The sequence below is a fragment of the Marmota flaviventris genome, chromosome 20, assembly GCF_047511675.1.
Source record: "Marmota flaviventris isolate mMarFla1 chromosome 20, mMarFla1.hap1, whole genome shotgun sequence".
Classification (NCBI taxonomy): Eukaryota; Metazoa; Chordata; class Mammalia; order Rodentia; family Sciuridae; genus Marmota; species Marmota flaviventris.
In genome coordinates, this window is record NC_092517.1 from 747,419 (window position 1) to 1,320,987 (window position 573,569).

The 573,569-nt window shown below is 51.9% G+C and overlaps 1 protein-coding gene across 1 annotated transcript; it reads left to right on the top strand.

Annotated features, from left to right (window-relative positions):
- Positions 1-78,952: 78,952 nt before the first annotated feature.
- On the top strand, positions 78,953-467,430 carry LOC114089975 (chemokine-like protein TAFA-1). The gene is made up of 4 exons (XM_027931995.2): positions 78,953-79,070; positions 384,391-384,531; positions 462,174-462,298; positions 467,413-467,430. The coding sequence occupies exons 1-4, from the start codon at positions 78,953-78,955 to the stop codon at positions 467,428-467,430; spliced, it is 402 nt and encodes a 133-aa protein (XP_027787796.1).
- Positions 467,431-573,569: the final 106,139 nt, after the last annotated feature.

Below are 573,569 nucleotides of genomic sequence, written 5' to 3' on the forward strand. Positions count from 1 at the left end.
TTTCTTTGAGAAACACATAATAAAATGCTAAAATAATTTAGTAATAACAGAAGATAACTTTCCACTAGAACAAAGAAATGCAAGAGACAAAGACCACAGACCTTAACGTTATCAGACAGTCATTGCATATTTTAGGGTATTTATTTCTAGTCTTCTTTCTACACATACCCTGTTTGTGTGTTGTATAGTGCAATATTAAAATACATTGTGGAATCCCATTGTGCTTTTGTACTTATGCTGTAAGTTTTGTTTCACATGACTTCAGGCCTTTCTATGATAAAAATGATAATAGAAAATTATAATAGTAGAGCATACAGTAATGGTGGCATGAAAATCTTTGGTGATTTCTCCTGCAAAAAAACAGTTTAGAAAGATGTCTAAAATTTGACACGTGTGTCTTCTTTACGGACTTGTCTCCATGTCTTTAGCCAGTTCCTCATTGGTTGTTAAGGCTTTTTGTAAGTTATTTATGTACTCTAGACATGAGACCGTGAGGGAGATACAAAACCACAATGAAATAGCACTGCACACCTATCAGTATGGTTTAAAAAAACGGTGGTGGCAACGCTGAATCCGGCAAGGGTGTGCAGAAAATGCTGTTGGCGTCAGAAAATTAGTGAGTTACTCTGGAGAGCAGGTTGGTAGTTTCTTTGAAAAGTGAACATGATTTATCATATGACCCAGCGATTTTGCTCTTAGGCATTTAGCACCCAGCGATGAAAACCTATGTTCACACACACAAACCCAATACACAAATGTTGATAACATCTTAATTCATGACCGCTCATACCTGGAAATGGGGCAGATGTCTTTCAGTAGGTGAATGTCTACACAAACTGTGGAATATTTATTTCATGGAATACTACTCACCAGTAAAAAAGAAATAACTACTGACGTAGTCCACAGCTTGGATGATTTTTTTGAAGAATTAGGTTAAGGGAAGAGACTCCATTCCACAAGATTCTGTAACATACAGTCCCATTTGTACAACATTTAGAAAATGATGAAATTCTAGAAATGCAACAGGGCTTTTGGCTTCCAGGGGCTAAAGAGGCGAGGTGAGAGGTTGCTAGGGAAGTGGCTGCGGGGGCAGAAGAGCATTGGCAGGATCCTCTTAGGAAGGACCATGAGTGGCTGGCTGGAGGGGTGGACACGTGAAGCCATGCCTGTGGTAGAAGTTACAGAACTACGTGCACACACGAGTAAGTAACGTGGGGATATGTGAATGAGACTGGTGGCCCACGTACGCCATGTCAAATCTCACCCCTGTTTCCCAGAGTGTTGCCCCTGGGTAAATTCAGCAAAGTTTATTTGGAGCCTTTTTGTTATGTCTTACAGCTTCATAAACATTTACAATTATCTTGGTAAAAATTTTGAAACGCTTGGGCTCTTGTGCCTGTCCTGTCCTGTGTGGCTGCTGAACATTATGATCTTCCCCAGAGAGTTCCCCCAGCCCTCCCTACCACTTTGAAGGAGCAGTCATAATTCAGATGTAGGAAATCTGTGGACCTTGGAAGAAGAAATTCTGGAAGAGCTTCAGAAATACCAACATCAAAGTCTGAGTCCAAACTCCCCAAATCCCTGGCTGACCACAAAACTGCATGTGCAGAGAGCAGGGGCCCCAGGAAAAATGAATCAGGAACTCAGAGAGTCGGCAACTCCTAAAATCCAGAAATGCTGCTGAAAAGGTTTGCGTTTGCTTCATTTTTGCCTGTGTCCTCGGGTGGGCAGGAGGTAGAACTCTCCTGGTTGAGATGCCAGAGGTATAAAGTGGAGACTGGAAAAACTACCAGAAATTTAAAGGAAAACACCCAGAAACTAAAGAACCAGAGAGAGTGGGCAGTCAGAAGCTGAATGTCAAGATGTGCCAGGCCTCTACGGCAGCTGAGCCACGCAGGGGTGCAGAGCCTGGGGGCGTCCGGCCCAGTAGCCGATGGATGTTGCCATGCGTGGTGAAGGAGACTGCTTCCACGGTGTGCGTCTGCCTCCGGGACACAAAAGGACCAGTGCCCCTCAGACTGCCCCAGCGCCACTGCCGTGCATCATCTACGATGTTCTCTTTTAAACCCAAATATCCAGGTGTGCAAGGAGAGGAGGAGGTGACCGTCCAATAGAAACTGACACCAAGTGGCCTCCAGAGGGTGTTGAGCTAAGACTTCAAAGAGGCAACATTAAATGCATTCGTTACATGGAAGGAGAGTGTGATATTAACAAATAGACAGGAACTCTCCACAGAGAAACCCGGGCCGCGAGAAAAACTACGTGGAAATCGTGCACCACCAGGTAGATCTCTAGAAATGAAAATCTCACTGTGCAAGCTCAGCAGTACACTTGAAATACAGATCATCAGTGAACAGAAAGCTAGATTGTTAGAAATCACCACGTTTGAACGAGATGGAAAGATTGGTAAAACCCTAGGAAACTGTGGGACGATATCAGATAGTCCAACATGTTTGCAATGAGGAGAGAAAGGGATGAACCATATTTTTTAGATTCTTTAAACTTTTTTTTAAATTTTTTTATTTGTTCTAATTAGTTACACATGACAGTAGAATGCATTTTGACACGTTATACACAAATGGAGCACACCTTCTTCCTCTGGCTGAACATGGTACAGAGTAGTAGGGTAATCATCATGTGTATAGGGTAACAGTGTCCGTCTCCTTCCACTGCCCTTCCCATCCCCACATCCTCTCCCCTTCTCTCACTCCCCTCTACACAATCCAAAGTTCCTTCATCCCCCCGCACCCCATTGTGGATGAGAACCTGCTTATCAGAGAAAACATTCGGCCTTTGGTTCTTTGGGACTGGCTTATTTCACTTACATGGTATCCTACAACTCCATCCACTTAGCTGCCAAAGCCGTGATTTCATTCTCCTGAAGCCTGAGTCATACTCCTTTCATCTGTAGAAGGGCACCTGGGTTGGTCCACAGCTTGGCTATTGTGAATTGAGCTGCTGTAAACAGTGATGTGGCTGTGCCCCTGAGTGGGCTGATCTCAAGTCCTCTGGGTGCAGACAGAGGAGTGCGACGGCTGGCATAGTCACAGTTTCTCCAGTTTCACTCCCGACACCTCCCTCGCCCTCCGTCCTCCCTACCTCGTGGTCTCCCTTTGACTTTCATGGTGGGTGATTCTTTTTTTACTGTTCCCTCCCCAACTCACTTCCACATGTGCCAGGAAACATGCAGTACTTCTTTTTCTCTCTGAGCCAACTTACTGCACTCAGCGTCATGGCCTCCGGGTCCATCCATTTTTCTGCAGGTGATGTGCTTTTTCTTTTTTTTTCCTTTGTGTCCGAGTAAAACTCTGTTGTTCCAATATTGCCACATTTTCTTTCTTCATTGATCTGTTGACGGACACCTAGGCTGGTTGTATAACTTGGCTGCTGGGAATTGCGCTATGATAAACATGGGTATGTGTGTCCCTCTCAAGGATGCTGACTTTAATTCTTTTTGATAAATATCAAATAGTGGGTCATATGGTATTTCCATTTTTAGCTCTTTGAGGAACCTTCATGCTGATTTCCACAGTGTCTCTGCCAAGTCACCTTCCCACCAATGGTGTGCGAGTGTGTTCCTCCGTACCACGTTCTCCTCACCAGCATTTATCACTGTGTTCTTCAGCTGCCATCCTAACTGGAGTGATGTGGAATCACCCCAGTTTTTTAAAAAAAATATTTATTTTTTAGGTGTAAATGAACCCAATACCTTTATTTTATTTACTTATTTTTCTGTGGTGCAGAGGACTGAACCCAGGGCCTCGCCCGTGCTAGGTGAATTCTACCGCTGAGCCACGACCCTAGACCCAACTCCAGTTTTGATGTGCATCTCCCTGATGGCTCAAGATGCTGAACACATGTTGGCCATTGTACCTTCTTCTGTGGAGCCGTGTCTGTTCAGTTCATTAGCCGTGTTCTGGTTGGGTTATTCATTTTAGTGTTCGTGCAGCAACGGGGCTGCAGCAGCTGGTCAGGAAGGGTCCTGGAGCACAAGCCCATGAGAAACTCACCTGAGACTTTGGAGCTTAGTGGTTAGGGTGGACACAGAGGCTTCCTGCTGTCTTCTGCACCTGATGGAGGAGCCAGCTGAGAAGCCCGCACACCAGCACTAGGTACAGCAGAGTCCGGACATCATGATTGTCCTCTGGCTCTCTCAACTGTCATGAATGAGATCACTCAATATCCCCCTTGACCAGTCTACTTTGAGTAGGGTTCCTCCTGTTTGTAACCAACAAAGAAAAAAGAAAAAGAAAAGTGCATATTTCAATCATTTAAGAAGCAAAAAATACTGTTGCATGCACAGATCATTTTCTTTTGTTTATGTTTATTTGAACTTTTAATTCCCATGATACATTAATATGGTCAGCTTTGAATATTGTTTGAGAAGCCGGATTAAAACAAAATGTTCTTAGGCCACTGCATAGATGTGCATCTGGTATTTTTTACATTCAGCCCATTGGGGTGGTTTGCATTTGGATTGTAGATGGAAAATGAAAACTCTGACAGTGTTTGGAGAGTTTTGATTATTTATTTAAACCCCATGCTGCTAGTTCTGAGTGTGCAAAAGGACTCCTGACACATTTTGTTCATTTACAGGCTCTTTAAAAATCTCGGAATGGGTTGCTAATCCTCCCTCTCCCATTAGAGACTTCGTTACTTGACTGGTTCTGCCACTCGAGGACTGAGAAGGCCTGAGCAGGTTCCCTGACCTCTCTGTTTATTGCTTAACTCTACCATAAGAGTGATGGTTGTCGCCTTTGACCAGTGCAGCGTGAGGGTTGAATGGAGTCACGTGTCACGGGCTCGGAGGGTGCCTGAGGTCAGCTGGAGGTGGGCTGCTGGTACCAGTGCGCTCCATCCTCCTGGTTGGAGTGTGTTCTGAGAGGGCGAGGAGCACAGCCTGAAACGTGGGTGAAGGGCATTTCCACCGGCCATTGACCTTTGTGACTAATTAAGTCAAATAGATTGCAAGTTTAAGGGATCTGGAGAATGAGGTCATTCGTTCCAAATACATCGTCTTTAGCAAGTGTCTTGCCTAGAGCAGAGACTCCGTGTTGGGAGAGGGAAATCGATTCCTGATAGTAACACAATAAGCTGGCCTACCTGTGGCCTTGGGATGTCCGAGTCCTCACGGGTGGCTGGCTCAGCTAACTGCAGCTTTCTCTTTGTGAACACAACCTTCACAACAGGCTTAGCCATCAGACGAAAGCCGTAACCAGTGAATGGTAGCTTCTCTGCTCTTTTAAATAGTATTTTGGATAGAATTTCGTGTCCTGTGCAAGAGACCGAGAGCTGCCCTTTAGCACCGTGGAACCACGTGAGCCTCAAAGGTGTCATGCAGCGCTGTCACCCAGGTGGAGGGCTCCTCTTTCCTTTCCGTGGTGCAGGGCCCTGTGCATGCTGGTTGAGCACGTGGTTCCATAGCCTGTAGGTGAACAAAATGCATCATGAGTCCTTTTCCACACTCAGAACTAGCAGCATGGGGTTTAAATAAGTACTTAAAACTCTCCAAGCACTGTCAGGGCTCCATCAGCCACGAGTCACTGAGCCATGTGCCCCTCTCAGAGGGCGCTGGCTCCTGCCTACCCACAGCGGATGTGTACTGTTGCTTTCCTGTCTCTCGGTGCTGGATGAGCTAATGCTGAAAGTCTGCCCCAGCTGCGCCCCTCCCTCTGCAGTCTCTGTGTGGGGCATGAGATACCTGCCCAAAGTGTGTCCAGAACAAGAGTGAGCCATATGTGCAAGCACGCTCTCCTGAAGATGCCAGACGTTCCTTGGTGACCTGCATACGTTTTGGTGCCACGGAATCCCGTCTGGGATCTGGTTAACCCAGTCCTTCCCCCAGTGGCAATCCACACGGGAGTTTCAAACTGTTGTGAGCTGCTACTCAGATAACCCCAGGCTCTCCAAGGGCAGGCTGTTTGCAGTTAGTGTTCCCCACAGATGACATAGATAATAGGGCTTTAAAAACTTATTTAAGATATTAGTAGGAAAGCATTATGACTTAAAGGTAAAAATTCTTAAATGTCTACAATATGCCCTTGGCTAAAAGTTATTTATATATAAACATTTTCATCCGAATTGTTTTTAAGTGCTAAACACATCATGGGTTTGTAAGTTTGCATTTATGTCTTAAAGCATAAGAGCATCTGTACTTGCAGTGTTTTCTGGTCAAGTCGGGCTTGGGGTAAAAGCTTTACCAGGCCCTTTGTAAGCTGCAAAAAGAGATGAGGAGAAAAAAAAACAAGTCCTCAAGGGTACCTGACAATATGAATGTTCCCTGCTGTGACATAAAACACGTTATTTAGAAGGAAGAGTGAGAAGGCTGCAGCTCAGTGGTGGAGGACCTGGGTTCCGTCCCCAGCAACGCAAAACTGATAGAACAGGGAATGAGGACGCTCACTCACACTCAGGCGCTCAGACCTGGTGTGGAGCTTCTTCCAATTCCCCCCCACAATTTGGGTCTTTGGTGACGACTGTGATGTTGAAGTGGCATTTCTGTGAAAAACTGGTGTGGTTTCAGGACAGACCTCCACAATATGGAGAAGTCACAACTTTCACCACAGATTGACCCGAAGGGTTGATTTCTCCCTCCTCTGGGTCTCATAATTCTCATCTTATGTTAATAGAAGTTATGCCTAATTACCAAAGGGAGAGTAGCTTTCTAAATCATAGCCGCTCTTGAAGAGTTATGTGTGTAACCTCCATTAACACCAGGCACGTTAAAAAAAAAAAAAAAGAAAAAAAGTCAACTCTCCGAGTATTGAAATAAAAATATGTGCCTCTAGTGGAGGGTTATATTTTATCAGTAACTGACTGTGACTCCAGTGACCTATATTGAGAAATAGGTTTAGCGGTGGGAAGATTATGAACTGATGGATCTCTGCCAGGCCAAGAACAGAAAGTTCAGAGTATTAGCAATAGCTGGAGGAACGGAGCATATGATGTGATTCCCCGGAATCACCAGAAAGAGAAAACGTAATGGAGGAAAAAAATAGCGAGGACGTTTTTCTACCCCCACGTCTCTGGATGTTCAAGGGAAGGTCTCACTTGGGTGGAGCTTTGGCACTGGATCTCTTTTGAGAACGTTTCATATTTTATAGGCTCTCTTCCAGTGAGGAATAAAACAGAAGGCTTTGGTTGTTGTTATTTATTTTTTGCAGCAATCTCTGTGTCCTCAGTCCCTATGATTCTCAGAAGCCCACTTGTGGGTGTTCTAAGAAAATTCACTGTCTCATGTGTGGTAAAAGTGGTGCACACAGTCATCTTCTAATTTAAAGTCCAGGTGAGAGCGCCTCCCAGTTCCCGGGGAGCTGAGGTCCCTCCTGACAGAAGTGCTCGTTCCCCGCAGGCGCACTGAGTGTCTGTGTGGGCTGTAGCATCCCCGTCTTCGCTCTTCCCTCCCTCTTCCTCCCTTCTCTGTCTCTCCCTGGCTCCACCTCCCCTCCTTCCTCCCTCTTTTCCTGTACTTCCGTGGCCTCCTCTCCTTCTTCTGCCCACGTTAGTTCCTGTAACATTACTGAAAAAAAAAAATCTGTCCCAGATTTTAAGTGCTTTTAAATTCTTATGATAGGAAATGTACACTGAGTTTAATCTGATTATTAAAAAAAAAAAAAAAAACTGTAGGTTCAACTTGCTACAAGTTGGTTGACGTCGTATCTTTAGGACGTAGAATTATTGGAAATAGGCAATAAAAAAACAAAACAAAACAACCACTCCTAAGCTGAAGTTTTTCAATATGTTACATAGGCTGGAAACTGTTTCAGAAATTTAGGATTTATACCACTGAATTTCTCCTGCGCTGGCTGATAAAAGAAAACTAGGTCCATTTGTTTCTCTGTTTTTAAGGGTGATTTTGAGAAGGGTAGCTGTCAAACCTCAGACGACCCTCTGGAGGTTCAGTGTCCTCTGATGGATGTGCTTGACACATGGTGGGTTCAGCAGTCCCTCCTTGAACTCGGGACTTGACCTGTGGGACCACCTCTTACGTGACCTCGTTCTTTCCAGGCGGCGGGTGGGCAGATCAGAGGCTCTGACACCCAGAAGCATGGCTGCTTTCTGAACCTCTGTTCTTCAGCATGGGATTTTCTTTTAAGGATTTGGATTGATTCCCCTCATAAGGCATTCCTAGGAAATGCAAGACGTCTTAATAGATCATGGCTCATATTACCAAGGCATAAAGTGTTCTTAAACAAAGACTAGACCCTGAAGAGACAGCGACCCAGATGGAGGCTGGACTCTGCTGTTCCACTCATGCTCTTTCCTGATGCAGGGCTGAGAACATGCATGGATCAGAGGTGGATTCAGAGAGAGGGAAAGTGATCTCTAACAAGCCCCGGCTTCCCGACACTCATACCACACTGTCTCTCTCCTCAGTGGGAGGAATAAAAACTGAAAGCTGAATAGAAAACCGGAAGCTTTCAATAGTGTTGGAGACCCTGGAGGAAGGGCCCCCGCCTGGCTCCGTAGCAGGACCCTCTGTGTACCTCGGTGCAGGCTTATTTCATTCAGGTCTCTGCCTGAACTCCATATATACTGACAGGGCACAATGCTGGAGGAAGCCTCTTCCACACACAGGGCACATGCATGGACACAAATACATGTGCACATACATACAAATGCTGTGACATTGCTGGGGAATACCAAGAAACCAGCGGCTGGGAGAGGAAGACAAATTTAACCACTGTGTGTCCTTGTTTGACCTATTTAAGTTCAGAAAGACAGTTAAAAGTGCATCCTCTCGTGTCACTGTTCACAATACTGTGCTGGTATTTGGCTGCTTTCTCAATTAGATGTCTCCCAGTTATGCACCGAGTTTGAAGTTAGGTGTTCACCCCATTCCCTGGGCCAGAGTCTCTTGTACTGATGTTGGTTAAACAGTTTATTAATGGTGTGACGAAGAGAAAAATGAGCAGATTACACTGATAATCAGGGTCTAAGTATTGGCTTTGTCACTGTACGTCCATGGACTCACCCTTGCAAACGAGATGTAGAAGATTTTGATGTGAGTCAATGAGAGATTTTTATGCAACTAACTATAGGTTGGTATGTATAGATGACTCACTGGAGTATTACAGAATGTCTGAACATGTTATATAATACATATGAATGCTGCAGTATCTCTGGATTTCAAATGGGAGTTAATGCTCTAGGGTTAAAAGAAAATATACAAGAGTGGATGAGAAGATGTACAATATCTGTCAGGTCGTTACGGTTGCATAGAAAAAAACACTCGATATGTTGACTTCAGAGGAGCACATGTTTGGCTCCTAGGCTCACGGGCAGCCTCGCTGCTGGGTAGTGTTCCCTGTGGAACTTGGTCAGTGTGAGTAACCACCCTGGAGCTGCAGACACCTCTGCTGAGTGTGTGGGTGGGACAAGCCCGGGGCTTCTCCTGGCACCATTAGCTGAGTGGAACTGAACCACCATGTTAGCTTCTTGTCACCATGACCAGAATACCTGACAAGGAAAACTCAGAGGAGAGGACTTTATTTTTGGCTTTTGGTTTCAGAGGCTCGGTTCATGGTGGGCTGACTTCATTGCTCTGGGCCCCCAGAACATCATGGCAGGGCACAGTGGAGGGGTGCTGCCCCATTTTTGGTGGCCGGAAAGCAGAGAGAGCAGGGGGAAGGGGCGATAGGGAAGATGCACCCTTCCAGGGCAGCCCCCAGAGACCCACCTCCTCCAGCCATGCCCCACCTGCCTACGGTGATGAACAGATGAGGTCCAGTCAGTCACCTCTGAACTTTCCTGCATCGACACAGGAGCTCTGGGGCACACTGTGCATCCCACACCACAAGCCCTGCACTGTCTCTTAAGGTCGTTCTCAGCACCAAGGCACCAGGGGAATTGAGAGCTCACGTGCTCTGGAGCACGCACTTGTCCCCTTCAGACGCTTCCTGTTGGCCAAGTGGACCACACCAGTGCAGTCCAAGGGGCCGTCAAGCCGATTCCCTAGGGAAGTGGGCCTTGAGAAGGGAGCCACGTGGCCACATGGTCTTGAGCTTTGGGGAAAAGACTCTCAGGTGAGGTGAATGGGTATTCTAAAATTTATTTTTCAACATAGTTTGAAAAAGAGTGATTTTAAACCTTGTTTTGGAAAAGCTTTGTGATTCTATCTTTTATGTGTTTTCATGTTTTTCCACCACAGTAACAACTGTTACTTAGCACAATGTGCTCCATCCTGCACCAGCCCCCCACCCCAGGCATTCTGCATGCCTTGACCTCTCCTCTGTACATCTCTCAGTTACTCACAGTGACTGCAGGTACAGCCTTGGATTTCAGACCTATGAGCTTAGGGAATTGGGTCTTTTGTAGTATGGTGGAATTCCATGATATCTGGAATTAGTTTTTTGGTGAATTCAGTCATGGCTGTACTATGTTGGGGTCAGGGATAGAGGTTGGGAGAGAATGAAAGAAAAAAAATAGTTTAAATGGCATGGAGGTCCAACCAGAGACTTGACCCACTGAGTGCCACCACCCAGGACCTCTGCCATGGGCATCGTACAGGAACGGGGTGGGTTTGAGTCCAGCGTTCATGTTTCCTTTTGAGAACGTGCATTTAATGCAAGCCAGCTCCTTTGTCTCCTGTTCAGAGAAAAAGTGATCAACTTAGTGTTAAACAAGAAGCTAACTGTCTTGGGTGGACTGCGAGTTGTGATCTATTCTCTGGTGTGGCTCATGATTGGAGGACACACTCAAGGGTAATTTCCATGCTTTGCATTTGGAGAGCCAGATTTTGATGCTGAACCTCCTAGATGCAAATTCAGTTAACTGTATCACATTATGTGAAGGTTTTAATGTGTGGGTAATAAAACGTCTTTCTAAAGTAGGGTGGAAATATTTACTCTTCAGTCTTCGTGTGTGTTCATTCAGCGAAAGCCATCAGGAAGATAAGTGACATTACTTTGACTATCTAGTACTACAAAGACAGTTTATAGAAGAATTAGATTTTGCATTGTGTTTTATGAATGAATCACCAGTTAATTGAAAATATATGCTGAAAGGAGGATGATCATTTTGTTATTAAGTACACTTAGCTGTTGGTTATCATAAAGTTAATGTGAGAAACAGTACATAAATTGAAGTGAGCAAACAGAATAATCTTGTCATAAGCATTCTGTTTCCATTTTTACTGCTAAATTTTTATTGAAATATAATTACTGGAAGAAGCACGAGCCCAAGAGTGAATGGCGCAGTGTGCTTTCAGGAACTGAGCCCAGCTGTGTGAACAGCACTCAGAGGCAAAGAGCTTACCTGTGAGAAGGCCACCGCGTCCTCCTCCTTCCCTTTCCCTAGTTTCCCTTCCCCTTGCTGGGACCATCAGTCATGTGGACTTGTGATGGTGCAGACTGACTGGTATGGAATGCACTTCTCCGTGTTTCTCACCTCATTTAGTCGGCACTGGCTGTGAAAGCTAGGATTGAGACGTTAGTCCACCTGGACAGCTCATTTTTTTTGCTAATGAGGGCACATCATCGTCACAATGTTCCCCTGGGAGGGACCTGGGGTAGGCACTGCTGGACTGGAGTCATGGCTCAGCTGTAGAGCACTTGCCTGACACGTGTGAGGCACTGGGTTCAATTCTCAGCACCTCACATAAATAAGTGAGTAAAATAAAGGTCTATCAACAACTAAAAATAATTTTTAAAAAATTCAATGCTGAGGACCCCCTGTGTCTTCTCATAGGCCCATGTCACACATCGCTGCTGAGGACCCCCTGTGTCTTTGCATGGACCCATGTCACACATTCCTGCTCAGGACCCCTGTGTCTTCTCATAGGTCCATGTCACACACTCCTGCTGAGGACCCCAGTGTCTTCTCATACGCCCATGTCACACATTCCTGCTGAGGACCCCTGTGTCTTCTCATAGGCCCATGTCACACATTCCTGCTGAGGACCCCTGTGTCTTCTCATAGGTCCATGTCACACATTCCTGCTGAGGACCCCTGTGTCTTCTCATAGGTCCATGTCACACATTCCTGCTTAGGACCCCAGTGTCTTCTCATACGCCCATGTCACACATTCCTGCTGAGGACCCCTGTGTCTTCTCATAGGTCCATGTCACACATTCCAGCTGAGGACCCCTGTGTCTTCTCATAGGCCCATGTCACACATTCCTACTCAGGACCCCCTGTGTCTTCTCTTAGGCCCATGTCACACATTCCTACTCAGGACCCCCTGTGTCTTCTCATAGGCCCATGTCACACATTCCTGCTGAGGACCCCCTGTGTCTTCTCATAGGCCCATGTCACACACTCCTACTCAGGACCCCCTGTGTCTTCTCATAGGTCCATGTCACACATTCCTGCTGAGGACCCCCTGTGTCTTCTCATAGGTCCATGTCACACATTCCTGCTGAGGACTCCCTGTGTCTTCTCATAGGCCCATGTCACACATTCCTGCTCAGGACCCCTTTGTCTTCTCATAGGCCCATGTCACACATTCCTGCTGAGGACCCCTGTGTCTTCTCATAGGCCCATGTCACACATTCCTACTCAGGACCCCCTGTGTCTTCTCATAGGCCCATGTCACACATTCCTACTCAGGACCCCCTGTGTCTTCTCATAGGCCCATGTCACACATTCCTACTCAGGACCCCCTGTGTCTTCTCATAGGTCCATGTCACACATTCCTGCTGAGGACCCCTGTGTTGTCTCATAGGCCCATGTCACACATTGCTACTCAGGACCCCTTTGTCTTCTCATAGGCCCATGTCACACATTCCTGCTGAGGACCCCCTGTGTCGTCTCATAGGCCCATGTCACACATTGCTACTCAGGACCCCCTGTGTCTTCTCATAGGCCCATGTCACACATTCCTGCTGAGGACCCCTGTGTCTTCTCATAGGCCCATGTCACACATTGCTACTCAGGACCCCCTGTGTCTTCTCATAGGCCCATGTCACACATTCCTGCTGAGGACCCCCTGTGTCTTCTCATAGGCCCATGTCACACATTCCTGCTCAGGACCCCCTGTGTCTTCTCATTGGTCCATGTCACACATTCCTGCTGAGGACCCCTGTGTCTTCTCATAGGTCCATGTCACACATTCCTGCTGAGGACCCCCTGTGTCTTCTCATAGGCCCATGTCACACATTCCTGCTGAGGACCCCTGTGTCTTCTCATAGGCCCATGTCACACATTCCTGCTGAGGACCCCTGTGTCTTCTCATAGGTCCATGTCACACATTCCTGCTGAGGACCCCCTGTGTCTTCTCATAGGCCCATGTCACACATTCCTGCTCAGGACCCCCTGTGTCTTCTCATTGGTCCATGTCACACATTGCTGCTGAGGACCCCATGTGTCTTCTCATAGGCCCATGTCACACATTCCTGCTGAGGACCCCTGTGTCTTCTCATAGGCCCATGTCACACATTGCTACTCAGGACCCCTTTGTCTTCTCATAGGCCCATGTCACACATCCTGTTGAGGACCCCTGTGTCTTCTCATAGGCCCATGACACACACTCCTGCTGAGGACCCCCTGTGTCTTCTCATAGGCCCATGTCACACATTCCTGCTGAGGACCCCTGTGTCTTCACATAGGCCCATGTCACACATTCCTGCTTAGGACCCCTGTGTCTTCTCATAGGTCCATGTCACACATTCCTGCTGAGGACCCCTGTGTCTTCTCATAGGCCCATGTCACACATTCCTGCTGAGGACTCCCTGTGTCTTCTCATAGGCCCATGTCACACATTCCTGCTGAGGACCCCTGTGTCTTCTCATAGGCCCATGTCACACATTCCTGCTGAGGACCCCCTGTGTCTTCTCATAGGTCCATGTCACACATTCCTGTTGAGGACCCCCTGTGTCTTCTCATAGGCCCATGTCACACATTCCTGCTGAGGACCCCCTGTGTCTTCTCATAGGCCCATGTCACACATTCCTGGTGAGGACCCCCTGTGTCTTCTCATAGGCCCATGTCACACATTCCTGCTGAGGACCTTCTGTGTCTTCTCGTGGGCCCATGTCACACATTCCTGCTGAGGACCCCCTGTGTCTTCTCATAGGCCCATGTCACACATTCCTACTCAGGACCCCTTTGTCTTCTCATAGGTCCATGTCACACATTGCTGCTGAGGACCCCTGTGTCTTCTCATAGGCCCATGACACACATTCCTGCTCAGGACCCCTGTGTCTTCTCATTGGTCCATGTCACACATTCCAGCTGAGGACCCCTGTGTCTTCTCATAGGCCTATGTCACACATTCCTGCTGACGACCCCCTGTGTCTTCTCATAGGCCCATGTCACACACTCCTACTCAGGACTCCCTGTGTCTTCTCATAAGCCCATGTCACACATTCCTGCTGAGGACCCCATGTGTCTTCTCATAGGTCCATGTCACACATTCCTGCTGAGGACCCCTGTGTCTTCTCATAGGCCCATGTCACACATTCCTGCTGAGGACCCCTGTGTCTTCTCATAGGTCCATGTCACACATTCCTGCTGAGGACCCCTGTGTCTTCTCATAGGCCCATGTCACACATTCCTGCTGAGGACCCCATGTGTCTTCTCATAGGTCCATGTCACACATTCCTGCTGAGGACCCCTGTGTCTTCTCATAGGCCCATGTCACACATTCCTGCTGAGGACCCCTGTGTCTTCTCATAGGCCCATGTCACACATTCCTGCTGAGGACCCCATGTGTCTTCTCATAGGTCCATGTCACACATTCCTGCTGAGGACCCCTGTGTCTTCTCATAGGCCCATGTCACACATTCCTGCTGAGGACCCCTGTGTCTTCTCATAGGTCCATGTCACACATTCCTGCTGAGGACCCCTGTGTCTTCTCATAGGCCCATGTCACACATTCCTGCTGAGGACCCCATGTGTCTTCTCATAGGTCCACGTCACACATTCCTGCTGAGGACCCCCTGTGTCTTCTCATAGGCCCATGTCACACATTGCTACTCAGGACCCCTTTGTCTTCTCATAGGTCAATGTCACACATTCCTGCTGAGGACCCCTGTGTCTTCTCATAGGCCCATGTCACACATTCCTGCTGAGGACCCCCTGTGTCTTCTCATAGGCCCATGTCACACATTGCTACTCAGGACCCCTTTGTCTTCTCATAGGTCCATGTCACACATTCCTGCTAAGGACCCCTTTGTCTTCTCATAGGTCCATGTCACACATTCCTGCTGAGGACCCCTGTGTCTTCTCATAGGCCCATGTCACACACTCCTGCTGAGGACCCCCTGTGTCTTCTCATAGGCCCATGTCACACATTCCTGCTGAGGACCCCTGTGTCTTCTCATAGGCCCATGTCACACATTCCTGCTTAGGACCCCTGTGTCTTCTCATAGGTCCATGTCACACATTCCTCCTGAGGACCCCTGTGTCTTCTCATAGGCCCATGTCACACATTCCTGCTGAGGACTCCCTGTGTCTTCTCATAGGCCCATGTCACACATTCCTGCTGAGAACCCCTGTGTCTTCTCATATGCCCATGTCACACATTCCTGCTGAGGACCCCCTGTGTCTTCTCATAGGCCCATGTCACACATTCCTGCTGAGGACCCCCTGTGTCTTCTCATAGGCCCATGTCACACACTCCTGCTGAGGACCCCCTGTGTCTTCTCATAGGCCCATGTCACACATTCCTGCTGAGGACCCCCTGTGTCTTCTCATAGGCCCATGTCACACATTTTTGGTCAGGACCCCCTGTGTCTTCTCATAGGCCCATGTCACACATTCCTGCTTAGGACCCCTGTGTCTTCTCATAGGCCCATGACACACATTCCTGCTGAGGACCCCCTGTGTCTTCTCATAGGTCCATGTCACACATTCCTCCTGAGGACCCCTGTGTCTTCTCATAGGCCCATGTCACACATTCCTCCTGAGGACCCCTGTGTCTTCTCATAGGCCCATGTCACACATTCCTCCTGAGGACCCCTGTGTCTTCTCATAGGCCCATGTCACACATTCCTGCTGAGGACTCCCTGTGTCTTCTCATAGGCCCATGTCACACATTCCTGCTGAGGACTCCCTGTGTCTTCTCATAGGCCCATGTCACACATTCCTGCTGAGGACCCCCTGTGTCTTCTCATAGGCCCATGTCACACATTCCTGCTGAGGACCCCCTGTGTCTTCTCATAGGCCCATGTCACACACTCCTGCTGAGGACCCCCTGTGTCTTCTCATAGGCCCATGTCACACACTCCTGCTGAGGACCCCTGTGTCTTCTCATAGGCCCATGTCACACACTCCTGCTGAGGACCCCTGTGTCTTCTCATAGGCCCATGTCACACATTGCTGCTGAGGACCCCCTGTGTCTTCTCATAGGCCCATGTCACACATTCCCGGTGAGGACCCCTGTGTCTTCTCATAGGCCCATGTCACACATTCCTGCTGAGGACCTTCTGTGTCTTCTCGTGGGCCCATGTCACATGTTGCTGCTGAGGACCCCCTGTGTCTTCTCTTGGTCCCATGTCCCACGTTGCTGAGGAGTGTTCTAGGCAGGGACATCTGAAGTCATGGACTGGGCTCTCCCCAGCCTTGGTGAGCATATCACACATTGGTTGCAGTCACTCGGTTGTGAAATGCATAAGAATTCCTCTTCTTTGTTATTTTCCATCTACTTCACTTCAGCCAGTATGGTTCTCGCTCACCTAAAACAGTGTCATGAGTGGTTTTTTTAAAAAAATATATATATATATATTATAACCTCAAGGTTCCAGGTTAAAAGCCCCTTATTGCTAATGATTAGGCAAACCTCTGAGGATAGAGAAATGATACTGTTCTTCATGGAGTTGTGGTAAATTCACCTTCATGAAAATAATACACAGAGTCCCTGTAACTTCAGTGAACAAAGATGGTGCTGGCTGTGTTCGTTCTTCAATCCTTTTCATAATCTTTTCAAAACAATTAGAAATGACAAATCATGCTTTACCTTCATTTAAAAATACTTTTTAATACAAATCAAATTTACCTTTTCTGTTCCTTTGGTTTTCTTTTCTGAGCATGACCAATGTCTAATTGAAATTACAAAATGATTGTCTCAAAGCAGCCTTGTGCATTATGATATTGTCACAATTCAAAGAAGAAACCCCTGTGATTTTATTTTCTTAGAGTGGCCTCAAGGAATAAGCCCATCTGTACATGCAAATTCCCTGTTGCAATTTTTCAGAAAGATAAGGTATTTCTCAAAATTTTAGATACTTTGAGATCATGTGATTTTTGGAGAATTTAAGTCTTTATCAGCACTTGTTTTAGGAACTATGCTTTATAAAGTCCATGACAGCATGATTGAGAGTGTCTTTTAAATTATGAGAAGGAAAGTTAAAACCCAGGACGCTGTAGGAAGACATGTCATTCCACCCCATCAGTCTACCAGTGGTGGCAGGCCTCTAAAAGTAGCAGTGCAGAATCTCAAATCAACAGAGAGATGCTTCAATTTTGGATAATATTAATTATTTTAACTTCATTGGGTGAATCGTTTCACTTCTATTACCTTAAAGCAAAGGTCACAAGAGGTATTGAGCCATGTACAGTCATTAAGAATAATTATTTCCTAAGATAAACCAGGTAAAAAGGGACTTTACATTCATATGCAGGTTATGATTTTGCTGAACAGTGTATTCTAATCTTATGGGTGAATAGCAACCTGTATGAACGGAATCTTAAATATTTAGTCTTCTTTGGGGAAAATAAAAAAAAATTACCAAACAAAATGGAAAATACTAACTCCTCAGAAAAGGATGTATTAAATATAACTTTTTTCTTCTCCATTTAAAAAAATCAACACATTAAGTATCGCACCCATTTTTATGGGGTGCCCTGTGATGTTTTGATGCGTGCACACATTGTGTAATGCTCCAGTCAGAGTCAGCGTATCTGTCTCCTTAATGGTCATCACTTATTTTTGTTAAAAGTGTCTTCCATCACCTGTTATCTGTAGTCATCCTCTGGCCAGCAGCAGGACAGAGCATCTTGCTTCTCTGCAACTGTGGCCTCGTGCCCACCAAGTAGCCCGTCCCCTCCCTCCGGCTCTCTCCAGCCCTGGTAACCACTACTCTGCTCTTTCCTGTTCTCAGCCTCTAGGATATCAGGTTTTTAGACTCCATGTCTGTGCAAGATGGTGGGGTGTTTGTTCTTCTGAGCCTGGCCATTTTTCACCACGTCCTGCTGTTCCAGCTGCGCTGTTGCAGATGTCAGGATTCCCGTCTTCTGGGGCCTGCTGGTTCTCCTCTGCACATGCACGATTTGTCCTTGCCATTCGTCAGTGAGTGGACACCTCCCTTGCTTGCATTTCTTGTCCGTTGTGAATATTTATGGGGCATTTACTAGGCTAACATGTTTAGCACCCTGCCTCACACAGAGTAAGTGCCCAGTGAGTGATAACCACAAGAAAAATAATAATAATGTTGAATGCTGTCCATAGCTCTGTTTTACAAGTGAAGGTGTGGACACTCAAGGGGTAGAATAAGTAGTTTGTCTGAAAATAAAAGATATTGAGATTCTTCCAACTTAGGAGACTGTATGCTATTGCAGATGCCGTTCTTTTAACACACCTGAATGGTGAAGACTACACTCATTCTGATGCAGGCCGTCCTTGTTCCACTGAGACGCACAGATTTCAGTAACTGCGAGTTAAGTAACTGCAGCCAATGACACAGCTCATATGTCAGCTACCACGGAATGTTGCCTGCAGTTGCATGAAGCCAAGCCCTGTCTTCTTTGTGGGTTGTTCACTACATCAATCACAGATTGCATCAGCATGAGTGACCAGCCATGTCACTCCTTTCAAAGCCTGTTGGTAATTGCTCACGGAGTGCCTGTTGTCCAGATTGTGCTCAGACAGCAATGCAGGTAGTCACGTTGCCTCTGGCGTCCCAGGGATTAAACCATACGCCATTCTACAAAAGTGGGTAATTAAAGAAGGAGTCGGCTCATGAGGATGGTGATGCAGAAGGGAAAACAGAAGTGATAACCTCAGAAGTGAAATTCAAACTGAATGTCGGGGAAACCAGAGAAGCATACCCTGTGGCTGGGACGCCGATCCCACCATGATCTGAGGGGTTGTAAGTGGGAAACCAGAGGTACCTGGTGAAGGTGAGCTCATCAGCACAAACCAGGAAAGTGGGAGGGAAGAGTAAAGATCCCTACAGGAAGCAGCACTTGCAGGGGTTCATGCCGCAGGACTCCTGGGGCCCCTTCACAACACTGAGATCCAAGTTTATGGGATGCTGGAAGCTGTTTCAGCCTTAGAAAGGGGCAGGACAATTTGCCAAGGCAGAAGGAAGATCTGGCTGAGGATCCTACGTTCTATGATCAGGAGAGAAAGGCACGCACCGTTTAAACTGCTCTTGTTGAGGTTCTGTGTGTGGTGTGTGTCTAATTTTTTTTGTAGTTGTAGACAGCATGCCTTTATTTTTATTTATTTATTTATTTATTTATTTATTTTTTAAAAAATATTTTTTAGTTTTAGATGGACACAATATCTTTAATTCTTATTTTTATATCGTGCTGAGGGTTGAACCTAGTGCCTCACGTTTGTTAGGCAAGAGCTCTGCCACTGAGATTCAGCCCTGGCCCGGGCATGTGTTCTAACACACACACTCGGACATCTTGACTTAGCTTGGGCTGCCTCCACAAAGCACCACAGGCTGAGCATTTTATGAAGCAAAGTTTCTCTCTCAGTTGGCTGGGTCGATTTCATTCAGGTCCTCTGCTCTTGGCTGTGGGCAGTTGCCGTCTCACTAAATCCTTAAGGACACGTTTGTGCAAATGTCCAGAGACACTGGCTCAAGTGGGCGAGTTCCCACTTCTGATAAAGCCACTAGTCTTATTGGGCAGGACCCAGCCTACAACCTCATTTGACTCTGAGTACCTTCTAAAAGTCATAAATATCGTCGCCTTGGCTTTTTGGCTCTCTACATGTGAATGATGGGGAAGCACAGTTTGAAGGCCCACCTTGGTTTTTAATGTGGTGAATGCTTTCATTTATACAATGACCCCTTAGTCGATGTCAGTTCTGTTCTTATCGCAGAAAAGGTATGTGAAGTGAGGCTTATGTTAATTAGCACAATTTAGTCATTGCACAATGTATATGTATTTCAAAACCACATGCTATCTCTATCTATGTTTTTAATTTTTATGTCAATTAAAATTGCATTCAACTTTAAAAAATTTTTTTCTATACAAATATACCCGAGAGTAAAACAAGGTATAGTGATTTGATAAGAAGTGTTACAGGTCACAGAATAATTGCAGTTTTTCCTCCTGATTGTAAGCCCCTTCTCAGGCTCCCTCTTGTGTGGTTGTTTGGTCAGTGTTGCACTCCCAGAGGGGCCAGCAAAGCAGGGGTTTTGCAGTGAGGACACGTTCTCTATCACTGCTGGTATGAGCAGCAATTAGTAGTCACTCCACACTTAGCACAGGGTGACTGAGCCTGGCAAGGAACAGAAGCCCCCGGGGTAGTAGTGTGCAGACTGTGTCATGTGGACACAGACGTGGTACATCTCATGGATCAGGATCCTCATCTGAGCAGCTGAGAGTGTTCTGTGGGTGAAGAGGTGATGGGACTTGGTGAGAAACCAAGGTAGGACGCACGAGATGAGATTTTCTTAAATACAAAACACAGACCATGAATTCAGAACAAGTTCAGGTTGTTCTAATTACTTATTTATTATTATTATTATTTTTCAAGAACACACAATTTTAGAGGTCTGACCCTCGGGGCCACCTAGCAGGTCTCTTGACCTTATGCAAATGAGATCTTCTCCTCCTAGCTCTCGAGAGCATTCTCACTTCAACCCGAATAAAACCCAGATTCCGTGCTGTGGTCATTCGGCCCTGACTGGTCTTTAACCTGCGCTCACTCTGCACTGACCCCCTCCCTGTTCTTCTTACCCCACAGGCCTGCCATGGGTCGCTCTGCTTGCCAAGCTCAGCCCACACCACGGGGCCAGCTCCTTTCGTCCTCTGGTCTTGGCTGACCGCCCTCTCTCCCCATGGACGCTCTGGGCCCCTCCTGCATGCCATTGCTCTGCTCATTTCATGGTGCCATTCCCCCTCATCTTGTCCTGGCTTAGCCTAGGTTGACCAGGACCAGTATGAAACAAAGGTCTGGGTGCAGGAGGTGGACTGGGGATGGCCAGGGAGCCGTGGAGATGGATGGGCCGAGGGCAGGAAGACAGGAAGGCTGGTGGGGTGTGACTGCGAAGCTGGTGTGGACGAGGCTTTCGGTGCGCCATCACTTGGAACGCCTTCCCTGGGTCTCTGTCTGTGGAATGGGGACACATTGATCCATCGGCTCTGGCCCATAGCGTCCGGGAACAGCCCTGTCCAGGAACAGCGCTGACCACCTTCCATTTCCAGGAACTATAGCTTTCTGTGGGCTCCTCATGCTGTGGGGTGTCAGGTAAGTGTCAGGGAAGGCAGCAAAATGCTCAAAAGTGGGGCAAGAAGTGATCCTTGGAAGGAACTCTTAGACATACTTCATGATGAAATGTAAGGTACAAATATTGGAAATGGACCCGACCTTGGAAAGGAAGGGGTCACACTGAGGTGGAGGCGGCACCCAGCTGGTGGACACTGGAAGGGACCATCAGGAGTAGCAGTGAGAGGTAGGACCAGGGGGTCATACAGAAGGAGCCACTGTCACTGTCCATGGATGGTGATCTGTATATTCTGTCCACCTCTAGGTTTCACAAGGTCATGTCCCTTAAGGGTGATTAGATGAGCCGATTCTGTGATCCTAGAGTGAGACTGTGGCTTTGTGCAAGCTCCTGTGGCTGTCCTGGGCTCTAGCATCCCTGGGTCTCAGCAAAAGGAGATCCTACACTTGGGAAGAACGTCCGGTATAGCACCCCCTCCTCCAGCTAGCCCTAAATCATTACACTGGGCTGGAGCCATAGGAGCTCCCTACCCACTGTGGGAGAGCCATCAACGATAAGCAGATACATGACAGTGGAATGCATTTATGAACTTAGGTAGACCATACATAGATGGGGTATGATTTCTCACTTTTCTGAGTGTGTATGTTGCAGAATCATGTTGGTCCTGCAGTCACATAGATACCTACAGTAATCATGTCTGTTTCCTTCTTCTGTCTTTCCTATCCTCACATCCCCTCCCCTCCCCTCCCATCACTTCCCTCTACCTAATCTAAGGTAGCGCTATGCCTCCGCCTTATTGTGAATTAGCTTCCGCATATTAGAGAAAACATTTGGCCTTCGGTTTTGTGGGGTTGGCTTATTTCGCTTAGCATGATACTTTCCAACTGCAACCATTTACTGGAAAATGCCATAATTTCACTTTTCTTTAAAGCTGAATAATATTTCATTGAATACATATGCCACATTTTCTTTATCATTCGTCTTTTGAGGGACTTAGGTTGGTTCCATAGTTTAGATATTATGAATTGAGCTGCTGTAAACATTGATGTGGCTGTGTCACTGTAGTATGCTGATTTTAACTTCTTTGGGTACAAACCAAGGAGTGGGATAGCTGGGTCAGATGGTAGTTCCATTCCCAATTTTCTGAGGAATCTCTGTACTGCTTTCCATAGTGGTTATGCCAATTTGCAGTCCCACCAGCAGAGTATGAGGGCACCTTTTCCCCCATATCCTCACCAACACTTATTATTCTATTCTTGATGATTGCCATTCTGACAGGAGTGAGATGTAATATTGGTGTAATTTTGATTTGCATATTTTTAATTGCTAGAGATATTGAACATTTTTTCATATATTTGTTCATCAATTGTAATATCTTCATCTGTGAGGTGTCTGATCAGTTCCTTAGCCCATTTATTGATTGGATTATTTGTTATTTTGGTGTTAAGATTTTTGAGTTCTTTATATATCCTAGAGATTAATGCTTTATTGGAGATGCGTGTAGTAAGGATTTTCTTCCAATCTATAAGCTCTCTCCTCACATTATTGTTTCCTTTGCTGAGAAGAAGCTTTTAATTTGAATCCATACCATTTATTGATTATTGATTTTACTTCTTGCGCTTTAGGAGTCTTGTTAAGGAAGTCAGAAGGGTAAGCAAATCAATGCTCATTCTGAACACCCAATGATTTGACATGGGAATCAGATGTGGAATATAAAACCACTAAATGAAAAGAAATGAGTAAGCAAGAAGGACCTTGCTAAAAATAGCTAGGTACTTGACCAGGAAAGTTCCGTTTTTATATCCAGTGCTGGAAGCTCTCTGATGTTAGGATAATACTAGAAAACACAGGTATGTGACTCAGGCATATAAACATCTATAGAAAAAAATAAACTATTAGGGACTAAAAAATATTTCTCAATTCACCAAGAAGACTAATTCGGAACATGTATGCACTTTATAAAATGTTTTTCAAATATATAAAGTAAAATTTATTAGAGCTGCCAAATGATAACACTGGAACATCATGGTAGGAGATTCACACAGCTTTGTCACACTGAAAGGACTGGCAGCCATCCGTGGCATTAGAAGTCGGTTGTTTCATGAATCTTTAAACTATTGCTGGTTCCTTGAAAGTGGCCATGTATTGTTTTATGGTCTACAGTAAACTTTCCTGAAGTTCCATGCTGGTTTAACAAGACTGTAGCCTACCTAGTTATTTGGCACAAGTTCGGTATGTATTTTCTATAGAATTAGGCTTTTTAATTGTATAATTCAAACCTTGTATAACTTCACAAATTTCTTTCTTCACACCAAGAAAGCAGGAGATTGAGATTTTTTAACTTAATTTTTAAATTTGTTTTAATTAGTTACTTATGACAGTATAATACATTTATATACTTGGATATACCATACATAGATGGGATATAATTTCTCATTTTTCTGAGTTATGTGTTGTAGAATCATATTGTAGAATCATATTGCAGTCACATATATACATAAAGTAATAATGTCTGTTTTGTTCCAATATCCTTCCTATCCCCACATCCACTCACCTCCTCTCACTTCACCTTCCTCTACCTAATCTAAGGTAACTCTGTTTTTCTCTAGTGCACCCCCTTATTGTGATCCTTAGCATCCACATATTAGAAAAAAATTTGGCTTTTGGTTTGGGGGATTGGCTTATTTCACTTCACCTGATATTATCTGACTTCATCCATTTACTGGCAAATGCCATAATTTCATTCTTCTTTAAAGCTGAGTAATATTCCATTGAATACATATACCACATTTTCTTTATCCATTCATATATTGAAGGACACCTAGCTTGGCTCCATATGAATGCTATAAACACTGATGTGGCTGCATCCCTGTAGTATGCTGATTTTAAGTCCTTTGGGTATAAACTAAGGAGTAGGATTGCTGGATCATATGGTGGTTCCCTTCCAAGTTTTCCAAGGAAATTCCATACTGCTTTCCATAGTGGTTGTACCAATTTGCAGTCCCACCAGCAATGTATGAATGCACCTTTTCCCCCATGTCCTCACCAACATTTATTGTTGCCTCTATTTTTGATGATTGCCATTGTGACTGGAGTGAGATGAAATATTAGTATAGTTTTGATTTGTATTTCTCTAATTGCTAGAGATGTTGAACACTTTTTCATACATTTGTTGATCAATTTGTATATATTCTTCTGAGAAGTGTCTGTTCAGTTCCTTAGCCCATTTGTTGATTGGGTTATTTGTTACTTTGGTGTTTTTTGACTTCTTTATATATCCTAGAGATTCATGCTTTATTGGAGGTGCATGTGGTAAAGATTTTCTCCCAATCTGTAGCTCTCTCCTTACATTATTGATTATTTCCTTTGCTGAGAAGAAGCTTTTTAATTTGAATCTGTCCCATTTATTGATTCTTGATTTTAATTCTTGTGCTTTATGGGTCTTGTTAAGGGAGTCAGATCCTAGGCCAGTGTGGTGAAGATTTGGGCCTATTTGTTCTTCTGTTTGCTCAGGGTCTCTGTTCTAGTGCCTAAGTCTTTGATCCACTTTTGAGTTGATTTTTGTGCAGGGTGAGAGATGGAGGTTCAATTTTATTTGGCTACATAGGGATTTCCAGTTTTGCCAGCACCATTTGTTGAATAAGCTATTTTTTTTCCTCCAGTGAATATTTGTGGCACCCTTGTCTAGTAGGAGACAACTGTATTTTTGTGGGTTTGTCTCTGTCCTCTATTCTGTACCATTGGTCAACAAGTCTATTTTGGTGCCAATACCATGCTGTTTTTGTTACTATTGCCCTGTGGTATAGTTTAAGGTCTGGTATAGTGATGGCTCCTGCTTCACTCTTCTTGCTAAGGATTGCTTTGGCTATTCTGGGTCTCTTGTTTTTCCAAGTAAATGTCATGATTCGTTTTTCTATTTCTATGAAGAATGTCACTGGGATTCTAAATAGGAATTACATTAAATCTGTATAATGCTTTTGGTAGTATGGCCATTTTGACAATTAATTAATAGTCAATTAATTCTGCCTATCTAGGAGCACGGGAGACATTCTATCCTCTGAGGTTTTCTTCAATTTCTTTCTTTAGTTTCTGTAGTTTTCATTGTAGAGTTCTTTCACTTCTTTTGTTAGATTAATTCCCAGGTATTTTATTTATTTATTTTCTTGAGGCTATTCTGAATGGGGTACTTTTCCTAATTTCTCTTTCAGTGGATTTATTGCTGATGTATAGGAAAGTTCTTGATTTGTGGGTGTTGATTTTATATTCTGCTACTTTGCTGGATTTATTTATTCCAGAAGTTTTCTGGTGGATTTTTGGGATCTTCTAGATATAGAATCATGTCATCAGCAAATAGTGATAGTTTGATTTCTTCTTTACCTTTGTGTATCCCTCTAATTTCTTTCTTCTTTATAATTGCTCTGGCTAGAGAGTTTCAAGGATAATGTTGAATAAAAGTGGTGAAAGAGACATCCTTGTCTTGTTCCAGTTTTTATCAGGAATGCTTTCAATTTTTCTCCGTTTAGAATGATGCTGGCCTTGGGTTTAGCATAGATAGCGTTTACAATATCGAGATATGTTCTAAATATCCTTAGTTTTCCTAGTGTTTTGAACATGAAGTTGTGCTATATTTTGTCAAATGCTTTTTCTGCATTTTTTGAGATGTTCATATGATTCTTGTCTTTAAGTCTATTAATATGAAGAATTACATTTATTGATTTCCATATGTTGAACCAACCCTGCCTCCCCAAGATGAAACCCACTTGATTATGGGGCACTATCTTTTTAATACGTTTTTGTATGAGATTTGCCAGAATTTTATTGAGAATTTTTGCATCTGTGTTCATCAGGGATATGGGTCTGAAGTTTCCCTTCCTTGATGTGTCTCTGTCTGGTTTTGGTGTCAGGGTGGTATTAGCCTCACAGATTGAGTTTGGAAGGGTTCCCTCCTTTTCTGTTTCATGGAATACTTTGAGGAGTATTGGTGCTAATTCTTCTTTGAAAGTCTTCTGGAACTCGGCTGGGAATCCATCTGGTCCTGGGCTTTTCTTGGTTGGTAGGCTTTTGATGGTGTTTTCTGTTTCATTACTTGAAATCAATCTATTTAAATCATGTATGACCTCCTCATTCAGTTTAGGTAGGTCAAACATCTCTAGAAATTTGTTGATGTCTTCAATATTTTCTATTTTATTGGAGTATAAATCTTCAAAATATTTTCAAATTATCTTTTGTATTTCAGTCATGTCTGTTATGATAGTTCCTTCTTTTTTTTAATTTTAGTATTTATTTTTTAGTTTTCGGTGGACACAACATCTTTGTTTGTATGTGGTGCTGAGGATCGAACCCGGGCTGCACACATGCCAGGCAAGCATGCTACCACTTGAGCCACATCCCCAGCCCCGATAGTTCCTTCTTCATCTTGTATTTAGTAATTTGAATTTTCTCTTTTTCTCTCTTTGTTAGTATAGCCAGGGGTTTTTCCTATTTTATTTATTTTTTTCAAAGAACCAACTTTTTGTTTTGTCAATTTTTTCAATTGTTTCTTTTATTTCAATTTCATTGATTTCAGTTCTAATTTTAATTATTTCCTGTCTTCTGCTGCTTTTGGTGTTGATTTGTTCTTTTTATAGGGCTTTGAGATACAGTGTTTGGTCATTTATTTGTTGATTTTTTATTCTGTCAATGAATGCACTCAATGCAATGAACTTTCCTCTTAGTACTGCCTTCATAGTGTCCCAGAGATTTTAATATGTTGTATCAGTGTTCTCATTAGCCTCTAAGAACTTTTTTATTTCATCCTTGATTTCTTCTGCTATCCATTCATCATTCAATCGTGTTTTATTTGGTCTCCATTTGTTAAGAGTAGCTTCTATTTTTTATTGTTGATTTCTAATTTCATTCCATTGTGATTTGATAGATTGCAGTGTATTATCTCTTTTTTTTCTATTTACTAAGAGTTGCTTTGTGGTATAAGATATGGTCTGTTTTAGAGAAAGAGTCATATGCTGCTGAGAAAAAAGTATATTTGCTCATTGATGGATGAAATATTCTACATATGCCTGTTAAGTCTAAGTTATTGATTTAATTCTTTACTTCTATAGTTTCTTTATCTAGTTTTTGTTTGGAAGATCTGTCCAGTAGTGGGAGAGGTGTGTTAAAGTCACCCATTATTGTTGCGAAGGAGCAGAAATACAAACCAAAGGAATGCACAACCTTTTCAATGATACAATAGCAGAAAATTTCCCAAACCTAAAGAATGGAATGGAAAATTAAATACAAAGGGCTCACAGGACCCAAAATTTACAAAATTACAGCAGACCCACACCAGAACACATTACAATGAGAATGACAAACACATTCATGTGGTCTATTTGATTCTTGACATTGAGAAGAGTTTGTTTGATAGACATAGATGTTCCATGGTTTGGTGCATAAATATTTATAATTGTTATGTCCTGCCTATACAGACTTCCCTTAAGAAGTCTGAAACGTCCTTCTTTGTCTCTTCTGGTTAACTTTGGCTTGAAGTCTACTTCATCTGAGACAAGGATGGAAACCCCTGCTTGTTTACACAATCCCGGTGAGTGATGAGTTTTTCCCCCACCCTGTCACCTTCAGCCTGTGGGTGTCTTTGCCCATGAGGTGAGTCTCCTGAAGACAGAATATCGTTGGGTCTTGCTTTTTAATTCAATCTTCCAGTCTATTACTTTTGATTGATGAGTTCAGTCCACTGACATTTAGGATTATTATTGAGATATTATTTGTGTTCCCTGTCATTTTGATTTATTTCTGGTTTTTAATTTGACTTAGTTTTGGTTGAATATTCCTTTAGTGTAGATCCTCTTTTGCTGGTTTTCACTTTTTTTTTTTAACTTCATCCTCATGGAATATTTTGTGGAAGTGTTTTACAGTTTGGGCTTTCTGGTTGTGAATTATTTTAATTTTTATTTATTATGGGAGGTTTTAATTTCATCTTCAAATCTGAAACAATTTTGCTGGATAATTCTTGGTTGGCATCCATTTCTTTCAGCGCTTGAACTATAATATTCCAGGACCTCCTAGTTTTGAGGGTCTGGGGTGAGAAATCAGTTGAGATCTGAATTGGTTTCCCCCTATATGTAATTTGATTTTTTTTCTCATGGCCTTTAAGATTTTTATCTTTATTCTTTGTGTTAGTCATTCTCATTGTAACATGTTTTGCTGTGGGTCTGCCGTAATTTTGAATACTTTGGGGCCCGTAACCCTCTGGTATTTGACCTTCCATTCCATTCTTTAGGTTTGGGAATTTTTCTGCTATTGTATCACTGAAAAGGTTGTGCATTCCTTCGGTTTGTATCTCTGCTCCTTCGTCCATTCTGATAACTCTTAAATTTGGTCTTTTCATGTTATTCCATAATTAATTCTTGAATGTTCTGTTCATAGTTTCTTACCATCTTCTCTGCATGGTCAACTCTACTTTCAAGATTATATATTTTGTCTTAATTGCCTGAAGTCATAATTTCCAAGTGGTCTAGTCTATTGGTGATGCTTTCCATTGAATTTGTAATTTGGTTTATTGATTCTTTGATTTTGAGGATTTCTGCTTGTTTTTCGCCCCCACAATCTCTAACTCTTTATTGAAGTTGTCTTTCATTTCCTGTATTTTTTCTTTGATTTCACTTCTTATGTTATCCTTTACTTCATAGATCAATTTAACTATTACATTCTGAACTCTTTCTTGGACATTTCTGCTACTGTGTTATCAGTGGATTCTGCCCTTGGAGCATCTTGGGTTGTTGGATGCTCTTTATTGCCTTGTTTTTCATGTTGTTCCTGTGTTTCCCATCTATCAGTATGGATCTAAGGCAGCACAGATTCTGTCCAATAGTGTCCCTCACTTTTAATGGTGAGACCAATATCAACAGCACCCAGTGTACACACACAGTATATAGCCTTGAACCTAATAACTCCACTAAGGCATCTACTACTTTCTCACATTAAGCCAAAATGACGAGTTCAACAACCATCTATGGCACAAACAGAAAATTTTCTAAAACAGTTTACAATTTCAAATGGTGGACAAAAGAATAGAAATGATGTAGTACTCAACATTTGCAAGGGAGGAAGAGAAAAGCTAGAAGCAAAGATTCACAGGAAAATTTGAAGAGAAGCTGACAGAGATTGGCTGTTGGTTGGGAAAGAGTTGGAAGGAGAATCCAAGAAAACAAACAAGTGATAGGAAGAATATGAACAAAGAAATGAAATGAAGACATAAGAATACAACAGAAATGCAAAACACTATTCATATATCCTTGTCCTCCATACACTGATGCATTAAAGATACCCTGTTTCAAATATTGTAGAGATATTAGTGAATAAAAAAAGCCAAATCAAATAAAAGTTTCTCAGCCCTGTCCCTGATTTCTCATGGGATCATCAGGCCCAGATCAGCCCTTGCACACCCCCAGTTACTGTCCCTCCATCTGGGCTTCAGATACCTCAGGCTCGGCCACACTGCAGTCACTCTCAAGATCTCATGCTGTTCCTACTTGCAGAAAGACTACCAGGATACCCTCACGTAAAGGTGCCACCCTGAGACGCAGCAGCAAGACAGGCACCCCTAGCACTCCGAGCAGGAAGACCCCCCAGTGCCTCCTAACCCACAGGTACCCCGACGCTGGACCTGCAGGTCCTGGCCAGAGTCCCCAGACAGAGGCTCTTATGGTGGCAAACCTTCTGGCACCCTGGCCCCAGGCTCTGGCCAGCATCCCAAGATGGGTGCGGCCACATGCAACCAGACCTGGAGTCTCTGCTGCAGCAGACCTCCAGGTGGTGGTAGCAGCAGCAGTGGTGGTGGCTGGTGGCAGCAGGCAGTGGGTCAGCAGCAGCTGCAGTGGTGGCTACAGCAGTGGCTACAGCTGCGGGTTTGGGGTCAGTGTCACCCAGGCGATCTCTGGGGGGCAGCTGTGTCTGCAGTGGCAGCAGCAGGTGGCTGCAGGTGCATGGACAGCACCACCCAGAAAGAAGACCTCCAGGTGGCCTCTGGGCAGCGGCATGGGCAGTGGCAGTGTAGGCGGCAGAGGATTGGAGATGAGACCTCTGGGCATCAGGGGCAGCGACCTCACAGGCGGTGCCCAGGGAAAAGACCTCTGGACACGGCAGCGGCACATGGGGCAGTGGCTCTGGGACAGTGGCCCTCCGATGTTTTATAGACAAATCCCACATCATTTTCAAGGAGCCAAACATTCCAATTTCATGCAAAATTCCTTCCCGGAATATAAAAGGAAAGACCGCTCTACAATTCTATTTTATGAGCCAAAATGGAAACACAAGGTGATTTCCCTCATAAATATAAATGCAAAGATATTAATCAAAATATCAGAAATGAAATTCAGCAATCTATACAAAAGGTAATGCATCAAAACTAAGTTGAGCTTATTCCCAGAATTCAGAGGTGAGTTCACTTTAAAACTTTACTCATGTAATTTCCCACATTTATTTTAAGGTTAAAACCTCACGATTTCAACAGATATTCATTAAAGCACCCAAAAAATTCCATATTCATTTTTAATAAAACATCAAATTATCACTGGAAGGGAATTTTTTAACCTATTGATAGTACCAAAACTTTCTGCTGAAAATATAGTTCTTGATAGCAAAAGAGTTGAAGCATTTCCTTTAAAACTAGGAATGAGACAAGGATGGCCGTTTTTCTTACTCTCACACAACAGTCTGCTGGAGGCCTGGTCAGGGCAATAAGGGAAGAAAGACAAAAGAAAAAAAAAAAAAAAAAAATATATATATATATATATATATATATATATATATATATATATATATGCATGCATGCGTGGCGTTCGCGGGAGTTTTGGAAATAAAGTTTGTTCCTGCTTGAGTGGCTCGTGATTTCGTGTGCAGCCAGACTGCGGCATAAATAAACAGCAATAATTATTTTATGATGAAGTCTTAATGATATAAATATGCGATTTCTCCCATGTTGATCTGTAGATGAAATGAAAATTCTAATTAAAATCCCAAAAGACCTTTGAGAGGTGATTTATAAGCTGATTTTCAGTTTTGGGGGATGGTCAAGTGCCCGGCAATAGCTGAGACTCCTAAAGAGAAAAGGGAGAAAGAAGTAGGGGAAGAAGGTGACAGGTGAGGGCTGTCACAGGGGAAGAAGAACCATGGTAAAATCACAAAAGTCAGCACTTACTCGCCTGTTGGGCAGAGTGACAGTGGGACAGACTCCAGGGCCTGGGAGGGAGCCCAGGGTTACGTGGCACTTTGGAATGTGGTAGGACTTTGCAAGTTCAGGGAGGAATGGACCTTTCAGTAAGTGGCACTGGAGCTATTTGTTATCCAAAGTGGGGAAAAGAATGATCTGTATTTGGCAGATTGGAAAACCCAAGAGAAGGCAAGTCCTGAAAACTAGAGAGTGGCTTCCTAGTTTTAAGATTTAAAATGTCTTGTTATGCAGAAATGGAGTGAAGTAACACTCACAAGTGCTTCCTCCCATTTCTGGAAGCTAGAAGTTGGAGATTTCAGCCCAGGGGTTCTGGGTTCCCTCTGAGGTTCTGGGGAAGAGACCTTCTCGCCCTTGCTGCATCTGAGGTTGCCAGCAGCCCTGTCGCCTCCGGTCTCCAGGCTGTGTCCTCCCAGTGTCCCCTTCCTATGTCACGTGGGATTCTTCCCCAACTCTCCCTCCTTTAACTATCCTTTTCTTACAAAAACACCAGTCCCTGGATTTGGGTCCATCCTCATCCACGGTGCTCCTAGCTTAACTTGATCACATTTGCAAAGGCCCTGCTTCAGACTTTGGAGAAGTAAATTGGGGAAGATTCTATTCAATCCAGGGCAATTGTTAAGGAAAAAATCCTTTCACTGTTTATTTTCACAAATCCTTTCAATATTTATAAAAAAAACAAACAAACAGAAAAACAAGCCATGAACTCAAGAGGATATTAATAATATACATAATACACATAATAAAACTTGTGTAAATATGCTGTGTAAGTATTTATATGACTGATATGAATCAATAGGGAAGATAGATAACCCTATAGGAAAATTGACAAGCGTCCTGAATAAACAGCTTACAGGAAACACACATGGTGAATTACCTTATGAGAATGTTCTAGGCATTTCTAGTAAGCAGGAAAATGCATATTAAGGTCACATTAAAAATATTGCATTACTCCCCTAAGTGATGGCAGTTGACGGCATGAAGTGTTGCCCAGGTTATAGCATAGCAGGCTCTCCTACATTCTTAGTGACATTGTTCTTAGATACATTACTTACAACAGCAAATTGTTAGAAGCACTCCAGTATGCACTGGTAGGATAATTGATCCACTGTGACAGATGCACTTAATACACTGTTGCACAGCAATGAAAGGTGAATTAACTGTAGATACAGGTGGAAACACAATCCAGGGTTCAGCTGAGCAAAACCCTTGACATGGACATGTATGGTTAATATGTTTCAGAAAGCAAGAGAATGACACACATGAAACTTGAGATCAGGGTGGCCTTCCGGAAGGAGGCAAGGATTCCCGATAGGGAGCAGCATGCAGAGAGCTGGCCACAGTCTGGTTCTTAGGTGACAGCTCTGTATGTGACCGTTCCTTCAGGCATCAGAAGGTAGATACATGTCGTAAATGCTTGGATGCCGCAGTCCGGCTGCAGCAAAATAACCCGGGGGTGACGAACAACTTGGGTACATTGATACAGCAGGAATGGGAGCCGTTTATTGTAGGACCGGAGGGGTATTTATACATTCCACACAGCTTATCTTAATTAACATAAACTAGATACAGCAGTCAACCAATAAGGAATCTCCACACTTAATGGCTCACTGGCATTACTACACAAACCACTCCCTCTGGCAAAATGCCAGGCGCCATCTTGACTTGTTTACAGACTCTAACACTTGGACATCATAAATATTTCACAGCATAAATAAAATCCACACATATTTGTTACAGGAACCGGATGTATTCAACATGCTGAAACTAGCCTCATTTAATTTGAGTGTTTATTTAAGGAATTAAATGGTCATGGGATGTACTGGCAAATCCTGTAGTAGGTGGAATGCCACTTCCTACACTGAAATATTGACTCGGTCATCTACTAGCTGAGGATACTGGAGGGTTTCTTAACATCTCTTCGTATGGTTTTCTCCTGTATTAAAAGAAGATACATGAACCCTACTAGTATGTACAACTATAATGCACGAGTAAAAACATTTTTTAAAAAAAGATAAAGGTGAGGGCTGGGGCTGTAGCTCAGTGGCAGAGCGCTTGCCTCCCATGTGTGAGGCACTGGGTTCGATCCTCAGCACCACATAAAAGTAAACAAATAAAGGCATGCTGTCCATCTACAACTACAGAAAATACAAATTAAAAAAAGGAAAAAAGATGGACCCTGTTTCCCTGGCTGCTGTGAGGATCATATGACAGTGGGGGTGAAGCCCAGCACACATTGGCTTGAACACCAAACAAGCACTAGAGATTGAGATTTAGGTAGGTCAGATCAGAGGCCTGAAATGTCTATGTAAATGCCCTGTGGTACCTCTGCCATCACCCTGAAGTGGTCTTCTCCCCAGGAAGCTGCCCTACCTTTTATCCAAAATGAGCACACATGAGCCCAACCCACAACAAGAATCCAAGCCAATGGGTCCTACAGTGTGAAGCTGAGCATTCGAGTTCAACCTCAATTTACCCATCCTCAGCTGATGCACTGTTAGAGAAATGAGGGTAAATGGTTGATTTAAAGTGTTTCAGTCTTCAAGCATTTTGTTTGCAAAAGTAGTGGACTTCTAGGTGAGCTGCTGCTGTTGTGATAATAATGGTGCTATACGAGGTGTATCTCATGCTCAAATCCTTCAGCTTGGGAGCCCACTGGCTTAAATCTCGTTAGAGAGTGGTCACACTGTCCTGGCTCAGTAGTGGACTTGTAACTGGCTGATTCACATCCATCTGAGTTATGGGTGATTCCTTTTGTTGGGACATTGTATGGTCCATAAGCCACTCAGTACATGGTATCTTATTGATCTGCAGTGCCACCTGCCCTATAGCCAGTGCCTCCTTATAATGAAGAGCCCTGATCTCACACAGACCTAGTGACCTGTCCAAGGCCACCAAGCTTCTGTGGTACAGTAGCCTTTTAACCTGAAACGTCGATGCTAAGTCCTGGCTTTCCTTCATGGATTCACAGTGGCTTCTACTTTAATACATACAATTTTCTTGCTAGACATTTGTCAACAGTAGGCTACCAACAGATTGGGTCAAACGCTTACATCAGTCACCCTTGTATCATGGGGAGCATGTCACCTCATAGATAGGCAGATGTCCGTCATCCCTATGTCTGCCACTGGAACCCAGACACATGCACAGCTTCCAGAAAATTGACAGTGGCTTCTGCACCTCTAGTCTCCTGATTTTTCGAAATGTGTTTGGTTAGATCTAAAGGTGAGGTACAGATGGTGTAGGGACAGACTTTACCTAAGGTACCTTGGAAATATCGGAATTCAATGACTCATCACCAGTAGATTACAGAATTGGCCAACCAAGTCCTTTTTCCACATGTTGATTTGGAAATTGCTAGATAAATTGGCAAATGGACTCCTGCATTTCCTTTAAACTTTGGGACTGACTGTGAGACGTGGCATTCGCTTTCCCCCGCTTACAGCATTCCCAGACGTCCTTGTCTGAGAAGGCTTCTAAATAATCTTGCAGTATTTTAAGTCAGACACCCTACATTTGCCAAATAAAATTATATGAGTTTGTGAGCTGTTTCCTTGGACGAGAACTGGGCCCAGGGATTTAGTGTTGGGATGAAGGCTGGGTCTCTGGCTGCCCGAGTTTCAATCTCAGTTCCACAACTGACTGGTGTGCAACCCTGGGCTAGGCACTTGGCCTTTCTAAACCTCAGATTTCTCCTCTGTAATATGGGGTCACTAATAAGACCTTGCTCATAGGTTTGTGTGAAGACTAAATGAAGCGATTCAGAGACATTGCTTAGAAAACAATTGGCACGAGCTGGTGTTCAAACACTTGCAATTAATTAATGATCATCATCCCTCCAATTCTTTGGAAGTAGCTGAGTGTGATCTTTGGCAAGTACTTTCATGTATGCCAGTCACTTTCTCTGAGCCAGACACCGTGTTTACTGTTTTTAACGTCTTGAGTATTTCAAGGCTGGACTGGAGTCAGATTGCTTGGGTTTCAGATTCTTCAGGCAAGTTAACAGCACATCTCTGGGATCCATGTGAAAATGTACGCTGAAGAGAAAAGAACAAGGCTCGTAGGACGGTTGGGAGATGGGGAAGGTGGGTGGAAAGGGCTGAGAACATTGCCGTGTGCTGGCCAGCGCTTCAGGGAAGGCCCAGTAGGCCAGGAGGGCGTGAGGTCTGGTCTGCAGGTGACCATCCAGCTGCCTTGGTCTAAGGGGGCTCTGGCCCTCCAGAACCTCGCAGGCGAGCCTCCGGTGTCTTTGGGCAGGTGCTGGTCAGGCCTTCTTGGACTTCCTGGCTCTTTTTTTTTTTTACATTATTATTTTTCTACTAAACCCTTGTCAGTTTTTTAAGACAGAGCCTGACTGAATTCTCTCCAAGTTCTTATTTAGGTGTCTGTCCTGTGAATATTACGAACCTACTAGGTTTTTGACAATTAGCTGGGCAACCTGGTGTAACTGGACTACGAGAGTCTGACCCGTTTACGTGACATTCTCAGGCACTCATTGCTGTCATCTTACTGCCCATGGTCTTCTTTCCCCTCTTCTTTCCCACATTTTGGATTGGTCTTTCCTTCATTCTGTGCCAGCCTCCGTTTGCCTGGAAGTGATAGGCTAGGCTTCCACTGTAGTAATCACCTTCACCATTGTGACTTGTGTGCAGCCAGAGTCTCGGCCACTGTAGCAGGCGCGGGACCTGCCGCTCCACTCCATCCTCTCCCCCAGCCCAGATGGGACCGTATCCAGAGCTCCGGTTTCCCTCCTTCCAGGTGGAGCCAAAGGGTGGCTTCATGCCGTGGGTGATTCATACCGTGCCACCTCAAGCCAGTGCCTTTTCTCATTGCAGTTAGATGTTCTTGGTGCTGTGGTTTTCCTTCTGCTTAATCTAGATCTTGTAATATCCTCTCATGGGGTCAGATCCTTCAGTGAAACACGGGCTAAGTTTTAACTTCTGACTCTCCTGATAAAATGCGCCAGGAAATTCTTGACACTGCTAAAGATTAAACTTTGAAAGAAGCTTGACAGTACATCTCTCTCGGTTTCTGGATCTTATGCATCAAAGAGAATTCCAAGATCACACGGACAGATAATTAAGAAACACAAAGAGATATAATCATTACTGTTAGGTGATATTCTCATTTTCAGGTTGAAACTGGTCAATTTTACCCATTTCAAATGGCTTATCCCAATGTTTGTAACCATTCACATGTTAGAGTACAAAGATAATGAGACTCCCGTGCCTGATGGTGATCTTAAACTTCTTTTAAATATTTTAACGAAAATGGCCTCCTTATTGGTGAACTTTAATCAGAAACTATGAATTTGAACATAAATTAGCTTACAGAAATAAATTATCACTTTAGTTTGTTATCATTCTGCTTCATTTTGTATATAGGATTATTCAAAATATTTTATTTAGGAGGAAATTTCCCAGAGCAAACCAAACTAAAGAATGAATGAATGGTGAACTTCATCCTCAAATACACGGACTTTATTTGTTTATCATTGTTTGAAGTAGAACTTCACTGATGCCGCTTTTATTCTAAATCTAAAGCAAGAGTAAATTCTGCCTTACCTTGGCTAATAGGAGGGCTTGGAAATTGCACTGGGTTTGATCGTCAGCACCACATAAAGGTAAATAAATAAAGGGATTGTGTCCATCTATAACTAAAGCATATTTTTTAAAAAAGAAAATCTAAACAGTTATCTAATCCACTATTTGACAACAATAACTGAGTATCACAAAATAACTCATAGAGAGCATTTTGAATGTTCCCAAACCAAAGAAGTGATCAGTGTCTTGAGTTGACAGATGTGTCCCTTCCCCAGCTCTGGTCATGCCATTCTGTGCCCTAAAATATGTATGACTATAATATGTCAATTAAAATTCAAAAGAACCAAAGAAAAGTTAAACGTTAGTTCATCCAGATGAGGGCTAACTATAACTTCATACTTTTCTGAAAATTCTTTAAACACTTTAAACACTTCCTAACATATTCTAACATAAATCATTGACAATCCCACAGAAGAGAATGTCATTGATAATAAAGCAGTTTAGAGTAAATGAGTTGTTATCAATCCAACTAATGACAGTAACTAATTCATCTCCTCCTCGAGATGCCTGCTGCCTGGTGGAATGTTGGGTCTCTCTGTCTACCTACGGGTTGACACAAAGTGTTGACGTGCTGATTGATTATGCCCACGTGGTCACACTGGTTTTCCTTTGTCTTCAAGCACTTCTCCGTCACTGGGCTTGGCTTCTGGAAATACGAATCTGTTCTTTGTGTCTACCTGTTTCATCTCTTGACAGCAAATTACAACTGAAGATCACTTTTGTTGACAGAATAAAATACAGCAGGGCACGGTGGCACACGCCTGTGATCCCATGACTCGACAGACAGAGGCAGGAGGATGGCAAGTTCAAGGCCAGCCTCAGCAATTTAGCAAGGCCCCGTCTCAAAATAGAAAGGGCTGGGGATGAGGCTCACTGATTAAGCACCCCTGGGTCCAATCCCTTGTACCAAACAACAACACAACAAAAAAACAGGCAGACCATTAAGAAAATGCCACAGTTACACAATTTCCTGGTTTACTTTTAGTAATTGGAAAGACCTTCTTATAAAAGGGTTTCAAGATAGACCCTGATTTAAGAAGAACAGTGCTGGCCCCTCCAGGGTCAGGATCCTCACTCGGCACCCATCACAGGTGTCTTTCCTCCTGTCACGTGATCTCTAGCAGTTCATCGTCGTCATTTTGTTCAGTCCCCAGAGCAGCACTGGGAATGGAACACTGAGAGATGAGGGAGAGGAGCTGGGTGCAGCCTGGGTGATGCCGCAGACCAAGACGGGCCTCCAGGCCTGGCTCCACCTGCATGCTCTTTCCCTTGAGTGACCCATGAGCTGTCACCTGTGACCAGCAGTGGTTTCCATGTCACCCAGGGAGACCTGGGGAAGATAGCTCCCTAGTCCCAGCAGAGACATGGTGATCTTCACAGATGAGCCCTGTGTGTGTCTTGGATGGTGTCAGCTTTGGGGGAGGTCACTCCCTACCTGTGGCTGTGGAGTACTAGAAAACTGCAGAGTCTAAGCCCCAGGGGTATTCAAGAGATCCACGGAACAAGACAGGGACTGTGGTTCATATACAGTGCTTTGGAAATGCTGGGAGATCAGATGCTCAGGAGTTCCTACCGCAGCTGGGAGAAGTTCGTGAGGTAAGGCACGGCTTAACTAGCACTCTTCAGCAATGCTTAGGTTTACTTTTTCAGGACCTTATGTTGTGCACGGTTAAGTATATACATTTTATTAAACTAAAAATCAAAAAATGCAAAGTAGCTCATCAATAATTTTAATGTTGACTCCTTGTTGAAATGAAAACACCTTAAATGCCATTTGATGACCACTGAAGTTCAGCCACCTGTTTTTGACGTTCTTTCCCTGTGGTTCTGGGACAACGTGTGGTACAATGCGTGGCTCCCCTGTGTTCACAGAACAGCGCTGCTCTAGAGTTTCCATTTTTCTTGAGCATCGTTCCTGACCTCACTCTTTATCCAGTGTTTTTCCCTTTTAAGATGATTGAAAGTGTTCTGTACAAAAGCTTATTACAACATACTCATCTATTTATTTCCTATACTTGGCATTTGACACTTTAATTTAGACTCAGCTGTGCTATAAACATAACTTAAAATTTATGAAACTTTCTTGGATATTTGAAATTACTTCCAGGTTAGAATTTCAGGTGTGCTCTAAGAGTGGGGTTTTCTTTAAAAAAATGTGTAAGTGTAGAGAAGGTTGGAGCAAGAATGATTTTATCTTGCAAGATCAAAACTTAATGATAAAATGAAATCTTATAGAATGATCCCTTTGAAAAATTTCTGCTTGAGCTCTCTCGTGTGTGTGTGTGTGTGTGTGTGTGTGTGTGTGTGTGTGTGTGTCAGGGTCTTTCAAGGAGCAGATGAGTAAATACACAGAAGAAACTTAGTCTCTGCTTTTTAAATTTTTTAATTCTTTTTAGTTATACCTAACAGTAGAATGTATTTTAACACATCATACGTACATGGAGTATGACTACCCATTCTTGAGGCTGTACATGATATGGAGTTACCCTGGTCATGTATTCGTATATGAACATGTGAAAGTGATGTCCAGTTCATTCTACTGTCTTTTCAATTTCCATCTCCCCTTTGTCCCCCCCACTCCCTCCTATCTAGTCCAGGGACACTTATCCCTCCACCCACCCATTGTGAGTCAGCATCTGCATATCAGAGAGAACATTTAGCCTTTGCTATTTTAGGATTGGCTTATTTCACTTAGCATAATAGACTCCAGTATTGGCCGTTTACTGTCAGATGCCATAATTTCATTCTTCTTTATGGCTGATATTCCATTGTGTACATGCACCACATTTTCTTTATCCATTCGTCTGTTGAAGGGCACCTGGGTAGGTTCCACAGCTTAGCTTTTGGGATTTGAGCTGCTGTAAACATTGATGTGGCTGTGTCCCTGTAGTATGCTGATTTTAAGACCTTTGGTATATACTGAGGAGTGGGATAACTGGGTCAAAAGGGGGTTCCATTGCAAGTTTTCTGAGGAATCTCCATACTGCGTTCCAGAGTGGTTGCAGTCCCCCCAGCAATGTGTGAGTGAACCTTTCTCCCCACATCCTCACCGAAATTTATTGTTGCTTGTATTCTTGATAATTGCCCTTCTGACTGCAGTGAGATAGGATCTCAATGTAGTTTTGATTTACATTTCTCTAATTGCTAGTGATGTTGAACATTTTTTCATATACTGGTTGATTGATTATTATCTCTTCTTTTGTGAAGTGTCTGTTCAGTTCCTTTGCTCATTTATTGATTGGGTTATTCTTTTTCAGTGTAAAGTTTTTGAGTTCTTTGTATATCCTGGACATCAGAGCTGTATCTGAGGTGCAGATGGCAAAGACTTTCTCCCATTCTGTAGGCTCTCTCTTCACCTTCTTGATCGTGTCCTTGGTGGTGAGGAAGCTTTTTAGTTTGATGCCATCCCATTTCTTAATTCCTCATTTTACTTCTTGTGCTTTAGGAGTCTTGTTGAGGAATTTGGTTCCTAAGCTGACATGATGGAGATTTGGGCCTACTTTTTCTTCTATTGGGCGCAGTGTCTCTGTTCTAGTGCCTGAATCCTTGACCCATTTCGAGTTGAGTTTTGTGCAGGGTGAGAGGTAGGGGTCTGATTTCATTTTGTCATGTATGGATTTCCACTTCTTCCAGCACCGTTGGTTGAAGAGGCCATCTTTTCTCCAGTGTCTGTTTATGGTGCCTTTGTTAGAAGAGTCTCCAATTTAGAGTAAACAACAATATTGGCTTCCATTTTATTAAAAATTGATCTGCAGAGACCTGTATGATTACAGTGGCACTTCATAAATTGTACTGGGATGACCACTCATGAAAGACAGCTGTAGATGTACCACGTGAAGGACAGGGGTGGATACACTCACACTCGGCTTTTCAGTGTTCTTTTACCCAATTCTCCTTTTACTTTTGCTACTTGGCACTTTTTCCATTCTATCTCCATTCTCCTTAAAATTGTAGAATTTTGCCACCATGAGGAGAGGGTAGATCGTGTCTGGTCAGACCTGTTTGCTCACAGGTGAAGAAGGTCCATAAAAGCACCACGTCTTGTTCACCAACTGTTAGGAGTTGGAAGAGCCATGGGGAAACTGCGTGCACTCCAGCTCTGTGAACACCTAACACAGTATGACCTGTAGTTCTTGTAACACAGGACTGAATTACATACCAGCTCTCCTCCCAGGGGTGTGGGAGGACAGTAGAGGCCCGAAGAGAGCGAGGGAGCTACTCAGGCTGCACATGGTGTAGACTGAGCTCTGTGCAAACTGGAGCTGATCCCAAAGCTATTGGGCACCACACTGCCTTTTGCTGTTCTCCTTGTACACAGAGTGATAAAATGTTGGCCTTACACACTAGCCATGAAGCATCTCACGTTGGTCCGTCTGTGTGAAGGGGAGTTGGAGGCACCTGTTGGATCTGTCCTTCCTTGGTGGCCAACCCCAACAAGGAAAGGTGGTAGTCCAGCCTCCACGTGGCCAGTCGTTGACCATGGTTGAGGATAATAGAACTCCTAAATAATTAATTAGAAAATTTAATTGTACTTTATCTATTGCTATCTCTAGATTATAATTTTTTAATAAGTTTGTAAGTGTGGCATAACATTCCAGCAATGTGTTTTTATCTTTATGTGCTAATAATACATCATCCATATAGTGAAATATTTGTAGTTCAGGATTTTGATTTCTAAGTGGCTGGATTACTTTGTTAACATAAATTTGACACATAGTTGGGCTGTTAGCCATCCCTTGAGGGAGTACTTTCCATTCATATCTCTGATCAGGACCTTCATGATTCAGTGCAGGGATAGTAAATGCAAAACGTGGACTATCTTCAGGATGAATTGGAATTGAAAAAAAAACAATCTTTAATATCTATAACTAAAACATACCAGGTGTTTGGCAAAGCAGACAATTGAGGAATCCCCGATTGAGCAGGTCCCATAATAACCATCTCATTATTAATGGCTCTTAAATTTTGCAATAATCTCCATTTACCAGATTTCTTTTTGATGACAAAAATGGGAGTATTATGGGGAGATACAGAAGGTTGTATATGTCCTTCCGCTAATTGTTGTTTGACCAGGTCATGGGCTGCTTGTATCTTTTCTTTAGTCAGGGGCCACTGAGGAACCCATACTGGTCTTTCTGATTTCCAAGTAATTTTTATTGTCTCAGTGGCCCTTTCTGAAAATCCAACCCATGTCTGTCTGTTCCTTGATCTATTTGTATTGGTGCTGCTATACCTTGTTCTTGTTTTTCTAATCTTTTTCCTTTCCTAAAACCTTGTCTAGTCATAATAGTGGGTGCATTTTGGTTGATGTTATTTGTTAATGTCAAACCTAATTGATCTAGGACATCTCGTCCCCATAAATTTACGGGAAGATGATCCAATACACATGGCTGTATAGTTCCTTCACATCCTCCAGGATCCTTCCAATCTAATACCATTGCACTTCTATGGGGATTAGTTGCCACTCCTAGGCCTCGAAGCGTTTGAGTGGCTTGTTGTAACGGCCAATGTTGTGGCCATTCTTGATGAGATATGATGCTAAGGTCTGCACCTGTATTCAGTAGCCCATTAAATTCATGTCCTTGAATATTTAGTTTTAGCATGGGGCGAGAATCTAAATTTAAAGAAAGCATAGCCCAATCTACACCTGTGGAGCCTCATCCCTTGGAACCTCTTTCTACAGCACGACTGGAAAATTTATCATGTAGGCTGGGTATTATTATTAACTGTGCTATTCTATCTCCTGGTGAAATTACTGATATACCCTTTGAAGAACTGGCTATAATTTTTATTTCACCTTCATAATCGGGATCAATTACCCCAGGACTTATCATAAGTCCTTTTAGAGTAGAAGAGCTGCGTCCCAATAATAAGCCTACTGTTCCTTGGGGGAAGAGGTCCTTTTACCCCTGTGGGAATGATTTGAACACCCATCTCTGGAGTTAGTACTGCTCTGGCGGAGGCGCAGATGTCCAACCCTGCGCTCCCTCTGGTTTGTCTGATGAGGGATCTGATGGACAATGTGTCCTGGGCACTACCCTGATGGGGTTGCTGGGTTCCTCCAGTGCTCTGTATATTTGTTGTTTTGGGCCCTGGAGCATTGGGCCCCCCTGTCCATTTTTTGGCAGTGGAGCCTGATGCCTTTCTCCACAATATCGTGGATAAACACCTGGTCCTTGTTCGTTTTTTGATAATGGAGTACCCTCTATGGTGGTTTGAGAACGGCATTCATTAGCCCAATGTCTCCCTCTACAGCATCGTGGGCAAATACCCCGTATTCTATTCCTTTGATACCTAGCTTTGTTAAACCCTCCTCCTATGGGACAATTCCTTTTAAAATGTCCTGTTTGTTCACAATTGTAGCATGTTCTTGGCCTGGCATCTAAAGCCTGTTTTACTGCAGCTGCCACAACTTGCCCTTGTTCTAAAGCCTGTTTTACTGCAGCTGCCACGACTTGCTCTTGTTCATTAATGTCTCTACATAATTTAATATATGTGTTTAAATCTTCATGTTTCTATGGTCTAATGACTTCTCTGCACCAACGATTCGCTTGCTCATAAGCCAGTTGTTTTAGTAATGGCATTGCTTGTTCTGTATTCCCAAAAACTCTGGTAGCTGTTTGAATAAGCCTATCTACAAATTCAGTGTAAGGTTCATTAGCTCCTTGTATTACCTTAGATAATTGACCTTGTAAACCTCCATGTCCTTGTAAAGTCTTCCATGCCTTAACTGCATCTACAGCAATTTGTGCGTATACACCAGGATCATATGCAATTTGTTGCTGCTGATCCTCATAAGGTCCCTTTCCTAACAACATATCTAGATTTCTCTGAGGATAACCAGCTGCTGCATTTCGCCTAGCCGTCTCCTTGCAAAATTCCTCATTGGCAACCTTCCATAACAGGTATTGTCCTCCATTTAGCACAGCTTTACACATATCAGCCCAATCTGCTGGCGTCATGTTCAAGTTGTTAATGGATTCGACCATGCTTACAGTGAAGGGTGCTTGAGGACCATAGGTTGTTACAGCCTCTTTTAGCTGCTTCACTGTTTTGAAATTTAAAGCATGGTGAACTCGCTGCCCTCCTGCCTCAAATACAGGGCATGTTAATATTTGAGGTCCTGTCTCAGGATCCCAACTATCAACTGCTGGGTTTGGGGGCCTCCCAGCATATGGAGGTGGCGCTGTTGGTTGGACACTTACGTCCTCTGGTGATAGAAAGGTGTTAGTAGCAGTCTCCTGTTGTAACTTTCCCCCTGATGGCTTTTTCTGCTTTACACTTTCTTTCTCTGTCTGACTAGCTTGAGAGGCCTTCTCTTTTAATTGAATTTTTTCCTCTGTCTGACAAGTTCGAGAGACCCTCTTTTTTACTTGAATTTTTTCCTCTGTCTGACTAGCTCGAGAGGCCTTCTCTTTTACTTGAATATTTCTACTATAACTATAATACAACCCAACAAGATAATGCCAAACAAAACTGAAACAGAGTGAAACAAAATTGGAACAACAGAAAATCATTCTATCAGCCTTTCTATCCTCCTGAAATGTCCATCCGTCCTTTCTCCCTATCTGTTCCTCAGATGTGAGTGGTTTTTCTTCCGTCTCACTCATCTCCAGGGACAGGCAACTTAAAACAAAAGTGAAGCAAAACAAAAGAGGAATCTTAAAATGGCTCCCCATCCTCTCGCCCTGCCCTCAGGGGCGAGCAGTTTACCTTATCACTTACCCTCAGTCGCTCCCCGTGAGGCCCACCAAATGCCGCAGTCTGGCTGGGCACAATCAGGAGCCACTTGTCAAAAGAAACGAACTTTATTTTTAGAACCACACACGCCAAACAAAACCGCTCCTCAGGAAACACCCTCAGAGCCCAACTGCCACCACCGGCTTCCCACAAGCCTCTCCACCTCCCCCACTCCTCCTGCTCTTGAGGCCGATTGGCTGGGTCGTGTGGGCGGAGCCAAAAAGTCCCCCAATGAGCAGCTCCGTAGTCTGAAAGGGCGGGGAAACAGCCCAATGAGCATCACCGCAGAGGAGCCAATCAGCTAGAAGTTGCTGGGGCTGCTGTGAGCCAATCATCAGCTGGCAGTCTGAAAGTTTGCTGGGGCCCCTTTGGCTGTGGCTCTCAACAATTAATGATGGACAAAGCGTATAGACAGGTTCCTCCAGGGACGTGTGAATTGATTTAAGGAGCACACAGAGACAGAAGTGAAGTGGGCTGTGAAGATGACAGCATTTCTTCTCTGTCTAGAGGCACCAGAGCTTTGCTTTATCTCCCAGAAGAATCATGAAATCATCAAACCAATCTTGGTTTCCTTAGTCTGACATGCCTTGTGTTAATGTATTAGGATAAATGTTGAATGGGGTCTTAAAATCAAAATTGATTTAATTTCTCACTAATCCAAAAAAATTGACTCTATTTACTATTGAACTTTAATTTTTTCCTTAAATTATTTATAGTTGTATGAGGTCTGTGGGGCTTAATGATGGGAATAGCCAAGTTTACTTTGGAGATGAGGTGGATTCTCTGACTCCTTCCAGCAGAATAGAAAAATAAAAAGCCACCCACAAATACATACATGTCTCAGCCCTAAATTTAAGGGGTGGGTGGTGGCTTGGAAAGTATGGTTTCAAGTTCAATGGGATAAGACTGTTCTACAAAATCCACATGAAGTAAGGCCATTCCTAATAAGAATGGGTATACTAGTTTCACTTTGCTCTTGTAACAGATTCCCACCCATTTAGTGACTTTGAACAAAAAATCATCCTCGTTCTCTACTTCAGAAGTCTCCCTGGACTTTCAGGTGTCTGAACAGCCCCTGTGCCCTTGAGGCTCCAGGGGAGCGTCCACCTTCTTCCTTTCCTGGCCACTGGAGGCATCTGCAGTCTTGGGCTTGTGGCCCCCTCCTCCGTCCTGAAGGTCAGCAGAGCCTTCTCCAGTGTCTCTCAGCCTTTCAGCCTCTCTGCCTCCATTTCAGGGACTGTAGCTCTGAAGTACCAGCCTCATCACAAGGTCCTCCTGCTTCCCATCTTCCCTGCCCCCCCTCCCTCCCACCTCACTGCCATCATATCCTGGTGGCCGCTGGTCCTGCTTTATATTACTGCGTTCCCATTTGTGTAACTTACCAATGTCCTTACACCAAAGAGGTAGCATCCCCCAGGAAACACACTCCTCTGGGATAAAATCAGCTTCTGATCATGCAGCAATGCTTTTGAGTCCTGTTTCTGTGTGACAGCTGTGTCAGTTTAGTGTGGTCCCCCCATCCTGTGCCCACAGTCCCTGCTGTCAGGGGAACTTGACTGAAGGCTCCCTCTCCACCTGCGGTTTCCCATGTGGCCAGATCTTACAGTGTCGGTGTGCATCGAGGTGCACCTGATATTTGGATGTGGACAGATGCTCACAGTATCTGGGTATGTGTACAAACACACATACACCTCGATGTCACAAGTACTTGGCAGGAACGAGCTCGTCTAAGAGAAGAATAGTGCTTGCACTTGTGCAGTGTGTCCAAGAAGCTTTAGAGATGAATCATGCATGTGGAGCCCGTAGAGATGGAATTGTGCAGGCAGTTTCTAGAAAGATACTGGTAGATGGAGGACCATTGTCTCTGTGAAATACCAAGCCCAGGTTTCTGGGAGCTAGGAATGCTTCACTAACATGAGTCCTGAGAATGTTTGCTCATCCACAATCAGACGGATCAGATAGCCCTGCAGTATCAGGTGAATGCGAATTGCCAGCAGTGCATTAATGACAGACATGAGACGTTATTTTGTCGCATATTTTATCACTTAATATAAACCATGCCATGACATAAATAAGCCTACATAAGCATTATATTCAGACTCCATAAATGGTAGTTTTTCTTGTTAAAGTTTTGGTTAAATAATAAATCTCCTTTTTCCAGAATCCCATGGAATTTCAAATAAATCAGTGGATTTTTAGTTTTGCTGTTTAGCACTCATAATGAATCCTTAATGTCTAACAGCATCTACCGTTTACATTTGCCTGGGGTCTCTGAAACACTGTGAGATGAAATGATTTTTCTGTTCCTTGGTGTATGGCTGTCATGGAATTAAAGTGTTTCATGAATTTCGTATTGGAGTGAATGACTTCCATTCTTTGTCTCTTGTGAGAAAGAAGAAATAGGTGGAGCTGCCTTTAATGGCATCCTGTCTTGTCTAGATTGAATTTGTTATGAATTGCACAGTTCTCAATTGTACTCTCATGTGTCCTTAAAACAAACCACAGATTCTATGGGACACATATTTTCCTCTTTGCTGAACACTGAGAATGTATAAATGATGATTTAAAGGGCCGTGAAACTGAAGTTGGTAGAAGCCGACAAATAGTATGTAAATTTCCTTTAGAAAAATAAAAGAAAGCTTGTTTTCAATGTCCTTAAAAGTTTAATAAGAGTTCCTTTCATGGCACCGTAGAAGCACAGCTCCACAGAAAAACAAATGTGTACCCATTAGCCTTTGTTAAAGTGTACCCGGATTCCCAATTATGAAGTTCTTGTAAAGCCAATGATTTCCGCCTTTTAAAATCACTTAAACGGGTGGCAAGAATTATACTTTTATTTAAATAGGGGACATTTGCGAATGGAGAATGGATTTCTGTCTGAACTTAGGAGACTGCAAGACTTAAATGTGATCCTATCTGAACACTTTGGAAGATTCATCAGGAGGGAGGGAAAAAAAAAAACCAAAAAACAACCACAAACCAAAACAGCTCAGGGGAGGAGTTCAGCGACTGGGCTCTGAGGACCTACTGGTCACCAACCTTTTCCCCGGGAGCCTTCAGCACTAAGGACAGTTCTAGCCCAAGGTCCACTAGGACTGGGGTCCAGGTCTGAGGCACAACGTGGACATGGTAGACACTGGCTCTGCCTTGATGGGGCCCACCTGTTCTGCTGGGGACATGGCGAAGCTCGTCAACAGACTGAAGTATGATGTGCTGTCGGGTGGTTGGTCCTCAGTGCTACCAGGAACCTAAAGCAAGGCTGGGGCTGAGATGGCAGGAGACTGCATGGGCTTACCACCCGCAGGAGTGTTACCCCGTGATTTCAGTGCACGGAACTGGAAGCAGCTGTGGAAATACACCCGGCACGGAGCACTGAGGTGTAAACACTGAGAGAACTGAGCACCAGGCTAGAACACTACCCCGTCGGGTCACAGAACAGTAGACTTCATGCATGGCCCAATGCAGTTTCTAGATGCAAGCCACAGCCTTGGCTGGAACCACTGACCCACCCAAGCAGGATGCATGGCCAGGCTTTGTGAGAATGGCTCCGCCTGAAACATGGACAGTGGTAGGTGCTGAGAGGGAGCTTTGCACAAACCCAAGTGACCGAGACCCCGCCAACCTGAGGGTCACTTGTGAGGGCCTCTGGTTCTGCTGGATGGAGCCCAGGGGCCTGTCTATGAGGACGACTCCCAAGTGACCGAGACCCTGCCATCCCTGAGGGTCACTTGTGAAGGCCTCTGGTTCTGCTGGATGGAGCCCAGGGTCCTGTCTGAAGACCACTCCTCCCAATTGACCAAGATCCTGTCACCCTGAGGGTTCCTCGCTTGCCCTTGCTGGTGCTTGTCTGTGTGCTCTGGGGAGGTGGCTCAGGCCCCTTGGAGAATTTGAAGAGAGCTCTGTGTCACATCCCAGGGAGTGCACGTATTTATGTCTGCTCAGATTTTGGCAGGCAGTATCAAGGTTGTCAGAGAGGTTCTGAGGACCAGGCAGGAATCCTAAGATGCCCATTTCCCCCTAAATTATATTGTCATGAAAAGTGGAGAGATCTCATGTTTTTCACAGTTCTCCATAAATATTCATGTGATATCTTCTTTTTAATTATTGAGCAGCAAAGAATTCACAGTCGTAGACTCTGATTACAAGGAAAAAAAAACTCGTTTGCAAATATTCTTTGGCCAGTTATTAACAGGAGCATATGCTCAGGAATTAAAAACGTCCAAGAGAAAACAAGGAGTGAGGCAGACACTGGCCCCTCTGGCCATGTGCTGATGGGTTGGACCCAAGGGTTTCCCGTGGCACCTGAGCCCCTGGCTGTTTATGCCTGAAGTTGATAAGGGCCTGTGCTTTTTCTCTCTTTTATGCACTTTTAAGTTGGTAAGCAACATAGAAAGGATTTCTGGGAATGTGTGTATATGTGCTTCTCGGTATGATTCTGTATTTTAGAAAACGAATTAGCAAGCTCACTATTAGGATAGAATTGAAAACTTTAAGTCTGTCTTGTTAAAACTCAAGTCACAGGTCCTTCAACAGTGAAAGATATGGTACGGTCTGGGTGGAGGAGGGTCTTAATTGCCGGGTATCAGTTTTGAGTGGCTTGGCATCATTAAGAGGACTCGAGATTCGTTCACCTGCTGGGACTCTTTTGACCATGCTCACAGTGCTTACCCACTCCACCTGCCCGAATAAAATCACGAATCAGAATAGAAGGGCTCCCTGCCACATGGTATCACGGTACCTGTTGTTTTCCGGCAGTTCCTTCTCCATTCTCTATTGTTTTCCAGCCTCTCCCCCTTGGTATTCAGCACAGTGACTGGGAGGGGGAGAGCAGAGGGTGGGGAGTCATTGTTCCTGGTCTCCGTGGGAGCCGTCCAAGGCTTCGGTACTCCACTGTGGGCCGATCACTGCAGTCTCCTGCTTCGGAGCTGGAGCCCCACAATGGTGATTCTCTGCAGGAGAGAAAGTTCTGCTTTAGAAAATAACTCCCTTTAGTGCTAATTTCTCTTCAGGTACACATGCACAAACATTTGTTTTATGTGAGCCGATCTTGTAATACACAGTAGGGGTGTTTCTTCAAAGTGCGGTATCCATGAGACATTTCTAAGCTGAGTCCTGTTTACTCAGAGACTTTGCTTAGATTTTCCTAAAACTTTTTATTAGAGGCTTGCTGGTGTGCTGATCATTGCTTAAGAGAACCGTAAGCCAGTGTGTTCTAACAGGCATGAGAGGGACAGAGAGAGAGAAGGTTGTGTGTGTGAGTGTGTATGATGTCGAAGTATTTCTGGAGAGGATGGTGATACATTTGGATATTTCAACAGCAGCACTGAATGAGAGAACTATAGATATCTTTCAGCTAAGAAGGCAGAGTGTTTTGTTCACGACCTCTTGAATCCTGAATGATAAGGCTGGTTTTCCTCTGACTCCCTTGAGGCTGTACTTCTCTTCTGTTTGCATTCTGTATGTTTACTAAATGAGTGATAGAATCAGTGGGAGAGGCAGAGAAAGTCCTAAGCCATCATTAAACAAATGTGTCCTTATGGGTCCTGGCTCAGGAACATCCGTAGGGTCGCCCCGATTGAAGTACTCTCAGCAGACTGACATCTGCGGTCCCAGGATATCCCCCAGAAGGTTCGCCGTGAAGGGGTGTTTGAAGAACATTTCCGTCGGCTCTTTGTTACAGCAGTGCTGGTGCTTAATCCCCCTGGCTGTTGGTTTGCTTATTGTAGAATGAGGACAAAGCAGTATCTGTGGCACAGAGTGTGGCAAGAGTAATGAATGGAACGTGCAGAATGATCAGGTGGCAGTTGTCATCCACAGGGCGGGCCATCATCATGTGGTGACAGCTGTCCTCTCTCGACTGCAATGGCATGGACCTCTCAGCTCTTCACTGCTTGTGCTCTGAAGGATGATGTCTAGCATCGGTGAACACGACTTTGCACATATAATTTAGCAGATTCTCTTATGGTCACTTTCTGATTTCGTGGGCTGCTTGTGGCTGTAGCTGCAGATAAGGTGGACGGTTCCCATGACCCTGGAGCTGTCCCCTCAAATGCCATCAGCATCTCTCTGCACTCTTTTTCTTCAAGGGTCCTCCTAAAGCCGTGAGCAGTTCTTACATGCATGGAGACAGTCAGTACCTGTGGTAACCAGGAGTCTGTTTCCTGGCCTTGGGAAGCACATGGTTCTCAGGGGCTCCCCCTGCAGTGGGCTTCTGGCGTGGTCATTCCACTTCAATAACGCTGCTCCTTTGGCTCTTCTTGTTCCTCCTCCTGTTTCCCAGACTCATCTCACATTCAGCTCCCCCAGGCTGGTCCTCGGCTCCTTGGTGGAGGGTTCAACCCAGAGCAGAACATCCCCTTTTACTGCTCAGACCCTCGCCCCTGTGCTCTCCACAGCTGCTGAGAATTCATCCAGGCCTTGTTTTGTCACGTGATGCATAATAAAGAGGTCAACTGAGAGAAGTCTAATTTTATTTATGCAGAAAATCCATAATCTACGTACCCTTTCTTGAAATTTTATGGGTGTCTACCTATCAAAGTATTAGTTTAAAAGAAAAAACAATTTAGTTAGGTAAAGATTCTTACTGCTTCATCCTTTTAATCATTCCAAGAAGGAAAAAAAAATTCTATTCATAGAGTTAATTATGGGCTCACTTGTCTGTGCCCTGCCTTTGGGTATTCAGACAGGTCTTGTGGTTTTTTGTTTTTTTTTAAACATTTGGCCAATGGATCTGACCAGAAATCGAGCATATATATGTTTTTTTCTTTAACCATAGACAGGTCAAACTGCAATTTACTAAGACTCCTTTGAAAAACTAGTTTGTGTCACCCTATGAGCACTTTTACTGTATCCTGCATCTTTCTTTCTGTCTTCAGCAATTATGAAAGTTTTAGCTAACTTTTTCTTTATAGGAGCATCCATGAGCTAAGTGTTATTTTTCAGAGAGAAAATTAATTGAGGCAGATTTTTGCAGCCTGATCCTCCCCTTATGGAAACTTAGCATTCAAAAATAATCCCTGAAGGGATAACTCTTAGCCAGCCAGACTTTCCTCATGCAGACTAACAGCCTGTAGTGAGGACATTTGGGTTTCGTCCACCCGGTGATGACAATGTTTGTAATTGAAATTATTAGCATTTTAAGGATCAGTGTGTTTTAAACAGAAATGGGAATCTTGAGTTCTGAAGTGCTGCGTGCTGGGTCTGTGTCCTGTGCCGCCCAAGGGCAGAGCTGAGTGTCAGATGCCCCCGTTGAAGGCTGCCCCCGTGCTCTCCTGGGCTGCCCCTTCCTGGTCCTTGGCTTCACTTTCCTGGCTGGTTAGTTGCTCACCTGTGGATATGACTCATATCCCCATAGGGATTTTAATTTGAATGAGTTTTAACATCATGAAGAACATAAATGCAAGTAATTCCTCCCCTTCAAAGGCAGAATCAGAAATGAGAGCATACCTTAGCCAAAGAGCACAGCTTAGCTTACTAGTGGCCCAGCACCAAAAACAAGAGCAGCAACAGACCCTGAAAACATACCCAGCACACAATTGCACAGCTTAAACCAGCCAGCTCCAGGGCCCATGGGGCTGTGGTCACAGGGTCCAGGCGCCCTTATCTGCTGACACAGAAGCCCAGGGTGCACAGTTAGTCTTTGATCTCACTCACGCAGCTGATGCTGCAGTGTCAGCCCCTCAGTGGTCTAAATATGAATGCAAAGCAGGTCCACCATGTCCTTGGAGGACAGAGTCATAGGTTCTTTCTCCAGACTTTCAGTTATGTAAACAGAACATTCTTTAGACAGCTTAACGACATTGCTAAAACCCAAGTTATGTAATTCTCAGTGTCTTTCAGCCAAGAAGAAAAGCCATTGTGTTTTTTGAAATGTCTGAATGGATGTTTTGAGCTCGCTGTCCACACCATGGGTCAGTGGGGTGAGAACCAGAGGACAGAGGTCATGCGAAGAGGGGCGAACACTTTCAAAGCTCCAGGGTATATTCTTGGTCATTTTGATCCCAGCATTTGACTTTACTCTTTGTGTTTAGACATTTCTGTGAGATCTTGGCTACACAGAAGAAAGATGATATATATTCCATTGAAAGGTCACTGGGCGAGCAGCGTGAGAAGGTGGACAGAGCAAGGTTACGGTCCTCATTAGCCACTGAAGCTAGAACTCTTAACTTCATGGGATCCTGACTTGGTGGAGGGAATGAAAGGGTCCTGTACTCCTACCAAAGCCGTTCAGGAAATCAGCTCCAAGGGATGGCGCGCAGGGTCGTGAAACATTTCAAGATGTGGCACATGGTTGATGGCTGAGGTGGTGAGGGGAGAAGAGCCAGAGCCACTCAGAAGCAACATAACTCACATTAATAAGAGTTGTTCTCCAAGAATGCCAGGCTTTCACGGCACCTGGTAAATCAGGTCTCTTATTATGCATTTGTTTTCAGTGAACTAACCCTGTCCCAAATCCCCAGGTCCTGGGCAACACACACAGCTCATACCTGCTTTCAAATAGCTGCTTCACACTCTGCATTTTTTATGATAGTAACCAGACTCTCTTTTCCCACCCTTGACCCCTCACAGTCCATTTTCAACCCAGACAGAAATTAGGATGGGTTGCTGCTGTGAGCTAACCTTCTGCAAACTTTTACCAAATTTGGAACAGAAGCCTACATCACACGAAGCCAAGAACAGCAGTCCTCAAAGTGTGGCTCTGGATTGGCCATGTCAGTGTCACCCAGAAACCATTAGACGCGCACATTCTCAGGCCTTGCCCCTGATCTGAGTCAGAGACACACGGGGGAGTCCCTAAGTCTGCATTTTCAGGAGCCCTCTGGTAGTGATGGTGCCAGCTGAGGTCTGAGCCCTGCTGTGCTGTGAGACCCATGGTGTGTGTGTCGTCTTCACCCTCGCGTTGGGTTAGCTACCATTCATGCTCACCCAGCCCCTCTGGCCTCTGTTAGGTGCACTATACCCCTGGGCCCTGTGTGTGACCCTGGTCCCTTCTCAGCTCCTCCTGGTCCTCACAGTAGAGCCCTGTGCCCCCTCTATGACTTCCCTAGGGCTGCCCTCTCAAGGGCAGCTCTCACTTTCCCACAGTCCTGCAGCCCAGGGGTCCCTGTGGTCAGGGCTGCTCTCTGCCATGCTGATAGAGCCCTTCCTGCCTCTTCAGAGTTCCGCGGTGGCCAGAGACCCACAGCGTATTGGCCCATGCTGGTGTCACTCCAGACTCTGGCTGTCCTCACACAGTGTCTTTACCACCTCTGGGGACACCAGTCAAGTTGGATGACAAGCCCACCCTGCTCCAGACACCTGCTGGGGCTCTGTTGCCAGACGAGATCCCATGTTGGGCGACTGAGAAATAGGACATGTGCCCTTCCGTGGGGCTGCAGTCCAACCCGTAGTTCCCGTCCTGTGTGAAGTGGCCCCTTCCCTCTTCCCTGCTTACCCCACCTCCACTCCCTCCTGCCCTACCCTGGGTCTTACTTACCTGTTCACCTGCTGTCTAGCTCCTTCGCTGGCACTTAAGTTGCCTCAGAGTGCTGTTGTGTCCCATTGGTCTTCATCCCCACCGTTCCTGGCCCACAGTGGAGACGCCATAAATATTTATTGAGTGAGTGAAAACGAAGGTCCATTAATAGCATCATTTCATGGTTAAGAAGTCAGATCATTTACCTTAAATTTAAAAGCAAACTCTCTTTTTTTGGGTGCCTTACAGACTAACTATAGAGACTAGTATGAAAGTACCACCTGAGAAGAGTTCTTTCTGAAACTATTGACAAGGCTCTGGGCAGCCATGGCTCTTTCATCAGGGGAAGACACAGGGGTGGTTTCTGGGGGTGGGGGTTTTATTGGGTTAATTGCTTCACTGGCAGCCAGGAACCAGGAATGGTTTGGTATCTATCTGAAGTAAAGTTGGAGAAAGCAAGACGTAGAGTCAAAGGCTCCCACAGTAAGATTTCCTGTCAATTCATCTGGATGTTCACGTGTTTATTCAGCCACTCATCCATCGTAAAAATACCTGAATACCCAGTGTCTGCTCCGGGCTGGGGATGTAAGACCAGGATGTAAGAGCTTCTGGGATCTGCATGTCAGGAGCTGAGTATACAGAACATTCACTCTCTCCCTGGCCCAGGCCTGCTGGAACTGTCTCTGTCTATGCTGGAGAAAACCGGCTTCTTCTCGCTCAGTCCAGGCAGAGGTGGTCATGGCCAAGTGGAGATCCATCCCAGTGGGAGCCTGGGTTGGGAATCTCACCTAGGAGATCCCCAACCCAGGCCTTTTCTTAGGTGAGATTCCAAGGATGCTGGTATTCTGGGCACTCTGAAACCCAGGCGTCCTCACCAGAGCCAGCGTGTGAGGTCAGCAGAACGCAGGGCAGAAGCCGTCGAGTGAAGCAGGTTAGGACATGGGGCTTTAACCTTGCATCTCTGTTCTGCCGTCTGTGAGCCATGTGATTTCAGAAAAAAAACATCCAATGTTTCTGGGCTGTGTTCTCATTTGTAAAATAGCACGCAGGCTCTGGTGTCGAGATCACACAGATTGGTGAAGAACACAGGCAGCCGGCCCAGTGGGAGGCCACGACAGCACTGTTAGCAGGAAGCACTGACCTGGAAGTGGCGTGTTCAAGACTTTGGTGGATCCCTGTTTCCCCTTTGTGGTATCATGGGTTAAAAAAGATGGAGCTGTGAGGACAATAAGTTCTGGAGATGTGAACAACACCTACCCACCTAGAGGTGGACAGTTGTGCTGGGGCTGGCACCGAAAATTAGAGACTTCTCCTGAATTTGCTTTTAGGAGGCTGTTTTATCAGTTATGAATCTTGGATGGCAAATTTAGGGCAAGTTTCATGAAACACTCAGAGAAGTGAACCATAATAGTAACGCATGAGGATCCATCCTGGTATTGTTAAAATTAGGCAGGATGGCTTCGAAGGCCGTTCCTTTTAGCAGCTCGCCCAACCATGTTGCTTATAAAAGACAGCAGTGGATTGAACTGAACAGCAAACTGTGTTCCCACCATCTGTCTTGAAAGAAGCATGATGGAGGAGTGGCTGTCATTCAGGCTTCTTGGAAGGGAAAGCCATTTATAAGTGTTTGCAACCCTGGTTGGACACGCTGTACAGACTTGGACCCCAGCTATTAAAAGTGTTTCTCCTGAGATTATTTCTAGGACTGGCATTTTAATAGGAAGACTTCAACCATCAAGTTTAAGCTGTTTGCAGATGATTCAAATTGCTGTATTAGACTGCATTAATTAAAATGCTGGAGATAAGAAGCCTCCATCCATCTCCCCTGTCCTTTGAATTTCCCCCAAGGATCATCAACACTTGGGTACTGTGTTATCAGCACAGGGCTGCTATTCGACTGGGTAGTGAACAGCAGTCATGCTCTACCCGAACCCAGAAGCACTAAAAACCTGCATCTGTAGCAGCAATCAGGTTTTATGCAGTGGGAATAATTACTCATGTTTTAAAAACCTGGGTCTTCACAAACAAAATGTTGTTTTTCAGAGCAAAGGTTTTCCTATGTTTTGGAGATTGATGAGGGAAGGAATGCAAAGCTCGGCACCCCCAACCCTGTTCTGGGCTCTGTGGCCTGCTGTCCAGGTGTGAGTTGCCGGGCACTTGTGTCGACACATTGAGGTCTCTTCTTGCAGGTGAAGTATTGGATACACATTTTCCTGTTCTGGTAACATGAGCAGAGCCTTTTTTAGATCAGATATATAGGTCTACATTGTGGATGGCACACAATGCCTGCTTTTATAAACTGTGCTTCTGTCCTTACTTACCCCAGAGCTAGGAGATTCAAGCCAAGCGGGTCCTCGCTCTGCTCAGTGCTAGAGGCCTTTGGCCTACCCTGCTCCATATGACTTCACGGCCTGTCCGTGGCCCGTCCACGGCCCTGGGTGAGACCAAGTTCAGTCTTTCCTTGGGCAGCAGATTTTTAAATTTAAAGCAGCACAGAAGAGCCCTGCTTCATTCCCAGGACCCGAGCGTCTATTTTACAAGAAGACATAATTTGACTTAGAATATTTTCTGCCGTCTTGTAACAGTGTGCTGTATTTTAATAGAGCTCCCATGTATTATGCAAATGAAGTGCTCTGCAGACTTGTCACAGATGGCAGTTGGCAGTGACTATTGGACGATCCCTCCTTACCACCTTCTTAAAAGTGACGCTCTTGATTTGCCTACCCACAATCCCTCAGTGGAGGAGCTGAGCCGCAAAATTAAGAGGAACTTTAAGAGGATCACACAGGGGAGCTAGCCTCAGCTGCCGTCCTTTGGATGTGCCCTTCCTGCTCCAGTGGCACCAGCTTGATCTCCAGGCAGTGGTGCCGGGAACTGCTGCCTTTGGGAGGCAGTTTGGTCTTGAGCGTAGGGCCTCATGGACAGGTTGATGTCATTGTCACAGGAGCGCTTAGTTGTTGAGAGTGTTATCAGGTCTGCCTCCCATGCTCTCTCTTCTCATTGCCCTCCGCTGTCCACTGTGTATGGACGCAGCAGGCAGCCTCACCAGGTGCCACGGCTATGCCCCTAGACCTCCCAGCCTGCAGAATTGCTAAATAAACTTCTTTCTCCATAACTTGTCCGTGCTGTGGGATTCTGTTGTAGGAACAGGAAATGGATGAAGACTGAGCATTCATTAAAGAAGGACTAGGAGAGAATGTCTTCCTATGGTATACCTGAAAGAGAGTTCCCAGCCTCGTGGCCTGGTGCTGTTGTCCTTGTTTACTGTGTGTCAGGGATAGGGCTGCAGGGGAAGGGAGAGGGGACATCAGCACGTGCGGGAGAGTTTCCCTAGAGTTGAGTATTCTTCCTTAGACAAATGGTAGGCCTCATTTCCTCTCCCAGACTTCTCTTCTAGGTCCTATCAGACCAGTTCTGGTTGTCCTTCACCCCACCCCACCCCACCGCACCCGGTTCCTGGAACTCACGCTCTGTCACAGGGCCATGTGCACCTGCCTGGTCGGTAGCTCATGGCCACCCGACCTGTGTTCCTGACAGGAGAGCCTTCGCCCAGCTTTCATTGATCGTTTCTGTTTCTGGGCACCGTCAGCATCTCCCTGTGGTTCTCCTTGTTTGGAGATCAGTGCGTTCGGCTGAAAGCGTTCCTGTGACACTCGTCCAGGTGGCAGTGGGCTGTTGACAGGACACAGGCGTTCCACAGGCATCGTGGGAAACCCCAGGGAACCAGGGCCCAAAGGGGAGGAATCAGGAAAGGGAGCCCAGACTGAGACCTCATGGAGCCTGGACAGTCGGGGGGTCCACAGACCCCGTTCCCACGCCTGTCGTCATGACGCTGTGACAGCCTTGCTGTGCCCTTAATGTCAGGCCCTGCTACCAACCTGGCCCATGTTACCACCATCCAAATTCCTTGTCAGCAAATCTCTGGCTCGCCTCCCCTGTCCTGGTCTTCTGCTGGTGGACGGCAGTGGTCGGTCCTCCCTCAGCCAGCCGGGGCTCCGACGCAGTCTGGGGCAGCTGGACTGAGGGGTGGTGTGGAGGGAGGCATGTGCACTTGGAATCTCCATGACAGGGAGCTCGGGAGAGCTCTGGGGTGTCCCTCCCAGGCGAGGCAGTCACCTCTGTCCCCAGGGAGTCTCCCAGAGTCGCTAATGTGTGTGCCAGGACAAGGCAGCTCTCAGGGCGGAGGGGATCAGGGCTGCGTCACTTACCTCCAAAGCTCATTGAACAGGAATTTCTTATTGTGCCCAGGTCCATTCCTGATAGCAGCTGGGAAGTAATACAGCATCTCCATGCAGTGGAGACCTAATATACCGTGTGTGTGTGTGTGTGTGTGTGTGTGTGTATACACACGCAGGGGAGGGAGCGAGGGAGGGAGGGAGAGGGAAGGAAAGCACGTGGGCATGTACAAGGGAGGAAGTAGCATAAATTTTTGGTGCCAGAAGAGGCCCTAGAGATCCCCTGGCCCAACCCATGCATTTCACAGATAAAGAAATCTAGTCTCATGGAATGTACATTGTCACCTTAAGGGCACACAGCTATTAAGTGGCGGAACAGAGACTCGGATCTCTTGAGCCCCAGTCCAATGAGCTTTGTAACACAACTAAATTATATTTTTGTCTCCAGAAGGAAAGTCTTCATTAATTGAAACAGGCCCACACATCGATCATCTCTGGCACTGCTTGCTTGGCCTATTAGCGTCAGGGCTTTGGCTCAGAGGTCCGCCCCCCCCCCCCCCCCCCGGGGCTCTGGGATGGCCACCTGCGGGCGATCCCACTCCTGCCCCGAGCTTCCCATGACATCGTACAGTCGGTCGGTGCCTTGTTTCCTGCTGCTCCCTCTCACTGAAACATGCAAGTCCGTGAAGGTAAAGGCCTTCTCTCTTCTTTGCGTCTTCATCCCGGCTTCTGAAATCCTGCCTTGCACAGAGTAGGCACACATAGATAGCCAGGCCTGTGTGCATTTAATAGACATAAATATTGGAACAATAGATGTGGGGCGGGCACATAGACTCCTGGGGGCCAGATACTCCCTCATCCCTGAATTCTTGCCAGGCTCAGAGTGCCTTGGTGTTCCACCCCTCTGCAGATCCCCGCACCCCCCTGCAGATCCCTGCACCCCCACCCCCGTTTTGTGTGCTCTGCTGTAATGTCAAGATAAAACAAAGCCCGGAGTTCACTGCGGCTCCTCTGACTCAGATATGCCTACCTGAGTGGGCGTTTCCCACACAACCACGAGGGTGTGGATGACAGTACCTTGGCTCAGCTGCTGCACCCCAAACATCCTCTGTCTGCGGAGGTTCCTGCGACTCTGGCGGTTGGAACTGCTCATTCTTATTCTGGCTCTTGGCAGCCTGCGGATGCTTCTTGGGAGTGCTCCTGGCAGGTTACTGATGGGACCTGCTGTTTATTGCCCTATCTATCAAGTCCTATTTATTTTTAAAATAAACTTTAAGTATACTGTAAACTCCCTTCACAAACAGATTTTTCCTCCTCTTTCACACTTGACAAGCCTCTAAAAGAAATAGTAACTCTGTCTCATAAATATTTGAACCGGAACCTTTTAGGAAAGAATTATTCTTCAGGTTCCCAGGAACAGGAAGGTCCCTGCCGAGGCCACCCATCCACAACTCATGGCCCCCACCCTCGTTCTCCCTATCGGTGGTGTTTCTTCCCTCTGCATTATCTCACTCCAGTTTCCTTATTGCTCCTCCATCCCACCCAGGACCAGTTCCAGGGAAACGACCATTCAAGTCCTTAAATGCTGCTTACTTAATGTCAAAAGGCTGAGGGACTCATCGTTTCCCAACTCACTGGACCTGAACACTTTACCTCTCCTGCCTGGACCTCCCTCCTGTTAACCCACACCGCACCCAGCATCCAGCACCAGGCGAGAGGCCTTGATGGTGTAACATCAGAGTCGGGGAGTTAGGGCCACACCCACTGGGATCCACTCCGATGGTGCTGCCTGTTGGCTTACCTCCCTGTTTTTTTTTCAGGCTGCATTTCCTCATTGGAAAACTGAAGACTGATATTTATCCGGGAGAACATTCAGGGTTTCCTCTACATATCTGTAGCTGTCCTCCTCCCAACACTGTTTATTACTCTCCACTAGCATGTTCCGTCTGGGCAGTGTGTGTGACTTGTTTTGGTGAGTGGGATGTGATTTGGATTTGGCGTCTCACTTTTGACAGGACTTTTCAGAGTCCGTGTGCGATGTCCTTTCCTCTGATGAGGCAGAGGTGGACATGTGTTGAGAAAGAGCCCCCAGTGTTCGGCAGTTGTGGCTGTCTACTGTAAGCAGAGCATCCTACTGACCCACCCTGGAACATGTAGCCCACATTGTTGGGGTCGCTTGTTACTGCAGCAGAACTTATTCTATTCTGACTGAAGCAGGCACTTTGCTAGACTGTTTGGAAGATAGAATCAGATAGAGTCACAATATATGCAAGGTGGCAATACTGTGTCACTCTGGTGCTGCTGTCATTGTTAGCGTAGTTGCTTTGTCAGAGTGATGTATTCTCTTTATTCCACCTTTTGTCTTTGTTCCCATTGTCTTGTTGTTATACAGTATATGCGTTCCTGGTCCTCGGTTAAATCCTGAGATCTCTGAGAAGGGAGGAGCTTCCCGTGTCCACCTCTAGACATCCTCTCTTAGGTACAACACCTGTTCCAACGGCTGTAGTACTGTGGCAGAAACAGCTGGGGGTCACGTGTCCAGAATGGCTTCATTTACAGAAGCCATAGGCTGATGAGACTTTGCCACCCTGATCTAGACTCTCTGGGTCTCCTCTCTCTTCCCTTTCCATGGTTCATCTCGAGTTCTCCTCTTTCACCTGTGGGTCTGATCGTCTTCTCTGCTGGCACAGACAGTCCTTTTCCTCATGGTCACCCACGGCTCCAGGAGTGCTAAGTCTATGTTACAGAGGGGCTGAATGGCTTTCTCTGTAGCCCCCCTTCTTGGTGGTGTGCCTGCACCCTGGCCAGCTTGCTGACGGCTTGGCAATTCCTGATTGGCAGACCTGGGCCGTGAGACGGCCCCTGTGATCAAGGAGTGGTCAGAGCACTGTTACGGAGGAGACTTCAGAACCACAGCCGGTAGAGATGGGAGGAAGGGAGGCTTGGTAGAAATACAGGGGTGCTTCTTACAGTCTTCCTTTCTCCTACTTGTGCAGAAAAACAGTAAAGAACCTAGTCTAGTGAACCCTCCCCTAGTGGACCTTCACTGAGCACCAGGCTCTCACGGTCAGGGCCATCTTCCTGGACATCCCTCAGTGACCTCTCCTGGGGTCAGAGACAAGAGCATCGCCTAGGCTTTCTGGTGGTCCTATGTGAGAAGTCGGACAGGAAAGGAGGGCTCTGAAGTTTGTGTCCCAAGCCCCTGGGTGAGTAGAGGCACCTTGTTTCTGGGGACTTAAAATCCATCTCCCGAGCTTCAAGGGGTAGGCAGCAATGCGGATAGCCCCAGCTGGCCTGCAAGTGTTTCCCTGACAATCCGGAGGAGCTCCCAAAACTTTGCAAAAGGTGATGAAGAAAGCAATACGACGCTCAGTGAATCAAGAATCTCTGGAAATCATCCAGAGTCCTCTCTGTAATATGGGGGACCCAGTACAGTCCTGGTATGACATGTCTTCACCAGGGGAGAAACTTTGACTTACTGTTCCTGCAGTTCTGCCCAGGGCCTTCTCGGCTGCAGTGGGGCTGTGCTGGGCACACACACCGAGGCAGACTTTCAGACCGGTACTTTCTCTATTTCTCCTTGGCTCAGAGAATTTGATGAAATTATACAAATCCCTGAAATCTAATATTTTTATGTGATAAAATTGTGTAAGAGGAGGGGGCGGAAGAGAAGTTTGGAAAATGTGGTGGCAGATGGCAAGTTGGCTCAGGCACATAGTGTTCCTATATATAGGGGAGGGGACAATCTGGTTAATCAAGGGGAGGGGGGAGCATTTTTAAATTTAGATCCAAGTATTTTATATATTCAGCAACATCATTACTGAAGCAGCCTTGCCGGGTAGAATTTTAAATTTTCTCCTTGGTTGGGGGTGAGTTGTGTGATATATATTTTCAACAGCTTTACATATTATTTCATGATGTCTGCATTTGAAAACCAAATGGTATGTATAGGTTTGGGGTGTGTCTTTCAAGAGAGGGCTGAGAATATCTATTTCTAGAGAGAATTCCTTCCAAGGAAATTTGAAATCGTTTTCAAAGAGGAGGGTCATGAAGGCTAATTCAGGATGAAAGATGAAGCCAGGTTCCCAGGGAAGGTAGTTCTGGCTCAGCAGAGCAAGCAGTACACTGGGGGACCCTGAGATGAAGCCCACCCTAGCACTATAGGACCTGGACGGCCACGTGGTCTTCACGGATCTCTTCAGATTCCTGGGTCCTTAAGATGAGAGTTTGTATGAAGCAGCCTGCGTGATGTTTCTAGTTTTACAGTGCTATGGTCATGGGCCACCTCTCAGTGTTCTGCTCATTGGGAAGTATCTGGTGGCAAGTAACATACAACCCAGATCAAGCCACCAGCAGGGGGCTCCAGCAGGGGAGTCTAGTGTGGAGTGGACGGTAGGGTTGGTTTGTTCCTGCAAAGGACATTTTCCCCACGGTTCACCGTGTCCCCTTGGTATCTAGAACCAAGTAAAAGTACCTGTTCATGAGCTTCCTTGTACAAGTCAGAATGCAAAGAGAACTCCGCTTCTCGAGGCTGCCTCAGGTGGTGAGAGATGTCTTTTCCCCAAGGCCCTGCCAGCCTGCACTTGCCCAGCATGAGCCCAGATTGACCTTGAGCCACGTCTCTGATCCCCGTCAGGGAACGGGTCCAGGAGAGACCCCCAGAACCGCAGTGCACTCATCAGGGGCTGTGCTTATATAATTGGAAATCAAGAAGTGGAGCATGTGTAAGGGAGGCAACCTTGACATCCCCGTCCATTCCTGGAACACCCAGCTTCGTGCAGAGCATGCAGTTAAAGAAGAACTAGGGAAACACTCACTGATGAGACTTTCTGTGATAGTTGATATCAAACCAAGCACATAGTAAGAGTTCAGTTAAAGATGCCTAGATTTGGCTGACTGTAAATCTGTTAAACACAGAGAAAGTGCCTTTTAGTTGGCAATTAATTAACAAGAAATTGCAGGCACTTTGGTGTCGTCATAGTGACAGGAGACCTACCACGGTAAGTTTTTGTTTTACTGCAGAGGTTTTCAAACTCGGCTGCAAATGGGAACCACCTAGCATGCATCAAAAAATGCTGTTGGCTTCCTCCCTCCTCCCGAGATCCTGGTTGGATTGATCTGAGGCAGGGGCGTTGCATTTAGAGCTTTAGAAACTCCCTACATTATTGCAACCCACTGTCCAGACTGAGGATCTCTGGTTGAGGGGATCTGAGTGTGGCCAGAGCGGTGGCCAAGGTTTCCCTGATCACCCTTCCACAACACTCTTCCTCTGCTCTACTCTAGTGCTGAGCTGGGAGGCCCGGAGACACCACATGCTCTCCACTGCAACGTGAAAACTCCTGAATGTGAGGGTGGACACCCAGAGTGGGGAGGCCTACTACCAGTGTGGTGTGTCAGAAGAAAGGCAGGAGCGTTCCCTCTGGCACAGGGATGTGGTGGCAGAAGCACATTTGGGCCTTCTCAGACTCGGATTCCCACACAAACACCCATACACATGCAGACACATCATCTGAAACTTTTCCCAGCCTCCTCCCCACTCAGCCCACTGCCAGCCGTTCGCCTAGAATCTAGCTGCAAATTCATACAACACCTAAAACATGAATAACGGGACGTGGCTATGTTTATCCATTCATTCACACATGCATTTAGTCATATGTCCTATAAATACTGACTGAGCACCTACTATGCACCACGGACAGGGCCAGACAGTGAGGGAACGGGAGCGAACTCAACAGAAGCTGATGGCTTGTACAGAACGCCTGAGCAGAAACATCTGGAGTGCATGAAGATGGCAGTGGTTGGCTTCTTGGCCAGCTCTTGAGTCTAATCTCTGCATCTCATGTGTGGGTGAAGGAGTGCCTGAGTGAATTGGTGCGAGGAGACCAAAGTGACAGAGCAGGGCAAGTTGCAGATGGGTGGGAGGAGAGAGATGATATCAGGTTGATGACATGGGTGGGTGTCCCTTCATGCTGGGTCTTGTCTCTGTTTTTTTTTTCCCACATTTTTTATTGGTGCATTATAGTTGTACTTATTGATGAGATCTGTTGTTATATATTAGTGTGTACGCACAATATAGCAGTATAATTTGGCCAGTATCACTCCCTCCCCAGCGTTTCCCCCTCCCTTTCTGCCTCCCGGTTCTTGATCTCTTACATTTACTGATCTCCCTTTGATACTTAGGAAATCCATTCCCAACTTTGTTCTCTGTTTTTCTCTCTAGCTTCTGTATATGAGAGAAAACATGCAATCCTTAACCTTAGAGAAATAAAATGGATAAAAATAGGAAAGGAAGAAGTCAAATTATCACTGTTTGTAGAAGATACGATCCTATACCTAGAAGATCCGAAAAAAAAAAAAAAAAAAAAAAAAAAAACTCCACCACAAGACTGCTAGAGCTCATGAACAAGTTTGGCAAAGTTGCAGGTTACAAAATCAACATATTAAAAAATCAATGGCTTTCCTATACACCAACAACAAATCTGCTGACAAAGAAATCAGGAAAACAATACCATTCAAAATAGCCTCAAAAGGGGGAAAAAATAGTATAGGAAAAAATCTGACCATGGAGGTGAAAGACCTCTACAGTGAAAACTATAGAACATGGAAGAAAGAAATTGGAGACCTCAGAAGATGGAAAGACCTCCCATGTTCATGGATAGGTAGAATTAATATTGTTAAAATGGCCATCCTACCAAAAGCCATATATAGATTTATTGCAATCTCCACAAAATAGCAATGGTGTTCTTCACAGAACTAAAAAACAAACAAACAAAAAATCCTAAAATTCAAATTCATTTGGAAGAATGAAAGACCCAGAAGAGCCAAAGCAATTTTAAGCCAAAAAGGCAATTCTGGAGGGAGACTGACTTCAAATTGTACCACAGAGTTCTAGTAACAGAACAGACACACAGACCAGGGGACAGAATCGAAGACACAGAGACAGACCTACACCTCTGCACTCATCTGATCCTTGACAAAAGTGCCAAGAGCATATGCTTACAGAAGAGACAGCCTCTTTAACAAATGGTCCTGGGAACACTGATCATCCACATGTAGAAGAATGAAGCTAGACCCTTATCTCTCACCCTGCACAGAAACCAACTCAAAAAGGATCAATAGACCTTATAATTAGACCAGAAAGTAGGCAACTCCTAGAAGAAAATGTAGGGTAAACACTCCATCTTTTAGGCACAGGCAACAGGACCCTTAATGCTCAGGAAATAATGTCAAGAGTTAATAAATGGGACAGCCTCAAATTAAAAAGCTTCTTAAGAGCAAAGGAAACAATTAGGATTGTAAAGAGAGACTCCACAGAATGGGAGGAAATCTTTGCCGGCTGCTCTTCTGACAGAGGATCAATATCTAGATTATATAAAGAGCTAAAAAATTTTACACCAAAAAATCAAATGACCCAATTAATAAATGGACAAATGAATCAAACAGACAATTCTCAAAATAAAAAAAAAAACACAGATGGCTAACAAATACATGAAACAGTGTTCAACATTATTAAGAATTAGGGAGATTCACATCCAAACTATACTGTGATTTCATCTCCCACCAGTCGGAATGGCAATCCTAAAGAATACAAACAATGATAAACACTGGAGAGGATGTGGAGATAAAGGAACAGTTACATACTGCTGGTGAGACTGTGAATTTATACAGCCACTGAGGACATCAGCGTGGAGGCTCCTCTAAGAACTAGGCATGGAACCACCAGCCGACCCACTTCTACCATTCCTGGGTATGTGTCCTGAAGAATCAAAGCCATCTTACCACAGTGACACAATTCACAGCAGCCAAACTACGGAACCAGCCTAGGTATCCATCACTGGATGAATGGATAGAGAAAATGTGGGGTATGAACACAGTGGAGTTTCATTCAGTCATAAAGAAAAATGAAATCTTGGCATTTGCAGGAAAATGGATTGAACTAGAGACCATGATGAGAAGTGAAATTGTCTCTGGTTTTAAAGTAATGAGATATTATATCCTGTGCATTGGGGAACCATTGTGTGTTTTTAAGCAAGGAGGGGTAAGGTCGGTGAAAGTCTCTGTAGCTAGAACAGTAAAAAGCCATTTGGGCTAAGAATAGAATGAGAGAACCCACCAGAAAGAGACAACAGAATTCCCAAAAGCTTCACGTCAAGAAGCACATAGGGTTGGGAGTGCAGCTCCATGGGGTAGTGCTTGTCCAGCACGCTCTAGACCTTGGGTTTGACCCCCAGCACCACCTCCCACACCTCCCGTCCCCAAAAGAAAGAAAGAAAAAAGATACGATATATTGGAGGAACTGAAAGGCATTATGCTTTGCCTGAGGCTGTGATCTAAAGGAAACCAAGGAAGGCACAGTAAGGAAAAACATGGCGCCCCATGTGTGCAGTAACATGGAGCACCAAGACAGGGGCATGTCCCGAAGGACCGCTGACCTGGACTGGGGAGGCCAGTAAAACTCCACAGAGAAGGACATCAGGGCCAAATCTAGCAATTGAACGGAGTCAAGAGGAGGGGCCAGGCAGGTGGAAATGGAAGAGGGGCAGGGATGTTTCAAGCAGAGTGGAATTTGTAAAGGCCTAGAGAAGTGAGAAGCTTCTTAAAATGTTGAGCAAAATCGTAGTCGGAGTAAGAATTGATCAAAATCAAGACTGCAGGGACTGACCTTGTGTGGGCTAACCCCAAGTGCATTTCACAATCGCCCCTTGGATCAGCACCAGGGAGGTGACTTTGGTGGAGGGAAGTGGGCAGGATCTAACAGGAGAGGAGAAGCTGAACCCAGAGACCCTTATCTTATCCCTGCATCATACTGCCTCACTGACCACCTGCAAAAACAAAGAAATAAAAGTAGGAGGTGAGTTGGAATGTGCATTCCTGTTTCCCTGTATTTTCTACTATTTCTGGAAATCATCTATTTTTCCATAATTAAAATTGGATAAAAGAGAATAATCAGCCATATTAATACTAAGACAAGGACTAGAAGAGAAATTTGTTTCCAGTCAAATCAGAACTGAACATAGAAAGTCAGGAAAAGTTGATAGGATGAAGCCCACACCAGGAAAAGGAGATTTACTGTTTCATGATCTAGTTGATCTCTGACATCTCTGGTATCCCACAGGAAATCACTCCCCTGTGGGTTCCTCTTGCACAGAGGGAAATCTACTGGACCAAAAGCAAGGCATTTAGAGAAACTAACGTAAGATAGATTGGTAAAGTAGGTCAAGGGCCCAGTTGGAGGAATAGTTACTGACGTGATATTTTGAGGGAAAAAAAATTGACAACAATATTAAATTCCAGTTTAAAACAAAACAAAACCAAATACATGAATCTGGAAAGTGTTATAGGTCCATGCAATTATGTGCAACTCTTGTGTGTTAGATTATAGATGACTTCTCACATTTTCTGTTTAGATCTTGACTCTTCAACCCATTGGAAAACGTAAGCATATGTTTTGTCAGTAGGAAAATTATAAAAACAGTGAAGTGCTTTATCAAGGTATGTGAAGACAGGGCAAGCTTTGGTTACATTGTGACTGTGACTTCAGTGTTCAGTCCCCCTTTCTCATCATCTTCATCCCTATTCTTTGTGGATCCCCTGCATCTCTTTTGGGAAAAGCCCGTTTCCTTCTGAATTTAGGAATGGGGTGTTTCTGCAGCTCTGAGCCCACCCATGCACTCCTTTTCATGCTTGAAGACTGACTGGCTCCAGGAGGGGCAAGTGACAGAAGCCATGCTGATGAGCCACTGGTGGTTTGCTGGAGGAAGCTAGGAAGGAATCAAGCTTATTCCTGTCGGAGAACTTCTCAAAACAATCCTCTCTCGTCATTTCCTACTTATAGTTAGGTACCTGCATCTGGCTAGAGGCTCCTGTGTTGGAAAATCCAGCTCTACACCCACCAGGCCATGGAAGAAAAGCCAGGGGTAGCAGAAATTTTCAGCAAAGTAAGTAGAAGGAAGACTCTACATCACCTCGTCCTAACTGCTGTGGCTTGAGTGGCCCCACCACGTCTCATACTGTGGATGGGAGAGCACACAGACCCTACAAGCTATCAGCAGGCACGCTTCATCCACGAGGAGCCTGCCTTAGAACAGACAGACACCTTGGAAGGCAAAGAGAGACTTAGAAGTGAACCAGGTCCTGGTGCTCAGAGACATTGCCAAATCACACCTGCCTGGGGTGAGCTCCCTGTGGACTGTTGACCTCTGAGTCACCATGCCTCTTGATTACATTCTGCGGTGTCTTACAGTCGCTGTTTTCCTGCTGGTTATATCCAGATGTATCCTCTCTATTCCTATCTAGGCTGTCTGCATCTTGGAAGGTTCCTGTCTTAGTCTGTTTTCTGATGCTATAACTGAACACTTGGACTGGGTAATCTGTGAAGTATAAAGGTTTAATCCACTCATGGTTCTGGAAGCTTGAAGGTCCAAGGTTAAGGGGTTGCATCTGGTGGGGGCCTTCTGGCTTCAGGGAATCTGCCGAGTCCTGAAGCATCTGTGAGCACATACAAAAGACAGAGCCATTCCTTCCATGCTCCCCCGCCCCGATGACCATTTATGAGTCAGCCTCCTCATGTCAAAGAAAGCATTTGGCCTTTGGTTTTCTTGGGATCGGCTTGCTTCACTTAGCATCATATTCTCCAACTTTACCCATTTACCTGCAAATGCCATGATTTCACTCTCTTTTAATGCCAAGTAATGTTCCATTGTGTCTATATGTCAGAGTTTCCCTATCCATTCATCTACTGAAGGGCATCCCGGTTGGCTCCATAACTTAGCTATTGGGAACTGTGCTGCTACATAAACATCTATATGGCTGTGTCCCTGTCATATGCTGATTTTAAGTCCTTTGGGTGTGAATTGAGGAGTGGGATAGCTGGGTCAAATGGTGGTTCCACTCCAAGGTAGAACAAGGGGGAGGTAGTAGGGGGACCAGGGGGTAGGAATGATGGTGGAATGAATTAGACATCATTAGCCTAAGTACATGTATGAAGACACGAATGGTGTGAAAATACTTTGTGTACAATCAGTGACTTAAAAAATGGTGCTCTATATGTATACTATGAAATGAATTGCATTCTGCCATCATGAAAAATAAATTAGAATAAATAAATAGTTTAATTTAAAAAAAAAAGAGACAGAGCCAAACTGGCTTTTATAACAGATCCACTCTCAAGTTTACCCATTCCTCCATTATTCCATGAAAAATGAATACATGCATGAGGGCAGAGCATTCATGACCCAATCATCTCTAGAAGGTCCCACCTTTTAGTACCTCAGACGGAGGATCAAATTCCAACGTGAGTTTTGGCGGGGACTTATCAAACCATAGCAGTTCCTATCAGGTAGCTCAAGATCTTTGCTCTAGCTTCCTGAGAATTGTTTGACGTCACGGGTTTTGATTTCTTTGACCTATTTGGTATGTACTAGAGCTGTGCTCTCCAGCACGGTAATGTGGCTATTTAAAATGCAAATTAGTTAAGATTACATAGAATTAAAAATTCAGTTTCTTGGTTGCATGGGCCACATTTCAAATGCTTAATAGCTGCATGTGGATATGCCATGTTGGGCAACATGGGTAAAGGTATTCCTGTGTTGCAGAGAGTTCTGGGTTGTGCTGGGGGCGGGGAGAGGGAGAGAGCAGTGGGTGGGGAGGTATTGGATTGGGAACATTTTTTTTTCTTATTTTGGGGGATTGAAATCAGGGGCACTCAACCACTGAGCCACGTCCCTACCCCTATTTTGTATTTTATTAGAGACAGGGTCTCACTGAGTTGCTTAGCTCACTGCTAAAATGCTGAGGCTGGCTTTGAACTCTCAGTCCTCCTGCCTCGACCTCCCGAGCTGCTGAGATTACAGGTGTAGCCACCTGGCCTGGCTGGGAACTTTTATTTTAATGTCTGTGACAGTGACTTCTTGTGTTCCCTCAAGTGAGTTTCTTCCTTGTCTCAGGTCTTACTTCCTCCAAAAAGAGAGGCTGAGCTAGGAGGCTTTGGGGTCTCTTCTTGGTTCGATAAGATGAAATTTCAATGCTATTTTATGATTTTCATCACTTGTAGACCTTTCCATTCTTTAGGGCTCAGCTTGGACTCTACCATCAAATCATATTTGGGTATCAAATACCAAGAACCAGGGCTGAAAACTCAGAACGGGTTCATGTTTTTGTCTTCTAGCAAAAATATCTAACTCAAATTTAGTGGCAGGTAGGCATGGGTTTAAACAATGGGTGAGCCAATTTCCTTTACTTAGTGTCACAGCAGTAGACTTACACAGGACAGGCCGTCAGTCTGAATGTGTGTCACTGCCGTGGGAATGGATGTTTTGGCAACAGAAGGTCCAGCACAGGCTGCAGGAGATGGCCACGCAGTCAACCTTTACCTAACAGAGCAGCTCACCACGCGTGCCCATCTTGGTAGTGAATTAGTACTTTATTTTCGATCCACGATCGTTCATTTATTCATTCAGACGTTTCAGTGTGCACTGCTTCCCAGGCAGTACCTTAGGTTGTGAAGTTGGGGCGGTGAGTGAAACGCTCGTCCTCTTGGCTCTCATGGCCATTCTCGCAAGGAGAAGAAGCAGGCATCAAACACGATTCCAGAAAGAGCTCTTTACAGGGAGAGTTAAGGCCAGAGCAAGGACATGGCGAGGACGAGGAGAGCACTGGCCACGGCTTCCCAGGGGAGATTCCCTGTCCACCTTGGGGACCACAGAGAAGTGAGCAAGAGTGTTCCTGAGAGAAGTAGCCAGACAACTCGAAAGGGCCATCTCGTGCCCAGCCTGATCCGCCATGGTGGTCGTGACCTTGGGCTTCATTTTAGTCTCCTTGGAAAACCACTGAGGGTTTTTAACCAGAGCAATAGGATCGTCTTGGGTCCCAAACACGTTCGCTCTGGTGGTGGTATAGGGAGGCCTGGGAATAGGGTGAGCCCCCCAGGCCATTGTCAGAGAGGTGGACCCCGGGCCTCGGTGTTGGAATGAGGAGCAGGGATGGGTGGGCTGAGGTCTAGACAGGAGGGTAAGCTACTAGGAAGGAGCCTTCATTTCTGTCCACTTCACTGAGTGGGTGGAGGGGCCGTTTGTTAGATCTCAGTGGGTTTGGGGGGTCTCTTCTCAGATCAGCTGTGAATCCAGAGATTTTTACACACCAGAGAAATCCCACTATTGTTTTTACCGTTACCAGAGCTGTCCTCTTCACGACCTTTATGTTCTTATAAAACACGTCCAGGTCCCTGAGGCCGAGGGACTCCTGGGCTCCCACATGACAGGGTATTCATCACTTGGGTAGAGGAAAGGAGAGAAGCTGCAGTGAGTTCAACTTTCTGTCCTCCGAGGAGAATAGAGAGATCAGAAGTGAAGGAACAAAAGAAACGACCTTATTCTTTCTTTTCCTGCTGCCTGTTAGACAGACAAGATAAGCAATGAGGAATTATAGTTGATAAAGTAATTGGAAGTTGGGCTGCTGGAGGTGAAAAATGAGACTCCCACATGTAGGTTATCTTTCCTTCCAGCCTCAGAAACCTCTTCTCCCCCATTTTCTTTTTCTTGCACTTACTGAAAATTTTGCCTTACGTATCCGATCCGAATTTTAGAATCATCACCGGTTTTATAACGCACAGTTTAGCCTGTCTCTCTCTGACTGTGCTAATGGTGTGTTATCGATGATCTTCCTTCTTTCTCGCAGTTGTTGGGGTTTTTTTTTTGTTTGTTACCATTTATATTTACTGTTTTAAATCTTTTTTTCTTTTAATGTGTCGGTTTTATCTTGCTTAGCTCTAGATTTTAAGAAATAATGTTCCCTTCTTGACTACTGTGCTTGGAAGCTCAGTGTCAAAATGGTCCTTTCTGTGCATCACTGTGGTCTGCACACCGGGTCTTCATTCCCCGTCTGGCTTGTCTGCGGGGCTAATGTAGCCTTTAGCTTGGAAGTCCAGAGTTGCTCGGAGTCCAGGCTCCAGGAATCAGAGCTGAATCCAGCTCCTGAGGCTGACGAGAGGTGTGACTTTAGTTCCCTCAGTTTCCTCCGTAAGGTGGAGATCGTGGTGACAGGAGTCTATCAGCGCTTCTGTGAGAGTCGAGGGAGATGCTGCGTGTGAAGGCTCAGGAGTGCCTGGCGTGGGGCATGGTGCCTGCGCAGGGCTGCCCACTGACATCCTAACCATCGTGGACTCACGTTTCCTGTGCCTCATCTGCTCCTCTGGGTCATCCTTTCCCTCTTCTTAGAATACCTGGATTTTGAACAAGATAGGTATTTAAAGAGGTGATCACATTGACTCAATTTAGGTCCCCAACATGAGATGGACAGGCAGAGGCTGCTGTTGGCATCTCGTGGGGGCCCCACGTGAGGACTCGATGGTTGATGGAAAATTTCAGGTGAATTCTGGGGGAAAATGATACAGTACAAACAATTTATGAGATTGGGCTCTAGGGGAAAGGAGGGGTTAGCATGGCTACTGAGCCAAGGGAAAGGGTATATTGCCCTCATGATGAGGGGTTCACAGTGGACCCAGACTCATGGGTTGCCCCAGAGACTGTCAACAAAGAAGCTAGCTTTAAAGGCTACCTATGGAAGGCACACAGATTCCAGATAAGGGACAGGTCAGGGAGCCTTTTATCCGCGTCACCAGTTCCATTGGCCAGTTGGAACGGAGCAAGGAGTAGTACCAGAGCCGCGGAATCGCAGTCACAATGTGTTATTTCAAGAAACGCTCAGAACTGATTTAGATGGCGTATATCTAAGCCACTTTAACTTGGATTGGACTGAAACTTGGAACGTTTCTTAGTCCAGATGTAATTTATTTAAATTCCTTTAGTTGTTTTTCAATTTAGAAATATGCAGAGACATAAAATTTTGCATGTCTCACATTTTTCCCCCCTGCACATTTATGAATTAAAATCAGCCAGTTTATTAATTGGCTCTTCTGAAACTGGGAGGGCAGCTCTCATTTCTAATGAGAAGAGAGAAGAAGTGTGATATCCACGGGACGAAGTCCTTCCTGCCCTTGAACAACGGATGCCTGGTGGGGCCTCTGGCCTTATGTTGGATTCGGCCCTTCTAGAGGGCTACAAGTCAATCTCACCGAGTATGTGCCAGGGCATTCTTTCTGAGGACATCTGTAGTCACTCATAGTGACAGTTACACTCCACAACTACAGTTGTAGCCTTCCAGCACAAGGATTCGACAATCCCTGCTATTGTTCTCTTCCTTGGGGGGTTGACAGCTTACATCCTCTATCCTCCAGTCCCCTGGGGCCCCACTTTTTGTTATGCAGGACACTTTGTTGAATGCTCTTGGTTATTTAGATATTCTGAGGGTTTCAGCTTTCACCACCAAATGCCTTCATGGGGATTTTCTTCTGAATAAATGTGGGTTTCTCCATGGGAGATGTTCTGTGCATATACGTTGACCATATCACATTCAGAATATGTATCTTTAGGAATTTGGCCTGGAATGATTTGAGCATCCAGATGCTTGTAGCATCCGGGATTTATGAGATTGGGTAGGTAAGACCACAGTCCTACCATCCTCTGCCTTTCAGACACTGTGAGGGCATGACAAAATGGCGGAACAGAGGGTGACCACAGGTCACACCAGTGATCAACTCAAAACCCCTGCTTGCAAGAGTCCTGAGGTGTTCTGGCTGCAATCATCAACTCTTTGGCTTTATCACTACCCTGATCAAAAATTTCCAGTGGATTTCTATTGCAGTGGGTTCTGTGAAGATAAGAAATTTGACATGTCTACCACTGTCTCTCCTCACAGCTTAGGGTATACAAGGAACATAACATTTCAATTAATAAGTGAACAATACAGGTCTTTATCAGCCAGTTTTAATTAGGTTGTGGTACAACAACAAACAACTCCCATGTCTCCATTGCTTGAGCAACAGAGTCTTTCTTTTTCACTATCTGCATCCACCATGGCAGGATAGGGGAGACAGACTCTCCTCATTGGTGTCTCAGGGATCCAGGACAATCCTGGGGCTAGTCTCTGTTCTAGAGGCAAAGAGAGACCTGGAAAGCGTTGGGCTGTTGAGTTATAATTGTTTGGCCAGGAAAAAAAATGGAACTAGTTGTTCCAGTCTTCCCATCTTTTTTTTTAAAATTCTCAATAATGTTTATCTGTGTACCTGAAACATAATCCATAAGTTTATGCTTCATGCTGAGTAAGATGAATTGAATTGTAGTGAAGTAACCATTGTTGATGCTTAATTAAATCCCTAGAAATTAAAAAACATAATGGTTCGTGTTCAAAATGGTAGCCCTTGTTAGCAAAAATGAATTTCCTTTTAATTTTAGTTCATTAGCATACCAAAAACAGAATTGAAAACAATCCTGGGGCAAAGACTTGTATGTTCTATTTGTATATTTCAAATGCCTGGCAGAATAAATGCCTCTAGAATAAATGAATAATAATTTTTGAGACTGTCTTAATGTTAAAGAAGAAGTAAGATAGGGTTTCTAAATTATTTTTTCCATGAGATGTTTTTATCTGAGTGTTGTAGAGATGGGCTCTTGTGCCAGATCCCTTGGGATGGAACCCAGTCCTATCACTTAGGAGCTGTGTTACCTTGAGCAAGGTTTTTTAGAGTTCTGCCTCCCCTCACATTCCCCATCTGTGAAATGGAGAGTGATACAAATACCGCCCTATGAGTTAGTCAAAGGGATTCCACAGTATTGCCCAGGACAGGGATGGAGGAGGGCTCATGTGATGGGGGTGGACCCGCTGCAGCGATAGCATGTATTGTCATCTAACCTGACACTGCATGGTCAGTCTACATTCTGTATACACCCTCACTGAGACAACGGTGAGGAACCACAGAAACAGAACACCCAAGGCCAGTCAGGACTTCATCCCAGTTATTTTTGCCTGCAAGATGAACATTTATTGCAGAACTGAAATCTGGTTAGTGGAAGGTGTGATGGATGATGGTCATTGCTCTAACGAGCTCTTAGGGGTGTTTGGTGCGACCTGAAAGGTCCGTGGGAAGGACTGACGAGTGTCGAGGACCCCTTGCTTTTCACTTGGTGTGACCCGAGGAAGGAGCCTGGTTTCCAGAGACACACTGCCGTTTTGGCACTTCTTCATGCCGGCAGAGGCAAGGAGTCGTCTGAGGAATTCTGAGACGTTTTTGAAGGAGTACGATGAGGACGACTTCCATTTTGAAAGCCCCACAGAAGAGGAGAGAGAAGGAGCCCCAGCAGTGGGGAGCACAGCTGTCTCCTTTTCTACTTTGTCCTAAGCATCTGACACACAGTAGGTGCCTTATGAGTGATTTGCAGAGCAGTGGAGCGAGTATCCAGAGAATCCTTGCTGGTGCCATCTGTAAGGGAAAAGTAGGCCACCTGGCATGCATCTTTGAAGTTCAAGTCTAACCACAGCACTTTCAGAGCAGAACGGGTTCAGACCAGACCACTAGCAACCAGGTGAAGCTCTGCGTGCCCCCACCCCCAGCATCATACTTCAGGGAGAGCAAAAAATTTTTTTAAAAGAGCCTTGAGCATATCCTTCATTAAAATCCAGTTTTCAATGCTAAAAATGACATTTCTATTTATTAAACATGTTTTTTTAAAAAAAAAAAAAAAAAAAAAAAAACTCTGAAGGTTTTTAGGAAGTAAACATCTCTATTGTATTCCAGATAGATTGTATTCCCAGATTTAGCTGCCAAAGTAACCAACAGAATTAAATCCGTATCCGCCTAACAGTGTTTTTGGTTAACATACTGGCTAAGAGAACATTAAGAGGTGAGAAAGGGCAGATATTTCACTTTCCCATTTACTGTTGGAAGTGGAGCACCCATTAACACTATCAGTGTTTCGCAGAATGCTTTTTTCCTTTTGTTTCTCCTTCCCTCTTCAGTCTTTTGGCAAAGAATGGCATCAGAAAAACCTTTCACAAAACACATCAGGCAGCCTAGGGTTAAAGTGCTGCCTGAGTTGTGGAAGAGCCGGGGCTGTGTGAGGATTCGCCAGGCTGCAACAGAGGGTAATGTCACTTTAAGACATGTGGTACTTTGGAGAGGAGGGATGTATTGAAACAGACTCCTGCTACTTACAGCGCGGTATAGCAGCCCTGCTCCTACATTTCCCTGCCCGACTCTGCCGGATGCACTGGCGTGGGGCCGGCTGGCTGACGACTGTACGCTGATCCCCATCAGGACCCTGTGCATTATCTCACCGTATCTCACCCTCACTTCAAAGGTCTCGGCAGGCAGAGGTGACGCCAGGAGATGATTTAAAGGTGAAGATGACAAGCTTTCCACCTCCCAGAGCCTGGCTCCTTTTCTGACAATACCGATGTCTTCTTTCCTGGGAAAATAGGGTCGGAAGAGAAGAACATTTTTTTTTTTTTAAATTTCTGATTGAGAAGACTGTTCTGAAGCTCTTCCTTTTTAGCATCTCAAAATTGTGGCACAGATGGATTTTAAAAAGTGTTAGATCTTTCCAATGAACACTCATAGAGTGCTCTGCTCTTGGCTGGATTTTTTCAGGTAAGAAGCCTCTTTAAAGATTTAAGGTTTCAGAAAGCAGATTTGAAACATATTCAAACCCTGTGTAGAGAACTGTGCACGGCTGGATGCATTATTTGGGGAGATACTTATTAGCACGGAGACAAGCTCTCCTTAAGAGAGTGAGCCAGGAGACTGTTATGCAGGAGCCTCGGAAGTAACACTGATAATTAAAGAAGTTAAATGGGAAAAGGGAAGAGTTGCAAATATCCGTGTTGAGTGCTAAAATCTATGTGGGTGAAGAAATGAGAAGGGAAACAGTCAATAAAGAACTATTAAGTTTTGATGGTGGTGGGATTTTTTTTCAAGTTCAGATTCATTCTCGTTGCCTTTCAGCAGCGATTTGGGAGCAGCGACTGTGTACAGCCGTCACCCATGTTTTGTCTCCTGTAATGTTTGGGTATTGTGAAAAGGCCCTCGAGGTACTCATTTTAGGGTTTGCAGGAGGGTGTTGCCATGGGTTTCTACCAGGAGAATGCACCTGTGTTGCCCTGGCAGTTCTGAAAACAATAAGGGGAAGTATGTTGTATACAAAAGTAAACAGTGGGCCGTGCACCTAATTGGAAAGTGAGTGGTCCATCTGAGTCACAGACCCGGCCTGGGTGGCACCGGGCTGTTGGAAATAACGTGTCCCTACTTTGCACTTAATTATACTGTCAGCGTTTATCTATCTATTATAGTCCTCAAGCCTTCTCAGAGGCCACAGCTCTCTTCCTAAACCCACAAATTATCCTGTATTATGTGCAGTACATATGAGTATAGTGTATATTTTTGCTTTCTGAACATCACAGTTTTTGAAAAAGTGCCAATTTAGAATAAAGAAGCCACACTGGGAGGTCACTAGCAGGTTTTCAACATATATTTGAAATTCTCCGAGGGTATCATTTGACAGTGGAAAGGAAAGAGAGAAACGATCTTGGTTTCACAGCCTTTCTGCTTAAGAGAAAAGCATGTTGTTCTTGTAAAGCATGGATTCTTGCATAGAAAATGCCTCCTATCACAGGCTGAATAAAGGCGATGCTTCAAGTTTGATTAATCTGGCAATATGAAATGCAGCATAAGGTGTTGTTTGAGAAATTGGACAATATGTAGCGCAGTTGAGCCTCGGTAGCTCCTGTGAGCCTCATAGGTGCAGATAAGACTGTCAAAGTTTCAGCGCCTGAGAAAAGGTATATGTTCATCCATAAATACATAACCACCTGTGTATGCATATTCATCAGCACTCTACAACAAATGCCACGGTGGAGTCTTAGGAGGCAAAGAAATACTGTAAATTACGGTTTGCTCCAGGATAGAAGCATAAGATCTTGCATCTGCAACTCATTCTGGCTGAAGACAATTCCTTCTGATTTTAAGTCCAGCCAGAAAGATCAGTTCTATCGGGAGATTACAACATGCCTCTGAGAAATGATTACTTAGTTTAGAAGACGGCATTGTGATTAAAAATTCATGACTGTAGAATTAAAAAAAAAAAAAGAAAAAGAACCCACTCTTTCCTTTAAGGCTTATGTCAGACTTGCAATGAAGTTAGAATGAACAGGAGCCTGGGCTTTTCAATGCTGGAATGACGGCAGTTTTCAAATTGTTGTGTGAAACAGGATTGCTAGTTGGCATATGATGCTTCCAACTGCCTAATTGATAGTCAGAAACTTTATTTTTGTATTTTTTTTTTTTTGGCAATCCTTGGAGTTTTATTTTGTAGCATTTTTAAAAAAAAATGTATGTACGATCTTCTGGAAAAGGTTTTCCCTTGGTCCCACTTCGTGGCATGACCTCTGCTGGACACTGATGCTAGCCAGCCAAGAAGCAAAGGAACATGACCTCCGAGACTCCCTGCCCTCACCAGTGGTCTTGCCTGGACCTGGGGCTTGCAGCAGTGCTAACCTCTCTTGCTGTGTCTTCTCTTTAGAGAATGGCCATGGTCTCTGCGATGTCCTGGGTCCTGTACTTGTGGATAAGTGCCTGTGCCATGCTGCTCTGCCATGGGTCCCTTCAGCACACCTTCCAGCAGCACCACCTACACAGACCAGGTAAGGGAGCTGCTCCTTCCTCAGCCCTCTGGTCCCGCCGCTGGGCCCCTCACAGATGGAGAGTGCGAGTACGTGTGGGCAGCTGCATTCCAGAACATTCTGCTGGTTTGGTGCTCTGGGGGAAGGAGAGGGAACAGACGGGCCTGGGAGGCATTTCTATCAATCTCTCAGAACAGGCGGATCTCCAAGTGACCCCAGCCCTTCCACACACCTCGACGGGTGGAAGCCATTTGTTTTTGGATGCTCTGACCAATGGCAAAATATTCCACAAAAGGTGGAATAACTTTCAAGACTCGAGGAGTCTTAGGGAAGCACAGTGTCACCTTTGCCCGTCTGTCCCTGGCATGCTTCCTCACTGGGTGTAGATGCTACCGTCAATCCGTGTGTGGTGAAGGGTCTTAGGGGGAGGTAGTCCCCAAACTAACTTCAGAACTCAGTTGTCAGTGAAAGAGAAACTAAAGAAAGAGAGATGTGCTCTTTCTTTTCTGGTTAAAGCGCCTCCTGCCCTCTCTCCTCCCCTGGGTTCCTCTGGTGAGCTCGGTACGCTCCGCCCTAGGCGCCCCCTCCTCCTTTGTGGCATGCTCCGGAGGCGCCAGTTCCCGGTCCCCTGATTTTCTGGCTCTCGGTGGTGGCATTCTTTTCCACTCTCGGTGCACAGTGTGTTTCCTGCTCTTCCCTGGCCCCCTCCACAGCCTGGGCTTCCCCCCTCAGTCCCTCCCAGTGCGCTCTCTTACCTTCCCTGCGCCCCCACCTTCACCCTCCGCGGCCGCCCGCCCGCCCTCCGGGGGTGGGGTGGGGGGACCAGTTGCGCGCCCAAGTTCTGACCTCCGTGGGGACTGCTTCGGCCCTCCACCCTCCCCAAACGTCTTCCACCCCCTCGCGCGGCTTCCTTCCCCTGCTGCGGTCCAGCGGCTCTGCCCGGCTCTGCTGCGGCCTGGACGCCCCGGGCTTTGGGTACAGCCCTGCGGCAGCACCCGCAGCGCTCCCCCGCCAGCAGCTGTGCCCGCCAAGGGCTGGCGAGCAGGTGCAGCGAGATGCTCAGCAGCACCAGGCTGCAGGCGGCGCCCGTGCTGCGGCTCGTGCTTCGGACCCGCCGGGAGGAGTCGCAGTGTCCAGAGCGGCCAGGCCTTCAGGAGCAAGGCGGGTGGCCGGTGCGGGGTCAAGGTCCGGCCGAGGGGCAGGCGGGCGGCTCCAGCCCCCCTCAGCCTGCCTTGGTGATGCCAGCGCCCTGGTCCAGCCCGATGCAGAACTGCTGACCCCGGAGCTTGGGAGTCCAGGTGGAAGTAACAAACGTGGGTGTGAGCATCCCTTAATCACGAATCTTCTCGGGCAGAAAATGCTTTGACTTGTCACATGGTCGTGCAAATCACGCGGGAAATCTGCCCTCATTGCAACACTAACGGAAAGAATTCCCGAGAGACAAGGCGTTGGAAGGGTTCATACCAACTGGGTTTCATGTTCTGCCAGTGGCTGTGACCCCCACCCACTTTGCCTTGGAGACTGAAGTTCAGAGGGGCTGGGTGACTTGACTCAGACCACAGAACCAATAGCTGCAATTGCCAAGGGGAGTCAGTCCATCTGCTTTCCGCCCAGAGACCTGGGACCATAGGAGGGGAGCACATGGAATGGCCTCTTAAAGGAGGTGAATAATTTAATATTCATGATATGCCAATGCATGGGCCTCTTTGAGTGTTCAGCCCATTCTGGGAGGTGGCACTTGGACAGGGGACAGCAGAGCTCAGGACTGACTGCCGTCTCTGTCATTTAACATTAGTGAGGTGACCTTGGGCAATTGACTTTTTTTCTCTGAGCGCATTTCCCATCTGGAGATACGTTGAGGATGTAAATAAAATGACTTCCCAGAAACCCCTTTGTAAACTGTAAAGCTCTTCCTAAGTGTTGGTCATTGCTGGCATCCCTCTTGGCAGACAGCCACCTGCAAGCCAGGGATGCTGAATGAGTCAAGTTTTACTGTGCACATAGCTAAGAGTACACAAAGCTAGGACCCCCTCCCTAAAGGGTTGTGGCTCCGTGGTAGTGCACTCATCTGGCATGTGTGAGGCACTCGGTTTGATCCTCAGCACTGCATAAAAATAAATAAATAAAGGTATTATGTCCATCTACAATTAAAAAATATATATTTTTAAAAATCTGGTTTTTTTCTTTTTTTTTTAAATCACATGGAACATGGCTACAACATAACCACCAAATACTATTTATCTTTATGCACTGTGTAATCATAGACATGGTACAGTTTACCATGAGCGTTCGTATTGTTTATTACCAATCAATCAGTGTACAGGTTTGTTTTTCTCTCTCTCTCTCTCTTTTTTTTTTATAACAGTTTAAGGATATTATGTGTATCAGAAAACTCCTGTCTTTAGGATTTCTTTTTTTTTTTTAAAGAGAGAGAGAGAGAGAGAGAATTTTAATATTTATTTTTAGTTTTCAGCGGACACACATCTTTGTTTTTTGTATGTGGTGCTGAGGATCGAACCCGGGCCACATGCATGCCAGGTGAGCGCGCTACCGCTGGAGCCACATCCCCAGCCCCTGTCTTTAGGATTTCTATTAAAACATCATATCTGTTATCTGAGAAGTACATATTGGGTTCTGTGCTGAAATTAAGCCCAGTGCTTGTTTTCCCATTCTGTGCCCTTGAATTAGTGTGTTGCCAACCAGCATGGAAGAGCTGGGCGTCAGACACCCAGGAATCTGCAGCAGTAAACCCACATGCTGACACTGGAGACCCATCTCAGCTTCACTGTAGAAATGAAGAAATCATAAATACCCGTTTTTAGATGCAGAGATTAAAATGATATTAAACTGAAAGTCCAGTGGTTCTACAAAATATGATTATTCAACTTTCCTGGGTTTTCAACAATAGCTCCAAAGATTAAAGTAATAGATCTTGGTCAGAGCAATATTCTAGATTATTTCAGTCTCTTTAATACAATCTTCTGTTTTGATTTTAAGAGTACAAATATGCTTTTTTTGGGGTGAGAGTGGTGACGTTTTCCTTTGTGGGTCTTAAATCTTCAAGGACAGTAATGAAATGTGTATGAAAACAAGAAAGAAATCGGGGCCAGTAATCTGCGACAACCCACCCCTAAATGAGCAAATAAATAAATAAATAGCTGGATAAATGAGCAAAAAGGAAAAACATAATCTCATTTTCTCAAATCGGTTAAAACAAGTGACATGATGAGAAAAAACGAGGCACCGGCAGTGCCTGGGTTTGCTACATTTGCCTAAGCTTGAAAAATCACCTCTTCATGAAGCAGGAGCAGGCGGACTCCGCGTGCATACCAAGTATCTGAGAAATGTGCAAAATGACAAATCTTTCACTTGCTCCCGAGCCGAGGGGGAGAGGGGGCTCCACGGCCGCCCTCACCTGGGAGGAATGGCTGCCCCCTCCCAGCCTCCCACAGGCGGCTTCCTGTCCCCTCCTCACTGAGATTGATGGCACTCCCACCGCACGCAGCCAATTTCAGTCTCAAGAAATAATGGGCCGCACTGACAGATGAGTGGAAGTGGACGCCGGGCGCCCCTCGTGTGTGCTGCACCTGCAAGGCACAGCCGGCCACCAGGGTCCTTTAGGGGAAATGGTTAGAGGTTTGGGCCAATGTCTGCTGTCATCACATGGAATTGGGACAATGTTTTTGTGAGGCCGTGAATTTGTGATCTGTCTTCTCGGTGCGGTGGGTTTGTACACAAACAGAATGAGAATGTGTTAACTAGAAAGCTGACGGATTTTAATGTATTCGCCCGCAGTCTCTAAGCCCTTCCTATTTTTCATATTTATGGTATTAGGAATGCCCCATTTATTTTCACTTAACTCACTAGTTAAGGAAGATTAAAACAGTCAATCAAATGAAAGTGAATTTCAAAATTATAAATGAGTCAAAAGGGCTGTAGATTAACAGATTTCGTAATTTCAGTAATTTAATGTTTGGCCAGATCCGGTTGTTGTTTGGGGAATGATGTAGGCGATCACCTAACCTGAAGGGTGTTTGTGCCTGGTGTTTTCCATGGTGACTCTCTAGGGAGGACACGGCACTCTGTGTGAAAACTCAGAGTTGTGTTTGTGTTGTTGCAGGTAATTAAAGCTGGCAGCTTCAGCTTTGCGTGCTCACCCGAGTGTGCATAACAGGTGTGAAGGGATGAATGGCGTGCCAAACGTAGCCTTCTAATTTGGGGTTAGCTTCTCCTCCTTATGGAGGTATGAGTTATGGCAGCAGCTTTAATGGTTACTTAGATTTAGGTGTGTGGGTAGATGTGTAGGGGGTGGCCTTAAAACTTAATAAAATAGGGATCATCTCAAAATTCTTCAGCAAGAAGAGAGGTTCTTTGGTGATTTAAAATTGTGTAGATAAATTACAGGAGACAAGGAGTCATAAGTATATAATGAATCACTGATTCTTGAGTCATTGCTATTTTATTGACAGGGGTGTGTGGAATTGATATAAAGAAAGATTACCCTAAATAGGATCATCTATGTAATTTATACTCGACAGGATTTAAGGCTACATTAAACAAGCTGTGTGTGTTAGAAGTATTCATTGAGGACTTAATTATTACATACTGAACGTCACCATCCATTTTGATGTATGGCATTTTTTTTTGTTAAATTATTTGAAAGCATTCTTATATTCTTTACACTTAGTTTTACCTTGCTATTAAAAATTGCTTTCTAGAAAGCTGCTTGAGGAATATGCATTAGAATACCAAGATACATTACAATAAAGGGCTGGTCTTATAATTTTAACATAAAAGAAATAGTGGACACACCAGTGGTTCCATACTGGCTTTTTAAGAATGCCTCCCAGAGCAGGTGGCTAAGCGTAGTGAATTGGTCGGAGGATTAGAGCAGACAGGCTGTTATTTGGTGTAAGCTGGTGTAGTGATAATCCATTGATCCTCTGATTGATGATATTGACCTCATCCTAGAGTCAGAACTCAGCTATGGACATTTGCTAAAACCCCCAAACATCGAAACCAAGTAGAGAGGCAAATAAGCATTTCTTATCAATCCTGTGAATTTATCAGAAACTGTACCATACTACACACATGATTACTGATTTGAGCTCAGGCCTACAGCTTCCGTTCACAGTTAAGGAAAACAGCTGTTACACCACACTGCAAACAAAGATATCAAGAATTAGCACAAATGAATGCTAACGTTCAGTTGCTAATTTCTTAAAATTCATTTAAGATGATAATTTGAGCTCATTTTTAAAATTCTTTCCATTTTATGCCCTGTGTCAAAACCTCAGAGTTCAAGCATATCCACACAGGTGAACCATTTTTTGAAAATCATTTGGTAATGTCTCTCAACGTGTGAAATGTGTAAGCCTCTACACACATTTCTATTTCCAGAAGGCTACTACTAAGTTTACTGGATGAGTGTGAGAGGATGTATACTTGTTAAGGTACAGTCATTGCAACGATGGTTTTAATTGCAAGAAATAAGAGAAAGTTTCACCTCCATCAAACTCCTATTGGTAAAGCGAATCGTGGCGCATCTCCACTGGTGTCGCCACTGCACAGGCCGAGATGTGCGTATGTGTGCTGACGTGGAGAAACACCCAAGATGTGTCACTGAGCGAAGAAAACAGGGAACAGAGTACACTGCGGAGAATGATTTTGGAAGAAAAAAAATCATACTTGTCCATGCACAAAACAAATGTCAGACTGGATGTGGACCGTGTTTACGTGGACTGGCTACCTCCAGGGGCAAGACTGGAATGGCTACACTTTGACTCCCCGTAATTCTGCATTTTTTTTGGATTCATCATTGGCATTAACATCTTTTGCTTTTTAATGAAAAGCTTAACATGTTAGGCATAAAGAGTTTTAATGGTAAAGTTAGAAATATGCCAAACGGTATTTCTAGATAAAGAATCAATAAGGGGGTATTGGTAAGACAATTCTGGGAGGCGCTTCTCCTCCTAGGAGCCTTGATGTAGGGAGATGTCTAGGCCGGCTTCCTCGAGTTGTGGTTCCTGGACCCTGGACCCTAAGACGCCCCAGGGATCAGCGTTGGTGGGCTGCTGGGGAGCCTCTTGTGCACTGTGTGTTCTGCTCTCAGAGACTGGTGGCAACCGCACCTTCTGGAAGGATCTGCGGTTGAGAGGTCTGGTTTTGTACAATGAAGATTTTCCAGACTTTTCTTTGTTTAAATTTAGATTTCAGCATTTACAGCGTCTATTCAGATCACGGGCATTGAGAAGTGTCTGTCAAGGCAATTCTGGAATCTGGTGCAATTCACCGTTCTTCTTTTTCCCACTGAGGTACTTAGCATAGAGTGGGTGCTCAGGAAGCACTTCCAGTCATTAGGGGAGGGGTCTTAAACTCTCCCTTTGGTGCTACCACTTGTGTGTGAGTGAGTGGGTGTGTAAATGTAAGATGAGATGCGTATGTATCTGTGTGTGTTTGCAACTCATTGACCTCTCAATGCAGTCGTGTGACAGAACATTACTAATTACTTCCAAGTGTAGTCAGACGTTAAGTCCCTCTCACTGTTAGTCACAGGATGGGCACTGCCCCATCACGGTAGAGTTGAAAAACACTGGTGTTGAGGGACCCAAGAGGAAACATCCCTTAATAAATGGGACGGTTCTTTTACTTCCCAAGTCTTTCGAGAGCAAGAGAAAAATCCAGTTCATCTTTGGAGCAGAGAGGACGTAACAGCAGATGAGCAGTTTTTTTCTTTCTTTAGGGTAAAGAGAAAATGAATTATTTCATTAACCATTTGTATAAATTAATTAAATTTCCAAAGGAAATGTCCTCAAAGCACACAGGAAGCTCCCTTGGCCCATTGTTTCTTTCTCCTTCCTGAAATGAAGTCCTAGAGAAAGAAAAGAGGAGAGGTGTACTCAGAGGGGTTTTCCTGAGGCAGATCCCTGCTTCCTGCAGGGAAGGGTCAGACCAGGGGTCGCCCTGAGTGGTCCACAGGAGGGAAGGCCGCCCCCACCCTCAGGTAGGCTCTTCTGCGGATGTCCCTCCTGGCAGCCAGCTCCGTGGCACCCTTGTAGGCCTTCCCTGCTAGGGTGCCTCCGCGTCATTCAGCAAGGAGCCCCAGCCTGTGGAGTGGGCCAGCGTCCCAAGAGTGGGCTGATGGAGTCACGGGCTTCCAGTGAAGATGTCACCTCCCAGATTAGCTGAACCACTCACAGTGGGGAAAGTCTTCCTGTGAGACTTACCCCACATCCTGGAGTAGGGTCAGCGGGCACGCTTCCCACTAGTCAGCCCAGGAAGGTATTCAGGAAGTATGTGCTCAGAGACTAGGCTGGGCCAAGTGAGAACCTCCTCTCCTCCCAAATTCAAACACTGGCGGGAAGGGACCGCGGTAGCCTCCTGTGATGTCGTACTAGGAGGAACCGGTGTGGGAGTCAGAGGCCGGGCCTCCAGATCTCCCTCAGCTGAGGGACCAGAGCTGTGGGGCTGTTCCTTGGCTCATGCATTCTGTTAGCTGATGAGGTTCTGACTGTCCCAAACTGATTTGTTCATCTTACCCATTTGGAGCAGTGGGATTCAGTATGAAATTACCTTTGTGATTTAAAGGAGCCTTGTGCTGAGACCACTTGACAGTTTTCTGGGTGGTTTCATAGGTGGCAAGGCAAGGCCTTCAGGGCAGCAGGAAGGAGCGAGCCTGGGGGCCTGGCATTGGGAAATGCTGCGCGTGCGGCACCTGAGATGGGCCCGGGCGAGCCGACCACAGACATTCCAAGGCAGGCCAGAAACGTACTCCGATGTGTAATTTCCTTACCTGGTAAGAGTCAGGTGGGCCAAACTGACACTAAGGGCTCTCCTACCTGCAGACCGTCAAGATACAGCCTCAGCCAAGGTTGTCTCCCACGCCTACCTCTCGTGGTTCCTAGTGAGTGTGCTGAACAGGTAGTGGGCCCAGAAGACAGGCCCCAGGCCCACCTTCTCAGCCCGCCTTCCTGCTATGGCGCTCTGGTCCTACCTAGGAATGCCCCACAGGATGGAGCACTGCGCCGCTTAGCCCTTACGGGCCCCCAGTGTTTAGCCGGGGCTTCTAGAAGCAGAGCTTTTGCCTGATGAAGCCAGCGTTGTAATCAGAGGTCTCATTTGAATCTCAGCTAAAAATCAATTAATTTTATTTTAGATTAAGGTTTGGGAGAAATAGTAATCAGTAAGTGTAATAAAACAGAGATAAGCACCAGGCAGCACAGTGATGCCTGTATAAAACTCTTAATTTAATCTTTTATTAAAGTTCTCAAACCCAGTTTGTAGCCCACTGGTGGGTTATAAATCTCTCTTGAAACCCAAGCTTTCTTCTTTGTTCTTTGGGGCAAATGATTCACGATTTCATGTTCCTTAATTTGGTATAAGAATAAAGACGACTTATTAGTAAACTAAGTTATCATTCTGCTAGAAATGACCCATCACTAGGGTTCACTGGGCTTTCTCAACTTAGTGTTGAACCAGGAAAGCTGGCTGTTAGCTCTTGGAAACACTGCAAATAATTAGGACCCATCCAATTTCAGGAAGGATAATGCGTCATCAGTGTATCGTGAGTGTTGTCTCAAGTTGCTAATGATTTTCAATTGCTGTGGTCTTTGCTTTTTAATTATAAATTAATGTTGGTTTGGTGAGTTTCCTCATGATCAATTAGTTTTTCTGTGCACTCTCGGGTTAACTATGTAGTGGAGGTGATGCATATTTGCATATTTTGCACTTAAATTTTTTAAAATTTTTGTTCGATTTTTTTTTTCTGACAACTAGATGACTTGGTCAGCTTTTCTTAACTGCAACTAAAATACCTGACAGGAGCAATGTAGAGGAGGAAAAGTTTTAGAGGCCTTAGTCCATAGATGGCCAGCTCCATAGCTCGGGCCTGAGGTGGGGCAGAACATCATGACAGAAAGGGCATGGAGGAGTCAGCAGCTCAGGACGTTGACGATGAGGAAGCAGAGAGAGAGAACTCTTCTCACCAGGGACAGAATATACACCCTAAAGGCATGCCCCCCAGTGACCCACCTCTTGCAGCCATACTGTACCCTTGAAGTTACCCCCAGGTACTCACATCAGTGGATTAATGCACCTGTTAGGTCACAGCTCTTACGACCGAATCATACTCACCTCTGAACATGCCTGCATTTTCTCACACATGGACTTCTGGGGGGTGCCTCATATCTAAACCATAGCAGTAGAATCTCACTCATTCCTGAATGGCAAAGGTAGGCTCAGAGATGGTTAAGGCACATTCTTACTGCTGACAGACGTGTCTGTCACCACTGTAAAAAGTGCTGTGTGACAGCCCTTGTATGGCAACAGCATTTAGTCCCTGCCTGTGAACCCCCGCAGCATACTCTTGTGATAGGTGACATTTAAAAATCTTCATGTTCATGGGGGAATCATTTTATAACCCAGGAACATGTCAGTTGGCTCATCATGTCTTGTAGAAATAATTAGTGATTGATAAATACTTCTTTCTAAGAATTTGTCATCTGAGAATTTCCTGCCAGGAAGTAGGAACAGGTGGGAACTAGATGTTTCACCTCTTCTGGGCACTGTGGTCAGGGGGTTTGAAAACCATTTCTGTTGGAGACTAGTCTTCATGGAACTCAGAATTTAAAAAAACAGATAATGTAGTGAAAAAAGTCAGTAACTCAAGCCCCTTATTTTTTGGAAATAAAACGATGAAGATGCGAACGTGCCTTTTGGAAGTTTCCCAGATGAAGTCTTTGAATTGGTTTGGTAGCTTCTCGTGGCTCCTCATCCGCAGGAAGTGCAGGGCGCCACATCCTGGAGAGATGTCTGGGATCCAGGTCACTGGGTGAACATTTGTAGGGCAACACTTTTGACAGCTGCTCCCAGGATTGTCTAGTGGGAAGGGCAGATTTATGGTATGCGTGTTGCCAGCCCCTACTTCCATCCTTCTCAGGCCCACGTAATCAATAACAGTGGTCCTTCCTGCAGGGCCTGGATGTGATCTTGGAGTCTTCCCCCGTCCATCTCTCCACACTGTCTATCACGTGGTTGACATGGGCGTGCAGGTGTCGAGCCTTAGACCATCCCTGATGAGGGTAAATCGGCTGATCATCTTCAGAGCTCCTCTTTATCCAAAAAGAAAAGGGGGGGAGCATTCCACAATACCCCTTTTTTAAACTAGAAATGAACACCATTTTAATTGAATTACGTTGAAGTGGAACGCGTCACCCATTTTCAGTGGCTACCTTTGTTTTCATAGTGGTTTCAGACAATTCTGACGGCTGAGAGCTGCAAGACCTTTTTTTTTTGTCCCCCCAGGAAATGTTGACTCCTTCCCCATTCCTCTCTGACTCCACGCCTGAGTGCGAACCTGCTTGTGATATAGGCAATAACTGAGCTTGATGTGGGTGATCTTAAAGCAGAGAGCAGATCATTCTGAGCAGAGATAGTAACTCTGGACGCCCTCGTGAAGTGGGTGATCTTGTGTTGGGTTTTTGAAGCCTGGTTAGGAAGTCGACTGGTGGGAAGAGGTCAGGGGTCCCCTGGGTTGCCAGGGGAGTAGAACAATTACAGACTGGAGACAGGCCAGCGGCCCAGGATGACCAGAGGTCCTGCCCCAGTTAAAACACATTTTGTATCGGTCCAATTAAAGCAAAAGCAAGATTTATTTTCCTACTTACTGCTTCCCAATGTAAAGGCTGCCTTATCAGTGCCCAGAGGTGATGATAGATGGAGAACTAGGCGAGACAGAGGGGAAGCGCCCAGTGTCACAAAGAAGATCAAGTCCGTTAATTACCAGAGAAGCAGCCGCCTGGCTCCAGCCAGACTCGGAGCCCCAGGACTTTCTCACCTCTGCATTATTATCTTTGTGCCCTAAAAGATGAGCTATGTTGCTAGTGTTGATTTTAAGTAACTGGCTCTCATATTAAAGGAAGCTCTGTATCTTTAACTCAAAGCCCAAGGAGAATAATTTTTAAAATACAACAAATTTAATACTTGGTATTTAACAAATGTTTATTGACCACTCCTAGGTGCAGGGAATCATGCTTCCCCAGAAGTAATAAACATGTATTTTGTAACACTGTATAATACACTGAGTTCTGAGATCCCCACCAGATTATAGCTCTGTGAACGGAGAGGCTTGGCCATCTCCAGTGCCAGGAACACAGTCAGACACGGAGGACAAGCGAATGCTAGCTGAATGAATGAGTGGGTGGTACTGGACATCTAAAATCCTTGCACTAGCCTCGTGAGGTGGGACGTCTTCCCATCTTACCAACAAGGAGAAACCCTAAAGGAACAAGTTACCTGGGTCATTCATGGCCATCCATCAGGCAGAAGAGGGCAACCTGGGGACTTCTGTGGCCTCTGAATAGTGGTTGGGGTTCCTCAGGGCCTGCTGTGAGGCCTCACCTCCTTCCTGGGCTAGGACAGCAGGGCAGTGCTCTGTGGACACTCCTGCTGCCCCCTTGCACAGGCACAGTGTGGGTGCTCATGGGGAAGGTGAGCAGAGCAGGAAGCGCTGGCCATCTGTGGACTCTGTGGGCTGTTCCTTGCACCTGGACAAGTTCTGCCTGCAGGGATATCAGCAAGGCATCTTGATGGATGGAAACCACACAGTGCCTGCTATGTGGAGGGCCACCACGCTGCGTCTGCCAGGCAGGCCTGTCCTGCGGCGTTTTGTGTGGTCTGCAGCATATGGGGCGGGGGAGTTATGGCAGAGTCATGCCCTGGTCTTCCTCTGCTGTGCACACAGGCCTGGCTGGGAGTGCGCTTTCTCTCCTTTACTCCTGGACAGCACTCTGTCTGCAAGTACCTTGAATAGGCCTCCAGGTTCCAAGTTGCTTCCTCCCTCCTCCCTCCCTTCAGACTTAGGAGCGCCTTTTGTGCTCCATACCAGGAAGTAGCAGCACAAGGTAAATCTGCATTTATCAGACTGGGTCTCCGTTCAGATTTTCTGCTATACTTAAAATTGGAGTTATAAATCATTTACAGTGGAAAAGAATTCTCTCCAATGACAGTTTGGCTTTTTTGATAAGTTTTTTTGGCATTTATCATGTTGAGACTTTATAAATTATGTAGAATATTGTAAAGTGGGCTGACCTTTCTGGTAAGTGATTTGATCATTGGCCGCAGCGTCTTTTTGCTGAAATATTGAATTTGCTGTCTTTCAAATAAAACTCGCCAGGCCTACAGCCCAATAACATGTTGTAGAAACTGCTTATGTAATCAGACTAGAAATCTTCCTTTCCACTTCCTGTCACCATCCAGATAAATACCTTCCTCTGTTCTGGAAGTGGCCCCTGGCCGGGGATGGCGGTCTCCCGGCTCACAGCCCTTCCTCCCACAGTGATGCCGTCACAGGCAGTGCTAGTGGTTACAGCCTGTTTTGTGAACCCAGCTCAACCTCTGAATCCTTCCAAGCCTAGCCCTGCAGGCCCTGAGTTAAGAAGCAGGACAGGGATGGCTTCAGGACAGTCACAGATATGTGGAAGCTAATTCACAATAAGTGGGGGGGGGCACTACGGAAGAATAGAGTTGCCTTAGATTAGGTGGAGGGGAGTGAAGGAAGGGAGGCGATAGGGGAATAGGAAGGACAGTAGAATGAAACAGACATTGTTACCTTATGTATATACATGCACAGGACTATTCTGCAACGTGTACAATCAGAAAAAAATGAGAAATCATACCCCATTTATGTGTATCAAAGTGCATAATTGCATTCTACTGTTATGTGTAACTAAAACAAAGAAAAAAGACTTTAAAAATAACCATATTTTTTTTTAAAATCAAACACCCCTCCCCCAAGAACTGCCAGCTCCCGACACCTGTTCTACACACATTCTGTACACACGGGCTCACCGGTCTCCTTGTGAGATGAAACACAAGGTCTCTTCCTGATCTGGGCTGTCCATCCAATGGACCATACTGTCCATTTAAAACTTAGTGGTTTAAATAGTAAGGCAGGCAATGCCGAGGACTGGGATGGCTCCCGAGTGGGGCAAACACCCTGTAGGCTTGGCATCTGCTTGCATCTTGGGAACTGGGTCACGGGTTGGTCTGGGCATAGGAGACTTGTAGCTGACCTTACAGCCTTTGCTGCTGACAGCTCTCAGCCTGAGCAGTCCATGGGGAAGGAGCAGCGGGGGGTAACAGACAACCCAGAGACCACACCCACCTATGTCATTGTAGTCCTTACTAGTGCAAGGTGTGGGTGAGTCAGTGCAAGTCTCCTGCTTCACCCATAAAATAAGGATTCCCATGTCTAAAATCCCTACCGTAGAGACTCCGGTAAGAGAGAAAACCTGAGCGCCATAGCGGGTGGGCACACATGGCACCTTTATATTGCTTACAATGTAATTGTAAACACTTACATGGATGTCAGAACTCAGACCAAACAGGGGACTGCTTGGTTCTGACACAGGCACATTCTATCTCATGGTATTAAAAGGGTGCACGTGGAAATTTTACAACCTGAAGTCTCTGAGCAGGTGGCCCCTGGCGTGTCCTCTATGTACAGTTGCCACTGAGGGCACTGTTCAGGAGGCTGGTGGTGGAGAAGCCTGACCAGTTGACTCCAACACCTAACCACCAACTCTCCCGTCCCAGGGTCGGCACTGCTGTGCTGTGGCTCTCGGGTGACATACGTTGGCTGATAGTGTTTCAAGTCTCCCACGAACTGTACCCAGCCAGCACTGGCTCTCACCAAAGAGGTCCAAAGCCTTGCAGGAGCCTTGCTGAGTTCTTTGATAAAACTTTATTATCTCTTTTTAACTGTCCTCATTAACATACTTCAAAAATGCTGTTAAGTATTTCTGGCAAGAAGAGCATGTGAGTAATTCTACAGTAGTGTAAAGGATTTATTAATTATAATCTTTTCATGAGTCTATTTATATTCAATTGTGACATTAATAGGTTGCCAAAACAAACTAGAGCTAATTGTATTTAATTAAATTGTTGCAAACAAGTAAGGGTGGTTTATTACTATTGAAAGCAGAAAGCCCTATTGATGTCCTTGGTGCGCACAGGATTTGGTGGAAAGTTCTTTCTACTAGCTATGGCATCATTCATCAGCAAAAAGCAGTATACAATGCTAATTAGGGAAAGCTGGATCCTGAGAGAGCTTTTGGAAGTACAAGCTCCCATAGTATTTGTAGTTGCATATCCAGTGTCAGGTCAGTGAGGTTCCTGGAGGGGGTTCCTGGGGGGGGTTCCTGGGGGGGGTTCCTGGGGGGCAGACATCCCTGTCTCCTTCCAGCCCGCCCAGGAGCTGCAGACATCCATCTTCCCTCCCTCCCACCTTTCCTCTGCCCCTCCCTCCCTCCCTCCCTCCTTTCTCTGCCCCTCCCTCCCTCCCTCCCTCCCTCCTTTCCTCTTTCCCTCCCTCCTTTCCCTCCCTCCTTTCCTCTGCCCCTCCCTCCCTCCCTCCCTCCTTTCCTCTGCCCCTCCCTCCCTCCTTTCCTCTGCCCCTCCCTCCCTCCCTCCTTTCTCTGCCCCTCCCTCCCTCCCTCCTTTCCTCTGCCCCTCCCTCCCTCTCTCCCTCCCTCCCTCTTTTCCTCTGCCCCTCCCTCCCTCCTTTCCTCTGCCCCTCCCTCCCTCCTTTCCTCTGCCCCTCCCTCCCTCCTTTCCTCTGCCCCTCCCTCCCTCCCTCCCTCCCTCCCTCCTTTCCTCTGCCCCTCCCTCTCTCCCTCCCTCCCTCCTTTCCCTCCCTCCCTCTCTCCCTCCCTCCCTCCCTCCCTCCTTTCTCTGCCCCTCCCTCCCTCTCTCCCTCCCTCCCTCCCTCTTTTCCTCTACCCCTCCCTCCCTCTTTTCCTCTGCCCCTCCCTCCCTCCCTCCTTTCTCTGCCCCTCCCTCTCTCCCTCCCTCCCTCCCTCCCTCCTTTCCTCTGCCCCTCCCTCCCTCCCTCCTTTCTCTGCCCCTCCCTCTCTCCCTCCCTCCCTCCCTCCCTCCCTCCCTCCCTCTCTTCCTTCATGGGTGTGGTGGGAGGAAGTGTCTCAGATCTGGGTTGCGCCTTCCAGGAAAACAATGCTTCATACAAGACCTTGAGAGGTAGGAGTGGGCCCTCCCAAGAGCAAGTGAGGGGTTCAGACCAGGACGGATTCTCAAGAAGAAAAAGGGGTTCCTGTGGGTCAGGAGGCAGAGGGGAAGTTACGTTGGAAACATCAGGAGGTGAGGGAGGAGGTTCTGGTTTGTCAAGGAGCAGAGCTTGACGCTTCCAAGACAGCAGGAGGCAGAACACAGGCAGAGTTTAGAAGAGCAAGAGGGAGTTAGTGCCCTGTCCCTTGAGGGTCAGAGACCTTGGGGCGCCTTACGTGGACTTAGTGAGCACCTGCTGTGTGCCTGGCCTGTGCCAAGCACCTTGTCTTTGGTCCTCACACTTGACCACTTCACATACTCCTCTCGTCCTCTTTCCACCAGTGAGAGACCCGGGCCCAGAGGGGCTCAGCGGCCTGCCCACAGTGTGCGGCTGGTGAGTGGTGATGTGGATCTGAATGGGGGAGCCTGGCTCCAGACGCCGTGCGCAGGTGACGGCAGGAGAGAGGACGCCATTGACTTAGCTGGACAGTGATGGGAAGGAGACAGGAGACAGGACAGGACAGGTGACACCATGGTACCGTAACAGAACACGTGGTCTTGACAGCTTCACAGGACACCAGCTCGTTCCCTGCCCGTGTGGCTGTGCTCAGGTTGGCTGCAGGCTGTGCCCCATGCCCACGCTCTTCAGCCCAGACTTCATCGCAGCAGCTGACTGAACCACCAGGGTCCAGCCAGGCAACAGAGTTCTGGAGGGTCCGACACCAGCAGACGGTGCTGCGGCCTGGTGGGATCACAGGTCACCCCTGCTCGGCACACACTGCCAGTCCTGTTCACGGGGCCCTATTGTGCAATGTACCGATGTCCCCAGAAGGCACTCGGTGAGAAGCGTCTGGTGAGCAGCGTTCACGAAGGCCGTAAGATGGCCCGGAGGTCCAGGGTTAGGGTTAGGGTTAGGGTTAGGCATGCCGTCATTCTTAGACGCTCTGGTCTGCACATCTGTTCCTTTCAGGGTTTGAAGGAGGCTCCAGAAACCACAGGGGCTGGTCCACAAGAAGGCACAAGGGTCAATTAAAGGGGATGCCCAGACGGGATGTGCCCAGTGACACCGACTGTGTGGCTTCCTCTCAGCTGACATGGGACTGATGGTGTCGTGAGCCTCCGCCGCTCACTAAGAGATTGGGGATGAGCCTCGGAGGCTGGTGCTCCTGGGCCCCCAAGTGCCGGGTGCTCTTGGCAGCTCCCCCTCTGTCGTTCATTCTTCCCACTCCGTTTCTAGAAGTGTGCCCCTTCCTTAGCTGGCAGGCAGAGACATCGCTCCTGGATCGCATGCCCCCACTTGTCATGGATCAATGCTGCGGACACGTGGATGACGGCAGGAGGCAAAGGCTTGTAGAGGGTCGGGGCTGACTTTGGAAGAAAAAAGTTAATGAAGCTAAGAAAGCAGCGATGGGCAGAGGAGGCTGCCTTGTAGGTGCTAAATGACTTATTCTCAGACCCTAGGAGCCCGCTGATGCTATTCCTTCTCTCCTTCCTTTAATTAAGTGCTCTCGTAAGGCACGGTGACCTTGGCTGAAGACAAGTTGTTTTGGGGGAGAGTCAGGCTTCCTGAGAGCTCTTATTTAACGAACAGGGAATTTCCTCATTACCTAAAATAATCAGGGCTGCTGGGCAGAGCAGAGGGAGCTGTAACTCACCACCGCGAGGCTGCAGGGGAGGAGAAGGAACAGGAACACTGGCTTGGTTCCCCTGCAAGGTGTGTGTGTCACACACATCCTTACCAGGTCTGCTTTCCTGCAGATGGTCCAGGAGGGTGAGGCCCCTGGGTGTGGTTTTGTGAAGCGTGACGTTCCCGTCCGGCCTCCTACCTCTGGGGAGTGGAGTCAGGCTGAGGGGGAGAGCAATGTCGGGGCTCTGGGCAGCCTCCGGGTAGCAGGCTCTCGCACCCTGCTCCCAGAGTTGCCCAAGAGTGTTAAAGTTGTGCTGTGGGAGGGAGTTGGGAATGGCCTTGGGGACCATCTAGCCAAGCTCTCTTAGGTCACAGGACAGGCCCTGCCATGCAGGAGCTGGGTCTAGTTGGATGTCCTCCGTGCTCTCTGGGGCATGCTGAGATTTGGGATGGCTCCTTTCTCCATCCTATAGACAGAACCTCGTCCGCCCACAGCTTTCTTCCTCTCAGTGAGTGGCAGCTCGCACTTTCTGTTCCTCCCATCAAAACCAAACCTGGGATCACCCTTTCTCTCGGGTTTCACATCCAGTCTACCCACAAAACTGCTCCCGTCACTCACAGTGCCTCCAGCCCAGGCCACTGCTGGCCACGCCACATGCCCCCTGGGCCCCTGCAGGCTGCTCCCTACACAGGCAGAAGGTGGCCTTGGGGGCTGGGCCTTGTCCCTTCCTGGTGCAGACTTCAGTGCTTCACGTCTCTCGGGGTAGGAGCCAGCTCTACAGTAGGTCCTCGACAGTGGCCCTCCAGACATGGGCATCCCCCCACGGCCTCTTCTCGGTGGCCCCTCTGCTGCTCTGGCTCCCTGGTGCCCCTTCAGAGACACTGGCTCTCTCAGCCGCCAGGGCTTTCCTGGAGGCCCCTGTGATTCCTCTCTCGTCCCTTCTGTTTCATTCTGTCCCCTCCCCCTCGCCCCGCCCTGTCCTTCTCTCCTGTGGTGGCCATGGCTGCCCTTCCGTCAGAAGACTTCACTCATTTACTAAACGTGTGGTGCCTCCCTGGCCAGGACCAGGACACCAGCTCCCCGGGGCAGGGACTCCACCACCGGCCTCCCTGCTACGCCCAGGGCAGGCCGAGGCTCTTGGCAAGTATTTGGTGGCTCAATAGAGGAATAAAGGAGACTTCAGGACTCCTGGGGTGGAGACCTTCCCCCCTTCCTTATCAAGTGGGTGTAAGAGTTCACATGTTCCTGCCCCCGGCCTTCAGCTGTTTCTTGAAAATGGGTTTCCTGATAGCTTTAGCCCCCTGGACCCTGAGCTGCCTGCCTGGTGGTCGGGGCCCAACCTGAGGGGACCAGCCCAGTGACTGGGCCAGTGGAAGAGCACAGGCCCCCAGGCAGGTTTGGCCAGTCGTGGTGTCCACTCACACCCCCTCCCACAGGATCCACTTCACCCAGTTCCCTCATGGAAACCCCAATGGTCTGTTAATGTGATCTGTAGATATTTTTAAGTTTTATTAAACTTTATAAATTGGTACATATCAATTGTACAGAGTTTGTTAAACTGCCAGGAATTCTAAAGGGAGGAATTTCAAATTTAAACACCTTTTCTTGTGACGTGATAGTGTCTAAATCTGTAGGGCCCTTGTTTTGTTTTGTTTTTCCCCCTTTCCCCTCACCATCTCTTATATGTAATTATGTGTAACAATGAGGGTCTCCTTCCATTTCCATACAGTTTCCCTTCTCTCTCCCTTTCCCTCCCACCACTCGTCTCTGTTTAGTGTTAGTCTTTTCCTCATGCTCTTCCTCCCTGCTCTGTTCTTAGTTGCTCTCCTTAAAAAAAAAAAAAAAAACAAGGGAGAGAACTGAACAACAGCTGATGGGGTAGAAAGGGAAGAGGGGAGGGAAGGGGAGGGGGGATAGTAGGGGATAGGAAAGGTAGCAGAATACAACAGTCACTAATATGGCATTACGGAAAAATGTGGATGTGTAACCGATGTGATTCTGCAACTTGTATTTGGGGTAAGAATGGGAGTTCATAACCCACTTGAATCAAATATATGAAAGATGATATGTCATGAGTTATGTAATGTTTTGAACAACCAATAAAAAAAAAAGGAAAAAAAATCTGTAGGGCCTTTGTGGTCAGTTGCTAACACAGTGTGCGTGCACACATGTGCAGGTTCACACCTTTGCACTGCTTAGCAATGACAATGACCTAAGGAGGCAGTCTTCAAGATGAGGACATAGAAGCCATGAGTCTCCAGCAAATGACAAAGGCCGGCTCCACCCTGGCAGACAGTATCTGCAGTCTGTACTCCCAAGCACCCTCCTGCGGCTCACTGCTGAGTGTCTTCTGGGGGCCAGGGTTCTGCCCCCTGCAGTTATCATGCCTACATGTCATCAGTCCGAGGCATTATTGATGATTTCCTTCATTGTTTTACACTAACAGCGTATCTCAATTCAGACATTCAGTTTTCATCAGAAATACTTGATCTGCACTTAGACGTCATGAAATTTAGAGCTGAAAAAAAGTCTATTCACACGCCTGAGTTGTTCCAACCGTATTTAAACATTTTCCCAGTAAGGACATCCAACATGAGCTTTGCATTTTAAATTAAATAAACACTCATATGTCTTTGACCTCACTTCAAGTGCTGGGTGGCCCCGTGACTGGAGCTGCAGTGGTCTTCCATCAAGCAGGAGCTGGATGCCCCTTCTCAGTTCCTCTAATTAACTTCTTTTCAGAATGTTAACTTGATGCTTTGTAGGATGAAGAAATAAGAGAATATACTTAAAATGTCAAGAGAATGGGTGTAGCTAGAACTAAAATGGATAGCGTCATTAATAACAGCAATCAGTAATGTCCTATCAGTGAAACAAGCTATAAAGATAAAACAATTTTTGGCCAGCCCACACTTAATGGTGTTTTAAGCTTTCTCTCTTTTATATAGTACATTTTGTCTGAGAGGCTTCTCAAATGGGAGGCCGATTGTTTACCCCTAAGCTTGAAATGTACCCTTCTTAGGAAGAGAAAGAATGTCCCCTTTTTAGTGGTTTTGGAGCGACCACAAGTCAGCTCCTGTGTTACATTACAAGAATTATAAGAGCTCAGCTTTAATACCAGAAAGAATCGCACCAACAAAAATAATAGTGTGGCTTTTGAGACGGGCAGGCTTCTGGAATATGTTGCTCCTATTTGGCTGGAGCACTTCAATTCTGAACCATGGAATTGCTTCCTGTCTCAACTCCCAAGTCTTGATTCAGAATCAATTGTCAACTTTTTTTTTTTTTCTTAGAAAAAAGGATTCCTTATTTAAGTGTAGAAACCTACATGTCTCAGTTGGGAATATTTTAATACAATCATTATTGAGAAAAGATCAAAGTATAGGTTTGGCCAGGAATCATCTGACATTGAAGTAGCATCTCGTGTGGGGTGTCTGGTGACCAGGGTCTTGTCTCTCCTGGATTCTCATTTCATCCCACCAGCCTGTGTGGGATGCTTGCAGATGCTGACAGGTGTCAGAGGGGAGAAGAGTGAGTGCATGCAGACTTTCCACCTGGGGCTCAGCAGGGGGGACCAGTGTGAGGCGAGCAGGAGGAGAGGGTGGGGTGGTGCTGCTGACACAGAGGGACCAGGGGAGACCTTGCACACACAGCATGTGGCAGAGGAGTGGGCCCCGAGGGAAAGGAAAGCTGCCTGCCCTCTCCGCTTGCCCAGTTGTTCCTGTGTGGCTGACCTGCCTGGAACCTGAGGCTTGACCCCGAGTGGCCAGTCATGAGAGGGGTGGTGGGTAAGTGGGATGAGAGATCTGAAGAAGTTTCTTATGAAGCACTTGAAGCTCCAGTGTGTGAGCATCCGTCACAAACAGCAGGAGCCACCTGCTGAGGCTGAAGGCGCCCTGGTGCCCCGTGCTCTCTGCCCTGTGGCTTCTGCCTTCATCTGCACACGGCCAGAGTCTCAGCCGGTGGAGCTAAACCAAGCCAGAGTTGCAGGCTCAGTTCTCACACTTAATCTCTAAATTGTACCCATTCGAGTCTTCTCTTCCCTCCTGTGACCTGCAGGGCTTATTTACGCATTACCTACTGGACCTGCGGAGATCCGAGTCTTGGCATTTTTCTTTTCTGTGAGATTTCTGTTTTGGACCTTAAGCCTCGGGTGCGTACCTTCATGTGTTTTTGGACCACTCTGGGTCTGGGCAGTGTCACCTTTGCAGAACCAGCCAGGAGCTCACCTGATCTCCACGAGGCTTGGTTGGTGCTTACACACCCTGTCTCGCTGTCACCGTGCTCTCAGAGTTGGGGACATTCTCCCTAGATGGGCAAGGGCTTGAAGCTCCAGAGAGCACGCGTGCGGGGGGAGGTGTGGGATGGCTGGTGGCACGAGGTCCACTCTTGCTGGGTTCCTTGCCCCACCTTTCCCTCTGCCCCTCATGTCACGCAACCCCTGGGCCTCCAGTCCCCACCCAGGGCGCGTCTCATCCCTCAGATACTTCCGGAACTGCAAGCTGGTGCCAGAGCTCTCGGTGGTGAGGCGGCTTTTGCTGGCGGTCTTGTAGATGAGGCACAAAGGCCATCACACCCTGCACCAAGGGCAGGAATTGGCAGATCTCCCTGTCGGTACCCAGCCTGGGCCCAACCACGCCGTTCCAAGCCCCAGGCCCCCCTTTCCCTGCCGCCTGGCTCCTCTTCTCCACCCAGCTCCCTCCCTGGGCCTCTGCCTCTTCCCTCAGACTCCCCTGTTTCCTCAAGGGGACTCAAAGCCATTTCCCAGGCAGAGAAACGACTTCTCTTGAGCTTTACTCAGCCTGCCCAGAGAGACGGCAGGAGCCGCTCTAGGACCCCCACCTAAGAGCCGAGGTAGGTGTGCAATCAGCCCTTGATCTGCAGAGGGCAGTGGCTGGTAAGTGTGCAATCAGCCCTGATATGCAGAGGGCAGTGGCTGGTAAGTGTGCAATCAGCCCTGATATGCAGAGGGCAGTGGCTGGTAAGTGTGCAATCAGCCCTGATCTGCAGAGGGCAGTGGCTGGTAAGTGTGCAATCAGCCCTGATATGCAGAGGGCAGTGGCTGGTAAGTGTGCAATCATCCTTGATATGCAGAGGGCGGTGGCTTCGGGGTCCCCACAGATCCCACAGCCTGGGGGCTCAGTGCCCCTGTGTAGAGTGCCGTGGTGTTTGCCCACAACCTGCCCACACCCTCCCCAGGGGATTAGAATGCCGCGTAGGCTGTGAGCAGTGGGTAGAAGCTGGCCGCTCGGTGTTTCTACTGGTCATTGGTGTTATTTTCTGTTTGCATTTTGCCTTTTGGTTCCTTGAGGATCCTCAGCCCGTGGACACGGAGGCCACCTCACGCCAGGTTCATCTCCTGCTCTTGTCGCCCTCACTTCTCCTCCGGCTAACCCTGGTCCTTTCTGAAGCCCTCCAGTTCTTCACCCCTTCTGCACCCTTCCTACCGTAAGATCTTTTCATTTCTCTCAGAATTAAGTCAGAGAAGAGGACATGGATTCCTGTGTGGTCGATGGAAAATGTATGTACTTAACAGTCATTTAGGAAGGTAATACCTAGTTGTGAAACACTTTCACAATAATGAAAAAGTGGTTAAATTGCCTTCAATTTTCAGCAGAAAAACAGATAACATCTCTGGTAATTTTCTACATTTTCTGTTGACCTAGTTGCTTCTTGGTGGTGTGAAAGAGGCACTCGCCTCGTGTCTGAGCCGTCCTCTCGGTGCTATCTGCCAGCTGGCTCAGCGGTTGCCTCCGCTCTGCCCTCCCACCACGGGGGACTCGTCTTTGATTCTCAGCACCTGATGTTCCTGGGGCTGCTTCCTCAAAGTCACCCCTCTTTACATCTTTCTTCAGGAGCATTGCAGTGTGAGGACTGTGCTGTTCGAATTACTTTTTGCATTATTAAAAGGCATCCACCTGCATGTAGTTAACTTTTTTTGCACTTGGTGTTAGACATTTACCTTTTAAACAAGAACCTTCTGCGTCCCATGTCAGTACCCCTGTGATAACACGGTATTTTTAAATGTCTATGAACCAACACAGGATGAGAAATACCCATTTATGAATGGCTGGATTGAGTCTTTGCCAAAAGCCCCTTCTAAGGAATGGACAGAAGGAAAAAAATAGCTCTGCCCTCTTTTAGTCGGCAATAACTTCTGTAGGAAGTGGAACTGGAATGTTTTTCCTGTTTAAGGGGGAAAAACCCTTCTTACAAACCTACAAATGCTGAGAATACAGTTCACAGCCTGGCCTGGGGTCCGTGTGGAGTTTCCTGGTCAGGTCTGAGTTCGGCTACTTCTCAGAGGAGGGCACTTGGAAGAGGTTGGGGCAGTCTCACCGTATGGCACCACAGAAGGGCAAGACCTTGCTCATAGTCAGGAGCAAATGCGTTCAAGGCAAAATGACCATTCACCCTTGCTCTAGGAGCTAGAGACGGTGACATCTTCTGTGGGTACAGCACATCATTGCCTGTTCCCTAACCCATAACTACCTCTGTGTCTGTCCAGTCTTTCTTAGTAGATCCAGGGGAAGACTGTGCTTATGGGAGAGAGGGTGTCCGATGTGGGCATGGCGGGAGACTGCCCTCTCCGCCATGTTTTCACTTGCATGAGATGGTGCCACCTGTGAGGATAAAGACTTGGAAGTAAGGCGGCTACTGCCCAGCACCTAGATTCAGGCGCTACTCACTCTGGCGGCTGGTGCAGATTCATCAGTGCTCACCATACACCTGCAGGGAGCCACTGTTCCTGAACCTCCCCCTGGGGACGATCCCCTACTGCAGTCCCTCGCCTCCCCACAATGTGGGGTACCTCGCCACTGGGGGCTGGGTGTGAACCGGGCTGCCCATGCCAGGCTCTGTGCCCTCAAGGGAGACTAAGAAGACCCTCTCGACAGGGCCCGCTGGGGCAAGTCTTTGCCTTCCTTTATGACAGGGCGCCTTCTCTACTGGCCCTTGACTTCCTCTGAGTTGATGATGAGGCATCTCCTCCACGTCTTTGCGACCGTCCTTTCACGCCCTTGTGTGTCTCGGAGAGTGGGACACTTTCTGCCCCGCACAGTGGGGTCTAAGGCTTTCCTCTTCCTGTCCCCACCATAGCTTGGTGGGCTGAGAGGTTGGGAGGTCGGGGGTTCTGGGAGTGTTGGGCTGAGCCTGTGAACTGGGAAATACTCATACTGTCTAGAAAAGGGAAGTGGAAAATCCATATCGCAGAGTAAGGGTATCGACTGCCCATCGCTGTCTCTGCATCTGGCCCAGGTAGTGCCTACAGATAGGGCTGTAGACGTGGTGGCCTCCTTCCCCCTTAGTCACCATCCAGTCTCGCCCTGCCTTATCATGACAGCTATCAGGGAACCGGGAGGGCCTGGGCTATGCTCTGCCTTGGGGCCGGTGCAGAGGCCGTGGCCAGGACTCCTTTGGAGAAGAGCTGCTGTGGCTTCCCTGTGGCGTTCACCGTTGCTCTAGGAGCTAGAGATGGTGACATCTTCTGTGGGTGCAGGACATGGCCTGTTCCCTAACCCTTAACTACCTCTGTGTCCATGGCTTAGTAGATCCAGGAGAAGACTGCGCTCACAGGATGTTGGCACAGCGGGAGCGCGTGGGCCTTTGCCTGGGCACAGCCTTCCACGTCACCAGGACTGTGCTCTGCCCTCTTCAAACTCCAGACTCTGGATATATTTTCTCATACCTTTTCTTGTAGTAATTAAGAATTTAATCTATCTGGTAAGAAGTAGCTTATCTGGGTGTATTATACATAATTCTTGTTCATCTGTTAAAAATCCCACCTCTTACTTCCAACTGTCGCACATCAGAGATCCTCCAATTAGAATGGTAACCCCCCTGCCAAATCCTGACAATACCTGACATTGTCACACAACTGTACAGGAAAAACACGGCAGGATGCCCAGAAAGAGGTTTCTTATCAAATCGAACACACCTAGCCCACGGCTCAGCAGCCTGCTTCTGGGCGTCTCCTGAGGGATGCCATGCTTTTAACACAAACCCCAGGGAGAGTGTTGAGGCTCCCTGTACTGTCTCTGAGAATCGTGAGCCCCTGGGGTCCTGCGGTGGCTGAGCAGATGAGCTGTGGCCTGTTCACACGTGGAACCGCAACAAGGTGGAACAGACTGCAGGGCTCCAAGGGTGAGGGCCAGACCCCAGACCACATCCCAGGTGGCTGCATTTGGCTTCTGGAAAATACAGGGGCAGGAAACTCACCCACGTTGTCCCAGGGACGGGGCTGAGGCTCACTGTTAACCATGAAGAGCGGCACAGGAAATCTGGGGGTCCATGGTACTCTATGTAGTGACAGTGGTGCGGTGGTCTTCCGACGTGTGGATCCGTTGAAACCCAGAACAGCTCATCAACAAGAATGAGTTCTTCTGTAAATTTAAAAATAATGAGTGAAATATGAATCTGCCGACATCATTTGCGAGTCGATCGTCGTCGATTGCACGCTCTTTGCCTTACGTCGGGCGGGGAGCCTGGCACTTGTCTTGATTTTTTGATTTTTTTATTTGTTCTGACTAGTCACACACGACAGTAGAATGTACTTGACACATCCCACAGAGGTGGAGTCTCCTTCTCAATCTTCTGCTTGTACATGATGAGGAATCTCGCCTGTCGGGTAGTCACATGTGCACTAAGGTGATACCGTCACGTCCATTCAGCCGTCCTTCCTGCCCCTGGACCCCTCCCTTCCCTTCACCCCCTCTGCCTGATTCAGAGAGCCTCTCTTCTTCCCTAGTGGCCCCTCCTTTATTGTGAACTAGCCTCCTCCTGTCAGAGAAGACATCTGTCCTTGGGTTCTGTGGGAGTGGCTTCATTTTGGCCTTGTCTTTTGAGTTGGGAAGAGCTGGGTGCGTCCCCAGGCGTGCATGAGTGCTGCTCAGCTGCACGTGTGCTGGGTCGGGCCCGTAGACCCCGAGAGGGCTGCAGGCCTGAGCTTCTCCTCTCCCCTGTCTGCCCGCCCCCAACCTTGGCTCCTTCTCCCCGTCCAGGTTCCAGCATCCTACTGTTGTGTGGGTCCCCCACGGGTGTCCACGTCAGGCGTCTCCTCCGCGTCTTGGTCACTGTGGTTCCCAAGAGCCTAGAAATTCACAGTCAGGCTCTGAGTCGGGCGGGAGAGCCTCGTCTGTGGCCATCCCAGGGATCCTGAGTACTTCCTGCCTCCGCAGCCTTCACGTTGTCATGGGTACCATCAGACACGCACCTCACACCCCACAGGTGCCTAGTCCTGGCGGGGAGCCCATGAGAAGATCCAGGGTTGCCCTCTGAGGCCCGTGGTCTGTGCAGCAGAGGACATGTGAGGTCAGAGGCAGGCCGCGACTGCAGCGTTCCTCGGAACTGCTCCTTCCTCAGGAGGTCAAGGGAAGTGAGAGGGGACAGGAGCAGCTGTGCCAAGTTGAAGAATGGGTAGCTTTCTTCCAGGCAGAGCAGGGTGGGAGCAGAGTCCCAGACAGAAGGAAGAGCAAGCGGGAAAGTGCCGGGGCGTGGACAAGCTCCGTGGGTCGAGAAACCGAGTAGCGCGGGGCGGCTGGGGGTCACGCACAGGGGTGCTTTTGTCTGGAGGTGACAGGGAGGCGAGGGCCAGATTCCAGGGCCTGGTCCAGCCTGAGCTGAGGAGCCCAAAGCCACGGCCTCACAGGACTCGCTCTCCCCAGCCCACCATCGAGTTTCAGTGTGAAAGACCTGGAAGCTACCCTCTCTCTGTGGCCTTTCAAAACTCTCCAGGTATTAACGTTTTATGTCTAAACTGCCGTTTCAGTTCTTCCCGACGACATTCTTCTCCTCGATAAAGTTAGGTAATCCATTTTGGAAGAAATAGAGAGCATGCATGGGATTCGGCAAAACTGTTTTCCATTTTAGTGGGAAAATATTCAGCCTGTAAATATTTTAATCCTTTCCTCCAGTCTGTGGAAGGGCCCTTTTAAATGGCTTTTGGCAGGGAAGAGACAGAGAAGAGAGAGATTTGCATTTTAGAAACATCGCTCCGGAGGCAAGGTGCAGAGAGGACTCTGGCAAGATATATTCTACTGCTCTGGAGGCTCAATTTAAGCAAATCCTTTTTAAGCATCTTATGGCCAGACAGGACAACAGAGGAAGAAAATGCATTCTACCGTCTGCCTTTCTGTGCATGTGGGAACGTAACCCAGAGAAAACGGTGCGGCTTCTCTCTCCCCGAGACGGAGAAAGAGGGAAAGAAAGACAAAGAAAACCACAAAGCACCTTTCTGCCTAATTGCACAAAGGCCGGATGTTATTTGAATCATTGCATTAAAGGTGATTCTCAGCTGATCCTACCATTAACAGGCCGCGGACAGGAGCCCAAGGGAATTCCAAGGCAACCCTGGATTTTGCCTCCAGTTGTCTTCACCTAATGTGCCCTTGTTTTGCCTTGTAGAATACTTCATCATATTTTATCAAGACGGCATTGTCACACACAAAATCAATGGATCACCGAGTCTGAAAAGTCTTCCTTATGCTTTTTTAATGAGTCATTTTGGGAAGCTGATGGGCCAGAATAGAATTGGAAGAATAGAGTCAGATCATCAAAACCTCGGGAACGTCAAGATTGCGTGTGGCAGGAATCGTCAGCCCGTGTGGCCGGGAGGGTCTGATTTCAGCAGAGCAGCTGGGGTGTCTCTGGTCGGTGACATCATATGCCCCGTGCGCTGCGTGGCTTGTGCTCTTTCTGGAATGCAGGCCCTCTGAGCCCAGGAGCCAGGGTTTCCTGGGCTCAGAGCCGATCGGCAGGGCCCGAGGAGCAGGACGAGTGGGGCTGGGTGATGTCCTCTGTAGAACCTGCGGTGGGGAGCACTCACATCCTCTGACGTCTGATGCTTCATAGTAGAGGGTATCTTGAAGAACAACTGATAAAAACTACCCAGGGGTCAGAGCTTTTAGGAAAACAGTAAGCAGCAGTCCTGGTTCTTGGAGATGCTTAACCAACATGGTTTTGAATGAATCTCACTACCTGGCAGCCATTACGGTTACCGTTTTATTATATAAACTCACATCTACTTTACAGAGCACAAAACGTATGCATGAATTCATCTTTATAAAAAATGAGACGCTGTGGTACCAATGGCTCAGTTGTCTATTTTTTCTAATGATCTTTCCCAACTATCTGTGTTTGAACTCACGTATCATTTGGAATTCATGTGGTTCTGTGCCTGGGTCTTCCTTCCCCAGTGGACGGCCAACTCCAGGTGGGCAAGGTAGAGTCGCCCTCACCCTCTACCTTCTGTCCAGGCCCTGCCACCTGCCAGTTCCCACATCAGCTGACTGGTGGCTGTTGCTTGGTTTGTGTTAGTTGCATGGTTTCTGATTCCGTGCATAGAGCATAATTCATTGGCTTAATCTTCTCTTGTTGGAATCATAAGCTTTAAGAAGTGTTTTTCACAGGAAACTCCATGAGTGATTTCATTCACATCAATATGAGGAATTGTGTGTACTTTAAATTGTTTTAGGAGCCATTAATTGTAGAATAACGTATGCATATAACTACCACCTTTGTGTGCAGAGGGAGTCATAATTATCGGCTTGATTTGAATGCTGCTAGAGTATCTCCTCGGTTTGAGTAATGCACTCTTTAAGGAGCATGTATGCTGTTGTGTGTGTTCTAGATAATTGACATGATGTTCTCCTGACTATTCTGCAAATTTCTCCACAATGATCGTGTAGAATGTCATCTTATAGATATACCACGATGGATCATTCCTTTTTCCTTACTGTTTTAAACAGTATTTCAGTAAACAGCTGGGTTGTACCAGATGCAAACTTGGAACAAGGACTCAAGGGCATTTAGCCTAGTTGGAGGCGACTGGTGATCTTAAGTAGGAAGCCAGGTATGGAAGGGGGTACCAACTGAGATGTCTCGTGTCCATAAGCAGATTGCTGATGTGGACAGGGCCTTGGTCCCACTGGACCCTCTGCTGGACTGGGTAGCATGTGCCTCAGGGTAAGTCCATTTGAGGAGGGAGTCCAAGGTGCCAATCCACCTACCCCAAGGCATCATCTGCTGCTCTCAGATAGGAACTCTGCAGGTTTCTGACCCGCCTGTGGGCAGGTCAACCATGGCCCTGAGTTCAGGTTGGAGGGAGGTCCTCTAGGAGTCCCAGAGGCCCCTGGTGGGAAGCCACAGTATGCAGAGTGGAGACCTCCAAAAGAACATGGATGGGCGCTGGGAGCTTGTGTCCTGGGGCTGCACGTGCGCCCTCTTATGCATTTGGAACGGCATTTTGTTAGGTGTTTTAGGGGAAATACTCAGATTACCTTTTAACATTTTTAACCGGACCCTTTGCTGGGCTCAGTGTGTTTTCTTGTGAAAACACTATTGTGGCTCACCTCTCCACAGTTTGGATTCTTTGCACTGCAGCCGTCCTCCTGCTGGGCCAGCCCACCACTGTGACTACCTTGGAATGCTCCCTGGCTCTCCCAATTCACAGTCCATGGCTGTCACTGCCCACTGCTCCCACGGGCGGCTTCATCTGAGTTGAGAGGAAGCTCAGGCACTGACGGAGCACTCTGAAACTGCAGGGTGAATCCTGTGTCCAGCACGGTGTCCTCTTGGTCCTGGCTGAGCAGGGCAGTGTTTTCCTATGCCCTGATGGCGGGTGAATGACCTTCCCACAGCCACCAAGCTTCATTTCCTCTCCTCCGATGGATGGCTCAGGAAGTCTGATCACCCTACCACCAGGGTCAGCATCTCCTGGAAGCCACTAAAGGTCACACTCTGTCCTCCCATCCCAGATCTGCTCAGGCCAGTACTGCTGGAGGTGAGACCAGCAATCTCTTGGAGAAGCCCTCCAGGAGATGCGAGGAGCCCTGACCTCTAAGATCTACCACCATGTCGAGGGCATTTTTACATTTACGTTTCTACAAGTTTTACATGTCCAACCAATTTGTTCAAAATAAAGATCATTTGAGCTAAAGAGCACATTCCTTTGCATTTTGAATCGATGTCCCCAGTGAAGACTCCAGTGCGCCATCCCCTGCACACGAATGAATTATGCAGATCTGGAACTACTGAACACTCTTTCAAACATTGCATTTTGATAGTGTCTTCTTGCCAACTCAAAAGGTTTATTACAGCTGCACACGTTAATTATCTCATTAAGTTATTTGATAGACTGACATTGCTGCTCTTTGCAGGCAATGTAGCTAGTAATTATAGAGGCCTGTGTCTCCCTGTAAAGAATGCTGTGATTCAAAAATGACCCCTTTGATTTCGGTCCCTCATCCCTTCTCCTATGTGACTGCTCACACTCCCAACAGACTCTCTATTGAGGTTCTCATTCACAAAACATCTTTCCTGCCTGTAGAATCACCTGATAAAAAAATCGTGGGACTGTCTGGTCTGGCTGGCCCGACTTACGCGTCTCTGGTTTTCTCACCCCGAGTTCATGCTTGGAGAGCACACACACAGGCCTCCTTTCAGTTACCTGGAAACTCCCTCATCGAGAACATGAGGCCGTCCATGTAGATCATTTCATGCATCTTTGCTCTGTTCCTGTGAAGGAAAGATATTTTTATCTCATTTTCCTGATAGAAATAACTCAACTGCAGAGAGGTTTTTGGAAGATGAACAGGGTTGAAGGGTTTGGAACTGACGCCTCACTCAGTGACTGTCTGGTCCCTGGGAAGCATCTGCTCAGTCTGTGTGACACTGCTCGCTCTTCTTGTCCCAAATGGGCAAAGAACCCAAAATCAGGGCCCCTGATTTTTTCCCACTAAAGGGCATGTTTCCCAACTTCTTACAAGAGTGGATCCCCTTGATTCACACCGTCTTCTTGGAAGCTCAGGATGTGGCAGAGGAAGCTCAGTTGCTCTGCTGAGGAGGGGCGTGGAGGAGCCAGCTGGCCGTGGAGGATGACCCCAGCAGGCGGCCTGTGGCTGACCCGCGCTGCCCCTCTGCAGCGTGGTCTCGGCACCACTGACCCAGACTGGAGGTCGCGAACATGGCTAATGAGGGGCTTCTGCTGGACACCCCTAGAGCTGTTGACAAATCGCCCACGTTTCTTTTCAATTCTTTTTACCAGAATTTCAAAAATTTAATGAAACCCAGATTTCCTGTTTTTTTCTGGAGAGACGGGCAGAGCTGGCCACAGTGAGCCTGCGTTTCCCATGGTTGGCTTCAGTTCACCACTCGCAGCCCGACTCCCAGCTTCAACCAGCCTTGAGCTGCCGCCTCACATTTGGGGAACTAAGCAGCAGGGTGCAGAATCCGGGCTGCTATGGTCCCCGATGGCTCCTCACGCTCGCTCGCCGGTGACTGCCTTCCCCGGGTTACCCACAGCAGACAGCTCCCAGATTTCATTACTGAGAACGTGAAACCCTGCCCGTGTGTGTGGAAGTGGAGCACAACTACAGCTGCCCAGGGCCCACCCGCGGGTTCTCTGAGCCTCGCCCAAGGTCTTAGGTGGGGATTCAGTAGCTCTTGTTTTACAGATGAGAGGAACAGATGCTGGCGGCGCTGGCTCTGTTGCCTGCACCTTCCGCATACCCAGTCTTCATTTCAGGCCCCACTGACACTGTGCTGCTTCCGTTTTACATGTACCAAGTTCCAGGGAAAAGCCAGCAGGTCCTGTCTCCGTCTCCCCTGACCCTTGACTCTGCTGCCGCTTCCTTGAAGGCGGTGGTGGTGCTGTGGCAGGGAGAGATGGAACTGTTGAAACTGTCTTTTCAAAGTTTGTTATGTCACTCGTTACAAATCCACCTCAGTCCCCTGAGCCTCTTTAAACTCTGTTTCGGGTAGGAGAAGACTTGTTTTTAAGAATTAATTGAAAGATGAACTTGCTTAGGCATGCCCTTCAAATGTAAAGAACTATCCAAAGCAAATAAGCCACACTCGTCAGTGTTAAGGAAATTGCTCGCAAGTGTTTATCTGTGGTAAAATATATCGGTAGTTATTTGGAGGAAACATGATTAAAAGATCGGCTATACCAATACACGGGAGCATGTAGTCTGTTTTAGAAGCAGATTGATTTTCCTTAATAGGTATCAGAATTCTTCAAAGTAGGTAGATTTTGCTTTTACGACTCAAAACCAAGCCAAACCAAGCCCTGAAGCCTCAACCTGAAAAATAAGAAATGTGAGTGCATCATTCAGAGACCTTTCTGGGCTCTTTTCTCAGGCACCTGACAGGGAGGCTGCAAATCTGCCCCTCTTTTTCCTGTGAATCCTGAGAGGCCGCGGCTGCTTGCAGGATCTGAGGGTTTCTTCCTCCTGAATCTCTCTCCAAGGTCATCTCTTGCCACTCAGCAGAGTCAAACCTGCCCTCACTGCTGAAGTGGCCTCTTCCTCACTTCTGTCTCCTGACCCAGAGCCCCTCCCCAGCGTCCCAGCCAGCGTTTTCCAACCCACAGCCCTCGGTTTGGGATTCCACTCTCCGAAGACCGACTTTGGCTCCAGGTTTGGCAAGAGTGTCCTGCCCTGAGATTTGAGCTCTATCCCTACCTTCCTTTGTCCCCCTCGCCGAGTGCTGGCTCTCAAAGCCTGTGTGCCTCTCCTTTCTTGCACTGACTCCGGTCGTGTTTCCACCTCCCTTGGGTTCTTGGATTACTATCTTGCTCTTATCCCATTGGGAGAAGTGGGAAGTCTGGTGGTCCGTTTTCAGAGTACAGTACTTAGCCTTAACTGGGAAGTGAGATACAACTGCAGCCATCTTGACTACAGCCCTTCCCTTTGCCCCTGGGATTTTGGAATCACTGACATGTACACTGTAACCCTGAGCTCTGCTGCCCAGGTGGGCGCATGCCCCTCTGAAGCTGGCCCTGCCCACCCACCTCTGAGCACACGTTTGATTTCCTGCAGCCCCTGAGTATCTCTGACACCATGCACCGGAAACTCGATGTAGGTAGGGGCTCTTGCCTGTCACTGAAACCCTGGTGTCTTTCACAGTGGTCTTTAAAAACGTCTCTTGAAGGAGATAGAGAGAGCCTCTGCTCCGTGTTTCTCCATGAGTTTGTAGAGAGGTCTGAGCTCTGCAGGGACCCGGGAGGCCCTGGACATGTGTCTGGGCCCCTCCTGATACCTCCCCTTGCTCTCTCCCCTCACACACTCCCCCTGCCTCCCCCTGGGCTCTCAGTGGATAAAGAGGCACCTACCTTCTCTCCAGGAAAACCCCATTGCTTCACATTGAAATACTGGCATGACAGTCAACTAGGAGAAAAAAGGGAAAGAGACCATGATATTGAAGGGAAAAAAAAACCATGGAATTTTAGGGTTGGACCAGTGATCGATCACGACCAGCTACTTGCTAAGTGTTAGAGTTTGGGAAAAAACTCTTGCATTACTTGGATCTCACCCCTCAGTCTCTAAAGTGAGAACAGTGACACTGTCGTGGAGAACTAGCGTGAGGATTGAACTAAAGGTGGCCACTGCCTGGCATCTAGAAGTTACTTGATGGTAATTGCCATCACTGTGCTGATCATGATCCTATTGGTCAGCTGCTACCGTGTGACAGATTTCAGTCACAGCTCGGGTACCCAGTGGGAGTCGGCCGAGTTGCTTCTTCATGGAAACGGCAGAGGAGCCAGGGGGCAGAAGGTGAGGCAAGAGCCGTGCAAGACCTAAGCTTGAGGGGCACAGCCGAGCGGAGTCCCTTATGCCCGCCACCTGTTGGCCAAGAGGACCGCGTGCACAAGCCCGCTGCTGAGGGTGGCCCTGTGCACTGTTAGACAAGCTGGAGAGATCTGGAGGAAGGGGATAGTCCAGGAAGTGGGCAGAGCTGGGGCTGACCACAGTGAGCATCATACACTGTGAGCATCACAGAAGATGCTACCAGGAAGTCTGGGTGCCTGTGGCCTGCGGAAGATCCTGCTCCGGGCTTTGCCTTCAGCCTCTGTGTGGTAAGGGGTCTGCCGGTGGTCACGTGGCCAGCAAGCTTGGTCTAGAGCCGGGGTGCCAGCCCAGGCCGTTGGCAGAGTCACCCTGAGCTCCTCGGGAGGGAGACACTGAGCTGACGCAGACCCTCAGAGAGTAGGGGGCACTGGAGGGCAGCACAGATGTGTGCATCCGCTGGTCAACCCTGGGCAGGACCTGCAGCCCTCTTGGACTCTCTGCTGGCTTCCTTATTGCTGCAGGCTTCCTTCTGCTGTGGAAATCAAGCCCCAGGGTCAGCAAGGGAGAGCGCTTCTACCGGGAGGGCATGTAGGCACACCCCCATCCTCGACGCTCATTCTCAAATGACCGTGAGTGTAAATAACCTGCAGCAGTGTTATTTCCCATAGATTGATTACTGAATTCCCCATGAATTAATTACTGGGAGGGAGATCAGCCGTGGGCTCTGATTACTTTTTCCACAGGTGGCATCGTAGCCCTGAGTCACGGTGATTCCTCCACTTTCTTCTCTGCTCTGTATTGAGGCCGGCCGTGTTCCCAGCCAAGATGCTCACTTTGCAACCCAGAGTTGTATACCACGTAGTTATTTTGACAATGGTTTTCAGGATTTGAAACAAATCCATATCTTTATTTAGTATTTCCACTATCATAAAAAAAAAATGGAACTTGGGTCTATATGATATTTTTTGGCATTATTGCCCTTATGATAAGGTTGTGTTTCAGTGACCGATTGTCCAAATATAAAACAATCATCCTCAAAATGAAAACATGTTATTGTTCCATTTATCTCAGAAAATAGTTTCAACTTTATTTGAAGAAAAGTTTTTCCATTATTAAAGTGCTCTCTTGTTACTGGTTACAGTGAGCTCACGATGAGACATGTTTAACTTTGAGAGCGATTTTTTAGTTGCCAATAAGAGCCCTCGGAGTCAGTCAGCAAGGCTTCCAACTTTGCGTCTAATTGTCTCTCTGTTCAGGTTAGTGTCGGGCGCGTGTCCTGCTTGAGCATCTGCGGGGTGCTCCCTATGCCCCAGCGTCAGGATGCGTGGTCTGCACATCATCTCATTCGTGCACACGGTGCTCTGCATGGACGACACACTTGCTGAATTGACGCGTAGCCCAGGGTCTGAGAGGTGGAGCAACTCAGTTGTTCAGAAAGTCAACAAGAGGCAGAGCTGACTCAAGTGCTAGTAGCCAGATCCCCAATCCTGGACTGCACCCTGGCCACAGCAAGGTGAAATATGATGAGGTGGATTTATCCTTGAGAATAAGTATCATGTATGGCATTGGATTTTTTAAAGAAAAATACGATTAAACATGTAGCCCTCACATCAGTAGTTGTTAGATATATTCTGCAAGCAGTGTGTTCAATGACGATCTTGACAGTTGGTGCTTATGCTGTATCTATGAAAAGCCACTGATAATATTCGGAACAGGTGAGCTGCGTCTCCCCAGCTGGGCTGGTCCCAGGACACGGTCTTCATCGAGTGCATCTGTGAGGGCTGCTGTCCTTTCCTCAGACACTCCTGGGGTGTGACAGGAGTCACCGGCACTCCTCGGCATCAAAAGCCTTGCAGGTTGCAAAGAGCCTCTTCGGGCGTCATCTGACCTGTGTACCCAGACCCAGCATAAGGACATCCAGCAAATCCCTCAGTTGAAATAAAGCCCTCAGGAAGTGTGAGAAAAACAAAGTTTAGAGGAGATGAGCCCCAGAGGGATGGAAGAGCGATTTCACAAAGGCCCCAAGGGAAGGTGATTGTACATGGAAACCATCTCCTGACGCAGGCAGGGAAAGCGCTCACATCTGGATTTAAATCATGGGCTTATGTTTTCCTCTTGGGGTGCAGGTGACCTCACTGGATTGGGCAGCCATGAGAGAAGCCCGTCTCGGGTCACGCTGGAGTGGACGGTGAGGCTGACTGGTGGGGAGGCATGGAGCCTGGCTGAAGGTGTTTAGGTGGGACTGGGGTGTGTTGGCAAGATGGACATGTGTGGAACAAGGAGCACAGCCAGAGACCTAGGAGGACACCGGCCCGGGGCCATTACAGATAAGGGACAGTCCTGGGGGCTCCAGAAACCTGGGCGGCTCCGAGTCCATCGCTGGGCTGCCAGGGAGAGGGCTCAGGCAGGGCCAGGCCTTCAGGTGGTGTGAGTGGAGGCTGGGATGGTCCAGGGGATCACGGAGGAGGCTGCCTAGAGCCATGGGAGCCAGCTTCTGGCCAAGACTGGGCCCGGGGTGATGGCCCAGAATCCGCCCTGGGCGGACCCAGAACGCAGGGAGCACAGCAGAGATGGGACTTAGCGTTGAAGCCTCACGGCCACTAAGGGTCAATAGCTCAGCGCTCCTCACTGCCCGGCGAGTGGGTCCCACGTGCTCCCAAGGCCAGGGAAGGAAGCCGCGGGTGCACCTGGGAATGCCACCTGCCGTGGCACCCTGGTCCCTCCTGGGGACAGTGGGGGGGGTCAGTGGAGTCCAGAGAATAAGTGTGTAGAAGAGTTGGCCTTTGGAAAGCCCCAGCTACCTGTGGCCACAGTTCCTGTGCTCCTCAGCAGAGCCTGTGGGTATAGCCAGGCCCAGAGCTGGGCTGGATTCCAGGCCTGACTCTCCCACCTGCCATTTAATGGGCGGTGGGGGTCAGTACTGATGGCATTCTCTGGACAAGGCCAGAAGGTCATTCTTCCATGCCTGCCAGCCCTGCAGTCCGTGGGGACTTGCCCACGAGTGTGTTGGCGGCACCTGAGGAGGTGGATGGGGCCCAGCCCCATGTGGTGAGAGGCTGGAGCTGACCCCCACCGTTGCTTGGCCCTTGAGCCGGTGTTTCCTCACCAGTGCTGTGCCACACACGGTAAAGCCAGGTGCCACACCTGGAGGTGGCACAGCAGGGACTCAGAGGACACAGCCTGTGTCGGTTGCCTGGTCTGCATCTCTACTTAAGGATGTCTGCTCTGGTGACTTGTGCAGAAGTTGTCCTCTCTGACGTCACTCTCCCCACCTCTGAAGGGGGTGAGTGCACTGGGATCAGAGACGGCCAGGCTCCGAGCCAGGCTGGCCAAGCGTTTGGCACGGGGGGACCTGGTCTGCGCCTCTGTCGCGTGTGTATAGGTGTCTGCGACTGCTCTGCTCTTCTGTTGGCAAATCCGCTGGAATTCGGTTGGAGGAAAGATGACCGTCAGTGTCCTCCTTGTGATTCTTACACCTGCCAAGCTCTCTGGATCTGCTGAGGTATTTAATAAGGAAATTAGGGTGGCCTGTTAGAACCTCGAGTCTAGGCCAAAGGTTCTTACCCAGAGAGTCATTTTCCCTGTGGGACACTTGGCGCTATCCGGAGGTTCCCCAGGCTGTACCGGCTAAGGCAGAGGGACAGTGGCATGTTCTGGGTGTGGCCGGCACTGCTGCTACCATCCGGGAGGCCCAGGACATGTCTGCCCCCCCAAACTCTTCAGGCCCAAGTTGGCAGTGGTGCTCAGGCTGAGGATCCCAGGCACAGATTGACCATGTCACTTCTGAACCTTCACCTCTGGTGTTTGGTACCATGTATCACAATGTTTTCACATGATTTCTGAATTATCACTACGGTTTTTTTTCTGGTTCACAGGCTCCAAAAAGATGCATGGAAATATTTTGTCAAGATAAGTAAGTGTAGATGTGCAGTGTTATTTATTTATTTATTTTTTTGAATGACACTATCATTTGAAAAAGTACGCCAGGTGTCTAGTTGAGAAAACCATATAATTTATTTTCTTCTAAAACAACTTGAAATGTTGAAGAATTGCTTAACCATGCAGATGAGATCCTTCACATCCACATCTTTCCATCTCGGCTGACAGAGAACAGCCTCCTAGGCCCTTATCTTTGCTGTGATTTAAGGAAGTGTTTCCTGCATAAATTACCGAGGCGTCTGGCGATGAAAAGTGTGCGTGGCTATTATTTACACCTGCCTAGCTCTCAATATCACGACAGCTGGGTTCTGAAACGGAGTATCCCATTCACCATGCTTCCCGTACTGATTTCCCCACCCAGGAGTGACGGTTAATAGCTCTTTACTGTCAGAAACCACCATGACCTTCTCTTTTCCTCATTTCTAAATATTGAGATCTTCTCTCTACTTGACAGAGGGATTTGCTGGAGAATTCTCAATTAGATAATGGCTCTGAATAGACCATCTCCATTCAACACCCCTTGTAATGGCCTCTGCTTTTGTGTTGGGGTTCGGATCTCTCCGGGTAGGTGAGGTGTCTGATGTCTTTCATGCATTTCTGCTCTTCTCTGCCCACATGGAACTTGGGGATCATTAAAGAAGGGATCCTCGGAGGAGATGCAACCCCATCCAAGACATAGGGTTTCATCAGGAGCTCTGGATCAGTACCTGACTTGCACACTCTTACCAGGCAATCCTGAAGGTTAGACTCCAGTTAGGACTGTCTTCCGGCTTTATATCTTGTTGGGTCACCTCTGTCCATTTATTTATTCATTTATTCCTTCATCAATAGGTATTTATTGAGTTCCTGTTCTGTGCCTTATATCTCCTTGAATAGAAAATCTCCTATCTGGCTTACTTTTGAACTTTGTCCAGGGTTAAAGGGTAACTTTGGAAAGGGCAAAAGCCTGACAAATACGCGATGAACACATGTTAAAGATTCGCTCTGACTCCTTAACTGATGAGGGGAGTGAGAGCTCACGTGGACTTCAGTGCGGATGGGACTCACGACGATGCCCACTCCTCCCTGCCCATACTCACGTGCTTTGCCACACAGACCTGACCATACACGATATCACTTCTTCCTCTTCAGAGGGACAAAACAAGTTGGTGACAGAGATTCAAGGTGCACTGACCCCCAGCACCCGGTGATCTCTGCAGCCTCGGATGACATCATCCAGTGTCCTAACAGCCGTCTTGGTCACTCCAAAGTCCCCGCCTCCTTTTCTTCCACCAGCACTGACCACTGCAAACCCTGCTGCCCAGCTCCAGACCTACAAGGACAGAGAGAAGGCATCAGGCTGCCAGGGGGCAGCTGGTGGGCGCCAGCTACTTAGGTGAAGAGCAGAACCCCTTGGAAAGTTGTTTAGAAGGTCACGCTCCAGAGACTGGGGACTCAGGTGTTACTGACCCAAGACCTTAATCTGCATGAGTCTCGAGGCACCAGTCTGCGGCTGTCCCTGTGGTACGAATGGAGGCAATACCAGGGCTGTCCACTGAGCCGTCCCTCTGCATTTCTGCTCCCAGACTTGCAGGTCCATATTGTGATGTGTGTAGAGCTGTCAGCCCCACCCTCAGGGGCATGAAGGGAGGCACCACCAAGCCCTGTGTAGACGGATTTTATTGTGATGTGTGTAGAGCTGCCCCCCCACTCAGGGGCATGAAGGGAGGCACCACCAAGCCCTGTGTAGACGGATTTTATTGTGATGTGTGTAGAGCTGTCATCCCCACCCTCAGGGGCATGAAGGGAGGCGCCACCAACCCTGTGTAGACGGATTTTATTGTGATGTGTGTAGAGCTGTCATCCCCACCCTCAGGGGCATGAAGGGAGGCGCCACCAACCCTGTGTAGACGGATTTTATTGTGATGTGTGTAGAGCTGTCAGCCCCACCCTCAGGGGCATGAAGGGAGGCGCCACCAACCCTGTGTAGACGGATTTTATTGTGATGCGTGTAGAGCTGTCAGCCCCACCCTCAGGGGCATGAAGGGAGGTGTCACCAACCCTGTGTAGACGGATTTCCCTACACTTACGTTCCCGTGACACCATGTACTCTGGACATTAGGCATGGTGGGAGACAACCCTTGTAGCAACCTACTCTGAAACGTTACTTAGAACGTCTGAGTTGCTCCTGTCTAGAATCTTCCATGGTGGCTGGGGAGCACAGTTGACGCTGGGTTACGGAAACCCCAGGAGAGAAACCTCAGCTGAGGGGTTGTGCAGATGTCCATGAGCAGCACTGGACTTCACAGTGACTTCTGTGCTCGGACGTGACCCAAATGTCAGTGGAGCCTCCCGCCAGCAGCATCTGCAAAAATGTCAAAATCAGTTTTTTTAAAAAAAGGAATTTTCAAAAATATTTTTTAAAGATTTACAAAAGTCGGCCTGTGGGCCGCGTGTGGGCTGCCACCTGGTTCTATGAGTAGTGATGTGTGGGACACACCCACGTGGCCACGGCCGACTTGAGCAGGCTGAGGGTGGCAGGGAAGGACAGGAAGGCCCCGCGCGGCTCCCCAGCCCGCACACGCCTGGGCTGCTCCTGGGGTGGCAGAGGACTGCGGTTCCACTCAGCCCAGGAGGTCAGACGTTTTGCTCCTGTAGCTGAGTGAATCCAAGCTGATGAAGTCAGGCTGGTGTTAGCACTACTCACAGCACGGAGCGGGGTGGGGGGCCCTGTTCCCCGAGGGGGCCCTGAGGGCAGCCGAATGCCACATGCATAAGGAAAAGCCTAGCATGGAGGGTCAGTGCAGGCCTCAACGCCAGCTGTCCACTGGGGGCCCTGGGATGTGGCCCCCACGGGTAAGGGGGGCTGCTGTGTTAGATCAGCCTCGAGTCAGTCCCGTAAAGTCGGCCCTGTTTTCCCCCTTACCATTCTTCAGAGGGACCGAGTCTTGGAGAGGAATGTCGACCTCACCAGGTCTGAGCTGTTGCTGGGCACAGCTGAGACTGGACCCCCCAGCTCTGTTTGCTCCTGAACTGCTGTGACAGATGGTGAAATTAGTGCTGTCTTCCAGAGGTGGGGGAAAGAGCTCTTAAATGAGGGGCCACACCGAGCTGCCCGCCGCCGTGATGTCCCTGAGCACACGTGTCTGCTGACCGAGCTGGGAGTGACGTTTGCTTTCCGACTCTGCAGTTTGGTTACTTTGAAGTGCATAGGCCCCGGGGAATGGCTTGTTTCACGTCCTCTGTGGCTACCGTCCCTTCAGATTCAGTCCCCGACTATGTACGTACAGAGATGAGCTCTGGTGACAGGAAAATGTAGTAAACTGAGAAGTTGTGGGGCCAGAAGCCTTGCCGTGACGTCGAAGATGGGCACAGGCTGTGGAGGTGTTGGCTGGTGCGCGTAACATCTCCACATCCCGAGTGAGTGGGCCGTTATTTTCCCTGTCACTTCCATGGTGTGAAGGCCAGCAAGTCCTGTATCCGCAGATTTCCTCCCGGAGCTCGAGAAAGCACGGAGAGATCCATGGGCTGAGGACGAGGACCACGTGGCAGGGTGCTCACAGATGCCGTTTATGGTAGTGGCAGCCGTGAGGAGGCTCAGAGTGTGCTGGCCGTGCCGGGCCTGCTCCCGTCCCTGTACGCGTGTGTGCCCCAGTGTGTCGCACCTCACAACACGGGGGTGAGGGGTGCCGTTGTTAAATGGTTCTGCTGATGAGGAAACCAACTTGCTCAAGGTCACAGGGAGAGCCGTGGCAGAGGCGGGATTGGAACTAACTGACCCCAGGGCCACTAGTGAGTGGCCAGGGAGGTTGCAGAACAGATCTCTGAGGACAGGCAAGTTCCCAGAGCAAAGACACAGTGCTGCATGGAGAGTGCAGACTCAGGAGGGGCCGCGGCAGGACCCTGGCTTCTGTCACAAGAAGGGACCCTCGTGACCGCTGGCCTCTGTGTTGGTGGGTTCCACTCCCACAAGTCCAGCCAACCAAGACTCACAAGTACTTGGAGAAGCAATCTTGCGTCCGTGCTGGACACGTGCAGACTTTCTCCAGTGCAGTAGGACGCTCATGGTGCTCCATTGCCCTAGGTAGAGATATCCAGAGATGATTCCCAGCTTACGGGAGGAGGTGCACAGCTCCTACGAAGACCCCAGGCTGTTTAGTGTAAGGTTTGACGTCTGCATGTTGGGGTGATCGTGCATGTCTGTGCAGTGACAGAGGGCTTTGGGCTGCAGGGAGCAGAGCAGACCCAAAAAGCCCCACAAATGGCCTTATGTAGTCCGCAGCTGAGCTGGGGCCAGCCCTATCAAGGGAATTCAGCATTCAGCAGGAACAAGGTCTTTGTCAAGTGTGCATGTTTGATTCACTGTCCCCACTGGGACTGTTAACTTGGGGGCCGTGATGGAGTGAGCCTGACTGTTTTTACTAAAAAAAGCACCTAAACAGAAATTGTTGGGTGCAATACCTGTGCTTCTGTGAGGCAGGGGGTGCTCCACAGGTGGTTCCTGCCTTCTGCACCTGGGGAAGCGGCTCTCCACCGACCAGCTCTGCACACCTCATCCCTGGGACCATCAAGGGAGAGTTTGCTCCTGATGCTGAGGGGGCTTGCTCTGCTGATAATCAGGGTCCACAGGAGTGAGCCAGGGACAAACAGGAGTTGGCCTCTGATGTCTCCACCCCACCCTCCAAGCCGCATGCCGTGTTGCCTCGGAAGCACGTCTTGCAGCTGTGTGTGTGTGGCCTGTGTCTGGTCTTTCAGACTCTCCCCCTCTCCTTGGAGGTGCCGTCCTGAACCCCAGGGCCCTTGCGGTCATTTGCATGAGCTGCCTCCTCGATCTTCCACTCTGGCCTGTAGGCACAGCTAGACCTTTCTCCCCGGGACTTTTCCACTAGATGGTTTCAGTGCAGAGGAACAGGAGGGTGCTGGGCGTGCAGGTGACCAGCACAACAGGAGGCTACCCCAGGGTGGACACTTCTATTTTAAGAGGATGCGTGAGTCCTTGCCTTGGAGGAACGAGGCAGGAATGTTAGGGTGTCAGGCAAAGCAGCAGGCCGGTGATGGAGTATTCCAGACCCGCACATGAAATTCAAGGTCCTCTGCCAGAAGTCTGCACTGTTTTATAGTGGATCCATTTGTTATGGATAGCACTACTCTGGGCCCCTGTGAAGGTGGAGAAGCTGGCTTCCCTGCATCTGGGGCGGACCTCTGTTGAGTTGTGGATCCTTGTCATGGGAGTCAGAAATGTGCCCCAGAGGGAAGGTGGAAGGGTCGGAGGGTGGGCTCGGGAGGACGTGTACCCTCATGGAGCAGCACTTCTCCTTCAGGCGGTGTGCAGATGATTCCATTCGCTGGCTTCTGCTCGCTCCTCTGGTGGGCAGGCTCCGTGTGGTGAGCTTCACTCTCACAGACTGTCCGTTAGGTGGTGATCCAGCCCGGCCCATGGTGGCCCGGACGGAGGTCCCCGTGGCTCCATGCGCCTGTTCCTCTCTGGGCTGCCCATCTCTCCCGCCCCCCTCCACCTCTGCATCTCTGTCTTGGTCTTGGTTGGACAGAGTCCTAGAGAGTAGGTATCTGCTTACCTGAGTGGACAGCAGCTGGGGAACCTGTGAAACTCTGCGTGGCGGGACCTGCTGACGTGCCCCGAGTCTGCCTGCAGATGCTGAGCATCAGGTGCGAGGTCGAGAAGGGCGTTGGCGACGTGTCAGGTGGAGAGCTGGGTTTCGCCTCTTGACCATGAAGAGGACACACACACGCACACACGTGCACACACATGTACGTCAGCATGGTGCTTAACACACTGCTCCGCTCGTGCAGAACGCCCAGGCCACGTGTTCCACAGTCGTTCGGCCTCTGAGCCTCATGAAGAGTGGGGAAAGCAGGCGTCCTGGGGAGGGGAATGGTGGTGCACAGGCCCCATGGCCCGGGGACTCCAGTGGGTGTGAGCACCGTGGGAGGTCCAGGCACGCGGCAGGTCACCATGGCTTCCCTGAACGTGCAGTCTTCTGCTTGAAACTGGGAAGAGGGGCCCTGGGGGAGAATATCAGACATCTTTTGCACAGGTCGTGAACACGAGAGGTTGTCCAGCTGTGAACACCAGCGCCCTGTGCCATGTCGTGAGCCAGTGGATGTCAAACAAGATCAGGGCAGTCAGTGGAGAGCACATGGCACCTGGCAATGGCAGGCAGGTGCGGAGCGTCCAGGAAGTGCCTGTTTGGGGGATGAGGTCGTGTTTCCCCGCAGAGCACCCCTCGGGAACAGGGGTAGGTTGAGCCATGGCTTCTGTTCTTGGACGTTCCTGGGCAGCGTCATATTGACCCCCAGCAAAGATGCATTTTCCTCTTCCCTGGCACATGTAGAAATGATTCCTCAGACGAGAGGGAAATAGTCTGTTCTAGCTTCACGGCAGGGGTCTGCTGCACCTTGCAGGCCCTCCAGGGCTTGAGCCAGGGGCACGGGGCTTTAGGAGCCAGCTGTCCTTAGCATCTATGAGCCAGGGGCACGGTGCTCTAGAAGCCACTTGTCCTTAGCAGCTGTGTTTCTGACAGTCAGATGTCATGGTGAAGTCACTGGCTTTTTTCTGTAATGCTCTCACCTTGGTGTGGAGTAGGTGGCCTCAGGCCAGGATGCTCTGGGGTGAGGGGCAGGTAGTCTGGCCCGTGGGGGTGGAGCAGGGGTGGTCCTGGGAAGGGGGAGGCCTGCGGCCCTGGGGTCCCTGCCGTTCTGCTCAGGGAGACTGCTGCTGGCTCGGCTTGGCCCAGCATTGCCCTTGGGGGACTCAGGCTGTTGGGCTGGTTCTGTACAAGTACGCTTGAGAAATGAGCCAGAAATGTGGTCGGGGAAGCCACATCTGTCACTTAAAATAAGGTTCAGGGCCTGAAAGGCCCGTCTGTGGCTTCTGGAGGGAGTCTATTCTTGTGGGAACCGACACCAAGCGTACAGGACTAGCACCCGCCAAGCAAAGACGGGTCCTGACGAGAGCCCTCCAACCCCGTCAGCAAGGGATCTCTGACTTTCAGGTCTGTGCAGAGCCTGACTGGGTCCCGGCACCCGTGACATCCCGTCCTGTCCATGCAGGAGCCTGGGGCAGTGTTGGAGAGGCAGTGTCTGAATGACCACCTCAGTAGGGTAGACCTGGCTACGAGAAAGCAGGGAGTGGAGGGTGGGCCAGGCCCTCCCTGGGACGGGGCGAGGCCGAGGCTGGGAGAGCAAGTGGGCAAAGGGGCGTCCTGAGGGCGGGCCAGAGAGGGTGAGTGCTGGCGTCCAGCACCTGGCTGCCCACTCGGGAGCCCACAGGGGCCAGGCAATATCCTAAATGGAAGGTGCATTTGGAGAGGGAACCTGCATCCAGGTACACACGGGCTCAGCCCCGGGGTGGGTGGGGGGCGGCTGCCCCGTGGGATGGCAGAGCTGGCGGTGCCCGCGAGGAGTTTTGAATCTGGGCTTATATTTGTAAGTTAGGATTTTTAAATGTTGGCAGTAAATTCACATTAAAAAAGAAAGTGTGAACCAAGCTTATTTGGAAGCCCATATGTGACACGGAGTCACAGTGGCTGGGGGTGGGGCGGGGTTGTCCTCGCCCAGTCACAGGGCGAGTCCCCTTGAGCTGAGGGGTCTTGTCCTCCAGTGTGTTTAAATACCGGTGCTGCAGGTCGTAGGAAACCACCCGAGGGGGAATGTACGTGGCTTGCACTGCGTTTGCTGATGCCCGCAGGACGTGTGCACGTGGTGAGAAGAGGAAAGGGAAGAGCATTTCTGAGACTAGAAAGATACTTGAAGACCACATTATGTTTCATGATTGTGGTGTAAATTTTTAAATTAGGAGATTATTGATTAAAAAAGAATCTTTTTAGAGCTCTGTGACTTTGCCCCCCATGACATCCGCAGGTGTTCTCGTCTGTGGCCGTGCAGATGGCTTGGTGTGTCCGCCCGGCTCACGGCAGGTCTTACGCATCCTGGCGGCTAGCAGGCCTGCTGTGGGGCCTTTACTTCACTAAGAAACCCGCGTCTCACTGTCTCATGCACTTTTTTGTTTTCTCTAATTAGTTACCCATGACAGTAGAATGTACTCCAACACGTGTTACGTATGTGTATGGAGTGAAATGTCTTATTTTTCTGGTTGTACATGATGGAGAACTACATTGGTCATGTAGTCATATATGATGGGTGATAATGTCCAGTTCTTTCTACTGACCCTCCTACCCCCACACGCCCTCCCCTCCCTTCATGTCCCTCCACCTAATCCAAACCAACTCTATTCTCTATTCTTCCCTAGCACCACCACCCCCCATTGTGAATTAGCATCTGCATATCAGGGAAAACATTTAGCCTTTGGTTTTGGGGATTGATTTATTTCACTAAGCATGATATTCTCTGGCTCCATGCATTTACCAGAAAACGCCATCATTTCATTCTTCTTTAAGGTATAGTAATATTCCACCACTGTGTATATGTAGCACAGTGTCTTTGTCCCTTCATCTGTTGAAGGGCACCTAGAGTGGTTCCACAGTTTAGCTGTTGTGAATTGAGCTGATATAAACTTTGATGTGACTGTGTCACTGTAGAATGCTGATTTTAAGTCATGTGGGTATAAACCAAGGAATGGGACAGCTGGGTCAGATGGTTAAAACAGTATTCCACTGTACTTTGTACTTAATCCCATGCTTTATTTAAAGGTTTAAAACATATTCTGGGAAGGGATCCGTTGCCTTCACCTGGCCTCGGAGGTGGGCTGTGGCAGGAGAAGGGTTAAGGAAACCTACAGACTCAGTGCACAAGGAAGGAGAACCTTGGTCCCTGACCGTGGCATTCCTTTCTGAAGTCTTCCTCCCTGGGCTGGAGGCCGGCCGCTGCCTGCCTGGGTTCCTGACTGACAGGCCTGACAGTGGCTGGAATCGCTCACTGCCCTGAAGCAGAACACATTAGACCTACACAGGGGAAGTTTGAACTGGGTTTGGTGGCTCACGCCTGGGATCCCAGAAGCTCCCGAGGCTGAGGCAGGAGGATCGTGAGTTCAAAGCCAGCCTCGGCAACAGCGAGGCGCTGAGTAACTCAGTGAGACGTGGCTCAGTGGTTGAATGCTCCTGAGTTCAATCCCTGGTATCCAAAAACAAAAAACAGAACAAAACAAAAAAAGAAAAGTTGAAGCTTTTTCAAAATTAAGTTCAGATATGAGAAAACTGAATCGCAGAGGTAAAATCTTTTTTTTTTTTTGGTACTGGGGATTGAACTCAGGAGCCACCTCCCCAGCCCTACTTTGTATTTTATTTAGAGCCAGGGTCTCACTGAGTTGCTGAGCACCTCGCTGTTGCTGAGGCTGGCTGAGAACTTGTGATCCTCCTGCCTCAGCCTCCTGAGCGGCTGGGATGACAGGCGTGTGTCACTGTGCCCAGCTAGAGGTAGGCTGATGGGAAGTGTGGGACAGAAAGAAGGCCCAGGTGGGACAGGCAACCAGTGAGGGGGCCTGTTTTCCCCAAAAGGCAGGACACGGGGTGGAGCTATGAGAAGCCTTCCTCTCCTTGCAGAAAGTACCTCTGAAGATCCTTTCCTGCCTGGGGATGAAAGCCCGTCTCCTAGGAAGATGCTCTGGCTGGGACCAAATTAGTCCTGAATCTGCTCTTCTTTAAATGCAGTTTCTTATATTTATTAAAGTGAAGCGACTGTCATATTAAAATGGAAAACGAGCAGTTGCACATGCAAATTTTTTCTAAAGTTCAACTGCTGCTAAATGAGACGCGGTGCTCCTAAACTTAGAAATGCTTAACATAAATTATGACCTAATTAACATTTGCATGGTAATCTGGACTTCCTACAGCTTACTCTGCTAATTAACACATGACAAACAGCTCCCATTAAGGGTTTCAATGTAACATAACTTGTCCAAGAAAAGCCTGTTAACTCCTCAGAAAACATCATGTGTTTTGTGGGGTCTTGTTGGTTTCTTTGTTTTTTTTTTTTATCGTTTTCCACCAGAGATGTATCCTACTTGTGACTTTTGCTGTTGTATAATTTTAATGACGAAATCATCTCCTACTGTAAGTTTAATAAGATCAACAAAGGTGCAAGCGCTAGGGGTCTCTTTCTTCTGCATCTAAATTCTTTTCCTTCTCTTTCTGGGGGAAATGTGCACTTTTTTGAGCAAAACCAAACAAAAAACCCTTCTCTGACAGGCATGTGCTAGTTGATGGTCACCTTTCCATGGTGGCTGCTGAGATGTCTCTCAGAGCGTGGGTTCATGAGTGCATCAGAACCTCCCAGGACAGGAAAGCCCCACGGGAGGCCTGGATTCCCCTGGGTAAGCCGTTCCCCGGGATCAGTCGGACCTCACGCCACACGTCAGGGAGGAGAGCAGCCCGAGTGTCCATCCACTGGGCCTGTCTCTTCCGAGTGGACAGTTCTTCCGTCTTGATTGGCTTCCCTGGTGTGTCGCAGGGTTGGCTTGTCTTACCCAGGGCTTTCCTTGTATGGCTGCAGAATGCATTGTCGTGTGATCCTCTGAATCTGGACTGTCATCTTCAAGCTCGGGGAGGTTTTCTCAGCCTGCTGCCGTGGACAGTGCACTTCACAGGGCACCCCATGGGTGGTGAGGAGGTCCTAGTGTCTTGGATAAAATTTCCTGCCTGATGCTTCCTAAGGTCTATTCATGGCTTCCTGAGTCTCTTACTGTGAACCCGCTTCTGTTGAGAGCCCATGGGGTCCATGAACATGCTGGACATCACAGATGGGGGTGGACACGCCTGTGAGGGTCATGGTCACACTCTTAGGGTTGTGTGTGAGTGTGTGTGTGTGTGTGTGTAGAGAAGGACGTGGCGGTGCAGGGTGGACACATGTCCGTACGCCTGCATGTGTGTCTGTCTGTGCCCACCCATCTCCTGTTATTAGGGTCAACCCACAAGTGGGAAAAAACCCACGTCTGCATCAGCAGGTGGGTGGCCCTAGACTGTGGCGGATCCTTATGAAGACATTCACGGACCTCAATTCTGCCAGACAGAAATGTGTGCCCACTTTGAAATTTCATTTATATAAACTTCTAGAAATTGCTAGAAGCCACAAGGTGAAGGGGCAGAAAGCAGATCAGTGCAAGGTGGTTGGACAGAGATCATCAAGGGCCTGGAGGAGGTGATTTTGATTGTGCTGATGGTTGCACAGTTGTATACATCAGTCAAAACCTATCAAGTCATACCCTGAATATGTGTGTTTTATTATATCGCCGTAAGGCTGTGTGTGTGTGTGTGAGAGTGTGTGTGTGTGTGTGAGTATGTGAGTGTGAGTGTGTGCATGTATATGTGTGTGTGAGTGTGTGAGTGTGAGTGTGAGTGCGTGTGTGTGAGTGCGTGAGAGTGTGAGTGTGTGAGAGTGTGTGCGAGTGTGTGTGTGTGAGAGTGTGTGTGCGTGTGTCAATGTGTGAGTGTGTGTGCATGTGTGTGCGTGTGTGTGAGTGTGTGAGTGTGAGTGTGTGTGAGTGTGTGTAGAATCACCTTCTTGCCAGCAAAGGCTTTCATCTCTGTTGTGAGACAGAGGTCTTCACCTGTGGCCATCGCTGTGTTCCCAGCATCTGGAATGGTGCTTGGCACTTAGAAGTGCTCAGTAAATGTCTGTTTAAGGAATAAATAATTTTGTGTCCAGTAAAAAAATAAAAAGAAATGCAAAGAATGGATACACACTTCTCTGTCGTATTAATAAACGTTCCATTTCTTCTTTTGAATGCACGCCTGGCAGAAACCATCCCGACCTTTTCCTCTCGCAGTAGAGCAGGAGTGACGTGTAAACCAGGTGGTTCTGGAAGATGTAAGAAATGAACCAGGTTGAACTGTGGGTGATGGCCAAGAGCTGAGCCAAGCCCCGCATGCGGGGACTGCCCACCAGACGTGGGTCCTAATTTTCAGAGCTGGACTCTCTCGGTGGCTCTGGAGTGTGGTCAGATCACAGAGAGCGCGAGGAGGCCAGATCCCCTGATGAATTCAGCGCGGGGCAGTAGGTGCCACACCCGGGGGCCTCCTCTCAGGGTGGAAAGTGACGGTCTCTGGAGCCACAGGGATTTTAAGGAGGATTAAATAAAAACAGTGCATGGAGTCGTCCACTGATGGTGCCGGCAGGACAGGCAACTCAGCGTGGGGTATCCGGGAAGCAGGTGCCGGGTTGGGATCTGACTTGGGGCACCTGGCCTGGCGCCACACCCTGGAGATCATCGTCTCTGGAATGGTGGCCGGACCAAGGTCCAAGGTCAGCAGTGAGACGATTCTCCTCTCGTCAACCCGACATCTGCCTCGGCTTCTGTGTGACAGCCACCTTCTGGGCCTTGCTTTGCCACCTGTGGCTCTTCTAAATATGCGGAACCTCAGGATTTACGTCTCCTGTCCCCGAGCCAGGCTGGGGCCCTCGTTGTTCTTTGGAGAAGCCCCCCTGCCCCCCTTCTTCACAGCGTGCCCCCGAGTTCTCCCACGGGCTCTGACTCCTTTCGTCATGGAATAGCCCCCTCATTTCCTGTGAGCACTCAACCTGCAATTAACAGTTTAATATCTTCCCCTGCAAGTCTGGAGGGCACCATGGGATTAGAAAGGTGGTCGTCTTATTCTTTTTTCAATCAACCAGCATTTATAAAAATGTCTTGCATTGGTTGGGTGCTCAAAATATTTGATGAAAGAGTGCATCTGCTCTGGGTGCAGTGGTGCACACCTGTAATACCAGCGGCTCGGGAGGCTGAGGCAGGAGGCTTCTGGTTCAAAGCCAGCCTCAGCAAAAATGAGGCTCTGAGCAACTCAGTGAGACCCTGTCTCTAAACAAAATACAAAGTAGGGCTGAGGATGTGGCTCAGTGTCTGAGTACCCCTAAACCCCCGTACCCCCAAAGAAAAAAGTGTATCAGCAAGTTGGTCATTGTCTGCTAGACACAAAATTGAAATGGGTCCTCCAGTTAGGGGCTGTCTTTCACACTGACGGCCTCCATTTGAAATGCCACATATCTGTGAATGTGTCCCAAGTGGTTATGTATTTTTTCTATCACTTTTGAAATGACAGCCAAGTCACCTGGGACCATTTACGCCAGTTTGCATCTTGAAACAGTGGCCAACTGAAGTTCCTAAGTCTCTTTCCAGTGGGGTCTCCTGAGCTGTTTTCCTCATCTTGCTCTGTAGAACGTGGACCATGAAGCATGCCTTCAGAGGTGACAGAAGCACCCAGTGCTGGGACACTGTTTTCATGGTGCTCCTACGGCAAGTTCAGGATTCACATGGTTTAACTGTGAATCTGAAGCACATGACCACCCACTGCCCACTTCCTCCTCTCCCTCCCCGCCCACTTCCTCCTCTCCCTCCCCGCCCACCTCCTCCTCTCCCTCTCCGCCCACTTCCTCCTCTCCCTCTCCGCCCACTTCCTCCTCTCCCTCTCCGCCCACTTCCTCCTCTCCCTACCTACCCACTTCCTCTTCTCCCTCTCTGCCCACTTCCTCCTCTCCCTACCCACCCACTTCCTCCTCTGCCTCCCCGCCCACTTCCTCCTCTCCCTCCCCGCCCACTTCCTCCTCTCCCTCCCCGCCGCCCACCTCCTCCTCTCCCTCTCCGCCCACTTCCTCCTCTCCCTCCCCGCCCACTTCCTCTTCTCCCTCCCCTCCCACTTCCTCCTCTCCCTCTCCTGGCTTCCCTGGTGTGTCACAGGGTTGGCTTGTCTTACCCAGGGCTTTCCTTGTATGGCCACTTCCTCCTCTCCCTACCCACCCACTTCCTCCTCTGCCTCCCCGCCCACTTCCTCCTCTCCCTCCCCGCCCACTTCCTCCTCCCCTCCCCGCCCACTTCCTCCTCTCCCTCCCCGCCCACCTCCTCCTCTCCCTCCCCGCCCACTTCCTCCTCTCCCTCCCCGCCCACTTCCTCCTCTCCCTCTCCGCCCACTTCCTCCTCTCCCTCTCGCCCTTCCTGTGCCCCCCTTCCCCACCTACTTCCTTCCTCTTCCCTCTTTCCTTCCTGTTTTCCTGGTCATCCAACAGCGGTTATTCATAGCCTGTTGTGTGCTACATCTCATGACACAGACTGCAACGAGACCCCATCCCTGCTGTAGGAGGCTTCCATAAAAAATCAGGATATAATCGGGAAGAATAATCCTCCTAATGAAGAGGCTGTGGAGATGGGCAGGGTCACTCTTTGGTGGCCTCCCCATGGCTCCTGTTGCTTCCTCTGACACGTGCCGTCCCTGCCACTCTCCATGTGGGCTGTGTCCTCTACGGCCCAAGAAACAAGTCTCTGCAGGCCGCCTGGCTCTGCTGCCGGGATCAGAAGGAGGGCACACTAGGCGAGAGCGTCCGACTCTAAGACATTTCCACAGAGAAGCCCACGGACGGTCTCAGTCAGGAGGCCCATAGTGTAAGTCGTGAATCTGGAGCGAGGTTCTGCAGTGTGGAACAGGTCGCTCAAGGTCCTCCTGCCCATCGAGGCCTGCGATGTCTCCGGGGTGACGTGACTGTGGTTCTCTTTCGGACGCTCTTCCTGGGCCCGATTCCCCTTGTCTTGGTGGCTCCCTGTTGCTGCTCTGGGGCTGGGAACTTCATGGGACATCTGGGTGGCTGGCTCTGCCTGTTGGATCGTCAGTCTCCCTGATTCCTGCACCCGGGTTCTTTATGGAAGCAGGCGCCACTCTTCTCAGGAGCAGAGCTGCTGAAATAAGAGCACATCTGTGTGTCATTCCTCCCCCTGTGGCCCACCTGGAACAGACCGAGGACGTGCCGCTGGGGGCCACAGACTTCTCATTTCCTGGTCTCACCAGGAAAGCCCCGTGTGCCGCGTTTCTGCAGCATGGCTCTCTGGCTCCTCTCTTTTCCTACCTTTTTACCTAGTGGAAAACTTCTCCACCTTGTTCACTCCCTCGATATCGAAGAATAATAAGGACAGCCACAAAGATATCAGGGCTGGTGCCTGCAGCCTCGCCCTGTGAGCCCCGGGAAGCAGCCCTGTGCAGCGCCACCTGGGGACGCCCCGGGGGGTGTCCCGGGGAGTGCGAGCAGGACCCTGAGGACCTGGACGGAGTAGGCACGGAGAGAGGCACCGGCCTCTGTGCTTTGGGGACATTTTCCAAAGGAAGCACCTTGAACACTGCCGTTTCAGTACACTTACTAGAACATTCCATTAGGGGTGTGGCTGGGACTGTATTTTGGGAAATGGTGGTGTGTAGATGCCAGACAGAGGGCTCTGGGCCTGCCCGTGGCTCTGTCTCCACAGTGGGGGCACTGGGGTGACAGGCACGCAGGGGGGGCTCCCCGGAGGACGCGTGGCAGCACCGTTTAGAGCAGATCTCGAGGTCGGACGCTCCGCCCCGGCACCAGCCTCTCTGTGCCTCTCCCCGTTGGTGAAACAGGAGTAGAAATAGGACCTCACTCGCAGGGTCGCTGTAGGAATCAGGAAGGCTGAAACCCGCGGTCTGCTCGGAGCGCGTCTGCACACTGGGAGTTCTGTTGACTATCTGCTCTCATTGTGTTTCTGTGTGTGATCCTTGAAGTGAGGTTTGAAGCTTGAGGGACAGTTGGCGGGTAGATGACCGGATGTGGGAACGGCAGGTGGCTTTTGCAGCAGAGCAGACCTTGTGATCAAAAGCACAGGCAGGACAAAGAGCCTCGTGTGCCTTGAGCACAGCTCCCTGGATGAGCTTGGAGAAGGTCTTGAGTTACGTGGTAGATTTTAAGGTGACAGGGACCCACGCACAGGAGTAGAGAGGTGGAGCAGATGTGGGACATGGGTTGCAGGCAGGGTGAGGAGTTAGATGGGCCTATAGGGGTCCAGGTGGGTGGCAGAGGGTACCCAGAGAGAAAACAAGCATTTTCTGTTGCTGTAACAAAGTGCTGGAGGCTGGGTAATTTATAAAGACGAGAAGTTGACTTGGCTGCTGGTTCTGGAAGCTGAGACGTCCAAAGCCCGTGAGGCCTTCTTGCTGCATTGGGACATGGTGGAGACATTGCCTGGTGAGACAAGAGAGCACACCAGCACGGGGCCCTCTTCTTATCAAGCCACATGTGCCATCATGGGGTCCAGTCCCCTGAGGCCACCTACCCTACTTGCCTCCCAACACCACTGCACGTGAATATGGGGATCAAGGGTCTGATACATGCACTGCTGGGGGACTTTCATGCCACAGCACACAGGAGCAGGGGCGCAAAGAAAGTCTCAGGAGGTGAACTGACAGGCCTTGGTTTTGGGGACAGTGGTTAGGAAGAAGAGAGAGCCCAAGAGCAGGGCTTTAGCCCTGGCCTGGGGCATGTGACAGGGACATGGGAGGACGCAGAGGGGAGCGTTGACAGATTAGGTGGGCTTTGGGCCATGGAGCTGTGGCACGGGGGGATGTTCCCAGAGAGATGCCAAGGGGTGGCTGGACACGGCCCTAAGGTTGAATGGCGGGTTTGGCTGAGTTCTGGAACCCATGCCGTTCGGGGAAGCCCAGGTGGGCTGAGGGCCCCCACCCCGGGAGCCTTCCCAGAAGCCCTCTTGGCTCCCCTGGTTTCCGGCATGAGCTGGCCTGTGGTGGAGGCCGGGGCACTCCTAGAAGTCCCCTCAGCAGCCGGGACACGCTCTTCCTCCTGCACACCAGGTGGCTTCTGAAGAGCGAATGCAGATTTCTGTCCTGGCTTCCAGGGGATTGGGCAGGCGGCTCGTCTGTTCCTTGGTTAACTAGAAAGTCAGGGGATGCCCCAGCAGAGACCTGGCTGCTGGCTGTGGGTGCCTGGAGGGCCTCTGGCCTGTGGCTCTGTGAGAAGGCGTTGTGTAGCTCTCTCTATAGAGGGTCAGGGTTAGGAGGGACCTGACACCACATCCGAAGCCGATCCTGCGGCACTAGCCACTAGCCCCAGGGTCCATGGAGCAGGGTCCGTCCCAGGCACCTAAGACAGGAGTCCGTCCAACTCATGTGAGACAGGACTCTATCTGGGTCATCCAAGGTGGGGGTTCATCTTGGTCATCTAAAACTTGAGTCTGTCCTGATGATCTAAGACAGGGATCCCTCCTGCCATCCAAGACAGGGGTCCATCTCATCCTTCCCAGACAAGAGTCCATCCCTATCATCCAAGATGGCAGTCCATCATGGCCATCCAAGGTGGAAATCCATTCCATCATCTAAGACAGGAGTCCATCTGGGTCATCTAAGAAGGATCTCCGTCACAGAATGGGATGAACATCACAGAAACGTCAGATTTTGTCGTTGAGTTGCTATTTAAGCGTTCCTGGGGGCAGAGGCGTGAAGAACAGGACCTGAACCCAGGCCTCTCACCCCCTGGTCCAGCTGCCTGTCACGATGGAGGGTGATGACAGAAAGGAGGGCTCTGAAGGAGTCGCACAGAAGCTCGTGAGCCACAAAGGTCTTCCCATTACTCCTGCTTCCTGATTCATTCCTCGTTTGGTTCCAGGAGAAATTCTTAGTAACCTAAGTTTGGGAGGTGCGCCACCGCGGTCTTAGTCTTAGTCTTGGCTCTCCGTGGTCTAGGACACCTGGCCCAGGTCCTCAGGTGGCACTCTCTAGCTTTATGACATCAGATAAGCTGCGGCTCTCTCTTGTCTCCCACTCGAGCCCAGAACTGTGGTCGCACACTTACTTTTTATTGTGAACTGAGCTGTTTATACGGCGTTCTGTTGGTCATTGGAAATGGGATGCTTTAGGTGTCTCAGGTTCGCGTCCCAGTGCCTCCCGTGGAGGAGAAGATTCCGCTGCTCTGCTTGCCGTGGTGGTCACGTCCCTGTCCCACCGTGCGGTGCAGGCCTCGGGGGCAGGAGCATGCTGTTGTGGCGCGTGCCAGAGGACCTTTGTGACAGTGGAGCTCAGAGTGCTATCGTCCCCACTCTCCCCACGCGTCATTCCCCACTGTCCTGCTGTTGCACTTTGAGGAAGCCGCTGCCCCCCTTGGAGTGTCCACTTCTCCATGCACAAGGAGGACACGTCCTCCCTGCCCTTCAGGGATACTATGAGGACTTAACCTTTCATAGAAAACAGAACCGCGGCCCGAGAGGAAGCCCAAGAGGAATCCATACCGAGCTCTGGCCTCTGGTTCCCTTCTTTCTCCGCATTTTGACAAAGTGCTCTCTGTGAAGGCCATGCCTGGGTCCCACCCTACCAGGTCAGAGGGTGCCTCTGCCTGGCCACTTGCCGCATTCTGGCTGCCCAGACGTTAGCCAAGGCTCTGGACTACGCAGGCCTCCAGCCCCGACTTGTTAATTTCTGGGTAAATATTTTCGGCAAGAGTCACTTTTTGCCTTTGCTTGAATCACCTGGATTTTAATTGTCTGTTCTTGATAGATTTGTGTGTGTGTGTGTGTGTGTGTGAGAATCATTTAAAATGAAATTATACACCAGAAAGACTGGGCAGAAATACTCCAAGATGGTCATTATACATGAGAGGGGAGGTTACAGATGGCCTCTGCTTCTCCTAAGTCCAGCTCAGTGGCCCGTGTATCTCGGTGCTCTCCTGGCCTCCTCCACCCCGAGAGCCTCTTCCTCGCACACTCGGGTTCAGCCGGCACACAAGGCTCTGCCCATGTTCCCTCTTAGAGGACAGGGGAGAAGGCAAGAGCCCACTTGTTTCTCTTGGGCCGTGCTGTGCTCTTGAGCCACTGATCCCAGGCTCCTGGATGGCTCTCAGGTCTGAAGGTGACCAAGCTCATGACTTGGTGGGTGCCCCGGGTGGCTGTCCAGGGTCTCCCCTTGGCAGATCCAGGGGGCAGGGAAGACTCCCTAATGAGAAGGGGGTGGGCCATGGCAGGCGCGTGTCCAAGGGAGTCACTGAGCTGTTTTACATATTTAAAGATCTTTAGCATCATACAGATGACCAGAAAGATCTTGTTCACATGTCACCTTAGTGGAGGTCACTCCTCTGTGTGTGACTCTGTGACGTCCGTGGTCCTTTTTACCACTCCTACGTCGCCTTTGCTCGTCAGCTGTGCCCGGAAGGCCCCCTAAATCTCTCTGCCAGTGTTCCTTCAGAATCTAAGTCCCACCTCTGACCCTTCACCTTGTCACCTTTGAAAAATTGTCCCCTGTGCTTCAGGGAGAAAGAGCTGCCTCCCTCCTGCCTTCTCCATGCTCTCAACTTGTGTAACAGTGAGAATGAATACGGCCTGCGCCAGGGACGGTCCTGCCTGGGCTTGCCTCCCACCCCGCTACAGGTCCCCGTCATAAAGGGTCATAAAGGTGTTTGTCTTTCTTTTTTCTAACTTTTTCTGGTGTAGTCGTGCAGGACAGTAGGATCTATTTTGATATATTTATACAAACAGGGGACCTGTCTTATCCACAAGGGCCCCAGGCTTGTGTGTGTGCACAATGGTGAGGCTCACTGTGGCGTATTCATATTGTACCAAAGAAGGTCATGTCAGGTTCACTCCGTTGCCTTCCCTAATATGTATCCCCACTCCCTTTCCCTCATCCCCCTTGTCTGACCCACTGAACTTCTGTTCTTCCCCTTCCACTCCATTTCTGTGTGTCAACATCCACATATCAGAAAACATTTGACCTTTGCTTTTAGGAACTGGCTGATTTCACTTAGCACACAGACCCATCCAGATACACCCACTTAGGAGCAAATGCCATGATTTCATTCTTTCTCCTGGCTGAGTAGTATTCCACTGTGTATATGTACCACAATGTCTTTATCCATTCATGTGTTGAAGGGCACCTAGTTTGGCTCCATAGCTCATCTGTGAATTGAGCGGCTATAAACATTGATACGGCTGGGTCACTATAGTGTGCTGATTTAAAGTCCTTTGGATATACCTGAGGAGTGGGATAGCTGGGTCAGATGGTGGGTCCATTCCTGGTTTTCTGAGGAACCTCCGGATTGCTTTTCAGAGTGGTTTCATGGACTTGGGGTCCCCATGGCAAGCAGCTCTCGCACACGGCACAGCCCTTCTGAGGGCCGTGAATGTGTGTTCGATGGTGCCCTGGGGTGGCGCTGCAGGATGGCAGAGTGGGCTTGTGCTGGCTTCCCCCTTGCCCTTTCCCGCCCTCTGGGAGTTGGGTGCTGCGCTGTGTATCTCCCAGCTGGGGTCACTGTTCTGAACTTGGTAAGGGACCTCTGGAGACTTGGAAACAACATTAACAGCTGCTTCTCCTCAGCCTCAGTCACGGGCGCCCTTGGGAGCCACCACAGGAACACTGGGCGTCACATTCCCTAATGCCTTGGAGGACGCAGGGTTGGAGTCCACCCTCTGGATGACAGTGTCCAGCTTACATTGGGCATTCCAGCCGTCCTCCTTGGACTGGTGTTGCCCACGGTGGTTTCCGCATGAGCTGTGTGGCCCCTGGTTCTCATCACCCCTCACCCTCACAGGACATGGGACCAAGGCCCCCTCTAACGTGGCCGTCACCAGTCCTGACCCCTCCACAGGCCTCCCTGCCTGTCCTAGCCACCTCAGCCTCCGTGGGGGGCGGAACCCCCTGGAGCCACCCGACTCCCCGACATCCGGAGAGATGGTCTGTGGTGTGCTGGCGGCAGCGTGGCCACTCTGACGCGTCCTCCAGCCTCTCTGCGTATCTGATGCTGGGTGCTGCGGCCCCACACAGCCCTGTGCGCACGGAGCCCAGGCCCCGGCCGCCGTCGTCACTGCAGACACTGAGCCACATTCTGGCTCCGGAGAGACCAACGTCAAGATGAAGTGCCCCGTTCCCCTTCCTGCCCCGGGGGCTAGCTCCTTCCCAGGAGCACAGTCCACCTGTAAACACTGGGCCGGCCAGTCCTGGACCAAGACGACCAGGAGGTCCGACAAGTGCAGAAGGAGCATGAGCCAGAGTCAGGGCCTTCCCTTTCCCCAGGGGGTGAGCTCACAGAACCTTTAGGGCCTGGGTCATTGGCTTCTCCAGGGGCTTGCCCGGGTCCTGGTGACCAGACCCACACCCACCCCATGTGGCCGACAAATCGTGGTGGAAACCGGGCAGGGAAGTGTTAATCATGCAGCCATGTTGGGGGGCGGGTCAGGCCATCCAGAGCCTCAGCTCTGACTGGTGCTGGATTCTCGGGTGGACGGTGGTGGTTCTGGTTCTGCTCACGCAGTTCTGGCTCCTGGGAGGGGTGATGAGAGACTTCTACAGGCCAGGGACCTGGAGCAGGATGTCATGCACCCTGCCTCAGTCTTCATGGAGGATGAGCTAGGTTGGGTCCCTTTAGGAGATGATGGTGATGATGATGGTGATGATGGTGGTGGTTGTTATTGTGGTTATTATTCCTTTGGTGCTGGGGGTTGAACCCAGAGGTGCTCAACCCCTGAGCCACATCCCCAGCACTTTCCATTTGTTTTTTTTGAGTCGAGGTCTCACTAAGTCCTTAGGGCCTTGCTAAGTGGCTGAGGCTGGCTTTGAATTTGCAATCCTCCTGCCTCAGCCTCTGACCCCCTGGGATGGCAGGCGTGGCCCCTGTGCCCAGCTGAATTCCTGCCTTTTGGATGAACGCCCCTTAAGTTCAGAGCTGTGTGCCGAGCTGAGCTGGGACCCAGCCCCAAGGTGAGCAACCGTGGGGACAGACACAGACTGAAGGCAGAGGTGGTGCTCTGTGCCCCTTCATTCCCACAGGCACCTGCAGGTCCAGGGGTCACCTCTGTTGGCAGAGGCCCTAAGCTCGGGTTCGAGGGAGGGCCTGACTGCGTGGGTGTGGATGCCTGGGTGGAGGTTGAGGTGTGTCCGGAGCGTTGGGCAACACCTGCTGCTTTCTGGGCCACCCTTGAAGCTGGAGGAGCTTCCCCTCCCTGTCCTCTGTCACCTGACTGTCGGGAGTGTCCCCGATCATGTGCCTGAATGGCACTCGTGAGTCTTCGTCTTCTCCCATCTTAACTCAGAGCCAGATCCACCAACTTCTCAGAAAGCCTTCTGACTATGATTCCCCTTGGGATTCAAAAGCTCATCTCGGAACGGGTTTGCTGTCAAAAGCTCTCTCTTGTGTAGTGAGCATGGAGGGAAGGAAGAGGTGCCGCTGCTGGGTCTAGTGTAGTCTGGGGCACGAGGCAGCCTGTTGCCCGGGGGAATGATGGTGACACTGTGAGCCTTCTGAAGCGTGGCCCACGGTGCCGTGAGCCCGTATCCAGGGCCCTGGTGGGGAGGCCTTCTTTGAAGGGAACAGCAACAAGAGGCCTTGGTAGTGTTCTCTCAAGTGACGTACGAGAAGAGTCTTCCCTTGATCAGGACCACGGAGGTCAACAGAGGATGTCAGAGCCTTGTTTTCCTTACAAGATCATCATTTTATCCAAATGAAAAGGGTCTTCAGCAAGACACCCCACAAATCCCCAGACAATAGTTACATTCTGGGAACTGAACGTCTTGCATGTTCGCAGACATTTCAGGGGATGGCATTTGTGGCTCTCGCACACTATGAAATATTTATGCCTTGTTCAAATAGCCCTGCTCAGTTACCATTGGAGACCTCCTGTGTACGGGAATCGCATTTAGAAGGAGGCTGAATCTGATTTGAAAATCCATAAGCTCTCAGGCCCAGATACTTCACTAGAAATCCTTTTGAGACAGTCAGAAATGTTAGAAAATAGATGCTAATTTGGTTTGGAAGGGTTTTTTGTTGTTGTTGGTGGTGGTGACGGAGGTGAAAGAAAATACTTACAATATTTTACACGTCAATTAGAGAGCATGAGATTGCCAATAAAATCTGTGCTTGGTCTTTTTAAAAGAATAATTAATGTCAATAAAATCATCTATTTTATTAACAAAAACCATAAACATGGATTATTTCTAACTGTCACCTAGAGAACACGTGCACCAGACTTCCTTTGTTTCTCTTCTTTTCCTCCCCCTTCCTTCCTCCCTCTCTTCTTCTCTCTGTCCACCCACCTATCCACCTGTGTAAAACAGTGTTGCATTAGTTATATTAAACATAAATGATTCATGCCATCTTGTAATGAATTAGTAGGCTTTGGATGTCTTCCACGCCGGTTCTTGGTCATTTCTACGGAAATGGTCAAGTGCCATGGGTTTCCGACTGCCAGCCAAGGGGCCACCGGGCACATGGATTCTCACACTTCTCACTGTGTGTTTGAACCCACGTACCCAGGAGCAAGCCCGACGTGGAGGTGGAGGGCCACTCAGAAGGCTGCTGCCTGGCAGGGTGAGGGGTGCTGAGGGGCATCCCGGCCCTGTTTGGAGGCAGAGCTGCAGGGGTGCTGGTACCCACGACGTAGGGCGAGGGGGAAATGGGGATCGCGGCTCTGCAGCGGCAGCCAGCAGAGGGGTAGGTAGTGGCTGCTGAGCCCACGGAGGCTTCCACGGGCTGTGCCGAGGCCGTCCCAGGGCTGCCGGGGAGGGTGGTCTACGTGCTGGCTGTGCACATGCCGTTTGAGGTGCCCATTAGGCAACCAGACGGTTGAGTGTGGACTCAGAGTCTGAAATTCAAAAGGAAGGTTGAGGAAGGTCAAGGGAGGTCAAGGCTGACAGTATAATTTGGGAATCACTAGAGCTGTCAAAGTGATCTTAAGGCAACTGATCTCAGTTTACTCACTGTAAGATGGAGGGGCTTTTGTTGTTGTTGTTTTGTTTTATTAAAGAGATAACATAAAAAGTGTGGAATTTGCAGCACGGGGCCTGTCACACATTAAGTAAGAGCCTCAGCTCTTGCTCTTCAGGGTTTGGAGGGACAGACGGACACACTGGTGCAGAGTCAGTCAACATGAACACTGTTAAAATTCACTTCAGAGACGTGCCCATCTTGGAGATGATAGAGAGGTGTCTGTCTGCCTTAGTGCAGGCTATGGAGGTTACGAGGGAAAAGAACACATCTATCTATACTAGATGTGACTAAATGGCTATTAATTACACCTTCCAGAGAAATCCAAGCCCTGAATCCCAGGGTCCGCATTATGGTGGCCACTGTGCCAGCTCCAGGCTTTGTGGTTGCAGTGTGGTCCCGGCCCCGTTCGTCTGGGTGGAGATGTGAGGTGGAAAGTCCTGCAGAGTCCTTGAGGTGCTCGGGGAAGATCTGTTTAATAATTCAGCCGACCACATTTACATGGTCCCTGGATGTCTGGGCTGGGCCTTGTTAGGAATAAAAGATAAAATATTAAAGAGAGAAATATAAGCAGTCCTGGCTCGGATTACGATTTCTAGTTAAAAAACATGTTCCTGACTCGCGGACGCTATTATCTGTGTGATCTCTGAAAATGAGTCTGCCTGGCCTACGCGGGAGCCGTTAAACACCCATGAGCATCCACCAGGAGGACCGGCTGCCCTCCAGGACAGCAGCAGGGCCCGTCCAGCCCCTAAGAGCCCCTCGTCCTGTCGCAGAAGCCGTGACCAGCAGCTAGTGAAGGCAGTCATCCTGACGGGGAGCGCTCAGAGGAGCTGCAGGGAGGGCCCCAGAATCGACTCCCCGACGCGGGAGACAGACCACTCCTGCAGGCGTCTGCTGGTTTTAGGACATTTGTTTTGCAATCCTCATAGATTCACAAACCTCCGTAAGAATGACCCAGAGAAGCTCTGTGTGCCCTTCGCCCAGCTTCTTCCTATGGTAGACCGTCCCATGATATCCTGGCCAGGAGGCTATCAGTCGGTCACAGTAAGACTCGGTGTCATTCGAACCAGAGATGCAAGACTCAAAACTAGAGTTCCACAGTCATGAGAGACGTTGGCTGATTGCCGTCCTCACCGTGTCCTGGCTCTCTCGTGGCCTGCGGGGCTGCAGGCTTTCTGCAGGGCTTGGGGGGACTCTGTACTGATTTCCTGCTCAGGGCCAACTCTCCTATGATGGTGACACAAAGGGCAGGAATCACACCTGCTGTCCACTGTGCTGTGTCCGGCGCCCAGAGAGGCTGGAGGACTTTTATGTGGGCAAAAGAATCATTACTCTCCCCAGCTGAGATACATGGACTTCCAAGAGATCCACCAGAGAAAAACTGGGAGGTTAGTGGTGAAGTTCCTGAGAAATCAATGTCAGTGTGACCTTGGCCACTCTGAGCCCAAATCTGCCTTCTCGCAAAAGATTTCCATCCACGAAAAATAAAAGAACACAAAACAAGTAGAGAGCCCCAAAGACCTATGTGTCTGAACACGGAAAAAAACACACGGGAAAACACTCTTCTTCCAGTATCGTCCTTCACCATCCAACGAGTCAGGTATCCGTCAACCAGTCTCTGGACTGTCTTAACACAGTGCTCCGGGGCTGTGGTGAGGAGCACGCTCCTCTAATGTTCTAACCATATGACACCCCCTCCAAAATAGTAGTGTCGTTAACTCTGCCTTGAACTTCCTCAGGAATCACCTAGGACACCAAGCCCCTCTCCAGGGATCATGGAACTTTAGCAGTTGGGTGTTTTGAACAGCCTTGGCAGATTATCTGGAACAAACAGTCCGGCAAAGACGTACAGGCTTACGACTAGCACTGAGACCCTGGAATTTCTTAAAACCAAAGTTGTGAGGTTTGACCTACCTGTGTCGGATGTGAGACCATCGAGCTTGCTGCCTTGTAGGGTGCTCTGTTTCTCTGGAACTGAGCGGTCCCTTGGGGTACAACCATAAGCATTGCACCGACCCCAGGGGTCACTCTGAGAGCTTGTTTTCCAACACGGGGAGCAGATAAAACTTCAAGTGAGCAGACCCCGTGTTGGATACTTGTCCGTGTGGACAGACCACTGTGAGTGAGTGAATGGGCCTGCAGAATGAGAAGCACGGCCCGAGAGGCAGAGCCAGACTCACAGCGGGCCCACCCGTCTCCTGTCATAGTGACCAAGTTTACAGAACGTCACTATCAGACGAGGCCACACAGTGGGCCCACCCGTCTCCTGTCATTGTGAACGATTTCTCAGAATCTCACCATCAGATGAGGCCACACAGTGGGCCCACCCGTCTCCTGTCATAGTGACCAAGTTTACAGAATGTCACCATCAGACGAGGGCACACAGTGGGCCCACCCGTCTCCTGTCATAGTGACCAAGTTTACAGAACGTCACCATTAGACGAGGGCACACAGTGGGCCCACCCGTCTCCTGTCATAGTGACCAAGTTTACAGAACGTCACCATCAGACGAGGCCACACTGTGACGGGTGGATCAAGACGATGACTGCAACCTCATCTCAACAGGCAGAGACCACACAGGCCACAAGAGCCACCGCCATGCACTGTGACGCTCACTTGGAGTGCTGTTGCGTCTGGACTGTTCAGGTGGGGCTTGCCGCTGTGTTCTCATTTCCTAGGTGAGCATTGCTGGGCCACCCAGCCATGGAGTCGTGCCACCTCCCCACAGTGGGCAAAGCCCCGTGACCTTGAGCTGACTCCCAAATCCACGGACACAAGCTGACATCCTGTGCCCTGCCCGGTGCACCACCCTACCCCACCTTGCCCCTGCACCTGGAGTGTGCACTCTCTTGTCGCGGGAGTGGGCACACCGACTGCTCGGCTCAAGCTGCGCTCCTGCTGGTCCCTGGCTTGAGGGTGAGTGAGTGAAACGCGGACACTTCCTCCGAGGCCTAGATTTTATCCCGGGTCCAAGTGCTGGTTTGAGATCTGGAATACAATCTTCTAAAATGTGAATACACACAGCGAGGGAGGTAGCCCAGCCAGTACTAACTCTTTGCAGAACGGCGGGAAAGGTGAGGAGGCCTGAATGATGCTCAGTGACAGAGGACCCCAGGGGTGTAGGCGGCTCGGGCTCTGGGGGGAGGGCAGCTGGGGCAGACACCGTGGGGAACAGACGCCAGCGTGGGGGGGGGGGCTGCTTGAGGAGCTCTGCACCTTGCAGGAGAGCTCTGTGACAGACGGGCGAGAGCAGAGGAAGGAAACGGAGTCCTGTGCTGCCCGTGAGCCCCTCCCCTCTCAGGGACGTCTCTCATGGGCTTCTTAGGCGCGTCCCACCAACAGCTCCCAGGAGCCTTCTTCCTTCCAGCAAAGAACTCTCAGGAGTCGTAACGACCCTCTTAACATCCGCACCCCCTCCAGGGTCTCCACCGTGCCCTCCAAAAATGCCAGGAGGACACCAGCTGGCTCAGGGCTGCACAGAACACGGCGGGATCAGTCTCCGTGGTCGAGCCAGCAGCCCCGTGACCCAGGGGTCAAGACTGAGCGGCCACTCACAGCCCCGTGTGCACTCCTGTCTGTGGCTGAACAGGGCCGGCTGGAAGAGTGAATCTTGGGTGTTTTATTCTCTTCTCACTTAAAACGGTCTTTTTTGGATTAGCTCAGTCCCTTTTGGAGAGACATTCCGTCAAATGAATCCCTGAGATCCATCGTCGTGTACGTCTATTTCCTCTCAGAAGTCTTTCCTGTCTCCCTTCAGAATCCCTGATGGATCGGGTTGTGCAGAAGAGCTTGTGGGCCCGTGCCGGTGGACAGGGCACTGGAGTAGCCTGTGGCTGTGCTGTCCTTGGGGTCTTGTCCACCTGGGGTCTGAGCATCCTCCTGGGCTCGTCCCCTGGTTCACAGTGTGAGGCGGCTCTGGTCCACCGTGTCTCTGCTGTGGCCACTTCCCACTTCTGACCCCAGACCTGGGCCTCACCCCACTCCTGCTGGGAGCCCTCCTGGGAGGTCCTCCTGGATCTCAGCCACAGCTGTGTCAGCTCATGTCCACTCTGTGTTTAGGTAGGAGAAAGGCCTCCAGGATGGCCCCTTCCTGGTTCTCAAATCTCAGCGACCATTTTCTGAGGCCCAGGGGACTCCCAGACCTTTCCCAGTCGTGAGCACCCAGGAAGCACGGGGGCGGGTCTGCGTGGCTGGGGGAGTCTGAGGGAGCCCTCCGTCTGACTCGGCCGCGGGCCATGAATGTTCTGCAGCTGCCCCGTGTCGGCAGAGGTGCGCTGCCAGCAGCGTCTCCCGTGGTTACAGGTGGACAGCCGCTGGGCCTGCCGCCCACTACCTTGGGTGCTTGCATCACTCCCCTGAGGACTGGTCCCCAGCTGGGGACATGGGCTGATGAAAGGCAAGAGCTCGGGCTTCTGACCTCCCTGGGAGCTCTCTGCTCCCCTGCAGGGGCACCTGCGTGGCCTTCTGTCCTGAGTCCCCTACGTGAGGTCCATAGAAACAGCCGTGGGCCGTCACAGGCCCTTCTCCTGACAGGGAGTTTTGGAATTTGCAATCCCCCCTCTTCTGTCAATGCCTGACTGTCAGAACTATGATCTTGTTACGAACTCAAAGTAAATCTAATTTGGCAGTCAGCACGGAGCAAGGATGGCGCGGTTATGGATGGAGTCTGCCCTTTCTTCTAGGCGCTGAGCCTCATTAGGACGCGGAGCCCCGGGGTATCATGATTAAAATGAATAAAAAATATATCAGCTTAATATTTTTAGAAATATTGTACCTATCAAAACTCCAATTCCACCCAGTCATGATTCCCCACTTTGATGGGTCTGTGGATCTTTAAGCTGTTCTCCTCTGAGCCCATGAATCCTTCTCTGACGTCTTGAATAATTTGTTTATTTATTGGGCTTATTATTCACCGTCTGCTGCTTCCATGAGAATCGGAGCCCACAAGGGTAGGGCTCTTCGTCAGCCTCACTCCCCGAGGTGGGTTGGGCCCCTGGAACACAGCTGCCACTCGCAAGTATTTGTTGAATGATTGAATAAAATAACTGACCCCCCCGAACCCCTCCCAGGACAGGTATTCAGAAGAAAGCAGGACCATGGATACAGGTGTAGTGATGGCGGAAGAGCCTTTGGGAAGTATCCGTCGGGAGTTGAGGCTACAACATGGAGGAGCCCCGTGCCCTGCCTCCTGGGGGGGAGAAGGAGGCCATTGGTCCATTCTGGCTCTGCGGGGGCCCCGCTGGGCTGTGCTGGGCAGGTGGCCCTGTGAGCCCTGGCGTGCTCACATGCAGAGGGGGCACCCACCTGCAGGGTGGTTCTGGACACCCAGGTGGTCCTCAGTGCCCGCTCTGTGCCCCCTGTCCCCTCCCAGGGGCCAGCCTGTCATCTGATGTGGAAGACCAGGGAAGGGACAAGGAGTGGCCAGGGCCTAGGTCCTCAGCCACAACAGGAATCACGTTAGCTCCCACGGATGGCTTCCCCCTGGTCAATAAGGAGTCATCTTGAGGAACAGCTGAGGTAGTAAGAGAATCTCACGGCCTCCTGCACAAGGCCGCCTGGCTCACTCAGGCCAATGACCTTCTGCTCCTGGTCTTCAAGCCGCGGAGCCCTGACTGGTGTTTCCAGTGTGTTCACCGCCCCTCAGGGTCTTGTTCTGTTCACGGGTGCTACCGCTCAGGTTCCACACTGCTACTTGGAAGTCCTCCAGTGTGTCACCCCACAGTGTGGACTTCTCGCTCTCGATGGCAGTCAAATGGAAGAACATGCCCACACTTCCTTTAAGTGGTCTTGCTGTTGTAAAAGTTTTTAAATGACGTTAACAGTCAGTACTGAGAGAGGTGCTTGCAGTAGGCCTGGTTGTGTTGATGGACGTGGCGCTTCAACTGAGGACACTGGTGGGTCAGTCACAGGGACTCTTCACATTATGGACTCAGTGTCTCGCTGCCTAAAGGCAGGTCCCTCTTCCAGGGTGGCAGGTCTTTATCTCGTGGTGATTCTGTCCAAAGACAGCCCATGAGAGCCACCCTCAGATATCCAGGGACTTTTAGCTTCCCAAGATCTTGCGTGAGGAAATATCTGTGAGCCTTTGTCCCTGCCCTGGACCTAACTGTGTGGCTGCCAAGACGATGACAAGGGCTGTCCCTGCAGTAGTGCCCATAGGTGGCACTTGCCTGTCTCAGGAGCTACCTCAGACCCCTTCCCTGTCTTCGTTAATTCCGTCCTGCAGTACGGCCTTGATGCTGGCACTGCCCATCTTACAGACAGGACACTGGGCTCAGAGTGGCCAGACAGCTCCCCAGTCGGGTAGGACCCACTTCAGAGAATCCCCTCTACCAAAGAGCTTTGGAGACATGATCCTATTTTAGTCTTTGTCAGGCGGGAGCCTGAGCCGCGTTTTCCAGCTCAGCGGGGTTCGGCAGCTCCTCCGAGGTGCGACATGGAGTGATCTCAGCAGAGGTGGGTTTGGAACAGCAAAGCCGTCCTCCCGGGTCCTGGGCGAAGCTGACTGCTGCGGAGGGTTTGCTGTCCGACAAAGAGACACGCCATGGACAGGGGAGGCCAGGGTCATGCCAACACACACATGTATACTCTCATACACACCTGGATCATGCCAACACTCTCACACACACCTGGATCATGCCAACACTCTCACACACACCTGGATCATGCCAACACCCACGCACACTCTCACACACCTGGATCATGCCAACACTCTCACACACACTGTCACACACCTGGATCATGCCAACACCCACGCACACTCTCACACACACCTGCATCATGCCAACACTCTCACACATACTGTCACACACCTGGATCATGCCAACACCCACGCACACTCTCACACACACCTGCATCATGCCAACACTCTCACACACACCTGGATCATGCCAACACCCACGCACACTCTCACACACCTGGATCATGCCAACACCCATGCACACTCTCACACACACCTGCATCATGCCAACATTCTCACACACACCTGCATCATGCCAACACTCTCACACATACTGTCACACACCTGGATCATGCCAACACCCACGCACACTCTCACACACACCTGCATCATGCCAACATTCTCACACACACCTGGATCATGCCAACACCCACGCACACTCTCACACACCTGGATCATGCCAACACACATACGCATACACTCTCACACTCTCACACACCTGGATCATGCCAACACCCATGCACACACACACCTGGATCATGGCAACACCCACGCACACTCTCACACATACCTGCATCATGCCAACACTCTCACACACACTGTCACACACCTGGATCATGCCAACACCCACACACACTCTCACACACACCTGGATCATGCCAACACCCGCGCACACTCTCACACACCTGGATCATGCCAACACCCACGCACACTCTCACACACTCACACACACCTGCTGCACCCTGGAGCGGAAGCCCCGCAGTGCCTCTGTATGGCTGAGAAGTGAGTCAGGGGAGGCGACCTCACAGGTGATGGCAGCGCGGTTGGAGGGAAGGAGGCTTTGAGAACAGCTCATTACCCTCCAGCAGGTGTGGACCCCAGGGCACCCTGAGCAGGCAAAGCGGTGTCCGGGGGGGTCTTGGTGAAAACTCGTCTCCCCGATTGCTCCCTTCTGTCTACACGGAGGGCTTGTAAGCTGAGGGGGGAGGAACAGATGCCGAGGGAGCGTTCTTATTAAAGCACAGAATCGTGCCTTTCATCACCACAGAGGCCGTCCCTGTGCTCACCATGAGCACGTCATAGAAGAAGGGTCACCCGACAGAGGGACAGGGACTGCAACCCAGGGCTGGGGGTGAGTGGTCAGGGACGCCGAGTTTCACTGACGTCGGCTTTGACCCAGGATGAGCCTCATGTGGACCGGACACCCTCCAGCCTCCAGGCCAGGGCAGCACCTTCAGGTTGGAGAGAGGGTTGGTGTCCACTTAATCTGTGTAGACTGTGCAGTCCAGCGTCTCTGTGTCCTCCTGTTGGCTCTGAGCTCACCAGGTGGCCCTTACTTAAAGCTGCTCTTCTGTTCCAAGAGGATCTTTGGTGGCAAGTCTCCACATACAATCTGGGTGTTATTTAGGGCTTTGAATGCTAAGTGAGTGACTCATTCAATCATGGTGTCGCAGGGAGAAAACAGAGGTGCCCTCTGCCGGGTGCAGCTTGCTCTCTGGCACAGGGACGAGGTGGCCTTCCATCTGTCTCACTGGGCCCACCGCCCAGCACTTAGTAAGAGCTCAATAAACGCTTGTCCAAGGGGTCTCCATACAATAAAGTGTAGTAAGGGCTGTGGCAAGGGTTGCTGGAGGGCCCTGGGGAGGCCCTGCTCTCTTTCTCCTGGTGCCCGTGGCCAGGGGACCAGGCCAGATGCCCTCCCTTGTCAGCCAGGTGGGCCCAGCTCTCTCCCTGCCTGCAGGCACGGAAGCCCCGACAGGTGTTCCTCCCAGGACTCAGTCTCCCCATGTGTAAAAGAGGGAATCACTCACAGGGTACCCATGCTGGGTCACCAGAGCCTGTGACCCCATTGACCACAAAGGGTCAGTTGGATTCTCACTGCTGCTTCCAGAGAGACCACTGAAGTGCATCCACGTCTGAGGGACTCACGGCGGCCCCAGTCTTGCAAGGCCTCTAGCAGGACGTGGGGGGAGAGCAGCCTCCCAGCCCGGCAGGTCGAGGGGCGACCCTCACTTAAGGGTCTCTGCCCAGGCATCGGAGACGGCCTGGTGTTTTCTTACAGAGCAGAGCTTTCTGCTGTGCCGAGCTGCTTCTTAGCTTGTGGTTTGGAAAGCCCCAGGGCCTGAGTGGGTTTGGGTTCCCAAGGACGTGAAATGGTGCTGACTTCTGTGTGACGGCCTGGGGTCCTCTGTGTTGGCTCATCAGTTTGGTGGCCGCCAGTCACGCACAGCGCTCTGAGCTGGTCGTGTGAGGGGCACACGGTGCATGTCGAGGGAGTACGTGGGCAGTAAGTGCTGTGGCCAAGGGGCGCACGGGGGCTGTGTGCACGTGGAGGTGCACAGGTGGGGCTCTGGGCCACCAGGGGGGTCCTCGGCTCTCTCCACCCCTGTCCAGACTCCAAGTCCATCACTGCTTGTCAACAGAGACAGCATGTGGCTCCGTCAGTCCTGAGTGTCCCGGTGTGCCTCGTTCTTACCCCAGGAGCTGATGACCATCAGTTCCCCAGAAAGCCCGGCCTGGGCTGTGTTGACATCCTCTGCTCTGAAACGTGGGATGAGGGAGACTGCACTGCTCTCCTCTGCAAGTCTCTGAACACTGTAGGAAAACAAGAAGGCGGTGTGACCAAGTCAGCAAGTGCAGAGCACTGGCACCAACCCGGGGCCGGGAGGCCAGCAGGCCCGCGCTTTCACACCCAGCCAGCGCCGTGTCCTGCACGCACCAGACACTGTGACTTGGCCACAGGAAAGAGAAGTCAGGCTGTCAAGGGGGTGAGGTCTCGGGGGCCTTGAAGGCCAAGCCACAGTCTGTTCAGTGGGAATAGTCTACATGCTAAAACGAGAGGGGGAAGCAAGAGGAGAGATAAGGGGTGGAACTTCCCAGAGCTGTGAGAAGACTCAGGCTGAAGGATACATCTGAGAGGTGCTGCTGCCTCTAAGTTCCATGGAGATGGTTTCTGCTGGGTGCTCCAGGTATATGGGCAGCACCCCCTGAATCCAAGAAGCTTCTGTGGCGCTGGATGACTCCAGAGGCTTCTGTGGCCAGTGTCTCCCTGAGCATCTTTCAGAGACCCCAGTTCATTCAGCTTCCAGATAGGGACGTGCACAGAGCGGCTAACGTGAGGGTGGAGCAGGCCAATCTCCAGTCCAAGAGGAGGGTTCACTGCAGACTCCGTGAAGCAAGAATCGGCGGTGGAGCCCTGGAGCCCGTGGGCCCTGGCAGCCCCTCCGCCTCAGACCCCGGGAAGCCGGGCCTTTCTCCCCGTGCTGATCCCCCGTGGGTGGGAGCGTCACGTGCAGCGTCTCTTAGAGTCAGAGGCTGTGACCTTGCCACTAGGAGGTCCTAAGCCACCTCCCAGACCTTCGCTACCCTGGGCTTAGGGTCACGAGGACCCTGTGGCACTGCCTTGTGATCACCCCCCTTCAGGCAGCTGGGTCACACAGTGTCACACATCCTCTGTCCACACTTGGCTACGTGTGCACAGGTTCTACCCTCCGCTCACTAACAGGACAAGGGGCAGCAGCGTCCATGTGGACACCAGGCCTAGAAAGGCGCCCGTCACTGCCCCTCTGAGTTGCTGGTGCAGCCCCAGGCCACCCTGCTGTCAGACCTCAAGCCAGCTTGCTGTTTTGTAGCATGACTGTCAGACGTCTGCAGGCAAGTGTCTGGCCACGGAAGGAGGCGTCCAGACCTGCGGGACCCCCATTGCCTTGGATGGCTGCTCTTGGCTGGAGGCAGGCCACGCGGCTGGCCTCTGACCCCGGGGTCTCTCTTCAGCGCTGCCCTCCCTGTCTGTGCTGCCCCTCAGATGTGCACGTTAACTGCTTGTAAGTAACTCCAGCCCCTGGGTTCACTGACCGAGGGGTCCAAGTCGCAGGTTTCTGTAGCTTCCGTTTTTATACCTTTGTTCTATTTATTTATTTTTATGGGCGCTGAGGATGGAACCCAGGACTCCACATGTGCTAGGCGAGCGCTCTACCCCCGAGCCGCAACCCCAGCCCCGTGTCGTGTTTTTTTAAGTTCAAACTTAAAGTTTAAGCCGCTACATGTGACTGACGACGATTGAATCGGACATCAAAGTTTTAGAAGAAATTACAGGAACCAATATTTTTATCTTAGGTTTGGAAAACAGGTCTTAGGATAAAAGTTCCAAACAGAAGAGCAACACTGGATTTTGTCGATACTAAACATTTGTGCCTTGTGAAGGACACTTAGGAAACTGGAAAGAGGAGTCACTGCCTGGGGTGAGATCCTTAATAAAGGGCTGTGTCCGGAGGAGAGAAGCCGCTCTCAAAATGCAACACCCAGAGAACCAAATGGGCAAAGGATGGAGCAGATACCTAACAAGAGGATGTTAAAAAGAAAATAAGCCCAGAGCAGTCGCTCCACCTCCTAAGTCACTGGGGAAACTCAAAACCGGGGTGATGTGGAATCCCACCCCACAAAGCAGCTGCAGCTGAGGGCAGATCCTGAGCCGTGTCGAGTGCCGGCTGGAGGTGGGGTAACGGGGGGACCCTCGGTTTAGCTGGTAGGAACGCCAGCAGCTGAAGACCCTTAGAAGAAGTGCGTGGCACGGGCACCCAGCCCTCGTGGTGCGGGGCAGCGGCCTCACCGGCTCCCGAGGATGGTCAGGGTTCCTCTTCAGGGCCCCCTTTGGAAGCCTGAGCAGGCCTGCCTGTGGGTGCCCCTCCACAGGAGCTGGCACCAGCGCAGCTCAGAGAGGGGTTTTGGTGGGGGGTGACGGGGGGTGAAGGTCAATCATTAAATGTTCACCAGGGTTTTAGTTGGTTTTCCGCTGTTGTGGCTAAAAGACCTGACAAGAACAATTCGAGAAAGACACGTTTATTTGGGGACTCACAGAGTCAGGGGTCTCAGTCCATCGATGGCCAGCTCCATCGCTCTGGGCCCGAGGTGGTGCTGGACAAGGGGGTGGAAGGGTGTGGGTGAGGGAAGTGTCTCAAGGCACCGCCCAGGAAGCACAAAGACTCCACGCTCCAGATTCAAGTCTATTCCCCAAAGGCACACCCCTAGTGACCCCCCTCACCCAGCCGCACCGCACGTGCCCACAATCACCGTATCAGGGGATCAATGCTGTGCAAGGCCAAGGCTGTCAGCCCAGGCCTTTCACCACGAAGCCTTCTTGCATGAGGTCTTGGTGGACACTCCACATCTAAACCATGACAACCAGTATGACCCTGCATGTGGCCGCCGGACCCACCAAGTGCTTCAACTAGACGAACGTCTGTCCGTCCAGCTACCTAGACATGGATGTCTGTGGTAGCTTCATTCATACTTTCCCCAAACTGGGAACAAACAGAATGTGTCACCCAAAACAAACTGTGCTATGCCCACGTGTGGAATACTACTCAGCAGGGGAGAGAGAGCGAATGAACCAACATGTGCAACAATGACACTCACACAGGGACTTAAAAGTAAAACTGCCACCGTGGATCAAGCTGAGTATTTTGGGGTCTACCTGAATCTAGCCTGTTCTACAGATTACCACGATCCTCTGAACATGAAAAGCCCTCTAGATCGACGGACAAGCTACGGGTTTCAGGCCCTGTTTTTCGCCGAGAACTTAAAGAGCTCAGAACGCTCCTCTCAGGGAGGTTCCTGGGAGTGGCTGGATTTTCATATGATTTCTGATACTCTGACAGCACCAATTAGCAGAGCGTGGTTTTAAACTCAGATTCAAAGGGCAAAAGTCTTTTAGCACATAATTTAGTGTCTCTTCCAATTTACTTCTTGTGTTTTTATTGATTTCTACGGGGCCCTGGATGTTTCTGCCCTAGTCATTAGAGCACTAATTCTGTTAAATACTTATTAAGAACAAAATTACTTACCCATGCCAAACCCTGTTGATTCGATGCACGGACAAGGAAATGCCAAGACTGACAGGCGAGTGGATGTTCTTCCCCCTAATCATGTTACGGTCCGATACTCCTGGCTAAGGTTCTGCCGCATTTTGCATGAGCAAAATAAAATCACCTTTTGTAGCTGATTATTGCATGATCCTAGGGGAAGGACGTGTCAAACCGTGGAGGACAGCTGACCGTCTCCGTCCTGTATGGGTTTATTTCACGTTGTAAAATGCAGAGCTTGCGTGGGCAAGATTTTGAATGCAGTAGAGCAGTTGAACTGAGCGGTACTTAAAATGCCTTCCTAATGCACCAGTCGGTCTTAGGACAGAACTAAAGCATGTCCTAAGACCTACTGGAACGCTTAGTGCAATGACAGCAAGCCCAGGTAGCGGGGAGGAGGTGCTATGTGAAGGTGTGTGTGTGTGTTGTGGGGAGGGTGTGGGTCAGCACCGGGCTGCGCTCCAGCAACCAGCTCCCAAGCTGGCCGTCTCAGCCTTGGGATCCCACAGCGTGGTCGGTGAGCAGCCCGGGACTCGGGTTTCTGGAAGTGCTGGCCAAACTAGACAGGAAATGAGAACAAATCCATCCAGACAGCGCCAAGCTTTGCAGGCGTATTAGTAATCTCTGACACCTTGAGAAGACTGTCACTGCTCATTAGATGAAGACATAAAAATACGCCTAAGTGAAATGATCAGAGTTAAATAGGATGTGATTTTTAAAATTTCTGAGAAGCTTAATGGGTTTTGTATTATTATAAAAATAAGGTAGGAAGACAAACCAGAGGTGTACAATTAGAAAACGAGAGCATTCGCCCACTCCCGGGTTCTCGCTGCAGCAGTAACTCATGTGCACAGAGAGAGGTTTATTCTAAAAATAAGAGCTGTATCCAACATCATCCCCACACACTTCTCAGCTGAAGATGGATCATGGGCTTCATGAACGCGTACCTAGCGCACCTCTGTTAATGAACACCCCACTCTCGCGGAGTCCCCACCGCGGTTCTCATTCCTGGGCTCATTATTAACCAGCTCCGGTGCTGTCTCTTTGGACCTGTTAGTAGAAGTGGGTTTCACCTTCTTGGAGGGAAGTGGGTGGAAGGCAGCAGGAGGTGTGGGTGGACGGACGCGGGCGGGAGGGCTCCGTGCAGAGGCGGAGCTGGGAAAGCCGGGCTGGTCAGTGCTGGTGTGGGACGTGCAGACTGTGGGGTGACGGTCCTGGGCCTCAGGTGCCTGTTGCCCTCTCCCCCTTCACGTGGAGGACTTTTAAAACTAGATCCCAAGGTTAGTTTCAGTGCCAGGTCTAAGTATTAGATTTAAGCAGTCTTATATAATTGCAGGGTGGGCCAACAGACCAGACCAGAGTGGACTTCCTCATGGGCACACGTAGGACGCGTGACCCTGAGAGACTTGGCTACAGGGCAGCAGGGCAGCGAAGGTCATCCACATGTCCTGCTGGGAAGGCTGAGGAGTCACTGAACACACCCCAAACCTCACACCCACACTGAACACCAGAACCCAATCCAGCTGAGCCACATACTTCACTGTAAACTTACTGCAGACGTTAGCATTGTAAACACAAGACGTGAGAGAAAATCTTAGCCAGGAGCAGTTTTGTAGAAGAGGACTCAGAGAACATCATCCACGAGGGTGAAGGTCGCCATGTTTGTCACCTGAAAGCAGAGACCCTCTGCTCACAGGGAGATGGAGTGTTCTTGCACGTGGAAGAAGGCATGAGGCAGGAGCAGCCGACAGGGCTGGTGTGGAGCGTGCCCAGACAGCGCTGGGGAAGGAGCGCGGTAGGTCGGCCGTCACCTGCACCCTCGCCGTCAGCCCCTCCTCGGCGGGCTCATGAGCTTGGTGGCTGTGACTCGCGTGGCCAGGAGAAGAGCAAAGTGACAGTGACTGTTTGGAGTGCTGTCTTGACCTCTGATCCCTTGGGCGTCTTCCAGGCAGCCTTCCAGCAGGACAGGTGGCCTACCCATCTGCACACCCACCTCACACCCACGGACAAGGCCGGTCCCAGGAGCCCACACCCCTCGTCTGCCACAGAACCACCCAGCAGGCTCTGACTGCAAGTGGACAAATTCTTTCTTGTAGCTTGACTGTGGGCTTGCTCGTCACTCAGCAGTAGCTACCTGATACACACAGGCAAGAGATGGCATGAAAGGCCACGTATGAGGGGCCCGTGAGCACTTGAGAAGATGTACAGTCTCATTAATCACTAGGGAAATGTAAAACTAGAACAAGGCCCACAGCAGAACAGCGAGAATTAAAGAATGCCAGTACTCAGTGCTGGAAACGACATGCAGCAGCTCTGATTTCCCTACAATGCTGGCAGGAGTGTAAAGTGACACGCGCTCAGCTTTTTGTTAGCATAATTCACAATACAAATACTTTATGATCAGCTGTTTTATTTCTAGACATAACATTGAAAAGAAAACCCCAATTATGTACTGAGAAACGCAGGAGAAAGTTCACATCATCATTATTTATAGCATCCCTGAAGTAAAAAAAAAAAAAAAACAAATGACCATCCATTGATAAATGGATAGTGATGTATTCATGTGATGGAATACTATACAACAAAGACAAGGGAACAATCACAGTTGAAAGTGGCAACATAATAACTGCTTTTGGTAAAAAAAAAGTCATATATAAAGAACACTTGCAATGTTATTTCAGTTATATAAGGTTTGAAAAGAGGCAAAGCTAAAACTATATTCAAATATGACCTTCACAAGAGAGGGAAGTATAAGAAGAGCAAGGAAGTGGTAACCAAGTCAGAAGGTCGTTGCCTTTGGCGGGAGGGCGGGGCGGCCTGGAGCCGGGCGGGGCAGCCTGGAGCTGGACAGTCCTTTCACCCTGCCTGGGAGACACCACGGTGGGCTGCAGGGTCACTTACTGATCCATTGGTACCTTACGCTTCCTGCGCTTCCCCAGCTCTTGGTATCCCACAAGGGAAACACCCAGGAGGGGCGTGTGGGATTTCAGGGTGCAGGTGTGACATGGGCTCAGCCATCCTGCCCTGGCCCTCCTGTCACCTGCTGCTTCTTCCACCATGAGGCAACAAGAGGGTCGGCCGGACGGCTTGGGATTCCTTGGCCTTGTAGAAAGTGGACCTCCCAGTTAGAGGCTGGTTCGGAGCTCTGTGTGGTGCAGGTAATGAGCCCTGATTGGTGACAAGTGGCGCTGGGCGACCCAGGGGCTTTGCTCCTTGCTCCCAGGGTGGCCAGAGTCTGTCACCCCAGGCTGCCACGGAGCAGGCGGCTGGACGCTGATCAGGAGGTGCCTGTCCTGGCCTGGTCACTCACAGGTGCCGCTGCCCCGTCTCGTCTCCTGTGACCACAGGTGGTTGATCTAGTTGGAAGCCTGCTCTGTGCCCGAGGGATGGTTTAGAACCACGTCTTGCTGCCACCATGACACACTCCACGTGCCCAGCTCTCCTGCGTGGGGAAGTGCCGCCTACGCGGTGCGCGCCGGCTGCCTGTGCCGCCTGTGTGTGTGTGTCCCTCCTGCCGCGAGGACACGGCCTCCGTCACCTGGGCATGGACCCTGCTCCGCTGTTTCTCCTCCTGCCAATGTGATGAATGATCCCACCGTGCCCCACCGTGCTGATGGGGACCAAGGTGGTTTGACCAGAGGGCTCCCCTGGAGAACTTTAAGACTCGTTCCCCAAGGACCTTGTGTTAAGTGGGACGTCAAGCCCAGAGGGACAGAGCTGGCCGGAGGCCCCTGGCAGGTCGACCTCTCAGCAGCTGAGAACGAATGGCGGCTGCCCGGGGTGGGGGAGGACGCGGGGGGGGGGGCAGGAGGAGGAGGGCCATGAGGAATGTCCTCTTCTGTAGCCCAGGAGGATCACTGCGGCTGACGGTGACTAATGGAGTCTTTTGAATAGTCAGAGTGGAGTTTGAGCGTCTCCAGTGGAAGAAACAGTAGGCGGGTGAGGTGACGGTGAGCCAGCGACCCCGCTCTGATGGTCACACACGGTGTCAGTGCACGGAAACGCCACCCTGTGCCCCATGGAGACGAGCGATTCTGCGTATCGATTAAAATCAGAGTGTGTTTCTGAAGGCCGTCTCCCAGGTCCGGCCCTAGACCCACTCAACGGGACGTTTCAACGGGCCGTTTCCTGGCTGTCGGACTCTGGGCAAGTCCCCTGGAATCCTGTTGTGCTGCCGCAGGGACCCGCTGGTCTGGAGGCCCGGAGCAGCCCTCTGCAGCAGGGGCCTGCACGTCACGTGTCGTCCTCCGGGTCAGCTTCCCCCTCGGCTCTTCTGGGGTGAGGCTTCAGGAGAGGGGGCCTGAGGGCCTGGCCGCCCCTGCCTGTTGTGTGACCCAGCTGTGTGCACGCAGCATCACCCACTGAGCTGGGTGTCATCCTGTCTGTCCTCCCGCTGCGGTGACGGCAGAGCTGACCACAGACCGTCTGGCCTGTGGAGCCTGGACGGTGGCGGTCTCCTCCTGGGCGGAGCTGTGGCTTCCCTCACGTGCAGGCTGCGTGGGAGGCTGGCCGCACACCCGCGTCTTGCAGCCGTTCTTTTGCTCAGAGGGGCTCTTTCTGCAGGTCACCTCAGTTATTTGCCCCAGCATCCTGCAGTCCCTCCTTGGAACCTTGTCCCCTCCTTGCGCTCCGTGCCCTTCAGTTGCCCTTGGAGCCAGGCTGGGGTTGGGTCATGCTAAAGGACAAGGAGCTACGGCAGTGTCTGAATCAAGGGTGAACCTCTCAGAAGCCCGGGAACCGCACGGGATGAGCGTTTCAGGGCGTTGGGCTCCCACGAGGGTGGCAGTAGGGGACAGACTACCTTCCAGGGAAACCTATCCACGGTGGGCGTGGGGTGGCCAGTGGAGGGGCCGCCGTCATGTGCCTCTGACGTAGTGAGAGGGTGTCCGCCTCTGGGGACGGTGCCTCTCTTGGAACAGTAGTTAGTGGCCAGCACGGCCGGCGGGTTCCCAGCGTCTCCAGGGCCCTCAGCGTGGGCTGCTTCTCCAGGTACCGGAAACACGGTGCCTTTCGACGTCGCGTTTCATAAATAGGGAACTCAACTAGAAATCACCAGGAAATAGAGTGGGATCGTGGCTTGGCAGAACGGCTAGGCCTTCCAGGTTTCCGTGACCTCACAGTGAGAAGCGCCATGGAGTCAGAATCACCTTGGATTTTTACTGAAGTGGCCCTTGCAATATCAAAGTCGTGGTGAAACACCCGGAAGATGAGACCTGCCACTTTAACCGTGTGCAGTCCAGGGGTGGCAAGTGTATTCGAGCTGCGGGACGTCTGGTCTCCAGATCCCTCACCCTGGGAACCAGAGACTCTCTGCCACTTAGTACCCTCCCCACTCCTCCGCAGCCTGGCACGTTCTGCCTCCTGGGTCCACTCTAGGTCCTGGTGCGGGGGAGCACAGGGTGTTGGACTTTCTCCTGGCGCTGGCTCTGCTGCTCACGGGGCCCCCGAGGCTCGGCCTCGCACAGCAGGCCTCCTGCGTGTCCAGGCCAAGTCGCCTTCCGGGGGCTGCACACCCTGCATTTGTTGACCCCCGTCTGTGGACGGCCAGATGTGCCCCCACTGCTGTGGATGGAGCTGCCGTGAGCAAACGCCCCTGGGGACCCCGCTTTCATTCTTCCGTCCAACGCCCAGAAGTGGGGCTGCTGGGTCCCCCGGGGGCCTTGTCTCAGCTGAGAAGGGCCAGCTCAGTGCTCCCCAGCATTCCCACCAGCAGTGCCCGGGGTTCCAACTTCCACCGCTCACCGCCTGCTGCTGTTGGGCTGCTGTTGGATAGGACCTTCCTAATGAGCAGACGGGGGAATCTCGCTGTGGCCTTATTTGCATTTTCCTCACGATGAGGCTGATTGGCATCTCTTGGCTGCTCCGCGGCGGCCATAGCTATCGTTTTTGGAGAAACGTCTCTTCACATTTGCCCATTTTAAAATCAAGCTGAGTGTGTGGTTGGGTTGCTATTGATCACTGGGGTTTCTTTTTCTATCTTGGATCTTAACCCCTTGTCAGGTGTATGATTCGCGAATATTTTCGCCCCTTTCACAGGTTGCTTTATCGTTCTGTCGGTGTCTTCCTTGGTACAGTGTATGAGTCTTTTTGTTTTCCAGTTTGTCGATTAGATCGAGTCTCAACTTTGTCCGTATTATGTTCCAAATGACTCCTGCTCCGGCAGCGGCCTCCTTTCTTGACCCAGGCTTTCTGTAAAGCGCTGGTCGTCACCGAGTGGGCTTCAGGGTACACTGGTAGCCAAGGGGAGGCATGCAGCGGGTTCTGGGGATGTTCAGGTGAGGCTTGATCAAGGTATCGATGTGTGAGCCATGGAGAGCAGGTCCCCACGGCTGTGGTCACAAATCAGGTGTCACTAAGCAGGTCCACCTGATCCTGGATGGCCTCTGCTACCTACTGCCCGTGGTGCACGCTTACCTCTGAAACACGTCCAACAGCAACACCGTGGGTATTTGAAAAACGGCATCTGCTCCAGAGGCCCCGTGACTCCTTCCCGTGCCTCCTCTTCCCAAGGAAGCATTCTTTCTTTCTATTTGTTTTAGTTATGACAAAACACCAGGCTGTACCTTGACACCATCACAAACACACGGAACCAATCCACTCAGATTCAGTCCCTAGAACCGCGCCCCCCATGCCTGGCTCCCCTCCCTTCACGCCACCGAGACCCCTCGAGTCCATTTAGGGCTTACTTGTGGGTGTTTTTAAATAGTTTCCTGTGGATGTGCCCGATGCTGGACTCATTGTCCACGTCCATGCTGCCACATACAAAAGTCCCGTCAAATTCCTTCCACGATTCGCCCCTTTTCCCACCCCTTCTTCCTCCTCTTCAATCCCCTTCACCTGCTCTACCCATCTTGCCTCTAATTTGATGAAATTCCCTCCTCCCTCTCTCTTTCTCTCTCTCTCTCTCTGTCTCTTGTTTACCCCCCCCCCTTATTTTATAGGATTAGCTTCTGTATATCAGACAGAACATTCCACCTTTGACTTTCGGGGACTGGCGTATTTCACTTGGCACGATGGTTTCCAGTTCTATCCACTTATTGGCATGTGCATAGTAACATTCTTCTTTATGGCTGAGTAATACCCCCTTGTGTACAAATAACCACATTTTCTCCATCCCTTCATCTGCTGAAGGGCACCTGGGCTGGTTTATAACTTGGCTGTTGTAAATCGAGCTGCTGTAAACATTGATCTGGCCACGACACGATCGTATGGTGATTTTACATCTTTTGGATAAATGCCCAAGGAGGGGGATAGCTGAGTCCTCTGGTGGTTCCATTCCAGGTTTTTGGAGGAATCTCCCTACTTCTTTCCAGAGTGGTTGCGCTAATTTGCAGTCTCCCCAACACTGTAGAGTGTACCTGTTCTTCATTCACCTCCTCGCCAACATCTACTGTTAGTTGTGTTCTTGACAAATGCCATTCTCACTGAAATGAGATGACATCTCAATGTCCTTTTAATTTGCATTTCCCTAATTGCTAGACACGTTGATCATTTCTCGTATATTTGTAGACGATTTGTATTTTTTTCTTTGGAGCAGTGTCTGTTCAGTTCCTTTGCCCACTTCTTGGTGGGGTTCTTTGTTGTTCAGTGTTAAGTGTTTGGAGGCCCCTTGTATATTCATTCTGTAAATGAATGCCCTGAGGAAAAGGGGCAAAGATGTTCTCTCATATCATGGCTCTCTCTTCATGCTCCTGATTTCTTCCTTGGTTGGGCAGAAGATTTTAATTTGATACCATACCACTTATTGTTTTTAAAAAACATTTCTTGTGCTTTAGGAGTCTTGTTGAGAAAGTTGGTTCCTGCGCCCACATGTGGGAGAGTTGGGCCTACATTTTCTTCTAGCCGTTGCAGGATTTCTGGTCTAATTCCCAGGCCTTTGATGCACTTGGAGTTGACTTTTGTGCAGGGTGAGAGATGGGGCCAAGTTTGACTCTTCTACTTGTTTCCCTTTAATCTCCTTCACTGGCCTGAGGTCTCTGGTGTGTGGCGAGGACTATGTTGAACAGGATGGGGAAGTGGGCATTCTTGCCTTGTTCCGATTTTTAGAGGAAGTACTGTTGGCTTTTCTCCTTTTATATAATGTTGGCCTTGGGTTTAGCATATATAGCTTTACAGCGTTGAGATATGTTCCTTCTATCCCTAGTTTTTCTAGTGTTTTAAACATGACTGGGTGCTGTACTTTGTCAAATGCTTTTTCTGGGTCTATTGGGATAATCGTGTGATTCTTGTCTTTAAGTCTATTGATACGATGAATCACATTTATTGACTTCCATATGTTGAACCAACCTTGCATCCCTGGGATGAAACCCTCTGGATGGTGGTGCACCACCTTTTTAAAGTGTCTTTGTCTGTGTTTTGCCAGTGTCTTATTAAGAATGTTTGCATCTCTGTTCATCAGCGATATTGGTCTGAGGTTTTCTTGTCCTGATGTGGTCTTTGCCTGGTTTTGTAGAGTGAGTGTGACGATGGATGTTCCCTCCGTCTCTGTTTCATGGAGTAATTTGAGCAGCGTTGGTGGTAGTTCTTAAAGGTGTGGAAGAACTTGGCTGGGAATCCATCTGGTCTGGACTTTGCTGGAAGGCTTTGGATGGCTGCTTCAGTGTTGCTACTTGATATGGATGTGTTCAGGGACCTTTTTAATGGAGATCCCCTAGTATCACAGAGTTCGTTCAAAATTGTTATGACTGTTTTATCTCTGGGAGTCCACGCCCAACCGACGGGCGGGCATCCGAGTCCTTCTGGGCCACAGGCAGACACGGGAGAGTCTTCCTGCCAGCCTTACTGCAGGGGTGTGCTAGCTGGCACCCGAGGCCACGTGGCAGAGGACACATCAACACCAGCACTTGTCCCATCACAGGGAAGCATGTTTCGGACAATGCAACCCAAGACCCTCCTTTGAGAAGACACAGTTAAGTCTTTGCACACGTTTTATGAACATGGAGTTAAAGATTTGCCCAGGAAACCCGACAGAGGAGGCAGCCTTTGGTCACAGCTTCTCTCTCCCCCAGTGTCTCTGCTGTGTCAAGAGGCTTGTACCTGCGCCCCTCCAAGCACTCGGGGTAGCTCTTGGATTCATTTTGAAGTAAACGCGCCTGTGTGACAGGAGAAGTCCGGCTTCGTCCCTTTGCAGGTGGATATCCAGTGCCCCCCCTTTGTGGGTCAGTGATCCTGACCACCCTGGGGGGGCTTGTCACTGGTCTCTCCGTGTGTCCGGCTGCCTTGAGGCCCCTCTTGTCTGCAGCCGCACACTCTCACTACTATGGCTCTGGAGCAAGCGGAGGCCAGGCAGCGTGAGCCCTCCGGTGCCGTCTTCCCTTCCGACTTCCTGGCTCCCGGGGCACCTCTGCAGCGGTGCGTGTGCATGGTTTCTCGCAGCTGTTGGTAGTCCATGCAGGTGCACGAAGTCAGCTCCAGGTGAAAAGAAAGGCAGAAAGGGATCTCCACAGGCAGGTGTCTGTGGCCGTCTCCATCATTCTCCTTAGGAGACCATGAGACCCCTGGCAGCCACGGGCGAGGGCCGCTGGTGGGCAGGCTGCATGTTCAAGGGGCCGCGCTCGCCCGTGGGCTGTGCTGAAGCACCCCCAGCCCCACGCCTCCCACTCACACCCAGATCTTCAGCCCTCAAGAGATCAGGGAATGACAAAGACCATGTGAAGCCCCAAACATCTTCATACATTCCCAGGTGTCTGTCACCTTTGGAAACGTGACGGTCTGCCTCCAGTTTCTGTGGACACAGGCCGGGAAGGGGGGTTGAGGATGGTTGAAGAGCTTGAAGCACGATGGGGACTGAGGGCCCATGTGCAGATGGGAGTCCTGGGGCGTCACTAGTGCCTTTCTGCTCCCGCCGTGCTCGACTTAGAGCTGGTGTCCAGGGCGGAGTCGGACACTAGGATGAGAAGCCAGTGTGCGGTTTCCCCAGGGACACAACAGGAAATAGACCTCTGTTTCCCTGCTAATGGTGTTTCAGGGTGAGCTTGAGTGGTCTTGTTTGTTCGTTTGGGGGGTACCGGGGGTAGGACCCAGGGGCACTGCACCACTGAGCCACATCCCAGCCCTATTTTGCATTTTATTTAGAGACAGGGTCTCACTGAGCTGCTTAGTGCTTTGCTGTTGCTGAGGCTGGCTTTGAACTTGCGATCCTCCTGCCTCAGCCTCCCGAGCCCCTGGGGTTACAGGCATCTACCACCGCAGCCAGCCCAGTGGTTTTGACAGTGCATCCCATCCTGACTGTTCGTGGGACTCATCTTTGTTTAGACTTTCCAAAGGTTGCACATGACTGTGTTTGTGTGAGTGTGTTCCTCACCAGAGCGGAGGCCCCAGTGAGCTGAGGAGGCCTTGCTCAGTGATGACTAAGTGCAGAAAGGAAGCCTGTTCCCCTGTGTGTGACAACCCTGGCAGAACTCACTCTTCTGTGCCGGTGGCTCATTCACAGATGCAGAGCTGTCTGTGGTGTTCCAGGAACTTGGAGTTCACTCCAGGCTCTTGAGGAACACTCCCGGACTGAACATCCCGGCGGCAGGCGAGTGGGAACACTGTGTGTCTGGCCTGTGATGAGCCGGCTGGGGTCCCGAGCTCTCCGTGGTGACTCGCAATCGTGGATTTCCAGCCCTTCCAAAGTAAGGCAGGCTCACGGTGGGATATGAAAATGCCAAGAGAAATGCTCTAAACTCACTGTTTTTGTCGTCTAGATCGATCAAAATTCAGCCTGCACTATCATCTCCAATAGTTGGGAAGAATTCACAAGGGGGTGCCTTCCCTCCAAGGGGTTGTGAGTCTTAGTGTGAGCCATGTCACTTCATAGGAGTCACCTGGAGCCTGCAGAGTGATGGTGGGCTGTGTGTAAGGACCCTGGGGGCCTGGTAAGTTAGTACAGCCACCAAGGTTGTAAAAGTGTGGCATGGAACCACCAGGTGACCTGGCTGGACCCGTCCTCTTACCCCAGGGATGCCTGCGCCCCGTGTCCACAGCAGCACAACTCACAATAGCCCAACTGGGGAACAGCCTGGGTGTCCACCGACAGATGAGTAGATAAAGAAAATGTGGTCTATAAACACAGTGGAGTCTTACTCACCCATAAAGAAAGATGAAATTGGGTCATTTGCAGGAAACTGAATGAAACTTGAGAACATTATGTTAACCATGATAAGTAAAACTCCGAGGGCCAAAGGTCATGTTCCTCTTATATGAGGAAGCTAAGAGGAGAAAGGAGAGGAAGAGAGGTAGAGAAGACTTCATTAAAATCAAAGGAAGCCGGGTGCGGTGCACACCCCTGCATTCCCAGTGACCTGGGGGGCTGAGGCAGGAGGACGGCAAGTTCAAAGCCAGCCCCAGCAAGAGCAAGGTGCTGAGCCACTCAGTGAGACCCTGTGTCTAAATAAGCTACAGAATAGGGCTGGGGAGGTGCTCCGTGGTCGAGGGCCCCTGGGTTCAATTCCTGGGTGGGGGGAGAGCAGTAGAATAGAGGAGAGGGGCCAAGGAGAAAGGGTGGGGAAGTGCTGGGGAGCGATACTGTCCAACGAGGCCATCATGCTGTGTGTGCCAATGTGACACAGATCCCACATACAGCCCTCACGCCCCCACTTAAAACATGTGGGCGGAAGACACGCCCCAGGGTTTCCGGAGCGCAGAGTGGTCACGGGCGTAGTGTCCTTCTCTCCTCGGAGCTGACTCCTGAGGCGCCTCCCTCCGTCTCCGGAGTCCAACCCGTCCCTCCAGGCCAGCAGGAGACCTGGGCACTTCCTGCCGGGCTCTGCGGTCTCTGGCGCAGTGCTCTGTGTGTTGTGAGCTTCAAGGCCTTCTGTGTGAGTCTGCTCTGCTAATGGCTCTGCCGATTCCGGTGGCAACGGGCAGCCCGTTCTTCCTGTGTCCTCGGCAGGAATGCCAGTCCTGGCAGGAGCCCCGGCACAGGGTGTGAACTTCCTCAAGTTTATAAACACGCTCGGCCGGAGAGGGTTCTGCCTTCTGCTAATGTCAGCCATGAAAAATGAAACCACGGTGCAGGTTCCAGGAAGCAGTCAGAAAGGAATAATCAGCCAGAGGAAGATGGTCGGATGAAGACGGCACGGAGCTGCCCGTCATGTCCAGCTGGGTCATGTCTAGCTTGGGCAGCGCACTGGGCAGGAACGTCCTCTTCTGTACGGAGAGGAAACGAGTTGAACGCGAGTCTTAGCACTGTTCTAATGAAAGCCAGTGTCCAGATAAGCCTCGTGGTTTGCCGTGGGCAGAGTTCAGGCATTTTTCCATGAAAGGCAAAGCCTGGAGCAAAGCATGCTTCTAACTCCACGAGCACAACTTGAAATAAGTGGGGACTTACTCATCCTAACAGTTAGACACGGGGTCTCACCGTCTCCTGCTTCCTGCCACTGAATGCACGCAGATGCATGTGTGTATAGCAGATTCTCACATCCTACACGTGTGTGTCTGTAAAACGTCTCTGTGTGTGTGTGTCACTAAATACTCTACATGTACACAGAGAGAATTTCCATGACTCACCGGGGAAAGGGAGTTGGCTAGGCTACAACCTCGTCTTTCAGCAGAATTTCTATAGGTCCCTCCTTCCCTTCCGAGACAGGGACTCAGGAGGAAGAGAGATACTGAGTCCCAAAGGAGATGCCCGCGAGCCACTGAGACACAGAAAGTGCCCAGAACAGATGAGCCTCAGCAGCAGCCCTTGGCCTTCGCCCCTGTAGAATGAGGCTGGTGCACGGGACCAGGGAGAGCTGTGGACTGCCTGGCTCCACCCCCAGTCCAGCCCTAACCCCTGCCCTCTAGAAATACTGGGACCCAGACCAAGGAGGGGGCCTCTTGTTCTCCCTGGAAAGTGCCCTGCGTCCTAAATGAACCTCCGTCCTCGCCCGTGTCTGGCGCCTGCTGAAATCCTTTCCGTCACACATACCGGGGATCCTGCTGGTCCTGGTGGGTTCTCCTGCCCCTCTGGGGACTCCTCGCCACCTTCTTAGGATACCTCTTTGCTCAGGCCATTCCCATCGGTCCTTCTTCCTCCCTGTGAGGCCACAGTGGCTGGACATGTCACAGTGGCCTCAGGGTCTGGGAGGAAGACGTCTTTGCTCCTGGGCAACAGTAAGGCTCTGTCCTGGGAAGTGTGCAGAGGGACTGCGTCTCTTCCTTTAGCCTGACTTCATCTTCTGGCTCTCGGCACAGGGGCTTGGCTGGTGTGGCTCTGATCACCAGCCGGTCGGGGTGGTGTCCTCTGGAAGCATTGCTGGATGTGTGCAGTTGTTCACCTGCAGTTTGGTGGTGAATGGAGAGCAGAGTCCCCTGCTGCCGTGGCCGCCTGGGCTTTCTCGCTGCCCACACCGGGAGGTGGCTGTGCTGATCTTCCACGCTGACCGAGAGCACTGTTTCCAAAACAACATGTTGTGTTCGACTATTGGGAAGTTTACCCGTCACTGTGCTTGAATTCTCTGGGTTTGCTCACAAAGAATGGTCACTGGCCCAGGTCAGGAGGGAGGATCTGGAATCCCTCTAAAATGGAATCCTTGCAAAATTGGCTGATTGCTGACCTCTGTCAACCCTAATGTGAGGAAGGTTTTGCCATGGTGATTTTTCCTTTTAATAAGTCAACGTGGCCTTCAGCTTAATTAACTAGACTTTATTTGGGCTGGTTGTAAGCCTCACTAGTCAGTGGTAACGGGTTTTTATAATTAGCAGGGGCCGAAAAGATAAGAGATGCTGAGGGTTCTCATGTGTCATCTGGTACATGGGTCCCTGTCACGGGCCCGTGTTGCAGAGAGGAACCGAGGCCTGGGAACTTCTGGGAGGCAGAACTTAGACCCACTACGTCAACGTCTGGAGCCTGGGTTCCTGATTACTCTCCTGAACATGGTCCCAGAGACCTGCTCTCCATCACGTACACACTTGTGACCTGTTGCTGTCCAAACCAGGGCCTTTGCCGTCTCAGCATAAGGGCAATATGGGTAAGGGGGAGAGGGCGTAGGTGGAGGTCAGGGTGGAGGTCAGGGTCGGGGTCTCCTGGGTGAGCTCTGGGCTTCCTTTCAGTTTTGGAATCGAAGCACACCACCAGCCGTTTGTGGAAGTGTCATGGGATTGAGTGCAGCACGTGGTGTCCTAGGAAGGGGCCCGGGGAGGACGCGAGGGTGAGATGGGGACAAATGCCAGGCGTTCCTTGTGGCTCGGGAAGGTAGGATGCAGTGGGTGCGGCGGCTCCCTGGGCACGGCGCTGCCCTGCAGCTCCCTGGCTGCTCCCCGGGTGACCTCTGCTCTCCTCTGTGGCCAGCTGTGTCTCTGTAGGATGGCCTGGCGGTCCCGGCCTCACACCATCAGCCATCCTGAGGGTCTCAGCGGAGCGGGTGCAGGCCCCTCTGCTGCCATCCATCTGAGTCCTGGTTTCACAACTCAGCACTGAGATCTCTCTAACAACAAGAGGAGCCTCATCTCCACTCCTGTCCGTCTGGCCTGTGGCCGCGAGCTAACCCTGAAGATGGGCAGGACTCGGGGTTGAGGGCCCTCTGTTCTGTGACACTCACAGGCCGCCAGCGCAGGCTGTGGCTAGGCCCTGCAGTAGGCCCTCATTAATCGCTCCTCTGTCCTCAGCGTCCCACGTCACCTTCAGCTGCTGCTCCTCAGCCCCAGCTGCGCAGGCCTTGGGGGCAGCCCCTGTCGTGGGTACACTTAGCTTGGACACTGTTCAAGCTCCCAACCCAGAGGGGACCACTGGGCAGGAGAGGGGCCAAGGCAGGAGCAGGGGTGGGGCCTGGGGGGCAGCCCTGCATCCCGCCCTCCTTCAGGAGGTGTTCTAGGAGGTGCCCCAGTGGTTCCCAGCCCCCCTGGTGCCTGAGGCAGAGATCCTGCGTTTCCCTTCTGCTTCTCTCCTGTGTCCCCGGGTCACCTTCCCATAACTACCTGTATCTAGGTCCCGCTGCGGCTCCTGATGCCCTGGCACTCACACTGAAGCGCAGCTATTCCACACTCCCCCCACAAAGCCAGCGTCCTGGCGGGGTCTCCGCAAACCACACGTCCCAGCCAGCGCCGGCTCCCCAGGGTCCAGCCGTGCGCCAGCCCAGGGGCATCAGCAGGCACAGGGAGGCCACCAGGCCAAGGAGAGCAGGAGCCAGCAGGCTTCTTGGAACCCGAGGACGAGCAGGCCAGTGGGGTGTGTTCCGGCTTATTTAGTAAACGCTCTGTGGGAGGCACCGTGAGACTTCAAAATCCCCCTTGGAGGGTCCTTGCGTCTTGCCTGGTTGCTTTCATCTTGAGTCCTGGGAAGCTTTCAGTGTCCCCTGTGGGTCTGAATGGGGGGACAAGGAAAAATCGGTGGATTTGATGGTTCTTGGTCTTTCCAAAAAGATGCACACACACGTGGGAACGTATATGTGCGTGTATGCGTGTGTGTACACACCTGCTCTAAATGCTGGACCATTGGTCCTCGTTACCGGCTCTCCCCCAGGTGTGCAGACAGGACAGGTGAGATGCTTGACGCACAACTTGCAAGACAGAGCGGGGAGATGAGAGAGGCGCCCAGTCAGGAGGATACCATGGAGAGAGGCGCCCAGTCAGGGGGATACCATGGAGAGAGGCGCCCAGTCAGGAGGATACCGTGGAGAGAGGCGCAGAGTCAGGAGGATACCGTGGAGAGGGGCGCCCAGTCAGGGGGATACCATGGAGAGGGGCGCCCAGTCAGGGGGATACCATGGAGAGAGGCGCCCAGTCAGGGGGATACCATTGAGAGAGGCGCACAGTCAGGGGGATACCATGGAGAGAGGCGCACAGTCAGGGGGATACCATGGAGAGAGACGCACAGTCAGGAGGATATCATGGGCGGGAGTTGGACCCTCTGAGGGAAGCTGTCCTCAGAGACATGCCGTGCTCCCTGGGGACTCAAGTGACCACACCCTTGCTTGCTTGCACAATCACAAAACAGCCTCCCAGATGATCTGAGAACGCAGGGTCGTCTGTGAACCTGTCTGTTCTGCTTTATCACACGAGCAGATTGCGTGAACTCGAGAAGGCCATGGGTTCAGAATTTCAGCCTTCTGGTGGGGGGCCTCGAGGGTTGACCATTTGATCTGCAGGATCTGAGGGCCTCGGTGTTTTCCGATGTTGACTTAGAGCACCTCGGGCTGCTTCGTAGCCTGGACGCATGGACGCCTGCAGCAGGGAGTCCCTGAGTGAGCAAACGCACAGAGTGAGCCCTGTTAGCTGGCCTTGGCTCCGACCGACCACAGCCAAACTGGCCCATTAGAATTCTGTGACCCAACGAGTAGGGCTGGCACCCACCGGGTCACTAAGGAAGAGGGGGAGGTCATTTCAGATGAGTTGCAGATAAAGAGAATGAACCTCATTAGAGTCAAATAATGAAAGGCCAAGGCCTCTGACATGCGTGGAGACAGCAGGGGGAGGGGCAGAAGGTCTGGCCACAGCGAGAGGGATCGAGACCTCGACTTGCTGCTGCTGCTGCTGCTGAGACTTTCACTGAAATCATTTTTTGTGACTTTGCTATTTTAATTTTTTTCCACATTTTTTTAAATCAGTGCATTATAGCTTTACGTAACGGTGGGACTTGTTACACCTTCGTACGTGCACTCAGTGTAACCACATGATTCGGCCAAATCACTCCCCAGCAAGTCCCCTCTCCCCTCACTCGGTCCCTTTCCTCTACCAATATCCCTTTGATTTTCATGAGATCCTTTTTTTGCCTTTTTTCTCTCAAACTTCTGCATAGGAGAGAAAATATAGGACCTTTGATGTTCCAAGTTTGACTTATTTCACTAAACATGATGGCCTTTCGTTCCATCCATATTCCTGCCAATGCCGGAATTTTATTTTCATTGATGGCTCAATAAAGCTCCACCGTGTAGCTGTACCACATTTTCTCTATCCGTCCACCTGTTGATGGAACCTAGGCGGGTTCCATGGTCTGGCTGGCGTGAGTCCTGCTGCTGTCCACACGGGCGTGCAGGGATCACTACGGTAAAATGACCTAATTCTTCAGGATAATTACCCAGGAGTGGTCCCATGCCAAGTCTTTTGAGGAACATCTGCACGGATTTCCATAGCCCATCGATGATGTAAAGTGCTGTTTAATCTCTGCTTCCCTTACGGCAGTTTTATTCTTTGTATTCTTGATGACTGCCATTCTGACTGTGGTGAGATGGAATCTCAGTGTGGTTTTAATTTGCATTTCCCTAATGGCCAAAAAAAAAATGTCGAACATGTTTTCATTATTGTTGTTCATTTGTATGTCTTCTTTGGAGAAGTGTCTCTTTAGTTCACTTGTCCACTTATTAATTGGTTCTCTTGATTTTTTTTTTTTTTTTTTTTTTTTTGGGTGTAAGGTTTTTGAGCTCTTTGTATAGTCTGGATATTACCCTCTGTCAGAGGAGCAGCCAGAGAAGATCTTCTCCCAATCTGTGGGTTCTCTCTTCCGGTTTCTCATTGTTCCCTTTGCAGTGCCAAAGCTCTTTAATTCGATGCTGTCTTATTTATCAACTCTTGGCCTCATTTCCTGAGCTTTAGGGGTCCTGTGGAGAAAGTGGTCGCCTGTGCCTAAAAGATGGAGCGTTGACCCTACGTTTTCTCCTCGGGGTGGCGTGGTTTCTGGCCTAATCCCGAGGTCTCTGATCTATTTTGACTTGACTTTTGTGCAGGGTGTGAGAGATAAAGTTCTAGTTCCCCTTTTCTATATATGCTTGACCAGTTTTTCCAGCACCGTTTGTTAAAAAGGCTGTCTTTTCTCTAAACATACGTTCTTGGCATGTTTGTCAACGATTAAGTGACTGTAGATGTGTGGGCTTGACCGTGTTTCTGTCCTGCATTCTCCTGGTCTCTGTGTCTGCTTTATACCACTATCACTCAGTTTTTATTACTATAACCACAATATGAAGTCAGGTATTTTGATACCTCTAGCATTGACTTTTTGGCTTAAAATTGCTTTGGTTTAAGTGGGGTCTTTCCAAACAGATTTTAGAATCTATTTTTTTAGTTCTGTAAAGAACGTCATTGTCATTTGTGTCTTGATGAGAATCACATTAAATCCGTAGGTTGCTTTTGGAAGTTGGCCGTTGTAACCAGGTTCATTCTGCGTATCCATGAATGTGGGGCCTTTCCACCTTCTTTCTTCAGGGTTCTGTAGTTTTAACTGTAGAGGTCTTTCACCTCCTTGGTTAGATAGCTTCCTGGGTATTTTTTTGAGACTATTGTGAATGGGATAGTTTTTCTAATTTCTTTCTTAGTAGATTCATTGTTAGTATATAGGAAAGCCGTTGATTTTTTTAATGTTGATTTTGTACCCTGCTACTTTGCCAATTTTTTTTTAATTAGCTTTTACAATCTTTTGGTTGAGTTCTCTGGATCTCCTAGATACAGGATATCATATATATCATCTGCAAAACAGTGATAATTTGACTTCTTCCTTTCCTATTTTTCTAATTAAAGGGTCTGTTTCCTCCTCTTGCCTAATTGCCATCCATGTCTTGTCCCAGATTTTAAAGGAATCTTTTAGTTTTTCTCCATTTACTATGAGGTTGGCTTTGGGTTGTTCACAGATAGCCCTTATGATGTTGAGGTGGGTTCCTTCTGCCCTAGTTCCTTCAGTGATTTTTTGTTTGTTTGTTTTATCATGAATGGATGCTGAATGTCGTTGAAGGCTTTCTCTGCATCTATTGACAAAGACTGAGTGAATTCTGCCCTTAATGCTGTTTATGAAATGAATGGCACATATTAAACCGTCCTTGTATCTCTGGAATAAAACCCACACGGTCCTGGTGGAAGATTTTCTTAATATGTCGAACACAATCTGCTAATATCAAGTACTTTTGCATTTAAGTTCATCGGGGATGTTGGTCTCTAGTTTCCTTTCCTTGATGCATCCTTGTCTGGTGTTGGTAGAGTGTGATATTGGCTTCCTAGAACCTATACGTGTTCCATCCTTTTTTTCCCATGGAGGGGTCGGAGGAATACTGGGGTCATTTCTTCTTTAAAGATCTGGTTGAAGTCAGCTGAGACGCCATCTGGTCCTGTACTTCTCTTGGTTGGAAGGCTCTTTACTACTGCTTGATTCTCATTACAAGGAGTGGTCTGTTCAGGTTTTCTAGGTCCTCACCTAATATCTTGCTAGCGAGTTTTCAAGATGCTTTTTGCTCTAATGTTGCAAAACAGGAACATAGGCAAAATGGACTTGGAAGGAAAAAAAAATGTCTGGATTAGAAAGAGAAAGGGACCATAGGGCTAGTGGATGTGGGTGGAGCATGGCGTGGTGGTGGTGGTAGGTGCGTGGTAATGGTGGTGTCAGGGTAAGAATGGGGGTGGGGATGGGGATGATGATACGGATGGTGGTGTGATCTGATGGTGATGGTGGAGATGGCGATGACGAAGGTGGTGGTGATGGTGGTGGTGATGGTGGAGGTAGTGACAAGCTGGTAACCCTGGTGTAACGGTAATGATGTAGAGTTTATTTTGGTTTAGGAGTCTCCTTATCCCTTCATCCTCATAGCCACTCTGAGGTAGGGTAGGTATCCATATTGTGATTTTTATTCAGGTTTGAGGGCTGGAGAAACAGGCGTGCAGAGTCCCACCATCAGTAGTCTGTGGAGGCGAGGCTGAACTCAGGTGGGCCGATTCCAGAGGCCTCACACTTAATTCCCCATGGTCTTTATCGTGATCTAACATCTCGTTTCCCATTTAAACTCATCAAGTCAGAGACCGTTTGAATTTTCTTCTAAGTGACCCTTTATCCCACTGCTGAGGGACTCCAGAGTGTAATGAACAGAGATCGCGCACCAATCTGGGGGTCAATGGCCTCGAGGCAGGTCTTCAACCACGACCTCATCAGCCAGGTAACAGTTTCATTAAGCAGACAAGCACCGCGCGAGGGGGCTCTGAGCAGACCATGTTGTGCTTTAAAGGTCAAGACTGCTCTCCTGTAGACTTAGGTGAGGTGAGATGAGGTGTGGGTGGGACAGGCAGCTGTGTGCACGGTCAGAGAAGACCCTGCACCCATGCCCGACTCCCGCCTGGCCGCCTGCCCCCCGGGGCCTGCCCTGGCTGCCTCTCTGCCCCCCGCCCTGCGGGGCAGCAGGGACCTGCTCCCTGGGCAGCCAGGCTGCATGGAGGGCCGCACCTTGCAGTCATCAGCCGCAGCAGCCACGTCCTTGGCTCTCGCCAGGATTCCTTTTCCGACTCCGGCTCCTGAGCTAACCCCAACCAAGTGCTTCCAGAAGAAAAGAAAGGAAATTCTGTGACCGAAAGCTGATTTCTGGAACAAGGTAGTTTTCTAGATTAAGTGAAAGTGAGCAGTTTTGTGAGAATAACAGCGCTGATCAGAACTCCTGAAGGGGCCGGGCTCTTTCCTCATCTTTTGGCACTTAACACCCCCGGGAGGGCGTTTCCCTCAGGTTACCCCAGCTTGGTAACTGACGCTGTGTAGAATAATAAGCAAGGCTCAACATCTACCAGGGGCTCTCAGCACGTGAGGGCTGGGCTCAGGACGGGGGTCGTCTCACCCCCCATGCTCAGCCCTAACCCAAGGAGGGTTAGACAGACCGAAGGGTGCTCCACATGAATGAATTAGCCAGGGCGCAGAGAGGTCAGGCAGTTTCCCTGATATCACACAGTGGTAAGTGGCAGAGCCAGGACTTCAGCCCCGTGACTGACCTGATCCGAGAGTAGATGCCTCCCAGTTGAAGCACGCCTGCCTCCAGTCCAGAACTGGAGTCACAAGGTGCAAGGTGGGCAGAGCACACGTTGGTCACACTTCACTTGCTGAACTTAAGCAGGTCACTCACCCTGTTCCAGCCCTGTTTTCTCATCGGTTGATGGGCATTATTGGGACCACCTCCGAGGCCCCCTATGTGGTCCTGGGAGACACATCCCCTGGGTACCTTGCCCAAGTATCCCTTTTGCTTTGTTCTCTGACCAGTGACTTCTGTCCTGGTACCCAGGCAAGAAGGTGACTCCCCAACCTGGTAACTCTTCTCCAGAGCAGTGGGGTGATCATGGGTTGGTCATATATCTCCTCTCTGGGAGGTTCATCTCTAGATCACTTATTTGCATTTTATTTCATTTTCAGTGGTTCATTATATCACACAGTTTTACAAGCATGAAAACAGTGTGCTCCCTTCAGTCCCCACTACGTCTGTCCCTCCCCTCCTCTCACCCGGCTCCCTTTCCTCTACCCACTGGTCAATCTTCTGTGTGTCTATAGATTTTTTTTGAATCCGTGCTTTCTAGATAGACAGGGAAGTGTGATTCCGGGATGTATTCGTATGCTGCATACCACGTTGGCCAGCTTCACTCTGCAGTTCCCCTGGTCTGTCCCTCCTCCCTCCCCTTAGTCCCCTGTCCTGCTTTACTCCTCTCCCCTTTCATTCTCCTGGTCTTCGCCACCCACCTTCCCCCTTGTTTGGTTCTTCATATGGGAGAAGACATTCAACCCCGAGTCGGCCTCATTTCACTTACACGATGCTCTCCAGTTCCGTCCATCTACCAGCGAACGCCTCAGTGTCCTTCTTCATGACTGTGGCTGTACCACACCTTCTTCGTCCACTCACCCGTGGGTGCACTCCTAGGCTGGCCCCACGCCTCGCCGTTGTGAATGGCACTGCTGTGAGCGTGGGTCTCGTGCCCGGGGAGCCGTTTTGAGCAGTGCCAGGGGACAGAGAGCTGGTCCTGGGGTGGCCAGATCCGCCTTGCAGGAACCTCCATACTGATCTCCACCACGGCTATGCTCATTGACCATCCCACCAGCAGTGCATGGAGGTTGCTTGTCCCCACGTCCTGGCTGGCTTTTGTCACTTGCATTCTTGGTGGCTGATGATCTACAATGGGGAGAGATGGAATTCCAGGGAGGTTGGTCAGCGTTTCCCTCATCAGTAGAGATGTTGGACATTTTTAAAATATATTGATTGGCCATTTGGATTTCTTCTGTTGAGGAGTGTTTGTTTCGTTCTTTTAGTGATTTATTAATTGGGTTTTTTTGGTGTTAAGTTGTTTGAGTTCTTCTATAGTCTGTGTTTTAATCCCCTGTCAGAGAAGCAAAATCCATTTCCCATCTTGTAGGTTCTCTCTCCAAGCTCTTTATTGTCTCCCATGCTGTGCAGAAGCGTTTTGATCTGACGGCACCACACTTACTGAATCCTGGTTTTATTTCTTGCACTTTAGACATCTTGTTAAGGCAAAGGGGGATGAGGGGAAGGGGGTGGGAGTAGGAAAGACAGTGGAATGAACCGGACATCACTTTCCTATACTTGTATATGAACACAGGAGCAGCAAAGCTCCATCATGTGCAGCCACAAGAATGGATCCATGTATGTACCATGCTGAGAGCCATAGCCGAGTTGGTATGACGCATGGCATTTTCGCCAGAACAGAGTGGTTGAGAGATGATGCCAACAAGCCATTGAGATGATAATGGTTATGTTAAGCTGTGTATTTGATTGTATATTAGACCCCTGCTGTCTGCCTCGGCCTGCTACTTTGGAGTTCTCAAGGGGATTCCAGAGAGTTCCCATTGGTTGGGGAAGTGCCGGAGGAGGGATTTTCCGGAGGAGGGTTTTCCGGTTGGTGTGTGGTGTGTGTGTCTGGGGGGGGCGGGGAAGGCCACGTGCGTGGCGTTCGCAGGAGTGCGGAAAATAAAGGAGTTCCTGTTTTGAACCTACAAGGCTGTGTGGCTGCTTGGTTATTTTGTGCCCAGCCAGACTGCGGCAGCACCATATGTCAGAATGCACTCTGATGTCATGTATATTTAAAAAGAATAAACTTTTAAAAAGGAAAAAATATACAGTCTTGTTAAGGAAGGCTGTTCATGTGCCGTTGTGCTCTACTGTTGGTCCTACATGATCTCCTAGCAGTTGCAGGATTTCTGGTCTGATTCTGAGGTCTCTGGTCCACTTGGAGATGACTTTTGTGCAGGGTAGAGATGGGGTCAAGTTTTATTCTTCTATCTATGGAAATTCAGTTTCCCCACATCATTTGTTAAAAAAATCTCTTCATTCTTCAAACAAGCTTTTGGAGTCTTTGTCAAGGATCAGGTGGCCATATCTGTGCAGACGTCTCTCTGTGTCTTTTACTCTGCCCATTGGTCTTCATGTCTCTTTTGATACCAGTTTGCAGAGCTGTTTCTGTTACCATAGCTCTGTGGTATAGTCTTACATCAGGCATTGTGATGCTCCTCTTGCTCAGGATTCCTTTGGCTATTCTGGGTCTCATAAAATTCAAGATTAATTTCAGGACTGCTTTATTCTAGTTCTGTGAAGAAGTCATTGTATCTTCGTGGGGATTGCATTGAGTCTGTGTGTTGATTTGGTAGGATGGTCACTTTGACAATGTTGATTCTTCCTATCCATGAGCATGGGAGGTCTTTCCGTCTTCTGAGAGCTTCTTCAGTTCCTTCCTTCAGTGTTCTGTAGTTCTCATTGTAGAGGTCTTTCACCTCTTTGATCATATTTATTCCAGTTTTATGGAGGTTATAGTGAATGGGATACTTGTCCTGATTTCTTTCTCGACGTATTCACCACTGGAGTGCAGGAGAGCTATGGACTTACGTAGATGCATCTTGTGTCTTGCCACTTTGCTGAATCTGTTTGTCACCTCTGGAACTCCTCTGGCGGGAGGCTTCTGAAAGGTCCCCTGGCTCTCAGTAATAGCGCTTTACATCCCTGTAAGACGGTGCCTGCCCACCTGGGAGAGGGGAGCTGGACCGTGTACTTTGAAAGCTCCTTCCTGAAGCAGGAGTGATAAAGACGGCATGCTGTTGAGGACCGTGGTCCACACTAACTCACCCAAGGCTCCGCAAAACCCTGCAGGCGCCAAGCCCGAGCACGTCTGTGTCTACACAGAGTGTTTATTTCCACATTTCCTTGAGCACCACTTCTCAGAGCGTGTTTAGCTTGAGAAGCACCAGCATGGCCTTGAAGACGGGTATTGTGTTTATTGTTGATTGCTTTGTCACACCAGCTCTGCCAGGCACCCAGCGGAGGGAGTGCCCTGGGATGCCGAGCCACGGAGCCTCAGTGAAGCTCCGTGGGAGCTCACGCTGGGAGCAGAACGGTCCAGAACCTTCTTCTTGAGTTAGTGCTGAACAGGACCCACGGCCCCTTCAGGTATTTGACTCTGGGAATTTCAGGCATGGAACAGTGTGAGGCACACGGGGTCCTTCTCCAAGATACGGTAGACCCTTGGCCCATCTGCCTCCTTGCTGCTCTCACCCCCCACCACCCAGGCCGCGGCCTCCTCCCGAGTCCCCTGCTCCTGCCTGGTGGCAGCGTGCTGCCCGGGGCCTGGGTGGGGTCCTGGCTCGGCCAGTTCCCGGGAGAGGACTTGGTGAGTGGGTTCCGGGCCTCGGTTTCTCACGGTGGAGTAGGAGGCCCAGAGCTCCCCATCTGCTTCACCAGCAGACGCGGAACTCTAACCCAGGATCGGCAGCTGCTGAGCACCCAGAACCCGACCTGCAAAGCAGGGCACCCAGCCATCCACTCACGGGAGCCTGTTGTCCCCATTTAACCAAAGGAAGATCCTGCAGCCAACAACCAAACTGTGTCCATGTGACAAAAGCTTGCAGGATAGTAGCCAGTGGGAATCAAGGAGGTGGAGGACACAGTTTTTGCCCTAAAAAACGTTGACACTTGCAGGAAGGACATGCTATTAATCGGAGAAAAAGATGATTCTAAGTAAAGGCAGTTGGACAGACAGTTCAGGGAAGTGGGGCTCTAAGAAGATGGAGATGTTAAGAGGTCGAGGTGGTCAGGGCTGGCTCCTTGGAACACATTGGTGCGAGGCTGGACCTCCCAACACGGGGTGGCATTTGGTTAAAAATGCAACCGTGGTGATAACGGGTTGCTCGAATAACTGAGTGAGTGATGGATAGCTAAGACGGTGCCCTGTGTCCACAGCCAAGGCTGCCCATGGTTGCTGGCCGAGTGTGTTTCTGCTCAGGTAGCAGATGCAGTTCCACGTGCCGTGATCCATGACACCTTCTCATCTCCCAGTAGCCTGCAGGGGTTGACACCTTTGCGCTTGCCCTTACTCAGGGCAGATGGTGGCTGCAGAGGAGATTGCCAGCCGCCCAGGGAAGCCGTAGAGCATCCTGGGCAAGGGAGAGTGAGCCACGCTGCTCAGTAGGGCAGGTTGAGATTCCCACAGCAGATGGACAAGGCTCTGCAGTGAGGACGCTGCAGGCCCGGACAGGGAGGCAGGGACCAACCAGGAGATCTGCTCAGTTGTGTTCAAGTTCTTAATGAGACGAGTTTCTGAAAGGACCCCCTGGGCCCCGGGGTTCCCCATCCTGCATCACCCAACTACAAATTGAAAATGATAAAAACACGCAGGCAGGCGTGTGTTCTTGTCATTACTCCCCAAACAACACAGAGGAGCAGTGTGTACACAGCACTGACATCGGGTGCCGGAGACGGCAGGCAATCTAGAGACGATGTCAAGCTGGCAGGAGACCGTGGCTAGGTCATATGCAAACACCAGGCCACTTTAGATAAAGGACTTGAGCTTCCGAGGATTTTCCCATCGACGGGGGTCCCGGAATCGATCTCCGGGGACACCGAGAGAAGAAACCCCCAAGTCGCTTCTTTATTATTTTCAAATCCACGTAGCTCCTGTCATTCAGAGGGATGCATTCATTCTGGGTGGTGGTTTCAGGCGGAGGAACGAGGGCTCCTGCGCTCGGTCGGGGTCAGCAGGTGGAGTCCGCGCAGGGTACGTTTTCTCAGAGTGTTTAAATTGGGCTTAGCTCTGAAAACCTGATATCCAGAAAGTTAGACTTTCCTAAGCGCTGCTTCCAAGGTACTCAGAGGCCAATCAACAAGTTGCCACACGGGCCCCGAGTTTATTTGAGTAGTTGGGGGCACTGGGGGGAAATGACAAGGGGGCCCAAGAGGTTACTTTGCATGCCTCGACAGCACCTCCAGCTGTCACAGACAAGGACCTGGACCCCGATCCATTTTTCTCATTCCAACCACACATGAGTTTAAGCTGAGGCCACTTTGGGCTCCGCGTAACAGAACTACCAAGGGATGGTGGCTGAAATAAAAGAGAAGGTCATTTTATTTCACACACATGATTGTGAATTAGAAGAGGCTCGTGCAGTTTCTTGGTACGCCATTTCTCTCTCTCTCTCTTCTTCCTTATGGAGAAGCTCACCTGCTCACCTCTCATACCCTGGTTGACATGCAGACAGGAAGAGCCAGGCCCATTTCAGCTAAATAAGGCCTTTCTCGGAGCTCTGATGGAGACCCCGGCAGCCCTGCTGCCCCTCGCTGGCCACGTGTGTGCTGTGTGTAGGAGTCGGGCAGCTACGGCTTTTTAGTGGGCACAGGCCTCCTGTTAGTGAGGAGGGAGACGGATGCCAGGCGGCCAGAGATGGCATCTGACGCTGTGTGCCTCCAGTGTGGCCATCTCTGGCCAAACCCAGCCTGTGATTCTTCCCTGACCGGGTCCCAGTACTTGTGGTGGGCCTTTGTAGTGCTTTGCAAAGTCCTGCATCTAGACTTTGCCATTCCCTGGTTTCCAGGCAGCTTGGCAGGAGAAGCCAACTTCAGGGTCCGCAGTCCCCCGCTGGCTGTAGTGGAGGAGTGAGCCTGGGCGAGCTGCTGAACAGCTCATTTTCTGTAAAGGACTACTTCATAGAGTTGCTTTGGGATCAAATGAAGTTATGAGTGTAAAGATCTGGCCTTGGGCTCAGAGCATAGTAGGTGCTGGATAAATACCAGTGGTGTTTGTTGTGTGCTCAGAGTTGGGAGCTCGTTCTTCACGGATCAGACTGTTTAGGCTGAACTCATTTGGTTGAAACAGCTGTGGCTGAATGAGTTGCTACCTCCTTGCTCTTTTCAGTCTTTGAAGATTTGTGTCTCCCTTTTACATTTAAAAGCCCTGGGAACGAGGCAGGAGTGTGTTGCACACCTGTGGGGAGTGTGCCCATGTGCATCTCGTGTATGTACGCATCCTTTCATGAAAACCTGGGTAGCTGTGCTAATAAACGAACCCAGATTAACGTGCATCTTCTTAAACGATTCTCAGCTAGAAGAGGAAACAGGTCAGACTGCAGGAAGATGGGTTTGTACATATCCCTCTGATTTTGACGGATGATTCTTTCCAAGAATGAGAGCAGACACAGCTAAGGCAGCCCACAGTGCACATCTATTCCCATCACAACTGGGAGAGGTCAGGAGCCAGAATTCCACAGGCTTCTCCCCTGGTAAGAGAACCCAGTGCACAGCAGCTGCGTCCCGAGGAGAGGGGCCCCAACAAAGCCTGCCCCCGAGCTCTGTGGGATGAGCCGGTCTACGTGTGCCTGGCCTGAAACCGTGCAGCCAGGCCCACCCACAGGGCCCAGCAGAAAGCGTCCTTTTGATTGCCGGGGCAGAGCCTCGGCTGCTCCAGGGCCGCACAGCACCGTGTGACAAGCGGCTTGCCACCCGCTATAATGACTCTTCTTTACCTGGAAAGGCTTCTCCATGGCAACCTCTTCACAGGGTGCTCCCGGCTGCTTCTGTCTCTTAAAAATGAACACACTGGGAAGGAAGTGAGAGGTGTGGGCTTGAGTTCCTGCAGGGGAAAGGGAGGGACAGCAGACATGGGGGAGGAGGGAGGGCAGAGGAGTTTCCCCACCTTCTGAATTCACGGGCCAAAGGGAGATGGTGAAAGGGCACCCCGAGTTCTGGGTTCTGTCTTCCCTCGCGGACCGTCCCCGAGCGGCATGGTTGGTCACTTCGTCTGTACTGCAGTTGATGCTGAGTTTGAGCCCAGCGGTTTGCTGGAATTTGAAGGCGGACTCGAGCCTCCCTTTTCACCTGTTCATGAAGAGCTGTCTCCGGCTGGGAGGCTCGGAGGATGTGGCTGGGGGAAATCTCAGAACAGGGTTTTCAAAGACCCGAGTCCTTCAAAGCAAAGTGGGAGAGCCCCGGGGTGATTCTGCCACGAGGCTTTCTGCACTCTTTCCTCAAGGTCTAGAGGCAGGAGGGCTTTGTAGGAGAGTCAGGGGAAAGCCACCTCCAAACAGGAAAATTTCACAGCAACGAGGGAAGCTCCAGCCTTCAGCCCCTAAAGTATCTCACATGACAGCCCGGCTTTATCCCCCCCCATCACCCCGTTGCCTACTTTTCCTTGTTCCTTCAGTGTTAAATGAAAGAGCAAGACTTGGCTAGGTGTAGACCTTCACTCGGGACTTCAGTCCTTAAGAATAATCCATGCCGCAATGCATCCTGGAGATAAGGACGCAGGACACTGTGTACAGTAAACTGTCATTCGCCAAAGAGGGAGGCAGAATGTGTTAGTAATTCCTTGTATATGTACAAAATAGGCCAAGACAGATACACAGGATCTTAGATCACTGACTTCTAGAAAGAGGAACTGGGTGGCTTGGGAGTCAATTTAAGGAGGACGTTTTATTGTATGATCCTTTGTGTCTTTTGAATATCAAACTAAGTGAATGTGTTATTTCCAAAATAAAAGAATAAATTAAAAAAAAATTCACACCATCATATTATATTCAGAAAGGAGAGTTTGATTTTCCACCAAGAAACTATCCCACAAGCTACAGCACACCTAGACACAATAGCAGCAGGAGATGGAGCCAGGCCACGGCCCAGCAGAATGTTCTAGAAACCTGGTATGTTCCTGGGGTGTACGGAAGGCAAAGGAAACGAACACCAGCAGGCGTACGGATGCAGTGCTCTCTTACTCTCAAACCTGACCTCTCTGTTCAAGTGCAGGGGAGAAAGAGGACGATGCAGGGTCCGGTCACTCCAGACTCGCCCCCCAGGTGGGCCCTCGGGACCTGTGGTCAGAAAGTGGGCACATGAGCTAAGTGGCAGTCAAAGGGGGGCACATGTGGAGAGGTCCAAAGTGGCCGGCTTCTCACTCTGAGCTTCCCCATGAAGACCATAGTGAGGACAAGAGCTCCCTTAATTTGCAGGAAACAGCCGTGATGTTCTGGTGGCGCTCAAAGGTCAGACAGGCCCAAAGCCTCATCTCGCTGCTCTGTAATTATCAAAGGTATTTTCTTGTACCAAATATCTTTATATATATATATATATTTAGGTGTAGATGGACACAACACAATGCCTTTATTTTTATGAGGATCGAACCCGGGTCCCGTGTTTAATTGCTAATGTGCGTGGCTGAGCCACTATCTCGAGTGAGGGATGATGTGTAATCAATGAGCACATCTAACCTTCCAACATCAGGTGCCTAATGGAGTATGTGTGCCAGTGCCCAGCGCATAGTGGCCCAGCCATGGACCTCCTGCTGAGGGACTGTGAGGGGAGTCACAGGGTGCAGAGGTGCTGCTGACTGGGTGGCACGGGCTCCTGTCCCTCCAGCCTCCGGGCGCTGGAGCAGAGTTGGGTGACAGGTTGGGTGACAGAGTGGGGTGAGCAGAGTTGGGTGACAGGCCAGTGGGTTCCGAGGAGACCTGACGCTCACTTGTGGTCTGAGGCAATCAAGAGGCGGTACAAGACCCCGCGACTGCCAGGCCGTGACGGTGGAGGATTCACGACGTGGTGCAGACCCAGGATTGCTGCTGGCGCACCACACGTGGCACAAGTTCCCGTCTGTTGATAATGGACGTGAACATGAAGGTCGACTTTCCCCAGCCCTCCTCTTGTCTCGCAGGAAGGAGGAGGCAGAGGGGTTGTTAAAAGTACAGGCTTTGGACCTGAACTGAGGGAGAGTGGAACCACAGAACCCGAGCTCTCCACTGGGGAGCTGATGGAACGTGGCGGAGCCTGCTTCCTCCTGCGTCAGAGGAGCACTCCACACGGACGGGCTTAGGACTCCAGGTAGCAGGGGAGAAGCTGACAGAGCCGGCGTGTGACGACCCCACAAGGTGCGAGTTACTGCCCCTGCGTGTGGCCACGTAGAAGCAGGCGGCTGGTTCTTGCCCTGTGTGGTAAACAGGCACTGAGGTACCTTTAGAATTCTGGGAACCACCAATGTATTTTAATTATTAAGAAACTGCTGCAAGAAATGGATTTCCGCTGTGTTGCTATATCCATTATTCTATATGATATTTATTTATGTTAAGACATGCAAACATTGACGGGCCAAATACCGGGTCATTTAACCTTGGGAATTAATCGTGTATTTAAATAGCCGTAGGAAGAGAAACGCACACCGCTGGAAATTAGAGTTGGAATAGGTTCTGTAAAGTGAACAGTGTTTCAATAATATGTGGGAATGAAAACTTCCCCACCCAACACCAAAGTAATAATGCACTCTAAGTCTTGCTTCCCCTCTGCAGAATCTGCCAGGAATTCAGTGGGAGACAAGCAACATTATGAGGAAATATTGATTCACTGTGGGCACCGTGAGTCTTGTCATGATGAAGACAGTCTGCGGGCCATTTCCTTCTTTACTTTCTTCTTTAAAAAAAAAAATAACAACTAAGTATATGAAATCGCTTAATGTAATCGGGGCATTTAGATTGCATCCTTCTGTGGAACAGACTAGAAGATTCATGGGGCGTCGTGGCCTGGATGCCCCAAGGTCATGGAGACCTTGAGCTCAGGCCTCTGTGGAAACTCTGGCTTTTGCTTTGATTCAGCCTCGAGTCGGATACAGGGATCCCTTCCAGTCGGTAGCAAGCCTCGTCTCCACAGTATCTCAACCAGGGCAGCACACGCCTTCAGTAAGGGCCACATGCGTCCTAACTCTGCGGCCTTGGGCCAGGTACCCTCCCTGAGCCCGCCTTGTAACATACTGAGTGGGGGGACAATAGCACGTGTCACAGTCGGGCTTAGGGCTCCAGGCAGCAGTGCTTGTGGGATTTTACATAACTGCCCCGTGGACGGCAGGGATCACCAGTGGGGGCCTTCCCGGGGCTCGTCCAGTGTGGCCTCACTAGATGATAAAGGATAGGAAGGAATTTAAATGGTCTTGCCGCAGCCCGTCATTCCGACCGCCTTTTCATGACTTAGGTGGGAGGGTAATTTGGTGAGGATGGCTGTTTTGATTATCAAAATGGAATTAGAAAAAGCAGCTGGCCTGGGAATCCAGGCCCTTCTCTCAGTGATAGGAAATTGATCTGCTCCTGAAATCCCGCAGCAAGAAGACAGGCCTCTGTTGGAAGTACTAGATTAAATTCAAATTTCTATTTGCCTGTGTGGTTATCAGATTATGAGCTTATGCTTAGAATTCTGCACCCAGGCTGGTCTCGCCTGCTCAGCTTTGAAGATGGAGGATACTTAGAGGGCAGCCGAAGGCCAGTGGCTGCCAAGAGCTTGTGACTCCACTTTCTCAGGCAGTCTGCAGGAGAGGTAGGTGGCACGGCGTGTGATCCCTGTTTCTAGGGGTGGACACTCCTTAAGGAGACTTGAACACGCACACCAGGCCATCTCCAGCCCCGTGTGCTCGGGGTACTTTCCTCTTTAGCTGCCTGGACCCATGCCATGTGACGGGGCGGGGGAAGATAGGCGAGCCTTTTCCAGGAACTTGGTGGTCAGCAAGGGAATGGTGCTTCTCTCTGTGCCCAGGTGACCCCTGTTCTGCATTTTCCTGGTTGCTGCTTGCCCTCTCAGGGCACCTGGTTCACATGTGGTCCGACTGTAAGAGCAGACACAGGACCCAGCCTCCACCAAACCCACTAGATGGGGTCTACTAAGACTTGCCTGAGTTCTCGGCAAACCTGACTGGCCCCGACAGTGGAAGGACTTGTGCTCAAGGGTCCACGGCCCCCCTGCAGAGAACCTCCAGCGAGTACAGCCAGCATAGAAGACAGCAGGGTCAGGAGGGGGAGACGCAGGCGCTGAGCATTCCTGGCCTGCAGCCTCCCACAAGCCTTGTCTGTGAAGCATCGTGGGTGACTTCTGTGGCTCTTTAAGGTGGTGTTTGCTGACTTCAGTCTCCCACCACTGAAAGGGTCCAGCTCTGCAAGTTTGCACTCTGAGACAGATGCTTTCTCTCCTGGGTCACTTTCACCTGGTGCCCACTTGGTGTGCCATTGGACTCCATGTGGCCTCCAAGAGCTGGGTCCTGCCCTGCCACCTTTAGGCTTGATTGAACCCAGGGTCTTGCCCATTGCCAGGAAAGTGCTCTCACACTGAGCTGAGCCACACCCTCAGCCCTGTTTAAAGGTTGTTAGTTGTTGTTTTTTTTTTGAGACAGAGTCGGTCTCACGAGTGGCTGAGGCTGGCCTCAGCTTGTGGTCTTCCTGCCTCAGACCTCTGACGTATTAGCTGGGAGACCGGAGTGCACTATGGCCTCAGCAGAATTAGACCTCACATTGGGAAAAGATGTAGTCTTGCCAGAGAACAGCAAGCATCTCCTTCAGAGTTCAGTTATGTGATTAGGAAATACTAATAATTAATAGGAAATTATTTTATAGCTCATTCTTATTTCTTCAGCTCTCCCAAAACGCTATTGTATCCATCTCTCCTGCAGTCAGGGGTAAAGAGCAACTTGGAGCAGGAAGGTGAGTCACCCAAGATCTTCTACTAGCTGTGTTTCGGGATTCAAAACCATGCAGCCCTGATTGCAGGGAATGGAAGGGCCAGCTGGGAACCTGTGTCTTCATATGCAGGGCACCTCGATCCCACCTCCAGGCTTGGCTGGGGACCCCGAGTTCTCCCCTGGCTTCGTTTCCATGGCGCCACAGGCATCTATATCCTTGAACGTTCTGGCGTTTGCTGGGGGTGGAAGCCTTTCCCCAGACCTCAGCTTCAGATGCTGCCCACCTAACCATCTGCGGCGGCAGATTTGTGTGTTATCAATTAAAGTCTAAAGGAAGTTGGCAAAACCTCCCACTCTAACAGGATGGGCTAAGAGGTTCCTGTTAGAACCGAAATGGGCTGTGTCTGTGACGGCGGTGGTTGGTAGCCTTCCAGGAGCACTTCAGATGTACTCTGTGCCGCGAACTGCTGGGCTCTGACTCTGCCAGACATGCTTCCCGGGGGGGCGGCTCTTCTCCGTAGAGTGGACGGTACGCAGTGAAACCGCTTTGCAGCATCCGCGGCTGGGAGAATCGGCCCCTGTGATGTTCACTCTAGGACTCACTAGGGAGGCCACCAGCTTTTAGTTTGTAAACCTCCATTTCTATAGCACGTCGTGCCCCATTTTAGGGCACAAAGACTCCTTGGTCTCAGCTACTCAGGAAGACTTCCCATCTCTTCACTTGGGGAGTCCAAACATGCCAAGTGCGCCAAGTGGCCTGCAATGTCAACATGCACACACTCCTGATTTTGTGAAAGTTCTGCTTTTTTGGTTTTTTGTTGTTGTTGTTGTTTTTGTGGGGTTTTTGGCATTAAGTTTTTAGAGATTATTTAAATTTTTATACAGTGATGTGCCAAACATACATGGAGCACCTACTGCATGCTCTCCCCTGTGGTAGCCCTGGAGGAGCAGAGGTCAGCTCTGCAGGCTCTCCACCCTCACGGAAACTACCGTCCAGGAACTGCAGCCAGGGGGTCAGGACGGAGTCAGATCAGGGCCTGCTTATCAAGGGCTCTTCACGGGACTATGAGCCAGTGTGCTCCCAAGTCATGAGGACGTCAGTCCTACACCCAGTGGTCCCTGGCGTTCACGAGCATCATTGCCCCCCTGCCACCATTACCTCTGCTGCAGTCAGTGGTGACCCCCTCCTCTCCCCTCAGTGGCCAGCCGCGGCATTCTCACTCAGGCCGGACAGTCCTGGTCGGTGCACGAGCCTGGCCTCAGCCGACTGGGTGACCGCAGTCACCTCCCTTCCCTGTCGGGACAACCAAAAAGTCCCCAGACGTTGCCAGGTATCCCCTGGTGGGGTGGGAAGGGAGAGCCGCCCCTTGGGAACCACTGGACGGAACCAGAACTGAGAGCAGAGGTACAGCCACCTGCTTCCCAGCGTCTCCGACACCGAGGCTCTCGCTCTGTAATGGAGGAAGACAGGCGCCGCGGAGAGAGGAGCGCAGTGAGGGCTTCCGGGCTCTGAGCGGCCGAGAACCCAGGTGGCGGCACCCGCGGCCTGGCCTGGTTGCTGTGTGTCCCTGCAGGCTGGTGCTAATGACGGGCCAGCGGGCGCCTGGCCGTCCAGCCTGCCCTTGATGTCGGCAGGAAGTCTGGAGTAGTCCTTTTTTGTTTTTTTCCCTAAAGTTCTTTTTGTTTCTGAGAAAAATTGGCAGAAACATTCTTTCCTGGAAAAAAAAAAAAAGGAAGAAGAAATCAAATTTAAGGGCTGTGGAAAAATAACTTTGTGTGCTCTGAGGTAGCAGAACCGACAACATTTGTTAGAACCGAGCGTCTGCTGAGGTGTGAAAGATTCTTGGAAGGCATTTTCTGCATTTTGTTATTGTTGTTTCATCCGCTCGTCTCCACGGGCCTTCTCCTTTGCTGCCTGCTGCCCGCGTAGGACGGGCTGGCCGACTGACACTCGTCCGTCCTTCAGTCTGAGGTTCCAGGGGTGCAGGTGGCGACTGAGAGGACGCTAGCCATGTGATGGTTTCAGATTTCCGCACAAGTGTTTTGGTCTCGCTAGGCCTCACAGACATGCCACGGACGTCTGTCCCACAGTGGTCACCTGTGAAGCGCTTGTGACTTGAAACTGGGCAACCCCAGGAACCTGTCCCCTTAGGACGTATTCCAGCCACGCTTTTGACGTGGATCTCTCCCTGCACACACAATCCCCAAGTCTCCTTGAACCTCTGACCTCCGTTGTCCATCCCACAATATTTTTTAACCCAGTTTTTCCGTAGTAAGATCCTGGTCTGTAGAGTTGGATTCAGGATGGAATCCCAGCCTCGGTGCCTTCCCCTCGGTGCCCTTGCCTGGGCTCTGAGCTGGGGCAGTCTTTCAGGAGCCCATGGGAAGCTCCACCTCCTTATTGGAGGAAGGGAATGCATATGGCCGGGTTGGAGTGAGGTCCCAGGGGAGGCAGGTTTGCCCAACACCATCAACCAGGTCTCACCCCCCGGCGGCCCGACAGGGTGCGTGAATCTATTGGGAACCATACGTCCTACTGTGAATATGAAGTGAACCCAGAACATTTTACACGGCTTAATCTAGAATTTCCCTTAGGTAATCCGCAAGGTCTTTAGGCTAGATCAGAGCCTAGCCTTTAGATGAGGAGTAGAACTGGACCACAGGTGTTCCCTAAACCTCCCTGGTGGTACCAAGTGTGGGCCTAAGTTTGGAACCACTGGAGTGGGAGTAAGGGATTCTCCACAATGTGGGGAAGAAGACCCTGTAGCTGAGGTGCTTGCTTTGATGTTAGGTCTTCATGCAGATTTTCTGAAGGGTTAGAGCCACACTTACACAATACATTCCATGTTTAGACTTAAATGATTTAAATCAAGCTGGGAACTTGGAGCATGAGCCAGCAACCCGGATGCACAAAAACCTCAAAACACCCCCTTGTATAAGTTTTTTTTTAAGCTGTAATGGACACAATATTTTATTTATTGATCTATTACTTATTTTTGTGGTGCTGGGGGTTTAACCTAGGGCCTTCTGCATGCAAGGCAAGTACTCTACCAACTAAGCTATGTCCCCAGCCCTATTTTATTTATTTATTTATTCATTTTCTAGTTATAGTTGGACACAACACCTTTATTTATTTATTCTATGTGGTGCTGAGAATCAAACCTAGTGCCTCACACATGCTAGGCAAGCTCTGTACATCGGAGCCACCACCCCAGGCCCTTGTGTAGGTTTCTAAGTCTCTGTTGATCACCATGTTTTGACATCTTAAAGAACATTTCTAGCTGGGAAGAGGCCAGCTCTCCGGGGCTGGGGACAGAAAGAGGTTGAGGCAGAAAGGGTTTTGTCCAGCAGTGTGCCCTGGGTCTGCACTCTGAGAGGCAGCGCCAGCTCCCCTATCTGGCCTGTACGCCCAGGCCGCACTCCTCTCCTGGACCATGTGAGAGTCCAGGGCCAGAAGTGGGACCATCCTGTAGCTCACCACCCATTGAAGTTGCTCCAGCTGCAGTTAGAGGGCCTAGAAGTGTCTGCTCTTCACGGCCGTTCCTGAGGAAGCCTTGGGAAAGGCCCCTCAATGTCGTCCTTGGCCCTTGACCATGTGGTGCATTTCCCAGGGCCCTGCATGGCCTGGTGGACCTCTTGTCTCCAGGACCTGTGGGCCCAGATGGCCCTGACGCACTGTGGAGGTCTTACTGGGGAGCCCACTGTAAGTTGAACGGCATTGAGGGAAAGTCCACTGGAGCACCTGCCCCCAGGGTCCAGCTGGGCCAGCTTGCCTCCACCCTGCCCAGCTCACTCCCAGCAGCCTGCTTTGGCCCAACCCCCTAACACAGAGGCTCTTTAAAATAAAGTATTGGTCATCTCGTGTGATTTTTTGAATGCCTGCATGCAAGTATACCAGCAATGCAGCACACGGGAGTGTCAGGTGTTCCCTGAGTGGCACGTGCTGCCCGGGGGCCGTGCTTCACGGGGGTCACCATAGCAGGAAAAGGCCCAGGTGCCAATGTGTGTGTGTGGCTTTCATCTCAGCATGAGGTTCACCAGTCAGAGGTCAAGCCATCAGAGGTCGGGACCTTCCGTCAGCTCCTCGGTCCTCTTGTGGCCAGGGCCAACTGACCATCACATGAAACAGTGCACACCTCAAGACCTCCACTGACTGCATGACCATCTGTTTGTGTCCCCTAGCTCTGACCAGAGACAGCGTCCTTGGAACGCCTGAAATATTTGAAAGCAGACGTTTCAGAGCTGGACCACACACGAGCTCCTCGCCTGGCTCTTTGACCCACGGATGGGGGACTGTGACATCTAGCTCCGTTCTTTGTGTGTAAAATAGGGTCACCCCCATCCTGCCTGCTTCTCGCCTCCATTGCGAAAGCCAACGGTGGCCCTGTGCAGAGGAAATACCTCAGTGGTACGATGCTGTGCCAAACACACATATGATATTACTAAATATTTTTATTATTGTGGAAGAGAAACATCATCTCCCTTTGAGAGAATTAAATAAGTTTGGCACCTTTGTGTGCTTGGAACTCATGTGCTGAGCAGCAGGCTGTACCTTCTGCCTGTTTCTGGTGTCTGACCTCTGCCCAGCACCTGTGGTCCTGCGTGGAAGAGGCAGGAGAAAGCTTGTCCTCTGGTTCACCGGGTCAGGAGCAGCAGAGCAGTCTGTCATCGTTTGCCTCTCTGACGGACGTCTTGTTGTTTCTTTGAGTAATGGGTCATACCTGAAGATGAGTGCATTTCTGCCTCAAGTTCACCCCAGCGTTGCTAAAAGCATGGCCTTCGATGGCTATTTGAAGAAGTCCAGCAGGTCCTCCCAGAGAGGATCATTCTTAACTGCCCACCTTTAGTCACCCGGGTAGATTCTGCGTGCCAGGCTGTGCTCACTCACAGGCAGTAACTCAGACACGTGTTCACCTCGGTGTCCCTCAGACATTTTGCTTCACAGCTGCAAGGTGTTTACATTGCCCCATCTTCCTAAATTTCAGTGATGGGAATCCAAATGCTTAACATCAAACCCTTGGCTGCTCGACTGTGAAATGGTGCGCCCTTGAGAAGGTCAGTTCTGGGCAGTGTCACAAAAATTTTAGGTAAAGCATTTGGCCTGCATTCCTGCAGACCCTCCACCCCATCTCCATTACATCCCCGCTAGGGCCAGCTCTGCTTTCCGTGCCACTTGGTCCCATGGGGCAGCTCTGCTCAGCCCTGTCAGGGAGGTGGAACTAGGGTGCCTCCCTAGTTCCTTGGGAACCCCTGGTACAAGGAATTTTTAACGAAGTCCAGTTCCTGCAAGTCTAAAGCTTAATAAAAATCCAGTCCCCAATAGTATTTGCATCACACTTAAATGGGGTACAGAATACCCAAATAAGCAAACATTCTTCCAGATAAGTTATAAGCCCAAGATTTGGGACTTGTGCACCCAATATATACTTTTTTTAACTGACAATATTGACTTGTTCTGTCAGTTCAGGGTGCAGCTGATCTGACTGTGCCTCGGGCTCCCTATACGATGGTGAGCTCGTGTGTGCCTAGAGGTGAGTTGAGCACTTCACATGTGTGGCCTCGCTTCACCCTCCTGACAGTCATGTGTGTGCCCATTTCCCCATTAAGGAAACTGAGCTTGCAGATGTTAATAAACATTCACCAAGTGCTCACGAAGTGCAGGCCAACACTCAAAGCACTTTACATGAATTAATTCAATCTTAACCCTGCAAATTAGGCACTGCTGCTATCTCGCTTAATAGATGGAATTGAATAGATACTTAGCTCCAGTTTCTAGATTTAGCCCAAAATGTCAAAAGTAGACCTCATTTGTGCCTTTCTGTAGCTTGTGTGGGGGCTCTCTTCTCTGTGGCCTGGGGCCTGGGGCCTGGGGCCTGGGGCCTGGGGCCTGGAAGCAGGCAGCAGGAGATGGATCTGGAGGCTGAGCTGTCTGTAGGACTCTGGTCCTTTACCTTGAGGCTCACCTGCACCTGAAGAGCGGTATTTATTTCATTTGAGATGCTGCCTGGGTAATGACAGGAGGGCTGTAGTGCTGAGAGGCAAGCACTGTAATCATCTGCATGACTTGATTCTTTATCCGGTGATATGAAAATTGTCAATTACGGATGAATTATGGATGCTACAGATACCTGTAATTTGTGGCTGCAGTTTTGTAAACACACACAGCTGCCTTTAATTTCATTTCACCAGTCATGTAATTCATTAACGCACACCTGCAGTTACGGAAGACACAGAAAGAAATGAGACGGGCTCCCGGTTTCCATTCTTTATGTCTCATACACCTCTCTGTGTCCTTACCACAACTGAGGCCGAGGGATTGGTTGAGACAGAGGCCTCCTGGGAAGCCACCTCGTGATTATCCTTTAAGAACATCCTCAGAGTCCCATCGTGGCCACTGATGGAAACCACTGCTTCGTCAGCCAAAGCCCAGGGCAGTTTGGAAAAGGAGGGATTGTAGATTTTTTTCCTTTTTTGGCAACTGTTACGGCAACAAAGGCCGATCGGGTCAAGGTGCATAAGGAGATGCTGTGGGAGGTTCCTGACCACCAGAGCCCTGGCTACTGCTGGTGGATTCTTGCCGCTGCTCCCTGTCCAAGGGCAAGGCTACAGAGGCCCAGTCTGGAAGGTGAGGTCTCCCAGGACCAGCATGGCTTGAAGTGCTTGCTTAGCCTTCTGTTCCTTCTTTCTTTCCCACTGATTCAAATTGATGGGTCATGTTGTTTCCATCTCCTTTTCTCACCGTCCAGTCTATAAAATTTTGAAATGATTTGTATGCTTTTTTGCAAAAATTCATCCTCATCTTATCAGATTTTTTTCCAAAACCGAATTTCCAGTAAGACCATAGAAATGCTAATTAACCACAGTAATGGCCACTCTGTGAGCAACCTGGACTCTGCTCTGCACCCGTGTGGCACGCAGCAGCCGTCACTTCGTCGAGTCTTCAGCACGACCCGATGAGATGGGTTTTATTTTCCCCAAGTTATTTTACACCCTGGACACCAGAGGCTCAGTGACGGGGTGATGCGATGGCTTACCTACTTCCTGGGCCTCTGGAACTGGAGCCCAGGACAGCCATCCTTGAGAGCCGTGCCCCCTGTCCCCATGCCAGGCTGACCTGGGCTCCCTCCTTGTGCAGACACACCTGTTCCCCAGGCTGCAGGGCACTTTCAGACTCTGCACCGGTGCCTTGTCTTGCTCACCTCTGTGTCAGGCCATTGTTACTTAACGCACAGATGCCTTGAACGTGAGGGCTTGGCCTGTTGACAGACCGTTGCTCTAAGGCAAGGTGGAGCCGTAAGGCTGGGGCTGCCTCCTGTTCCTGTGCACCACACAGATCACTCCCTGGGCTGAGGAACAGGGCCAGCTTCCCCCTTTCCACACCAAATCTCCTGTGTCTCCTTGCTAGAGGCCTTGTGTGCTAATAGAGTCTAGTGACTGGTAATTAGTGTATCTGGGAAGTGACGTGGACACACTGCCATTGGTACCATTTATTAAGCTTTACTGTATGACAGCCGTGGTACCCAGCTCTTCACAGACATTCCTGCCAAGCCCTCTGCCATGGCATTATCATCTTCTTTTACAAGTCAGACGCTGAGCAGTAGAAGAGGACTGGAATTCTTTCTGCCCCTCTCAGTCCCGAGTTCCCACCCCCTTACCCTGGTTCTCTGGGTTGCACTGTAGCCACCTGAATCAGAAGCATGGGAGCAGCTTGTTTGGAAAGCTGTTTGGGGGAATGCGCAACCCAAATCAAAATTTTTAGGTATAGGGCATTGGAATCTGGATTTTATTTTATATCCCCAACCCTCTTAGGTATCTGTATAGTTTTTACTTGGGGGGAAAGCTTACGGCTTTTTGGGTAGTCCCCTAAATTTAGCTACAATGTTGGTGTCTTGAACACGGGTACAAGTCAGTGAGCCCGACAGTATGGACAGCCAGGAGTCCACTGGGTCCGTGAAGACCCCTCACCATGCGGTCAGTCACACCCAGTCCCAGGTGGAAGACCAGTGCTTCCAGAGCCTCCCCATCCAGCCTGGTACGGCTTGAGAGGCAGCTTTGTGTCATGTAAATCACCAGCTGGATCCGGTGCTACACTCAAGCAACACGAAGCTCACTCAACACAAATAATAGCTTTCTCTTCTCTTCCTGTCTCGACTCACCTCTCATCCTCACGTACCCACTTCCAGAGAGGTGATAAGGGGACCCTCAGCAGCCTACATTCTGCAAGGTTAGAGTTCCCATGAGAAGAGTGGGTATTTCAGTGTAATTCCTTCCAAAGTCCTGGCAGCGTGGGCTCAGGTGACAACCAGAATCTCCCAAGGGAAGCCGGAGGGATGTGCGTTCCAGAGAAGCTAGAGCCCTGTTCACAGTCCTGAAACCGGAGGGGAAGGGAGTGGAGAGGGAACTGGGCACTAAAGTCAGTGAGGCTTGGTGCCCGGGGAAAGTGGCATCTCCATCCTGCAGGCAGGGCAGATGGTGGGGAGACACGGACCTGGCTGTCCTTCTCAACCATGAACAGGGGAAGGAGCTACGCTCCTGGCTCACAGCTCCGCTATCACTTCCTCTGGAGGACCAGATGCAGCGCAGTTTTGTGTAAGCGGTGCTCAATCTAACGGGACCCACTGCTTGCCAGGCTCATCTCTCTGCAGATCAGTGGTGAACGCGTCACGGTCAGACCCAGGCGGTCCAAATCACTGCAGGGAGACAGTGGTTGATCCGTGTCATGGGGTGCTTTCAAGGACCCGTGGGAAGCAGTCTGGGGGAGCAGAGAACCAGAAACAGGAGCCAGGCAGGTGGTGAGGCGAGGCCGAGCTGAGAGAGGAATTTTCTTGGGAGACTTAGAAGACGGGGTAGAGGTGGGGGTGTTTCTGGGTGTGACTTTAATAGCTCTCCGCCAGCACCCAAGGCCTTGGGATTGGGCTTTATTTTATTGGTTCATGTTTTATTTATTTCATGCTTCCAGGTATGAGCTCACTCCGATTTGCAGAGAGAACCTCTCGGGGTGGCTGGGATTCCCGGGTCAGTCTGAGGCGTCTGTGGTGTTCTCCAGGGAAGAGAGGCCACTCCCACCCTGGCGTTGTTCTGTGACAGAGGCTGTCCTGAGAGTCGTCAGAACAGCCCAGGGCAGAGAACACTTGCTTCTGTGACTTTCCTTGCCTCCCCCCGTTGCTGATCTCTACGTGAAGAATCCAGTTCTTGTAATAATGAAGCTGTGTGCAGTCACAGATACGAGTCATACTGTGTTCTTCATTCACCTGGAGTCCCTTTAATTCTGTTTCCCAGCCTCTACCTTCCGGGCTGATGGAGAATCCCACGTGGACGCTCCGCTAGGAAGTGTCACTAACGCGGGCCACTCTGACAGAGGCATCCAGTTCTTGGTGGCTTCCTGTTACATCCACTGACTTCTTAGTCTTGCCTATTTAGCAAGTGACTTTTAACAAGGCGTCTCAAGGTCCCAGATCCATCCTTCTGTGCCATACTTACCCAAGGCATCTTCACCTCCCCATACTGGGCCCTCTGCCTCGAGACAGAACAGGTTTCAGAGGCCTGCGGCCACGCACACCAGTTCCACCTGTATGGCGTAGCCTGATCCAACCGCTGGCCCCACTATGACTGCCAGGCAGCCTGGGAGGACCTCTCCCTGAGAACCCACAGTCATTATGGGGGCTTCCCGTTGCTACTAGACTAAAATCTAGGGAGTTCAGAGGCAAAACGGTTCCTCCCGCCCTGGCAGTCTCCTTAGCCTCCTATCCAAACTGCGCCGTCTGCCGCACCCATGCCGCTCTCCTCGCCTCCCCCTGGGGAATTCTGCTGAGGCTAGGGCCACCCTTCCTGGAGAAGCCACAGGCGTCACCACCTGTCCAGCATCCTTCCTGCTGTTCCAGACTTTTCCAGGGAACACCTGACCTCCCTGTTCCTAGGGACACAGACCCGCTTTCTCTGTCCTGCCCTGGGTATCGCAGACCTCTAGTATTGTCCCTCCAGTGTCTGTGGGACACATATTTGACTTCCAAGGAGAAATAGAAAAGCTTGATCAGCATTGTGGAGTGAAGACAGCAGGGAGTGGACGCGGACAGGTGTTGACTACCTGGGGGACTGGAGCCAGGTCAGCCTTGCTGCGCTTGGTCATCAGGCCAGCCCTGTCAGGTCGTAACGCTTCTCTCCACGTCAAGATGTGGAAACTGAGACTCGGGATGCTACATTAATGGTTGTCTTAGTCAGCTTTTTGTCACTGTGACCACAATACCTGGCAGGAACAACTTAGAGGAGGAAGAGTGAGTTTTGACTCACGATTTCAGAGGTGTCAGTCCGCACATGGCCCACTCCAGTGCGCTGGGCCTGAGGGGTGGCAGAACAGCATGGCGGAAAGGCATAGCGGAGGAGCAGAAGGCTGCTCAGCTCACGGCACCAGGAAGCAGAGACAGAGTGAGTGAAGGGACAGGAACAAGAGATGTTGTCTCCAAGGGCACACTCTCAACCTACTGCCTCCAACATGCCCCGCCTGCCTATAGTTACCTCCAGTTATCCACTGTTGATACATCAAGTGGATTAATCCACTTATGAGGTCACAGTCTCTACAATCCAATCACTGCCCCAAAGGCACTGCTTCTGAACCTTGCTGCTTATGGGCCCAGCTTTCAACACAGGAGCTTTGGGGGGCCATTCCAGACCCCAACCGTAGGCCTGGTCCTTGGATATGCCCCACATTAGGTGAAAGGCGTGAGGATAACCCACATATGACAGAGTCCAGAGGTTCCACAGAGGAGTCCTGGCTGTTCAACAGCCGTCACTAGGAAGTGCCTGGACCATGGGACCAGCACAGCCAGGCAGAGCTGCGCAGGCTTGGTGACCCCCCAGCTGCTCGGTAGCCACAGACACGGATGTCCTGCAGCTTTGAGCAGGCCTTCACTGCATGCTAGGAACTGCGCTGCTCAGTGTGGACACTGTCTTTCCAGCAGTGATAATGTCCCCAGGCCACAGTTGAGAAACGGGGACTGAAGAGGTTGCCTCCGCCCAGGTCCTCAAGGACCCCTACTTCATGCTCTGTTGTGCTCCCTGCTGCCTTGCAGGACACCTACCACCACGTGACCACAGGGGACATCATCCCCTTCGTGGTCGGTGACAGCAGTCTCTGCCCCTTTTTAGATCTTGGGCCACAAATTGAGAATTAACAAATCGTCTCATTGATAACAGGAAAGTGGAGAAGGTTGGACATGGGCAGGATATGCGAGGACTGAGTACGATCTAAGCCTTGTAGAAAACTTCGCTGTCGCTGTTTTCCTTTATTTGCTGCGATCCTCCATTTTAAAGCGTTTTCATGAGGTGATTTGGGGTATTGAAGTTGAACAGTTAAAGTTGTGTAATTAATTGCATTCAGCTCCAGTTACAATTACTAATTACCCAAGCCTGCCAGCATAGCACCTGGCAGCAGTCAGGTGCGCCACCGTGATGGCAGGCAGGTGGTGGCGGTAATTAGGCGATCATTTTTCCCCCCTTCAAGTACCAGGTGGTCCAAACCCCAGGGTCAGGCAGGCTGTATTTGGCCCAAGGGGGCCATTATGATGCTGGGGCTCTTTTGAAGAAACTAAGCACAGACCAGGCTCGTGGCTCCGATGAGGTAAACCCAGGACCCAAGTGAGTGTCCTGAGAGGGCACTGGGCAGAGGCCAGGCACCTGGAGATCAGGCCTGGAGGAAGAGAAGGGTGTTGGAGCAGTGGTCCCCATGTCTCTGACAGTTTGGCTTTCAGTTTGTCCCTTCTACCAGGGACTCTGAAGCCACGAGGGACGAGGATCCAGAATTTGGCATGGATCTGAAGTTATAGACAGTACTGCTTAGTGGCCGACTGCTGGGGTTTGACATCAGGTGGATGCTTTGTGTTTGTTTGTTTTATTTCTCCCTGGATTTGCTTCTTTTTAGTAGGACACTTTCAGCATATCACAGGACTTTCTTAAACCTGTCTTCTCATCTGCAGAATAGATACATTGTGTCCACCAAGTTAAGAAATTGCTTAGGCATCACTTAGAATGATGTCTCTTGTATTAAAAATTGATTCATTTATTTGAACGAATTTTCACCTGTATTCTATCAAAAGAGGAAGCAGTTGGGCTCCTTGAGTTATCTGGGGATGATTGACAATGAGCAGGACCTTGAAATGATCGACATTATCATCATCTTCCTCTCTGAAATAACAAGAGACACAACAGGCTGAATATGGGTTATGAACCAGGGCCAGTGCTAAGTCCAGCTTTAACTTGCGTCATTGTTAACTTTAAATTGGCGTTAACATGCCCATAGATGGAAACTGAGGCACAGAGGGGCCCGCGATGTCCCTGAGGATCCCACCTATGTCTAGCTGGTCAGTGAAGGAGATGAACTACATCTTGGACATCCTAATTCTATCACTGTCCACTCTGACTTACTGCTTCGTCAACCCAGTGGGAAAATGATCTGGGTCCTTTTTGGCAATTTTAGCAGACCTGTGTGTCTGGGTGTCGGGTCATCTTGGCCTCCCACTTGCATCTAACTCTGGGTGGACTCCAGAGTAGTCAGCACAGGGTGGAAAGCATGCATCTGGAGAAGGGTCTGGGAAATTTTTAGTATTTGTTACATGTATTTTCGTATCCTCTCTCTGTTGTTCACCATCTTTGAGCTTTGAAACATGCTCTTGAGCATCCTGTAGAAATCCAGGCTGAGGTCCCTGTGGAGGGGCAGATGGGTCCATGATCTTGAGTCAGAAAGCGGAACATTGCCAGGAGATATTGAAGATCACTGTGATGAGGGTGATCACAGCTCTGTCAGTAGCCTCTGATAAATCAGGCTTTCTCCTACTGGAAACTGGTTCTCCCAACTGCTGCAGGGGTGGGGTGGGGCGGGGGGAGAGCCTTGCTTGGAAAGCTCGTGTCAGACAGGAAAAAATACAGCTTGTTTATTTTTAAACAGTTCTCAGCCTTTTTGGAGCTGTCTTCTGATCAATAGAAACGACTAAGAAATCCTACGGTCTCCTCTCCCAGGTTTTATGTTTCCCGTTTACTTAACCAAGGTAATAAAACTTCACCTGTGGTCTCTGCTGTCACTTCCAAATGGGGCTGGCAGCCTTCAGTGTCTCCAGGTAGCCAGGGCCACAGACATCATCTGGAGCTGCCTTCAGCTGCTAGGAGGACAGACGGAGGTTGCCGTGGCTGCCGTTAACCCACAGGAGCCACACTCCTTGGTTCAAAGGTCAGGTGATGAGGATGACATTTGGTGACTTGGTGGTTGGCCCACGGGGAGCCGCTGTGAGGCCAGGCACTTACCCTTCGGAGACGCTTCCCTCTTGACCCCTCCCTTCAGCCTTAGGTTTCACAGGTGGATACCTTCAGGTGGAACCAGCAGAGGTTAAAATCTGTGATGAGGCTTGACAAAGCTCCCCTGAAGAGCAGCCCAAATATTGAGGCCCCTAGATGACAGCTCGGCAGGACCGGGTCCCTCTGCTAGCCCTGGACTAGCAGGACCAAGGCTGCAGAGTTAGCACTTGCTCTCCGCCCTTCTTCGGCTCCCACCACAGTACTGTTCAGAAGCGCTCTGGGCCCAGGCTTCCTGCCCAGTGTCCAGGAGAGACCCCCTCTTATCCATGGGAGGACTCGCGGGAGCAGGAGGAGGAGGGTCTTAGCAGGGCTGATTTCACGTTCAGCTGTGAAGTCTGAGCGGCACAGAGCTGGTGTCAGTTGCTCTCCACTGAATCTCGCTGACTCTGGTACTGGAGACGTTTGGCCATATTGGAGTTGGAGATGGGTATGGGTTCACATCAACCCCAAAGTCTTACCCAGCCAACCTTTCCAGGTTGGAAAACCCTTGCCATCCTCCAGTTGACTGTGAGGTGAAGTTTTGCCTTGATTAGAGGGCCATGTCATACGAAAAACACACCATTGTACACTGGAGTCGTGCTCCGAGACAAGGGGCCTCATTGACTAGGACTCCAGGGTTTGTAATCAAATTTACTTATTCTGGTCTCCTTTTCACTTTAATATTACTTCTTTCTCTCTTACAAGGTGCCCTTGATGTCATGTAATTTAAGTAGCTGTATGCTGTACCATCATATATGTAATTTATTTTATACATATATATTTTTTAATTTTATATATATATATATATATATTTTTTTTTTTTGGTTACTGGAGATTGAACCCAGGGGCACTTAAAAACTGAGCCACACCCCCGGCCCCTTTTTTCTATTTTTTATTTTGAAACTGGGTTTTGCTAAGTTGCTCAGGGTCTCATTCAGTTGCAGAGGCAGGCTTTGAACTTGTGATCCTCCTTTCTCAGCCTCTGGAGCCAGTGGAAGTACAGGTGTGCACCACGGCAGCAGACATATATGTATTTCATGTGAGGAGCTGGCACTTTGCATGTATGGAAGTGAGGGGAAAATCTTGTATCTGAGTAGGCAAGACCCACATCTTAAGTTGAAGCTCACAGGCAGTAGTGGCTGAAGGAAGGGATCCCAGGGACCAGATGGGTGTGCGTTGGTGAACCCCAGTCATTGGATAAGCAGTCACATGGGCCTGTTGTGCGGTGAGCTTTGTGCAGGTTGCTGGGACCCGAGAGGGTGTGAACGCCGGCCTTGAGCAGCTGCATCTCGTCCAAAGAAGGCCGGGGCTGGTGAGCAGCAGGTAACTGGGTGACGGGAGGAACACAGGGAGGCTGGATGGAGGGCAATGCTGGCCACCTGGAAGGACCGTGTTTGGGATCCTGAGAGCTGACTCGTCCCCTTGTCACTTTAATGGCAGGGCATCTTCCACTGTGTGCGTTAGCTTCTTCATCTTGGAAACAGGGCTCCTGGACCAGAGCCTCTCAGAATCTCCCAAACTGGGCAGCTCTTGGGACTGTTTCTCCAGTTACTGGTGTTACTGGGAGACCCTCAAACGACCTCTGCAGTCCAACCGGTTCAGGATGTGTCCGTGACTGTCCTCTAGCAGGCACAGGACACATGCACACTGGGAATGGGAAGCTCCGGAGCCTTCAAAGTCAGTGGTGTGGCCTGTAGTTTATAGCATGGGCAGAAGTGACCAACGTGACTGGCCAGAACGCCCAGCAGGTGGTCAGTGAATTTTCCATAAAGGGGCCAAGGGAGCGGTTGAGGCTTGGTGGCCCTGCTGGTCTCTGGTGCAGCTGCTCAACTCTGCCACCTTGTGTGGCAGCAACCATAGTCACTGTGTGGTTGCATGGACGTGGCTGTGTGTTAATAAAACTTTATTTACAAGATCAGCTGCGACAGGATTTGGCCAGAGGCCCACAGTGCACAAACTCTTGAAGTGCAACACGAGGAGTAGACTGGGCTTTGGGGCCAAACTGCCTAGGCTTATGCCCCCGGGTGTGTCTTCAGGGGCTGGTTAACTAACCTTCCTCAGTTTTCACATCTGCTATGTGGACACAATAACAGCATTAACCTCAGACCTGTGAGAAGTAAATGTAACCAAAGCTGTGAAATGATGGAATGGCACCCAGGGCCCAGCCAGTCCTTGTTTCCGTAGCCATTCTTTGGTAGGACTCACGGCTTAAGTGACTTCCCTACCTTTGCCTAGTTTTTATGATGTCAAACAGGGTTTCTCTGCAGGCAGTCAGACCCCAGAACCTGTGTTCTGACCCAGACGCTCTTCTCCTCTTCTCAAGGCAGGTTGGGGCACAGACTGCCACAGCCCAGAGCCCACACTGCCTCACCAAATCTGACACTGCAGAGCTGGGGTGGGTCAGGTGCCAGGTGCGGGTGCTGCAGCTCAGATCCATCATGAGACCTAATCTGTGCCATGCCTTCAGTTGCTCCTGTTGGGAAAATGGCACAGCTGTGAACCGCATGTGTGTGTGTGACATTGTGATAACACACTGGGGCCCAAACAATTCAAAGACACATAAGAAGCCTCAAGGCCATGCCTGTCTTGATCACAGGGACACATTTCCTATAAAAGCCAAGATGCCATAATATGCTGAACCCAAACAAACACTGGGGCTTAGAGTTAGGGATGCTGTTTGCTTGCAAGAGACTCAAGTCTGTATGCAATCCCCAGTGTCCAGGTGTGGAAGTCTGTTGTATCCTTCCCTCCACTTCTACTACTGTCCAATGCCCTCTTAGGATGGCGTACAGGAAGGGCTTTCCAAAAGAGTTGTCCCAACCAGCAGGATCAGCAGCCCTTGAAAATTACAGAAAGTGCAAGCCCTGGGTCCCATTTCAGATCTGCTGAATTAGCATCTCTGGGCCCCAGCACTGGGTGGTAGAACCCAGCAATCTGTGAGTTTCATAAATCAATGATGATATTTTGTCCAATTGTTTCAGCAGGTTATAGCTTTCTAAAGTACTATCAGTATATATTAGCTCATTTTCAGTTTTAGATTAATTATAAATGGTAGGTAGGGTGGTAGGGTAGAAGTACTTGTTCGTATCATTTTGCTCGTGAGTAAACGAATAAAAATGTTGAGTTGATGGCAGAGCCAAGACTCGAGGCTTCAAGCTCACTTGACAAAGCTTTGAGGTGCCTGCACATCTCGAGCCTTGCTTATCTGCAGTTAGTCCTGTTGGCATGAAGACTTTGCTTTCCTCCTTGGCACCAACATCCCCTGGTGCCTTTGGCTCTTACCATGAGATCCATGATTTTTAATCCTCTAGCCCAGGGTCAGCAAAACAAAACCTAATATGGCCCATCACCTGTTTCCGTAGATAAAAGTTTTATTGAAACACAACCACACTCAGGTTGTGGGTGTCGGCTTTGGCCACCGCCTGTTCACTGCAGCGGCAGGTTGGTGGTCAGGACAGAGGCTGTTAGCCCTGTGCAGTGCAGCAGCAGGTTGGTGGTCAGGACGGAGGCTGTTAGCCCTGTGCACTGCAGCAGCAGGTTGGTGGTCAGGATGGAGGCTGTTAGCCCTGTGCAGTGCAGCAGCAGGTTGGTGGTCAGGACAGAGGCTGTTAGCCCTGTGCACTGCAGCAGCAGGTTGGTGGTCAGGACGGAGGCTGTTAGCCCTGTGCAGTGCAGCAGCAGGTTGGTGGTCAGGATGGAGGCTGTTAGCCCTGTGCACTGCAGCAGCAGGTTGGTGGTCAGGATGGAGGCTGTTAGCCCTGTGCAGTGCAGCAGCAGGTTGGTGGTCAGGACGGAGGCTGTTAGCCCTGTGCAGTGCAGCAGCAGGTTGGTGGTCAGGACGGAGGCTGTTAGCCCTGTGCACTGCAGCAGCAGGTTGGTGGTCAGGACGGAGGCTGTTAGCCCTGTGCACTGCAGCAGCAGGTTGGTGGTCAGGATGGAGGCTGTTAGCCCTGTGCAGTGCAGCAGCAGGTTGGTGGTCAGGATGGAGGCTGTTAGCCCTGTGCACTGCAGCAGCAGGTTGGTGGTCAGGACGGAGGCTGTTAGCCCTGTGCACTGCAGCAGCAGGTTGGTGGTCAGGACGGAGGCTGTTAGCCCTGTGCACTGCAGCAGCAGGTTGGTGGTCAGGACAGAGGCTGTTAGCCCTGTGCAGTGCAGCAGCAGGTTGGTGGTCAGGACGGAGGCTGTTAGCCCTGTGCACTGCAGCAGCAGGTTGGTGGTCAGGATGGAGGCTGTTAGCCCTGTGCAGTGCAGCAGCAGGTTGGTGGTCAGAACAGAGGCTGTTAGCCCTGTGCAGTGCAGCAGCAGGTTGGTGGTCAGGACAGAGGCTGTTAGCCCTGTGCACTGCAGCAGCAGGTTGGTGGTCAGGATGGAGGCTGTTAGCCCTGTGCACTGCAGCAGCAGGTTGGTGGTCAGGACGGAGGCTGTTAGCCCTGTTCACTGCAGCAGCAGGTTGGTGGTCAGGATGGAGGCTGTTAGCCCTGTGCAGTGCAGCAGCAGGTTGGTGGTCAGGATGGAGGCTGTTAGCCCTGTGCACTGCAGCAGCAGGTTGGTGGTCAGGATGGAGGCTGTTAGCCCTGTGCACTGCAGCAGCAGGTTGGTGGTCAGGACGGAGGCTGTTAGCCCTGTGCAGTGAAGCAGCAGGTTGGTGGTCAGGATGGAGGCTGTTAGCCCTGTGCAGTGCAGCAGCAGGTTGGTGGTCAGGACGGAGGCTGTTAGCCCTGTGCACTGCAGCAGCAGGTTGGTGGTCAGGACAGAGGCTGTTAGCCCTGTGCACTGCAGCAGCAGGTTGGTGGTCAGGATGGAGGCTGTTAGCCCTGTGCAGTGAAGCAGCAGGTTGGTGGTCAGGATGGAGGCTGTTAGCCCTGTGCACTGCAGCAGCAGGTTGGTGGTCAGGACGGAGGCTGTTAGCCCTGTGCAGTGCAGCAGCAGGTTGGTGGTCAGGATGGAGGCTGTTAGCCCACAAAGTTTTTTTCTGTTTGGATATCTTCCAGTCCCTGGTCCAGAAGCAAAAGATTTCTCATGTAAGTCTGGATCCATAGGGCAGCAGAACAGAGTCCCATACACCTCAATGTCCTACCCCATGGTAGTGTCAGAGGTCACCAGCCCTTCTGTGTGTGGGCGTTAGTGTTCTAGACCATCCATGCATTAGGAGTCCAGTAAGAGGAAGGTGATTCCCTCTTCTCCCTCTAGCAGTGTGGACTCTATTAGTTTTCTATTAAATTATCACAATTAAGTACTTTCTGGGAGTCCCATTAACTGTGTGTACCAAGCTCTGACATAATGAAGTTCTGAAGATACTCCAAGAGGGGTATTTTGAGCCCAGAGGAGAAGCCACGTCAGAAACACAGTATACTGTTTCCTCTCTGATTGTGTTATCTGGAAAACCGAAATGCTTTACAGGGCACTCTGTGTCCAGACTCAGAATGAGGAATGACAAAATTCTAGATAAATTGGTTTGTGAAATATTTATGTGCACTTTAGTGCACAGACAGGAGGTAATCTGTTTTGTATTGAATCAGCTTGGGACAGAAAAAAAAAAGCAAATGTTAATGAGATTTTTAAAGCCACTTTTAAATTCATGTTGGCAAAAGACAAATAGTCAAGACTTTTAATTTCTATAAACTTAAAGGCTAGGGAACAAATAAAGCTTTATTAACTTAAATAAAAGTAACTTTTCTTTCAAGGGCACAGCGATTTGTTTTTACTCTGTGTCATCTTCTGAAGGATTCTTCTTGTCTAGGTATTGACCAGCCTTTTCCAGTGCATTAGTTGGATTTTAACTAAGTACTGCCCATTTTTGAAAAGTCACACAAGACTCCAGGTTAGTGCAATGGGCATCCTCTGGTCTGGGAGTCAGCCCACATTATTTCCCTATAAGCCATGCTGGGGCCTTCTCGCCAACCTTGAACCAGTATTTGCTCTCTTCTTGCCACCAGCCGATTCTGCCACGTGCAGGTGTTAAAGCTGGTTCCGGTGTCTGACGAAGTTGATGCTGCACGTCGAATGTGTCCGTCATTCTAGAACAGTAGGGTAAGGGCTGACTCCATCCTTAGGCCCATTGTAACCCTTTTACTGCAAGGACTTCACAAGCCAGCGACAGCACTCTCCACTGACCTAGGTCACTCATTATCTGCTGCCAGCATCTCTTCTCCATTCTCCCATGATCCTGTCCCCCAACTGTCTCCATCACCGCCTGACCCTCTCTGGGCCGAATCTCCTAGAGTTGGCTGCATCCTCTTGCAGACCATGACATTCTTGAGGGCAGAAGCTGGGTCCCGACCGTCAGTCTGTTACAAGGACTTGGCACACACCATGATGCTCTGAACATTTCTGATGGGTGAACTAATAGAAGAGGCCATTTCTGGCAAACAAACCAGAATAGACAGAGGAAGGATGGGAAGGGCCGTGTAAGCCAACTATGGGGCCCGTCCCATCTGCCAGGAAGCTTGCCACAGAACCCTCTTCAGGATCAACTTCAAGAAAAAAGAAAAAGCTGGATTCTCTCTAGACTTCCACAGTTCCAACTTTCAGCTCTCGGGTCTATAAACAAGTAATCCCTTTTAGATCTCCTGATTGTGGCTCCCTTTATGCAAAGCCCCTTTCTGCTGACCACTGCAAAATGGTTCTGCTCGGGTGCTGAGTGCTCTTGTTTTTTCGTTTTTTAACAGATATGCTAATCTCAGGAATGATGCACCACAACTCGGGCATCATTAAAATAGTGCCATCGCCTGCCACAGTTCACTGTGGAGTCAGCGCCTTCGCTCCAATCCCTCTTTTCCGGGGTCTCTAATTTGGCCATAAACCTTCACTCACAGTAGAAAATTGACACAGTGGTTCTTGCTTCTGAGAGTTATTTTTCAAACAGAATCTCCAAGCGCACTGTTTAATGCATGTGAACTGTGGAGGGATTCACAAACAGCCAAGCCGAGTGGGTCCCTGAGCGGGTACCATCCGCCGTCCCCGGGAGTGCGGGCGCTTCATCTTGGAACCTGCCTGCAGCAGGTTTTGAATAGCTCCCCCTCCCTCCTTGGGTGGTGCCCCTGGGTATAGTCTGTTCAATTTTCTCCGTTTTTGTAAACTCACCAATTTGCGTGTTTGCAGAATCTCTTCTTCTCACTAGAGACTCCCTCTCCTCTTCATCTGCCTTTGCTCCTACCCAGCTTTTGGTCCTCATCTGTACGTCACTCTGGGCAGGGTGTCTTTTCCCTCCATCGGGAAGATGAGCAGATTGGCAACTCCCCTGCTGTAGTTCACAGCCAGTGGCTGCAGACTCCGCTGCGGGTCCCCAGGCCCGGCATTTCAGGGAGGTCTTCTCCCTCAAACCTGCCCAAGAGATGTTTAAAGGTGATTATTTAAGGGCTGCTGTGCGCACTACTTTTACTACCCCAGTTCTTTTCCTTCCACGTAAACAAAGGGCGTCTGTTCACACGGGCACCCTCTGCACAGCTGTTCAGGAGAGTGTGACAGCAGGAACTGACCACAGCCCCACAAGTTCACGTGCTTTGCGCGTGGAGAACCGTCGGCGGCCCCACCTTCAGGATCTCCCTTTTACCTGATGGGTGGCACGAGACCCCCACATCTCTGACAGTAAAAAGTATGGATGAATTTTCAGCAGTGACTATGGCACAACGTGGGCACCCCCAGAGTTTCCAGGAAATTGCCCACTCAGCAGTGCCGAAACGCCACACGTACGCATTCCGTCCCCTCCCAAATTCTGTCTGAAGCCCCGTACTTAGAAGACTTCTTAGGGTGCTCCGCTGAGCACATGCTGTCTCTGGATGAGTAATTCTCTCCCTTGGCCAGCGTTGGGATGCAGAGCCCACGGAAGTAGCTGGAGTAAGACGCTTGGGTGGTGGTGCTCATTCAAGAGCGGCTGCTCTGCTGATGCAAAAGGTGAAGAGATGACCTCCACCTTCAGATTGCTTAAAGTCTGTCATGCAAAACCCAACCCAGCCACACGCTACAGGGAAAATCATTGTTAATATAAAGAAAGGCTTATTTATTCAACAAATACTCATTAAGTGCTTTCCATGTATCAGGCACATACTATGGAGACTGTGAGAGTACAGGAAGGGCCCCCCATACAAGCCCTCCCCTTTGTCTCCCAGAAGAACAGAAGTGTATGGATAGTATCAGGAGCAAAGCACCTTGTCGGGCTCCTTCCTGTGGCCCCTGTGGACTACAGGGCCTGGCACATGGCTAACAGTCAATTAGTACTTGGGGACGTGGATTAAAGTAATTGAGTTAAACCAGGGCCACCAAGCAGCAAGTATCTGCCAGTTGTATGTGGACATGGAGGACTGAAGAGGGTGCTCCTCTTACTACAGGGGCTGGGGATAAGAACAGGATGAACTTCTGCAGGAATTCAGGAGGTGTGAGGGGAAATAGCAGTGCCGGCTGGAGGAAAGTCCCAGCAGAGGCTGGAGACCCCAGTGCATCCAGTGAGGGTTTCAGGTGTCCAGGGCTCCAAGACGGATGGTGGGTTGGCCCTGGCTCGTCAGGTTCTCATTGCCAGGGACAGGCCTTGCTAGCCACGGGCACTGGGCACCTGTGGTTTGGCACAGTGGGTCTGAACACACCTGCACTCCGGGCTCCTTCTCTCTTGAGCCCCTCTGCTGCCCGGGTGGTTGGTGTCGGCTGCCTGTTGACACGCGTCTTTCCCCCACTTGTCTGCCAGGACTCCTGACACCCGCAGGGCTCTCTTCTAACTGATGCCGCTGGTTACCGTGACAAGCCCTGCTCCTCCTGTGTTCAAGTACAACATTAGAGAAGGGCGCTGAAGAAAGCATATAAAGCAAGGTTTCAGGGCTTATTTAAAAAGGGGTAACATAGACTTCTCCCTGGAGGGAGAAGGGGGCCATCGCTGGTGTCCTGTCTTTTTATATGTCCTAGGCTTGTTCTCCTGCTCCCTTCCCCTTATCTCTCTCCGAGATGCTCGGTGGGATGGCCCAATGGTGAGAAGCGGATGGGCTAGAGGGGCCAAGTGGAGTGATCTGGGCAGGAAGGGGGCGTAATTAACTCCCTATGCTGACCGCCTCTTTTAATTCTGGCTTCACTTCTGTTTTTTTTTCTGGCTACAGTAGTCCCTTTCAATGAGCAGAGTTCAGTCCTGTGTCCGCTTTCTTACATGGTGATAATTTGCCATCTTATGACCCTGAACAGGGAGCAGCCACAGGGTGCCTCACGCACTGAGCAAGAGGCCTGCAGCACCCACTGTACCAGGGCCTGGTACCCTACATTAAAAATAAGCACTGTGCCAGGTGCCACAAACCCACCCCCACTCCCTTGTGAGGACTGTAATGGAGGAAGGACCTCTCCCTGGAGGAGGAGGAGGAAGAGGAGGAGGAGCCAATGTAACCATCAGAGGAAGTTCTGCAACTCAGATGGAGGGCGGAGCTCTCAGGAAGAGGCTGTAGCTGGCTAGTGATGGGCCTGTGTGAGGGCCGGAGCCCTAGCCAGCAGACAGGGGCCATTGTCTTGCAAATGAGAAAGAGGATCAAGGCCATGGCCTGGCTCCTCTGGCAGGTGCCTCCAAGCCGGAGTGCCCTGAGGTTGCTATGGAGGCTGGGAGGCTTATAGAGCTTTGCAGATGCTGCCTGACTTTCTTCAGCACCCCAGAACTGGATCTTCTCCTCAGTCCCCAGCAGTTCCAGGGAGGCCTGTTAGTGCTGTGCTGGGCAGGAACCCAGGTCTGCCAAGTGGAAATCTTAGGCCTTCCCTTTATGACCAAGAACACAACTTCAATAATCATCTCCCTAAAGTGTTGCCTGAGATGACAGCTTCAAAGTCACCCCTGAGTGAAGATGCAGAATTGGGAGCTCGATCAACCGCTCTGGAAGTAGGGTCACACTAATCTGCAATTTTAACAAGAGAGCTGGGAAACTTTGACCACTCAAAATTTGAGATCCATTCTGCCAAAGAACACCTATCATAGGCCAAAATGTTTAAGACGTACCAAGGTTTAAATTATCCCCAGTTCGCAGCTTAAAAAGAGAATCTTCATAAGTATTTCTTAAGAAACTGTGAAGCCAGACTTAGAGGTAGGTCTGAAGGTTACCTTTTAAAGCATGTCTTTACTGGTGCATTAGGTGTACATGATGGGTTATTTTGACGTATTCAGACATGCACGCGACATCTGTGCGCCCTTTCAATCACCAGTGCTCCCTCTTGCCCTCCCTCCACCCTCCCATGTTCCCAGTCCTCTACCGTCTGCCTCAAGGTCACTTTCAGGGTTGTTGGCCTTTCTTTATTATTCAGTGTTTCACTGAAAATTTCAGGGCAACTGATTATCGCCATGCAATTAGAATTGTTTTTGTGGATTTATTTGGTCCTTATAAGCTTCTTTTAGATACAAAGAAAACTAGACTGATTAGTTTGGTTTAACAGCCCATCACAGGACCCTCTGGGGCTCCCTGCACTGGGCTCCACCATCCTGGCCTTTGCAGTTAGCAGAGAGCCCTGGGAATGCAGGGGCCAGTGAGCCCAGCTCAGCAGGCTCAGCACTGAGGAGCGCACCACCCCCTGGAGGTCCAGAACCCTCAGCAAGTGATTTAGCAATCCTCCATGTTCTCTGTGTTCATGCATCTCCTCCAGGTTCCAAGCAGGTGTTGAGAGCTGAGTGACTTTACATTCCTAGAAACAGTCTTGATTCAGGCGTTGACTGTTCATAGACAATATCTGGTGAAACTCTACTCTGGCCTGGGAAGGTTGGAATTTAGACCCCGGAAGGAGATTACAACTGTGATCAGTAAACTCTGATACCAGTAGTTTAACTAACCATCATTTCTGATGATTTTTGAGGTCACCTTGCCTACTGTGAGGTTGCCAGTCTTTACCAACCCTCTTTTCAAGAGGTCTAACTCCGCTTTTGATCTTAAAAAATTCCAATAAGCGTATTTGTCTTTCAATATAAAAAGGAACTTCCGGGGACTGTGAAGCAGACGTCGTCTTCTGCTTTCTCAGTCATAGCCAAGGACCGCGAAGTCCAGACTCCTATTGCAAGCTGGGAACGCCCCTGCTCTCCCCGGGTTTTCAGAAGATCTTACCTTCTTTCCATTTTCAACATCTCAGTGACCTGTGGTAGTGTTGTTATTGGAACTCATGCCTTCCCTCTGCAACTGGATTCGCACTTATTTAAGGGATGATCTGATTTATAATAGAAGTGTCTCTGTCTGCATGGGGTCTGAGGCAAGCACTACAGCGGTTAGCTCCGACAGGTTCCCCAGGGATTCCTGTCTCTGCAGATTTGGGGGTTTGTGCCTCCCTACCTTGAATCAGAGACCATGGAACGTGCCAACTGTGATGACGCGCAGCTTCCAAAAGTAGGCCAGGAAAGGTGCTGGGCTGCTTCTGAGACGTCAGCCACTTCATGATGACGTTCAGGGAACCCTGTGGTGACACCATGTGCAGAGCCACGGATGCTCCTGTAAGTGTGGACACCACGTTTTGTGCCTGTGGCTGAGCACCATGGAAGGGGGTCTGACAGCAGCACCGGGGAGCCCGAGCTGGAGTCTCCCCAGAAAACCTTCTCAGCTTCCTTCTTCACACGCCACGCGGCAACAACCACTTGGTCCCACAGCCCTGCACGTCCCGTCAGTGGAGTGACGGCTGTGGCTGGTTCATGACGACTTTCACTTCAAGCCAGTGCATCTTGGGGTGTTTTATCAGTCATCGATAAATAATCAGTGCAGGTCGGGCATCCTGAGTCCAAACTCTGAAAGACTCCCAAATCTGAAGCGTTTTTCAGTTTTGACAAAACGCGGTATCCTGGGAACTCGATATAAAATTCCCTCAGGATACATCTGTACCTGCATGTGAAACACAAACAGACTTTATGTTAAGATGGCTCCCATCCCCAAGGTATCCCATTAGACATGTGCAAATACTCCAAAATTTGAAGCCAAGATCCAAAATACTTGTGATCCCAAGCATTTCAGATAAGGTATATTCAACCTCCGCAGACTGTTATGTCAACAGCAAGATCGTGACAAAGGAGAGGTCCAACTTTCTCGGTGCATGCCAGGATCCATGACGGTCTTGAGCCCATATCTCATGCTGTTGGCCACCTGAGGGTTTTCAGATGGAAATTTGTTTAACTGGGTTTTTGGATAAAGACTGTGTAACGTAGAGAAAGGCAACTCACGTCTACGGCAAATGCTTAAAAGACTGAAGGCTGTCTGTCCTTCCTGGGTCAGAGGCTCATGTCCCGGAACAGCAAAGCATGTTCACTGCAGAGAAATAGAGAGGTGTGGGCGGGTGAGGAAGCCCCTTCAGGAGGCTGCAGAACATAGAGTAAGGACACCCGGCCCCCCAACCAATCCTGCCTTGAACCATGAGAAGAGTTGCAGAAATTCCCAAGTTCAGCTTTTATAGAACTCTGAAAACTGGCAAGGCTTATCCCAACCCATGGAGCATTTATTTGTTCAGGAAAAAACAATGGAACATTATTGAAAAGGGCAAGAGGTATGGTGTTTTAACTTGCCTTTCCCCACCATCTGTCCCCAGGGCTGCAGTAGCCTTGGAAACCATGGTTCTTGTGAGAATCATAGTGCATAGTGCCTCCCCTGGAGGGACAGAAGCCCTGGCCCAGGGTTCCACAATCTCACTCGACCGGCACCTCCCTGGAAATGCCCCATGTTCAGGGCTTGGTGTTGCTTCAGTCTGACTCACATTTCTCTGTGCACACAGCCCTGTCTCCAGGGTATTTGACAGAAATGGAGCTCTGCAGCTGCTTACCATTTCAGCTCTCCAAGGTAGTGGTACAAGTGGGACACACGAGAAGGAGGCTGACGGAAAACTACAAAGGAAAAACTGGGGCAGCCGCTGTCCACAGCAGCGTTGGGAACGCCCCGGCATGTTTCTGAGAGTTTAGAAAGCAACATGCGTGTGCAAGACCATGCCCAGGCCTCAAACCAGCTGGGAGCTCCCTCAACCTGAACCTCTGGGTAGTGAGCCTCCACACAGAACAAGAAGGAGAAGCTCAGGTAACCCTGTGCCTGGCCACTGTGCAGGGCCTGGACGCTGTGGACAAGCCTCTGCAGAGGCTGACACCCTCTGGTCCCAGGCAGCTTTGGAACTCCCTGTCCACCCTCTAGCTAACTCCTAAGTAAGCAAGCAGGGATTCCATGGATGCAGGTGCCCCGTGCACACACTTCACCAAGTTCGCTCAGCAGACAGCCGGAGCCAGCCCTGGGGAGGTGTGAAAGGTAGAGCTGGCCTCTCTTCCCAAAGACGCCCGGCCCCCATCTGCAGGACTTGTACAGATTTAGATGATGCAGCAAGCTGCAGAAGTGGAGGTTGCTGACTCCTGGGTTGGGAAGAAGGAGATGATTCTGGTGAGCCCAGAGCAGCCCCAAGGATTCTCTAAACGTGGAGAAGAGTTAGTGTCAGAGTGATGCGGTGCGGGGAAAGCTTAAATGCCCACTAATGACCTGGACGGCTGAATGGGCTGTGAGTGAAGGGAGGTGGGCAGCCTGCAGAAACTGGTCAGTGCCAACTCCTCCACAGCCTCCTGGGAGGGATGTGGCGCTGCTGGCACCTCAGTGCTGGCCGCCTGTGGGATGACCACACGAGGGACCAGCAGATACAAAAAAACAACTGTTCACAGCAGCGTAGTACTTAAGAGTTAAAAGTGGACATGCCCTAAGTCCCTCAGCTGCCGAGGAGACATATATAGTTACGTACACCAGGGAATACTGGCCATAGGAAGGGTGAAATACTGACGCGTGTTGCAGAATGGAAAAGACTTGGACATGTGTTGGATGATTAAATCCAGCCACTGGATGTCCACAGTAGACATGTCTGGGAGACAACATAAATGACATCTTTCAGGGGCCGGTGGTCAGGAGATCAGGAAAGGGTTCCTTTGCTAATTGATACGGGGGTTTCTTTTTAGGGTGATCAAAATTGGATAGTTATAGTGTTTCACAACTGTATGACTATACTAAAAACTACTAAATTATATACTCTAATGGGGTGAATTTCAGAGTATTTGAGCCATCTCTCAATAAAGCCACTACTGTAAAGTTTAGATTCTTTTTTTTTTAAATTTTTAAATTTTTTTATTAGTTGCTCAAAACATTACAATGATCTTGACATATCATACATTGGATTCAAATGGGGTATGAATTCTTATTTTTCCACGTGTACAGATTGCAGGATCATATTGGTTATACAGCCACGTTTATACATACAGCCATACTAGTGTCTGTTGTATTCTTAAGTCACGTGTCATGAAAGCTGTAGGACTTTGGGTTGAGCATCGCCATCTGAAGTCAGGAGGCAGAACAAAGCTGCAGGATCCTTGTTGTGGTGTGCATGTTGAGAACAAGTGCTCTAGCTAAATCTCCACCACCGGACACCCAGCCGTCAGCCAGGCAACACAGCGCCACGGCACCGTTCGGCTGAGAAGTGGGGTGAGAGCCCAGGGAGACGCTAGCTGCTTTCTGGCCCCGGGCACTGGGTGGTCAGGTGGTTACACAGAGCATCACCCTTGGGGCTGGGGGGTAGAGCACCATGGGGAAAGAGTCGAGGCCAAGACCCCAACCACGACACCTGAGTCCACCTCTTCACGTCAGGCAGTGCTTTGCGTGGCCAATGGGAAAGTTTAAAGCCCTGTGGGCTCGATGACCACCAGAGTATCTTCCAGCTCATACGCTGAAGTCTGCGTCAGGCAGCCTTTGATTAAAACCGAGTCATCCTGAGCTTTTAACTGTCTTCCTTGAAGCCCCTAGATGCCCTCCTCCCCCACAGTGGCACAGCTCGTGAGAGGTAAAACGGAAGCTTCCTGAATTATCATCCCAATTAGACGGTGTGTTGCTCCCCGTGACGTTCCTCTTGATGGAATGTCACAGTTGTGAATCTCAAATCATTCAGAAGCCACTTTGTGATCTCTTGAGTGGCATCTCACGCCCAGGAATGCGTGTGTGTTTTCCGACAGGCAGAGACGTGACTCACCCAGCAACATGACAGAGTGGGTATTCCTTTCCTTAAGTGGCCTCATGTTTTATAGGGGCGGCTTTCTGAATCTCTGGACATGTGAATGCAGCTGCCTATCTTGAGCAATCCACCAAGATTAAGAGCAGTGTTTGGTGTTCCTTATCATTTGTTGTTGTTTGTGGGCTTGCTTGCTTGTGTTTGTTGTCAGGGTAGAAGTTGGAGTCTGCCTAATATCTTAGTCATGATTCTTTCATACAGAGCTCAACAACTATCGCTCTCAAGCCAACCCTCCATCTGTCTTTCAGAATCCCTCAGATTTTTCTTAAAGGTAAAAATATTTCCTGATGCAAGAGAACATTGTCCCTTTGTGCTGCTGTAACAAAATACCGGGGGCTGGGGATGTGGCTCAAGCGGTAGCGCGCTCGCCTGGCATGCGTGCAGCCCGGGTTCGATCCTCAGCACCACATACAAAAAACAAAGATGTTGTGTCCGCCGAAAACTAAAAAATAAATATTAAAATTCTCTCTCTCTCTCTCTCTCTCTCTCTCTCCCTCCCTCCCTCTCTCACTCTATCTTTAAAACAAAAACAAAAACAAAAAAATACCGTAGACTGGGTCGCTGATGAAGCATAGAACATTATTTCCTCACAGTTCCAGAGCCAGACCTTCACCTGGTGAAGAAGGCCATCTTGCTGCCTCACCCCATAGCAGAGGGTAAAGGGAAGCGAGAGAGACCCCGAGAGTACACTAGCATGCGTAAGAGGGCCAAGAGGGCCATCTTGTCCTCAAGGAGCCCAAGATGTCATATACCAAGATGACAGCGTTCATTCATTCACGAGGGCCATGCCCCATGACCCAACAGGGTTGCCCGGAGGACTGTGTCCCCAGCCCATGGACAACAACACATCCCGACCCTCGAAAGCATACCAGTCGTCTTGCCTCTTGCCCTAAGGGGATGAGAGCCCGGGAAATCCTGCCCGTGGTGTGCCTTCCTGCACCCCTTGCTGCGTGCTGAGGTGAGGTTCCATACCTGCATCCCTCTGTAGGAGGGGGCTGCTTTGAGAACCTGATGCTCGCCCCTGGCAGCGCTCGCGAGGCCACTAGGAGGGGTTGGAAGTTCCCTGCAGTTGGTCTCCTGGGCTTCCTGTCCTCCCTGCTGACCTGGCGTCTGGATCCTGCCCCTCGGTGCGCCAGGTGCTGGGGCTCACTGCTCTTGATGGTGCTCCAGAGCTGCTCTTCCCCTCCAGACCCACGGAGCTTCAGAAACCTGGTGGGTGTCGTCCAAACACCACCAAACCACGCTTGCACAACATTTAGATGACAAAGCTTCGTTTCAGGTTTTGAAAAATTGTATCTCTGACTTGAAAGAAGATCCAAATTTCAGGATATGGGTTGTCACCCAAGAGAGGTTCAGGGTGTTTCTGAATACTACAGGAACAGCGCGGCGTTGAAGAGACCTCTTACAGAAATTCCATTAGAAATGAACAATAGCACGGGCGGCCCCCTGAGGGAGATCCAGAAAGGGCCCCCGCCCCATCTCTAGAACCCGATTCTGAGTGTTAACCAGATGATGCTTCCTAAGCGCATTGCATTTTGAGAAGCGCTGGTCTGTATGGAGCTACAGGTGGTTGATATTTCAGTTCAAAAGTGAAATCGTCATTGCCAATAGCAATGGAGGAAATAATGTAAGTACGAGTAGTTTACACAGGCTCCTTTTAAATTTTGACACATTTTTAAAAAATTGGGCCTGTTTGAATTATTTCATGTATTTCTATAATGACAGTGGTGATTCCCGTGTTGATATCATACTAATTAAAATCTGTGTCATTCATATTTACAGAGACATACATGTAAACCACTTCTTCATTCCAACAATACCCCACTACTCCCTGTGGTCAGACACCTACACAATGCCCCTTCTGGGCTGCAGGCCACACCCAGAGTCCATGAGGACGGTGTCCCCAGCACAGCTGTCATTAAGCCTGTGTTGGAAGTTCTGGGGTTTATCACTCTGCTCTAAGGTTGTGCTCTGGGATGAGACTCAGCACAAAAGCTCAGCCTGGGAGTGGACGGTTTGCCAGATCTGGGAGGGCTGGGGGTCACTCGGTTACTATGATTCGCTCTGCTGTGCCTCTGATTTTTGGTGGCATTTGAATTGAGATGTCCTATGGGCTGATGACCACGTGGAGTTGGCATTGTCACCAGAGTCTTCGTAGCTCCCGCTCAGGCTGCAAGTACCGCAGTACCTCAGATGGCACCACTGCTCATATGACAGGAAGGGGGACACTCCGCAGAGGGTGCAATTAAAGTTGGAAGGGGAATGGTAATCAGGCAGCGATGGAAAGATTTCATCAACGAGGGATGCAGCGAATCCCTTAGTCGCTCATCTGTCCCTGCCAAACAGACAGACGGCTGCGCTCCCTCAGACGCCCTAGGATGTTTAATTGGTAGGTCAACATGAACTCCCAGAGAGTTTAGACCTCCAGTTCTGCTGCTCACATGGGACTTACATGGAGCTACAGAGCCAGGGCCAAGGAGAAACCTCACTGACCAAAAATCCGGACTCCTTCCTCCTTCCTTCCTGTCACCTCCCCTTCTGTAGGTAGCAGCCTGTGTCCTGAGACCTGTGGCTCTGGTCCTCAAGGGTAGAACAGGTATGAGCTCCTGGAACACCAGTTTGTGATCAGTGACATTTTCATCCTGGATGCAAGCTTGACTGTGGTTTTAGGGCGTTATTGAAACTGTAGTCCCATCTAAATAATTAGAAACACCCCATTTCCAGCAGGGGGTTCACTGTCCATGGTGGGATCCTTAGCCCTGGAGCTGTGGAGGAGACTGGGCGGGGCTCGCACACCCTTACCCCCTGCTTTCTCTCTCTCTGGGCTTTGGGCTAATGACTTAATGCCTTTACGCTTCCGTTTATCTTCCTATCATGAGTACGAAGGATTGCTATCAAGTTCAAAAAGGCAGCCCTACAAAGCACGGAGCCTGGTCCACGTGGCCGTCAGGATGTCCAGCTGTGCAGTGACCTGACGGAAGGCGATTCTGCTTCTTCACTCGCTCACTCACTCACTCACACACGTTCCCTTCCCAGCGGCTTCCACTGTGCCAGGCACTGCGATGAGGGGCAGGCTATGTGGTGAGCAGGACTGGCAGAATCCCTTTCAAAGTTAGCTGATCTTCTAGTGCAGGAAGCAGACAGAGTTTTCAGACTAATAAAATAATCATGAGTCTTGATAGGTGTTAGAAGGAAGCAAGCAAAGGGTGGGAGGTGGAAATGAGCCCTAGGGAGATGGCGGTGAGCATTAATTTGGAGAGTTCAGGGAAGGCTTCCAGGGGGAGGCATCGGCATGGCTGCAGCCTTTCCAACACAGACCAGCTCAAGAGAGAGCCTTCCACACCAGAGCACCAGCTAGGTCCACCCTGTGCTGTGGAAGAGCTTAGGGCTCTGGAACCATAAGGAAGGTAGGGTAGAGTGATCTCTGATGAATGGAGACGTGAGAGGTTCTCAGTATCCGCATGGCCAAGGGGAGGGGGGCGGTGCTCAGGAGTGAGAGCCACTCTTCATGGCAGAGCCGCCAAGGACTGCATCGCTGCTGCTCCCAGATGCACGTCATCATTCATAACTTCTCAAGGCCAGACCCTGCTCACTTCCGGGAAAACTGTACTTCATATCGCCCACCTTCCTCGCTCAATAATACCACTTGGGTGTTTTTAAAATAAAAAAAAAAAAATCTAAGGACGTGTGCCAGGTCAGCACATTTCCCTGATTTTCCCCTCTGTGGGTAGAAAGTATTTCTAGTCTCATTACCACACCACGTTTCTAAATGACCTTCAGGACTGAAGTATCAGAGACAGTGGGACTGAAACCCTCATTAGAGTGTTCTGGTTTGGACCCTGTTGTTCGCGCTCGTCTTGCCTGTTCTCCCTTTTTGCGCCTTTCACATCCGTCTGTACTTTCGGAGAAGGAGAAGTGGTAAAGTTGGAACACAGAGTCTTCTCTCTTTGCCCTCTGTGTCTTGCTGAATTATTAAATAATAACGCCATAATAAGTACTTACACGGTGCTCTGTTCAAGGACTTGTGATGTGCGATCCCACCCCTGGAGAACACTGAAAATGCATCCTCTGTACAGTGTCCAAACTAACACTGGCTGATCTCCTCTTCTCCGTCCACCCCCAGTGGAAGGGTTTTCCATTTCTCAGTTATTGAATGAGTTGGGCACACATCTGGGAAGTAGGAGGTGCTTCTCTTGGGTTGAGTGGGAAGCTAAGCAAAGCAACTCAGCGTGAACAGATGCCCTTGAATTTGGAAGGAAAGTCCTGATTTAGTCAGCCAGTGCAGAGCCAGGTCCAGCCATGCCAAGTCCTGCCGTCACCCCCTTTTAGATTCCCCCCCCTTTTTTTCTTTTTTCTTTCTAGCTTATGCATAGGAAAGAGAACATCTGACCCTTGACCTTCGAGTTTGGCTTATTTCGCTTAACATAATGCTCTCCAGTTCCATAAATTCTTCTGCAAATGACATGATTTCATTTTTTTTTATGGCTGAATAAACCTCCGATGTGAGTATCTACCACAGTTTCTTTATCCATTCATCTCTTGGCAGACACCTAGGCTGGTTCCATGACTTGCCTACTGTGAATTGGACTGCTACAAACCTGGGTGTCGTGATTGGTATAGTGTGCTGATTTTAGCTATTTTGAATAAGTACCAAGGAGTGGCATAGCTGGGTCCTGTGCTGGCTCTGAGCCTAGTCTTTAAGGAACCTCCATACTGATCTCCATTGTGGTCCTACTAATTTATAGTCCCACCAACCGTGCATAGGAGTTCCTTTTCCACACATCCTGGCCGGCATTTGTTAGTTTAGTTGTATTCTCTTTTTTTGGGGGGGGGTGGGGATTGAACTCGGGGGCACTCAACCACTGAGCCACATCCCCAGCTTGTTTTTGTATTTTATTTAGAGACAGGGTCTCACTGAGTTGCTTAGGGCTTCACCATTGCTGAGGCTGGATTGTAATTCACGATCCTCCTGTCTCAGCCTCCCGAGCTGCTGGGATTATAGGCGTGGGCCAATGCACCCAGCTTGTTAGTTGCATTCTTGATGACCTCTGTTCTGAACGGGGTGAGATGAAATCTCAGTGTGGTTTTGGTCGGCATTTTCGTGACTGCTAAAGGTGTTGAAGATTTTTTCCCATATGTGTCTTGGCTATTTCACACGTATTTTAATAAATGTTTTAATAATGTCTTATAGTCCTTAAGCTATTTCTTTATGTAAAACTTGCATTCCTGAATCTTATATAAAACATATTGCTTTGTGCATTATATTTATTTATTAGCAATTTCAGTCAACTCAGTTTCTTATTTAGTAGTAATATCATGTTTTATGGATATTGTTAAATTTGATAGAGCTTCTGATAGTGATAAGTATGCGCAAGATCAAACTGAAAATGAAGAGAAATATAATTTGTGTCTAGGTTAACGAGGTTCACCGATAGCATGTTGAAGCAATCAATCATCAAAGCCGTGTTCACTGTCCACTGGCTCAGCCAAGCCCCCCAAATAACACTCCATCATGACACCCATGTGGTGTTCCATAGCCTGACCTGAGGGGGGTGTGTGTGTGTGATTCCATCACCCATCAGTAGCGTGGCCTGCGTCATTGCTCCAGGTGGGAATGGTGGTCGGGGAGGATTTTAACTCCTCCAAAATCTACTTACTATTCTTACTCAGGTTCAGCTTTTAAATTTTCCCTGGACCACTCATTGTACATCAAGTCTGAGCGGTAGATCAAAGGTTAATGAGACTTAATTGGACTTCATTAAGTGATAATATAAGATCTCAAGCTCCTCAGTATGCCCCAGCAATGGACAGCAATGTCATAACATCAGGAAATAATGAACTAGAAGTCATGCATTACCATGCATTGGAGCACTCCAGCCACTTATTATGGTTCAGATATATCGTCTCTAGTGAGGAGCAGAGTGAGGTGCATGCTAATAGCATGGTCAAGTTCCCATCTTGAGAAGAGCGGTATTTTTATATAATAAAGACTTTCTGATTGGAGTGCTTATGATTTAGAAGACTCTACTGGGGATGCCATGTATTTCTCATTATTATTTACCAACTACTCCCAACTATGAAAGAGAAGGTATTGATTGTTCCTCAGCTGTGTCGTCCACTTGGAACATAACCCTCTGTTCACGCAGCACTTCTGAATTTAGGGACCGTCCATTCTTTCATTTCCTGTGTGGCAGTTCCCAGCTCACGTTGGTAATGCCAGCGATGAAGGTGGCGTATTGACTACTAGGAACATTCTATTTAGCTCAGAGTTAGTTCACGGGTCTCATTTTGCTTGGAGAATAGGAATCTGTGCATGCAGAGCATAGCAACTGTAGCTAAAGGGTGAGGGAAAAATGAAGCTCAGATGTGTGGGGAAACACCGTGTGCTTCAGAGACCACCAGGATGTGGGAGGATGAGCCGGGTGTGGCCGTCAGCAATGCGGAGCTAAGGCACTCAGCAAGGTCCTGCCCTTCGCCATGCGGTTGCTCCTAACTGTAACCTGAACAGTGAACGCAGACCGACCCAAACATGAACACTCAGCTGCTCCCCTGTAGGATGTCGATCTGGCGTTTCACATTCCTGTGCCTCAGACAGGAGATGGACATCCAAAGGTACAGTCTCTGCTCTTCTCCTGAAACTTTCTGTGAATTAAATGACGGAGTTGACACCGATATTCATAATACCTCAGATGACTGACAGAGGATGGGATGGTAACGAAGTAGCTCACAGCCAGGAGGTACTTGGCTGCAGTCTCAAAGCAACCCAGAGGCTGCTGGCTGGCCAGCCTCAGGCTGATGAGCCCCGCTGGGCCACAGGCCCAGGACATCACGTCTTCATCTTGGAAACACGGTGCTACCAGGTGTACCAGCACACTTCTCACACTAAGGTGACCAGCTCTGTGGGAACGCTGTTTCTTACCATTCGTTTAAGTCGACAAGTCCCCAACCCTGCTCTGTGACAGGAGCTCCGCCCAGCCCACGGTCCAGCGGCCCCTCTTCTCAGGGGACGGCAGGCTTCGAGGGAGGAGGCGTCTGAGCAAGCCCCGGGGGCAGGTGTGTGTCCAGGGCAGCTGCTCCTCTGTGCAGATGCGTGGCGTTGCATGCTTCCCGCGAAGGCTGACCTGGAGTCAGTCAGCCACGGAGGGCAGAGAGCCAAGGGAAGGCACCTTTCCAACAAGGAGAAATCACTCTTGAGGAACCCGAGTCGGTGAGGCAGAGTGGATCGGAAACACCAAGTCCTCAACCACCAGAAAAGAGAAAGAATTTGGTGGCACAGGAAGGACAAGGCGGGCTGAAAGCAGGAGAAGGTTGTAAGCCTGTGTTTCTCCGTCTTTGGAATCTTGATGACACTTTCGTGGTTCACCCCCTGGGTGCCACTTGTACGGTTCTTTTCTTAACTCAGCGACTTTATTCACTTCTTTTCTAAAACGGGTTTATCTTAAAAGAAAACTCTGACCTTTACACGTTTGTGATACCCGTACCAAGATACGCAGCGAGAAGGCCACTTTCAAACTGAGCTACACTGAAACAAGGTGAAGTCGAGTTCCAGCTCCGAGGGTGGCTGTGAGAAGACACTGAGACTGAAGCCCTCTCTGTCGGGAGGGGAGGTGCGTGCTGGCGAGGAGATGAGGCCTCCTCCAGGCTCCCGGGCAAGTGGCTGAGCCGCGGCCTGCAGGCTCTGTGGCTGGCTGAGGGACACCCTCTTGAGGCCCTCCAGTGAACCCAGCCGTGATCGGGGATGATTACTATTATAAACCATAATGATGTTGCATCTTGGCCTGGGGCAGTCAGGAGCTGTCGGAGGACTTTGAAGATTTCATGGTGTGCTTCCCTGACTCTTGTCTGGAAGCAGTCGGAGCAGCCTGAAGCCAGAGCAGTAAGCTGCACCTGTCTTGGGTGGAGCTCTGTGTCTGTCTTTCACACTGAGGGTCTGTGTACCAGAGCTTAACTCAGCCTCCTTGCACGGGTGTGCAGAAGACTTTGGGTACAATCTGGGATTCAGATTTAGAAGCTGAAACTCAGCCTTCTTCTTCTTCTTCTTTTTTTTTAAATCTTTGTACCCCTCCCTCTTGCACACGGGCAGACACTCAGTAGGTGCACAATACATGTGGACAGGTTCACCCTGTTCATGATGGGGCTTTTAGTGCCATCTGCCATGAATTTTCAGTTTGAAAAATCACACTTTGAAATTCATTTAATTCTCTCTCCTACTAAAGGAAAATATGCTTCTGAATCATCAATAGAATTGATCTTTCTATATTTAAAATGTGCTTCTAAGAAGTCTTGGCGGCACTGACCAGCCAGGGAGGTGGGAGGGCTTCCGCGTCTCCTGACTTGGTTTAACCGGAGCACTCAGCCTGAGTCAGGAGTTGGACTCTGGGTCAGGGTCACTTCCAGGGTTAGCATCACCTTGCTCCCCACCTCCTGGAGGGGGCTGTCATGACCATCCTGTGGTCTCCCACCTGTCCCTTCCTTCCTCCTCGAGGCCCAGCCTGCCGGTCTGCTCCTCCCATTTCCTTCCTGGTTGCCCCCCGTCCTTCCTTCCTCCACCATTTGTGAGTCAGGCTCTCGACTAAGTCCTCAGGAGGTTGGAAGTCGCTTCAGGCTCCAGGAGAAACTCAGCTTTTCGGAATTGCATGTCACTTTCTCACTTCCCCAGGAATAGGCCCCACCGGGAGCCTAGTCCGCCAAGTTGCTTCTGAAAACCGTTGGTCCTTCTTTCCTCTGGGCATAATCAGCAGATTCTCTAAAACGTGTGAACTTGTGGAAACACTGAGTCAAGCAGTTCGCTTTTCCTAGGTATCCATCCCAGGTTGAAGTCTTCACTCTTTGTTTTGCCCAAAACTTCATGGAAACGAGGAGTCGTTCCTTGGCAGTCTGGAGGCCTCGAGTCACATGCTGGATTCGTTTTGCCCACCACTGTCTGGTGGATGGAGAGTACAACATGAACCGTGCCTCCTCTTCCATTCCCCACACGACCTGGCATGGCTGCCTGCTTGTGAGTCGGCTCTCCAGGTGTGTTTTGGTTGTTTATGGAAACATAGACAGGCACAGACTGAACGAGGTCTTAATTCATTACCAGGAAGTGAGCACACACAGATGAGGAAGTGCACTACTGGGGTCACCTGGAAGGCCCTTCAGGCCCCCGCTCACCCCGGCCACTGGCACAGGGTGCGCTCGCCCTCAGTAGCCGTTGGTCTTGAGCCTTCTGTGATGGACTGATAACCTGAGGCTCCTTTTCTCTGTGGTGTGTTTGTGAAGCTGACCGTGTTGGGTGATGTCGTTCATCACTGCGCGGTAAGATTGCATGACAATCGTTAGAAACAATGTTCTGTAAATATTCTGTAACTGCTTTTCAATTTGGGCCATGACAGACAAGAGTGTCATGAGCTTTTTTGTTTCTGCCTTGGACCACGTGCCAGGTATTCTAGTAGGGACTTGGGGTCCCTCTGTGTGAGCTCCAGCCCTGGTGTGAAATGCCGAGCAGGCCACCAGGATGCTATCGAGTTCATACTCAGCCAGGACCCGTGTGCCCTCAGCCGTGGCTTACCAGCTCTGGGTTCTACCAGCCGTTGATTTCCACCACGGGGCCAGCACGGTGGTGCACTGTGGCTCTCATTCACATTTCTCCAACCGTTTCTGCAGTCGAACACAAGATCCTGTGATTATGGGCCCCTGGGATATTCTGCTCTGTGCTTTCTGTCCCCCTGTCTTGCCCATTTGTCTGCTGGACTGTTTTCTTTGTCTCACTGATTTGTGGAAGTTCTTTACATTCTGAACGAGACCTTCAGTGTTAAAGTACTCCTCGGTTACAGTGCTGCATGTCTTCTGCATATTGCCTGCTCACTCTCTCAAGGGGCCTTGCTTGCATTTAGAACGGACGGAATTCTGTAACATTGATGTGGTCCAACGTCCAAGTGCACCCTGTGTAGGATCCTAAGTTAGGGAACCCTGATTCCAGATGCTTAGCTTTGTGCTCATTGGAAACAGTAAGTTTTCAAGGCTGATTCACTCCTATTGCTTGGTAGAGTCATCATTTTAAATTGCCATTTGGATTTAATGAAGATTTTTAAATGGATCATCTTCCATTTTCCCCTATTCTGCATGTTTTAAAGTTTTTCCTGTTCTTTTTTTTTTTCTCTGTATCTGTGCAGCATTTGACACTGTATCTTCTCTCTACATTGTATCTCCTGGAGCAAACCTGATTGTTACAAAGAACATGTTAGGCATTAGGTGGCTTGGACGGAGAGGACAGTTAGCTTTCTGAACTCTGAATTGCTGGCTCTATGCATTGAGATCCAAACCATGGTAGGTAGGGATGATGGTGATGGCCAGTCTATTTTTTTGTTTAGTACTGGGGATTGAACCGAGGAGTACTTTAACACTGAGCTACACCCCCAGGGCTTCTTTATTTTTATTTTTATTTTTAGACAGAGTTTTGCCAAGTTGTCCTGGCTGACCTCCACTGCCAACCTCTTGCCTCAGCCTCCTGAGTCGCTGGGATTATAAGTGTGTGACAGGCTGAACGTGGACATTGATGCCTCTTTGGCTGATGTTTATCCATGTGAGGGCCGTCAAGCGTACACCTGTGGGTTGGTCTTGCTACTTCCTTAGTGGGTGCAGCACCAGGTGTGGGCCAGGGTGGGGAGGGTCTGTACTCACCTCGTGTTTCCTAGGTCCAGCCTCTGGCCATCAGTTCTAGACAGGCAGACTTTAAAATTAGTTTCCCTTAGTTAGTATGTTCCAGGAACCAAGTTGCACCAACAGTATCCTTGAGAGTGACCTGAAGTTTGGAATACAGAGCCACAGAAGGGCCATTGTGTGAAGGTGGGGACTGTTCATCATGTCCACGGCGATGAGGCATGTGGAGATGCTCAATGATGCTGGCTCCAGGAAAGGACAAGGGTGGCATGCTGGATGCTCAGGCCAGTCTCTTAGGACCCGCCATGGCACTCAGGATTCGTACATTTGCCACCAGCCCCGAGGGCACCCTGCACTTCAGCTGTTGCTTCCAGCTGACCCTCGGTGGCATCCAGCCCTGTTCCCATTCCTACTCTGTTTCCTCAATCCCTGGCTGTGCACTCCAGCTCCAGGTGGGTGACCCATTTCAGTGACCCTGTGGCAGCCCACCCAAAGCTCTGCCTCTCCTGGACTCCGTGCCTCGGTGGCAGTGCCCCACTTCCAGCTTGGCCCTAGGAGTTCACGCCGTGGGCCAGCTACGAGGGGAGGGCAGGATGAGGAGAACTGTAGTCCCCGAGGCAGGTAATGGCATGCTGGATGGCGACGTGTCTCCCAAGTACCGCGTGACTCTGTTCACCTGAGTCTCTTGCACCTCAGTGTCTTCATCGCTGAAATGAGAAGGGTCGTCCTAGCCTTCTCATAGCGTGCTCTGAATAGGAAACGAGGGGTGCAGGACAAGAGCTGGCATCGTGGCTGGCACCAGAGGAGCTGGGGGAGTGTGCTGTGGTTGTTGCTCTGCTGTCCGACGAGCAGGATCCGTCACCAGGGCGGGAATCCTCCTGGTGCAGTGACTCTGAAGACCCAGTTAGGGAGAGCTGCCCTTGGTGAGGAGGGTCCACCGACCAGCCTGCTTCTGCACCTACAGGAGACTGGGTGTGGGATTGACTGCTGCAGAGGTGTCAGCCCCATGCTAACGAGTTCTACTTGTCCTTCCTTTTCCCCTCGGTATCGGTTGTCAGCCACCAAAAGCTTCTTTGATGTCTGCGTGGCCCTGTGCTGGAAGACGTGATTAATTAGATCAAGGCTGATCTCTGTCTGTGCAGCCTGGCAGCCTGTCCTTCTGAGCAGCACATCAGGGGGAGCAGCCGTCAGTGGAGACGTTTCCAGGTCCTTCCTGACGCTGTTCCTCCTGCACGTGAACTTCCCCTTCTGAAGGCACAACACTGCAGTGGGACACACTTCCCTCTTGAGTGTCTCAGGACAGGGAGCTGAGGCTTTGCCCTGCCTGTGGGTCACGACCCACACCCCCATAAAGCAGAGCCACCAGAGAAGAGGATGAAAGGCCTCGTGTGATTTGGGGCCCTTCAGAGATGGAGACCCAGTGAGAGACGTGCTCTGTCGCGCTTAGGGGCATGGAGTATGGCTGTAGGCAGCTGAGCTGGCAGGAGGAGGTTGGTGCAGCCCCAAGAGGCTTGGACCTCAATGCCCAGGTCCCCTTGGCCCTCTGGGAGTCATCCCTTCCTCCCACATCATGACCAGTGACCAGACAAGGTAGGTCCACCCCCACACAGGAAGGCAGGGGAGGTCAGAGTGATATTTCTAGACTTCTACGTCTGTTTGGGAGAAGGGCCCCTGATTCCTGTGGCCTGCGTTGAGAAGAGGGACTCTTGGTTCTGTGGCCTGCCTGCAGAGGGGAGCGGGAGAGAGGGCAGGGGAAGGCTGGGAAGAGCCCGCATCCACCTGTGGTTCAGAGTGCTCGGCCTTCGGAGGTGCAGACTTGGGGTGTCATCGTGAGCCCCAGCACAAGTGTCCATTGCTCTGCATTTCTCCAAGGACAGCCATCCGACCACTTGCCTCAGGATCATTCATGAAACAGGTGAAATGTGAATCTAGGCAGAACCGTCTGCCAGTTCCTGCTGTGTCCTCCGAGGGAGTGTCCATGTTCTTAGCAGACGCCTGCTTGACTCCATGCATGATAATTGGGGAACCCCACCCTTCACCTCTGATGGTGCTAAGGAGATGCCCGTGGTCGGGAGGAGAGTGTGAGAGCAGAGTAGCGAAGTCCCCTGACGATCACTAGTTTCCTTACTAGGTGTAGGCACTCGGGAAAATAAAACTTTCATTCATTCGTAATTAAATAGGTATCTTAGATGTCCCAAGAGAAGTGAATGACCTTCCAATGAGACCAGAATACAAGTGAAATAAACAAGGTCATTGTCCCAAGACCTGATTTTAGTAGCCACCCTTCTCCTCACCCTGACTTCCTGGTGAGGGGACACCCTTGTCTCAGGGCCTGCACACCCCACCTGCGCTGTTGGTTGAGTGCCCGAGCTCTGTCGCGGCCGTCCAGGGTGTTGGAATGAGCCCTCTAGGAAACCCCGCGTGGAGGAGGGGTGGGCCAGGGCTGCCTCTGGCACCTAGGAAACCCCGCGTGGAGGAGGGGTGGGCCAGGGCTGCCTCTGGCCCGGCTCTCACTATGTCCCTTGTTGGGTTGGCTTTGCTCGCCTCCCATCTTGGAGCCAGGGGTGAACACGGCGGCATGCCTTCTGTGGCTGGAGGGTAGACTGCCTTACTGGAGTGTCCCTCCCGTGGGCTCCTCGGCCAGAGGACAGCCCAGCACACACGTGGGCGGGAGCTAACCCAGAGCAGAACAGCATCCCCAGGGGGCACGAGGGACTGTCATCACCGGGCACTCAGGCTTCTTCGGGCAGCAGACGACCCAGAGCAGAGTCGGAGCCAAGCCAGCCACCTTCCCAGGTTCCCCAGAGCTGAACCCGAGGCGCATCAACAAAGCTCTGGAAGGTCACGCTGTCATCGTGCCCTTCCTTGTGTCCGACTGTCAGACTGTAGCACAGCTGCGGAGACCTCAGGAGTGAGCATCGTGGGAAGTGACTGGACAGGTCTAGTTCCATCCCAGGTAGCTGGGCTTTGGACTTTGTTCCTCAGCTCACGCTAACTCTGTACTTGACATACAACTCTTTGTTGTTGTTGTTTTTAGTAGTAAAAGCAGTAGAATAAGGGACAGGGAAAGAGGGGGACCTTGTAAAACAGGGTCACTACTTGGCTCACGACCATGACAAGTGGTTTTCCTTTCACAAAGGTCTGGAGCAAGTTCTCCCAAACCTGTGCGCCAGCTGCAGGGGGAGTCTGGTTTACCCTGTGGACATCCAGGAGGCTGGACTGACAGGTTCTCATCCAGGACTGGTCCGATGGTGCCCTAGGTTCCTGGGTGTCTGCAAGGTTGTGGGATGTGTGGCCGACTTCCTGGCTTCCACACTCCTAGGTGAATTGCCCACGTGGGACCTCCCTCGGGACGCTTTGCGTCTCTGCTTTTGCCTTGGTCGCCTGGTCCTTCCCAAAGTCCTGCCTGGGTGTGTCGGTAGCTTCGGCTCCTAAGCGCTTCTTGACTTTTGAGCTGGGAGTTCTGTGGGACTGCGCGCTAGGATGGCAAGAATGGCGGGAGAGCAGAGCACTAAGAGAGGCCAAGAGGGGCTCGGCAGGACCCCCATAGTGGGCTGGGGCAGACCCCACTGCTCCTCTGACCTCCTGGAGCGGCCGAGCCTCGGGCTGCAGGGAAGAAGCCGTTCCAGTGCACTGAGCCCAGGAAGCGGGTTACAACGCCTTTCTCTTCCTCCTGAGGAACCAGCGGGCTCCTGTGTAAGGCGGATAATGGAGGATCAGAAAAATTCTCTCTCTACGCGCCCAGCCAGTACCCGGCAGGTAGGGGTGGAACCTGGTAGGATAGAGAGGTGTTATTTTTATTTTAGATACGTTCCTATTCTTCAAGCAAGTATTATTTTTACACTAAAAAGGATTTTCGATGCCTGGTTTAAGAAAGAGTAAAGTACTGTCCCCAAAATTCAACATTTTAAACGAAAATATCAAGAAGGAGACTGAAGCAAACGGAATTCATAGAAGGAGGGCTCCTCTGAGTCGGTTACCTTGGAAACCCAAAGCAGACAAGGAAACCAATGTGTCCTGCTGAGAGTCCTCCGGAGCCTCTGCCCTTTCCTGGTCTCGGAGCTCCACGGGGTCCCTGTTCTCAGGACAGGATCAGGTAGAGCTTCCCTTGCGGAGTCTGCGCCTTCCTGAGAGCCCGGCGTGCGTTATCATTTTGAAGACATTTCTGAAACTGTCGTGCGGATCAGACAGGGCGTATGAATTTAATTAGAGACACTCTTCCCCCAAGGTTCCGCTTCTGCTTTAGAGCTGGGTGCAGAATGAGCGGGCCTCTTCTGCATGGGTCCTGCGTGGGGGCCGTATGAGGCAACGTTCTGCTGCTCCCATGCTCTGTACCCAACCACCCCGAGCCCCAGTTTCTTACAGCGGCCCATGCTTACTTGTAGGCTTGTGTGAGTGTAGGCAGTTGGGGTTCAGCCGATCTTAGCTAAATTTACTTTGGGCTTCCTGACAGCTCCAAGTCCACTTCCTATCTCCCCCTTCTGAGACTCAGGCTGAAAAGTCAAAGTGCTCCCGGCACATGTTCTTCCTGCGGCAAGGGGCAGAAGCTCAGGAGAACAGATGGCATCTCACAAAACTGCTTGACACCATGGTTTGGGACTGTCCTTTCTGTCCACTGTTAAAGCAGGTACAATGCCATGCTCAGTCAGAGGGGCAGGGATTCATACACGACCACGCCGCTTAACAAGGGCAAAGGTGTCAGGAGAAACCCAGGCCCTGGGCAGTCCTTCTGACTCGGTGGCTGACCTATCATCCGCAGGGGTCTCCACTGCTGCCCCCACCTGGGTTTTCCTTTGTGCAGGATTTCACAGCCACTGGGAGTGAACCAGGACGGTGGCACGGTGCAGAGAGTCTTCTTTACAGGAACACTAATGGAAAACCTGGCAGCCGGCCTCACATCAAAGGCTGTACTTCTATCATTATGAAAGACGGCTCGGGCCCAAACATTTTGAAATAAATTATAGGATCACACCCCACTATTTTTGGCAGGGAAGTGGGGGCCAGCGTGGACCATCCATGGGAGAAACAGGGTGGGTCAGGCTCCAGGCTCCAGGACCAAAAGAACACATGTCTGTCATTGTGAGCTGCTCAGTTCCTGTCCTTCCTCAGGTCAACCCCATCAAACCGATCACTGTTGTGCGGCTTCGGCGGTGCCCTTCCGGGAGCCAAGCCTTGGTTTCCTCAGTAAAGGGTCCTGATACCAGTGGTATCTCCTTGGCTGGTGTAGGTTTGATGTAAACTGCAGGCCCAGGGACTGGTCTGTGGAAACCCTGTGTCACAGGGCAGGGCGTGTTGTCACCACCATCGTCACTCCTAACCGGGAGTGGTGTCTTCTCATGGACAACTCTGTACCTCCGGTTTCCAGAACAGCTATTTAACTTCCCGTGATCCCTCACTGACCAGTCCACCCTGGTCCTCTGCGCTTCTTCCACATCCTCTGGATATCAGCGGACGATGAATATGCACTGCAGGGGCTCTGAGCGCCTGCAGCCGTAAATAGCCCACAGCATTTGGAAACGCTCTTTCAAGTCTTATCCTGATTTGGGTTGCTCCGTAATATATGTACATTTGTTTAAATATAAAAATAGGCGTTCCAAGTCACTAGCTGTGTTGCTGAATTCCTTCCAAATCCTCAAGTCTCAAGTCCACGCCCTGGGAGCTGCGCCAGAAGGCTTCTGTGCCTGCACGCTGTAGCAGAAAGCCACTAACTCCAGAGGTACCAGAGCCCGGGTTCGACCTTCAGAGCTGGGCATTTCTTCTATGTAGAGGCCGGGACCATATCTTAGCTGGAATTCCAGGTCATGACCACTGTGTCTCTAAACATCAGCACCCCTAGTCCTCTGGTTCCCAGCCAGGGCTGGTTGTCCACCCAGGGGACGTGTAGAAATGTCTGGTGGCAGTTTTGGTTTGTCACAATTTGATGCACTAGCCCCTAGTAGGTGGCTTGATCAGCACCCAGCGGTGCTGTATGACACCTCACAGTGCATAGGGCAGCAGCCCTCCCATGGAAGGTGATCCAAGTGGTCAGTGGTATCAAAGTCAGGAAACCCTGAGCTGCTCATGAGGGTTGCTGCCACATCTTGTTGGACTCTCTCCTGCCTCTTTACACAAATCACACGTATGTCAGCCGTCCTGTCCTCTGTGGGACTAATCATGTTCGTGGACAGAATCAACTGATGAGAAAATGTGCACCTGTGCTGGCCGTCATTCACAAACCTAAACTGCCTCTGTCCTCCGATCCCAATGACATGAGAAATGCATAGTTTCAGAGACAGCAGGGTTCGTAGAAGATGGGTCACAGAGCTGGCATGGGGGGAAGAGGGTCCTCATTCAAGGAGCATAGAAAGTGGGGGCTGGCTCAGGATCAGGGACCCAATTCTGCCCCTCCCACGTGTGCCTGGGCGGCTCCCATCAGGCCCCCCACCTGGGTTCACACGTCTGCACCTTTCCCCTTTCCCCTGGGCCCTCTGAAGTGGTGAGGCGCTCTCCTAACCCTGGGCTGTGCGAAGGTCGCAGAGCTGGGCCCCTTCTTCCTGGAAGCTCCACTGTTCTCTCAGCCTGCAAGCACGCCTTGCAGTTGCAGAGTCTCACGGCTCTTCCGCGTGGCCCTGGGATAGCTCTGCGTCAAGCCTACTCTTCCTGCACACCGGGCTTCCTCAGGTTGGGTCTTGCTTCCCCAGGGCCTGACACCGGGTGCTCCGCACGGGTTTGGAGGGAGGACAGCCCAGCAGGTAGCTGACCCGTCGATCAGTTGGCCACTCAGGGTGATACTTATACGGCACCTAAATTTGTTGTGACTCCCCTGTGGTCTGGGTGCATCCAGCCTTCTTTTAGCTGAGGAAATACAGCCTATGACAGTTTAAGGAAGAACCCAAGGGAGGTTTGCCCAGGTGCTTATAGGGAGACCGCGGAGACCGTCATCTGCCTCCCATTCCTCCTCCTGCTGCTTCTCTGGGGTGTATTTCATCTGTGATTGGAACCAGAGACTCTGTTGCTGTGGTCAGTGTCCCCTGACTCTGTCCATCCCGTGGACTGGCTCCTTCAACAGAGTGGGCACCCGGCAGAGCTGTTCCCCTCAGGTCCTTTAGAACCATCATCTGTCCAGCCTCAGTCCTTCACCAGCAATTGAACCGACCTCTCTGGCCACGGGAATGGGATCATTTGATCAGAGCCCATCGCAGGGCCATCCCTTGCCCTCAGGGCAGTGGGCGTAGCCTTGCTCAGCTACCTGGAAGGTACTTCAGAGGAGAAAGGGATGCTGTGTTACCAGGAGACGGTGCAGAAGGGGCTCCATCCAGGAAAGCCCACGAGGTGTGCGCACGTGTTAGATGGGAGGCCTGGGATTGTCCCGTATGCCCCGAGGGGACTGGTGAATATACATCGTCACCCACTGGAGGACAAGTGTCGTGATTTACTGTGCTGGGTATTGTCAGCACACTGGCTTATTTAGAATGACTTGCCAGCACTGTGCATGAAGAATTTCCTAGCCCATAAATAGGACATTTATGCTCTGATAAAATATGGATTCCCTGAGCATACTTTATGGATTTTCTTAATAAAATGGTGAAATTTAAGAGAAATAAGTGGGCCTGGCGTGGAGCATGTGTCTCTGTTGCATCACAAGTATCTCTCAGAGCTGTCTGATTTTTACCTGGCAGGTTTTATGACAGTTCAATCAAAAGGACAAACTCCTCCGAGGCCAGAGGAATGCAATGAGCATTCCATCAGGCACCGGTCGAAATTCAGGACCACGGAGTCTTCTTTCTCCCTACCTCATTATGAGGAAGGAAATGGTAATGCCTTTAAAACAAAAACAAACAAACAAACAAAAACATTTATTGCTGGCAGGTGATCGTATTGAATCTAACTTTCGTTGGCAGGGGTTACTCAAAATTATTCTGCTACAGAAATGTGAAATCCGATGAGGCATGGATACATCTTTGTGAAAACAGAAAGGAGCCCTTGTTTTTAAAAATCTCAACCATCATTGTAGCTTCTGGCTCTGAGGATGAATTCCTTCCACATCCGCGGGTCAAGGACAGCAGTTGGAGAGCTGAGGTCTGAGAGCTCCAAGGTGTTTTTTTCATTCTGTGTCTAATTATTCCTGATGCAGGTGGGTTGAATGTTTCCGAGGCTTGAGTGACATGTAATTAAACACAGTACAGCTGCAGACCTGCTGGAAGGGTAGCTCTGCGGCTCGGCTCGGGACTTCAGCGTCTGTTCCCCGCTGGCCCTCGGGCGTGGCCTGGCAGAGCTGTTCGGTGAGAGCTAATTGAGTGAGCCTGTGGGTGAGGGAGGGACCGATTTTGATAGTGGTCTTTAAAAATGGAGATCTGTGTCTCTAGAAGGCTGTCCCTGCAGATGCCTGTATTTGGAGTCACAGTCGGAGCCTTCCCAGACCGGCTTTTTCCCTTGGAAGGCATTTCATTTCCTCACATCCTTGCGGGTCTTCACACTATTTCTTTTTATCACTGCACAGTACTCCGCTGTAGAGATACACTGACACACGGACGAGGCTGGACACCCGAGGAATTTCCAGGAGGCAGGTTTATTGACTGCCGTCAGTCCAGAGGGGCGGGGGGCTGTTGCTTGAGATTCTCTGGACCAAGATTTTTAAAATTCTTTGAACTTTACACCCAGTGGGAGGAGGGGCTTGGAGGTTTACATAAAAATGATTTTCTTTGAGTTCCCAGCCAGACAGAGGCCTTATAAGTGTTCACCAAGAAAACAGAGAGAGTACCTTTTTGCACAAGGAGCTTGACTGCGGATTCTAACTCTGTCACACCTTTTGTGTGCAAACCTGGCATTTACAAGGAAGAGGAAATGTCAAACCACAATTCTCTCTGCAGACACCCTTCTGACACTCTTTGTTGTAAAGATCTTTCTGATGAGAGGGGGAACTTATCATAGCCAGGGTCTTCTGGGTGGGGTCTCTGGCCTGCTTCCACACAGTTTGTCTCTTTACCTGGGGAATTTCTTGGTGGCTCCAAAATTCTGGCAGTTTATGAGTAAAGCTGCTATGAACACCTCCGTGCAAGCTCTGTGTGGGCTTGATTTTCACCTTCTTTGGGTAGATAACAAAGACACAATAGGTGGATCTTACAGTAGGAGGAAGAGACCGCTTTCCCGAGTGGTGGACCCATTTACATTCCTGGCCGCAGTTAGCAGCAGGCACTTCCTGTCTCCCCACGCCTCGCCAGCCCTTGGAGGGGCAGGGTGGTGGGCTGGGGGTCGGCTGGCCTGCCAGCACGTGTGTGGAAGCACCCAGTCTCCTTCTCATTTCACCCCCGGTGACATTATGTGGAGCGGCTGCTATATGCACACTTGCCATCTGTTTGTCTTCTTTGGTGAAGCGTCTCCTAAGATATTTGGTCTATTCTAAAACAGGTTTGTTTATTTTCTTATTGTTGAATCTTAAGAGTTCTTTTTAAATTTTGGATAACAGCCCTTTCTCAAACATGTCTTCTGTGAGTATTTTATCGAATTTGCGGCTTCTCCTCTCATCCCTTTGACAGTGCCTTTTGTGGAGTAGACGTTTTTCGTGTCAGTGAAGTCCAGCTTTGCTTTCCTCTTCTTCACCGACTTGCGCTGGGTGGTGTGATGTGAAAAGTCATCTAGATTGTCTCCTAGGTTGCCTTCCAGGACTTTTACAGTTTGGGGTTTCACATTTAGGTCTGTGATCCCTCTGGGTTCATTTTTGTGATGGGTATATAATATGCACCCATGATTTTTTTTTTTCTTTGCAAATGGATGTCCAGTTGTTTTAACACCATTTATTGAGAAGACCGTCTTTTCTCTCTTGCATTGCCTTGGTCCTCTTCCAAAGCCCCGGTGACTGTGTTTGTGGATCCATTTCTGAAGTCTCCTTCTGCTTTGTGGCCTGTGGGTCTGTTCTTCTGCCATGGCACACTGTGGCCATAGCATGGTAGAGAGTCTTGAAGCACCTCGTGTCGGGCTTTCAGCTTTCTCTCTTTCAATATGTTGTGGGATATGCTGGGTATCTTGCCTCTCTGTATAAACAATAGAATCAGCTTTTCAAAGTCTGAAGAAGGACTTACTGGAATTTTGATTGGAATTGCTCTGAACTCACACACCAAGTTGGGAAGAACTGGAACCTTAGTAAGTCCCATGGAGATGGACTTTCTCTCCATTTCTTCAGTTCCCTTCTGTCTTTCACCAGGATTCTGTAGTTAGGTATCGTATCTGTTTGTCAGATTGGTACTTGTGCATTTCACCTTAGTGGGTGCAGTGTAAATGGTATTGTGCTTTTCATTTAAACCTACACCTCTTTGTTGCTGTCCAGATGGAAGTGACTGACTTGTGCTTGCTCACCTTGTGCCCTGCAGTCCTCTCATGGTCACTGTGAGTTTCGGGAAGCTTGATGGGGGTGGTGGTGGATTCTTTTGAATTTTCTACATAGACAGTCCCGTCAGCCATAAGCACACAGGTTTGCTTTCTCCCTTGCTAGTGGTCATGCCTCCTCCTTTCTTGACCCATCTTATTCCGTGAGCCAGCATTCCTAACGTGCTGAAGAGAGCGGTGAGAGAGCACACCCTCCGGTGTTCTAGAGGGACATCCTCTGGTTTCAAGCCATTACGTAGGATTCTAGCTGTAGGCTCTTTGTAGATATTCTTCATCACGTTGAAGATGCTCCTCCTATACCTAATTGACTGAGCGTTTTTACTGTAAGTGGGTATTGGATTTTGTCAGATGCCTTTTCTGCACCTATTGATATGATCAATAGCCTGTAGATTTGATGGATTACTTTAATTTGCTTTTAAATGTTGAAACATTCTTGCCTTTCTTAGAAACCCCATTTGGTCATACTTTTTTTTTTCTTGTACTTTTGGATGAGATGTAGCAATATTTTGTTGAGAACTTTTACATTCGCATGTATAGGAAATACTGGTTTGTAGTCTACTTTTCTTGGACTATTTTCTCTGGTTTTCATATCAGGGCATGCTGGCCTCATAGAACGAATTATGACATATCCCCTCTTCTGTCTTCTGAAAGAGATGGTAAAAAAACAATTGTCATTTTTTCCTCTAGTCTTAGATAGAATCCACCAGTGAACCCACCGGGGCCTAGGGCTTCCTGATTTGGAAGGTTAGTAATCTGCTGCTTTAATAGATGTTGGTCTATTTAGGTCCTGTATTTCTGAGTGGGTTTTGGCAGACTGTGTCTCTCAAGGACCGGACCATTCCGTGTACGTTGCTGGATTCTGGGACGTGGTGCTACTCAGCGGGATCCTCCCATGGGATCTGCAGCATGCTCTCTCTTGTTACTGGTGTGAGTTATTTTCGCCCTTTCTCTCTCCCTCCCAACTCTGTTTCTTAAGGTGGCCTGGCTGGAGGCTCGTCGACTCTTGAGTCAATGAATCAGCTTTGGTTACATTGATGGTTCTCTACCGATTTCTTGTTCTCAGTTAATCATCTGTGCTAAATTTTTATCATTTTTCTTTTTTTTATATTATTTCCTTTCGTCCACTTTGAATTTGATTTACTCTTCTTTTATGCATTTCCTAAGGCAGATGCTTAGATGATTGACTTTAGAACTCTTTTGTGGTAATGCATTCAATGGTGTGAATCTCCCTCTCGTCTGTTTTTGCTGTATCCCACAAATTTTGGCAAGGTGTGTTTTTGTTTTATTCATTTCATTTATTTCAGAACATTTGAATTTTTGCTCTACTGTTAAGTATCATTTAGATTCTTTCTCTGACCCTTTGTTATTTAGAAGCAGGTTTTTACTCTCCACATATTTGGGGATTTTCCAGTTCTCCTTTGTAGATCTCTGGGTAACTTCCCCTGTGATCTGACAGCAGATATTTAACAATCTCTGTTCTTTTGGACTTGCTAAGGTGTGTTTTGGGCTGGCTTGCTTAGAAGGGAACTCTTCACCTGGAGCTGAAGATGGTCAAGAGAAGGTCCACGCTCCCACTGGCCTTTCACTGAGCGCTGACAAAGTGGCTCAACCCTGCATCCTCTTGGTCCCAAGAGTTCCCAAAAGCGACTCTGATTAGCCCTCTCTGAGCTTGTGCTTGGCTTTGGGCCAGTTCACCGTCCAGAGGAAGGGAGGAAGTGGATATTCTAATAGATCAGCTTGAATCCTACGTCCTCACTGGGGCCAGGAGGCAGAGCCAGGGCTGGCAGGCAGCCTGCGGACTCTAGTGGGGTGGGAAGGTGTCTGAGCCCAGAAGGAGGGACACACATGAAGCCATGAGCCTGCGTGTCCTGACGTGCCCTGTGTTCCCTCGGACACGCCTTCTCTGCGAAGCTCTGATTGATTTTGTTGGTGGACTTCCCCTTGTGAGAAAACTGAAATTCTCAAGGCTAAAGTGATTTGCTCAAGGTCATGCAGCAAGTTAATGACTAATCTACGAGGTAACCAAGATCTACTGGTTCCCGGTCTGCAGCCCGTCCTCAACGTATCGTTTGGCCTCCCAGGTGCCCTATAAACTGGCTTCCTTCTTCCCCTTTCACTTCGAGCATAACTATTCCCATTTAGTAAATCATACCCCATTATAGAATTATAAAGCAGAGTGGCCGGCTGCAGTTCCACATGCACTATAAAACTGACCTTGTGTGTAATGCGTTGGAATTCCATAGCCCGGGTGAGCCTCGGGAAATGGGCCGTGACTCTCCACTGCGATGTGCGGATCACGGGAAGCGGGTTTTCTTTCAACTTATTTTGCAAGATACAGCTGATTTGGAGACATTGCACTCTTCAGAAATGATTTAAATCAGTCCAATAATAGGGATTTGTGCTTTATGAGCTGAAACTCTGAGTCGATAAACCCAGTGGACATTATTGCAAGGCCCTGGGCTCTGATGGAGATCATCTCACAGTCCTCTCCATGGTCTCTCTGTCAGCCAGGTGGATCTTGCTATTCTACACCCTGTTCAGGAAGATTGGAGGAGGTGACTGGGAGGGACCGTGGTAGGAGGGACGAACAGCAGACTGTCTGCCAGGACCTGGGGTCCCAGGCAAGGCACATCATCTCTGAGGCTCCCTTTCAGCGGCTGTACAATGTGGGTGTTACTACAATGGGGCAATGACCTTAAACCCAGAGAGACTAGAAAATGGTTTGTTTTTTTTAAGTGAATTTTCTCTCGAATTTCTAATGGGTTTGCTTGCAATTGATGTGAATTTCCACAGGAACAGACTATAAGTATAAATGACTACATTGTCCCAGGAGGCCATCACTGCCATTCACCTAAGGACAGGTGGGGGAAACAGGGCAAAATTTGGTGCTTCTTACACTAATAAGAAAATGTGTTGGATAGCAAAACATTAATGGTGGCATGGATTTTCTCCTAATTAAGCTTTCAAGAGACATGCAAAGCCTTCTGTGGTCATAGTGCCTTGGGGTTCATTGCAGTAGAAATGGAGATGTCCTCACCTGGACAGCTGCCCCATTAAGGACACATCCTATGTTCTTTTTATCATCCATGTGTCTCATGCAGTTTGGGATGGTTTTGAGTATTTTTTGTGAGCTTTATTTTAGAAACAAAGATTCATGCATGAACAACCCAGCAGTCTTTAGTGAATTTGAAGAATTTGGGTTGGGTTTTAACTGTGTCCAACATTTTGACAGTAAGAGCTATACAGTAAGAGTCCTCCTTACTGAGGACTAGGATGATGGCCGATTTGAATTAATTCTGTATCAATATAGACAACATGATGCTTCGTCAAAAAAGAGTGTATCCAATGACGATCAGTGACCGAGAGATAATAGCCTGTTGACAGCCTTAAAATGATATTGAAGTTAGGGATTTTTTTTTCCTCTTTAATATGACTCTGATTTGTCACAAAATGCTATAAAACATTGTCAAGTATGTGTTGATAGTAAGTTACTCGTGTTTCATGGAAAACACAGTGACTTCCCAATGGCATCACTAGTATTATTTAGAACTCATTGAGTTGGGAAGAGAAAAATCAGTTTAAGGTATCTTACACAAAGCAGGGATTCGCTAACACCCGCGAGGAGCTACACCATGACCTCCCGGCCTCAGACATAGCTCATCACCTCCGAGCCGCTCTTCTCTGTTTGCCTACCTGAGAAGGCTGTTCAGACGTCTGTCACTCAGTAACCTCAAGCCCTGGATGCCTCTGTCCAAGTGGTTCCAAGCCACATGCTGGGCAGATGTCTGCACCTGAGCCAGGGCTCGAGATGAGCAAATGGGACATGCTGGTTGATCAGAGCCGGTCACATGATCCCTGCCGCCCCGGGAGCCAGGGGTCAGTCACACCCAGCCACATGGATGACAGCAGACATAACTCTGTTCCCCAAGGTGGCAAGGTGCCCTGACAGAGGGGTGGGGCAGCACAGCACGCTAGAAACCTAGAAAGTTTATGCGTGTGGGGAACCGAAGGCTGTGGTCAGGGCGAGTGCACATGGCTGGGTGAGGACTGCCATGAATGTCACCAAGTTGTATGGTGAGTGGCTTCAGAAAACACGTGTTTTTCAGAATACCCTTCTCTGTTGACACGCGTGGAGCGACCTTGGTAATCAGGACCCGTGAATTCATGGTTGTCTGAAAATTTCCACGACACTCTCCAAATTCAGTGATGGCAACGTGTCATAGTTAACCAGGTGATTCGGACGTACACGGAGAATGACCAACTGTGCGTCCACATAGGTCACTGTCAACAGCTTTAGAGCAATACAAACTGTCCCCGGCAACAGTAGCGTCAGGCGTTGTGGTGACTGCTGACGGTCACCTATGCGTACCACGTGCTGGATGCTGTGGCACCTCTTGATGGCCCACAGCACCAGGAGTTAGGTGCTCCTGTTACTCCCACTTGACGAGAGGGGACATGTTTCCCCTTTATGGTTTGAATTCACTTAGTGATTCATATCTCCTTAAAACCGCAGACGGTGTGAATCTTTAGGGAGTACTTGTTTCTGGCCTCTGCCCTCTTGCAGTATTGGCATCCAGGATACTGGCAGGCGGATTTAGCCTGGGGCTCCTAGCTCAAGGCTCTCCTCCTATCATCCCGAGCCTCCCCACAGTTTATCATCATCCCTGGCCGGACCTCCATCCTGACTCAAGCTGTCAGCCGAAGAGGCACCTGAGGACAGGAGTGGAGTTCTCAGTCACCGTCACAGGGCTCCTGAAGGGCAGTGTCCCTCTGTATCCCTCATCCTCTTCTGTGATTGGGTGTGTAGATTGGTGCCCTCCGCAGGTAGCAGGGGAGTAATGTGGACTCAGAGACTTCCAGAAATGGGCAGGGGCCTCCCCATGTTTTATGTTCACTGGTATGTAAGCCTTGCCCATTTTTGTTTGATTGATTGATTGATTGTTACAGGGAGTGAACCCCCTAAGCCACATCCCCAGCCCATTTTATTTTTTTTTTTATTTTGAGATGGGACCTCACTAAGTTGCTGGAGCTGGCTTTAAACTCGGGATCCTCCCACTTCAGCCTCCCAAACCACTGGGATTATCGGCGTGCACCACCACACCTGGTCCTTTTTGCTTTTAAGTGTGTGAAATAAGGGGCCATGGCGGAGCCCAGCGGCACACACCGTCATCCCAGCAGCTCAGGAGGCTGAGGCAGGAGGATGGCGAGTTCAAAGCCAGCCTCAGCAAAAGCAAGGCCCTAAGCAACTCAGTGAGACCCTGTCTCTAAATAAAATACAAAATGGGGCTGGGGAGGAGGCTCAGTGGTCGATTGCCCTGAGTTCAATCCCCGGTACCCCACCTCCAAAAAAAGGGAAGAAAGAAATAAGTGGACGTGGAGTTTTGTTTTTTTTAATTTACGACCTTGTCCCTGGTCAGACTGCTGTGTAAAGCATGGGGTGGTCTGGGGCTGTCCTTCCTTCTGCCTGTGATCTGGGCACCAGCCCAGGGCAGGTGACAGTATTTCAGCAGCAGCAGCAACAACAGCGCCCCTGGGCACCTGCAGCCGGGAGCCGCTTCCTGACTGGATTGGGGTTGAGCGCCCAATCTCTGAGCAGGTGGTTACAGAAGGCTGAGTCAGTGCAGCTTCCAGGTCACAGTCTTTCCTCCAGCCTGAGACACATCGGGAGTCCCTTTTCCCTGTGTGTAGGGCCCGGCTGCATTCCAAGGAAGACCCAACTCCTTTCCATACTGTTGCTTTCATTAAAGGGTCAGCCCTAATGGGTGTCTCTACTGGTCGGACCCAAACTCAGATCCAGCAAGGCCTCATTCTATTTTATTTATTTTTTGGCAGGGGTGGTGGTGGTGGTGGTGGTGGAAGAAGTACTGTTGAACAATATCTTAACCTCCATCCTTTCAGGGTCCCATGGAGTCTATTTCCCCACAGAGAAAAAGGACCAAGACAGGTGTTCTGGTTGTACATTCATGTCTGTAGCTGAAAATTCTCTCCCAATTGCACATTCTGGTTCCCCACTCCCTTGAGCAATTACCTCCGAGAGCCATCACCTCCAGAGTGTGTGTGGGTCTGGCCTAATCAGGGAGCCCTTGAGAGCACGGGGCTAAAGGTGAGAGATGCAAAGCCTGAGAAATCCAGTTCCGTGTAGCTGTCCTCCCACCTGACCTGATAGAGCTGCCATGTCATGGATAAGGCCATGTGACAGGGACCTGAGTCACAGCTGGGTGTTGAAGGGTCCCCTCTGCCATAGGACTGCAAGGGGGTGAGCTCTGCCAGCCATGCAGTGAACTCTGGGAGCAGGTCTTCACATGACCCAGGCCGCAGACACTGACGTTAGCCCCGGGAGACCCTGGGAGAGAAGCCAGCAGGCTTGGGCACAGTGCTGACCCTGGAGACTGGGAGGTGATAGGTGGGCGCTATCTTAAGCCATTAGATTCATGGTGATTTGTTATGCAGCAACAGAAAAGGAGTACAGCCTGGGGCGTGCCTGATCCTCCATGCGAAGACTGCGTTATACAGCAGTCGTTCTAACGCTGTTCCCCAAAATGGGGACTGTGGCTTCACAACAAGTGGAGATCGGCACCGATGGGCCTTGCCTCCAAAGTCACAGCCAGTGGTGGAGGTCCTTCTGGGGACCATGCTGACAGAGCAGGTGTTGGCCCCATGATTCTCGGCTTGAGGTTCCTCATGTCGGGGTCTTTGCAAGCTACTCACCTGTTAGGGAAGGTCCGGTGGGCCCAGATGTGGGGCTTTCTCCTGGCTGCTCACATCCTCAGCATCACTGAGCTGACGAAATGAACCGTCTTGGCGTTCCGCCCCGCCAAACCCATTTACCCTTTGGCCTAGCAAAATGAAGGGAATCAGCGTTGATGTCCAGAGCACTGTTGCGGCTCCTCGGAGCTGAGGGCACCGTAAGTATCCAAGCGTCCTTCCTCTTTGTGTGCACTCTTCTCCCATCCCAATGGCAGCAGCCTCTGGGTGCTGACAGGGGGTGCAGCTACTAGGTGCATTGTGGAATCTGTGCTTACGGAGTATGCTTTCTACGTGGTGCTCTCAACCCGTGCACAGTTGTCCTGGTGTGAAAGAGGTATTTAAGAAAGCGGTGTCTGAACACACTGATCAGCGTCTTCCCTTACCGATGCTTGTATTAGAATCCATCTGTTACTGGATGTTGAAAATGTGCACTTTGTCATCTTCCAGTCACCTTTCTGGGTACCGAGGGCAATGGGGTGATGGAGGTCGACAGGACACCAGCCTTTAGGGAGCATGTATTCTACAGGGGAGGGTCTCTAAATACCCATAAGGAGTTGTGATGGGCATTGTCCTGTGGAAAGGTGACCGCCGTGACAGAGAACACCTGGGGTGTGAAGGTTGCACAGCAGAAGGCGGCCACCCACCGTTGGTCTTCACTTCCCCCAGCATCACTAAGAACCCTGCTGGGAGGATGGAGAGCAGGGGTGGGGGCTCTGAGGAGGACAGCTGGATCCCATCAGGAGCTGGAGAAAGACCCGGGTGGTTGAAGCAGAGCCAGTGGAGGAGGGGCGAGGGGTGAGCTGGAGAGAGGCTGGCCGTCCACAGAGTGCCCTGCGGGTCACCTGAGTGCAGAGGGAGCCCCTGTGTTCTGATGGTTGGCTCTTCTCCTGGGTAGAAAACACGGTCAGCTTCGGTGGCCTCTTCCGCCTCTTCTGCCCTCGTTTAGGTGACTTTGAAACAAGATGTCCTCTCTTGTGACCAGCCGTGGGTCACCATCATGTACACATGGCTGTCCATCCACCCGTCTCTTGTGTTCTCCTCGACTTTCTGCCTTTTCAGAATTTGCTTTACCCGGAGTTCCTCTTCTTGGCATTATCCATGTGTCAATCGGTTGTTTAACTCATCAGATCTAAAGGAGGTCAGTCAAAGGGGACGTTGGCCAGCGGGGGCTGGGTGGGGAGAGGGCTGGTTGCTGCGGGGTGTTCATCTCTTTCCCAGATGAGTGTCTTCGCAGGCTCTGCACTGGCCCAAGCTCAGCTCCAGGTGGGAGGGCAGCACCCCCAGCCAGGGAGGAGCCGTCTTCTTAGGAAACCCCCAGGATTTCCACATTCCCTCTGATTAACTCTTCTCTGGGCTCAGGCAGAATTGGAACCTGATCCTGTTGGTGACAGGATCACTTGTAGCACTTTGGTACCATGAAGAAGAGACCCGTTCCAACAAATATAGGTAAAAACAAATTCATTGGAGGACTCTCATATTTGGGACCCTGAAGGGAATGTTGAAGAACTTTTAAGGAGACAAATCAGCACATGTTGATTTAAGACGTAGCATCTATTTCAGCCGCTTCAAGCAGTCACTTCTGTAATGAATGAACTCCACCGTTATTTTCTTATTGTTTCTTCTCTGTTTTTCATCATCCTGTTTAATATTTAAAATCTCAGGGGACAGCTCATGGATCTGGCTTGGCATTATGTAGTTAGGAGAACTAATGTCCCAGAAGGAAATTGGGGGCTGTAAAAGTGCCACTGTCCCTTTGCCTTCGGTTTCTGACTCCAAACCCCCTGCAGGTTGGGGGCTGTAGACTGGGGTGTAGGAGAGGTGCCGAGCCTTAGGGAACAGTGTGAAGCCTGTGGGTCCCTACCTCATGCCCACCCAGGAAGATGCACAAGCCACAAGCTCAGGAGCCTTCAATCTGGGAGCCGTGAGGAGTAACAGGACACATCTTCACGCACAGTGAACACTCGCTGAAGGTAGGAGACCAGGGTGTGTGCCCAGCTGCAGTGTCCTAGCCCTGTGTGAAGACCGCAGGCCTTGGGCATGCTCTTCCAATATTGAACCAAGTCGACCGTGACGTTCATAAAAGCATTTGATTTTTTGCCTGTCTTAACCTCAGAGGGTTATTACACATGTGTGCGTACAAGCGTGCGCGCGCGCGCACACACACACACACACACACACACACGACTACATAAGGAAGAGTCAGCTTCGCAGTAGGTGATCTTGGTCCCAGTATCAGCCACCTCTGAGTGTCTACCACGGTATGCCGTTGGCTTGTATTGAAGCTGCCATTCAAGTGACTGTATGCCAAACATGTTAGCACTAGTTTCATGGATCAGCTTGTTAGAAGGAATAGATCGGCTGGGCTCTTGGTCTTCTCCTTGACATGCATCCACAGCTCGACACTCCATGAGGTCCAAGGCTTCTTTCCTGTTCTTCTTAGCTCCCCGGTTGTTGTAGTACGCAGCTCTTTCCCTAATCTGCCAAGCAGGTCCTGAATAACACTGCTTGCCCATTAAGCTGTGCTCTTTGTCATTCCCCTGCCCACGTGGCCAGGGTAAAGCTTTTAGTATAATCTTCCAAAATTCTCTGGCCCTTTATCATAGGCATAGAAAGCCTTTTCTTTTGCAAGAAACCTGGCATGAGGAGGCTCTGGTGACATATGGCTTTCTCACCACACGATTTCCATGAGGTATAAAAGGACAGCGTTGGAGAATACAGGTCCCAAGTCCAGAGAGACCAGAATGCAAATCCTTGTGCTGCTGCTTTCTTGCTGTGTGACCTTGAGGGAGACACTTGGTCCCTCAGGCCCTTTTCTGGTCAGCGCTTGGTGCTGCTCTGGCACTCAGTGACCCCGAGAGGCATTGAGAGTCACCAGCCACCGCAGCTCGCCCGTGCAGCCTGTGCCACGGGGTACTCCCCACCTCCACTTACCTGAGCTGTCTTGGTCATATTACATCCATCAGAGGAACATTGTCCGTGTCTTAACTAATAGATGCCAAATGTTTGCTTTTGAAGGTGAGAGGGAGACACCCCAAAAAGTGAGCAGGGACTTCTCTGCAGTCCTAGTCCAAGTAGCTCATTAAGAAACACAGCGTTGCTTAGAGGTTGATGTATTGCTGCTGGTCACGGAAATGAAGCACTCTCAGATTTCTGCCTTATTTACTCATAGCAATAAAAAACTCCATAATGCTGTGCTAAACGCGGTAAGCACTGCTCAGCCTGTGTGCCACAGAGGTTTGCCGTGGATCAGTGGGGCATAGCCGGAATTTAAACCAGAGGTGACAAGTTCACCTGCGAGGAGTAGCACCTACAGCAGCAGTGATTGACAGGTCAGATGTGTGCCCCAGGCACTTTCCGCCGTCTCGCTTCAGCTCCCCCAAGCGCTGTGGTTCCCAAGCAGCAGGACTCCGGTAGGAGTGTAGGAGGTCCACAGTCCGGGTTGAGACTCGACCCGGTCACTCTCCCTCTCCACCCCCCAGCTTTGCCATCTGAAAAACATACACTTCCTGAGAAATGGAAAGTTCCTGAACATCTAGGGGACCTTGCGTTTGGGATGAGTTTCTAGATAGCAGTGCGCAAGGCATGATCCATCAAAAATGGACAAATCAGAGTTTATGAAAATTAAAAAATTCTGCTCTGTGAAAGACACTGTTAGGAGAATGGAGAGGCCAGTGATGGACAGGAGAAAACGCAGGCAGAGCACTGACCTGACGGAGCACAGGAGCTGCTGGAATGGCTGGCATCCTTAAGCTGAGGTACCCAAGGCTAGCAGGAGGGTGGAGCCACAGGAACCCTCATTCACTGTGGGTGGGAAAAGACACTGGTGCAGCCACTTCAGAGACCAGCCCATCAGCTGCTTACGACGTCTTACCCTAAGGTCCAGCAGTCAATCTCTTGGTATCCACCCAGTTGATCTGAAAGCCTCTGTTCATACAACAACCTGCACACCGTGCTTATAACGTCCCTGTTTGTACTCCCTCCAAAGTGGACGCGACGGATGTCCTTCAACACCTGGGTGGGCCAACCGTGGCACTCCTGCACCTAGCATATCAGCCGTTACAAGAAAGGTGCTTTCCAGGCAAAGACATCTGCAGGAAACGGAAGGGCATGTCACTGAGAGAAAGAGGCCAGTCACAAAAGGCTACGTACTGAATAATTACAGCGATAAAAGATGGAAAACTTTGGAGGTGGTAAAAAGATGGCGGAGAGCCAGAAGTACAGCGCAGGCAAGGTTGGGCAGGTGAAAGGCAGAGGGCTGTTGAGAGCCCAGAGACGAACATGAATGATACTGCAGTCGTGCTCCCTGACAGCATGCGTTTGTCAAAACCCACTGGACTTCATTGCACAGTGAGGGAACCTTAATGTATGCAAGTTAAAAATGATTTTAGAGAACAGGAGAATGGTGGTTGGATGCAGAAAGATTTTAAAAAGCAACTATTAAAATATATGGAGCACCTTCGCCGAAGGGGCAGGAGAAACAATGCGGATTTAAATGAGTTTGGAAGTGAGTGCAGTCCACAAGCTCAGGGGCGAGGCTGCGTGAGCGCCGTGGTTCAGCCATGCAGTTTCCTTCTCAGGGTGAGCTGCATGGAAGCCCGGGACATGTGCATACGTATTCTTTAGCGCGACAGGGAGCACACGGTTGCCCAGGTCTTGCTTTCTAATCCTGCTGTCTAATAAAGGACATGGGGCCTCCTTGGAGAAGTGGATGACCCCAGGAGTGAGACAGGCCTGGGGCATCTCCTAAGGACCAGACAGTAAGGAAGTGCTGCCACAGAGCAGCCCACACTGATGGAGCCCAGAGGGACTCGGGAGTCAGCGGGAGTCATCTGGGAGTGCAGCCGACACCCAGAACCCCAACAGCAGCCAAGACCATGCATAAAGTCCTGCTGGACGGAAACCCCAAGCACAGAATAAATACCCGTGAGCCCATACCACCAGAAAGACATGGGCTGAGCAAGCCGAGAGGTGGGGGAGAAGAGCAAACAGGAGTGCTGAGGAACCCCAGGCTCTGTCAGCCCACCCAAGGAGGAGCTCGCTGCCCCCTCCAGGTGCGGACCCTGCAGAGGGGCTCCTTCCACACCACATGGCACTGGGAAGGGAGCAGGGGCGGGGGGCGGGTGCCTCTCGGAGAGAAGTGTTATCATTCAGTGTGAGCTGTCCCCTGGAAAAGCACATGTGGCAATGCGGGAATGCTTGGGGGGACATGATCAGATTAGGAGAGTTGCAGGAGAAATCATTTGAATGGCCTAACTGGGCAGTAGTAGTAGACAGGGAGTCGGTCACTGGGGGCTTGCCCTTGCCGATTGTCCCCTCCCTCCCACTCTGTCTCTCCCTGCCTGGCTATCATGAACTGAGCTATTCACCCCCTCCCACACGCACACATGCACATACATGCGCGCGCGCGCACACACACACACACACACACACACACACACACACTCTTTCCACCACAATGGTCTGCCTTACCTCAGGCCCAGAGCCAGGCTCTGATCCACCAACTGAACCTTTGAAACCATGGGCCAAAATAAGTCTTCCTCCTGTGGATGTTCTTATCAGGTCTTGGGGTCTCAGTGATGAAAAGCTAACCCAAGAGGCCTGGCAGATACTACCTCAGCCAGGTAATAAAGATGAGCACAAATAGGAACATAGGTGCATGTTGATTACACGGTCCCTTGATAGAATGAGAACATGATACTTGTCCATCCTTCCAAATGCCCCTAATCCCAGCATAATCATGAAAAAAATCAGACCAAAATGAGTAACAAATTATTATTATTTGTATGAATTATCTGTCAAGGTCAATCAAAAAGAAAGTCATAGCCAGGAAGACCAATGAGACAGGTGTCAGACCAATGAGACAGGTGTCAATGGGGCATCTTGGGTGGGATCTTAGGGTGAAAAAGAGACTAAAGGCAATTTGAATAAAACGTGAGCTTTCGTTAACAATAATGTGTTAATATCAGTCATTTCTTATAACAAGTGTGCACACCAATGTAAGCTATTAACAGTAGAGGAAGCTGGGTGTGGGTGTATAGGAGCCCCGAACATCTCCACAGTTTTCCTGTAAATATAAAACTGTTCTGAAGGTCATCTGAAGGCAGAGGGCTGGTATGATAACCACAGTAGCGTTGCCCACATTGAGTAACCTTGCTCTTACTACGCTCTGAAATAGGTCTCCACAGTGACTCCTGCTACTTCTCCGTGTGTTAGCTTTCATTATTATCATTATTACATCTGATGGGCATTTAAATTTGATAAAAACTAATGTCCCTCGGGGGATGCAGCGCCTGTGAGGCTCTGTACTGGCTCCTGCGTGCTTGTGTGCCTTTCTGGGAGCAGTACCCAGAGCCACCCCTGCCCCGGCCTCAGACTTTTGTGTCCTCTGTGCTGGTCCATTTCATGGCCTTGCACAAGCCAGGTGGCCCTCTACCCGGAGCCCCAGCCCCTCCTTGTCTGCGGAGCTCTCCATGGATGGCTCTTCAGCCCCGGGTTCCCTAGAGATCTGAGGCATCACTGGAGAGAGTTTTTTGTCATAGGTTTTTTTATTCAACTTAGAAAGCTATCCCTATTCTGTTTATGCCCTTTGTACAAGTTGTTACATCATCCCAAGTGTGCATGTGTATGTGCACACGCTTGTCCTTTGATACTAAAATGTCCACTCTTCTAAGACACGACGGTCACCAGAGACCTTACCTTTTCTTTCTTTCTTTTTTTGAAATGTATTTATTATCACTGGAGATTTGATGCCTTAGTTTTCCAGTATCCCTTCAATGTAGCAAATGCAGCCTTTCAGATCACATTTGTGAAGTCCAGTGAAGGCCCAGGAGTTCTCTAGGCATTAAACACATGTAGGTTCCAGATTATCTCCTGACATTGACAGATAGCTTCAAGATGTCACCCATGTCCTCACTCTCAGGTCGTGGTGTGCTTTGATGTTCCGAGGAGCACCAAATGTCAATCATTAACAAACAGGTTAATTAATTGCAGTTTCTAAAAGCATTTCATTCCTGACAGTCCAGCTTTCTGGTTTGTCGTGATTCCTTCCCAGACGACGTGTCCCTGTGCACAGCGCGCTGCAGCCTGTCCTGTCTTTGTGTCTGCTGTAGTCAGTTTTTTTCTCCACTGTGACCATAAAACCTGACAAAAACAACTTCAGAGGATGAAAGTGCATTTCGCACTCGTGGTTCTAGAGGTCTCGGTCCAGAGCTGGCTGACTCCCTGGCTCCTAGCTAAAGGGGTGGCAGAACATCTTAGGGGAAGGGTGTGGTGGAGGAAAGCAGCTCAGGAGGTGAGGATCGGGAGCAAATAGGGTGCTCCACACACCAGGGGCAAAGTGTATACCCTAAAGGCCCATCCCCCAGGGACCCACCCCACCTGCCTGCAGTCACCATCCAGTTAATCCATTCAAACAGATGGACCCACTGATTAGGTTAAGGCTCTAGTAACGGGATCACTTCACTTCTGAACATTCTCGAATTGTCTCACAATGAGCTTTTGGGGACACCTCATGTCTAAGCCACGATAATGTCCCATGTTGTTAATGTCACAGTTCATATTCTGTCTGGCCCCCTAGATATTCAGTCTGACTGTCAGCGGCTGGTCCTCTGATGACTGTAGTTTCTCGCTGCCTGTGACCATCACAAGCGTAACTCTACTCTGACTCTCCACTCAAAACGGAACCCTTCAGAGTGTCCTTGATGTGACTAAAGGATTTCCAAATAGTCCTCCTCAATTCCTGGGCTTTCTTTTTTTTTGAAATTATTTTAAACCAAGATGTTCTCTAAAAGGATTTATAACTTACCATTAGAAATCCTCTTCATTGCTTTTCAGCCCTTTAGGATTTTGTGGGGATTACCGAGGGGATTTCTTTTTGTCACTAGGGAAATATGGCTGCAGCTATTATATCTTAAAAAATGAATCTTAGGCATAACCTGACAGTGAGAAACACATTTATATTCCCCCCCCACCCCAGAACAGGTGTCCTCATAACCCAAAGACATTTTAAAAAAGTATTTAAATCTGAGGAGAACTAGTAAAGTAGTAAGGCACAGCGCAGAGGAGTTAAGTCCACCTGCGTCTGTACCACTAGTGTGGTCATTGCTGAACAGAGCACCCGGGAAGAGGGTCCCAGGCAGTGACGACCAGCACTTGATCCCCCTCAGCCGCCGCAGAGGTGTCTGTGCCTGCATACCCCGGGCTCCAGGTGGCCTCTGCTTCCAGCCCCCTTCCCCCAGCCTCCCTCCTGGCACTGGCCAGGCTCACCCAGCACCTCGGAGGTCCCCTTGTCTCCTACCTGGCTTCTGGCTTTCCTCCACGTCTCCCAGGAAGCACATCTCTGGTGAGTGGCCCACCTGATCAGGTTGGGATCTCCAGGAAATCTGTCTTGCTCACTGGAGGAACAGTAGCCTGATCATTGGGTGATGACCCTCCTATGTCCATTTCCTCCCTGTACTCGGGGGGTGGGTGTCCACAGGGTCTGTATGCCACAGTTCAGAGACCGTGGGGACATCTTGATTGCTACCTGTCATGGATGGGCACCAGATTTGGCCCAGTACTGGTTATGTTTGTGATGATAGTTCATTACCAGAGAGAGAGAGAGAGAGAGAGACGCAGGCGACCTATATGCATGCAAGACAAAAAGAAAAAAAAACTAAACAATAGCTACAACAGGTATCAGTGTCTAAGAAGGCTTTCTCCTAATACTTTGAGGATTTAATATGATAAATTGGCTTATAGGCTTTATATGCCCCCTCTTCTTTATGCAAGTCACAATATGAACTGTCATTGTAGCAGAGCGTGGATTAGGCTTCGGAAACAAAGCAGTCTTAATTAAAAAAGAATGCCACTCGGCTTCTGCATTCAGTTAGTTCATTAACTCAGAGAGAGACGGATTCCAGGTATCAGTGGGACAGGTGCCCTCGGAGCGTCTGTGATTCTGTGAGGGAGATGTATACATGTTGTCTGTGATACAGGGCTGGATGAAGTGGATTCTAAAGTAAATCGGGGTCTCACATGTCTTGGAAGAGAACGTGTTTAATTCAGACTGACTTGAGACTCACAGATGAGCGGGCATCTCTGTGGGGCTGAGAGCAGATTTCTTACTCATCATGCCTCAAACGTGCCAGTCTTTAATTTGTAATTAATGCATCCTTCTAACCTCTCAGGTTTCCAACCCCCCCTCAGGATATTCTACCCCACTGGCAACCCTCCTGTGGGGGGCGGGGTCCTCCCAGGTCCCTGAGCTGTGGCTGAGAAGGTAGGATGGGGTCCTGGGGCCAGGGTGCTGGCCGGCTCCTCTGTCCATGAAGAAGAGTGTCCCTGTTCACCTTCTTTCTGGCACACACCTCATTCAGACTGACGGACCGTGTCCTCGACCCCCAGTTCATTTCCACTGGGCTCCTGGCGCCCCCCTGGCTCACTCGCCAGCTGTCCTGGTACCCAGAGTTTGAGGACCAGCTATGTCCCCACAAGACAGGCTGGGCTGGGAGGCACTGTGCCCAGGGCCAGGCCACCTTGCTGCTGTTACCGCCCGGCCTGGAGCTCCACACTGGGCACTGGCTCCTCTCTGGAGCAGGGCGTGGGCAGGAGAGCACCTTCCAGGGCTAAGGCCCCTTTTGTCCTTGAGTATCATCCTGGCTCTTGTCGTTAACTTCACTCGTGGGACTTCAACCTGAAGTCAGGAAAATTGGGGTCCGGTTCTGTTTTGTTTTTTTCTTTCTCTTTTCTCCTTCCCATTGTTCTGTGGGGCCTTAAAAGTGGATGAGTGTAGATCTGAGCCTGTTCTTACTCCTACAGAGATTTTTCTTATAGAATGACAAAGACATTAAATTGCCTCTTGGTGAAAATGAAATGATTTACAATTTGTTTTCTGAAGAGCCTGGCTTGTGAGGCGGTTGTTTTCAACATATTGTTTTAATGTCTGAAATTGCCCCCCTGCCTGTGTAGTCTCTACTACTTGTCCTCCCAGAGAGACAGACATCCTGGAAGAACTGGGGAGGGGGTCCAGGAGACTCAGAGTGCACAAGGAGAAACCCTCATTAATGGTTTTGGGAATCATTTCAGAGAAGGTGGAATAGGGTCTGACTGCAGGGCCTCCAGGTAGAGAGCACCGGGTGAGCACGTGTACGGCGGGGAGCACAGTCCCAGCAAAAGCGGCTTACAGTGAGTGTGACGTGACGATGCTGATGGATCACTTTAATCCCTCAGACGCTCCACAAAAAGTCATAACATTCTGCAATATAATTTGGACCCGCAGCATTGGTGCTTATTTGTGTAGTCGGATGAGAATCTGTGGTGTGTTTGTTGAACACAGAAACATGATTGGGAATGACACCTGTAAGGGGCTTTGGGGCTGACGGCAGAGAGCTTGTTCCCCACGATGAGTGACTGCTGCAATGAGCTGGCCAGAACCCTCTCCCTTCACTTGCCTTCCCCGATGGTGTGGAAGGTGGGAGGGATGGAGGAGAGCTGCGCTCGGTTCAGTCTGTTGTTTGGATTTGCACAATTCCTTGAAGGTTAACCCATGCAATGTTGGGGCTTCTCAAGAATAAAGCCAGGTGCAGTTCACCTTGCCCTGTAGGACACATTGTCATTGAGGAAAAGCCTGCCTGTAGGTGATTGTCCTTCACCCAAGGTGAGTCCCGTGCCAGAGAGGCAAGCCCCGTGTTGCCCTTCCTGTTCAGTTCCTGATACATCTTTATTTGCAGAGTTAGAAGTAACGCAATTGGAATTGGCTTCCGACCCTCTCCTTCCTTGATACCTTCCAAGTCCTGTGGAGCAGAGTGGGGCCACTTTCCTCTGTGTGCCCCCCAACTTTATGGACATAGTTCCCATTCTAGCTTTTTTTTTCCAACCTGGCAGTATTCAATATCTATTTGATCAATTAATTTGGTTGAATTAAGCTTCCAGAATTGTTTTGTGCAAGGTCTTGTCTCCTCATCACATGGTATATTAAGCGTTGACTGTAATGGAGAATCATTGCTTTGATGCACACTTCAATAATTACCCTTCTGGGGGGTGGCGAGGACTGACCTTTAAAATATGAGTCACGTTCTCTTGGCTGTCCTTCCTGAGGGCACATCTTCACCCTTGGAGGCTTGGTTTCCACTTTGGAAGGAAGCTCGTCTCATGGAGCCGACTTAAAGGGGCTAATGTTGGTGTTCAGGGTGGGTGAACTTCCTCCCTGCCAAGTAATCAATATGTTCTCCTTGAGGGCTTATTCGGTTATTATTCAGGCCCCGTGAAGGTACTTAAGGTTGAGACAGCTTTCCAAGCCTCTCAACATTTCCACATGCAATTTGAAAGGAAATCTTTGTCAGTAAGCAAGCTGGGTGCTCACTCAGAACTTCTGTAATGAATGAGCGCTCTCTCTACGTATGTCCCAGATACTGTGCATAGTGTTGTTCCACAGTATCATCCCGTGTTTGCACGATAGAAATAAAGCAAACGCTCTTCTAATTGTCTTCAAGGAGCGTGTGTGTGTGTGTGTGCGCACAAATATGCACACAGACCTATTGGGCACATTTCCTAGCATTGCCACACCCTTCTGATAAAAATCCAAACCTCCACAGAAGTTTACCTGTAAAGAGATGGATACCATGCAATTCTTCAGAAATCCCTCTAGCTTCAGGATGTCTTTTCTTCATGCTGGTTGATAGGATGAGGAAGTCGGCACAAGAGGCTGGTCGTATCCATGACAGTTATTTATCCAGAGCCATGACAGATGCTGGTCAGGGCAAGTGTAATTCCTAGCACCCTTGAAGTTGTTAGCAATCTTGGGCTGAAATCTGTGACTGCTCAGAACTTTCTGGGCATGGCCATATTTTATTTTAACTTCTGCATTTATATTTGTGCACAAGGTCCCATGGCCATGTTTACGTGAATCTCTCAGCATCAAATACATTCATTCCACTAAACCTGAATCCACTGTTTTCTTTGGCCAGAATGCAATTAATGAGAATAAAATTTATGGGGCACATATTTTATAGCCATCGGCTATGAAAGTATTGGGAAACTGTTGGGATGTGGGGGTATTTTATCTCTCTCTCCCTGACCAACGCTTTCTAGTTTGCTGCTCACAGTAAACATAAAATCTGAAATATTTTTGAAAGGTTTAAATGCATGTAGGAATTACCTTCAGTAAATAAAGGTAGATTTAGGCAAATTGAAACCTTCCTGCTTATAACCAATAATTAAAAATAACACTGCCGTGCCATGCCAGCGGGTTCTTTCTGCCACCTACCCCTGTGATGTAGATGCACATTAAGAATAATAGACTATATGGCTCTATCTACTCTGTGGACCCTAGACTGTGAACAAGGAGATCACAGAAAACAAAATTTCAACCCCTTTGTTTTTAAAACTTCTGCAGCCTAAGCTGAAAGTCATTTTGGTGTCGAGCTCTTTGGCAGTCTAGACATTCACTAATCAGGGGGGTGTTCACTCTGAGATGTGTTTGCTTCCTAGTTTTCTGGCCTGCAGCTATCAATATAAGGGTCACTGTGTAGTTGGTAAGAGGGCACTGGACTAAGGAATGCGTGTTTTAGTCAATGTGACCAAAAGACCTGACAAGAACAATTAGAGCCAGAAAAATGTATTTGGCTTGCGGTTTTCTCCGTCGACAGATGGCCTGCTCCATAGCTCTGGGCCCAGGTGAGACTCGGATATACACCCCTACGGCAGGCCCCCAGTGACCGCCCCCTCCAGCCACACCCCGCCTGCCTGCAGTCACACCCCGTTAGCCCCTATCAGGGGACTGGGCAGCGGTTAGGTTAAGGCTCTTGAAACCCAGTCATTTCACCTTGAGCCTTCTTGCATGGTCTCACACACGAGCTTTTGGGGACACTTCACATCTAACCCCTGACAATGGGTGAGCAGTGGCTCCCCTGGCCGTTCCCTTCATGGTACCGAGCCTCAGATTCTGCCTTTGCAATGAAGCCCATACCCTGATTAACTTCTGAAAGACATGCCTCTCATATTAGTAGACAAAGGATAGAAAAGGGGACTTGGACTTGCAGCCAGGGTGGTGGGGTGGGGGGAGGTCGGGTGGGCTGGGGGCTGCACGCCGTGGTATTTCCCATTTCCAGAACCTTAGCATTGTGCATTTCCTCTGCTGATTCAGAGATGGTCTGTTTCCCCAAGTTTGACCCTAGCGTAGGGTCCTGTTTCAGAGGAGATGTGAAAGGGAGTTTTTAACAACCCATGATGTCTCCTCAGGATCCTGAGCCTATATGTTCAGAGCGACTTACACAGGGCCATGTATTTAAAATACATTCATTCACATCAAAGGTGTTCACTGGGAGTGGTAGTCAGAGTAGAGGGCTGACAGTCCCTGCCTGTGGTGGCACTGTGGTGCCAGGGAGGACCGCATAGCTCCTCTAAGCCACACCTGCTCTCTCCGCCCCAGCTCACCACTGCCAACAGGACGGGACATCTACCTCCTAAGCACTGACCGTGTGCCAAGCAAGCCTGCACCAGGGTCCAGCACCCAGGGTGGGGAGCAGGAGGGCGTGAGAGGTGGGCTAGGCTGGCCGCTCCTTACTTTGTAGCCTCAGGCCATCCTCTCTAAGCTGGCCTCTCCACATCTTTGATGCCTTTGTCCTTGTTCTTACTTGATATCTTGAGCAAGTTTCCTAATGTCGCTGGGCCTCAGATAACTTATCTGTGGAAAAGAACAGTAATAGCATCTGGGTCTCGGGGTCTCTGTGAGCATGGCCGCACATAGTCTCTGGGAAAATCCCCTGAAAGCTATGAGTGTACAGAAATAAGATGCTGCTGCATAATCTTACAGCAGATAGTCGAGACATGGCTGGAAAATCCCGTTTCACAGAAAGGTGTTCGTATCAGAGTGCTCACTCGGTGCGCGCTCTTTAGCACAACCCAGGTCTCACTTGACAGTTTAGCTTCTGTTCCAAGAAGCAGAGCCAGATGGATGGGAAGTGCTGCCATTTCCTGTCCCAGGGACCCCGCTGTTCTCCACTGCCTTTGGAACTTCTTGATCCATCAGAAATGATCGTCAGCGTTGTGCATTTCCTCTTCACAGTGCTTGTGTGGTGCACCACTGACAAGCACATCTGTGTCCCTGGCGTTTCTCACGCCTGCAGACCCACTCACAAAGCACACACAGTGCGCTTCCTGGCCACCAGCTTTCCTTCCCTCTTTCCTGTTCAAATGGATGGCTCTCCTGCTTCTTAGGGACACAGTTCTTACAGACATGTGTGGATTGTCACTTTAGAGTGTTCATCTGCCCCTCCCCCCCACCTCCACTCACCTGTCACCTTGGCCTTCCATGCATTTCCAAGGTAGGAGGGTCAGGAGATTAGTGGGTAAGACGTTGAACTCACTGTCCTCCACCTGAAGAAGGTTGTGGTCCCAGCGGGGAGAGGAGACCTGACCATTGCTTCCCTCTTCCTGACCCTCATGTTCATATGGACCGCCATTGTATAGGGCATTTTACAAGGTACCTTCATAGATATTATCTCCAAGGGCCCGAGATGAAGTCCGAGCAGAAATTATTATCTCTCAATCAGAAATCATTATCTCTCCTTTGAAGTCTGAAAAAAACCAAAGCTCAGAAGTGATTTGGCCCAAGGTACAGAATTAATACACACCTGTAATCCCAATGGCTCAGGAGGCTGAGGCAGGAGGCTCATGAGTTCAAAGCCAGCCACAGTGATTTAGTGAGTCCCCCAAGCAACTCAGTGAGACGCTGTCTCTAAATAAAATACAAAAAGGATGGGGATGTGGCTCAGTGGTGAAGTGCCCCAGAGTTCAACCCCTGGTACCAAATAATGACAATGATTCTGAGTCTGGTCTCTCCCACGTTCGCCGCATCCCGAGGCCTTCTTCCTGCATCCACATGCCTACCAAGCTCACAAGCACACGAGGGGAACAAGCCCCCGAGAAGGCGGCCACTCTGCAGAGTGCCCAGGGAGCTCAGAGAGGTATGGCACCCAGCCTGGTCCTGGGGGCCATCATGGGGGACAAGCTGGACTGGCTGCTATCCCTGGAGGACGTCCACAGGGATGGGGACCCGAGGGACACACACGTGGAGCACCGGCTGCTGAAGCCCAGAGTCCAGCAGGCTTCAGTGGATGGGGACGGGCTGGCCTTTTAACAGCTGGAGGTCCACTGCCAGGGCTCCTTCTCTCTTCCTCCTGCCCTCCCCTCCTCCTCCTCCTCCTCTTCCTCCTTCCAAGAAGGAAGCATTTCTAGGAGGCCTCCCTGATTTGCCAATATCCACCTAGAAAACGTATACGTGTTGAAATGTAGGTCTGCCGTATCCTAGCAATCTCTGCTTAGGTTTCATCCGACAGGAGTAGAGCTGAAAAAATAGAAAAAGAAAGAGCCTGTGTCGTTAGGTAGCCTCACAATGCATCCATTAATTCCCTTTCCTACTAAAAAGCAATGAAATTATGGTTTGAGCCGTGCTAAGAACATCCCATGAAAAATGAGGAGAGGGAATAAAGACGGATTAGGATGTAATTACAGGGGCTGGAACCCAGCCAGTCCCCGTAAGTCTTGCCAAGATGTAGACAGGCTCCGGGGTGAGTGTGGCAAAGTCCTCACACCACCTCCCACACAGCAGGGCTGCAGGTGGGAAGGGACACGGACTGAGCCGCCGAAGACCAGGGCAAGGGCAGAGATAAGGAGAAAGGGCAGAAGGGAGAGAGACGCGGGGTTCATGCTCCTCAGCTCTGTATCACAGAACAAAGTCCCGGGGTCTTTCCCCCGTCCAGCTGCGGTCAGAGATATTAAGGTTCTCTTTGCAGATAAATCCTCGGTGTATTTCCAAACAGTGTGTACGTTTATCACGCCATCTCAGGGGCATCTGGGGTTTTTCGTTTTATTGAAATGACTCCTTTTTTCCCAGCACAGATGCTCCATAGAGCAAGATCTGCACTTTGTAAGTGGAATGAGATTCCCCAGAAGGAAGTCTGTTATCCCAGGCTGTAGCTGGAGTTGAGCACAGGCGTGATTGTGGAGACAAGGGCCCCGGGTTGAACTTAGAGAAGGGTGACGAGGCATGAGCCTCTCACTCGTAGCAGGAGGGAAGACAGAGCATGCCTATTTCAGCAGGTGTGTTTGAGGTCTGCTCATTTGTAAAGGCAGGTTGTTGGCAGGATAAAATGAGACCGGGCCTGTAGAGCACTGTGCAGCTGCAGCTAGGGTGGTGTCGGGTCCCGGTCCACGTTGACCAGTCCTCAGGCATGAGAATTAGACTAAAATGGACTTCCGTGTGATGGCAGCTCTCTGTTCCGTGTAGCAGAACCGAGAGGCTCTGCCTCTGCCCTCGCATACTGCTTGCTAAGAAGTCCTCGCCTGCCCATCTCCCCTCCTACACTGCAAGTGTCTCAGGAACAGGATTCAGATCTCCTTGTCTCCACAGTACGACTGCCTAGCGTAGCGCAGAGCTCAGAATTTGCTCCTTCTCCACAAGTCTTGCTGACATTTGTTCTGCTTCTTAGTAAACCTGATAGAGCAAGAGTGGAACAAAACCATCTGACCTGGTGTTGAATTTGCAAGGGGAGCAGGTCAGGAGGCACCCCCTCTACCTACATTGAGCCTTTATTCAAAGGTTGAGGGTTGATCGAGGAGAACTGGGAGAAAGCAGAAGATAAGAGGTGCTCCTGGGGCGCGAGGGCATGTCCAAGAGAAAGTGCTGTGCCAGGAGTTCACTTTGCCCAAAAGGGATTCTCTCCTCCAAACCTGTGGGTGGCCCATGGCTACCCACAATCTGCCCTTTCCGTATGTCGATCTGGCTCAACTTTGGAAAAGAGGTGGCTTGATTTCCACCGACTTCAAGAAAGCTTGGAGACAAACCTGGAAGTTTTGAATCAAATAGGCACCGCTTTCCCACGGCCTTTCCAGTTGGAGTAGATTTGGAAGTTACACTGGAAGTTCCCTCATCAACTGCGTTGGCAGATAATGAGGGTTTCCTATTGCTCTTTCTGAGTTTTTCAGTGTTCAGCAAGAACAGTTTCTCCTCTGTGAAATAAACATATAAGACGTGATTCCATGCTGGTTGGAAAAGCGTAGGTGCTTGCTAGGCTATCTTGTCCTAAAACAGGAAAAAGCTTCTGCTACCTTCTGGCTAAAAGGTCAGTAGGTGCTGAGATGGGCTGCATCTCCCAGGGGTGGGGCCGGAGGGCCATGGTGTCTCCCAGGGTGGGAGAGCATTGTCAGGCGAGCAGGGCCCACGGTGCGTCCCTTAGACCAGGACAGACTTGCGGCCTCCTTGATGCCAGGTCTGCCTCCGAGGCAGGTCCTTCACCTTGGTGTGTGTGTTCAGCCCTCAGGACTCAGTTTCCTCCTCTCTGTAGTAGAGATATGCACACCGCCTGCCTGAAGCAGCCGTTCACGACAGTGAAACAGGTGATGTGCGTGCGCAGCGCTGGCCCAGGACGCGGGAGGCCGTCTTTTGAGTGACCTTCTGATCATCATCCCTTCACTGTGTACCAGGTGCTCCCTTTAGCCGTGACGATCTTGGCATGATTGGCTTGCTTTAGTCAAAGATGGTAAGGGTCGGGCCTGTTTCCAAGTTTGTCAAAGTACACAGAATCAGAGAAGGCAAAAGGTCCTGCCCTTCCCACCAAGTGCAGGGACGCCAATGTGAGACTTACTTGTCGTCTGTGACGTTTCAGTGTGAACACTTCAAAGGTGCATCAAGTGGAAACGGTGAGCAGCGCACACCATCACCAGTGCCCAGCAGCTGGCAATCCAGGTGCCCTCATCTGGCAATCCAGGTGCCCTCCAGCCAGCTTATCTTTGCTAATGGCTTGTGGGAGGATTTGTAACTGGCGTATCATGACAGGGACTCGCCCTCCGGTTGGTGACTTCTGGTACACTTGCAGAGTGCACCGTCCGTACCACAGTGCAATTCCAGCTCTGCTCTGTCTCCTGGAAATCCTGCCCATGAGCATTTGCAGTCCCTGCTCTCCTGGGCCTTGGCATCCACTGCTCTGCTTTCTAGCTCTTCAGATTTTAAAAGCCGTGAGTTCGACCAACCTAACAAGGACTCACGGGCACCTCTGTGCCAAGACTCCCGCCTTGTGTTTCCTGGAGCCGAAGTCACACAGCACAGAGAAAGGCTCCCTCTGAAACTCCTTGCCTTCAGGCTTCCTCAGTCCCCTGTGTGTAGAGCCCTGAATCATTCCCATTTCACAGAAGAGGACAAATGAGGCAGGGAAGAGGAGTGGGAAAGCCTGAGGCTGGAGGCGCTGTGCACCCCTGGGCCCCACGCCCAGGCTGGCTTCCCTGTCTCTGTGCTCCAGGGATGGCGCCGGGCAGGAAGGTGCAGATGACGTGGCAGCTGGAACTTCGGTGGGTTCTCGGCTGCGCGGGTGATTGCTGGAGCACATCCCCACGATGGCATTCGAGAATGAAATCAAGGAGCAGCAGTGGCAGGCGTCTGGGAACTGCGTTTGGATCGGCCTCCCACGGAAAGAAGCTGGAGGCTGACTTGGTGGGGGAGGAGAGAAGCTGGCGGTGTTCTTGGGGGGAAGTGGCTTCCAGGGCAGGCTTCCAGGCTGGCAGAGCTAGGCTCCTTTCACGTGAAATTCCCTGGTGGTGGGGTGGGGTGTGCAGCTGAAAGGCCCTTCCCTTGTTGCAGGTCCTCTTTCTGGAAAACCAAACTGTCAGTGCTGCCCAGAGGGTGCTCCTGGGTTCATCCACCCTGGTGGGATAAAGGGTGGGATCCCATTCTTCCCGTGCACCCTGCAACCACAGTTCCCTTCCCGTTCCCAGATAGGCTGTCCTCTGACTCACTGCGGTCCCCTTGTCACTCTTGGCCTGGCCCACATGGCCCTGTGTGGCCTTCGGAGACGGGTCCTCCCTGCCCACCATTCCCAACCAATTTGGGAACCAACCTACCTGGTATTTGCAGTAAGCTCACTTAGGTCTCCTCTGACGCCTCTGGAAATCATGTGGTGCAGGCAGAGGGGCAGGCAGGTGAGGGGAAACCCAGGGAGGAGCAGGAGGGCTCTGATGTCCTCAGGAACACGGGGTCATTCCCGACCCGCGGCCCCACCTGTCCTGTGCACGCATTCCCTGGGGGTTCCAAGTCTTCCTGTCAGCCTGTATTCTTATCTTACTGCAAGGTGACGGGGTTAGGCACTCTACAGATCTATTTCACCATCTCTCAAATGGCAGCGTTGGGGCAGGCTGCATTAGATCAGCTAGGTAGGAACCTTATTTTGTTCTGATCATCGGCTGAATTTGAGTTACACAACCCCACCTTCCATATCCCTCAGCTCACCATACTAGTTATGGCTAGTATCTCAGAGGATTTTGCCCTGATGGCCCAGGGCCCTTCAAGAGGAATAATTTCATAACTATTGCATTGCTATAGTCAGCTTTTTCCTCTGCTGTGACCAAAAAACCTGGCAAGAACAATTTTAGAGGAGGAAAAGTTTATTTGAGGGCTCCTGGTTTCAGAGGTCTCAGTTCATACAGAGCTGACTCCATTGCTCTGGGCCCAAGTGAAATAGAACATCATGGTGGGAGACTTGGAGGAGGAAAGCAGCTCAGATTAGCTAGGAGGAACTAGGAGGCAGAGCATGGGACTTGTCCTCTCACCAAGGACAAAATATAAACCCAGAGGCCCACTCCCCAATTACCCCCCTCCTCCAGCCACACCCCACCTGACTCCAGTTACACCCATTAATCCTGATCAGGGAATTAAGGCACTGATTAGATTAAGGCTCTTATAACCCCATCATTTCACCTCTGGACTTTCTCATATTGTCTCATGCCTGAGATATCTGAACCGTGACATGCATAGGTGGCAGCTGAGAGTACAGTTGGCTCTTGGTATTACAAGTTCTGCTTCCATGGATTCAAGCATCACAGATCAAAAATAATAGAAAAGAAAAAAAACCTACATGTGCACTGAACATATGTAGACCTTTTTCTTCTCATTAACCTCCAAATAATACATGATGGCAAGTGTTTATGCAGAACTGCACGGTATTAAGTGTCATGTGTAATAGAAATGATTCAAAGTGTAGGGAGAAGGTGTACAGGTTCCGTGTAAATAATACACATTTTCCTGGGGGACCCCCTGGGATCCTGAGGGGAACTGTGTATCGATGGCAGCTAGTCATTGGTTATGGGATGATCAGTAATATTTCTGAACACCAAGTTTCTGATGTTAGTCTCAGAGTTCGAAACCATTGTGAAGATTGAATAGCTTTCTGGGTTAGGGCTTGACAAAAATAATAGCAATCACTGGGAATGAAGCATCTTTGTATCCCGAATAAGTCTACTCTGTTGCCCCAAATATCTCAGATCCAGTCTCTCATATTCAGAGTGAGTCTCTGTTCTCCAGAGGAAAATGAACGTGGTGAAGCAGGTTTTAATGGCTCCTGAGGCTAGATGACCATGAACCCTTCCCGGCTGGTCTCAGAAGCCGCTTTGTGCCGAGGCTGTGGCTGAACGGCCTCCCACCCTTCAAGCCGAGCTGTTCCGGGAGCAGCGGCACTTCCTCCTGAGGTCCCTGGGCTGGGATCTTTCCTGGAGGGTTACTGACAGACATCAGGAGGAGCTCACAAAACATGTGCTGGGATTGGAGGGGCCTCAACAAGGATCTGCGCAGTGAATTAACTGCTCTAATCAACAGGAGGCTACAGCCGCGAAGCAGTGACCCACTGAATGCTCCCAAGGGCGCACGATACACACGGCTCAGACACACACGGCTGTCCCTACTGGGTCAGGCTGCTGTAGCAGGGTGTGTATCATAAGCCGGGCAGCTTATAAACAAGAGGAATTTATTTCTGGGAGTCCTGGAGCTGGAAGCCCATGATCCAGCTGCAGGAGGGTCTGAGGCCTCTAATCTGCCCATGAGGCTCCACCCTAATAATTTATTCACCACCTGAAGGTCTGGCCTCCTTATATCATCCACTTGGGGGTTAGGTTTCGATATATAAATTTGGGAGAATACAAACATTCAGCCACAGCGATGACATGGATCACTACTTGTCGTGAAAACTTTGTTTTTGTGATGACAGCAACTTAGTAGGGGGTTAGATGAAAGTGTTTGATCCAAAGCTCTAGTAGATAACAGGGCCTCCACTGGTTTGCCTCCAGATGCCACCCACATAGCAGGTGCTAATGGTGGCTAAGCATGTAGGTCTGGACTCTCAGGCTCATGAAGGTGACTCGGGGCACCCTGAGGTATGACAGATCTTTAGATCACCTCATAATAAACCAGTCAGCGGGATCTGTATTTTTCTTACCTGTATGTTTTTGCTTCTAAACTTTGTTGGATTTTAAATGACAAATATGTGTCTTCATCATTGTGAAAAAGTAAAAGTTTATCCAAAGAAGTTGAATTAGGCTGCAACCAGAAAAGAGAAACTACCTAGTCATTGGAACAGGAATTTGATGATACCAAGATTTGATTCAGCAGGCTTTTGGATTCTCAAGACATTGGCACCTAAGAATTAAAAGAACTTTGCATGGTATCAGAAAAACAGGTGTAAGAAGCCTCCGTGAGCCCCAGGCTGGAGTAGGGAGCCTAGGGAATCCTTCCTTCCCAGGCTCTTGGATTTCAGAGCCGCCTTCACTTCACCAGCTGGTTTGCCTTGCTGTGATGTGCACGGGATACAGAAAATCCAAGAATTTGTCTGAAGAGGGATTGGCAACATGCAACCCAATGTCAGGTCTGGTGGCAGGAGCTCATCACCCGTGAGCCGGTGGCCTTCAAGAGACATGTGGAGAAAGGAAGCTAGGATTTTGCATGCAAAATACATCATGTGATCTGCGCTTTCAACTAATTTTCAAAAACTTTGTTTTTGTGATGATGGCAACTTAGTAGGGGGTTAGATGAAACTGCTTGATCAAAAGCTGGCAGAAAATGACTCAATACCAATAGAGAAGGTGGACTTGCTTTTGTTAATCCCTTCCTTTGCCAAATTGAAGCCTGATGATTAAATATTTTTGCTGTAACTTAAAATAAGCCTGAATACATCAGGCGATCACAATATTACCCCTACCTTTATACCTGATTTTCATGTCTCCATAGCCCAAATCAATGCATACCTCGTTGTCTGAGAGAATTTACGCTGAAGGAAAATGTTGCCACATTAACAAGCATTGAAGCATTGAGATCCACAGCTTGATGACAGTTTGCTTTAGATCAGTTTTTAAGTTTGAAATAGGGAAATTAATGATCTATGGAGTTCTTGTGGAGTGGAGACTATAGAATGTATCCCACTTTTTTATCATTTGTAGATTTATGTAGTCTAATTTTCAAGATTTTACCAGATGGAAAAATTTCAGTTGAAACATTGCCTTTTGCATATTAAATTTTTTAGTGGAAACTGATTTTGTTAAGCACAAACTTGAATCATGGCGGCGATGTGCATTTATACTTATTTGGACCCAAATTAGCTTTTATGGTATGTCAATCAAATAAGCAGTAAGTAAACGTCTTAGTTTTCTACCTCTGCCTTTTAGGACATTTTCCATTTATCAAGAATTTATTGTCAACGTATATAATAAAGGAGGAAGTAAAGACCAAGAATAACTATAGCAAGATGGGTCCCTGTCTCTTGTTAGCTTTGAAGTAAGACAGATTGAAGTGTCTTTAGTTTAACTTATGATCTCTCAAAGGCTTAGTTGCCAAAACAATTAGCAGGTCTAGGGAGGGGAGGAAGCAGTTCATAGGCTCCTTTTGTGCCATTTAGAGTCAACAGCCAAACCTAAGGACTGGGTCCCTCAGACAATTAGTCAGAACCATTAGCAGCCCCCAGGTCCCCATAACAGCCTCATTGACACATTTACAGTTGAGAAGACAGATGGTTTCCTTGTAAGTGAACTTGCCTTTTAAATATATAATAGCACCTTATAAATAAATAGCGTTTCACCACTAAAAGGCTTCCTTAGGCATTCTCCGATCTGATGCTCACAGCAGGTCTTTTGTATATGGGATGATTTTACAAAGGAGGCAACGGGTATCACAGAGGGGAAGAGCCCAGGTCTGCGCGGGAGCTGGCTTCTGATCTTTGACCACTAGTCAGAGGCAATGACGGGAGTGATCCAGGAACACTCCTGCCTTCTTCCCAGGTGTCCCACCCACTGTGGTGCCCCCAGGAGACCAGTGAGCACCGTAGCCCTGCGTGTGCAGCTGAGCTCAAGAAGAGAGGCTCGGAGCCACCGGTGTCATCTCACCAGCGGGAGACTGGTCCCTCTCTCTTAAACCCTGAGGCGAATCTCGGGCTGCTACCTGCAGTCAGCCTGCTGGGAGCCCAGGAGAGGGAGGAGAGGAGCCTGCCACAAGGTGAAGGCTCAGGACACAGCCCCACCTCCCTCCCGTCACTCCATCTGCAGAGAGGAGCACCACACTCACGGTCCTGTCACCCTTACCCGACCCTTGATGACACGGTGACCTGACCCACTGGTTCAGGCCTTGGGACCTGGATCTGGGATGTTCCTCTTCTGCAGAAAGAGCAGGTGGGCAGGAAGGTCTGGCTTCCTTCCTCTCCCCGAGAGGCCCTGTGCCTTTCCCAGAAGCTCTTGTGCTGCCCAGGAGCAAGCAGGTGAGCTCCCAGTGACCCGCCCAGCTCTGCCGCACAGAGGTACCTCCATGGGAAGAGGTACAAAATAAGTGAAACCTGTTTTCATTCCAGATTTAAATAGAAGAAAAGGAACTCAACGCTGGCTTGGCACTCTTCTGTTATTTCCTGACAGCCTGGGATAGGGAGGCCCCTTCTGGGGATGGATTTGAACTAGCCGTACCGTGTCCAGGAGATTCTGTTTGAAGGTTCTCAGGACTGACCACACAACTGGAGAAAGTGTGTTGGAGAAGTCCGTCTCTTCTTGACTTTCAAAGAATTTCTATTTCAGCTCAGAAATGAATTCATGCAAAGAGAAATAGCACTTCAGAGGGAAACCCACAACACCAACCCTGGGCTCCCACTGAGCCTGCCTTTCAAGGGTGAACTAAGTTGCTCCACACCCTGGGCAGAAGGGTTGCATCTTAACTTCCTGCAACCTGATCCTCTCCTTCCTTCTGGCTCTTTTTATGGGAGAGGAAGACGGAGTATGATTGGGCCTCTCTGTGTGGCAGCCCCTAGTGAGGAAGGGTGTGGCAGGCACATGACGTCAGGATTTAACGCTTGATTCTTCCATGCTATTTTCTGTCCCACGGAGACGGAAAACCCCAAAACCTGATTTGTTTTTGGAACTAACTCCAAAGGCATGATCAACAGGAAACATAGGTTACAAGATAGTTTAAAAATCTGTAATTGGAAATTGCTGCCATTTTTTCAAATGATCTTAAAGTGCCACATGAACATTTGGTTTGGGAGATTCGGTTTCACCCTTTTGTTGTGTTAGTTTTCTTTCTGAAATCCCATTAACCTGGACTATGGCCTGACCTGTGGCTCGCCCTGCCTGAACCTGGGCCTAAGACCGGTGAGTAGACTAGCAGATCCTTTTCATGACCAGTCTCCTGCTTTAGGGCTGACTGTGAAGGGAATAAGCTTAACCTGGGTGTGGTGCCCACACCGGGAATCCTAGTGACTCAGGAGGCTGGCACAGGAGGGTCCCAAGTTCAAGGCCAGCCTCGGCAGCTTAGCAAGACCCTGTCTCAAAATCAAAAATAGGAAGAACTGGGACGTGGCTCAGTGGCAGAGTGCTTGTGGGTTCAGAACGAGTTTAGGAATTCTTCTGTTGCAATTTAGCCCCGCTCCTGCATGGGTATGGCCTTATCCTAAGTCCTCCTGTGTCTCAGTGGGTAGACCCTGGTTTCTAATGAACTCTTGTGCATGAGTACAAGAACTTCTAATTTATTCACTTTAATTTTTTTCTGTTTAAAAATAGACTGTTCTTTGCATAAATTGTTTAGACAGTGCATCCTTTTTAAACATTGAAACAGTGATACATAAGGCAAGTGTCCCCAGTGGTTGCAAGTTCTAAGCTAGTGCAGTCTGAATTAGTGAGGCTTTCCCAGACGTGCAGTGTCCGTGTTGCTAGCCTTGTGCCTGACAGATTCTTGCTCCTTGTAATTAGGTATCATTTAATCACATTGGCATCTTTAATAGCACCTGGTTCAGTTGCCATATGAGGAGCTGTTTTAAGTGTTGAGGTGATTTGCTTAGCTTCAGGAATTGAGTTCCGGAGCTGGAAGTGCTGTCTGTTCCCTGACTTCAGAGCTTCTGGTGAGGCTTGGATGCAGTCTCACGCACCACATAAGCTCATTCTGATGTCGGCTGCACAGCACATCTCGCCGCGCCCGCTGTGTGTGACACTTCGTGCACGGGGACTGGGGGTTGCCCGAGTGTGTCCTGAGTAGTGGAGGGGGTGGGATGAAGTCCACTGCGTTCCCAGCCCTGGTTCCCAGCAGGCATTGTCAGTTGGTGTCTGTCCTTCTGAACATGGGGGTGGCGGGGACATCAACTTGTGTGTGACGGATGGTGTGGCTTTGTGACTGCTGACTGACGCCTTGATCTGAGGGTGGGGATGGCTCAGGATCCTGCACCTCAGTCACAGCCACGTCCTGGGGGTCCGGTTTCCCCCTGGAACTGGACATGAAGTTGAGGGCCTTGAGAGGCCTTACCTGAAAACTGAAATCAGCATGGCTCCTGTAGTTTTTTGGTTTAAAATAATCACAGACTTTTGGAGGTGGCAGAGAGGTGCCCAGGGTGCTCTGTGCATCCTTCACACGGCTCCCTCGGTGCTGACACCATGCCTGATTGTAGTGCTGGATCAATACCAGGAAACCGATGTCACTACAGTCCAGAGGATCGGTCCAGCTTCCACCCATCATACCTGTTCTCGTCGGCCCATGTGTGTGTGTGTGTGTGTGTGTGTGTGCGTGCACACACACACCATCAGTCTGTGCTTTATCCCTTGTATAACCTCACCAACCACCCGCCACAGTGTAAGGCACCCAAGGCCCTGCTCCAGGCTGCCCACCCCCAGCATCTCTGATCCCTCTCTCTGTGGTGACGTCACTCCACAAACTCAGTGTGAACGGACTCATTCAGTACCTGGCCCTTTAGGATCAGCCTTTTCATATGGCATGAATTCTTTGAGCTCCACCCAAGTTGTGTGGATACAATCCCGTGTTCTTGCACCTAAGACCCGTGGACGTCCACCTGTGGTCTACAGTGGTCTCCAGTCACAGGTTACTACAAATAATAACACCATGGACACTTGTAGGCAAATGTCTTCATTTTTCTGTGAAAAATACTCAGGTGTACGGTTTCTGGGTCATATGGTAAGTCCAGTTTTCCTTATTGAAGGGACTGCCTTCCAGGGTGTCTGGACCCCTCACACTCCCAACAGGAACGCTGGAGTGATCAGTTTCTCTGCGTCCTCTCCAGCACTATGTGACCACCGTCTTTGACTTTTAGCCGTTCCAGTAGATGCATAGCAAAATCTCATTGTGGTTTTATTTGCCTTCCCCAATGGCTAATGATACTGAATGTCCTTTGATATGTTTGCCATAGGTATATCTTCTTCCAGTGAAATATCTATTTTTTGTCCCGTTTATAATTAGATTATTTTTAAAGTTTGAGCTCTGAGAAGTCTTCATCTACTCTAGATTTAAAGCAGTTACCACATATGCTATTTGCAGATATTTTCTTCCACCTAGTTTTTATGTTCAGTTCTGTGTTCTCCAGTTTCCCCCAGTTGGTGAGATCCATGGAAGGGAGGAAAGGTGTCTTGGGCTCAGAGTTTCCGAGGTTCCAGGCCACGGTCCCTGGGCTGAAGGATTTCTAGGCCGAGGTGAGGCAGGGTGTCCCGGTGGAGAGTGAGTGGAGAGCACAGCTGGTCACCCAGGGCAACGGGAGCAGAGAGAGACTAGGCCCTTCCAGGACACGCCCCGGCAACCACTGCATCCCTCTAGGCCACCTGCCCTTGCCACCACCTCCCACAGGGCCGGCTTGAGGGCCAAGCCTTCAGTGCCCGGGCCTTTGGGTGTTTCAGATCCAGACTCCTCACGGGGAGTCTTTTTAGACTTCAGACCTTAAATCCGAAGTGGTTCAGGTGTCAGTCTTCCTTGCATTGATTGCTATTTTGGTGTCAAATCTAAATTTTCTTTGTCTGGTCCATCTGGAGTGGGTTTCTGGGGGTCCTCTGCCATGACGGTCACACCAGGGCATGGTGCACACTTGTCCTTCCCGCCAGGTTTCCACCTGACAGAATCTCTTTGGGAGCTGTGTTGAATTTTACCAAAGGTCACAGAGCTGAGGACGGGTTTCCTTATTTGTTGAGTCTCTGATTCCCTTCAAGCATCTGGATAGGCTATTTTCCTGCACATTGACCCCCCGCCCCGTGGCAATGGTTTCTTTGTGATCTACATGTTAACCTTCAATTTACATGTGTGTCTAATGTGCCACTTTTCATTTCATGGAAGGTTGCTTAGATATCGCGTACTGTGGCAGGGAACAGGACGGTCCCCTGTGCCACATAGTGCTTGGAAGGGATCAGCAGGGAGATATTTACCATAGTTTCCCTTTCTTTCATAAACACTTGAGACTCAGCCACCCTTTTGCCAATAGAAACTCCCATAGGTAGAGCAAGAGTCTGGAGAGGAATCGCTGTGAGCAGCCACCAGCTCTGAACCTGCCCGTGCTGTGAGGACAGATCACAGAAAGAGCCCGTGCCGTGCCTTCAGGGTTAGCTGCTCTCCTTCCTGGTTTGGAGGAACTTGTGAGCTGGTTTTCTGGAACAGGAGGAAGCATCTTGGTTCTGTACAGAGCTGTAACTGGGAGCCCATCCAGGGCGGGAGCAAGGGGAAGAGTCAGTGTGATAGAAGGAGCTCTCTCAGGACCGGAGCCTGGGCTTTCTCGGGGTTCTACCTCCAGCATCCACAACCTCGCCCAGGACTCTCCCCACCTGCTGTCTCCCCTCTGCCCCCAGGGCTCCACGTGGAGTCTGCCGTGTAGTAAAACCAGCCAGATGCCAAGGCCCTGTCTGAGACCCCTCTCTGGGACCCACTGCCGTCGTGTGCCCCACCTTTCTCGTGTCCCATCCCGATGGGGAGACAACACCGAATCTTCAGAATCTCAGGTCACCTTGGACAACCGGATCCCCTCCTTTGGGAATGGAGGAAATGGCTGCAGACCACGCTGGTCTGTTGTGAGACGAAGTGAAAGGACGTTCCAGATAACCAAGCACTGCCCCCACCTAAGTGGTGTGTGTCCACTGCCCAGCATGAGGCAGCGCCCAGGCCAGCCGATGGGCTGGTTCTCGGAGTCACCGTAGCAGCACACAGCACACTGTGGAAACAGGGGTCAGCAGGGCCCACCTGAGGCTTCGGGGTGGCAGAGGTCTGCACGTGTGACTGGGCTCTGGGGCTCACCCCTGGCCTGCTGCTCACAACATGTCTTTGTGCCCTGTTTCTCTGCCATCTGATAATGACTCTTGTCTCACGGGGTGATAGGAGACTGAACGTCACGTGGCGTGATCAGCCACACTGCTGGCTCCTCCTAAGGGACAATACGTGTGAGTAGCACAGCGCCTTGCTGGACCTCCCACCACCCCGCACGCCTTACCTGATCATCCTCCTTTCCTCCCAGTCCTCCTCTGGTTTTTGACAGATGAGTATGATTAGAAACATCCACCTGGAATATTCCCTCAGAGAGGAACTAAATCCTTCATTCTTTGGAGGAAATTCTCTCCTTTTCCATGAATTTTCCTATTGTTTCTCCTCAAGTGTGTCCCAAAATGTCACCAGAGCCAACCCTTGTCCATGTGGCTCAGCCGACCTCCTCACGTGGAGAACATGGGGCCTGTCAGCTTCCCGGGGCCTTGTACCTCAGTGCTGCAGGTGTGCAGAGCGCCCGAAGGTGACGGGTTGCTTGGTGTCCATGCCCAGGGGGGCTCAGGGGCTAAAGTCAGGGTGCCCTGTCTCACCTCCCTGCCCATCCATTTTTATTAGCCTCCCTGGTTTCTTGACCTTTTGGCAAGTTCCATGTAGCCATGATCTGCATCAGCCCTGTGTAGGAGAAAGGGACACCAGAGGTGTGGCATTGTTTAATCTCAGGACAGTTGGGACCCCATCAGAATGTGAAGGGGAAGTCTCTGTTGGAGGATTAAGCCAAGCTCTGGCAGGTGTCTGCACCCTGAGCTCTCAGTGTTCTGCAGTGAGGACAAATCAGCTCTGTCACTGTCTCTTCGTTTGCATAGAAATCAGTTGAATTTCTGCCCTTGTTAATTATGTAGTGTAAGTTGGAGAGGTGACATAAATTCCTTTGTTTGTGTCCCTTATAGACTGAAGACAAATTGAATATCAAACCACTAGGGGCAAAGCCGGTAGAATAAGGTGCGACCTCAGGTGGAGCGCTCAGTTACAGGACTCTTTATGATCCTCTTGACGCTTGGACTTTGAGAACAAGGCAAATGCTGATTACAAAGTCAAGCCAAAATGCTTACAGAACTCTGACCCTGTTCTCAGATTCGTTTCAGATACCCATTTTTGCATTAACGGTATTGTATAAAGAGTTATTTGCAAAGTCTGAGGTTGGGGCGGCTTATTTTATAAATCTAAGAAATTTTCAGTTCGATTAGTACAAAACCCTAATAAGAGCCATTAAGTGGAAATACTTGATAAAACTATGTAATTGCAGATCATTAGTGGGCAGAAGGCTGCAATTTGCCGTAGGCTTAATGTTTCTAGAAATAAAATAAAATCATCAAGAAAAGATTAAGTAAGAGATGAATTACTTGGAGAGAAAAGCGGTTTGTACAATAGCTATAGCCAGCCATCAAGGTAGACTCTTTATCAGAGTCGGTGCTCCTGCTCAGAAGACAACACACAGCCTCCTGGGTTCAGAAGTGGGTTCCGACAGCCTTGAGCACCAGAAGCGATGCTCTACCTCAGATGGGTGGCGTGGGTGGGGCAGGATGAGCAGGAGCAGGGTCATGGGCAGTGTCACTAGGACCAGCTCTCCTGGCCCCCAGCCCCTTCCTCCTGAGGGTCTTGCTGCTGTGCAGAGCCTTCTGATGAGGTCAGGACAGCCTGAGGTCCAGGCTCAGCCCGGCAATCCCCCCTGGGGGACAGTGCCCTTCCAGGTGTTTCTGATACCTGGTCAGAGCAACCTGGGTCCTCAGGTCACCCTTTGAGAACTAGTCAGCGGTAGGGAGAGGCTGTTCCTCCCTTGTACCAGATGGGGCAGGAGGGGAAGAGGGATGTTTTCCCAGAGGGCCCTGAGACTCTGTGACCTGAGGGAGTGGTGCTCAAGAGAAAAGGCACCCTAGGTACCCTCCACTGGCCCCTGCTGACTCTGCATGGACGGCACAAGCAGCCGGGAGCCACGTCTGTGAGCAAACCCGGCCCAGAGAGGAAGAGAAGACACAGGAAGGACGAGCGGCCTCCCGAGGGCCGTTTCACCCACTCCGATACAAAGAAGCAGGATACCAGGTAGAGGAGGCACGCGGTTGGCCAAAGTACAGCTTTGACAAGGACATTCACCGCACATCTGGTGAGCACCCTCCAGAGCCAAATGTGGAGCATCCGTGGGCCACTTGGCATGATGCACGGTTCACAGCCCCCAAAGGCCAGCTGTCTGGGATCACAGGAACAGTGGAAAACGGCTCCCCAAACCTTGCCGGTCCATCTCCCAAACGTGTATGGAAGCTGTGTTGTTAATCATAAAGCGCACGATGAAGCCATCCTGGAGAAAAGAGTCTACCATGAGTAATCACACCCACTCATCACCCACAGCCACGGCCTGGTCATGTGTGCCCGTGTGACCATCTTAACCCACACTTTTCCATGTACCAACCGGAGTCCTGGGCAAAACCGGTTCTCAGCTTGCTTACGTGTCCCCTGAAGGTAACAGTAATGTCCCTGCAGACGTCAAGCACATAGCTACAATTATCTGGGGGATGTTTCAGCTTCATTTGGAAATGGCCTTAGAACCAGTCTCACAAATAAGTATAACCTCAGGGTTCACATTTGCGTATGAAACCAGGAATGAAGTCACTCTGCGTGCAGCCTGGCCCCGTCTGTGCTCTGCCCTGTGGGTAGCACCCTCCTCGTCTGCACGGGTTTCCCAGGGGCAGCCCACACCACCTCCTACTGTCACACAACCAGCTGTGTCCCCAGACACTGAGCCCTCAGTCGCCAATCACCGCACATAGTTTAAAATTCACAGTCACTATTTCTTCAGATGACCAGCCCCTACGGCAAAATAAAAATTGCTTGAGTGAGGAGTTAGACAGGAATTCAGAGAAGAAAGGGGATTTTCTAGCCGAGCCCAGCCAGCCTAAGCGATCCTTTAATCGTTTTTCTAGCCATTTCCTTCTTCCCTGGAGCCTGACCCCACAGGACAGGGATCTATTTCCAAGTCAATTACTATTCATAAAGGGCATAATTACATTAAACACCATAAAAGGAACCCCATTCCTCTTATTATGGTAATGTGGTGGCGATTTCTGAAATGACTACAATACATACAATAGAAATAGCATTTGCTTTCTCTCGACTTCTCGTTGCTATTGGCATAACACCCGCCGTTCCCAAATCTCCCGTTTATCAGCAAGGTGGCGATAAATGGCAGCTTGAAGATCATGTTTAAGCAAGAAACAAGATGAAACAAGTGATGGGTTCCTAACACACCCGTGTGGCTCTTCAGCTCCCCACTGGACAGCGTCCACAGGTCCTCCCAGGGACTCCCCGGTAGGGTGGGCGGGGGCTGTGGGTAGCGGCCAGCTGCCTGGAAGCCCGGTCAGGTTTCACACGCCCCCTCGGGGCGCCACCTCCAGTCCCGTGTCATTCTCAGCTGCTTTACAAAGTAGCGCTTTCTCCTGGACTAAGTGCTAAGTGCTGGGCAGCTGATTCTCACTTCATCTGCAGCCCTGATGGGGGCGTTCCTATCTCTTGGTCAGGCCCCTGCCCCCCACTCCTACCTTTCAGTGAGGGTCATGGATCCCTGCCCCAGGCCAGGCCGTGTCCTGGGTGCTGTGGATATAGCCATGAGGAAGGGAGAGTCCAGGAAAGGAGGAGGAAGGAGGGAAGGATGAGGTTCAGCAGGAGGAGCAGGGCACAGAGACCCTGCTGACAGAGCAGGAATGCGGAGCCCGGCGAGCGCAGGGGAGGACCCTCAGGAGGAGGAGGAGCACGTCTGGGCAAAGGTCCCCAGGAGCAGGTGTGTAAGACCAGGGTGGCTCTGAGTGGGGTGTGCTGAGCGGTGCTGGGGACACGGACTGCAGAGGGCCACTGAAGGCTCCTTCTGAGGGAATGGAAGCCACACACGGATGACGTGACCCGTCCATGTCACACGGTGATGAGCCTGGCTGGCCTGCCCACCGTGCTCCCTGAGGGAACCCTCCACAGATCTCCCCTCTGTCCCTGACCTCCTCTGCATGGCTCTCCTGCTGCTCAGGCCACAGGCCCCTTCCCAGGTTTCTGAACCGAGACCCCTTTCTTTCCTTTCCCCTTGCGTCCCGGACTGCGCACCTGAAATCTGAAACCTGACCCTGTGTCTTTTAAAGTGACCTCTCATGTAAAGTCAGATCTCGGGCGTCTCTTTAGAGGCCCACACCTGACAACGCTGGGCCCACGGGTCCTGCAGGCTGAGGCCCAGGGAGCCTGTTTGGGATGGGACGGGAGCTGTCCAGGTCTCCGCGGTCTTCCCTGAGTCCTCGGGTCAGACCCCAGTGGCACCGGGCTTGGGCAGAGGCCCAGCAGGGCTGGGAGCAGTGAGTACTTCTGGAGCCTCATCGTCTGGGTTCAAACTCTGGCTGTCCCACTTAGTCACCTTCTAAAGTCCCTTCAGACCTCTGTGGCTGCCGGCAGCGCGGCGGTGACAATGACCGACCTGAGCAGAAGCACCTAGACTGTCGGGCCTGTGGTGTCACTAATCTAAACCCCTGCACGGACAACCAACACGAGCCCTTCCCTCACTCCGCCAACGGCAGCTCCGGCTCCCTCCCTCCCTGTAACCCCCCACCACCACCGGGAAACCGTCTGAGCTGCTGCCTGCTGACCTCCCTGCCGGCTGACCTGCAGCAAAGCCTTTGCTGCGTGGAGAAGCCCAGAGCCATGGCACTGGGCTCTGTGCACTAGCTTTGCTCAATGTCACACAGCTGTGCAGTCCCCTCTCCCTGCCCTGGGCCTTCATCCTCCTCCTCAGTGGCCTGTCCAGTCTCCCATGACCGTGGAGCCCACCCCCTGGCCTGCTCAGGTCCACCCTGTGTGAGGTGCTCTTGCAGCCGTGTACCCTCACTCCCTGTGCTCCTCCGGCTCTGCGGTGGGCACTGCTGTCACCACTCAGCTGTTCTCCCAACGGCTTTTTAACCATCGAGGCTGATACTTTATCTCTCCAACCAGATTGGAGAGTCCTGATGGGGACCCAAGGCAGGTGATGATTGGGTCATGATTCACCTTCCTGGCGGCCAGTTGGCACGGATGCTCTACGGTACGATACTTATTTTCCTGAAATCTCATGGGGAGAATTTTATCATGACACTTTTCTTGGCCAAAAATATGAAATTAGAAGGTCAAGCTTCTACTTAATCGGTGGAAGGCTGAAATAGGTAACTTATAAATAACAAGGTTATGAATTTGAAACAGATTTTTCACCTCTCATAATGTGGGTTGTGTGACATCAGTTTCAGATTGAAGGTCATTATCAGGTGGCAACTGCACTTTGATTTAGTTATAGCCTCCCTTGCAGAGCTGCAGACATAATTGGCAAATGTCTAAAAATGGCTGGGAAGTCAGTTTCTCAGAGCTAAGTAGGGAGCCAGATACACACGTGTGTGTTGAGAAATGACCACAGTGGGTGCTGCTCTCTACCACGGATAAAAGACAAAACAAGAGAATGCAATGCATATGAAGTTATGGGACTGAGACGATGAAGCTAATTACAGGGAACATCTGAAAATCATTCACATCAGGACCAAGCCACATGAGATGGTCCCTGCTGGACGCAGAATGTTCCAGGATCTGTTTTCACCAATGCCAGCTAACGCTTGACTAATATTCAGTCAAATGTCAGATCCCTTTTAACTTTGAAAGAAGATTCTTGTGCCATTATTTGCATAAATCTCTGAAATAAAACAGTTTCCCATCTGGAGGGGGAGGAGGCTACCTGTCTAAAGGACATCGCAGGAATCCATCCAGACAGGCCCCACGGAGAACCCGTGATGGGCGACCATGGCCTCTGGGGCTGGAATCTGAAAATGCACAGGGATTTCACAGACAGCCTGGGTTCTTCAGTCGGCCTGCCACAATTAAGTCCTGGTTTTCTGCAAGTGACCTTTGGGGACATTCATGTCTGACTCACCCCTACCAAGGGAGAAGGAGTAATGTGATTGTTTGATCAGAGGATGTCAAATCAATCCTGCCAGCGGCAAGCCAGACCCGCGACGCAGCTTAGGGGCAACAACTGGGAAAAGGTAATTTGACACCCGCCAGAGCTGTCTGCCAGAGGAGCCCCTTGGCCTCACTGGAAAGGTGGGGAGTGAAGGAAGGGTGTAATGAATTGCTTGTCACTCAAAAGATATTCGGTTTTCAACAGGAAATAAAAGAAACCATTCCAAAGAGTGGCCATTCTGTCAAAAGGAAGCAGTAAATCACATAAGTGCTTGTGAGTCAGATGAGGCGTGCGTTCCATCTTGAGGCCTTGCTGATTAGTTGGGAGTAGAAGGGTCCATCTGCAATGCAAAGGGATGGGCGGTGGGTGGGATGGAGCACCCTCCAGTCCTCACATCACCTTGGATCAGACTTGACTCTCTTTCTCCTATAAGGTTCAGCTTACGAATCCAGGTTTTGTAAATCGGGTTTGTGTCCTCTATAGAAAACATCACCTGTTTAAATGTTTGGTTCGGTTCTGATTATAGTAACCCTTAAATCTAGATGATCAAAACCATTCTCCAGCTTTGCCGGGTACCAAGGAAGTTTCGAGGCTTGAGGGCATCACGATCCGCAATCTCCACTGTCCTTCCCTAAATGGGAAGGGAACTGCATATCCTACTTTGTTTCTGATCGTCAGTGCTAATTAGTGTCCCCGTGTCCATGCACAGGGATGTACGGATGGAAGGTGCACTTTCTCTGTCTGAGGGGCTGTTAGGTCTGTGACAGACGGAGACCTCAGTTTTCACAAACATCTACTTTCCATTAACAGGAGAGGAGCTAATGAATCCATTCACTGGTAATTTACTAATGAATTCACTTGTTAATGAATCTATTTACAAGTAACTGCTCTCTTTCAGAATCCGCACTCTCACTACCACTGTGCAATTTTCAAAGTCAGAGGATGGCATGAAACGTTTTCCCAACATTAGATTCTCACACCAGGCCAGCTGGCTGCTGCACCTACCTGTGGGCTGAGACCCCTTCTGGGGTGTGAGCAGGGTAAAACGGTTTCTATTCTTACCTGGCCTTGGATGGCTCCACAGGAGGAGCTGATGCCCACCTGCAGCGGCTGAGAGCCTGGGGCCTGAGGAAGCCCCCCCAGGGTGCCTCAGCCGCTGCAGCTGCCAGGTGGGAGCTGTGACAGTGCCTGTGCCCTGGGTTGCAGGGTAAAGTCTGTGGTGTGTTCGTGTGCTACACAGTCTTTGTGAGAAAATAGCTTCTCTATTTAGATCAGCAGGGCTCTTTGTTAGAAATCTCAGGTGTCTCCCCCAAGATAGGGAGGTGTCATTGAAAGCCTGCTATTTGTAAGATTACTTTTGAAATTCTTTTAGCATTATATAGTCTAATACAGAGTTTAATGTACATGGCCGTGAGTGGTTGCCATGGCGAATCTAAGTGTTCAGAGAATATTTTAAAATCAAATAAACTCCGGATAATGTTAACGCCCCAACACAGCGGAGAGCATCTGCCAGTGGTGTGGTTTCTCCGTGGAGCCTGGGGTCCTCTTCCCCCAGGGCATGTGAGATTGTCTCTGGGAGGATCTTCCAGGTTCCCTGTCTTTCCCTGGGCAGGATCAGAAGGATCTGCAGAGGAGAGCTGGGAATCCTTGGCTTTCAATGCATTGCCCGGCAGAAGAACCCGAGAGGTGGCACTTCTCAAGTCCTGGAGCTCGCATCTTTGGGACCTTGTGGTCAGTCTCAGGTTGTGGTGGGTTCTGATGAGCAGATCCACACGGTGGCCTAGAATGTGACAGGGTGTCAGGGCGCCTGCGCCCACCTCTTTAGAAAAGCATGGGCCGGGAGGAGATTCGCAAGTCACAGGGAGCACTGAGGAACTGCAGCTCTGACCCGTGGGCCTTGGTGGGGCCTGGGCCGTGCTTTCTTTCAGCTCCCAGTGCTGCTGCAAAACTCTGGCCTGCATTCAGGGGAGGTGCTGGGTGTCTTTGATGATATCTATCTTTAGATGTGGTTTGTCCCCTAAGGGTCCAGGTGCTAGGAGCTTGGACTGTGGGGTTATGAGGTGGAAGCTGAGGGGCCCTTTAAGAGGTGGCCCTGGAGGATGACCTTAGGTTATTGGGGCCCTGGAAAGGTTTCCTTTTGTGTGACCCTGCAGTTGTTCTGTCCAGAGGGTGACCATCAAAGTCTGAACCTAGCTCCACCTACCTCCCTGGCCACCCCACTCCTGCAAACCCTCTGCCATCCCAAGCTGCCAGGAGGTGACACAGCCAGGTGACAGAATCTATACCATGTCATGAGCATGGTCAGCCTCCAAAATTGCAAGTTAAATAAACCTCTTTTCTTCTTAAGTAAGCCCATCTTGGTAATTTCTTATAGTAATGAAAAGCTGACTCATACAATAGCTTGAGCCAAATTATATCATTAGGGGTTTAACTGCATATTCCAGAGTTTTATTTTCCTTTTCAAATTAGTCCCTTTAGTGCAATGACTTTAGCACTTGCAGAGCTCCCTAAATTCTGGTGTAAGATAAAGAAGACAAAGGATCTCCATTGAGAGGTCCCTTCACAAGGAACTAATAGAAAAAAGCAAATTTGGGTCAGTTTGCAGCTCTATAGGATGGTTCTTCCTTCAAGTAGAAGCATTTATGTTGACTGAATCTGAGAAACTCTCTCACTTTCCTTGTGAACCAAGGACTTTCTCAATTTGAGCAAAACTCAGTTTAGTTACAGGCTGTTTTCCGTTTGAGGTTACGTTGATCGGAAACTCTTGGTTTCTCCTGTCCTGATGCCTGCTACCCTGTGAGTCTGGGAGCCCTAAGTCCTGAGCTCGGGAAGCTCACCAGCACATTTGGGAAGGTGGTCAGGCGGGCTGTCACGGCGCAGGTGTGCCTGACATCGCAGGGGTCTGCATTTTAGGTCTTCTACCCTGTGCTGTTGGAGGACTTCTCCAGTTTTGCAGTAGCGCTCACTCACGTTGCTGACCTGAGCACCAGGTCCGTGAGCTGGAGGGCGGCAGCCACCTGGTCAACAAGCCTTGCTGTTGGTCAGCACTGCCCTGCTCATGGGCTGGAAGTCTGGGTTTTTTTCAGGGATACTCGTGTCCCATGCACATCTGACCCCCAAACTGGGCAGGTGCACACCAGAACCCTGTGTAAGGGCATTTGCAGGGATGCGTAGCCCTGACCCTGGGGCTCTGTGTGAACTCTCTCGAAGGCTGCCATCCTTGCTTTCTCCCATATGTTTCTCGTGGAGCATACACAAAACCATCTTATTCCTGTTTCACCATAGCTGTGCTTAGTAGTGGGGGGAGAGGCTTTTAAAAACAGCAACATCTTCTCTACGGGGAGGCCGAGCCCTGGGGATTTCATCTAGTTGTGATGTTACTGGCATTTGGCTCTGGAAGGGATTACCTATCCTATCACCTCACTTAACAGGCGGAGAGAGTCTGGGTCTCTTGCTCCATGTGTTACAGCAAGAGAGTGGGGGCTCGGGACCCCTGCCACCCAGCCTGCCTTTCAGCCCAGCACGCTGTTCCCTGTACTCCGCCCAGGCCAGGAGCAGGACTGGGCCCCCAAGTTCTCAGGCCTCAATCCAGATCTTTTTCTACACCCAAGACTTGGTGTTTCCCCAAGGGAGGTGAGTACGGTGATTTTAAGAGCTAGATGCAGGGGCTGGGGTTGTGGCTCAGCGGTAGAGTGCTCGCCTAGCACATGCGAGGTCCTGGGTTCGATCTGCAGCACCACATTTAAATAAATAAATAAAATAAAGGTATTGTGTCCAACTACAACTAAAAAAGAGCACAGATGCAGATGAACATCAATGGAATCACTCATTCATTTTCATGTATATTAGTATCTGTGACTGAAAAATGAGGACAAATCCCTAAATGCGTAACTACTTCAGCTTTCTTTAACGAAATTTGATTACCAAGGTCCAAGGTGGGTCGATCTTAAAGATAACAGTCCTGGTCATCTGTGGACAGGGCAAATACTGTGCCCACAGATCACTGGAGTCTGGGGATTGGCAGGGCAATACCTTCTGCCTCTGCGGCGCCACCACCCACGTACGCATCTGCGAGACGTTCGCCGTGGTTTTCCTGTGGTCCCCCCTGCCAAAGCAGTGGGAGCCACCATTGCAAACTACACCAGTCGCCCAACAGAACTTCACAGGAGGGAGGGTAGCGAGGGGTGACTCGGGAATAGTAGCTCTGAGGCACCGTGGGTGAGATCCTGTGAGATAAAGGCTCAGAATTCTTGTTAGTCTTGCCCGAGGCTGGCACGGCCTATTTTGAGCTTCCCATAGTGCATAGAAGTATTTATAGAAATAGTGTCAGAGAAAAAGTTGTAATTGTAATGTCTGCTTCAACTGTTTGCAACTTGTTTTAATGATCCACGGTGAACTGTGTTGCTCTTTCAAGAACAAAACTTGACCAATTTCGTACTGTATCTCAGAAGACAGAGAAAGACAGTGTATGTGACAAAACACATGCATAAATAATGCCTGTGAAGATTTTATTGATAATGGTTAAGATTTCGTGTAACAACTTATCTCTCCACACAATCAGCATGTTTATACGAAAATGTATGCAAAAATCAGAGCGTTTTTTAAATATGGTGCTGAGTTTAGAGACTCATATGCTGCTTGACTGGCAGAGCAAGATGTGTTCAATTGAGTGCGATTTCCATAATCTGGGTTTATTTTCACCTCGTCATGATTCTGTTTAACTTGGAAGCTCTTCTGAGAGAGCTTTGTCATACCCCTCTCTGAGACTCTGAGGGCTCCGCTCTCAACTTCCTGTTTAATTTTCCTCCTCCCGTGTCGGTCTCATTTTTCTCGTCTTAGTCAGTTCTTGCTGAAGTCTCGCTGGCACTCTGGCTGCATATTCCAAGAGCCTGGCCGTGCTGCTGACCAGGCAGCCTAGCTTGTGAGGCCCTTCCTGTGGAAGTGACACCCATCTTCAGAGGCACCCAGTGGGTTGGTCAGGGGAGAGCTAGCCCTCCTGGCCAGCAGCTCACCAAGACCAGCTGGACTCTTGGCAAGGTCTGGCCACACCGCACTTAGTTCCCAGTGGGAATCTCTGACTTCCAAGGCCTGGTGGTGTTTCTGTCTTCCCACACGGGGGACGGCACGGGGCACCGTGACACCTGAAGGAACCGGCTTCATCTCCAGGCCAGAGAAGGGTTCCATGAACCAGGGAAGCAGGACCTGCGGCCAGCTGGGGGAGCCTGACCTGGTTCAGCTCACCACAGAAGGGACCGAACTCTCCAAGCTCTTCACTCCCATGTCTGCGAGCTGTTGAGGGTCACGTAGGCAAAGCCGGCTCTGCCTCTGGGCTGCGTGGCTCCAACGTGGCAGAAGTGTGCGGCCACCTTGGCCTTGGGCCATTCCTCCCACACACTCACAGCTGTAGCACGTCACCTGAAGATTAAGGAGAAAGTCTTGACACTGCCAGGGGCCGCCCTCTGGAGTTTCCGAGTGGAGCAGTTGGACCAGGCCCCCACCCAGACACGGGCCACACCTTCATAGTCTTCTTGCCGGTGCCCGGCAGCTGCATGTTAGGACATGAAACATTTCCTTCCTAGACAAAGGGGAGCACTGCAGTAAGGGTACCGCGAGGAGCGTGATCGGCGTTGGGCTGAATTGACGTGGAGGTGCGGATGACCTTTCTCCTGAGGCAGCCTAGCTCAAGGCCAGAGGGTCATCTGTGCTGGCACACACGGCATTAGGTGTCCCGTCAGTGGGTCAAGAGGGGAGCCTGATCTCTGGCTCAAAAGAATGAGATTGAAGAGCTCAGAGCGGCTCAGGCCCTGAAGTGGACGGTTTAATGGAGACATCACGCCTGTCCTCGTCCAGAGGTGTGGACGGGAGCCACAGCCCTCGGCCTGTCTGTGGGCCCCCCTTCAGGATCGTCCCTGTCAATACTGACATTTTTTTTTTCATTTTTCATGGTTTACAGGGTTTTCTCCAACAGAAACTGGCTGATGGGTGTGGCTCTCGGGGGCGCGTGGTATTGTTTCAGATTGGAATCTGTGTTTCTAAGACTGAGGGGCTGTGCGCCATGTCTTGTGGGTCGGGAGCACGGGCCATTGGAAGCCACTGGGGGTCCACGTGAGAGCAGAGGGAGGCACAGTTCCCTCCACCTGGGGACAAGGGAGGGGCCGGGGAAGGGAACCTGAAGGCGCCGGCTGCCTTGGTCCTCTGTTTCCTTGTCCCCGGTTTCCTTGCCCTCCGCGCGTCCCTCCACCCTGGAGGGTGCTGCCCGCCCCGAGGAGGCACACGTCCTAATTGGCTTGTTCCTGTGATCTGAAGCTGCATTCTGCCTGGCTGGCCTTTAATGAGGCCCGTCCTGTCTCAGGCTGCGTTGAGCAGGAGGCTGCTGTGGACTAGCAGGGTCCCCCTCCCTGCAGACACTACAGAAGGTGCAGCCCGCTTGAGTGCCAGTGAAAACTGTCTCCAGAGAGGACTCCAGCTCCTCAGGATCCTCTGTGCCAGGGAAGCCTCACCTAGAGGGTCGTCTGCTCCCACGGAGACAAGCTCATTCCCAGCAGTCCTGGGGGCCTGGATACAACAGCAAGCTAACTAGCCTGCTTTGACCACTCAGATGGCAGAGGCCTTCACGTGCTGCCCCTGAGAACATGAGCTTATCATCTGTCACTGGTTAAGAATGGACATGCACATTTATGACGGGTGTATATCATACCCTTATTATCTGTCAGTGACTTAATTTAGAATAGAATCATCCACACTGAAGACATTCTGAACCCATACCTGCCTGCTGGGCGCTTTTCACATCTGACTCTCTCCAAGCAGAGCAGTCCCTTGGGAGGGAGTGTGAGCGTGTTGCCATCGTCCAGAGGAGACTGGACCTCAGACGCCCGGGTGACTTCTCCAAGACTGTATCAGATCTGAGGCCCAGGCTTGCACTGTGCACCCAGGGGTCCCTGGAGAGCCGCCCCCTAGGTGGAGAGCTCTCCCTTGGTGCCTCTACTTAAGTACACAGTGTAGGGGTTTTCAGGGACTTTCCTTCATGAAAAGATGATAATTGTGTGAAGGTTTCTCTGTCAACTCTTGGAGACTTTGTCCCACCCTATGGTTTGAAGGCTGCTTGAAGGACTTCCTTTTTAAATGAACACAGAGGAGAATGGTCGGCTCTCCAGAACTATCTGATTCTTGTCCTTGACGTCTACCTTTTCTTGCTCTGAGTGCATTGTCTACAACTTCTCTTATCTCTTTAAATAAGTGTCCCCCATGGCGAGTCCACATGTACGTGATAAATCTCTGCTGGACCCTGGCCCCCCAGTGTCAAGGCTGCTGGACATGGCTGTGGATCTGGACAGGAACAGGTAGCTTCGCTCTGCTGTTTCGTCTACCACGACTGCGTCACCCGCTGCCCAGAGAAAGCTCTCCCTTGTCTTCTGCGTTGGAAACTTGTGACTGCAGAGGTGCCGAGAGGCGAGGCCCACTCTCAGAATCGTTCTTTTTCTCCCTTTTGTAACAGCCGCTGCGAATACAAAGTCGCAGGGTCGCTGACTGCCATTATCAGTCTTCCTTATTCTGAGGAGATGACCAAGGATCTGGCTTTGGAAAACAATATTCTGCAAAGAACCACTCCCCAGGGAGATGAGAAAAGAGAGGGGAGAGGGCACCGTTTCCGTTGAGAGGAGGAAAGACCCATTTTAGTGTGCGCCTACACTTTGACATTTGGAGGTTCAGCAGGTCCTGACCAGGGCCCGGAGATGGCTGGGCTCCCTGTGGGTGCAGAGGAGAGGAGGGGGCGGCTCTTCAATCGCCAATTAGACGTGAGACTCCTGTGGTGTCTGCCCTCTCTTTGATGGGTTTTATCGTCAGATTCCCCACTGGGAGAAAATATGGTGAAGGGAGCGAGGGGGAAGGAAAGGCCAGGACGGGATGAATAGTGGGGAGGCTAATGCCTGGACGCGCCAGGCAGGGGTCAGTGCAGCGCTGCCGCTCTCTTCCAGGAACCTAAAAATAGCGCCTTCCCGGCTGACATTTCTGCTCTGTTTTCCCTGTGCACGTGGCTGGGGCTGCGCCTGTGGCTGGACTCACCTGCACCCTGCTCTTCCCTGATGTTGGAGAGAAGCCAGCTGCTCAGGAAAGCACAAGCATTTTGAAAGCTTCCAGTGTGGCCAGCGCTGGCCTAGTGCAGCCAGCCGTCCTGCCTAACTAAAGGGCCAAAGGTTTAGATAGGTGGGGCCAGGTCAAGGCACAGGGACCAGCGTCCACCCCACTCCTGTGCCCTCCACCCCGTGTCTTGGTGCCGTTTTCTTCTGCACTGGTTTTAGGGAAGGAGTTCTGCAGAGGGTGGTGGGGATGTCAACTGGCCATGCTGCAGGACTGTTCCCATTAGGCCAGACAGTCCAACCGCATGCAGAACTTCCCCTTCCCAGCCCCCTGGCAGAAGTCCTGGGACCAAGTGTCACAGGCCTGGCCGTGTTACATGCACATACAGGAACCAGCACATGATCCTGGGCGCGGGCCTCTGATTAGCCAGGCTGGCCCATGTCTGCCCTTGGTCCACACGGTGAGAATGCCATGGGGTCATCTTCCTAGCAAAGCTGGGGTGTTGTTGGACAAGTGACGGGAGCCCAAGGCTTTGCACAGGTCATCAGAAGCAGCGTCCCTGATGTCCGTGACCAGCAAGGTCTTTGGGTAGATACTTCACAGTTTCCAAAGACTGACCAGTGCCACAGGGGGGGTGGGAGCGTTGGGGTCAGCTCCTCGTGTTTCGTGTGCTGCTTTCCATTTTAGGTCTCTCTCTCTCTCTCTCTTTCTCTCTCTCTCTCTCTCTCTCTCTCTCTCACACACACACACACACACACACACACACTTACACATTCAAATATGTACAATGTGCTTGTTCACCTCCAAACAAGGATGTGGTGGCAGCCAGAGGGTTTCCTGAACATGACTGAAGGGTGGTGAGGTAATTCTTGGGGATGCAGTGATTGTCCCTGGGCGGCCATAATAGATGCTGGAGGATTCTCTCTCCCAGTCCTCCCGACTCTCAGACCTCGTGTGGGTATCTGAGCTCTGAGCGGTGGAATTGGACTTTGTATTGCGCTGCTTTCTTCCAGACACACATGCCTCCCATGTAAGAGCCGATTCTCACCAGGAGAACACGGCTGCTTGCGACAATGCACAACGGTCTTCAGGACTCTGTTTGCCCATGAGCCACCAGAGCTCCGGGGTGCAGAGTGGGGTGCCAGGGACCTCAGCACCTGCTGCCCTCTGCTGAGCCCTGTGTGTCCTTTTCCTATCTAGAGACCTTCCCTGCCCAGATGGTGAAGCCTCGGTTTCACCACTGGTGAGGGGTAAGGAGTTATGAGGACGAAATGGGATAAACCCCGTAAAACCATAACATGGGCCAGGTATTGTGAAATCAAACACAAAATGGTGCCCAGTGAGAATGAAGTGATCGGCTCATGTCTCCACGTGAACCAGGCCGCTAGTGCTTTTAGTTGACTTTCAGACCTGAAGTTTTGAAAGATGAGGTGTTAGGTGAGGAGAGCAAGCGGTTTTCCTGACGCTTGTGTAATTCATCTGTCTGGGCTGCAACTTCACCATCTGTGAAATCAGATTCCACTAAGACTTGGGGCGCTCAGTGGAACGTACCACGGATGACCAGCACATGCCGGATGCTTCCGAGCCAAGGTGGACCTGGAAGTCAGGGGCAGGCATGATTTACCAGAGGCTGAAGCTGCTAAAGTATCAAGATTCCATTTCTTTTACACCTTCATCTCAACACAGTCAGGTTTGAACTGGGTTGGGAGGTCAGAGTTCGCGCTTCGGCACTTTACTTTCTTTTATTTAACAAATGCGCACTTGGGCTTGCTCGGTCCCTGGCTCTGTGCTGGCCTCGGAGGTTACATTCTAGTTGGAAGAAGAGAGTAAAAGTATATAACAGAAAAATAAGTGCAAAGGATGCTGCAATGGAGGGAAACGAACATTACTAACGGGAAAGCTTGGTTTTCAAAGGTAATGGGCTCTAGAGTGAGAAGCCTCCAACCACCAAGGGGAGGGACGGAGCAGTCCAGACAGAAGGGTCAGCGAGGGCCGAGGCCCTGGGTCATCAGGATCTGGTTGAATTCAAGGTGCAGCCTAGGAGTCAGGGAAAGAAAGTGGCTTGGAAGTGGGTGGAGGAAGGAAGGGCCTGTGAGCTATGGTCAGGCGCCGGCCTTCTGTGGTTCTCACTGCCCAGTGTGCTGTCAAGGGACCACAATTAGCCCCCCGTGAAGAGTGCTGAATGAGGGTGTCCCTGAGTACCGTGACCACACACACGTGGTCAGAACTCCAAGGAAAAAGTCAAATTCTGAAATGCAGGAGCCAGTCAGTCGTTTAACAGCCCGATTAAAACTACAAAGACAATCCGAGTCGCCACTCCGTTTGTGAGGGTAGCCACAGCCTAAAGAGCAGTCACACAGAGACCTCACGAGGCAGGATTTCCAGCCTCTGTAGCAGTGCATTCAGGGCTGAGGAGGTGGGGGTCACTGTCCCACCCCTGCCTACCAGCTACCAGTAACGTCCCCAGCTGTGACATCCAGACATTGCCTGGGACTCAGTCCAGGTTGCAAGCTTAGAAGTCTCCATGCCACATCACTTTGTAAAGTTCCAGAAGTTGACTCTGTGCCACCCAGAGGGGTTTCCGTTGATTTGTGTGCAAAGTTTTCCCAAGAGGCAGGATCAATATGCCCCCTGGGCTGAAATACTGTCCGTACGATGTGTGTTCCTAGGAGCAGGAAACAAACATACTCAATTTTTTATTATTATTATTTTTTTTTATGATTTGTGTTCCTACATCCGTCGATGTAAGAGAGACCAGTTTCCAAGTTTTTCTTTATAAATATGTAATGTAATTGTAGAATAAACCCCTTTTATCATCCTGATGGGGACAAGACTAATGCTCATCTCGTATATTGATTTTTGTCAGGATGTTGTTCTATTTTTCACATAGTTTGTGGTGGGAAGGAGGAGAAGGAGGCTTGATGTGCAGGGGTGAAATGCGGGGACCAGCACACTCTCATTCCATCAAGCTGTAGCACACGACTTTCTTATACAGTTTTAATAATTTTAAAAAATAGCTTTATTGGTTTTCTTCTGATGTTAAATATTCAGAGAGTACAGGCGAGTATACAAAAGGAAATTAAAATCATCCATAATCCTACAATCTAAGGGTAACTGTGCACATTACTCTCTTATAAATTCTTTTAATTACTCTTTCATCAAATTGTGTGCCAGGCACTGTGCTCAGGCTGGGAATCCCTGCGAATGGCAAGGTGCGTGGGGCAGCCCTGTCGGAGGAAGCTGCCTGCATGGATGGTAGAGTCATGCTCTCCCTTTGCCACTCCTGACGCACCTGGACACCTGGCCACGTAGGTAGCACGTTGGCCGGGAGTCGCTTGCTGTGCGGGACAGAATCCTGAGAAACGTCACCTGGAGGGTTGGGGCACCCTCTTCTTAGTCTGCTAAGCTGAAAGGAGCTATTCTGGGCGGGGTGCAGAGGCTGGAGAATAAAAGGCAGGGCCCTGAATCGGACCTCATGAGCGAGCTTTCTCAGATCTCACAAGGGTTTCCCAGTGGCACCTTTTTACCTCTCATTGGTTGGGACAGTGTCACATGGACACTAGAGTCCAGATGTGAAAAGCATGGTACAAAGGTGTGTGGCATGAGGAGGGATGGCCCACCTCCCTCCCCCTTCTCCAAGGTGACCACTGTCCAGTGGTGGGCTTCCAGGTTCTTCAAAGGTGACCACTATGAGATATTGGGCTTCCACAGGCTCCATGGTGACCACTTTTGGGTACTGGGCTTCCAGTTGGCCTGTGGTGACCACTGTTAGGTCCTCGACTTAGTGATGGTGGTCCATGATACGTGGAAAGAGAGCCACACATAAACATTAGCTACTGTTTCTTCCCATCACAGGGTGTAATACACCTTCTCCTCTTCTCAGCCTTATATCTTGGCAACTTCCCGAGTTGATACATTTTGTTATAGTCATCAGGAAGTAACTGTATAATAACCTAAGCTATGAGCACAGTTGCAAGAATGACCCGCCTTCGTAGAGGTACCTGTTCTCTGCAAGTTCTTGTCACTCACAGGGCATGGTGCACGTCTCTGCACTGTGTCCTTACACAAATGGATGCTCTGTTTCTCCATACACACACACAGTGGTCAGGTCAGTGTGTGTGCAAATTTCTAAACTTTCCAACAGGTACAGGCTGCCTTTCAAAGGCATCGTCTTCCTTTATAGCCTTGCCAACAGGAAGTTGAGTTTCCTCTCCCCTCACCTTCACCAGCAATGGATATCATCAATCTTTTAATTTTTTTGTTTCGTTTTGTTTTTACTTTGCAGGCAACAAAGTGTCTCTGGGTGAGTTATTTTAAATGTTTTTAATAACAAGTCTTGCACATTCAGTCATCTACCGTGTTTGAGGTTCAGTTACCCGTGGTCAAAGGGTCTGAAAATATCATTACAGTGCAATGAGGAGCTCAGGTGCTTAGAGAGGGAGAACGCACACATCACTCGTGACAGCACGTTGTTGTGACTCTTCTATTGTATCACCAGTCACTGTTGCTCTCTGGAAGTGCTTAATTTGCCAATCAAACCTTGTCAGAGGTGTTGGTAGAGGAGAATCTAGAGTTCAGTGCCACTGTGGTTTCAGGCATCCCCTGGGCATATTGGGGTATTTCCCTCACAGAAGACAGGGGACGGGCTCCCCAAGTGCACGTGCACTTTGCACTCATTTTGTCTGTGTGGGTTCCATCCTTTGCTGGGTCTCGCTTTTTATGTTGCTGTTCACCTTTTACTTTTTGTTCTAGGACCGATTTTTGTTTCTTCAAAAGTCCTACATATTTGGTCTTAAGGCATCTCAGCCGTGACTCAGGTTTTGGAAAGAACGTGTTTGGCACGACAGTAGCATGCTGTTTGCAGGTAGCAGAGCTGCTGTTTGTCCAACGGGCCGTGCTGCTGTCTGGCATGGGTGGTAGTGTTGACTGGTGGATGCATTCTTTTGTAGGAAGCTCAGGAGGACCTTGCCGCTCTTCTCAGCAGTTCGTAAATGTTAGCCAGCGTTAAGTGTCTCCTGGGTCCCTTCTGCAGATTCTCATTCTGTGGGTCTGCGGTGGAACCTGAGACTCTCCTTCCTGGCAATGCTGACGTGACGTTGCCTGTCCACTTGCCACACCTCATCCTCACTAGACCCCAGCTCCTGACTTCAGGGTGCAGATGGACCCCTGGGATCAGGTCCGGAGGCAGATTTGGTGCATGGGGTCTGCTGCCAGGCCTGGGGTCCACTTTTCTATCAAGCTTCCAGGCCATGCTACATGTTCATGGACCAAATCGGAGTGTCCTGGCTTCAGAGCGGGCTTGTGAAGTGGGATAAATTAGCCCTGTCTGACCTAGAGCCAAAGGCCCTTGTGGCCGAGTCTCCTACGTACTGTCCCCTCGACAGCCAGAGCCGCTGAAGCACAGTTCTACTGAGAACCTGCTCCTGCAGGTCAACGCTGGGCCCCAGGGGAGAAGTCATGCCACATGGGGAGCACATGGCTTCTCTTCCCTGGACGCCCTCTGCCACTTGGAGTTCAGACTCAAAGCCACCACCTCCTGCCACAGAGGCCACACAGGGGATTAGTGCTCTATCTGAGGTGTGAGGGGTAAAGATTTGCTCCCAGGATGCAGGCTCTCTGTTCACCTCACAGATTGTTTCTTTTGCTGAGAAGAAGCTTTTTAGTTTGAGTCCATCCCATTTATTGATTCTTGGTTTTAATTCTTGTGCTATAGGAGTCGTATTAAGGAAGTTGGCGCCAGATCCCACATGATGGAGATGAGGGCCTACTTTTTCTTCTATTAGATGCAGTCTCTGGTTTTATTCCTAGGTCCTTGATCCACTTTGAGTTGAGTTTTGTGCATGGTGAGAGATAGGGGTTTAATCTCATTTTGTTGCTTATGAATTTCAAGTTTTCCCAGCACCATTTGTTGAAGAGGCTATCTTTTCTCCAATGCATATTCTTGGCACCTTTGTCTAATATAAGATAACTGTAATTTTGTGGGTTAGTCTCTGTGTCCTCTGTTCTGTATCATTGGTCTACCAGTCTGTTTTGGTGCCAATACCATGCTCGTTTTGTTGCTATTTCTCTGTATATAGTTTAAGATATGGTATAGTGATGTGGAAAACTACCCCATTTACAACAACCTCAAAAAAATAAAATAAAATACTTGGGAATCAATGAAAGAGGTGAAACATCTATACAATGAAAACTACAGAACCCTAAAGAGAGAAATCAAAGAAGACCTTAGAAGATGGAAAGATCTACCTCACTCTTGGATAGGCAGAATTAATATTATCAAAATGACCATACTTCCAAAAGCACTACACAGATTTAATGCAATTCTGATCAAAATCCCAATGGCATTCCTCATAGAAATGGAAAAAGCAATCATGAAATTCATCTGGAAAAATACGAGACCCGGAATAGCAAAAGCAATCCTTAGCAGGTTTCAAAGATTTTGATGCATAGAAGAACCCCAGTGATACATCCTCATGGATCTGAAATCTAGGGCAGGGGTTTTCAGGAGTTAGGTCAGAAATAGAAACAGAAGGACAGAAACATAAATGTCTTATTCTCAGGATGATGCCCAGGGTCTGGGCTCTTGCCAGCTCTGTGTTGGTGGTCACCCGGCTTGCCTCTCTGATCTCAGTCTACCTCCTTGCTCCTGAGTGGTTACAACAGTAGCATGTCATAGAGTGCTTCAGAGGGTTAAGTGACATAGTCCTTGGCAGATGGTAGTCATGGTGCAGATTAGTGTGACGCTGGTGTGTAACTCAGGTCTGGTACTTGTGGATACTCCTGTGGACTAAGAAATGCAAACCATTCCTAATGAAGTGTTCTGTCAGGTGTTGTAGGTGTTTGGCACATTACTTAACATGTAACATTTATATGTGAGGATAAAGGGATGAATCGATGTTAACTAGCAGTCTTATACATACAAACAACCTCAAAGTTGCACAAAAGAGATGATATCGTAAGGTTGGGATCCTCATTTTCTGATTCAGTGAGACCTCCACTGCACCATGCTGCTCGAGAGACTCTGTGAGACCTTAGTTTTCGTGGTTCTAGAACCAGGAATGCTGAACACGCACTGGGCCTGGAGCTCTAGAATTGTGACTTTAAGATGTCTGGATTTTGCGGGTGCCTTTTGGTGTGTCACACCAGCCACCGCAGCGACACACGCTCAGTGTGTGGAAGGCAGGCCGCGGACGCAGGGTGGCTGTATTCTGTCTGCAGCTCTTCATCTGCAGGTGGATGGGGAGCAACCCGGCTCCTCTCCAGGCCCTTCAGAGATCCAGGCCATTGTTCACACTGGTGTGTAGACAGGGCACAGGACGTTGGACGTGGTGTGAGGACTGTTGGGGACATGCGTCTAGGGGTGCTCCTCCGTGGAAGGCCTCACTGCCCATGGGCACGGGAGGACACATCCACTGCGGCTCTGCTCTACCCTCTGGCTTCCCTCAGACTCGTTTCTCTGTATGATTCCTGGTCCACAGGAGGCCGTGGTCCCCTGCTCTCCTTTGGTCCCTGTTCCTGGTGATGGTCATTGTGGACAGCAGGTATCGAGGGCCAGTGGAGGACCAGGCCTATTTGTGCATGATCTTCCCAACTGCCCTGTGAAGTGGTCAGTCGGCGTCCTGACTTTAGAGGAAATACAGAACCAGGAGAGGTCAGGGACTGCCCAGGATTGTACAGCAGGTAGACGGCACAACTGGCTCAGACCCTGCTGTCTAGCTGCAGCGCCCACTGGGTACAGGGTCGGACCTGTGGCCTCTCCTGGTGGCTGTGCCACCCCCAGGAAGGAGCCTCTCTGACGCTGCTGTCCCCGAGGCCCTGTGTCCCACGTCCCACAGGCTGGATCTCCTCCTCTTCCCTCTGCCTTCCCTGAGTGCTGGGCAGTAGGCTGTTCTCAGGGCTCCTCGGGGACTGCTGCCCTGGCGGCTGAAGTGCTGCGTCTCCATGACATCCTCTCTTCCCACCAGGGCCCACCCCTCACTTTCTCATCCTCACATTTACTCTGACTGCGCTGATGTGGGAGCAGGTTGGTGTCCCCCCCACCCCCCGTCCCCCCTGCAGCATCAACAAGTAGCGTCTCAGTCGCCCGGAGATGGACAGCTTCACAGAAACCTGCCCTTCACGCCAGGGCAGCTGAGACCCAGGCTAGGTCGCTCCCGGTCTGATGGGGTCCAGGACGGAGTGGGCCCAAACTTCAGCAGCCTGACCCTTACTTACCTGCTCCCCTCTAGACTGTCCTCAGTGGATTTGTGGTTGCCCCGGTAAAGCCCACATGGGGTGTCATTGTCACAGGAACAGGTGCCACATCTTAGAAGGCTGGAGATTCTCAGTGTCCTGATGATAAGTTATGAATGTGTCACAAAAATCATCTCTAACATTCAAAAGGGACATTTGAAGAGGCCTGCCATCTGAGCACAGAATCAAGAACTTCTGAGGTCCCCAGCCAATGTGACTTCCGATGAGCTCTCTTGAGTGTGTGGGAAAGGCCACAGGTAGACAGAACCACGGGGACCCATCCTGCTCCTGTCGTAACAGAAAGAGCCGTCCTGGAGCAGCTTGTGTGGGAGCAGACTGTGGGCTCCTGTTCCCTGGGAACCAGCGTTATCTCATGGTGCATGGCCCCACGGGGCCAGCCACCCACTGTGCATGTCAAGGAGTCAGGGTGAAGCATGTGGCGCTGCAGGTTCATCACTTAGGTGGCGGCGGGAGAGCCGTCTGCTCTGCCTTTGCTCACGCTCATCCTGGAATGCACTGCCGCTCTGCACACACGCTGCGCGTCCTCTGGACACACTTACCCATGATACGACAGGAAAACTAAGGAATCGTGCCGGGTACACTCCTTACCTTTGGGCTCATCTCTTCAAGCTGTGGTTCTATGATGCATGAGAGTCTCAGGACCTCAGACGTAGTGGCTTTGTGTGTTGATGGGGGTGGGTACTTAGCCACACGAGCCAGCTGTACACAGAAGGAGTGCTGGGGATTGTGGGCCACACTGCCCCATTGGAGATCTACGACCGTGTCATTGGCAGACAGGAGACAGGTCGGGGCTGCATGCTTCTTTGGTCCTTCTCTTGGTCTAACTCATGGTTTCTCAACCTTTCAGAGACCGGTGTCACTGTTTAGGGTTATCACCTCCCTGCTAGATATGCTCTACCTTGTGGGGAATTCAGAGGACTTTTAGGGCAACCTATGCATAATTTTCATATAATCTCCAAATTTAATGTGTTCTCCATTATTCTTGTAAGCTAAACTCCATGGTGTTAACAGCTCCCTGGATGCCTCCCAACCTGGGCATGAGGTGCGGAAACTCCCAATGCCCTGGAGCCTGGGTCTTCTCCGTAAAGTGGAGTCGTAGAGCACACCTAAAGTATTTTAGGGTCAAGCTATGTCTCCACGGAAGGTCTTGGGCCAGTGCCTGCTGCTGTAGGTCCTTGGCCACTCTCTGTCCTTTCTCAGCCCACCCCTCCACACAGCCATCCCACACCAGGCTCAGGGTGGGTGAGTGCCCCTGGGTCTGACACGCCCCACCTCCTTCTACTCATTGCACAGCTTGTAAAATGCCCACCGCCTGCTGGATTCCTGCTGTGAGTGGGTGCATAGGGCTCCTGTAGGCTAGGAGCCTGCTCTAAGTGAGAGGTGCGTCCACCTGAGCTGAAAGTCAAGACCTGAAGTCTTGGGGAGGTTGCCCGTTGCTCCATGTCACATTACCCCCAATGACCAGGATGTCATCAGGCTTCTGATACGGCATCTGTGTGTGTGTGCCCTCTTCAGCCCAAGAAGTTTGAAAGAGGAAACAACTAAAGGAGACTCCCTTCATTCTGTATTTTTCAACCTCACCATCCTCAGTTGAACTTTTGTGGATGGTAGAAAATATCACCTGAAAGAGTGCGCTCTGACCTAGGTCTCGACATTCCTGAAAACTGCTGGCTTATTCTTAAGCTTTTCAGGGTTTGGGGAATTAAAGACGCTGTGCTTCACAGCTGTCAGCGTGACTAAAGCTTAAACAGATGGGCAACACGAAGCATTGGTGAGAATGTGGAACCACCAGAGCTCCCCATCTTTGCTCATGAGAATGTCACCCAGGCACAAAACCCCTTTAGAGAAGAGTTTGGCAATCTATAGTAAAATGCAGCCTCCCCTGACACTCAGCAGCCCTGCTCGTAAGTGATGCCCGGCAGGGAATGTGCGCATGGCTGCAGCACCTTTATTAGCAGTGTCCAAAACCAAAACCACACCCAAGGAACAAATACAAACGCATCCGACAGCACAGAAAACCCTCCAGCCTTCTGTGGAGGGAAGCAGGCCCAAGAGTTCTACCCTGCAATTCCTCTGACATGAAGTATAAGAATAGGCAGAAACAATCTGTAGAGCCCCAGTCAGCATAGCACCTACCTCTAGTGACAGCTGGTGACTGGCAGGAGCCCAGGGAACTTCTGGAGGGGTGAAAATGTTGTCCGGGTTGGTCTGCGTGGTGCTCTTACTGTGAACTTGTGCAAACGTTCATGAAGACATGATTTAAGATTTTCAGAGGTTACTATATACACGTTATACCTCAAAGATCTGAAAAAAACGAATGTATTCTACCAGAAGGGATTTATTCATGTGGTAGGATGTATCAAAGCAAACTAGTGACTTTATATGAAAAACTTTCTGAAGAACCAGTTTCTTCCAAAATTATGAAAATGGGGAGGAATGATTAAAATTTGACATGTCAATCAAATGCAATTTATGTACGTTTTATGTTTCAGTTTTTAAAAGAGCTGTGACAGGATGTTTCTGAAGGTGACGATGATGATGTTGTGGCTCAGGATGAAGTGCTGGAGCGCCTGGGACTTGCATTAAGTATTTTAGCCAACCACGTGTGAGCAGAGAGATGGCGAGCGTGGGCCCAAGTCGGGTCTCAGGAATGAAGCGCAGGCCTGCGACTTGGGTGTCCCCAAGTGTGTATCACAAAGAGCAGGACAGCATCAGGGTGGGCGAAGGGTGAGTTAGCTCTTTGGGGAAACAGTGGACAACCACACTAGAGAAGGTCGTTGGTTATGTGGGCCTGGACTCCTCACTGAGATCTGGACCGGAAGGAGAAGCGTGAGGATCTTTGGTTCCTGAAGTCACAACTCCTGAGTGTGAAGGAGATCCGACAAGGATATTTGGAGCGAAAAGAACAGAGACGGCACAATCTTCAGACCCAGAACACTTGGGTCAGACGAGAAGCAGGAGCTCAAGGATGTTAAGAAGGTCCGTGAGGAACACACTGGTCAGAGAAAAGGCAGAATACCCCAGAGGTTAGGAATGCAAACATATCTTCTGAATTTCACGGAGCAAACGTTTTTCCAGCAAATGGGAAAATGAAGTGGGATTGAACCTCTGAGAGGTCCTGGCCGGCGACTTCCTGGGACCATCTCAGGGGAGTTTCAGGGCATGGGCACGAGTGACAGTGACACAGACCATCAAGACACTGCGTGTGAGCTCCAGGGCAAGAGAGACGCTCTGTGTTCTGTGGCTGGTGTGCGGGCGCAGCCCCTGCAAAGGAGAGCAGGCTCTGGCATGGGGCGGTAGCAGGGCCCGAGACCCCCAACTGGACTGAGGTCAGTGCTTTTCAGGCGAAGGCAACCCGGCCTGTGTAGGGCGCGAAGAAATGCCAGGGAACCGTCAGTTCTCTGGCCTAGAATTAAAAGTGACTGGACAGCTTTCACCGTTGCTTGGACTCCGTATGCCCAAGTGGAGACCCTATCTGCCAAGTCTCGGCCTACAGTTAACTCACTTTTTTCTCTTTACTCCTCAATATCACCTTCCTGAAGAGCTGTGTCCACGGTGGTAAAGCTGACATGAGCCAGAGCAGAACACAGCAGCTCAAACGAGGCTCCTGTTCCCGTCCTAACCCAGGAGGAGCGGCCGCCTTTGCCCTGTCACCTGCTAACTCAGAAAACCTGATCAGGCCACAGTGTTTAATGGCAGCCTGACCTTTGCTGCTGCCCACCCACCCTGTTCCGTGAGCAAGCAGCTGAGTTCCATTTGGGGTGCGAGTTATCATGCAGTGAGAACCACAGCTGGGGGTGAGACTCTGTCTCCCCTTCATGGTTGCAGCATTGAACACTGCCCTGTCTGTCCTTTGAAGTCCAGAGCACGGGCCTGGCCAGCCGGGCTTGCTGAGAACCCTTCAGTCCACCTTCAGTGCCGGGGCCGCAGACGCACATCCTCCCTTCCCCCAACGGCGGTAGAGATGCCTCCTGATGCGCCCGTGTGCATTTTAACTGTTTTAAAATACATCCGAGACAATCATTTTGATAGCCATGCTTCCCGGCCTGCGTTGCACACTATGTAAACTTCCAATTAGGACTGTTTATCTCTCCCTCCAACGTGCCCTGAAGCAAGGCCCATTTAAGACATCTAATTAGATCTGCTCGTTTTCTGGAATGAAGGACATTTTTACGCTTCTCACCAGGCCCCCTTCTCCTGTCTGGAGGGTTTTTGTGGTGGTAGCCTTTGGTTTATGTCTGTGTTTGGGGGTTGTTTTTATTTTTTCTGAGGACACTACAGTGATTGGGACCCTCTTTTTAGACACCTATTTTCACAGTCACTGCCACGAGCCAAGGCAGAGTCCTCCGTGCACAGCCCTGTCCTGGGGTGCCAGAGCCCACTTTGCCCTCGGTTCTCGTTGCTTTGCTCTCTGGTGAGAGGTGACACACTGTCAGTCACGTGTGTGTGTCTATGCACACTCACGTAGTGTGCAGGGCACTCGACTGTCTTTACTGCAACAACAACAACAACGTCTCGCCTGACCTGGCTGAGACGTCACAGCTCTTTCTAATGTGGAATTAGAAGAAACGGAAGCAGCAGCTCCTGGGGAATAAGTGCCCACCTAGCTGCTGCCCATTCCTCAGTGCAGAAGGGGGCGTGGCTCTGGGCCCAAGTGAGAGCCTAGGTCCTGCCCGGGGCACCACGCAGTGGTCTAGCTTCCCAGCAGCTAGAGGTCCTTGGTGCATTTACCTCCTTGACCCCAAAGCAGATAATTGAAATGCAGATGGACCCTGGGAAACACCCGTGGGCCGCACAGGCCCGGGATGGTGGCTCCCTGCACGGCGTTGGTCAGCTGCAGGCCCAGCGAGCCACACTCCTGGTGTTTGTATTCTCCCCCAGCCGCATTTGTAAGTGTCTCCTCTCCATTCCTCACCCAGACATTTCCCCCTCTCTGCTCTCAATGCTAATGTCTCCCTGTCCTGTTTTTCAAATTAAATATCATACTTAAAATATTAATACCCCTTGCTCTTTGATTCTTTGTTTATTCATCTTATGCAAAACGCAGCAGAGAGATCTCCATCTGTATTAAATGCTACTCTGCGGGCAGATTCAATGACTTATTAATGACTGTTTCATGATATGGGAGAGCCAGGGCTTTAGGTAATCACACAATTCTTATTCAAAATGCTCTTCTAGTACTACTCTGTAGGGAAAAAAAAGATGAAATATGCCTATCTTTTCAAAGGAAGAAATGGCTGGCTTTGTGAAGATCACTGTAGCAATAGCTAAGTATTGAAACTAGGCCAGGTCACTGTGGTCTCGCAGGAGACCGGCTCCCGTCTTGGAGTGTTTGGGTATGTGAACTGTTGTTGCCTTTATTGGAGTGGAAACCACATACCACGAATTTCAGCTCTGCGGCTCGTCACCAAGGGCATGACGGCAGCCACGGTGAAGCCGGAGAGTTTCCAAGGAGCTGGATCGCAGTTCTCGGCCATGTTCTCCTGCGCTGTTTCTGCTCTCAGCATGACCCAGAGGCGTTGGTCACATGCACTCTTCATGCACACGACCTCCAAACGCTCTAAGTCTTGCTGTCGTGACCAAGGGCCCACCCTGTGGGCTCCTTCTCCATGGAAAGGGTGGACAGCATGCCTGTCTTTCCTGTGGTCAGTGCCTTTGGGTCCTGTTTTAAGTCTTCCCTTTCCTCCTGGTCAGGAGTGCCCTCTCTGGCAGCGTCGCTGCATGTGCTTCACACTGGATCTGCTCTGGAAACTCACGTTGGTGTCGGAGTGAGAGCCCCGGGAGCCCCTGGGCCGCTCTCAGGAGAGGCTCGGCAGGAGCTGGTTGGCATTTATGCAGACTGCGGTGGCTGCTGGGTAGAGGTAGGCAAAAGCTGAAGCAGTGCTGCTCTGAGACCCTTGGCTGCGATGGCCCAGAGGGGCAGCGGCCGGGGACGCCGGTGGGCACAGTGCCGTGAGCGTCAGAGGAGGGGTGCGGTGTCGCGGGGGCTGCGCCTTACCTGTCCTGGGAAGCGAAGCCACAGGTGCCCTGGCTCTGGACTGGAGCAAGCAGCTGCCTGAGGGAACAGGCAGGTGAACACAGGCCTGGGGATTGTGCGTGGCTCAGGGTCAGTGTGACTTTGAACCATCTGAGCAGACGTGCACGAAGGACCAGGGGAAGGCCCACTAGGAAACCCGGTAAGGGGGACCAGAGTGCCGCGTCTCAACTCCACACCGAGGGTGCTCATCCACCCTCAAAACCCAGGCGGCACCCCGTCACGCCTCAGCATTGCAGGACTCTGAGCAAGCTAAAGTCCTCTGACTCCATAGTTTGACATAGTTTAAGTAACTTCCTTGAATCTTTTACACGTCACTTTTCTTTCTGAGAAACTCTGCAGGGAATTCAGCTTAATTTCACTCAATATTTCTCAATTATTTTCCCACTAAAGAATTCTCACAGAGAGATCTGGTACCATCCTACCACACAGGTGTTTGTGGTATTCAACGGATGGTGCACTGACGGTCACGTGTGTGTGTGTGTCTATGCACACTTACGTAGTGTGCAGGGCACTCGACTGTCTTACTGCAACAACAACAAAAAAAGTGCCCATTGCTCCTGTTCAAATTTGCCTATCTCCACGAGTTTATTCCAGTGGCCAAATGCATTTTATCTGCCCTTGCTCAAGGGCAGCTCCCCCATGCCGTAATAATTGAAAATCCAGGAGATACAGAGTCATAATTAAACTGTCCCCTTTGAACCCGTGCCGACTGATGCTGTGTATTAACACGTCCTATTCAGACCAGGAAACATTCTGACCGCCAACTCTGGGAGATAACGTGACGAGCTTTGACAGTTTCCTGATGACCTGACTGCGCGGTAGTTAAAACCTCTTTAGCACCGTAGCAGTTCCCTCCTCTGTGGGTGAGTCAAGGTATATCTAATTTGCTATTTAATGGATATCTATATCGGTGCTTTAAAAAGAATGCCTCCCACAATGTGTTTAACTGTGATCTGTAACCCTTGATCTGCGTGTGGGAAATCATTTCAAAAAGAAATTACTCATGTTATTAACTACAAATAGGTACATCTGAAAACTGCAACTCTTAATGGATCTAACTCTTTAAAAAAAAAAAAGCTTTTTTCTCAAGTTTTAGTCTGCTTCCTATTTCATAGCTATAAATCTCTGCAAGTGTTATTTCACCCTAGTGAAAGGATTATGTGGGGTGTGACCCGCCAAAAAATGTCTAACAGTGTTCTGTCCACCTCATGGATGAAGATTTTTGGATCTGCAACAATGTGGGCTCGACATCGGGCTGTTGAACTGAAATACCTGTAGCTCACCATTAAATCTCCCTCACAGAGTGGGAGAGAGAGAGACATGTGGAACCAGATGGGGGGAGCTGACGTCTGGCTGGCTGCTCCCTGGCAGTGTGACCGCGAGTGACCGGTGGACCGGAAGGGGCTGTGGGCCTGAGGTCACAGTGTGCTTTCTACCTGGCCAGCAGTCGCCAGCCCTTTGCAGGCGCCCCGCCATCGAAGCCGCAGTAACCCCACAAGGGTGCAGTGCTGTGAGCTCATTTTACAGGACCACAGTCTCGGCCAAGAGCTCTGCAGGGACCATGGTGAAGGCTGACCGTGACCCACCTCCTCTGCCTCAGGAGCCCACGCTAAGTACCGTCCCGACAGCACCCTGAGCAGTCAGCGCCTTATGTAGGAGAGGGCGTGGTGGCTGGCAGGGCCTGCATTCAGGGCCGTGCAGAAGCCACCAAATGCCCACGATGCTTAAAGTATTATGAACCCACATGATGTCCCCAATCACAGGTCCCTCTAGAATGAATAGTCTTCTTTCCTAATAAACCTGCACTTCCCTGGAGAGTCCTGGGCCAGCTGCCGTTGACGGAGTCACAGGGAGGAAATGCAGGCCACCTGTAAGAACCTCACCGTCTGCAGGGGAGGCCTGGTGCCGTGCAGACTTTCCCCCAGCCCTGGGAGGTGGCTGCAGGCCTGCGATGGCTGGACGGTGCAGGACAGAGTGAGGCCACAGGGTGAAGTAGGAGCCCCAACAGCCACTCTGAGGGATGAGGGCGGACATCAGCCCTTGTGGGTGTTTTACAAGAAGTGGCCATTGGCCTGAGGGGGACTTGAGAGGCTCTTCTGGCCATTTAGTTCATATGTGTGCACAGGAGAGGAGTGTGAGCCTCTGAGGGCCCTGGACCCAGGATTGGTACTCCCTGGGGAAAGCTCCCGAGATTCCGAAACAGGGAAGTGCCGTGACCTCTGGCTTGTCACTGTGAGGGTTCTAAAATGACCTCAGCAGCACAGTCCTGACAGCGGTGCCCTGTGGGCTCTTCAGGACAGCGTTACTGCCTGCGTGGAAAGCACTTCTGTGTCCATCCGGTCACGCGTTCTTGTCACCACCATGTGTCCAGCACAGATCAGAAGGTGCATCCGACCTGCTGTCCTCCCTACGTGCCACCCAGTGGTTCCTCCTCTCAATGTCCCATGAAGCATATTGGGACATTGTGTGCACGAGGCCCTACAGTCCTGCTGAGTTTGGTCCCCCGCCCCGAGGAGCCCTGAAGCACCAGGCACTGTCCTTCCGTTGCTCAGCACTGCCCAGGGACCTGACTGTTCAGGAGCTCTCGGGGTCCTCCTCTGCATGTGGTGGACGTTTCACGTAAGCGTCTTCACAAGGCTGCGCCTTTCTGACCTTGTGTGAGCCACCAGGAAGAGACGGCCACCCCCTCCTGGTTCCCATTTGCAGGTCAGATCAAGAGGACTTCCCTGATGATGGCTTCTCTTCCACTCTCTCGAACTCCCAGGAGCTACGCACTCCACCTTGTACCTTCTGTAGACAGTTAGCACAGAATGATGACCTCGGGCTGTGCTGACATCCAGACCTGGGAGAGAAAGGACTCACTGGAAGGTGCATTCCTCTGTAAACCAAAGGTGCCTAACCTCTCATAGCTTGAAGTGAGCTGTGGCAGTGTGACGAGGGTTAGGCCCTCAGCTGGGGACACCTGTCTTGGCTGCAGCCTGCAGCAGTGCACAGGGCCTGGGCTTGTTTCTGACATTTACCCACAGGCGCCGGACGGCGGAGGCTGGGGGTAGCTGGACCCCTCGGGTACCCTGGGGCCAACTCAGGATCAGACCAGGCTCAGGCCCAGTCCTGCCCCCCTACACAAGCCCTCACCAGTGTCCCCTCTGTGAGCCTCTGTGGACAAAGTGAGACAGTGTGAGGGACAGGACTTGGCACCATGCCTTGCCCTGGGCTCAGTCAGTGTGAGCTTTCCTGTTCTCCAAAAGCACCCGTACTTAGTGCCTCAGGCCTTTCAGGGTCAGTGGACGTCAGGACAAGGAAGCTGGTCTGCGGAGACCTGTGGGCAGCTGAAAGCACTTCCGGGCTTGCACTGGGGGGAAAGGACATTTGCATCTCATTGTGAGCCCACCGAGGGACTCCTCCTCCCGCCCTCTTGTGAATGAGGTCAGTGGAAAAAGAGAACCTTGTGAACCACAGCGAGCAGAATTTGATCAAAGCACAGAGTCTCCCCGCAAAGCTATCGATCAGGACTTAGGATTTTTTGTTCATTTGCAGTGAAATGCACTCCAAGGAGCATTACTGAAACACCGGCTCGGCAGTTAGGAGGCCGGCCTCTGAGCGGGCACCTCCTTACTGTAGGAAGTGCTTCAGGGTGATGTACCTGTCACTCAGCTGCCACACCCTGGGAACCCCATCCCCATGGCCAAGGGCTGGCAGGACACGGGTGGAGAGCAGTCCTGCCAGGTGTAAGGGAAGTGGGAGCCCAGGTAGAGTTCCCAGAGTGGCCACACTTCAAAACATAAAATGTGCAATCAATTGCACACAGATATTGGGTTTGCCCCGATGTATTCAGAATATCATTTCAATGTACAATTGATATAAACATTTATTATGGATATTTTGTGTTCGTATTTTACAAAAAACTCTTCAGAATCCAGTGTTTCTGTGAGACTCTGAGTCTACCTATATTCTGACACTGAATTTTCGATAGTCCACTTAAAATGTAGTTCTGCCAAAACAATTAGGTCCTATTTAAAGAAAAAATGTGTTTGATCCTGTTTCCATTTTAATTTACATTTAAATTAAATAAAATTGAAGCTCATTCTTGAGTCCTCAGCCACAGCACACAGGCCCAGTAAGGGAGGCCACAAGGCTGCTGTCCCCTGCTTCAGACGGCACAGGCTTACAGGAGGGCCTCTGGATCCGGAGGCCCAGCGTCTCCTGTCCCTCACTGTGTGTCTCCACACGACTTGCTCACCTTCTCTGATCTAGGTTTGTCCCCTGTCCAGCCCTCTAGGCCCACAGTTTGCTGAGAATCGAACGAGGTGATAGGAAGTGAAAGGGCCCCGTGGGCTGCACGGTGAAACGTAAACACGGCATGTGTTAAACCTAATAATACAGAAAGAGTTAATTATCGGGGGACGCTGAATCCGCTGCTAGGACATTTGTGGAAGCAGAAGGAAGCTGCCTCCTATTGCCAATGATGATCATAGATCCTAAAGTTAGGAGGCAGTGGGCTGGTGGCTTTTTAAAGCAGTTCTTTTTCAGACTTCCTGTTAGGAAAATGGGCGCCTTCATGTGGATTCTATGTTCTAAGATGCATTTTTAAATTTGAAAAAGACTTTTGAGTCTTTTAAGAAAGTTTAAGTGACAGTGTGGTCCCAGTGCTGTGTGTGTGTCTGCAGAAGACGAGGTGAACACACAGTAGTGACACTGCCCACCGCCTGGGGAAAGGTCCGGAGGTGCATCATCAGCCAGGTGTTCCTCTGCTGGGACTAAAAGCCCTGACAGGCACGATTTTTGGAGGAGAAGTTTACCTGGGGGCTCCTAGTTTCAGAGGTCTCAGTCCATAAAGAGCCAGCCGCATGCCTTGGGGCTTGAGGTGAGGCTGAACTTCAGGGTGGATGAGCAGAAGGAGGCAGCTCACACAATGACCGGGAAGTGGACAGATTGCATTGCCAGGTTCACAATACAACCCCCCCAGCCTCCCACCATGTCCTCCAGCCACACCCTGCCTGCCCTCATTAGCACCCAGTGAGTCCCCAGTGGGGGATTAACCCACTGTTTGTGTCACAGCTCTCGATAGAGGATCATCTGTCCTCTGAATGGTCTTGCACTGCCTCCCACCTGAGCTTTGGGGGGCACCTCACTTCCAAACCGTAACTAAAGGAGGGAGCCTTTCTAGTTTTTCTGCACGGTCTTTTCCAGCCCTTGTTTTGCACAGAGAAGACAGGGGTTGGTTTTTGGCAATGAAGCTCAATGCAGAGGAGGGGGGAATTTGTCTCACGCAAGGTCACAGGCCCTGGCTCTGCGTTCACAAGACCCAGGCTGCTCCTCGCGGGGGCCGGAGCCCCACCATGGTCCAGAGGAGCTGGTCACTGGGTCTGTGGGTGATCGCAGCTACATGTGGTCAGAGAACCAACCTGGAGCGGCCCACACAGGCTGCAGCAGCTCCACACAGCACGGCACCGGCGCGCGGATGCCTGGCCCTCCCTTTCGGTGCTCTTTCCTTCTACCTGCGCCTGCTAGGACACGTGGCACGCCTCTGCGTGGGTCGCTGTCGGGATTTCAATTTTAGCTGCTCTGGAGAATCACTGACTCTTTGGTTGAATTCTTCCCAAGAGATTTCATGTGAATTTCTGTCACATATGCCTTGAAGTCTCTATCCCGACCCCATGATCCAAAACACAGCCTTGGAATTGGGTGAGAATCCCTCCAGGTGTTTTCATGCGAAGCAGCCACAGAGAGTCAGAAATAATGCTCTGCTCTTGGGGAGCTTGAGCCTGCCCAGGAGACCGGGGCGTGGACTCGCCCTGTGGGTATCCTCATGACGTTCTATCCATATCTTCCTCCTGCTGTGTGTGAACACGGGGAGTACTCAGTTCCCAGGTGAATCAGGAGCATACGTAATGGTTAGGTTTAGATTAAATTCCAAGATCCAAGTACTGTCGCGTCCTGTTCGTTGGATCCCAGGCCAGTACGGCAGCACCTGACCATGTGAGAACCCTCGGGAGGAGGTCTCTTTGTATTTGAACACAGCGAAGAGGCATCTCTGGCTATCACTTTACCTGGGCCCGTGGCTGATTTCCAGCATATACCCCCTTTATCCTGAGTAATGTGGGTGAGGCGTGCGGTGTGGACCTGCAGCATGCTGTGTCCTGACCCAGATCAGGCTGTGCATGAAGGGGGGCCCGTAGCTCATTCCCAGGACCTGCTCTCACAGCGAAGCGAAGCCCATCCTGGTGCCCAGGTCGGGGTGAGCCCTGGGTGACGACGTTGCTCAGATCGCTCTTTTCACACAGCCACTGGAACAACACAGTCCCGAGAGGAGCCCAGGGGCCCTGGCAGGTTCCACCCGTGCGGGCACAAAGCACTCCTTGGGATCTGAGGACTTATGTACCAAACTGTAAGAAGACATACAAGGGGAGAGTCCCAAGAAAGAGGAAGGTGGTTTGGCTCTGTGGCTGGGTGTTCCTGTTTGTTGACCAAGATGTCACCCAGTCGCCCACACAGTGGCTGCCCCACCAGGCCTTCTGCGGGGGTCCTCTTCTCTGGGAGCTGCAGTCAGGAGGGGAAAGGCTGTTTCAGCTCCCCGGGACGGAGGGCCGCCTGCCACAGCTGGAGGCTTGGAGCAGAGAAGCGTCTCCACCCAGAGCTGCCCGAGGATGGCCGTGAGGAGAGCAGGCAGGCAGCCCAGGCCCGGGAGAGTCAGTGCACCTGGGGTCCCGCATGTGGACGCTGCCGAAGGCTGTCAGCAGGGGTCTGCTAATTAGGGCCCCTGATGTTCAAAGGGAGAAGACAGAGGCTCTGTGCTCTCATGGACAGGGGATGGACTAGCAGCTGGAAGCCGCTGGGCAGAGCAGATCCAGAATGCGCAGGGAACCTCAATTCCAGGGCGTGGCCGCTGGGCAGGTGTGGGGCCAGCTCCCCAGGGCTTGTACTCAGGGGTTTGAATCTCCTTCGGGTCTTATCCCATTATACCTCTGCACCTCCTCTTCACTGGGCCCCTCTCTCTCTCTCTCTCTCTCTCTCTCTCTCTCTCTCTCAGAATGCTTCAGGCCTAAGGGGAAATAACAAGTCTCTCTTCGGCTTTGACCTTGCAAAAATTTAATTAAATGACAGTAATTATCAGGCTGCTGTTAACTTTGAAATATCCAAGGCTTGCTTACAACCCCAGAGAGTTTTTTTCTGAGTTCAGTTTTGATATATGCATAAACACTGTTTTTAAAATCTCAGACATCCAGCTGTGATTGGGTAGAGTTAGATTTGCATTCTGTGTGGTGTACTTGGACAGGAGGGTTCACATCTGGCCCCACAGACAGAGGTAAGACCTGAGCACTGAATCTGTCGGGTCCTGTCTCTGGGTGGGTCCAGCCTCAGAGGAGCTGAAGCCCCCTTGTGGCTGTGCTCTAGGTCTGGGTGGCCGCCTGGGGTCTGCCCTGGGGCTAGGCAGCTGCAGAGCGGAGGCCCACCCAGCCCAGGTCGCTGTCCAGGTGCTGAACAGGCAGGGGCATTGTTTCCCTTCCTGTGTCCACTCCTCTATGAAATACTGATTACAGTCGTGTAATCCGAGGTGTGCTGAGGGGCCCCTCCCCTGGAGCGTTCTCCCTGAACCTCAGTGTCAAGCGTCTAGGCCTCGTAGGGAATCAGACACTCCGCCCTGCTCTGTCCTCACAGAGCACCAAGCAGTAACTCACCTCCACCTCCGTTTCCAGACTCCAAACCCACGCCTCCTGCCATATGCCAGCCACAGGCCACCGTTCAGAACCAGCCTCGTCCTGTGCCCCCCAAGAACAGCGGTGGCTGCATGCTCGGGTCTCACCTCTGTCTGCTAGATACATGCAGTGTTTTTTGAGGGGGGACTTATTATCATTGTTGATTTCAACTGATACATAAAAACGTAAAAAATGTGCATATCAACGGTATACCGTATGAGATTTGGTGCATTGTATAATGTTTAAGTCGGGTGAAACATCTGTCTCCTCAAACATTTATCATTTGTTTGTAGCAGAATATTCAAAACCCTTTCTTCTATCTCTTTGAAGTACAAGACAGCGTTCTGTAGAGGATTACAAAGACCATCTTTGGATCTGGCAAGCACAAATCTAGAAAGCCACTTGACTTCTGCAAACTTCTGTCTCTTCATCTACAAAAGACCATGTGATCAGGACAATTTACATTAAAAGTTTGATACATGGCCTAGCACACAATGTGCCTAATCAACGGCACTGGAGCTGTTATTACTCATCCCACATTTTCTAAGAAGCCTGAAATATTACATTGAGAGACAAGTCTACCTGCTTGGTAGTCCCCCCGTCCCCATGCCTAGAAATGGCTCTTTGTGAAGGCACACTCAGGAATGCATCATTTGGGATTCTTTGGCTAGCAATGGCAGAAATTCACCTGCTTGAGCAAATATATATAATAAAATAAATGCACTAATCCCCCAAATAAGCAGATCAGAGAATTGGCTTCAAAAGGGCTTGACCAGTGCTCAGCTCACGTAACAGGACCAGGTCTTCTCACACCCTGCCCCTTGTTATTAACATGGCGGGTGGGTACTCCAGACTCTGCAGACCCTGCCGCATCCATCAGAGGGAGGAAGGATGCTCTCCTGGTGGCCACGGCTCTGTCAGACCTTGGGGCACATGTGGCAAATTATGAAAAGGGGCCCCTCCCTCAAGGAAATTCGCAAAGTTACTGGATGATTCATTCATCAGTAAAAATTATTGAAACATGCACAAAGCACCCTACAGAATCAATTATACCCATCATGCTATTGAGAGTCATGCAGTAGAATATGTACATTTTAATCACAAAAATTAAGAATCCAAAGGCACTGTTACATGTTAATGATCATAAAACCATTCTGTTTTCCCTTCACGAACACGAACTATTATGGTTTCGAAGCTGACTTGTACCAACAGGCAAGCCATAGATTCCACGTCTCCTCATGGGGATCGAGACTTGTAGACGTTTCCGTTGTAACTTTGAGAAGCCAGAATCTTGCCTGGTGACCGGCACCAACTAAGTGAAATATGTCCTCAGAAGTTTAAAGTGAAACCTTTTACTGGTCATCTCAGACTGCACGCAGACCATGCCGGGCTGAGACCCAGAGTCCGTGCCCGGTTCTTCTTGGCATCCCACTTGTTAATTCTCGATCTACTTCTTGTGCCTTAGGGTCTTGATAGGAAGTTGGTGCCTGTGCCAAGCTGTTGGAGATTTGACGCTGTGTTCTCTCCTGTAGTTGTGAAGTTTCTGGTTTGATTCCCAGGTCTTCCGTCCACTCCGAGTTGACTTCTGGGCAGAGTAACACGTAGATTCCTAGTTTCCTTCTTGTACTTATGGACTTCTAGTTTCCTCAGCACCGTTGGTTAAGAAGGTGACTTTTCTGCAAACGTAGGTCTTTGGCGCCTTGGTGGAGTGTCAGATGACTGTGACCTGTGCGTTTGTCTCCATGTTCTCTGTTCTATTCACTTGGTCCTCTTGTCCATTTCAATGCCAGTGCGATGCTGCTTGTTACATGGCTCTCTAGTACAGTTGGAGACCAAGGATCCTGAGGCTCCAGCATCTCTCCTTCCTTAGGGTGGTTTGGTCTGCTATGGGTCTCTGACTCTTCCAAATGAACGTTACAACTATTTTTCCTGGCTCTGGGAAGAACGCATTGAGTCTGTGTGCACTTTTGTTGGTGTGCCATTTTAACAGTGTTGACTCTGACCAGAACACGGGGGTCTTCATCCTCTAAGGTCTTCTGCAATCGCTCTCTTTAGTGCTCTACAGTTTCTGTTGTGGATGCCATTCACCTCCTTGATCACATTTATTCCCAAGTACTTTTTACTTATTATTTTAGGTCATTGTGCCTGGGATAGTTTCCCTGGTTTCTTTATCAGAGGATTCATCACTGGAGTGCAGGAAATGATTTTTGCTTGCTGACTTGTACCTGCTACTTTGCTCTAGAAGTCTTTCGGTAGAGCTTTGTGGGTCTTCTAGATATTGAATCATGTCATCATCAAACAGATAATTGACTCCTTCTTTTCCTATTTGTATCCTTTTATTTCCTTTCTTGCCTGATTGCTCCAGCGGGATTTTCAAGAATGTATTGAACAAGAGTGAGGAGAAAGGGTGGCCTTGTCTTCTTGTTTTTTATTTTTTTTAGATGAAGTGGTTTCAGTGTTCTTCCGTTCAGCATGACGGTGGCTCTGGGTTTGTCATAGACAGCCTTCATAATGTTGAGGTGATTCCTTCCATCTCTAGTTTCTCCAGCATTTTTAACATAAATGGATTTTGTCAAGAGCTTTTTCTGTGTGGACTGAGATGATCATGTGATTTGTGTCCTTAACCATATATATGTGTGTGTGTGTACACACACACACACACACACACACACACACATAGTTATACTTATTGATTTGCATATGTTGAACCAACCTTGCAACCTTGGATGAAACCTACCTGATCATTATGTGCAATCCTCTTTTAATGTGGTCCCATTTTAATGTGACTTGCCGGTATTTTATTGAGGATTTGTGTATCTGTATTCATTAGAGACATTGGTCTGTAGCTTGCTTTTCTTCTTGTGTCTTTGGTTTTGGTATCAGAATGATTAATACTGGCTTCAAAGAATGAATTCAGAATGAATTCAATAGTGTTCCTTTCCTTTTTATTTCTTTATGATGATAAAGAATAATTTAACTAATTGGCATTAGTTAAATAAGAATAATTTAAGTAAGATCGGCATCAATTAACTAATAATAATCTGAGTAAGACTGGCATTAGTTTTTCTTAACGTGTTTGGCAGAACGTGGCTGAGAGCCCATCCAGTCTTGGGCTCTTCTTCTTTGGAAGACTTTCGTTGCTCTTGGATCTCATTGCCTGATAGTGATCTGTTGTTTTCCTGCTGGTCCAATTTGGGCAAGTCATATGTGCCTAGAAATTTTCCACGTCTTCCAATTGTCCACTTTATTGGGGTAGAAATTTTCAAAATAGTTTTTGATGATTCTGCGGATTTCCAGAGTGTCTGTGGTGATATCTTATTATGCTTCTCTAATTTCATTGGTTTGGGTCTTCTTTCTATTTCTTCCAGTTAGTTTGGCTAAAGGTTTACCAATTTTATGTATCTTTTCAAAGAACTAAAGCTTCATTGCTTTGATCCTATGTATTTTTCTTATTCTGAATTTCAACTCTGATCTTAATTATTTTTTATCTTCTACTGATTTTGGAAGCTAGTTTGTTCTTCCTTTTCTAGGGCCTCAAACTATAAGAGTGAATTATTTATTTGGGACCTTTTTTTTTTAGCATGGGCACTCAATGCTGTAAACATTCCCCTTACAGTTGCCTTCATACTGTCTCAGAGATTTGATATGTTGTATCTCTGTTCTTATTAGTTGCTACAAATATTTTTATTTCTCTTCTGATTATTTCTATGATCCATTCCTCATTCAAGAGTGTATTATTTGACCTCCATTTGCTAAAATTATTCCTGTTTTTATAGTTATTTATTTCTCATTTCATTCCATGAGGATGTGATAAGATGCAAGGAATCATGTCTGCATTTTTTTACTTGCTAAGACTTGATTTTGTCCTAAAATACAGTTGATTTTAGAGGGATTTCTGTGGGCAGCTGAGAAGAAAGTGAATTCAGTTGTTGATGGATGCAATATTCCATAGATGTTTGTTAGGTCCAGTTGACTAATGTAACCTTTTAGTTCTAAGGAGTCTTAACTCAGTTTATCGCTGGGTGATGTGGATATTGGTGAGAGATGCGGTCGAGTCCACCAGGACTGTTGCACGGAGGTCAGTCCCTCCTGTTGAGTGGGCTCTGTTTTAGGTACATAGGGGCAGTGACAGTTGGGCAGACATATTTGCAGTCCTTGCATCCCTTGGATGATTCCCTGAACCAGGAGGAAGTGAGCCTCGGGGTCTCTGCAGGTCAGTTGTGGCTGGGAGTCCAGGTTTTCTGACAGGGGAGTCGCTGCGGGTGGCCTTCGGTCTCTGTCTGTGTGGTCTGTCTGTCTTTCCTGACTTGCACCTTCAGCCTGGGGGCTGTCTTTGCCTCTGAGGTGAGTCTTGTCAACACGCATGGTTAGTTCTCGGTTTTTAGTCCACTGTTGCCATTCTAAATCTTCTAATTGGAGACTTTGGACCATTTATTTTCAGAGTTATTATAGGAAGATGATCTTTACTTTCTGCTGTCTTTACTTCTTTATGATAAGTAACCCAGGCTTGTTTCTCCTTTAACTGTTTTTCTGGGGAGATTTGTCTCTTTGCTGCACTCTGACATTTTTGTTTCTTTCTGAGTGAGATATTTTGTTGAATATGTTTTGTAGAGCTGCCTTCGTTGTTATGAATTGATCCAGTTTTGCTTATCATGGGAAGTTTTTATCTCATCTTCAATTCTGAATGATACTTTTGCTGGACACAGCAATTTTGGCTGGAACCCATTATCTTTCAGTGTTTGCTATATTCTATCCCAGGTCCCCATGGGTTTTGTGTCAGGCTGAGAAATCAGTACAATTCTAATTGGACTACTTCTAAATACGACTTCTGTTTTTCTCTTGTGGCTTTTAGAATGCTATCCTTGTTCTGTATCAGGAGGCGTGTGATTACACTGTTTATGGAGAGGATTTTTAAATATTTTTTAAACTTTAAAAAATATACATTTGGAGTTCTAAGTGTCTCTTGTATTTGGATTTCCCCCTCATTCCTAAAGTTTGAGTTTTTTTTTCTGATATCATTTTATTAAAAATGTTATGTATTCCTTTAGTGTGTATTTTAGTTCCTTCATGCACCTCAAAGATTCTTAGAGTTGATCTCCTGATATTGTCCCAGACTTCTTGAATCCTCTGGTCATGGTCTTTTACCATCCTTTCTTTAATGTTGGCTTTATTTTCAAGATCACATGCTGTTTCCAAGGCCCGAGACTCTGTCTCCACAGTGACCTAATCTATTGGTGATGATTTCCACTGAATGTTTAATTTGATCTAACAAGTATGTCATTTCAGGATTTCTATTTGGCTCTGTGTCTGGTTCTCTATTTCTTTATTAAAATGTTCTTTTACTTCCTGTGTGTTCTTCTTAGTTCATGTCTTAGGTCTTCTTTCAGTTCGTTGAAAAGTTTAATCATCATTTTTCTGAATTCTGTTTCTGGCACGTCCTCCCCTGTGCTGTCCTTGGGGCCAGTTGTGTTGTGAGCTACTGGGGGTGGGTTCCTTTCTCTCTCTCTCTCTCTCTCTCTCTCTCTCTCCACATAGATGTGAGGGCTGGTTTCATACGTCCCCATCTTCTGGACGATTCTCTCTTGCTTCCTATGGGGACATTTTAGTGAGCCACCTCTGCTCACTGTGCCCTGGGTCGGGTCAGTGTCTTGGTGTCCTGCTCCCCCTCAGTCTGAACCCACTCACTACCGTGTCCAAGTCTCAGAGGAGACGCTGGTCCCCAGGAATCACAGACTCCAGAATGATCCTCATCGGCGTTGTTCAGCAGCCCGCTAGTCCAAGGGTCCTGGTGGAGGTTTCTGGAGAGGGGAGTTTCCTTTGTGGGCAGCGTACCCCAGCCAGCTGCCCTCCGTCCATCCCTCTTAGCAGGGGGTGCTGTGACTCCTGAGTGGACAGTGGTGGAGTGGGAGCTCCCTGGAAGGTCAAATTCAGTGAGTCCCGCAGAGAGCCACGGAGTGTGTGAGTCATGACCAGAGGGACGCAGGCTTGATCCTGCCACGCCCAGCTAGTGTGGGGCCTCCTGTCCCCTCACCTGGAGCTGAGGGCGTGGTGGGAGCGGCTGCTCCCTGAGCTGTGCATGGACGTGCAGGGCAGGAGCTGGCGAGCTGTTGGACTGTGAGGAGCTCGTGAGCCTCACGCAGCAGGGACTTCTCCTGAAGACGCACGGCTCTGTTCACGCTATCGTCCTCTGAAACCAAACTTCACTAAACTTCCCGACATAGCTCTACGTAGAAACTTTCATCTATCCTTGAATCTGACAAATCAGATCATTTTAATGAACCACCGCAAACAGCTCATGTTGAAACAGCTGTAAGCACAATATGCAAATCGTGTTTACTGGTAGCTTTGGCTCCAGAGGAATCATCTTTATATGACTGCTTTATTATTTACAGTAGTTTTGAGATTTGATTTTTGTCAACATTGACAGATGCCGTCCGTGTTAACACTTGGACTTCCGTGTATGGAGAAGGCTGAGCATATGCGGAGATCTGTGTTTGTGAGCCTTGCTCAAGGTTGACAAAGGGGTTTAACAATATCCAGTAATTTCTGGGCAGTTGGCGAAATCCACCTGAGGTGTGCGGTAGCAGGGACGAGGATTGTGCATGAAGAAGAGAAAGCCAGGGCCCTGGACAGCTCTGCCCATAGGACCGCTGGACAAGGGTGACTAATTACTTCCAAAGCCCAGGTGACTCCCAGAGGCACGTGCCTGAGAGGTCGTCTCTAACCTTTCCCGCTGTGATTAGCTGAGGGGCGAGCTGATCCAGGCAGATGCCCACGTGATTTATGTCAATATGCGTTTTACACCTGGAGTTGTGAGCTTGACAAAGTCAACAATACCTACAGGGAGGAGAGGAGGTCCACCCTCCAGCAAGACCCTCCTGGAAGTGGGCTGAGCCCGTGAATAAAAATGCAGTGGCTTGGAAAGTTGGCCTGCTCTTGGGATGTCAGGGTGCGTCCTTGGTGTCAAGGAGGCGGGACTAGTTCTTAACCAGTGCTGCTCCAAGCTGCCCTAGTCTTCAGCCTTCCCCTGAATATGTTTATGATGTGCCTTGGGTTTTTCCTGACGCCCTGCCCTCGGGCTTGCTGACTGCAGGGGCCAGGGCTCCTCTCTCCTGCTTCTCGCTGTTCCCTTCAGAGATGGGACAGCATGCATCCAGAACCCTGCAGTTGGTATGAGGTAACCTCAGCCGACTGAATTCACTAGAGTCCCACCTTTCAACCTGTGTTTGTTGACCTCATATCAGGTGTGGGGGACCTGGTACCTGCAGCAGCAACAGGCACATAGTAGGTCTCTCGTAGCTGTGGGTGGAATCAGTCAGTGACGGGAGCCACCTGTCCCTCTCTGGATTCAGGGCTTTGGTCACTTTGCTGTGTTTTTCCAAGATACGGGAAGAGAAGGCAGAGCCCAGTTAGGAAGGAATTGATTGATGGGAAGGTGGCTTTGCCTCTGTTACTTCTGACTGTCACACTGTATGTATGTATGTGTACTGGCACTGGGGTCTAACCACTGAGCCACATCCCTGTTCTATTTATCTATTTATTCATTTATTTACCTTTTTATTCTGAGACAGGGTCTCACTGAGGTGCTTCCTTGCTCAGTTGCTGAGGCTAGTTTAGAACTTGCCACCCTCCTGCCTCAGCCTTCTGAGCTGCGGGGGTTACAGGCATGTGTCACCGCACCCGACTTGATTGTACTTTACTCACTTCTGTGTGATGGTGGCATGTGAGTGACCTGGGCCAACTTTGTATCTAAAATAGCTGGTTCCAGATAAGACAGAGCAGACGTGTGTTGACGGGGGCTGTGGATAACGTGGCGGGTATTGCGGAAGGCAGAGGGATGGAAGTGACCTTTGGGAGCTGAGATAGGGAGAGGAGCCTGGCAGCCTGTTTGGAAGTGGCTCTTTTCTGGATGTAGCGATGGACGTTGTGTGTACAGTCCCGTCTTTCTCGTTAAATCTCTGGGGACTTAACACGCTCCTTTCCCCATGGGAAATGTCTTCAGGTGGTGAGTTCCTGAGCACAGGCGTGGGTCTGCTGCCTTAACAAACAGCCCCCTTACGGTTGCTGGCCACAGCTAGTGCTTGGTTCTCACTTGGGCCACATGTCCACTGCAGCCTTCCTCCACGTGGCCTTCCCTCCCGGGACCAGGCTGAGGACCAGCGTCTACCCAGAGCATGGCTTGTCACTGTAGCAGGAGGAAAAGGCTGGCACCCTGTGTGGGCTCCCAGAGCCCCTGTGCAGAAGCCACAGGCAGCACTGCCACAATCACGGGACACTCCCAAGCTCACAAGCGAGAGGCCCGAGTCCTGCTCCTGGAAGCAGAAATGAGGGGGCTCCATAAGCTGATTCCTCTAGGGAAGGCACTTAGGAAGGGTCCTGTCTGCCTCGGGGACAGGAGGAGGGGGCTGTGGAGAAGCCACTGAAGGGTCCCTTGTAACCAGCATGTCACCTGGAGCGTGCTGCATGCTCAGCCATCACTCATCACAGGGTCAGCGGAGCTGTCACAGAGCCCAGTGCAAACGGGAAACAGGGCCTGTACCCAGGGACTAGGGACAGCGCTGCAGGAGGAGCCAGAAGACCAAGCGCCTCCCTCTCCCGCGGCCTCTTGGGCTCTGCCGCTGTCACAGCGTTCTTCATTGCTATTTTGATCTGCTGTGAGGTGTGGGATTTGTCAGCTATGGGACACTAGGAACAAGAAAACCCCTCCCCACGGACACTGGACCCGCATGGGCCCGGCGTCCACAGAGCCATGAGCACTCTGAGCCTGGGTGCTTGGCCTGTGTGCTGGCCCTCTGTGCATGGCGGGAGGGTGTGGTGAGTGGGTTGTCCTAGGGTTACCGCGCGGGCCGCCAGCCCGCTTCCAGCAGGGGAGGCTTCTGCACACTCCTGCACACGCAAGCCCACCAGCACCTGGTGATCAGGGCCTTCTGGTGGCCCACCTCCCATTCCAAGACTGGTGTCGCCCAGCGTGGGTGGGCATCACACGTCCCCCTCTCTGCCTTCCAAGCTTGCTCCTGGAGAGTGGGGTTTGACGTGAAGTGCAGCCGGCCTTCCACGTCCAGTTCCACACTCTCATCTTTAACCAACCCAGGCTGAGGCTATGACGTGTGAGGGCCCCTGTCCTGGACGTGTGCAGACTGCTTTCCTTGTCCTTATTCCCTAGACACAACCACTGCCATTGGAGTAGGTATCATGAGTGATCCAGAGGTGATTTAAAACAGGAGAGAGATGTTTGTAGGTCACATGCAAATGCAAGTCCATCTTACATAAGGGGCCTGAGCCCTGGATTTTGGTGTTTGAGGGGTTCTGGAATAAACCAAGACTAATATTTCATAACCAGGGATGACGGTTTGAACACCCTCGGCTCATTATGTAGCAACTGAGAGGCTCGAAACTGCAATGAGTAGAAAGTGTCAGCAGACCTTTCCTTAGAAGACTTTTATTCTTTTATTTGTGTGTTATAATTGAACATGATAATGGATTGATTGTGATATATTCACATGCACGGAGAGCATAATTTGGTCTTTTGTGCTCCAGGGAGGGCTTCGGGACCTTCAGAGTCATGGAGGTGACTCTCTGTAGGGGCATGAGACGGCAGCCTCAGAGGGCATCCTGAGGCCAGGCTGCAGTGTCCTGACGCAGTCCCCATGGCGACCAGCTCTCCTGACTGCCCACCTAACCCACCTAACCCTGCCCTGCTCTGAATTCTCATGATGTTCTTCCTCTGTGTCAATTTGCTCTTGGTTTTTAGTTTCCATTAGGAATTGCAGGAGAGAATAAACATCTTTCTTAAACTGTTTGAGAAATGTGTCTTACACGAAACCTAGTTCTCTCCTTGTAATTGCTTAAAAGATTTGAAGGTAATCTGTCCTAAGGAGGCTTATTTGCCTGAGAATTAATTGAGTTTGAACCTGTTGAGTGATGATCTTCAACAAAGACGCACTGTGTAATGTACCTACTAATAAGAGAAACAGGCCCCGTGTTCAAACCCGTAGCTAGGGCAGGATTCGCAGCACTGATGAATGTCTGTCCGCCTGCAGAGGCATTTCTCCCACACGGACATCCCAGGTGGCAACGTTTCATTTACAAACTGTTCTTGATCCTCCTCCTTCTCGATTTCTTCTCAGTAAATCTCTTTTAGAAGGTGTCCGAAGAATCTTAGGTCCCGTTAGGAATACTGAAACAAAACTTTGGTCCCCTTTAAGGACATACAAGAGGTGGCTGTGGCACTGTTTAATCCCACCGGGAGATTCCATCTTGGATAGAACTTTGCTTGTGGAATCCACTTTAATTGGCATGTGATTTTTTTAAAGCTGAAGTTGAAGAAATTCAACAAGTTAGTGAATGGTCACACCAAGACCGTGGCGTGAGGTCCTGTAAACCCCCAAAGCTGTCATTCCCACTGGGGGCTATTTTGCCCTCTCCCCCCGCCCCGGGCACAGGTGGCAGTGTCTGAAGTCACGGTGGCCCTGACGGAGGCGGTAGGCATGGGGTGGGGCAGAAGCAGGGATGCATTCTGCCTTATGCAGGACACACGGTTACCCATCCTGAAGCATCCGTTCTGCAAGACGAGGAGGCTCTGCTCAAGGTTGGCCTGACCCTGTGGCAGGGACACACACTGCTGGTGCCTGCCATGGTCACCACCAAGGACTCTGGCTGCGCTCAGTTCATTCTGGATTCATCCCTTAGGCAAAAAATCACTTTTCTTAACCCCAGCCCCAAATTAATTCATCATCCTCCAAATAGAATGAGAAGTCTCTCTTTTTCCTTTAAAGTTCAAAAGAGATGTTTCCTTATTAAAAGGCTTAAATCTTTCATTTCAGTTTAGTATTCCAAAGATGGAAGGAGGGAGCGGGGCTGTGGTTTGGATCTAATTTATCTACTGAGCTATTTAAAGTCTTCATTATCATAAAAATAATTGGTTATTTTCATAGTAACACTACAATGGTCGCTGCTTCCATAGGCAAGTAATGAGAATGTGGGGACACTGTTCCTTCTGAGAGAGGATCTTACCTGAGGCCCCTGCGGAGCTGCGATCCTTCGACTGTTACAAAGTAGCCGTGCAGCCTCCTTGGGGAGGGATCAAGTGGAGACCTTAATCCAGCCATTCCTCCTTCCGCAGCCTCCCAGTCCCTGGGAGAGTGCTGGAGGCACATGAGTGAAGATTGACTTAGCATTCCTGTTTTCTCAAGGCTATGTCCAGTTTAAGGTAGGGTCAGTGCCGTGGTCTGGCTAGAGCTGGTGGGGGGAGGGGTGGGCCTGGGTCTTCGGGCTCTGAACCCACTGTCACCCTCCCCTGCTCGGCTCCAGCGGGGGCAGTCTGAGGCAGCCAGCTGAGTCTGCCAACGGGGAGCACTAACGGGACGGGGAGGTGCCAGGAGGGGGAGTCCAGTCCTGCTGGGAGGCCACCTGGTTCCCCTTCCGCTGTGGGACCCTAAAACGTGGGCTCCAGCAGACCGCCCCGCACTCTCCTCCCAAGGACAAGAAGGAGTCCCGCCACTGCCTGTCCCCATCTCTGTTGTCACTGTGAAGCTTTCTGCTCACCTCTGTTCCCATTTTTCTGATAAAAGCCATGATCCAAAGACTTTTCCTATTATTCATCTAGAAGGTCAGGTGTCCCTACAGCGCAGGTTCTTGAGCAGACAAGGAGTGCGCAAGAGAGCAGGCTGGTACTCAGGGGTGCACCAAGTGCTCCTGCTTATTTCCCCCAGCCAGAGTGACCTGTGGGGTGAGGTCCCTGTTCCCAGGGGACAGGAGGAGCTGGAGGAGGGTGACTCCTGTAGGTCTCCACAGTATAGAAGGTGAGGTCCATGTTCCCAGGGGACAGGAGGAGCTGGAGGACCCTGGCTCCTGTAGGTCTCCACAGTACAGAGGGTGAGGTCCCTGTTCCCAGGGGACAGGAGGAGCTGGAGGAGGCTGGCTCCTGTAGGTCTCCACAGTACAGAGGGTGAGGTCCCTGTTCCCAGGGGACAGGAGGAGCTGGAGGAGGGTGACTCTGTAGGTCTCCACAGTACAGAGGGTGAGGTCCCTGTTCCCAGGGGACAGGAGGAGCTGGAGGAGGGTGACTCCTGTAGGTCTCCACAGTACAGAGGGTGAGGTCCCTGTTCCCAGGGGACAGGAGGAGCTGGAGGAGGGTGACTCTGTAGGTCTCCACAGTACAGAGGGTGAGGTCCCTGTTCCCAGGGGACAGGAGGAGCTGGAGGAGGGTGACTCCTGTAGGTCTCCACAGTACAGAGGGTGAGGTCCCTGTTCCCAGGGGACAGGAGGAGCTGGAGGAGGGTGACTCTGTAGGTCTCCACAGTACAGAGGGTGAGGTCCCTGTTCCCAGGGGACAGGAGGAGCTGGAGGAGGCTGGCTCCTGTAGGTCTCCACAGTACAGAGGGTGAGGTCCCTGTTCCCAGGGGACAGGAGGAGCTGGAGGAGGCTGGCTCCTGTAGGTCTCCACAGTACAGAGGGTGAGGTCCCTGTTCCCAGGGGACAGGAGGAGCTGGAGGAGGGTGACTCCTGTAGGTCTCCACAGTACAGAGGGTGAGGTCCCTGTTCCCAGGGGACAGGAGGAGTTGGAGGACCCTGGCTCCTGTAGGTCTCCACAGTACAGAGGGTGAGGTCCCTGTTCCCAGGGGACAGGAGGAGCTGGAGGAGGCTGGCTCCTGTAGGTCTCCACAGTACAGAAGGTGAGGTCCCTGTTCCCAGGGGACAGGAGGAGCTGGAGGACCCTAGCTCCTGCAGGTCTCCACAGTAATCTAGTCCACTTCTACTCTGGGGCCACAGGCTATAGTTGCCTTGTGAGCAGATCTGCCTCCTCCAGCCGTGTTCTTAAGGCAAGTGGTCAGCCTGTCTTGACTTTTGAGTCTCCTTTCCTATCAGTAGGAGGTGAGTGTGGCCCACGTCATAGGATTGTTGTGAGGTCCCTGTGGACAGATGTGCAGAATCAAGCAGAGCCTGAGCTGACCCGGGGAAACCCCGGTGAGTGACATCGCAGCTACTGCTCTTCTCACTTGGTCATACTCAGGATGGATCGGCATAACCACAGATAAGAGTAAGATGCAGCAGGTGTTTTTCTGGTGCACAAGTGTTCGGTTTCTTAGTATTATTATGAACATCTCCTTCAGGGTGTTTTAAACCAGCATTTCCATTGAAAATGAAAGAATGAAATAAAAACACATTAATAAATAGGTGAATGAAAAATTTAAAATGTAAGAATCAAGTACTCAAGATATTCTATTGCTTTGGGTTGTCTAAGAATCTATGAATGGCGCACAGTAGTCAGCCAAAACTGTACAGGATGCCAGGCCCTCAGCAGGATTTGATGAACAGGGAGCCCGGTTGCTCTCTTAGCCTCTTGCTGTGGCGGAGTCCCGCGACCCTCCCCAGGATGTCCCCAGGACCTCACCCACCTTGTCTTCTGCCCTCTGTCAGCCCAGCCCAGCCTGCAGCTGAACTTGAGCCCAAGCACCCTTCTCAGCCATGTTGAAGGAAAAGCCAATTTTGACCTCCATGGTTTCCTGAAAGACCCTAAATGTGAATAGTCACTTTTTTCTCTCTCTGTGAAGATACATTTCCATGTTAAAATTGGTTCTCATGGGCTGGGGATGTGGCTCAAGCGGTAGTGCGCTCGCCTGGCATGCGTGCGGCCCGGGTTCGATCCCCAGCACCACCTACAAACAAAGATGTTGTGTCCGCCGAAAACTAAAATAAATAAATAAATATTTAAAAAATTCTCTCTCTTTCTCTCTTTAAAAAAAAAAAAAATTGGCTCTCATGTATTTCAGCTACACCCATTTCCAAAGGCAGAGGTCTTCCATACCCATGTGTCTACAAGGATTTTTCCAGAGCCTTAAAGAGCACTTTATAAGTTTATGTAGCTGGAATTTATTCCAAACAACTGTGCCTGATTTTCTAATTACACCGGTCTGGAGCCATAGGTTACAGTCATCTATGTAAGTGCAAACTGTCTGTGACCATGTATTCTGGATCTTCATAGAAAACATATACACTTTGCTGCAAACTCCATAATAATCATTTTAATACAAGTAGTACTGACAGGTGCTCCTGTAGGCCTCCACAGTGCAGAAGCCCCATCTGTACGTCCAGTTAGTGCTTTGGTAGGATTTGCTTGGGTTTGTGCCCAGGTCATGTTTTCCCCTCACGTCCACCCACATGCCCTCAGAAACACACTTCTCTCTAGGAGACAGTCATGGCGTCCATGAAACCCACAGTCTTATGACGTCAGGGCGGCTGTGTCTACTTCATGAGGAGCCCACTCTTGAAGAGGCCACCTGTCTCGCCCAACTACGGTCCTATAGTGATGGACCAGGTCCTCCCCACACAGCACAGACCCTCCTGCCCGTTGTGGGCCAGCGGCGGTCCAGAGTCCCAGCTACTGGGGAGAGGTGCCACGTCAAACATCCTGGTGGACCTGGCCGAGCGTCCCCTCCTCTTCAGTGAGGGCTTCGGCATGGCCAGGGCCGTGTACCCTCCATCCAGCTTCCTGGAGAAGCCCCCTCCCCTGCAGACCAGCTAAACCAGGGTTTCCGCAGCCAACGGTGTGTTGCATCAGGGCCACCTCAAGTCCACCCTGCTGTGCTGTGTTCACTGAAACCAACAGGAGAAGTGGCCAGAAGCAGGGAGCAGGTGAGCCATCAGGAAGGAAGAGGCAACACAGTCCTGAGAGAATCCAGGGGCACTAGGAACCAGACGGAACCCCGAGCTGCTCAGGGAGAGGAAGCAAGAGCGTCTCGAGGCAACCCAGGTCAGCCGCTCCCTGGCCAGACGTATTGAATTGGCCGTCCTGTGTGTGTGACTAGATCACGCTGGCCATCACAATTAGGATTTTTCTATCAAGAATACGAAGAACAATAAGTGTTGACGAGGATGTGGGGGAAAGGCACACTCACACATTGCTGGTGGGACTGCAAATTGGTGCAACCACTAGGGAAAGTGGTAAGGAGATTCCTTGGAAAACTGGGAATGGAACCACCATTTGACCCAGCTATCCCTCTCCTCGGTCTATACCCAAAGGACTTAAAAACAGCACACTACAGGGACACAGCCACATCAATGTTTGTAGCAGCACAATTCACAGTAGCTAGACTGTGGAGCCAACCTAGATGCCCTTCAACAGATGAATGGATAAAGAAACGGTGGCATATATACACAGTGGAATATTACTCAGCATTAAAAGAGAACAAAACCCTGGCATTTGCAGTAAGTGAATGCTAAGTGAAGTAAGCCCATCCCCACAAACCAAAGGCCAAAGAATGTTCTAATAAGTGGATGCTGATACATAATGGAGGAGCTTTCATGGGGCCAAGGTGGGGGTGGTAGAGGAGGGGCCATGAGGGCAGGAAAGATGGTGGAATCAGATGGACATCATCACCCTAGGTACACGTATGATGACACATATGGTGTGATGCTATATTGTGTACAACCAGAGAAATGAGAAGTTGTGCTGCAGTTGTGTACAAAGAATGAAAGTCCATTTTGCTGTCATATATACCTACTTAGAATAAATAAATAAATAAATTTTTTTTAAATCAGGATTTTTCGGGGGTCAAGTGCCCAAGGCTGTGCTGAGCACAGTGATAAGGGTGTTGGTGTGTTCCAGGACCTGGTGGCTGGAACTCATTCCTTAAAAAGTGGTTCTCAGAGGCAGCACAGTGTGGACCCTGTCTTCCAAGTTTTTCTGATTAAGTACCTAAAAGAGATGCCACAGGAAGGGCACCCCCCTTCCAAGCCCCAGGAATCATGCAGGTCTCTTATCAGCAATCATCGACTTTCCCACTTTATTTTCTGTTTTCTTCTAGGAGCCTCCCACACCTCCACAAGGCAGGTGCTCCAGGGTTCCCGAAGCCCAGGTCTCTTTCTAGCAGTGCCAGCTCATGACCAAGGTGTAGCTAGACCAGATTAACCAAGAACGGCGGAGAGCCCCCTCCACCATGTTAATCATTAACATCAGCTAGTTTTATAGGTTTCCTTTTATTTGGTGTTCGTTGGTTTTTGATATTTCCTCACTGTGTTTTGCTGATAAATGCAAGTTCTTTTAGGAAGGCCAGCTGTAGATAGTAGGTGGTAATCTAAACAAAAAACAATGTTCACACAATAAAAGATAGATCTGAGATCTCTATGTCAGAGCAGCCAAAGAGCACCCAAGAATATCAGGAACAGAGTGGCAATCAGTGCAGTGGGTTTCTTGGTGTGCGCCAGAGGGGCAGTCTCTGTTGGGGACCTTGGGACCCACAGGAGGGACTGGCCTTGGGATTGGCTGGGCAGGTCACTTGGGAAGGTCAAGGTTTGTTCTGGGTTGGGGGCTGTTGGACAGCAGCAGCGATTCCCTGAATGGGGATTAGCCTTCATGAGTTGAAGAGGGCAGTGTAGCCAGCATACCAGCCCCGCTCCTCAGCCAGGACGAGGAGGCTGGCCATGTAACGGCCCGGCCACGTCCTTGTTCTTGATTGCACTCAGACCTGAGGAGACGGGAAGGGGCCCGTCTTTGCCTCTCTCGACCTCGCGGAGTAGCCTCGTGCGATGCTGTTGTGTTCTGTGGAATTATTTCCCTTTAGCAGGGACCAGCCTTGCCCAGCTACCAGAGCCGGGGCAGCTCAAGCCGACTGTCACGGGTGTGTGTGTGTCTGCACTTAACCACTCACAAAGTCCAGGCTTGGGAGTCCCCTTAGCTCAGGGCAGGGCCCTCTGGTCAGAGTCCTGACCCCATGACAACTGCTTGGGGGCACCAGACACTGTGTGGTGAGTTTGGGAGGAGGCTGAGTGCACATCACCTCTCCCTGCTCAGCACCGTGCTCAGGGGCGGGTCAGGAGCCACATGGGCTGAGGAGCACCAACTGTGGGACCCCCGGGCTCATCATCCCACTTCTCTCTCTCTCTCTCCTGGGAGACCAGGATGATGCAGAACGTGGACTTCTCAGGGTGGCCGTGGCAGTGCAGTTAGGTGATCCGCTTCAGTGCCACGAGTGGGTGTCTACGCCAGCGACTGTGCTCAGCACGCTCACTAGTAATTGTGCACACGTCGTGTTCCCCATTCTGGCTGTGCAGCGGGCCAAGCCAACTCGCCCCTCTTCACGTTCTTTGCTTAGTCTCACGGCCCATGACTTCCAGGATGAGCTCAGGGCCAAGCCGTGAACGCCCCCAGGGACTGTGACGTGGACAGCAGGGATGACCTAGGGTCCTGTTCCTGGCCACGGCTCCCAGACGTTCACTCTCATGGTTCTCTGAGGATCCCAGAGGCGCGCCCAAGCCTCGGACTGGTGTGACGAAGCTGCCACTTGGAGAATCCGCCTCACGCCACACACCTAGTTAGTGGTAAGGTGGTGACCTGAACCCAGAGCACAAGTGCCCCCACCAGGGCTCCCTGCAGGCAGAGAGAGGGCACCGCTTGGCCTCCTCCACCTACAGAGCTTCTCTGAAATGGACTCAGAGCGAGTCACGACATCGAGAGTCCACGTGTCAGCACTTCATGGAAAACAGAAGCAGGACCGCGGGAATCTGCTGTGTTCCTGAATCCCAAGGGCTGTTTTCCTGAAGCCATTCGTTTTCCTATTTTCATGTGACAAACAAGGAATTGGGATTTTCAGAGTGACCACAGAGGATGTTGGTGATCCTTTCCGCTGATGCTTTTGGAGATTAAACGACCTTGGAGTGTCCCCAGCATCACCTGGGACACTCCACCACGTGTGCAGCTGTTCAGGTGGCCCTGTGTACTGCAGCCTCTCGTCAGTGCCACTGGCCATTAGCTTTGGAAATGAAGCCGGTGGGGGAGGGATGGGACACAACGTGGAAGGCAAGCCACGGGGCAGTGGTGGGGTTCCATCATCCTGCCGTCCTGCCCGGGAGCCTTCTGTTCAGGCTCGAGCACGCGTACCTGAGAGGTCGCTTTCTAACATGCCCTCGGTGCCCTGCCTGAGCCTGCCTGGTCTCAGCCCCCTTTGGTCATTGCATGCCCAGAATCCACTCTGCCACCATGAAGTGCAGCGACCATGGAGGGGGAAGTGCATCAAGGACTCCGAGGGCCCTTGTTATGGGATGGGCACGGTGCCGGAGAGATCTGCACATTATCCCTGTTCACCCTCACCACTCTGGGAAGACAGTCTTCACGTCCTTTGCAGAGATGACCAGGTATCCCAGAGGTGCTCAGAGTTTGGACATCTTACTTCAAATGTAGGGTTCCAAGTTGGGGTCTTCCTCTCCCAGAGGTATTGGACACTAACGGGGAGATTATGTCAAGAATTTTGGTGCCTGTCATTTATAGGCTTAATAAACATGAATTTTATAAAAGCTTGGAACTAAAATGGCTACTCGGCCAACGAGAGGCACCAGGGCAGAAGCGTAGGCGTCAAGTCAGACCCACAAGCGTCCAAGCACAGGTCTGATGCTACCTGGGGCACGGACATGCTAATGTGGTGGACAGGCTAACTGACCCTAGGCTTCAGTTCTCCCACTGGTGAAGTGGAGGTACCAACACTAACGTCACAGGCTTGCTGGTGGAGTCTTACTACTGCCCTGGGCACAGTCCCTTACCACCTGTGCACGACTAACCAAAATGCAGGAAAACCTCCACCCTCCCCAAGGATAGCACTGTAGGCCCCACAGAAGGTTCTCAAGTGGCTAACAGCAAGGCTCAGAGCTGCCTGATCCCACCATCAGGCTCCATCATCTCCAAACCACTCCAAACCCTTGGGAATGACCATGACAGAAGGCAGGTCCTGAAGGAGGCATCTGGCACGGAGACCAATTGGCTACTGGGGACCAATGGGTTACATAGGGCACCCTCCGTGGCACATCCACAGCTGGCTCCTCTTGGTTGGCATTGACCCTTGAATCTGTAGGTCTAAAGGGCCCCACCTTCTGGGGGTGAGGCGTCTCACTTTCCTCATCTTGCCAACTGGAGAGCCAGCCTTGACTCCTGCACTTCCTACATGCTTCCTCTCATGAGTCAGCGGGTTGGTGATCAGCTGGGATTCTGAGCTATGCTCAAAGACGCGCCCCGCAGTGCCGGCGGGGGCTGTGGAGAGTGCTGAAATTACCAATTTCATAAAATTGCTTTTGATGTCGGGTAAGATGCTATTTTTATTGAACACGGCAATTGCTGCCCCAGTTTTAGGAGGACAGTCTCTTCCTCTTGATGATCCTATTTAGTTTCAGATTTGTGTTTGGGGAAAGTAGTTATTACACAGTTTTTGGAGCCCCTTGAGCTGAAATTGCCGGGGAGAGTGTCTGCTGGGCCGGGAAGCCACTGTAAGCATTTCGGCTGCCTTCTGAGAAGCACCGACAAACCTTTCAACCTCGGCAGATTATTGCAGCTTGTTTACAGCTTCTCCCAGGAACTTGCAGGAGCCGGCAGGCTCACGGGAGGCACAGACACATGGCACGTTTGCTTTTATGGTGCAGTTTACCTTGGAATTCACTTTGCCTGAGCATCGACTCACAGATGACACTGATTTCTATACAGGCTTCATTTTTATATTCATTTCAGAGAATAAACCTTTCCCAGGTCACGAATGTGTGCTTGCATCCGTGAAGAGCAGAAACGGATGAAATCAAACCAGAAATTAGAACTTAATGGTAGGAGACCCCAAGAAGGAAGTGTGTTGGAGGCACAGCAAGACAGTTGACAGAATGTAACGAAGAAAACCAAGAAGGTAGACAGAATCCAAATGGCGGCTGGCTCCAAGCCGTAGCAAAGTGGGAAAAGAACCTCCGGACATCCCCCGGCACCGTGATGCTCTCCGTGCCCCGAGCCACGTCTCTCGGGTTTCCCCGGAGGATGGAGCACAGCCCTGCTTTCGGTCCATGAGGAACCGTCATTCTTGGTGCCTTAGCTTCCAGAGTGTGTCCCCCTCCCGGGGACTGTGGCAGCATGGCTGTGTGCATAGGTTCTGTCACAGGAGGACCTGGGTGTGCCCGAGAACCCCTTGGGGCTGGCTCTGAAGCGCAGAGGCTGCAGTTCCCCACCACAGCCTCTGTGTTGCAGTAAAACCAAGCCCCGTGCGCTCGGCTCGGCTGGGCTCTGTTTGAGCACTGTCCGTGCCACGCTTGACCACTGGCTCTCTGTGAACTCCAGGCTCGTGTTCTCAGCCCCGGCTGCTGGCTGGCCCTGTGTCTCTGGGAGAGCTTCCTATGGGGACGGTTGGAAACAGGACCGTGGCAGACTGCCTGTGGCCGTGTCTGAGTCCTCTCTGAACTGCCACGTTGATGAAGAGGGCAGGTTTCTCATGCCTCATTAATTCAGAACTGTATACACAAGTTAATTCGCCTGGCTCTGGGTTGAAATATGAATTACTTTTGGATGAATTTAACAATGGCAGAACCCCAATTCAAGCTGGCTAAATAAATTATTAAGTGCAAAGCTCATGTGTTAGGCAACGGAGTCGTGTTCAGAGGTGAAAAGTGTGGGCCACGGGAGCTCTGGCTTCATCACTGGACTAATCCATTCGATGTAGTCACAGTTTGAAAGGATGGTTGGGTGGTCACCTGGGGGCAGGCAGGGCATAGCTGCAGGAAGCAGCTCACAGGGCACGGGTGGGAGGATGGCCTTGGGAACTATCTGTCCCCCTCCTCTTCACTGGTTCCTATGTCTCCAGAGGAGTAGCTTTCTCCCACCCTACCCTTCCGCCATGGCTTCCGCCTGGCCACAGGCCTGAGCAGAAAGGATCCTGTGGACATGGACTAGACCTCTGCCACCCTCCTTCTCCCTCTGGCTTCCCGTCGGTGGGTGGGACTGTAAATTAGAGAGCTGTTTTGGAGAACAGTATGGGAGTTCCTCAAGGCATCAAAACTAGACCTGCAACATGATCCAGCAACCCCACTTCTGCGTGTACGTCCAAAGACACGCGATCAGCGCTGCGGAGCGGTATCTTCATGGCATTATCCACAGTAACCAGCATGTGGGATCCCCTGGAAAGCCCACTGATGAATGAATAAGGAAATGGCACACACACAGTGGAATTCTGCTCAACCTTCCAAAACAAGGACGTCCTTCCCAGTGGGAAAACATGGGTAAACCTTCAACACTGCTTTTTATTGGTGCGTGTTAATCGTGCCGATTGAGGGCTTCATTGTGAAACACTGGTGACTACACACAGCGATATTGGGTCAGTTTCACTGCCCGGTAACTCTCCCGACTCTCTTACCAGCCCCTGAGCCTCTGCTGTCACCCTGTTGGTCTCCCTTCTACCCCCACCACAGACTTGTCTCTTTTTCCTCCCACTAGCTTAACGTGTGACAGAAATCATTGGACACTTGCCTGTATCTGGCTTATCTCCCTTAACACGATGCTTCCCAGTGTTATCCGTTTTCCTGAAAATGACATGATCTCTCGCTTTATGGCTGAGTAAAACTCCATTGTGCATATACATACCACATTTTCTTCACCTGTGCATCTGTGGACGGAAACCTAGGCTGATTCCCTAACTCGGCTATTGTGAATTATGCTCGGCACACACGGGAATGCCTGCATCTCTAAAGCACGCTGACTTCAATGCTCTTGGATGAACACCAACGAGTGGTAAGGTGGAGCACATGGTAGCTCTGTTTTTAGTTTCTTGAGGAACCTGCATTGGATCTCCAGCGTGGCTGTGCCAACTCACACTCCCACCCACGGCGGGCGTATGGGAGTTCCCTTCCCCACACCCTCCCCAGCAGCCGCTGCCTGCGTGTTTGTGGAGATGACCGTTCAGACTGGGGAGATATGGAATCTCAGTGTAGTTCTCATTCTGGCATTGAGCTTTCTGGGTTCTTTGTATCTTTTGGATGTTAGTCCCCTGCTGGAAGAGTGGCTGGCAAAGATCTTGTACCAGTCTGTGGGGCGTGTCTCCACTCTGTAGCTCCTCTGTTGTGCCAAAGCTTTCTAATTTGGTACTTTATGGTTTGGATGTGTCGTCTCCCAAAAGCTCACATGTGTGACGATGCAAGAAGCTTTGGAAGAGAAATGATTGGTTATAGCCTCAACCTAACCAGTGACTTGATCCCTGATGGAGTTAGCTGGAGGCAGCTGAGGTGTGGCTGGAGGAAGTGGTTCACGGGGTGTGGCCGTGGGGTATATATGTGTATCTGGAGACTGGGTCTCTCTCTCTCTCTTTCTCTGCTTCCTGATCGTCACATGGCTGGTTCCCTCTGCCACACTCTTTTCCATCATGTCCCATCTTACCCCAAGGCCTGAGGAAGGGAGCTTCTGCCCATGGACTGAGACCTCTGAAACTGTGAGTCCCTAAACAAGCCTTTCCCCCTGTACAGGTGGGGTCCTTTCATCACAGTGGAAAAAAGATAGACTAAAACAGGCATCACCCCACTTACTGGTCCTAGCTGTTATTTCCTGGGCCACAGGAGTCCTGTTGAAGAAGTTGTTGCCTGCACCTAGGGGTTGACGTGTTTCCCCTATGGTTTTTCTTCTAGCAGGTGAATAGTATCTGATCTACTTCCCAGGTATTTGATCCATTTTGAGTTGAATTCTGTACAGGGTGAGAGGGATTTAGTTCCATTCCTTTACACACATATCCAGTTTTCCCAGTGCCACTTGCTTAAAAGGCTGTCTTTTCTCCCATGGACGCTTTGGGCACCTTTGTCAAGGGTCAGATGACTACAGTCGTGTGTTCTGTCTTCTGATCCATTGGTGTACGAGTCCGTTTTGGGGCCAGTACTGTGCTGCTTCTGTTAGTGTGGCTTCACGGTATAATTTGAAATTGGGTCCCATGATGCTTCCAGCATTGTTGTTTTTGCTCAGGATGGCTTTGGCTACTTGGGGTCTTTGTTTTTCTGTTTAAGTTTTACAATTGTTCTTTCAAGTTCTGTGAAGAAGATCAATGGTATTTTGATGGGGGTTACATTGAATCTGTAGATCACTTTTGGCAATAAGGCTATTTTAATAATATTAATTCTGTTTATCCATAAACAGGAGATCTTTCCATTTCCTAGTGTCTTTTTCAGTTTATTGCTTCAATGTTCTATAATTTTTTTTTTGAGAGAGAGAGAGAGAGAATTTTTTAATATTTATTTTTTGGTGGACACAACATCTCTATTTTATTTTTGTGTGGTGCTGAGGATCAAACCCAGCACCCCACACATGCCAGGTGAGTGCGCTACCGCTTCAGCCACATCCCCAGCCCAGTGTTCTATAATTTTAATTGTAGAAGCCTTTCACCTTCTTGGTTAGGTTTATTCCTAGGTTCCTATTTGTTTATTTGGGGGCTCTTGGGATTGAAATTGTTTTTTCTGATTTTTTTTCAGCTGATTCATTATTGGTCAACAGAAAAGCTGTTGGGTTTTGTCATGATGGTTTTATAACTTGCTACTTTGCTGAATCTGTCAGTTCTAAAGGTGTTCTTGTAGAATCTTTAGGGTCTTCTAAGTATAGGTCCATGTCATCTGAAAATAGAGATGATTTGCTTTTTTCCTTTCTTAATTGCATCCCTTTTATTTACTTTTCTTGCTTAATTGCTTTGGCTGCATTTTCAAGTACCATATTGAAAAGGAATGGTGAGAGTGCACAGCCTTGTCTTGTTACTGATTTTTGAGGAAATAATTTCACTTTTTCCCATTCAATATGGTAATGACTTAGGGCTTGTTATATATTGGCTTTATTATGATGAGCAAGTTCCTTCTATCCCTGCATTCTTCAAGGGTTTTATTATGAAGGGGGCGGGTGAAGGCTTTTTCTGTTTCTATTGAGATGACCATATGCTTTTTGTCCTTGATTCTATTTATGTGGTTCATTCTGTTTGTTTGAGAATGTTGAACCATCTTTGCATCCCTGGGGTGAAACCAACTTGGTCACGATGTGTGAACTTTTTAATGTGTGGTTGAATTTAATTTGCAAATATTTTATTAATGATTTTTACAACTATATTCATCAAGGATGTTAGTCTATAATTTTGTTTTCTTGATGTGTCCTCATCAGGTTTTGGTATCCAGGTGACATTGGCTTCCTGGAATGGAGTGGCGTTGGGAGCATTCCTTCCCTTCCTATTTCATGGAATAATTTAAGGAGTAACGGTGCTATTTCTTTAAACATCTGGTAGAATCCAGATGTGAATCCATCTGTTTCTATGATTTTATTTTTGAGGGGGGGGGGGTTTGCTACTTCTTCAGCTCATTGCTTGTTATTTGTTTCTTTAGGTTTTCTAAATCCTCTTGGTTCCTTTTGGTAGCTGTATGTCTATATATTTATCCACTTATTTTAGATTTTCCAATTTATTGTAATGTAGGTTTTCAAAATAGGCTGTAATGATTCTCGGATTCTAGTGGTGGTGTCTATTGTAATATCCCCTTTTTCTTCTCTAATTTCATTCACTTAGCTCCTCTCTCTTTTCTTTTAATTAGTTTGGTTAAGAGTTTGTCAATCTTATTTCTTTTCAAACAAATAACTTTGTTTTATTGATTCTTTGCATTACTTCTTATTCTCTATTTCATTAATTTTAGCTGTGATCTTGGTTACTTCTTTTCTTTTACTATTTTTAGGATTAGCTTGTTCTTTTTTTTCAAAGATGTTGAGATGCATCACTAAATTATTTATCTGAGATTTTTTTTTTATGTAGACATCCATATCTTTGAACTTCTGTCTGATAACTGCCTTCACTACATCCCATAAATACTGGTATTTTTTGTTTTAGTTTTCATTTGATTCTAAGAAAACTTTAATTTCCCCCCAATTTTATCTAATGACCCCTCCTATTCTTTACCCTGCTGCCCTGGTCATTCCTATCTTTCTCTTCTGTGGGTGGAGGTGCATTAAGTATCTTATGTAGTGCAGGCACAGCAATCATGAATCCCTTTAGCCTGTGCTTATCTTCAGTGTTTTTATTTGTCTTTGATTCTGCATGAGAGCTTTGCTGTGCATAGTATTCTAGGTTGGCTCTTCTTTACGTTTAGGTCTCGAAATACATATTCCATGCCCTCTGGGCCATTAGCATTTCTGTTGAGAAATCTGCTGTCTATCTGTGTAAGTGACATGGCGCTTCTCTTTTGCAGCCTTTAAGGTACTTATTTCATTGAGAATCTCGGCATTTTAACCATATTGTGTAGTGGAGGTGTCTTTTCTGGTCATGTCCACTTGGATTTCTAAGTGCCTCCAGCACCTTCATATCTGTCTCATTCACAAGATTAGGGAACTGTTCTGCGATAATCACTGAAAACGTTTTCTGGGCCCTTAGCCTATACCTCTCCCCATTCCTCAAGGACTATGGATCCTAGATTTAGCCTTGATCTGAATCTTTAACTGAACCTCAGTGAATGCTGTCCCAGGGCTCTGACATGTTTTTTTCATAGTCTCTCTTCTTGTTTCTCTTGTGACACTCTGAATGTTAGGAACCAGCCTCCTGGTCTCCAGCCCTGTGGTGCTCTCTTGTGCTCTGTCTTGTCTGCAGGTGAGACTTTCCACTGAACTTGTGTTTGCTTTTTGAGTTTTTCGTTTTCAGGATTTTCGTTGGATCCTTTTTAAGAATCTCTGTCTCCTCCTCTTGAATTACTCTTTTAGACCCTGAATTATCTTCCTTGGTTCGTTCCTTAGTTTTCCTTTTAACTCACTGATCATTTTAACAGTCAACTTTTTGAATTTTTTTTCCAGATTTCAGACACCCCAGTATCTCTGTGTCCGGGTATTGGGGAGTTTGAGCTTTGGAGGCGTGATGTTGGCCTGTTCCCTGGTGTTTCCTATAAACCATGTGGTTGCCCGCTATTTTGTTGGAATGGATTTCTCTTCTTCTATTTGGTGAGAGTCTTTTAATGATGAGCTGTCTCTTTATGGTATGCCCTGGGTAGAGCACATCACAGTGTCAGATCCCCCAGGTAGCAGATCAGTGAACCAGATCAGTCACCAACAGGGCTTTGAGAAAAAACAAAACATCAGTGTCTTTGGCAACTTAAGAGAACCATACATAAATGTACAATAAGAACTCATAATGATTTCCACAACACTGCTGACCAAATGAGAAGATTGGGCAAGAAATCATACTGAAGAGGCTCATAGGTTGAGTCGTGTTAGCACATGTGGGTTGACACGGTTCTGACATGGTATATTTCAGTCATCTCTTTGTTGCACTTGCCAGATCTGTCAGACAGCTTTGGAATATGTTGAAGAAGATCCTCAACTAGAAATGACTAGGGAAAAGTGATCTTTGAGATGTGTCTTCATTGCACAGAAGTACTCAGTTCTTGTATAAATCTGAACTGACTCCGAGTGCTTCTCCGGCTTCACTGGGTTTACAGATCACCTGAGCCTCTGACTCAGGAGTTCTGGGGCAGAGCCCAGGATTCTGCTCTTAGCCAAGCTCCTATGTGGTTCCAGTTTTGCCAGAGCCTGTGCCACTTCAGCTGGTGCTGTGGCCGGAGGTTGGCTCTGAAATCCCAGGGTTTGGGCACTTGTCTCTGCGTCCATCTCAAGCTTCCTGTCTGACGTGGGTCAGTGAGATACACAGCTGTACAGAGCTGCTCAGGACCCTATCAGTGGAGAGCCCACCATCTTGTTCTGCTTCTGAGGGACGGAAATGAGAAGGTTGGAAAATTGAGCCCCCCTTTTAAATACTTTGGCCTCAAGGTGTCACATGTCCCCTAAAATCACATTTTATCAGCTAAGACTCATGAGTTTTAACTAACTTAACACTAGACGAACTTCAAGGGAACAAAGGGACATAGTCCTCCATAGGTTCAGAAGCTGAACAGAACCACATACAGGTCAAACATCCCTAATCCCCAAATTCAAAATCCCAAAACTTAGAGCTCTGATGTGAGGCCCCCAAGTGGCGAATTCCACACCATGAATCTGTTTCCTGCACAAACTTTTAAAAAGTCCTGTATACCATCACCTTCAGGGATTTGGTATGAGTTCGTGGTTAGATTTGGGTTCCATGATCCCCGAGGTGATTCACCGTGGAATGTGGCCATTACAGAATCCAAAAGCATCTGGACTCCAACATGGCTGGCCCCAAGCATCTCAGGTGGGAGATGCCCAACCCGTGTAGGAGCGCCTCCGTAACAGAGGAGGGGCTGAGCTGGGAGCTGTGTTGTGTGGCCCTGCCGGCTCTCACCAGGCTTCACGGGAAAGATGTTTGCCTTAAGGAAGGTTCTAGTTACGTAGCTTCCCGTCTTAAGGGAGCCTGGCTTGAGCTCTTTTCCTCCGCCTAGGCTGGTAGAGTTTGGATAGCAGAAGGCCTCACCCATTCTTTACAAACGGAGGATGAGGGGCCTCCACCTGAGTGAGCGCTTTGTTCCCAAGTGTTTGGCTTCCCCTCACAGGTTTTCCATGACACCTCGGCTCATGGTGAACCTACGAGGTGGCAAGGGGGCAGACTCTCTGTGTGCTTGATTACATGCATGATCTCGTAAAGAATTCCATGCCTCGGTTTTAAAACAGTAGAGTCAGAACTGGCTCTAGGTGAAAGTCCAGGTCATTCCAGTGGTTATGGGCACAGTGCGGTCATTCTCTTTTAATTGGAGGGTACCTGTTTCACTCAGCTCTTTTGCTGCTGTAACCAAAAGACCCGACAAGAACAATCTTGAGGAGGAAATTTTTATTTGGGGGCTGGTGGGTTCAGAGGTCTGAGTCCACAGTTGGCCGACTCTATTCTTTGAGGGCCCAAGGTGAGGTGGAAGCGTGTGGATGAGGGGAGTATCTGGGAAATCACCCCAGGAAGAAGAGAGAGAGCTCAGTGCACCAAGGACAGAATATAACCCCAGAGGAACCCACCTCCTCCAGCCACACTCACCTGCCGAGAGCTATCCCCCGGTCAGTCCATATCAGGGGGTGAAGGCCCGATTAATGCCTCCTTGCTGTCTAACACATCCTCCACAGTGCACGGCGTGTGTTTTATACACACACACTCACACGTGACAGCATCACAGGATACGTTTGATCATCTCCCAAATCTGGCAGGTCACAGAGTCCGTTTGTCACAAAAATTCCCATTGATGCTAAAAGTCGCTGGATAAACAATGGTTGATACCAATAGTCAGAGTGAACAGGCATCTGTCTTTGAATTATTTGCCCAAACAAAGATCCCTTAGAAGGGGAATAATGTCCCACGATGTTGCTGGCGACGTGGAAGATTTATTTACAAAAACCTCCCCCTGTGGCTTGGCCAGGCTTTGATGCGTGGACTTTCTTTGCAGTTCCTGAATCACAGCCCGGTGCTTCCAACTGGTTCTGCTCCTCCTTGACGTACTGACCTGAGGGGTGGGTCACTAGGACAGAACGCCTTGGGGCCAGCCTTGCAGCCCATCGCCACCTGAGCCCGCTGCCCGCCCTTGGGTGAGACACTTACTCTCCCCTGTGCCTGGCCTTCTTCTAATCTTGCCACGAGGAACACAATACCTACTCAGTGGGGTTGTCAGGGACCACAGGCAAGGAGAGCTCTTAGCAGGGGACCAGGACCCTGGCCGATTCCCAGACACCTGCTGAAATGACAATGATGCCTTGTGCTCCGGGTCTCGTCTCCTGCCTCCCTCCCCCTTATGTGACTCTAGGTCCTATGCATTCCCCTCTGTGTGTCTGTCTTCTCCCTTCTGTCTCAAAAGGAGCAGCATGGCATGCCCGAGACACCACGTCCCCGACCAATGCCATCTCTGCGTTCCGTTTCCCAGGCACGTCCTGGGTTCCTGTCAAATCAGATGCTCCTGTGTTCAAGCACACAGCTTAAGGTCCTGGAGCCTGGACTTTGCTTAATGACTGGGTGTTTATTTTTACTGTCCAAGCTCAAGCTGAAACTCTTCTCCCTGGTGAGTTCCGGGCTCCTTGTTACCAATCTTTAGGGTTGTCGTCTACAACACTGGGATGAGGCCAGGCCTTGACTTTTATTTAAATAATGAAACTCGTCCATCAAATTTCACAGAGCCTTTTGGAGATGGTCAGTGTTTATCGGTGCTCAAGAGATAAATTCCTGCGGGGAACCTCTGTTTGATTCAGAGCAATTGCCTTTGGCTGCCCTGTGCCGTGAGTATGGAAGAGGTTGCCTTGAAGGGGGTTCCGTTTATCGTGATTTCCGACCCAGAACTGGGAGCAGGCGGTGTTGTTCTGTGCTAGACTCGAGTTAGTACTGGGCCTCTCTTAAGAGCGCGTGGCCCCTCATGAAAGTCGTACGTGGGCACTTGGGGGCTTTACTCTGTGCCGTCTTCGACCTCACGTCCTTGATAACACACTGCAGATGCCCACTGGTCTCTGGTCACCCTCACCAGAAAGACAACATCCTCGTGGTCTTTCTTCTAACCGATGACAGGGCGGGAGCTGGAGGGATCCTAAGTATCAAGTCAGGCTTCAGAACTTGGCTTTCTGGTTGCAGACCCTGGGGAGGCCAATGCACAGAGGCTGTCTGAAGAGAGAGCCCCGTTGCGCCCCTCCCGCCTGACGTCTGGTGATGGTTACTCAGTGGCTACCTTGCTGGCTGCTGTGTAACAAATGACCCCCAGCTCCCAGGCTTAGCCGGCATTCATGTCCCCGTGGGCTGCAGAGCTGCTGGAGTCTGGCCCATCTCCGTAGGCCATCTGGGCTGAGGGTTGGACCCAGTCTGGGCCGATGCCTTGGCTGTCCCCACCAAGACCCATGCTGAGGCTCGATCCCTCACTGGGGCAGTTGGAGAGGTGGCCCCTGGAAGGTTGGGGACTTGGATCCATGCTGCTTCCTGGGGCGAGGGAGTTCTCTCTTCCATGGGCTGGACTCAGCCTGCTCTAGCAGGTCCTCACACAACTCCTCGCCTCTTTGTCCCCTCCTTTCTTCCACACATGCCTCTGGCCCTTCTTTCTGGCTGTGCCTGGAGCACTACGGCTGCCTAGTCTCGGACCTCCAGCCTCCCCTCTCTATGAACACTCAGCCTCATAGAAAACATAAAGGTAGCAGGAAAAATGGCGGGAGGCGGTTGCGCCTCGCATTCTGGCTCAGGTTAAAGGGAAACGGCTTCTTAGGTCCAGCCTGCTCAGGGTCAGCAGCCAGAACGCTCGAGAACATGCCCAGCTTTTAAGGACTTGGCTGGCAGTCACCTCTACCTGGGCAGCACTGGCTAGCACGAGTCCTGGGGACGAGACCAACATCAGAGTGACCACAAGCATGGAAACTGAATTCTGGGAACGGGCAGGCTCCGCAGAGTCCCAGAGATGACCGAGTCTGCAGAAATCCTTCCTGTTCTTCTCATTGTCACCGAATAGAGCCACTGGATTCTGAGTATGGTGTTAAAAAGAAGTTTGTACACCAAGTATTTCTATTTCATGACTCTTATTAAAGTTATTCTTTACTCATCTTAACACTTTTCCCCATAGAAAACATAAAGGTAGACATGTACACTATGAGAGCAGGGCTCAGCGTCCACCAGGATTGCAATTTAAACGTATCTGTGGCTAGGTGGATGTGGCCAACCAAGTTTGACAAAGGCAAATTTAAGGCTTGTTCACTCTCTGAGGAGAAATGGCAATTGTGCGTTGAAAACCATCATTGTCTAAAAGCTCTTTTGATGGCTTGTTTGGTGGAGCTGCATTGAGGACAAAAGTGGGACTATGTATTCTAAAACGCCGGCCATGTTCCCGCAGAGTTTGACCAGTGAAAACAGGTGGTTCTGTGTGGAGTGAGAGGCGCCAAGTCAGCTCCCGTCAGGGTCAAGGTGAAACACAACGGAGACCTGAGCAGTGGAACCGCTGGAAGTCAGAGAAGCCTTCCCTCTAGAAGAGGCAGCAGTGAATAGGGTCCTACAGAAGTGGGGAGCGCCAGCCGGTTCCCCAGAACACAGGGAGTCACACGGGCACACACAGGAAGTCCCAGCTACTGAGTCAGAAAGCTCTCCTGGCACAGTGCTGGTTAGGGACTGTGGCACTGTGCGTGGGTGGTGCACTGGGCACCTTGGGGAGGGGTCTGGCTAAGGAGACTGCTTCTGCAGGTGGTCACCGTCTTCCAAGGCCGGTTACACTTTTGGACCAGCTGAGGGGTGGACGGTGGGAGTGCTACTCCACCCTTTTGACCAGTTCTTCTGAAGGCAGGGTGGCGTCCAGGAGAAATGACTGCTAGCCCTAGCAAAAATAAGGAAAGAGGAATGAACCAGAGAACAAAGGCCGCTCCTCCCCGCATGGCCCCCCCGCCAGTGGCCGCGGCCTGGAGACGGGCACCAGGGTGTGAGTGAACGCAGGAGGGGTGTGTTCACTGGGACTTGCCTCCCCGTGGACAGCAGTGGTGTGGCTGGCCGGTCAGCTTCTGTTGTGGTTTTATGTTCTGACTCTGTGCACAGCTGACCAGAGCTCAGGCGGTTTCCTCAACCTGCTGAGCAAGGGGTGGTCTTCTTCACCCTGTATGGGTGCCGAACGCGGAGCTAGGTAGATGTAGCTAAAACATTAAGTACCATTCAGACACTTTTTTTTTCCTTTTCTTAACTGTACAAATCCCACGGAAAATAAGATTTTCATGTCTTAATTGTGATACCGAAAGTGTCTTTTTATTCTCAGCATGCTTGAGATAGCAAAGTAATTTTCAAGCGGAATGTGATTGTCTCAGACAGTCATGATTCAAATATTTAATCTAAAGGGAAAATTCCCAGAGCGCTTTTCTCATCTCTTCTCCGTTCCGTGGAGAATAAAAGCCTCGACTTTATAGGATCTGATATGATTTCCATTATTGGCATTACGCTGTAGGCAAATATCCTTCCAGAGGCGCGGCCTGCCTCCCGCGTGCCTGGCAAGTTGGGCCTCACAAAGGCCCGGTCTGGCCTGAACAATGGGAGCCGCCGCCGCCCTGTAATCTGTGGGGAGTTCATAACAATCATCTCCCTTTATGCAGCGCAGCCTCTAAGATCCAATAACGGATTCTTTGCACGCACAAGGCTTCGGCTTTCCTTTCAAAGCCTTCTCTCATTCACAGATCAAATTTCCTATAGGTTAGTTGCTGTAACAGAGTGCTTTCAGGTGGCCTGGGCAGGGTGGGCGAGAATCCACAGATTGATTACCTGGGGACTGGATGAAAGGGACCTTCTTCGCAGGCCACTGGAGCCTCTGGGAGTCTTCTCAGGCACTCGGGAGAGAATGTCACACGGGTTGGCTGTGTCTGCCTCAAAGCTGGCGTTTTAATGTCTCCCAAATAAACAGATGTCACAACTCCAGCCGCTTGTCTCCAGGGGTGGCCTTCAGACCTCCCCAGCAAGTCTCCTGGGGAGATTCAAAATGCAGTTTCCTGGGCACCTCCTGGTCCTTCTCGGTCCTGATCTCCAGGGAAAGGAGACCAGGGGCTTAATTTAAAAAGAAAGAAGCTCTGTGGCTCTGGAGACCTAAGGGTTGAGGCTGACGGCTCTGTGCGTGGTAGTTTCACTCCAGATCTTGGTCCTCAGGGATGGTACCTGTGACAGCAGCCTCCCTGACTCGTGGTCAGGATGAGGAGGAGCTGCTCGCAGGCACCCAGGCCACACAGAGTGTCCCGGGTTTCCTACAAGATGTCCTGGCACTCAGCGTCCTGGGACACTGAGCCCACCCCTGGCTCAAGGCAGTCCAACTTCAAACCACGCGGGTTTGGCATGTTTTCCTACGTCCGTTCTTGATGATGGGTCATCTTTGGATAACTAGGTTTTCAGCCATTGAAGATAAGAAAAATCTACCTGAGAATAAATGTGGACTGAGAGCTAGAAGTTCTACTATCTGATCTGATTCAACATTCAAAGAGTCGTGCAGCAACATTTTGTGATACTTAGTTATAGTTTATTACATGTTAGAATCTTTCACATATTTATATTATTATATATGTGACATTTTGTAGCATTTTTTATTTCAAATGATATATATGATATCTATTTAAATGACTGCTAATAAAAGGAGACATTAGGTATCTTTTAGGCCTCGTGTGCACTAAGGTCCTTCATGACCTTATTAAGTCTGGGAACCTCTGGGTTGAGTCATGAATCTTTGGAAATGCGTTATGAACTGCAGTCTACCTGGCTCTAAATGCCGTGTCTGTCCCCAGTGCTTCCCAGAGCCCCATCTCACCCAGGAATGCCAGAGGCCAGGTGCGTGAGAACTGGCTCAGCACTGGAGTCACCCGCCCCGCTGAGCGGATCAGACTGGGCTGGTGCCAGTGTTCCCGAGTGGCCTCTCCTGGTGAGCTGGGGCCACTGGCTTTCCCACTTCAGTGGAGCCTTTACCTGCCAGTGACAGAGGAAGAGGGCAGCCATACAGGTCTGCGGCGTCTCTACGGCAGGCCCTGTGCTGTTTCGTGTGACTTAATTCTCCAGTGCCCACCTTAAGTCTTACAGCTCAGAGAGGTGTGAGCGGAGGTTGGGGAGTCTAATTCAACACAGGCGGCTCAACACCAGAACTGACCCTCGCTCACTGACCACCCAGCAGCAGAACTCACTCACTGACCACCCAACACCAGAACTGACCCTCGCTCACTGACCACCCAACACCAGAACTCTCCCTCACTCGCTGACCACCCAACACCAGAACTCTCCCTCACTCGCTGACCACCCAACAGCAGAACTCACTCACTGACCACCCATAGCAGAACTCACTCACTGACCACCCAACAGCAGAACTCACCCTCACTCGCTGACCACCCAGCACCAGAACTCTCCCTCACTCGCTGACCACCCAACAGCAGAACTCCCTCTTGCTCACTGACCGCAGGAGTGCTAAGGCTGACGTAGGTTCCTTGACCAGCTTCAACAGAGAGAATTGAAATCTCGAGCCTGGTTCCAAGGGGTGGGCACCACTTGGACTCTGGAGAGTGTCGGCCTTCACTAGTGGCCTGCCTCCAGGGGACCACTAAGGACCATACCTGCAGTGGGCCTCTACGGACCTGCTCACTGCTGAAAGCCCCACAGAGTGCCACCCAGGAGGAGGACGGGAGCCGCTGGGGCAGGGGGAGCCGCTGGGCCATGCTCGAGGCCTAGGTGCAGAGGTCTGAACCTCTGAATGGGGGCCACCAGCACCGGGTGCTCCCCACGTGCTGTGGCTCTCGTCTCAAAGTGGACATAGCTCCTCTATGTGGAGAGATCCTCCGACTCAAGGAAACAGAAGAGGGATGATCTGCTCAGAGAGAAGGAAGCCACAGGAAGTCGTAGGAAATCAGCGTCTGCCGGTGAGGACAGAGGAGCAATGCGGTGCCCTCCAAGGGGACCCCGGGATCAGGGTCCAGCACGGCAGTGAGGCAGGTGGGGCCTGTCACTCGGCTTCTGCTCTCACCTAGTAAACAGCAAGAAGGGACAACAGCCTGGACTAGCAGCGCCGTACTCCCGACCTTTGGGGCTGGACCTGGGCTCTAGAAGAGAACTTGGACCACCACACGCATCCGGGGAAATGCATCACGTAGGAAAGGTGGGTCCAGAGACGCCCGAGGCTGCTTAGTGACGTAATGCGCCCTCTCTTGGGGACAAAGCCAGAAAAGCCCTGGGTCTCATGGCATGGTGGCCGACATTTTCTGCACTTCTTCTCTGACCAGTGCTTCGTATATAGTTTGGTTTATGTCAACTCATTTAAATCCCAAGAAAGCCTCAGAGGTTTGATGACACCCAGTAACTCGCGCACAGTTACATGCTCTGACGAGAGTTTCCGCAGTCTCGAATAATGACGTGCACCCGGGGCTTCCCAGCCTCCTTCCCTGAGGTGAGAAGGAAAAGTGGTCTTTGCAGCGTGCTGGGATAAAGATACGCAACGGGTCCAACCAGAGAGCTGGGCGCTGAGTGTCCAGACCTAAGACGCACGGGCTGCGACTTCCCAGTCCCTCGGATCTCCCTGCCAGGATCGTGGCTCTGCCCCAGTCAGTCTGTCTGGCCCACTGTGGGGCAGGACCTTGCTGTCATCCCAGGCCACCTGCAGGGCCATGTCCAGCTCTTGGCTCCGGGTGCTGTGCGGCATCTTGCTCCTCGGCAGCGTCCTTGGCACTTAGGCTTTTGCAGAAAGAGTGATCTGCACTGCGGCTCTCCCTGAGACGGTGCTTCCCTTTCACAGCTTCTCCAGGTTCTGGGTGTCCGATTCTTCACTTCAGGGGTGCCCTGAGTGAAGCACCACTCCGGGCACCCCCCCTTCTCTGCTGAAGCTGAGCGCTTTCCAGGCCTCAGGCCAGCGCTGCTCCTTCTGCTCCCGGTGAAGACCACCTCGCTCTCCTCCAGGTCCTCTCAGGGAGCATGTGGTGTGGCACCCAGTGCCTTCAGAGCGGCATGGTGACGCTCTTGGGCAGGCTTGGCAACCTTATTTTGTAATGGATCAGCCGGTACACATTTTAGGTTTGGCATGCCACACACACGTGGTCTCCGCTGTGCATGAAAGCAGCCGTAGACGTAACCAATTGCTGTGTGTGTTCCAGGAAAAGTTTATTTACATCACAGGCTTAGTGTTAGGCTGCTTTGGGCCCAGGAGAGCGGGCTTGGAGCATGGGAATTCAGCTCTGATTCCGTCTCCTAGATCACTAATTGGGGCTTTACATTTTTTCTAACAGGGAGACGAGAGATTACTTTTTGATCACATTGTGTATTCTCGTGAAAGAGGGGTGTGTTGAAAGGGTCCACTTGGGGCTCTCCCCTTTGATCCTTCTTTGCAGCTGACTCTCGGCAGTGCCTCGGAGAGCTTTGCTCCTGTGGGGATTCCTTCTCTGTATCTCTCCATTGGAAAACCTGTCCACAGGGGCTTCAGGTGGGGAGCAGGTGGCATTGTGCACAGGCTGTCAGTCCTGCTGCTGCCCTTTGCTAGCTAATTGCACAACGCTGACTTCTCAGAGCACCAACATGCCTTTTCTGTAGGGAGGACCCTCCTCCCAGGCCACTGGAAGGCAGAAGTCCTAGCAGCGGGTGCCCTGGCTTCTGGCCTTGTCTCTTGCTGGCTTTGCTATCTATAGCCAGCCACGAACCTCTCCAGACTTGAGCGTTGTTCCCAGAAACCAGAGTGAGCCCCTGCAGGAGCTGAGGGAGATTCGCAGGTGCCAGACTGCGGGGTTACGTACTGAGTCTGCCCTGAGCCCGGTTGCTCTCACCATTCCTGAAGGTGATGGGTGCTTCTCTATTTCCAACGGGGGCGGGTATTCAGAACAGTGTGCATCTGAACCACATTGTCTTCCACTGTCAAACACACTTGGCTACTTAAAAAACAGCATTTTCATCTTTGCCTTGGCTTCATGAGCTAGAGATTTGGGGGAGACATCATTCGCAGCTACCCAAGGCCTCTTTTCCCAGTTTTACTCCTATGGGTGCATTGGGGAGGCTAGAGGAGGCGTATTTGGGCTGCGAGACCCCACTAGGGGCTTTTTGACTTTTTCTTCCCAAGCTATTAGTAAGGTTGGCCCCTAAAGCACCAATGAACTATGAAGGGTTCTCTCTCACTGCAGTTCTGAAATATTTCAACCCAGGCTTCTTTATAACCTTTGTTTTCTTCCCTCCCTCCTCCACCCAAAGAACCTCTGAAAGCAATTTATAAAACTCAACATGAAATGTAAGAATGAATTACTGCAATCCCTCCGCAGCCGCAGGGGTCACGTTCCCTCAGGAAGAGCAGCGTGGTTGGGAAGCCGCAGCTGGAGGATCAAGGGCTGGGCACAAGCAGCAGGGACTGCTCTGAAGGGTGCCCAGACGCGGCGGATGCAGCTTCCGGGAGGCTCTGTGTCTCAGATGAACTGGACCTCTTATGCCAACACCTCGTTAAAAGGCGGATGCAGATCTGCTCCTTGTTCCATTGTGGGGAACTGATTTTTCTTTCTGGAAACTTCTCCTGAATCACTTCTCTGTGTATCTGTGACATTGTGTTAATTTTCCAAGGGCAACAGGGCATCACAAAACTGTATGGGCTTCTGTTACTGAGGATCTACTCCTGGTGTGAGGGTTTCGTTTGAATTTTTAACTCAGCATTCACATCTGTAAGTCCAGAGTCATTGGTGCCTGCTCTTTCTTCCCGTAAGTGGAACAATTTCTAATTGCTGAAGAACTTGACCAGATCTCTCAGGACTAGAGCACCTCTTTCTTGACCCAATACTCTCTTACCGGAAGGTGTTACCCAAATAAACGTCCTCTCTGGGCTGCACCCCGTGGGGTCGTGTGCCCCTCACAGGCGAGGGGGGCATGAGCCGCGGAGGCGTTTAGCTCTTCAGTACGTGTGTCTCCTTTGGACGTGTGGTCTTTGTGAATTCTGAGGTGGTGTTTTAAAATTTCGCGTGAAAGCTATCCAGATCAGGAACCATCAAATTGTATCTGTAACAGGACAGATAGTAAGTATTTTGGGTTAGAGAGCCATAAATCTCCGTCACAAATACTGAACTCTGTAGCTGAGGGGAAGCACCCATAGGCAATATGACAATCAAAGCGTGCGGCTGTGTGTCAAAAACGGAGGGGTGAGGATTTGGTCCAGGAGACTTAGGTCATAGGCGCAGGTCGTCACCTTCTCTGGTGGGAGTGAGGGAGAACAGAGCAGCCCCCCGGGTCCCTCTGCCCACATCACAGAGCATCCCCCGTTAGCTGGTTAGCGCTGTTCTCTGCAGACACACGTGAGCGGTGGGGCTGCCCACGTGCCCCATCCCCGTGCACTCCCTCCCGCTTGACTTGACCAGCAGCAGCACTTATCTGGCCTCTATGGCTTTGACTTAAGGGACCTAAACTGAATCACGCACAGGCATAATTATCAGGATGGTATACACCAGTTTTGTCAAGTCTCTGGTGGGCCACAGTGTGGATAGCAAGACGGCAGTTGGAAAGAAATGGGTGTGCACGCGGTCAGGGATTCAGGTGCCTAAAGATGGTGGAGCTCTGTGGTAGGATCTGTGGATATGATCACTAGGCCTGGGGAGCGGAGTGCAAATTTGGAAAAACTAAATGTATCCTGAATGTTGTATCGTGTGTAATAGGAGCTGGATGCTGCATTTAAATATCTTACACTAATCCTTTGGGACCAAATGACAAGGCAGAGCTTTGCCAAGTCTGGGTCCTGGGCTGTTTGCTTCAGAACTAGGAAGAGTGAGAGCAAAGAGACCTTATTGCTGGATAGAACTGCAGACTCCTGCCCCCATACACACACACACACACACACACACACACACACACATTCACAGATTTCCTGGATCTACCTTCCAGGATCTGGCATTTTAAAAAGGTCCATGGTATATTGCTCATGCACTGTAAAATTTGCAAAACGAGTGCAGGTGTTATATTTCCTGTTTGTGTATTAGCTGTGACTTAAATCCCACTTAACAGCAAAGCAGCAGGATTCATCTTCAGGACAGAGTCAATCACACCTAAGAACATTTATTCCAGATGCTGGTGTGCACTGGTGAGGTAGGAGGCTGCTCGTCTGTGGCAGAAAGGGCTCTGTGCTGGGTCTTCCCATCACTAGCTGTGTGGCCTGGACTTGCCACTTCACCTCTCTGGTCAGAATATTCTAACCTGAGAGCACAAAGGAGGGCTCTGGTTAAGGACCACCGAGGTCACTTGCAGTTGGAGCCATGACTTTGACATTTGGTGAACGAGTCCCTGTGCTGGTGCCCATGCAGCTGCCATGTGATTTTAGGTGGAAGGAAATGATTCACCTATTTTAGGTGGAAGGAAATGGCTGGCCTCTATTTCCACAGAGCAGGGCTCGCACCCTTGCTGCACACTTTGCCCAGGGAGCTTTTGTTGTGGTGGTTAATTTGTTTTTAATCAAGCTTCTGCATCAATACTGCACCACACTCTTTCCCCTAGAAGTTCCAATGCACCTGAATGACTCAGAACGTGCTGGTTGATGGGGCAGGTAGTTGCTGTGTCTTATGGGTTCTGACCAGGGAGCTCTGTAAACTCCTTCTGTCTGGTCACACTCTGGATCAAACGAGTCCACATCACTGCCGTGGACCCGGGCCCTGTCGTCCCAGCTCCCGGCTGGTTCCAGAGGGCTGGTCCCTAGGTGAGGCTGCTGGCTGACCTGCAGGGTCCCAGCCCCAGCCTGCACCGTCTGCCCACTGAGCCTGGGACAGCACCGTCTGCCCACTGAGCCTGGGACAGCGCCGTCTGCCCACTGAGCCTGGGACAGCGCCGTCTGCCCACTGAGCCTGGGACAGCGCCGTCTGCCCACTGAGCCTGGGACAGCGCTGAGAGTCTATTAAGCAATCAGCATTGCTGTGGTGGTCCCCACAACCATGTGGAAATGCAGCAGAGAGTCGCCCAGGACCTCGGCAGACCCACGGGGTGGCAGGGTCTTCTCTAACACCACAGGCTCCTGGAGTGGACCCTGCTATGAAAGGCAGACCACACGGGAAACGGGAGAGTGCTGACCTGAGTATTGCACATAGCACAGAGACACCCCAGCATGAGTGGGTCTCAGAGAGGTGACTGTGCGCGCAGCACACCAGCACCTCCCGCCACGCAGAGTGGACGTTTAGAGGGGCGACAGACAAGAGGAAAAGGACTCTGGGAGTCCACAAGGAGCAACTTGGGTGTGGGGACAGATAAATGGCTCATGAGGACCAGTCAGTACAGCTCGTCCTTCAGAGACCCCCGGCCACCGAGGGTCCGAGGCTGTCCTCAGAGTCCAAGGTTGACCCCGTTGTCCTCCGGCCCTTGTGCATCTCTGCCCTGCTCTCGGGCACGTGGAGGGGGGTGGGGGGTGCTCCCGTCCCCTCCTCTCAGTGTCCCTCAGCTCAGCCGTCCCTCACTTGGGGACGACGCATTCTGGCCTCCCACCTGAGTCAGGAGAGCTAGCAGCACCGAGGACCAGACCTGAGCAGGATCAAGGCCCCCGGCAGGGGACAAGTGGGGAGTGCAGGGCTGAGACAGCCGAAGTCCTGAGGAGACCTCCAGCCACCCCACGCCATTCGGAGCAGCCCACTTGGGGACTGGGTAGGCAGGTGTGGTGTCACCGCTGCCGTGAGATGGCACAGAAGAGTGGTGACGTCTGTGAAGTCTGGTGGGTGTGGGTCCCTGGTGATTCACTGTCTGCAGCTGGCAGGAGGGCTGGACGTGGTGCAGGGGACAGCAGTGACCCCCACAGCCACATCTGCTTCTGACCACCTCTAGTCAATGTGTCCGCCAGGACTCACTCCACCTGAGTGACCACCTCTAGTCAATGTGTCCGCCAGGACTCACTCCACCTGAGTGACCACCTCTAGTCAATGTGTCCGCCAGGACTCACTCCACCTGAGTGACCACCTCTAGTCAATGTGTCCGCCAGGACTCACTCCACCTGAGTGACCACCTCTAGTCAATGTGTCCGCCAGGACTCACTCCACCTGAGTGACCACCTCTAGTCAGTGTGTCCGCCAGGACTCACTCCACCTGAGTGACCACCTCTAGTCAGTGTGTCCGCCAGGACTCACTCCACCTGAGTGACCACCTCTAGTCAGTGTGTCCGCCAGGACTCACTCCACCTGAGTGACCACCTCTAGTCAATGTGTCCGCCAGGACTCACTCCACCTGAGTGACCACCTCTAGTCAGTGTGTCCGCCAGGACTCACTCCACCTGAGTGACCACCTCTAGTCAATGTGTCCGCCAGGACTCACTCCATCTGAGTCAGATCTGACCCGATGTGACTCAGAGCCAAGAGCCGGGCAGCCAGAGTGCCCAGTACTGAGCACCACGTGGACAAGGCTTCTTCACCCTCTGCCCCTGTGCCCCCACAACAGAGGCCACCCCCCTCTCTGTGCTGCAGTTGGGCCAGCGAGGGCAGAGCACACCCCCAGACGGGCCTCTCCTGCGGGTCAGTCCTCTTCCCCAGGCCCTGACTGTCCCTCGTCGCCTCACCTCTGTGCACAGGCCAGTGGGCTTTGTCCCTCTCTGCAGAGACCGTCACAGCCTGCCTCCTTCAGCGCTCGGTTCCTGAGTCGCATGTGCAGATGGACGGCTGTTCCTAGGTGGACAGCGTGCCCTCCTCACCATTCGCAGGTCCCTGCCCTGGCCGCTCTCTCAGGGGTTGGGAGGCTTCGACGATTTCCTGGACCCAGTGCCTCTGAGCGCAGCTCGAGGATCAGCTTTGTGTTCACAGCCACCGTCTGCTGCATGGTCCAGCTTTCTAGGCACCAGGGGCTGTGGGCAAGTCCAGGACACAGGGGGAGAACTGAATGTCCAGGAAAGAGAACAACCAAGCCTGAGGCCAGAGCAGGGGAGGAAGGCGAGCGGAGGGGTGGGGGGAGCCCGTTCCGTCACCGCCTGGGGAACCACGTGAGAGACCTCAGGACCTCTGTGGGGCTCACTGCATCCCAGCGTGGACTGAGAGACAGAAGGCTGAGGCACCGTGCAGAGCCACCGAGCCCTGGCCTGCGCAGTACCCAGCAGAATCCGCAGGACTCCAGCACCACACCTCATCTCGTCCCTGCACACAGAGTGGGACTGGGCCCGGGGGGAGGCGTCGGCAGCTGTGGGCTGCAGGAGCCAGCTGACCCACAGCTCTGGCCACAGGCGCTTTGCTTCCTTAGAAAACTTTCTGAAAACTCCACACGAGACTAGGTTTTAGTCATGATGTCTGCCTTTCCAATCCCTTTTAGTTCAGAGGATATTTTTTATTAGATTAATTATGATATTTAAAAAGTAAAACATTTCACATAAAAGATGGGGATCTCACACTTCTCCTGAAACCTCCGTAGCCAGGTGGTGAGAACCCTGTCTCCCAGAGCTCAAGATAAGGTGGAGTGACCGCTGCGGCCCCTCCGACACGGCATGGCCCTGGGCTTCGCCCCCATCTCCTCTGCTCTTCTGGTAGAGGACAGTGACAGTGTGGCCGTGCTTCCCGGCCCTCCCGTGGCAGCAGCAGGGGACAGGGCTTCTACTGCCCTCACGCCTGGCGGTCACTGCAGCCCTGCAGAAGCACTGTGCTTGCACAGCCTGGGCAGCAGGTGTCCACGTGGGGAGCTGGAGAGGTGCCTGTCAGGCCACAGGCTGCGGGAAGTTCAGGTCTGCAACAGCCCAGCTTTCAGTCCATCTCACTGACCGTCCTGAGGGTGCAGTTCAGGGCTCCGGCCCTGGAACAGTACAGGGCTGCTGTGGTGACCCCGGTCAGGGGAAGCGGATTGCAGCATGACTGAAACGTGTCTTCCACTCCTCAGTTTCCAGTTCAGGCTCCACCACCTCACGGGGACGACTGCAGCCCGGGCACTTAGCCCCCGTGTCTCGCTTCCCCGTTGGTAAGCGGGACCTGTAAACAGGAGGTGCTGTGCAGGTTGCCATGCTAGGGAGATGTGGGGAGAGTGTAGAGCAGTTCCTGGCCCTGCGCGTGACGGCCGTCACCACCCCGGTGCTGTCACCCCAGTGGCCTGGTGAAAACCCGGAGCCAGACGGCGTCATGACTGTGGGCATTTACACGTGGCAAGGAGGGCTGGGGCACCGGCCTTGTGAAATTGAGCGTGCTTTATGTGGCTCTGGGGGAAATTCGGACCAAGTAAGGGAGAGCTGGAGGGGAACAGATGGTTCAGCATCATGGCGGGCTCCTTGTGGTCAGAGACGGAAGGCAGACGTGGGTCGCTCGTAAGGCGCTGGGCAGCCTGCCACTCATGGTGCCCAAGCAAAGACCAGAGGATGCTGCTAGGGCTGTTACAGGCTGCTGTTCACACTGGTAACCACAGGCTACTTGTGACCATTTAAATTATTCAGAATTAAATGAAATTAAAATTCAACGCTTTAACCACACTCTTCACATTCCAAGTGCTAAGAGCAGGAGCCACTTTGTTAGCTAACATCAGTGTATACTGTTTCCACTCCCATGGAAAGGCCTATTAGTAGGACAGCTCCACTGTCCGTGCCCAGTGCACAGGCAAGGTCAGCACAGGAAGCAGGAAGCAGAACAAAGGAAGGAGTCGCGGTACTGAGGGGTGGAACCCCTGGGGACTGCTGGATTTCAGGCTCCCGTGGGGGCCCAGGCAAAGCTCCGCTGCTGGGCCCCAGTTTCCTCACCTTTGACCACAGCTGGCCTTGGGTGGATTGTGAGCTTTGCTGTAGATTCAGGCTTAGCATCTGACACGAGGCAGGGTGCCCAGACACTTGGATCTTGTCTGACTGCAGGGAAGGAAACCTGTGGAGCCAGCCATCTTAGTGAGAGGCAGCAGCAGCAGCGGGCAGAGCTCTCCAAGGTTGGTGGTCGCCACCAGTGCGTTGACCGTGGGCTGTGCCCACCTGCGCTCACCTCCTTGTGCAGAGCACCTCCCTTGGTCCTGACTACACAGGAGGAGGCTGACAAGCGGGCACTGCCCGAGGTGCCCTGGTGCTCGATCACGGCGTGGGAGAGTCGGAAGGCCTGGGTGCCCGTCCAGCAGTTCACAGGGCTGCACAGCTGGCGACTGGACCCATGTCCCCACAGCCCTTTACAACCCTGCTCACTTCCTTGCCTGTAGGACCCGTGAGCGAGGTCCCTGATGGTTGACACCACCGTGTCCTTTGTCATACAGACATAAAGAGACCTTGCGAAGCACATCAGGCACTCAGACAACCGTGTGCCTGTGACGTCCATCTCTTCTGTGTCCCCCAGAACTGTGAGACCACACAACCATGTGCACCGTGAGCAGGGGTAGCTCTTCCACAGAGGGATGAGAAAGGGTTCTTATTTGGAGCTCCTTCCTTGGTGGCTTGTTGGTCTCAATGAGCACAGCAAGTGCCCACCAGGTTACATCTGTTACCACTCTAATCCCTGGTCTGTGCCCGCAGCCATGGGAGGACCTGTAGACCACCAGGGCTGCATGCAGGGAGGAAAGTCCCAGGCTGCCGGGGACCGCCAGCCATTTTTTGTGTTTATTTAGTTGTGGTTGCTTCTTGTCTAAAACAGCTGTGGTAACACTCACTTACTTGTGGATGACTTCCAGCCCTTCCGTTCTGAAGCTAGATCTCCCCATGCTACTTAATGGCCGTCCCTCTGCTGAGCCAGCCATGTAGAGAAGGCCGGTCAGCTAAGTAATGGTCAGTTAAAGAGGTGTTGTTGAGACCAAGCCAGGGGACAAGAGGACGTTGGCATGGCATTCTTCCTGGGTTGGGCTCTTGCTTGTTGTGTGGCGGTCAGCCTGGAGGTGGAAGGACCAGACTGTCCTTCCTGGAGGTGTGATTGCGGTTGAGTTTTTGCAGTAACAACTGTGCGGGTTCAAGGATGTGTGAGAAAGGTGGCCCTTTTTATTTTATTTTTGGGGAGAGGGTACCAGGGATTGAACTCAGGGGCACTCAACCACTGAGCTACCTCCCCAGCCCTATTTTGTACTTTATTTAGAGACAGGGTCTCACTGAGTGGCTTAGTGTCCCACTGTTGCTGAGGCTGGCTTTGAACTGTGATCCTCCTGCCTCAGCCTCCCAAGCCGCTGGGATTACAGGCGTGCGCCACTGCGCCTGGCTTGGAGGTGGCCCTCTATAGTTGGATTTACAATCCTGGAAATCAGAGAAAAAACTTTAAAAGATAGTGTGATATAAGACTAGGAGCGTCTTCAAACACTACCCCAGAGCGCTTCTTAGATGGTTATGTGTGTTGGCTCACGTGCTTTGGTGCTGTTTTTCCCCAAAGCGCGGTGTGTTGGTTAAGTCTGGCCACAGCAGGTCCCTCGGGTGGCATTTCCAGGGTGTCCGTACTCAACGCAGCCGTTTATTCTTATCACATGGATAAAACCAAAAGCCAAAAGATCTCTATCCAGTACTCCCAGAGTAACCATTGACAGATCCGTGTTCTCAGACACCTTTCTATCCTTCTATAGACTCTGTGTGCCTGGTTTAAGTTGCTTTTACAAAAAAATGGAGTCGTTCTCGTCCTGCACCTTGATTTTCTTACTTTTATATCATTCCAAGTGCTAAGAGCAGGAGCCACTTTGTTTAAAAAGTAAAACATTTCACATAAAAGATGGGGATCTCACTTTCCATGTCCCGTGGGGTTAATGATAACACCCATGATTGACAGCAGCCGCAGCCGGTCCACACCGAGGGCGTCCTGTGTGGCCAGTGCTGCAGCAGGATCCTGCGTGGGCTGTCCCCTGACATCTCACTGACCTGGGGCCTTGCTCTGTACCCATCGGACCATCCACTTCCCAGGCAGAGGGGCTGGAGCTTGGAGGGGGAGCCCCTGGCCCAGGGGGACAAGGCAGTGACGGAGGGCTCTCAGCCCTGTGCTCCTGGCTTGGTCTATGGGTGTCTCCTGGGCCCCCGTTGAAGGATAAACATAGGCACATACAGACTGCAGCTCGTCTGCCGTTCAAGGGTCCGTCCACGAGGGCTGCAGGTTGTGGGGCTTCGGCATCAGGAGAAGGAGACCATTTGACTAGTAGTGGAGAGAGTCCCCAGGTGGGGGTCAGTCGGTGGCACCTCCGAGTTCACTTTGCTCTTTATTTTCGACTTTCTTTGCCTTCATAGGAGCCCAAAGAGGTGGCGCTGTCTTAGCCTTGCAGTTAAATGATTTTTATAGACACCCCCCAACTTGGCCTGACCCAGCTCCTGTCCTGATGCCCTGCCTGCTCCCTCCGACCTCCAGCCCCCCTCCCCGCCAGCAGCTGTGCTGACCCCTGGTTACGGAGTGCAGCTCGTCTTGAAAACTCGCCCGGCCTTCGGAATTGTGGAGCTGGGGCCGGGTGCTAATGACGTTACCATGGCCTTAGACTTAGGCGTAGAAACCTCTCGTTAGCATTATGGAGATGACGATGATCCTCCGTGGCTGGCGTTTTGAACCCTGAGTATCCACTGAGTGGTCTGGATTGATTTTCTGCTTTCAGACCTCAGTCTGCCTAAGAGACTTAATCCTGTCTGAGCAGAATCGACTCACAGGGAGAGAAGTAATTGAGTACCCGCCTCCTGACGTGCACCTGGGCCTCGCCGTTGTAACAAAAGCCCTCTCCTTGCGTGGATCTGCTGGAGATCATCGATTGCATGCCCAGGGTACCACTGCCCACTCTCAGGCCAGACACCATGCTGCTTATGGTCCTTCCTCCCAGGGAGCCCTCCTTTGTTACAGTTCACACAAGCTCGAGTTATGTGTGTCCTGTTGCAAAAGAGAGATCCTTCAGGTAGTGCTGGTCAGATTCTAACAACTCTCAGGTCGGCCTCTGGGGTAGGCAAATACTGACCCTCTGAGAGATGTCCCCCTCTCGTCCACAGAATCTGTGAGTAGGTCACGTCACCTCGCCTGGAGAGAGAGGTTAAGGTACAGGTAGAGTTGAGGTTGCCGGAGGTCGTCTGGACCCTGTGGGCTGGCCCAGGCTGATCACAGGCCTCTTTACAAATGACCAAGCAGAGGAGACTGCAGGACACTGTGGGAGGACGACCTGCCCTCCTCACCAGCTGCACAGGTGCAGGACGGGGCAGGCCACCAGCCGGGGAATGTGGGAAGCCTGGTGCAGGAGAAGGCAAAGAAACGGCAGGGAGCACGGCTCTGATGACCTCGAGGTGAGCCTGGGGAGACCCAGTCAGACTTCAGACGGCAGACTGTAGGGTAATGGATCTGCAGCGTTTTACCCCCAGGTCTGCGGCAATCTGTGATGGCAGCATTAGGGAACCAAGGTGACCATCCCATACTGCTTCCGAGAACACCACGTCACGGCTGGAGCACAACACCACCTCATCGTCAGAGCAGGGCCCTTCCCATCCAAGGAACCACCCGTTTCCATAGGGATTCATTTTCCAGCCTCCTAGTGGGATCTGGATGTGAGAAACATCAATAGAGCATTGATAAACTGCAAGGGGACGTAGGCCATTGCTCCCTTGTGAGATCTTAGCCGAGTGTGTGGGTTGGCTGTTCCGGTGGGGTGTGCCTTTGTGAGCATGGATGTACGCCCCTCTGTTATTTGCAGCGATGATCGCAGCATTGGTGCAGACGTCCCCTTGAACAGTAAGAGGGAACAGCCGGCTCTAGGCGCTCTTCAGGGCCGGGCCTGCTGAGCTTCAGGTTGCGGTGACCGGTCAGGTCGCCTTCTCTCTGCAGGTCACCTTACCCATCTGGGCAGCCCTCTGGCTGCACCCCTGAGTGAGGCCTTTCAGAGCAACCGCGTGAACAATGCAAGGCCTTTACATCAGCTCTTAGTTGGCAGGGCCTAGTGGGAATCCTGTCCAGGAGGCTGATGGCCTTGTTGCCACTGCCCCAGGTGAAAGACCCATCCTGCATCCTGTCTGCCCACGGGTGCTGTTGGCACAGAATCCAAGTCTCCTCAAGAGCGGGACGCCAGCTTCACTTCCACCTGACATTTGCAGGCAGAGGATCCAGGGCAGAAGGAAAAGGGCAAATTCACCATATTAACGACGCAATGGCTGCGCTGTGTGTGTGTGTGTGTGTGTGTGTGTGTGATCACAAATGCTCATGCCGCAGGTTGCAGATTTCAAGTGGGTACCACTAATATTGTCATAGTTAGTCATTTGAAATACAGTATACACATAAGTCTGACATATGCTGCTATTTAAATTCGCAGCTTGGCCTTCCACGGAGCCACCACAATGCTAGAATCCCTGATTCGTATGGAAAACGCTCACATTTTATGCAGAAACAGAAATCACTGTAGCATGCACGAACATGCTGTCAACATATTACAGCCAGGAAAAGTTTTATTGTGCTCTAATGAAAACTGAAATTTATGAATATCGGCTGTTATTTATTGACTGTTAGAGAGAGCTGCCGAGAGGCTTTTAAATCATGGAGTTCAGCGTTCACGAGAAATAATGTTATGTTTCTAGTCTCTTCTATTTTGATGAATAAGGTGTGGCATGATTCTATTCTAGAGAAGGGATGAGGCAACGTGGAGTGTGGCTGAAAGCCCTCCTCCTGTCACGTGAAGAAGGATCTAGTGACGGTCCTGAAGTGTCTGGGAGGGACGTGAACTTACTTGAGTTCCCAGAGCAGTGGGTGGCAGTTACGTAATTCTAATATTCCATCTCTGACCTACTATAGCCAGTCCAACATGTCCCCTGTTTAGCACCGGGTGGTTCCGCACACTGGAATGGCCATCTAGCAGAGGAGACAAAACCTCTTTTCTACGTCATGTCAGTGGAGCGTCCGGCGCTCATGCCGGCTTTGTCTACTGCCATGAGATTCAGGATTTAGTTTATTGGAGTGTGGCCACTGGGCCCCAGGATGTGTGAGCCTCTGAGTGCATTTCTGGGGTGGAACATGGTTTCCATCATGGGATTCACGGGCCTCGCGTAGCTTCAGGAGGTGGGTGGTGAGCTCGCTTCTGTGGAGAGCACGGAGCCGCAGGGCGTTGGTAAGGAGGGTTGGGAACAGCAGGCTAGGTCTCAGGGACTTGAGATAAGAAGGTGGGACTAAAGACCCGAGGCAGGGGGTTAGGACAAGCCCAGTCACCAGGTGTGGGATGACGCACGTAGGGAGTTGGGTCCACAGGGGAAGATTTAGCCAGTTTGGCTGGAAGTGAACATGGCGCAGCATATGCCGTGAAGGATGAGGAGTACAATGAGTAGGGGTCTCTCCCACCCGAATTCTAAGTCCTGTTCCTCTCCATTTGCATGACATTAAAAATGCCCTGCAGGCTCTTTCTCATTCAGTTCCACTGTTTTGGTTCTAATTTTGGTTGAACAAAGCTTTTCTGTTTGGGGCAGCACTGCTCATTCACCAACTCAGAATTCCTGGAGAGGCTCTGTCCACTCCGTCCCTGGTCTGTTACCTGAGAGCTGGTTTTGGAGTGCTTGCTGGCTCATGGCAAGGGCTCAGCCTGTGCTCATGGGGTAGCCTGAGAAGGAGGACGTGTTGTGACCAGCTCTCGGGGTAGATGAGGTCTGCACACATGGCCGTGAGCAGGGAGAGACTCAGGGCAGAGCGAAGGGACCCCAGGCCCTGATTTACACCATCTCTTTACTCTGCCTGTGCCCAGGCCTGTGCTAAACGGTTCACCTACGGTATTCCATTTCGTCTTCGGCCTCAGTCTTATGAGGGAGATAACGTGGCCCCGGCTTGTTAGTGAGAAAATCCAATCCTCAGAGACTCTGGTGATTTTTCTAATGAAGAATGGGACCTCAGAATCCAACCTGCACTCCTGACCCCTGGGATTTATGGCCCTGCCCAGAGCGCGTGCCATATGCCCTTCACCCTAATAACCACATCCAAGCAAATGCAATTTGGAAGAAGCATAAGTAAGAAAGCCTTGCGCGGTTTTGCATGTCTTCCTCCTGATCTTTAGGAGGCTCGTGTGCCTCCTTCCTAGGTGAGTAGTTTTGCTCTGTCTCCTCTTCCTGCCTGGAGTATCCCGTTCTGTGCACCCCACAGGAAGGCAAGCCGCAGCGTCCTTCCGCACAGGCTCCTAACCTGAGAGACGGGCAGCCTGGCCCAATTTCTCACGGTCACAGTGATGCCGCTGGCTGTGCTCTGCCTCCGCTCTGCAGCGTCTCGGGGGCGACATTGCCTCTGACTGCTCAGCATGCTGTGAAAAACCGTTTCCGGCTGATGAATCTGGGTGCCTTGAAACATGAGGAGCTCGGGGTTAGGAGTCTCAGAAATGAAGGTTGCACTGTGTGTTGGAGAGTGATCCTTCACAGGCCCCAGCTGAGCATTTGTCCTCCGGGGTTGGGAGGCGTGGCAAGGGAAAGTGAGGTTGGAGGCCTCCCGCTGACCCCCCCACCTGCCGCAGGCCAGGGTTGGACTGGGATCCAGCGCTAAGGATATCGTGCAGTACCGTCAGCACGCAGACCCTGGGCTCCACCCCAACCGGCAGAGTGGGGCTTCCAGGGAGAGGCTGGGTAGTCTGGGTTCCTCACAAGCCCCATCAGTGATCCCTCACGAGAATGTTTAGGAAAAAGTGATCAACATCAAATACGCACAGGGCACAGCCCAGTGCAATGCTGGATTCAGGAGATGCAGCTCTATAATTTCAGAAAATGGAACAAAATGAAAGGACCTTTGGAGCAAAGAGTTGGTTAGGAAGGCAAGGATAATAGAAGGATGCTGTCTCCAAAGCCATATTTCTAGAAAGAGGTGTTTATGTCAAAAAATCAGCTGTCTATACACATATCTATGAGATTCTAGGCATGTGTGTATACCTATACACACGCAAGCTTCCAGGGGAACTCAGAGACGTGTCTGAGAATCTCGCAGACTGTGTATTTGTCACTTGTATTTATCATTCTGAATTGGGGGGGGGGGAACTGAAGTAGGCCCAGCGGAGCTGACGGCGGGACGCAGCTTCAGAGCCAGGACTTCCCATCTCTCCGCCCTTGCACTAGCTTTTGAGTCTTGACGGTTGCACTGTGACGCGGCTGCTGCACACAGCCTCGTTTCATAAATGTGGGCGCTCAAAGACAAAGGTGTTCAGCAGCTCATCAAGGTCCTACTGTCAGGGGGCAAGGAGCTGCCCACAGAGACTCGGCTGTGTGAGTCCCTCATTCTGGGTGACGGTCAGTCTGTCCAGGAAGGAGTTTGTGGCCGATTTGACCATGCAGCTGACAGGCTCCCTATCGAGGGGGGAGGGGGATAAGAGCCACAGCTGATGGGTTGGAGCAGCTCATGCACTCGGAGCCTCCGTGGGCTTAGACCTTCAGTGTGCCTTCAGGAGTGGCCCAAAGTGTGCGGAGCTTCGTTTTGCACCTGGGAGATCTGAGCCTCTTTCTTAAGATCACCTGGACAGGGATGATGGGCCAAGGTTTGCTGGTACTGCTGTCTGACTGCCAAGCCCCTCCTGTGGCCGCCCTACCTTCCGGGCTGATGGAGCCAGGCGGCCATTCATTCAGAGGCGCTGAAACCCCAGGCTTCTAATGCAAGAACCACGCCACTGAGGGCACCCCGAGGAAGGCAAGGTGTCTGTGTGCAAGTTGGAAACACGGGACACGGAGATGCCCGTGACCATGAGAGGGCAGGAAGTTGGAGAGGGAGAAGGGACACTGGCCAGGAGAGTCAGGATGAGAGCTATCATCCAGGACACCTTCATGAAGCCGGTGGGCACCCATTCTTGTCTGGCACTGTGCGCCCACACCTGACAGAATCATCTCAGGGGGAGCGTGGGCAGCGTGGCGGCTTGGAACCCTGATTTCCAGAAAGGGCAGAGGCACTCTCCACCCCGGGCTCCACCCTCCATCCCAGTCGCTGTGGCCAAACCACCCCAGGGAGTGCTGCCAGATCTTCCTGCGCAGACATGTCCAGGGTGGGTGCAGGACCTCCGGAGGGAGCCGAGGAGCGGAAGCAGGGTGGTGCACGGTGGCAGGGTGCCCGCCCTTCCCTGGCAGCAGGAGCCACAGCGGGGCTTCTCCACAGTCCAGAGAGGCTGTCCAAACCTGACTTTGGACTTTGGGCAGGTTACTTAGCTTCTCTAAGCCCAAATATGCTCTATAAATCAGAACATATAGTCGTATCTCAGACTTGTGGAGATAAACGGATTAGTCGATATCAAGTGTTTATTTAGCGTATGATGGATAGTATGTGCTCAGTAAAGAGGCAAGAGCCTATCTGATAAGGATGGTAGCCGTTATCAGAGGCAAGAGTGGGATGGGAATCCAGGAATCAGCTGCCTCCCTGAAGCCTGATTGTGTCGGAAGAGGAGTGCATTCTGGCCGTCTGTCAGGCTTTAATAATGCTGCCACTGTGACATTAAAATGGGAAGAAGGAGGAAAATCAGGTCCACCAGCTTTCTGCCCTCTGGCCCAGGACCAGTGTTCAATATCCATCAGGGCTTGTGTGCTGTGATTTTTCTCAGGAGCAGGCAGAGGGTGAACAGGCGAGGCTGACTCAGTCTCCTGTAAGCACCGGGTCAGGGCTGGTGGAGCCGTGCTCACCAGGGGAGGCTCTGAAGTCTGGGAGCTCACCGTGCTCAGTGCACACCCACCCCAGACACCCGGCGGGCTCCTTCTGACAGACCCCAGACAAACACGAGGTCTGTAGCAGGACCCTTGCATCTGCTTGCCCCACGGAAGAGCCCAGGCGACTCCGATGTTAAGCCACGATTAAGAAACAGGATATAAAGTGCGAATACGGCAGAGCTTATGACGGAGACCCGAAAACAAAGGACAGCCCCCTGGATGGAGGGACGTTCCATTGTCTAAGAACGAATGTCCAACCTTAATGGCTTGCTCAGCCGCTGCCTGGATCCAGTCGTGAAGCAAATTAATCCAAGTGCAAACGGTTTCTTCCTATGTACACATTCCTATACATCTATCTGAGTCCCTAGTGATGCTCTAAAAGCTCATTACAATGAAAAATAAGCCGTTCCATGTGCAAACATACATGCAATTGATTGCCGAGAATTTTCAGTTCGTCTGCATTCCCAAGTGAAAAAGCTAGGGCCCTCCTCGCCCCCCAGAGACAGACAATTTGATGGTCTTTGACAATGTGACCAACCCCACCACTGTCTCTCACAATCTCTTCGTCAAGCTGAATTCATGGTGTGAAAAAACCAGGAAGTCAGTATTGGAGAACCTGGGCTTTCTCTAACCGCCCGTCATTCTGTCTCAGGGTTTGCAGCAAGCCGCTGAGCTTGTTTTGGTCCAGGAGAGAGGAAGCATCTCTCAGTTCCCAGCCAGAGATCGGCGAGGGCCACAAGTGCAATGACCTCATCTCAGAGCACAAAACCCTTCCTAGTGGGCCTCACAGCTCTTAACACTCTGTGGCCCACAGAGGTAACCTGGCCCAAGGAAAGAGAGACCCGTCACACAGAGCACCATGGAGACAGGTGCAGGGTCAGGCCATCCTTCAGCCAGAGACCATCGTGGGATTTCGGGTTCTTTATAACATGGGGCAGCGGGGACCTGGTGATTCCACCGTCCTCCTTACTACCTCCTTCTGTTCCTCAGCCTTGTCCTTTGATTCCCTTATTTGCACAGCTAGTAGGGAAGGGAGATGCAAAATACAAACCCCTTCCACCCGTGCCCCCAACATCTTCCCTAGCTCAACCTAGATCCAGGGGAACTGGGGGTAACAGACCCCTGGAGTTACCATTTGGAAGCAAGGGAGCATCGCATAGAGTGCATTCCAAATTCATCATGTGAACTCGTACCTTTCTCCTGCTGTTTCCTCTGTGGATGGCTTAATACTGCATCCAGGACCAGTGGGCAGGGCGAGTTACGAAATACTTAGGAAAAGCCTCGGATAACAGCAACGTAGGATGGAGGGTAAATAAGAGATGCCTGTAAAGAGCTGTTCTCTTGCTGGTTGCAGCCTCCTGGGTTATCAGCGCACACTCCTTGGGCTTTGTTGTCTCAGATACTTCACGAACCTGTGATGGGTTCTATAACCCCCACCCCTCATGCCTGGTCTGGAGACAGATCTTCTGGAACGTCAGGCAGCACATGTGTGCACGTGTGAGCATGCACACATACACACACTAAAACAGGCCTAAAGAATGTAACGTATATGGACTATTTCAAAAGACAAGGTCAACGGAACCACCCACCATGTAATAGCTGAGGGTGGCTGTGGCAGAACCTTGGGTCAGAGCATCTCCCTAACAGGTGTGAGGAAAGAGGTAAAGCATGGTCTTGTATCAGACGTCAATCCTTCTATGCCCAAGTTAAAAAAAGAAATAGAAAAAAGCAAGAAACCATACCTACAATAGGTATATATATATATATATATATAGGGGCTGGGGGTGTGGCTCAAGTGGTAGCGCGCTCACCTGGCATGCGCGGGGCACTGGGTTCGATCCTCAGCACCACATAAAATAAAATAAAGATATTGGGTCCACCTAAAACTGAAAAACAAATATTTTTTTTTTAAAAAATAAGTATACGTATTTAAACAAAATGATTCTAAAGTAGAAAAGTGCCCATGTTAGGGTTTGGATAGGAGGGTCCCCCAAAGCTCCTGTGTGAGACAATGAAGGACGTTGAGAGGTGAGATGATGGGGTTCTGAGAGCCTCAAGCTAACCAGTGCGCTAATCCAAGGACGGGGATCAGCTGGGGGAGAGCCGAAGGCAGGTGGGAGTGGCTGGAGGTTGTGGTCCCGGGGGAGTGCCATTTTGTGGGTGGTGAGCAGAGCTTTCTCTGCTTCCTGGTGGCCCCGTCCTGAACTGGGTCCCTCTTCCACACCCTTCCTCCATGATGTCTGCCTCACCTTGGGGGTCAAGCAAGTGCCCCTGTTTCTAAAACGCTGTGCGCCTTTGTACCTTTCTACCAGGCGTACACACAGGCTCCTCCTCCACATCTTCCTAAATGCCACACAGTCCAGAGACAATGATAAAGAAAAGAAGGCCCCATCCTGCTTTCAAAACTCATGGGCTCAGTGGCTGAATCTCATTTTCCAGTACAGAGTATTAATAATAAAAATGACGTTTTTCAGCCAGAATTCAGCCAAAATGAAAGAAATGGCCAAGCTTTTATTATAAAAAATTAAAATGAATCGTGAACTGCTTAAGGAAGAGATGTTACAGATGGGGTTGGAGTGGTTGTGTTAACCGTGCGGGGAAAACAGGGATGTTGGAAGCCTCACAATCCTCACGGAACCGCCGTACGAGCCAGAGAGCTCTCCTGGGGCCTTGGAGAGGAGCCGTTTGCTCTCTCACCCCGCTTTGTCCTGGTCTAGTGCTGGAGAAGGGGCCCAGGGCCTCACCTGTGGCCAACAAGTCCTCTGCCGCTGAGCCGCCTCCCCAGCCCCTTCTAGGTTTTTTAGACGGCATCTCGCTCAGTTGCCCGGGCTGGCCCCGCACCTGGGCTGCTCCTGCCTCAGCCTCCCCAGTCCCTGGGATGACAGGCATTTTCTTTTCTCCTGTGGGCAACGTCCTCACAGTGTGGGCCGTGGAGTGCCAGGGAGGGGGCTGCGGGTGCTCGGCCTTGATGCCCGACACGGGCTTTGCTCTCCTGACCCCACGTCAGAACACCTGCAAGCCCGCTCTGGTTTCTAGCCCAGGGAGCGGGCCAGGCAGCCTGGGCCCTGGGAGCAGAAGGCTGTCCGTGCACTTCTCCACCGTGGCTTGGCCTCGGCCCACCTCCAGCTATTATTGGTTAACAGAGTTGGTTGTTGTGCATTTTCCCCCAATTACAAAACTACCTCAGTACAATACCCTAGAAATCAGTAAAGAAAACGCAGCGACCAACCAAGCCTGCCAGATCACTTTATTTTTCTCACCAGCGTTTCTGCTAAGAGAAGTCTGTGGGTTCTTTCCCCCTCCCCACTAATACAAAATCAATAGGCATGGTCCACCATCATTGTAAATAGACTCTCTGAGCCTCTGCTTCTTCGTGGCTAAATTGAGGATTATTCTTATTTCTCCGGTTTATAGGGAGCTGAGATGCTTGAAATCACGTAAGCCAGACCTGCAGTCCCCCAAGCCCATGGGGCAGAGAACATTTAGAAATAGCCAAGTGGCCACGTAGGATGCAGGGACTGGAGGAGACTTGGTCAGCCGGTGAGCACGTGCCACTGTCCCCTGGGGACGGGGCTGCCGACCAGGGTCAGCACCTGCCCGTCACCCCAGGGGGGCATGATGGATCAGTGTCCCCAGACCTACTGATGTTTTTCAGAGCAGCTAGAAATCTCCATTCTCATGTTAAACGAGGTTGTGACTGATTTACACTTTTGAACTCTTCTCCTGGGCCGTGTGAGATCTGTGACTACCACCTTGAAGGTATCCAGGGAAGGGGGCTCCTCACCTCTCCCATGTCATCAATATGACAGGAAAAGCATTTTATTCAGGATATCCCCACAGGTTCAAAACTAGCAAAAAGGGGTCATGGAAGCTGGTGTCGTGCATTGGCTTTTAGATATGGTAAGGCTAGTGCGGGCTGGTTTTTAAGGTCACACAGATTCCCCAGAAATCTCGGAACAGCATAACCCCCAGGGCAGCTGGTGGCAGCCTGATGGTTGACTGACAGCTGAAACTGTCCATGAGAGTTAGACAGTGGTGCTGCGGCCTCGGGGGAACAATCGGTCATCCCCAGGAGCTGACCACGTGGAAACCCCGACCTGAGCTCACGAGGACTGTAATGAAGAGAGCCAGGTGGGTTTGGAGTTGGACCGCCAGTCTTCAGTGCTCCTCGGGGGGGGGGGGCATGTGCTGGGGAGCACCATGTTTTACTAGTTACTCATGGCATGACAAGGGGCCTCCCAAGGACCAGCAGGGGAGGAGGAGTGAGGTGGGGGGCAGTTTCGGGACGCAGCACAGCCTCACAGCCTGGGCAGACAGAGGCCAAAGAAAGCTACTGGGAAACACAATCTGGAAACAAACTGCAAAGACCTGTGCACAGCAGAGACGGGATCCATCAAATGACATCCCACGCCCCGTCAGGTGGGAAAAATAAGTTCAGCTCTGAAGAAATCGGTAATCAGAAAAACAGAAATGAAAGACGCCAAAGGACAGCCCGCCCAGAGGCCCAGCCCAGGAACACGTTGGGACATACAGAACTTACTTGAAGAACTGTCAGTGTTCATAAGAGAAGCCAGTGTGCAGAGCCCCCAGACGGCGCCTGGACAAATCTCCCGTGGGAGACGGAAATGGGATTGTTGGGCTTCAGTCTCCATGGGGAAAACATGGGTCCCGACTACGGAAAGTTCACCGTTAATCTGTCTTCCCAACGTGAGGATGCTGTCTACGGGGAAGATGCAGATGGTAGCCCTGCGAGTTGTGGGTGGTGGAAATCCACCAGATGCTGAAACCCTCGCACTGGAGGTCAAAGACCAGGCGGGAGAAAGAAAAAGAAAGCGATGTTGATAAACACTGCCTTAGACGCGATGGCCCACAGGGAGACCTCGTTTTCAAGAACGCAATTCCAGCCCCTGACACAGGGCCTAGCCCAGAGGAGGCACAGAAGAAACCACCTGTGGAATGGATGCATGCATGCACATGTGAATTAATAAGCAAATTAGACGCACAGTTTGATTCAGCCTGCAATGGTAACAACAGTGTAATGAGAGCCTCATGTGTTCCCAGCTCCTTTCTGTTCCAATTCTGTAAAACAGTGTGATTTCCATTATACAGAGAGGAGACCGAGGCTCAGAGAGGGTGAGTGAGTCGAAGTCACACGACCCGTAAGGGGCAGGACAGGGGTTTCTTCTCTTCCTGTTCTGCTCAGCTTCATCCAGATGAGAAGGGCAGTGTGAGTCAAGCTGTTCACAGCCACCTGTGTCACCCCACTGCCCTTCGATGGCGCCCTCTGCCCACATTGGCCTCGCTTCCCCACCAGAGCCCTTGACAAACGAGGCCTTCGCGGACGCTTCCCTCCGGCTGGGTGACCAACGTTGATGTCGGAGCTGCCACAGGAGGCAGGAATCATTTCATTTTACCCCGAGACACGAGTCACCATCTGGGAGACGAGATCTGCCAATCTTCATTGGAGGCCAGATTTTTAAATCTAACTCGGAGGCGAGGGAAATGCCCATCAGCATTCAGACTGAAAACCTGGGTCACTCCACCAGCAAACATTCATTTTGTCAGGACCCTCGTCCGTGAGTAGAAGTGGATGGATTCTGCCAACAGCTAGGTTCCGATTCTGTGTTCGTCCAGGCTCTTGTCTGACAGGAATAGCAACCCACTTGGGCAAGAATGAAACTCGAGGAGGAAGCTTATTATAAGGAAATTCACTGTCGGCTAGACCCTGAGGGCAGAAATGCACCCGAGATTCTCAAGGAGCCCAAACCTGTTGTCACTCTCTCTGTGCCTCCCGACCCACATGGAGGAACACGCCGTCCCCCAAGCCTCTAAGTACACCGTGCTGTACCAGACGCCACCAAATGGATGTGGGAATCTCAGTCCCCCTGGGCCCAGGTTGGCTGGGCCACCCAGTCCTGGGCGAGCCACTGAGGCTGGGGAGTGGGAATCCCAACTTATGGACATGGTTCTTTGCCCAGTGACCATCGGGATGTCCAGTCTCTGCAAGGAAGAGGGGTGAGGACCAAGGTTTGAGAGCAAATCACCACCTGCATGCACAGAGGAAAAGAAACCATTCCCTGGTTGTGTGTGCTCCAATGCAGAGGTGGAATGTGAGGCGAGAGTTCACCCCTGAGCACGGCTTTCCCAGATCAGTATCTGTCACTGTGAATTGGCTCTCTGAGTGCCCTGGAGTTGCCTGTGTACTTGATCCTGTTTGATAAGTACAATGACTTTTCAAAATACCTGTGGGCACTCCACACCCTGGAGCCCAACCCCACGGGTCTCCACGCCACGTGGAGCACTCGTGTGTGACGGTGTGTTGACGAAGGGCACTCATGGCCACGTCTCCTGGTGGCTAAGTTTCTTCCTGTGCTGGCTTGTGAGGCGAATTCAGGTCCCTGCCAGGACCTCCAGCTCAGTGGGGGGCATATCACCCCAGGGCCTCGGCACTCTGTCTCCTCATGGGTCACACTACTGGTGGCACCTCTGATCTCCTGCCCGCAAGCCCGTGCTCCAGTGTAAAGGAAGAGCCTCATCTCCAGCCTCCTGGACCTCACCTCGTCACAGCTCAGCACGCTCTGGGACCGTGGCACTGGGGACAATCTACCTGGTGCTCATCTCATCACAGGAATCTTGGTGTAAGGCCCTGTTCTGACGTGATCCTACCAGGGTTCTGCATGTTCCCTCCTGACTCCAGTCCACCAAAACGTGAGTGGTCTTCTTGCCTCCTGGCTTCACTGTCTGGGGAACAGCCGCTGACCCTGAGGGCAAGAGTGGCTGCTGCTGGGAGAGGACCAGCGTCTCTGTGAGTCCCCCTCCAGAGGGGGTGCCCTGCTGTGACAGTGCCCATCAGGAATGTCCACTACCCTGCAACCAGTGCCGAGACCTCTTTGGTTGAACACAGTTGGTTGAATCGTAGGTCACGGCTCACCTGCATGAAGCACCCCTGAGTCAGTTCACAAGGTACAAGTGCAAATGGTAGTGACCTGAGAGCCACCAGGCAGCTTCCAAAAGCCACCGCAAGCCTCCATTCGTCCTGTGCGTGAGTACACCCGTCGACCCCCACGGCTGGGAAGTCAGTCCCAGGTTCAGTGACAGAGATCTCCAGGGACCTGTGAACCATCCCCCTTGTGCAAGCCAGTTCACTAAGAGAGTCAGGAAATCTGCTCATCATCCTTCACATTCTCAACTGGCAAGAACTAATTCTCATGCTCTGGGCCTTGGGCCCTGTGCTGAGCACTTCACGCCTGTGTGGTCCAGGTGTGCAGCCAGGCTGTCCATCATCACTCTGGCCCACGGTTCCTGTTTGCATCACATGTAAATATCCCTGGGGATTCTGATATGCAGTCCAGAGACCCCTGTGCTTGGGCTCCAGGCCATCCGAGGTGAAGGGCACCTCTAGAGAGGCAGCCCGGCCTGCGTGGCTTCAGACCTCCAAGATGGCCACTGCGGGCTGGAGAGGCACGATGCTGACCTTTCCCTGAGTTTCATCTTTTGTTGGCCTTGTGTCCTCGGCGCTAGGGTTTGTTGTATAAATCCCACTTCAGGGGTCTACAAAGCCTCACCCAACTAGGTGGCATTTCTGAGCCGAAAAGGTACATTTCAGGGCAGAGTTTAAAGACCTCGACACTTGGATCTTGGGACCAAATGTCTTTGTATTGTAACCTAGTTCTAGGATTGCTGCCCGACCTTGGGTGAGACTCTTAGTGTCTCTGAGCCTCAAGTTCCTGTCTGCTAAATGAGATAATGCTAGATCCTCCCCTGCAGGGCTTTCCCCCGGGGACTCAGGACTGAATGAGCAGACGCCAGCTTCCAGTCTGCCATGAGGAACAGGAAAGAACCGCTCTCCACACGGTTACCCACACGTGGAAAGATCTTTGCTTGTCGTTTCGAAAACTGTTCAAGGACTGTGTGAACAGCCACGAGTTTCCTTACATCAGTCCTGAAGGAAGAACACAGTCCTGGAGACCGAGTCACTAGTGGGCGATGGCCAGGGGCACAGTGGGGGGTAAAGAGGACAGACAGGCGTGGAAGCCAGAGACCAGGGCTCAGATCCCCCTTTCCAGCTTAGTGGCCGTGTAGCTTTGGGCAGCTGAAGTCCCTGGGCCTGTTTCGTCTTGTTAAAGTGGAGATGGCCTCCGTCTCCATCTTGAGAGCGGTCCTGCAGACTGAGTAAGTCCAGTCACGTGACATCCCGGGTGCAGTCTGCAGCACATTGTGAGCCATTCTAAGTGTTTGATCAGATTCACTCATAACCACGTTAGCAGGCATTAGGAGCTGCAGCCTGCGAGGTGCACGGAGCCTTTCTCCTGGCTGTGGCAAGTTCTGCTGCAAGTCTCCCCTTTATCTGCACGTCGTCTGTGGCTGCTGTTTTCACAGAGGGCAGGTTGCATTGGTGGTTCATGTGGCCCCCAGAGCCTGGGACGTTTGTCACGGGGCCCTTCATGGCACTGCCCCTCCCTGTAAGCACCCAGAGGGCCACACTGAGTCCTCACCACGTGCACCTGTTTCCACCAGCAGCACCGGGTGGGACTTGTTGTCCCTACAGTGCATACGAAGAGGCAGAGACTCAGAGGTACTCCATGAACCCCCTGCACCCGAGAACCAGGCTCTGGCACAGCTGGACTGGCGCCACCTTGGCATGAATCCCACAGCTACTGCCCTGATCACATTTCTGACATGGGTTAGGGGCTGCTTTATGGTGCGGTGACTTGAGGGGTCGTGAGTCACTGGTTTCCTTGGTCTCTCATGCGCTGGGTGGAGAGTACAAAGGCACGTCTTTGCAGAGTGCACCTTTAGGCCAGTCAGTTCTGCCCACCCAGGCTGAGAGCCCGTGTAGCTGCTCAGCTTTTTCCCCATTGTGACCAGAAGACCTGACAAGAACAGTTAGAGGGGGAAGTTCACTGGGTGCTTACGGTTTCAGAGGCCTCATGGAGAGCCGGCTCCATGGGTGTGTGCTGAAGGTGGGCAGACCATCCGGGTGGAAGGCGGGGAGGAGGAGAGCAGCTCAGGATAGAGCAACCAGGAAGCAGAAACGAGCTCTGCCCCCAGGGACCAAATACAGTCCCCCAAGGATGCCCCCAGTGACCTCCCTCCTCCAGCCACACCGTACCGCCCTGTGGTTCTGACCCAGCCAATCCATTTGAGTAGTTTAATTCACTGATGAAGTTTAGCTCTTCTCACCTGATTGTTTCACCTGTGAACACTCTTGTAGGTTGGCTTTCTGTTGTGTGTCTGCAGATAACAGGTGTAGAAATATGGGTATCCAGAGATTTGTCTCCCAAGAGCTTGCTTGTTTGAGATGGTGTCATTTCCCTTGGATTCAGTTTTGAAATATATGCGTAAGGATCAGGAAGAATTTCCATGAGGTCAATTTACAAGATTCCTTAGTTTAGAAAGGTCCATCTCTTGTGTGCATGTTGGTTGGATATTACCCTACGTCTAGATTGCTAGTATGCTCAGTTTTCTTCATAAAGTCAGAGATTAAATCCAAATACTGGGCCTTATCGTTCCATTTTTGGTATCTCTTTTCTTAAGGTAGGATCCTACAGTGGAAGAGGAGTGGGGTAATGAATCTCAGGTGTACACCTGCAAAAATCCTCCTTTAGTGTCAGCTGGAAGCAGGCCTGAAAATCCTGGTGACTGTAAACCCACACCCTGTACTTCCAGGGACAGTCTCCCACACACCTGGTATTCTCCACCTAGACTCAAAATGGCGGTTCGCTCGATTGGCCAAGGGGGACTGTTTGAAGATACTGGGTCGTTGGACTCTAGGCAGATATTTGGAGTTTTCCAGTTATGCAAAAGCATAGTATTAGGGTCACTGATTAAATGTAGTGCTTATACAGCCCAATTTATCTTTTTAAATGTTAAAAACTCCAAAATACATTTTTGAGTGCTGGCAGGGTGACGCTGGGAGGTCTTGGGCTGATCTGTCTTCCCAACTTCCTGTTTCCTTTAGCAAGTCCTCTGCTTCCACCCACTCAGGACGCCATTTGCAGGCCATTCCCTGTGGTACTCAAGGACTCCCGTGTGGGGTCAGCCATAGAACACAGTCTCTAATGACCAAAGGGAAGAGTTTTATTCTTAACCTAAGGAGCTCATGGTTGTTTTCTGAGAGTGCGGCCACTGAAGGCCATTCGTGGCCTGCTCTCCTTTCAGCTCTGTGTGTTCATTCAGAAGAGCTGGCCTGGTCATCGCTTGCCCACCTAAACTCCTCCTAACCAAGCCGGTCCCCAGGCCTCAGGGATGAATCCCCCAGAGGGACCACGTTGCCTTATGAGTGAATGCCAACCATTAATCCCCTCCCAAGCACTTTCTACCTAGCTGGAGAAACATACTCAGGATTTCGATATAATGTTATTTTTAGAAGAAAAGTAATATTCCTCTTGTCACCTCACATTAGTGTAGACATAGAGAAAAGTCTAGACATGGAGTTTGGGGGCACATGGCACTGAATGAAGGGACGTGAGAATCACTAGATTCAAACCTTATATTTATAAAGAAGTGGTGTGGGTTTACAGAACAAGACGGTTTGTTTGCTTGCTCTAGGTAGTAAACTGTTACTAATGGAACCCCAGAGCACATTAGCCATTTTAGCAACCACATCACGGAGAACGTTTTCTGAATTCCCTGTCAATGTAAGCCTCTCAGTTTTTGAAAATGATCATCTTAAGTGAAGTCTGCTTTCTGTCTATACTTGTGCACTTTTCTCTAACACGTCACATCCAACATTTATCACCACCACTTCCTGGTGGCTGCTGCTCACTTCCTGTTGTCCTACTCATTTTGCACCTATGAATCCCATTTTCCTGTTCATCTGCTGCCCCTAACAAATCCCCCCGTGCCTACACATTGAGGTAGTCTTCCACCTGGACTTGCTCTGTGTCGGGTGCCTTTGAACTCCTTGGGCCCTGTATTCCCAACTCTGCAACTGACCAACTCTCCTGGGTCAAGCCACTAGTAGTAACAATAGTCTTCTTTTCAAAGAGATTTTAAAGGTGGAAGAGGAGCCCAGGAACAAGACACAGTCCTAAAGAGCATCTCCCTGTGACCTCCTTCCTCACATGCCCTGCTTGCCTACACTCCACCACTTCCCAGTAGTCTGTTCAAATTATCAATCCACTAAGTGGATTAATCCACTGGTGAGGTCTGAGCCATCATGATCCAATCACTCCCCAAAGCCCCACCTCTGGCCACTGTTGCCCTGGGAACCAAAGCTTCAACTCATGAGCCTCTAGGGAGCATTGCAGATTCAATCCATGACGCTTCAGAGTGTGACCTTGGGAATGGTCTTTCTGACCTTGATGACTAGCGGCATTCTGTCACTAGGGTAGCGTGCTCTGTGTCACCAGGGAGCTTTCCTTCCCACACATGCCAGTCTTAACTCTGCTCTCGTGTGCCAGGGTGCTGTCTGGGAAACTGGCCCGGGAGGTCATGGCCCACGGGTGGTTTGGAAAGGGACTTTTTAATTTGAAAGTCAGTGGCCTAGGATCCAAGTCACTTTTCTTATACACTTTATGTAAACTGTTTGTGCAAATTAAGAAAACCACTTCTTACCGTGGCCTAAAGAGCGCAGTAGACTTTTCGTTAAGAACAACACTGTTGGCTTTGCCCATGAGCCCGAGGCCTGCGTTCATCAGGACGTTTCTGTATTTTCAAAGTCGTGCTTGCTGGTCGGTACCCAGGAGAACATGCCTGGACAGTCCACTCTCAGCAAGGAGAGCTCGTGTGTCGTCGAGAGGCTGTGACCTTCTTCACCTTGATCTGTAAATCGCCTCGTCCCCGGGAAAGTGTGGCAGGTACTTGACGGGACTCTAACTCAGGCGCCCACCAGAGGAAACACGGGCCACACGTGAGCACGTTCACCAGCCTGGGATCTCTGTGTCTGAAGACATTCTCTTCATTTTTATGTCCCTTGTGATGGCAGCCCGTTTTCCTGTTGGTTATGAATAAGGCGGCAGTGCCTGTCCTTGGACTTAGAGCTTTCTTTATCACAGAAGAGACATTAGTGTTGGCATCCAACCGATTTTGCTTCAGCTGAGCCCAAAACACACACACACTGTACAATGCTTAAATCACGTTAAAACATCTCCTCAAACGCTCCTCTTTTCTTAGGGGTGAAGGCCTTCAAAATCCCTTCTTCTACTCTTTGAGAGGTGCAGTGCGTTACACAGCCATCCTGCTGTGCAGTCTCACCCAGAACTTCCTGGTTCTGTCTATAACCTAGTGCCCCCTGAAGGACCCCTCCCTTCCCTCCCTGCCCAGCTCTGCTGACCACCTCTCCACTCTCTGCTTGTGTGAGTTCAGCTTTTTTAGATTCTACATGTGAGCAAGCCGGTGTGGTACATGGCTGGCTTGTTTCTCGCAGTGTGATGACCTCGGGTTCCATCCCTGTGGTCATGAAGGACAGGATTCCGTTCTGTGGCCTCGGGGCCTTCCACTGGGCCCCTGTGCCTCAGTCTTTCAATCCTCTGGCGGTTGAGGGGCACTTGAGTTGTGTAGTTGCCTGACTGTCCCGCGCAGTGCTGCCGCATCAACCCTTGTCCGATGTGTGACCCACAGACGTCCCCCACCCTGTGGGTTCCCTCTCGACTGTGTCGATGGCTCCCTTGGCTGTGGAGAAGCCCTTCAGTTCCACGTCATCCCATTTGTCTGTTTTTGCTTTTGTTCTCTGTGCTTCGGGGACTTTGTCCAAGAAGTCCTTGTGCACGCCAGTGTCCTGAAGTGTCCCCCCCCCGTGTTTTCTCCCATTAGTCTACTGTCCAGGCCTGGGCTAGGTCTTCAGCCATCCTGAGTTGTCTCCACTCTGGCGAGGGGGGTTTGGGTGCCATTCCTCTGCTGTGGACACCCATTTCCCAGCACCGTGCGTAGCTCTGAGCACCTTGGTCAAAACCCAGTGGCAGTGGACGGTGCTCCGTGCCGTCCTGTTTTCCCACGTGTCTGTGTTTGAGCCAGCGCCCGCCGCGCGGGCTCCTGCCGTGTTGGGGTCTACCTTAAGTCAGGCAGGGAGGCCTCGCACTCAAGTCAACTGGGACTCTCCAGAGACTTCTGGGGTGCCATGTGAGTTTAGGAGTCTCTCCCTAGTTCTGCGTAGGTGTCTTTGGTGTTGTGGTAGGGATTGTGTTGACTGTGCATTGCTTTGGGTAATATGGACATTGTAGTAGCATCAATTCTTCCAATTCGTGAGTGCATGATGCCTTTCCAATTTTGTTGTTGTTGTTGTTCTTTAGTCTCTTTTAACAATGTTTTATGATTCTCTCTCTCTCTCTCTCTCTCTCTCTCTGTCTTTTCTTGGGGTGTGTGTGTGTGTTGTGTGTGTGGTGCTGGGGATTGAACCCAGGACCTTGTGCATGCCAGGCAAGCACTCTACCAGTTGGGCTATGACCCCAGCCCTGTTTTATAATTTTCATTACAGAGGTGTTTTACTCCCTTGGCTAAATTCATTCCTAGATACGTAAAATTTTTGTAGCTGTTATAGGTAGGATTGCTCCCTTGATTTCTATTTCAGATAATTTAATCTTAGCATATAGGTATGCTACTTATCTTTGTAGTCAATTTTATTTCCTAAACTTTGCTGAACTTATTTATTAGTGCTTATACTTTTTTGGTGGAATTTTTTGGTTTTTCTAAACATAACATCATGCCACTTGCAAAGGGTGACAATTTGGCCTCCTCTTTTCTAATTCAGATGCCCTTTATTCTTTCTGTTGCATAATTGTTCTGCCAGGACTTTCCAGAACTGTGTTAATATTAATAAAAGGGGCATCCTTTCCACATCTGATGACCTAGCTGTCAGCTTACGGTAAATGACTCTCACGGGGTGTTCCTTCTACACTCAGTTCCGCCCATTGCTATCATGAGGGATGTTGAATTTCGTCGCGCGCCTCTTCTGCCCTGCTGAGAAGATCCCATGCTTCTCGTATCTCCTTCATTCTGATAATGCGCCTGTCACATTGCTGATGAGCAGATGTCGAACCTTCCTTGCGCCTCCGGGATGGATCCCACAATGATCTTGCTGAGTGATCTTAATGAAGTGCTGTCGGCTTTGATTCAAGGGTATCTAGTTGAGGGTTTTGGCATCTGTGCCTCCCCTGATACAGGCAGCAACATTACCAGCATCTGGGGGCATCCCTGGGGGCCCTCCCAGTCACCCCACGGCCTCCACGGAGACTCCGTCCTGCTGCCAGCCACTCACTATTAGGATGGACAGACGCACTGTTCTCCTTGGTGCATGGCTTCTTTCACTGCCCTTGCTGCAGGTAGCAGGAGAGCCTGATCGTCACTGCAGGGTGTCTTCTAATGTACAAACACACCACAAGTCAGCTCTGCCGTGGCAAGCATCTGAGCCACATGCAGCTTGGCACTGTCGTGGATAAGGCCTCTCTGGACGGGTGTGTGTGCTTCTTGGACAGAAGCCCCCATCATTCTTGGGTGTGGTCCTGGGAGAGGGGTGGCGGTTTTCCACAGAAGCTGAAGCATTTTTATTAAAGCAACCCCTTAACCGTGTCATCTCCCCTGTTACCATGCAGAGGATTGACCTAGGATAAACTGAGAACTCGACGTGGACTTGAGGTTCATGGTGGATGTGTCCACCTTATCTCCCGCCCCATCTCTGTTCTCCTCTCTGGCTGCAGCTTCCCCGGTTCTGACCCCAACACGCTAATCTCCAGCCATGCCAAATGGCCGGCCACTCTGTCTGGGCTTCTCTCCAGGGTGTGGAGAGGGAAGGCGAGAGGAGTTCTTGCTCCAGGACTCTGGGGAAGGCTGTCCTGTGTGCTGTCACCACTGCCTGGAACCTGCACCCTCCGCCCACCTTTCCTGCATCTAGACCTCTGTCAGCAGGGCCCCCTCAGTGGCTCCGATTCCCGCGTGGCCCCTCAGCCTGTACGCCACCTGCCGTGAAGGGGGAATGTCAGCTTACGTAGCAGTGCGCGTCTGTTGTCTGGCGTTTCTAGTTCATTTCACTGTGGCCATTGACGGGCCTGGATGTGTCTCCGGGGAGCTCCAAACTTCAGTGCTCACATTCTGCTACTGGACCATCCCTGGTCAGATGCTTCCACCACACTGACCTCCACCTAGGGAGAATGGACATTTTCTTACGGGCACCTCACTGCAGAGTAACTCCTTCTTTAATTGTGACTTAAGTATAGGAGCAGATTTAATATTTTAGACTTAACATGTTTTCGTTAACATGTAGGAAAATCTCTCTCATCCTGTCCAACCCACTTAACATCCGCCTTACTCCGTCTGTTTGCATCATCTCTGCATTGTTCCAATGACGGTCGATCAATATTTGTGGCAATAGAAATGTTAAGGTCTAATTTAGTGTCACTTCAGAGCTGATCTCGTTGATTCAGGACAGTCGGTGTCAGTGAGACATCGAACGCGATGACAACGGAGTTTCACCGTCTGCGCCAGCTCGTGGGGTGGTTCATGTGTATTACTCCTCTGACTCTTCAGGAGAGAATCTTCTGGAGAGGAGTCTTATAACCCCCTTTACAGAACAGGGACGTGGAGACTCCGTATCCATCTTGCACGACTTCAGGGCTGCAGAGCTGGGACTTGAACCCACGTGTGGCGGATTACAGAGCCCAGGAGACTTGGCTGTACATCTTGCCATCTCCAGCCTCTACCATCTGGGATTTCTTAGCATCCCATTGGCTGTCTGTTCAGCTCATGGTTTAACCATCAGTTGCTAACAATCAGTATGGCAGTTGCTAGGCCTTTGCCTGCAGCAGAGCCTGAGGAATTCAGCGTCCACTGGACTCTCGGTCCCAATTGCTCTCAGCAAATTCAAACATAGTCGACCACTTTTGCAGGTCCCTGGGCATATCAGTATGATAAGGTCCCACTCATCTGTAGCTATGGATAGCAAAAAATTAGTAGCAGCGTGGGAACAGAACTGAGGACCAGTCGTGGGCTTTGAGCTAAATGCTTCATGCATGCTCGAATTCAACCACCCCTGTCCCTTCCAGTAGTAAAACGCAGAGCTGAGGTTCCAGCCAGGAACCCACCAGATTACCCTAGGATCACAGAACCTCCCTAGAAACCGAGTCTGTGCCGTGAGACTCAGCAGAGCCACGTGGAGCACGTGAAACCCAGGGTCTCTTATAGTATGAAGATGTCAGACTTTGGGGACCATATTAGTTACATTATTGCTGCCTTGCAGATCACCAAGGCCCTAGCATCTTGAAATACCCTCATGCCCTGGCACGTGGAGGCTGGTCGTGGCTTAAGTGACCTCTGCCTGGAGTCCCTCAGGCATGCTTTTGGTTTTCCAGACACAGATCCCCTCATCAGCGACACCGAGAATCGTATTTCACCAAGAATAAACCTGCACTTGGATCTCACCACGGATCACTTGGGTTAGACGCTAGACCTTGTAACGACCACGTGCACTAGAGAAGGTGTGATGGACCTGGTCCAACCACAAGGTCACTGAAGATGGAGCAACGGGCATGGCCTGTCCACGTGGTCACAGAAGGGGGGCCATGGACAAGGCCAGGTCTCCGCATTGTGCCTACTCTTGGAACAGGCTTCAGATGGGTACCTCTCCAACCTCATGAACTGGAAAGGAGATGAAAGGCTACCGACTCCCCTAAGAAAGCAGAACCAGCCCTGGTACGAGCGGACCATCGGCAGGGTGGGCACACACACACACACGGTCCACGGGACGCAGAGGACGGAGGACGTCTGTGAGCGCTGAGGCACTGAGGACACACCTTGAAAGCCTGCTCACCACCCTTCCCGGGCACACTTGCCCCCCACGCCCCGCCAGCCTGCTTCACAGTGGCTGCCCCCAGAAGGCAAAGGGAGCGCTGGGTGTGCGTGAGGTTCCCAGAAGCAGGGCATCTCCCGTCATTCCCCTGTGCCCTCCAACCCGAGGTCCCCGTCGCCTGGTGCTCATGAGCTCCTGCGGACGTGCCTACTTCCCCAACCCGCTCAGGGAGCGTCCCGTGTGGGAAGCTCACTTTAAGCACAGATGGTCCTGGGCCACGTAGCATCTGCGTGGTCACTAGACTGAGAGCATTCTGGTGGCCCTAGACTTCAGATCACACCCATGCAGCTAGGAGGAATGTGCCTTGTTCATCATCTTGATAAACAGTCTCCTTCATTGCCTCCGGATGCTGCGTGCCGCTCGGCAGAGTCAAATACTATTAAATTGTCATCACTGTCAAAAAAGAGCAGTAATAAGTTTTCTACCTGAGTCACAGCTAATGACTTCTGTACCGTGTAACACAAATCAGGGTTTCTGTTTGCCTTCTTCCTCCTAAATGTGTGCTTTCTGATTTCTCTGGCTATGGGTGTGAAGCACAATCTCACCATATAAATAAATATAGACTTTTATTATTGCCTCTCAGCCAGGCCAATAAAATACGGAGATGGCAGGGCCAGGCTCTTGGCTTGGGCGGAGCGTGGGTGCGGAGGCAGCAGCTAAGCTGACCATCTCATGGAGAGCATCATGAGAGGCAGTGACTTGAGACTGTTTCACGGGGTGTGACCCCTGGACACGGCTCACCGGGGTCCTCGTTTCAGCTTAACTATTGGAGAAGTTGTAGAAGCATTCTTCAGGGCATCAGGCACCCCTTTCCTCTCATCACCATAAAACATAACGATAGATGGGTCAATCCGTCTGTTACTGCAAGAAGCACCCCACGTCTCCCTGGCTTACCAGCCAGCTTTCTTCCGTGGTCTGTGGTCCTGTGACATGCGCCTTGTGATTACACAGGGAGGCTGTGGGTTTAGGGTTCTCCAGGGCAAGAACTGCTGCTGCTGCCAGCCAAAGCAGAGATCGGGACACTGTCGCCTGCAGGAGAAATCTGGCTCACCACCACGTTCCTAGGTTCCAAAAGCTAAGAGTGGCCTTTACTTTCTTGAGACACTGGAGGAACTCTGAGCGGGGACTGCTTAGGACACGTCAAAGTTGCTTGAAATTCTAGTTTCATTTTCCACCGATGACACTCTACTGCCACACAGCCACGCCTACTTGTTGCCGCGTTGTTCTAATGGCCGAGTTTGGCGGTCACCCTGACCAGAGCCCCACAGACCTGAAAAGATTTAGAGCTGGACCTTTATAGAAAAGGCTCACTGACCTCCGATCGAAAGTACTGCTGGCAGCCGCAGCCGCAGGAAAAGATCCCCAGAGGTGTCACCCTGGCAACTGGATCACAGCACCGTGGTGACACGTCAATTCCATTAGCACCCAGTGGACCAGCGGCGTGGATCCGTGGTGCCCCTCCCACCTGGGCTAGAAGCCCCAGTAGGCCTGGACAAGGAGGGGCGTCCAGGGGCCTGGGAGGACAACACAGCTAACAGTAAGGGCAGCCACGGTACCGACAGCCGGCGTCTACACACACATCCTTCAGTCCGTCCCCTCACTAGGCCTCAAGAGGGTTGTCTACCACCACAGATGAGGAAACCAAGAGGAGAAAGTGAAAATGCTTCTCTAGAGACCAACAGCCAACAGAGGGAGGAGACAGCAATGACCCCTGGTCAGCTGGCTCCCAGGTCAGCCTCAAACACTATGCTCTTAGCTTCTACCCCACCAGACCTGGTGAGCCTGAAGAGCCCCGGCCATTGACCCCTTGGAGAGCACTTCCTCACCAAACCCTCGGAGGCAGACTTTGGTGGACATAAGTGAAACACTAGTCTCAGTGAAGCTCTGTAGAAAAATCAGTGACGCACTTGCAGGTGGCCAGCAAGTAGCCCACGGATGGGAGTCACACCAGTGCATGGGTTTGCGTGTAGTTTTCTCACGGATGCCCCAGGAAGGCCTTGTGGTCAGGGTCAGTTTGTGGCCGGCCGGAGGCCCCACAGATGGGCATCCCGCTGACCTGAGCAGGCTCCCGGGGAGCTGCCACACCTTGCAGCCCCCTGTCCCCAGTCTCCAGAGACGTGGTCTTCATCTCATCTTTGCAAGGCGGCTCGGGAGTGTGGTTCCCCGGCATGATTTTCATTTAGGTGGAGGAAAAAATGTCACCAAGTGGCATGGTTCCCAGGGGACGGACTCAGAGACATTGCGTCTTCTTCACGTTGCTGGCTGTACTCGTATATTTTCATAAGTGAGTTTGTGCACAATCACAGTGTCCCTCTAACATCCTCTGACTGACACCATGGATAGTAGGAGAACCTCTCGTAAAGATGATTTTTTAAAGTTCGTAATTATCATTGAGCTTCCTTCTTGGCAAGCATCTGTGCTTGTGGGCCACTCAGGCCAGGAGGAGACACAGAGCAAAACTAAGGGAAGGGTTACATAGAGGAAGGGGACCGTCCACATAGTGACAGCAGGGTCCCAGAGCTGAGCATGCCGGTGACCTGCCTCTCAGGATGCTGTCCGTCCACTCAACACTCACATCGGATGCACCTTCTCCACTGGAGTCTTTGAAATTGGCTTCATCTTCATGTTACAAGAATCGCGGCCCTCAGCGGCGGCACACCTGCGGCGCTCCGTGTGGTGGTCTTGCTGTCCACCCACACCCTCCAGTGCTCGGCACCTCTTGCACTTAGGCACTTCACTTACGAGGAGAAGGGCTTTGAGGTCCCAGCTGGCCCCAAGTCACACAGCTAATAGCCCAAGCGATGCTGATTATTTGAAATATCATTTCAACATTAATATATTCAACCTCTCCTGTCACTGCTTCTCATAAGTGTAAGAAAATTAACATAGCCAGAAGAGTTGTGCATACAAAGTAGGGCTGCCTGTCTCCTTTGTAGAGTGTGTTTCCATGCCGTTCCCAGCCTGGTGGAAGGCTGGTGGTGAAGGAGAGCCTGGTCCGCTGTGGGGAGCTGGACCGAGGAGCTTGATTTCTCTGGGGTGGAGGATCCCAGGGAGATTGGGGCTGAGAACATGGTGCCCCGGAGTGCAGTGGTAGACGTGCCTACTTTTCTGAGCCTGAGCTCATTTCGCCGTGTCTAAGACACAGCAGTAGAATGTGACGCGTTGATTTAGAACATGGCCCCTGGAAGCAGGGCTCGGGCATGGTCAGTCAGTTCCCTGGGACTAGCGTGGACATCGGGGCAAATGCTCCGTGAAGGCAGAAACTCCTCTCCAGTTGTTTCTGCAGCTGCCCGGCCTCTGGACGGCTCCCTCCTAGACAGCGAGGTGTTTCTAAGATTGCTTTAATTTTCAGTGACTTAAAGGCAAGAATAGATCAGACAAGTATATTTTGGAGCAAAGACCAGACGGGTGGCTGGGTGGTATTCACAGCCTGATTTCAGCAGACCTTGTCAGGCAGACCTGCAGAGAGCACAAAGGCCCTGAATTGCCACCGCATCACCGGGGTCCCATCCCGGGTGCTCTGAGGCCTTGCTGGAGAGGGGAACAGTTCTGTAGGGTTGAAGAGCGATGAAGTAACTGGTTGTTCTTCTTGTGAGCCTACTGGGCACCGTCGGGTCCCATTCCCCTCCACGTGGGTACGGCAGGTCCTGAAAATCATTCCTGCCGCAGTGTCAACAAATCCAACGAACAAACCCATTTTGTTCTTTAAAAACTGATGGAGCCATCAGTGAGAGCTGAGCCGACGTGGCATTGACTTACTTAGCACCTTGATGTCGGGGATTCGGAGGTCTGGGCGCGGTCACCCAACCGCTGGCCTGGGATGAGAGTAGGCATACAGGCGAGAGGAATGGTGTGTGTCGGTGAGGAGGGAATGCGGGCGTGGTCTCCCTCCAGTCGCTCAGGTGATCCCAGTGGCGTTGGTAACTGAGCGGTTTCCAGCGTGTCCTCTGGGCCCAGCGTTAGTAGGATCACGGTGCGTGGACTTGCTGAACTCGCATACCCAGAGCTTCAGAATGACCCCCGTGAAGGCGAGGCCATCGTCCACATCCCGCAGAAGAGAAACCTGAAGTGCGGGATTAAGAGGTAACACAGGCCCCGCACTCGGGTCCTGGCCCAGCTCCGGAACCTGTGCTCTCGGCCAGTGGTCTCCTCCTCCGACACGGCCGTCCAGGGGATGACTTCCCCTTTCCCGTGGGTGCTGCCTCCTGCACACCTGGAGCTTGGGGAGAGGGTGGGTGTGTGTTTAATCCTGAGCATGAACACATCAAGCAGCCATTCTGCCCTCCTCCTCCGGAGCTTGCTTAGAGGTCCATTAGTGTCTCTCTTGTCAGTCATTCACTAGGAGCGTCCTTCCAGTCCACTGGGTCAACGGAGCGCCCTTAATACAGTCCTAACTGTGCATTTCTGACGTCCGCCACAGTGGGTTCCAAGAGAGCTATTTTTATGGACTCCATCAAGAAGTCCTGCCAGAGAGCCTCCAAAACCTGCGCTTTCTCCTTACGAGTTCAGCTTGTAAGGAAAGGGGCCGTTGGCCGCAAATGCAAATGCAAATGCAAGAATGGGAACAGACAGTCTTGATGCTCCTTAATCTATGTTTTATTCATTCCTTCCAGAAGCGCCTTTCACTGTAAACATTGTCCTTGACTCGACTACTAATGAGGACCCAAGTTTCCCTAGACTTGCCTTAATTGCTATTCCACTTCTAAGTCATTTCACTTAGGATGAAATGCTTTCTTTTGTGCATTTTGACCAGCCCTAAACGAAGTTCCAAGTTGGTTTTTCCAGGGGTATTGGAAGGTCAGTTTGCACAAGCCGCAATGATCTTTTGAGTCCACCCTGGAAAAGGACCACATGAGGGATGTTCAGTGAAAGTCCCCCAAACAGGGTTGGTGCATGCTCTTCTGTCTTCCTTCTCTGTCTCCTCCACACTCCGTCCCTTCCTTCCACCCCAGACTCTCTCCATCTCATTCGGTCACTCAGCACAGGCCTCGGTACCTGTGTTAGGCCAGGCCCCAGGTGGAGCCGAATGGAGGACGTGGTCCCTGCCTTCATGGAGCAGCCAGACAACCCGGAGGACAGGAGAAGAGCCAGCGGTTCCAGTTAGGGGTCATGCTGCAAGAGAGAAGTCAGGCTCCCTAAGACAACAGGAATCGGGGTTGAAAGATACTCTGTGAGGAAGAAGCTGGTCCAGCAAGCATGTGTGGACAAGATCAGTGCTGGGGACAGGCTGGCGGAACCAAGAGCCCGCTCCCCTGGTCCTCGGGGGCACATCCAAACCGTGCAGGATGCACGTCCTCATGGGAGAACTGTGAGGACTGGGGTCCTACGACAGGGAGGAGACCCCCGGAGGAGACGCGAAGGAGGCGCACAGCCCTCTCACCATTCAGGCTGACAGAGCCCCCTCCACACAGCGACTTCTGTCCCCCTCCGTCTCCTTCTTCTCCAGGAAACCAGCGGTTGGGACCATTTCTAATTGTTGGCTGTGCCTGGACAGGAACCCATCAGCACTAAAGAGGACTGAAGGCAGACTTCCTGCAGATGAAGAGGAGCAGACATTAGTGACTTCCCACGGGGCCGTTCTCAACAACAGTTGACCCTGTTTGCAGCCCGGAAGGATCCCGTTGGTGGGTGTCTGCTGTTCCTCCTCGTCTGGGGCAGACTCTGGCCGTGCACCAGCCTTCAGCTTTTGTCCACCCACCTGCTGGCCACCCCAGCCACGTCCTTCCCTTCCCGTCAACACTCATCATCCGAGTCTGTCCCATTGAAGGAACAGTGCCCTTGGGACTCATCTTCCCTGCGTTGGCTCGCTTGGGCAGGGCGGGACAGTGAGGCATGAGCCGGGAAAGCGGGATCATCACCGGGAGCTATGGTGGGTGCTTCTCCCCCTCCGAGAGAGTCGCTGCTGTGGGGCAGTCTTGGAATCCTGCCCCACCCTTTGGGAATTCCTGACGGTGTCCGCAGAGCTCTCACAGGCTGGAAGAAGACAGTAGGGGAACTGGAGAGTGTCACAGAGCTCTCACAGGCTGGAAGAAGACAGTAGGGGAACTGGAGAGTGTCGAGGACGTCCTCACAGGGCATTCCCTCTCCCTGGTGCATGTAGGAGACGGTGGTGAGAAACCAGGTGTCCCTGGAGACTGCAGGGCGTGTTCTAAGGGAAGGAGAACAAGGGGCACGTTATGGAGCTGGGTTTCCCACCGGAGGCTAATTTCTCACCCATACTTTACCCACTTGCATGGGTAGCATGGACAGAGTTCAGGCCGAGTGCTCTTTGCACCCATCCCCTGGCACTGCTTAATAGGCCACCTCCCCTGTCTTCTTTTCTGGATGTACGGGTGCTGGGCGGAATCCAGAAGAGGGCATTTTTCCAGATAATCCATAAGCAAAAAAGCGAAGCTCAATTTCCCGAGTGCTTAAATGACTCTGCTCGGAGCAGCCGTAGATCACCTTGAAGTCATTTCAACCTGGATGGAGATGGAATTTAGAAACGGATTGGTGTTGGCACTGAGGAGAAGTCCAAAAGGCATTTACATGACAAATATCATTGTTATGATTTTGAAATAACCTTGGCATTTAGGCTTGAAAGTTCAGTTGACTGGGTAAGCCTTAAAAATGCAAATAAAAGATTAAAAGGGACAGATTCTGGTTTCCATTAAGACTGGTGGCCATCCTCACTTCTCCCTGGTATTGGGGCGTGTCTGGGAGCATTTCCCTTCCCAGCCCCCTGTCTGGTGGCTGGGGACACTGGCTAAGGTTTGACGGTCACATCTGTGGCGTTGAGGGATTCTTTCTCTGTGGTGGAAATAGAAACTCAGGATCTTATTTCCATAGAATTTGATCTACTTCTCACTGAGTCTTCTGTGGGCCAAAGTAAACATGGACTCTTGACAGAATTTTTTTTTAAAAAGCCACCAAGAAATGTTTGGGGACCGCATTTTACAAGCTTGTTTTACTCTTCTCCACCCAAAACACCCTCCCTTCTCTGTTACGCTCCTATCGTTTGATTACACAAAAACCCGTGGCAGGTTTCCTGTTAATTTTTCATTCTGCCCAATGGGCCATCCATCCATCACACACCTGTCACTTACTGTGAGCTTTTGGGAGGCGATAATCAGGTAAGTACAGTGGTTTTCACTTCCCTCATCAGAGGAATACCTTGAAGAGGAGATTACTACCCCGAATGTTGAAACTAAAGTGGTCAGAGGAGCCATCTCCTTCCTGCAGTGACGGCAGCTGAGCCCCCAGATGGCCCTCAGACCCCGCAGTCCAGAACCTGAGAGCCAGGCTGGGAGAGCCAGTGAGCTTCCCACCGTCAAGGTCTCAGACGCTCCCCGCGTCCCCTCAAGACAAGTGGCCATGGCCGGTGGATTGAAAGACCCAATGGCTGCAGTCGCTGGCAGCTGGTCACTCGGAGAAGCAAACCTTTATGAGAAGTGGGCAGGAGGGGCCAATCAGTACTCGCAAATGGAGCACCTGGGTCCCCCGAGACCAGCCCAGACTCGGACTCCATGTTCCCAGGCAGCGGGTGTAACTGAAGCCACAGTCCACTTGCGGAGGCCACAGGAGCCTGCTACTCAGCACAGCGTCCCCCAGCTTCCTGTGCAACTGCACCATCCCTGAACCCGAGGAAGAGGAGGCTGGGTCTTGGGCTGGATGCACAGGCTCCAAGAAGGTGCACCACTCGTGGATTTGCAGTCATTGAGCCCCCTGCCCTCTTTGGAGAAATGGTGGCCTGTTTGTCAGGATGGTGTGAGGGAAGACTGTCCATGGGGTCGCTGCCCTGGGGTCTCTTCAGACACTGTGGGTGCTTCCTACATTAAAAAGTTACTCTCCATCTCAGTAGCCCTTCTGAGAAACGGAGCGCTCCGACTCTCATGGGCTCTCGCGAGCACAGACTAAGTGGAAGGGTAGGGTGCGCCTTCTGTGCTGTAGGCCCACGGGCACAGGTGAATGGGTCCTGAATGCCGTCATTGTCACCCTTGGTGTATGGCTGTGTCGTGGCCCCAGTCAGCACCTTGGCAGGAAGCGTGGACAGCGTCTGGAAGATCAAGTGAATGTGGGTGAGCAGTTCTTCTAAGCCTGGTGACATATATGCCAGACATAAAATGACGGGAGCCCCGTCCTTGGGGACTTTGCGTTCCAGTGGGGACCACAGATACGTCACATACTGTACTTCAAAGCCACAGGTGCTCTGGAAGGGGCGGGGGAGGGGACGGAGGTCACGCGTGGCAGCCAAGGCAGTGACTTATTTTAAGCAGAGCCATCAAGTGAGCCTCTGACAAAGTTTGAGCAAAGACGAGGACACAGAGTGAGCCGGAGATCTGCCGGGGTGCTCTCCCAGGGACTGGGCCTGGTGCATCATAAAGGCCGGCAAGGTGGCCAGGTCCTAGGGGGGGGACAGGAAAGCAGTAGCAGTGGGGCCAGGCCCAGGGGGACGAGGGGCAGGGGGACACCAGGTTGGGTGACCACGCTAAGCAGCAGTCAGACCCCCCGGAAGGGCTCCGTCCACCAGCAATGGCTCCTCTGGCAAGACGCAGAGCCCTGAGCTGTGGATTCGGAGACTGGAGTCACAGTGTGTGACACTGGGCAGGTCCTCCTACTTCTCATGACAGCAGGGCCATGCCCTGGGAGTTGCTGGGTCGTTTGTAACTAACTCAGGCAAAGGGCCCGGTGCGCTGCGCAGCACCAGTGAGCACTTCATCCCCCGTGGACGGGGCATCCACAGAGTTTCACCAGCAGCTCGTCCACAGCAGCGCTATGAGGGACCAGCGGGTCTCCAGGGGCCGTCGGGTTATCCACAGGATGTATCTCCAGGTAGCCACTCAGGTGAGGGAGTGGCTGTGGCACTGTGACTGCTCACTTGAGTGTGAGTCAAATAAGACACAAGAGACATCCTGGGGTGGTCACCTGCCTGGAGCTGACTTCAGCCACGAATGTGCCATGGTCTTACACTAGCCGAGCGGTGGCTTTACGATTAGTGGCATTTCGTGGCCTGTAGAACTAGCTGGAGGTGGCTCTGGACGGGAGAGTAGGTAGCGTGGCCGTGGCATCTGGGTTGGGTGTAGTCTGTGGCTGGCCTCGTTGCCTTCACCCCAAGCCCGTGCTGTCCTGGAGAAGGGAGGCACTGCCCGTGGTCCAGTTCCGGGCCTGCTTCCCTCCTGCTCAGCATCTTGCAACGGCCACCGTTTCTTCCCGCCGGCCACCTTGCTCTTCTCCAGGCCTCCTGCACACGGCCTCGGGCGGTGGCCCTGGGGGTAGGAGACCCGGGGAAACCTGGGCCACGCCTGGGCTCTAGTTAACTGTCGTTCCTGAACGCCACTCCCCTGCAGCAGATGCAGCTCCCGAAGCTGCTGGTGCCAGCGTCGTAACAGGACACGGCTGGAGCCTGATGTGTGACAAGTCTAAAACCTCTAAAATGGGAAGTGACTTAGTACCTAGGACAGGCGGTAGCTAAATGCTCCCCGCCAGCACCTGGCCAGGCCCTTTCAACCTGGAACTCAGGAGACCCCCGATTCCTGGGCAAGCAGAGGGTCTGTGTCCCGCCGTCTGCAGAGCCACTACTGGCCTCCTGGTGTTAACTCAGTGGATCCTCCTGTTCCTTCACTCATCCCAGCAGAGCCACGGAGCTCCTGCCCCAGCTGGGCTGTCCGCAGCCCTGTGCAGAGGTGGTCACCGGCTGGCCAGGCTGGCAGGCTGGCTGGGCACCCTGACCCTGTGCCAGCAGAGGCTAGCCTCTGGATTTCCCGTGCCCTTGGTGCCCACACCCACAGCCGTGTGCTGCAGGCTTTATTGTCATTCCTACTTTACAGACGAGGACAAGCAGGAGACGCTGAAACGCAGACCCAAGCAGGCTGCTCTGAAAGCTGCATCTTCCCTCCATGGCGTGGGGCGGGGGGCAGGGGTCTAGTACTCCCAAAGCCGGAGACGGCATGGTCTGCCCGCTAGGCTGGAGTTTCCGTGTGGACACAACTGATATTCACTTTCTTGTGGGGACTGTCCTGGGCACTGTGCCCTCTGCTCTTCACCTACGTAGGCAGCCGCACCCCACCGTGAAGACCATCCGAACAGTCTCCCAGGGTGACTGGGGGCACGTGGAGAAGCACAGCGGCAGCATGAGCTCTGCAGGGCAGGAGGGGGCTGTGTCCTAGTCTTCTCCACCCTCCTCCCCTTCCTAAGTGTGCATGTGCTCACGTCCCTATGAATGCCGATTGTGCACACGTCCCTATGAATGTGGATTGTGCACACGTCCCTTGCGGTTTACAACAGTCATTTGTATGTAGTGGTTATTTAACAAATTGTTGCTGAGCTTCTGCCAACTGGATCCCAAAAGCTTAGGGTCCTAAGGGTTATGAACTCAGGACTCGATGTGCGAGGGTGGACTCCTGGTCTCTGGTCACCTGGTAACTCCTGAGATCTGGCTTAGCTGATCTCCTGCAGGTCACAAGACCAGCCTGGGTGCCCTCCACCGAGGCCCAGTGGCACGGGTCAGGACCTTGCAGAGGGCCACGTGCAGGTGGCCTGTGCTGGACGAGGGTTGCCTGGCAGGGCTGTGGGGGTTGAGGGAAGTCGTGGCCTGGGGCAGCGTGCTGGAGGCCCCATAAGGCACATTCCCGTTTCTCCCGCATGCCTTCCTCCAGTCGAGGTGAGGTCTGGGTTTGGAAAAGGACTCCTGGTCAGAGGCTGCTGTCAGTCCCTTGAGAGTGGGCAGGTCGCAGGAGGGAGCTGATTCTGAGCCGTTCCCAGTGCTGTATCTCTGAAATGACAGTGGCTTGTCACTCGCAGGAGCCCAGAGAATCCTAAATGCAAGGATAGCACAGGCCCAAGGTCCCAAAATGAAACGCGCTCAGGTCGGGCAGCTCCACGGGGTTTTAGCGGCTGCTCAGCACACACCACCCGGGACTGCGGCTCCTCCAGGGCTGTTCACTGCACCCCGAACCCGTCTTCTCCGACACAGGCTGTCGGTGGAGAGGGAGCTCTCCTGGGATTTCCCCCGTCCCTGCTGCCACACAAGCCACAGCCTGCTCTAACCAGTGTCCCTGCTTCCTCTCTTGCCAGAAGGAGGCACCTGTGAAGTGATCGCCGCGCACAGGTGCTGCAACAAGAACCGCATCGAGGAGCGGTCGCAGACCGTCAAGTGCTCCTGCCTGCCCGGGAAGGTGGCGGGGACCACGAGGAACCGGCCCTCCTGCGTGGACGGTGAGTCCTTGGCTTGCCGCTCTCTCTGCGTGTCCCTCCAGGTGCTGGGGACACAGTAGATTTCCTGGTTGAACCAAGTGTGGGTCAGGATGATGAATCCAGGTGCCGAGTGCCAGAGTGGTGTCAGGATGCGGCCCTCAGGGGGACTTCCAGTCTCCTGATAGGACCCAACGTTGTCCCCACCAATACTCGTTACAGATGGGTTGGCTCTGCGATGGTGTTGGGAGGGGACCTCCCGGAGGTGACTGAGCCACGGAGCCTTCACCCCCAGGAGTACAGGTGGTTATAAGAGGGCGACCCCACCCCTGGTGCCCTCCTGTCTGGTCTCCACCACGTGAGGAAGCCGCGAGAAGGGCCTCTGCAGCTGCTAATGGCCCCGTCTTGGACTTCCCAGTCCAGAACTGTGAGCCACTACATCTCTGTTCATTATAAATTACCAGCCACAGGTACCCTGTCATAGCAGGACAAAAATGAACTATATGGCTTTGGGTTTTCAAATATCTCTATTTTGGCTTTTTTTTTAAGGAAGAACTAAAGGAATATTTTGGGGGATCTGAAATTTGAGGGTCTGGCTCATTAGGGAAATAACTTTAGATTGGGGCTACATAGAATGACCATGTGGAGCAGGTCAGACAGCAGGCCTAACGTTCTTTCACGTGCGTTTAATGAGCAGGTGAGGTACTTTGGGTACTTCCACGCAGAGTTCCCTAAGTGCTCAGTGCATATCTAGCTCCCTGATAAACACTTCTCCCACCCTATGTTCTGTTATTTAATCCCCCCAGAATCCTACAAAGCAGGGTATTCGTCATCTGTCTCTGTGTAACAAACTTCCCCAAATCTAGCGGCTTAAACCAGCAAACACAATCCCGGCGATTTGGCAGATGAAGATCCGCTTCACTGGGAGGTTCTGGCCGGGGTCCGCCGTGTGGTTGCTGCCCAGATCCAAGGATTGGGCTGGTGCTGAGAGGTGTTAGGAAGGCTTTCCGACATGGCCACTGGCACGGCGGCCTTCCCACTGGAGCATGGTGTCCTTACAATGCAGCAGCTCGTTCCCTGGGAGCGAGGACAAGGACTGTAGCACAGAAGCACAGCGTCCCTCGGCAGCCTCACAAGCACCACCTCTTTCTTTCCGCACCTCCTCTGGCTGTGCCGGTCAGCCCTGTTCAGTGTGGGCACGGGCTGCCAGGGCCTGGGGACAGCAGGCAGGATCACTGGGTCACCTTGGAGGCTGGCTGCCATGGGGAGATACACCTTCCCTCTGGTTTTGAACATAAAGAACTGAGGCTTGCAGGGTTCAACAGCGTGGCACTGGCCTCTGGTTGGTCATAGCTCGCCTGACTCGAGCCCAGTTTAAGGGACTCTAGTACCAGCCTTGACCACCACCCTTAAGGCAATTGAATGTGCTGCAGTTGACCAGGGAGCCCGTGGCTCCAGGGAACCTCAGGTCTCTCTCCATCGTTACCTAGCATGATTCAGAGGAGGGTCGGGACTCAGAGGAGCCTGTGCACGGGTCACGGAGCAGGACTTAGAACCTGCATCTCTTGGCCCAGGACCCCATCCTCCTTGCTCGTCAGAGGTGGGGAGGGCCACCTGTTGATTGGCAGGTGTTACACACCCTCCTCGTGAATCAGGAGAGGGTCGGACACAGATGCACACCGAAGCTGGGCCACGTGGTGCACGTATGAAGGGGACAGAGGAACCCCGGGGAACCAGTCAGGGAAATCCCCCCGACTTGACGGCACCGAGCGTCGGCAGGCAGCTGCCCTTGCTTTGCTCTGGGATGTGCTGTTTTGACCGGCTTGCCTCGTTCTTCGCGTGCCCGGATTCCCTTCCAGGATCTGTGTTTCTGCTGTCTTTAGAAGTAGAGGAAGGACCCGGCTTTCACTCCCTGGAACCACTCTCATCTTGCTCCAGGGCCCAAGTACATGTGACTTGGTTCCTGGGTCATAAATGCATTTTCTGAGAAGACAGAATACCACTGGGCCAACGTGGTCAGTGTGTCCTCCTGGCCCAGTCCACCACGGCCAGAAGGGTAAGCTCCAGAGGTAGGCGCAGCTGCCCATTCTGACCGTGGACTGTCGAGCCCTTTCCAAAAGGACATGGTATCCCAGGTTTGGGAATGAGCCGTGATCCGTGCCTCTCGGTGGGGGCAGTTTCTCCCAGAAGTCCTCTGGAAACCCTTGGAGACATTTGGGGTCTAGACCTTTGCCAACTCAGGGCAGTGCTGCTAGTGTTAGTGGGTAGAGGCCAGCAATGCTCCTGAGTGTCCCACAGTGCAGGGCATCCCTCCCACACCTCCACAGAGCTGCCCAGCCACTGTCCCTGGTGCTGAGGTGGAGAGGCATGTGCTGTGACTTGGAGCTCCTTCCATGTGGCACCCTGAGGCCTGCAAAGGCAGGAGGGTGACTGTGCCACCGTCCTGCAGGAGGAGGCTCTTGGCCCGGAAGCCAGCGAACACCGCAGAGCAACCCTGATTCCCCGAGTTCTTTGCCAAGGGAAGCTCTGGGGCTGTTAGCTGAGAGCCTCCACTTGGCCTCCAGTTCATTTCTATCTCTAATGATCTAGAAGCGGAACTGCCTTCAGGTTTTGGACGCCAGGCACAGGGAGCAGTGCATTGGCCGTGCTCAGAGGGGGAAATGGCTTTGGCCCTATGTGTCTGTGAGCAGTGGAGCCAAATAGCAGTGATACTTTATTCTCAGAGCAGGTTTATTTGATTTTTGGAACTCTACACCCATTAGTGGGTTGGTTCAAGCAAGAGGACTGTAGTCTCCATCTTCTAAGCAAAACAAAGAGCACTCTTATTCTCCTGCTAGTCGTTTACCTTTATACAGCGTCCACTCCCCAAAGGCCCTGAGCCGGCTGGCACGAGGAGCGAGTCTGCACTGCGCCATGGGCAACTTCTCTGTGGCCTGGATCTCTATGTGCAAAATGAGTACAAAGTGTGAGTTCATAGTTTCAGTGCAGTTAAAATCACAGACCGAGGATCCAGCTTTGCGTGAGTAGGATCTCAGAGGTGCCTATCCCCCGCAGGCTGACCTTAGACAGGCACAGGTGCTTTCTGAGCTCAGGCTGATCCTCTGCAAAGTGGGAGTGAGAGTCATTGTGCTTCACGAGGCTGTGCTGAGGGATAGAAAGTCACCTGCACTGTGTGCCTTGAGCAAGCCCTGGCTCCCTCCAGGGCTCACTGAGGGACTGTGTCCATGTCTTCTCTACTAACAAGTGGGACCATTATAGGAAGTTGGAAAACTGCAGACACACATGCACATGTTAAAATCGCCCATACCCTTGCCCGGAGATTAACACTGCTCTGTAAGGTAGTGTGTGAGTGTGCCCTTCTAGTCTGTGCCCACCCTCAAGGGCACCCTCACGCTGATCTAAAATGCCACAGTGCTGTTCACCAATGGCTGGAGTCACCTAACAGACAGTCCCCATTCCCCAACTTAATGCACGTTCTCCAGACAACTGTTGTGAGCAGCCACCGAGGAGTCACAGTGGTGAATACACCACAAGATACTGAACTGCCCCCTCTCTTGGACACCCAGTCTTACTCCCTTCTCAGTTCCCTCTGGGACAGCAGCGGCATGCTGCACACGTCCACCCTCTGTCCTCAACGTTTCCCTTTGTGCATTTCCAGTGGTCAGTCTCCCAGTGACTGCTGTCGGCATCCCTCTAAAATCACAGGTCAGTTGCCCTCGATGGCAGTTCCAAAGACAGAGGAACAGCGGTGACTCTTAAATGTCTTAATGTACTGTCTTAAATAACTTAATGTTGCTTCAAGATCCAGGCTCTGAGACGAGTTTACTTAAGACAGGACAGAAATGCTGGGACACAGTTTCAGCAATGGATTCAAAAGTATAACGTCTGTCTGGAGAAATTTTCACTCAGTGGCCTCTGTTTATAAGATGGTATTCTATTACCTGATAACTGACAACCCCCAAGCACACACTCACCGAGTTAAATTATGCAATGGTCACTGATAAAGGCTAATAAAAGCATGATGTCTGAGTCGTACACCCAGCGCTCTTCAGAAGAAATGTGTTGTTGACCTCTGATGATTACTTAATTATTCTGCATCCCAGGCAGGGTTGGCACCCTCGTCAATACCGTTGGTTGAAACCAACTAAAAACATAGTACGTGGCTTTTCAGTTACCACCAGTTTGATTCTCAGAACTAAAAGTTCAAGTCAAAGATTCATAAACAAGAGCATCTGAGTTCAATACACATCTATTTATTTAAGGGAAAAATTTTCCAAGCAAATTATACATAATGAAAGTTAAATTTATAAGGGGCTTGGGAAGTTATGCACCATGATTCTGAGTTATAATGCCATAAAAGAGTGTCCATCTCAGTGTTTAAAAAAATAGTGGAGTGTGATCAATGCCAATAGTGATGATATTACTACACACAATGGCTAGCTTTTTCCCCCGGGTCACCCTATGCCGCTCGTGCAGGAACATTAATTCTAACTTAGAGTAATTACATTAATTGCACTTACATTAATTCTGCTTGATTCTAACTCCAGCCGTGTGAGGAGCGTCCTCCTGTCGTTTCCACGTTGTTCCTCGGGAACCAAGGCCCAGGGAGACTGGGCGGCTGGCCTGAGTCCATGTGCTGCCCAGGAGGCCTGGGAGGTCAGCCTCCTGAGCAATCCAGGGCTCCACACAGAGCTGAGAGATAGCCGGGCCACAGAGAAAGGCCAGCCACAGGGGCACTTAGAGAATCCCCAAGGTGACACCTGCCTCTGCCCTTCTGTCACGTCCCTCTGCCTAATCTAAGGTAGCGCTATTCTTCCCTAGTGACCCCCGCCTTATTGTGAATTAGCATCCACACATTAGAGAAAGCGTTCAGCCTTTGGTTTTGTGGGACTGGCTTATTTTGCTTAGCATGACATTCTCCAGCTCTAACCATTTACTGGCAAAAGCCATCATTTCACTCTTCTTTAAAGCTGAGTAATATTCCATTGAGTATATATACCACATTTTCTTTATCCATTCATCTACTGAGGGACACCTAGGTTGGTTCCATAGTCTAGCTACTGTGAATTGAGCTGATATAAACATTGAGGTGGATGCATGACTGTAGTATGCCGATTTTAACTTTTTGAAGTTTTATATTATGAAATTGCAAAACCGGATTCCTTCCAAAAGTTTTCTGGAGATTAATCCTTTGGAAAAGATGTGATCAAATTTTCTTAGCCACATAAGATCTCATTCCCCAGAGACAGCCATGGTGGGAAAAAGGTCTGAGAATCGAAGGAAATTTGAAACGAAGCGACTGTTTCCTACAGGTGTAGATAAGCTGCCTGTAAGAAATGATACACTTAACAGCACAGTGCCCTCGTACCGTCCCTGAGACGTCCTGCAGACAGTGACTCACTCACAGTGTCTCCCAAGCACGTGTGACCAGGGGACTTTGTTCTGTTCACATCCTGCATGCCCAGTGTTCCATTAAGTGAACTTGGGGCCATGGTGCTGTGTCCCCGGGACCTTCCCATCTGATACCCCCTCACCTCCTGCAGCCCCTGGGTTTCATGAGGTGGCCTTGGCCATGAGGAGCAGGCCACGCAGACTATGCTGGTGGTCGGTTTTGCTTTCAGTTCTTCTGAGCTCAACTGATAGCTCCTGTGCCCAGAGCTGAGGGCTGTCCCTGAGCCCGAGTGGCCCAATGATCCTGGTGGTAATGAGAGTTGTAATCTCTGCCATGCTCAGCTCCGTTGGAAACCCTCTGGGGGCCTTCCAGAACACACAGCTTGCAAAGGTTAAGTCCTTGTGTAACTTCACAGATACCCACCAGCTCAGTGGGTGGAGGAAACCCTCTGTTTGTCCTGGGTTTGTCACCTGTTGCCACACAGCATGAAGCCCCACTGTGATGAGTGGCTGCAGTGGGTCAGAGACCCCGACCAAGTGTGTCAGAGACCACGGTGTGTCTCTGGTCCCCTCCGTACTGTCTCTGGTTGGAAGGAGCCGCTGGATGCTCCCTAGACAGAAGGCCGGGCTAAGGGCTTTGTCAGCCAGGGGACCCATTGTTCCTGAAAGGCTCTTCTGCGCAGCGCTAGGGTGTGGCAGTACTTCCAGGCAGGAGTTTTGAGTCATATGCAAAAAGTTCTTTTGAAACAGCGTTTGGTCCCCAACTTGGCCCCGTAGCCTGTCCTGGCCTGTGAGGGGTCCCGTCTGTATTTGTAAGAGGAAGGGGAGGAAGGGCTTAGAGGGACGGCCAAGCTTCCTACATTCAGGGAGGTCCATCTCCACATTGCCCCACGCGCCACCAAGAGAACAGTTTCGTTCCCTTTCTCTTCAACTTCCCCTTCCCTTTCCTTCCCCCTCCCTCCCTCCCTCCCTCCCTCCTCCCTTCCTCCTCCCTCCCTCCTCCCTCCCTTTTCCCTCCCTCCCTCCTCCCTCTTTTTTCCCTCCTCCCTCCCTTTTCCCTCCTCCCTCCCTTTTCCCTCCTCCCTCCCTTCTCCCTCCCTTCTCCCTTGCTCCCTCTCTTTTCCCTCCCTTCCTCCTCCCTACCTCCTCCCTCCCTTTTCCCTCCTCCCTCCCTCCCTCCTCCCTTCCTTCTCCCTTTCTCCCTCCCTCCCTCCCTCCCTCCTCCCTCCCTTCTCCCTTTCTCCCTCCCTTCCTCCTCCCTCCCTCCTCCCTCCCTTCTCCCTTTCTCCCTCCCTTCTTCCTCCCTCCCTCCTCCCTCCCTCCTCCCTCCCTCCTCCCTCCCTCCCCCCTTCCTTCCTCCACTTACCAGGTGACAGCTCCCTGGTAAAAGCCACCCTCAGACCTGTCTCTCCAGTCAGCAGAGAGCTGGGGGTTTTGAGTTGCCTGTGAAGGGGACACGGGGTCCCCAGGGACCTGGCTACTGCTTGTCCGATCTCCCTCCTGTTACCTGATCCCTAAAGACAGCGGAACCCAGCTCCTGGCTTGCCTGGCCCTTCCCTCCCACACCCAAAGCTAGTGAGCAAGGCGACTTTTTAAAGGTTTACTCCGTATGTTAAAGGTAATCTGTGTACCTGGTGTAGGCAGAAATGTGCGTGTGCGTTCCCTAATGTGACGTACACCAGAACATGACATCGCACGCCCGCCCACAATCATCTACTTACTGTCAGGGATTTTAAATACAGAGCAAGAGTCAACCCCGAGCTCTTCTCCCTGCGTCCCTTCCCCAGCCCTCTCTCATCCTCACTGCCAGAGGGAACCACATCCTCACACACCCCTCGTCGAGTCGCACACCTAAGGCTTTAGAGCTCAATATGGAGCTATATTGGGTAGAGTGAGCTGAGCCTGTGTTTGTTAGCATAGGGAAATGTCTTAAAGAGTTCCCTGAAAGAGAAATGAAAATGACTGGGAACCACGGGAAAATGCTGCCCACCACTCCCTCGAGGACACGTGGATTAAATGCTGGAACACAAGGTCTCATCCATCAAATGGGCAGAGATGGAAAGTGTGTTAATACCCGGTCTTAGGAGGGAGGAGAGGAAAATCACACCTGACTCGTACTCAGTGACAAGCGGCTTACAGACTCAATTAGTTAGCCACTCTGCTCCACGTGGCTCTCCAAAGGGGGATGATGAATAGGAATCTTTCTAATGAGCCTGGATGTTTGGGGAACATAATACAAATTATGAGCATTATGACTGCCTGCCGTAACTTTATTTAGCAACAGTTCCTGAGCATTTAATTCTCCACATCGTCTGAAGTGTCAGGTCCGTGAACCTAGTGATCATCTAAGAAATCTAAGAACTTTAATGCCAGTTCAGTGGGGAAACTATACATGAGATTATATAAGGTACATGTACACAGATCTCAATGCACGGAGTCCCCCATAGGTCTGTCTGGGTAGCCACTGGGGCTGTGTAGACACTTGGGAGGAGCAGAATTCTGTGCACAAGTGTCTGCCATGCTGTGGATGGTGAATTGAATTACTGAACTAAATCTCAGTATTTATTTAGAGACTCAGATATAAAACAGAAGAATTGAGCTTTATCCTGCCCCCATCCCAGACAACCCTGTGTGGGGTGTGTGTGTGTGTGTGTGTGTGTGTGACTAATACAGAGAGATATCATGGCATAGCACACCTCAGATCCTTGACACTGACCTTATTTCCAAACTTGGCTACACCTTAGGAGATTCACAAGTGAGGAAATTTCTGCAAAGCTCCCTTGGTGTCACAGGTTTCCATTCATGTCCCAAAAGTTCAGACGTGTTCCAAGACTGGCCTTCCCTGATGTGAGAGCATTTTAACCTGTTCTTACTCTCTTCCCAGCAAGGGGGAAATGCTGTTCTAAATCTAAGGAGTCAGCTCTGCACCCTCTAGCTGGGCTGCAGCCTGGTAAGGAAGATCTCAGGGTCCCATATCATTAATATTATTAATATGCTGTCCCTATGATAACAGCAAGGCCGTGATCCTTCCACACCACCAGGAGAATCAGTAGCCTGTCCCTCCACAACAGCCTGGAAGCTATGGAGGACATCGCCGTGTTTCTACATGGAAGCTGCTGACGACTTACCTGAGGAAGCAGTGAAGCCCTGTCCCCTCCTGGGACCTGGGCAGAATTCTATGCAGATGAATGATTCTTGGAGAAATCGATGCTGTGTTCCTCCATCTTCTCAAGCTCCTTCAATTTCTGAGGGCCCTCTCCCAGCCTGACCAAGACACGAATTACCCTCTAACCAGAGAGCAAAGGTTCAGCTACTTGGTGTTCAAGTTCAAGAGCTATTCAGAGACTCAGATACAGAACAGAAGAATCGAGCTGTTCCTGCCTCCGTCCCAGGCGACTGTGAGCTGAGTGCAGGAGGAGAGACCCCGGAGGGCAGAGGGGCCGTGCTGCTCTGGGGGAAGGCCTTTGCCTAGAGACCTGCCTCTCCAGCGATGGCCAAGAGAAGTGTCCACCTGAGAACCCTTGGCTGCGCTCCACAGGAGCTGCCCTCCACAGTGCAGAAGCCTGTGGTCCAGCAGGGCAGGGCTTGAGACCCTCTTAGCTGGGCACCTGGAGGTGACCCCATGAGGTGGGAGGTGGGACCTGGGCACCCACAGGTGGAATAGCCACAGGAAGGGGATCTGATGCTCCACCTCAGAGGACCAGAGGGATGGGGGTCTCCAGCTGACCAAGACTTCAGTGGAACACTCTGAGCCCACCTACTCACCCCTACAATGGAGAGGAAGTCCAGGAGAATCTGGCCCTTGTTGGTGTTTTCATCATTGTGTTGTGGACGATACTCAAACGCATTGGGTCATCCATCTGGTCCTCTGAGGTGGAGCATCAGATTCCCTTCCTGCGGTCATCCATCCTGAGGTCAGCGGATGAAACCAGGCCAGACCTCTGAGAACACCGGTCTGTATCACACGCCTTTGTTCACACTCCCTATGCCTCCGAGTCCTCTGGGTCCCTCCTCCCCGATCCCCAGAGGCCATGATCTAGACTCTCGTCTTGAACTCCAGGAAGGGCCCAGGACCCCTTCTGTACCCCAGCCGACTCTCCCCAGCTGACCCAGAGCGCCAGGCCCCAGCCCCCAGGACTCTCCTCAGGTCCTGAGCATTCTTCATGACATTTCTCACAGCCTGCTGCACAGTATCATGATCTTGGTCAACTTGCCACCTCCACCTCTGGACTCTGGACTCATTCAGCAGTCGTTCTTGAGCGCCGACTGTGTGCAAGGAATCAGGCCAGACTTTGGCACATAAGGGTGCCCCAAGACCACCCCCCAGTCCCCTGCAGCCTGTGGTCCAGCAGGGCAGGGTTGATCTGGTCACGCCTAGCAGTGGACAAGTAATGTAGTCCACCGTGGAGGAAGAGGACTCGGTCCTTGAAGACATGTAGGAGCTGGGGCTCTGGAGACTTCTGTGGGCAAGTGACTCGAGGTGAGCCATGCAGCCCAGGTCAGGGTGGCCAGTGGACCCTCCAGGCCCAGAAAGCTGCGTGGGCAAAAGCCTTGGGTTTTAAGTAAGATCTTAAGGGACAGTCACTGTGGACCAAAGCTGAAGGACAACAAGATCACAAGGAAGAAGAGGCTGAGAAGAGACAGACCAACAGTGAAGAGGGCGGCAGCTGGAGTCCCCAGCTCTAGAGCTGCCCTTAAAACAGGTGTCCATCCAGCTTCTCAGGAACGTGCACAGAAGAGTCTGCAGTGCCAGCCTCAGAGCGGGTCCCCCTGGCGCCTTGTGATAAGGAGACAAAAATCTCCTACGGCTGCCTGACGGCACATTTCGGAACCTCTGAAGTAATAGTTAAGACCAGGCTACAGCCAAGCGAGCAGTGCTGCCCCAGGTGGCTGCAGTCCACAGGCAGGTATCACGTGGACACCACGAACTCTTCACTCCTGACCCCTCGCCCGCTGCAGTTCCTCACAAACACGCCCAGGGAAAGCAAGACAGCTTGTGTGGACCTTGACACCACTGCCTCTCAGTTCTACCCGCCACCTCAGGCAGTTACCTATGGGGGCCACTGCCACCAGGGTGGGACTTCTCACCCGAACCTGCAGGTGGCGTGTCTAAGTGCAGGCTGGTCCACCCGGGTCCCTCCTGATTATAGGTGTCTTCTCCAACTCCTTTCTATTTCTTTATGAATCAACAAGGTCATGTTGTCCCCCAAGTCTGAGCAAAGTTTCCATGTCACCTGCATCAGAGGATGCCTGAAGCCCCTCCAGGAGGCTGCAGTCTGTGAAATCCTGACAGGTGCGCAGACAGGAAATGATGGAGAGACCGTCCTGCCCCAGTAGCCCAGTCCTGCCCCCTTAATGCCCCAAGCACGTGTGTCTGAGGAATGTTGCAAGGACCCCCTTGTGCAGCGTAGAGGGTCTCTACTGTGCTTCACACCCCCACGGAGAAATGGTGATCACCCCAGGAACCAGGCCACGTTGAGCCTCAACTACGTGTCGGCACCTGCTGAAAACCTTGGTGGCACCGTGACAATGTTTATCACCACACAGGACATAAGTAGTAGGATTCTTGTTCCCATTTCACTGAGGAGGAATTGGGCTGGAAATGAGACAGGGACTTTGGCCAACATCACACAGCTACCAGGTGGCAGAACCAGGGTCCACCCTAGCAACCTGAGAGTGGCACCTGCATGCCATGTAGGAATGCTCTCATCCCCAAACAGACAAATGGAAACTCCATGGTGATGGAGAATTCCCGCAGCGTGGGCACGCAGCCCCGGACTTCACCTCTAGTTCTGCCACTGGGGAGTCCGGTGCCCTTCTGCACGTTATTCTGCAGTGCAGTCTCCTGTCTGACCAGAGTGCCACGTTGAAGAGGCACGAGGCCGTTAATGAGGTTCTGCTTCTCTACAGACTTGGCTGGATAGATGTTCTCTGATTTTCCTACCATTGGGAAGTTGAAGACCTGGTACTAGATGGGCCGGTCAAAAGGCAGGTGTCTTTGAACTCCACAGAGGTGTTGACACTCTCTGTCAACAAAACCAAACGGGCGGTGACCTCTTGAGCATTTCTGCAACCCAGAATCGATGCCCTTTAAGTGTTCCTGCCGGGTGGCTTCTGAATCGCTGGTGTGGGCTGAGTTCTTTCGCAGCCATTAAAGGAGCCTTCTTAGGCTCCTCCCCCCTATCCAGGGCAGCCTCTTCTAGCTGCGATCCTGTTCCAAGCCGTAGGAGACAGTACGCGTTCTCTTGGCTGTACCTAGAGAAACCGAGTAGAGTCAGTTTCTGCTGTGGACCCTTCAGCTCTGCTCTGAGGTGCCTGTCTTAAAGCTCATCCCCATGAGCTTCGCTGCACATGCAAAGAAGTCCTCCAGAGGCGTTTTCCACCCTCGACTGTCCCTAATGTCCTAGGTGGGAGCAAAACGCTTAGCAGGATGAGCTTCTGCAGACCCTTCCTCCAAAGGTGGAAGGGTTTGGTGACTGTTCAGAGAGGACAACTCCAAACCATCTCTGCTGGCCTGTGGCTGGCTGACAGAGTCTCCATGTACATTTCAGAGGTCATACTCTGGGTCTGAAACTTGTCATTCTGGAGGATCTTGTCTTGCAGGACGTGTGGGGTTCAGGAGAGACATGTCTGATATCACCCCTGGTCTAAACCCCAAGTGATAACCTGAAAGACTCAAAAAGGCCCAGATCAGAAGATTCATTCCAAAAAAATGCCCACTCATCCTCTTTAATGCTGAGCCGCAGAGACAGGGTGACCAAGAGGACGTGGTCCCCGCCTCAGTGGAGACGCGGCCCAGCAGGGCCCCGGGAGCTTTCCAAACTGTGATGTGTGCTGTGACGGGGAGGCGCCCCGCGTGCCCTGTGAGCAGAGGAGAGGGCGTGACACCCTCGGGAGGAGGGCCGCAGATGGCTTCCCAGCCGGTGAGCTTCCGCACTGAGGCTCGGTGACCGCTGGGGAAGAGGGGACGGAATCACAGGGCAGAGTGACCAGCATGAGCAGCCGTGCCACCCACAGGAGGGAGCAGGGTGGATCCGCGGGGTCAAAGAGGCCGCCTGGCTCTAGAGGAACCTGGGGGGTGGGCTGGGAAGAGGTGGGAGCAGGGTGGTCCTGAGCAGCAGCTCACGCCGTGCCCTGGTCACCCTGACGAGGCACCGGAACTGTCCAGGAGCCGTGGAGGTGGGCATTATATAGGTAAATGACAGTTTGGCTTGTGGCTGGCTGTGTCTGCACGTGGCACAGGAGTGAAACAGCTTCTGATGTACCCGCTGTTGCTGGTGCTTGGACCCCTCTGTCTCACCAGCGCAGAGGGCAACCCCACAACCCCAGGAAGGACGCAGGTCGATTCCGAGGTTTCGCTCGATGCTCCGACATTTAGGTCAGCCAACTTACACCTCGGCTTTGCTGGCAAAAACTCAGAGTGACGATGATGGAAAGGCCCACCTCTGGAGGAAACCTGGCTTCCTATTGGCCGCGCGGCCCTGAAGCCGACATCACAGGTACTCAGAAGATCCGGGACAAGGCTGCAGGAGTCCCGAGGAAAACTGTTGGTGGGGCATCAGGGGTCGGGCAACGGGAGAGCTGATTCTGCCTATGGAGAAAGGCTGGCGAGGGCTGGGGTCAGACGTGCTGTCCATGGGAGGAGGAGGCGCTCCTGCTAGGGCCCAGAGGACAAGCTGGATCTCCACCCACCCGTGCGCTGGAATGGCCCCAGGGGGTCCTATGCACTTCAGTGCCCAGGCCACACCCCTGGGTGCTTATATCCAGCTGGGCTGGGCCAGGACCCTCTGAGCAACCAGGACTGAAGCTGCGCTGAGAAGGAGAGGCCCAGGGCTGGAAGCAGTCGGGGTGGACTGTGCGTCCATCTCCTCTGAAATCAGACCTCCCTGCTCTTCTAATCTTTCACTTATGAATATCCCATGAAGCACTGAGGGTCCAACACAGCCTACGAAGTGGGCCATAAACAGGAAAGGGGTCCTGCTCAGCCCCTCTGCGCTCAGTGTCCCACTCGTGGAGGAGGATAGTCCTACAGAAAGGATCGTCAGGAGTGAGTAAGTGAGCCAGTGCAGCCATTCATAAATACCCGCACCGGAAGGGTGTGGGAAGCGCTGTTCTGTGCCCGGGAAGTCACAGAGACGCAGGACGGAGGTGGGAGTGCAGGCGTGTCCTAGGCACACCCTCGCTGAGGCTGGTGCCCGGAAGTACTGGGGGGAGGGGAATCTACGAAGGCCCGTCGGGCCAGATTCTTTACTCCAGGTCCAGGCTAGTGTTTAAATGGAACAAGTGCCCATTAACTGACCATCTAATAGGGTGGTCCCCAGGCAGGAGAGCAAAGCAGGTGTACGTTGTACAAAGCAGAGTAAATTAGGGGATTGCTCAGAGTCCATTGCAAAACTTGGGCTCTGGTTTGAATTCAACACAAACGTGGGCCCAGCAGATGTCTCTGAGCACAGCTGAGATTGAATCAGCACAGGCTTTCAGAAATGAGCCTGGGGCTGGGGGCAGGCGCTCATCCTGGGGACCCCATGGCTGTCCATAGCAGAACCAGACAACCCCGCGTCTGCTGCCCAGGGTCTGCCCGCTCCACTGGGAGACTCACCAGGACACCCCACGCGGTGCTGGGTGTCGACTGTTCTCTTTATTTTCGTTTACAAATGTGCCCAAAAGTTAAAAATGATTTAAATGCCCGCACCCCACATAGCAGGGAAGGGAGAGAAGGCGGCGTGGACGTGGAGGAAGCCAGGGTGGAGGGGAAACGAGGGTGGGAGGGCGAGAGGAAGTGTGGGGGAAGCCCACTGCCCAGAGAACGGGGCTATAAACAGGCCAGCGCGACCCACAGGGCTGGCACTGCCTGGGGGAAACCAGCCTGGTCCCCGGAGGGAGAGTCCAGCCCCCCCAGGCACCTGCTGAGGAGAGAGGCGGCTGCCCCCGCAGAGCTGGAGAGAAACACCTCAGGTCTGGATGAAGAGGGTGCAGTGTGGGCGTCCAGCTGCCCCGCCCAGGGTGAGGTGCCAGGTGGGCTGCGCCGAGGTGGACGGAGGAAGAGACAGCAGGGAGGGCAGACAGGGAGGCTGCAGGAGGCTGCACTGCTGACCCACAGGGTCCTGATGCCCTGCGGCCCTCCTCGTCACAGGCTGGTGGCCTCACAAGATCAACCCCAGTAACTAGAGGCCATGCGCACAGAGTGTCCCCCACAGCCCTCACGCCAGAGAGGCTGCCTAGATCCAGGAAGAGCTGTCAGTGCCCAGAGAAAAGCGCAGATTACATATCTCATAGGCCATCTTTCCTAAGAGGTGTACTGGACATGCCACAGACTCACTGTCCATGTCACACTGATCCGCCTGCTCCCGAGGGGCAGGTGGCCCTCCTCCAGGTCCCTGTGTATCGTGGCTCTCCAGGGCATCCTGTCAGTGGCTGGCGGTGGAGAAGACCTGACTGCTTACCACCTGGATGCAGAAATGGCCACCTGCTTTCACACTCGTCGGTGAGGGGTTCCTCATGGTTGCCAGGGGTCTAGGAAATACTGTCCTTGGCAATGCAGGTCCTCTCAGGAAGACCCTTCCTCTGCGACATAAGAACGTGGAGCTTGTAAGGCAGCTGGGGGTCTCCTCTTCAGCATGACCTCGTATGGGAGCCGTCCTTCTTCCTTACACAGAGCCTCCCCACGCAGGGCCCCAGCCCCAGGCACGCGGCTCAGGTCCGCGACCTGCAGCTCCCACACAGCTTCTCTGTCAGATCTAGATGGGTCACGGCTGTGACGTCAGCCTGATTGTAAACCCACCTGTCAGTTGCTGCCCCTCCCCACCCAGCCTACCGTACGTGTGGGCCCAGGAGCAGGGGCAGGATCCTGCAGTTCAAACCAAACCAGGACAGAGCGGCCGCGGCACAAAGGCTCAGAGGAAGTTCCCACTTCCTACCGAGGGGGCTCCTCCCGGGCAGCACTGGAGGGCCCTGGAGGGCCCTGGTCCCCTGGCCCCCGCAGCTCTGGCCCTGCCTGGGCTGAGTTTCTGCAGCGCATCGCCCTCCACAGCTTTGCCGCTGGGCTCTAGAGCGCTCCCAGCCGACTTCCCATCCCTGTGAGTTCAGAGTCCAGCAGTGAGACCGGCTGCGCGAATCCCAGCTCCTCTGGACAACGTGCAGAGGGCTCCGGCTTCACTCTCCACCCCACGTTCGAGGGCACTTGGTCGCGTCCGCTGTTATTCCCCAGAGCAAAGGCTCCCGTCCGCTGGCTTTCCTCAGCCCCCTGCTGTCACCTGTGCCACCCCCATGCATGTGTCACCGCCAGGAGTCGTCACAGGACCACCTGGCTGCAGGGAGCCTGGAAATGGACCGGCTCTCTGCGTCCACTCCACAGCAGGCGAGAGCATGCCCACTTTGGGCACAAGCTGACCACTAACTGCACTCCCCGCAGGTGTTTGCAGGAGCGTGAGTGTGTGTCACGCGAGATGCCACGGCTGCTGGCCCTCCCCTCCCCGTGGTGACAGGGCTGGGTCTGCACCTTCACTAGTCGAACCCAACACCTGGAGCTTCCTCTGCCCCTTCTGAATATCACACTTAGAACACTGATAAAGGCACCTACCTCACAGGGTCCTTTGTTGAATTTTATGTCTTTGTCTAACCGACTGATAAGAGTCCAGTGACTTAAAAGGAATTCCTTAAAAGGAATGTGGAAAGCTGTGTGATGAGGTAGACCCCCTCCGTGTCCCATCCTGTCGTGGCCCTAAGAATCAAACAGAACTTGGACGTGATGACATTTGCATCTGTGAGGGATTTCCTACTTTACAAACTCTGCATTTTATTTCTTTTGCTGCAAAACTAGCTGATTTGCTGTGTCATCTGCTTGACAGATGATGTACGGTACATTTTCTACTTCTGCCATTTTTATTTTTGCATTTTGAGAAAGTGTCATCCACCACTCCGATCCGGAGGGAAGAACGTCTTCCCGGTGTGCTGGCTTGTCCAGATCTGCCTGGTGGTGGATGTGCACCTTTGTAGACTTTGGCACTGAAGGATTATCTGCTTTACAAGATTATGGTTTTAATCAGTCAACAAATGAACAAATGATCTAGGCAATGAAGTATGAGCAAGCTGATTTTCTCTGAGGAATTCTCCATGGATAATTTATATTGAACAAATATATAAATACTGATGCGGATGCACACTGAAATCAACACTGAGCATGAAAAAGTTTCAAAGTAAGTTCCAGCTGTAAACTGGGTTAGGAGGCGATTCTCCTGTCTACATCAGATGTGTGCCCCTGGCCCTGAATCTGCAGTTCTCAGCGTTGGCATGCATCAGAATCCCCTGGAGAGCTTCTTAAAGCACGGATCGCAGGACCACTCTCTCAGGCTTCTGATTCAGTAGGGTGTAGGATGGGGACCAAAGAATCGCATTTCTAAATGATTTCCTAATACTACTGCTGCTGCTGTTCTGCTCTCAGGACCTCAAGCCTAAAGCAGGAATTTGAAGACCGCATCTTGCTTACGCAGTCGGGCCCGCCACTGGTTTTTATAAAGTTTTATTGGAATAGAGCCATGCACATTCCCTTATGCATTGTCGGTGGCTTTCACATGATGGCAGTGATGGAGAGTCACTATAGAGACCACACTGCCTGCAAAGCCCGAGACATTCCATATCTGCTCCTGCGTAGAGGAAGCAGGCTGGTCCCCAGCCGTAGAATGAGCAGGTGCGTGTGGAAGACAGCAAGAGGCCCCTCCCCTTTCTGCCTGCATGTCCCCGGGTTACCTCCCAGGTTCCCTTCATCACAGTGAGCTGGGGATCAGCGCCAAACTCACCCTCCGCACACTCCATTACAAGGACAAATAATTTATTTATGCCTGTTGTTAGAGACTGAGAATTAAAGGGAATTGAATTACACACTTCAGTACCCCATTCTCCTAGATGGACAGAAGACTCCTGTCGAGAAAGAATCGCAGAGTCAGCTTTCATCTCAGACCTGTCATTCCCAGAAGGGACACGGTGGTTGACTCCCCCTTCCGAGGGGACAAAGGGCTCCATCCCTAGGATGAGTGGTTCACCACCATGTCCAGTTAATTAGACACCCACACTCATCGCTTCTGAAAAACGAGGAGTGGAGCAAAGTGTCTGTTGCCCAGAACCCAACAATCTGCAGGCAGGAGCCGCCGGAGGCGATCTCTGTGGAGGGGTGGCCGGAGCAGGAGGGCTGCGCCGTCCTGGTGACTTCTCAGCATGGACCCCTGCACTTCCCCTGAGGGGCAGCAGGTCTCTGACCCTGCGTCTCTGTGAGCATGTGGCAGAGAAGGCTGGGAAGCAGGTTCTCCTTGGTAGAGTGGGGCCATGTGCTTCACCCTTTGCACAGGCATCTTGAAAGGAAGTGTACGGGATTGACTGATTGATGCCCTGTCCCTACAACGTGAGGGAGGAAAGGAAACCAGCACTCCCTGAATATCCACAGACGTGCCACGTGCTGCTGTGGGCACCTCTCCTCAGAGTCCTGCAGCCTTCACGGCAGCCCCGTAGGACCGGGGAGCATCCTCTGTGCTGTGCAGAGGGAAACTGAGGGTTAGGAAGCTAAAAGCCTTGGTCCAGGTCACCCGCAGAGACTGCCCAGAGCTCACCACTGACCTGCTGGCTGCTCCGCCCCCACTGAGCTTCCTTCCTCCGCATCTTGCAGGTGTGCCAAGGAGGCCTGTCCCTGTGCACTGCTGGCTCTGGGACACCTGGTCCCTCGGGGCCTCTCCTCTGCTCTAGACAGTACCCCTCTGCAGGTGCCTCTGAACTTTGATCCCGAACTCTCTCGTTTCTGGTCTGACCATCAACAAGCCGAAGGTTCCTGTGATAGAGTAGTATGTGGGCTCCTTTCTACAGTAAGTCACCAGAGCCATCAGTAGGCCTGAGAGTAGCCACCGCTTTCCAATGATGAGCAGCAGGAGCCATACTTGAGCGAGGTCACAGAGCTCTGCTGTGAAACCTGGGTGGATTCTGCTGTGACAGCCCTGACGGCTGCTGGCTCCAGGGTGTAGCTTGCCTTCGAGCACAATTTGAAGGAGATGCTAAGTTTCAGCTAAAGGTTAAGGAAAGGGGAGATGTGACTTCCCTCCATGTAAGGTCACAGAGCCCTGAGTCCCACCCGCTGAGACCACGAGGTGACTTTACATCTGAGGTCACAGGAGGAAAGCTGGACCGAAAGGCAGGGGAGAGTCTGGTAGGTTCCCTGTAATCGTGTCACCTGAGAGCGTCTCCGGTCTCATTTCTGCTGTAAAGTGGGAATAGACCTCTTGTAGGCTGACAAAGAGAAGAGACATGACCTGTTCAGAATGGTCCCCAGCTCCTGATGGCACAGTGTGGACCAGGGGACTCGGGGCAGAGGGGTTTCCCAGCGTGGCACTGGAGGCAGGGGGATGGTCAGGTGATTGCCACCGTCCAGAGGAGGAGTGACATGGGAGGAGTGAAGGCTGCAGCCCCAAGGGAGGGAGGAGGGGGACTGAACGCCCACAGGGCAGGCGAGGGCAGAGCCACTGGGAGCTTTTGCTGCTCACGCCTGCCGGCTCTCAGGATGTTTCCTTTGGCTTTTAGTTTGCACTTGGTGGAGGTCACGTGCGGCATGACTCACCACACACAGATCTGCACATGAGGCCCCGGGGCCTTTGCCTGTGACCTCTTGGTTCTGTGGTTTGCTGCCTCCACCTATGCTCTCGTTAGGTGTCTGCTGAGTACTTAGGATGCTCTAAACACGGAGCACCCACTAAGGAGATTGGAAAGGAGGGTGAATCTAGAGTGAAGAGGGTATGCTGGGCGGGAGGTGGAATGACCCTGGTTATGGATGTGGACAAGAGAGTTGGACACGTGCACCTGACCTCAGCGGACTGACCTCAATGGAGGCTGCTGGGTGAAGGGTTTGACCTTATCTAGTCAGTGGTCGGTAGTGAGGTCTCGAGAATGAATCCATCATGCGTGGAGAGCAGGGGCTGCAGATGGCTAGGGGCAGATGCTGAACCAAGTACGAGGAGATCCCACACCATGGGCCAGAACAAGTGAACCTGGAGAAGAGGTGACAGCAAAGCTGAGCGGCAGACCGGCAGGCAGGGCCGCGTGCAGACTGAAATTCATTGTTGACCTTAGTGAGTCTCAGCAGACTTATAAGGAGCACGCTAGCTCCTAATAGTGATTCCACAACAGTCACTGCACGCCAGGCAGCATCCTACGGGCTGTACCTTGACTCACCTGAGACAGTAGTCCTACGCGATGGCTGCCGGTGCTCCCACCATGACACAGAAGCAGACGGCATGTTCTTACGGAAACATGAGCGAGGTCACAAGTGAGTAATGGAGCCCAAATTCCAAAATCCCAGCTGGCTGCTGGGTCCAGGCTCTGAAGCCACCACTGTCAACTCTGGGTAACAGGTAGGCCACCCTGGTTGATGCCTGCCATGCAGCATCCAATCTAAGTGGCCATCTCTTTCCAGATTTAGACAAGAAACTCTACCAGGCTGCCCTGCTCATGCACCGAGTGGACAGTGGGAAAATAAGTACTGTGAGACCAGGCGGCTGTTCACGCCAGAGTCTCCTGGGCCCTAGGTTCTCAGTCGGAGTTTGTTAAGTGACACTAGACACTTGATCATGAGGAAGGAGGGAGGTGGACTGACACACAGAGACTGGAGGGGAGTAGTCAGAGAAGAGGAGCGCAGAGCAGTAAGGGGGAAGCGGTGGTCATTCAGTGTCTCCAAGAGGGAGGAAGAGTGGCCTCCTAGAGTCCCACACCTCACCAAGGAAAAGAAGGCCTTGGGCCTCCGCCTGTGACCTCTTGGTTCTGTGGACTGCCGCCTCCACTGTACCTTCAGTGTCTGCTCTGACACAGAGCAGCGACTGTGAAAACAGAAGTGAAACTCTTCTTCTAAAACCAGGGGCATGGAAATAGAGGGGCCAAGCCTTCACCCAGTCAGCTCTGCTGAGCTCAGGTATAAGGTACATGGAGACGCTGGGAGGAGAGGAGACCGCCATGCTCAGAGATCCCGCCCCGGGAGCTGGGGGCAGAGCCGCGGGCTGAGAGCCCGCGTACAGATCTGGGGAGACAGGGGGATCTGGGGCAGAGAGTGGCCACTCCCAAGAGAGGTGGGACTCACTGAGGCCAACAGACAGATGGGAAGCCCCTCTGGGTCCTGTATGGCAAGAAGGGGAGCCCACTGTGGTGTCTGCATCCGGATTCTCCCTGACCCCTGGTAGTGGGTTGTGGTGAGGGTGTCCAGGTGGCCTATGAGGGAGCCATTCACATGGTCACCCAAGAAGGCAGGCAGTTGAGGGGGCCTTCTGGGCTGGTGGAAGGGAAGGGCCAAGGGCCCGAGTACCTCCAAGATGGTGAAGTGGGGTGGTGAGAGGCCCGAGCGGGCCAGAAGGACACGGGCTGGGTTGGGTGAGGACTCCACCCTGGGACCAGTCACCCTCTCTTGCCCTGCCTCACCGGGAGGTGTCCACCGCTGTCTTCGGCCAAGGAAAGCACACTCAACACCAAGCTTTCCTGCAGCCCAAAGCACACATCTTACCCCAGCACATGCCCACGTCATTGCGGAGCCCATGGTGGACTTCAATACCACTCCAGAGTGGAGACGCCCCCTGTCAGGAGGAGAGATTCCCGGGCACGTGTGCGATTGATTGTAAATCACTCCTGTTGTTGCCTAGATATTGAACATGCCCATTTAACGTATTTAATGCGTTTCTGACATTTACAAAGTGTCTAGCAAGCTTTGGACAATCATTATTTAAAGCATTTTTATTGAAAGCACCCCTGAGTGGTTCCTGAACACGGCATTCTTTTTCAATTGATTCTGAATATCCCTGAAGAGGGAGTTGGAAGTGTAGAGAGTGGAGCTGTCAGTCATGGGCTCATCCACTCACCTCTTTGAATGATAATATGCATCCATTTGAAACACATGTGGCTGGAAACCGGGGTTTTGTGGAGGGTTTTTTATTCCCTTGCTGCTATGTCATTGCTTCATTTCGCTAAGATTGAAAAGAAATGGATTAATCTCTAGAGACATAAGTACCTGCTAACCTTGAGAGTTACTGGACTCAAGATTTTTTAATTCATCTTTAAGAATAATGGGGTTTGAGTGGGTCAGGGGTTGCACTTCAAACCCTCTGCAGACTCCTTGGCCCTTATGTGATTTGTGCTGAGGACTGACAGGTCCTGTATTAGGATGAGAAAATGTCTGCAATCAAAAGATGCAGCATGTTTCCAGAAGGACAGAAACGGCCATGGAGCCCATTATGAAGGCCGCTCTTCCTCTTCTGATCAAAATGCAAGCCTTAACCCTGCACCTGGCAACTCGGGAGCACTCTGGACTTGGGGGAGAGGCACAGGGGTCCAAGTGGGCTTGAGCCAGCAGCTGCACAGAGATGTGGAGAGGTCACGGGCACGGGGCGCAGGGTGCAGATAAGAGCCTCTTTGTCCTTAATTGTATTTGATCCATTCCCTGCATAGAATATCAATTCCATCTAACGAGAAAATGTGCAGCTAGGCCATTTGGCAAAGGCGACACATTTTGTGCAAGCATCTGGCATAGGAACAATCTGACAAGCAGCAATACGCCAGAATTGTGTTGGGTAATTTTTAAAGAACTATTTGTCAGGCTGAACACTCGTTATTCCCGGGCTGTCATTCATCCACCCCAGGATTTAGATGGCGGTGAGCTGCAAGGCGCGTGTGGCCGTGGAAGCGTCCGCAGGCCTGTGACCCTCTGCCTGCTTGCCAGGTTGATAAAGAAGCCGTGACTTCTGGGCTGCAGATCTGAACCTCATTCCCCCGGCCTCTGAGTAAATAAAGCCTTCAGGAGAAGGACTGAAATGAGGAATCGATTCTTTGCACAGCCCTCAGAAGTGCAGCGGGCTAACAGATGTTCTTGCCCATCAGGGCACCTCTGGCAGCTTGTCATTCAGAGCGGTGACAGTGCTGTGTGGCGAAATGAGCACCGTGCAGCCTCAGAGTATGAGGCCCGCTGAAGTCGGCTCAGGAATTGCAAGCAGACAGAGCCATTTCCCAGGCTCTCTGACATCATCTTCGTAAGAAACAGGGCCGCCAGAGGTGCTGAGTCCCTCAAATGTCCTTCCCGGCTTTGCACTTCCTTCCACCACATCAGTTCTCTGGCTTCTACTGATGACGGCACCAGGACTTTGAGCCCCTGGCCCCTCTGTTTCACCGCCCTATCAGTCGGGGGCCTTCCTTGGCTCCTAGATTTCAAGGTCAGATGATTCAGACAGCCCCGTACCAGAGCGGTCCTTGTTTGCTTTGAAGCAGCCCCTGCTCTGGACTAAGAGTGGAGCCCATTACCTCCAAGGCCGTCCCTGAGCCCTCAGGAAGGCTGGGATCTTGAGCTGCTTGGACACCGCGGCAATGTCAGATCACGCGTTCTTGGCAGAGCCCTCCCTGAGAGCGAGTGGTTCATGCCAGCTGCGGCTTCAGACCTCTGAGTCCCCACAGCCACCCTGGTCTGCAGCTCTGCAGTGTCATTTGCCTAGGAACTGCCAAGAACATTGACCTAAAGTGCTGACCTTCTGCCATCCCCCGAGATTCTTATTCAGGAGGCTGGGATGGGGACCAACGTTCTCCTTTTTTATATTTATGTCTTAATTGACAGAAACCATATATATTTATTACATACTGTGTGCTGCTGTGAAATGCGTTTTCATAGCCAGGTGCAGCTGATCAGCATGCATCACCTTGCGCGTTCGGACTGTGCTGAGAAACCTGCTCTCTTAGACGTTGTCACCAGTACATTGCAGTGATACTAACTACAGGCTGTTTTGTTCAGTAGGTCTCTTGAGCCTTTTCCTCTCGGCTCCTTTCACTAACATCTCCCTAGACCCGATCCCCAGCCCCTGGTACCTCTGTGGGCTCAATACTTTGAGATTGCACCTACAAGCGATATCTAAGAATCTGTGTTTTTAGCAGCGTCTTGGGTGACTCTGACGACACCCTGTGAGCCATGCGTTGACATGGCTGACCTGTCCCTTACCTTTGGGATGTATCTAAGAAGCTTTTTGGATGTGTGGACTTGTTCCGCTGTAGGAGCACGTTTTCTGAACGAGCACTTGGGTATTTGGGAGGCAGAGTCATCCACCTTGGTGGCTCCTCAGAACCAGGCTCCTCTTCACTGTTCGGTAAGTTCTAAGAGGAGTTAAGGGATCCCTCCAAAACCCTGACCTCAGAACCCAGTGTTGGGAGACAGGTTCCTCACTCATCCTTCTGTCCCCAGAGTCTCTGCTGATTCTCAGCAGGGAATGGAGATCCTTAGGACAGCCGCCGTCCTGACACTGCAGGGTCTTGCGAGGGGATACTCCTTGTGAAGACCCCTCTGCACTGCCAGATGGGAACCTGTCCTGAGGGGAGTGGTGGCATTGCACTGCCCCCTCTCTCCACCCGTGAAGCTACTCCACAGGGGAGGGCAAACCTGGACATGTTCAGGGCTGGTTTCCCAAGAAGCAGGCGAGAACAGACTTGCTTGAGTAAGACCCCAGGGTCAGCATCTGTGAGAGAGGCGGGAGGGTTGAGCTGGGAGGCAGTCCTGCAAAACCTCAGGGCCTCCCACGGGGACAGCCCTTCAGCCTGGTCCCCTCTCCCACAAGGAAGCAGGCCACTCTGTCCCCACTTCTGCAGGTCACTGAAAGCTGTGGGCTCCTGGGAGGGCATGTGACTTGGAGCAAGGAAGCCGTCTCCTCACTGGGGACAGTTCCCAGTGAGCTCCGTGAATGCAGCCCTGACAGGAGGGGAGGGTGGCAGGGGGACGAGCCGAGATGAACATCCGTGCCACGGTGGGAGCAAGAGAGATCTGAGGGCCACAACCCAGCCGCTCCACAGGAACTAGATTCGTACCCTGCAGGACCATGAACAGTAAACAGCACTGTTTACAAAGAAAAACAGAGCACAGGTTTCAGAATATTGGGGACTCTTGAAATCATTGAAAAGGCCTTGTGATACTTTGATCTTGAGCTCCGATCCTCTACGTTAGGAAAATCAAAACTTTCGTGTAGTGGCTGTTTTCAAAGGCATGGTGTTTTCGTTCTCTTGATCTTTTAATGCCCTGGAAGAGGTAAGCAAAGATTCCAACTTGAATGTTTGTCTTGGCAAAATACAAGTTCTGAGAATTGAATAAATATAGCTAAACCCTGGTTCTGGGGACAAAATAAATGGAACGCATATAAGTTTTATGGGAACCGAATGAACGTGTTTGCAGTTGATAGAAAGTCTTATCTCGTCTTTGAAATGAGTGATAAGATCAATACAAAGAAATCTCACTGCCGCTTTCCCCTAATTCCCTATTTGCCCATATAAAACTTTCATTTTTAAGATGGCCTAGTCAAGTGCTCATGAAATATCATCATCCGCAGTGAAATCAAAGCAGCTGATAAGGAACAGCCTTCGTGTGCAGCCAGAGATCTTGAAGCTCTGCGAGTCATGGTGACCTACTCGGTGGCCCTGGCTCTGGGGCCTGGGTGGTGCTTTCAGAACTCGTGAGCTCCCAGGGAGTCCCTCGGTCACAGTCCCTGCTCTCTTACTCAGGTGGACCTAGCCAAGCACACGGAGGCCCCGACGGGGGCTTGAGAGATCATGAATGTCATCGTCTCTGAAAGAACGACTCTGCGGTCACCTTTCAGTCTCCCGGGGAGGGTAAGAAGTCACATTTTCTTTTTTTGTCTCAGAAGGAAAGGAGGGAATGAGGATTTCTTTATCGCCTCTGCTTCCTTCTGAAAAGTTCAGCTGAGAATCCATCAGAGGTGGCATTAATGGACCACGAAGGGGTGGGACTAAATGCCTGTTCATGTTCCCAGCCTCTGTAGAGCATGCCTTCCACCCAGAGCTCTGAGCCCCAGCCTTCCCCGCCCCACGGAAGCTGCGTGCAAGGATGTCAGGACATGTCCCTCTGGGCACCCACTCCTGCGGGTCTGGCTCTTCCTTGAAGGAAGGACTCTCTTGTTTTTGTTTCTGTTGTTGGTTTTAAATACTGTCACTCAAGAGGCAGATTTTAGCATACTAAGGCAGAGTGACGGGCAGCAGGAACACGCCATGCTAATGAAAACAGCTCAGCTGCAGACTTAGACACTGCCTCCAGGAGGCCAGACCTCGGAGAACACCCGTCTGAACCTTCACGTCCAGATTCAGAGCACCTTTTGCTCCATGCCCTAGGGAAGGGCCCAGGGAAATAGGGTGAGTCTCCACCCACACAGGTTCCTGGGGCCAGAGGAGGTCGAGCGCGAACAGGAGTGGCTCCTCACCAGGCTGCTGCCCCAAGCCTGGCCCTGCCGGAGTTTCTGAGTCCACAGACCCGGGCTGGCCCAACCACTGCATTTTCATCAGTTTCTAGGTGCTGCAGCTATGTCTGGGGATCACCCTGGAGAACCAATGTATGAGAAATTAAAAAAAAAACAAAATTTTAACCGCATTGAGAAGAGGAAAACATGTTGAAGTGAAGTCTTTCTCTAAAGCTCAAGGTAGAAATAAAGAAGAGCTGCTCTCGGGGCCCAGGGTGGAATACAGACAAACTGGCTGGCTGTTCCCAAGGAGCCCAGACCAGGTCACTGCCCGTATGCACAAATCCATCCCCGCAAAGCCCCGGGCAGTGTGCTGGCTCTGTCGTCCACTGGTGCTCCCACCTGCATCCACTCTTGCTCTCAGCTGCTTAGGACTGACCACGGCTGGAGAGAGCCGCAAGAGGGAAGAAGCCTCCGTAACGTGGCCTCCAGGGTCTGGTGGAAACTACCCAGGAGAGCTAGGCCTGCCATGGCATCCATCCTGAGGTCAGTGGACGGAACCGGGCTGGGTCGCCATGTCCTGTTCTCGAGCAGCCGCTGAGGCCCAGATGCCCTTCCCCACTAGGGTCAGCAGGTGGTCCAGCCATGCTGCACCTCAGCACGAGCAGCCACTTGCTCTCCCCTCCTGCTCCTGCTCACGCCCTGCCTGCCCTGCACTTCTGGCTGTCCGTGGGCAAAGCAGTCATGCCCCTGGGGAAGAGAGAGAATGGCTCCCAGGGCCATTGTCTGGCAACCAGGATGTCGGTGCAGAAAAGGTGAGGGGTCTCCTCCCCCCAGAGCAACGGAGGTCGTGACCAAGGGCACCCATAGTATTGAGTACACGTTGACCAATTGAAGCTGACCATCTGAAGGCCAGAAACTCAGTGCAACCGCAGGTAAGAGAGAGCTTAGAAAGAATGCAGGATTTATGCTTATTTTTCCATCATCTCAAGTATTTATAAATATATAGCCACACTTAACTTTTCATCAAACACAATGTGAGAAGTAAGGGGTAGATAAGGCTAACAGATGACCGACCCCAGATACATTCCGTGGAGGAGGGGTGTTCTACTTACGTCACATCCGATCGCCACGAGTTTTGTCTGCAGTCATGTCCCGGGAAGTTCGTCTTCACAGAATGTGGGATGAAGCATTGGTTCAGCTAATCTGCTCATGTCTTGTTAAATAGCATAATCTCCCTGGAGAACAACCAGGCATTTTCCAGATTAAATCAAGATATATATATATATATATGTAGGATTTATTTCCATTGCCTGATGAGCAAAATGCAATTCCAGGGCACATATATATCTTTACCTCTCATTGGTAGGGAAAATTCAGTTTTTGTTATAAGAGCAGCTTTATGTACCATCTAGCCAATCCCCAAGTTGGCAAGGGCTACGGTAAATAAAACAACTGCGGAGGAGGCTTGTTATTTGCGATTTAGGAGGCCTCCAGAATTGTGGATTAAATTGTCAGCACCTGCAGCAGTCTCTCACCTTTGTGTGGCACCTGCTTCTTGGCTCTTCGGTGACTGATAATTATTATACTTCAGCTGAAAGGGGATCACAGCGTCTCCCAGCAGAAGGGGACATGGATTTCCATCCAGGGTGACACATTGATTGAGTCAGCCAGTAAATTAACAGCAGCAGTACACATTGCATTTTAAACTTAATTGCTTTCTCCTCTTAATTTCTATGGACATAATCAATAGATGCCAGAGAAAAGTTAAAGGAGTTATTTAGCAAGTATCTATTTCCTGGAGCCATAATGAAGGAGCCACGGTTGCATCTGGAAGTTGCTCAGAGGCTTTCAAATGCAGTGCAGTCCCTGACGAGGTTCCTATCCAGGTTCCCTTCGGCCAGGTTTTGGGTAGCCCTTCTTGCTGACGTGCACGACGCCCCTGTGGCTGCGTGCTCGGTGTGGTTTCCCTTGAGAGCTGCCCCCGCTGTCCTGGTGGGTAAGTGAGCTGCTTTTCCTCTCTACCTCTGCCACCAGGAAGCTCACCTTCCCTCTGCCCTTTGAATCTCGTCCTTGTCCCAGGTCCCAGAATCGCACATAAAGGAACAGTGAGGTATGAATTACCGAGCAGGTGCACACACCCGACAGCAAGCTCTGCCCGTGGATGCCGGGTGTCACACTGGGAAAGTCAAAGTCCTGCTTGTGTCTGGGGCGTGCGATTTTGCTCAGCTGGCTCTGTTTGCTGGTGCCGCACCGATAAAGCCAACAGGCAAAGCCCAGGCGTGGCTCAGCTGGAATGTGCAGGGTCGAGTAGACAGGAGAGCAACACAGCCAGGTCGCCAGTCGCCCAGGGGAGGGCCAAACCGGGTCTGGGCGGGGCGTGGGATGGGCAGCACCCTTGCAGCCGGGCTGTTCCAGGTGGAAGGAAGTGAAACTCTGATCCATCACGCGGACTCCCGTAATCCATTCCTGTCAAGGGTCTGGCCCAAGAGGGCACTGAAACAATCGTATAAAATGAAGTTTTCAGATTATCGGTGGATTCCAATGACAGTATTTGTGCTCTCCTGGACCCCTATTACTGTCAGCCGTTGAGAGCGGGCAACGGCCTTGAGATTTATGGGCTCCTTCGCTGGTTGGCCCACCTCATCAGCAGTTTCCTCCTGTCCTCCAGCCTGGTGTCGGAGAGAGGCGTATGCTTTCTGCCTGCGTGACTCTAAAACCGCCAACTCATCCAGAGTCACTTCATTCTTGGTAAGAAACAAAGGTGCCACAGGATGCCTTGTCAGATGGGCCGGTCTATTGGAAGGTCCCAGGAGAAAGAGGCAGGAGCAAGCCACATTCCACCCGGGGTACAGCCAAGCCCCTCTCCAGGCCGTGAGGATCAGGGGTGAAGTGGCTGAGCGGGCAGGAAAAGCCATTCGGGGACATTTAGGTCTTGCACATTCCAGAGTGTGGGAAGAAGGCTCTGGGCAGGGAGCCCTCGGAAGACCTACCTGCCCAGCTCCACGCAGGCAGGCGGCCAGCCACGGAGAAGCAGCGTACCCCCAGCTTCCTGCTCACACTCAGATGGGCGCTCTTGATTTTTCTTTTGGAAAGTCAGCAGGACGCTCAGTGAGACACTGGACATCCAGTGGCCATCTAAAGGACAGCTCCGCTCTGCTGCTGGCCAGGTCCTCCCTGGCCTTAGTGCTCGGTCAGTTGGGCTCACATTCTGGTTCTGATCCATATCAGCTATAAAACCCTGTACCAGAGACTTAAGGTATCTAAGTGTCAGGGTTTTCCTCTGGAAAAGGGAGACATTAATAATGTGGAGGGACATTGTAAGGATTCTGGTTTAAATGTGCAGATGGAGTCCTTGAAGGCGGGATTGTGATCACGACGGTGGTGGTGGAGCCACAAGCCTACCACATGGGACAAAGCTGTTTTTAACTTATACACTCAAACACACAAGTAAAGCCAGGGAAGTGTGACTACAGTCACACTATCAGTATCAGTGTCCTGGCTGGGATATGGGACTGTGGTTGGGCCAAGCATTGCTCTGAGCAGAAACAGGATAAAATGGTACATGGGAGTGATCTCTCCATTGTCTCTTATAACTACATGTAAGTATAGTTATCTAATTTTTTTAAAAAAGATTTTGGTTGTAGATTGACACGATGCCTTTATTTTATTTATTTTTATGGGGTGCTGAGGATTGAACTCAGTGCCTAACTGTGCTAGGTGAGTGCCCTACCACTGAGCCGTGACCCAGCCCAGTTATCTAATTTTAAGAAGTAAAATGTATATAAAACAGTTATTGCCCAGTAAGAGACACTATTGTCAAAAAACACCCGCTTATCTAACAAATCACGTCGACCAGTGGAGACGGTGTGTCAGCAGACCTTTGAACAGAGCCATGGGAGCAGCCCCGTGCACTTTGATCAGCTAGACATCTAACAGGGGGGTTACCTACGGCCTTGCTCAGCTGAGAGAGGGCCACGGCTGGGCGTGAGGAAACAGCTGGGAGCCGCTTTCAGGAAATCTCGAGGTCGGTGCAGACAGGTCAGAGCCAACGGCCCGGCTTCTTTAAGACCAAAGGGATTGGCTTCCAGAAGAGCCCACAGGTGGGAAGCAAGCCCTGTCATTGTCTCAGCCACTCAGGAACCCGGGGCGACCCGGGGAGCTGTGGACCTGAGCCGCGGGCTGAGATTTCCTGGAGAGCCATGGCTCCTACCGTCTTCTACTCCCCAGAGTCCCAGGGCTGCCTCTCAGTGACTGTCCCCACCCAGGAAACAGGGGGGACGGGATCCTGAGAAACAGTTCTGAGGCTTCCTGGCAACACAGGTAGCGTGGAAGGGCGTGACAGTCATGCGTCGATGACAGAGTCCAGTTCGTTTCCACGTCGGCGTTTGTCTTCTCACATAGCATTGTTTCCAAGGTGACGTGCACCGTCGGACAGCAGCAGCTGTGGTTACTTGCCTCCTTCCCGGCTGGAACTGGTCAGTACCAGGATGAGGAGCCTCCGGTCTCTGCAGCCTGTCTGTCAGCAGGCCCAGCACAAGCACGAGGCTCCGTGCAGGAAATAGCACTCCAGGTCTTGTCCACACGGCTTTCCGGTTTCCTGTGCATCAGAGCTGGCTCCAGCCTGGCCCTTCTCCTTCAGCTAGCTCACCACCCCACCTCTACTCCATCAAACAGCACTGTATTCCCAGGGCCTAAACAAGGAAGGAACCCCGTGTATGTTCGTTGAATGAATAAATTCTGGAAGGAGAATGTCACCGTGAGCAAAGTGGATTAGCTGGCCACCTAGTAGTACTAAAGGGTACATTTGCAAGAAAATATTTACCACTGAATAAAAAAAAAATGCAAGCTATCGTAAGTCTTCACCACAATTTAGGTATCAAAGCTGTTTTCTAACACCGTGATGCTAACGTATAGTTTTAGGATCCCACGTATTAGACAAGCAAAATGGAGGTCAGAGAGATTAAGTGACTGAGGTTACTGAAGTCACTCAGGATGTAGGTCTACCCATTTCCAGGCCTCTAGTCTCACCAGGAGCCAGGCTGCTTTACCTCTCTGAAGGTGCCAGCATCAGAGTCTGCCGTAGGAATGAAGCACTCGTCCCTACCCACGTGAGAATCTGCGCCGCTACCTAAGGGTTGATGTCCACCCCTGTGCCCATCGTGGCACGCCACGGCAAGCTGGCTGTGCCTCCCACAGGAGCAAGCCAGAGCTGCCAGCCACCAGGACCATCCACACCCAGCAACTCTGAAAGTTGTCTGGTAGAGGGCAACAGGGTCACACACAGTGAGACCAGAACTCAGGCTGCAGAACTGGTCTCCAGCACCCTGACAGTAGAGCCAAACGCAGGTCCAGGAGAGCAATGGTCACCAAGGACCACATTTCCTAGGGAGCCTGAAGGTGCTGCGTCTCGGCTGCACGCAGCATTCTGGAGAACTCCCCAACTCTACTCACCACCATTTCTGTTACCTCCCCATGAGGAGCAGGCCTGGACAGTGGTCAGACATGCAAAGGCATAAAGAGATCAAGACAGTGGCCCCAGTGCGTCATCTCAGTAAGTCCTGGGGACAGCACAGAGAGGAGCCATGACAGTGGAATGGCCACTGGTTCCGGGACAGGGTTTTGTTTATTGCGTCCATGAGGCAGTGTTTCCTGCCGAGGGTCAGATGTGCCGAGATCTTCACAACCAGGTTGAGGTCTGCGGAGCTGAGCCCCTGAGCCCCACCTCCTGATCAAAGGGGCTCTGCTTCTCTGATCTCACCCCACAGGGTGGAACTGAAAGTCTCTCTGGCTCAGGGTCCCATGTGAGAAGGCTCTGGCCTCATCCTCCAGAGCTACTTTGAAGTTCTGGATGCTCACTGTAAGGGCCTGACCTTCAGCTGTGAAGCCTGAGCACACCCCGGTCTTCAGAAGCCTGCAGCCATTGAACTCAGGAGAGAGCTTAAACCTGTCCTATTGACAAGACGATGTAGAGACCATGCATGAACATGAGATGATGTGCAAAGGAAGGATAAATGCAGTCTTCCGTGCCTTCAACCTTACGCCTATGCCTGTGAGTCTCAAACCTAGAGGGGTAATGGACAGTTCTGCATGATTAAAGAAACCCAGTAAGTATCATTTTTTAAACTGGCTTAAGATGACTTCAAAGTCCGGTATCTGACCCTTGTTCAACACTGGAGGTTAAAATGTCTGAGATGGTTTGAAGTCTCACCGACATTAACCTTGAGTACATTGTTTTCTAATACTCATCCTTCCACATGCAGAGGACTCGTTGGAAGCATGCGGTGTTTTGAAGAGGGTATAAAGCCCATTTATAACACGACGAGTGTTATGCCAGTATTGTAACTATTTGCACTTTCAACATTGGTAGTAAGATGAAGTGAGGGGGTTCTATCACAGGATTTGCTGTGTTTTTATCATTTTTGCCAATGTGTGGCATATACACTAGAAAGATGGCCACACCCGCGTGCCAGCATCCCAGAACGTGCATCTCCCTGCGGCCTCCCCGTTCCCCCAGGGATGGCGTCTACACTGACTTCTCACACCGTGTATGGCTTCTGTATCTTTTAAACTGCAAATTATATGCAAAAGTCTACAGGACTCCTCTATGTATGTTTTTAGTTTATATGTGAAATTCATTCATATAATTGCACACAATAGCTATTTCCTCATTTTTCATTCTGTAGGACAAATGTACTGACGTTTAACTTATTCTTTTTTATTGGAGCATGATAATTATATATATTATCTGGGCTCATTTTGACAAAATAATCCCTGCAAGGGATTTGATTTCAATCCTCATTTCCCTCCAATTTCCTCCCCTCTTCCTTCCCCCTATCATCTCTTCTCTCCCTTACTGCTCTTCCTTTTGCTCATTTACTTATTGATTTTTGATTGGTGTTTTCTACACACACACACACACACACACACACACACACAGGTGACATTCTTTTGGGTACATTTACATATACGTACAGCATTGTCTTGTTAAATGTGTGCCACATTTCCACCTCTTCCCCTTCCCCTCTCCCTCCTCTTGTTCTCCTTCTACCCCGCTGATCTTCCCTGTGTCTGTGTGATATCTGAGCCCCCAGAGCCTTTCCCCCTTTCTCTCTAGCTTCCAGATATGAGAGAAAACACTTGACTCTTGGTTTTCTGAGTCTGGCTTATTTCACTTAGCACCACGTTCTCCATTTCCATCCAATTACCATCAAATGCCATTAGTTCGTTCTTTGTGGATGAGTAGAACTCGTGTGTGTGTGTGTGAGCGTGTGTGTGTGAGCGTGTGTGTGTGTGTGTGTACTACATTTTCTTGATCCATTCATCTGTTGATGGACATCTGGATTGATTCCATAGTGTGGTTGCTGTGAATCACGCTGCTACAGACATTGAGGTGGCTATATCTCTAAAGCGTACCGACTTTAGTTATTTTGGATAAATACCAGGGAGCAGGAGAGAGGACTTGTACGTTGGTTCTATTCCTAGTTTCTTGAGGACTCTCCACACTGCTTTCCAGAGTGGTTGTACCAATTTGCAGTCCCACCAGCAATGCATGAGGGAATCTTTTTCTCCAAATCCACACTGGCATTTTTTATTGTTCATGCTCTTGATCTGAGTTCTTTATATTCTGATATTAATCCCCTGCAGTGGAGTGGCTGGAAAAGATTTTCTCCCATGCTGTAGGTTCTCCCTTCACTATCTAAATCATTTTTCCTCTGTGTGCAGAAGCTGTGTAGTTTTATGATACCCTGCTTATTGGTTGTTGGTTTTATTTCTTGAGCTCTAGGGGTTTTGTTGAGGAAGTTGGTGCCTGCACCTCTATGATGGAGAGTTGACCCCGTGTTTTCTTCTAGCAATTGCAAGGTTTCCAGTCTAATTCCTAAGTCTTTGATCCACTTTGATTTGACTTTTGTGCAAGATGAAAGATGGGGATCTAATTTTATTCTTCTACATGTGGATGTCCAGTTTTCCCAGCACCACTGGTTAAAAAGGTTGTCTTTTCTCCAACATAAAATGTTGGCACCTTTGTCAAGAATCAGATGGGCCGTAGGTAACTGGCTTGTCCGTGTGTCTGCTGTTCTGTTCCACTGGTCTTCGTGTCTATTTTGGTGCCAATACCATGCTAGTTTGTCATGATAGCTCTGTAGCATGAGTTCACATCAGGTATCGAGATGCTTCCCACATCTCTTTTCTTACTCAGAATTGCTTTGGCTCTTCTACGTCTCTTATTCTTTCAAATGAATTTAGGAATTTTTCTTTTCAAATTCTTTGAAGAATGCCATTGCTCTTTTGGTGAATTTTGCACTGGATGTGTTCACTGCTTTTTGGTAGTAAGGCCACTTGGACAATATTGATTCTACCTGTCCGAGAACACTGGAGGCTTTGCCACCTTCTGAGGGCTTCGGTGTCCTGTGGTTTTCACTGTAGAGCTCTTTTTTTTTTTTTTTTTTTTTTTTTTTTTGAGGTTATTGTGAAAGGGATGGTTTTCCTGATTTCTTTCTCTCCTGAATCACTGTTGGAGTCTAGGAAAGCTATCAATTTGTGGATGTTGATCTTGTGTACTGCTACTTTGCTGAATTCATTAATAAGCTCTTGAAGTCTTCTGGTGGAGATTTTTGGGTCTTCTACATATAGGATCATGTCATCAGCAAACAGTGATAGTTTGACTACCTCTTTCCTGTCTATATCCCTTTAATTTCCTTCTCTTGCCTAATTGCTCTGGAGTTTTTAGAAACTATGTTATAAAGTTATGCTACTTTTTTAAAGAATATTTTTTGGTCGTAAATGGACACAATACCTTTATCTGTTTTTACGTGGTGCTGAGGATCAAAACCAGTGCCTCACACTTGCAAGCTACAACCCCAGCCCAAGTCATGCTACTTTTGACAGGCATTCATGTGCCGTCTGTTTTGGGGCCACAATGAGTAATGGTTTGATGTACTTTCTTAATACGTCTTTGAGCAATATGCGGACTTCTGTTGAATATAAACCTCTGAGTGGAATTTCTGGGTCGAGGAATATGCATATTTTCAGTTTTCATAGATAATATCAGTTTTCCAAAGGAGCTCACCAACACTTGGTATCAGCAGGCTGAGGCAGCTTAGGAGCCGTGTCCTCCACGTCAAGGGGAGTTGGCAATGAGGGGTGTGGACATCAGGAACATAGAGTTTCACCAACAGGTAGGCACCACTTACCCATCTAGGAGAGGCTTGTCTCTTAGAAAAGGGCAAGAGTTTCTAAGTCAGGCAGTGAGATTCCAGTGCAAAGAGAACTGCCGTGATCAAGACCAGTCAGAGGTCTAATAGGACACCTTCTCTGTGACTCCCGCGCTCTTACAGTGGCAGCAGCATGGTGGCTGTCCCCTTAGGTATTGTCCACTTTGTCCCTCTCTCTGTTTGACAAACGGGAGCATGGAGTGGGAAGTTGACAGAAGAGTGGCGGATCCTCAGTGATGTGCGCCGGAGCCTGCACGTGTTTAGCTGCCTGCTCACGCTCCTAGCGGGAAAGCAGCAGACTCTTCCTAAGGAGAGCAGGAGGGCTTTCCACTGTCTGCCCAAGTAAAACACCAGCAACTTCTGTGGCTCAGAGAGAAGCAAAAAGAGAAATAGCCGTCATTGTTAGCAAGTCCAAGAGTCTGCGGGAACATGGTGCTCTCTCCCAGCGAATACTCATTCAGTTTTCCCAGGACGCTGACAGCCCAAACCACCCCTGTTCCCTCATTCTAGAACCTCCTCTGGGCCGCGGTCGTTTAGGAGCCCTGGAATATGACAGGTCAGGATCAGTACGTGCAGACCAATCCTGTCAGCTCTAAGACACTATCACAAGTGGTCCACTACTTCTGTCCTACTTTGAAAACAACCAGTGCTTTTTTAAAAAATTAACATAAAAACAATAACATGAACAGTACATGTAAGTGTACAAGGTGATCAGCCAGTATTACTTAAATAAGTGAAAGATTTCTGGGAAAATACATGTAAGTGTCATAGAGGCAAATACCTACTTCTGGGTTGTGAGACAGATCCCCCAAGTTAATTTTATGAAATATTTAATCATATAGTTGGCAAACATATGAACTTCTGTGTTATCCGTGTATATGATCATATGTAGTGTTAGACCCTGAAACGGGTAATTTCATGTACACGTACACATTTCACGAGTGGTGTATACTTATGTGTGAATACACAGATATCTAAATTAGTGGCCCTTCCAGATGTGATCTGAGTCTTGCTTTTTTTCACTTAGATCTCAGAAATGGGATTTCTGTACGACTTTAAGGAACTGGTGTCAGGACAAGTCTCTTGTTTATTTTTTTAATGTTTGCATGAGATCCCATTAAAGGGCAACATATTTGAAGTCATGGAATGAAATTTTAGGGTAAAGAGGTCTACAGTGCTGTGTCTACGTTATGCATTGCACAATGTCTTCCTGACGGATCTTTAGTTTCTTGCTATTTTTTCCTATTAAAACATGCTGGAATAAGCAGCCATACGGGACAACCTTGTGTAACAAAGGGACGTGCTCAAGCAGAGGCTTTGGGTCAGGTCTGAAGGTGTCCGCAGGCTCCTGTTCTTGCCTAACTGCAGGTGGCATGGTATCAGGGCCATTCGCTTCTTGGAGGCATTATCGTAACCTGCACAGCAGGCGGTGAGTGCTTCGTGGCCCAGAAACACACACACGCACTTGCTCTCACACACGCGTGTAGGCTCAAGCATGCAGGTGGGAGTGAAGCGCTTCTTCTCTGGGCTGGGTCTGCCTCGCTGCAGAGTGAGATGCTTGGCCTACATCGGTGGCTCTCTGAGTATGGGCGCAACACCAAGAGCATCGGCCTGACCTGAAAACTTGCTGGTAGTGTAGGTCCTCAGGGTCCTCTCGGGACTAACTGAGTCAGAAACACCAGGACGGGGGCCCTGACCTGTGATTCAACCAAGTCCTCCAGGCCATTCTCCAGGGTCACTCATTCACCCAAGTGACCCGTAATCCCTTCCTATTTTGTAAACCTCTCAAAGCCCTGAGACTCTAGATGTCTCTTTCCTGTTAGGTTGTAAGCTTTCTGAGAGCAAAAATTAGACTAGAAAGCGAGTAACCTTTGCCTCATAGAGCAGATAATGATGCTCAAGTACGGTAAGAAGCCCTCGTGAGCTCGGCCGCCTCGTGAACTGCCGTGTCTTTGAATTGGAGTAACGACTCTCGGCATCTTTCCACTGCTCCGTCTTAGACTTGGTCCTCCACGACAAGCCACAAGCTCCATCAGCTCTTGGCCACCCTGGGCTCTGCGGGAAGTTCTCCAAGACCTTACTGTAGTGGACAGTGGATCTGGGATCCTACACAGGACTCATCTACTTATTGTCTGAAGAGCTTGACCACTAGCAAGTGCTGTCTTGCTCGACTTTGTTGAAGCCGATACGGACCCCAAAGACAAAGTCCCTCATACGGACCCCAGAGACACAGTCCCTCATCTTGGGAAGAGCCAGATGACCTTCCTCTCCTCCTTCAGCCTTTACGGCAACACATTCTTCAGAGCCATTCAGACCTGGAATCCAGCCTAACTCACCCAACCTCAAACGGCCTGCTTAATGTTGCAGAAACCCCTTATTTATCTCTCAAATGAGGCCATTACCTACCTCCAGGGCTATTGAGAGACTCTAATTTGTTAATTTATATAAAGCAGATAACACTGTGTCCAGCACACAAGAAAATACCAATAACCAGTAGGTTTTTCAGTTGATCTAAATTTTCAGCCAATAATTTAGAAAGTTGGGCACTGGGGTAGAACACAGGCCAAGCAGGTCCAAGCCCCAGGCAGTGATGATGACTTAGAAACTGGCCTCGAGGTCATAGGTGCAGAAGGAGATCTGCCTGCCCTCAGGCTCCTTCACCCTCTCCCCACCTCCCAGCCCCGCCCGCCTTGTGTTGCTCTCTTTACACCCGAGCACAGTGACGGCCCCTGCTTCCGCTCCCCATGCTCCGCTTGGGGACCCTGAGCAGCCTCCCTCGAGTACAGCCGTGCTCGGCCGTCCCCACCCAGGGAAGAGTGGCTGCAGCATACGTTGTGAGCACTGGCCCGGCACCTCCTGGGCCCCTGCCCACCAGGCACCGAAGGACACAGCCCTTGGGGAAGCTGGAAGCCTCTGCAGGAGAGAAGCCAGCTGCCCAGGCTTCAGCACTGTGGTCAGAGCGCTGGCCCAGAGGAAAGCCTAGGCCCTTGGGCACCAAGATGGGTGGAGAATAGCAGGACAGTGGGGAGGAGGACAGGGAAAGCTTCCAACAGATGGAGTTTCCACTACCGCATGGGGACAGGGCAGCCAGCACCCACCGTGACACGGGGGACAGGGCAGCTGGCAACGCTATAGCAGAGGGGACAAGGCAGTGAACACCCAGGGGCTTTGCCGCCCAGCTGCTCCCCCTGGTGACAATGTCCTCCCTGCCACCACCTTTTGCTAGAGCTGTCCGCAGACCCTACTCTGCAGGCTGATGGTCGGCCTGGCTCCAAGCCGGGTGCCAGCACTTCCTTCTGCTCCCAGGGCGAAGGCTCCGGGGTGGACTCAGTACAGGGACAGTTTCCTGGGATGGCTGACGGCCACAGCTCTGAGAGCTCATGGCAGCCTTGCCGCAACCTCCCTGAAGATCTCCCTGCGATTTGAGCCAACCCGAGGGAGCACTGCAGTGGAGGAAAACCAGATCCTGGACATATTAAAGTCTCTGGACCCGCAGGCCCTGAAGCTAGTCCTAGGCCTGTGCCTGTTCATGGAGGCACCCGAATCACCTTTCCCCAAGCCAGTCAAGGTCAATTCTCTTGTCTTTTGCAACAACATAGGTCTCTGCCAGATGCAGGGAGGAACCAAGGAACCACAGGTAGGAGAGTGCATCCCCCCCAAGGGAAAATGGTGCATCCCAAAGGGCCCGACTCCCCGCTGTGTGGGGTGGGCATGAGGAAGTACCTCAGGAGATAGGCCCAGCTCCCACAGAACCTGTGCACCTTTGATGTGGACACAGCAGGATCGCATGCCCTTTTTCTGCAGCAGGACAAATACTTTGGCTTTCTAGACCCAGAGCCCCCATCCGGTCCCTTTCAAAACTTCTAACTCCGCCCTCATAGCGGGAGATCAATCGTACACTATGTGGACCGGTCTGGATGATCTTCCGTCCACACCTCACCCGCTGACCCATCGCCAGTGTTTGCTGAGCACTTACTCTGTGCCGGTTTTAGCTCTGGTGCTGAGGCCATGCCCCGGCTGCAGTGGCAGCTTGTCCCCGTTGGGCTGAGTGGGAACAGAGGATGCAGAAAGCAAGCATCAAGGTGGTTGGAGAGGGCCGGTGATGGAGAAGGTCGATGGGGCCACGCGCTGGAGAGTTCAGGAGTTGACCAGGGAGCAATGCCGCGAGGAAACCTGTGAGACAGATTCTACGGGGCTGAGCCAGGTGGACGCCTGGCGCTGAGGCCTTCGGAACACAGGGGACAGCCTGAGCCAGGACTGTAAGGGACAGTGCCCTTCACAGTGGGCTGGGTAAGGGGCAGCAAGAGGAGCGTAGGGGCTGTGCGGGGCTCTGTGTGAGACAGGGCCGTCCAGGTAATGGCCGCAGAGAGCGCTTACTCGGAGGCATGCATGGACCTGGGGTGAGGTGGAGAGCAGGCTGGCCTGCGCAGCTAAGTTGTTGAGCAAAGCCTGGGTGAGGAAGGAGCGGGACAGGAGAGAGGAGGATTTGGGTTTAGATGTATTAAGTTTGAGATGCTTATTAGGCAACCAGGAAAGCAGTTAAATAGAGTGGTTCTGTCCCCAGGATCCCTCATTAATCTCACCGGCAGAGGTGGCTTCTCATATTTCAAAAGCTTTGAAGACTCGAGTTTTAATCTACATACACTTGGCCCACGTTCTCCCCATCTTCCTGCTCCTCCCCCCTGCTCCTGGAGAGATTGATTTCACTTTGCATGGGATGCTACAGTATTTTCAATTTAAATAGAAATCTCAAATAAATTGGATTTAAAATCTTCTCAGGGAAATAGGAAACAATTTGCTTGCTGGGGTTTAATTCCAAGGCAAGAATCATAACGGGGCTATTTTAACCCAGGCCTTGATTACCTGCCATGGCGGCACGTGACTCTGCCTGGGAAGGGGATGATTGGGACTCAAGGAGACGGAGGTGACCCATTCTGTACACGCAGAGCCCACATGAAAGGCCCAATGGTGACGGTCCCAGCCTTGTAGGCCTCTGGACCAGACACGAAGAGCTATCTCTTGTCCCCTTGGAGATTTCCGTGGCTCAGACAGGCGGCAGTCCCCTTCTGCACGTGCCCCTTGGTGGCCAGCTGGGGAGAGGGGTACATGCAGAAGGTGCCAGCAGGCCTCGCCAGATGCCCACTGACCCTAGCCACCTGTTTTCAGAACCACCACGTATTTGTACTGAGTCTCTCCACCACCCATCCTACTTACCTACCCATCCTACTTACCTACCCATCCCACTTAACCACCCATCCCACTTAACCACCCATCCTACTTACCTACCCATCCCACTTACCCACCCATCCCACTTACCCACCCATCCTACTTACCTACCCATCCTACTTACCTACCCATCCCACTTAACCACCCATCCCACTTAACCACCCATCCTACTTAACCACTTACCCACCCATCCCACTTAACCACCCATCCTACTTAACCACTTACCCACCCATCCCACTTACCCACCCATCCCACTTACCTACCCATCCCACTTACCCCCCATCCCACTTAACCACCCATCCCACTTACCCACCCATCCCACTTACCCCCATCCCACTTACCCACCCATCCCACTTACCCACCCATCCCAGTTACCCCCCATCCCACTTAACCACCCATCCCACTTACCCACCCATCCCACTTACCCCCCATCCCACTTACCCACCATCCCACTTACCCCCCATCCCACTTACCCCCATCCCACTTACCCCCCATCCCACTTACCCACCCATCCCACTTACCCCCATCCCACTTACCCACCATCCCACTTACCCCCCATCCCACTTACCCCCATCCCACTTACCCCCATCCCACTTACCCCCCATCCCACTTACCCCCATCCCACTTACCCCCCATCCCACTTACCCACCCATCCCACTTACCCCCCATCCCACTTGCCCCCATCCCACTTACCCCCCATCCCACTTGCCCCCATCCCACTTAACCCCCCATCCCACTTACCCCCCATCCCACTTACCCCCCATCCCACTTACCCCCCATCCCACTTACCCCCCATCCCACTTACCCAGCGGTGGCCTGAATAATCTGCGTGGGCTTCCTGGGGTGCCGCTGGTCTGCTGAGAGAACCAGGAAGCTCAGACAACCACCTCTTGGGCTCTAATGAGAAAGTCAGGATTTGGATGACCCTGGATCCTCGAGGGAATCTTAATGACCATTTGGAACCCAGCCCCATATTCCACCAAGGAGCATCCCAGGTGTTTTAATTCTCTCTTCCTCTTGATGTTGACATAAACTCAGGAGCATGATAGTTGAAAGGCTGCCTCCTCCCTGACGAGGCATGGGGGCTGGCTCTGGGGTGTCCGCATGTCCAGCCCCTCACACCCGAGTGCGGTCTGGATCTCACTGGCGCTTGTCAAGGTGGCCACCCCGACTGGACCTGGGGCTGTAAATCCTGAGAGACCATGGGCACTGAGTGTGTGTCCCCCAGGTGGGAAGCCAGGAGAGGAGGGGGGAGAGCTCGGAGCTGCTTCTCTGCAGTCACTGGGTGCGAGTCTGACTCCCGTCTTACACTGATTTGGTGAAATGGAAACGTTCCCTTCGTGGATACGTTCATTTTTCAAATGTACTTTTTGTTTGTTCTTTTTAGCTATTCATGACCGCAGAGTGTCAGACCACATATACAGGAGTGGACTCCCATCCCTGTGGCCTACAGGATGTGGGTCACGCTGGCCGGGGGTTCATATAATGCACACAGGAGAGTGATGGTCAGCTCATTCCACTGTCTTTCCTGTTTCCCTCCCGCAACCCTTCCCTCCTCCCCCTTTCTCTACTCCTGTGAACTTCTTTCCCCGCGTCCACACATCAGAGAGGGCACCCGGCCGTTGGTTTAGGGGATTGGCTATTTCACTTATTAGGATCGTCTCCAGTTCCATCCATTTGGCAGCAGAAGTCACAAAGTCATTGTCTTATGGCTGAGTAACTGTCCATGGATAAGTCCTGATTGAAAGGACTTTCAGCTGCCTATATAACTGGGAACTAAATGGGGGAAGATCATGTTGAGGGGATTGTCCCCAGTGGGTTCCGGCTGGGCCGGGAGACCAGGCGAGCATCCTGTCCTGGGTGGTGCTTAGATCCTGGGGTTCAGGTGGGGTGTGCAGCCTCCAGTTCTCCCGGGCTCTGGCCACTCCCTGAGCTCTGAAGCCGGACTGCGTGCACTGCTACAGGCCGCCTGTCTGGCCGCCGGCTGGGCCTGTGTGCAGCCTCCATCTGTGTGAAGCGCCCCACACCAGCAGAGCCTGGCTCTCGAGGTCCAGAAGATGTGGGGTTCAAATCACGCCAACCCCACACATGCACGCTGAACCCCCTGCAAAGTTTCCTGGTCCCTCTGAGCCCCCGTCTCCTCTCCACGACACGGGGATGCTGACGCGCCTTTCCACAGAGCACTTGTGAGGGAGTTTGAGGTGCACGCGTGTGCTCACCTGTGTGTGTCTCCTAGCCCAGCAACCAACGGGGTGCCCGCCCAGCCTGCAGAGCGGGTCCTCCCTCCGTGTGCCAGGCGCAGCAGGTCCTCACGGCAGTGTGAGGCTGCCCCAGTCGCTGACGCGAGCTTGCCAGGGGAGGTCCTGCCCGACTCCTTCCTGACTGCCGATTTCACACCCAAACCAGGGCTCCTCCGCGTTTCTGAGCCGGTTGGCATCACCTGCGTTGCCAGCTTGCTTATTTTTGAAAATGTTTAAAACTCAATGTGAGTTTATTGTGATGATTTTATTTACAGTCAGTTTTGACAGCCAAGGACAAAAACGAAATAAAATAGCAAAAAAAAAAAAAAAAAATACAGACCCTTCGGGATCCAATTAACCCAAGCAAGGTCATTCTCAGACTCATGAAAAGATGGAAATGCTACGATAGGTCAGAGAGTGTTTGAAAACTCCAGAATTTAATTGCAAATAAGAGAAGATGTCAATTGCCTAGAAATGTGACCTAAATCCCGGATATTAAATGGTCAGGAGAGGTTTTGCAGAACCTGCTGGTACTCTAGGGTCAAGTGCAGGGGGTTCTGATTACTGTTGGGAAGCAGCAAGGTCTTCCATTTATTTAAACACATTGTGTATGTCTTTCATTCTGTGGAGCCTCTAGATTTGACAAAAGAAAAAAATGACCCGTGTCTGTGGTCTTTTATCTCTCCCAGCCAGTTAATTATGCTTCATTTTGTGATTCACAAATCACCGCCTACTTGTGAAGGTGGAGGTGCGTGTTTATTTCTGTAAATGTTGACACTTTCATCAGTGAAGTGAAGGATTATAAGTCAGTCTCCCCCAAACACAAGAGCATTGCGGGGGTTCCTGCTTCTCCTTTTCTGGGGTGTACACCAGATGATTTCCACAGGGAAAAAAGCCTCTGTGTGTTGTGACCGCCACAGCCTGCCTCACACTGCCGATTTCTTCTTGGCAGACACCCTCTGCCCACCACCCATAATAATCAGAGTGACCAGCAGAGACGACTATAACCGTATCTCAGAGTGGACACGGTTCCGCATGGAAGGCAGTCCTTGGGGCTAAGGATAGGACTTTACATCCCTGTCTGCGTTCAACTCCAAGCTCTCTTGTTGAGCTTGGCCACATCACTGACATCCCCTGGGGCTCCTTTGCTCTGATTGTAATCAAACACCTCCATCACAGGGTTTTATGAAGAGTAATGGCATGACGAACTTGAGAAGAATACACATCCCAGTATGCCTATGTCTCATTCACTTCCTAGAGAAAAATATAGAAGACCATGTGTTATGCAGCTTTCTGTTACTGTAATAAAGTGCCTGAGATAGTTAACTCATAGAGAGGAAAGGGGTTTTTTTTTTTGGCTCATGGTTTCAAAGGTTTCAGTCCACAGTCAGTTGGCTCCATTTCTTTGGGGCTGTGGTGAGGTAGCCCATCGTGGTGGGAACACATAGCAGAGGAACCCCCTCACCTCCTGTCAGTCAGGAAGCAAAGGATCAAGGAGAGGAGGGTTCCCATATTCCCTCCCAGGACATGCCCCCATGACCTCACTTCCTGCCAGTAGACCCCACTTCCTAAAGGTTACACGTCTCAACAGTGCCACAGGCTGCTGGCGGTGACAGGCATGAGAGGTGTTGCCCGTCGTTGACAGTGTGACTGTGGGAAGGTTGTCCAGCCTTTCTGAGCCTCGTTTTCCTCAATCGCCAAGGGGGAGGCACACCGCCTGGGGTTACTATGCAGATCAGCACAGGACTCTGGCAGAGTCGGCATCACCGAGAGAGTTAGCGCTTGTTACGGACTTACAGAGACGACAGGCTCCGACCTGAATACCTCAACAATCTCATTCAGTCCTACAACTTTCCTGCTGTGGTTTTTATGGGGAAGATAGGAAAAGTGGGACTAGGAAGGATCGCCCCACCTACACAAGTCGTGCTGTTAGTAGGCAGGGGAGTTGGGGGTTTAACCATCGCGTGTCTGACTGTAGCGCTTTATTTCATTTTATTTTATTACTATTTTATTGTAATAGGACCGGGTCGGTCTCCGCCTTGCGAGGTGAGTTAGCTTTGTGTCGCTGTGACACAACACCTTTGGTAAACCACTGCAAACGTGGAAAGCTTTATTTGGGCTCATGGCTTCAGAGCTTTGGGTCCGCAGTCCCTCTGGGCAGCACAGTACATCAGGGCAAGAGCACCGGGTGGAGGAGGCCGCTCACCTCGTGGGGGCCAGGGAGCAGAGCAGAGAGAGAGCGGAGTCCCAGGGTCCCAGCAGAGCTTCAAGGGCACGTCCCCGTGACTTCGCTTCCTTCATGAGAACGCGCCTCCTAAGGATCCACCCCTCCAGCAGCCCCCGGCTGGTGACCACGCCTTCCACAGAGGAGACCTCGGGGATGCTCTGAATCTGGAATGCCACAGGAGGCCAGTGTAACAAGTGGGATAAACCAGGCCTCGGCCGCCCAGTGGAGCTGCCCGGGGAAGGCTTAGTGGACGCTCACTGCCGCCTCGGAGGGTGGGAAAGCCAGTGCCCTCCGGCCCTGTGACCTAGCAGGGAAGCCTAGGACCAGATTTCTACATGACACCTCCACATTATTAAAAGTTTATTACTAATGTGCTTGATTTGTAACCGGTGGGATGGCCAAAGAAAATGTGTCTGCAGGCTGAACCCCTGGGCAGTTCCACGTCCACGGCAGCCCTGTTCTCCTCTGGGCTGGCTGGTTCCCCAAGCGCTGTCTCAGTTCCCCTGGAGGCTCCCTACGAGGGTTATAAATGGTCTGAGGTTCAAAATCATCGTTAAATATAACCAAATCCTCGCCCCGGGCCCTGCGCCGGCATTTGTAGGAGTGGCTCTAAAGCAACGATGGCTAGCATCACTGGGGGAAAGCAAGGCACTGCCACCAGAAGGCACCAGCCACCGTTCACGCGGCCATCCATATTTGGCCATTCATTCCACATGCTCAGGGTACAATGAAACAAGGCCTGTTGGGGTGCAGCAGTGAGTGGACATGAGCTCTTGAGAACACGTGTGCCCAACCCTGCCCCTGACCAGATGGAAGCCCACCTGTGCATTCAGACCAGCCCCTGCCACTCCCACGAGGAATCAAAAAGCGAAAGCTACTCAGACTTGGTTTTTGAAAGGCCTGTCCTCCAAAAGAGAGAGAGAGAGAGAGAGAGAGAGAGAGAGAAGGAGAGAGACTTCCACTGCAGGGAAAGGTCCACTGTTGGATGGTATTCATTGTCGGTGACGAAGCCCTAGTTTTCCAGTGAAACATCAGAAGTTTGGAAACCGTAGCTGGACAGATCACCAATACTTGAAGACTTTTCTCATGAGGTTGCTCACATTTTTTTAAAATCACTGTTTTTTACATCATACAATGAAATAGATCAGCATTTCAGAAAGTTGCTTGCCTCAGGGAACCTGCATCTTCCCATGAGCCATTCAAGGCGTCCCAGCATCAGGCACGGATGTGTGACTGTCCCAGGTACAAACAGTCTCCGAGCTCCCCAGGTCACAGGCATGGAGAGTTCATTGATTTGGTTCCAAAGCCACCTTGCAGTGAAATCTTGCAAAACTACTGCATTTGAACCTCGGATACCAAAGAACAGGTCCACAATGACCCTGTAAAGCCTTGTGACACCACAGTGTCATTGTGTACCAGAGGCCCCGGGTCCTGACACGCGTCTGCGTGGGACAGAGCCTGCTTGTGCTCTCCGCCAAGCAACCGTCCCAACACGTTGCAAAGGCAGAGGTGAAATTCCAGTTTTCTTCTGCCCTGCCCCTGAGGAGATCTGACCATTATAAAACAAGCCACTAGCACTGATGTTTCAGTTGCAGATTTCTGTTAAAATATGCCATTTGTCTTAGTGTGAGGTTGTCGTATTTAGATGAATTAAAATACTTTTAATTTCCGATTCAGTTAACAGCAGCAGGTATTGGTTAAGGTTGTTGAGGAGCTGCCACAGGGTTGAAGAGTCTAGAGATCCTGAGACTACCCAGTGGGCTACCCACTGCCCCAGAAGGGGGACCCTCGGGTGTGGTTTGGGGAGAAGCAGTGTCGGAGCAACTGGGGAAGTGCTAAGACTGCAGCTTCTCGGGCCCTGCTCAGTCCGCTGCCTCAGAATCTCCAGATGTGGGTCTCTGCCACCACCCTGCGGATGGTTCCGGCGTCCAGTGGGGACAGAGAGGGTTGGGGCTGCATCCGCTTGTGCTGATCACCTCCCTGGAAAGGCCTGGAGCACCCAGGCCACCCTGCACACTTACTCATACTGCAGACACTCCCCCTCCAACGTATTACCACCACTGCAGGTCAGGCTGACACCAGCACCGGAGCCGTGGAGGCCAGAGGCTGAGACGCTGGTGTTTCCACACTGTGCCTCTGCATAGAGGCTGGGCCTCGTGGACCCCTGGTCAGAAGTGCTCCAGAAAAGACTGGCCGCTCGTCAAAAGCCCCCCGCTATGACAGAGGCTTGAAAAACTAAGGGGCGCTGCTCCCCTCTGGACAGGCCTGCAGCCGCCCGCGCCTTTCCCCAGATCGCCCAGGGAGGCTCTCTGCTCTAGGCCCAGGGAGGCTTCACAGAGAATCTCTGAGTGGCTGTCTCTCTGACGGTCTCCTTCCCTCCCATCTCCCTGGGTTCATCTCATCTCCCGCGAGTGAAAGAAGACCCCAAGGAGGGAGCCCGCGAGGGGCGTTCGCGGGAACTCTCTGCGGGCTCCTCTAGCCCTTCACGCTGTGGGTGAGTCTTTAATCCTGAGGCTTTGAGATGATGACTGTCAAGTCTGAATGGCAGTTTTCTTGTGGTGTTTCCATATATGCTTTATAGGAAAAAAAAAAAAAAACGGTGGGAGATCAAGGATACGCAACATTTTGTAGTTTCCTTTTTCTTTCTTTTTTGTGGGAAGAAAACACTTTTTAAAAAACTATTATAGGAAAAAATTTTACCCTCAAAACCTCTGTGAACTCAATCCTAAAGAAGATCGCCGTTGACCACATGCATGAAACCATGAGCCAGGGCAGGTATTGAGCACACGGATCTCTCGTCTCCACCCCGACCTCCCGAATGTATCTCCAGAGAAAACAACCAGTCAGGTCTCCTTTGTCCTTCCTTCCTTCCTTCCTTCCTTCCTTCCTTCCTTCCTTCCTTTCGTACCAGGTAAAAGGGCACTCAACCACTGAGCCCCATCCCCAGCCCTTTTTATTTTTTATTTTGAGAGAGCATTGCTTGGGCCACACTAACTTACTGAGGCTGGCTTTGAACTTGCAATCCTCCTGCCTCAGCCTCCCAAGTCACTGGGATCACAGGCGTGCGCCCACCCAGCTGTTACGGCTTTTAATTGTCACAAACACGCATGACGTAGATTTCCCTGTTTAACCATGTTCAGTGTGGAGTACACCACCTACTATGACGTACAACCACACTGTGCAACCGACCTCCAGAACGCTGGCCACCTGGCAGAACCAGCCTCTGTGGTCTTGTCTCCTCCTCCCACTGGCCGTCAGCAGCCACTGTCCCGCTTTCTGTCCCCGTGAACTCGAGTACTATTGGTGGACACATATCAGTGAGATCAGGCCGTGTTTATCAGGACGAAGAGTAAGGTCCAGGCACATCCATGCTGTAGCGTGTCAGAGTCCCCTTCCTTTCTAAGGATGGGCTCGTGGAGATAGTGCATGAGTGCGTGCATACATAGACTGCATACGTGTTTCTCTGTTCCTCTGTTGAGGGATACCTTGTTGCCATTGAGCTATTGTGAGTGATCAGCCCTTCAGCTACTGTGAATGATGGCTCTAGGTTCTCTGGGGTGTATTCCCAGCAGAGGAATTGCCGTTACCCTCCTGAGGAACCTCCGCTCTGTTCCTTAGCTGCACCCTCCTGCTCTCTCACCAACAGTGCACCTGAGTTCCCTGCATGCCCACAACCCGTGCTGTTTTTCTGCCATTTTCTTTATGAATAGCAACCATCCATGTGGGTAGGAGGAGAAATTTGTTATGTTGTGTTTTATCTTAACAAATAGCTTTGGTGTTTTCTAATTATTGGGCAAATGTTGTGTGATTGGCACGTTGGGAAACAGGTTTAAGGGTAATGAGGCCTTGCTTTTGTAAGGGCTCCTGTGCTGGGCTCCTGTGCTGGGCTCCTGGGGTGGGCTCCTGTGCTGACCTCCCTGGGCTTCATCGCGGAGCACAGGCAGCTCTGGATCTGTTCACTGCCTCAAGCACCAAGCTGTCAGAAGGGCTGCTGCTTGGGAGCTTCCCACTTTGGAATGTGCCAACCCAGGATTCCTACCTGCTGTGCACTCGTGGGCTCAGCTCCCTAAGTTTGGGTGTCCTGGACGTTAGGGCTGATAACACCCATTCCCCGTGGCTGAGCACAGCAAGACACCTGGAATCGTCTCAGCCCCTCGCCTTCCACAGGGCAATCACAACTTGACGTTGAAGAACCTGCATTTATGGTAATAAAACCAGAGAGGGTGAAGTCAGCTGGGTCCTGTCCACTGGTTGGTGACTTGCCCTCTCCTGCTCTGCAAAAGCCAGGTGCTAGGCTGGGAACCGGGTCACATGGCCAACGCAGCTGAACACACCTGTGGGTCTCCCTTATCAACAGGACCTCCTGTGCACTACAGATCTACATAAGTCTTCCAGATGGCCCCTTCCCTGACATCATGTGCTGCTAAGAAATGGGCATGGGGGTTCCGGGGCTCATCTTGGATCATGCTGATCTGAGAGGCTGCACCCTCAGCGGACTCCTGATGCCTCCCAAGCCCTGAACTGATCACCCATGAAGTCACGTTCCTTTTGAGGAAATGAGACTCCTATTCAGCCCCTGTGGCTCCTGTGCTAGCACCCTGCACCCGGGTTCTGACCCTACACCTGGCCCAGAGGGCTGTCGGGGTGAGATTGGTAAAGCATGCACACACCATGGCAGTGCCTGGCACCAGACACTCCTTGAAAGTGATCATGCTTATTTAAAGTAGGTTGGATTCCATAGCAATAGGTCAAAAACAAGTTTACAGAGAGTTTGTGTTCTCCTCTGGACTGTGGACAGGAGGGTCTTCAATGAGATTGACAGCCAGAGAGCAAAACAGAGGGTCTCAGCGGGAGCTGCTGGCTGACCTCCTACCTGCACAGGGGTCGGGATGCCGTGTTCCCATGGAGACCCAGAACTCTGTGGGCCACCGGCCAGGGGACCACTTCCCGCTCCGTCTGGGTACCTCTGTTCTCACCAGGCGAGCTGTAGATGGCGTATCCAGGGTTTCCAACCCAGTCACGGCTGTGGCACTTGTCCCTGAAACCCATCCCTTGATTAACGATCATGGAAACTAAGAAAATATGAGTTGGGGAAGAAAAAAGCCAAGTGCTCCGGGAAGGTTAGATAATGATGGAAACACTGTCATTCTCAGGTAGGCAAAGTCACTTTTGAAAAGGAAGGGAAGAACTCTTGTTTCACCTCCAAGAAATCAACGACAGGTGTCCGAGGTGATGGTCCTCAAGTGGCTCATGGGAGCGTGACTCTCCACGGGGAACCTCAGCAGGTGAGCTCTGCCCTTGGCCTGGCATTCAGACACTGACAAGGAAGTGTCCACTCAGTGGTCCTACGTCACCCTGCGGGTGCCCACCCGTCCTTTACGGCTGCCTCTGTTTCACCATCTCCGCTCCCCATGGCTCTGGATTAGGGGCAGGCCTTCCATCCCATCCGAGTCTGCTGCAGGCTTAGCCCGAGGACGGATATCCAGAGCTCTGCAGGTTTGATTGTGAGGGTGCAGACAGATGGGCTCCCCTGGCTCACGTGTGGATCAAGAAAGAAAGGAAACCGAGGAAGGGATTCACATCAAAGGGAGCCGGGCAGTGCCAGGGAGCCTCCTGCGCGGGCTTGGAGGAGAGCCGTCTCTGCGGACAGACTTAGCAGGCCCGCTTTGAAGTGCGCCTGTTTATTCTGCAGGATGCTTCCACTGGCCTCTTGAAACGGAATGATAGTGAACCTCTTCCCCTCAAGCAAATAAAGACAAGCAGCAGAGCTTCTCAAATCAAATATCAGTGTGTCTCTGGTTTGCGCAGAAGATACTGAACCTGTCCCCTCAGGGACGAGCGAGGAGAGTAGCAAGGCCTGCCTCAGTGGTTCCCAGCACCACCTGCCTCGCGGAGCCTCAGAGCCGCGTGTGGGTAGAGTGGGGGAAGGATGTTGGTGGAGTTGCCAAACTGCCTGCCCCTGTCGGGTGGTTGGTCACTTCCCGCCCCCCCCCCCCACCACAGGACTGCCACAGTGTGACAAAGGCCAGGTTCTGAACCGGCAGGTTTGAAGCCTCACCTCTCCCTGCAGCAGGGGTGGCCTGTGAGCTCCAGATCTGTGCGAGGATGGCTCTGCGGGGATGCTCCCTGTGAGAACCCAGCCTCAGTGCTGTGACACACCCAGCCCTGGGGCGATCACGAGCAGGCACCTCAGTGGACCGCCTCGGGGGCTCCCAGCCACCAGCAGCATCAGCCGGCAGCCCTGTGGGTACGCCACCCTGGACATCCATCTCCGTGGAACCTTTAGAGGACTAAATCCCCAACTGACCTCTGCCTGTCCCTCATGAGACCTCAGAAAGGCCCACCACTGGATTGGCCAACCACAACACCAGGGTCTCATTGTTGTGTTGAGCCACCACGTCTGAAACGGGGGGGTAACAGGGACAGCTGTGGTAGAACATAGTGTTAATTCTGGGGTGATGGGGACCCGGCTCTGCCCTTTGTATCCATGCACGTGGAGGCATGCACTCACCACTCAGCCCCTCTGTGTCCCTCTGCAGTGGGCACAGTGACGTCACCGTCTCGGGGTGGTTCTTAGGACCACACGTGACCACGTCCGACAGAGTGTAACTTAGAGAAGGTCCCATCACCACCACAGCAGATGATCTTTCTTGCCAGCGTGTAGGAGGGAGAGCCCTTTGACTTGGCCGTTGTTACAAAGCCAACAGAACAACAAGAAGATCGATGTCCACGTTTTTGTGTTTTTTGTACCTGACAGATGCTTGCCGTATGCTAGCTATTTTGATAATATCACCTTTTTTCTGGTGGTCAGTGCCCTGGGGTGAACTGCTCCAGCCGTCTACCAACTCATCATATCTTCAAGATTCCTTCTGTGGCCTTTGCCATCTCCAAGACTCTAGAAGTAACAGATTTCATTCTTCAGCAGATGTGCATTCACTCAGCAACGGACGAAGTGAACGCAGTGTCGATAATGTGGCAGACCTCATGATAGATGCCAGAGGTTGGCAGGGGACACAGGGTGACATGGCTGCATGCACACACCAGAATCACCTCCCCTGGCCTGGCATTGGAGGTATTTGGACGGCCCCCTGGCCGAGCTCAGAAGTGAGGACGGCTGCCCACACAGACACCTTCCTGAGGGCTCTGGAAAACCAGGAACAAGCCTCTGAAGTAGGGGGTGGCAGGGTTGGAATGTTGTTGGCTGGCTTCTTCAGACCGCTCCGTGTGTAAGAAGACTGAGAGGCACGTGTGACGGAGGAAACAAGTGAGGCCCGGGAAGAGCAGGCACCAGAGGGCGGTGTGCATGCAGCAAGGCTCCTCGGGACTCTCCCCTGCCCATAACCATTGCTGTGCCTCTAGGTTTTCCCAGAGTGTCCTCTCGGACCCGATACTGCTCAGAAAGACCAGGGACCAATGTCCGTCCCTCTGTTTCTTTCAGCTTTGCATCGCTGTGAACAAAAGACTTGAGAAGAACAGCTTAGAGGAGGAAAAGCTTATTTTGTCCCATGGTTTTAGAGGTTGAGGTCGTAGTCTGCAGACTCCATAGCTCTGGGCCCAAGGTGAGCAGAACATCATGGTGAAGGGTGTGGTGGAGGACAGCAGCTCAGGACTCACCACCAGGAAGCAGAGAGAGCGCCACTCACCAGAGACCAAATATACACCCCAGAGACACACCCCCAGGGAGCTACTTCCCCACCACCCCTACCTGCCTACAGTCAGCACCCAGTGGTATGGATCAATCCACTGATGCGGCTACATGACCTAATCATCTCACCTCTGAGCCTTCTGACGTTGTCTCACACGTGAGCTTCTCGGGGTGCCTGCTGTCCAAACCCCTTGCTGGGTAGGAGCTGCACTCTTCACCAACACGGGCTTGGTGTTCAGTACTTGGCTCTGTGAAAGAGTTAAGGGACTGATCTTGGCTCAGCGAGCACTAGCTGATGTAGGACCCTGGATACCACATGCCGTGCTGTTCCTCCTCTGCAGAACAGGCACAAGGAGAGTGTCTACCTCATGACAACACGGGGCCTCCTCCCCACTCTTTGAGGTGACCCAGACCTCCCAGGCTGGCCGTGGGTCCGGCATGATGCACCCGGCCTTCCAACTCTCCACCTTGAAGGATCTCTTCATTGTCGTCTTCAAAATACCCACTGTACCTGGTCCTCTGCTTTCCTAAAACGCAATAAAAATGAGTTAGCATGAAAAATGAAATGAAAACAAAGCCTTACAAAATGACAAGCCCAGATTCTTCATTATCAGACTTAACAGGCATAAAATTACTGTCAAATGCTGCAAAGTATTCTAAACACTCCCATTTTTTTTTTTATCTTGCTAAAAACAACAACTTTGAGTCAACTTTGAGGAGCAGTGCTCCACGCCAGGGTCAACCCACGACCCTCAGACCAGGCCTGGGCGGGCACTGGGTTAAACAAAGCTTTACGGGAACACAGCCAGGCCCCTTCATGCATGTATATCTGTGCTGCTCTGGGGAGGTCATGGGAGTTGAGCCCTTGGGACAGGTAGTATGTGAACTTGACTGAAATATTTACTCTCCAGCCCCTGGCAGAAGGAGAAGCTTGCTCACTGTGCTCTGAGCAGTCCCAGCGACCGAAGAATGTATTCATGCTTGGTCAAGGCCGAGGCGCCGCCCACCCCAGAAGCGCAGGGGTGGAGAGTGGGAACGGAAAGGTTCTCCAGAGGAAACCGCGACTCCGAGGCCAAGAGAAGGGGAAGACGATTCTGGGAAGCCAAGAACCTGGCCCAGAATTCTACTAAGTTCTGGCACCAAACTTAAATCTTTTCATTTCCTCTTTTCCTGACTCTACTTAAAATTGAATTGCTACATAAAGTTAATGCTGCCAAGTCAAAGCCGCCTTAAGTGATTTCAGGCCTCCACCAAGGCTCGATAGAAGGCATGGGGCCCAGGGTGCAGCTCAGTGGTCAGTGTTTGCCTAACAAGCCAGAGGCCCTGACCTCCATCCCCCGCACCACAGAAAATCAAGCCAAGCCCTTTGAGAAATGAGGAGGGATGCAATCTGCAAAGGAACTAATGAACAATGCTAAAGTTTTATTAAAACAAAAGAATCGATAAAACCTACCACGCTATGTAAAATCCTCCTACCCAGAACATACTCATTGGACTCTGTTCTTCACTGGTGGAGACGAAGCTGCTCAGATATTAAATTTAAATATCTCAGGAATATATCCACAGATGCCTAAACAGTGTGCAAAACAAACCTCAGGAGTGAGTGGGTGGGATGCAGAGGTCCCTTCAAGAAAGCAGGAGCCGGCTGGGGCTGGGCTCGGTGGCAGAGCGCTTGCCTCGCGTGTGTGAGGCCTGGGTCCCATCCTCAGCTCCACACGAGAATGAACAAATGAATGTCTGCTGTCCATCTACAGCTACTAAAATAAATAGATAAAACAAAGCTGGACGGAGAGACAGTACAGAGCAGGGCAAATAAATAAGACAGCTGGACTGGTCACTGGGCTATATCTGATAAGAGGCCTAGAGTGTTTACTGGGCTATACTCTGATAAGAGGGCTGGACTGGTCACTGGGCTATATCTGAGAAGAGGCCTAGAGTGGTCACTGGGCTATAATCTGATAAGAGGGCTGGACTGGTCACTGGGCTATATCTGAGAAGAGGGCTGGACTGGTCACTGGGCTATACTCTAATAAGAGGGCTGGACTGGTCACTGGGCTATACTTCAATAATGGCAGAAAGGAGAGCGATGGGAATCAGTATGGACAATCTCCTTCAGCAAGGAGGCTATCCAGGAGAAAGTGGTATTGAAGCCCAGTTCTGCAAGAGGAGGAGCAGGCAGCCCAAGGCAGTGTCCCTGGGACACTGTGTGGAGGGGCTCTGTGGGCATAGCCAGGGGAAGGGGCTCCCATGGACATAGCGGGGAGTGTCCCATGGACACAGTCAGTATGGAGGGATCCTATGGACACAACATGAAGGGTCCTGTGGACAGTCAGGGTGGACACAGAGTAGAGGAATACCATGGACACAACATGGAGGGTCCTGTGGACACGGTCAGCGTGGAGGGTCCCGTGGACACAGAGTAGAGGACTCCTGTGGTGCAGCATGGAGGTGTTCTGTGGATGGACAGAGGGAAAACAGTCCTCCGGGTCCTTCCAGTAGGAGATCTTGGTGTGCTGTGTGGCTGGAGAGGGAAGCTGAGGAGACGCTGCAGCGCACCAGGGAAGTCAGGGCTGTTCCTGAGGCTCTCCTGACGTGGGGACTCAAGTCCGTGGACCCATGGCCGGGCTGCTTCGTGGAGCGCCCTTCCACTGCTGTGTTGGGAACAGGAAAGCATGGTGGTTCTGCTAAGGGAGAGCAGCTGAGCAGGCTGACCGGGGGGGTCACCAGTCCCCTGGCAGCCCACTGGTGACATGCAGGTGGTCACTGTCTTCAAGGTGTGTTAGGGAAGATAGATTTGTGTCCTCTTGTGCTTTAGAGGACGCAGAATGAAAAAAGATGTCACCAGATGGAGTGTTTTTTATGGGCCCTGGGCTGACATGGCCAGCTGTCCTGGGTTGGACGCACACTCCCTGCTCGCCCACAGCATCGGTGGGCTGCTGAACACTGAGGACGTGCACACCCCTGGAAGCACAGATGGACGCAGGCAGTCACCCCAGTCACAGATGAGCGGACAGGCTGCCACTCGCTGCCAGGGCAGCAGACCATGAGAGATGGCCCTGCTCAGGCCCAGGCCCCCTCTGAAAGCGTCTCCCTCCCTGACTCCCTGCTCCATGAGCACTCACCGGCCACACCTGCTTCCCAAACCCAATGCCATTCCTTGATACTCTGAAATATGACATGCCAAAAGCTATGATGTGGTCACACCCGCCTTGACCAGACCCAAAGTCTCCAACAGAAGATAACAGAACTCAGCCTTGCGATCCTCCAAAAGCCCAGTGGATTGAGGGGGTGTGTTTAAGCCCACACTCTTGCACACGCATGCTAGCAGCTTTGCTCCTGGCAGCCAAGAGGTGGAGACACCGATGTCCACCAGTAACATGCTCACGCGTGTCCGTGCAATGGAGTGCCATACAGCTGTGAAGAGGAGTTGAATGTGGATGCACAAGGTAACATGGTGAACTTGGAAAGCGTGCTGTCTGGGAGAAGCCAGATGTAAGAGGCCACCTGTGCATGGCCATGTTTATATGAAGCATGTCCATGGGCACAGGATGCAGTGGTGCTGACCAGGGCTGTGGAGAGCATAACTGAGCATGATGGGTGCAGTTTCCTTTGGGATCCTGGGAATGTTCTAGAACTAGATCACGGTGATGGTCATGCATCATGAATGCACCAATGGCCACTGAGCTGTACGCTTTAAATGGTTAAAACGTTGAGGTTGGTTAGGGGAACTTGGCCTCGGTAGTTCAAACAGAATGTGGAGGGAATGATCCCTGGTGGGCCCTTTCCCAGGAGGCTGGCTCTGTTTCCACTTCCGGGAAGCGGCCTCCGTCTCTGTAGCACCCACCCTGGAAGGCGAGCGGGGAACAGCCCACGTGGGTGCCGGGCACTGCATTGAATGCTGGAGGCTGACAGTGGTGGGGCAGGGTGGCCCTGGGAGCCTGGTCACGGTGCCGTCTCCACTCAGCCTCGACCGCCACTGGAAACGCAGTCGGAGCACACGGCTGGGTTGGTGCAGGCCTGCTGCCCGGGCTCAGAGAGCACTGTCCTTAAGCCACATTCCCACGTCAGAGTCACTCCTGGGCCGCCAGGTGCAGAGAGAAGGTGTCCTCCCAGCCTGGAGCGGGTTTCCCCAAGGTCGGTGACAGGCATCATGCCTGAGGACCTTTCCTGTAAGACCAAGTGCCCTGTACGGCCACCAGAGAGAAGCCGACGGCAAGGCCTTTTTAAAAACTCATCTGCTGTGCTTGGCTTTTATGTTTTTATGGCTGCTGTATAATTATGTGCGACTGGGCTTCACTGTGCCACATTCGTACATGCGTATAACCTAATTGGATCAGTTTCATTCCACAGCACCTCCCCTCTCCCTCCTCGCCCTCCTCCTCCTGCCCCTCGCTCCCAGAGCCAGCAGGCTCCTTAGCTGCCCGCTGGCCTGCGAGGCTCTAAGCACAGCTGTTCCCAGCTCTTGCCTGCTGCTCAGGGCAAGGGGCCTCCTAGGCTCTGGCGTTCCCGGGGCCTCTAACTAGGGTTGGAGCCAGCACCCAAGCATGAAAGCTGTTGCTCCCTCAGGGTCTGCCCTGGGATTCCAGCAGATTTGATGAGTTTCATCTGGTCCACAGGAAAAAACTGCAGCTGTCCCAGTGCAGATTGGGATGATCCATCCTTTCCTGATGATTCATCACCCAGGCTTTTGACAGTTGAGTTGATGACCCCACACCCCCCCCCCGCAACCTGCACCAAGGAAACATGCACCGTAGTAAAAGTGGAAGTCTCTGGAAGAGTAGCGAGGCCAAGGCACCGTGGAGTCAGCCCGTGCTACGTCAGGCAGGTCCCCTGGGCGCTCCTCAGTGGGACCAGGAATGTGAACCTGCTTCCCCGTGCTCCTGGGCGGACGTGTCTCCCTGGAAGACCTGTCACCTGACACGGCATGTTTCACCCTCCCACTGAGTTGGGCCACTGTCATGAACACATTCCTCTTCTTACGTGAACAAAAGAAAGTCTTAAAATATCATCTGCAATTTAATTTAAATGGTATAAAATACATAAGCACATGGGCAAGGATCCGAGGGCCATGAAAAATGGGAGGCATCTAGAAAGGAAAGCCCTCTGAGTCCCAGGTGGCTTAGCTCCAATGCCCTCCAATGCGCCAAGCGTCTGTTACGTCATTAATCGTCACGGTGGGAAGGTAATATGGTGGCTTAACAGAATCAGCAGGTGGGTTACTCGTCCCCATGTACTAAGACAAAGACGCCCCAGATAATCGACTTTTCAGGAGAGAGGAAGGGTTTATTTTGGCCCACGGTTTCAGAGACATTAACCCGTGGTGGTTGTCCCTGTCACCTTGGGGCCTGCGGCAGCCCATAAGGACCAGAGCACAAAGCAGGGGAAGATGCTCACCTCACAGGGACTGCAGAGAGAGAGACGGCAAGCGTCCACGTCCATGACCCCCTTCTGCAGGCCCCCAGCCGGGGACCTGAGACCTCCCACCAGGCCGCACCCCCCAAGCTCCACCACTGTCCAGTGGCCCAAGCTGGGACAGAGCCTTGAACACGTGGGCCTTTAGGGGGCATCCCAGACCCAAGCTATAGCCACAGGGAACAGCCAAGGGAGGTCCCAGGGGTGGACCTGCAGGGAGGTAGGGGAGCGGAACGGGCCGAAGGGCACCGGCTGGCTGCCGAGGCTCGGGCTCCAGAGGACTGTGGAACTAGGGTGCCTTCCCAGACTCGAGGTGGGAGTCGCCCACCCAGTGCATAGTCTCTGACTTCCTCGGGGCGAGTCCAGTGGCATTACCGTGCGGGCGAGATCCTCGGTGATTCCGTCTCTGCTCGGCTTCCTCTTGTGCTGCGGCACATGCGAAGGAGGCCCCTGCGGCCGCTTCTCCCCTGTGCACCGACAAGTCTGCCCGCTGCTGCTCTCCGTGCTGCTCTCTCTGCAGTAGGACCTTTCCATTAATCCCCGGTCGGTTGTGAACGTGACCCTCATCCCCACTACACTCTGAGCGGCTCCCAGGGAGAGAGACCGGAGAGAGCTTTGGCCCTCACCACGTGCCAGTGCTTCAAGAGCAGAAAGTGGAAAGTTCAGGAGTGCTGAGCCCAGACAGCCCGCCGTGAGCTGTGGAAAGCGCAGTGTCACCAGCCTGCCTTCTGAGGAAGGCCACTCACAGCCCACTGGGTGCAAGGTCCCATTTCCCAGCTGCCCACTGAGGGTAGGAGCCTCCGCTCTCTGCAGCTATCCACACAGTAGCACTAAATCTTAGGTCGCATCCAAGATGTAGGATTTGAGTGCTTCTCAGGATAAAGGAGCTGAGACTTAAAAAAGCTGAATTCGTCAAACAAGTGACACATTAATTAACACCAGAGTGCAGGCACACACTGGGGGATTTTGACTCCGGGTGCAGTGTTCTTCCCCCCACCGTTTTGCATAGTAAAGGAAAAAGTAAACACAACAGAAATAAAAATGCAGGACGCTGGCAGATTTATTGGGCTTCACAAAAGACTAATGGGAAGGAACAGACACCTTCTTCTTCTTCCTTGGCTTTCAGGTAAATGTAAGTTAGAACCTGCCCCCTGGTGTAAACCAGCTCATTCCAGTCCTTAAGATTTTTTATACCTTTTGATTCCGGTCCATTTTTGCTTACTTGGAAGAACAAGGAGAAGAAGGTCAGGGATCTGTTATACTGATTTTCTAGGGTGTCCATTAAGAAAACTCAGATGCAAACGTATCTCTCCACTGTGTGAGTTGTTTCCTTGTCCCAGAAAGGGGAAAAAGCTCATTTGATCTTCGGGGAATCGCATTTCATTTGCTTTGTACATTCAAGATTATACCATCGCTGTTTTTACATAAACATATCATATAAATATCCGAGTAGCAATAAATATGGAAATAAGGCTCAGCCTCTTCCTATGATAAATTTAAACATGAAGTAATAGGTATGGAAACAAATGTGAAAATAATTCTATTAGCAAATGCAGCTGTCACAAGTGGTATTAACTTAATTATCTGCATAGCTTCTGTGGGCTACTAATCATATACAGGTTGAAATAACTCCTTCTAGACCTCGAATGGAAGCACACACTGGAGAAGGCAACCATTTTTCTTACATCAAAACAATAAAACCTGAATTTAATTGAACAGAGGCAATTAGGTGTGAGCTGGGTGAACATTACAAGTTTTTCATGCTGTAAAATGATGCAAAGGAATTGCTTGCTCTAGAAAAGCAGATATTGAAAGTGATTTTTTGGCTAAAAAAAAAAAACCCACGGGTTTTTAAATGTTAGAAATATGTATTAAGTAAAGATCAGTGGTCACCGGGCGTATGCCCTCTTAGCATTTCCTGGGTGGTCTTCGTAGACACCACTGTAAACCCAACCAACGGCAATGACTGCCGGCTTCGGAACTCTCAGCACTGACTCAGAAGAAAACCGTGAGCATTTCAGCCCCAGGGCAGGGCGTCATGAGTGACAGCTGGTGTCTAACGTCAGAGGCTGCTCCACGCAGGTCGGAGCCCAGGGTAGCACGCGGTAAGCCCTCTTTGCAGACCTTGGTGCGCCAGCGCACTTCACAGCCCGTGAAGGGAACAGGCTCCTTCTGTTTGATGAAGGAGGACCCTGGGCGCCCAGCTTGGGGGAGGTCCCTTAGGCCAGGCCTCGCTGCCCGGCGCTGAAGCCCCTCCCAGCTCCATGCTGAAGTTCCCTGTGGTACAGAGGAGTGTGTCCCATGGCCACGACTCTGACACGCTCCCTTCCACTCCTTCCACCCCTTGGGGCAACCGAGGTGCCGCGGAGCCACTTGCTCCTGGGAAACATTATCCGTGAGATTTTAAAGTGGTGTCCAGTGCATCGGCAGGAATACCACAGCTGGCTCCGGAAGATCACCTCAGGAACATCGGTGCTGCCCCCGCTGGTGCCCAGCCTTCACCCACCTGCACCTGAGGCCCTCTGGGACTCCCCGGCCTTCACCCACTGTACCCGGGGCCCTCTGGGACTCCCCGGCCTTCACCCACTGCACCCGAGGCCCTCTGGGACTCCCCGGCCTTCACCCACTGCACCCGAGGCCCTCTGGGACTCCCCGGCCTTCACCCACTGCACCCGAGGCCCTCTGGGACCCCCCGGCCTTTGTCCACTGTACCCGAGGCCCTCTGGGACTCCCCGGCCTTCACCCACTGCACCCGAGGCCCTCTGGGACTCCCCGGCCTTCACCCACCTGCACCCGAGGCCCTCTGGGACCCCCTGGCCTTCACCCACTGCACCTGAGGCCCTCTGGGACCCCCTGGCTTTCACCCACTGCACCCGAGGCCCTCTGGGACTCCCTGGCCTTCGCCCACCTGCACCCGAGGCCCTCTGGGACCCCCTGGCCTTCGCCCACTGTACCCGAGGCCCTCTGGGACCCCCTGGCCTTCGCCCACTATACCCGAGGCCCTCTGGGACTCCCTGGCCTTCACCCACTGTACCTGAGGCCCTCTGGGACTCCCTGGCCTTCGCCCACTGTACCTGAGGCCCTCTGGGACTCCCTGGCCTTCGCCCACTGTACCCGAGGCCCTCTGGGACTCCCTGGCCTTCACCCACTGTACCCGAGGCCCTCTGGGACCCCCCGGCCTTTGTCCACTGTACCCGAGGCCCTCTGGGACCCCCCGGCCTTTGTCCACTGTACCCGAGGCCCTCTGGGACCCCCTGACCTTCACCCACTGTACCTGAGGCCCTCTGGGACCCCCCGGCCTTTGTCCACTGTACCCGAGGCCCTCTGGGACTCCCTGGCCTTCACCCACTGTACCCGAGGCCCTCTGGGACCCCCTGGCCTTCACCCACTGTACCCAAGGCCCTCTGGGACTCCCTGCAGGCATGGGGCTGAGAGCCAGGCAGCGGCTGAGGGGGACAACAGGTGGCTTCAGCGCACTCTGTTCGATGTCCCTGACACCAGGACCACGGGACCTTATCCACCTGGCACAACTGCACCATTAGGCTGACCTTGTCCTTCATTCCAGGAGGAAATAGGGTTCAGAGCTCAGGTACCATCCAGGATCTTAATTTTAAGCTCGTAAATGATGAAAAGTGGGATTTAAAGTAAAAACAAATCATGGCGTCAGAGCTCATGGTCTTGATCATGTTGCTCCGTCAACTATACAGTTAGATCTTGAGGGTTCCTCTCAGAGGAGAAGTTCTCCTTTTGAGAATCGTCAGGCCTGACCTCCTCATTTTCCGTGCTCGCTGTGTCTAGCGCTCCTCCAGCCCCTGGGCAGGCGGGTGGTGGACCGGGATGACGGACAAGGCTGGGGCTCCGCATCTCGACCCCCAGCTGAGCTCTCAGGGACTCAGGGGCGGCCGTGGGGCCAGAACACAGGTTGCTCTTCACCTGGAGCAGAGAGCCAAGGCAGGAGGAACCGGGTCCCAGGAGCCGGGGGCCGGAGGAGGAGGTGCTGCTGTGGGGCAGCGGGGTCTGTGCCGAGCATGGCCTGAGGCGCCGGGAGGTGGGAGGCCAGGAACGCAGGCCAGGGCCGTGCCCAGCACTCTGCAGCACGGCAGTGCCCACTCTGAACCCCTGAATGGCACCCCCCAGTGCACGGCCGTCGTGCCCTCAACGTGGCCAACGTGAGGCCGGAGCTGCATTTCCACTGTGTGCAATCCTAGTGGACATCGCCAATGGCCTCACGTGGCTGCTGGGCACCTGGTCAGCAGAAATGGACTAGACTTCCCCAGTCACAGCCATGTCTCAGGCTGACGTAGGACACACCTAGGTCACCAAGACCTTTGCAGCCAAGTATCTCCTTGCAGCTCTTTTAATCAGAGAGAGACAGAGAGAGACAGAGACAGAGAGAGAGAAAAGGAAAGCCAGGTGCCGGGGTCCCTGCCTGAGCTCAGCTCCTCAGCAGGCCAAGGCAGAAGGAGTGCTGGAGCCCAGGAGTTTGAGGATGGCTGGGGCAGAAAGAGAGGCTGAGTCTCAAAGTGTGGTGAGCCGTTCCTATAGACCGTGGCCGCCATTAGAAGATGGCGCCGGCTTCCACTGTGGCCTGTGATAAACAACTCCTTTTATGGAGAGTTGGCACGCAATCCCTGACCACCCTATGAGAAAGATCCACGTGGCAGCTTAAGATTGGTATGTGGGAGGCTTTATTAGGCTGTGCTTGGGCGCTCGGCGGGGGGTCGCTAGAAGATGATACTTGAATCAAGGCCTGAATAAACTGCTGAAAGAAGAATCCTGTGTCGTGTTTTTCCCTTGCGGGCGAGGGGTCACGACATCAAAGCAAACAGATGAACCTTTGAAGGAAGGAGAAGGTATGGTCCATTTTATAGGAAAAACGTCAGCACTCGTGCCATCCGAGTCACCTGCCCACTGGGGCGAAAGCGGAGCTCTCCCCGAGGTCCTACTGTGCTCACTTTTTCTCCAGTCCCTCTGTCTGAACACTGCATCTGTACACTTTTCTCTATTTACAAGTTGTCTTAGTCTATTTGGGCGCTAGAACAAAATGCCACAAACTGGGCAGCTTATAAACAACGGAGATTCATTCTGCACCGTTCTGTGGCTGGGAAGCCCAAGGTCAGGGTGTCTGGAGGGGTGCATCCTCGCAGACAGCTTCTTACTCTGGTCACACGAGGCAGAAGGGCAAGGGCAGCCCTGGCGTCTCTCTCCAAGGCACAAACCCCATTCCTGAGGCTCCCCCTCCACCTCCCAGGGAGGCCATTAGGCCTCCTAGTGCCCTCCCCTGCAGGGCTGCGGTGAGTCCTGGGGACAGGGACATTTGGCCCAGGCATGTGGGGAATCAGTAGGGCCTTTGAACTGAGAGCCTCTTACCTAGGTCTGGCAAAATGTTTCTACGTGTGTCCTTCAGTCTATCTTTTTTTTTTTTTTTTTTTTATGACTTGAACTGTGAAAAGTATCTTTAGTATCAATTTTAAATAAGTGCAGAGAGAGCTTTCGTCTCATTGTCTGTGAACTTTTCCTTTTTTTGTTGTTTTTCTTTTTCCAAACCGAGGATGGAGCCCGGGCACTTTACCACCGAACCACATCCCCATCTGACTTTTTGAGACAGGGTCTGGCTAAGTTATTTAGCGCCTCGTTAAACTGCGGAGGCTGACCTTCAGCTTGTGACCCTCCTGCCGCAGCCTCTCAGCCTCTGGAAGTACAGGTATGCGCCGTCCCGTCTGGCTGTAAACCTTCCTTCTAACTCACCTTTCTTCCCCTGGTATCGCATCCTTGGTGGAAACGCCTTCAGTGGCTCAGAAGAAAACTTCACCATGTTCTTCTGGCTATAAATAAAGGCCGGGGTGGGGGCTGTCCTGTGCCCACCTCTCTGTGTTCTTCTCTCCTCTGTTTTCTTCCATTTCAAACACGCTGTGCCCACGTACAATAAAAACACCACCCAGGCCCGGTTCTGCATCCTGCCAGGCCACAGCAATGCAGAGAACTGGTTTTCTGAACTGCGTCAGCAGAACCCTAGGACTGAAGAGCGCTGGTCAGCTCGAGCCCCAAGCCCAGCTCTGAGCGTATCAGTAAGGGGTGAAGAGACTTCCGGTGCTTCCTTGCTACAAACACCCCAAAACTGAGCGGCCTAAACAGCCAAGATATCCCCCTCCTGAGTTCCGTGGCCGACACTCCAGGTGAAAGCCACGGGGGGGGGATTCTGTGTTCTACGCATCGACTGAAATGCTCCGTGGCGGTCAGCGGGTGACAGAACTGGCCTGAAAAGTCCAGATGGCTCATGAACGTTGGAAGGGTCATCAACCGTGGCTCACAAGCCTTGGCATGAAGGGACAGCTGGAAGGGGTCAACTGTGGCATCCTCACAGAGCGTCCATGAGGATGTTCCAGTAGGCCTGTCTCCAGGCTCCTTCCAGGATGGCTCCAGACCCCCCAGAGAAGACCCCCGAGCACAGGTGGCAGCCGCGTAGCTGTTGTGATCCCTCCTGGCCTGTCCCAGGCAGCTCACAGGGCCACCCTCCGTTCAGCAAGGGAGGAGTGACACTGGGCTTCTCAGTGGCAGGAGTAGCCATTTGTTTTAATATATTTTTTTTAGTTGTACATGGACTCGGTGTCTTTATTTTGTTTGTTTACTTTTATTAGGGCCAGGGATTGAACCCAGTGCCTCACACATGGGAGACAAGCCTCTACCGCTGAGCCACACCCCAGCTGCCAGCAGTAGCAAATTTCTTTGAAAGTTGTTTGCTGTTTTTTTTGTTTTTTAAACCATGGCCGTCTATCTACAAAGTGAAGGGCACTCTGACTGGACAAGCCTCTCAGGTGGCCTCTCTCTTCCCAGAGTGGGAGGTCAGCCCGCCGAGGCTCGAGTAACCCGGAGCTGGGGCCGGATGCTAGGTGAGCAGCAGTAAGCCCTGCAGCAAGCCGACCCAGACAGCACCAGTCCTGCAGGTCCAGGGCAGCACAGGGTGCAACTGTGGGGTTCCTGCCAGCCTGAGCCCCACCTACCCCTTCGCGGCTGTGTCTGTCAGCGTGATGACCTCCCGGGTGCAGCGAGCCCTGGGAGCTCTGTAGGTAAAGCACTGTCACCGGCACTGTCCCCTGTGCTCCTCCCTGGCAGCACCTCCTAGACGTGGGAATGGGCTGCTCTGGAAACCAGCACCCAGAGACATAAAGGTAGCAGCCCCAGGGGGTCCACATGTGCTGCACCCGACCCTGTTTGCAGGCAGCGCTGGGCCTCAATTCCCAGATGCACTTCACGTTCTCACTGTGGTCCTTGAGATGCAGATGCAGTCTGATCTCTGCTCCCAGGACAGAGTGGCTCCCTCCATCTTGGCAGTGACCCGCTCTCCGGCTGCATCTCTGAAATTCATCTCCCTCCGAATGCAGAGCACCCAAGGCCATGGGTCCCTCAAGCAATCCTGGAAGTTCCAAATGGAATTTGGGGCTGAGTGTGGCTTTTTTTTTTTTTTTTTTTATTGGTCGCCACTGATAAAACTTGATTGCTTCATATTTCTTCCTGGATGTCCGTGACTGGAAGCTGTCTTCCAAATTCTGCAACTAAATGTGTCTTAAAAATGCCAGACTGATGGCTTCTCCGTCTGCCCCTCTCCATCACAGAGATGCATCTGAAATGGAGCTGTCCTCCAGGAAACGGGGCCAGGACTCTCCCTCCTTCTGTGAACGCAGGCTCAGGACAGGCCACGGAGGCCGTTGGCTCTCCCGTGACGCTTCCTGCTGGTTACAGAGGCACTAAATAGTGGTAGTAAAAGAGGAAACTCACTGGCTTCCGCCAGAAAAGTCCAGCTGCCCACTGAGCTTCAGGTACTCAGCGCAGCAGGGCCCAGGGATCCTCTTGGAAAGCCTGTGCTCGGCTGTGCTGCCTGGTGTCTGCCCTGACTCCCGAGCAGCACCCTCTCGGGGGAGCCGTCATGCTCAGGTCACAGCCAAGCAGTTCGGGGAGCAGAGAGAGCTGCCTCCCCGACCTGGGTTCACGCACTATGGGCCACTCAGTGAATCAAGGCAAAGCAGTATGCAGACAGGCCGGGCCTAGGTCACAGGGCCAGAGAGAGAGACGTGTCCCCAGAAGTCGACCACATGCCCTGTGGGGACAAGACAGTAGGTTATTGCTGGATAGGCCAAAATGACGCCTGAGTTCAAAACCATTTCAGATTGATGTTTGTTAGTCCGCAAAGCCTCCCTTGGGTCTTTCATGGCAACCGTTTAAGCAGTGAATACAAACGATGGGACCAAAGTTCCTTTTAAATATCAGAACTTCTTCCACTCCCGAGTACTGTGAGCCGACCCGGGGGTGTGTGTGCACCCAGCCTTGGGGCTCTTGAGCTGCAGCCCAGGAAGGCTGATTAGAGGCTGCTGCTGTGGTCTGAACGCTTGTGTCCCCCAAAGTTCATCTGTGGAAGTCTCACCAGTGTGAGGACACGGGGCACAGAGGCTCTGGGGTGAACAGATCGTGGGGTCTTCATGAGCAGAACTGGTGCCATCATGGAAGAGACCCCGAAGTGCCACCCTGTCTCTCCCTTCTGAGGGAGATGTGGCCAGATGAACCAGGAGGCCTCCCTGGTTGAGGCCAGCACCCAGAGGCTGGGCCCCCGACTCCCAGCCTCCAGAACGGTGGGTGATCTCTGCTGTTTCGGAGCCCTCCTGCTCCTGGGGGTTTGTCTCAGCTGCTGAGTGGACTGAGCGATCGCGGTGGTTGTGTCTCAGGTTTCGGCTCCCTGCCTGCTCCCATGCACGTCAGATGGATCCACCTGTGTGTGCAGTGGCTGCCTCCGTCCCTTGGGGCGGCCACGGGAAGGTGCAGCTGTGGCTTGTGCCAACAGACGTGCATGGCTCATGCTCTGAGGGCTGGAGCCGACACTAGAGACGAGACAGCAGCCGGGACCTGGCCAACCCTCGCTCGGGTTGCAGAGCGTGGATTTCTTACTGTGTCCACACCCGAGGGAAAGCTCTAGGGCACTAACCCTACTGGTGGGGACTCTGCTGTCATGACAGAGAACTTCCCAGAGGCCACTTCTAGTTTCCACGTTGCAGATTGGGATTAGCATAGGAACATCCAGGCTGGAACGTGGACCTCAGGTTCCCTGCGGCTTTCCTCTCTGAAGGGAGGAAGTTTTAAGAAGAGATGCGTCACAAGGTTCAAAACAGAGAAGACATCATTCCTTCTTGTGGAAAGAGGATCTTGAGACCCCACCAAACCCTCTAATACCCACAGCTCGCCTTTACTGTTTTTTTCCTTTGAGAAAAGTTGTCATCTCAGAAAATGAAACGAAAATGGTTTCGGAGCTTGGCACCTGGGTTGGAGCCAACTTGAAAACCCAGAGCAGAAGGGAGAATGAAGTTTCTCAGGACCTGTCTTTTCTGCGAATCCTACCAGTTCACAGGGCTGCCCTCTCCCACGCTCAGGCAGACCTCAGGAAATGCTGCACCCACCCGCGAGCAACTTCTCGACGCGCTCGTCCCCTGCTGGAATCCTACCAGAGACATCGGAATGAATCTTAATGGCTTAGTAAAATCAAATTTCACTTCTCTAGACCATGACAATTAGCATTGCTCCATTGTGAGCAGATCTGGGTTGTAATTTAAAAAAAAAAAAACCCAGCCTCACGTCGGACAGGCAGGCCTTCCAGGAAATGCCTGATTTGCATACAGCTGTGCCTGCCCTGTACCTTCTGCCGGGTGTGTCCTGAAGGACAATGTGCCTGCTCCAGCCGAGTGGAGACACGCACATAATGAGCACAGAAAGCCACGCTCAGGGTTGTGATCAGTCAACCGGGTGTGTGAATTTTACCAGGCATCGTGAAATCTCAGCACCGGATGAGTAGAAAACGGCAGTGGTGTGGCCGTGGTGCCGCCAAACACCTGGATTCACTGGGCCGTTCGCCGCCCACAGTGATCACTGAGTGCCTTTGGTGTTGCCAGGATTCTGGGCTCCATGTTCCTGAATACATCGACTCGGAGTATCAAGACATTTTGCCACGATGTACAGATTTCTAGAGAACCTTGGGAATCCATCATGGGCAGTTTGCGACTGGTGGACGTTGTGCGATGTCTTCACCTGACTGGTGAGCTCAGCTGGAGCCAGCGAGGGCCAGCTTGTGTGGGCTGAGTCTGTGGGTCTCCAGCAGGTGGGAAGTGGCCGCCATACAGGCCAAGCCGGGAGAGCCGTGCATGCAGAGGTACCAGGAATGACAAGGGGCGGGGCGATGGGCCAGCGTTCCCCTGGACAGGCCGGATCAGGAGGGTGAAGGGTCCAGGTTCCAGGTAGGTGGGTGGTGTTGCTGGGGCTGCACCCAAGCCAGGACCCGTGTACCCAGAACACACCTTGGGAGCAGTTCGTGATTGATTACACATGGGGCACATGCCAGGAGCGTAAGGGAGAGCAGGGATGGTGGCCAACAGCACCGTATGAGCCCCTCTGCTCCTGGGTGGCTAGGCTTTCCCTTGCTTCCACACCTGACGTCTGAATGTCCCTGTAAAAATCTCCTTATTTGTAAGTATTGACTGTTAATTTCAGTTGTTAGAAATCATTGAGTAGGAAATGAGTCAGAATCTGCAGGTCAGCTTTGGTGCACAGGCGGCAGATCGGCCTGTGAATTAAACCAATTCCGTGATTCCTCAGGGTCAGGTGACTGGCCAGCCAGAGATCCTTCCCTGAGCAGGGGAGGGGCAGCCCGTGGTCAAGATGCACGGGAGAACACCTGCTGCCCTCTGCTGAGCCAACGCCAGCACTTTCAGAGGCAGGGCTCATGGGCACGGTGTCTGAATGGATGAGAATCAAACATCCCCGGAATACAGACTCTAAACCGGCACGCTGACTCAGGACCCCGGGCACGAACGTGTTTTCATCCTGCCAGGGTCTCACTGTGTGCGTCTGTGATGATGCCAATGTTTGGTTTTGTCTTTCCCTTTGAAAGCACATGGATTCTCTCTGCATGGACTCCCTACCCCAATATGACCCCGATCCCTTGTAAATGCAAGGGAAGAGCCCACACAGACACTGGGCCTCCTCCCTGTGGAGTTAATAATACCAACATTCCCATCAGTTTCCCAGGCTCTGTCACGCTGATGCCTCTCCACACTTTTCACGGTGCCAGGACAGACTTGGGCACGGCTTGCTGGGTGCTTTTCTGTAAGTCTGTTTCATGCGTGTTCATTTTGAAAGGACATCATCTCACTACTTGTACCTTCTGGTGTGTGACACATCTGGTGCTGGATGGCTTAACCCAACAAAACTGTGCACGGTGCATGATTCTATGTGGGGGCTAGGAGGTCTCCCCTGGTCTGGGCTGGCTCAGTGGGAGCTGGAGTCCGGGACGCCTGTGTCATGTCTGATGATCAGCAGGTCCTAAGAGTCCAGGAGGACCTAGGCTGAGATCACTCCTCTGCTCCTCACCACCCTCTGCCACGGTCAGTTTGGTGCACACAGAGCCACAGGTCCCAAGCACAGACCCCTTCCAAGCCTCTTCCTGCACCCTTTCTGCTAATCTCTTCAGGAAGTGTTGGGCAAAGAGACCACTTCTTAATGAGATGGAAGGAAACCACTGCAAAGGGGTGGGCACGGGAGAAAAGGAAGAACCTCGCAGAGAAAGGAAAACGTGTGTCACCTGAGATGTAACACTCAAAGTAAAACTAGGATCATCCAGCGTGACAAAGTCACTCTTACTAGTAAAGTGAGCACGATTCAGACCACCACGATCATCACCACCCTCTCGCCTCCCAGGGGTCTCCCCTGCCACACCGGGAAGTGCACTTGGTCTCCAGGCTGAACTGGGAGAGCGCCGCCCCATCCTCCAGGGTCCATGACTTAGAGCCTGCAGCTCTGCCTGAAGAGGAGGAGCCAGGCGGCTGGACACTGTGCAGTCAGGTGCCCCCGCACACCCAGCCTTTCATTCCTGGTCTCCTCTGGTGCCTAGCTTTTTTCAGTCCCATCATCGGCAAGAAAAAAGTAATTTGCAAAGGGCTGATACTGTGAGCTTTGTTTTCCGTGTTGGTGGCTTCTAAATTACTTTTTTCCTGGTTGTTTAGAGTATTCTTGAAATTAAATATTTAAAAATAAGAACCTTCTATGATTGTTTATTTCCTCGTCTACTCTAAAATTCATGGGTGAAATATCTGGAGCGTGCTCCCGGAGCTCGGGCCGCCCGGGGGGAAGTAGTGCTACGCATAGAGCAGAAGATCTGTAAGTGCTTCCTGACTCCAGAGCTGAGTACTTTCAAACAGTCCAAGAACTCCAGGAATAACCATGGTGGCTATGATCAGTGCCCGCCGCCCGCTGATGCTGATAGCAGGCTGAACCCCGTTTGTATGCACAACTAATACTTGTTCATCAAAAGTAGAATAAAAGAATCTAAATGAAGAGCCGTACTAGTTGACCAGCTGGGCACAGGGGAAAAAGAAATCAGTGACCGCTGTTTTCCGGCTCCCTCGCGAGGGCTCGGTGGGCAAAGGTATCTTCACTCCAAAGACGTGCCGTGCACTTCTTGCCAAGTTACAGAAATAACCCAGCAACAAATAATCATTTTGCTATTTTTTTTCAAACACGCACAAATCAAATTAGATCTGAGGGCTCTGTGATCGTGGGCTACACACGGAAGCTCCTCATGGAAGTCGAGCTGCGTTTTCTGAAATGCAGTTCATCACAACAAAGCTGACGGCCCCGATTCCCCCGAGTCGGCAGGAGCACACGGTGGGTCTCATATCTCTTCGTCCTCTCGTGTTATCAAACGCCTGCACCCACGTTCACAAGTGTCACGAGACAGGTGCGCCCCTCACTGGGAGCCGGGAGCGCCTGTGTCCCCTCACCCTCCCAAGGGCTCCTGCTCTGAGCCGTCTTCCCTCAGCCTTGGTGACATCCTAATCAAATAAGAGAATGGCACGTCTCACTCAGCGCCCCAGGACATGGCTTCTCGGGCAGCAGGTGAGCTGAGGGCTGGGGACACTGCCACCCCAGCTGGTATCAATTTTTACAGATTTGAAGTGGTCTCAGAGGTTTTGCATGCCCCCGTCTCTCCCCCCATCAGCCCTAAGAGCTTCTCCCGGGGGGAGTCTGAACTTTCCTTTAATCCATTTGGAAAATGACTCACCATTTATTGAATAAAGTAGAGAAAATTGATACCTTTTCATTAGGGCTGACAAAGTCTTTTTCACGGCTGGCATCTGAAATGTGTTTTCTATTTAAATTTTATTTATATCAATCTTCTCTAGTGGGAGAGAGATTAAAATGAAAGACCTTACAATCAGCACACCCTTCCCCATTACCGCGAAGGCCGTGAGCACTAGTTCTGCAAACAAACTTCATGCCAGGAATTTCCTGGGCATAATTCAATATTTGGGATCATTTGCAAAGTGGAATGAACCAAAAGTGAGATTTTTTAATATATATCGATAACTATAAAAGTGATTCCTTTACCTATGAAAGTAGGAAAAGGTACTTACCTGACATCATTTGATTATGGTAAATCTGCAGCAACACTGGAAAAAACCATATTATGAACCTAATAACACTCTGATGAAGTGCTTTTTAAAATTGGGCAAGTAACATATAGGACCATACTCCTCCAGAGAGCCAGTTCTAAGGTTGTAGGAAAACACTCCCGACGTACCAACGTGCCTCAACCCAATGGGACCCTGCCTGATGTTCTTCCCCTTTTGATATCTACGTCTATGTCCTGAGTGTTAGAAAACAATATACCTTACGTTTTAGAATTGAGGAGGAAAAATCTAAAATTTTCTATGGTTGGTGAAAGGAAGAATATCAGAAATATTTGCCCCTCAATAAAATTAAAATGTCCATCAAGCGTGAACTTTAGGCTACTCTTCAGTATTGTAAATGTGGAAGGCTAAGCTTGAATATGCAGGGGTATGTAGTAGAATTATCTTAAAAGTGTGGTTCTTTGGGCTCCTCTTAACCATTTATTGAACGTCATATGCCCCAAATGCAGTAACACATTGGCTCAATTTAATTCTAAAATAAAAATTTCCCTTCGGTCAAAGCGAGACCAGCGCCTGGCACTGGGTCCACAGGGGGAGTCCGTGGTGCTGGTGTGAAGTGAGCCTGGACGCCAGCTGTCCAGGCCAAGAGAAATCAGGAGGGCTCCCCCTGCTGAGCACGCTTCCTGGGAGTTGCCTGTCCCTGGAGCAGACAGCTGTTGTCCAAGTGCCCTGTGTGCGAGCACACAGCTCGGAACAGTCCGTGGGAAGTAGGAAGAGCCTCGCTGTTTTCCGACTCACCTTAATGTCCGTGTGCAGTTGGCCTCTTATCTTACAAAGCATACCCTTCCTTGTTTAAGAGGCCATTGTTTGAATGACCTAATGGTGAAGTTGTTTCATCAGTAAGGAACTCTGTTCCCCCCACGGTCCCTGCTTTTCATCCAAATCAGATCCACCTGCTGATTCCCACCTGAGTCTTTTCCTACACCACGGTCCTCGCTGTGTGTGTCTGATCCTCACATTCAGTGTAGCCCTGCTGGAGACTCAGGTCACGGACAGTGGGAACTGGGTCTCTCTAGGCTATGTCCGGCACAGCAGTTAACGAGTAGCTTTTGAATGCATAAAATATGACACTTGTCTCCAAAAGCCTTTGAGGAAAGTACCGCTCACCTTGTGATCTTAAATCCTGCTTGTTCACAGCCCACACCGTCACCTACACCCTCATTTAGGTAAAACACCCTCTGTTTGAAAAGCCCGAGAACTGAATTGTAGAATAAAAGCAATGTTATTCGACCCCAGCGTGAGTTATTAATTCCACGTATGTCTTTAGAGTATACTGCAGTACCTATAAGGAAACACATACAATCTGTAAAAAAAAATTAATAAATAAATGTGTGCACCCCAGAATGAGGATAAACTTGTGTGGAATAGGTGTTGACTCTGCAGGAAGGTCACTAGGTGGATGCATACATGGCCAGATACCAGGTACATGGATAAACAATAGCAAAATGCTGAGTGCCCAGTTACTAGGCCTCGTGCTAAATCCTTATTTCCTCTAAAATTCATAATGACCACTGTCATGTTTATAACTTCTTGTGTAATCGAGGAACCCAGCCTTGAGCTAAGCAACTTTCCAAAGCCATCCTCCCTGGAAGGGCAGGGACCCAGAGTCAAGGCCGGTGCCTCCACCAGGGGCAGAGCAGTTTCCCAGGCCTCTGTCCCTCACGCAGGGCCAAAGGGCTTGGCAGATGCCCGGTGCCTCCCTCTGGATCAGGTCATCAACGTGGGCTCGTGGGCAGCTGTGGAGCGACTGCAGGAAGGTGTTCGGGGCCTTGGGTTTTCTCTCTGCGTTGATAAAGACAACAGGCAGGAAGTCACCGTGGGTTCTCTGGAGAAAAGCACCATAACAGCTATTCCGGCAACCTGTACAAAAGGGGGGCTGGGGAAAGGGTCCCCTCCTCCGTACAGTTCAGCCATTGCTTGAACTTCCTGCTGGGTGCACACGAATGAGGCTGGAGGTCTGTCCTGATTGATGTGCTCCCCTCTGGCTCCTGGGGATGCAAACACGGTCGTGTTCCACCACTTAACTGGGGCTCCCCAGGCCATGGCAGCCGGCTGGGAGTTGGGCGTGACCTTGAAGGACAACCTTGCTGCCCAGCACTGTGAAGAACTCCTGTCTGCGTGGAGGGAGTGTGCTCTGTGCAGCCTCAGCGGGGAGAGGCCCCGGGGACGGTGGGAGCTGATGCTTAGTTTCCCAATGCTGCACCCCGACTTGGGCCTTGAGAGCACTTTCCATGACACCCTCCACCCCCCGCTTACGGCCACCATCCTTTCCTTCCTCTGTTTCCTTTCTTCATCCTTCATTCATAAACGACCTGTCTGTCCCGGGCTGTCCGTGCCTGTCCCAGAGGTAGTGTGGTACCTGCCTGCCAGGAGCGCCCACGTGGCACCGGTGGGCAGGGGTCAGCATGGTGGGAGGCGGCGTGCAGCGTGCCCTCTGGTGTTCTTGCATGGGCTTCCCCTCTGTCCTGGGCAGTCCCAGTGCAAATCAAGGCCGTGGCCTCCTCCTGGGAAGGCCGAGGCCCTGCACTGCCCCTCCTCCCGCCAGCTCCTCCCTGAGGCTGTCGTGCACACCACTGCCAAAGGTGTCTTCACCGCCCCCTTGGGCCCTGTCCTCCTTTTGCTCACAGAACCCAGGTCCTGAATCTCCGGCGGCCACATTCCCTCAGTACCAAGAAAGCCAAGCTCCTTGCTCTCGGGAACGCTCTGGTCTCAGGGGGACTCTGCTCCCCTCCTCTCCTGGGAGCCTGCTCCTCCCGCCCACTGGCGTGCTCCCTGCGGAGACACTTGGGGGCTGGACGGTGCCCTGCTCTTGCGTCCACTCTCACTGGATCAGGGGGTGCATTTGAGTCAGATAGAGTTGAAGTGGTGGGACGGGCCTGCAGCTCCCGGGGCCTGCAGCCTGCAGATGCTGGCTCTGTCAGGCCCACGGCTTCTTGGTATCTGGCTGTATTACCCCGGACAATGCCTCATGGGTGAACGAGAAAAGTAACAATAGTAATAAAAGGACTTCTGCTGTGCTTCAGATGTGCCCAGAGAGGTGGGGTGGTTCTCCTGTTACAGCCCAGCCTCTGGTTTGCTGTACCGCAGCGTGACCAGGCGTAAGGGAGAAATCCAGACTCATGATTAAGGGGGCTTCAGAGATTCTGTAGCTCCCTCAAGGGAAGATGATCTTTTCTTGCAGGAGTGGAACATCCACCATTTCCTGCACATGGTCCCTCCCAGGAGACGAAGGAGCGGACGGATCCTCCTCCCCAGTCGCTGCAGACCAGGGAGAGTCAGATCTATAGCTGGCATTCAGTTAACTCAGTTCTTCTAGAGCATAAAAAGCCCTCGCAGCAGTTGTGGGTCCACGTCACGAGTTTCCCACGGCTTCCCAACGTGTAGCTCAGCCCAGGAAGAAAGCAAGTGTGATAGTCTGACTCTTGCCTCCACGTTCTTAAAGTTGATTTCACAAGAAACCAAACGTTTTTGTTTTAGGCACGTGTTTGTGTTTGGCACGAAATGTGTTTTCGACACTCACACAGCACAGAGAATCCATTCATTCCACAGTCGATGATTTTCTTTAAGTTCTCTGAATACTGAGCACAAAGCCGGGGTGATGAGCAGTGTGGGTTTTGTGGGTGAGGGCCCCGGATTTTAGTGTGGATCCTGTGCTTCCCACCTGGGTGAGCTTAGGAAGGGTCACCTGCTGTGGGTCCGTTTCCACACCTGCGAGTGGGCACTTAGCAGCCACCACCTCACAGGGGCAGGGACGCTGTGCAGGAGAGGTGCCCTGGGAGTACCTGGCTCTGGGTCAGCAAGAGGCAGCCAGGGCCGGTTACCGTTTCCTTAACGCATTGACTATTATGATGGAGGATATTCAATAATTATCTACATTTTTATTCTTATGAGCATCTCCATAAGAAAAAAAATCATAAAAACAGTTAAATAACATTGCTACATTGGCTTGTTTTATTAGATATAACAGATCATTCCTCTTCCAAAAATCTGAAGATTTTAGGTAGCTTCCAGTTGGGGAGAAGAAGAAGAACCTTTGAGATTCTCTCTCTTTTAGAAAGTATTGGGGTACAGAGGAGTTTATGGGAAAACTGGGCTTGGAGACTGCCTTGACCTGGGACCCAGAGAGACACAGGGTAACAGGACCAGTTAAGGCATAAACAGCAACAGTGTTGATGGAGGGGCATATTTAGGGCAGCCACGGTGCAGGAATGAAATGATCCTAATAAGCCCGAGTGTGCCCCGCCATCGAACCATGGGAGAGGCCGCTGCAATGTGGGTGTTTAGATGCTGTAAGCAGGACTGGAGCTTGTACTCAGCTAGCCCGCCCCCCAGAGCCAGCGGACCTTTACAACCGAATTAAAGTTGGCACGGGGGTCTGGAGATGTCTCTCCCCTCCTGTCTGCGTTTTCATTTGGGGGATATTAATGCCTAGGAGATGGGGAAACTGCTCTGTGAGCTTGCAACAAAGTAGGTCAGCTCCAAGAGGAAGGAGAGGGCCTGAAGGAGGGGGCAGAGCCCGTCAGAAGGGGGAGGCGCAGGCCACCCTCTGGCAGGGGCTGCTCCTCGGCCTGCCTCCCTGGGACAGGAAGAGAGCAGCCGAGTGAGAACCTGCCGTATCACGGGCCCCCTCAGAGCCGCAGCAGAGGGCCCACTCCTGCTCTGCCCAGGCCGCAGTGTGGAGATGTCAGGAGGCTGAAGGAGAGCTCCAGGACGGGAAGTACATGCAGCCAGGCTGTCTCTCGCTGAGCTCCCGCGGGAAGGAGCCACGGCTTGTAGGTTCTCAGTACCCTGCCAGGGCCTGACGTCCACCTCCTGCCCCCAGAAGTCACCGTTCCCTTTCAGCAATACACGCTTCTCTTTCTGCCAAAAAACATGTGCCTCTCCTGTTTAACACAGCCACCTATCCACTGCCCAAGTCCTTTCATGGCCATATCGGTCCACTGCTCCATGCCCAGAGACAGGGCCTGCTACTAGACTAAAAAAAAAAGAAGAAGAAGAGGGTGTGTCTGCTGCTGGTCCTGTCCGTGTGGACCGGGCATCCTGTGGTCTTGGGTCTGGCAGAGCTGCACGAGGTTTCACCCCCCACCATGTTGGGTGCCACCTGCCTGAAGCTGCATTGCACACCTCGGTCTGTGTGAAATGAGCATCCAGTATGGCAGAGGTACCCTGAAGACCCTAAACCGCTGCTTCAGTGACAGCAGACACGGCCGGCCTGCGTGATCCTGCACAGCAATAGTGCTCAGAGCACTGAGTTCCCAGGGATGGGAGACGGGTGCAAGGGAAATCCTGGTACAGATGACGTCGCTGCTGCTCTGCTCTGGGTTAGCAGTCCCGTCCCTTCGCAGGGGCAGGCCGGTGGCCACTTCCCTGTGGTGTCCATCCCTCTCACTCCACTATGGATCCTCGTGACACTGATTCCTTGGGCTTCTTCTTCTTCGTGGCTTTGAGATTCCGACATCATGGCAGACGCTCATCTTTGTGAAGAGGGAGGGGGGTGAGCTTCAAGAACCAGGGCCCTGGCCCAAAGTGAAACCAGCCTGAAAGTGCCGCAGAACAATGCTGGCGGCCACGCGGGGGTGGCCAAGGGGAAGCCAGGCGGGTCCGGAGGAGCTACCCCCTTGAAATGACCAGTGACAGTGAAGAAGTGGTTTTTATTTCACTGTGTTAAGGAGGGTGTGAGCTTCTTGATTGTAAAGTGTGGGTGTAGTCCCTGGTTTAGAGACTCATTATCACACCACATGCATGTGAGTGAGTACACGGACTTCACTGCCAGCTTCCTAATGTCCATCCTTGAGGTCACCCTGAGAAGCGGGGCTGTTCTATCAGGGGTTCAGTTCTCATAGCCCACCCACACCGTGTCAGACCACGGCACCCACGACCCATAGCAACCGTCCTGTAAAGGAGGACTCTGAGTCATTGTTACTCTTGAGTTTGTTTTTGTTTTGTGCTGGGGGTGGAACCCGTGGGTGCGTCACCACTGACCCACATCCCCAGGCCTTTTCCTGTTTGTATTTTGAGTCGGGGTCTCACTACGTTACTGAGACGGGCCTGGACTTGGGACCCTGCGGCCCCGCCTCCCGGGTTGTAGGTCCTCAGTCTCGCCCCACCCCACCTGGCTCTTACCCTTGATTTCTACTTTGCAACTCTGCTTTTGTATTCTTAGTTCATTTTTTATTTTTGCTGGACCTTGGCTAAGGGAAGAGCCCGATGCTGAAAGTACGGTGACCATTCCCAGGAACACTTACTTGTTCACCTCCCCCACTGAAAGGAATAGCACGAGGTCCCCGATCTGCACAAGTAGTGACACCCATGCCCCCGGTGACCCCCCAGGTGAGCCTGCCCTTTCCCCAGGCGTTCAGCCTACAGGGAGACAAGCCACCACGTGGTGACACCAGACAAGGAAATCCTATTTGCATTCTGATACTTAGACCTTGAGATCTCGTTTTCCCTGACCAAGTTTCTGAGCTGGTCAAGGGGGATAGAGGTGGACTTGTGCTTCAGGGAGCACTGAAGCCCACAGGGCATGCAGCGTCGGGCCAGCTGCTCGGTGAGTTGCCAACGCTGGTTTCCTGTTCTTGCGCAGCCTCCATAGTGATCGGGAAGTGGTGGTGCGAGATGGAGCCCTGCCTGGAGGGAGAGGAGTGCAAGACGCTCCCCGACAATTCGGGATGGATGTGCGCCACAGGCAACAAGATCAAGACCACAAGGGTGAGTGCTCGCATCTCCATGTCCCCTGCATGTGACGTCCCCTGCGTGTGACGTCTACACTCTGCCTGGGTGTTGTGCAGACAGCACCCAGAGAAGCTTTGGGACTGAAGGAAGGGTGTCCAAAAGAGAAAACACACTCAGCCAGGTTCAAGGAGCCGGAGACTGAGCCTGGCCTGTCCACACTGAGCTGTCCCGTGTTTCTGTTACGGGCTCCTAAGCAAAGCCAGGCGGCCCTAGCCAGAGGGAAGAGGAGCAGAGAGTTTAGTGCTCGATCATCCATTCAACGTCTGTGGTGCTCAGAATGTTAATCAAATAAGTGCCTCTCCCCTTCTATCCAGACGGCTGGCTGCAAAGGTCCGCCTTCGAGTGCAGTCATTTCTTAAAGGTTCTTTAAAGCAATTCTTTGATGATCTTTTAGAAAAGTTAAAAAGGTTTTTGCAAAGTGAATGATCTTCCTTGATTTTCCTGGCTAAATCAGGAGTGATCTTCAAAATATGCAACCACTGTAGGGTGAGGCTATTCAACCCACAAGCATTGGTGCCAAGATGCTGGGCAAGAGGGGAGAGGCCCCGTTAGGCTAGCGCTTACCATAGGGACTGGCCATCTGGATCCCTAAAGGAGGTGGGGTGGGAGGAGCATGGGACTCTTAGAACAGTGACTCTTCACCACTGAGCGCCCACAACACTCTAACAACCAGAAGGGCACATGTACACGTGCCCTGATATGCAGGGTGTGTGAGCATATTCTAATTTGTTGGGGCATTTTTTAAAGCAATCTCCACCAGCTTTAAATCACAGTATGTTGAACTTTCAGTTTGCCAAAAAGCTGAGTGAAGTTTAAAAGAACGTCTCTGATTCCAACCGCGGTATCATTAATCTCCATGAACCACTTGGTATCATCTGTTCAGTAAATCAAATTGGTTTGTGCAGCTTTGTGATGCAGAATACAAAAATAATGGCACGCAGTGCTCTATAAAAGCTCATTCCTTCACATATAAAATAATGGAAACCCCGCATGGAATTCAGTTGCTGGCCCTGGCCACGCGGCCCGGGAAGCGGCCACCTCTCCCTGCCTGTGGCTGGTGGGATTTCTGAGCCTCCCAGCGTGCTAAGGTGCATCTGCCTGCACCTGCGTGGCCCAGGAGGACTGGCGTGGCTGGTTTTGCTGGAACACCTGCAGAAGATCATCGGGAACCCAGCCTGGCTGTGCCTGCCCCCTGCAGATCCCACTCTGGATCAGCTGCTGGAGTCTGGTTTCCTTTTGGTTGTGTTTTGCCTGGAGAAGATTTTACCAAAGAGTTTGCAGATTCCTCACAAATCAGTTTGTTTCCAGATGCACAGAATCCTGGCCTTATTCCTGGGATCCCATTCCGTTGGTGTAAACAGGTTCCTGGTGTGTTTCCTGCAAAATCTCTATTTTCCATTCCAGTTGATAACCGGTCGCCCATATCCAAGGTAAGTCATGCTCTCAGGGTGTCTCTAGACACCATCGCCCTGAAGACAAGCAAGGCCCTCAGGTGGTTCCAGGATTTACTGGGGAGACCAAGCAGGAGACCCTCCGGAAAATAGAGGAGAAACTCAGGAACAAACAGGAGCAAACCAAAAAATGGGAAAAAAATCCAGAAAGTGTTCCTGCTGCTTTTATTTGTTTGTTTGTGTGTTTCTTGTGACCGCGTGACTTCCTTTCACTTGGCCTCTGTAGAGTGGATCTTAAAACCATCGGGGTGTCACAAAGGCACCCTGGACAGAGGATGCAGCCCCCGCTCCTACCACCCTAGGTGGGCCTCGTGCCACCCAGGGTGTGCGGGAACTCCGTCGGGTCCTGAGGGTCTGAACCAAGCAGATGTGCCTGTCCTGATGCGCACACCATTCCACGTAGAGCAATAAGAGACCACTCTGCAGCCCAGTGAGCGACTGCCATCCAGCGAGAGTCCTCAAGTCCACCTCTAGACAGGAAAAGGGGACCCTGGGACAGATGTGCCTCTTTACCCTGAGGGACCTCCAGCGCTGGGACCATTTTCCCCTGACCTTCCCAAGAGGTTCAAGATGAAGTACAGGGTTCTAAGCACTAAGGCACCCATTAAGTCTGGATATTACACGTGAGAGCCACGGATTCTGCGCGTGCCCAGGTCAACAGAGGCCTGACGTGCGGGAAAGCAGATTGACGTTGACTTCTCTGAACCACTGCGTTTCTTCCCACCAGAACACACATGGGCCTGCACCGGGACACACGTGAGAACACACATCTCAAGTATGCCCTTTAGCAATTTCCCATTAGAATAGTTTATTCACACCTATTTTTATTACTCTGACGATGGAAGGGAAAACCAGTTCTTCTGCTCCTACACGTAAGGTCAGGTCGATGCCGAAAGCAGGTTCAAGGGGGAACAAAGAACAGGAAAGACAGGGTTGAGGAAGACACCAGGTCATTCAATGGTGGCAGAGTTCTCTTGCACGATGGTGTTTGTAAAGCCCCTCCCGTGTAGGGACGATTGCCTGAAAGCTGCCTAGGACTTTCAAACCTTCCTGCTTGGTAGCTCCCTTCCCAAATAACTACCCAACACAGACTCTCAGAAGCCTTGGAAATGGGGAGAAGCCAAAGATGGCCCGATTTTCATGCTCCGGTCTTTACGCAGGAGGAGAGTAAAGACTCAGTGTTTCGTCTGAACCATCAGCTGCCCCGGAGTAGGGACTGGCCCAGGTGACAGGCCGCAGTCTCAGGGAAAGCCATCAGGACTTTGGATCTGGGTGGCAGTAGAGCACAGGGGGGGACAGGGGCTGCGGAGGGGGACGTAGGCAAAGCGTCACGCTCCAGGAAGAGAAGAGGCCCTCCATGCGGTGGACAGGAAGGAGCCGGAGTTCACTGACCTTCCCAAGACCGTCTGCAGAGAACAGAGCGGGCAGCCCGCAGGCTGGGCAAGAACGGGCACTCGGGCGAAGTGTCCCACCCGATGGCAGCCCTGTTCCTGCTCAGTCCTGTTCAGTCCCTGCTTGGGTGGCCTCATCACTCTGCACTGCTGGTGCGCAGCAGCAAGACGGGCCTAACGTGGACAGGACATGTTTTCCCGTGGGCCTAGACACCCAGTGCCCTTTCTTCTCTTTAGAATGACCTAACAAACAAGGAGAGCAGAAGAAACAGCCCGACAGGCCACTTCCGCATGCTCAGGAGGGGGCCTGCACCTCGGGCCCGGGGGACAAGTGCTTACGGTGAAGTCAGGCCTCCTCAGAGGAGAGTGGACCTTGGGGTGTCTGACGACAGTGTAGTGATTCCACCCCAAAACGGAAGACCCACTGTTTGAGGACAGGAAGAGGAAGGGGCTGAAACAAGGAGAAGACCAAAGTCACGTGCAAAGAAACTCAGCACCTTGAAGCAGCAGAACTCGATCCCGTGTGGCACCTGGGGAGGGTCCATCTGGTATGTGGCTGTCTCTCAGACCCGGGAGACAGCAGGCAGCTAGTGCACAGTGTGAACTCACGTCCAGTGATGGACGGCGGCCCTGCAAGCTCAGTGCCCGCTGACCACAGGGCTGTCTGTCTCCCGTGACCCTGTCTGTCCGACCCAACTTGTTGATCTGTCCACACTCTCTCTGGCCTCCCCCCGGTGGGGAGTGTGAGCTCACAAACGTCTGACCACACGGTGTGTGTCTGTCTGACTGAAAGGCAAAGTACCAGCTTTGACAGGTGCAGATCTTCTCCCCGGTTCTTCTACCAGGTCAAGGGTGCCCCGAGAGCCCGCTTTGCATGGAAAGGCTTTAGAAAGAGAGGCAGGTCTTTAAAGGAATCCTATCAGTCGTGATCAAGAAGGATCAGGAATTGAAGGACAAGGGAGAGATGTTAAAAGACACGGAGAATACTGAAAGACTCAGAGGATAAAGCAGTTCACAGGGCTGCAGATTTTCCCGGGTGTGAGTGAAGTCGTCCCTCGCTAGTCGGCAAACCCACTCGAGGTCTGCTCCTCTGTGCACGGACGTCTCAGGGGTGTGCTGGGGGTGTGACCCGCAGGGTGGGGTGGAGGGCCTGGGTCAGGGAGAAAAGAGGCAATTTCAGCTCACCTTTGGAAATGGCATTTCCTCTCTCCTTTGGATAAAAAGAAGACAGTGTTCACCCAAGGCGGTAGAGACCGCAGGAGAATAGGAAGCCACCGTGGAGGACCCGCTATTGATAAGGAGAGGCTGAGAAGACGGATGTGTGCACACCCCGCTGCCTTCTGCTCCTGGCCAGCCACTTTCCCACTCCTGGACCCAGAACAGCATCTGACACTGTAAAGAATTAAGGATGGGGGCTGGGGTGTGCCTCAGTGGTGGAGCGCTTGCCCAGCGCGTGAGAGGCCCTGGGTTCCATCCTCAGCACCACATAAAGATAAATAAATAAAAATGAAGTATTGACAACGACAACTAAAACATAACTATTAAAAAAGAAGAAGAATTAAGAATGATGAGCCTAGAACCGTGGAGAAGAGGTCTCAGCCCAGTTAGGGTCGGCATGTGTGTGCCCAGCCAGGGGTCCCCAGTGCACGAGGGCGTCTGCACCGTTGAGCCGTTGGATCCCTACTGGGGTAGCTCGGTGACATTTGCAGGGACAGGAGTCTGCTCTCATGCCCTTTCACTGTGCCACTGAGGGACAGTTCCTAGCCTTACAGGGATCCCCTGTGTTCCCACAGAGCTGCGACGTTCCCTCCTGCCACCCCTCAGGGACAGCGGTAGGCCAGGTGACAAGTTCAGATTGTCATCATAGAAGTGCAGACTGCTCCCAGGACAAAATGAAAACGCAGGCCCTTGCTCAGAAATGACTCATGAATCCAAGACAGCAAGAGCAGGACAGGGCCCTGGGCAGCAAGATGGCCTTCCCCCCTGCGAAGCCCGTCCCGGGTAGACTGAGTCGCACGTCTCTCTTCAGCTGTGACAAAAAGTGGGTTTAATGAACAGAGGGAACACAGGGCCTGTCCCCTGCTCTGCTCACCCCAGGACCCCGCTCTCCCGAGTTAGGATATGAGGCCTCGGGCCACCTGAGGCTCAGTGCCTTAGAGGCCCAGGGGTCCTCCTTTTCCGCTGGTTCCATTCCTGTCCCCTTGGGTTGTACCTTCCTCCCTGAAACGTCTTCTCTCTCTGGTTTCAGATTCACCCAAGAACCTAACAGAAGCCTTCGTTGTCGAGAAGGAAAACCGAGCTGGGGGATCACGCATCTGAGAATTTACACGTCTTACACACTCACAAGCCAAATGGAGTTCCTCCGCGCACTCTGGCGGGCAGAGAAGGGCGGTGCGCGGTGGAGCGTCCCTAGCCAGGGGACTGGGCCCTGGCAGCACGGTGGAGAGAGCTTCGGAAAGGCCTCCTCCGCCCAACGTTTCCGGATCAGGAAGAACGGCCGCCTCTCTCCCAGCCTGGATCTACAGTGACTTTGTACCGTTTGAAATATAGGTGTACATAGATATATGATATTTTGAAATATTCTATATTCTCTTGGAGAAAGGAGCAGTACCCAGTGTGAGACGGCCCTGTGCCCCTTTGAGTCCCCCAGGTCTGTCGGTTCTGTTTGGTCTGTCGTTGCTTTTCTCCACTGGTGAGGAAGACGTGCCCTTTATGAGGATCCAGCGCAGCAGTGACCCTGAGAGGCGGCTGCAGGTGGACTCCGGGAGTCCGAGGCTGGAGGCCGCCCTGAGTTGGAGGCCTCCTCCCGCTTCTACTGGACGGCCGAGGCCGCGCAGCGCCCTGTCCTCTTGCCCTCCGCCCTGTGCAATCTTAGCATGCAAGCTTGGCGTACATAACCTATTTATATCCAGCTGATATATGATAACCATTCTAACCTCTCCAGGAGACCGTTTCCAGAACTACTAGCTTTTCCACTGATGGGAAACGGAGGACTCTCGCGGGAGCTGCTCCACCTGCTGTTAAAACTGGCAGAGTGCGGGTAGGACGTAGAGCCCTGGACTCACAGGTCCCCAACTACAGCGTCCGGGGGCTCCCTGTCGCTCTCCAGCCTGCAGGAGCGCCCTGTGGTCCCACCCGCGGTCCGGCATCGCGGACCACCGGGGCCGTGGCGGCAGGCTGCACCGGGCGCCTCCTCCTGTGTCCGGGTTGCTTTTCCCTGGAGTGTCCAGACCTCCTCTGTGGGCGAGGTGGGAGGGCTGCGTGCGAGCAGCTGGGCCCCTGAATGACCTGTGTGACCAGTGCTGGGCAGCCCAATTAAAGTGGTAGAGAACTTCTTTCTACACCTGCTGTGCTCTCTGCTGTTTGTTGTCACTGAATGAGCCTTAACCAGGCCCAGAGGGTGCCCTGCTCAGGCGCATGCCACACAGGACTCCTGTCTCTCCTTCCGTCACGCCTACCGTCACGCCTTCCGTCACGCCTCGGATCTCCTCGGCCTCCTCACCCAGGGAGACGGGATGTCAGATCACAGGGGACTTCCACAGGGGCCACTGGGTGGTACACAGGGACTCGCCCCCCCCCCCCAAAGGGAGTACTGTCCATGCCTTTTGGAGACTTGGTCAGCTGATGCTCGGGGAGAGGGAGTCTCTCGTAAGTTCTGATTTTTCTGTGAAAGTCACAGTGGTACTTTACACTCCTCTCACTGGGGCAGCCTCTCGCAAGTGTATCTGTCTCCCCCAAACGTCCTCTCAGCTTGCGTTGGTAGGGCCTCTGAGGAGAACACCAGTGCAGCAGGTCCCAGGGTCTGACTAGTTAAGAGGAAACCCCAGTCAAACTTGAGAGGAGGGCTGGGGTTGTAGCTCTGTGGTAGAGCACTTGCCTAGGACATTTGAGGCCCTGGGTTCCATCCTCAGCACCACATAAAAATAAGTAAATAAAATAAAGGTATTGTGTCCATCTACAACTAAAAAAAAAAAAAAATTAACTGAGAGGAGACTTCATCTTTAACAAAATAGCCTAAATAGAATGTGCCAACACTCCAGCCAAGAAAATGGAGCCTGCGTCTTGAAGCCTATTAAGGCACCCAGAGATGGAGCCAAAATCCCAATGGCAAGACCTCGGCCTCCCAAACTTGCACGAGCATTTATAGAAGGTGTCTGTGTTGGTCAGCTTTCCGTTTCTGTGACAAACAGTATGAGAAAAACAGCTTAAAAAAGGAAAGGTTGGTTCTGGCTCAGGGCCTCAGAGGCCTCAGTCTGTGGTCACTGGGCTCCATGGCTTCTGGGCCTTTGGTAGGCACAGCATTTGGGCAGGGAGCACACGGTGGGGCAGAGGTGCCCACCTCCTGGAGGTTTGGAATCAGAGAGAGAGGAAGGAGCTGGGGTCCCAACACTGCCTTCCCGGGGCTGCCCCAGTAACCCATGTCCTCCCACCGGGCCGCCTCCTGCAGTTTCCACCAGCCGGGGACCAGCCTTCCACACATGAGCCTCCGGGGAATGTTCTGGATCCAAACAGTAGCCTGAACTTCACGGAAGCCAACCGGGATTTCCTGACTCTACAATCCAGATCCGTAGTCCAAGAATCATGTTAGAAATGACCTTTCATCTGAAAATGGAAATCGTAAACCCAAAGGATTTCCTCAAACAGTGCATCTCAAAATGCGAAGGCAAAAAACTTCTACAATCAAATATGTTTGGAAAATATTTTTAACAGAACCATTTGCTGGGGAAATATTCTGTATACCAAGACGAGTTGTCTCTCCAAGAACGGGGTGAGCAGGAGGGTGGAGGGGAGGCCCCTGGGGTCCAGGGGTGAGGGGGCCGCCCAGCTCATGGGAGCACATGCAGCATGAAGGGGAAATCACGGGGATTTATTGTAGGCGAGCCCAGGATCTGCTTGGCCGTATCTTCAGTCTAGATGTTTACGGGAAGTTTTCTGGCGTTCCTGAAATCAGATGAGGAAATTCTATCTGAAAATGCCGCCAGCACTGTCCCGTCCCGAGTTCTCTGAACGTGTGGCGTTTAGCATGAGGTCAGTGCCCCCTGAACCTTCCTAGAGTGAAAATCCTCTGAGAAGGGAGAAGGCTCTTCTCTTTCCTCAGACCGCGCCGGGGCAGATGCTCCTCGAAACTCGAGGAGCACCGTGCTCACAGCTTTCCGGGTCTGCTCCAGAGGCTGAGTCCAGCAAGGAGCCGTCTGAGGTCCCCTTCTGTCACCTCTCTTCCCGCTGATCAGCTCACGCACTAGCATCCCTTGAAAAGACCCCGGGAAGGGAACAGGGAAAGACCCCTGCAGAGTCAGCCAGTCGTCCAAGAAGATGGCCCAAGTATTGGCAAACGCCATCCAATTCCATTTGGACTCACGCACGTCCCTTGCACAAACGTATGAATTACCGCCGTGCATTGCCGTAGCTTGCTCCAGTTTGGGGACTCAGAGGCCACCGTCTGCCTGTGGGGTCTGAACCTTTCTGGTGAACCACCTCACTCCCGTATTTCTGGTGGTGAGGGCTCGGTGTGACGCTGCCCGTTGACCGCGAGCACCACGCTGCAGCACAGTCAGAGCAGACGCAGATGCCCACACCACGGCTCAGCTCTTGGCAAAACCAGAAATGTGGCCTCTTCCTCAGCCACCATCTGCACAGAGGGTCCAGTCTGTTTGTCGCCGTTTCGGATGATTAGACTTGTCTTCTAACGGAGTCGGCGAGCACATGGAGAAGTTCATTCCTCGCCTTCTTTCTGTTACGGAACAGTGAAGAATGCTTTCACCAACACAGGGTACAGCATCTTTTCCTGATTAAATTGAGTGTAACTTTCACAAAGCAATATAGTGATTTTATAGTGCGATATATTGGCCTCCTCGCCAGGGCCACGGGCTGGGAAATTTATGGGGTCTAAACTGTTTACATGGGGAGGCCCCCTACGTGGCTCCCCTGCGCAGCCTCGCCTCCTTCCCTGGAGGCTCAACACCCACCACTGTACGTGGCTTTCTCTTAATTAAGCTCGACAGACCCATTTCAAAAGCCATTAAGTTTGCTTGACAGGGGAACGGGCCGTGTCCTCACGGGCAGTCTACCTTCTAAATAAAAGACTGAGTGTCCAGTGGACTGTAGGACTCAAGCCGTCTCCTGTGTCATAAACGCAGAGAACAGGGGTCACCGGCTCTGCGGAGGACAGTGAGGACCTGGGACCCGCCCGCACCGATGGAGCTGCGTCCCTGGCACCCACGGGCTGCCACCAAAGCCCCAGAAGAGAGTCACGTTCACCTTGCGAGTGAGGGAAAGAGCCACCAGGCCCTGGCACACTGGGCAGTGTGTCTCTTACCACCTGCACAGAGGCCGGACCCCACGGTGACTGACAGGTCGGAGCTGGGTTGCCCAGCCCTGGTTCCACCTGCTCAGAAAAGCCATGACCCAAAGGTGGACTCTCACCCACACTCAGGGGAGCCTGAGCTGGGCTTTCCCCAGGACAGTGCGTCTCGACGTCGGGGCCATGGCGCACACATACGCCACGCAGAGGGTTGGAAGAAGCTCCTCACTGTTAACAGTCTGCAAATCAAACTGCAAAGGAGTTACAATGGGCTCCAGGAAGGCTCTCAATCAGAGCACTCAGGCCGTGCTCCTGTAGGAGCTGGACAGGAAGCACAGCTTGGGAGCAAGGCCACCCGCCCCACCCTCGTGGACCACGTTGAGGGCAGGGCCTGGCGCTCCGCAGGGCGCAGGAGCCAGCACTGGGTCCCGGCCAGTCGTGGCTGCGTGCATCAGATTCTTCTGATGTTTTGAGGAACATCCAGCAATCCAGAGGCTGACGTGAAACCTCCAAGTTTCATTCATTTGTAACACACGGAGATTCTGTTAAACCATGTGGGTGGGGACTCGGTCCTGCCGGTGAGACCCACAAATGGGGCGGACATTGAAGGCTCTCGTGCCCCCTCGGTGGTAGGACGGTGGTGGAGGACAGCCTGCCTGCAGCCCATGTCACCTGAGCCCTGAGGCACCATGGTACGGAGGGCAGCAGCCTCCTTCCCCAGCCTGCAAGACCGGGCAGCCACCAGGTGACCTGAGGACGTGGAGGTCGTTCCCACAGGCTCCGGCAGGGCAGCCAGCTGGCCGTCACCCAGCAGGTACAGGAAGGGACCCGAGTGAGGCAGAGGCCAGAGACTAGAGCCGTTCCTTAAGGGGACTTGGGGGGTAATTAAGGAGACAGTCGTCACCGGAGCCCACTCGGGTCCCCGAGAAGCGGTCGTGTGAAGGCCCTCCCACCTGGGTCCCCGCCTCGGTCTGCAGTAGTAAAGGGATGAGGCGCTCGAGGGTCAGGCTGCCGCAGTTGAGCCCAGACCCGAGTCTGGTCTACTGCCCGGTTCTTCAGAAAAAGTCCCCTTCTCGCACAGCCACTCGGTCACAAATGGGCCACAGCTGCCCTGGCGCTGTAGAGGGCAGTGGAATGGCCGCCCAGCTCTGCCCCTGAGGTGTGTGCTCGCTGGCTTCATGGACCAGTGGCCTCCTGGAGAGAGGGGAGCCTCTCAGAGTGAGTCCCGGGTCCTGTCCTCCCCGCGTTGAGCTGTTGTACATCAGCCTCGTCAGAGCGCTGAGGCTGCACACTGGCCATCTTTAGACGACCCACGACCCAAGTGGCCAAGCCACCCGGCAGGCTCACTCGTGCATCCCTGATGACCACCAGGCCGGGGGACACAGGTTCCAGGCATGGAGAAGGCCCTGGGGTCAGGACGGGGGGCGTTTGAGTGTTAAAGGCATTTAGAGAGGAGGCCAGTCGGTTCCTAAGTGAACGATATGGAAAATGGAAAATCAGACCCCAGCCTGTCTGACCAGTGGAGGGGGAGGAGGGCAGACATGAGACCCTCCCAGTTAACCCTTTCCCAGGGTTCCCACGGGCCCCGAGGGAAACAGGCAGATCCTCACCCCGTCCCGACCACGGGTCCTGAAGGGAGGAGGTAAAGAGGAGGCCCACTGTCGAAATGACGAGGCTCTGGGTCACCGTGCACCCGGAGATGAGCAGTGAGGCTGGGCTCTGAGTGACCACCCCACCCGCCCACCTGAGCCCTTACTCCTGCAGGAACAAGGAGTCTCCAACGTTTTACAGCCGCTTTCCCACGTTAAGGTTCTGACCTGCACAAGGAGCCTCCTGACTGTCCATCTGCAGGTCCTCACTCTCCCGTCACCGTACCCTGCAAAACCAGACTCCTTAGGGAACCAGTGGCCATTTTCCACCCAGAAAGCGAGCCCCTCCGATGCCTGACTCCACTGCCGAATAAAAGGCAGAGGTGGTCAGGGTCTGCTCCCCTCCCGTTATCTGTACTTCCATCATCCTGCCGAAACCGTTTGGGTTTTTTGCTTACCCTAAGCATGCATGGCATTGAGAGCTGAGCACATTCCAGTCCAACACAAGTGGACACTCCCTGGGCGACTGTCCTCACAAGGCCGCTACGCCCTGCCGGCTGGGGTCACACTCACCCCAGAGCTGTGGAAGGGCTCTGGACGGTGGCTCTGAGAACCTGTTTCCTTGCTGGTGGGATGGGAGTGGAGACAGAGCTGCTCTCCAGGCCACGTTCAAGCCTGTAGAGTCTGAGGGGCAAGGCCGTGTGTCCGGGCTGCCTGGTCAAGACGTAGGTAGTCTGCACTGCTCTGCAAGTGTGTCACCAGTGGGAACAGGTCCCCTTCCCCAACGATGGCGGCTGCTGTTTCTTCAGAATAAGTAGGTCACACCCGAGGCCAGCCTCTGCACCCCTAATTAGCCAGTCCATCACTGCCAGAGCTGAGGGACGCGGCCTGCAGTCAGAGGACTCTGTGGTCACCAGCCTCCCTTGACGTGACAGTGGCAGAGAGACTCAGTAGGAGTCTGATCCCATGTGACCACAGCTGCAGGCAGGAAGGAGCCCGAAGTTACAGCGCAGGCAGCAGTCGGAAGCAGATCATGGAAATGACCGCGGGGGTAGCAGGAGCGGACTCAGAGAGGAACCGTGAGCCGTAACAGCAGCCCGGCCAGAGACCTCTCGGCCCTTACTCCACGTCAGAGTACACTAGCGTCTACTCGGGGGGAGGTTTAAGAGGCAGTAGAACGTGAGTGGTGGGATATTCAGTTCCTGAAAACCTACCAGGCAAGATCCAGCCAGCAGGTGCTTCTGACCTCAGTGCTGCCTGCACCACGCACCCAGCAGGCCGTCAGCCCTGCCTGCACCACCGCGAACGTCGTTCCCCTGTGGCGGGAAAGCCAGCTCACAGGAGCAAGCACGGCTCACCAGTGGCAGATTCTCCCAGCACCCAACAGCACTGTCAGGGCGCTGGCCACAGTTACCCCAAGGAGCCAGCCAGCTCTGTGTGCTAAACCATGTCCCCTGCCAGGGACCTCCCACCCCTGACCTCCCCCTGTCAGGGACCCCCCACCCCTGACCTCCCCCTATTGGGGACCCCCCACCCCTGACCTCCCCCTGTCAGGGACCCCCCACCCCTGACCTCCCCCTGTGTGGGATCTTCCTACCCTGTAACTTCCCCTTGTCTGGAACCTCCTCACCCCTGACCTCCCCCCATGTTGGGGGGAGCTCCCCAACCCTGATCTCCCCCTGTTGGGGACCTCCCACGACTGACCTCCCCCTGTCGGGGACCTCCCCATCTAGGACCTCACCTAGTCGCCCCAGCGCAGTGAGTGCCACCCCACAAGACCCACCGCCCCTTGCAGTAACCAGCGCTTTCTGACGTCACTTATTCTCCTGAAATTAAAGTCACAAAGTAGAACCTGCGTAATTTAGAAAAACCAACGTGATGCTTTAAGTGTGTATAGAGGCAAAGTAGGAAAATCAGCCTCTAAACGTATTTACTTGGATTTGTGAATACCCTGGCGTCCCGTGCCAGGATGATGACATAAGGGTTTGCACACACACTGATAGTGAGTACATTTTAGATATAGCAGAAGTGCAATGCACCCCGTTGACACGTTACACACTTTAAAGCGCAGTGGACACGGGTGTGTATGTGTGTGACCCAAGAATCCCACATGGGTCCATGAAAGTCCACAAGAGTCTCCGTGGCCGGCTCATTCCTGCTCATGGACTTCTCCTAGAGTCGCCACTGACTCTTAGCTGGATTGGGAACACAGCCGTGCAGTGTCCCCCGTGTAGCAGGCAGCGTCTCCCGGGCTGTGGTGTCCATCAGTCTGTGAAGGGATAAGGTGAAACGCAGCCCGTCTGGCCGCCTTCTCCCAGGAGGGAAGGAAGAGGGTCACAGCTTCCTGCACAGGTTGGGGGGGGGGGAATGCCCGGATGAGCCGCCCCGTGGAGACGGCAGCCCGCCATTGCGGGGGCTGAGAGGAAGGGGAGGGCGACGGCTCGGTCTCCTGACTACACGGGGTCCTGAGCCACGCGGACCTTCCGGGAGACGTCACCCGTGTTCACTGTGTCCCCGTCCTTGTTAGGAATCCCTTTTCAAGGTGAGTTGTTTGCGGCTCATCTCATTAAGACGGCTTTTCCCTCACGGGCGCGTGCTGTGGGACATTAATGATTCAACGGGACAAGGGCCGATTCTCCCTTGGGCACAAGTGTGGGAAGCACATCACGTGGTACACGTCTTTCCCCACCCGCCACTCAGTGGAAGCTCCCGTGGTCGTTATGACGAGGGAAAGTCCCCGCACCGAGTCCCACGTGACCCTCACGGGTCAGGCAGTTGGGAACCTCAGCCACGAGGACAAACAGACCCAGGCTTCACCCCGCGACTCTCTGAACGTTGGCCAACCGTGGCCAATTAGCACCACAAGGGGACCACCTAGAGGACATGCCTAGTGGCGTCACCAGCCCCTTCCCTGCCCCTCGCCTCCACCCTGCCTGGTGGCCACCAACTCCGGGTGTGGTTCCTCAGTGGCCGTGATTCCCCCAGGTCGGCCCTGGAGGTTCTGTGGGCCTGTCGGGAAGGGCTGTCCACGGTGCCTCCAGGTGGGGCGAGGGAGAGAAGCGGCCTCGGCGCTGTCCCTGGGCACTGTTAGGCACGACGTCGGGGCTGCGTCTTTCTAACTTTCCATTTCAACAACACTCAGGGGGCAGGAGGAGGCCTGCGCTGGGGGCTGAAGACACAGCTCTGCCGGGCTTCTTCTCTTGGCGGGTCCCCATGTACTCAGGCTAACACCAGGGCAGAGGCAGAGCCCCCCGGGCTGCCGGGCCCCAGGAAGCCTCTGGTGCTGCCAGGGAGGGTCCAAAGCTACAAGTCACCTTGTTGTCACTGGCTTTCTCAAGAGTAAGTCGGAGGAGGTGGGCAGTGGTCCCAGGCTCCCACAGTGGGACACGGCCAGTGCGCGTCCCCAGCTCCTGTGCTCCCACCCTGGCCCTCTGCTAGCCCCTCTGGGACCTGGGGGCTTGTGAGGACGCCAGCGCTCGGTCCCACGGCGCGAGATCCAGATTCAAGGGACCCGACATTAGGCAGCAGCTTAACCTTCCCTTCTAAAGCACCACACCTCGGCCAGGGTGCACGGCCTCTCTCCCTGGGTGGGGGCACGCGGGTGCCAGGGTGCTGTGTGGGTTAAGGAAGAGGGCACTGTGCTGAGCGGCCTCAGGTGGACATTCACAGATGCCAATGATGAGTGTCTGCACACACCTGAAGCTTCCGGGAAGTTCCGGAGCCAGCCCAGTGACCCCCACCCTTCCCCACGGTGCTGCCTGACCCCGCCCTGGACGGCGTTGGCCAAGGACTGCTCAGGCCTGGTTAGTTCGCCCGTGGGCACACGGTGGGATTTCCGTTTTCGAATGCTCTGAACACAAGCTTTTCAGAGCACTGTGGTGAGCTGTCAAGGTCATATGAAATTCAGACGTCAGGGTCCATCATCAGTCTTGCTGGGGCTCGGCACTGAGTGGAGTCACTGCCTGGGGACCACGTGGTCCACAAAGCCCAGTGTCCCTCGGCTCCTGTGTATGACAGCTTCGGAGCCTTGGAGGTTAGCTATGACATCACCCTGACGCTCCACCCACCTGCCCCGGAGGCTCCTCACCTCTTTGTGCCCTGGGTCCATTGGGGAGGTGGCTGCAGCCTGTCACCTCTTTACAGGATAATGGTCTTAAAATGCGAAAAATAAAATACAGAGTGCTTAAAGAAATTCAGTAATCAGATACTTAAAAAGACAAATTTGAGGTAGAGAAATACACACGCTTGTTCATTCAAACATCAACAAAATCCAGGCAGGGTCCATGACCGCCAGTTTTAGAGCAGCCGTGAGCGTCAACCTGCTCTGAGACGTGTCCCAGAGGTAACGTGAGGCGGGAACTCTGCTTTCTGCACGGTGACGCCGGCTGGTGTCCTGGTGGCTGCATCATAACAAAGGGAAATGCCAGACTGGAGCCTTCTGGGAATACAGGTGCGTGGCTTCCCCACCAAACACCAGCCTTCCCTGAACGTCATCCACAGACAGAGGGATCCGGGGCTCGAGGTCCAACGTGCCGGAGAGCTCTGCACTCTGGGTCCGAGGTCTTCCATGGGAGCTCTACTCCCACCGGCAGGCAGAGAGGAGACGCAGAGGAGTCCAGAGGCTAGGAGAGAGGCCGGCCAGGGCCCAGGATTTGACTGCCCACATCCCATTAGCTGAGCTGGCCTCTGGCCCCCTGCCCTGTAAGGCAGCCAGGGAAGAGAGCCCCGTTGTGTTCTCGGGGGGACAGGGATAGTGGGTGAGTGGCCAGCCTGCCCGCACAGCCTCCCCGGGGCCCTCCACTCGAGCTGCCTTAGCAACGCAGCCCACAGCCTGGCACTCAAGTCAGAGAGCTGCTCTCCGTGTGGGAGGGACCAGGTGCACGGTCAAGGTGAGGGCAGGGTGGCCCTGGGGGGGTGCACTCTTGGGCCTGTGGAGGGCACCGGGGCAGGAGCTACATGGAGTCCTTCAGGACTTAGTGGAGGGAGAGGCCTGCTCCGTCTTCCTAGCTGCTCGATCCCACACCGTAAACAGCTCCACATTTTTCCATTTTCTTGTTTTTATCCTGAAGCAACAGAGCATTACATTAATTGACTTGTCTTATTAATTCAATAATCTGCTCCGAGGATGAACTGCTCAGCGTGCCGGCTCGGTCAGGGCCGGCTTCGGTTGTCGGGAGGAAGCTTCCGGGCACACGCTGCTCTGATGTTTCCACAACCCTGAGAAACTTGACGCACTGGTGAAGATTGGCCACCTTTGGAAGGACTTCAAACTGCTCGTTTCTCATATTATAATGTGATTTCCACTTTGGGGATGATAAGAAAATATCCAAGGGCTTACACGTTACAGCAGGACGCTCGCTCCTGGGGAGTTACTGCCGTGCCGCGGGGTCTGTTCTGTGTGGCGCTCGGTGCACTCAGCTGTGCCGGCCTTAATCAAAGCCCAGAGACACCCCAGGTGACGATGGCAACTCCAGCCCAATGTGGTGAGACCTGGGCTGTAATTTGAGAATCAGATTAGAAAACCAGTCGAGTCAGAAGTAAGACTTCTGTAAGCCCAGAGGAAAACAGCGACGTGCGAGGAACAGCGATCTTGCCGGTAATTAGATCCGTGGGATGGGGCTCTTGAAGGACTTCTGCGACTGTGTTTCTGGTCCCCATCTCCCCAAGTCCTTTGGAACTAACAGAATGTACAGACGGGGGCCGAGGTGCGTTTTCATGAGCTTCGCGGTGGTGATAAATGGGCTGCTGGGGACACCCCGTGGGACGTGGCTCCGCTCAGGGGGGTGCGTTAAGCAGTTATTAATGACTGAGACACAAGCGCTGAGCACCGTGTGAGATTCACACTGTGGTCAGCTACGTGGCATGGCAAGGCAAGACAGCCCTGTCCCTTCAAGGACACAGATGTGCAGGTGTGAGCGCGTGGTCCGTTTGGCTTCTTGTAAAGAGGGCACTGAATAAGAGCTTTTGGCAAAATCCAGAGACATTTAAAAAGCCTTCCTACCAGAGGTGTGACCTGCTGTGGCTGCAGAGCAGCCCATGCCTGGCCAAGGGGGGTCCACAGGAATCCCTCTCCTGGGCCTGATGCCGGCCTGAGCTTAGAACAAAGTGTGGGAATAACTGAACACGACCTTGAGCCGGCGGTGGGTGGTCCCCGCACCCGATGCAAGCCAAAGACTGACGCCCTGGGTGACGTGGGTCTCATTCTCAGCAGCTGACTTCTTAGCGGTTTCTGGTACTAGAATTGAGACTGGATGCTAATGATAGGCGGTCAGGGTCCTGGGCCGTGCACCCTGCAGAGCTTTTGTGGGGGCTGCTACGGAGGCCAAGAGCCTCACAACCTGCCCAGCACAGGAAGAGACGGAGAACACACGGGTCCACAGGGGCTTGTCGCTGAACTCTTAGCTACTCGCTCAGTCAACAGCCAGTGATCCTCAGGTACCTATGTATGTGCTGCGGGTTTTTTCCGTTCATCTGTTGTTCTCACATTTCTTACTCCTGCCCTTGGGAATGCCTTCCCTGAAAAAAAAAAAATTCAAACAATAGAGAACAACTAAGGGAAAATGAAGGCCCTCCTCGTCCCAGTCTGTCAGTGGCTGCTGTGCTGGAGGGAAGGCCCTGGGCACTCCGCACCTGCAGGCGGCCCTTGGAGTTCTGAGCTGGGGAGTTTCCTTTCTTTTTTTTTTGTTTTTGTGTTTTACATTTAGAAGGTTTTTTTTTTTTTAATGAAAAAGAATATGTAATAAACACTGTCGTGTGTCAACAAAACCAACGATATTTGCAGTCCTGCTCTTTATTTGACGGCTGCGTCGCCTCCCGAGCTTGGCTGCTGTGTGCGTGTGAGTCCAGTGAGTGTGTAAACACAGCGCACACACGGGAGGCCGTGGGCTGGTCTGTTCACTTGTTCACAGAAGGAAGTCTTTGTTGGCTCCTTGCTCTGTAGCTGGCTGTTTGGGGAACGGTGTGTCCACGTTGGCACGGTACCTCAGCCTCTGGCTCCTGGCTCCTCTGCGTCTCCTCCACACAGCGCACACCGCGTGCCCTCCCTGCCCTACCCCTCAGCCGTGTGCCCAGCTTTCCTGGTCTCCGTCCATCTGTCACTCATCCTAGAGACGCGTACTGGCACTCATCAGGTCCTCTGGAGACACTGAGGACTCACTGCTGAAGACCTCGGGCCAGAATCCCCGCCTGGTGGGGTTGACGGATCCCCGCCCTGGTGGGGTTGACGGGAATCCCTGCCCTGGTGGGGCTGACGGCATCCCTGCCCTGGTGGAGTGGACGGGATCCCTGCCCTGGTGGGGTTGGCAGAACCCCTGCCCTGGTGGGGTTGGCGGATCCCTGCCCTGGTGGAGTTGAGGTAATCCCCGCCCTGGTGGAGCTGACAGAATCCCTGCCCTGGTGGAGCTGACGGGATCACCGCCCTGGTGGAGTTGACAGGATCCCCGCCCTGGTGGGGTTGGCGGATCCCTGCCGTGGTGGGGTTGGCGGATCCCTGCCTTGATGGGGTTGGCGGATCCCCGCCCTGGTGGAGCTGACAGGATCCCTGCCCTGGTGGAGTGGACGGGATCCCGGCCCTGGTGGAGTTGAGGGATCCCTGCCCTGGTGGGGCTGACGGGATCCCGGCCCTGGTGGAGTTGAGGGATCCCTGCCCTGGTGGGGCTGACGGGATCCCTGCCCTGGTGGAGTTGAGGGATCCCTGCCCTGGTGGGGCTGACGGGATCCCTGCCCTGGTGGAGTTGAGGGATCCCTGACCTGGTGGGGCTGACGGGATCCCTGCCCTGGTGGAGTTGAGGGATCCCTGACCTGGTGGAGTGGACGGGATCCCTGCCCTGGTGGGGCTGACGGGATCCCTGCCCTGGTGGGGTTGGCGGATCCCTGCCCTGGTGGGGTTGACGGATCCCTGCCCTGGTGGGGTTGACGGATCCCTGCCCTGGTGGGGCTGACGGCATCCCTGCCCTGGTGGAGTGGACGGGATCCCTGCCCTGGTGGGGTTGACATTTTAAGGGAGAAATAAAGGACAAACAGAATCAATAACAGCAAAACAGGGGAAGGCAGAGGGGGCACATGGCCTGACGGTGGTGGGTGACGTTCCAGAGCAGGGCCACGTGCCGCCCCAGAGGAGTGTGATTCTTGAGACCCTGCCCTGCGGAGGTGAGGGTCTGCCAGAAGAATGTCTGAAAGGGAGGGGTCAGGACACAGGAAGGCCCCTACTGTAGCCTAGACAAAGGCCCTGAGGCAGGACGCGCCTGGTGGGCCCGAGGACGATCAGAGAGCAGGAAGATCAGTGCAGCAGATGGGCAGGGAAGGAGGACGGCAGAGTAGGACGCCGCAGGTTCTCAGCACAGAGAGCAGACCCTGCTGCGCAAGGCCAGGCCCCATTTCTTCTTCAGATGCCGGACCCAGGGGCATCAGGACAGGGCATCAGGACGGCTCTCCCTGCTGCCCCGAGGCTCTGCAGCTGCAGGGCAGGCTCCACAGCAGGGGGCAGTAAAGGCGCTCCCTCACCCAGGGACAGCCTCTGCAGCCTGCGAGAGGCCCCAGGGGCCCTGGGCCAAGCCGGGGAGAGCGAGGGGCTGCCAGAGTCTGTGAGGAGGCAGTGCCCCTGGTGGTCAGGGACCCTGGGATGCAGCCCCATCTCTGCCACACTGAGGTCCCGACCGTGACCCTAACCTGCTCAGAGTCCCCCTCACCCCACGCTTGGGCATTTCTTTTTTATGTTTTGCATCATCTCCACGTGGAGAGCAGCTCCCGCCCCGTGGTTGTACGGGATGGGGGGTTTCCCTGGCCGGGGCTTCATACAGAGGGTGGGGGAGCACTCAGCCCATGTCTTTCCTGTTACCTTCCTCCCCTTGGTCTAACCCAGTGAACTCCTCGTCTTCTCTCCACCCACCCCGTCGTGAGTCCGCATCCACATATCAGAGAGAACATGTGGCCTTTAGTTTTGGGGGATTGGCTTATTTCACTTAGCATGATAGTCCCCAGTTCTATCCATTTACTGGCAAATGCCATAGTTTCATTTTTCTTTAGGGCTGAGTAATATTTCATTGTGTGTAAACTCCACAGTTTCTTTACAACCAGAATGCACATTATGAAAAGTACAGGAGACCATATTTATCACAGGGCTGGGAAGTGAACCTGGGGTGCTCTTTCACTGACCGGCACCCCAAGCCCTTCTCACTGAATTGCTCAGGCTGGCCTCAAGTTCACAATCCTCCTGCCTCGGCCTCATGAGATGCTGGGATGCGGGGTGGACCGACACTCCTGGAACTGGTCATCTGTATGAAGGACTTCAGGAACGACGAGCAGGCAGTGCCATTGTCACTGAGCACGGCCCTCTGCCTTCCTGGACACCTGCAGCCCCCAGGACGCGGGGTGCCGTGCTGGCTGGAACACCGCTTCCTATCTCCCAGCCCTCGGCCTCTGGCAGCCCAGCAGGTCATCGCCTGGTACAGAAGAGGAGAGGGGGCGTCCTCAGCGTCCACATGGAGGCGTGAGCTGGGTCAAGCTGCTTCCTCCAGATGGCGCGGGAGAGGCTCTGGGCGGCAGTGAGAAAGTGACTGCAGCTCACCTGGGCTCCAGGTGCTGGGGGACGGCCTCACTGCTGCCTGCACTGGGGAGCTGGGGGAGGGCGTGGCTCTGCCCCGGTCAGACTCTGGTCAGCGGCCAGGTGTTAGGGGAAAGAGTGACCCTGGGTTTCCCCTGGTCCTCCAAAGACAAGGCCACAATAGACCTGGGAGACCCAGGAGGACGGAGGTTGGGTCCGAGTCCACACAAGCCTGGAGGACAGGACAGGAGGGGGGGGAGCAGCCTGGGTGCTGGGGACCCCGGGAGCGAGAGCTGGACCCTCTCAGAGGACGGGGAACCTGGAAGGGCCGAGGCCACCAGCAGCGTCTCAGGTGGCAAGACCAGCCAACACTCCCACAAGGACAGCGTCGGGACCTGGCTCCCCGAGGGCACCTTGGAGACACAGAGTCAGGACCAAGTCAGAAGGAAGACGGGGACCGAGGACCGAGAGACGGCTCCGAGTTTCAACCCCGAGGTACTTAGATGAACATCCCTGGATTCTCTGAAAACATCCTGAAGAGCATTGGGTTCAGACTCAGAAAGTCAGACTTGTACAGATGTCAGCTTAGTTCCCAGGACTGTCTTCGTCTGCACCCACCAGGTCTGCCTGTCCTAGGTCACGCTCCCTGGTGGGGTCGGGCGGCTTCTCTGTATCCGTCACCATGTGACAGCCACTGTCCACCCCTCCCTGAGCCTGCCACAGGGTGCAGAGCCGCTGAGCCATCTGCTGGGGGGCGCGGGCTGAGGCACACTTCTGCCTAAGGGACCGTGACAAGGTGGGTGCTAGATGCCACTCCCGAGGTGGCAGTGGTCAGGAAGGGACAGAGGAGCTGAGAGCGGAGGAGAGCTGGGCTTCAAGGGCCGCCTGGGGCTGGGAGACGACTTCTGGAGGTCACGGGGGAAGGTCTGGCTCCAGGTTAAGGTCATTCTGCAGAGGGCCAGTGTGAGCACTCCAGGCTTCCTGAGCCAGAAAGTCTGCGCTTCAGTGTGACACTGTGACACAGCCGTGGGCCACACTGAGCAAAGGAGGCGCCCCGGGCCAACAAACCCTTGTTACAAGGTCAGTAGCTGGACGTGGCCCACAGGCCAGGGTTCGCTGACCTCCGGTCTAGGGAGCCCGCACAGAAGGAATAGGGTCTAGATGGCTTAGGCGTGACAGCTGGGGACCAAGATGGGGACTTGCGGACACACCTGTGTGAGGCAGAGCTGGCGGCTCGGGTGGCCGCGGGCCTCCTGTACGTGTGGGCTGCTGTCTGGGCCTCTTGGGACCTGTTCCCTTGACGTCTTGGGAATCACCTCACCCGTGCTCCACCCACGCCTTCTGCTGGGGCCGGGCTCTTGCCCAGGGAAGGGATGGGATCCGGATCTCGCGGCTGGTCACCCGTGGACAGGCAAGGACCGTGACCGTTACACCAGAAGAGCCTCCCTCAAGGTGACCGGAGTCAGCTCCAGCGTCGATGGCCTCGCTGAGGAGTGGCTCCAGGTGGGGAAGAAAGGAGGTGGGTGAGCGCCACACAGTGGGTGTGAGGCAGCAGGTGCCAGGGGCAGGAGTGGGTTCCCTGCCCGGGGGGAGCCTTGGGAGCCAGGGCGGACCAGGCCTCCGGCCAACCAGGAGGACAGGCCCAAACTCAGTCACTGTAGTGGGCCGCCTCTCCCCCGCACCTGGAGCAGGCCCGCCCTCCCCTCAGGTGGGAGTGGAGGGCTCCCCCGGCAGGGTGGATTCCTGGTGCTGCCGGCCTGTGCAGGGCCCCAGCACAGCAGACGTCTCAGGCCCCTGAGGATGACCTCAGACAGGGAGAGGCAGTGCCAGGCAGGTGGTGCGGTTTGTGCACTGACCGAGGGCTTGTGGTGCGGTTGGGCTCCTGGCCGGGCTCTGAGGGAACTGCAGGCTTGTTTGACTCAGTGTGAGCCTCTGAATTATACTGGAAATCATCCGTTTAGCTTTGGAGCCATCCAAACTCCTTTTGGCTCCAAGCACATGGGAAGTTAGAATGTATTTTCTTACTGGTGTTGATTCATCAGTTTGATAAACGTCTTGTGATAAACAGGATTTATGTGTATATATGAACTCCTATCTGTCATCTGCATGTGCACACAGTCAACCCTAATATCTGTGACTTCTGTCGCCACAGATTCGACCAACCACAGCAAGATATTTGAAAAGTTACATCAGCCCAGCAACTCGAACGCTGAGGCAGGAGGGTCGTGAGTTCAACACCAGCCTCAGCGGGCTGGGGACATAGCCCAGTTGGTAGAGTGCTTGCCTCGCACGCACAAGGCCCTGGGTTCGGTCCCCAGCAACACACACCCAGCCAGGCTCAGCAACTTAGCAAGGGCCTGTCTCTAAATAAAATGTAAATTAAAAGGGCTGGGGATGCGGCTCAGTGGTTAAGTGCCCCTGGGTTAAATCCTTCATACCAAAAAAAAAAAAAAAAGTGCTGCACATTTACAGATGTTTTCCTTTTCATCCCCGGGGCAGCAGTGCTGTTTACCTAGTGCTGGCATTGTATCAGGGCCTGTGAGTGACCTTCAAAGTAGGCAGGAGGAGGATTAGGTTACTGCAGACACTGCACCCTCTCATATAAGGGCTGGTGCCTCTGCAGGGTTGGGTGTCTGTCGGTGAGGTCCTGGAACCAGTCCCCACAGACACCAACGGTGACTGAGTGTGGTCTGTCCTGTCCATACTTGTGCGTGGCACTGCATGCAGGAAAGAGGCACAGACCCTGGGCTGTTTCGAGGGCACTCAGTTAGATAGGACGTAACGCGGGATCTCAGAGGAAGCTCACAGATCCCTGCAGTCCTCCCATTCCTCCACAGCAGGAGGCCCGGGAAGCAGTGGTCAGTGCCGGCAGGCCCTGCCCAGCAGGCTCCAGGAGCTGCCGGACAGAAGAGTCAAAGGCCTGTTCCTCCTGATGCCTTACTTTGGTCTAAACCTCTGTTCTCGAAGTTTCTCTTCATCCTTCCCACTCCTGTTTGCTAACTGGAATTGAACTAGAACCAGAGAAGAGTCGGGTTCAAGGTCCTCTGTCCTAGACAGCCCCGATGTCCTCTCCAGCACCTCGTGGGCCCACGGCCAGGAAGAGGTCTGCTTGCCCTGAGGTCACTTTATTGTGTGGGGTGCAGTCACTGGGGTCCCTATCACATGTCCAATGGCTTAGCCATCTCTCCTCCTAACCCTCCCTTTCAAGGCACAGACCAAAGCCCTCTCACCAGGAAGCCTCCTGCACCCAGCCACATGTGACTTACTCTGCTCACACGCCCACCTGCCGTGGGTGTCCTCTCTGGGGGCTGTGCACCTGCTCTCCGCGTACCAGACCCGACAGGGCCAGCGTGCTGTCACCGCACACAGTGTCCCTCTTCTCCTGTTACCAGCTCATCTCCTCACCCTCTCAGCAGGAGGTCACTGGGAGCTGGGCCAACTCCCTCCCTCCCTCGTGTCGTCCTGGGAACGGTGGGAAACGGAAGTAGGCCCCCGTAGAAAGCCCCGGAGAGGGCTGGGGCTCAGGGGTAGAGCACCTGCCTGGCATGTGTGAGGAACCGGTTCTGATTCTCAGCACTGCATATAAATAAAGTAAAGGTCCACTGACAACTAAAAATAATTCAAAGACAATGAGAAGAAGAACAAGTAGTCGTCCCGGAGAGCCTTGCTGACTCCGAACCATGGAGAGATGGACACGCGATGGGCCGACCTGGGCCTGGGCTGGAGCCCGGTCTCTGCATCAGTCCACTTAAGGAACTCTGGGCAAGTCACCAAACCTCTCGGCCTCCATCTCCTCATTGTGAAAATCCCACGCGGCTTTGGTAAAACTTGGGAAATGAGTCCAGGCGCGGGGGGCCCTGGAACCTGGCACGGACAGGCCCGGATGGCCGCTGGCCGGCTCCTGTTGCTGGGTTGCTGCCCTGAGCTGCTCTCACTCCTCAGGAAGAGGCCCGCACTGCCACGCCCTCTGGCTTGCCACCACCTCCGCCTTCCTGCCTTCCCACCTTCCCGCCTTCCCGCCTTCCCATCTTCTCAGGGCCACCAGCAGGGTCCGTGCCGAGCTTCGTGGCTGTGGGAACCAGGGGGTTCGTCTGGCCGGGTTTGCGCCAGCTCCCCATGCCCTGCCTTCCAGGTGGATGAACAGGAGTGGAAACAGGGGGGGCAGTGTTCTTTCTTTATGTCACACCCCTCAGGGAGTTTTTTAGGCTTCTGAGGACAGTGAACCCTGCCGCAGCACAGAGGAACCCTCGGTGTGAGAAATCACTCATGGGAAACCCAGGGAGTGCCGCTGAGCCTCAGAGCCCCTCCCAGCCACCGGGAAGCCCGGAGAGACTAGAGTGGAGGGCTGGTGCTCTGCAGCCACCGTAGGCCATGTGTCACTCATCTGAGCCTGCAAGTCCCTGTCCCAAGGCGTTGCCTGGGAACTCGAAGAGTTAAAGATGATGGGTGGAGCCCCCCGGGGCCCTGAGCCGAGCACCCCCACCCACTGGGCAGGTGAAGAGGCCGTCCCTGGCTGGACATGGGCTTCGTTGCCTGCTCTGCAGAGGTGGCCGTGTCCACTCCTCCACCTTGCTGCCTTTCTGGTGGGAAGTCCATCAGCTCGCTAGATGGCGTGCACACTCATTCCCTCCCGGCCTCACTTTTGTGTTCTAATGCATCCCGAGGAATTTGGAGACGTACCCTCCTTTTCACAAAGAAAGCCGGATAAAGAGCCATGTTCTGGGAAAGGTGGTTATTCTTTTAAAGGGATGGAATTCATGACAAAACTTGTGCAAACTAGTATAGAGACAAAGCTACATCATTTCCAAACTTCTCTGATAGGGAAGAATACCCATCGGTTACAAAACAGCTTTTTACTTCCTACGGATCCCGGGATTGTGTTTCCGTGTTGGTTTGCAATTCTAGACGCTATCATCTATCCCTTGGTTCTCAGACGAGGAGCCTATTTCCGGGACGCAGAGCGACTTGCCTGAGTCACAACGTGATCAGAAGTACCTGTTCCTCTCGTTGCAAATCCCTCCTTCATTTCCACAAAGTAGACCTTCAGTCGAGTTGGGCTTTAGGGGCTACATAACTCAACGCTTTTACTTTATACTGAGAAAAATCAGCATTCTCCCCAAGGCTACCGTTCACGCGTAGTGAAATGAGGATGAGAACTCAAATCCCCCAACACCCAGCGAACCGCTCTTGCCCTGAAGGAAAACTCAGGAAGATGAGTATTTTCGGTGGGTCTCCACCTCTGAGCCCACTGTCTCCTCTGATGGCCTGTTAGAACGTCCCTCTCCGGCTCACCCTCTCAGGACGCCTGATCTTAGGACATGGGAGAAAGCAAAGCAAGTGCTGGTTATTAGTAGTCGTGGCAAATGTAGGGGGCATGGTCTCATGACGTCCCCCAGGTGGGTTTAGTGACTGGCAAACCCCATCCACTCAGGGGAACCTGTCTTTAAAAACAGCAAAAAACAAGATGCACTTGCCCTTGATGGATGCCGGGACCCAGAACCTGGCGTTCTCTGAGAGGGAGGGAGGGAGGCAGAAAGAGGGGAGGGGGGGCTTCGATTTGACTCACTATTGAGTCACCAGAGTCCAGATGCAGGGGACTTGGTGGGTGTCAGGGAATCAGTGGACCACCTGGGCACCCTCGGCTCCAGGGCGACTCTGGGGCGTCCACCGGTCTTGGAAGCCCTTGAGGGACATGGCTGTCTTGCTCCAGCCCTGTCCCCGGCCTCCTCCGGCTCTGCCCTGGAGGTTGCTCTCACCGCCGGCTCTCGGGGTGCAGACTGGGCCAGGGCTCCTCCCTGTATTCGGAAGAAACTGCAGACTCCACAAAGGCTCCTACAGGCTCCAACCGACCCTCCTCTGCTGCTCGCCCAGCCTCCTCACTGCCCCCTCCCTCTCCCAGCTGGGCTCCCTGGCCTTGAGTTCTAGAAGGCTCCGAGCGCGTGCGGCTCAGGGCTTCGGCACGGGCTCGCCTTTCTCACTGGGCTGCCTTCTCTTCTCCGCTGAGCAAACCGCAGTCCAGGTTCCAGTGTCAGAGCACCTTCCCCTCCCAGGGAAGCCCTCCCCAGTCCCCTCCTGGACACTTGGTCCGCTTCCTGTAGCCCGTGGCCTTTCATCACCCGGACCTTGATCTGTGGTTGCATTATTTATTTGCATAATGGCCCAATGCGTGCCTTGGGGGGAGAGACTTGTTACCTCCACTCCTTTGCCTGGCTCAGTGAGTAACTATCGGGCGCACATGGAGCGTCCCCAGGGACTCCTTGAAAGCCTGGTTATTAGAGGTACCTCTGTCCTGCACGGGATCTCTGGACGGAAGGTACGCGTCTTATTTATCTTTGTTACTCCCATAGTCCCACTGCGGTCCCCAGTACAGCAGTGGTTCCGTAGTGTGTATGAAAGAGCCGCCCCATAAAGACTCCGGGTTATCATCAACACCCAAGAACAGACCTTTGACAGAGGCCGTGACGCTCCTCCGCCCACGAGGACGATTCCCGTCTCCTTGCCTGCCTCGTTAACAGGCTAATGTACCCTGCACTCTGTTGAGTCCCCATTTGCGCTAGCGAGTGTTACTTTAATTCAGGTGTCATTAGTTTGCAAAGCCCCTGCACAGGAGCCTCCAAAAATAACAGCGACCTAGCTGACGATGGTGTCCATGGAGACGGGGTCGCCTGAGACTCTTAAAGATTAATCGAGGGAGAGACGGTAAAACGGTGACAGTGCACCTTTCTGCCTGCAGGCTTCTGTCCTCTGGAGGGTAAGCCCTTCACTAGGGCAGCCCTAAGTCTGGAGAGCTCCACAGGGCTGTGCGGGGATCGTGGTACCGTGCTGGACGTTGGTGTGGTGTCTGCTACCCGCCTTACAGTGACCCCTCCACCCAGGGGGCTCCAGGGGGCTGCACCTGCCGGGAGAGCAGCCAAAGGGCCACGGGCACTGTCTCTACCCCACAGGGGACTGGGCTCACCGCTGGGCTGAGGCGTGGTACCTTAGGACTGTCCCAAACGTGGTCCCAGAGCACACCCACCTCCCCTGAGAGCTGGTCAGTAAGGCGGACTCTGGCCTCCAGACCTCTGCTGCAGCTGGATCCCCCGGGCGCTGTGTGCACCTACCCTGGAAGAAGGTCAGCAGGCCAGTGGCGCCAAGGAGGAGGACAGCCAGCTGTCTAGGGCAGCTCAGGTGCCCCCCCCCACTGGTCAGCACCCAGGAGTGAGGTTAGGGTGGCAGGATGTGAGGACGTCACACACACACACACACACACACACACACACACACGGAGCGTACCCCACACCACGCCCTGAGACCCAAGCCGAGTCTGCTCCCAGTTGATGTGCAGAGGAAGGCCTCCGTGAGGGTTGGTAGTCCCAAAAGAAGAACTCTCCAACAGCTACCAGGACCTGGAGTGAAGGTGACGGACGCCCACGTCTCCCTGACAGCATGGGGCAGGCAGAGAGCTGAGAGCGTGTGCCCGTGAGTATCTCGGAGGTGTGAGAACAAACTCCTGGGCTCCTCCTGATAAAGCTTCAGAAACATGAATCCCCAGGTAAGGAGGAAAGGACTCAGAGGCTTGTCTACGGTGGCTGTGACAATCTCAGAGGTAAAGGTGTGAAGGAAGGAGGACACCAGTCCGCTGACGGGTAGGGAAAGAAAAAGAAGGAAATCCTCGGCAGCCCCGCCCTCCTGTTGAAGGCTGAGGGCACCTGGGAGGGATATCGGGAAGGACTGCAGGTGCAGGACTCCTTCGTCCACTCAGAGTCTCCTGGCCTTGGCATCAGCAGGTGGAAATCGATGCCCGAGGACCATCTGTGCCGTCCCTCTGACACCAGGCTTGGAAACCAGGGTGGGGTCCTCGTTTCCCCGGTTTGAGGATTGAATACCCGAGAAACACCAAGGCAAGGGTAGGAAGCAAGTCGGATTTAAGGGCTAGAACAGAGCAGACCTCTCCGGAGAGGACAAGGGGACCTAGAGCTGGTGACCGTGGTGGGGGGGTGTCTTGTCCCTTTATGGATTTCAGGATTCCTTTCTTCCTGTGGCCCTTCCTGTCTGGCCTACCTGACCAAAGGGCAGGTCAGGACACGCCCAGGGGGTGCTCATTGGCAGCTCCTTGTTTGGGGAGGAGGAGAGCTGGAGGTGACCTTGGTAATCAGGTGACCTCCATAGAGCTGGAGGTGACCTTGGTAATCAGCTGGGGGGTGCCCGGAGGTGTTAGCATTTTATTTCCTTTTCTTTGAATTAGCCCCATCCTCCTGACCAATCATCTGCCATCTACACTGACTACCTCCCTCTGTCCCTGTCTCACCTTGATTGACAGTGACGACCAATCTCGGGGACACTTGCCCTGAAGAATCCTAGAACCTGGCCGGTGACGTCAGGGCTGCCCTTTCCCCAGAGAAGCCGCCAGGTGGGCAGCGGTCAGCCACGCAGGTGGCTTGAAGGGGAAGTAAGTCCCCTCTGGCCTCGCAGAGGGCCTGCGTGTGCACATGCAGGACTGGGGTGCACGAGGGGGAGGGGCCCTCCGTTGGGTCCAGGCCTCGGGAACCCCTCAGGGTCCTCAGAACAGCCCCTCTGTCCCCCAAGCAGGGGAAAACGGGGCGTTTTAAACGTTTGCCTTCCCGGGGTCCTTTTCCCGCCCAGCGGGTGGCCGCTCAGGGCAGCATCTCCTGCCCGCACCCACACTGAGGCTTCTTCCGCGTAGACCCATAAATTCCCATTATCCTCCTTAGCACGATTCTGACTTCTGCTAACATTTTCAAGACGGAGTCTTAAATGCTGACTTGGAACCCCGAGGAGCAATAACCACACTGATCATGGGGCTGTTTTTCCTCTCCGCTCACCTGTGAGACATTTAAATCCTTAAAAAGACCAAAAGAACTTTTGAAAATTTCCATCTCCTGGTACTGCTGGTGCGTGAGCAACTTCACAAACAAGGCAGTGAGTGACTTAACCACAAAGGAAGGTGATTGGCGATAGACTCGGGGTCACTCGGTGTTGGATGGGCTTATGGGATTAAGATTGCCTTAGAAAAGCTGTGGGTCTTTGTTGCTTATGAAATTCTTTTGACCACTACTTATGCAGTGGTCAGGGGTATACGTTCTTATATGATCGTCCAATGACCCTCAAAGCAGGCAGAGAAACCACGGTTCCTTCGGTTTGCGGGTGAGGAAATCCAGACTGTGTGACTGGCTCACCAGGAGTCGCGTGTCTGGGACCTTCGCCCAGGTCTCCGGACTCTGTGTCCATCCTTTCCAGCTGCCTCCGGTTCCCGAGGAGAAGCACTTTTCTCTGCGCTCCTTGAGGTGTACTGACATGAGCCAGAGACGGCTCAAAGAACGTGAGATTGTGAAATAGGTTAAAAGAAAAGAAACCCAGCTGTTAACATCATTATCTACCTTTCATGGTGCCTACTTAGCGACAAGCGAGGAAGTTGTTGGAAGGGCACACTTGTGGGCCGAGGCCAGGGGTGCACACCTGCCCAGGTCCCTGGAAACGGGCTGCCCCCCGGGGAGCTGACGTGGGGCCCTGGGAGACGCCCTTCTTCGAAAGGCCGTGTGGCCTGCCTTCACAGTGTGCTTCCCATGTGAACCATGGCACTCGGACGTGAACCAGAAGCAAACCTTCCCACAGGGGGGCAAAGACAGTTCCCGAGTAGAGACGGCACCACTGTAAAGAAGGAAGCACTTCCTCTAGGTTGGGGGGACCACGAGGTGGTCTGTGGGTGTCAAGGCATCTCGTGTGAGAACAGTGGGGCCCAAACAAAGGCGTGGAGCTAGGAAATAGCGGGTGGAGTATTATTTGGATGGAGAATCAAATAAAATATGTGCACAGTCGAAGACGAGGGTGAGCTGTGGATTCACTCAGAAGCTTGTCAAGCCCTGCACTTCCCGGCAAGGCCATGGTTGGTGACTGAGCGGAACCGTGGGCTATTTTCTATGAGATCGTGTATTTCTTTGAGGCGCTGTCAACTTGATTCTCACGTGCCGCGGGGGACGTCCTGGGTGAGGTGCAGTGGACCCGGTGGGAAGGGAAAGAGCCAGGTCCACAGCACGACTCTGCTGCTACCAATTCGGACTTTATCATGCTTCCTGGCTTTTCTGAGACCTTTCCCCACTGAGCTAAAAATATATGGTAGTTTAACCAGACACAGTGGTGCACTCCTATGACCCCAGCAACTCAGGAGGCTGAGGCAGGAGGATCCCAAGTTCAAGGCCAGCCTCAGCAACTTCCGAAGGCCCTAAGCAGCTTAGCAAGACTGTCTCAAAATAAAAAATAAAAAGGGCTGGCAGGGGATGTAGCTCAGTGGTAAAGCATCCCTGGGTTCAATTCCCCAGTACCAAAGTATAGACACGTCATATACACAATAGACACCCCTATATGTACACATATGCATATACTAGTTCAGTTATGCTAATAAACCCTGTTATGTTTACCCGTAAATTGGGATGGTGTGATCTGCTCAGCGAGGTCGTGAGGGGAGTTGTCTTGACCCTGTGCGTCATTCACTAATTACATGCCAGACAGTAAATGGCACAACCCCTCGCTCCCCTGGGTTCCAGGGCAGCCCCGTCTGTACTCCAGGACACGATGGGGTGGGGTTGCTCCTTGGTGGACAACACCCCACTCACTCTCCACTCCCACTTGGGACCAGGGAGTCACTGGGTCTTCGAGGTTCCTCTCCTGCCCTCTCTGGATTCACCAGACCTCAGTGTTCTTTGATCCCAATGTGCAGGAAGCCCTCCGAGGGACGTCGGGGTATGTGCAGAGCAGGAACAGCCCCTCAGCGCCCTTCTCCTGCACCTGACCCCATCTACAGCACCCCCCCAGGGAGGACGTGCCCTGGGCCTCCTTCCCCTAGGGAGCGGGTTTGTGGGTGGAGAAGGACTGATTTTGACCTCTCTCAGCCATCACTAGGCCCCACGCTCTCCGCCCCAGAGGCAGCCCGAGGGGCAGCCGAGTTTCTCAGGGATTTGCTCTACGGGCTGGTTTCCTGGCAAATCTGCAGCCACCCTCTGTTCCAGAGCCCAGAACTCTAGGGCATCTCCCTACTTCTCTCCATCAGAAAACAGCCACGTGTCCAAGTCCCTCCCGAGGCCGCTCGTCGGAGTCTGAGGAGCCTAATCTGAGAAGCCTATTTCTCTTCTTCCCGGGAGACAGGCAGCCGGCAGAGGAAGCAGGAGCACGCCAACCCTTTCATCTTAATCATGAACACTCACTTCGGAAGTCACCACGTCCCCTGCCTGTGTCCTAGAGCCCAGGACAGATCTGAAGGCCGGTCTGTGACCCTGAGCTAGCACACGCGCCACCCCTGCCCTGCACGTGGGCCCAGCACGTGCCAGAAGACACGCTCAGGTCATCGCACGTATCTGAAAGAGCTGTCCCCTGCCACCTGTCTGATTATGGGCATTCCCCCGCAGGGGGACATCGAGTGGGCACCGAGGGAGGGTCCCTGTCCTCTGCCGTGGCAGCAGCGTGCACCGAAGAGGTCTATGACGTCGTCCAGGGCTGTGCCATGGGGCCTAACAGAGGGGGAGACGGTGAGTCAAGAGCTGGAGGGAAAGTAGCACCCAGGTGGAAGGGTGGGGTGTGAGGGTCCAAGGGCAGGACCGTGGTTGGTGAGTGGACAACAGCAGAGGGACCTCAGGGCTTGAGGAGTGAGGGCACAGCAGGTGTGGATGGGTGGCCCGGGAGCTCAGGGTGGACCCTGTGCAACTTCTAAAGGCATCCAAAGCACTGAGCTGCTCCCTGGGTAAGACGAGAGCCACTGGAAGGATTTTGGGCAGAGGAGTGACCGGATTGTCTTGCATCTCAGAGACCAGCTCTGGCTCCCAGGCGCCCACGAATCGAGCTCCACGGACTTACACTGCTCAGGCTCCTCACAGGTGCTGGGGCACAGCGTCGGAGGAAACACGGTCTCCTGTCTAAGCTCACAGACCCGCAGCAGCTGGTCACAGGGGAAGTGAGTGCACGTCCCGTGGGCCGGGACCACCAGCGGGAACGAGTGGGGCTGTAACTCTTCCCACTGCCGAGAGCCTGTGCCACCCCTGCCCTGCCTGCTGTGTGCTTGGTGACAAAGACACTCGTCTCAGGCTCATCCATCACCTTCCCTTATCTAACTACTCCTCTCCAAGGCCGAGCCAGGGCTGGTCGGGCTCAGCTAAAACTGTTCCATCGTAGCAAGATGTGTTTCATCTGATTCCTAAAAGTCAAATTTGCTATAAAGAAAAACGCAGATTATCCAAAGGCGTCTTGCCACCCTTTTGAACTGTGGGTTGCTTTATTGAGGAGTGAGCAAATAAAGGCACGCTCCCGAGGGTCTCCAAACAGAGTCCCACCGGGGTGTGTGAGTGCTGGGGCAGAATCTCTGTTCTCAGGCTGATGCTCGTACGAGAATCCCAAACCAGCCTCCCTGACAGGGTTCACGTCAGTCGCTGCTCCTCCGCTGCGTCGGTGGCACACGCCCCTGAGCAGGAGAGCCGTGACCGTGAGTGCCCTGTCCTGCACTTGGTGCCTGGGGGACCCGCGGGCTGTGCTCCACGGGAGCCCTCAGGAGATGCAGCCACACACAGTGATCATCAGCGGTGTCCCCTTGGAATCCAGCAGGTCAGCGGGATCCAGCACTCTGCTCTGGACTCTGGGGTGGGTTCAAGGGCACAGGCGGGGACAGATGACAGGGGGCATGTTGTCACTGCGGAAGTCAGAGGCGTGGGAGGTAGTGAGGTGAAGGGTGGCCCAGGTGATGGGTCCTTCCCTCACCCCTGCAGCCTGGGAGCTGGCTTGGGGAAAGGACCTGTAAGGCTGGACACTCCCCCACATTCACGTGTGGAAGCCCCAGCCCTCAGTAGCATGGTATTTGGAAGGCAGCCTTCGGAGGCAGTCAGGGTCACTGAGGGAGGAGCCCTCGTGCACCAGGCAGGATATACACGTGCTCAGCTGTGCTGTCCAACCTGTTTTAGGACACCCGGGTCAGTTTCCCCACCAACACCATGTGATGCCCTGACAGGAGGAGACCCCCTCTGCAGCACGCAGCCAGAAGGCAGCCCTCTGTGACCTGGAGGGGGCCTCAGCAGGCAGCAGCTGGGGAGCTGTGATGGTGGACTTCCCAGCCTGCAGAACCACAGGAAGAAATGGCCTCCCAGGACACCGTGTTTTGTCATAGCCGCCCAAGGTGACCAGCACAGGTTGCTGCGGACGTGACTGAGCTCAGATTCAGAACATGAGAGCGTCATCTGGAATCCAAATGGGGCCTCGAGAGCAACCAAAGGACTTCTAACTTTGAAAATCCTCTACGGCCCAGGTTGTCGATTCTATGACTGTTTAAATGAAATTGACAGGCACGTTGAAATAGATTGGAAATCAACATCTAGAGCTCGTAGATCCTTTACTTCCATGTAGGTAAATACGAGAGACTGATTTTTCCAAATGCTCTGATCATCTCCCTGTTTTTGTAAAAGAATGAAACCCTAAAAGCACATATTTATTTCAGAAGTTATCTGAAGAGGCGTAGGCATTGCTCCATTTAAGTTTTTATTAGGTGTCCCACGTCCAGGACAAGGGACTTAACAGTTTTCTAAATGATCGAATCTGTGGTAATTTGATACAGCAACCCAGAAAACCGGTCCACAGAGGGTCGAGTATTGATTCATGCCTTGACTAAGGCAGGTGGCTGCAGGTGTGAAACACTCTGTGACTATTTCAGGGAAAGTGACTCCCTGCGCTAAGACAGGTTGGAAATCCTGACGGAGCCCGTATGTCCCACATAGGCTCGATGCAATGTGCATTTTGTTCAACCTCCGGTGTAAGCGTGGAGTCTGCCAACTGTCACTTCCCTCTGCCTGCTGTGAGCCCAAGCAGGTGACCAGGCCACACGCGATGCCCATGAGCTGGGAAACATACTGGCCAGTGGAGGGAGCGGTCCTGCTGGATGGCGAGGTCTTCCCTCCCCCTCCGAGGCTCCAGGTAACACCCCTAAGTACCTCGGGATTTCTGGACAGAGCAAAGGGTGTTCCAGGATCAAAGGACATAGGGGAGCGGCAGAAAATGCAGCGGGTGTGAGCTGGAGGGACGTTTCATTAGAGCCGGGCATCGCCAGGATAACCCGGGGCCAGGTTTCCTGCCAGAGGAAGAGCACCCGCAAAGGAGGAGCCGGAGGTCAGAGTGGGTCCCACGCGGAGCAATTAGTGAGCGGAGATGTGGCGGATGGATCCGAGGAGACAGGGAGGCCAGCCCAGCGGGTGGGGCTGGCTGAGATGAAGGCCGGAGCGCTGACCCCTTGCGGTGTGGGGAAGCCTGAGGGCAGAGGCCGCAGAGCCCTGTGCAGCTGACCTGCGGCAGGATGGCAGGAATCGGGGCACAGGAGCAGCAGGAAGCTCAGGGATGGTAAGGATGCGAGTCTGTGCTCCTGCGCCCCTCGCTGGCTGTCCAGCTGTGAGCTCACAACTGCTCGCATACCAGATATATGTGACGCGTGCACACAGACGGCAAAGGAGACCGCATATGACATGCCAGGAGCAAGACGTTGAGAGCCACCGTATAAGAATGCATGCTTATTGTGAGGCCATTAAGTGACAGAACCTGCTGGTGACAGCACTGTGATCCCAAACACAGGAGGAAAGTGAGTGGTTTACACGCTCTCTTCAACCTCTGCAGGACTCCATGGGAGACCCTCCCGGGCTCTCGTCTGCTACCTGCAGGCCTAGTGGAAGGACACGTCCACCTTCAGTCAGGAGCCAGGGAAAACGAAGACCTTTCCAGATGCGTTCAGGGACCCCCAGGAGGTCCGCATGGCCACCCTGGGTCAGGCTCTGCTGCGCTGGTGCAGGAGGTGTTGGGGGCTCAGTCCTGCAGGCTGGCAGGCTCTGGGGAGCAGCCAGGGCCGTCCGTTCCTTCCGGGGCACAGTGGCTCTTCCTTTTAAAATCAAATTTCCAAGGCCCAGCCGGCCTGTCCAGGGGTTCGTTCCAAGGCACCAGAATCATGGTGTTTGAATACATGTATTTCTGGTGGTCTCTGAGCTAACTGAGGGCAGGAGGGTCTCTAGTCCTGCTGCTGTCCCCACAGCCCCTGAAACAGCTGGACAATGGGTTGGAGGTAGGATGTGGACCCTGCCCCCCACCTGCTGTCACCTGTGAGCTGGCTTTTCCTGGGAACTGAGCACAGTGCAGTGCTGTCTGTGATGATGGTGGGTTGAGCAGTGAGGGGCGGAGTTAGGTTCAGGGGCAGGGGGCTGGGGTGGTGCTGCAGGCACTGGGCATGCACCATGCACTTGGTGGGTGAGCAGGAGGGACTATAGCAGATGCCCTTTGGGGGGTTTGGGGGTTGGCCTGGCTCTGACCGAGGTCGCTGATCCCAATAAACTTGGAAAGGTAGCGTGAAAGTGTGCTCATACCATCTGCGGACTTGGCCCTTCATCCCTTCGTTGGATTTATCTTGAACCTCATATAAAGACACGCTGTATCATTCTCCTGGATAATACAACATCTTGGTCTCACCCTGAGCAAAGGTATTCTTGTTGTCGCCTTCTTGCCTCCAAATCGTGCGTCCCTGGGGACATAAACGTGACTGGGGAGAGGGCAACTTTCTTTGCTGTCTATTGAGCCATTGGAGATTTTTGAAATAAAATGTCATTCTCTCCGAGTTCCCACTCGTTACAGTTTGAAATGGGCCAGCAATCCTTGCTCAAGGGAGGGAAAGAGAGGGCAGGATCTGGCAGGCAGCCTGACGGACCCTTAAGGACAGCACTGCTGCCAGACGGGAGCACGGTAGTTCATGAATAATCCATGGGCCACTTGGCCAGGAATAGTTTTGTCAAACTCTGCTGCAAAAGGTGGCAAATCATTCTTCAACACCATCATTTGTTTTCGGCCATGAGAAATCGTTTGCACGAATGCCGTGGCAAACAAGAACCGAAACTCCAGCCGGGCGACCTGTTGGAAGGGCTTTGTAGATCCGATTCCATGCGATTGCCACGGCCACGTGGAGTCAGAGTCCCTGTTAATTCTGCTAACGTGGGTCTTGCTGATGCAGGCTTGGCAGTCCACCTCAAAAGCGGTTTTGAAATTGTACGTGGGGCTCAATGGTTTAGCACGATCCTAAGGAAACGGTTGACGCAGAGTATGCAGAGTCGCCTGTTGGCCCCGTGAGACAAGCAATTACTGTATCATCCTCGGCTTGGTGTACAAATCTCTGTCCTCATCTGATGGTTACAGAAAGAAAAATACAGTTGCAGATTAGATAACGGGAGGACTGAAGCTCAGGGGGAGTGTCCTGTGCTTCCTTGGATAACTAGCAGTAACATACGGCGTGCAGAACTCGCACTGAAGACCCGGGCGTTCTCGCTTTGCAAGCACTGAAGGTGGTGTCCTCTTGTGCCTGAATGGGCAGACCAAGAGAGGGGAATCCAGACCACTGTCCGGGCCAGCTGCCGTGGCCTCCAGCGAGGTGTCCACACTGTGTCCTGATAAAGGGGCAGTGGCCGAGGGGATCCACAGGTGTCTTTGAGCAGAGAAGGGGCGATGCAGAGAGGCAAGCGCAGCTTCTCACCAGGCCGTCTGCCTAACTGCTGTCAGCGAAGCCCGTGGCTTACCTGGCCTTGGCTTTCCTATCTGGAGGACGGAGGTGACCACGGTGCCTGCCTGGGCAGGGCAGTAGTGCCAGCCGCTGCTCCTTCCTGGCTGCCACTGTGTAACGGAGACTGCGTTTCAATTTCCAGACCCACGGATGCTACGGAGAGTCTGGGCAGTGCCCGGGTCAGGCCTGGGCTGGGCACATAACTCGAGGCCAGCGTGGTGGTCACGGGCAAGTGGACCACACAACAACCAGCTTCTCTTTGTGATGCTACTGTTGGGTTCTTAGTGCGGCAAGCAGGGTGGACTTAGGGAAAGGGTGGGAGTGAGCGTAAAAGGTGACGTTATTTCTCAAGGGACAGCTGCAACAGTGAGTGGTAGCCCTCGCTGCTTCCTGGATCCACACCCGGAGCTGCTTCCCTCTGCCACTCCCCGCCCCGGGGTGCACTGCCTCACCTGGGCCCAGAGCAGTGGAGTCGCCATGGATGGACCAAGACCCGGAAACTCTCATCCAGGGAATGAACCCGGAGTCGGATCAGAAGTTCCTGCATTCAGGATGCGTCCCTCCTGCTCTGTCAGGATCGGTTCCTTAACGGTGGCATCAAGACCACACAAGCGTTGCCTCTTCTCTCGACTGGGTGCACAGGGAAGTACCAAGGACCACATGTTGTGGGTTCGAGGCAGCATTTGAAGCCCATGTAGAATTCCAGCCGTCTGTGTGTGAAGTTGGTGGCTACGGTCAGGTGAGCCTGTAAAGAGGAAACAGGGGACGCGGGATGGAGGTTCCCCGGAAAACTGGGCATGGAACCAGCATTTGACCCAGCTATCCCTCTCCTTTAAGTCCCCAAGGAACCAGCTATCCCTCTCCTTTATGTCCCAAAGGACTTAAAAACAGCACACTACAGGGACACAGCCATACCAATGTTCATAGCAGCACAACTCACAATAGCTAGACTATGGAGCCAACCTAGATGCCCTTCAGTGGATGAATGAATAAAGAAACTGTGGTACATACACACAGTGGAATATTACTCAGCAATAAAAGAGATTAAAATTATGGCATTTGCAGGTAATTAGATGGAGCTGGAGAAGATAGTGCTAAGTGAAGTTAGCCAATCCCCAAAAAACCAAATGCCAAATGTTTTCTCTGATGTAAGGAGGCTGATTCATAGTGGGTTTGGGAGAGGGAGTAGGGGAGGGTTAGATGAACTCTAGATAGGGCAGAGGGGAAGGAGGGGAGGGGAGGGGACATGAGGATGGTGGAATGAGATGGTCATCATCACCCTAAGTACATGTATGAGGACAGGAATGGGGTGACTCTACTCTGAATACAACCAGAGACATGAAAAACCGTGCTCTACAGGTGTAAAGCGACCTGAAATGCACTCTGCGGTCCTCTAGAACAAGTTACAATAAAGAAGGCAAAATAAAATCCGTGGATGGGACTGAAACAGAAGACAGGATTGGGTGAAGCCGTCACCAAGCCTGAGGTGCGGAGCCCTGGGGTGGACCCCGCTGCAGGTCTGAGGGCAGCCTGCTCTCAGAGCAGTGCAGGGCGTCCCCCCGTGGGGCGTGGACGGGCCCCGGGCGTCCGTGTGCTGTGAGGGGGAACTTCTTCTGTCGGCGGCAGCTTCGCTCTCGCGCAGGGATGGGACCTGGGAAGGAGACAGCGACTCCCTCTGCAGCCGACATTCACTGCTGCACACTAGGGGTCCCAGGGAGGAGAGAGGAGGAGCCATCATCCCTGAGAAAGAGATGAGGCTCCTCTGTGGTGGTGCTGAGGGGCCTGGCTTCTGTGGCGTGGTCAGCAGGGCTCTGGAGAGGGAGGGCAGCCTCGTCTTCCACCTGGGCCACCGATCCCAGTTCTTCTTGGGTCTATGCAGGAAACGTCGAGGCCATTTTGGGGATAGAAGTGAAGGGAAAGACGTGTCCTTGGGCGACCTCAGTCCTGCGGTGTCTTGACCCAGACTCAACTTATCCCACAGGGAGTGACTGGAGAGGTGACAGTAGGAAGGGAACAGTGGCCGATCTGGAATCTGCCTCCTGCAGGCTGCTGCCTGAGCCCGCTGGCTTCTCAGGCCCCAGCACATCCCCGTGGGCAGAGCGTGACATCGGTGACATCACTGCTGCTTTGGAAGGAGAAGAGAGGCTGGAGACCACCCCTGGGTGAAGCTGGCGTGGGGTAGAGTCAGGGCAGAGCCGCGTGATCCCCCCGAGCCACCGAAGCCCTGCCTCCCGCTCGGGAAATGAGCCCCTTCACTCCTGTTCAGGGCTGCGTTCTTCTGAGGGGACAGATCCCGGCCACATGCCATCACTGGGACCAGTAGGACTGCCCCAGACAAGGCCAGGGCTTGCTGCCTCCGCTCCCTCACGGGGAGCCGGGGTTCACACAGCGAGATCTCAAAAGGGCAGAGCAGACCACCGACCTCCCCCTCTGCAGGAACGTGCTGAGAAATGAGCTCACTCTGGGCCCAAAATACGGGAACCGTCTGAAGGATGGTCTGTCCCGTGGCTTGTCCAGCCACGCGGTGTGCCTCGGCTTGGCACCGGGGGCTCCTCGTGATCTGAGAGGGGATCTGAAGTGTCTGAGGGAGCACCCGCGGGAGGGAGGAGGGGTGGCACTGTGAAAAGGGACTTTGGAACTCGCTGGGGAGAGTCTCTGGCAGAAGGACGAATGGAAAGGATGGAGCGTCTCTCGTGGCCTGTTAAGTGGTGACCTTCCAGAACGCGCCAGGCAGAGGAGCCCTGGGGGGAGCTCCCTCACGGGGCCGGCGGCTCTGGGCTCGGCCACCCTGGGCCCTGGAGGTCCCTCGACTTGGAGGGGTCCTGGGAGCCTGTCTTTTGAGACAACATCGAAGTTCTCAAGAACTCTGCAAGTCTGGACCCTGGAATGGCCACGGTCACTGGAGCATGCCTGGGGACCTTGGAGAATGTCTCTGCTGACACCGTCACGATCTGTCTGGTTTGTTGGGTTGTCTGCGGAGCCTGGGCTTCAGAGGCAGATGATCCTGGCCCAAGTCCCACTGCTGGCCTCGGCGAGCCATCGCTCATCCTCAACGACAGTCCTTCAGGGGGACGTGTCGATTACAGGTTTCTGTCCCCATATCACAGTCTCCATGAGGACAGGACACCAGCTGTCCTTGTCTTCATCGTCCTGCTATTGGTACCAGGCCTGATAAGCGATGCTCGCTCTTCCTATGGCCATATAGATAAATTATAAAAATTACACCAGACCGTGACCTCAGAAGGGAGCAGACTTGTAGCATAAATTTCAACCCAAGTGTGTGAGCTGCTGAAAACTGAGAACCCCTGACTTCCATCATCTCCTTATCGCTTGGGATATCTTATCTCGTAATGAAATTGTGGGTGTTTCTCCCCAGATTCTTTATAGAAGGAGGTCTTGATTTTTTTTTTTTTTTTAGTGTGGAGGTAGGAGGGGTAGGAATGTCGGGATCCCAGACAGAAGATGCTCTCTTCCAACTGATTTCTACATGGGCTTCCTCGCCGTGTATTTAATTAATCCAAAGAAGGCAAACCGCACGCAGGACTCCGGAGACGAAGGACTACGGAGTTCACACCGCGGCTTGTGTCAGAGACCACCTCTTGGCAGGCAGAGACCTTCAACCAAGTCCTCAGGTTGTGTTTGGAAACGGCAGGGCTGGAGAACCCTTCGGAAGGGCGGTGGCAAATAGATGGATTTCTTTTTTTTTTTTAAGTGACGACTAGCTTAAAGTTCGTTGAAGGTTTTAACAATAAACTTACTGATCATGTCTACTCTGCATGTTCGTTTCCCAAGTCTGTGTTCATCCTGGCTGGGGTCCTGAGGACCTTGCGGTGGCAGAGCTCCCCGGGATCCACGTACCCACATCCGCTGTGGTGGGCTTCCCAGACCCGGCTGCAGGCAGCAGAACCGAGCGCCCTCATTATTTCTGCATGTCCTGGTGGGAAACCAGCCCCAGAAGAGACGGGGACAGGCAGAGTGTCTGAAAGAGGTCATTGGTGTCTGGAGCCACGTGTCATGGTGTACAAAGAGCTGAGTTCCAGGCCTGTCCCTTCAGCTGGGGGGCTGGTTCTCCAATCGCGGAGTGGTGGAGGGGGGCGGGCAGGCTGGGCGCGGGAGGTGCTGCTGTCGGGGCCGTGGGCAGCAGACTGCAGTCCACACGGGGAAGGTCCGACCACCGACAGCCCTGTCCACCGGGTTTTCTCACAGACCTTAACTCCCACGTGGCAGACGTGAGGCCAGGTGCTTTTCCAAACTCACCACCCAGAAAGTAGGGCCTCACCCTGCCGGAGAGTCTTGGTGAGGCTTTTCAATCGCTGCATTTTGTAAAACCAGGTGCAATTTGGTTTTCCAAGTTCAACTCTCGGGTAAGGCGCTGGTGGGGACCCCGTGCATTTGTTGTCTCTTTGTCTTTGTGGAAGGCGATTGATTCCTGATCCTCACAATCGCCAGGACTTGGGGGGGATTGAGGAGGAGGAGGAGGAAGGACGGGGAGAGGGGAGAGCAGTGGATTGAATCTGAGCAAACTCGTGGGCAGGTGCATGGGTGTGACACGGGGGTCCCGGCATTGGGCGCCACCCACAGGACACTAATTTTAAAATATTTAAAAAGCAAGCTGTAGTTGGATTGAGGGGGGGTGGTTGGAGTGGAGGGGCGATGGGGGTGCCGGGCACTGGATCAGAGCAGGACGTGTCCGGTGCTTCCGTGATCACGCCAGAGTGTGTCCTGGTGTTGTACCTGACTACAGAGAATTCTTAACATAAATGGGCCTTTAAAGTTCCTTTTGAAATGAAGTAGAGGAGGCAGTGGCCTTGGAGAGGCCGAGAGCGTGACCGTGGAGGAGGGAGTGGGAAAGCTATGCTGTGTTCACAGAAGACGCGTCGTGCTGGGGACTAAACGTCCAAAGTTGTCAAAACACCTGGACTCAGTGTGTATACCCGGCACAGAGAGACCCAAAGGTGGCACGCTCTGGGGACTGCTGGGTGGCCCACAGGGGCTCCAGAGAGGCTGGGACCGCGAGGCAGCGGCGGTCCTGCCTGCCCTGCCTGGGTTCTGTTAGGCTGTGCAGGGCTGCTGGCCCAGGGCCGCCTTCCTGGGGGAGGCCACAGGCCCGGCTGGGGAGGAGGGAGCCCGCTGGCCAGGTCTCAAGGGGGACACGTCAAAGGCCACTCGTGCAGAGCGCCCCAGATGCCTTGGGCCTGTCGGCTCCTCTCAACCCCGTGTCCCACGCCACTCCCTGCCCACCCAGAGGTGCGATCCCCCTGAGCTCTCTGAACCCCAAGTCCCGTCTGACTCCTACCCCAGGGAGCCCGACCTGCAGGTGGGAATAAAGCCAGCATCCTGCTTAGACAGGGCGTGTCCCGGCACCCGGGGGACGGCCGGCGGGAGGAGGAAGGAGGCAACTTGGCCAGTGAGCCCAGGGCTCCTGGGAGGACACAACCTGGGGACACGGGGTCACAGGCGGTGTCTGAGCCTGAGGCCAGGGAGATGCCTCTGGAGAAAACAGAGAAGAAGAGACAGAGGCTGGGCCCTGAGGGGAGAGAAGAGAATCCAGCAGGTGACTGAGCAGCAGCCGCAATGAGAAGCCCGGTGTCCTGAGACCTGGGAACGTCTTGTAGAGGCAGAGATCTGTGACCTGTGACGAGGACGGGGCTGAGAGGAGGAGGAGGGCAGGGGGGTGGGAGAGAGGACACCCTGCAGCGCATCCTGGGGGAACCGGACTCCCGCAGGGACCACGACCCGGAGGTGCAGTCGCAGGGGCTGGTGGAACACGCTCCCGGGTTCTCAGGGCAGTGACCGGCAGGGGCAGCAGGGGCAGAGCGCGCCTGGGGCCCTGGTCCTGCGCCCTTCCCCTGCCCCTGTGGGGTGTGGGGTGCTTGTGGTCAGTCCTCTCAAGGGCCTTTTCTTCTCCGGTGGCTCTGGGTGGAGGTCCCCAACCTGACTGTGCTGCCTGCTTCTTTAAGCTGGCCTTCTCAGCAGAGTCCAGCTCAGTGACCGGTGCTCAGCAAACCAGGACACACTCATGTGGCACAGAGAGCAGGCTTTAGAGACCTCTGTGGCCGCTGGACACCCTGGGAAATACCCACAACAGACTCACTGTGTTCAAAAGGGAGGGGGCGGGCCTGGGTGCCGCCTTTGGGGTCACGCGTGGCAGGGGGAAGAGAGGGGAGGACTTTGCTCAGCACCCACGTGGCCAGCTGTGACCGGTCACCAGAGGAGACATCGTGTTCCTCCCACTTTCCCTGAGTTCTTCACGTAAACCCAGCTCAACTCGCTGATCCTTGGATCCTAAATAAGGGTTGTTATTATTCCTGCTAACTAATTGTCTTGGCTAATTAAAACTCACTGTTAAAGAACAGAGTCTAAACTTTCCGAGCCCCCGTTCCGGGGAACCGAGCTGTTCCCTGCTTCCAAACAACCCTGCTGTTCTGTAATCAGGGGCTGCTTTGTTTCAAGGCAAGGACCATATCAATTAGGAGCACTCTAAATGCCTTTGGTGACATCAAAGAAGCTGTTCTTCTGAACGTGAAATATGGAGTTCATTATGTTTCTCTGTCATTTCTGCCTCCTGAACACATCTGCTACTGATGGCACCACGTCTTGCCTGCACGTCCAAGTCTTTGTGCATCGCCACAGAGACGCCAGCTCCCAGCAAGCCACTGCTCGGGACCAGGACTCGGGCACGGAAGGAAGAATCCACTGTACCCACAGCCCGTTGTTAGTCCGAGAGGGAAAGAAGAAATGTCAGACTCTAACTCCAGCTTGCTTTTTTAGGATTGGGTAGAGGTTACTCAGACCCAAGTTTGAACAATTGTTTCTTGGGTCTTTTGGTCATTTTGCTTTGGTTTTAGGTTGTGGGTTTATTTTGCTTTTTAACAAAGTAATGTTTGACTAAACGTGGGCTAAAAATGAAGGCACGCACCCAGGGGCACCAAATGAAGCACAGATGGTGCTGCACTCTGCCCAGCGGCCCTGGTCCCTAACCGCCCCTGCAGAGGCCGTGCCCGTGTCCACAGCTAGATGCTTCTTAGAAAGGGCACAGATGTATGTATGTATGTATGTCCCCAAATGCCCCCAGGAGCCACAGTGGCCAGGCTCTCTGGCTGAGAACGGCCTGGTCTCTGCTCCTTGATTATGCAAGTCCTGGTGACAGCGGCCACCGTCCCCCTGCCTCCGTCCTGACTCAGAAATGAGCCAGACCCCGAGACACACAAAATATGCTTCTGCCAGAGTCGTTTTGCTGCTCAATTACAAGGCGCAGAACCCTCGCCTGCCGCGCGATGGGGTAATCTCCTGGCTTGTAGGAGAGATCAGACAGGATTTATTTCTGGACCGAGTTGGGCTGATAACCCTGGGCAAGTGATTAATCCGCTCGGCGGAGCCCGCTAACACCTTAAGCCTGTTACTCTCAGCGGATGCCAAATAAAGCTTCCTATCAAATCCAGTCAGATGGCTGTGCGCCCTCCTTATTTGGGGAAGTTAATTGTGGCTCCTACTCATGACTTCGCTGGTTGAAAAGCCCCTGGATGTGTTGGGATGAACGGCAGAGCCTGAGTCGGGGGGCTCCCCCTGCACGGCCCCGCCTGACCCGGGGGGACGGGGGCACCGGGAGCTGGGAGCAGCCCTGCCGCCGCTCTCCCAGGGAACATGACTGGGGAGGAGGCCGGACTCAGGGCAGGGAGAGACCTGGGGCTTGGTTTCCAGAGGAAACTCCCAGTGGTCTGGCAGGGAGAGAGAAGGCAGAGCTGGGCGAGGGACAGGGGTGGAGGCCAGGTGAGCACTAGCAGGGGGCAGGGAGGCCAGAGGCTTGGACTGCAGGTCGGTGCCCCCACCCCAGGCCCGAGGCACTGGCCGCCAGTGTGTCTGTGTTAGGAACTGGGCCACCAGTAAAGAACCAGGTCCCAAGGGGGAGACGCTGTGATGGTGTTGGTGTGCTGACAAGAAGAGGAAGAACCCGACCTTGAACTGTGACAATAAACAGGTCCTGTTGAAGCCACGCAGACTCGGTACGGTGGGACAGCAGCCTGAGCAGACCAGGGCTGACCAGCAGCAAACACAGAGATGGCATCGGGCTCTGTGACTCATTTAGTCTCAGGGTGCCCCTGTCGCCGTCACCAAACACCAGACAGCTGACCGTCTAGCGTTCTGAGTCATATTGTGCTGGATCAAAGACAAGAGCCGAATCCTCAGCCATTTGGCCACAGTTTTCTTTGTTGTTTTATTTATTGTTGTACTTTTGGTTTCCACATTGATCTTGGAATAACATGTGTCTCTTTATTATTTTTCTGGTACAGGGATGGAACCCAGGGGTGCTTTACCACGGAGTCACATCCCTAGTATCTTATTTTTTTTATTTTGAAGCAGGATCTTGCTAAGTGGCTTAGGGCCTCACTAAGTTGCTGAGGCTGGCTTTGGACTTGCGATCCTCCTGCCTCAGCCTCCTCAGTTGCTTGGGTTAGAGACGTGGACCACTGTGTGTGGCAATGACACATGTGTTGAAAGATCATCACGAGATTGAATCACACATACGAACATGCACGCAGAGTTGTGGTGTGAACTGATAGATACAATCAATGAGAACGTAAGTTACAGGTTATAGATTAGAACAAACGTCCTCCATCTGCATGTACCTACAGGGACGATCACAACCACAGGGACCAGTTGTAATGTGGTCATGCTGTCAATCAAAGATGCCCGAGCCCTCGTGGCACCGTCAGTGCCGAGCCTGCCTTTTCTAGCAGTCAGGGAGTCCCTCCCGCTGCCGTCACGCTGGCCGGAGAGGAGGGAGCCCTCGATCATGGAGTTACAAAGGCTCCAACTGTTCTCTGCCACCTGGAGCCTCCGACGTCAGACGTCAGGGGCTGCTTCTCTCCACCTCTCCCACCTCCTTATTACTAAAGCAGCATCCGAGAGGGTTTCCTCAACAGGGAGGTCAGAGAGACAACAGGAAGTGAAGGCAGGAACGTGGACGTGTCCAGCACAAGGTCCCAGGACCTGCCGCCATGATTTGGGGCAACGCGACCCTTGGAAAAGGGTCAGGAACGAGAGGCTCCATTTCACTCCCAAATTCATCCTGATGTGAAAAATAAAAGGTCACGTCCTCTCCCTACTTAATTGCACAATAAACTCTGAGAACACACACACACATAGGAACAGTGGGTAAGCTGGACACGGCCAGCCCAGGACAGCCAGAGGACTGAGGTCAGGAGCTGGGATCCCGGCCGCACCCCTGACCCACCACGCGTCCCCGCGGGTTCTGCAGCCATGGTTGACGTGCCTGCCAGCAGGGGTCCCCTGTGTGCTCTGTAACACAGCCCCTGTTGCTCCGGGGGTGGCATTTCCGACGTGGGTACACTTTTTGCCGACTTGTCTACATTCCAGTTGAAAAAATTATTCCCTAAGCATGATCTGAAAAGGTCTAGGTTGGAAGAAAGAGAGAGATTAAAGGTGAGTGGAAGAAGACATCGCGATGATTCTCTGCGTAAATGCCTCTGGCGACAGCGTTGCTGTCACAGTGGACCAGGAGGGACTCCAAGGACAGGGTCCGGAATGGGACTGTTGGAGTGGCGTAGATCAGACGGAGCGCCGTGGCCTTTCCCCGTTATCCTGGCTGGTGTGAAATCGCTGCCCGGTTAAGAACGTGCACAGGGAAACCAGGCCACGGGGTCCGGGTGAACCGGGTCCTCTCTTACCTCACTCCCTCCAGTGGCTTCCAACCTCAGGAGAGGGCTAGACTGGGATTCCTCCAATCCTCATGTCCCAAGCCCACGGAAGAGGGCAGCCACAGCCCAGGAGGCTCCCTCTGCATCCCATTTCCAAATCCCTGGAGAATCTGATGGGCAGAATTGGGTCAGGTGTCCACCCATCAGCTCAGCCAGAGGAGGGCAACCGTGCAAGGTGGACACTGTCCTGAGTGACCCTGAGGTCACTGTGCTGGTCGCCCAGAGTCCTAGATGGTAGCTTCTAGAAAACTCCAGCTCCAAATCCAAACCAAGCCCCATTTCCGAATGCTCCTGGCCTCCACCAGGGGCGCCGGCCCTCTGAACCCTGCCTGGAGAAGCCCGCTGCCCGATTTGGACGGCGCTCAGCCAACGCTGCTTTTCCAATTCCAATTTCACTCTAACAGGACCCAGAACTTAGAAAGGGTCTTCGGACCCCATTAGGTAGCACTGTTGCTGAGCAGGGGCTTCTCTTGGGAGGGGATGTCCCCTGTTCAAAGGCCACACATGACCCGCCCAACCAGGCGGAGGTGTGTGGAAGGGCTCACAGCCCTCGAGCACCACTGGACTCTAGGACCCCGGGGCTCTTTTTCCAGACTGGGCACATAACGCGGGGCTCCCCAGGAGAGCCGGCTCTCTGCACACATCCACAGCTACTGCCCAACTGTGCTTCTGCCTCGTCCTGCCGCCCTCCGCTGAGCCAGCGTTGACCCACCACACCCCGGAAGGTCCGCGTCCCCCCGTGTGGCAAGGGCTCCCGTCTCCAGCGCCCAGTTCACGCGGGGGGGGGGGTCCGGGAACCCCACTCCCCACGGCCTTCCTCACACTGGGCGGGACGTCTCTTTGCGACACAGGCTCCATTGCAGGGGATCGCCACTCCTGGTTATCATCAGATAGAAAATCAGCCACAACTGACCGTACCACCCAGGTTTTAACTATAAGGAAACACGCCTCTTTATTTACAGCCAAGGGAATAAGGAGCAGGACTTCCTGGGTTGCCACTCAGGCCGACTCAGGTGAGCGAGGGATCGGTTCACTGCTGTGAGTGACCGTCCCAGCGCCACCCACACCTGCCCGTCATGGAAAGCTAGCTGGACGGGTCAGACGCCAGCAGCTCTGCTCCACCTCTGGGTTCTGCTTTCTTTGGTGGACAGTCACCTGGTGAAGACCCGGGCAGCCGCAGGACCTCCTTCTCCCATCCTCAGGCCAGCGGCAGCCACATGTCTCCTCTGACAGATGCAGGAAGACCCAGAAGGCCTGCTGGCTTCGTCTTGGTCACGGAGGTCAAGGGAAGAGGAGCGCTGACCAGCCGAGCCTGGGTCAGGCCTGTCCCCAGAGCCAGAGGGCACCCCTCCTGAGGTGCCGCAGTGACACAGAGGCCAGGTGGCTGTCCTGAGGGAGGAGGAGAGACGAGAGCAGGTGGGTAGGACCAGAGCAAAGGCTCCTGTGGTCTGAGTCAGTAGGTCGGCTGGGGCCACAACAGAATCCCAGCTGGGGTACAAGCACGGGAGGTCTTCTTCCCACAGCGCAAGGGTGGAGTTCAGGTCAGGCCAGCAGGTTGGAGCTAGGGCAGCCTGTCCTCCTGGACGTCTCACCACAGTCTCTCACCGCGTCCTCACATGTCCTTTCCTGTGTGCCTGAGGCTCCAGTCCTATCAGATGGGGCCCCGTCCCCCGTGCACTGAACCTGCTCCCTCTTTAAAGACCCATTTCCACACAGCCACGTCTGGGGCAGGGCTTCCACTAGGAGGGAACAGTTCCATCCACAGCACAGAGAGGAGTCAGGGACACAGTCCAGCCACACCACCGAGGCAGAGCTGGGGCGGAGTCCTGGTGACTGCTGCCCACACGGTGCTCTCCCTCTCATCACCTTCATCTCCTGGTGCATTTCACCCCGCTGCCTGCACACAGTAGGGCGCCAAGGTCCCCGTGGAGCTCCAGAGCAGCTCACCAGCCTCCGCCCGCTCCCCACCACGGCCACCATGGCCACCACGGCCACCACGCTCTGGCCAGGCTGTACTGACGGGAGCCGCCCTGTGCCTGGTGGGATGCTCAGCAGGGTCCCTGCCCTCTACCCACCCTGAACGTGTAGCACGCCCCCACCCCAAGTTCCTGCGACCAGACACGTTGGCCAACGTCCCCGGGGGATTCCTTCACCGTGAGGAATCCTTAGGCTTAAGGACCAGCTGGATCCGCAGGGCCCGTCCCCAGAGAGTCACCTCCAACCAAGGGATCGGCATCGGTGGAGGCCCTGGGAGACCCGGGTCCGTAGAGGACTATTGGTCATGCTGCTTTTACGGAGCAGGTGCTGAGCCAAGAACCGTCCTGAGGGTTGTAACATAAAATCACCTCCTGCCGTGAGCCTTCCCACGGGAAAGGAGACCGACCAGGCAGAGGGACTGCCACAGATGTGCCAAGTAGGTGGGGAGTCCCCTGAGGGTGGTGGGGTGTGCCAAGGGGAGTAAAGCACACTGGAGTCAGAGTGGGCAGGGGTGGCCTCCAGGAGGGAGACTGGAGGAAGCAGACTGTACATGGAACTAGGGGAACAGCTTGTCAGAAATAGAGAATGGCTGCTGCAAAGGTCCTGGGGTAGGTGCGTCTGGCTTGTTCAGGGAGTAGAAAGGAGAGTGTGTGGCCAAGTGAGGCCAAGGGAACGAAGGCCAGAGTCCCGTGAGAGCTCAGAGGTGGCAGGGAGTCACGTCACGTGTGAGCTGGTGTAAACCGACCAGGACTGCCCACAGCAAGGAGCCATGGGAGGGTTTTGAGCAAGGCATGACTTGATGGACAAGGGAGGCAAGGTTCCTAGAATGGCCCCAAGGAGTTCATTGGTGGCACTGCTTGGAGGGGTTTCAGCACAATGGACTGATAAAGGCCAGGAGGGGGGGCTTAAGAGGTTTGGGGGGAAGTGGACACATGAGCCCAGACACATGGGGAGGAGGTTTGGTCAAGAGTGGAAAGGCAACCCACAGCTGGAGGGCGAGGTGAAGTCACCGGGAGTCTTGGGGCAGTGCTACCATGTTGGGGTGCTGGGTTCACTGTCTCCACCCCACCCAGGACTGAACGGGGACACAGAGCCCACAGGCAGCAGGTTTATTGCAAAAGCCACAGAGACACAGAGACAGACTTCTCTGAAGAGAAGGGCCCTGGGGCCGGGGGTCCTGCGGGGCGTTGTTGCTTGTTCACTTTATGGGGGTCCCCGGAATTTCCTCCTTTCCTCTCCTCCTCCCCTGTCCACCTGCTCCTCTCTGTTATTGGTTGGTGCCCCCTCTGTCCACCCTCTGATTTAGTTTTTCTATTGGATTCCGAGCTTAGGGGAACCAGTGTAGACACGTGCATCTGACTGGGTCCCAGCTGTGTCCACCATGAAGTTGACCTCCCTGGAAGACCCTACCCATGCATGCCCCTTTCTCTTTTTTTATTTTTATTTTTTAAAAAGAGAGAGAAAGAGAAAGAGAGAATGTTTTTAATATTTATTTTTTAGTTTTGGTGGACACAACGTCTTTATTTTATTTTTATATGGTGCTGTGGTGCCAGGTGAGCACGCTATTGCTTGAGCCACATCCCCAGCCCCATGCCCCTTTCTTCTGGCCCGGACCTCCTCGCTGCCATCGTGCCCTGGCTGTCTCTGCCCTCGTGCATCTCCCTCAAGAGCAGCAGGAGGCGCCGAGGGGCTGGGAGGGGTGCGGCACTGTGCGCATGCGCGGGCTGGCCCTGCAGCGCTGTGAGCATGCGCGGGTGGGCCTGCAGCCCTGTGCGCATGCGCGGGCGGCGCACGAGGAAAGGAGGCGGGCTGGGTGCACGTGGAAAGGAGCGCGGGCGGGGCCACGTGCTGACGAAGGCAGCTGCGGTTCCTCGAGGTACCCGGGAAGCGGAGGACCAGGAGGAGGAGGCGCGCGGTGCCCGCAGGCCCAAGGGTGAGTGCCGTGTGCCCCTGTGCTTTAGTGTCCCAGAGGGGAACAGCAAGGTCACCCAGGGCGCCCGAGGAGGCGTTTTGAGGCTTCGGGAGGCGACCTGGGAAGCGAGCCTGGAAACGGCGCCGGCCGCCCTGAGCCCCGGGCGGAGGCCGAGGAGGAGCGTGACCGCGTGGTGCGTGTGCGGGGCGGCGGGCTGAGGCCTGGGGTCTGGGCCGAGGAGGACCCAAGTGACCAGGTGACCACGTGGTGCGTGCGGGGGGCAGTGGGCTGAGGCCTGGGGTCTGGGCCGAGGAGGACCCGAGTGACCAGGTGACCACGTGGTGCGTGTGTGGGGCGGCGGGCTGAGGCCTGGGCAGAGGCCGAGGAGGACCCGAGTGACCAGGTGACCGCGTTGTGGCTGCGCCGGGGCAGCGGGCTGAGGCCTGAGGTCTGGGCCGAGGAGGACCCGAGTGACCAGGTGACCGCGTTGTGCGTGCGGGGGCAGCGGCCTGAGGCCTGGGCAGAGGCCGAGGAGGACCCGAGTGACCAGGTGACCGCGTTGTGGCTGCGCCGGGGCAGCGGGCTGAGGCCTGAGGTCTGGGCCGAGGAGGACCCGAGTGACCAGGTGACCGCGTTGTGCGTGCGCAGGGGCAGTGGGCTGAGGCCTGAGACCTGGGACTTGGGCAGAGGCCGAGGAGGAGCGTGACCAGGTTGTGTGTGCGCCCGGGACAGCGGGCTGAGGTCTGGGTCTGGGCCGGGGCCGACCTGAGTGACCAAGTGACCGCGTTGTGCGTGCGCCGGGATAGCGGGCCGAGCCCCGAGGTCTGGGCGGCCCGCCTCACGCAGTCGCTGGGTGGGAGGGCCTCGCAGAGTGGAGGGGACTTTGGGGAGCTGAGGCCCTCGGGCTCACGCTGTGGACTGGTCCTTGCCTTCCCGGGCGTGCCACCAGGAGGCCGCCGGGGACTCCTCTGCCAGAAGGTACTGTGGGGAGCAGCTGGTACGCGTGATGAGTGTTGTCCCCCGGAGATGCCGAACCCGTCTTAGACTGGGTGGCCTCAAACCTAGTGACCAGCATACATAGGAAAGTCTCGCGGGTAAACATTCTTGCAGCAAACCAAAGCAGGTGCAGGTGCAGTTTTCGGAAATGGTGATTGCCAGGTGAGGACAGGCGGCAGCTCCTCACGCCCCTGCACGAGGAGGGCCCAGCAGTTTGTGACCCTGTTGAAGGGCCTCCCGCCTCCAGGAGGAGAAGAGGCCCAGCCCTGTGCACACAGATAGAGCTGATGGAGGAAAGCAGGTAAGGCTTAAGGTCCGAAGGACTTAATTTGAAAATTATATAAAACATGCTTAAAAGGGGGCGCTGACAGTCTTGCTCTGCGTATTCACTTTTCATGGTCACACTTCATACCGTGTATCTCCAAATCAGTGTTTCCTTGGCCACCTGGCTCCTCCCAGGTGACGCCCACAAGGCTGTTGTCCACCTGGGTGCCTTCTGGGGGATTCTGCTTCAGTGAGAAGCCACAGTTGTTCAGGATCAAAGCCAACAGATGACATGGCTATCAGATGGCAGATGTGGGTACTTGAAAAGGAGGTCTGGGGTTCTGTTGGGGCCTCACATTAATTCTGCAGAGTTGAGTTGGAAATAGCTCCAAGGAAGGTCACAGTACTAGAGTGGTCCCCTACTTGTAGGATCTTCTGCAAATTACAAGTAGCTTTATACTAATTTTCCATCACTTAATTTAAATTTATGCAGACAAAAGTAAAATCGAGTGTAATCCCACTGCCAAGAGTGCCTGTGTTTTGCATTTCTGTGCATACATGTTTTTAAAATGTCCTAGTTTTGTTTAAGGAGCCCCTCCTCATGGGCGCACAGTGGCTTCTGGTTTCCTGGTATGAAATCAGTACTCCTGTTGCCGTCATTCACAGTTCTGTTATTCACAAACAGGCCTGAGCCCCTCCCTTCCAGGTCAGAACCCTCCTCTGTCTTTTTATCTTGAGTTAACTGCTTTTGAAAGACGTCTGCCTTAGGGTTTCCATGGTCATCATTTGTTGGACTTCAAGAAAAGCACAAAGTTCATAGAAAATGTGCTTCACGGTCAGCCTCACCCTGGAGGCAGAGACCCTGATTTCATATTGTCTTGTTGGCCAGGAGAGGATAAACTCACTTATCTCCTGTTGCTCACCAGAGCTGCGGCCTCCATTCCTGTGGGAACCTGGAGCACACTCAGTGCTGTGTCTGGGTGGTGCTGCCTGCCCTGAGCACACAGCTGTCCAGCCACCGCCACAGGTAGAGTGTCCGCGTGCCTACAGTCTACAGCACCCCCTCCTTCTGCATGCAAGAAGGCTGAGTTCTGGGCAGGGAGGGCAAGGTCCTGTGGCCACAGGGGGGTAATGGCAGCTCACGCTGAGCTGGGGACCCAGAGTCCCCCATGAGTGTGTCCAGGGACCTGAAAACCACCTTCAGGGAGCATGTCCCTCGAGCCCCCAGCTTCAGTGTTGGAAGTGACTTTGTGGTGGCCACCTAGGACAGCCGGGGCATCCACACACAGCCCATGCTCTGCACATTTTCCAGAAGTAGCGGAGGCAGAAGGGCAGTAGCGTTGAGCTGTCCCTGCGGGAATGTGGCAGTGATGGGGCTGCCTTGGTGTAGACAGGGCTTCTGTGTTGTAAGGTTCTGGCCTCACCCTGGCTGAGGGGGACAGCTGCACTGCTGGTGAGCAGAGCATGGTTCCTGCTGAGCCCCTGTTTCCCCAGGGCTGCGGCTCTTCACTCTGAACCCCAGGCCCCGGCAGCAGGGGCCCTCTGTGGTGCCTGTGCACATACACTCCAGTGCTCCAGGCCGGGGCCTTTAGGAACTGAGGCATCGTGAAGACCCCTTCACTCCCAGATCCCTGTGATCCACTCAGGAAGACTCTGTCACTCAGACTAACAGGCTTATTGGGGATCCCAGGGAGGTCTCCCAGAGTCATGCCCAGGGGCCCCTTTTGACTTTTGTTTCTCCATTTTGCTTCTTGATGAAGCGAGTTCCTCTTGCTCTCTGTGTGGGGGTTGGGGGGCTTCAGACTTCTGGAAGGGAGGGAAGAGGGAACTGTGTCCATGTGTGGTAGTCGTTACCATTCTCATGAATATGTCCCCTCCAAAGCTGTGACTCCAAGTCTGGTGTATGGATTTATTCATCAACTCCCCGCTGACTTAATGGGACTCACACCGCTAAATTATAACACAGAACGCTGATTTGAAAAAAAAAAAAAAAAAACAAGGACCAGATTTCCACTAGGGATGCTCAAAATCGAATTAATTTTTTTCCTTAGGCCCATCTCAGATAAACACGAGGAAGGAGAAAGTCACCATCTAGCTTCACAGGAAGGCCTGCAGGACCGCGCACCTGTCCTTCCTGTGGGGTCCTCTAGTCTGGGCTGCTTGAACTCCTCTGAAGGTCGTGTTTAAAACTCAGCTCCCAGGGTGGTTTTTAGCAATGCGAGGCCTTTAGCAACGGCATAAATGTCGACTTCACGCATGTTGTGTGCACGCTGCCCCGGGGTCTCCCCTGATCTGCACCCCTCTGTAACGCTGGTTTGATGTGAGAACTGTTGGACCTCTGATGACCGTGGGTACTGTCTGCTCATGTTTTGGGTTTTCAGATTGGAAGGGGAGCTCTGTTGCGTAGTGGGGGGGGGGGGCTCCTGAGCAGCCTCCCATGCTCAGGATGGGTCCGACAGCAAGATGTGTTTTGTCCCCAAATGTGGTTGACATGGGGGAGGATCCAGGCCTGGACTGGTTCTCCCTTTCACCCCTCCTTCCCTGTTGCACGTTTTCCTAGCGCTGTGCCTGGACCAGCCGCGGTGGGTGGTGTCCACAGGAGCGAGGCCCTGTCTTCACATGCAGTGGCACAGAGTGTGTGTAGTTTCCCAGAAGCCCCTTGGGCTCCATCTGTGTGGCCATTTACCAGGACTGGTTCCAACAGGCAGGCTCCTGGGGCCCTCCTCCCTGCTCCTGGTCCCAGATCTTCAGGATAAGACCTGAGAAATGGCACTCTTCTGCTCAGACAGACAATGGTTTTAATTAAAAAGTTGTTAACTGTATAAAATGTCACCCAGGCTTTGCATGCTGCATAAAAACCTAAGACAATGAGTATGAGCAATGACAGATTTGAAAATTTCTCGATAAACTAAATGCACAAAACAAATCTAATTGACAGAACCAGGTTGCAAACCCCAAGGCTGCAGATTCGCACTCCCCAGTGACGCAGCCCCCCTGCCCCCGTTCTCTGCCCCAGCCCCCTGCCTCAGCTGTGTACCCATTGCTCTGGGCAGCAAGCCCCCTTCAGCCCTGTGTGGTGAGCAGCCGGAGTGAGCACCTTGACCTAGGTCCTGGGCAGATCTCCAGCTCAGAGTTATGAGTGGGATAGTTCATGTTTCCACATGTTCCCCACCGAGGCAGCTACTGGCCTATCTTCTGAGCAGGACAGGCTCCCAGCTGGACTGGATGTCAGCAGGCAGGGACCTGAACCCGAGAGAGCTGGCCAAAGCCTATGCTTCTGTCCGAGCCGTGTGGACCACGGCACAACTGGACGCCTACTAGAAGAGACAGGGGAGGTGCCTGTGTAAACGCTACGAGCTCTAAGGCTTAGTTCCTTCTGCGCGGTGACGATGGGTTTCCTGCCTCAGAATGCAGCGGTCCCCAGGTGTTCACAGGACGTCAGGGTTTGCTCTGTCTCCGAGCGTAGGCCTTCCCGCTTCCATCAGCTGTGACTCCCTGGAGGGCCACGGCTCTGCGTTCCATAGGCTCAGGCGGCCACTGACTGTGGCTGTTATGGAGTGGGATCCGCTCTCTGCCCCCTGGAGACACCTGAGGTGGGGAGAAGGGGGGTGCAGGGCTGAATCCAGTGGAAGGTGATTCCTGGACACTGAGATGAACATACTGATGTCCATCTAGGCACCATAGTGCCTGACCGCAGCCTATGGTGCCTAGATGGACATCAATATGTTCATCTCAGTGTCCAGTCCTGACATGCCGGAAGACTCCTCATGAGGGCGACTCCCCCGGGGGTGGGCTGGACACAGTGGAAGTCGCAGAACCCATCAGCATTGTGTCACGGACAGGAGACACAGGCAGACCCGTTCTCACCTCCCCTAGTGAGACACACTGCTCAGACCCCAACTGCAGACGTGCCGTCCCTGTTACCCGTGGTCCAGCCGCGAGGCCTCTGGGCTGCCCCCAGAAGCAGAGAGCTGCTCTGAAGGGAACATGTCCTAGTTAACTCTATTCAGTTTGCGGTGACTGGTTCTGGAGAACTGGCTCTGGTGTTCAAAGTGGCTCCTGAGCCCCAAAGGCAGAAATGCCAGCCACACCAGAGTAGGACTGAGATGCCGTGTTAGAGTGTCCCAGGGCTGCCCTTCCCAGACCCTCCTTGGGGGTTGGCGAGACGGGCGCTGTGAGGTCTGTGGCACAGGAAGTCCCAAAATGGGGCCGCTGAGGTTGGTTGTAGCCCCTGAAAACTTTGCTGACGTGAGAGTCGTGGTGGAGACTAAGGGTGCCATGAATTTGGAACCAAGGAACGGTTAACACACAGGAACCACATCCATGCCAAGGGCGTGGCACTGGGCAGGCTGCCGACGGGAGCTTGGGTTTGGATCTGTGTGGGTCTCACACAGGCCTGTCTCCTACGGGCCGTGCACCAGCCGAGGCCTGTTCCCGTCCTCAGAAGAGCCTCTGCCAGGCCACAGAGCCCTGGTGGAAGGGAGCGCTGTCTAGGTTCTGGGGCCCCTGCCTATCTGGGTCGAGCTGTGACAGCAGTTAGAGCTGTGCCGGGGTCTGCACGGGCAGGTTCTCCGTGATGGATCTCTGTTTTCCTCCAGGATATGAGACGATTCTGTTGTCTCACCTGTACAAGGGCAATAACTGGATTCAGTGCACCCCAGAATAAATTTGGGGAGCTACGCTATGAATACCAAGGTCAGTGGAAGAGGCTATATAAGATATTATTTTAGAATAATTCATAGTTTGCAACATTTACATTTTTACCTATTACAAAAGCAGCCCTGGAATCAACTCTAACCCTATGAAGACAGATCTTCTTCACCCCTTCCTGTGACCGACAGCAGCCTGCCAGGTGCAGATTTGTGATGCTGTTAACTGGGTGTGGCGCACACACTGCCAGGAGCCCAGCATCCCATTTCCATTTCCTGTACTGCCTGCAGGGAGAGTCTCAGAGCCCATGGATGAAATCTCAGGCACTAATGTGCTTTTTGTCTTAGTAACTGGTAAAAACAGGTTTGGGCAGGTTAGAAATGTTTCATTAAAAGATCTGCCACAGGAGTTCACCATCTGGAAGGGGAGGGCAGTCTTCCAAGGCAAGCACAGGACCCTTCCCTCCCCTGTCCATCAAAGCACCCAAGTCCTAGCACTTGTCAGGTGTGGTTTGTGAGCAACCTAGTGGACCCCCAATGTGGGACAGTTGTCCCATTCAGCACTTGGTTACTGATACCGATCTGTAGAACCAAATGCATGCGTGGTGTTAGCGATGATTCTGAGGGTGACTCAAGTCCCTGTTGACTCTGACAGAGCAGTTAGGCAAGGTCACAATGCCAGGCAATGGGCCAAGTCGCAGAGAAGGGCTCCAGGGAACGTGGTCCCATGAGAAGGCTTTGTAGACAGGCCAGTTCTGGACCTTGTTGACGAGTGTTGGCTTTATGTAAACAGGCGCTGCCTGAATACCTATGTGCTCTGTTGAATAAAGCCTCACTCTACAGGTCTCCATGTCCCTTCCTGGCCACTGAGAGCTGGCTCCCACGACCAAGGCACAGGACGAGGCCGGGTGCTCCCGGCGCCCACCGCAGCAGGGGACTGACCTCCCTGCTTCCCTCAGGCGTATTAAGGAAGGCCCCTGCTCCTCTCTGACCTGGTGTGTCCCAGTTCTCCAGTTCCCCGTCTGCTGGGTCTGCCCCAGGCTCCAGGGCGTCACCCGGAGCTGTGGCCAGAGGAGAGGGGACCTGGGAAATGCCCTCTGGGCTGACATGTGGGAACGCGTTTCCGAGGGAAACCTGCCTACAGATGGGACGCGGCTGTGTGAATCAAGACGTCAGGAAAATCCAGATCAAGTGCAAGGAAATGTCTTTGAAATAACAGTATTTGTGATTTATTCTCATCTCCTGCATTTCAAACTAATTATCTTTGTTTGAGGTGAAAAACTAAAAAGACTTAATCTGATTTTGAAGTTCATCCCCATCAAATTAGGCAGAATATATATGTGGCTTCCTGCGGATGGCACCGGGATCCAGCAATTATTTAAAAATTAATAGCGCCTGCCTTTGGAGTACTTCACTCTTTGACAAACCTCACCATTTACCGGTTCCTGAGAGGTCTGTAATTGTTCTGACTCCCTAAGGAACAGCTTGTGTGCAGCAGGCTAGTCACCTCAGTTAAGATGGAGAAGGGGCGACTGCGGCTTTCCCTTGTGGGTGGTTTTAGGTGCAGTAGATGACATGTGCGACGCCTTCTTGGGCAGGTGTGGGGGGCTGCAGTTGGGTTCTGGATTAGTCAGACGTGGCATGCACTAGGTGCTCCGTCTTCCACTGACTTGGGCCAGGTCCTCGCCCTGCCATCTTGGCCATCGCAGCAGTGACCCAGGAAGAAGCTCTAAGTCCTGGTGTGCGGTAAGCAGGCTGCCGTCGCTGTGGGCCTGTCAGTCCAGAACGGTTTCTCCCTGATCAGGCAGGTGGAGGAGGCCAAAGCACAGAGCACCCGCGTGTCGGCAGGCGAGTGGGTAGGACACTCTGCCCCCTCTGGACCTGTGCACTGGGGCGTGTCCCTGTTGGCAGAGAGCAGGATGAGAGCCGTGCTGAATGCCCACGGTTGCAGCTGCCCTGGTCAAGCCAGGATTTTAGCTAAGGTTGTCCGGGTGGCACCCCAGGCTCGTACCCAGAGCTGTGCATTGAGGGCTGCCTGGTGGTGCTCTCTGGGGTGTCCAGACAGGACATAGTGAAGGGAATGGAGGCAGCGGGGCTCCCAGGGGCTCTGCAGCTTCCCAGGTCCACCTGGGCAGGAGCCGAGCTGGCCTTCTGACTCCTGCCACGGGCTCTGCGCTCTCCTAGGTGACCCTGGAGCTCTTGGAACTCAGTGCATGTGTTTCTAGGTCCAGACATCTCCAGACGAGTACGTCTGCTGTGTTTAAGCTGTTTGTCCTCCGTAGGGGGAGAAGTGGCCTTTACTCTCTGAAGCACAGCTGGGTGGCCAGCCTTATCAATGGGTTCTACAGATGGAAAACTCTAAAAAATGATCACACCCACTGAGCATGTGCAGACGCGTCTTATTCTAGTGACAGTGCTGCTCGGGAACACCGAGGACTGTGGACACGCACAAGCCTTGCCTTAGGTAGGTAAGCCACCCAGGGATGATCTGGAGGACGCACAGGCGCAGAGGTGACGTGCCGCTCTGTGTAGGGACGGAGTGCCTGAGGACTGAGGTGGCTGGGAGGAACCTGGGGCCAAGATGGCTGCATATGTCATGCTTTCCAGGGGCGTCCTCTCCTGTGAACTTGTCATACGGCTGCCTGCCTTTTCCTAAGAGACGTGGAAGTTCACATCTGTGGAGACTGAAACTTCCCCGCCCCATCCCCCAGGAGCTGTGTCCTGGGAAAACAAAGTTTGGGGGGATGGTCTAAAACCCATCCCTGGATCTTCTGCCAGCTCCCATTGAGTCTCGCCTGCTGTTTGGTCTCGGGAGTCTGGAAAAGGAGCCCCTCCAGACCTGCCCTTCGTGTTCATGGAGGTTTAATGTCTGCCGTCTGCGGCCGGGTGGGTTGGCCCAGGAGAAGGATCGGCACCAGCCAGCAACCTCTCTCAACCCCCCTTCCCTCTCCCTCTTTTCACTGGTCATGAACCATGACCAACTGAGGACATTCTTCCCTTTGTGATCCTGAGTTCCCAACTCAGTAAGTCCCCTAGGAAAGCAGTAATGAATGCCTAATTCCACGTTTACCGTGTGACCAGCGGGAGGAGAGCAGACTGTTCACTGCTGGCCCATCAGGGCTGCCGAAGGGTGTGGCTGTTTAGAAGAGTAGGGCGTGAATCGTTTCCTTTATGTGAAGACCTGTAATTGCTCGCTCTGCTCCCTACCCCCCAGTGGTCAGCTCCCACGTGAAGACGAGAAAGCCTCTTCCCATGAGTGTGTCAGCACTAAAATAGGTAAATACCTGACCCTGTGCAGATGAGCCATTAACTGTACCTCCTGCCGCCTCTGCCCAGTGCGAGTGATATATCTTGGGTTGTCAACTGCATTGATATTTTGAATAACTATTGTCAGATGAGGCGAGGTGAGCAGTGAACAAAGGAGACAGATTTAAAATGGGCCGCGGAAGGAGGCTTTATTGAGATATCACTCCTGGCGGAACTCGATCAGACCCACAGAGTGGACAGGAGAAGGGTCTGAGGAGAAAGTGCGTGGGAGCTTGACCGGACTGGATTTTTATGGGGCTTACAGCAGGAAGGGAAGGGCTTGGGACAGGAAAAGGTGTTTTTAGGGTCCCTTGTCCCTTTGGAGTTGGTCAGGGGAGTTGGCTGAACTCCAGGATTGGCCAGGGGGTCCTGCTGATAGACAGGCGTTAGTCAGGAGATCTCTCTGATTGACAGGCATTCCCGCCAGCACCTGATTGATGTTCCTTTCCCTGAGGGCTGCTTTGTTCTAAGTCGCCACCAAGTCGCTACCACCGACCTAACAACTGTCTTTTAAGATGGGTTTTCAATTCTGCTTCTTTGGGGACCATGTTAATAATAAGTACCCAGAATCCTCATGGCTGTGCTAATTACCCATACGGTGACATCCAGGGTGTTGCACATGCGATAGTGTCTGCACACGTACGTGTAGCTGCAGGTGTGGTAGTGTGGACGCACACGTCTAAGAGTGTATGTGCAGGTATGGTTGTGTGACCCACGTGGTCCTGTGGGTGCACATGTGTGGTGGTGTTTACACACGCGTGTGCAGTTTTCAGGAAGAGTGTGTGAGGAGTCCTCCCACACCTCCAAGGTCGAGGGCATCCTTGTTTCTGCCTGCCTCGGCAGGTCCCTAAACCTTGCCGCTCGGGCCGTTGTGTGTTGGAGCTTCAGCATCACCTTCACCTTCATCTGAGGTTGTTTTCTAGGTGACTCTTTTCCTGGGAAGTTGTGTTTTTAAAAACCCACACAATTCAAAAGCTGTTGCAGGGTGAATGTCGACCCTTGGCGGCTTCTGTTTCTCCCAGGCTTCCTGGAGGACGTCCGAGTCCCCTGTTACAGGTCTTTGTCACGCAGGCCGCGGCAGTGCTGCTCTCCTCTCAGAATCCTCGGTATCTTTCAGGTCTCTAAACTTTCCCCTCTTTACTTTCTTCTGATTGTTTTGCCTGAGTTCTGAACCATCTGAACCTTTTCACAGGGACACACTGCACTCTGCCTGTCACTGCAGAGTGAGCGAGCCAGTCAGGATACACGCCCAGAGGTGGAGTTCCTAAACCAGCACGCGGCGTCCTGACACCCCACCACCAGGCCTCAGGAAAACACCCCCCCAATTCCCGTCTGTGAGGAGGCCCGTGGTCCCTGCGTCCTCCTTCTGAGCAGGGTGGGCAGGCGCAATCCCTGCCCTACTTACTTCCATTTCCTGCATTAACTGACATGAAGATATTTTTCTGTGGGTAGCTGTTTGCATCTCTTCTTTACAGATTTCATCTTCTCCCATTTTGTGATCGGGCAGTTGCTCTTTGTCTTGACTGCTCCGGTTCTGTTTTTAAAAATAGTAACATATTGCAGAACTTCCCACACCCTGTGTGTTGTTTAACTGTGCGTTTATCATTATTTGTATGTTGGAAGATTCTAAGCTACATGTGTTTCACCTAAAATTCCTCTCCTGCAGTTTCTGGGTCTGCTTTTATGGCACGACCCGTCTTCCTTTCCCAGCATTATAAGCATGTCCTCATCTATCTTCTAGAACTTATTTAATCTTTAATTAGTTCTTTGGCACCGACGGAATCAATATTTTCCTATTCACTTAAGACAACACAAACTTATTATTTTAAAATGTTTAATCCACAGAACTGTGTGTGTTCAAGGTACACCACATGATTTGGTACACATTATCCCTCATCTTGTGGACTGATTACCAGTTTAATTGACGTGTCCCACTGCCCACTGTTGCTGTGTGTGGTGGGGACACTGAGAATCTGGTCTTCTACCAGATACTAAGTAAACAAAACAGTGGCCGTGCCAGGCATCAGCTCACCTCACAGTGGACGTCTGTGCCCTGGTAGACGCCACCCTACACCTCTGTGCGTTTCTGACTGCCACCTGAGTCCCTTCCCTAGCTTTGGCAGGTAGGCATAGTTGCCCAGTGTCAACCCTGAGGTGGCAGGTGACAGGGTTCCGTCCTTCCTAAGGGAGAGTGCTGCCCCTTTGTGTAGGAATGCTTGTGTTCACACACGCTCTGCCTCCTCCTTATCTCTCTGTCATCCTGTACTGCTGTCGTGTGACTCCCGGATCACACGGTGGACCTCGTGCCTCTGCCCATGACCTCTGAGATATCTTCTTGCTCCTCTCCCCTGCGTGCTCATTCCACTGCAGCCAGGCTGGCCCCTGCCCTGTCCTGTGTCTGACCAGAGCAGGTGGCTGGCCCCTGCCCTGTCCTGTGTCTGACCAGAGCAGGTGGCTGGCCTCTGCCCTGTCCTGTGTCTGACCAGAGCAGGTGGCTGGCCCCTGCCCTGTCCTGTGTCTGACCAGAGCAGGTGGCTGGCCTCTGCCCTGTCCTGTGTCTGACCAGAGCAGGTGGCTGGCCTCTGCCCTGTCCTGTGTCTGACCAGAGCAGGTGGCTGGCCCCTGCCCTGTCCTGTGTCTGACCAGAGTGGGTGCTGACTTCCACTGTGGACGTCCCTCCCCAGATGACCTTGTGGCTCCTTCATGTCCTGGCACTCCTGACCCTCTGTCCTGTGCCTGCTCTGAGACTGCTGACCCTCTTCCCTCGCTCCTGAGGGGTGACTAGGTTTGCCACCTACTGCCCATCTTGCCTGACAGGGGTGCGGTTCCGCAGGGCAGGGAGCCTGGCCCTGGGACTCTTCCCTGGGGGCTAACCCAGGGCTTCCTGCCGCCTTCCTGTCAAGGGCTCCCCACTGAGCCCCGTCCACCCCATTGCACTCTACACTGAAGCCGAGCCCCAGAACAGCGGCTGAACTAATGGTTGAACAGTGAGCGACTTTTCTCATTCAGTTTCATGCTTTTTGACTTCACTGGACACTAAATATGGTCACACAAACAGTACTTACATCCAGGAGCCAGACAGGTTTCCTGAAAGTGGCTTCTTTGCATTCTCCGTGAAGTTCAGCAGCTGCTGCTTTAGGACTCCCCTCTGGAGGACGCTCGGCTCCTGTCCCTGGCTTACGACTGCAGCATGGGTCATCACGGTCGGTCCCTGGTGGGATGGGCTCTGGTCTAGGAGAATGGTGTTGCTCGTGAGCCTTTTATTTCAATATTCATAAGAAAGAACACTATTGATTTTCTGTATATTTATCTTTTGTCTAACTGCACAATTCAAATTCGTGTTCTAATGATTTTTCTGTTGCATTTCAGAATAGAAAACAATCTATCACATAAAATTTGCATTTTCCATGAGAGCACTTGTCTCTTACTTACCATGGTGGTGCCTTGACGGGGACATCCAGTCGGCTTAGGAACAGCAGCAGTACAGGCAGCAGGGACTTTCCCTGTCAGTGACCACACTGACCGTGTCTCCCTGTAGAAGCTGATTCTGTTTGTGAAATTGATTTCATTGAGATTCCTGCTTACAGTAGTGCATGTTCTGTGTTATCATCCAGATACATGAAGTTCTTTCTTCTTCCTTGACCCCAGAGGTTGTCAAGACTCACTTTCACCGTTGTACCCATTGGATTGCATGTTACCTGGGGCTGCTTTGGAGTTCACTGCTGGCGCAGACGCTGTCCCGTGGTGACAACGTCACTGGCCATGTGCAGAAGAGTCTCCTGGTCCTTGCGGTCACCCGTGTGCACAGTTAGATGAGGAACATCAGCACTGTGCCCATGAGCACCCTGCTTTCACAGGAACACTATGGTGTCGTGCTGGTCATTCTTAGAACCCCTTACTGAATTTATTTACTAATAATTTGAGTTTTCAAAACAACAGAGTTGTCCTATAAGTTTGGGGTACCATTTGGGGGTCGTTGTGCTACTGTGTTGTAATGATGTTGGGAATAAATCGGGGAGGTTCCCATGGCGTTGGTTGGTCCACCACAGGCCGGTGGCCGGGCCACCAGAGCATTTCCCACAGCTCTGGGGACCGGGAAGTCGCAGCCTTGTTCAGGCCAGCGCTGTCTCAGGTGACCACTGAGACCGCTTCCTTTTCTCCGTGTCCTCAGGGGACGCGGTGCAGAGATGGAGGAGGGAGCAGGGGACAGCTGCCAGGCTCCCGACCTCATTGCCCATCGTACCTCCTAAAGCCAAATCTCCAGGTCGAGAGGGAATGGGTGGCATCTGAGGGGACGTGGTCAGGGCCATCTTGTGTGCTCTGCAACCTTCAAAGGCCTCTGCGCACTCCCCAGCGTGGTACTTACAGCTGACTCTGGGGATGCTGATCAAGAGTCAATTCTGCTAAGTGATTGTGCTGCAGATGACCATTCACTTGACTCGAGTTGTTAACAGATGTGCACCTTTGGGGGCATTGCTCTCATGATTAGGAGGCTCAGCTGTGGGTTCAGGCTCTTTCCTTGTTCTGACGTCGTCTGTTTTCATTCAGACAGTGGTCGTCCTGCCTGTCCCCTGGTCCTCCTCCACAGCTCCCGTGCTCCTCTCGGGTGTCTGCGCTCACATTCACTTGTGCGTTGACCTTAATTCCTTGGTCGTCTTGTGAGTTGTCCTTTCACATATGAACTGCAGGCTCATCCGACGCGGTGTCTCGCTTCTCAGAGGAGCGTCAATGCCTGAGGGTTTTTCTGGGGAGGTTTTCATTCCTGCAACCTGTGCAGGAAGTCCAGATCTCACTTGGATGCGCTCTGCAGCTCCGAGCTTTCCCAGTAGGAACTGCTGCCTCCCCGTCTCCACGTGGAGGACAGTGCTCACCTGGGGACCCCAGGACGTTCAGCTGGCACCTGGTGACACTGTACCCTTCTGTGGACTTCCTGATGCACGCCCACCTCCTTCTCCACGCAGACTCATGCACAGGTCTGCAGAGTCACCAAGGCCGTGAGTGTTCCCGTCCTGGTCCGAGGACCTTCTCTCAGGCACAGCAGAAGCCTTTTTCCTGTCTCTGGTTGCTTGCGTCAGTGGGAGGCCGGTGTGTGGCATCAAGAAGTACGCAGCCCAGTCTGAGTAGAGCTGTCTGTGAATCCACTGTTCTCTCGGAGCCCAGCAGCCTCGCCAGCTCATCCCACAGTGTGGGTCACCCAGGTCCCTCGGCCTCTTGGGGGTGGCAGCCAGGACCTGATCCATGCGGCTTTGGGTGGCTTCTGACACAACTCGCATGGGTTTCCTTGCGGTGGTGGTGTCAGGAAGCTCGGGCCACGTCACAGGCTGCTGAGAAGGGAACATGCCCGCGTCCTCCTCGGAGGGGCTCGAGCAGGCCACGTCCTGCCTGTGCTCCGGCTTCTGCCGTCTGCATGCAGATACGTTCCCGTCCCTCCCCTTCACCTCCCTTCTCTCCCCTCCTCCTGAGAGTTCTCACTCACTTTCCCCACAGCTTTGGAGATGTGGATGGCAGGTAAACATTGCATGTATTTAAGGCTTACAACATGGTGTTCTTTTTTTTTTTTTTTTAATTATCAATGGACTTCATTTTATTTATTTATATGTGGTGCTGAGAATCGAACCCAGTGCCTCACACATGCTTGGCAAGCACTTTACCACTGAGCCACAACCCCCGCCCCCAACATGGTGTTCTGATAGACACCTGGGGACTGCTGACCCGCTCAGGCTAATTGACACGCCCGTCACCTGACAGCTCACTTTTCTTTTTGAGTGATTAAATGTAAACTTTTGTTAGTACATCACAGGATTCACTGCACTATTCCTGACCACGGGCCACACTGTGCCTAGTGTGCAGAGGTCGCTCCCCTGCAGCCGAGAGATGGCACCACCTGCCCAGCGTCCCTGCCCCCATTCCCAGCCCACAGCCTAGTTCTGCTCTCTGCCTCCATCAGCTCCTCCAGGGGTGCCTGTGAGTAGGGCTGCACGTCTCTCCACATCTGGCTCGCTTCACGGACCTGCTGCAGGTGCACTCATGCTGCACTGACCTCAGGGCTCCCGGCCCTCCTCTGTGTGCGAGTGTGCACGCGGCTCACGTCCCCCCATCCAGCCCTCCTCTGTGTGCCAGTGTGCACGCGGCTCAAGTCCCCCCGTCCAGCCCTCCTCTGTGTGCGAGTGTGCACGCGGCTCACGTCCCCCCAGTCCAGCCCTCCTCTGTGTGCCAGTGTGCACGCGGCTCACGTCCCCCCCGTCCAGCCCTCCGCTGTGTGCGAGTGTGCACGCGGCTCACGTCCCCCCCGTCCAGCCCTCCTCTGTGTGCCAGTGTGCACGCGGCTCACGTCCCCCCCGTCCAGCCCTCCTCTGTGTGCCAGTGTGCACGCGGCTCACGTCCCCCCCGTCCAGCCCTCCTCTGTGTGCCAGTGTGCACGCGGCTCACGTCCCCCCCGTCCAGCCCTTCTCTGTGTGCCAGTGTGCACGCGGCTCACGTCCCCCCCGTCCAGCCCTCCTCTGTGTGCCAGTGTGCACGCGGCTCACGTCCCCCCCGTCCAGCCCTCCTCTGTGTGCCAGTGTGCACGCGGCTCACGTCCCCCCCGTCCAGCCCTCCTCTGTGTGCCAGTGTGCACGCGGCTCACGTCCCCCCCGTCCAGCCCTCCTCTGTGTGCCAGTGTGCACGCGGCTCACGTCCCCCCCGTCCAGCCCTCCTCTGTGTGCCAGTGTGCACGCGGCTCACGTCCCCCCTGTCCAGCCCTCCTCTGTGTGCCAGTGTGCACGCGGCTCATGTCTCCCCTGTCCCAAGGTTGTTGACCCACACTCCTGTCCCAGAAGAGTGGGAGGGCCTAGTCCACTCGTCCTCACCTGGACGTCCAGTTTCCCAGCGCCACTGGGAGGCTGCCTTTCCTCCAGTGTGGTGTTGGCACCTTGTCAGCGTTGGACGTGGGTGTTGGTCCCTGTCCCTGTCCCATTCTGTGTGTCTTGGGGCCCCACACGCTGTTGCAGGACCGTAGCTCTGCACCCAGCTTGAGGCCGGGCCTTGGGCTGCTCTTCGTGCTGCGAGTGCCGTGGCCACTCTGCGAGTTCTAGGACTGCTTTCTGCTTCTGCGAGGAGAGCGACTGGTACTTTGGTCTGGGGGACATTGAGTCTGCAAACCACTTCTGCTGCTCTGACGACGTCGATTCTTCCAGTGCGTGCAGACTGCCTGGGAGGGCTTTCCACCTCCTGGGTCTTCTGTTTCTTTTCTCATAGTCTGACGTTTCCCCTGTGAACTCTCTGGTTGAACTCAGTCCTAGGTGTGGCGTTAGGCCTTTGTGAATGGAGTCGCTTCCCTGGTTTCTCTCTGGACTCTGGCTTCTGTGCTGGTGGCCCTTGGCTCTGATGCCCCTGGTTAGTTGAGTTGTAGTTTCTGGCTGTTGGGTTTGGACTTCTTCATACATTCTGGACATCAACCCTTGTCAGGTGTGGAGTTAGTTTTTTGGGTCTTTTTTTTTTTTGTCGTTGTTGTTGGGTGGGTCCCAGGGACTGAACCCAGAGGCTCTCCACCACTGAGGCACGTCCGCAGCCCTATTCTGTATTTTATTTAGAGACAGGGTCCCACTGGGTTGCTTAGCGCCTCCTGGCAACCTCCTGGAGGGGAGGTGGCAACAGCCTGAGATGGCAGAAGTGTTCTTCCACACCGCGCCATTCCATTAATGCCAATGAGGATTGTGTTTTTCTTCACCTCTTCTGTGGAAAGTCGATATGCTTGTGAGTCCTGATTAACAGCAACCCTGGAGAGTGCCAGCCGCTCACAAGCCTGTCCGAGCGCCTGTGTCCTGGAGGGCGCCGTGCCCGGGTGGGGAACTGCATGTGCTTCTCCTTGTGTTGCAGCTATTGACAAAGGGCATGGTGGGCCGGGCTGGCTCCGCAGAGCGTCTCTGTGTGCACTTGTTAGGTAGACACCTCTCAGTGTATTTATCCTACCGGCTCTGCCAGGATTTATGCTTATGACCTGTTTGCGTTTGGCTGTATGTTTGCATAAAAATACTCTGGTTATGTAGGCTGACACACTTCACAAGTACAGTTCTGTATTCTAAGAAGGTGTTTAATAAGGAGATAAAGATGGCGTTCCTGACACAGGTGTGGCCTGGGACACATGCAAATTCCCCTGAGGCTGGGCTGAGTGACCAACACGGGTAGGAGTAGACGATTTGTGAAATGAATTCATCTGATGTCTCTTCCAACCTCAGGCAAATTACAAGAGAAAGCCCTCCCCTGGGAATTCTTAATGAAAGGTGATTTCTGACCCTGCAGACAGCTGGCCATAGCTGTGTGCTACTTGTGTCCTGAGGTGGCCGCTGGACGCTGCTGTACACTCTAGCTGCACAGGACGCAGCCAACTGAAAAGACTCACCTGGCCAGACATGTCAGGGGCCCAGGTTAGAAACTCGTCTAGTCAGGCGAACAAGGATGTGTCCTCCAGAGTGGCCCTCCACAGAGCCACCCAGCCCAGCGACACTGTGGCGGCCTGTTGGATGGGGGAGAACCTTAGTTCCTGTGGCAAGACCCTGAGGAATCCAGGTGGCTGGCTGGCTCACCTGCACTTCAGACAACGCTCGGCCTGCCTCCTGCCTGCAGCCCTGCAGCTGCCGCCGTCACTGGGCAACTGCAGACAGTGTGCCCTCCTCCCCGCTCTCTCGGGAGCCCAGCAAGAGCAGTGATGGGGGTGGGAGGCTGGTGGCAGCACCATGGCTGCGCCATGTCCAGGGGAGCCCAGGAAGCTGGCTTTGAGCCCCCTTGTCAGCGCAGTTCCTGTAGAGCCCCCCGCCCTCTGAGGAGATGTGACAGTGACACAGGTGGACAGAGGGACAGACACAGGGCACACACCCACCACCCCCTCCCTCTGTGTGGACCTGGGATCTTTTCGTGGAGCAGGGCAGTGGCCTCGGGCCATCGGTGCAGGAAGGTTCAGGGGCAATTCTATTGGCCAACCCTGCACTGTGGGGCCTGGGAGGCCGCAGCGTCTGAGCCCACTGACGGCTGGCGAGGTTCTGTCCCAGGAGCTGTGTCCAGCTCAGCAGTGACAAGGTTAAAAATAGCCCCGGAAACCCACGAGCGGGAGTCAGAGCTCTCACGGGTGCGGACGACCAGGGTGTGGTTTAGAAGTGCGCCCTCATCCCCACCCTCTGGAACCGTCCCTCCACTTCATGTTCTCACTTTTACACTCCTTCCTTTCCTCTGTCCCCACTGTCCCTAGCACTGAGACTGTGGAAAGGAGGAGTCTAAGAATGAAGAGGTCCCTCCTTGCCTTCCTGAGACAGTTTGCTGGCCGCCCCCTTAGTTTTTACTATGTCCAGTTTCAGCTTTTGGCAAATACAGTCTTTACGTGGCTTGCGTGATTCCGGGTCCTGGCTCGTTGAAGACGATGGCAGTGATGGTGAACGCTCATAGGTACGATGAGTGGGTGCACAGCCTGGCAGCCTCAGACCACCTGCAAGGGCAGATGCTATCAAGAGCCTCCTGCAGAAGACACTTGGCGACAGAACTTGCCCAAGATCACTCAGGCATCTTCAGAGACACGAATCAGTGTAGGTGACGTGTTGGGATCAGGTGCACAGGGGGACTTGAGGAAGAGAGAGAGGTGAAGGCCCCCATGGGTACACAGGAAGTGTGGGCTGACCCAGCCCTGTCCTCTGCGGTGCCCTGGAGGGAGCTGTGTCCCTGTGGTAGAGAGACACCGTGCGGCTGTATGGCAAGACAGGGCTGGGCACGGGGACAACAGGTGCTTTGTGGCAGAGTCCAGTTGGCACTATGCAAACACTGTTCTGGTGGGACCCTCCTGTCTTGAGGACAGGGCCACCTGTCCTCTCTCTTGCCAAGGCATTGGAAGTGGGCCTCTGCCCCCATGCAGGTGTAGACACAGATGCACCATCACCTCCTGGTGCAGGAGGGGCAGCCAAGAACACCAAGGCCCGTGGCTCCGTCCCCGCAGTCACAGAGAAGGTAGGTGCTGCTGGTGTTTCCAGTCGCGGCTGGCACACACCGTCTCATGGACCGTCATGTGGAGCCACGCCAGGACCCTTCTGGTTGGAAGCCGCCATTGTGTTAGGGGAGTGACTCTGTCAACAGGACACCCACATTACAAGTCTAATTACTCATTAAAAGGGAAAGAAGGAAAATGCCCACAGGTCCAGCTGGAAAGAGCAGTCCCAGGATGACAGGAGAGGGAGGCGGTGAGTAGAGCCAGTCACCTTTAGTGGTCAGCTGGGGGTGTACTTGCGGCCCTCGTGGTGACAAGGCAGGTCAGGAGCACATCCTCTGGGGTACAGGGACTACAGCTGCTCTGGTCCAGCTCCAGCCAGTCTGTTTGCAGGCCATTCCCATCGCTGTTGTTAGGGGGAAAAAATTAGGGCTGCAAATTTATCACGTGTCACTCTTAATTTCTGCACGATCCATCACCTTCTGAGTGTGTGGGTGGCAGCTCTTTTTAATAAAGGATTCTGCGGAGCACCTGCTGCGGCTGAAACCCTTTATCATCTCCGTGAGCACCAGGACTTCCAGCATTATGTCATGTCTGACTCCAGAAGATATTATTATAAGCTTTACAATCAGAAACCTAACGATGGAACACACTGGCTTCAACTGCCCTTGAAGGTGTCGTATTTTGAGGACTAAAACTTGGTAAGTTTTCATTTTAATCAAAATATAAGAGGACCAGGGTTGCTTTCTGAAGTGAGTAATTCTCCCATTTCTGGATGCTATCAGAGCACGGCTCCCTCGTCCATGAAGCAATTATAGAACTAGCAGTGCCCTGCGAATACCACGCTGCATCCTGTACTTTCCTTTAATGCCTGCTTAATGTTTCATCAGCTGGGAGCTTAAAGGGAGGAACTGAAGAGCGTTCAGAGCCGTTCTTAAGACAGCTCACCAGCTGCTGCGCTGGGGAGGTCGGCGGGGGCTCGCCATGTCCCACCCCGGTCCTGGGCAACCAGAAGGCTGAAGAGCCTGGGCTCTCAGGATGCATGATGCTAGCCTTCGAGGCACCTACGTCACAGCTCCCTGTCACCAGCTGAAGAACGGCCCTCTCCTTGTCTCAGCCCAGTGCCACTAGATGTCGTCTCTGCATTCCAGGGGTCTCCCTTGGACTTTGTTCTGTGGGCGTGCAAATACCATTCTCGTCTTCTGCCTCCGTGACCCGGCATAGCCACTCCGGAATCTTGCCACCATGCAGAGAGTCGTGCCAGTCACAGAGGGTACTTGAGTAATCCCAGTGACTGCGGGGCCGACACAGGAGGACTGCAAGCCCAGGAGCCTGGGCAACTTACTGGGACTGCCTCAAAGTAAAAAGTAAAACACAAGAGGGCTGGGGACGTAGCTCAGCAGTCAGGTGCCCTGGGTTCCATCCCGAGTACACCCCAATAAGGAGAGACGCAACCCCCAGTCCCACCTGGCGGGCGCAGGAGGGCAGGGGCTGTGGCTCCTAACCCTTAGAAGTGACTGAGCTGGAGAGCTGTGTGCAGACTCGGGCTGAGGGGCGCCTCCTGGCACAGGCCCCAGGGAGCAGTGGAGATGGAGCACCCTGCGGCACGTCCCTTGCTCCTCCGGGACGGAGCCAGTGCACTCTGGCTCTAGTGCACAGTGAACATCCAGCTGTACCCTCCGCTTAGCCTCGGCCACACCTCCTTGAGCACCATCCCGACCCCTCACTGAGGAAGTCAGTGAGACTCTCAGTAGGCCCGTCCTTGCCTGATGGACGTGGTCGTCTGCGAGGTCATGGATGATGGCAGTTATGGGGTTTAGTCGTGGCCTCTGCAGGCCGTAAGTGCTCAGGGGACTTGGCGGCTGACCTGCGTGGGGTTCACGGCTGCCCTTTCCTTCTTACATGCACTGGTGCTGGCCCTGGCAGCTCTGCAGGCCGCTTCCACGTCTAAAGCCCCTGGCTCCCCCAGAGGCCAGTCAGCTTCCCCATCACACCTGTGCCTGTGCCGCTCGCCTCCCTTGAAACCCCTTCCTCCCCGCTTCACCTCAGTTCCCTGTGTGAAGTCACCTGTCCCGCAGATACCTGGTGATGAGAGCTGTCAGCCTGGAAGGGCCGACTCAGCTGCAGATGTGAGTGGCTAACGGCACAGTGTGTGGCCCTCTCGTGCCGGGCTGCCCCAACGGGGAGTGTGTGGCCCTCAGGTGCTGCTCTGCATCCTGCTGTCCCCACCCTGAGGCACAGCCTGCGGCTCCCACAGCTCCACGTCTACAGGGCCCACAGGGCAGTGACAGCCGAGCACCCAGGGTGGGGCTAGCGAGAGCAGGGCGTCCCCTCTCCTTTCACAGCCTGAGTGACTCACAGGTCCACATCTGGTCTCCAGGGCTCACAAGGGTCCTGCCTCATGTCATAGGAGAGACAGAAGCGTCAATGGGTGGCACAAGCAAGTGGGTCCCCCGTCAGTCTTTCTTGGCTTTGTCACTACTGTGACTAAAGATCTGACGAGAACAGGAAAAGGAGGAAGAGTTGCAGAGTCTCCCCCACCGATGGCCGACTGCGTCACTCGGGGCCCAGGTGAAGCAGGACGTCCTGGCAGAGGGCGTGGAGGAGGACAGCAGCTCAGGACATGGCCATCAGGAAGCAGAGCTGTGCCCCCAGGAACAAAGACAAACCCCAGAGACCCCGCCCTTGCACCCTCACCCCACTGCCTGCAGTCACCCCCACTAACCCCGTCAGTTCAGCGTAAGGCTTGGTGACCCATTGTCTCACCTCTGCCTTCTTGTTCGTCTCACACCGGAGCTTTCCGGGACACCTCAGGTCCAACCCTTAATGCAGCCCCATGCAGGAAGGACCTACCTGAGCGTCCATCCCTGGGCTAATGGGGCGAGGAGGGGCTGCTTGCAGGGGCGCAAGGGCCTTTGAACTGCGGAGCCTGGGGGGGCTGGGGTGCAGGTGGCCTTCCAGGGAAGGGGGAGGGTGAGGCCGAGGGCGCAGAGCAAGGGAATGGGAGCCCAGAGTCGGCCAGCAGAGGGCAGTGGCTAGAGGGTTTCTGTGGGAGGGACGTGACTTCAGGCGGGATGTTGATTGGACAGTGAGTTTGGAGAGGCACAGGAGAAGCAGGACACCTGCTCGGGTGGCCTCTGTGTTACTGCCTGTGCTTTGTCACACATCAGTGGTTGAAAAAAACACTTGACACTATCCACGGGGGTGCGGGTGGGGGTCTGAGCACAGTGTGACCCGTCCTGTGCTCAGGGGCAGCCCAGGCAGTGACCGAGCTGGTCTGCCCCCAGAGCCCAGGTCCTTGTCCCAGTGGATTGGGTAGAGTTCAGTTCCTGGTGACGGTGGGATGGAGGCATCTCTTCCCTGAGTAGCTGTGGGGTTGGGGTGCTCTCGGGGCCTGTGGTTCCTCACTCTATGGCTATCACAACAGGGCAGAGGGCTTCTTCAAGGCCAGCAAGGGGACTATTCCCTTCAGAATAGGCTGGTCCTCTAGTTAAGGCCATCTCCTGATTGCTCCAGACCCACCCAGGCCAGTCTCTCTCTGTTATCTTCAAACCAGCTAAGGTGCCCAAGAAGCACCTCGCTGACCTGCGTTGACATAGGCACTCTGTTCTTTGGGCCACTCCGTCTGGTTGTCCAGTCAGCTCTGAGAGCCTAATGCAGACTGCCTGGATTCACAGGACACTGGTCAGTAAGCACAAGGCAGAGCTGCCAGGGAGACCAGCGCAGGGGTGGCGCTGAGCACCGTGCAGAAGGTGGTGGAGAGCTGGACTCCACAGGAGCCGGTCCACGGCGCTCACAGCCTCAGCGTCTGAATCTTCAGAATGGGAGTTGGCTTCCGCATCCCTCAGACGGCTGTGTCAAACCCTCAGCACAAGGCCAGGGAACTGAGAGGCCACAGCGGCCACTGTCACCTTCTCATCCTGCTCCCCAGGCGCAGCAGCGGCTGGTAAATGTGGGCGGCTTGGCAGGAGTCCAGGCTTCCTCCCGAGAGGGCCCAGAGCAGAGGCCAGTGAGCTCACCAGCATGTCACTAAGCCACTCTGGGCCGTCATTTCTGGGCCTGTTCAACAGAGATGATCTCCCCCTCTGCTTCCCCTGCCGAGGAAGGTTGTGGCAGCAGTTCAAAGCTCTGAGAGGGATGGGCCACGGGACCGTGGTACAGTGATAAATACCTTGCATCCGCCTCTCCTCTGTCCCCCAGAGCAGGAGGGCCCCTGCAGCTCCTCCGGATGTGTCTGGGAAGCCGCCTTCCTGAGCAGCCTGTCATTCCATCACCTTGTAACTAGGATCTGATTATTTACTCATTTAGACTCTGCTACAGACGGCTTTGCGCCACTAAGCAGCCTGCAATCAATTAGTGCTCAGTTTCCTGCCATCACACCTGTGGTCGCAGTGGGCATGGTGTCCCTGGCCAGCACCTCTGAACTCTCCCAAGTGTTCTTGGAATACGGAAGGCTCGGTCCTTGCCACAGGTTTACCACAGCTTCGTGCGTCCTCAGGCAAATGTGACCCACTTAGCGTGGTCTGTTGTAACTGACTTGCAGGGACGGACTCTGAACACAGTGTGACTAGTTTGAAGCCAAGAGTCGGGTTATTTTACTATGGGATGAGAATATTATGTTGCCTTGGATTTGCTGTATGTCAAGTTTGCAGTGACATAACCGGTAAAGAAGGTGGGGATGGCTGGGCACAGTGGCATCTACCCGTAGGTGGCCAGGCTGAGGCAGGAGGATTGAAAGGAGGGGGCCAGCCTGTCTTAGAGCAGAAAGGGCCGGGGAGGAGGCTCAGTGGTGGAGGGCCTCTGAGTTCCTACCTGCTTTAGAACTAATAGCATTAAACAAAGAGTTGCTTCTTGCAAATAAACTCATCATGAGTTGGTATGCTACCCAGTCCCTAAGAGCAAAGGGAAGTTGGTAAAGTCAAATGACCTGCTGAAATTATGTAGTGGAAACAGCCCCAGAGAACATTGATGAAAGAAGCTGTTAGTAAATCACCTGAAGAAAGTCACTCATGCAGACCAGGAGCTGGTGGGTCAGGTCTGATCCACTGCCTGCTTTCTTGTGAATCCCTGTTACTGGATGTGGTCACGCTCACTTGTTACATAGTGTCTGTGTGGCTCCCAGCACCACTGCAGGTTCCGAGGTTGACAGCCACCGCCCTGGCCCACCGAGCCTGATGGATTCGTCACTTGTCCTTCACCAGAGAGCTTGTGGACTCAGCTATAGAACAGACCTTTTAAAGACATAAATGTGACACACACTTAGGATACTTCTGTAGCTAATATGTAAGTCTCATCAGAGTGAAATAAGGTAGAAAACATCTCTGGAGGTACAAAGGGCACCTACCAAGAGAGTCTCAGAACACAAAGCGAAACTGAAGAAACTGGAGCAAGAGAGGTCACTCCACGTCCAGCTGGGGCCGTCAGTACCACAGTCAGGAACACAAGGATCAGCCAGATGACAAGAAGGCAGAGGACCGGGACCCCCTGGGAGCAGCTCATCACCTCTCCTGCAGAGCACCTTCTCCAGGGCTCCTGGGGCGGTCTCCACTGAAGGCACGAGTTAGGGAGCGAAAGGAGTCCCTCTAGAGTTAAGTCACCCAAGCCTGCTTCCTGACCACAGGGGAGTGGACCAGAAACTGTAACAGGAAGTGATTGGGGAATTCACCAATACATACAGAACATCAAACAGTATAGTCCTAAATAAGTAAGAGGTCAGAGGAGAAATCAGGAAACACCTCCAGATAAATGAGGCTGAAACACAGCATAAGTCACTCAACAAATACATGAAAAAATGTTCGTCATCACCAGCAATTAGAGAAATGCAAATTAAAACCACTCTAAGATATCACCTCACTCCAGTCAGAATGGCAGCTATTATGAAGACAAACAACAATAGTGTTGGTGAGGATGTGGGGAAAAGGCACACTCATACACTGCTGGTGGGACTGCAAACTGGTGTGGCCAATATGGAAAGCAGGATGGAGATTCCTTGGAAAATTGGGAATGAAACCACCATTTGACCCAGCTATCCCTCTCCTTGGTCTATACCCAAAGGACTTAAAAACAGCATACTACAGGGACACAGCCACATCAATGTTTATAGCAGCACAATTCATAGTAGCTAAACTATGGAACCAAACTAGATGCCCTTTAATAGATGAATGGATAAAAAATGTGGCATATATACACAATAGAATATTACTCAGCAATAGAAGAGATAAAATCATGGCATTTGCAGGTAAACGGATGGAGTTAGAGAAGATAATGCTAAGTGAAGTTAGCCAATCCCAAAAAACCAAATGCCGAATGTCTTCTCTGATATAAGGAGGCTGATTCATAGTGGGATAGGGAGAGGGAGCATGGGAGGAATAGACAAACTCTAGATAGGGCAGAGGGGTGGGAGGAGGGCAAGGGGGCAGGGTTATTAATGATGGTGGAATGTGATGAACATCATTATCCAAGGTACAGGTATGAAGACACCAATTGGTATGAATATACTTTGTATACAACCAGAGATATGAAAAATTGTGCTCTATAGTGTGATAAGAATGGTAATGCATTCCACTGACATATATACATAAAAAAGTTCATGGGGTGCAGCTCTTACCATGCTCAGAGGGAAATTAGAGAGTCCTTACAGCTATGAACGTCCATGTTAATACAAAGCTCTTAGGTGAAGAAACTAACCTGGTACATCAAGATGTTAGAAAGGAGCTAACTAAACCCAGCACCCACAGGGAAAGAGAATGAGGGGCAGCAGAAGTGAAGGACAGAGTGGGGAGAGTCAACACTGTCTCCCAGAAAACCAAGGGGAGGGGACACACTCTGCAGAGCCGGCACTGCTCCATGCCAAGCCAGTGACCTTACAGAAAAGGGACCCCAGGAATCGGCACGCCTGGGGGTATGCACACCTTGGCTTGGGGCCCGCCGTGGAGGGACTCTGTGGGGCTCCCAGGACAGTCCTGGCTATGGGGTCGCCCTCTGTCTAAAACCCCCCTCCTGTGTGACCCGCCGTGGCTGTGGAAGATGTGACCAGTGGGCCATAGGTTGAGAGAGACACAGAACCTCTGTCCTCTTTGCAACTTCCTGAAATCATTATTTTTTCAAATGCTTAAAGGAAGAAGTCCAAGTGAATGGACTGGTGAGAAAGGCCGTGAACATGCTACCAGGCCACGTTAGGAACCCCCCCAGTTACTCAAAAGTCAAGGTCCCTGAGAACGACCTGGCTCTCCCCAAATGCTGGAGGTTCTCATGGCCAGATCAACTGCACGTCCTCCGTACCCGGGGCTCTCCGGGCAGACTTAGGCAGACGTGCCTGGGGAGGGACAGCACGGGAAGATGGAGACTGGCGGTGAGCATCTGACTTCCCTTAGCCAGCAGAGTATTCTGAACATAGCACAGAGGCAGCTCCAGCCAGGACCGGTGCCAGAGATCAGATCAGAGGGAGAGGGAACGCCCTCCGCTTCCTGCCCCTTCCTGTCTGAGGCCGCCTTCACGTGTTCATGGACAGCCTAAAACGTCCCTGTGATCACGCTGTCCACGCCAGCGGGCATCTCACTACGAGGGTCTCCCTGTGGCCCGCCCACGGGGAGGCCACGAAACAGCTTGGCTTCATATCTGTGTTTCATTCCACAGATCAGATGGAAGACAGGCCGCCTCCTCGGGCGTGGATGCTCAGTTTCTCTGGAGCACTGGAGGGAGTGGTGGTCTCGACGGAGGGACCCTTTCTGTAGTGCTAACTTTGGATCAACAAAGGAAACCCTGCAGTTTTGGAGGTCAGATCAGAGAGCAGTTGGCCCTCACCCTGCCCCCGGCTGCAAAACGAGAAGAGATTCCCCTGGCTGTGCCTGACCCTCCTTTCGCCTTGTCCCACCTGCGCATCCCGGGCCCCCATTCTGCTGAGGTGGCAGCTGGGCAGCTGGGATGCGGTTCCATCAGACTTCAGGACACGCGCCTCCTTGTGTGAGCAGCCTTTCTGACTGCACTTCACATAATGTCTTGCTGCTGGAACCAATTAGCATCTTATCAGATTGTTAGTTCAGTAGTTCTAAGAACTTCTCTTCCCAGTTCTGGGCAGTCTAACATAATTACAAATTTTATGATAGCTTTGGGTTCCAAATCTCATGTTGACTTCTACACACCACCCTGATGAGGTCTTATTTTTCTCCATTCTCTAAGGCCTTGGGTGGCTGGTGGTTCGCTGACATTTGCCCTCGGGTTGCAAGTCCTGGGAGAGCAGGTGGGAGCATGACTGGAGAGCGGGGCCCAGGGCTGCTGCTGAGCCTTCAGGAGGCTTTGCATTTTTCGGGGACACAGGGGCCTCGTCTGTGGTGCATACACATGGTGGGTGCTCAGGACCTGTGAACCCACCTCTCTCTAGACACAACTGCAGCCGAGCAAAGTGGCCTCAGGCTTGCTTCACAATCTGCAGCGTGGGCATCAGAGGGAGCAGGTGGGTTCTTAGGGCTCTGTAAAGCTCTTCCCATGTCCTGACATGTGCATCCTTTGAGCTGGCGAGACTGGAGACCACCACCTCAGGGAGCTCTGACAGTCAACAGAATGCCACTTCTGGCTAGCAGGATTATCCCGTGAGCCTGGGGTAACGCCGCAGTGCAAGTCACCATAACCAAGGGAGACCAGCTGGAAGGTGAAGGTGCTGGTGAGCCAAGAGGGGCATCTACCTGTCTGTTGGTACTGGAGGGGCTGTGACTCAGGAAGGTGCCTAGGCGGCCACCCAGGGAGGCAAGTGCCTTAGTAAAAGAATTCAGCTCTTCAGCTTCCTGGGAGAAGAGGGCATGCTGCTCCCATAGGGCCACGACGGGGCACCAGGTGTGGATGGGGAAGCAGGAGTTGGGGAACCCGGACCAGAGCTCTCCTCCGAGCGAGGCAGGGCAGGGTAAAGTGCCTAGAACTGGCTGATCTGAACCGTAAACAGCAGGCGTAGGAGAAATGTGGGCACCGCCCAACCTCCTTGAGGCTCGAGTCCAGGGCTCTGGGCTGAGGTCGGTGTTAATGAATCAAGAGTAACGTATTAAATAAGGGGCCTTTGGATAGAAACGCAGCTCCAACAAGGCCCTGCTTGTGTGGGTTGGTGAGAGTGTTGCAGCTAGAGCCCTCTTTCTCCCTTGGAGCCCCATTCAGTGACTGTGGTTTAGTGTTTATGGCCACATTATAGAACATAACAACCTTAGTGACCAGACTCAGGGACACAGAGCAGCTGGGTCTCTCCCAGGGGCCCGTGGGAAGGTGGACTGGTACAGCGCCTGCAGACAGCCGGACAGCTTTCCTGACAGAGTGAAACAGGCCCACCATGCCGCTCCTCCTTGCACCCGGGAACCTACTCCATGGGAAGGAGGACTTGAAGTCCATGTGCTCTCGAAACGGCAGGCTCATGCCTTTTGCTGAATTTGGGAAGTTTTCATCCATCTTTTCTAAAAAAAAAAAAAAAATTGGACCTGTATTCTGTTTCCTTTTGTGATCAGAGGGAAATGGATGTTGGACCTTGTCGTCATCTCCCAGGTCCTCAGGCTCAGTCCGCTGTGTCTCAGTCTGTTTTTCTTTCTGTTGTTAACTGGATGACTTCTGTTCACCTATCTTCACGTTGACTGGTGCTTTCCTATCTCATTTTAATTCTGCTATTCAATGAGGGTGTTTTAAAATTTCAATTTGATTCTTCTCTAGATCTTCTTTTTGCTGCTGAGATAGTCTGCATTTTGTTTCCTGAAGGTTCATAATTACCTATTGGAGTATTTTTATAACACCTGTTTTAAAATACTTGCCCCCCAACCATAACCTCTGTGTCACCTCGGTGCGTCTGTCAGTCAAATGTACTGATTTGAGTTGGGACTGTCCTGTTTCTTGATGTAACGAGTTTGGACTGTGTCCTGGACATTTTGAATAATCTGTTCTGCGACTCACTCCTATTTAAATCTTGTATTTTACATGTAACATGCACATCTGGCTTACTCGGGTGGGTCGTGGTTCAAATGTCAGTTTAGTTTGAAGCCTCAGGGGTTTTCATCTCTACTTGGGTGCCGTGTAGATGACAGGATCCCACCCCTCAGCCTCCTGAGTGACAGCTGGGTGGGGATCACACAGGGTCTCCTGCCCAGATACAGCTGGAGGGGAGGGAGTCCTCTCTTCCTGAAGGGTGGATCTGCCCATGTGCCAGGGGAGCTGGGTGCACCTAGTGACGGGAATCGGTTCTGCCCACAGGGGGCAGCACACCTCCTGTTCCTAATAGGGCGGCAGCTCCACAGTTCTTCCTGCCTGGAGGGACTCAGACTGGACACTGAGGCAGGGGCAGTGTGCAGGGTGCTGCACCTGCTTCGTCTTGTTCATCCCAAGAACAGGCAGGTGTCCATTAATGGTCTCTGTACTGCTGGGGTGCACTGTTCCCAGTTATCTGGGCAAGAGAAGGTCTTTATTCTTGGGGTGATTTCTGTCTGCATCTTCTGACATTGCTCAGTAGCAGGATTCTCTAGCACCCAGACTCGGGATGTAAGAGACAAGTCCCCCCCTTGTCTGAGTGTCCTGTGCTGGGTGACTTTGGTGCTTTTTCCAGAGACTCTTATTGTGGCTAGCAGGAGTGAAATATAATAAATTTCACCCCCAAATGGCAGTGTAGCCAATGTCCTCTGGATGGTCACCGGGATTTCTGAATTTGTTCTTATGAACAGTACTGAGTCATGTTCTGGCTTAGGCCAGGGGCCTCCTAAGATAAATTCCCACAAGCAGACAGGTATGCCTGTCCACCACTGCATGCCTGCAATTTCTGTTATTTTTATTGATAATGTTGGACAGATTGATAGAGGAAAGACTGTTCAGTCTGTGCTGCTCTTTAGAAACTGCAGACTGCAGCCCCTCTGTATCTCTTCTTCTGTGGACCATCATGCCTCTCCTACTGAGGGTTTACCTGAGGTTGCAGGTGTGCCACAGCTTGTGTGCAGGGCGCTGATGTTCTCAACACTGTTCTCAGTTTGACCTTTGCTTGGGTCTGTGTGGGTTTGCCATGTACCAGGCTCAGTTTTTCATGTAGGCACGCCTGTTGGTTTTTACAAATGTCTTCCCGTTGGGCGGAGCTGCGTTCCAGGCCTGCTCCAGGTCTGAGCAGGTCCACTCGCTTCTGACGCCTTTTGTAGTTCATAGTCCAGGAGGGAAGAGAGAGACCCACACAGCTGTGCCTGAGCCCCAGGGAGACGGCAAGGCGGGGTCTCCTAGACCACACTTTGCCTAATCAGAGGGGAACAGCCCTCCCAAACACAGGGCCCCTCTTGACCAGGCCTGGGCCACCCTCTGCCCGTCAAGGCCCTGCACCCGGGCTCTCTGTGGGCACAGTGCTTTCCCTGGGGACGTCGGACACAGCGTGGCGGAAAGATGTGACCCCCTAGTCGCTAGTCTTAGTTATGGCCGTGAGTCAGGAGAGACAGTGACTGGCACCATGTGTGGCAGCTGCAGGTACCAGTTTCCCGACTGGCAGTTTCCAGAATCGTCCCTGACTTTTGCTCAAGCTGAAAATGGGTTGATGCACGTTTCTTTAAGAATGATTTTTAGTTCTCTGTCTGAATCACGGTTCTCATAAATAGTTAAGTACTCCAAAGTCCTGTCCTGACACCTCCTCCAGCCCACGACACATTCTTGATGGGTGGGGAGAGATTGCGGGTCCCTTGTGATGGTCTTACACTTCAGTTATTGCAGTGCTGAAACATCAAGGGGCTTTCTAGAATTTTCCATAACGTCTGTGAATGGTCCCCAAAACAGTAAAGTTCAGCTCCGTACATGTAGCAGAGCAAGGTGAGCAGGAAATGCAAAGTGGTCAGGCAAGTTCAGAGACAGAAGCTGAACCCCCAGAGCAGTGTCCTTTCAGAAGGAGAGGGCAAAGTTCGCCCACTGGCTTCCTCGTCTTGATCATTAATTACAGTTATTTGATAATAATTGTGTCTTGAACTATTTTGATAACTGCTCATTAAGAGAATCAAAGTTAATGATGAAAAGAAGGGTCAGATCCCTCATCCACAGAGCACAAAACCAAATGAAGAGCATCAAAGACGGCTCTGACATTCCCAGGGGTGAGTGGTGTGGATACTGATGGTGCTGAGCGGGCGGGGAGGGCTGAGGGAGAGCCTGCAGCGCAGCCTTGTGCACAGCCATCCATACTGCCAAGGCTGCCCAGCGCCTCAGTGACCGCCCGTCAGTCACGCACAGCTCTCTGTCCAGTTTCTGTTTCCAAGATGGATTTGTAACTTGGAACACTGGTGTCCTCCAGGTGGCTGCTGGATGGCGCGTGCCCCGTGTTACTTACAGGGAGGTTCCCCCTCCCAGGGCGTGGCTGTCACCCACCACTCACCTGTCCTGAGACGGCCGCGGGTTTCCAGCACTCTGTAAACGGAAGGCCGAGGCTGCAGAACTGCCCTCCTGAGCCGCCTCCAAGCCCATCTTTACTTTCGCAGAGTCCTGACCAGCGCTGGAGGGGGGACGTGTCCCCAGAGCTCCTCCCTCGGGCCCCGCTCCCTCCCTCTGCTCCCCGCTCCCTCCCTCTGCTCCGCGGTCTTCCTTCTGTGCACTGTGTATCTGTAAATGAGTGCTCACAGGCACATAGGAAGGTGACGGTCCTGCGGAGCATTCGCACTCAGGGCTAGCTTTGGCCCAGTTCATTCCACATCCCTCCCCTCCCCGCTGCTGTCCTCCACTGATCCCCCTCGGTGGTCACAGTGACCCCTTTGCTCATTACTTTGCTCTGGCTTCTGCCTATGACAGAGAACATTTGACCCGTGACTTCCTGAGTCAGGCTTACTCCACGTCCATTTGCCACCAAGCACCAGAGTTTCACTCTTCCTAGAGGCTGAGCAGGACTCCCTGGTGCAGATATGACCATTTCCCACATCTGCTCCCTGCCGGTGGCCCTGGACGGGCTGCACAGCTGGGCTTTGTGAGATGCACACATCTCTGGGGCTGTGCCAGTCTGCAGTCCCGCCAGCAGGGCACGGGGAACTTTCCCATCCTGGCCAGCACTGGTTATGACCCTATCCTTGATCATCGCCATGGCCTGGAGTGAGAGACACCTTAATGCCATTTGGGTTTACATTTCCCTGGTGGCTGGAGAGTTGGACATTGTTTCACGTTTGTTGGCCATTTGTATTTCTTCTGAGAAGCGTCGGTTTACTTCTTCTGTCCACTGATCAGTCGGGTGTTATCTGGTACGCATTTCTTAAACTTGTTCCCATATTCTGAACGTTAATCCCCTGTTGGGAGGCAGCTGACCTCCTGCCACTCCGTCCCCTCCCTGTTCTCATTAAGGCCCAGGTTGAGGAAAGGTGTCTAGTTCTTTTCATAAGAAGTGACCACACGAGTCCCTGTAAAGGGCACAGAACTCCAGGAACAAAGCTGAGGTTTAGGTGTGGCCTGACCCTGTGGAAGAGCAGGACCAGATCTCCGCCGAGTTGGGACGCCCTGCCCACTCTTATCCCTCCCTGTCCCTAACCGGGCACTGTGACCTGCTCCTCCATCCCTCCCTGTCCCTCACCAGGTGCTGTGACCTCCTCCTCCATCCCTCCCTGTCCCTTACCAGGTGCTGTGACCTGCTCCTCCATCCCTCCCTGTACCTCACCAGGTGCTGTGACCTGCTCCTTCATCCCTCCCTGTCCCTCACCAGGCTCTGTGACCTGCTCCTCCATCCCTCCCTGTCCCTCACCAGGCGCTGTGACCTCCTCCTCCATCCCTCCCTGTCCCTCACCAGGCGCTGTGACCTGCTCCTCCATCTCTCCCTGTCCCTCACCAGGTGCTGTGACCTCCTCCATCCCTCCCTGTCCCTCACCAGGCTCTGTGACCTGCTCCTCCATCCCTCCCTGTACCTCACCAGGCGCTGTGACCTCCTCCTCCATCCCTCCCTGTCCTTCACCAGGTGCTGTGACCTCCTCCTCCATCCCTCCCTGTCCCTCACCAGGCACTGTGACCTCCTCCTCCATCCCTCCCTGTCCCTCACCAGGGGCTGTGACCTCCTCCTCCATCGCTCCCTGTCCCTCACCAGGCGCTGTGACCTGCTCCTCCATCCCTCCCTGTCCCTCACCAGGTGCTGTGACCTCCTCCTCCATCCCTCCCTGTCCCTCACCAGGCTCTGTGACCTCCTCCTCCATCCCTCCCTGTCCCTCACCAGGTGCTGTGACCTGCTCCTCCATCCCTCCCTGTCCCTCACCAGGCGCTGTGACCTGCTCCTCCATCCCTCCCTGTCCCTCACCAGGCTCTGTGACCTCCTCCTCCATCCCTCCCTGTCCCTCACCAGGCGCTGTGACCTGCTCCTCCATCCCTCCCTGTCCCTCACCAGGCTCTGTGACCTCCTCCTCCATCCCTCCCTGTCCCTCACCAGGTGCTGTGACCTGCTCCTCCATCCCTCCCTGTCCCTCACCAGGTGCTGTGACCTGCTCCTCCATCCCTCCCTGTCCCTCACCAGGTGCTGTGACCTCCTCCTCCATCCCTCCCTGTCCCTCACCAGGTGCTGTGACCTCCTCCTCCATCCCTCCCTGTCCCTCACCAGGTGCTGTGACCTCCTCCTCCATCCCTCCCTGTCCCTCACCAGGTGCTGTGACCTCCTCCTCCATCCCTCCCTGTCCCTCACCAGGCTCTGTGACCTGCTCCTCCATCCTTCCCTGTCCCTCACCAGGTGCTGTGACCTGCTCCTCCATCCCTCCCTGTCCCTCACCAGGTGCTGTGACCTCCTCCTCCATCCCTCCCTGTCCCTCACCAGGTGCTGTGACCTGCTCCTCCATCCCTCCCTGTCCCTCACCAGGCGCTGTGACCTCCTCCTCCATCCCTCCCTGTCCCTCACCAGGCGCTGTGACCTCCTCCTCCATCCCTCCCTGTCCCTCACCAGGTGCTGTGACCTCCTCCTCCATCCCTCCCTGTCCCTCACCAGGTGCTGTGACCTGCTCCTCCATCCCTCCCTGTCCCTCACCAGGCGCTGTGACCTGCTCCTCCATCCCTCCCTGTCCCTCACCAGGCTTTGTGGCCTGGCTGGTGCACTGTCTGGAACCATGAGCAACAATACTCTTCTATAAATGACCCTATCTTAGATGTGTCCTCCTGGACATAGAGCTGGGGCTGGGACAGGCTGTGAGCATATTGACCATGTGACAGGTGAGGGCCGAACTCTGGGTTAAGCAGCAGAGCCAGGACCCCCTCTCGATCCTGTGGCCCCCATGGCCTAGGCACTCTGCACTACCTTTCTGGGAGCCCCTTCAAAAGCCACGTCTTCCATCCTGCAGAACGGACATCAGGCAATGCTCTGAAAAGGGCCATGTGACCTGTCACCAGGAATCTGTCATTTCATTAATGTATAAAAGCAGCCAGAGATAAACCACATGAACGGCAGCCCTGGGCTGCAGTATATCTTTGTGTATACATGAGGTGCACCAGATCTGACCTGGGGCCACAGCTCTCCAACCCAGGGAATCTGTTTAAGGTCACCTGAGACGCAACAGCAGCCAGCACAGCAGCACTGATCCCTCCTGCATCAGTGGGTCCCTAAGAACCATGCACAGGAGCATTTTTTAGTCCAAGACCGCACACCTGTGGCATGGGCAGATTTGGGAAGGCACCCCTGCCCGTTTCCTGGAGCCAGTTCTCACCTGTCTACCTCCAAGTCTTTCTGAAACAAGATTCAAACGCATGGGTAAAAACTCACGAGGGGCACCAGCTAAGTAGGGTAGGGTGGACAGAGGAGTATGGCCATTAAGGGCTCCTTCCTCCATCAGAGTTAGCAGCAGACATGGCCAAGTCTTCTTGATCGGGAAACTCGGCAGTCACCGCTGGGTGCCGGGTACACTGCCCTCCAGCGGCTCTGACCAGAGCCTCTGAGGGGCACAAGGGCGGTGGCCGGCCTGGGACCCCAGTGGTGACAGTCTTACAGAAAGCCCAGGCTCAAGTCCAACCCCAGAGCATTTCAGATGTGACCGCACATGTCTTTGTGACTGAGACTGTTAACATGCTGAGCTTGCAGATTTTTAGACACAAACATATGGAACACCTTATTTTAAAAGTTACATTTAAGGATGTGACTATGTGGCAAAATTGGTGCCTATTATTGGGTCACTAGTTTCTCCAAACCTATGCGGCATTTGAGAGAATTGGAATCTAATGGGGCTCAGTGAGGCTGAGCACATTCAGTCTTAATAACAAAAACATATATGCGTGCGGTCGTATGATCCCAGGCCATCCGTCTCCCTGAGACAAATAAATGTAGTCACTTGGACGCAACTAGGAAGGCAATGACAAGTATTTGGCCCACTTTCTCAAGATGCAAGCGGCACTGCACTCTTCGTCAGTGCGTGGGCACCCTCCGAGAGGGCAGCAGACTGTAGGAGGAGCTGGGCGCCTCTAATCCCAGCCTGAAAGAGCAGCTAGACCCTCACCAGATTCCAAGGTGGCCCCTCCCACCACACCTGGAACACAGAAGGACAGGTCACCTTTAAAGTACTCAAAGCTGTGCCCACATCTATGTGTTGTCCCCACCCTTACTGTGAGACTCCAGTAATAACCCGCTGGGAGGGTTTGTGCAAGTGTAACTAGGCTGGCTTTGAAGCTGTCCTCTGGATGGAATGTCCGCGCTATCTTCCACACTGTGGAAGGAGAGAGAGTCACCAATGGTCAGGGGCGTCCTGAAGGTTTGACATTCACCTTGACGCTTCGGGAGTTCCTCTCCAAGGGCACAGGAGGAAAGGTACCCAGCTTAGAGCAGCACTTCTGGGTGGGAGGATGAGACAGGAAATCTGCCAGCTTACTACTTCCTTTACCTGTTCAGGTGGGCAGCTTGGTGCTCCCAGAGGTCGGAGTCAGAGGGCGCTTGGGCTTGCAGCCACGCTGATGGGGCAGGCGTACTTGACCCCCTGGGCATCCTGAATTGAACTCTGAACATGCAGAGATGTTCCTACTTCCTGGGGAAGGGGGCAGGAATGGGACATTAAAGGGCTTCTCCAAGAAGGCCCTGTGTCAGGCTGCCATCTGAGCTGGGTGACAGCCACACTTTGAAGCAATAGTGGCTACTCCGAGCTCTGCCCCAGATGCACCGTGGACCCCCTGGAAGTTGTTGATTTCAGGTGGAGCCGTGTCTGTTGATGGATCTTGGGTGCAAGATCCGGTGTGTGGCACCCCCCCTTTCCTGGACTCTCTTAGCTCTCACCTTCCTGGAAGGCCTACACTAAAGGCAGCTTGGCATCCTGAAGGTGCTCAGCCACCGAGCCCTCCAGACTTTAAATTCTCCCAGTGCTGCGTAGGTTCAGAGAAAAGTAGTACCCAAATATAGGCACCAATTTTACCATATAGTCACATCCTTAAATTAAGTGTGACATTTAAAATGAGTTGTTTTTCACATTTACGTCTAGAAGTCCACAAGCCTGATGTTAACACAGTCTAAACAACAAAAATGTATGTGCCAGCAGCAAGATGAACATTTTACTTAACAGGACAGTAACAATTCTGGTAGACAAGCAGCCAGGTTCAAAGAAAGGTCATCAAACACGTGGGTATCACCCATTTACAGACCTTCTGCAAGAATAAAACCACTGTAAAGCACATGGCAGCCCTGTCCCCCCAGGTGCAGAAGGACAGGGATGACCAATGCCAAAGCCATGTTGTGGCATCGCTCATCCACACAGTCCACGCTCGTCAGACAGCAGTCTGCAGTTGGTCAGGTCACACGGTTAGTATCTGGGCCAGTCCATCTTCTCGTGGGGGATGGCATCTGAGCAGAGGAGACAAGTACTGCAGAAGTCACTAAACTAGAAACAGAGATCAGAGTCTCACTTACATCTGCAGAAATTAGATGGCCAACAAGCAAGGAAAGAACCAACCCAAGATAAAATCACTTATAGTGTTAAAAACTCGGCGTTTAAACACTGCTGTCCAGAGGTCAACGCTGTCCTTTCGTATAACTGGAGGTCAGACCATCTTTAAACAGAGGCTGCTTCATATTGAAAGGACTTGGCCCTGAGACTGACATAACCCGTAAAAACCCCACCATGTTCTATGTATGTTGTGAATGACATGATGGAGCCTGGTTCTGCGGTTCTGGGATGGGTGCTTGCTCAGAACCCAGGGAGATGCTGTCCTTGGTGGATGTGCTCTGTTCTGTCTGTGCCCACCTGTCCAGGACCCTGACGGACAGGATTGTCAAACACCACTGCGCACAGTGACCCAAGGAGTCCTGCTTCCGAGTCCCTCAGATGTTCTTCAGCAGCTCACTCTGTCCATCTGCAGATGAGTCCTCACTCTTCAGAGGCTGGAGGCCCGGAACGAGGCCCTCGGGAAAGGCAGGAGGAACTGGAAGACCACGCGTCTCTTCACCACAACACACTGGCGGCCGTGTTCCGAGGCCGCCTTGCAGGTGTGTTCTTCGGCAGCCAGGGGCTCGATGTCCACTTAACAAAGCCACCAGGCAGAGAGGTCGGGGACAAAGGTGAGCGCTACTTCTCAAGGCACGCGTCGGGCCAGGGTGAGTTTGCAGACCTCCAAGAACCTTCCCACCAGGATGGGATTCCATGAGACAGTGGTGCCTCTGATGCCCCTCCAGGATGACAGCACACCTCTGGCTCTGCTACCGCGTCACCTGGAACAAATTAAACCAGTGAGCCCCGCCACCTTGTCCATCAGAGACAGTCTGTGCACGAGTCGTCTACCTGCAACTCCCTTTCTCTGTGACCAGCCTCCACAGACAGCTCTGCACAGCACGTTCTTGATGTTTCTCGCTTTTGATCACAAAGCATGCACCATGGCGCCCACTGCATTTTGGGGCCATGCAGGAGGTGTGGGCCTTGTGTCACTCTTAGCCACCAGTGGGGACCATCAGTGGTGGCTCAGCAGGAGGGCCACGGTGGTGAGTTTGTCTTGGGGACACCATGGGGGCTCAGCTGGCCTCGCAGCCCCTCGCCCGCTCATCCCAGACGTCCTGAGGACAGCAGCCTCTGAGGCATTGGCTTTGTGGTGCTGGGGCTAAACCCAGGGGCTCTACCATGGAGCTATAGCCCCAGCTCTGTTTATTTTGAGACAGGGTCTTGCTAGGTTGCTGAGGCTGGCCTTAAAGTTGCTATCCTCCTGCCTTAGCCTCCAAGTGGCTGGGATCACAGGCGTGGCCACCGTGCCTGGCTAGGACAACAGTTTTGAAGTGTTTTTCTAAGCCCAGATTTGCTGTGCCATCACACCCTAGAGGTCAGGTCCAAAACTGAGTCAACAGGGCCCCGTGGTGTTTGCTCTTTGGTCATGACAGTGGCCCAGGGTGTAGCCCTCAAGAGAGTCAGGTCTGAATTAGACATTCGAGGACGGTAGGGTCAGGACCTGGTTATCTGAGATGGTGGCAGTAGGGGGTAAGGGGTAATGAAATGTCACTTTGATCTCTGATCTTACCAATTGTGGATCTCACAGGGCAATGGTATTACCATAAACGCTGAAGTCTGCTGAGGTTTACACAGATAACCTGTGAGTTACTGCGCATCTTAACACATCCCTCCTGGAGTCTTCCCATGCGAAGCTGTAATATGCTTAACAGAAACTTTGAAGAATAGAATGAAACAAGGAATCTCAGGTAGGAAGCTTGTAAAAAACTACCGAGGAAAAGAGTGTGTTGTCTGCAGCAGTCTTCCACCTGGGCACTGCTGCACTGGAACCCCATGAGGGGCAACCTCCCTGGGCTGGCAGGACGCCACCTCAACATGGGATCATCACCATAAAGTGTGTTCCCACACTGCCCCTGCCCACTGGGGAAGGAGGGTGTTGAAAACAAGAATGTGACGGCTGGAGAGGATCCGCCGTGTGGCTTACTACTGTGGCCAAAGCATGGTACTCTGTTACCAGTTACAGACCACGCGAAACGGGGACGTATTCAGCTGGGAATTGGCAACACTCAGAATCCACACCAGGACTGGGCAGCGGAGGGCATCTTCCCCCAGGATGCAGCAGCTGCACCCTCTCAGGATGCAGCAATCAACGCCAGTCCTTTTCACCAGGGAAAGGTAACTAACTGGTCAGAGCCTTGTCCCTGTCCTTCCATACCTTCATCTGAGGCCTCTGAGGACTTCAGCCAGCTGCTCACTCTTTCCCCGTTTGCATGGGAGACAGAAGTCCCTCGGGTGGCTCACCGCAGACATTCCCATTTCCCCCATCTCTGTGTCTTAACTGCTTAAGGACAGTGGAACTGGTTTGCTACCCAGCTGGTGTCCCCCCAGGGAGGTCACTGTTCTGCTCCCGTGCTGTGGGATCAGTACTGACTTAAAGAAACCAAGCCCCCGTGGAGGCCAGCCCAGCTCCAGGGACAATTTTATGTGCACACAGTCCATAGCAGTCATAAAATGTGTCTGACTTGATTAATAAAGGAAACAAAGTTTTACAACTTTCAGATTATACTCAAGCGGCGGATCAGTGGGAAAAAAAGAGCAGTCCATGTGTCACGATGGCTTGGGGAACTGTATGACATGTCTGCGCTCTTCCAAGTGCTAAGTGAAATGTCACTGCCATTGAGGATTCGGCTAGAGCAAACAGACTCCCCCACAGCCACAGAGCCCCTGCTGGTTCGCTTCCTGCTGGTACCCCAAGGGCTCATAAAGTGCCCCACCAGGAGAGCACCAGAGACAGTCTTTTCAGGAAATGAGCCGGCTTCTGCTCAGGATCTGTCTTCACATTTATATCTAAAAAACCGATACCAATATAATCTTCCAAACTGTTATTCCTCACCCTACAAGACATACAATGAAGAAAACCAGCTCAGCTAGATATAACATCCTACCTCATTGGAGACTTCAGTGTTTGATCTGGGAAGGAGTTGGGGCAGAGGATGGCTGAAAGGAGCCCGAATCAGGATGAGGATAACCTGGACATGGAGTTCGCTAAGCAAGCACTGGCTGGCTTGAGGTAGGAAGTTTCTTGGGAGTAGCTCAGACCTCTGTGCTCCCCCAACAAGTGACCTCACTCTCTGGCGACAGGAGTGCATGGCTACCCTTGGTGTCCCTGGAGGAGTGTCCGGGACCCTGCAGATGCTCAAGTCCCTCATGCAAGAGGGCAAGGCTCTTGCACATCTTGCCACAGTCTAGCTCTTCTCTAGAGTATCAGAGACAACGTACAGATTGTGGGAATGGCATCACGCTGTGCTGCGCAGGAAAGGAGCAGGAAAGGGTCTCTGAGTTCAGTATGTGAGCAGTTAGCTTTCACCCACGGATGCAGAGGGCCAGTGACCACAGCCTCAGAGGGGGAGAAGTCCTTTGGAATTGCAATCAGTGTAGAAAACGAGAATGGTGGAGTGCATGCCTGTAATCCCAGCAACTCGGACAGAGGCTGAGGCAGGAGGGCCGCAAGTTCAAAGCCAGCCTTAGCCACTTAGTGAGACCCTATCTCAAAACAAAAAAAATACTGGGGATGTGGCTCAGTGGTTAATATTCTTGAGTGTTCAATCTCAGGTACCAAAAAAAAAAAAAAAAGGAATCAGTCTTGATTTTGCCATTACGATTTTAATTGATCAACTGGCTTACTTACTGGACTACAAATTACTTGGAATAGATAATATCAGCTAAGATTTTTCACTTAATTTAAAACATATCATAAAACATGTTCTATCCTGTAGACTGAACCTTTTGTTATGTCTTATGAAGCTTGCCTCCCAGCTCCTGTGCCCACTTGGGAGAAGTGGCTTGATGTGACCTTGGTGGCTGAAGGTGAACGTGGGCAGTAAGAGCAGCTCTGCCATGGGCAAGCATGGTGAGCGGGCGGCAAGCCCTCGGGACTGCACCTCTGCAGGACCAGGACCAAAGGATCGCCCACTCATCTGTCCCACTGCCACCCCTCAGAATGACCTGGGGGTTATTTTCCTTCAAGAAAGATGTACCTGGCATCCCAGGGGCCCTGGGACGACCAGGATGAGTAGGGCCAGACGTGGGCCTCGTGGGCCTGAGAGGAAGCTGAGCCTCAGGACGCTCCCCCACACAGGTGAGGTGCCAGTGCTGAGCCTCAGGGACAGGCGTCCCAGGAAACCAGGCCCTGAAGCAGAGTGGCGACCTAAGCCACAGAAAACCACTCAATGGAGAGGGAACAGTCACCCCACCAATGGGCGGGGGTCAGAGGGACGCTGGGAAGGCCTCACCTGGGGCAGGAGTAGGGGATGGCACTCATGAGGGCATCCAAAGGCCAAACACACACCAAGGAAGCCACCACAGGGCTTCAGGGTGGACCATCTCAAAAGTCAGTGCTCTGTGGACAGCTGTGGCACAGGAGGAACCATGAGGTCCACCAGGGGAGGGGAGGAGGGGATAGGTTGGGACTCCAGAGGAGGTGGGAAGGGAGTAGGGGATGGGGGGAGGTGAGGGGAGGTGGGGAAGGGAGTAGGGGAGGTGGGAAGGGGGGAGGTGAGGGAAGGGGGGAGGTGAGGGGAGGGGAAGGGAGTAGGGGAGGTGGGGGAGGGAGTAGGGGATGGGGTGGGAGGTGAGGGGAGGTGGGAAAGGGAGTAGGGGATGGGGTGGGAGGTGAGGGGAGGGGAGGTGGGGAAGGGAGTAGGGGATGGGGTGGGAGGTGAGGGGAGGGGAGGTGGGGAAGGGAGTAGGGGATGAGGTGGGAGGTGAGGGGAGGTGGGAAGGGAGTATGGGATGGGGTGGGAGGTCAGGGGAGATGGGGAGGGGAGTAGGGGTTGGGGTGGGAGGTGGGAAAGGGAGTAGGGGATGGGGTGGGAGGTGAGGGGAGGTGGGGAAGGGAGTAGGGGTTGAGGTGGGGGAGAGAGTACAGGATGGGAAGGGGAGTAGGGGATGGGGTGGGAGGTGAGGGGCGGTGGGGAAGGGAGTGGGGGATGGGGTGGGAGGGGAGGGGAGGTGGGGTAGTGAGTAGGGGATGGGGTGGGAGGCCAGGGGAGGCGGGGAAGGGAGTAGGGGATGGGGTGGGAAGGGAGATGGGAGGCGAGGGGAGGTGGTAGGTGAGGGGAGGTGGGGTAGGGAGTAGGGGATGGGGGGACATGAGGGGAGGTGGTAGGTGAGGGGAGGTGGAGAAGGGAGTAGGGGATGGGTGGGAGGTGAGGGGAGGTGGGAAGGGAGTATGGGTTGGGGTGGGAGGTCAGGGGAGTAGGGGTTGGGGTGGGAGGGGACGGGAGGTGGGGAGGGGAGTAGGGGTTGGGGTGGGAGGGGACGGGAGGTGGGGAAGGGAGTAGGGGATGGGGTGGGAGGGGACAGGAGGTGGGGAAGGGAGTAGGGGATGGGGTTGGAGGCATAGGGAGGCGAGGGGCGGTGGGGTAGGGAGTGGGGGGATGGGGTGGGAGGGGAGGGGAGGTGGGAAGGGAGTAGGGGATGGGGTGGGAGGCCAGGGCAGGTGGGAAAGGGAGTAGGGGATGGGGGGTGGGAGGCCAGGCAGGTGGGAAAGGGAGTAGGGGATGGGGGGGACGTGAGGGGAGGCGGGGGTAGTGAGTAGGGGATGGGGTGGGAGGCGAGGGGAGGCGGGGAAGGGAGTAGGGGATGGGGTTGGAGGCATAGGGAGGCGAGGGGTGGTGGGGTAGGGAGTGGGGGATGGGGTGGGAGGCAAGTGGAGGTGGGAGGCATGGGTAGGGGAGGTGGGGTGGGGAGGTGGAGAAGGGAGTAGGGGATGGGGTGGGAGGGGAGGTGGTAGGTGAGGGGAGGTGGGGTAGGGAGTAGGGGATGGGGTGGGAGGTGAGGGGAGGTGGAGAAGGGAGTAGGGGATGGGGTGGGAGGGGACGGGAGGTGGGGAGGGGAGTAGGGGATGGGGTGGGAGGTCAGGGGAGGTGGGGAAGGAGTAGGGGATGGGGTCGGAGGTGAGGGGCGGTGGGGTAGGGAGTGGGGGATGGGGTGGGAGGGGAGGGGAGGTGGGGAAGGGAGTAGGGGAGGCAAGGGGAGGTTGGGAGGGGAGGTGGGGAGGTGGGAAGGGAGTAGGGGATGGGGTGGGAGGCCAGGGCAGGTGGGAAAGGGAGTAGGGGGATGGGGGGACGTGAGGGAGGTGGGGTAGTGAGTAGGGGATGGGGTGGGAGGCGGGGGAAGGGAGTAGGGGATGGGGTTGGAGGCATAGGGAGGCAAGGGGTGGTGGGGTAGGGAGTGGGGGATGGGGTGGGAGGCAAGTGGAGGTGGGAGGCATGGGTAGGGGAGGCGGGGTAGGGAGTGGGGGATGGGGTGGGAGGTGGGGAAGGCAGTAGGGGATGGGGTGGGAGGCCAGGGCACGTGAGGGGAGGTGGGAAGCGAGGGGAAGTGGGGAAGGGAGTAGGGGATGGGGTGCGAGGGGAGGTGGGGAAGGGAGTAGGGGATGGGGTGGGAGGTGAGGGGCAGTGGGGATGGGAGTAGGGGAGGCGGTTAGGGAGTAGGGGATGGGGTGGGAGGTGAGGGGAGGTGGGAGGAGAGGGGAGGTGGGGAAGGCAGTAGGGGATGGGGTGGGAGTTGAGGGGAGGTGGGAAGGGAGGCGAGGGGAGATGGGGAGGGAGTAGGGGTTGAGGTGGGGGAGAGAGTATGGGATGGGAAGGGGAGTAGGGGATGGGGTGGTGGGGAAGGGAGTAGGGGATGGGGTGGGAGGCCAGGGCACGTGAGGGGAGGTGGGGTAGGGAGTAGGGGATGGGGTGGGAGGTGAGGGGAGGTGGGAAGGGAGGCGAGGGGAGATGGGGAGGGGTAGGGGTTGAGGTGGGGGAGAGAGTACGGGATGGGAAGGGGAGTAGGGGATGGGGTGGTGGGGAAGGGAGTAGGGGATGGGGTGGGAGGTGAGGGGCGGTGGGGAAGGGAGTAGGGGATGGGGGGACGTGAGGGGAGGCGGGAAGCGAGGGGCGGTGGGGTAGGGAGTAGGGGATGGGAGGCGAGTGGAGGTGGGAAGGGAGGTGGGAGGCGAGGGGAGGCACGTGAGGGGAGGTGGGAAGGGAGTAGGGGATGGGGTGGGAGGCAAAGGGAGTAGGGGATAGGGGGACGTGAGGGGAAGTGGGGTAGTGAGTAGGGGATGGGAGGCGAGGGGAGGTGGGAAGGGGAGTAGGGGTTGGGGTGGGAGGTGGGGTAGGGAGTAGGGGATGGGGTGGGAGGCGAGGGGAGGTGGGGTAGGGAGTAGGGGGATGGGGTGGGAGGCGAGGGGCGGTGGGGTAGGGAGTAGGGGATGGGGTGGGAGGTGAGGGGAGGGGGTAGGTGAGGGGAGGTGGAGAAGGGAGTAGGGGATGGGGTGGTAGGTGAGGGGAGGTGGGGAAGGGAGTAGGGGATGGGGTGGGAGTTGAGGGGAGGTGGGGAAGGGAGTAGGGGATGGGGTGGGAGGCGAGGGGAGGTGGGGAAGGGAGTAGAGGATGGGGTGGGAGGGGAGGTGGGGAAAGTAGGTGGGGATGGGGTGTGATGGGAGTGGGGAAGAGAGATGGTATGGTGTTGGGAAGGTGGATGGTGTGGGTACCAGAGGCAGAGAGGTGAGGACAGTGTTGATGGGTTGAGGTTGGGGGTGGTTACTGAGGAGGGTTTGGCCTGGGGAGGGGATGGGATGGCACAGGAAGCAGGCCTGTGCAGTTGGAGGTACCTGGCACTAATCCTGCTCTGGACCTGGGATGCGCATACTGGGAGGTAACTGTGACCTTGCCTGAATGTCAATCTCCACCCTCCAGCTCCTGGAGGCCCCCAGGGGCAGAGGTGAACTTGGTGGCTCCGCCTGCATGTGCATTCACTGGCCAAAGTGCGGTGCAGGTCTGGTGGCACGCGTCCATGGCCTGTCTGCACTTGCCTTTGTGGTTCTGACTTTGGGGCCATTGCTGCAGGACAGCACTGTGCAGTCCTCTCCTTTCAAGCAGGGGTCCGTGTGGCACCACTGTGGACCACGATTGAGGCTGGAAGACAAAGGGCAGTGACCTTTGTGAGACCTCCTCCTCCACCCAGGGCAGAGCAAAGCCCAACATGGATGAGCACATGGACTCCCAGAACTGCCCAAGTCCAAGACCCCACTGGTGGGTGGTGACTGGATTGTAGTGTAGCCTGAGGGCTGAGGCTCAGCATCTGTCTCCTGAGTCCAAGTCCAGCTGAGCCTTTTCCTAGAACCCAGGGGCACTGGACTCCGAGCCCCATTCCCGCCCTTAGTTTATACTTTATCTAGAGACTGGGTCTGAGTGGGCTAGCAGTCCTCCTGCATCGGCCTCCCCAGTGTCTCTTCTCCAGTGGCTGCTGACTCGAGGTGAGTGGGTTAAGGTTGGCAACACCAGGATCTAGAATTCCTCTTCCTCCACAGAGTGGTCTTTGTATGACGCCGCCATGCACAGTTCCTGATCCTGTTTATGCTAACTGTGCATGTTTATGGGGAGTGGTGTGACAGTCTGCAATGTGTAAGGTGTGATAATCAAATCAAGGCATTAACGTGGGTAGACGGGAGTGTACTTTTGACTTTTTATGACACGTGCCCATACCTGGGGTCTCTGCGGTATTTCAGCCTGTGCTCCGATGGTCTGCTGAGGTCGGGGCCCTCGACATCCGCACCTCCTTGCTCCGCATCCCATTCCCGCCTGGACTCTCACCATACTCAGTGCTGACCATTCGTTCATGAACACTGGCGCCTTGTCCCAGGTGGACAGAATGAGAGATCCCAACCCTCCATTTAAAAACGCCACCTACAAGCGTAGAGAGCTCAGATCAGTGTTGAAGGGTCTCAGTTCCATTACAGAATCCTGTGTGATCTTGAAACTAGACAACCTCCTGCGCTCGGCAAGGAGAACCGGGCACTCCAACAGGCCCTGCATTCCGTGGGCCAGCCACAGGGAGCCCCGTGCAGGTAGGAGGAGAGAGGCAGCCCCACTGGACTGGTGTGACACACGGTCAGCAGACCTGATGGCAGCTGAGCTAGACTCTGCATGGCAGTGGCAGGAGGGCCAGCCGAGTGCACACCAGGAAGGCAAGGACACCCGGAGGCCAAAACCCAGAGACGAGCTTGGGGGGAGGGGGGAAGGAAGATGGCCCTGCCAGCCAGAGAGGAGCCACAGGACGGAACTCTGATGAACTGCTCGTCCTTCCCTCTAAAGGCTGGTGTGCCACAGCTCGAGGGCCGTCACTCAGAACTTGTCCTGCAGGCCCTCCCCCGGGAGGCCTTGGTCACACTAACCGCAAGCGCCTGAGGACAGGAGGAGTGACAAGGCTTCCAGGTCCTCTGAGCAAGGGCCGCCAAATGCCAGCCTCCTGTGCAGGGACGAGGACCCCAGTGGGCGCTGTGGGGATGGCCTCACCCCTGGGGTTGCAGGAGTGGGCACTGTGTTGGGACGGCCTCACTGACCTGAAATGACAGCATCTCGTCACCCTGCTTCCAGGTGAATCCCAGAGCCTGGGCCTTCCTGCCCAGGAGCGCACACGCCTGCAGGACGTCCCGCCACGGCCCCTCCGGCTTCCACTCCTGCAGCAGGAAGGAGAAGGCTGGGCTTCAGGTGCCTGCCCTTGCCCTCTGTGTATAAAATAAACCTTGTCCACGGGCAACGACCTCGCGCCTCCAGCAGTCCCTCAGCCTCTCTGGACCTACAGAGTGAGCTTGGCTTAAACAGATCCACTAGAGACAGAAAAACTCAGCTGATGTTTTTCTAGAGTGCGTGTCTTCTAGAATATGCAATGGCAGTGCCGCCTTCTCACCACTGTTGGTGAACCCAAGGCCATGCTTTTTAAAAACAGGCCATTCCATCAGCGTTCACGTTCTTGCTACCTGGAGGACAGAAGTGTTTCATCTGACCTGCTGAGCAGAGGCCGGAGGCCAGCAGCTTTCTAAAGCAGCTCACCTGGGTTAGGTGCAGACGGATCTCCTGAGCGTCTGTTCTGGTGCCAATGCCATGACTCTGTTCAGCTTAGGACCTGACTTCCTTAAGACTCCTAACGTGCAAAAGTAAAATCAAGAATAAATAAATAGGATGGATTCAGACTAAAAAGCTGCTTCTCAGCAAAGGAAATGATCGATAACAAGAGAGAGCCTACAGAATGGGAGAAAATCTTTTCTACACACATTAGAAAGAGCACTAATCTCCAGGATTTGTAAAAAACTCAGCACCAAAAAACAAATAACCCACGCAATAAATGGGCTAAGGAACTGAACAGACACTTCAAAGATATACAGTTTATCAGAAACCACTCTAAGATCTCATTTCACTGCAGTCAAAATGGCAATTATTAAGAATATAAGCAACAATAAGTGTTGGTGAGGATGTGGGGAAAAGTTACACTCATACATTGCTGGTGAGACTGCAAATTGGTTCAACCACTAGGGAAAGCAGTGTGGAGATTCCACAGAAAACGTGGAATGGAACCACCATTGGACCACCTGTCCCACTCCTTGGTTTGTAGCTAAAGGACTCAATATCAGCATCTGTAGGGCATGATGTAGGGGGGCATGTTGCTTCAGAAAAGAGGAAACTTAACTTGCTGGCTGCTACCTGCTTCCCAGTCCTGGGGCCACATGTGGCTCAGAGAGCACCTAGTGATTAGCCAGAAGGCATTGCCCTGCGTTGTGATGAAGAGTCAGACCACCTCTAGGGTAGGCTCAGAACCCTTCTGCCTGTAGGATAGGTGTAGATGTAAAACGCCGAGAAGCATGGAATCTAGTAATGCAGCCACATTAATGTTTATAGCAGCTCAATTCTTAATAGCCAAACTATGGAAACAACCTAGGTGCCCTTCAACAGATGAATAGATGAAGAAAACGTGGTTCATATATACAATGGAAATATTACTCAGTCTTAGAGTGAAATGATGGCATTTACAGGTAAATGGATGGAGCTGGAAAATATCATGTTAAGCAAAACCACAGGCCAAGTGTTTTCTCTGATGTGTTGATGCTAATTCACAATGGGGAGGTGCTTTGGATTTAGCAGAGGGGTGTGGGGAAGGACAGTAGAGTGAATGGGACATTGTCACCTTATGTGCTTGTGCGACTACACGACTGGTGTGAACCTACATCATGCACAGCCAGAGAATGAGAAGTCCCACACTCCACTGAGGTAGGGTGTGTCAGCGTGTGTTCTGCTGTCGGGTGTAAGTAATTAGAACAAAAACAAGATAAAATGCCCACCAGGCACAGCCGTGTCCCTGCACTGCCCATCACCTACCCGACTCCCGCTGGCCCCGAGTGGCGAAGAGAGGCCCTGCGTCCACACCACCTAGAGAGTTGTCTGTGGCCACCATGACCCTCCCCTCAACTAAATGAGTTCTGACGTCTCAGGAAAGTGAAGAAACGGCGGCGTCCTGAGGAGGTTTTTTAAAAAGCTTTAAAAGTAACTGCCTTCCGTTCCGCAGCCTTTGTCCTATTAATCTCTCTTAAACCCCATGTTTAGAAAGCACGCCTTGTGACAGAATGAGGCACGCTTCCTCGTCCTCCACATTTATCTCCTTCTATCAGAGAGCCCTTCGGCGCCCTCTCCGTGGGCCGTATGGTGATAAATGGCTCCCGCCACAGCAGGGCTCAGTAGGCGCCAGCTGTGTGTCCAGCACGGCCCCAAGCCCTGACGTGTGCCAGCCTCCCACGTCAGCAAAGCAGGGGCACAAGGTGACGCTAATAAAGCTTTGGGGTGAGGAGACGGAGAGCTTTTCTCATGACCAAAGCTGTGGTTTGTGGAGAGCAGAGACCGCCAGCTGAGCAGCTGCAGTGAGGGACACTCCAGCTTCTGTGTCCACGCTGACTAGGGCCCACTCTAGCGTCTTTGTGCTTTTGCAAGTAAACTCTGGGGGGCGTCTATGTTTTAGGTCCTCTCCATACTGACGGGGCCTCCCACGTGTTGGTTGCGTGATTGCATGATCGTGACGTGGAGCCACACAGCCCTGAGGGAACCACTCAGAAGGAACGGGAGGAGACAGGCGCGCCCCTCCCACACGCTCTCCGTGACCCGCCGCCCCTCCCACACGCCCTCCGCGACCAGATCCCCCAGATGCTGGCTGTGTGCCAGGTGGGGACACTGAGAGGACGCATGTCAGTGTCCCCTCCCCCAGGTGCTGGTGTCCTCTGGCCATGAATGCCACACTAACGTCGCACATTGTCCCATGGCTTACCCTGCACCGTCCAGTATGAAGCCCCACCCCCCAGGAACCCGCACTGTGGCCACACTGCCTGCACTGATGGGCACCACCTGGGGGACCACCTGCCCAGCCTGCATGTTCCGTCCACCTCCACCACTCACTGACCCTTCCTGAGCCAGAGACACAGGGAGGAGCGGGTACCTCTGCTGTGGCCTCCTCACCCACGGCAGCTGCGGGCCCAGGAAAGCCCAGAGGGCCGCGCTGGCCCTGGCCCTGGCCCTGGGACTCAAAGTGCACAGTGTGGCACCACGTGTCCCTGCAGCTTCCTGCTCAGGCCACAGGAACACAGTGGCAGCCCAGGACACTGCCCACACAGGTCATTCAGAACAAGCCCCTGCAGGGGAGGCGGTTCCGGGTCCTGATGGGAGGTCTAAGGGCTGTAAAGTTCTGTGTAAGGCTTTTTACTCCGAGATCCTCAGCCAGACAGGGGATGGAAACAGGCCACCTGGTGAGTCCCGAGTTCCTCCGGCAGAGCAATCTCGTCCCCTGTGCCTCAACCCGTCCTGGGCACACGCGGCACCAGCTTTCACAGCAGAGCGAGGCCTGTCTGAGCCTCCTGGAGGTCTGATGGGTCAGCAAGACTGTCAGAGTGGAGAGTCACGGTCCCCGTCACCAACCCCGTCCAGAGCGCCCTGAAGAGGGAAAGACCCTCTGTCCTGCCTCTGCCCCTCACCTGGACACCTGTGTCTCTGCACAAGCACATCCAAGATGACAGTGCAGATGTATGTCACCCCCACAAAGTCCAAGCGGCCTCTGAACTCAGCAGCTCTTCCAGCCCAGGGTCCCCGAGGAGGACTGCAGACAGGAAGCTCCCCGCTCACGCTCCCAGCTTCACAGTGGCTGAGACAGTGCTGCCCACCCTGCCCACCGTGTCCTCGCAGCCCGGGACCCTGCGTGAGGGGGCGAGGTGTCACCTCCTGTCTTTGGCTGCAAGGACTGAGGTAAGAATGGGGCTCCGTTGTCATTGTGGACCTGTTGACACACATCTGACAGACACGTGAGGGGCGGGCCGCCTCTCCAGGAGCCTTCACGCTGCAGCAGAGCAGGCTGTGGGGTGAGCCCGCATCTGTCCCTGGGACTGACACTTGTCCTAACAGCGTGTCTACTGGACAGAGCCAGGGGCATCGAAATCAATCCTAGGTGTCCACCTCCGGCCACCGGCACTCCTTTGCCTGTGTGGGCCAGTGGCACGGCGCTCGGCCAGGGACTCGGAGCCAGCCATGCATGACCCTGCTATGCTCAGGACATCGCCCAGGTGTTCTGTACGTGTCTGCTGAAGTGACCCACTAGAGGAACAGGGAGGCCGCCCCCCACGACACCAAGCACCCGGTGAAGAGGCCACGCTGCCCACTTCAACACCGAGCCCTACAGGCCCTCCATGTCCACTGGCCCAGCGTCCTGGGGTCCAGCTGACCACAGCCAGAGGACATTTGGTAAGAGGTGGTGCCCGTGGGCACAGGTGGACTTTTTCTTGTCATTCCCTAAACACCAAAGCACAACAACTGACGTACAGGTGCCTGCTCTGTGGTGGGCAGGCATCGAGTCATCTAGGGACGCTGCCCAGTGACGGGGGGACGGAGGACATATCCAAATGCCACCTCCTCATGCGACAGATACAGCGTCCAGGGGGACTCTCGGGCCCCTCCAAGTGTAAGGAGGGTGTCTGAGGACATGGGAGTGTGGCTGGGCGGAGAGCCAGGGCAGCATGTCAGCCAGACGGGCCGGACGGAGCCGGCAGCCCCCTGTGGGAGCACCATTAGGACTTACCTCCCTTTGTGCTGGCTGCTGGGTTGACCGATCTCGAGGCCACCCAGGTTTCTGTGGAGCAGGCAGGGTGTCTAGGCCCTGTGGACGCATGGCCCGGGCCACCTGTGCTCTTACCTTCAACGCAGGAGGGCTGAACCCGCGTGGTGCTGGCCACCTGTCCCGCGAGGCAAGCGCACCTGACGGTCTGCGAGCGCTCCTCCACGTGATGCTGGTTGCATCAGCGATGCATGGTGACCACCTTGCACGTGCCCTGCCTGGCACCATGGTGGCCTGTGGGTGGAGAGCAGAGCAGACCAGTGTGCGCGGGGCATGGAGACGCGTGGACACATCAGCACTGGCTGGGGGGACCCTCACAACGCCATATTGATGTGATTGCAAACTGACAAGGATTGTGAGAAGATCACAGAGACCCCTGAGGCCACTCCATGGCCGTGGTATGTGACGCGGTGCCAGATACATGCAGACGTGGCCAAGGTGCCCTGAGAGGGAGCAGCCGACTATCAGCAGACTGGCTGTGAGGCAGGCCCAGGGCCACTGCGGGCTTCCAGGCGACAGCCTGTGTCCTGCAACCCAAGGAAGTCACCAGACGTCACCTTAAACAAGCTGAGAAGTAGACTCATCCCCAGAGCCCTCTCCCAGGAACGCAGCCTGCTGGCCACCCCGGGGAGGCCCGGCAGAGCACCAGCCCCTGACTGCTGATGGTCAGACGTGGACGCCAACAGGCTTGGCTGCAGCAGCAGTAGGAAGCCAGCCAGGCCGTCACGCCCTCTAAGCCCCATGGGGCGGGGACGCGGGGCTGGGCCAGCCACAGCCTTGAGACCCACTTACCAGGAAGCTTTAGCAAGTACTTCCCATAAATAAACCTCCTCTTACATGATTATCAGTCAGCTTCCAGGGCGGCGGGCTACTCCACCGTCCACGTCCCGCCCTGCACAGCCCTTTCCCGGCTCAGGCTCAGCCAAGGAGCCGGAGGCATCTTCAGCTCCGTGCTCACTGTCCTCCTGGAATAGTGGCTCTGGTCCTCACCTCCGTCCTCCCCGACCTCCACGTTCTCGGAGCCCCGTCAGCCATCTTGGCTGTGGTGCTTCAGGGCGTGCACTTACTGAGCCCCCAGGGTGAGTCCCTCAGGAGGCACGCAGGGTGCCTGCCATCAGCTGCCACTGCAGGGCTAGGAAGGGGTCCTCAGCCTTCTTGGTGGTCAGAAGTGTGCTTTCCTTTTGCACTGTTATGCATTTTGAGAGCCGTCCACTTAGGCTGCCCCACAGCATCTCCCAGTACTTTCAGTGCCCTCCAGACTCCTCCTGAAGCCCGAGCTGGTTCTCGGGTTTGCACACGACTCCGTGTGCAGGCCGCCCCGGGCTGCATGGGAGATGCCCTTCCACCTGGCGGTGGAGTCACTTGTGGGAACCCACTACTCCCTAGCCCACGGGACTTTCCAGGAGGACCCGTTTCCCCTTCCTCATTCCTACAGAGAGCCTGGCTTTCTGCAGCTGGTCATTAGACGTGGAACCCCAGACGGCAGGCCCCAGACGTGCCATTGCTGCTGTGGAGCACTCCCAGTCCACACCGTCGGATGTCCAGCCCCTTGAGGTCTTCCCAGTCCACCAACGTCTGACTGTCCAGCCCCTCGAGGTCTGCCCGCTGACCTGCTTCTGCCCAGTCCATACCATCCGACGTCCAGCCCCTGGAGACCTGCCCACTCTCCTTGCCTCCGTATTTGTGTCTCCAGTGCCACCAGGAGAGCGCTGTCTCGGAGTCCTTAAGCAAGCTGTCATCCCAGAACTGAACGTGCTTGTATGTCCACCTGACAGTGGTGTCCACTGCATGGGTCAGGAGCCTTCTGCTGCAACAGCAGGCGCGGTTTGAGGCTCGATTCTATGCTTAAAGAGTCTGTGCACAGAGCCAGGAGCAACTCGGCTTCATAGGAGGCACAGCCCCCATGGCTGGACGTGAAGGAAGAGTCCACTTGAGTCTGTCCAGATGCCACTTGCACGAGGAGAAGCTCCTGTCTGGCCAGCCTGAGGTCAGCTGTGTCCCCCACCAGCCATAACATGGATGGACATAGCCCCCATCCATGAACCCAAGGGTGGCAGAGCCGAGAGGAAGAACATCAGTCTGTCCCCACCAACAGCTTTGAAACTAGAAATCAAGACCTTGATGTGACAGTGCCCCAGGCACACACGACACGTGGGCAAACATAGTCCTCAGGCCACCAGCCTATGACCCTGAGCCCCAGGGCATGGGCTCCCATCCCAGAGTCCCTGGGACTGTCAGAAAAGCCCCAGGACCAGGACCACATGCTGTGGCGCACGCCTGTCATCCCAGGAACGCGCGAGGCTGAGGCAGGAGGATCACAAGTTTGAGGCCAGCCTCAGTAACTTAGTGAGACCCTGCCTTGAAATTAAAAAATAAAAATGGCTGGGGATTGGGTTGGTGGTTAAGTGCTCCTGGGTTCAATCACTGGTACCAAATAAAAAAAGCCCAGGACCTTCTTGGCCTACCCAGGAGTCCCACTTGTCCTCGGGACGTCCTCGTCACTGAGTGCTGGCAGGCTCGTGTCGCTCACGCACAGGAGGGAAGGCAGACAGTCCCATCTGCCTCAGCACTGCTCGCGAGGATTGGAAGTCAGGCGGGAAGCCCTGGGGTCAGCCGAGGCAGCTGCCCACCATTCATCCTGAGTGCAGACGGGTGGAGAACACGGGCTGGGGTCACCTCGGGACCCACCTGCTGAGGTCGCTTCCTCCTTCATGAGTCACGGACGGGCTTTGGAGGAGACAAGTGAAACTCCCAAGCTCGGAGGTGATCTGATTCCACACCTGGGACACGGCTGGAAGCTCCCCTGTATCCAGGCACACGGCACTGTCTGCCAGGCTCCGCGGCAGGACGTCCTCCCAAAACCAGGGTGTCCTCTGCCTCGCTTCACCATGTGCCAGGGACGTTCCCCAAAGCCCTCCATCTCCAGCCAAACTGGAGGGCCCCTGTGCCGGCTCTGGGCTGAGGACACCTTCCAGGCTCCTGGATCGGTCTGAAAGCCACTGGGCCGTGGTGTCATTGCTGCCCTTCGCAAGCAAGGCGGTGATTTTCATCTAAGATGTTCCAAGTTAGCCAGATTAAAAGGAGGCCACTATTACAAGGACACTGCTCTGGGTACAGCGTCCCCTTGACCTCCACTGCTGCCGAGTCCCAAGCCTGAGGGTAAAACGGGCTTGACGCTTCATACTTGTGAGTCAGATGGCCATCTGCACGCAGCCGAGGAGCCCCCTTGCTCCTTGCCGCCTGGCACCTCGCCACCTGGCACTGCAGCCTGGGCTCCTGCGGCCTGGGCGGTGCGTGCTTCTGCGAGTGGTGGGTGATGTCTTCCCTGGGTCCCTGCCCCTCCTCCTCTTGACTTCACAGAGCACCTCAGTGTTGGCAGACAGACACGGGCAGCTGATCGCCCCTGGTTTCAGAGAGGTCTCAGCAACATCCAAACCCCACCGGGGAGAAAGGCCTTCCAAAGCACAAGGTGACCCACGGGCAGGACCCCAGTGCTGAGTAGGTGTCCGATTCCCCTAGGCAGCCTGCAAGACCGGGGCGTGTGTCCCCAGCAAACTGCCCCAGACGCTGGCTCTGCCGAAAACACCCTCTGTTAAGGGCTTGCTTGCGACTCGACTCGGGGTTTGGATTTGCAGAAAACTGGTTCAGATAAGCAGTCCTATCTGGAGGTCACACCAAGGCCGCCCAACTTGGAGATCCAAGGGCAGTAATTGGTCATGAGGCTAAATGGCAAAAACCGCCTTTTAATGCTGAGCTTCTGTTGGGGCAAGAGAACATTAAAAACACTGAGCAGGACCAGTGCCGTCCCCAAACAGTGAGCAGAGCCTCACGGAGAGGACAGTCACCGTCTCCATGAAAGGAAGTGGTGGCACTTTGAGCCTGCCTTTTTTTTTTTTTTAAGGAAATTGCCATTTTTATCGCTGTGCTTGAGATACAGATTTTAAAAACTGCATCACGAATGCGAGTTTCATTCACTCTCTAACAATGAATCAAGCATAGTTGCAGAAAGCAGGACTCCTGACAGACAGAAGTGGAATTCAGAAAACGCCGTCTCTTCACCTGCAGGCCTGGGTAATCACTCAGGATGAGCCTCACTGTGTTTCAATGGCGTAATCCAAAACCGTGTCAAGACCCTGAATTGCAAAACTGCCCTGCTCGCCCATCCCGGCGGCCCGTTTAGAAGCGGGCAGGTTGTCGGAATCGATGGACAGAAACACCTTTCCCTCCCGGGGGCTGGGGGACTGATCTGGGCCACCCTTGTTTTTCAAACTCCTCTCATGGGAATAAAAGGTGTTCTTGAAAATTCTGGTGTCTGTTTTCAGGCGCTGGGAGGTAGGTAAGGACTGACTGACCGGGAGGACAGGGAACTGGCCTTCATGGAGTCCCTGGCCAGACTCCAGCTCAGGAGGGCAACAGCAGTCGCTGACACACCCTGTGTGTCCCCTCCTGGGGCAGCTTGGGCTTCTTGCCCAAGTGGGGCTCACTTCCTGGTTATGCTGCGGCCTTCAGCCCCCACGCCTGCACCTTGTGCCCCCTTCTCTGGCTCCCTCCTCGCATCAGCAGCTCCTAGGAGCTCCTGAGAATCCCACAGTCCAGCCTGGTGGGTGGCACGGGTGTGGCCTCCTCCCCCGCCCCAGGAGGCACTGCACCCTTGGGAAAGCACCAGCTAAGTGGGTGATGGCCCCTTGCTGCCGGCCACCCGGTCAGCAAGCTGGGCTTACCAGCCAGCCGAGAGGAGCACGGTCTAGTCGCTGTCTTCCCACAGGCCGTCCTGCACACCCAGCCGCAGTGTACCTCTTCAGAGCTTCAGGGCCAGGCCAGCAGAGACCCCTGAGCCCCACAGCCACAGCGGCCTGCAGAACATGAGCCCACTCTGGGCACCGTGTCCCACAGCTCTGCGTGTGAATGTGCACCACAGCCTCAGGAAACGATCGGCACCAGGGGCCGGCGACACGGGGGCTCGAGACGTTTGCTGAAGGAAAGGCAGGTCCACGTCCACTCCTGTGAGCTGGACATGAGCTGGTGCTGGACACATGCAGAAGCCTCCGGAGGGGAAGCTGACTGCTTTCACAGGACGGGACAGAGATGCCAGGCGGGGACAGTTTGACCACTGCTCCCCCTACCCTCACGGTCATAACGGCCCCACTCCGCCAGCTCTAGTGCGGCCCTACCTCAGGCTCACTGCAGGCCACAGACCCAGAAACAGCACCGCCAGTGTCCCATGTCTGCTTCCGGCCACACTGGCTCAGGGCTGGGCTCCAGAGACCCTGGAGGCCTGCTGCCCACTGCCCACGGGTAACAGGTCCGTCCTGCTGCACTGGATTAGGGGGAGGGTGGGAGACAACATGAGCGGCTGTCACCATCTGGCCAACAGGGAGCCCAGAGGGACAAAGAGGCAAAAGACCCCAGAGAAGAGCAAAGTCCTGGATCTCTTCCTGTTCACCCCAGCCACGTCCAGAGAGCAGCTGCATCCCAGGACCCCACGACCGGCCATGGAGCAGCCTGCAGCCATGGGACCCCACGACCGGCCACGGAGCAGCCTGCGTCCCAGGACCCCACGACCGGCCACGGAGCAGCCTGCGTCACAGGACCCCACGTCCGGCCACGGAGCAGCCTGCGTCCCAGGACCCCACGACCGGCCACGGAGCAGCCTGCGTCACAGGACCCCACGTCCGGCCACGGAGCAGCCTGCGTCACAGGACCCCACGACCGGCCACGGAGCAGCCTGCGTCACAGGACCCCACGACCGGCCACGGAGCAGCCTGCAGCCATGGGACCCCACGACCGGCCACGGAGCAGCCTGCGTCCCAGGACCCCACGACCGGCCACGGAGCAGCCTGCATCACAGGACCCCACGTCCGGCCACGGAGCAGCCTGCGTCCCAGGACCCCACGTCCGGCCACGGAGCAGCCTGCAGCCATGGGACCCCATGACTGGCCACGGAGCAGCCTGCGTCCCAGGACCCCACGAGCGGCCACGGAGCAGCCTGCATCACAGGACCCCACGAGCGGCCACGGAGCGCAGCCTGCAGCCATGGAACCCCATGTTCTTCTTGTGCTGAAGACAAAATAAATAACTTTGCCAGTTGAAAGAGAGACAACCAAATGAAGGAGCTGTATGACCCGACGTGAAGACCCAGGCTAAGTCCCATAGGCCTCAGGTCACCCGGGGCCTGGCTGAGGGCGAGTTGTGTTGGTTGATGGGGAGAAAATGCTAGAAAGCAAAAGCCAGAATCAGAAGAGCATACGTGCACCACAGCCTCAGGTCACAGGCCAGAGTTGGGGAGGAATTACCACAGCGGGTAGACATTCTGGAATTGCACGTCCCCAGAAGAATCCAGCAAGGTTGCTACCCAGTGCTTTAAAAATCTACCTGCTACGTAATTTGAAATGCAACAGAATGTAACATGTGAAAGTATGAAATCTTAGAAGACACAGAAGACTTTGGATTTATCATTTCCTGGATATAACACCAACGAACAGGTTAAGTAAATAAACAGAACTTCAAAATTTTAAGCTTCTATGCATCAAGAGAGACGATCGACATAGGAAGGACCCGACAGACAGGAGGAAGTATCAAACATGTCTGAGGAACAGGTGCTGTGCTTTACAGACACCATGCACACCCACAGTGACAACCAACCCTGCTCTTACAGGCCGTGCCTGCCTCCCAGGGCTCAGAGGCCCAGTTCCAGTCCAGCCTTAGCAAAGAACTGAGATCCGGTATCAAGATAACCAAAGAGCTGGGATGCGGCCCAGGGGCCAAGGAAACAGGGGTGAAGGGAAGTCCTGAAGGAGAAACGGGGCGTTTCAGGACCCTCACTCGGGTTGGTGTTCACACCCAAAACAAGAAATCAAGGAGAATGGGAGCCTCAAGCCGAGGAGACTGGTTCTCCTCTTCCACAGCTATGAGTCGTCATGCTTTTCAGAAGTACAGCATTTTGAGAAAGTAAGTGAAAAAAACTAAGAGGAAATGCACCAGGCGGAGCATCGGAGGGCGTTGGCCCTGGGACGGGTGTGGGGCACCCTCTGGGTCCACGTCCTCCCAAGAGCAGGAAGGTGCGAGGCGGCTGGCTGCTGGGTTCACAGCGCAGGCACAGATGTTGCATGGACAGCTTGGACGAAATCCACAGCACCCAGTGCAGCCACGTCTGTGAGCAGCTGCGGTTCAGGTGTAGCCACAGAGGGGTGCTGTTTCAGTTCTTGTTAAAACTTTAAAACTGCAACCTGCAACTCCTAGTGGCTCAGGAGTCTGAGGCAGGAGGGTCGTGAGTTCAAAGCCACCTCAGCAATGGCAAGGCCCTTAGCAACTCAGTGAGACTCTGTCTCTAAATCAAATATAAATCAGGGCTGGGGATGGGGCTCAGTGGTCAGGTGCCCCGGAGTTCAATCCCTAGTACTCTCCCCACATGCGCAAAAAAAAAAAAACCTTCTAAAATCTCTCACTAAAGAAAACTACACAAAGGAGAATCTCAAACTGACTTTCTCAGAGAAGTAAAACTAGTAACTAAATTGTCATTCAAAATAAAAAAGAGAAAGAAAATAACATGAAAATGCGTCACAGAGTTTCCGGGTGAAAAGGAGACGGGTCTGTGTTGTGGTCCACGCTCCATGGGAACAGAAAGTCACTTCTAGAAAAGGTCTGCTTTCTCAGCAAGAGGGAACCTGTGGGGGACGTGGGCAGGGCGGGGCCCATGTGGCAGGCAGACCCACCCGCCACCCCAGCTCAGCGTCCACGTCCTAATCCCCAGAAGAGTCCATGCACCCCTGCTGCTGCTAGGACACAATGCCGGGCCTGGGGGCTTTGCCAGCACCCCGGTCATCTCCCACTCCAGGAGCTGGCAGGCAGGGGTCAAGGTTCAGATCAGCGCTCATGAGGCTGCTTCTGGTGCGGACATGGGCCCTCTGTGTCCACGCTTGGTGGAAGGGCTGGCTGGCTGTCCACAATCCCTTTATAACACCAGAGGCCCACCTCCTAATACCATCGCCTTGGGTTTCCATGTCAACATACAGACTTCGAGGGGACAGATACTCAGACCAAGCACAAGGTAAAGGGCCTCCACAGGCGAGAGTCCATCGCCAATCCTGAACGGGAGGAAACCCTGGATTACAGAGTGGACTCAATTCACCCCGTAGGCCTCTGTAGAGGGAGGCGGAGGATGACAGCAAAGTGGTGTCACACCCACGGGGACAGAAGCAGAGTGGAGCAGGGATTGCACTCGGAAAGAGAAGCGCTCCAGAGAGAGAGGACAAAGTACCCTCCCAGACCTCCAGGGACCAGACCCCACCTCCAGACCACAGACACAGGGTCCCCCCAGACCTCCAGGGACCAGACCCCACCTCCAGACCACAGACACAGGGTCCTCCCAGACCTCCAGGGCCCAGCCCTGCAGCACCTGGCCAGGGACCTCACCTCCAGACCGCCTGGACCCTCCCCTGCAGGACTATAAAACAACTCCTTGTTACTCTACATGTGGGGGTTGTGGTCCTTTGCTCCAGCGCCCTTCCTGAACAGAAGCATACAGGGCTTCAATCTGAGTGTCCACCGTGTCCTCACAGGACTTTCTACCCTGGTCACTGCAGGCTCAAGCTTGTCCACATAGTGGAGCTGTGGGGTGGACCTTATCCAGGGTCTCGACTTTGCTTATGTTAAGAAACAAACTAACAAAAAAAGGGCGGGGTAACTGCCCCCTCAGAGGGCTGGGTGCTCTCCGCCCACCTACGGGGCAGCCCTGTCCCCCTGACTGCCAAGGCCTGCTCCCCCATTGCCAAGCCCTGACCCCCCCCCCACTGCCAAGCCCGGCCCCATGGTGGGAGCCTGCAGGGTTGGTGCACAGGCTCCAACCCTCGTCAGTACTTGATGGGAGAAGGAAAAGCTCTGCTGCCCAACATGCACCCAGGAACCTGATAGAACCCAGGCGGAGGAGGAAGAGCTGCCCAGGGAATGAGGCCGAGGAGGAGCAATGCTGGACGTCAAGGTAAAGGGACATCCGCTTTGTCACCAGGGCCCAGAGGGGAGGCCAGCGTCTGCAGGAGCAAGCAGAAGCCACCTCTGGCAGCCGCAGGGCTGAAGGGCTCGAGGGTCCTGAGGAAGACCCCTGGGGAGCCTGCAGCACAGCTCCATGGGCCCCAACCTCCTCTGCCTCGGAGTCCTGCCGAGGCTCACCCACCTTCCCAGGCCCGAGTGGCACTTCACAGAGGCCAGAGGTTTAACAAATACCTCGTTCCTGACCCTCACTGAGATGGACTTCAGGAACTCGCCTTCTGTCCCCTTTGGGCCAAACATGCGGAGGAACTAGAACTTTATGTTTGTAAGCATCGCGGCCACGGGCTGCTGCAGCCTCTGGGGGAGGTGGGGCCAGGCGGGGAGCCCAAACCTCTCCTCCACTGCGGCTGCTCCGTGGTCACAGCAAGACCTGGGCCAAGAAGCACCTGGGGATTCCTGCTTCTCCGCTGGGCGCCAGCTGCAGCAGTGCTGACCGTAGGTATCTGCAGACACGACAGGAGGGGGCCAGAAAGGCCCTGTGATCTCCTGCACATCCTCCAACAGCACAGGGGGCAAAGTCTCGTTGCCGCCGTCCGGGGGGGGCTGGCAAACTGCTTAAGAGACTAAACATCAAACATGTTCGATCTTGTGGGCCAAGTGACAACATCAAGGCTCCTAAGCACATGCCCGAGCTCTACTAGAATGTGACGTCTAAAAATGTAGACATCATCCTTAGTGAAAGATGCAGGGCCACATCTGGCTGCAGACTGTGGCGTGCCAGTCTCTGATCTCGCTGAGTAGCAAAGCCCCTATCATGGGAGAAAGGCCACCATTTCCATTCTGAACCGTCCTCTGCTCATTCCAATCTACACAAA

What these genes read in the sequence shown, in the direction of transcription:
- LOC114089975 (XM_027931995.2), top strand. Translation starts at nt 78,953, where the DNA reads ATGGCCATGGTCTCTGCGATGTCCTGGGTCCTGTACTTGTGGATAAGT. An exon ending in GCACCACCTACACAGACCAG is followed by an intron (nt 79,071 to 384,390) that starts GTAAGGGAGCTG and finishes CTCTCTTGCCAG; the next exon opens with AAGGAGGCACCTGTGAAGTG. An exon ending in CCGGCCCTCCTGCGTGGACG is followed by an intron (nt 384,532 to 462,173) that starts GTGAGTCCTTGG and finishes GTTCTTGCGCAG; the next exon opens with CCTCCATAGTGATCGGGAAG.